Raw genomic sequence first — 419690 nt, 5'->3', positions numbered from 1 at the left:
CTACCTTCACTCGGTCAGCATTTGGTCAGTAATAAATCAGTATTGCTAATGCCCAAAAAAAGGAGTGGATCTAAAACAGAGATGACACATGAATGGAATATTTGCATGTCTTTTGTGTTTTCTACCCACTCCTGCTTTTGGCTACCAATTCATAGCCAATTCTGATGGGATCACACAGGCCTTAAAGCTGCTACACAGACAGGATCCGTTGTGCATCTCATTTTTCCTTCCTTCTGACATATCAGAAGAAGTGTCAAAAAAAATGATGATGTCAGCCCGGCCGAAAGCCAAAATAGTGGACCATTCATTAAGTGGGGAAGGGTGGGAACAGCATGAGGAGACCACAGCGTGGCCCAATGACAGGGTCTGGAGGTGGAAGCAGTATAATAAGGCCACGAGTGGCACAATGACAGAGGTGGCAGCAGCATGAGTAGGCCACAGAGTGGCACAACGACAGAGTCTGGAGGTGGCAGCAGCAGCATTAGGAGGGGGCCACAGAGTGGCACAAAGACAGAGTCTGGAGGTGGCAGCAGCATGAGTAGGCCACAGAGTGGCACAACGACAGAGTCTGGAGGTGGCAGCAGCATGAGTAGGCCAAAGAGTCGCACAATGACCGAGTCTGGAGGTGGCAGCAGCATGAGTAGGCCACAGAGTGGCACAATGACTGAGCCTGGAGGTGGCGGCAGCAGCATCAGGGGGAGGCCACAGAGTGGCACAATGACCGAGTCTGGAGGTGGCAGCAGCATGAGTAGGCCACAGAGTGGCACAACGACAGAGTCTGGAGGTCGCAGCAGCATGAGTAGGCCACAGAGTGGCACAAAGACAGAGTCTGGAGGTGGCAGCAGCATGAGTAGGCCACAGAGTGGCACAACGACAGAGTCTGGAGGTGGCAGCAGCATGAGGAAGCCACAGAATGGCACAAAGACAGAGTCTGGAGGTGGCAGCAGCATGAGGAAGCCACAGAATGGCACAATGACAGATTGTCGATCGACCATGATACTTCTTGGGGAACCTGCCTGGCATGAACAGGTCCTCTAGTAGCTACAGACGATGATTAAACAAAGCGTCAAGATAGCTTTAAGCCTGAAAGAGTTGCGAAGTTCATCAAGATAAGTCACTAAAGGTTTTAGCGCATATAACCACAGCGCTGACCACAGAATACATTTAGTTTTTCGACCAAAATACTTCAATAAAGAATTTACCACATATTACTAAAGCGCTGAACACTGAATAAAAAAAAATTCCATCGAAATGTCACAAAATTTTTTACTGCATATAACTGCTTTGCTGAACGCTGATAAAAAATTTTTTTGACTGAAATGCATCACTAAAGATTTTATCGCATAGAACTGCAGCGCTGAACGCTGAATAAAATTAGTTTTTACATCAAAATAAGTCACAAAAGATTTTACTGCATATAACGTAGCACCGAGATGGAGAGGATGTTCGGATTCCCCCCACACTATACGGATGTCTCAGAAATGAACTGCTGCTCCCGACAGCAGCTCATGGGAAGGTCAGGAGCTATTCGCTCCATTGAAGGATGATTTTGAAGTGTGTAGAAGCCACACGGAGCCCCCAAGCTGCTCATTTATCATGGAGACATCATGGAGATTTTACCGCATACAACCCGCAGCGCTGACCACTGAATAAATTTTGTTTTTTGACCGAAATACTTTAATAAAGATTTTAACACATACAACTGCTGCACTGACTGTACTACTACCGCCGCTACTTCCCGGGTAGGTAGGCTGCTGCGAATCAGGTGCTGAACCCTGGGCACGTTTGGCTCCCGACTTCCCACTGCTGCCACCTTGCTGACTCTCAGCCATGCTTTCAACACATATAACCGCCGACCTGAACTGAGAATATATTTTTTCTTTTTGGACTGAAATAGCCCACTAAACACTTTCAAGACATATAACCACCGTCGACGATAACTGAGAATGTATTTTTCTGTTTGTACTGAAATACAAAATAACACATATAACTGCCGCACTGATTGACTGCTACCGCCGCTACTTCCGTAAACCCCTGCAACACTACTTCCCGGGTAGGTAGGCTGCTGCGAAACAGGTGCTCTACCCTGGGCACGTTTGGCTCCTGACCTCCCACTCCTGCCACCCTGCTGACTTCCAGCCATGCTTTCAACACATATAACCGCCGACGTGAACTGAGAATATATATTTCTTGTTGTACTGGAATACAACCCTATACGCTTTGACCAGAAATAATTAAAGAGTGAAGTGCGTACATATTTTTCTTGTATTACTGAAATACACCCCTATACGCTTTCACCAGAAATAACTGCAACAGCAGTGCGTATATATTTTCCTTTTTTTTACTGTAATACGCCCCTATACACTTTCAACAGAAATAACTGCAGAAGTGAACTGGGAATATATTTTTCTTGTTGGACTGAAATAGGCCACTATACGCTTTTACCAGAATTAACTGCAGAAATGCAGTGAGAATATTTTTTTTTTGTACTAGAATACGACCCTATATGCTTTGACCAGAAAAAACTTGTGAAGTGAAGTGCGTATATATTTTTCTTGTAGTACTAAATAAGATACAAAGATATAAGCCACTAAAGGCTTTTCAACATAGCACTTGCAGCCCAATAACAAATAGCTGGAATGACAGAGCTGTCCAATGGCTTTTTTCCCAAATAATTGTTCCCTGCACTTGTAAATCGCTTTCCTATCAATCAGGGGCGTTGCTAGGGTCTCAAAAGATCCGGGGCCCAAGCCACAATGAATATTGCCCAATTCTAGAGTCAACCAATCGCCCCCTCCCAATCCCTCCCCCTGCAAACACTATGTCACAGATGATATTGCAGATAGCTGGAAGTTATGGATAAACATCCGACTGGCTTGATCCCAAACTAAGGAGCATAAAGGTGACCCCTGTAAAACAATAAGAGCTCACCCTGACTGCAAAGCACATACAAGGGTCTCAGAGGTAGACGATTGCATTCCCTCGTACCTAGATTGTGTGACACCTGAAAACCCTATAATAGTGAGGGGACACTACCACCGACTCCCTGCACGTAATACGGAGGGAGTGAGGGTCACCTAGAATCAAGCCAGCAAAGAAACACAATACAAGCAAGGACCTATCTGAACAAGCAGTAACAGAAGTCTCCAGCAGTGATCACTTCAATCCAGGAAGTAGTATAAACCGCAAAGTGAGGCAGTATGGGAGGAAATATAAAGGGAGGCAATTAGTGTGAATAGGTGACAGCTGGGAGAAGGAAAGGAGATGACAAAGTGAAACCAAAACAAAGAACATCATGCAAGAGGTACAGAAGAACATCTGCCAGACCTTCTCAGAGAGCTGGCGGTGACACACTAGCACTGAAGACATTTTACTGTACGTGCTGTACAGCTATACAGTAGCACCTACCTTTCACATCCTTTCACATCCAGTGCCTCCCAGATGACCTCCTAGATCTCCTCTGATGTGGATCTTCTCTGTCATCATCTTCTCCATTCGGTCAGGACAACTTCTCTCAGCAGCGCCTCGTCTCTGCAGAGTGTGAAACACAGACATCTTAGCTTCCTCACTTCTCTGTACCCCCAAATACTATCCTGAAGAAAAATACATGCCCCCCATAGTAATAGTACTCATCATAGTCCCACCAATAGTAATTCCCTCCTAGAATGCCCTTATTAGTAATACTGCCCCCTACAGTGCCCCCAACAGTGATAGTGCTCCCCAAGAGTGCCTCCATTAGCTCGTCTTAAAGCGCCCCCAGTATTTATAATGCCCCCTGCAGTGCCCCCTGTAGTTATATTCCTCCGTTTACTGTCCTCAGAAATTATAATTCCTCAGCACCTCCACCATACAGTCCAATGTAAATAATATTATTTACCTCCTCCGCCATAGAGTCCCATGTAAATACCATCACACCATCTCTCCAGCCCCCTCCAATATACTGTCCCATGTAAATAACATCCCTCTCTATCTACAGCCCCCTCCATAATACAGTCCCACGTAAATAATATCACCCCCTCCCCAGCCACCTTCAACATACAGTCCCATGTAAATAACATCACTCCACCTCACTGTCTCACGTAAATAACTTCAGCCCTAACATACAGTCCCAGTTAAATACCTACAACTACCAACATTGCTCTGCCTTTCACACTGAGTAATCTACCCCTCACTTACCTCTCCTCATGTAGCAGACATCACCACAGCTTCTTCCCAGGACTTCTCTTCACTGCTGAGCCGTCCTCTCCTGCACTGGTCACATGATGGTGATATAATTGCAGGTCCTTTTCAGCTACTGCATTTAGAACTGATCACATGGACAGTGATGTCATCACAGGTCCTTCAGCTCTTGCAAGGCATTAGATTCAATTGTATTGCCGTCCTGAGGATGGCAATACAGTTGGATCTATCTGGCAGGCGGTACATTCGGGGCCTGGGACAAAACATCAGGGGACCAGGCCCCGAATGTTTTAACCTAGCAACGCTCCTGCTATCAATGTCCTTCTGACCTTTCTCCCTGCACTAAGATGCTGTGAAATTATTCCTATCCTTTCCCTGCACTTACAATGTCTTTTTTTTTCCACAATCATTTTTCCAATTACTGTCCCTAGTGCCTTCACACGTCTGTCCCTGCACTCTGAACGCTGGAAAATGGCAGAATCTAAAATGACTGCTGTATTTATAGGGCTGTGACATCACAGGGCTGGCTGGCTGCATGCAGGCATGTCAATCTGGGTGGTCCTGCCTTCCCAGAGTTCTTTGCCCCATGTCCTCAGTGCTCACACGTGTAGCTGCAATTTTATGAAAATGTGCAACCATGAAGCGCGAGGAAATTCACATTAGTTGCGAATCTAATTTTTCCTGAAATTCGGATAGAATTCCACTTCGTCAGCTTTGATTTGCTCATGTTTAAGTAGCATCTGAGCCACATTCATTTGAATAGGAATGGGCTGTATACCCCATAGACAAGAGTGACACTGTTTTATATAATTCTGCAAAATTCTTTTAAATTCTAAAACTGAGTAAAATTAACAGTGAACAGTAAAGAGTAAAAAGTGTCCTAAAATAACCCATTGACTAAAGAGATTCTCCAGTCATTTCTTCTAATCTGGAGATAGTAATAACCTATGGAAAGAAGAGGTTTTGCATAGTACTTACCCATCCCTTGCTCCACTATTGCCACCGTCCGAGCTCTGCTCACAGGTGCTGTGCGCTCTTCCACCCAGGTCCCGACTAGATGTGCCACCCTTTTTTTCCTGTTCAGCCACAGGTTACTGGTTTAAAAGGAGAAAACAGAAAAAAACAATGACATTAGTGCTGCAGATTTACTACATGACTGTGCTTATTTGAACACATCGCTATGTTGCTGCTACAGTATATCTTCATTTGCAGAGCAGGGCCGGTAAACTGAGGAATTAATACATACAGTATAGTATTGTCCACTAATTACAGTGTAATCAGAGCAACATTAGAATTGATTTCTACAAAGGAGGAGAACTGAAGAGATCACATCTTGTCTTCCTTTCCCTTTTATTTAGAACTTTGTATTGGTAATTCCTGATAAATATGAAATGCCTCATTTTTATCTCCAAACTGTAGTCTGCTTAATTCAGATATTGTTTAGTAAATTTGCTTATAAATTTTGTTCTCTTGGGGGCGAAAAAAACATTTCAGAAGCAAATGTAATATGGAGACTTATTATTTACAGTATACTTCTTAATGTTGAATACCTCGTATAAATGGTTGTTTTATTTGTATACAGTAAGTGGTGTGGTGGTGGTGGCCCATATTGCCACTTCCGTAGCTGCACCATGGTGTTTGCATATCGTATCCTTAAAGGGATTGTCTGAAGTAATTGCTTAAATAAAAAATAAAAAAACATTATATATATACTCATCTGTTTCTGGTCCGTTACCCCTGATGGTGTTTGCTTACAAGCATCAGCGGTGATGTCCTTGTCACAGCCAATTACGAGGACAGTGGCTGGCTGTAGCAGTCACGTGCCGTATCCAGGCACATCACCACAGCAGAAGCATTGGACCAGCACCACAGAGAAGAGTGCTGGAGAAACAGGTGAACATATATATATATACTTTTTAAAAGAATTGTAGGGGTTGTCCAAGATTTTTTAATTATCCCTGACAACCCCTTTAAATAAAGGACTATTCCTTCTTCAATGGAGAGGTGGCTGCACTAATCCTGAGATATGGCTACATAGAAGAAGCAAATATGGTCCCAAGACCCCTGTCCTTCTGATCATGAGGGTGCTAGAGGTGGGACATGCCCCTCTCACTTAAAAATAACGTACCAGTATACAAACTGTGCTGAAGCAATACTTTGTAAGATTAAAGGCATTTTCTAAGTTATTTTTTTTCTATTTCTTCTTGATTGCAGTTCCATACAGGAGGTCACTCTGTCATAAGTTATGCCTGTAGTCCTGGAAACAGGATGGCAGTGCTGGACCGAAGGGTTTTGGGAAGGGAAGGGATTTTTATTAATTTTTTTCACTTTAATAGCACTTTGCTACAATTAAGGCTACTTTTACACTTGCGTTCAGAGCGGATCCGTCAGGTGTCTGCACAGACGGATCCGCTCCTATAATGCAGATGATGGGATCCGTTCAGAACGGATCCGCCTGAATTATAGTTTAGAAAAAATTCTAAGTGTGAAAGTTGCTTAGACGGATCCGTCCAGACTTTACATTGAAAGTCAATGGGGGACGGATCCGTTTGAAAATTGAGCCATAATGTGTCAACTTTAAACGGATCCGTCCCCATTGACTTACATTGTAAGTCTGGACAGATCCGCACGCCTCCGCACGGTCAGACGGACACCCGAATGCTGCAAGCTGCGTTCGGGTGTCCGCCTGCTGAGCGGAGCGGAGGACAAACGGCTGCCAGACTGATGCATTCTGAGCGGATCCGCATCCACTCAGAATGCATTAGGGCTGTACGGATGCGTTCGGGGCCGCTTGTGAGCCCCTTCAAACGGAACTCACAAGCGGAGCCCCGAACGCTAGTGTGAAAGTAGGCTAAAAAAACTCAGAAACATCTCTAGTGTCAATGTGAACTTTTTTATGTATGGTTAGCTAAAATTCACTTTTGGAATTGGGCTTTGCTAAAAATGTTTCTACTTTTGTCCTCCGCAGATTGTATGTATTCTCATGCCTTGCCTGCTGTTCATTCAGTGCGTAAACTTTCAGACAAATGCTCTGATGGCTCACTCTGTATCCCCTATTTCTGTTCTCCAGAATGTTCACAGAGTTCATAAAGTTCATAGAGGTTTTTTTTTATGTAAAATTGGCAACTTAGGCTGAGTTCACATCACATCAGATGACTTCGAGTAATACTTTCATAGATTAATTTTTACTGTAATTTTTTTTTCAAGAACTCAGGTTCGGTTCCAAGTGGTACCTTCAGCTCATCTTTGGCTCATCTGAGTCAATCCATCCTAATTTACTGTATGGAGCAAATTGACTTTGGATGTTTCATCCGAAGTCGATTTGCTCATCCCTAGTAGTGATGAGCGAGCATGATCGGCCGAATATCTGTACCACATGTGCTCGAGCAGCATGCTCGAGTCTCCTTCCCGCACGTTTCGCGGCTGCTAAGCAGCCAATCAACGTGCAGGTAAGTACTGCCATCACTGTAATGCCAGTAGCCATGTAGCCATTTAGCTATATAGCATCCGTTCGGCTCATTGCGAGTCAGGGAGAGCTGCGCGTAGGAAGGGACAGATAGTGTAGGGAGATTGTGATCGCAATATATTTCAGTGAATAACGTTTCAAAGTCCCAAAATTCCTTATAAGGATATTGTGTGTGGTGGCAGCAATTTAATTGTGCAAAGTTGTACTTTTATTTAAATACTTTGCGAAATAGCGATTCTTTTGCTATATAGAAGGTGTCTGCAGTGACTTGTGACATCTGTGCGGCAATATTAGTAAATCCCCATTTTTGCTGTCAATGGTGTAATCCGTGAATTGTGTGATCTGCGCTTCAATACCTTGTGTGATTGTCAGGCCTAGATATCCGGAAAATAATTTAAATACAGAAAAAAAAATTCTCCCATAATCCATCCACATTTTTGCTGTCAGCGGTGTAATCCGTGAATTGTGTGATCTGCGCTTCAACACCTTGTGTGGTTGTCAGGCCCAGATATAGTGAAAAATATAAATATAAACTATATAAAAAAACAGTGTCTGTACCGCAGATTCCAAAAATCTGGGCCTACTATAGTGTCCATATTCTTTGTGTTTCTGTGACATATATTGTCCTGTATCCAGAAAACTGTGTCTTTAGCGGACTGTAAAAAAATCTGCGCCACATCCAGTGACAAAACCATTAATATGAAGAAGGTGAGCACTAAGGGACGGGGAAGTGAGCGTGATGCTGATGGTGCACGCAGAGGCCGTGGCCCTGGGCGCAATAAAACTGTGCCTGCTGCCAGTGCACCAGAAAAAAATAAAAATAAAAACATCCACCGTACCCAGCGTTATGTCCAACTTAGCTGGGCGGCACAGGACAACACTGTCCAAGTTGGACCAGTGCGAACAGTTGGTCGGTTAGATTGCTGAAGATAATGCTTCCAGTCGGTTAAGCAACACCCTCTCTTCCACCAAGTCCAGTCTCTGTAGCCAATAGTCTGGTCAATGTTATCCTCACTCTGATCATCCTTCCTCCCACCATGGAGAGGCTTGCCAAATGAGTGATCCCACACTCAGATATTCCGAGGAGCTCTTTCCAGCGCCACTATTACATTTGGCCTTCGCGCCAAGCAAGATTGAAGAGGGAACTGAGATATTGTGCCCTGATTCCCAAGCTTTTGAGCCTTTACAGTCTCAAGAAGATGACGGTGGTGAACGCAATCATTTATTCACGAGGTGGATGATGATGAGACACAGTTGTCAATCACTGAGGTTGTGGTTAGGTCAAGTCAGGAGGATGAGCAGAGGGAGGAAGTGGAAGAGGAGGTGGTTGATGATTAGGTCACTGACGCAACATGGGAAATTGAAAAGCCAAGCGAGGACAGCAGTACAGAGGGGGAGGGATCCACAGCACGGCAACAGGCTGGAAGAGACAGTGGGGTTACAAAAGGGAGAAGTTGGCCCACAACAAACAGGCCAGCAACAGTTACACTGAGCACCCCATGCGTAAGTCTACCTTGCCAAGGGGTAGGTGTTCCACAGTATGGCACTTTTTTTAGGAAAGTGCAGACGACAAAAGAGGGGTAGTTTGCAACCTGTGCCGTACCAAAATGAGCTGGGGTGTGAACACTAGCAACCTCACCACCAGCAGCATGATCCGCAACATGGCATCCAAGCACCCTAACAAGTGGGCCGAATGCCTGGGTCCACAATCTGGGTCTGAGGGTCACACCACTGCCTCCTCTTCCACTGTGTTACGCACTGCTGGCCAATCCCCTGTCGAAGGTGCAGGCCCGGATGCTCCTCGCCCTGCACCTGGACCTTCGCATGAACCATCAACAACATCCACTTCCCTGTGCCAACACAGAGTCCAAATGTCCATAACACAGTCATTTGAACACAAGCGCAAATACCCACCCACCCATAGGCCATAGCAGTAAATGCGCAACTTTCGAAATTACTGGCCCTTGAAATGTTGCCATTTAGGATTGTGGACACTGAGGACTTCCACAGCCTGATGTCGACGGCTGTCCCTCGGTACGCAGTCCCCAGCTGCCACTATTTTTCACTGTGTGACGTGCCTGCCTTACACCAGCATGTGTCCCAGAACATCACCCGTGCCCTGACCAACGCATTTAATGGGAAGGTCCACTTAACCACGGACACATGGACAAGGTCTGGTGGCCAGGGACGCTACATTTCCCTGACCGCACACTGGGTGGATGTTGTGGAGGCCGGGAGTGAGTCGTACCCTGGGATGGCACAGGTGCTACCCACGCACAGGAATGCGGGCCCTACGTCCATCAGGGTCTCCGCAAGCAGCTATGTTACTGGCTCCAACCCCCACTTCTCCTCCTCCTCTTCCGCCGCTACCGCCACCACTTCTACCTCCAGCAGTCAGCCATCAGTCAGTAGCTGGAAGCAGTGTAGCACTGCTGTGGAGAAACGTCAACAGGCCATGCTGAAGCTGATCTGCCTAGGGGACAAACAGCACACTGTCGCAGAGCTGTGGCAGGGTATAAGGGACCAGACCGAGCTGTGGCTCTCGCCACTCAACCTACAACCAGGCATGGTTGTGTCTGACAATGGCTGTAACTTGGTGGCGGCTTTGGAGCTCGGCAACTTGACATACATCCCATGCCTAGCCCACGTCTTAAAGGGAACCTGTCACCGAGATTTTGTGTATAGAGCTGAGGACATGAGCTGCTAGATGGCCGCTAGCACATCCACAATACCCAGTCCCCATAGCTCTGTGTGCTTTTATTGTGTAAAAAAAACGATTTTATACATATGCAAATTAACCTGAGATGAGTCCTGTCCCTGACTCATCTCACGTACAGGACTCATCTCAGGTTAATTTGCATATGTATCAAATCGGTTTTCTTACACAATAAAAGCACACAGAGCTATGGGCACTGGGTATTGCGGATGTGCTAGCAGCCATCTAGCAGCTCATGTCCTCAGCTCTATACACAAAATCCCAGTGACAGGTTCCCTTTAAACTTAATGGTTTAGCGGTTTATCAAAACCTACCCCAATTTGCCAGAGCTACTAGTGAAGGCGCGCTGCGTGTGTGCCCATTTCCGCAAGTCATTCACAGCTTCAGCCGGTCTGTCAACGCTGCAGCAGCGCTTGCGACTTCCAGCTCACCGACTGTTGCGCGACATGAACACACGCTGGAAGTCTACGTTCCACATGTTGGCCAGGCTTTGTGAGCAGCACAGGGCAGTTGTGGAATACCAGCTGCAACATGGTCGTCGCCTTTCGAGTCAACTGCCACCATTCACAAGCGAGGAGTGTGCATTGATGTCAGACCTCTGTGAGGTTTTAAAAAAGAGAACTTCTCATCTCTCATTCCTCTGGTGGAGAGGACGAGCAAAATGGTGCAATACCAGAAGATCCTTGTTGGAAAATTGCTCCAAAATTTTCCATCTGACAACGATGACGGCAGAGTCCATACTTCCTTGGCCAACTAGGAAGGGGAGACAAGGAGAACAACAGGCACAATGACTGAGTCTGGATAAAACACTAAGGCCACAGATTGCTTAGAAAGATGCAGATGGAAACAATCTGCAGAGCTGTATCACTGTCACCTGCAGATTAATGCAGCCATCAAAATAAAGTTGGGTTTGTAGGTTCCACCTCAGCTCACCAGAAGGCCTGCACCTAAAATCTTTTACTGGGTCAGCTCACCTGCAGGCCCGCAACTCAAATCTTTTACTGGGTCAGCTCACATGCAGGCCTCGCATATAATGTTTTACAGGGTCAGCTCACCCGAAGGCACTAGCATATAATGTTTTACAGGGTCAGCTCACCAGCAGGCCCGAACCTAAAATCTTTTGCATGGTCAGCTCACATGCAGGCCCGCAACTCATGCTGCCTTGCTTTGAAGTAGCCATAACTGTTTATCAGGCTCCCTCTCCGAAATCGAACAATGATTCCCTTTTACCGGTGGTCACCATGTTAGGCGTATAAAAGAACATCAAAAGTTGATAGTGAAGATATCCAAATGGATCGTGGACGTCACAGGGACGTGCGATCAGGCAGAAGTTATCTAGAGTCAACAAAGCGGCAGCAGGGCCTCTCCTGTATAACGTTTCCTCATCCAAAATACCAGAGTGACATTTCCTGTAATTTTGTATTACTCATTCCAATAACAGGGCAACTTAAGAGTACTGTATTGTTATTTATCGTTACTACCTCCCCGAGTCGGGAGTAGGTAATTGCCGCGCGCCTGCTGCCTTTCTTCGATTTTTCTGCTTTAATAACTTGACCCACCCTCTCCACCCAATCAGATTTCAGCCAATGACCTCCCTTGGATGTGGTATCCCTTTATCAAGCTCCCTCTCCAGCATCGAACCCTGATTCCCCGTTACCCGTGATCACCATGGTAGGTGCAGAAAAGAACATCGAAAGCAGACATCCAAATAGATCGTCGCCGTCATGGGGACATGCAATCGCCCAGAGGTTATCTAGAGTCACCAATGCGGCAGCAGGCCCTCGCCACTAAGGTTTTAGATGGTAAGATCAGCAGGCCCTTGCTCCAAATGTTTTGAGGGTCACCAGCAGGCCATCAATCATAATTTTTCACAGGTGTGTATGATGCCCTCCTTTATGTGTAACAAAGGGTGTTTTGGAGTGCCGGTTCCTTGTAATTTTTGGCAGCCCTTTCACTTAGTGCACAGGCTTTATGAGTGTAGGAGTTCCACTACCTGAACAATTGTACCACAATGTAAATGAGGCCCTCCTTTATGTGATATACAGGCTGTTTCGGAGTGCCACTTGCTCGTAATTTTTTGCAGCACTTGCACTTTACATACAATTGAATATACAGGAAAGAATGTTTCCTAACAATTTTTCAAGTAAAATTTATTTTTTGGGGGGTTTTGTGCATATTTTTGTCAGTCTGTAAAAGTGGCGTACAACTCGGACAACATGGTTCCCAGCAGCGACCTGGGAGTCCAAGATGCATCCAGACATCATCCCCATGGTGTTCCCGATCCATTTTTAGAGCAGGGGGTGCCTGGTTGTCTTCCATTGACTTACACTATACTCGGGTGCTCAGCCGAGAACACGAATATAGCAATGTGTTCGGGCCGAACACCCGAATACTTTGGTGCTCGATCATCACTAATCCCTAGTCCCAATGTAAAAAAAAAAAAAACTGTCTGTTAATGCATATATATTAGTGTTGATCGAGTGCCAAAGTGCTCAGGTGATCGAGTAGAACACTTTGCGATGCTTGGGTGCTATATAGAGAACCCGAGCACAATGGAAGTCAATGGGAGAAACCGAGCATTAAAACAGGCACCCCCTTGCTCTAAAAAAGGAAGGGTGCCAGGTCCCACTGAGGTCTATGCAGAAGATCGCTGTACAGTGAGGGAATCCCACAGTGTGAGTCCGCGGCTTAGGAGTCCCTTGCTCTGACTCCATATATAGCTATGTCCATATATGGAGTCAGTGCTTGGGGACACCAAGTCTATTTAAATCAAATTTAGCCTCTATTTCTGAAAAGTTTCTGCTGGGATTTGAATTCACAACCTTCTACATTAAACACAAGGACTTTAATATGTACCCATATAGTGAAGTGGTTAAAGTTCTTGGCTCTAATGTAGAAGGTCGTGAGTTCAAATGCCAGCAGAAGTCGAGATTAAATGAATATATTTTATATATTTTTTAGCAATTATAAAAAATGTATGGCACTAAATAAATGTGGAATTTCAGGGGTGTGTAGACTTTTTATATCCAATATATATGTATATAAATATATATATATATTATTTTTTTATATATATATATTTTTTTTTTTTTGAAATTCCACATTTATTTTGTGCCATACACAGTGAAATATGAAATTATACTTCTTCTATATAGGAATACTTACTACATGACAAATTACTATGAGGTTTTTCTGACACAGTTTATCATTTGGCTTTATAGCTGTGTGGTTCAAATCCTTGTCTCTACTGTAGACGGTTGTGAGTTCTAATGTAGAAATACTGACAGAAAATTTTCAGAAATAGAGGCTAAATTGGATTTAAATACACTGACTCGAGCATCGCACACAAGGTATTCGGCTGAGCATCGCGATGCTTGCTCAACCCTAATATGTATGTGTTTTTTTGCTGGTCAAAAGGCAAAAAAAAACATGATGTGACCAGCCCCTTAGATCTGTGTTCAGAAGGGCAGACACCAGAGCTACAGATCGATTTGTCAGAGAGCTCATCTGACGGATTTAACACTTATGGGAGTAAGTAGCCTGCAATCTATGAGAAAATTAAACCTAATGCAAAAATAATTTATATCCAAAAATACAGGCATTTCGGTAAAGCAAAAATTCTTCAAAGCCATACCCTTAAAGGGGTTGTCCCACTTCATTAAATAGGTTTATCCTAATTTATTGTCCCCCAGTGAACATTTCTTCCTATATATGTGTGTTAAAAAAAACTTTCCTTCACCCTAAAACAGCTTATATTGCAATGCTTTGTTTACTTATATCTCCCCTGGATACGGCCGCTTTTCGCCGGCCGCATCCTTTTGCCGCGCCTGCGCACTGCAGTGGAGTAAATTTATCGCCCGGCCTCTCCACTACATGAACGCGCATGACCGCGCATGCGCATTATATCCGCCGCGTCTTGGATAAAGCTGCGCATGCGCGGGCATCACAACAGTTCGGGCGAGTCAGCGGAGTGAGCGGACGGACGTCGGAGGAACGGGATACTGTAAGTATAATATCTGCTGTCCCACTAATCGACCAACGATAATTGAATATTCTGCAATAAAGGGGTTTCATAGGAAATTCCATGGGGGCATTTTTATGTACACTGGGGGGGCAAATGTATTCTATCTATGGACACTTTGGGCAACTATATTATATTTATGCAAACTGGGGGCAACTATATTATATCTATGGACACTGGGGGGCAACTATATTATATGTATGGACACTGGGGGCAACTATATGAATTTTATGCAGACTGGGGGCAACTATATTATATCTATGGACACTGGGGGCAACTATATTATATGAATGGACACTGGGGGCAACTATATGAATTTTATGCAGACTGGGGGCAACTATATTATATCTATGGACACTGGGGGCAACTATATTATATCTATGGACACTGGGGGCAACTATATTATATGAATGGACATTGGGGGCAACTATATTATATGTATGGACACTGGGGGCAACTATATGAATTTTATGCAGACTGGGGGCAACTATATTATATCTATGGACACTGGGGGCAACTATATTATATGTATGGACACTGGGGGCAACTATATGAATTTTATGCAGATTGGGGGCAACTATATTATATCTATGGACACTGGGGGCAACTATATTATATGAATGGACATTGGGGGCAACTATATTATATGTATGGACACTGGGGGCAACTATATGAATTTTATGCAGACTGGGGGCAACTATATTATATCTATGGACACTGGGGGCAACTATATTATATGAATGGACACTGGGGGCAACTATATGAATTTTATGCAGACTGGGGGCAACTATATTATATCTATGGACACTGGGGGCAACTATATTATATGAATGGACACTGGGGGCAACTATATGAATTTTATGCAGACTGGGGGCAACTATATTATATCTATGGACACTGGGGGCAACTATATTATATGAATGGACATTGGGGGCAACTATATTATATGTATGCACATTGGGGGGCAATTATATTATATGTAAAATGGATATGTAGCAGAGCTAGGTCTGCGCTGGTACATTCTCAGTGATTGGTGTGGTGGGGATTATCAATATATGGCATATAAAGAATGGTGGAGAGATATTACAGGTGTAGGACTGAGATAACAGGGATATGTAGCAGAGCTAGGTATGCGCTGGTACATTCTCAGTGATTGAAGAGGTGGGGATTATCAATATATGTCATATAAAGAATGGTGGAGAGATATTACAGGTGTAGGACTGAGATAACAGGGATATGTAGCAGAGCTAGGTATGCGCTGGTACATTCTCAGTGATCGGTGAGGTGGGGATTATCAATATATGGCATATAAAGAATGGTGGAGAGATATTACAGGTGTAGGACTGAGATAACAGGATATGTAGCAGAGCTAGGTATGCGCTGGTACATTCTCAATGATTGAAGAGGTGGGGATTATCAATATATGGCATATAAAGAATGGTGAAGAGATAGGGTAATACACTGATATGTGGCCGAGTTCCATATAAGCTGGGTAATAGGTCAGTGATAATATCAGACACCGGGAAAGCTAGGTAATAAGTCTATAAGACTTATTACCCAGCTTTCCCGGTATCAGATATTATCACTGACTTATTACCCAGCTTTCCCGGTATCAGATATTATCACTGACTTATTACCCAGCTTTCCCGGTATCAGATATTATCACTGACTTATTACCCAGCTTTCCCGGTATCAGATATTATCACTGACTTCTGACTTATTACCCAGCTTTCCCGGTGTACAATATTATTACAGACTTATTACCCAGCTTTCCCGGTGTACAATATTATTACAGACTTATTACCCAGCTTTCCCGGTGTACAATATTATCACTGACTTATTACCCAGCTTTCCCGGTATCAGATATTATCACTGACTTCTGACTTATTACCCAGCTTTCCTGGTGTACAATATTATCACTGACTTATTACCCAGCTTTCCCGGTGTACAATATTATTACAGACTTATTACCCAGCTTTCCCGGTGTACAATATTATTACAGACTTATTACCCAGCTTTCCCGGTGTACAATATTATCACTGACTTATTACCCAGCTTTCCCGGTATCAGATATTATCACTGACTTCTGACTTATTACCCAGCTTTCCCGGTGTACAATATTATCACTGACTTATTACCCAGCTTTCCCGGTATCAGATATTATCACTGACTTCTGACTTATTACCCAGCTTTCCCGGTGTACAATATTATTACAGACTTATTACCCAGCTTTCCCGGTGTACAATATTATCACTGACTTATTACCCAGCTTTCCCGGTATCAGATATTATCACTGACTTCTGACTTATTACCCAGCTTTCCCGGTGTACAATATTATCACTGACTTATTACCCAGCTTTCCCGGTATCAGATATTATCACTGACTTCTGACTTATTATCCAGCTTTCCCGGTGTACAATATTATTACAGACTTATTACCCAGCTTTCCCGGTGTACAATATTATCACTGACTTATTACCCAGCTTTCCCGGTATCAGATATTATCACTGACTTCTGACTTATTACCCAGCTTTCCCGGTGTACAATATTATTACAGACTTATTACCCAGCTTTCCCGGTATCAGATATTATCACTGACTTATTACCCAGCTTTCCCGGTATCAGATATTATCACTGACTTCTGACTTATTATCCAGCTTTCCCGGTGTACAATATTATTACAGACTTATTACCCAGCTTTCCCGGTGTACAATATTATCACTGACTTATTACCCAGCTTTCCCGGTATCAGATATTATCACTGACTTCTGACTTATTACCCAGCTTTCCCGGTGTACAATATTATCACTGACTTATTACCCAGCTTTCCCGGTGTACAATAATATTGTACACCGGGAAAGCTGGGTAATAAGTCAGTGAATATATCTAGCACAGATCATATGGCTACTAGCTAACATGCATTTGGGCTGTAGTGATTTATTGTTTTTGCTGCACAGAATGGGTTTGTAACACAGGTTTTATGAGTAAGTGTATTAGAATGCAGGACAGCCACAAGTTACTCCATTAGTTCACTAGCATTGGTCAGTGGTCACTGAGTGATTCCCCAGCAGGGGGATGGGCTTTACATACTCTGCAGGCTCCATGTGGATGACTCATCCACATGAACGAGCACAAGGACTGAGCTCTGAGGGTGAGTCATGAGGAGGCGTGGCCTTCACTCAACTGCCTGAGAACCAGGAAGTTATCAGGACATTTACTGCTGGTAAGTTTGAAACAGCAAAGTGGGACAACCCCTTTAAGAGAGGTTTTCTGAGATTTTTTATGCTGATCACTAGAGAGGAGCAAATCTTTCAAAAATACAATTTGCTGGTCCAGTGAATTTTTGGGAAAAAATTGTGTTCAATCTGAATAAATTTGTGGCGCATTACATTAAAAAACTGCTATTTCCTGGCTGCAGAAAGCCTTTATAGTGGTGTAGAACACTGTTCCTTGCAGTAACACGCATAGGGAGTCTGCTGTGGTAGTGAAAAATTACTGTAAGTCTATATGACATGCAGATGAGAGGCGTCGCTCTTAGAATCACTGCACACTTCACTTATTTGGGAAGTCACAGGGCCAAAACGGACTAAATAACTCACGTATGAACTCAGCCTTACAGGTCAATGTTAGCGCCAAGAAGAAGCGCACTCCCTTTACACCGTCATCAGCTGATTCCACATAGATAGCTACAGACCCGGTTCCATTAAACGGTTATACAAGTAGATCCCCCCAACAGAGTGGAGAGGGTGTCAGCAGTAAGTTTGTGTCGATGTCGCTGATTATTTTTCCCTTCCTCTGATCCGTCAGAACAATAACCAACAAAATTCGGATCCAGTCTGTGAAGCATCCGCCATCACTCGGTCAGCATTTGGTCAGTAACCCATTAGTATTGCTAATGCCCAAAAAAACTGGAGTGGTGACAACAAGTTGTTGAAAAAGACAGTCTAGCCGAAACGCGTCCTAGATTATGGGACATATTGATATATGACAATAAAATTCTATGAGCATCCAAGTCACGTCTGCTGGGATTTCCATTTAAATGACATACTATTAGATCCAATTAATTAGTAAAAAGGAAATTAAAACACCCCACAAAAGCCTTTACAACAGATTAATGCACTACAGAGCGGCAAATGTATTTTTTCTTTTTGCGCTAATACACATCACAAAAGGCTTAACAAGAAATAACTGCACCGCTGAGCGGCAAATGTATTTTTTCTTTTTGCGCTAATGCATGTCACAAAAGGCTTAACAAGAAATAACTGCACCGCTAAGCGGCAAATGTATTTTTTCTTTTTGCGCTAATACACACCACAAAAGGCTTTACAAGAAATACTGTAACTGCACCGCTGATATATATTTTTTCTTTTCCGCTAAAGCACCCCACAAAAGCCTTTACTACAGATAACTACACTGCTAAGCTGCAAATATATTTTTACTTTTTGCACTAATACACGTCACAAAAGGCTTAACAAGAAATAACTGCACCGCTGAGCGGCAAATGTATTTTTTCTTTTTGTGCTAATACACGTCACAAAAGGCTCAAGAAGAAATAACTGCACCGCTGAGCGGCAAATATATTTTTGTTTTTTGCGCTAACATACGTCATAAAAGGCTTTAAAAGAAATAACTGGACTGCTGAGTGGCAAATATTTTTTTTCTTTTTCCGCTAAAACACCCCATAAAGCCTTTACTACAGATAACTACACCATTGAGCAGCAAATATATTTTTTCTTTTTGCGCTAATACACTTCACAAAAGGCTTTACAAGAAATAACTGCACCGCTGAGCGGCAAATATATTTTTGTCTTTTTGCGCTAACATACATCACAAAAGGCTTTAAAAGAAATAACTGCACCGCTAAGCGGCAAATATATTTTTTCTTTTTCCACTAAAACACCCCACAAAAGCCTTTACTACAGATTACTGCACCGCTGAGCTGCAAATACCTTCCTTCTTCATTTAGCAGAACCTGTGCTGACTTCACCGCTGACGATTACGTCATCAAAGGTCCTTTTGCAGGTCCTGAAAGAAGAAGAAAGAAGACGATGCCAGCTGCGATAAAAACTGAACAACGCAACGCAATCGCAGTCTAAACTGACTGAAATTGCGGGCACACTCGCGCGGGTTTCCTGCAATGCGCGCGCGGCGCATCCGGAGCAAATCCCGGACGCCTGTGTAAAAGATGCCTAATAAGAACTGTTTGCTGTAATTACAGAGCTCTATAATGGCAATTTGGATCCCCAGTCAGTGCTGCAAGGTGTAATAGGAATGTTCCTATTACCCGGGCTGTCACCTTTCCGACTGAGCCCTGTTCAACAGAAATGTTGTGGAATGATTCCTCCCTATCCTTTCCCTACACCTTGAACAATCTTTCCTTTCACTTGTAAATAGTTTTTTTTTAGCACAATGTTTTTTCTATCACTGTCCCTAGCGCCTGCAGATGTCTTTCCCTGGACTAAGTACACTGGGAAATGGCAGAATCTAAAATGGCTGCGGTATTTATCGGGCTGTGACATCACAGGGCTGGCTGCTGATTCACTGCATGCATGTCAGTATGGGTGATCCCGCCTTCCCAGAGTTCCTTTCTCCATGTCCTCACACGTGCAGCAAACATTTTAGGAAAAAATGTGAATCGTTAACATGAAGGACGAGGAAACTCGCATTCAGTGCTTCTCCGACATGCGAGAGAACCACATGGGAGAGATGTCTCTGGTGTCAGGTCTGCCGGCATACAAAGGGTGTTTTCTCCATACAATGAAAAGGATGGTCACACCATGTTACTACAGCGAGGAGCTTTGTGGATTATGAAAACAGGTGCATTTAGGTTCAAATGATAGAAATTACCTACCTTACTTTTCTAAAAAAAATATATGAATTTCTTGTATGTTTTCTGTGTAATTATATTCCTTTTATGTATATTGTATTGTATGATTCCCTTATGTCCTAACCGGCGGCACAATAATAGGGTATTTCTGCCCCTGTCTACTAGTAGGACCGATGGAATGTTAACTTAAATTAATTACTAATTAGAGACCCCTGGGCCTATATAAAGGTATCTAGCCTCCCTATCCTGTGTTTTTTAAAGTCCTGTGTGGACTTGGACAGATGGTTTGCTTTGCTTGTGGATTTTTTGTCACCGCCAGATCTTTGAGAAGCTCTGACAGACGTTCTTCAGTACCTCTTGCTTGAGGTTCTTTTGTTTTGGTTTTGTTTTGTAATCTCGTTTCCCTCTCTCAGCTGTCATCTAGTTGCATTGATTGCATCCCTTTATATCCCCTCCCATACTGAATCACTTTGCGGTTTATACAACTTCCTGGATTGTGCTCTCTGCTAGATGCCACAACTGCTGGTTCCTCAGTTAAGTCTGTTCCTTCATTTCCTGTTGGCTTGATCCTAGGTGACCCTGACTCCCTCCATATTAAGTGTAGGGAGCCGGTGGTCGTGTCCCCTTACTATTATAGGGTTTTCAGGTGTCACACAGTCTAGGTACGAGGGCATGCAATTATCTATCATAAAGATCTTTGCATGGGCTGAGCAGTCAGGGAGGGCTCTAGGGCTTTTATAGTGCTCACCCTTATGTTCCTTAGTTTGGGATCAAGTCAGTCGGATCTTTATTTGTGTCTTCTAGTTTTCTGCAACACCATCCGTGACATTATAAACCGCCAAAACCGCCTTAAGCATGGATCCGGTTTCACTTTTGACTGAACGCATGCAGGGTCTTTCACTGGAGGTAGCAGACCTCCGTAAAACTGTATCTCAGTTTCAGGTGACCGGTTCAGCTTGCGTTCATGGAGTTTGTTTTGAGCCTAAGATCTCGCTCCTGGATACGTTCTCCGGGGGTAGTGAGATTTTTGTTTGTTTTAGAGAGGCTTGCAAACTAAATTTTCGCCTACTTCCCTATTCCTCTGGTGATGAGGAGCAGAGGGTGGGGATCATCATCTCGCTGCTCAGAGATAACGCTCAGTCTTGGGCCTTTTCGCTGCCGCTAGGGGCACGGCCCCTCCGATCGGTTAATGAGTTTTTCGCAGCCCTGGGTCAGATATATGATGACCCGGATCGTATTGCTCTGGCTGAATCTAAACTGCGTCTTTTATGCCAGGGTAGACAGTCCGCTGAGATATACTGTTCAGAATTTCGGAGATGGGCAGCTGATACTGGTTGGAATGATGCTGCACTCTGAATTCAATTTTGCTATGGTCTTTCGGAGGGATTGAAAGATGCATTTGCCTTTCATGAGTGACCTGCCTCCTTGCAGTCTGCCATGTCTCAGGCTGTTCGTATTGACAGGCGTCTTAGAGAGAGAGGAGAGATCACTCCTTTCTGTCATATTCAGTCCAAGGACAGTGGGGCTGTCTCATTCAGTGCGCAGGGGTCTCAGTCTCTCTCAATCCCCTCTGAGCAGGAGACCATGCAGATGGGTTTGCTTGCCTCTGATAGTAGAAGATTCAGCTCTCAGGGCAGGGTTTGTTTCTGTTGTGGAGGCATAAATCATTTGGCAAATGTTTGCCCCTCTAGAAGATTCAGGGAGAATTTTGAGGGTAATAAAGAAACTAAAAGAAAAAAATCCTCTAAAAACTTGTTACCATTGGCAAGGTTGATGCGGAAATTGAAGCTTTTCCGTTTGCTTATAGTTCCCGTTTTGTCCTACCTGTCAGGGTGGCGCTAGAGAGCAAGAACATTTTTTGTGAGACTTTTGTAGATAGTGGAGCAGCTGTCAATCTCATTGATAGTCAATTTGCTATAACACATGGTTTTCAGGTATGCACTTTGGGAAAAGATATACCTGTATTTGCTATCGATTCCGCTCCACTTTCTCAAAAATCGTTAAAGCGCATAGTTCACAATATCCGTTTGACTGTGGGTGATGCTCATGTTGAGGATGTGTCATGTTTCGTCCTAAGCGGATTACCTATGCCTCTAGTGTTGGGGCTACCCTGGCTCACTAAACATAACTCCATCATTGAATGGCAAGCAAGGCAAATAAATAATTGGAGTGACTTTTTCAGAGAGAATTGCCTCTCGGTGTCTCTTTCAGAGGTTTCTATCAAGACTCTACCATCTTTTCTCTCTGAATTTTCGGATGTGTTTTCAGAGAGTGGTGTCCAGGAGCTGCCCTCTCACCGGGAGTACGATTGCCCTATTAATCTCATCCCAGGCGCCAAGTTGCCTAAATCTTGTTTATACAATCTCTCCAAACCTGAAAGGGTTGCTATGCGTACGTATATCTCTGAGAGCCTGAGAAAGGGACGTCTCCTGTTGCCGCTGGTTTTTTTTTTTGTTAAGAAAAAAGATGGTTCTTTAAGACCATGTCTGGATTTCAGGGAGCTGAACACTATCAGAATTCGTGACCCTTATCCGCTTCCTCTGATCCTGGACCTGTTTAACCAAATTGTTGGGGCTAAAGTTTTTTTCTAAGTTAGATTTGAGAGGGGCATACAACCTGGTCAGGGAAGGGGATGAATGGAAGACGGCGTTCAATACTCCTGAGGGCCATTTTGAGAATTTGGTTATGCCCTTTGGTTTGATGAATGCTCCAGCCGTCTTCCAACATTTTGTGAACAGCATTTTTTATCATGTAATGGGGAAATTTGTACTAGTGTATCTAGATGACATTTTGATTTTTTCTCCTGATTTCAAAACTCATAGGGACCACCTACGTCAGGTCTTGCTCATGCGGGAGAATAAATTGTACGCTAAACTGGAAAAATGTGTTTGCGGTTCCAGAAATTCAATTTCTGGGTTTTCTTCTCTCCGCTTCTGGTTTTCGCATGGACCCTGAGAAGGTCCGCGCTGTGCTTGATTGGGAGCTTCCTGAGAATCATAAGGCGCTGATGCGCTTTTTGGGTTTTGCCAAATATTACAGGAAGTTCATTTTGAATTATTCCTCTGTTGTTAAGCCACTCACTGATATGACTAAAAAGGGGGTAGATTTTTCCTCCTGGTCGGTAGATGCGCGTAAGGCCTTTTCTAGTATCAAAGAGAGTTTTGCTTCCGCTCCCATCTTGGTACAACCTGATGTCTCTCTACCTTTCATTGTTGAGGTGGACGCTTCAGAGGTGGGTGTGGGTGTGGTCTTGTCTCAGGGTCCCTCTCCTGCCAAATGGTGACCGTGTGCCTTTTTCTCAAAGAAACTCTGCCTCCGCAGAGAGAAATTATGATGTGGGAGATAGGGAGTTGTTGGCCATCAAATTAGCTTTTGAGGAATGGCGCCATTGGCTAGAGGGAGCCAGACACCCTATTACCGTGTTTACCGACCATAAGAATCTGGCCTACTTGGAGTCAGCCAAGCGTCTGAACCCGAGACAGGCCATATGGTCTTTATTCTTTTCCAGGTTTAATTTCGTTGTCACGTTCTGCCCTGGGGTTAAAAATGTGAACGCCGATGCGCTGTCACGTTGTTTTCCGGGAGGGGGGAACTTTGAAGACCCGGGTACCATTTTGGCTGAAGGTGTGGTCGTCTCTGCTCTTTACCCTGATTTGGAGGCAGAGGTTCAGGCAGCCCAGGCAGAGGCTCCTGATCTTTGTCCTCCTGGGAGGTTGTTTGTGCCTCTCGCTTTACGACACAAGGTTTTTAAGGAGCATCATGATACTGTCCTTACTGGGCACCCGGGGAGCAGAGCCACTGTGGATCTCATTACCCCGAGATTCAGGTGGCCGGCTCTTCCTAAGACGGTTAAGGGTTTTGTGGCGGCCTGCGCTCGTGCCAAGGTCCCTCATTCACGGCCATCGGGTCCTCTCTTCCCGTTACCCATTCCTTCCCGTCCTTGGACACATCTGTCCATGGACTTCATTACGGACCTGCCTCGTTCCTCGGGGAAGACTGTGATTTTGGTAGTAGTAGACCGTTTTAGCAAAATGGCGCATTTTATTCCTTTTCCTGGGTTACCCAATGCTAAAACGCTGGCGCAGGCATTTGTTGATCACATTGTCAAACTGCATGGCATTTCTTCAGACATAGTCTCGGATAGGGGCACGCAGTTTGTTTCCAGATTCTGGAAGGCCTTCTGTTCTCGCTTGGGGGTTCGGTTGTCGTTCTCTTCTGCTTTTCACCCGCAGTCGAATGGCCAGACAGAGCGTGTCAATCAGAATCTGGAGACATATCTTCGCTGTTTTGTGACTAAGAATCAGGAGGATTGGTGTTCTTTTTTGTCCCTTTCGGAGTTTGCTTTAAATAACCGTCGCCTGGAGTCATCTGATAAGTCACCATTTTTTGGTGCATATGGGTTTCATCCGCAGTTTGGGACATTCTCTGGATAGGGGTCTTCTGGTTTACCTGATGAGGAGAGATTTTCCTCGTCTTTAAGTCTGTTCCTTTATTTGTGTTTTCCTGTTGGCTTGATCCAAGGTGACCCGGACTCCCTCCGTATTAAGTGTAGGGAGCCGGTGGTCGTGTCCCCTCACTATTATAGGGTTTTCAGGTGTCACACAGTCTAGGTACGAGGGAATGCAATTATCTATCATAAAGATCTTTGCATGGGCTGAGCAGTCAGGGAGAGCTCTAGGGCTTTTATAGGGCTCACCCTTATGTTCCTTAGTTTGGGATCAAGTCAGTCGGATCTTTATTTGTGTCTTCTAGTTTTCTGCAACACCATCCGTGACATTTTTAGAGAAGTGTCCACCTCTGATCCAGCAGATAGCAAGGATTTTCAACTGCTTGTTGAAGTTAGAGATCTCAGAAGAGACTGCTCTGAGGCTGGCTCTCCAGCTTGGTTTTCTAAGGCGCCCCCAGAATGGAGCGTCAGGCTGCTGGGACCCCCACCAATCCAACAGAGACCTTGAAATTAATGTAGTGGAAGACTGCTAGGACCTCCACTAATTCAACAGAAACCTTGAAATGAATAGAGAGTCAGGCTGCTCGGACCTCAACCAATCCCACAGAGACCCAGAAATGAATGCAGCTGCAGGCTGCTGGGACCCCCACCAATCTAACAGAGACCCAAAAGTGAATGGAGCTGCAGGCTGCTGGGACCACCACCTCTACATTAATCTCTATGGGACGGGAGGAACTAGCCGGACACATGTGCATGGCTGTCTCTCGCGGTCACACAGGCATGAATGGAGCGGCAGCGCACATTCTCAACCTGCCGCTCTATTCATTCAGAGCATGTGGACTCTTTTCTCATGGTCGGTACTGGCAGTTGGACTCCCACACTTATCCTCAGGACTTAACATCAGTGGGTTCCTACTATTCCAGGCACCTGCTGCTGCTCAAATTATACAGTGTATGGAAGGCTCTGTTAACTCTTTTGTTTCTGGTGTCACCGTATTGAGGCACTGCTCCTATTCTATGAGCTGAGCTGCAGTACCTGGCAAGGCCACTACACCGTGGATGGAGTCTTGTGCTTCCAGCTCTGTCCACTGCCATGTATCTGGTGGAGGTCCAAAGCATCTGTTCAGTGGGGTTAACGGACCCCCTCCAATCTGATATTGATGACAAATTCTGAGGTCCATCGCTGACCGTCTCCTCTAGACTGAAGTGTCACATGGCGCACACATCACCACGACTGACCAATCAATGGCCAAATACATTCCTTCCCAATTGGTTCATCACTTGACAAACCAGCAAACAGCTTATGTATCAGGTGACTGCTTCGTATATGAGGCATGTTGAATCGTCAGCAGCACATCGCCCTGTAATAACAGGTGCGGATGACAATATGCAAAGTGAAGGGGGAGGCACGATCATAATAAATGGAAAATAATGGAGACGACACAAGGTTATAATGATAACGTCTCATTTATTTCTACAAAATGTTCTTATCATTATTATTAATACATTAATATAATTACCCTTTATATTCTTATTATTACTGTATTACTGTAACTGGTGAGGGGAGGAACCAGCAGTCCAACAGAACCCCTGCTGCCAGGCTAAGCACTTTGGCTCAGGGCCACCACACAGATACAGCACCGCACCACTAGTGAACAGATCACCAAAATCTTGTGTAGCGCACATCAACATGAAGTACCGCCATCTACTGCTGCCATAAACATAGATAGGAGGTTCTTAGTATACATTTTTATCAGAATGTATAAGCCCACTTGCCACGTCACGGCGACCTCCTTCAAGTGGGTTCCTACACTAACACTAATGACTATCCTATTATTATTTATTATAAGACTACACTATTAGAATTATTCCTATTATTCCCCTTATTATACTTCTGCTATCCCTGATAATATATTATACTGAGTTATTAGTACTATAATATTATTACTAACATTTCTAATGATATTTTACTAGATCCCTATACCTAAAGCTTTTGATCCAGAAGAAGGCGAAAACCCCTGGACACATCCGGCCAATTCGTGTCACAGAGGAAAAATTCCTTCTCGACCCCAGGAAAAGGCGATCGGTCCTAGAACCCTGGATCAAGCCACCTGATCCCTATAAAAATTTATTGTTTTAGGCTACTTTCACACTAGCGTTCGATCGGATCCGTTCTGAACGGATCCGATCATATTAATGCAGACGGAGGCTCCGTTCAGTACGGATCCGTCTGCATTAATAACTTAGGAAAAATTCTAAGTGTGAAAGTAGCCTGAGCGGATCCGTTCAGACTTTCAATGTAAAGTCAATGGGGGACGGATCCGCTTGAAGATTGAGCCATATGGTGACATCTTCAAGCGGATCCGTTCCCATTGACTTACATTGGAAGTCTGAACGGATCCGCTCGCCTCCGCACGGCCAGGCGGACAGCTGAACGCTGCAAGCAGCGTTCAGCTGTCCGCCTGTCCGTGCGGAGGCGAGCGGAGCGGAGGCTGAACGCCGCCAGACTGATGCAGTCTGAGCGGATCCGCTCCATTCAGACTGCATCAGGGCTGGACGGAGGCGTTCGGGTCTGCTCGTGAGCTCCTTCAAACGGAGCTCACGAACGGACCTATGAACGCTAGTGTGAAAGTAGCCTTAGTCAATTAGCCTAAATACTTCTTACTATTACTATAGACTAGATCCCTATCCCTAAAGTGTTTGATCCAGAAGAAGGCAAAAAACCCTGGACACATTCAGCCAATTGATGTCACAGGGGAAAAATTCCTTCTCGACCCCGGGAAAAGGCAATCAGTCCTGGAACCCTGGATCAAGCCCCCTGATCCCTATTATAATTTATTGTTTTAGCTAATTTGCCTAAATACGGCAAATTATTACTATAGACTAGATCCCTATCCCTAAAGCTTTTGATCCAGAAGAAGGCGAAAACCCCTGAACACATCCGGCCAATTTGTGTCACAGAGGAAAAATTCCTTCTCGACCCCAGGAAAAGGCGATCAGTCCTAGAACCCTGAATCAAGCCCCCTAATCCCTATTATAATTTATTGTTTTAGTCAATTAGCTTAAATACTTCTTACTATTACTATAGACTAGATCCCTATCCCTAAAGCGTTTGATCCAGAAGAAGGCGAAAACCCCTGGACACATTAAGCCAATTAGTGTCACAGGGGAAAAATTCCTTCTCGACCCCGGGAAAAGGAGATCAGTCCTGAAACCCTGGATCAAGCCCCCTGACCCCTATTATAATTTATTGTTTTAGCTAATTAGCCTAAATACGGCAAATTATTACTATAGACTAGATCCCTATCCCTAAAGCGTTTGATCCAGAAGAAGGTGAATACCCCTGGACACATTCAGCCAATTAGTGTCACAGGGGAAAAATTCCTTCTCGACCCCGGGAAAAGGCGATCAGTCCTAGAACCCTGGATCAAGTCCCCTAATCCCTATTATAATTTATTGTTTTAGTCAATTAGCCTAAATACTTCTTACTATTACTATAGACTAGATCCTTATCCCTAAAGCGTTTGATCCAGAAGAAGGCGAAAACCCCTGGACACATTCAGCCAATTAGTGTCGGAGGGGAAAAATTCCTTCTCGACCCCGGGAAAAGGCGATCAGTCCTGAAACCCTGGATCAAGCCCCCTGACCCCTATTATAATTTATTGTTTTAGCTAATTAGCCTAAATACGGCAAATTATTACTATAGACTAGATCCCTATCCCTAAAACGTTTGATCCAGAAGAAGGCGAAAACCCCTGGACACATCCGGCCAATTAGTGTCACAGGGGAAAAATTCCTTCTCGACCCCAGGAAAAGGCGATCAGTCCTAGAACCCTGGATCAAGTCCCCTAATCCCTATTATAATTTATTGTTTTAGTCAATTAGCCTAAATACTTCTTACTATTACTATAGACTAGATCCCTATCCCTAAAGGGTTTGATCCAGAAGAAGGCCAAAACCCCTGGACACATTAAGCCAATTAGTGTCACAGGGGAAAAATTCCTTCTCGACCCCGGGAAAAGGAGATCAGTCCTGAAACCCTGGATCAAGCCCCCTGACCCCTATTATAATTTATTGTTTTAGCTAATTAGCCTAAATACGGCAAATTATTACTATAGACTAGATCCCTATCCCTAAAGCGTTTGATCCAGAAGAAGGTGAATACCCCTGGACACATTCAGCCAATTAGTGTCACAGGGGAAAAATTCCTTCTCGACCCCGGGAAAAGGCGATCAGTCCTAGAACCCTGGATCAAGTCCCCTAATCCCTATTATAATTTATTGTTTTAGTCAATTAGCCTAAATACTTCTTACTATTACTATAGACTAGATCCCTATCCCTAAAGCGTTTGATCCAGAAGAAGGCGAAAACCCCTGGACACATTCAGCCAATTAGTGTCGGAGGGGAAAAATTCCTTCTCGACCCCGGAAAAGGCGATCAGTCCTGAAACCCTGGATCAAGCCCCCTGACCCCTATTATAATTTATTGTTTTAGCTAATTAGCCTAAATACGGCAAATTATTACTATAGACTAGATCCCTATCCCTAAAGCGTTTGATCCAGAAGAAGGCGAAAACCCCTGGACACATCCGGCCAATTAGTGTCACAGGGGAAAAATTCCTTCTCGACCCCAGGAAAAGGCGATCGGTCCTAGAACCCTGGATCAAGCAACCTGATCCCAATTAAAATTTATTGTTTTAGTCAATTAGCCTAAATACTTCTTACTATTACTATAGACTAGATCCCTATCCCTAAAGGGTTTGATCCAGAAGAAGGCCAAAACCCCTGGACACATTAAGCCAATTAGTGTCACAGGGGAAAAATTCCTTCTCGACCCCGGCAAAAGGTAATCAGTCCTGGAACCCTGGATCAAGCCCCCTGATCCCTATTATAATTTATTGTTTTAGCTAATTAGCCTAAATACAGCAAATTATTACTATATACTAGATCCCTATCCCTAAAGCTTTTGATCCAGAAGAAGGCAAAAACCCCTGGACACATCCGGCCAATTTGTGTCACAGAGAAAAAATTCCTTCTCGACCCCAGGAAAAGGCAATCAGTCCTAGAACCCTGGATCAAGCTCCCTGATCCCTATTATAATGTATTGTTTTAGTCAATTAGCTTAAATACTTCTTACTATTACTATATACTAGATCCCTATCCCTAAAGCTTTTGATCCAGAAGAAGGCGAAAACCCCTGGACACATTCAGCCAATTGGTTTCACAGGGGGAAAATTCCTTCTTGACCCCGGGAAAAGGCTATCAGTCCTGGAACCCTGGATCAAGCCCCCTGATCCCTATTATAATGTAATGTTTTAGTTACTTAGCCTAAATTCTTCTTACTATTACTATAGACTACATCCCTATTCCTAAAGCGTTTGATCCAGAAGAAGCGAAAACCCCTGGACACATTCAGCCAATTGGTGTCACAGGGGAAAAATTCCTTCTCGACCCTCTGAAAAGGCGATCAGTCCTAGAACCCTGGATCAAACCCCTGATGTTATTTCTATGTTTTCTAATAATTATTATTGTTTTTTTTATTTTTACTATTGTTATAGATTTATTGACTATATAAATACCCTTTAGCCTATTGCTATTGCCTAAGTATTAATATTTAATAACAGATTTTTTTTATTTTTAGATTTGGTTGCTGCTGGTGGTCTTACAGCTTCTTACCATCCTTCACCGGCAGAATGGTTTGAAGAGGATGGTCCAGAGGATGTTCTTCTTTCCTCTCAGGTTGGTGTTCACATACTGGAAGGTGGTTGGCTGGCGGATCTTCTGTCTTCTTCCAGCCTGATGTTGAACTCTTCTCAGGTTCTTGCTCTTCATATCCACATTCTGTTTGACCATCCTCTCTTCTTTTTCCTCCTTCTTCTCAGTACTCTCATCCTGCATCTTCACCTTCAGATCTTCGCACAGGTGGCTTGCCATCGTCGGTGCCGGCTCTGGATCTTTTTCCTCCAGAGGAAAAGGCAGATATTTCCTCTGAGCTTCACGGTTCGTCGGCATGAGGCGCTAAAAACAGATTAAGTCACATGTCTATGAGACGTTCCTATAAAACCTTCATATCTATAGACAGAACATGGAGGAATCTGTTATAAGTACAATATGACAGGTAGTAGGATCACTCACCTCCATCTTGAAGATTGGAGACGGGAGGAATCTAATGCAGTAGATGAGGTTTTGTAGGTTTCTCTCCTCAATTGTACGGGGATAAGCTGCAGAGAGAACACAACCAGATCATGAGTTTACTTCAGATCAGTCTAAACCTAGAGTTCATATCCAGTTTTCATTGTCTAGTCTTATTACTAAAAATACTCACTTGAGGAGAGTCCAAGTTCATAAATGCTGGCTTGGTGGCAGTAGATGTCCTCAAGAGAAGAGAATACAGTCATTGACCACTTACCAATCCTCATGGGTGATAGGACAAGGGGTCAGTTTACAATGAAGCCACTTACCTCGAAAGAAGTCCTGCCCGCTGCCATACTGTGCTTATCCAAAATTTCAGAAGTCATAGCGCGATCTGTTAACCCATAAAAGAGACTTAGCCACAGTTCTGATAAAGACAGTGAATGTCCTTCCAGGTGTAGGACCCCTGTGATCACACACTGATGACCTGTCCTAGGGGTTACACTATGGAAGTCCTGGAGAACCTCTTTCATTTCTTCTTATATCTTTATAGCAGTCAGTGATCAGCTTTCTTTATACAGAGCTCCAAAACCATAGGTTAAGCTAATAAACTCTAGCTGCCAGCAGCCTCCACTAGGGGGAGCCGAGGAACATACTGCAGATTGTATAATTAGTTTTATATATAGACAGTGATCAGTAAGCTCCCTCTAGTGGTGGCCTTAGTCAGCTGTAATGTTATATTCAACTCTAGCTCAAGTCAGAGCAGAGGTTCTGGAGCTTTGTATCAGTAAAACTTAGCTCTGATCACTATAAATATATATAAAGCAATTAATCAGTATCTAAAAATGATCTGATGATAAAAGGCGGACATTCACTTTACATGGAGGAGGATGAAAATCACATATGATCATGGAGTATACATATACTGATAGATACATAAGGGGTGTGGCCTTTAGTGGGTATTTGTAGTGTATCTTATAGTAGAAGGGCCCATATACATAATACTGCACATAGACACAGAGGGGAGATTCATGGTGTAAAGGTAAACTGGCTCAGTTGCCTATAGCAACCAATGTGATCGTTCCTTTCATTTTCCAAAGCAGCTATGAAAAATGAAAGGTGGAATCTGATTGGTTGCTATGGGCAACCAAGGCAGTTTTCCTTTGCACCAGTTCTGATAAATCTCCCCCATAATGCAGACTGGGTTGTACTGATGTCCTGTACAGATATATAATTATGTAATCTGCCCATATTTACAGTTAGCAGCCCCAAAATAGCAGCTGAAGTGCATCAACATGGCTAAATAATACCCCTTATTGCCAATAACATCAGAGTGCCCCCATACAGTATATAATGCCAGCACAGTGCCCTGAATAAAGTATATTGCCAGCAGAGTACCCCCATAGACAGACCCAGCAGAGCGCTCCCCTCACAGAGCCATAAAATCCTGCAGCAGCCACTAGGGGGAGCTCACTACACCCATATGTATAATTCCATATACAGCTAGCTCGCCCTAGTGGTGTCTGGGACAGGTAGGATTTAGGATAAAAGTAAAGCATCATGGGAGATGAGATAAGCGTCACTTATGTCAGATGAGGGGTGTGAGATCTCACCAGCGTCCAACTTCACCTCTCGTCGTCCTTTAACGGTCTGAGGACCAATGACCGTTGGTTTCCTTTCAAGTTCAAATCCAGCGATCCCATTGGCTGCTGAGCAGTGACATATCGAAGATGAAATTTAAAGGGACAGGACGCTGTTATCTCAGTGCTTTCCTGTATGTGAGAAAAGTTCCCCTTTCCCCTAATCAAACCATTTACACGTGTAAAAATAGAAATAAACACATATAATAAATAGAAATAAACACATATAATAGGTATTGCCTTGTCCGGGTCTATAAAAACATCACCTGATCTATCCCGTCAGCTGAAATAAATAAAAACTATGCCAGAACAGCCATTTTTTGGTCACCTCGCCTTGCAAAAAACATATTGAGCGATCAAAAAATCTTATGTGCCCAAAAATGGTTCTAATGGAAATGTCCTTTCATCTGGTAATAAATGAGCCGTCACACAAGACCAAGGGGGTCATTTATTATACTGAAATACTCCTAAATTAGACTAACCGTTGCGCCGTCACTATCTGCGACTTCTTCCCGCTCACGCCAGGTCTACAATTGTGGGTGCGGTCGGAAGGCTAGGGGCTGGTAGGCACATCTCATTTATCATTTTCTACGCCACTTTTTGGTGTAAAAAATTATCTAAATCTATACCAGCATGTGAGCTGGCATAGATTTAATGCTGTTAGGCACCTTTCTAAAATGAGGTCGCTTCTTGGGGTTTCTTTATTTCTTTATCCTCAGAACCTGCAGAAATCAATAAACTAATCCTCAAGTGCACATGGCACTCCTTCCCTTCTGAACCCTGCAGTGTGCCCATACAGCAGTTAATGAACACATATAGTAGGGGGTATTGTTGTACTCATTTTTTATTATTGTGGTCTAATCTTAAAAAATTCAAGCCAATCACTAAACTCCCTAGGTGAAATCCTCAAAAGATTTGTTTGCAAAATGGAGCCAATGGCTACTTTGAAGAACCTAGAATATGACATATTTTCAGTTGTTTCACACTTTTTTGTTATGTATATAATTCCACATGTGTTAATTCATAGTCTTGATGCCTTCAGTGTGAATCTAAAATTTCATAGTCCTGAAAATAAAGAAAACTCTTTGAATGAGAAGGTGTGTCCAAACTTTTGGTCTGTACTGTATATTGCAGTTTCCTGGCTGCCCGTGTGTGAGAGGCTGCAGGCTCAGTCATAGACAGCACTGTGTGCACAGTGAACACCATTCATACAGGGTGTGACAGAAAATACCTCGCAATAAATAAACTAATCCTCAAGTGCACATGGCACTCCTTCCCTTCTGAACCCTGCAGTGTGCCCATACAGCAGTTAATGAACACATATAGTAGGGGGTATTGTTGTACTCATTTTTGATTATTGTGGTCTAATCTTAAAAAATTCAAGCCAATCACTAAACTCCCTAGGTGAAATCCTCAAAAGATTTGTTTGCAAAATGGAGCCAATTTTGGGGATTTTATATTGTACTGGTACCCAGTGGCATAACTAGTACTTACTGGGCCCCACAGCAAATTTTTGAATGGAGCCCCACTCCTCCGTGCCTTTAGTGCAGATCTCAGACAGGAGCAATAAAATAAAAATCATCCCTCTTCTCCTCCAAGGGGCGCCTCTGTTCTTTGTGCTGCACTGCGTCTAGGCACACACTACACAGTGACCTGACCACACAGCATCAGGTCACAGTGTGCGTCTACACACACTACGTCACGTCCTAAGGCCTATTGCACACAGCCGTTTTTTTTTCCCGTTTACTGGCCGTTTTTTGCGTTCCGTATACGGTCCGTATACGGAACCATTCATTTCAATGGTTCCGCAAAAAAAACTGAATGTACTCCGTATGCATTCCGTTTCCGTATTTCCGTTTTTCCGTTCCGTTTTAACATAGAACATGTCCTATTATTGCCTGCAAATCACGGTCCGTGGCTCCATTCAAGTCAATGGATCCGCAAAAAAAACGGAACACATACGGAAATGCATCCGAAAAGATTCCTGAACCATCTATTGAAAATGTTATGGCCAGCCCAATTTTATCTATGTAATTACTGTATACTGTATATGCCATACGGAAAAACGGAACGGAAAAACGGAACAGAAACGGAAACACAACGGAAACAAAAAACGGAACAACGGATCCATGAAAAACGGACCGCAAAACACTGAAAAAGCCATACGGTCGTGTGCAATAGGCCTAAAGCTGTGCTCTGCCAGGACTTAGTGCAGCGCAAGCCTCCAGAGAAAAAGACAAGATAGCGGTGAGTAACACCAGTGCTAGGACACTATACTGTTCCCTGGGCACTGAAAATAAATCCATTTGTCCCTCTCCGGGGCACCTTCCTGAGTTCGGGGCCCAAAAACAGCCTCCTCCCCTGTTTCCCTGGTAGTCACACCTCAGCTGGTACCTCAGGGTCTCTGCAAGTGTGACATAGACACCCAATGAAGTAAAAAGAGCCACGCCATATAGCCAGTTTCTGGGATTGCGCAGGATTAACAGCCAATATGGTGGTTTTCTTGAGCAATCCACATAACTGATGGAAAGATTGTGGCAGAGGGGTTATTATGAATCTCTTATAAAAGACAAGCATTTTACAGAACAAGGAACCAGGATAGAGATACATTGCTATACAGAAATCTGAAGGAAAATAAAAATAGGTTTGTGTTCTCCTTTATATATACTGTAGTCCCATGGCTGAAGTGATTAGGAGCTTTCTGTGGCAGGGCTCCATAGGAACACAGTATAATCCCCATAGACTCTGATGCTAAATCTATGGAAGAAGCAATCCAAAAAAGTTCAAAAGAGTAAATAAAAGTGTTTTTTTAAGAAAATAAATAAATATAAATTCAAATAATCAAAATAATATTAACAAAACCTTAAAAATAACAAAATAATACACATCTTGTGCAAAAATACTCGTACGATTACAATTAGAAAATAATTATATTATATGGAAAGTGGCGACATGAAAAAAAAAAAGGTCAATATGGCCAATTCCCCGTTATTTGGTCGCTCCTCCCCCAAAAAATGAAATAGAAAGTGATCAAAAAGAAGTACACACCCTAAAATTGTATCAATGAAAATTACAGATCGCCCTGCCCTAACGGAACTCCATACACACAACTACAAAAAGTTATAGGGGTCAGAGTATGAAATAACTTTTTCTAAAAGTTTTTATTTTTTTCAGTATAAAAAAAGGAAGAAAAACTATACATATTTGGTATTGTCGTGATCATACTCACCTGGAGAATGAATTGAACTTGTCAGTTTTATCGTATATGGAACTGTATAAGAACAAAACACATCAAACTCTTGTGAAATGTTTCCAGCTCCTCACTAGTGATGTTCCGAATAGAAAAAGCCCTTTTCAGGGCTGGTACATTAGTGTTCTTTTTTAATATATATGTATATATATATATATATATATATATATATACAGGTCCTTCTCAAAAAATTAGTATATTGTGATAAAGTTCATTATTTTCTGTAATGTACTGATAAACATTAGACTTTCATATATTTTAGATTCATTACACACCAACTGAAGTAGTTCAAGCCTTTTATTGTTTTAATATTGATGATTTTGGCATACAGCTCATGAAAACCCAAAATTCCTATCTAAAAAAATTAGCATATTTCATCCAACCAATAAAAGAAAAGTGTTTTTAATACAAAAAAAGTCAACCTTCAAATAATTATGTTCAGTTATGCACTCAATACTTGGTCGGGAATCCTTTTGCAGAAATGACTGCTTCAATGCAGCGTGGCATGGAGGCAATCAGCCTGTGGCACTGCTGAGGTGTTATGGAGGCCCAGGATGCTTCGATAGCGGCCTTAAGCTCATCCAGAGTGTTGGGTCTTGCGTCTCTCAACTTTCTCTTCCCAATATCCCACAGATTCTCTATGGGGTTCAGGTCAGGAGAGTTGGCAGGCCAATTGAGCACAGTAATACCATGGTCAGTAAACCATTTACCAGTGGTTTTGGCACTGTGAGCAGGTGCCAGGTCGTGCTGAAAAATGAAATCTTCATCTCCATAAAGCTTTTCAGCAGATGGAAGCATGAAGTGCTCCAAAATCTCCTGATAGCTAGCTGCACTGACCCTGCCCTTGATAAAACACAGTGGACCAACACCAGCAGCTGACATGGCACCCCAGACCATCACTGACTGTGGGTACTTGACACTGGACTTCAGGCATTTTGGCATTTCCCTCTCCCCAGTCTTCCTCCAGACTCTGGCACCTTGATTTCCGAATGACATGCAACAGTCCAGTGCTGCTTCTCTGTAGCCCAGGTCAGGCGCTTCTGCCGCTGTTTCTGGTTCAAAAGTGGCTTGACCTGGGGAATGCGGCACCTGTAGCCCATTTCCTGCACACGCCTGTACACGGTGGCTCTGGATGTTTCTACTCCAGACTCAGTCCACTGCTTCCGCAGGTCCCCCAAGGTCTGGAATCGGTCCTTCTCCACAATCTTCCTCAGGGTCCGGTCACCTCTTCTCGTTGTGCAGCGTTTTCTGCCAGACTTTTTCCTTCCCACAGACTTCCCACTGAGGTGCCTTGATACAGCACTCTGGGAACAGCCTATTCGTTCAGAAATTTCTTTCTGTGTCTTACCCTCTTGCTTGAGGGTGTCAATGGTGGCCTTCTGGACAGCAGTCAGGTCGGCAGTCTTACCCATGATTGCGGTTTTGAGTAATGAACCAGGCTGGGAGTTTTTAAAAGCCTCAGGAATCTTTTGCAGGTGTTTAGAGTTAATTAGTTGATTCAGATGATTAGGTTAATAGCTCGTTTAGAGAACCTTTTCATGATATGCTAATTTTTTGAGATAGGAAATTTGGGTTTTCATGAGCTGTATGCCAAAATCATCAATATTAAAACAATAAAAGGTTTGAACTACTTCAGTTGGTGTGTAATGAATCTAAAATATATGAAAGTCTAATGTTTATCAGTACATTACAGAAAATAATGAACTTTATCACAATATGCTAATTTTTTGAGAATGACCTGTATATATTGCAGTTGCCTGGCTGCCCGTGTGTGAGAGGCTGCAGGCTCAGTCATAGACAGCACTGTGTGCACACCATTCATACAGGGTGTAACAGAAAATACCTCGCAGATAAAAAAAAATTATATTTAAAATTTTTCTTTGATATAATCACATTTGCAAGCCCGTGTGTGTCAGGCCCACACAGACTGTATTGTGGCCACTGGCTAGGTCTCCACTCATACCGTTACAGGGTGTCATTCACTCAAATACCTTGCAAATAAAAAAAATTCTATTTACATTTTTCTGTGATATTATCACTTTTGCAAATTGCAAGCCCGTGTGTGTCAGGCCCACACAGACTGTACTGTGTCCACTGCCCACAACTTTTATAGGGTGGCACAGTACCTTGCACACATAAACCACTTATCTAAAAAAAAATGTCAGGCAGAGGCAGGACATCCCGCAGGGGCCGTCTTGGTCGTGGTGCTGTGATTTCCACTGGCCCTGGAATAATGCCCAGTGTTCAGAGGCCACGTACCCTGAACCCAAAAAATTCGGAGAAAATAGTTGACTGGCTTACACAGGACACCCAATCTTCAACAGCTTCCGCTAAGAACCTTGACGCACCATCCTCCTCCAGCTCAGCTTTGGTCACCACTCTCCTGCCCGCCGCCACCACCACCACTACAACCACAGCCACCACAGCTGCTTCACTTGATCCCTCAGAGGAGTTATTTACACATCAGTTGTATGAAATTAGTGATGCGCAACCATTATTGCCAGGGGATGTAGATAACAGGGATATGTCTCAGTCAGGCAGCATTACACACATGGACGTACAGTGTGATGATGATGATGATGTTGTACCCGTTGCTGCTTCCTTTGCTGAGGTGTCAGATACAAGTGAAGTGGTTGATGATGACGATGTGTCCGTGGATGCCACGTGGGTGCCTGCTCGAAGAGAAGAAGAAGAGGGGGAAAGTTCAAAAGGGGAGACAGAGAGAAGGAGGAGACGAGTTGCTAGTTGCACAGTCAGACAGCATGTATCGGCACCCGGGGTCAGCCAGACACGCCAATCAACGCATGCTGTTGCCAGCACCAGAATGCCGTCATTGCAAAGCTCAGCAGTGTGGCACTTTTTTTGTGTGTCTGCCTCTGACAACAGCGATGCCATTTTCAACCTGTGCCAAAAGAAACTGAGTCGTGGGAAATCCAACACCCACCTGCTTTGCGAAGGCACATGATCGCACATCAGAAACGCCTATGGGATCAACACATGATGACGAGTAGAAGCAGCACACAAGCTCAAAGCCACCATCCTCCTCCTGGTCCAGCATCTTCAGCCATGTCAACCACTGCTGTCCTCCTTGCCCCCTCTCAACCACCCGCCACTCCACCTCTCACCTTCAGCAATTCCATCTCATCTGCCCACAGTCAGGTGTCTGTAAAGGAAATGTTTGAGCGTAAGAAGCCAATGTCACAGAGTCACCCCCTTGCCCGGCGTCTGACAGCTGGCTTGACGGAACTCTTAGCCCGCCAGCTTTTACCATACCAGCTGGTGGAGTCGGAGGCCTTCAAAAAATTTGTCTCTATTGGGACACCACAGTGGAAGGTACCCGGACAATTTTTTTTTTTCAAATAAGGCAATCCCAAACCTCTACTCAGTGATTGAAAAGGAAGTCATGGCATCTCTGGCATACAGTGTTGGGGCAAGGTACATCTGACCACTGATACCTGGTCAGGGCAGGTATATCACCTACACTGCGCATTGGGTCAACCTGCTGACGGCTGCCAAGCATGGAATGCGTGGCTCTGCAGCGGAGTTGGTGACACTGCCACGACTTGTAGGCAGGCCTACTGCCACCTCCTCTACTCCTCCTACTCCATCCTCTTCCATAACCTCCTCGACTGAGTCCTCTTCTGCTGCGGCGTCTGGCTGCACATCAACTGAATCCCCCCAGCTCCCCAGGGGCTATTCCACATCCCGGATACGACAGTGTCACGCTGTCTTGGGGTTGACTTGCCTGAAAGCAGAGAGCCACACCGGACCAGCACTCCTGTCCGCCCTGAACGCACAGGTGGATCAGTGGCTTACCCCGCACCAACTGGAGATCAGCAAAGTGGTGTGTGACAATGGAAGCAATTTGTTGGCGGCATTGAATTTGGGCAAGTTGTCACATGTGCCGTGCATGGCACATGTGTTGAATCTCATCGTACAACGCTTTGTGTCTAAGTACCCAGGCTTACAGGACGTCCTTAAGCAGGCCAGGAAGGTGTGTGGCCATTTCAGGCGTTCCTACACAGCCATGGCGCACTTTTCAGACATTCAGCGCCGAAACAACATGCCAGTGAGGCGCTTGATTTGCGACAGCCCGACACGTTGGAATTCAACACTCCTAATGTTCGACCGCCTGCTCCAACAAGAAAAAGCCGTCAACGAGTATTTGTATGACCGGGGTGCTAGGAGAGCCTCTGCGGAGCTGGGAATTTTTTTGCCACGTTACTGGACGCTCATGCGCAATGCCTGTAGGATCACGCGTCCTTTTGAGGAGGTGACAAACCTAGTCAGTCGCACCGAAGGCACCATCAGCGACCTCATCCCATTTGTTTTCTTCCTGGAGCATGCCCTGCAAAGAGTGCTGGATCAGGCTGTAGATGAGCGTGAAGAGGAAAAGTTGTGGTCACCATCACCACCAGAAACAGCCTTGTCATCATCGCTTGCCGGATCTGCGGCAACGCTGCAAGAGGAGTATGAGGAAGAGGAGTCAGAGGAGGAATGTGGCTTTGAGGAGGAAGACCAACCACAGCAGGCATCCCACGGTGCTCGTTGTTGTCACCTATCTGGGACCCGTGGTGTTGTACGTGGCTGGGGGGAAGAACCCCATTGACCAGTGAGGAGGAGGATGTCATTGACCAGTGACGAGGAGGAACGGGAAATGAGTAGCTCGGCATCCAACCTTGTGCAAATGGGATCTTTCATGCTGTCATGTCTGTTGAGGGACCCTCGTATAAAAAGGATGAAGGAGAACGACCTGTACTGGGTGGCCACGCTACTAGACCCCCGGTATAAGCAGAAAGTGGCGGTTCAAAACCAAACTAAAAAATATGCTTTACATAGCTTATAAGGGGGATGTCACAGCACAACGGGAATCTAACAGGGGAAGAGGGGAAAGTAATCCTCCTCCTACCATGACCACGGTGGCAAGGACAGGACGCTTTACAGATGTGTTGTTGATGGAGGACATGCAGAGCTTTTTCAGTCCTACACATCGCCACAGCCCTTTCGGGATCCAGCCTTAGAGAACGACTCAACCGACAGGTAGCAGACTACCTCGCCTTAACTGCAGATATCGACACTCCGAGGAGCGATGAACCCCTTGACTACTGGGTGTGCAGGCTTGACCTGTGGCCTGAACTATCCCAGTTTGTGATAGAACTTCTGGCCTGTCCCGCTTCAAGTGTCCTGTCAGAAAGGACCTTCAGTGCAGCAGGAGGCATTGTCACTGATAAAAGAAGTCGCCTTGGTCAAAAAAGTGTTGATTACCTCATCTTCATTAAGATGAATGAGGCATGGATCCCGAAGGGACTGACAGTAGGGGATACGTTTGACTAACAAAAGGCCTGATGACATGCCTTGGCCTCAAAATGGTCCCCACGCTGCTGTATTTAATGTCTGCATACCGGATGACTTTCGTGAATTCTCCGCCACCAACTAGAGTTCAAGCCGCAATGTTTTAGTCACCTTTCTGCCTGGAAAACATCCATTTTTCCGGCCGCTGCTACAGCAGCGGCTGCAACAATACCTAATTTTTCAGGCATGTGTACATGCCTAATTTTTATGGCCTCTAGTGCTGCACTGTGGCTGCAAAAACAAAAAAAAGGCACATACATGTGTCAATTCCCCTTTGTGATCGGTAGCTTGTTGTGGTGAAGGGGCTTGCGTATCACAATGAAGCGATCATCACCTCTATGAGTGTGTTGGCAATGTTGCCACACCCCAGATGATAAGGCCGTTGCTTCATTATGATCAGACTAAAAGCGATCATTATTTTTTTTTAAGTTGTATGGGTTTTTTATACATCAAAATCATAATAAAGTCTCTTAATAGTTTATTAGAAATAATGCAGACAATTAAAAAAATCCCCATCAATTCCAATGCAAAGCAAGTACAGAGCTCAGAACAAAATTATTTCAGAATGTCGTTAATTTGACAATGATTAATCAATTCGACGCACGTCCCCGGAAAGGGGATGTAACAGGGATTAAACTGATGAGAATAGTACAACAGATAATACCACTCATATCGGGTGTGACAGTAAATTGCACGGCGCAGACGCAGTGACCGTGGCGTGGATTCAAACAAAGGGGAGGGAGCCAGAATTTTGTTAACCATCTCCCTATTCGAAAAATCTATTCAATTCACCTTTCCGGGACCCTTGGTGTTGTACGTGGCTGGGTGGAGGAAGAAAGCTTCAATGACACCAACGGGACATGGCTAGCTTGGTATCCAACCTTGTGCAAATGGGAAGTTTGCGGTTGGGCAAATGGACTGTTTGCGGCTGTTTGCGGTGCATTAAAAGGGGAGTTTGGTCTGTCAATGTCTGTGAAGCTGGCGTAACCCTTACACTACCTGATCGATACAACAACATACCTGATCGTATACACACACTGGATGTTTTAAACCACGTTGTTCAAAGAAATTTAGGATTGTTAGTTGATTTATGCCCTTTATGTATTAAAATCCATCTCTGTGTCAACTATGTAATTTTCCATGGGAGTTTTGCCATGGATCCCCACATTCCAGGTGTTAGTCTCCTTGAAACAACTTTTCCATCACTACTGTGGCTAGAAAGAGTCCCTGTGGGTTTTAAAATTCGCCTGCCTATTGAAGTCAATGGCGGTTCGCCCGGTTCGCGAACATTTGCAGAAATTCACGTTCGCAAACTGAAAATTTTATGTTCGCGACATCTCTACTCCTCACTACATCGTAAGCAATATTAAATGGTGGAATTACAAAATGCAACTTGTCCAGCAAAAATCAAAGCCCTCATACGGTTATGTGAATGGAAAAATAGAAAAGTTATGGCCCCAGAATGGCAACATATAAGGTATCATCTCAATTCGGTGAAAAGAGGAAAAGGTTCCCCTAGATTTCTCCAACACGTGAGAGAAGCACATGGGAGAGATGTCTCTGGTATCAGGTCTGCCGGCATACAAAGGGTGTTTTCTAAATTCAATGGAAGGGATAGTCACACCAGGTCACTCAATCTAGGAGCTTTGCGGATTATGAAAACAGGTGCATTTAGACTTAAATTATATAAAAAAATTATGCATTTCTTGTGTGTTTTCTGTGTGACTATATTCCTTTTATGTATATTGTATTGTAGGATTCCCTTATGTCCTAACCGGCGGCACAATAATAGGGTATTTCTGCCCCTGTCTACTAGTAGGACTGATGGAACTATTAACTTAAATTAATTACTAATTTGAGACCCCTGGGCCTATATAAGGGTATCTAGCCCCCATACCCTGTGTTTGTTTTCTGTCCTATGTGGACTTGGACAGATGGTTAGCTTTGCTTTGCTTGTGGATTTTTTGAGAAGTGTCCAACTCTGATCCAGCAGGTAGCAAGGATCTCCAACTGCTTGTTAAAGTTGCTCTGAGGCTGGCTCTCCAGCTTGGTTTTCTAAGGCGCCCCCAGAATGAAGCGTCAGGCTGCTAGGACCCCCACCAATCCAACAGAGACCTTGAAATTAATGTAGTGACAGACTGCTAGGACCCCCACCAATCCAACAGAGACCTTGAAATTAATGTAGTGGCAGACTGCTTAGACCCCCACTAATCCCACAGAGACCCAAAAATGAATGGAGCTGCAGGCGGCTCAGACCCCCACTAGAAACGCCGGTTTCGCGCATGTGCATTAAGTGTTATAGTAAGTATATTAAGTGTCATATAGTATTCTGACAGAACACACTCCCCTCATAGAGCCTCTAGCAGCTTCTAATTTCCCACCCACTGCAGTGTCCCTGACATCTGTCTCCTCTAACAGTGCGTAGTGGCACTGACTCTGTGGCAATTATGGGATAAAACATTTCTAATAGCTGCCCTGTCCCATTGTGTGCAGGATATGGTGGCTTTATGTGTGCACATTGTATAAGGGTCCATTCAGACGTCTGTTGAATGGGTCCGGATCCGTTTTCACAGTGTGCTGTCCGCATCCGCATTTCCTGTCCACTGCCCCGAACTTCCGGTCCGTGGCTCCGGAAAAAAATAGAGCATGTCCTATTCTTGTCCACAGCTGCGGACAAGTATAGGAATGAGCTATTAAGTGCCGGTGATGTGCGGCGTCAGTGTTTTGCGGTCCGCAATTTGCAGACCGTAAAAACACTATGGACGTCTGAATAGACCCTTAGCAGGATTATTTATCTGTATAGCATATTATGTTATTATTTGTGCATAGTGTATGGGAGAGGCACTATATGGTGGAGTTACTGGTGTGTGCGAGGTCTAACAACATTATTGTAATAGATCATATTTTTAGTGTATAACGTATGATGTTCACACTTTTATTTCTTGCACGTTATGACAGCAATATCAACTTATATTCAAGTCATTATTCATGATAAATGGCAATCAGCAGCAAAGGAGTTAAAGGGGTTAGTCAAACCCTATAATGCCCCCCCAAAATGCCAGGGCACCTCATACAGGTAATACTTTCCCCACTCCCTGCACCTGCGTCACTGATGCCCACATGGCCGCCACTGCATCCTCCCCATCACATTAATAAAAACATCCAGAGATGTGGGGGGCAGTCAATAGCAGGCCACAATAGGAACGAGCCTCCTTAGCATCACGGTTGACGCTAGGAAGGCTCATTTCCTTCACGGCCTGCACCCCCCCCCCCCCCCCCCCGAGCATAAGTATGGGGGGGCATAATAGGGGTTGGATAACCCCTTTAACAGGATACCAGAGTTTTTTTTTTTAATTTTTGCATTTTCATTTTTCTTCCCTATCTTCCTTGAGCCATAACTTTTTTTTATTTTTCCAGTCACATATCCATATGAGAGCTTATTTTTCGCGGGACAAGTTGTACTTTCTAATGCCACCATTTAGTATGGCATACAGTTTAGTGGGAAGCGGGCAAAAAATTCCAAATGGGGTGGAATTGGAAAAAAACACGCAATTCCTCCACCATTTTACGGGTTTTGTTCCTACGACGTTCCCTTTGCGGCAAAACTGACCTGTGCCTTTTATTCTCTGGGTCAGTAGGAATACAATGGGGGTGTGGCAGGGGAGGAGCCAGGGTAGGTAGTGGGATGGGCCAGGGGTGGGTAGTGGGTGGAGTTAGGGGGCCCAATTCAGATTCTTGCTATGGGGCCCAATGATTTCTATGTACGCCCCTGGCCCACAGGTTGAGGCAAATTCATGCCCCTGTCTGAGACAAAGAATAGATAATGTCTAAAAGACTTTTTTCCTACCTGTACCCCGGATTCACCATGAGCTACGGAGAACACCAGGACTGAATAAACACTTTGTAACTTTCCACCATTTCTCGGCTGGTAAGTTAGTGACCATATATTCTTGTAACTGTGTTAATTAGATGGAAGACAACGATAATTTCAGTGGTTTATTTGCAAACGAACAAATGTGTTGTTTAAAATATTTTCGCTGCACAAAGCTGATTGTGTAAACAGTTTGCTGATCACACCATAGAGGAAGCTTTAATTAGAGGAAAATAATCAGAGAAAAGTCAGGTACAGTAATATATTAACTAGGCACACTGTGGCGGCGTAGTACCGTACAAGCTGGAAAGAATATATTTATATTATTATACTTTGCATAAAAATGGGAATGCAAATTAGGAAGAAACATAACACCCAACATGCGTTCAGGTTTGCATCTTGGTAGCTGGAGTGTTGCTCCAGCTCCGAAATATTTTGGGGGAAATGTGGTTGATAGCTGTAGGGGCATTACCGGGTATGCAGAGACAGATCCAGGACTGTAATCTGCGGGGGTGTACCTAACCATTCCCATAAATATCTAAAGGTGGCTATAAACCCTTAGACTAATGTCAGCCAAACCCACCGATTTCAGAAGGTCTGGATGGAAATCAAATGTATATGAGGACCCGACTCTCCCCAGCTAGCAGATATCAGAGGTGAGAAGGATCGGGTAACTTGCCCAATTCTTTTGTTCTCAAAAGGGATTATCAGCTATCTTCGGTGCTCCTATAGAAATGAAAGGAGCGGCAGGGCACTTTTCAGTGGGGCCCCACAGAGTACAGGGCACATTTATCGATCATGGTGGGGATCCCAGTGGTAGGACACCCACCGATCTAATAGTTATCCTCTATCCTGTGGAAAGGAGATTTTCTATACTACTTTCTATAACTGGAATACCCTTTGAAGGGATATAAGTAGCTAAGAGAGGTGTCTGAGAACAACTTAGTCCCCTCTCCCTACTGAGAAAACATGCATGCTTGGCCGAACACGTATGTGTATGGGGAAAAGAAGAGCTGTTGGCCAAACAAGTGAAGCTAGATAAAAGTAGAATACAGAAACTCCAATCCACACAGGCAGAAATTGGTGTATTGAATTGTAAGGCCTCTTTCACACGAACGATACGGATTGGCTCAGGATGCGTTCAGTGAAAGTCGCACCATTTCACAAGCAAGTTCAGTCAGTTTTGTCTGCAATTGCGTTTAGTGTTTCCGTTTTTTTTAGCGCGGGTGCTATCCGTTTTGATGTGGAGCACAGTGAAAAATGCATTGCTGCTTCTGAAGGTAATGCGTTTTTCACTGAAACCCCATTTACTCCTATGGGGCCAGGGCTGCGTGAAAAACACAGAATACAGTACATGCTGCAATTCTCACAGCACATGCTGCAATACTACTACTATAACCTATAATACCACCATACAGTGATCAGATACCAGGACCATACAGACAGTCTGCAGAGTATTAGCACATTGACTGTTGCTCCTCTACCTTCCAGATAATTTCTCTTCTTCTTGATTGACAGGGCTAAGTGAGATCCTGGCTCTGTCAATCAAGGAGAGGAAGGGGCAGGCAGAGAAAACAAGAGGAGCAGGGGTGCACAGAGTGACTTGGGCCCGCCCTCAGTGCACATAACTGCTCATTTACATGTGGTTAAAAGTACTTTTTCTCCAGAATGAAGCAACAGATCACTAAGTAAAAGGTATGATTACATTTAGCTGAGCTAGACCTACATGGCATTTTTGGCTGGTTTATCAGTGAATGGTGGCAGATTTCCTTTAAGAGTATCATGGATAAACCTTTATATTTTTGCATAGCACATTAGGACTCTTTGATTTAAGACACATGGACCATCAGCACTTCTAGTCTACATATATAATTCTGCAACTATGAAACTATGGTTTTATTTTACTGTCTGTACTGACTGGGAGTACACTAGAGAAGAAGCTGGGCAGGATCAGTGCTCTTTCATTCAGAATGGGCGCATTTCGTACTTAAGTGCTATTGCAACGTGGCGCCCCCCAGGGCAATCGTGCCCAGGTTTTTTAGGAATGCCAAGTGGTGATGCGGACCTATTCGTTTTCTGTGTGTCACGGTGTTCCTACCTGGATACCGTCACTCCCCAGGGTTAGGCTCCGTAGCAATAAAGTGGAAAGTGAATAGTTGGTGGAGTAAGAGTCTATACTTGGTAAGCAGCTTTACTTGAATAAACTTGCATGCAGACGATATTTGGTCTTTTTCTTGGCTCCAGCAGGATTTCAGGTAAACTAGCAGGCAAACTTGGATACCTTGCTTTATATTTCTCCTGTGATAGACTCTGACTTCAGTCTGGTTACTGGACTTTCTGACAGTTCCGGTACCTTTGAGTGGGGTGCCTTTGACTGTTGACCCCTTGTAATACTCCGTCATCTGTAAACTGTAAGGAGTCATGGTGCTCTATGAGCTGCTTCCCTTGGGAGACTCCTGCTGCAGGAGGTGGGGCGTTCCCCTCACTGCACCATATTGACTTGTCTGCTTCCAGACTCACTCAGACTAGAACTAGAATTGAGCATAGCTTCCTGCAACCTCTCCCTTGGTAGAAAGCTGGACTAGCCCACTTCTGCCCAGAAGGGGGGAGAATGGAATGGTAAGTTCCATTCTGTCTAAAGATCTCTTTCTGCCAGCTACACTGCCACCTGCTGGTGAAACAGGCACAGTACATGAACATAACAGTTTCATAGCAATACTATTAATGCACAGTATCAAAGGACCTGGAATAAAATACACAGATGACATTATTGTTTGCCATTAGAGACAGTAGCAGGGTGTAGAAATAGTAGTGCCCGCTCTGGCGTACTACACTATAGCCACAAAATACAGATATGGAATTAATTCAAGGAAAACTGTATATCATAACTACTATTAATTTATATTATAATGCCAGTGGTAGCAAGTGATTAAGAAAACAAACTGAAAAGTATCAGGGTTAGCAGGCTTTTTAAAATCCGACTTTTCCTTCCCCACAGTGATAGAGTCCCGTCAGGGCTCATGTAAAATGCTGCTTTTTAATTGTATAAATGTGATGTTTTCGGAGGTGTATGCACACAGCATCTTCTCACCAGTGTGTGGTTTTATTACAGCAATAATAATCCCAATGATACAACTACATGAGGTTTATTATGGTGTTTTATGACTGGCGCACTTATCGAGCATGACAGCAGAGGAAAAAATAAAGCCAAAGAACAAAGTTCTTTGTCAAAGAAGGGAGACAAGGACTTAATAACATAAAGCACTTTTACCAGAAGCTGCAGCAACCACTCTTAAGGAAAGATTCAGAGATATGCATATGGGTCAAGCTGTGAACCAGCCCCACTATGCCACAAAGAGCAGGAATAACGAAGAAAAAGAAAGAATATAATGCATAATATACAAAAGCAAAGTGCCCACCAGGAAATGCAGCACAGTGGGGGAGATTTATCAAACTGGTGTAAAGTAGAACTGGCTTAGATGCCCATAGCAACCAATCAGATTCCACCTTTCATTTTTCACAGCTCCTTCGGAAAATGAAATATGGAATCTGATTGGTTTCTATGTGCAACTAAGCCATTTCTACATTATACCAGTTTGATAAATCTCCTCCAGTATGTAGACTTTCCAGACAAAATGTAAGTCCTCGTACACACACTGCCATTTTCAGCTACGTACAAAGCTTATTTTGTATGGGGTTTAAACATCAAGGCTCTAATCAGACTATAACCACAAACAAAAGTCTAGCCGTTTTAATGGCTAGGGCAGCGCTAAATCCCGCCCATCAGTGCCGGTGACGTCACCGGGGTTTCTGGCAGCCCCATGGAGAGCCCTGGTACATCACCGGATCTCCAAAAAATGCCTTTGCCCTGCGAGATTTAGCATGAACTGTTCCGATGCTCATGTCAAGGGGGCTGCCGGGGTGAAAATGGAGGTATGTTTCTGAACCCGGACAACCCCTTTAAGTCTGGGCTCTGTCATGTGCATGAGGCCTGGGATAAATAAAATTTATCACCTATATTTTTTTAATAATTACAATCAGAGAGTGACATATTTTCCTTTTTTTAATTATGTTTTTATCTTCTGATTGTAGATTTTATCATTTTATTCTCTGTACATGATTTTGGGGATCTCACCTAAGATTTTGAGCCCTCAAATGCCGTGGTCAATTGTGACCATGGTATCTGAGAGGATCTTCCCCAGGAGCTCTGGGAGATTAGGGGAGCTATTCATTGTGGTATCCACGAACCTTCTAAAGACTCTATATAGACCAGTGTTCCTCAACTCCAGTCCTCGGGCCCACCTGCCGGTCAGGATTTGAGAATATCCCCTGATTACCTGTGATCAGTCCTGATGCACTGAAACTAATTATATTACCTGCTCAATACTAAGGAAGTCCTGAAAACATGACCAGCAGGTGGGCCCTGAGGACTGGAGGTGAAGAACACTGATATAGACTATCTCACATATACTGCAGTCTATGGGAAAAGCAATTTAACGATCGCATGTTCAGGCTCCCTAAGGGGACTTAAAAAAAAATATTAAAAAGTTTTAAAAATATACAAAATTTCAAATCACTGTCCTTCTCCCATAATAAAAATAAAAAAACTATTAAAAAATAATGATGATTCACTGCTTTATCCAATAACACCAATACTGTTAAAATATAAATGCATTTATCACATACAGTGAAGAGCATAATGAAAAAAAAGCAAAAGACTGATTCAACAATTTTTCAATACTTCCCCTCCCAAAATATTTTTTTTTATAAAAAGTGATTGAAATGTCATATACACTCCAAAAACTACAGATCAGTCCGCAAAGAAAGGGCTCTCACACAGATCTTTATATATAAATATAAAAGTTATGGAGGTCAGAATATAGAATAAAAAAGTTTTAATGTTTCTTCAGTATTAAAATACAAGGAAAACTATATATATATATGTGGTATCGCTGTAATCATACTGACCTCAAGAATGAAGCTGACATGTCAGTTTTACCGAACAGAGAATAACATTTAAAACAAAAAACATAAAATTGTGGCGGAATTGCATTTTTTCCCATTTCACCCCATTTTGATTTTTTTTCCCAAGCTTCCTACTACAGTGTATGCAATATTAAGTTGTGCCTTTAAAAAGTACAACTTGTCTTGCCCTCATAAGGCTATGTGAAAAAAAAAAAAAAAAAGTTATGGATCTGGGAAGGCAGGGAGTGAAAAATGAAATTACAAAAACTGAAAATTGACAGGTCGTAAGGGGTTAACAGTAGTTAGACATATGATTTGCATGACGTACAGTACAGACCAAAAGTTTGGACACACCTTCTCATTCAAAGAGTTTTCTTTATTTTCATGACTATGAAAATTGTAGATTCACACTGAAGGCATCAAAACTATGAATTAACACATGTGGAATTATATACATAACAAAAAAGTGTGAAGCAACTGAAAATATGTCATATTCTAGGTTCTTCAAAGTAGCCACCTTTTGCTTTGATTACTACTTTGCACACTCTTGGCATTCTCTTGATGAACTTCAAGAGGTAGTCACCTGAAATGGTTTTCACTTCACAGGTGTGCCCTGTCAGGTTTAATAAGTGGGATTTCTTGCCCTATAAATGGGGTTGGGACCATCAGTTGCGTTGTGGAGAAGTCAGGTGGATACACAGCTGATAGTCCTACTGAATAAACTATTAGAATTTGTATTATGGCAAGAAAAAAGCAGCTAAGTAAAGAAAAACGAGTGGCCATCATTACCATAAGAAATGAAGGTCAGTCAGTCCGAAAAATTGGGAAAACTTTGAAAGTGTCCCCAAGTGCAGTCACAAAAACCATCAAGCGCTACAAAGAAACTGTCTCACATGCGGACCACCCCAAAAAAAGGAAGACCAAGAGTCACCTCTGCTGCGGAGGATAAGTTCATCCGAGTCACCAGCCTCAGAAATCGCAGGTTAACAGCAGCTCAGATTAGAGACCAGGTCAATGCCACACAGAGTTCTAGCAGCAGACACATCTCTAGAACAACTGTTAAGAGGAGACTGTGTGAATCAGGCCTTCATGGTAGAATATCTGCTAGGAAACCACTGCTAAGGACAGGCAACAAGCATAAGAGACTTGTTTGGGCTAAAGAACACAAGGAATGGACATTAGACCAGTGGAAATCTGTGCTTTGGTCTGATGAGTCCAAAATTGAGATCTTTGGTTCCAACCACCATGTCTTTGTGCGACGCAGAAAAGGTAAACGGATGGACTCTACATGCCTGGTTCCCACCATGAAGCATGGAGGAGGAGGTGTGATGGTGTGGGGGTGCTTTGCTGTTGACACTGTTGGGGATTTATTCAAAATTGAAGGCATACTGAACCAGCATGGCTACCACAGCATCTTGCAGCGGCAGGCTATTCCATCCGGTTTGCGTTTAGTTGGACCATCATTTATTTTTCAACAGGACAATGACCCCAAACACACCTCCAGGCTGTGTAAGGGCTATTTGACCATGAAGGAGAGTGATGGGGTGCTGCGCCAGATGACCTGGCCTCCACAGTCAACGGACCTGAACCCAATCGAGATGGTTTGGAGTGAGCTGGACCGCAGAGTGAAGGCAAAAGGGCCAACAAGTGCTAAGCATCTCTGGGAACTCCTTCAAGACTGTTGGAAGACCATTTCAGGTGACTACCTCTTGAAGCTCATCAAGAGAATGCCAAGAGTGTGCAAAGTAGTAATCAAAGCAAAAGGTGGCTACTTTGAAGAACCTAGAATATGACATATTTTCAGTTGTTTCACACTTTTTTGTTTTGTATATAATTCCACGTGTGTTAATTCATAGTTTTGATGCCTTCAGTGTGAATCTACAATTTTCATAGTCATGAAAATAAAGAAAACTCTTTGAATGAGAAGGTGTGTCCAAACTTTTGGTCTGTACTGTACATAGGTCATAGGAAACGATATATGGAACATATTCACTGAATTCTGTTGAGTAGTATTGTGGGTATGCTTTCTGACCTGTGCAGTGGTTATTGTACAGCGACTGGTGGATCCTGTGTTATTGTCACGACCCCTGGTCATGGTCGTGACTCCTTGGGAGCCGCATGCAGTTATCCGCGGTCTGGTGTTGTCGCAACCGCAGCTGGGGGCACTTAGTGGTTTGCCTCAGGTGCGGTTGCCGCGAATAACAGGCATGCGTGCGGTTGCCCTTGGCATCGTGTTTTGGTGTGCACGTCCTTCGTCTGTGTTTGTGTGCACTTCCTTGTCTGTTTGTTGTGCACGAGGTTGTATGCACTTGGACACCTCCCTTCACCTGCGTTTGTCCGCGGCAACGTCTGGTGTTGTGCATGTGGTGGCAGGGTCTCTGCCTGCTGGTTGTTCTGCAGGACACGGTGGCCACGCATGCCGTTGCCAGCGGTGACAGGTGAGTGAGTGTGTGTGCTATTCCCCTTTCAGTTGGTGTTTTCCCTTCTGTGGTGTAGGAAGGGTTAACTCCCTTCCCAGTGTGTGTGTTGTCACTGGGTGTGGTTGACTGGTGGGTGTGGCCTTTCGGCCTATATAGCCTGAGACTCCTGCAGGCTTCAGTAGGTTGCTCTCAGCCATGCTGGCTGGAGCAGCCTCCTGTCTCCTCCATCTGCCTGGTGAGGACCAACCTTCTGGTCATAAAACCTTGTTAGTAAAACCTTTGTTACCTTGTCTGATGTTATGTTTATGTGTATGTGGTTGCTGGTTTGTTGCACCTTATGGTTCCCTGGTTCCCCGTGTGATGTATGTTGTGTGCTGTTGTCTTTTCTGTGGTTGTTAGACAGACAGCACTTTTGCATGGGTTCCGGGCTGTGTGTTTATGGCAGGTAGGTGAGGTAGTAGTTCCACATACCTGCCTCTGCCATAAGGTGTATTGGTTTCCCCTTATTTACCAGCTTGGCCTTTCTAGGCTCCTGTTCCTCCGTGTTCTGGAGGAACAGGTAGTCTATCCAGCTCCTAGCCTAGGGACCTGTGGAGGGATAGTAGGGACCCGAGGTTCCAGCGCATGGGTCCTCCTACCCTAAAGGTCGGCCCATGCAGGTTAGGAGTTAGGGTCAGATCAGGGAGACTTTAGGAGGTGACCTGCTCCCTGATCCTGTGGTCCTGGCCTTGCAGCGACCCAACATCTACGGGTACCGCACGGCTGGGGGTTTCCCCCACCGCCAGCCGTGACAGTTATCTTTACAGAAGTGTTACCTGTCTAGTACTGCTGTCTGTCATGATAAAGAGATGACTGGTGAACAGTGACATCTACAGAACAGAAAGTGTCAGCCTATTATTAGACGCAACAGACAGTGTGAAAACTGCAGGACTTTTTTTTTAGTACAGTTAAAAATAACAATACTAAAAATACTACATTTTTATTTAAACAATAGGCCATTTTATAATTACATATTCCCTTTAAGGTACAGTATATTACAACCAATTTGCAATATAGGTATAGCCTGTGGAGAAAAGCCAGAGACTGGGTAAGGACCACAAATCAGATTTGTATGAAATGAGCAGTTTTGACCCCCAGGGCAGGACACTCCCTGTTATAATCTCATTTTCATAAAATTGATGTTGATACTAAAGGCCCTGTTAGACCACACGATTTTCAGGCCAATTATCGAAAACAAGTGTTCATACGAATGCTTGTCCCAAATAATTTGTCCGTATAATGGAGCAGCCGATCAAAAAGCCGCCGATAATTTGTGTAATGTGCTTCCGATAATGAATATAGGAAAATGAGGGAGGAATGACTGCGGTTGCAACTGTTCCTCCCAAATACAAAGTTTGAATTGACTTATGTAGTGAAGCCGGTGCAAAAAAAAAGTTATTTGTTTATCCATCGCCGCTTGTACAGCCTGAATATCGTGCAGAGTAACAGGCCCTTAAGGCTACTTTCACACTAGCATTTTTGCTGGATCCGGCAGGGTTGAGCAAAAACGCTTTCCTTATTGATAATACAACCATCTGCATCCGTTATGATCCGATTGTATTATCTTTAACATAGCTAACTCCATTTAAAGTCAATGGGGAATGGATCAGTTTTCTATTGAGTCAGATTGTGTATGAGAAAATGCTTCGTCTTGCTTCGCATCCCAGGACAGAAGGGAAACCGCAGCATGCTGCAGTTTGCTCTCCGGTATGAGAACAGAACGGAATGCATTTTGAAGCATTCCATTCTGTTCAGTTACGTTTTGTCCTCATTGACAATGAATGGGGACAAAACTGAAGTGTTTTTTTCGGGTATTAAGAACCTATGACGGATCTCAATACCGGAAAATATTAATGCTAGTGTGAAAGTTAGCCTTAGTACAGTAATACTGTATATATAGTGCAATGATAATTTTCCGCCTCCCTAACTGCTACTTGGTTTGTATGGTGGATCCATTTATTATTATTATTATTATTATTATTATTATTATTAATATTTATTATTATTAAAGCGCCATTCATTCCATGGCGTTGTACATATGAAAAGGGGTGCACATTGTCGGGGATAAAAAGCAAATGCTTTATATAAAAGATAGGATCAAAGGCAAAATTTCAAAGGGAGTTGATCCTAGAGGTGGACATATAAAACACCTCAAAAAGAGATAATTGTGCAAAAATATAAATGATTTATTATACAATAACGTAGAATACTATCAAAGCTTAATCAGTAGAAAAACTCAAAAATATGCAATAACACACAGTGATATGAAGTACCCGAAATTCACCACTAGATGGCTCTAACAGAATACCAGCAATCCATATCACTTCTCAAACACAAAAATGTCATACAAGCTGTCTCGACCACAATTATGAGATATTTATCAGATATAATATGCAGTAAACTCAACAATGATTAGGACAGGTGTGAACCCTTGATCTGCTCAAACTATGACCAATCTCGGATATCGGGTAGTATTGCTACACAAATTATAAATTATCAGGCCTGATACAGACTATGGAATTGAAATATTCCAATCAGAGATTCTCTTCTGATATCAATATTGGATCTCTTATTCAGTAATATTCATCTTTACTGAATAGTGATAATATTGATGTAGTACATCTAACATTACACATCCGCAATAAAGCAGGGATTTTCCTAAATATCAATCTAATTAATTAAATCAATACTACACATAGTTAAGTTACATGTTACCCGAGAGTGCAGTTGATATGCAGAGTCTAAGGGGAGTCATCTCTAAGATCTGTTCTGATCATTGGGATTTTTCTCCTGGGGTCTCTCCTTTCTTTGTTTCTCTGTGTTTCTGTGTCTTCTGTTGCCCCCTGTTGTTGTCCTGTTGCTGTTCTTTCCCTTCATGTGTGTGTTATTTATGATCACAAACTTATCAGTTAGAAACACCTTCCTAACTTGGAGTTTTGCAATCATTGTCGGATAGGTGTGTACATATGATAATGACTGTGATGTCACTGTATCACCCAGAATGCATTGCAGCTGCTGGTGCAATGTTACCTATTCATACCTAGGTGGCACTATTGCATAAGCTATTAGCATCATCACTATTAGGGGTTAACTGTCCACGTCTGATTTCTCTTATATTCTATACACATAATATATGGAATCCTAAATCAGAGCTAAGAGATTATTTTTGACACAAAACCCAATTAAGGCATAGACTTTGTGGTACCATTTGAGACATTTCTTAAGCTCTTAAATTTACGATACCGATAAGAATATAATGGACCTTGTACTCTCACAGACATGCGTCTCCTAGAAAAGAAACCTTATGAACCATGTCCTTTCCATGAACCTCTTTCGGCCTACTTTAAAATACATACAAAATGGCTTTATAACACAATATGGCCTATTATATATCAAATCCACTATACGTAGGATATTTTGATATAAATGTTATACAACTATGAAAAGGCACAACAAATCCCCCTTCATTACAATCTAATCCATTGAAATAAAATTGGATTATATTGGAATGTCAAAAGGGCTTTTCATACGGGTTCATTTATGAATATAAGTTTTTGTTTAAATTGTTTGTTACACCCATGAAGATTTATTGAGTGGGTCAATAACGTTGAATGTAAGTTGGTGGTGACGATAGTTTCCTCCACAATGAAATATAAGTCCAATAGATGTTGCTTCTGATTTTCCATCTCTGCATGAATAGTCATCAGATTCATTTTTAGCGAACCGATCTCAAGTTCCAATGTCTTAATAGAGATGGAATTAGCAGCTGATACACCGGTGGTGACCACAGCGCCTATTGCTCCAAAGATTATGGTAGCTGCAATTGCAGAAATGAATCGCTTTGGTCGTGGAAAACTGTTCTCTGGTCAGGGTTTTTCTTGTCTGTTTAAGGATCTGTGTAATCCGTTCTTGGGAATAACCAACATGTATTTGATACCACATCTTTATCTCTGGAGACTGAATCTCGGAAACGAACTGTCTTTCAACAGAGATGCGTGGATCCAAACTGACGTAGATCTTCGGGGGTAGAATCCTCTTTTTTGTCAAATGAATTCTGTGGTATTCTGCAGCATGATCCCAGATGACGGACCTGGTTCAGCGATCAGTTCAGCGTGGAACTCCTTCCCCAATATTAGGACGATATAGATAACAGCAACAATCCTTGATGCCATCTTGCGTCTATAATATATTGTATGACAAATATAAGCACATACATCTTTCCACTTTTTTTCTTATCAACCCTATGATAAAATAAATCATACTACCATCCATCTTCAATTTGGCATAGTTATTTTTCTTGAACAGAGCAAGGTCTTGGTTCAGAAGTGAGTCAAGAGATAATTAGTTACAGAGGAAAAATACATGAGGATAGTACATAATACAGAGGAAAATACATGAGTACACTCTTTGTTTATACAATACCAATCCTGGGTTTCCGTCTTTAGCTGGAACCTTAATATCTCTTTACTCCTCATCATTCGGTAATCCTTCCATCTTGGGAAGTTGTGACCTAGGATGACAAACACGTAACTGATTAATACGCACCCATTTCTCTATAAATCCACCCCCCTTAGGAATTTTGATCTTGTAGACCACAGGTGACAATTTGTCAACGATGACATAGGGTCCCCTCCAGTAAGGCAGGAACTTCCTTTCGTTCACTTGATCCCGGGCAAAGTTATAGAGATAAACCTGATCGGAAATCTGTTACTTCTTTTGAGTAGTCCTCAGATCATAGTAGGTTTTGGCGTTTAGGCTACTTTCACACTAGCGTTTTTCTTTTCCGGCACTGAGTTCCGCCCTAGCGGCTCAAATCCGGGAAAAGAACTGATCAGTTTTATCCCTATGCATTCTGAATGGAGAGAAATCCGTTCAGGATGCATCAGGATGTCTTCCGTTCAGTCTTTTTGACTGATCAGGCTTTTCAGAAAACCGTAGCATGTTGTATTTTTACCTCCGGCCAGAAATCCGGAACACTTTGACTGAACGGCGGATCTGGTCTTTTTCCCATTGACTTGCATTAACGCCGTGTGTTCCGTCAAAACGGATCCGGCTTTTGCATGTTGAACCCGAAAAATGTGAAAAAAAGTTCAAGTCCATAAATGGCGGATCCGTTTTTTCCAATGCATTTTTTCATTGTGATCAAAATCCTGATCAGGATTCAAATGTAATCAGTTTTCACACGCTTTTCTGGATCCGGCGGGCAGTTCCGTTGACGGAATTGAACGCCGGATTCAAACAACACTAGGGTGGAAGTAGCCTTACTGCTGCTTTCTCTATATTCTTCTGGGCAAATGCAAAAGCATGCTAAAGGTGCTTGCGTAGATTCTCCATATATTCATGAGCTGTTGAAGCATTTATCAAAGTGTGGTCTGTTGTTCAGTAGAGTAAATGCTGGGGTAACATAATCTTCCTTCCTGTGATCATTTCGAAGGGAGATAGTTTGGTTGCCGCGCTTGGTGTGGCCCTAATGGCCATGAGAACCTAAGGCAACTTCACATCCCAGTCTTTACCGGATTCATTGAAAAATTTCTTTAGAATGTTGACAATTGTTTGGTTGTAGCGTTCTACTCCACTACTAGAGGCTGGCCGATAAGCTATATGTAGCTTTCTTTTTACCCCCAGTATCTCCCACATTTTTGTCATGACCTCACTGGTAAAATGACTTCCATGATCGGACTCGATGCGTTGGGGAAGACCAAACCTGGAAAACACGTGGTTAATGAGTAGAGATGTGCACACACTTGAACTGCATGTTCTGCAAGGCAAACATTCTACCCATTTTGTGAATAGACAAGTCACTGTTAACATATATCTGTTGCCTTTTGATGAATTTGTTACTGGTCCAATAAAGTCAATCTGGATGTCTGACCATGGCATGGACATTCCCCTTTTCATCAGCGGTGCCAGATGAGTGGGTGCTTGTGGCTGGAATTGAGGACAGATTAAACATCCTTGACAATATGTGCAAACGTCTTGCAACATATGAGGCCAATAAGCATAATCCTGTAATAATTCATACGTTAACTTCTCAACTCGATGACCAGCAGATGGGTCGTCATGGGCGTGCTGTAACATCAAACCTTCGAATGCTGCGGGTACCACAAATTGTGGGATACCATTCTTTAACCACTTCAGCCCCGCTAGGTGAAACCCCCTTCATGACCAGAGCACTTTTTACACTTCGGCACTACACTCCTTTCACCGTTTATCGCTCCGTCATGCACTTACCACCCAAATGAATTTTACCTCCTTTTCTTCTCACTAATGGAGCTTTCATTTGGTGGTATTTTATTGCTGCTGACATTTTTACTTTTTTTGTTATTAATCAAAATGTAACGATTTTTTTGCAAAAAAATGACATTTTTCACTTTCAGCTGTAAAATTTTGAAAAAAAAACGACATCCATATATAAATTTTTCGCCAAATTTATTGTTCTACATGTCTTTGATAAAAAAAAAATGTTTGGGCAAAAAAAAATGGTTTGGGTAAAAGTTATAGCGTTTACAAACTATGGTACAAAAATGTGAATTTCCGCTTTTTGAAACAGCTCTGATTTTCTGAGCACCTGTCATGTTTCCTGAGGTTCTACAATGCCCAAACAGTAGAAAAACCCCACAAATGACCCCATTTCGGAAAGTAGACACCCTAAGGTATTCGCTGATGGGCATAGTTAGTTCATAGAACTTTTTATTTTTTGTCACAAGTTAGCGGAAAATGATGATGATTTTTTTATTTATTTTTTTCTTACAAAGTCTCATATTCCACTAACTTGCGACAAAAAATAAAAAATTCTAGGAACTCACCATGCCCCTCACAGAATACCTTGGGGTGTCTTCTTTCCAAAATGGGGTCACTTGTGGGGTAGTTATACTGCCCTGGCAATTTAGGGGCCCAAATGTGTGAGAAGTACTTTGCAATCAAAATGTGTAAAAAATGACCGGTGAAATCCGAAAGGTGCACTTTGGAATATGTGCCCCTTTGCCGACCTTGGCAGCAAAAAAGTGTCACACATCTGGTATCGCCGTACTCAGGAGAAGTTGGGGAATGTGTTTTGGGGTGTCATTTTACATATACCTATGCTGGGTGAGAGAAATATCTTGGCAAAAGACAACTTTTCCCATTTTTTTTATACAAAGTTGGCATTTGACCAAGATATTTTTCTCACCCAGCATGGGTATATGTAAAATGACACCCCAAAACACATTCCCCAACTTCTCCTGAGTACGGCGATACCATATGTGTGACACTTTATTGCAGCCAAGGTGGGCAAAGGGGCACATATTCCAAAGTGCACCTTTCGGATTTTGCAGGCCATTTTTTACACATTTTGATTGCAAGGTACTTCTCACACATTTGGGCCCCTAAATTGCCAGGGCAGTATAACTACACCACAAGTGACCCCATTTTGGAAAGAAGACACCCCAAGGTATTCCGTGAGGGGCACTGCGAGTTCCTAGAATATTTTTTTTTTTGTCACAAGTTAGCGGAAAATGATGATTTTTTGTATTCTCTTTTTTCCTTACAAAGTCTCATATTCCACTAACTTGCGACAAAAAATAAAAAATTCTAGGAACTCGCCATGCCCCTCACAGAATACCTTGGGGTGTCTTCTTTCCAAAATGGGGTCACTTGTGGCGTAGTTATACTGCCCTGGCAATTTAGGGGCCCAAATGTGTGAGAAGTACTTTGCAATCAAAATCTGTAAAAAGTGGCCGGTGAAATCCAAAAGGTGCACTTTGGAATATGTGCCCCTTTGCCCACCTTGGCATCAAAAAAGTGTGACACATCTGGTATCGCCGTACTCAGGAGAAGTTGGGGAATGTGTTTTGGGGTGTCATTTTACATATACCCATGCTGGGTGAGAAAAATATCTTGGCAAAAGACAACTTTTCCCATTTTTTTTATACAAAGTTGGCATTTGACCAAGATATTTTTCTCACCCAGCATAGGTATATGTAAAATGACACCCCAAAACACATTCCCCAACTTCTCCTGAGTACGGCGATACCAGATGTGTCACACTTTTTTGCTGCCAAGGTCGGCAAAGGGGCACATATTCCAAAGTGCACCTTTCGGGTTTCGCAGGCCATTTTTTACACATTTTGATTGCAAGGTACTTCTCACACATATGGGCCCCTAAATTGCCAGGGCAGTATAACTACGCCACAAGTGACCCCATTTTGGAAAGAAGACACCCCAAGGTATTCCGTGAGGGGCACTGTGAGTTCCTAGAATTTTATTTTTTTTGTCACAAGTTAGCGGAAAATGATGATTTTCTTTTTTTTCTCTTTTTTCCTTACAAAGTCTCATATTCCACTAACTTGCGACAAAAAATAAAAAATTCTAGGAACTCGCCATGCCCCTCATGGAATACCTTGGGGTGTCTTCTTTCCAAAATGGGGTCACTTGTGGCGTAGTTATACTGCCCTGGCAATTTAGGGGCCCATATGTGTGAGAAGTACTTTGCAATCAAAATGTGTAAAAAAATGGCCTGCAAAATCCGAAAGGTGCACTTTGGAATATGTGCCCCTTTGCCCACCTTGGCAGCAAAAAAGTGTCACACATCTGGTATCGCCGTACTCAGGAGAAGTTGGGGAATGTGTTTTGGGGTGCCATTTTACATATACCCATGCTGGGTGAGAGAAATATCTTGGCAAAAGACAACTTTTCCCATTTTTTTATACAAAGTTGGCATTTGACCAAGATATTTATCTCACCCAGCATGGGTATATGTAAAATGACACCCCAAAACACATTCCCAACTTCTCCTGAGTACGGCGATACCAGATGTGTCACACTTTTTTGCAGCCTAGATGCGCAAAAGTGCCCAAATTCCTTTTAGGAGGGCATTTTTAGACATTTGGATCCCAGACTTCTGCTCACGCTTTAGGGCCCCTAAAAAGCCAGGGCAGTATAAATACCCCACATGTGACCCCACTTTGGAAAGAAGACACCCCAAGGTATCCAATGAGGGGCCTGGCAAGTTCATAGAAATTTTTTTTTTTTTCCGCAAAAGTTAGCGGAAATTGATATTTTTTTTGTTTTTTCTCACAAAGTCTCACTTTCCGCTAACTTAGGACAAAAATTTCAATCTTTCATGGACTCAATATGCCCCTCAGCAAATACCTTGGGGTGTCTTCTTTCCAAAATGGGGTCAGTTGTGGGGTGTTTGTACTGCCCTGGCATTTGAGGGTCTCCGCAATCATTACATGTATGGCCAGCATTAGGAGTTTCTGCTATTCTCCTTATATTGAGCATACAGGTAATGAGATTTTTTTTTCCGTTCAGCCTCTGGGCTGAAAGAAAAAAATGAACGGCACAGATTTCTTCATTCGCATCGATCAATGTGGATGAAAAAATCTCTGCCCAAAAAAAAAAAATGGAGGGGAAAGGCGTCTGCCAGGACATAGGAGCTCCGCCCTACATCCATACCCACTTAGCTCGTATGCCCTGGCAAACCAGATTTCTCCATTCGCATCAATCGATGTGAATGAATAAATCATTGCCGGGATTTTATTTTTATTTTTTATATATATACAAAGTGTTTGCCAAAGCATAGGAACGCCGCCTCCTCCTCAGCTCGTATGCCTCGGCAAACGTATCTGTCACTGCAGAGGAGAAAATCCTGTCTTGCAGCGCCGCATACACCGACTTGCGTGTAATCTGACAGCAGCGCAATGCTTCTGTCAGAATGCACATCGGTGCTGCAGCTAGTAGATCGGTTGGTCCACCTGGAAGGTAAAAAGACAAAAAAAAAAAAAAAAAAACAGGCCGCAACGCAATAATTTTATTAACTTTGCAACAGAACATGTAACTTTAACCTTTTGAACTGAACATTAACGTGTTTGCTTACTGGTGTGTTTTTTTTTTTTTGTTTTTTTTTTACCTTTATAGAACAAACCTCTCCTTCCCCATGGGTCAATGTGCAAAGCGCAAATCGCCCAAAGATGTGGCGAAGTGCGTTATGCACTTTGTCCCATGTGAAAGGAGACGTTTGCAGCAGCTGTGAGTGAATGGGCCCTAATAGCCCTGTGTGCCTGTCCTGGTGAGATGATCCCTATGCTAATAGTGTACCTGTGAGTGGTACTTCCGGAAACACTCTCCAAAGCATAGGGCAGGGTGGTCGGGACAGTCAGGACAGAAATAGCGGGTGTCACGCCTTATTCCACTCCTGCTACAGACACGACATCTTTTTCGGGGTGACGGTTGGGTTGAGGTACCAGGAACGACATTGGGGAAATGTCGCTCGTGTAGACGGCTAACTACACTGGTGGATGGGGCCACGGAACCTCCTGGGTACGGGAAACTAAATACGGAGACAACATCTGGTCATTGAAGTCCACCCCTCCCATGTGGAGGTTATAGTCGTGGACTGAGAGGGGCTTTTCAATGACACGGGTTGCTCGCTCAATTTGTATTGTCGTGTCTGCGTGAATGGAGGAGAGCATGTAAACGTCACGCTTGTCTCTCCATTTCACCGCGAGCAGTTCTTCGTTACACAGTGCGGCCCTCTGCCCCCTTGCAAGACGGGTGCTAACGAGCCGTTGGGGGAAGCCCGCGCGACTAGTTCGCGCGGTACCACAGGCGCCAATCCGTTCTAGAAACAAATGCCTGAAGAGGGCCACACTTGTGTAAAAATTGTCCACATAAAGATGGTACCCCTTGCCGAATAAGGGTGACACCAAGTCCCAAACTGTCTTCCCACTGCTCCCCAGGTAGTCAGGGCAACCGACCGGCTCCAGGGTCTGATCTTTTCCCTCATAGACACGAAATTTGTGGGTATAGCCTGTGGCCCTTTCACAGAGCTTATACAATTTGACCCCATACCGGGCGCGCTTGCTTGGGATGTATTGTTTGAAGCCAAGGCGCCCGGTAAAATGTATTAGGGACTCGTCTATGCAGATGTTTTGCTCTGGGGTATAAATATCTGCAAATTTCAGGTTGAAATGGTCTATGAGGGGCCGAATTTTGTGGAGCCGGTCAAAAGCAGGGTGGCCCCTGGGACGGGAGGCGGTGTTGTCACTAAAGTGCAGGAAACGCAGGATGACCTCAAATCGTGTCCTGGACATAGCAGCAGAGAACATGGGCATGTGATGAATCGGGTTCGTGGACCAATATGACCGCAATTCATGCTTTTTTGTCAGGTCCATGTTGAGGAGGAGGCCCAGAAAAGTTTTAATTTCGGAAACTTGGACTGGTTTCCACCGGAAAGGCTGGGCATAATAGCTTCCCGGGTTAGCGGTTATAAATTGTGTGGCATACCGATTTGTTTCTGCCACAACTAAGTCTAAAAGCTCCGCAGTCAAGAACAGCTCAAAAAATCCCAGGGCCGAACCGATCTGAGCTGTCTCAACCCGAACTCCAGACTGGGCGGTGAAAGGGAAAACTACAGGTGCGGCTGAAGTTGGGGACTGCCAATCAGGGTTTGCCAGCACCTCTGGGATTCTAGGGGCTCTACGGGCACGTCTTTGCGGTGGCTGCGACGGGGTCACTACTGCACGTGCCACCGTACCAGCTTCAACTGCCCTTCTGGTGCTCGCTACTTCACCAGGTTGTACGGCAGTGCTGGTACTAGGTCCAGGAAGGGCTGGGCTGCTGGTGTATGCCTCACCACGTAATCCGACAGCACCAGCCCCACTCTGCTGCTCTTGAAGCGGATCCTGCGCAACCTGCGGTCTAGCGACACGGGCCGGGTACGCCTGGTTCTATCAGGGACCTCAACCTCCTCGTCCGAACTTTGGGTCAGAGAGCCACTGCTTTCTACAGGTTCGTATTCTGACCCGCTGGATTCATCAGATGAGGGTTCCCACTCCTCATCCGACTGGGTCAGAAGCCTGTAGGCCTCTTCAGAAGAATACCCCCTGTTAGACATGTGGGCAACTAAATTTAGGGGTATTCCCTGAGACTACCCAAGAAAAAAAAAGCAAGCCTGTCTTACAAAGGGGAGCCTAGCGAAGTACCGGAGGCCGCTGCGGTTGATAAAAAATATCAAAACTGATTTTTTTATCGCCGCAGTGCGTGTAAATTGAATGTGCAGCGATCAAAAAAAATTATTTTTTTTGTCACTGCGGTGGGGCGGGTGTGGGCGAACGCACGTGTGGGCGAGCGATCAGGCCTGATCGGGCAAACACTGCGTTTTGGGTGGAGGGAGAACTAAAGTGACACTAGTACTATTATAGATCTGACCGTGATCAGTTTTGATCACTTCCAGATACTATAAAAGTACAAATGCTGATTAGCGATACACTTATCAGCGAATAACGGACTGCGGTGCGGTGGGCTGGGCGCTAACCGATCCCTAAACTACCTAACCAAGGGGCCTAAACTATACTGAAACCTAACGGTCAATACCAGTGGAAAAAAAAAGTGACAGTTTGCACTGATCACTTTTTTCTTTTCACTTGTGATTGACAGGGGCGATCAAAGGGGTGATCAAAGGGTTAATTGGGGTGCAGGGGGGTGATCTGGGGCTAAAGTGTGATGTTTGGTGTACTCACTGTGAAGCCTGCTCCTCTGCTGGATCCAACCGACGAAAAGAACCAGCAGAGGAGCAGGCAGCCATATAACAGATCATATTTACAAATATGATCTGCTATCTGGCACTTTGATTGGATTTTTTAAAAATCAGCAACCTGCCAGCCACGATCATTGGCTGGCAGGTTGCTGACAAAATACTTCTGTGCGAAATGCCGGCGCGAACTGCGCATGCGCGCGCGCATAGTCGCGTCATCTCGTGTCTCGCGAGAGGACGCGTATATGCGTGACTCTGCGCAGCGCTGCCACCTCCGGACCGCACATCTGCGTTAGGCGGTCCGGAGGTGGTTAAGGTTCTTACCAACAATCCATTCTGTAACGAGAATTGTGACTTACCCTTCATCAAAATTCATAACTCTTCTTTGCCTACACAGTCTTCCACAGTTATGGGACAATTCTGTGGGGCTTCAATGTGTTTGTAAAAGATACCAATGACTGGATCCCCCTTTGACCTCGCAATGAGATCCTCACTAGGGGAATCTTGGCTACATTGCACCACATTGGCTTTGGCCTCCTTTTGGGCCTGTCTTCTTGTCGTTGCCTCCACTTGAACAGTTCCCATAAGGTCATCAACGTTCAGGAATTCTCCATTAATGGATCCTTGTTTGGCAAGAGAATCTGCTGAATCATTCCCTTCCTTATCCACACAGATATTTTGAGTGGCCTTTTACCTTTTTCCAATAAATGGTGAGACAATGGGTGATAACTATCTTGTCGATCCTATAAAACATTTTACCATGCTTAACCGGCTTATTGTTGTTTCTTACCACGTTAGACCTTTTCCATCCAGGGAAGTACTCCACAAAGCTGTTGTGAACATAATTAGAATCTGTGATTATAACAAACTTTTTTTTCTATTAATAAATTTTTATTTTATATCCAAAGCATAAAAATTTTGCAGACATGATATTACACAGGTACAATAAATATACACAGCTTAGGTACATTTTCTATTATGAGTGCCAAACTAATAGCCAAAAGAAAAAGAAAACAAGAACACATTTAATCCCAATTCCCCCCCCCCCTCCCCCACCCTCATTGTCGTTGTCTGGGGGCACATCCGCGGCGAACTAGACCTTACGACCATGTTAGCCAAGTTCTATCCCATTTAACTTTCTGGCCCTTATTATGAATAGTAAGTTTTTCATATTTCCTATCTTTATCAACAAGGTGGTGCCATTCAGATACCAACAAGGGGTTTGTTGAGCCCCAATTCCTAGCAATTATTACCCTGGCCAGCATAAATGACTTCATCCAGAACAAATTTTCCCGGCCCTGTTCATCGAATAGAGAGTTACCTAGAACCGCCGTAGTTATGTCTACCTCAAAATCACATGAGGAGCATCTCCGAAGCTGAGAAAAAACATTGCTCCAAAAATCCTGGATCACAGGGCATGCCCAAACCAGATGTATAAAATCTGCACATTGGTCCTGACACCTGCGGCATCTATCTGAAACCTCCTTATAAAACCGAGAGAGAGGTGGATGTGTAGTATAATCAGTGTAGAATCCTAAACTGAATTAACCTGTGATTCCCAGATATAGAAATTTTTCGAACATTCCTATAGATGAGTTCCCATTTTAGTGTTTTATTATTCCCAATATCTTGACCCCATTTCACTTCACTTCTAAACTTATTCAATTTGCCCATTTCCGCTCTCCATTTACTGTAGATTAGTGAGATGGACGTACTATTCTGATATGAATTGAAACACCAATCCATAAACTCATGTGACTTAACCATAAACACCTCTTTATCTTTAGTGCACATATATGCATGTTTGACCTGAGAGTATTTAAACTTATCCAATATTTTAATATCTCTGTGCCCAAATATATCCACTAAGGTCCTAATATCACCATTATGTATCATTTGCTCAACCCTAGTTATTCCCTTCCTTTCCCAAAATTCAATATCCTCCATCTTATTAAATTCCTTAAAGTGCACATTATACCATAAAGGGATAAATTTAAATATATGCATAATTCCTAAAATAGCCACACAAGTTGCATAGAGTGCAATATAATATATCCCCCCCCCCCCCTCCTCCCATATAACCAGTTTCTAAGATGCTAAATATGTCCTGCTGGGGTCCTCTATAATTTCTGATAAGTTTGGAAAATGTATAAAAAGGTGCAGAGATGTACCACCGTATTTGGGAGGCTAAAAAATAGCCCCGTAGGCAAGGGAGGGACAAACCACCATTCTCCTCTGCCAACCATAGATAATTCTGTTTAATGTGCACTCTTTTCCTGCCCCAGATTAGTTCATTGAACAATCTCTCCAGAGCTTTAAAATGTGCGTCTTCAATCCAAATCGGACAAGGGATCAGTTGAAATAATATCTGTGGGAGGAGAACCATTTTAATTAAAGCAATTCTATCCGCCTGCCCCAGCGTCAACTTTTGCCACACATATATTTTGTTTTTTATTTTATCTATCAATGGGGTGATATTCAATTTGGTGTAGTCCTTCACCATGGGGCTGATCCGAACCCCCAGATATTCCATTGAGTCTGTTAACCTTAGGCATCTAACCTCTCCGACACTAACTGGGGGTATTTTATTTAGTGGGAGCAAAGCTGACTTCTGCCAGTTCACTTCATATCCCGAGAAGAGGCCAAATTCATTTATTATCTTCTTAACATAGGGCAAGGCTAAATATCCATCCCTTAAATATATAAGGACATCGTCGGCATACAAGCTAGTTTTGGCCTGCAGATCCTGGCTCCCAAAACCAAGAAAACGCGTATCCTGTCTAATTCGACATGCCAAGGGCTCCAAAAAAATAGCGAATAAGAGAGGGGATAAGGGGCAGCCCTGTCTAGTACCCTGTTGTAATTCAAAGGGGGCCGACAGAGAGCCGTTCACATTTATCCTTGCCCTGGGCGATTCATACAACAGCTTAGCCCACTGGATAAAATTAGGACCAAAATTCATCCTTTACATTATTTCCCACAAAAAATTCCGCTCCACCCTGTCAAACGCCTTGGCGGCATCTAAAGACAGGATGGAGCGGTCCCCTCCCAGGTGGATATTCATTAGAGTTCTTCGGATATTAGTCTGAGCTGAACGCCTTGGTATAAAGCCTGTTTGATCAGTATGAATTATCTTAGCTATTACCCTCTTAAGTCTATTGGCAAGTGCCTTGACGCCAATTTTATAATCAGTGTTAAGAAAGGAGATGGGTCTATATGACCCCATCTCCAATTTGTTTTTCCCTTTTTTTAAGACCAATGTGATAATAGCTTCAGACATTGATGCGGGTAGGTGGCCCTCATTCCAAGACACATTTAATAGCTGCAGCAAGTGGGGTAACAACACATCACTATACCGCCGGTATAATTCAAAAGGAAGGCCATCTGCCCCTGGAGAGGAGTTACCTCTAGTTGCTTTCAATGCCTCTTCCAACTCCAAAAGTTGGAGAGGAGTCTCCAGCATCAATCGGTCCTCCTGGGAGAGGGAGGGGAGATTAATCCTATCCAGGAATATCTTATGGTCGATATGTCAATCCTTTAACTCCGATCTATATAAAGTAGCAAAATAACTGGCAAATTCTTGTTCGATATCCGCCCTATCTGTACATATCTTTCTCTTGCACGATCTGATGCTTTTAATTATAGTGGTAGTTTGCTGATTTTTAATCAGGGAGGCTAGTAATCTCCCTGGCTTACGTGCCACATAAAACTGTTTTTGCCCTGAGAAAGAGATCTTTTGTTGACATTTATCTTGAAGGTGGCGGTTGTATTACTCCCTTGCCTTAAGTAAACACTGCTGTACACCTGCACTTTGATAAGCCAATGAAGATTCAGTCTGAAAACGCGAGGTATCCCAGCAGCCTCCAACCTTTTTACTACTAGGAGAATTGGGGAGTGACTTGAAATCGTGTGTGGCTCATATTTCATACGGACTATCCTTTTAATAAAATTAGCCGTTGTAAAAGCCAGGTCTATCCTGGATAAAGCAGTGCAGGAACGACTGAAACAGGAGTATACTCTTGCCTCTCCGTACAGATGTCGCCAGATATCTATTAGTGCAATTTCTTGACATATATTGGCTAATGACAATGCCCCTCCTATTCCCAACCCACTCCTACCACCCGAGGAGATCCTGTCCAATGCATGGTCCATAACATCATTAAAATCTCCCAGCAATATAATTGGGCATTCCTCTCTTTGACTTACAAAGTCAAAGAGTTGAGAGATGACATACAGAGAGAAGGGTGGAGGGACATAGACAAACGTCAATATACATATTGTCTGGGACCATCTGCAATGGAGAAACATAAACCTGCCCTATTTATCTATTCTTTGTCCGATAGGTTCATACTGTACTTTATTGTGTATATACACACTAACCCCCCCCCCCCCCCCGTGAAAAGGTAGAGAGACAAGAGTGGTACTCAGCCTGTGCCCACTTTATTTTCATGCGCGGCAGTGTCTCAGTAGTCAGGTGAGTTTAAATTAAACACACGATCGCAGGAAGATGTTTACTAATAATATCAGAGACAATCACTCTTTTTGTTCTGTCCACTAACCCACGGACATTCCATGCAAAAAGTCTGTCTGTCATTAGATTGTACCTATCCTGGGTCTAGGTCAGTCCCTGGGGATGCGGTCTCCGTCATAGATATGCCCCCCAGACAACGAATCCCTTCCCTCCACCCCCCCTAACCCCCCTTTCTGGTCATCAGGGAGTGACATCCCTCCCCGATAGCCTCTTCCTCTTTGCGCTCCTCCCCTCCCCCTCCTCATCGTCCGCGTCCACTCCATATTTGATTAGCAATACCCTCTTGCTCCATCCACGACACTAGTCCGTCCAATTTAGGGAAGAACAAAGTTTTTCCTTCATATATTAGTATATCCTTCATAAATTATTTAATTTTTGCAGATGCTAGCTGTTTTTTCACCTCACAAAATGCCCTACGTTTCTCTTGAGTGTTTTTAGAGAAATCCGGGTAAATCTCAATCCTGCTATCATTAAACAACAAATCTTTGAAATCCCGCTTTTCCCTCAGAATCTTATCCCTATCTTTTTGGGACAGCAATCTGATTAACATTGCCCTCGGAGGGGCACCCAGTTTTTTTTTTTTTTTTAAACAGAATCCTATGCGCCCTTTCCACGCAAAAAGAGGGAGAGAGGGACTCCATTCCAATATTAGTTGATAGCCAATTCTGTACAAACTCTTCTGCTACATCACCCTCAGCCCCCTCCGGAAATCCTATCGGCCTCAAGTTAGATCTTCTGGACATATCCTCTTTAATACCAGATTCGATAGCCATTTGCACGGCTTTATACGCAGCGCTAAGCTCTGCGACCTGGCTACTTTTGGAAGCAATTTTGTACCCCACGGACACATCTGGGAATATATTATTTCACATGACTCCGATACCTGCAACCAGTTTACATTCAGTTCCTATATTGGTGTGGAAAGAACAGCCGTCTACATATACACATGGTAAGGATTTGCAATATTCTCCTTAATAACATTTGTATGTAGATAAAGATTGTTCTTCCAGGAAATCATTTCCTGTTGATTCATCTTTATGTCCTGCATTGGTACAATCGTGAAGTTCAGCTAATCGTTGAGCAACTGGATTCTTATTATTTTGTTTATATCTGATTTCCAATGGCCATCCCATTAAGGACATCTTCCAGGCGGTTATCCTGCTGTTTGACAGAATTCCATCCTTGATTCTATCACTTTGCAAATATTGCAGTGGTTGGTGTGCAGTTTCCACAATGATTTTTTTCGCCTTGGATAAAACTCCTGAAATATTGCAAAGCCCACACCGTTGACAGTAATGCTTTTTCACAGTCATTGAATTTTACCTCAACCGGTGATAAGGACTTGCTGGCATAGGCGATTATCTTATTCAGGGTTCCCTGTTTCTGGAAGAGGACTGCACTTACGCTTGTGTCGGTGAAGACTGTTTCAATGAAGAAAGGTTTCCCACCTTCTGGGTAAGCAAGGCATGGGGCCTGGGTGAGTCTGGCTTTGAGCTCATTCACAGATTGCCTGTGGCGTTAACTCCATTCCCATTTCACTCCTTTCTTCAGCAACTGCAAAAGTGGTTTCGTAATTGTCTATGAACTTACGTGAATAGTTCATCATACCCAGGAAGGATCTCAATTTCTTGAGATTTGTAGGTGACTTTATTTTGGTCACTGCTTCCATCTTCTTTTTCTGCGGGTTAATTCCATCAGCAGTGATTTTGTGACCTAGGAAATTGACTTTGGTATGACACCTTTGAGCCTTCTGCAAAGAAAGTTTAACACCAGCTTTTCTCAGTTGGGTTAGTACATGCCTCAGTTCCGTAATGTGTTCCTTAAAAGTCGTTCTTTTGATCAGGATGTCATCCACATTGGATAAGGTACCTCGTTCAGTGGCATCAGGCATCGCCTTATGCATGAACACAGCAAACTCATGGCCTGCATTAATGTACCTGAAAGGCAATCGGGTCCAGGCATATTGCTGCTTTCCAAATGGGAAGGCCAATTTGTATTGGTCCTTCTCGTCCACATTAATCAGCCAATATCCATGCACACAGTCAAGAGCAGTGAAAATTTTGGATCCCTGTATTTGTGCCAAATACTGGTCAATATACGGCACGGGCCATCCGGACATATATACCCATTTATTCAACTGCCTTAGGTCCAAACAGAGGCGAAATTGACCATTTGGCTTGAGAATCCCAAGTATAGGATGGTTGAATGAGCTGTGCACTGGACAGATGATTCCCCGCCTCTCCAAGTTCTTGATGATTTCCGATAGCTACTCGTAAGCTGCCAGCGAAAGTCAGTACTGTTTGACATATACAGGGGGTGCATTGGTATCCGTCTAGATTCTTGCCATGTGTAGATCAGTTTCCCCACAGTCATAAGAATCCTTAGCAAACATGTCCTGGAATTCTGCGAAGAGCCCCTTTCGCTGTTGACGCTCCACCTCATCGGAGCATGCGTCAGCTATAGAGATTTGCTCTTCCACCCGTTCCTGAAATTCTTGAAAGATTTCAGGTTGACTTAACTCATAAGCTTTTTCAAGCTCACTAGTTAAATCATTTTGAGTATCGCGTACCTTCTCTTTTCCCTGTAGGCATGACTCGTACTTCTTCTCATCGATCTCATGGTTGAAAACCAAAGATGATTCTTCAATGTGGCATGTACCTTCTTCAGGACTGAAAGGATAAACAGAGTGGATATTGAATAAACCCTTAGGCATTGAGGAAAAATGTTGTTCGACAACTTGTTCTTCTGTCAAGTATTCATCCGGAATAAGTCCAATGACATCATTCTGGAATCCAAAAGTGTAATACTCTGAATACATATCTAGACCAATTATGGTACGTTTTTGTAAGGATATGCTATGGAGAGTTATATTATGAATTGCCATATGCAATGGATTCTGATGGATGTTTACTATAGGAGAGGGCTTTACCTTCAGGCCGAGTTGCTGTATTCGGTTAGACAAACAGATCAAAGCATCTGCATCTTTTCAATTTTTGCCCCTTCTTTACTTGAATGGGAAGAAAAAATGGCTTGCACCCTTCAGGGATTTAAACCTCATCAGCAACCATGATACTTATGGCATAGAGCATCTGTTGTCCCCATCTCAAGGCTTGCTCTTCATCCATAAAGTATTATTGACCAGATCAATCTGCATGGCAAATCGGTGTAGAAGGTCAATACCTAAATACATCTGGTATCGTGGTTCATTCAATACAATGAATAAATGTTCCATAGTCTTATCTCCTATGGAAATAGACAACAGACATATTGCAACCACATTATGACTCTGAGAATCTCCATCCAGATCATGAATCCATTGGTCCTGTGGAGAGGAACCTTTAATCACTTTAGGATTGGCAACCTGTTTTAAGAGACCTAGGGCTATATAACTGGCTTTGGATTTTAGATCCAACTTGGCATATTTTACCCGGGCTATATTGTTCACCTGTATGGGAATCAATAAGTTATCACTGACCTTCTCGATCCGTACCATGGATTGATTATGCTTGGTCAGATCCGCAACTTCGTAATTTTCTCCTTCAAGAGAAATAGTTATTACATCCCCATCCAAGGTTACCTTTTCAATTTTGTCCTTCTGGATGGTTATGTTATGAGCGGTACCATTGACATCTTCCCCAGGCTTACCATTTTTCAGCATCGTGACATCCGGCGTCCGGTTGTTCCTAAAACGAACTTCAACAGAGTTAAGCCTTTCTTTAATCACATGACAACTACATTGGGGTTGTGCATTGCAAGAATACTCATAGGCAATAGGTGCCTTTATCTGAGTCCAGATTGCTTCATTGATGAAGTCTACTATGGAACTCAATTTTTTCAGAAGGTTGATTCCTATGATCAGCCAATCATAGGGAAGGTCCACAATCAGTGTGTGATGTCTAATTACTTGCTTGCCTATTTTAAATTTTAACCATGCTGACGCTTTTTTGAGGATCTGATCCTTTTGCAGCAATGCATTCTTACTGCACGTGGCAGCAGCCCCCACCTTTGGGGAAAACTGGATGATATCACAGCTTACAGACGGCAGCTCACAAATTGACGCTGAGATGACGGGATCACTCATTGGAGAAGACACATTAGTGCACGAATTTACATGGTTAGACTGCAAGATAGACAAACACATTAGACACCTCCTCTTTGGCCTCAATTTTAGGGTCAATAACTCTGCAAGGCAATATAGGATTAGGGATCACATTAGATTCTTCTTCAACCAGCTCGGTAGCCTTGCGTTGGCCTGGGCTCTGACCCCGCCCTGCCTGCTTTATAGGGCTGAGCTGGGACCTGCAGCCATCCTTAAAAAAGGCTCAGGTTGTTTTTCACTTGATCTGCCAACTGATTAAACCGATCATTTGATTTGTGCACAGTTTGGTTTTGTGGTGTACCCTTACTAGGGGTGGGAGACCAACTTCTACGTGAAGTAGAGGGTTTAGACCTTCCTTCTGATGTCTGAGCCTGTTATTCCAGCACCTGTATCCTGGGGGACCCCTATTGTAATATTGGGGACTGTAGTTAGACCTTTTATCACTATTATTATCCCCCTCTCACCCTTCGGGGCTACGAGGTTTTATTTGCTTGGGTCCTACCTGTTGTCGCGGGTTTGTTGGAAAGGTCCTTAGATGGAGGGTACCTGCATGGCTGCGTTTAAAATCCCAGGTTAGGGTTTATTTTAGCTTCTGGTACGTTTTGTTCTGGGGACCTTTTGTATCTTCTCTCACCCGTAGCATGGTACTCACTGATCTTATACAGTGAAGTGACAGCCGTCACCAATCTGTCCAAGGGAGCTTTAAGATCAAAATCTCTAGCTAGGCTAAATTTAATTTGCATAGGCATTGCATCATAGAACAGTTTGAATTCCCCAGATTCCCAATTTGGGGACCTATACGCTAACCCATAGGCATTTTTAAGGATAGAGAGAAATTCCCGGGGACTTTGATTAGGTCTACATGTGAGTTTATAAATATCACGTTTTGCAGCAGTAATAGTCCGGTAAGGGATGAATTAAAATTTCACCTCGTGCAAAACATCCTGCCAATCCCGATCCCCTTGTCTCTGAAGGAAATAAAGTAATGGCCATATTTATTCTCAAATGCCCATGGTAGGAATCTGATCCTGACTGCATCAGAATACTATTTTGAAGAATCCATGGTGGACTGGTACAGTTCTAGGTGATCAGCAATTTCAGGAGAACCTCTCTTAAAAAATTTTAGGTATAGTGGCATTTAAAAATGTTATGATATTCGAGGAACTCTGATCCCTTTCTGAACACTGAGCATTTTTCTCTCTAGAGACCACCTTAACATATTACAGTTGCCTGGAACTCTTATCCTCCTTGTGGGCAAACTCATGCCTGCGCGGTTATGAATAAGCCCCAAGCTTTTCCACATCACTCTCATAATCACTCATATTCCGTATACTTCCATCGCACCCACTCGGCATAGGTGACTTAATCCTAACATTCCTCTCTAGGGGAAGGTGTGAGGGGACACTTCTATGGCCTTCAGTGTTGATAGAGCCTAGTAAGGCGGTTATAGCTTGAAACGCCTGATTTAATTGGGTTAATGCATCCTGTGTAATCATGCCATCACCCTCGGGTGGCTTAGGGTCTCAGATGGATTCCTCTTTAAGAGCATGTGATGGTGAAATATCTGTATTTTGGGGTGTGAGAGTTGGAGGATCCAAAAATCTCTAATTATCAGACAGGACACTTTCAACATTGACAGTATGGCTTGGTCCGTCTGTTTGTTGAAGTCTGCAATAACGGAGGTTCAGCTCATCTGCCTCCCTTTTTAGTTGATGATAGGCAGCATGGCTGAGATCAAGCTCACGCTTTAAATCCTTGATCGATGCTTTTGCAGATTCTAACTCTGTTTCTATACAGGATATATAGGCCTGCATGTCTGTTATATGCATATTTCTACTCTTCAAGAGGGTACCGACTTCTAATATTGTATACAGGACTGGTGGCAACATTTTTAAGAGGTGTTGGTCTTTACTTGCATTTCTTTTAAGCACAGAAAAATATGTTAGATGTCTCCTGACTGTACCAAGTGATGTCCATACAGCCACACATTCTCTCTTGTCTTCTGCCTGAAGCTCACTTAACCATGCAGTTACATACTGATTCAAACTCAACCATGAATTTACATATTCAACAATCAAATGTCATGGATTAACTGAACTGTTCAGGGCTAGACGAATTACCTTCTGTAACTTCACCAGAACCCGCTTCACTACTGGCTGTGCTCATTTTCTCTACCAATAATTAGTACACAGATAGATGAATAATCTGGTTAGCCGAGAAAATTATGGAACAATTTACTATTTGCACAAATAATAATAAATTAACGCTATCTCAGCAGTGCCTCCAATTTATGTTGGGGATATAAAGTAAATACTTTATATAAAAGATAGGATCAAAGGAAAATTTTCAAAGGGAGTTGATCCTAGAGGTGGACATATAAAACACCTCAAAAAGTGATCATTGTTAATTTAATTATGTTTTGCAATCAGCAAAATAAGGTACAAGCATCTATGCAAAAACATAAATGATTTAGTATACAATATCTTAGAATACAATAAAAGCTTAATCAGAAGAAAAACTCAATAATATGCAATAACACACAGTGATATGAGTTACCCGAAATTCGCCACTAGATGGCTCTAACAGAATAACAGTGTTCCATATCAGTTCTCAAACATAAAAATGGAATACAAGCCGTCTCAACCACAATTATGAGATATTTATCAGTTGATAATATGCAGTAAACTCAACAATGATTAGGACAGATATGAACCCTTGCTCTGCTCAAACTATGACCAATCTCGGATATCGGGTAGTATTGCTACACAAATTATAAATTATCAGGCCTGATACAAACTATGGAATTGAAATATTCCAATCAGAGATTCTCTCTGATATCAATATTGGATGTCTTATTCAGTAATATGCATCTTTACTGAATAGTGATAATATTGATGTAGTACATCTGACATTACACATCCGCAATAAAGCAGGGATTTTCGGAAATATCAAGCTAATTAATTCAATCAATACTACACATAATTCAGTTATACGTTACCCGAGAGTGCAGTTGATATGCAGAGTCTAAGGGAGTCAGCTCTAAGATCCGTTCTGATCAATGGGATTTTTCTCCTGGGTTCTCTCCTTTCTTTGTTTCTATGTGTTTCAGTGTCTTCTGTTGCTCCCTGTTGTTGTCCTGTTGCTGTTCTCTCCCTTCATGTGTGTGTGTGGTTTATGATCACAAACTTATCAGTTAGACACACCTTTTCCAATCATTGTCGGATAAGTGTGTACATATGATAATGACTGTGATGTCACTGCATCACCCAGAATGCATTTCAGCTGCTGGTGCAATGTTACCTATTCATACCTAGGAGAAATATATAAGATAATAGACGCATTGACATCCTTCATAATATTCAACAATACAAAACAATATTTGTGGGAGGAGCTAATCGAGGAACAGAGTAGGCATGCCTATGTACTGCCCTGAACCAACTGGCTGGAGTGTGCCCGGTGCCAGTGACGAGGTAAGGCCTAGATAAGTGGGCCACCCAGGAGGAGTGAATGAAAAAGGGGATGGGAGGGAGGGGCAAAGAACACGGGCGCCCTCCTGCTTGGACCAGGGGGTTTAAGTAGGGGAGGTCGCTCCACCCACAATTCCAGGCTGCACGCAGCCTTAACTATTTGTGGGAGGAGCTAATCGAGGAACAGAGTAGGCATGCCTATGTACTGCCCTGAACCAACTGGCTGGAGTGTGCCCGGTGCCAGTGACGAGGTAAGGCCTAGATAAGTGGGCAAAGAGAACCGGCCTGGAGTAGGGAGCAATGTATTTATGGAGCATCATGGAACCCATAAAGCCCAAGAACAAAAGGCTCTGACAATCTCAACTCGCGGATTGTGAATGCACCCTGCGCAGCAGGACGACCGCCAACGACCACCCGCGGGCGACGCGTGCCGGCACCTGATGATTGGCTGCCGTGGAAGCGGCCCCACGCGAGAGGAGCGCCCGGATGCTGTGCTAGGGTTGGACCCCAACCCTGCCGTCAAGTGCGGACATTGGAGACAACTGGGCCGAAGAAGGGGGGCCTACCGTTAATTGGGAGTAACGGGTCGTCTAACGCGGGAGACTGGAGTGAGGCCAGAAGCTCTTGGAGCGCCTTGGCGGGACACCAACAGTTGGCCGTAGGGAAGAACTCTACCTCGGTGGGAGGATCAGCCTGATTAGACTCGGTGGCTGGGATGGACCGAATGAAGTGGACCGAGGGTCGCTCGGTTGACCGTGCTGCAGGTAAACTCCCCGGGTCTTAGAGCCCATAGAACCCTAGGTACATGGCTGCTTGGTGATGATGCTTGCTGGTTGCCCCAAGGGGAGACCGTCTGGGGCCACCTGCCAACCTGCGGAAGCTCGCCTGGCACTGGTTGTCTACGCATCTGGACTGCCGCGCTAACCCTGAGGATGGCTTGATGGCCTGATATGAAAATGGATTTGGCAGAGGGGTCGCCGAGCATCCACTGGTGTTGAATGCCGGCCAATACAGCTTGATGGTGTTGAATGACAGGTGGCGGTGCGTGGCAACAGGCCATGAAAGCCACTGGATACTGCTGGAAATCCGGAGTGTTCCAGGCAAATACCTCGGATCCTAAGCGATTCAGGCAACTGCGTACAACCTGTGGGAGAAAAGACCTGAGCGATTCAGACAAACGCGAACCACCTGTGGGGAAAAGACCTGAGCGATTCAGGGAATATGTAACCTGAGTGACTCAAGGAAAACACAACCTGGAAATACCGCCAACCTGAAGACAGGAAACAAACCTGAGTGATCCCGGAAAATACGTAACCTGGGTGAACCAGGAAAACATACCACCTGGAGATACCGGCAACCTGAAAGGCAGGAACATACAAAACCTGAGCGATTCAGGGAAATACCTGAACCTGATTGATTCCGGAAATACCTGACCTGAGCGATTCAGGGAATTGTAGAACCTGAGTGACTTGGGCACCCACATGACCCGAACGACCCAGGAACATGCACCCGGGCGATTCTGGAACATAACCCAAGGAACTCAGATAAATACATGAACCCGAGCGACCCAGGGGAATGCATGGTCCCGAGCGATCCAGGAAACACGTAAACCCGCGCGACTCCGGGAATTAGACCTGGGAAAATGGGCAAAAATGGGCATTATGAGCTAACCGGGAAATACATGGAACCTGAGAATCCGAAGGAACAGAAATGAACATGGTATAGAAAGGATCGCAACCTAACCGAATCAACGGACAGCGCCGCCAACTCCGGCGATGCTGAAGACCTAGGAATGGTGGCTCGTGATAAATGAAGGAAGGCTCCGAGCTGCGGAGAAACGTTATGCCGCCACTCGGCTGGAACTTACCTGAAACCCGGCACCGTGGAGCGACCGGGCATGGAGGAGCCCCACGATATAACTGAGGATGGATCGACATTCCGGTGGCCTGAGGCCCTGCTTACAAGAAAAAATAAGCTTGCGTCGGTACGAGACCCGGAGAGAGGTGCGATCTGGTGGCACTGGAAAGGGGCGATGGAGAACCGGGATGCAGCCTGGGCGTCATGGCCAACTGCTGGGTGATCCTGGACAGCCAGCATCAGAGCCCGAAGTCGCGCCGCACGCAACAACCTGCGGAGACAAAAATCCAGACACAGGACACGAATCGGGTAACCAGGAATCAGCCGGACGTTGCTGAACAACTCCCTGAGCGTTACAGGCTGATTCATGGAACCCGCGTAAATCGGGCGATGCCCTGACTCCTGAGCGGTTCAGGCGACATGGAATCCTAAGCAACGCAGGCAATTATATGCACCCTCATGAAGATGACAGACATCTAGGAGGGTCGGGCAGCCCCTTGAATCTGGTTGGACCTGGCCACTGCCTACTCCCTGGGAGGCCGGGAAACAGAAGCCTGAGCGAATCAGGCAACCTGACCTGCGTGAATCAGGGGAATACATAACCAGACTGTTCAGGAAAATATGCACCATGGGAACAACTGACCTGAGCGATTCAGGGAACCCCACCACACCTGAGCGATTCAGGGGACCTTACCCCTAAGTGACTAAGGGAGGCATAACACCCGAGCGAATCAGGGACCCGACCCCTGAGTCAGTCGGGGGTCGGGTCCCTGCGATTTTGGGAATACGGCACATGCGATTTTTGGGAATACGGCACCTGAATTGGAGAAAACATAACCCTGAGTGATTCAGGGAAGACATGACACATGCAGTTCTTGGGTAAAATGACACCTGTAATCTGGAGAAACTTGACGCCTGAGCGAAACAGGGAAGACAACCTGAATGATTCAGGGAAGACATGACACCTGTGAACCGGGACATGACCCCTGCGACCTGAGGAAACATGACCACTGAGTGATTCAGGGATCCGGGAAGACATACTACCTGAGCGATTCAGGGAAACCTGACACTTGGGTGATTCAGGGAAGACATTACCCCTGAGCGATTCAGGGAAGATATTACACCTGAGCGATGCAGGGAAGACATTACACCTGAGCGATGCAGGAAAGACATTACGCCTGAGCGATTCAGGGAAGACATTACGCCTGAGCGATTCAGGGAAGACATTACGCCTGAGCGATTCAGGGAAGACATTACGCCTGAGCGATTCAGGGAAGACATTACGCCTGAGCGATTCAGGGAAGACATTACGCCTGAGCGATTCAGGGAAGACATTACGCCTGAGCGATTCAGGGAAGACATTACGCCTGAGCGATTCAGGGAAGACATTACGCCTGAGCGATTCAGGGAAGATATTACACCTGAGCGATTCAGGGAAGACATTATACCTGAGTGATTCAGGGAAAACATTACACTAGAGTGCTCCAGGGAAGACGTTACACCTGAGCGATTGAGGGAAGACATTACACTAGAGTGATCCAGGGAAGACATTAGACTAGAGTGATTAAGGGAAGACATTACACCTGAGCGATTCAGGGAAGACATTACACCTGAGCGATTCAGGGAAGACATTACACCTGAGCGATTCAGGGAAGACATCATACCCGAGCGATTCAGGGAGACCTTATGCTGAGCAATTCAGGGAAGACATTACACCTGCGTGATTTTTTGGGAAGACATTACACCTGAGCGCTTCAGGGAACATATGACGCCAGGTGGTTACAGAGACGACCTAACATCTGAGCGGATCGGGGAACAACTGACACCTGGGCGGTATCAGGAATGACTTGACCTGGGTGATTCAGTGAAGACGGGACCCTGGGCGATTTGAAGGCAGCCGTGACGCCTGAGAGGTTCAGGAACCTGACCCCTGACCTCACGGAATACCACAGACCCCCAGGGGATGAGTATATGACACGTAACCGCGTGATTTGGCCTAGGAGCCCGGGCTGACCGGGGCCTGCAACAGGTATTAATGCACAACATTCATTTGTATTTTTTTTTTTTTTTTCCACAGCAGTGCGGGGGTTAAACGAGGCAGCAGGCCAACAGCCAGGCAGCCAGCCGGTGACTAGCCCGCACGGAGAAGCGGAGCCCCCCGCAAACAGGGCGGCTGTGCTGCTGGTCCTGCCGCTCGGACCCCCTCACTGAGCAACACAGGCAGGAAGATGGCCTGACACCGTGACCTTCCCTTGCAGCCACCACCCAGAACTGGCCAACCAATGCCTTAGTTTGCTTGCCGGCGTCTGCAAGGTGCCGCCGGATAGCGCCCCGGACCACAGCCCCGTCAGTCATACCTGCGGCGCCGTCCCCCTCTCTCCCGAGCTGCGCCGCACCAACTTGCGGCGCGTGCGCCGGAGGGACCGGAAGCTGGAGGGGGAAGGCGTCTGGGCGGCGCATGCTCCGGTAGCAGTCGTGAGGCCGGGAGCCAGCGTGGAGCTTCCGGCCGGGCTGTGAACCGGGGGAACACGAGGTGCCCATGGCAGGCGCGTCTGCCCGGCCGCAGAGCGGTGAAACTCGTGGGAGGCGATGCGGCGGGAGGCGAACCGGCGGGAGGCGATGCGGCGGGAGGCGATGAGGACTGAGGACACGTCTGAAGATGCGACCGGAAGTGACGTCAGGCGCAGGTGATGCTAGGCAAAGAACACGGGCGCCCTCCTGCTTGGACCAGGGGGTTTAAGTAGGGGAGGTCGCTCCACCCACAATTCCAGGCTGCACGCAGCCTTAACTATATGTCCTATTGATTATCTTTATACTACAACATAATGTTTATTATACAAATACATATACAGTACATCACAGATTTTCTGCTTCATCAATAGACATAAAACAATAGGGATAATAAGTTCCATACACATCTAGAGACAAGCATGACTCTTCTCAGACTAGTACATCTTATAGAAAAGAAACCATGTCCTTTCCATTAACCTCTTTCGGCCTACTTTAAAATACATACAAAATGGCTTTATAACACAATATGGCCTATTATATATCAAATCCACTATAATTAGGATATTTTGATATAAATGTTATACACCTATGAAAAGGCACAACAACATACATAATACAAAACAAGTACAATAAGCATGAAAAAGACGAGTTACAAACTTGTACAGAAGGATAGAGGTCCTAGCCCGTGAGGCCTTACAATCTACATTAAATCCATAACACATACAATAGAAATACAGCATATGTGATTTCTGCATATCATACAAACGCTATACAGTAGGGCCAACTATATGGGTGCCCTATTATGGCTTCACACAGTAAGGCAGCTAATAAAACCAAAGTTCTTCTTTCTGCGATGCTACTGCCTTTCCTCGGCTCCTGTAGTAAAGAGAAAGGCAAAATGTTTGCAACTGAGCCCAATCATCCGCTACTGCTGACTGTCTGGAAGATCCGGCTGCCTAAATAAATACTTTAAATCAAGTCTTGAGAGAGAAGCTCTGCTTTTTTATGCTTAAAGCGCAGACATTTTATTGCCGCCATAAATGCAGGTGTAAAACACTGACAAGAGATTGTTAGTGTGAAGTGAAGGCTGCAGGACTGTCTTATCTGACAATGAAATATGCCTCAATGACAGGAAGCTTGGCTTCAGCCTGTAGGACATATACAGTGGCAAGTCAGGAAAACAATGCCAATCTTAAGCAATGATAATAGTGAAAACGTTGTGTGAGTGCACCTAGATTCTGCCATAAATTGTTCCTAAAATTGGCGCATCCAGTGGAGAAGAAGTTTCTGCTCCTAGTCTGATAATGGGACGTGTCTTAATGATATAGCGGGAAAGGTCTAAGATGCAACATTTTGCACCAAAATTTGTGCCACAATTCAGTGTCTATTCCCACACCAGATTTATCATCCAGCCTAAGCTATTGTGATCAATCTAGTTCAGGTCTATACTGTCAAGTTTTCACCATCTACAGGATTAGTAAATCTGTCCCAATGGTCTAAATTTACCCTTTTGTTCTGGAAGGAGTCAAGGAGCCACCAGAGGAGGCCAACCTGGATGGAATGTTTTTTTTTTTCATATACATTTTAGCTACCTGATGACAGACTATCATCAGCTGAAAAGAAGTCGGCCAGGCTTGAAAGTTTCCCGCAATGGTCGGACGAAAGCTGTTTTGTTTGAAAGTATGTTCCTAGAAATATCTTTCAACCATCTCCTGGTTTCATTGAACATGTATGGTCAGGTTGAACAACTGTAACGGCCAATGTGGCCTAAAATGTGTAAAGGCGGCCATACACATTCAATAGACAGTTTTCTCTCCCAACTCCCTTACAAATCCCTAATACACATGCACATTCAGCTCAGCCAAACATATATGTGTATTCAATGAGGAGAAAGCCACTGGCAGACACTTCTGGTGGCAGCTTATCTCTTAGGATACTTTCACACTGGAGTTTTTGGTTTCTGTTTGTGATATCCATTCAGGGATCTCACAAGTGGTCCAAAACGGATCAGTTTTGCCCTTAATGCATTCTGAATGGATAAGGATCCGCTCAGAATAGATCAGTTTGGCTGCGTTCCACCTCCATTCTGCTTTGGAGGCGGACACCAAAACGCTGCTTGCAGCGTTTTGGTGTCCGTCTGACGAGACTGAGCCAAACAGATCCGTCCTGACACACAATGTAGGGCTACTTTCACACTCGCGTTTGGTGCGGATCCGTCATGGATCTCCACAAACGCATCCGTTCAGATAATACAACTGCATGCATCCGTTCAGAACGGATCAGTTTGTATTATCTGTAACATTGCGAAAATAGATCCGTCTTGAACACCATTGGAAGTCAATTGTGGACGGATCCGTTTTCTATTGTGCCATATTGTGTCAGTGAAAATGGATCCGTCCCCATTGACTTACATTGTGTGTTAGGACGGATCCGTTTGGCTCAGTTTCGTCAGACGGACACCAAAACGCTGCAAGCAGCATTTTGGTGTCCGCCTCCAAAGCGGAATGGAGGCAGAACGGAGGCAAACTGATGCATTCTGAGCGGATCCTTATCCATTTGTAACACCCCTGAGTTGTGTTACTACACGCCTCTATCCCGCTACTATCTTCTAAGAGCTTTATACTATCATCTGATGTGATTTTGCTCATGTCTTCCACAAATGTGCATATAAATCCATGTTAAAAGCAATTGTTCATGTAATTTGCCTGGTTACCAGTACGTGGCAGCAAAAACTTGGCAAGTACAAGTCCCAGTTTAGTGTATCTGAGCTGGAATAGATTATTCCAGCTTAACTCCCCCTCTGCAGCATGGGTGGAAAAGGAAGTTAGAGTGAGTGTAGCCCATCCCCTGCTAGGGGTAGGGTGTGTGTGAGGAGTCCCCTTGTATAGGGAAGCAAGCAAGGGCCTAGTCTCGACTGAGACTTGGCCATATTCCCAGTCTGAGCACCTTCAGCTCAGCTGGATAAGAAAAGCAGAAAACTACAAACTCCAGAGTTCCAGGAAGAAAGCATCCCATGAGAATCCATTTGAGAGATAAGTCCAGACACCTAGGAGAAGCCAATTCCTCAACAACTCTGTCCCCCACACAGCAGATGTCACATTTAAAACAGAAGCACTCATTCCTGCCAATCATTGCCAAAACCTGCTGGGACCAAGAGACCAAAGCTGTATACCGCTTGGATGCCAGTTATGTCAAGTAAAGCAACGTTTGAACTTAATCTAAAGGTCTGAACATCATTAACTCTGCAAAATTCCTCTATTACTCCTACTATCACTACTCTCAAATTTATTGCAAGTGAGCCAGGAGCCAGGAGTCCAGCCGTACCCAGGTAGGAGACACTGTGACACAATTATCACTACCCTACAGAGATATTATAGGCCATTACACCACTCTGGCAATCCTAATCTGGGACGTGTGTTATAACACCTTGGAAGGGCCCTGGGATAGTACCCTGCGCACTCTGCAATTCGCGTCACGACAAATACAGAACTTTAACAACATGTTTCCTGCAAATACACACTTTACCACAATTCACTTAATGGATAGGGAATTTGGACCAGAAGATGAAGATCTCTCACCTTTATAAAAATGTATTAATAACTCGATTTGGAGACGCTTCTTCTCCTGGTCAGAGGACTTGGAAAAGTGAGTGTCCAATAGTTTATCTGGATGACCAGGAGAAGGTAACTCTGAACTTGAAATTGGTTTCACATAATTTTAAAGAAAAATATGATGATAAATGTTAGTAATGATATTTTTATACAACGTGTATTGTTGGATGACTAATAAAAAAAACAAAAAAAACAACAACATGTATCCTGGCCATTACACATTCAGAATGCATTAAGGGCTCTTTCACATCTGCGTTCTTTTCTTCCGGCATAGAGTTCCGTCGTCGGGGCTCTATGCCGGAAGAATACTGATCAGGATTATCCTAATGCATTCTGAATGGACAGTCCGTCCTTCTGGATGCATCAGGATGTCTTCCGTTCCGGAACGGAACGTTTTTTGGCCGCAGCAAATAGCGCAGCATGCTGCGCTTTTTGCTCCGGCCAAAAATCCGGAACACTTGCCGCAAGGCCGGATCCGGAATGAATGCCCATTGAAAGGCATTGATCCGGATGCGGCCTTAAGCTAAACGTTGTTTTGGCGCATTGCCGGATGCGTCGTTTAGCTTTTTCTCAATGGTTACCATGGCTGCCGGGACGCTAAAGTCCTGGCAGCCATGGTAAAGTGTAGTGGGGAGCAGGGAGCAGCATACTTACCATCCGTGCGGCTCCCGGGGCGCTCCAGAGTGACGTCAGGGCGCCCCAAGCGCATGGATGACGTGATCACATGATCCATGCGCATGGGGCGCTCTGACGTCATTCTGGAGCGCCCCGGGAGCCGCACGGGCAGTAAGTATACCGCTCCACCGCTCCCCACTACTACTATAGCAACCAGGACTTTAATAGCGTCCTGGGTGCCATAGTAACACTGAAAGCATTTTGAAGACGGATCCGTCTTCAAATGCTTTCAGTACACTTGCGTTTTTCCGGATCCGGCGTGTAATTCCGGCAAGTGGAGTACACGCCGGATCCGGACAACGCAAGTGTGAAAGAAGCCTAAGGGCAAAACTGACCCATTTTGGACCACTTGTGAGATCCCTGAATGGATCTCACAAACGTTAACCAAAACGCCAGTGTGAAAGTAGCCTAAGTCAATGGAGACGGATCCGTTTTCACTGACACAATAGAAAACGGCTCTGTTCCCCATTGACTTTCAATGGTGTTCAAGACGGATGCGTTTTGGCTATGTTACAGATAATACAAACTGATCCGTTCTGAACGGATGCATTCGGTTGTATTATCTGAACGGATCCGCCTGTGGAGATCCATGACGGACCAAACACGAGTGTGAAAATAACCTTAGGAGAACAAAAGGATCAGCGAAAATATAAATTTTGCCAGATCCATCTCATCTCCGACAGCATCTGTCTTGGGAGAGTCAGGGGCTGCTCATACACATTAAACTGTCAGGCAAACCTGCTGTTTTCAGCGGGTTTGGCCAAAAATACACTAATATATATGGGGGCCTTAAAGGGGTTGTTTCACTTCAGGAAATAGCATTTATCATATAGATACAGTTAACACAAGCCACTTACTAATGTATTGTGATTGTCCATATTGCCTCCTTTGCTGGCTGGATTCATTTTTCCATCACATTATACACTGCTCGTTTCTATAGTTACGACCACCCTGCAATCCAACAGCGGTGGTCTTGCTTGCACACTATAGGAAAATGTGCCAGTCTATGTACAATCCTGTGATCCCAGCCACCTTAGAGGCTGACGCTTTTTCCGTCAGTGTGCAAGCACGGCCACCACTGCTTGATTACAGGGTGCTCCTAACCCCTGATTATGAGCAGTGTATAATGTGATGGAAAAATGAATTCAGCCAGCAAAGGAGGCAATATGGACAATCACAATACATTAGTAAGTGCCTTGTATTAACTTTCTCTACATAATAAATGGCACTTGAAGAGAGACAACCCGTTTGAGGCTACTTTCACACTAGCGTATTTGCTGGATCCAGCAGGGTTTAGCAAAAACGCTTCCATTACTGATAATACAACCATCTGCATCCGTTATGAACGGATCCGGTTGTATTATCTGTAACATAGCCAAGACGGATCCGTCATGAACTCCATTGAAAGTCAATGGGGGGCGGATCGGTTTCCTATTGTGTCAGATTGTGTCAGAGAAAACGTATCCGTCCCCATTGACTTGCATCTTGTTCCGCATCCCATGACGGAAAAAAAAAACGCAGCATGCTGTGGTTTGCTCTCTGGTATGAGAACGGAACAGAATGCATTTTGGAGCATTCCGTTCTGTTCAGTTATCTTTTGTCCCTATTGACAATGAATGGGGACAAAACAAAGCAGGGTTTTTTTTCGGTATAGAGACCCTATGACGGATCTCGATACCGGAAAACAGAAACGCTAGTGTTAAAGTAGCCTAAGCCTGTATTTGCAATCGTTCACCACATGATTGTTTAACTGTTGTTCAACCATCAATCAACTTCTATCTAATATGTTTGGTCACCTTTAGATGTACAACATAACTCCTTCCCCAGTTCAGTGGATAATTGGGGACTATTCTCAAATAAAACAAAGATAAACCCTTTCCCACTCTCTCTCTCTACTAGGAGGAGGACCTCACATTCAGTTACTGGTCTGTACTGGAGCGTATAAACACTGGTCCTTAACAATTGGCTGGTGTAAATCTGTCACTGATCAGTTGACAGGCAAAATGCTCATTTGTCAGCCGATCCGATGGTTTATGTGACACTTAAAATCAATGTTTCTCAGCAGCACATCACTCTGTGTAAATAGGAACATGCTGCCGACAAACAATGAAACTGTATGGGGATGCACGATCTAGTAACGATCATTCATCCCCATACAGAGGGATGATTGCTGCATGTAAGTGCAGCTCACATGTGCGTGCAACGAACAGGCACAAATAGTTTATTACTGATCAATACCCTAGGTATCGGCTATGTAAACGAGCCCTAACGAAAACCAGTCTGATCATAAATCATGGGCTCCTGTTCTTTTGGATAGAAAACAAAGGTCTGGCCACATAACTAAGAGTAAGCGCTATATAAAAAGCTGACCAGATGCTTTATCTTTTGATACACTGAATTGTGACTATTAATATACATCTCACAGCTGCTACTTGTAGTATGAGAAAATGGAAAAAATCTGTGTGCTGCATAGACCACCTGCAAAATCATTTGTAGGGAGGTAGCAGGAACACATGGACCAGCCTTGATGCAACAAGGTTACATAGTCCACCAGAAAATACTTACTACGTGGTCAATAGCACCATTACTACACTCTATCTATTTTTCCTACTTTTTCCATTCCAAAAATTATATGGTTTCTCACCATTCATTTTTATAGATTTTTATGTCCTAATTTTCACAATCACTTCGTCCACCACCTATCCCAATGGACTAGAATACCCATTTTTTCACGGATACATCCTATAAAACCTGGTACCAGCCACCCCCCATCTGGCACCCACCACAAGTGCCCAGACTCCCTACTCACTCACCGTATGCCCCAAAAATCCCTACCTGATTTTAATATATATTTTTCATTAAGTATTTTAAATAAAACTACCATATTTAATCCCATTTATGAGTGTGCCTGCTACTTCCTTACTTTAAACTACATAGTTACATAGTTGATACGGTTGAAAAAAGACAAACGTCCTTCAAGTTCAACCAGGGGATAGGTGGGGGCGCGAATCCCAGAAGGAAGTAAGACTTCTACACTTTTTCATAAGCATTTATGTTTTTTACTTTTAAGAATTTGTCTAAACCCTTTTTGAAACTGTCCACTGTTCCTGCTGTGACCACGTCCTGAGGAAGTCTATTCCACAGATTCACAGTTCTTACAGTGAAGAAGCTTTGACGCTTCTGGAGGCTGAACTTTTTCTTCTCCAGTCAGAGGCTGTGCCCCCTTGTCTTTTGAGCACATTTTACATGGAACAGCTTTTCGCCGTATTTTTTGTATTTATATATTTGTGCAGGTTAATTATGTCCCCCCCTTAGATGTCTCTTCTCAAGACTAAATAAATGTATTTCTTTAAATCTTTCTTCATAACTAAGACCCTCCATGCCCCTTATTATTTTAGTCGCTCTCCTCTGTACTTTTTCCAGCTGCAGTGCGCCCTTTCTATGGACTGGTGCCCAGAACTGGACTGCGTATTCCAGATGAGGCCGCACCAACGCTTTGTAAAGTGGTAATATTACATCCCTGCCCCGCGAGTCCATGCCTCGTTTAATGCATGACAATATCTTGGTGGCCTTAGAAGCGGATGATTCACATTGCATGCTGTTTTTTAATCTACCATCTACAAGGACACCCAAATCCTTCTCTATAAGTGACTCTCCCAGTGTTACATCCCCAAGGACATATTAAGCACAGAGATTATTACTACCAAGATGCATAACTTTACATTTGTACACAATGGACCTCATTTGCCAAGTTAATGCCCAATCACTCAGAGTGTTCAAGTCAGCTTGTAATGTGTGGACATCTTCCATAGACTGTATAGTTCTACACAGTTTAGTGTCATCTGCAAAAATAGATATGGTGCTATTAATCCTGTCCTCAATATCATTAATAAATAAATTAAATAATAAAGGGCCCAGAACTGAACCTTGGGGTACACCACTTATAACCTGGGACCATTATGAATAGGAATCATTGACCCCAACTCTCTGGACACGGTCCTTCAGCCAACTCTTTTAGTAAACTCACCATCACCACCTCCTCAGACAGAGAGTTCTATAGTCTCACTGCTCTTACCGTAAAGAATACTCTTCAATGTTTGTGTAGAAACCTCATTTATTCTAGATGCAGATTATGTCCCCTTGTCACAGTTACAGTCCTGGGGATAAATAGATGATAGGAGAGATCTATGTACTGACCCCTAATATACAGTCCTGATCAAAAGTTTAAGACCACTTGAAAAATGGCAAAATATCCTATTTAGCATGTCTGTATCTTAACAAGGTTCCAAGGAAGATCTTCAACATGCAACAAGAAGAAATGGGAGTGAGACAAAACAGTTTTTGAGCATTCAATTTAATGAAAATAACGAATAAACTGAAACAGGCTGTTTTTCAGCTGATCAAAATTTTAGGATCACACCTCCAAAAAACCACACCTCCAAAAAAAAAAATAAACCCCCCAAAACAGAAATCCAACTTCCAAACATGAATTCAGTCATAAGTAGCTCCGCCGTTATTGTTTATCACTTCAAGAATTCGTTTCGGCATGCCTGATGTAAGAGTTTCCATGAGGTGAGTGGGAACATTTCTCCAAGTGGTGAAGATGGCCGCACGAAGGCCATCTACTGTCTGGAACTGTTGTCCATTTTTGTAAACTTCCCTTGCCATCCATCCCCAAAGGTTCTCAATTGGATTTAGATCAGGGGAACACGCAGGATGGGCCAAAAGAGTGATGTTATTCTTCTGGAAGAAGTCCCTTGTCCTGCGGGCATTTTGTACTGTAGCGTTGTCCTGTTGAAAAACCCAGTCGTTACCACACAGACGAGGGCCCTCAGTCATGAGGAATGCTCTCTGCAACATCTGGACATAGCCAGCGGCCGTTTGACGCCCCTGCACTTCCTGAAGCTCCATTGTTCCACTGAAGGAAAAAGCACCCCAGACCATTATGGCGCCCCCTCCACTGTGGCGCGTAGAAAACATCTCAGGTGGGATCTGCTTGTCATGCCAGTAACATTGGAAACCATCAGGACCATCAAGGTTAAATTTTTTCTCATCAGAGAATTAAACTTTCTTCCACATTTGAATGTCCCATGTTTGGTGCGCTCTTGCAAAGTCCAAACGAGCAGTTCTGTGGCGTTCAAGGAGACGAGGTGAGAGACCCTGCTTATGCAGTTTAACAACCCGACCACATTCAAAAAGGGAGAGTTCTTTTGTCTTTGCCATCACAACGTGTGACTACCTGACAAAAAATGACAATGAATCCACATCTTTGCACAGATTTGGACATTTAAAGGCATGTGGTCCTAAAATTTGGATCAGCTGATAACAGCCTGTTTCAGTTTAATCGTTATTTTCAATTAATTGAATGCTCAAAAAATGTTTTGTCTCACTCTCATTTCTTCTTGTTGCATGTTGAAGTTCTACTTGGAACCTTGTTAAGATCCAACAATGTAAAATAAGATTTTTTGCCATTTTTCAAGTGGTCTTAAACTTTTGATCAGGACTGTATATGGAAGAAGATAAATAACTAGCTGACTGCTTCAATGAATACTTCTGTTCAGTTTATACAAAGGAAAATGAAGGAGAAGAACCTCAGTTAGGAAAGAAGACTAATGACTCTTTTGATGCATGTTTCTTTACAGAGGAAGAGGTTCTAAGTCAGCTTAATACAACAGACAGACAACAGAGGGTTGTAGTCAATGGAGTATATTCAGACCATGGTCTTGTTACCAGTGGGGTACCTCAGGGATCTGTTCTGGGACCCATATTGTTTAATATCTTTATCAGCGAAATTGCAGAAGGCCTCAATGGTAAGGTGTGTCTTTTTGCTGATGACACAAAGATTTGTAACAGGGTTAATGTTCCTGGAGGGATACACCAAATGGGAAAGGATTTATGAGAACTAGGGGGAATGATCAAAAATCTGGCAACTAAAATTTCATGTTGATAAGTGCAAGATAATGCACCTGGGGCGTAAAAACCCAAGAGCAGAATATAAAATTAGTGATACAGTCCTAACCTCAGTATCTGAGGAAAGGGATTTAGGGGTCATTATTTCAGAAGACTTAAAGGTAGGCAGACAATGTCATAGAGCAGCAGGAAATGCTAGTGTATAGGGAGAGGAATTACTAGTAGAAAGGGGGAGGCGCTCATGCCGCTCTACAGAGCACTTGTGAGACCTCATTTGGAGTATTGTGCTCAGTACTGGAGACCATATCTCCAGAAGGATATTGATACTTTGGAGAGAGTTCAGAGAAGAGCTACTAAACTGGTACATGGATTGCAGGATTAAATTTACCAGGAAAGATTAAAGGAGATTAACATGTACAGCTTGGAAGAAAGACGAGACAGAAGGGATGTGATATAAACTTTTAAATACATAAAGGGAATCAACAAGATAAAAGAGGAGAGAATATTTAAAAGAAGAAAAACTGCTACAAGAGGACATAGTTTTAAATTAGAGGGGCAAAGGTTTAAAAGTAATATCAGGAAGTATTACTTTACTGAGAGAGTAGTGGATGCATGGAATAGCCTTCCTGCAGAAGTGGCAGCTGCAAATACAGTGAAGGAGTTTAAGCATGCATGGGATAGGCATAAGGCCATCCTTCATATAAGATAGGGCCATGGGCTATTCATAGTATTCAGTGTATTGGGCAGACTAGATGGGCCAAATGGTTCTTATCTGCCGACACATTCTATGTTTCTATGGTGACTTGCATTATTCCTTCCCATGTGTATAACCTTACATTTGTCAGTGTTAAACCTCATCTGCCACTTCTCTGCCCAAGCATCCAATCTATCCAGATCCCTCTGTAGCAGTATACTGTCTTCTTTTATGTTAATTACTTTACACAGCTTTAGTATCATCAGCAAAAATGTATATTTTACTGTGCAAGCCTTCTACAAGGTCATTAATAAATATATTGAAGAGAATAGGGCCCAATACTGACCCCTGTGGTACCACACTAGTGACAGTGACCCAATCTGAGTGTAAACCATTGATAACCATCCTTACTTACCCACATATGTAACACCCCAGAGTGATGTTACCACTTTTTTTTAACCTTGCTACTGTCTTTAGTGGTCTAACCTCATGCCATCTATCCATTGTATTCCAGGTCCTCCACACTGTGCATTCCTAATCTGTTTGCAACTGTTATGTTCAAATGTAATATGCCTGGTTCACCAGCAGGTGGCAGACAATATGGCAGAGCTATCTTAGATAGAATGGAACCTTCCATTCCATTCTAACCCCCCTCTGTGGAGAAGCAGCAGGAAGGGTGGGGACCAGTTAGAGTTATTCTAGCTTACCTCCTGCTAGTGGAAAGGTGTGCAGGGGGCATGTCTCTGCTGGATGTGCCCAAGCCAGCCAGAGCACCCTCGGCTCTGCTGGCCACGGAGGCCAAAGCTTAGAGCCTCAGGAGCCAAGAGGAAAGTTACCTGGCCTAATCTAGAGACAGACCATACAAAGAGAAGTGCAGCATACAGAAGAAGCAAAGTTATACAGCCAGCCTGTCAGTACAGCAGAGCCAGAGAGAATCAGATGTAGCAGAGTCGAGTTTGCCTGCCAGTTTTAATGCTAAAGCCTGCTGGGAACAAGACAAAGTCTGTAAATTGTTTTGGAGAACGTTTATGCAAAGTAAAGCTGCTTGTAACGGTCGCGTACACACACACACAGGGGGGAGGGAAGTGACCACTGCGCTCCACCCTTACCCCTGGCCCTGCCTACTTGCCTCGCAAGTCCTAATGACAGGGGACAACTGGACAGCAATCCCTAGCTTAGAATAAGTGCAGGGATGACAGACAGACAAACAACAGAACGTAAACGGACCAAGTCAATACCAGGAAAGCTACAAAGTACAAATGGAGCAAGCAGAGAATAGTCAGGAGAAGCCAGGGTCGTAAATATAAGGAGAGACGTGAAGTACCAAAGGAGTCAGCAGAGGATCGTCAGGAGGAAGCCGGGGTCAGAATACCAGGAGAGCAGCAAAGTACACAAGGAGCAGGCAGAGGACGGTCAGGAATTCCGCAGGAGGTAAGTACGCCAGGAAGACAAAATCACAGGTAGAACCTAAATTAACAGGCAACCTGTGGCCAGCAGGCTGCCTGTATTTATACTGGGGAGTGAGGGTCATGTGACGTGGCCAGCGTCACATGACCGACAGACCAACCAGTCGAGCACCGAGTGATCAGCTCGGCGCTCAAGGCAGAATTAGGAGCAGGGAGCCACCCAGCTAGTAAAACCGCCCTGAGAACGAGGTCAAACACAGATCCTCGCTCCCGAAGCTAAGCAGCAGGTCTGCGGCTAATGGGGGACCGAGTGCACCTTCGGAACCCCGTTACACTGCTGTTTAACTACATACAATGTCTGGACTCAATCTTTCTTTCAAATCCCTCAATTATTCCCCCTATTTATTGCTTTGGAGCCAAAGCCTGGGGTCCAGCCGTATCCAGGTAGGAGCACCATGACACACATAAAGGGACATTTTAGGCCGCACTATACCACTCGGCATTCCTACATCTGGGACGCGTGCGTTACAGGGCCCTAGGGGGAGGCGCCCGTTGCATATACACACATTTTTCCCTAGTCCAAGCAGTCACATTTTATGTACTAAACTTTTATGTGACATAGTATCATATGCTTTAGAGAAGGCAAGATATATAACATCCACCAACTCACCCCAGTCCAGTTTAGAACTTACCTCCTCATAGAAATTGATTAGATTACTTTCACAGTATCAATCCCTCATGAATCCATGCTAAAACTGAGTTAAGTGCTTATTTTTATTGAGATACTTCAGGAAAGCAGGTCTTAGAAAACCCTTAGTTTATCCACTTCAGATGTTAGACTTACTGGCCTATAGTTCCAGGCTTTGAATATTGGCATCACATTTGCTAAGTGCCAATACTGTGTAACACTCCCTGTCAGAGTCTTGAAAGAAGTACTCCCACAAAAATGTTTATTATTTGACCTGTTAGAAAGGTACATGATGTAAATGGTAATGCAGTCATCTTCTTACGAGTGACTGTATTTGTGAGTTATAACCTCCCTTCTGATCCTCAGCTGTGTCATGTGACCAGCACTCTGATCACCAACTGAAACAGGACAGGAAGTCAGTTACTTCTCTGTTCGTTCTTATGAGACTGACATTGAGGCTCCCATAGGAATACATCCTGTCCACACACAAGATGCTGTGTTATTTGGAAAGTTAGAGTCACTTGTTTACCTTCATTACAGGTTACACAATGTACATTTCTAAAAGGTCAGATAATAAAAAAAAATTGTGGAAGTGCTTCTTTAAATATCATAAATAAGGGTCTGTCTACAATATTAATTCTCTTAGACTCTGGAGGTGTATGCCATCTGGACCCAGTGATTTGTCTATTTTAACCATTTTTAAGACTCCATTGCACTTCTTTATGGGTTAGACAGTGCACATTTAATGGGGAGTTTACTTTGACACTGCATTTTATCTGGCATTTTCTTTTCCTCAGTGAATACAATGGAGAAAGAAAATTATTTAATAGATTAGCTTTTTCCTCATTGCTCTTTATAACTCCTCCCTCACCACTCCTTAGAGTGCCAATACTTTCAGGTTTAAACTTTTTAACATTTATATACTTGAAGAACATTTTAAGGTTAGTTTTAATCTCTTTGGCAATGAGTGTCTCTGTCTCCAGCTTGGCTGCCTTTATCTATCTATCTTTTAAATATTCTATTTTTGGTTTTTTTAGCACTTCTTTAGTAATTTAAATGCTTTCTTTCTGTCCTTTATTGCCCTCTTTACACTTCTATTTATCCACATTGTTTTTTTCTTTTCCTGACCCTCTTATTCCCAGAAGGTATATATCTCTTACAATGAGAGTTTAGGATGCTTTTAAAAATCTCTCATTTTGTGACTGTATTTAAATTTTTTAATACACTGTCTCAGTTAGTGAGGCTGATGGACTGTCTAAGTTGATCAAATTTAGCTTTTTGACTACAACTCAGTCCATTCAAGTGAGTTGGACTGAGCTGCAACAGAAGGCACTGCTGTGCCTTGTAAATAATAAAACTCCACGGCTGATCAGTAGGGGTACAAGTGTTAGACCCACACTAATCTGCTATTGAGGACCTATCGAAAGGTTAGGCCATCTATATCAAAGCCTCAGAAAACCCTAGAGCTTAGGATGCTTATGGCAAGTGACAGCATATCTTCCATACTTGCCAAAAATCCTGATTTTGCTGGGAAAATCCCACAAAAAGGGGTCGCAAAAGTAGCTAGGTTTATATAAACCCCTCTAAAAAGTGTGAGTTTTAAAGTCCTCCCAGGTCGATTTATGGGTGGTCCTAGGGTAGATTATCTCACTGTCCTAAGAACCACAAATCAGCCAGATGCAAGTGAATTGGCGTTGCACTATCTAGACAGTGTCAGAATGCCTGACTCTATGCCTCGACCTTCAATCAGCTAATAGTAGCATATTCCAGCAATATGACATCGCCCGTTTGAACTTGAATACCCCTTTAACATGAAAATATTGCAGACTTTAAAAGCCATCAGTATTTAAGCTGGTAAAGTAAAATCTGTCATTTCTGCAGATCTATACTAGTATTTCTACAGTGACTACTACACAGCTCTTCTCCAGTCACTGAGTGTTTTATTTTGTCCTTTCCATTTTTTGCACTAGTACCAAGTTCAACAAACACTTTTCACAGTTGGTTTGACTGATGAAGTGCTTGCAATTTCCATCCTTTGTAAGAGTGGTATAAAGTGCTTTACTAAAATCACTTCATCCACAATTGTCTCTATTTTCTCAGTTTGAACTTTATGGTTCAGTACGAGTTGGTAGAAGAGTTGATTTGGTTTTGTGTTATTAGCTGTGTGTGTCTGATAAGCACTAACATCACTGCATTAACAGCTCTTCAACGCTGAGATCTTTGGAAATTATACTTCTTAAATTTTATTATTCATTTTAAAAAAATCACTACCTCATGTTATTACCATATTTTTCGCCCTATAAGACGCACCGGCCCATAAGACGCACCTAGGTTTTTAAGGAGGAAAATAAGAAAAAAAATATTTTTAACCAAAAGGTGTGCTTTTAGTGGGTTGGAACTAATGGCGGTCTGTGCATGACACTATTATGGGGGATCTGTGGATGATGCACTGTTATGGGGTGGGGGATTTGTGGATGGCACTGTTATGTGGGGGATCTGTGGATGGCACTGTTATGGGGGAGCTGTAGATGGCATTATGATGGTGGGGGGATCTGTGGATGGCATTATGATGGGGGGATCTGTGGATGGCACTGTTATGGGGTGGTGGATCTGTAGGTGACACTGCTATATGTGTCATCCACAGATCCCCCCATAACAGTCCCATCCACAGATCCCCCCATCATAATGCCATCCACAGACACCACCCCATCATTATCCCATTCACAGATTCCTAGGGAGTGACTGTAGTAGGCGTGGAGAGCGGCGGGGCCATGCAGGCACTGTACTCTGGCCCCGCAGCTCAGTATGTACTGTATTATACGTAGTGTTAATCATCAGATCTAAACTGAATAATGATGCGCTCCCCCTGCGTTTACCGGTATACATGTCACGCTCCTGTAGTAAGCACTAGCAGCTAGCAAGCAGGCCTGCTCCGCCTACTTTATGAATGAAGTTGGCGGAGCAGGCACGTGACCTCAGTGAGTTACGGCCGCCTGGCCTGCCTGCTAGCTGCTAGTGCTTACTACAGGAGCGTGACATGTACCGGCAAGTACAGTACACATGGGGAGCAGGGGGAGCGCATCATTATTCAGTTTAGATCTGATGATTAACACTACGTATAATACAGTACATACTGAGCGGCGGGGCCAGAGTACAGTGCCTGCATGGCCCCGCCGCTCTCCCCGCCTACTACAGTCCCTCCTTTCTCCTCACTAGTACATTGCAGTCTGCGATGCTGCGATGTAAATTGCCAGCATTCGCCCCATAAGACGCAGGGGCACTTTTCCCCCACTTTTGGGAATGGGAATGGGAATGGTTGGTAATATTAACTTCCTGTTTGTGGCACATTAGTATATGTGAGGGGCGAAACTTTTCGAGATGGGTGGTGACCCTGGCGGCCATTTTGAAGTCGGCCATTTTGAATCCAACTTTTGTTTTTTCAATAGGAAGAGGGTCATGTGACACATCAAACTTATTGGGAATTTCACAAGAAAAACAATGGTAACTTAATTCTTTCATGAGTTATTTACCAGTTTCTGACCACTTATAAAATGTGTTCAATGTGCTGCCCATTGTGTTGGATTGTCAATGCAACCCTCTTCTCCCACTCTTCACACACTGATAGCAACACCGCAGGAGAAATGCTAGCACAGGCTTCCAGTATCCGTAGTTTCAGGTGCTGCACATCTCGTATCTTCACAGCATATGCTGTGAATTGGGAATTGTGCTGGGAATTGTAGTTTTGCAACAGCTTTATGGCCGCAGGTTGAGCATCCCTGATGTAAATCCCCATACTAGGCTTCAAATGCACATGGTGCTCTTTCTCTTCTGAACCCTGCAGTGTGCCCAAACAGCATTGTACGACCACAGAGGGGGTATTGTTATACTCTGGAAACATTATGTAACAAACTTTGGGGTGCCTTTTATCTTATTACCACTTGTAAAAAAATAATAATAGGAGGCAAAAACTACGTATAATTGACATACAATGTAATTTTTCATTTTGTGTACAAATAACTAATAACTAAAGTCCTAGGTAATTTTCTTAAAAGGTTTAGTTTCCAAAATGGGGTAACATTTTAAAGCTTTATCGGTACCTCAGGGGCTCTGCAAATGTAATATTGCACCATTCCAGCAAAATCTGCCCTCCAAAAGCAATACAGCAGTTTATAACCACATATGGACTGTTGCCAAATTCAGGAAAAAATGGGTAACAAATTGTGGGGATTTAAATCTAAATAGTAAAACACTGGGTAACACTGACATGGAAAAGGATTTAGGAATTCTAGTAAACAGAAAACTAAGCTGTCGAAACTAGTGTCAGGCAGCTGCTGCCAAGGCCAATAAGATAATGGGGTGCATCAGAAGGGGCATAGATGCCTGTGATGAGAACCAGGGGTGCACCATCAATGAGGCCAGGTTAGTCGATTGCTTAAGGCAGCAGCAAGTAGGAGCAATAGGGGGGCATGGGCAATGAGCGCTTTCATTGGGAAAACGCTCATCTCTATATATTTACCGTAACTACATCTCCGTACTCAAGACAGCAATACAGACAGGGCACGGAAGTGATGTGTCCCTGGCCCATCGTTCCCTCTAATAGGCTTTAGCCCTAGTTCCTGTAGCCCGGTGTCATCATTATCGCGCTGAGTCGGGCAGCATAGAACTCAGGGCACAGACTAGAAGAGGTCCGTGCACTGCATCGCTGACAGCAGAATGGAGGTAAGTGAATTTAATAATTTTATTTCGGCCACAAATAGGTGGAGGTCATTATTTTGTAACTGGAGAAAGCATTATGGGGACATTCTACATGGAACACAAAGATTTTTTTTGGTACTGGCACATGTCATATGGGAGCATTTTATGTATTGGCACACATAAGAGGGTATTTTTGTACTGCCACACATTATTATGGAGCATTGTTGTACTGGCACACTGCAAGGGGGAATTGTTTTACTGGCAAACATTATAAGGGGTCATTTTTTGTATATAAACACATTATAGGGGGAACTATTAATACTGGGGGCACTATAGGGGCATTATTACTATTGGGTGCACTGTTACCACATAGAGAACTATTACTATTGGTGGGACTTTTGGGGGGACTGTTACATTAGGAGGCACCTTGGCACAGTATCAGATTAGCACAATTATTTTTGGAGGACACTATGTTTATGGCACTATACGTTTCAAGAACACTATTTGCTGGGCGCAGTTATTTTAATGGCACTGTGTGGCATTAAATATTGAAGGGGGCACTATCTGTGTGGTACCAGCATTTTAAGGGAGACTTTCTGCAGTATAGTATTGGGGAGCACAGCGGGCACAGTATTAGAGGTGGCAACATGGGGTGTTCAGAAGGTGGGAGGAGGAAGAAAAAGTAATTGTCAAACTCTGCAGAGACAAGAGATGGTTGAAAAAAATTATCATGCGGTCTGGTCTGAAGGGAGAAGATAAAGAAAAAGAACGTCTACATCAGAGGAGACATCACTGGATGTAAGAGGCATGAGGCGCTGTATTACCCTGTATGTTCTGTAGTGTTGTATGTACAGTTTTCCAATTATGTCTGTTGCATTGGGGGGGGGGGGGGGCATTTCAGTTTTCGCCTCAAGCAGCAGAAAGGCTAGGTGCACCCCTGATGAGAACATAGTCCTGCCACTTTACAGATCACTAATCAGACCACACATGGAGTACTGTGTACAGTTCTGGGCTCCTGTGAACAAGGCAGACATAGCAGAGCTGGAGAAGGTCCAGAGGAGGGCAACTAAAGTAATAACTGGAATGGGGGGACTACAGTACTCTGAAAGATGATCAAAATTAGGGTTATTCACTTTAGGAAAAAAACAACACAGGGGAGATCTAATAACTATGTATAAATACAGTATATCAGGGGTCAGTACAGAGATCTCTCCCATCATCTATTTATCCCCAGGACTGTGACGAGGGGACATCCTCTGCGTCTGGAGGAAAGAAGGGGATTCTTTACTGTAAGAGCAGAGAGACTATGGAACTCTCTGCCTGAGAAGGTTGTCTCACAAAGACAGCCCCTTTTATAGCCCTTAAAGTGGTTGTCCATTCCTTTTGTATGAATGGTCTATACTCAGGATAGGCCATCAATATCTGATCAGCTGTTCTGTGGTATCTTCAGAACTACACACCACTGTCCAATCTGTAGCAGATGGACCCAGTTACTGCAGCACTGCTCCCATTTAATTCAAATTGTAGAGCTACTGCAGAACATGTGATCGGCAGGGGTGTGGGGTTTTGGACCCCCGCCATTCAGGTATTTATGGCCTATCCTGAAAATAGGCCATCAATATAAAAGCACCAGATAACCCCTTTCAAGGGAATCTGTCACCAGCGACCTCCCTATGAAACTGTTTGCATAGACACATAGTTGTGGTTCACCTGAATAAAACGCTGTTCTTTTTTGTTGACCGGAAGCTTTCACGAGTTACACTTTCTCTTAATATGCAAATTAGGCCCTTAGTGCAAAGAGGGCGTCACCATTTCTCTTGTTGCACTCAAACTTTACTCCTTTCCGTGGCCAGCCTCTCCCTGGATGCTTTGACAGAGCCAGACAGTGGCAAACCAATGAGGTAGGGAAAGACCACCAAAAGATGTGGAGCTTGGGTGCAACAGTAGCAATGGTGATGCCCTCATTGCCTAACTTGCATATTTAAAAAAAGGACCATACCTCAAGAACTCAGGGTACTTTCACACTAGCGTTATTCTTTTCCGGCATTGAGTTCCGTCCTAGGGGCTCTATACCGGAAAAGAACTGATCAGTTTTATCCTAATGCATTCTGAATGGAGATCAATCTGTTCAGGATGCATCAGGATGTCTTCAGTTCAGTCTTTTTGACTTTTCAGGACGGAGATAATACAGCATAATGCTGCAGTTTTATCTCCGGCCAAAATTCTGGAACACTTGCCGGCATTTTTTCCCATTGAAATGCATTAATGCCGGCCCCGAGTGTTCCGGCAAAAGTGATCCGGCATTGCGATGTGAAAAAAAATAAATGCCGGATCAGTTTTTCCACAAAACACGGACACCGGCAATGTGCGTTCTGCATTTTGCGGACCACACGTTGCCAGCACTATAATAGAAATTGCCTAATCTTGTCCGCAATTGAGGACAAGAATAGGACATGTTCTATTTTTTTCGGGAATGGAATTGCTCACCCGGAAGTGCAGATCCGGAAATGCGGATCCGGACAGCACATAGTGTTGCAAAATGCATCACAGAATTGCGGACATGTGAATGGACCCTTTCAATGAAGTTCAGATCACGGACTGTGAGGGCCATGGTAAAACCTTCAGTTTGTGCCTTTTTAGGTAGTCTATTGTGGATTTTGAGGTGTGTTTAGGATCATTATCATTTGTAGAAACAGGTATGTTAGCAATGAGCATGGACACAGCCCCTGGATAGTGCTGGCGATAACGGAATCCAACAAACTTAAGAAAGTCCAGCTCCAATTAGCAAAAAAGTTGTATCTTTATTTCAGCACCTTTGTTAAAACACATGAAATCTTATTTGAATTACAACACCAAACATGTAATCTATTTGATCACCTGCATAGAATGTCACCTGTTGGTGTTGGTTGCACTTCTAACCAGCTTAAATTCAGGGTCCGTAAACACATTTCGGATGTGCCCCATCATGAGAGCCGCAACGTGTCTGCCGTTAGTATACATTTTGCGGTTCATCATGATGGGGACACATCCGGATTTTGGGCACAGGGTATAGAAAGAGTGATGGCCCCCGTGAGAGGAGGCGACTATAGGAGAAAATTATTAAATAGGGAGGCCTACTGGATGTTCCAGTTAGCCACTCGTAATCCACAAGGTCTGAATAGAAGATGTGATCTCATACTGCAATATTAAAAGCACATTTTATGTGAATCTATTCCTGTGTTTTGCTAGTGCATTGTGTTGCTTAATAATATAGATTTTTTTATCTATATGTAAGTTCATGAGGTTCATATGAAGTATATATATATATATATATATATATGTATAATTTTCTTTTTCTAGTAATACATGTGATTTTAAACCATGCCGTCTGTGCCTCCCCCCTCACCTGTTCCTATTTAGGAGCCTCATTGGTGTGGATGTGGGGGGATGGTATATGTATAGCATGGTTAGTTACGTTTGGTATTCTCATGAAGAAGGACCCCCACAAAAATGGTCTGAAACGCGTAACAATTTTTCTTGTCTGTTGGACATTTTAACAAAGCCGCTGAAATAAAGATACAAATTTTTTGCTAATTGGAGCTGGACTTTCTCAAGTTTGTTGGATTCCATTATCATTTGTAGAAACCATCCTTTTTTCAACTTCAAGCTTTTTTACAGTTATTTTTGCCTCCAGAATTTGCTGGAATTTCATTGAATCTATTCTTCCCTCTACCTGTGAAATGTTCCCCGTTCCACTGGCTGCAACAGAGCCCTAAAGCATGAATAATGGATGAAGAGGTTTTTAATTCATGAATTTCTGTCCCCTTTTGTCTCCAAACATACCTTTGCTCATTGTAGCCAAGGAGTTCTATTTTAACCCCCTCCCAACATAAGACATACTATTACGTCATAATGATCGGGCGGACACAGGAGCTGTGTGCGCCCAATAAATGCAGGGGGCTTGGCTGTGACTGACACACGGGTCCCATCTGTATATGCCAGCATTGGCTTTTACAGCGATTAACCCCTTTTATGCCACGATCAATGCTGACCGCAGCATATAGGAGGATCGCAGAGGAAGGGAGCTCCCTTTGCCTCTCCATCGACCCCCTGCACTGCGTTAACAGGGGGACAATGGCTTCCATGGCGACCCCAGGCCTGGCACAGGCCTTGGGGTCTGCCATGTACGAAAGCCTATGAGATCCAGCCCCCAGCATGTATTTTACTACATTGAAAAAGGGTTCAGACTCTGAAATTTCGAACTCCCTGTACTGGGACAAAAATAAAAAGGGAAAAAAAGTAAGATCCGTCATGAGCTCTTACAAGCGGTTCAAAACGGATCAGTTTTGCCCTAATGCATTCTGAATGGAAAAGGATCCGCTCAGAATGCATCAGTTTGCCTCCGATCAGTCTCGATTCCGCTCTGGAGGCGGACACCAAAACGCTGCCTGCAGCATTGTGCTGTCCGCTTGACGAAATTGAGCCAAACGGAGCCGTCCTGGCACACAATGTAGGTCAATGGGGACGGATCCGTTTTCTCTGACACAATAGAAAACTGATCCATCTCCCATTGACTTTCAATGGAGTTCATAACGGATCTGTCTTCGCTATGTTACAGATAATACAAACGGATCCGTTGATGACGGATTCATGCAGTTATATTATTGTAACGGATCAGTTTCTGCAGATCCATGACGGATCCGCGAGTGTGAATGTCGCCGGAAAAAAAAATGTGTTCCTTTCCCTTTATAAAGTGATTTTTAATAAAAAATAGACATAACATATTTTTCGCCCTATAAGATGCACTGGCGCATAAGACACACCTAGGTTTTAGAGGACAATAAGAAAAAAATATTTTTCATTAGACCTGAGATCAGCAATCAGACCTCCAATATTAATCAGACCTCAGCTCACAGCTCCAATCAGATCCACAATGTTAATTAGACCTCAGCTCAAACCCCAATGTGAATGACCCCCAATCAGACCTCAGATCAGCCCCCAGTCAAAAGTGATCAGCCCCCAGCCATAATTCAGTAGCCCCGAGCAACATGTAATCAGCCCCCAGCCATAATTCAGCAGCCTAATTCAGCAACCCTAGCTTCAGATCACAAAATAAAAAAAACACTTACCTCTCCTGCTCCGGACACCGCCGCTGAATTTTGTGATGAGGACGCAGGAAAGGCCATATTTGTGCAGGTGTCGCTGAAGAGTAGAACAATGTACCACAACTCTAGAGTCTGCTAACCCTGGGTTCAGACCTGAGCGTTCCGAAACGAGCGCTCTGTATGCGCGATTGTACGGGCGTTTACAATCGCGCATACAGAGACAGGCGTGCACACATTGTCGTGCGTTCCCGAATATCTATGTACGGGAACGCGCGACAAACGCCCCAAAAAAAGCTCAAGAACTTGTTTGAGCGTCGGGCGTTTTACAGCGCGATCGTACGCGCTGTAAAACGCCCAGGTGAGAACCATTCCCATAGGGAAGCATTGGTTTCTCCTTGTTGAGCGTTTTACAGCGCGTAGGAACGCGCTGTAAAACGCTCAGGTGTGAACTTAGGGTAAATCTTTTCCAGTCAAGCGGGAGTTCTGAGTTGCCTTTCTAACAATCCTATGAGGAGCTATATCTGAATTATTTCTTAGTCTACCAGACCATCTCTTGACCTTCACTGTTCCTGTTAACTGCTATATCCTAATTACATTACAATTACACTACCTCAACAGGTGCAAGCTGCAGGTTTTACCATGGCCCTGGTGACAGATTCCCTTTTAGAATTCACAAATATTTTTTTATCATTGTCACATTCTAAGGATCATAACTCAACGTAGACATATGAGGTCCTCATATATGTGGGATGAGTTTTTAATGGTAGCATTTTGAGATAAAAATAATGGAATTGTATATTTTTGTGTGTGATTTAAAAAAAATGCAATTGTGCCATTGTTTTTGGGTGTTATTTCTGCAACATTCACAGTGTGCTATACATGACTTTAATTGGTTGAGTCATTATAATTAATGTTGATAATTTTATGAAGCCAAGTGGCCGCCTTTGCTGCTGGGTGCCTGATGTTTTACACAGCAGACAACTGGAGGCAATGTTCATGATCAGCGATAATGCCGATTATGGACATTTAACCTCCCTCAAATGCCGTGATCAATTGTGACCTCGTCATCTGAGCCGTGGAACCCCAGAAGAGCTGCGCTCTAGGGGCCTAAACGGCTCCCCATCGTTGAGATCGAGGGAGCCGTTCAAGTTGCTGTGGCTGCGTCTGGCTCGTCTAAGAATCCAAGTCCTGCCACAGCTATGTTCCTATAGGAACATAATAAATATCTTTTAATATATATATTATATATAAAAAAATAAATTTAAATTTAAATGAACCACTCTCCTTAATAAAAATAAAATTTGCATTACCGCGTCCCAAAATGCACAATCTGTTAAAATATAAACTTATTAATCCCATATGGTGAACACCGTAAACAGAAAAAAAAACTAAATGAGCAATTCAACATTTTTTTTGCCACTTCACCTCGGAAAAAAAATAGAAGAAAAAGTTCTTAAAAAAATAATTCACACAGCTCCGTAGACATACATATAAAAAGTTAAGGAGGTCAGAATAGGACACAAAAAATATTTTATTTTTTTAACTATTAAAACACTTGGAAAACTACACTGACGAGCAAAAGGGTAACAATGTTTTGAACTTTGCCTTCCACTACAGCTTCGAATGTGAGACTCCCATCATTTTATAGACAATCATCTTGGCTATGTCATACATAAATTGGACTTGCAGTTATTTAACATACAATTAGTTATGCAGATTCTTGTCATGTAACTGCATTGTCACTGTTTTGCTTCTGGAGGTGGAACAATCTTTAGATTGATTCCTAAGTGAAAGGTCACTGGTTTGAATCCAGGAGCTGCCATGAAGAAGATTTCCCAAGAAAAGAGAAACAGCATCATCCAAGCTCATCGATAGCAGCATCTCGGCCAAGAAAACTGCATTATGTGAGTGCCATGACAGATGGGAGAATACGGAATGAAGTCCGTCCACCCATTCCAAAGCCAAGAAGTGGACGTCAAGGCAAAGTATTGGAGTCAATAAGTCGGGTCATCACAAGGTCTATCAGTTCTGGTGTGACAAACACGGCAGTGGAGGTGACTTGTATTCTTTGTAATAGTGAGATCATAGATGTCCATGCAAGCACCATGTGATGCACATTACACCAGTCTGGAAATGATGGCCCGAAAAAAGGTGAAGAAGCCTCGACTTCAATATTGTCATAAGAAGCGTCAGCTTGAGTTTTCAAAAAAGTAGGAACAGTAGACAGTGGAAGCGATTAGACGAAAGTCATTAGACTGGGGTCTGGTAGGTGGAAAAGGGGGCTAACGGATTGAGAAATTGAAGAAACTGTCAAGTTCGGTGGAGGAAGCCTGATGGTATGCGGTTGTTTCACAGCCAAAGGCGTTGGATACTTGACCAGGATTGATGGTGGTCTCAATGCTGAGCTATATATGAGCAGTGATGGCCAGTTCGCAGTGTTCGCCCGCTAACACATGCAATCTGCCTTCTTAACTGACAAGTCCGGCAAGGCACAGGTAAGTCCTTACCTGTGCGCGAGCCGGTCTGAAATGAATTGCGGGCGAACACTGCAAACTGGCCATCTCTATATATGAGTATCCTTTAAGACAAGTTACTTCTTACACTTGAGTACTATGGGTATGAAAAGGACGAAATAGTGTTCCAGCAGGACAACGACCTGAAGCATATGTCGAGATTGGAGAAGAAATGGTTGAATGACAATGAAGTAGAGGTGCTGGATTGGCCGCCACAGTCCCCAGACCTCAACCCAATCGAACACTTGTGGGTAGAGTTGAAGAAAAAGCTGCATTCATACCTGTGGCAAAACTAACCTCGCCACAGGGTTTTGGAGGGGCCTGTTTGCTAGCCTCTTGCCCCAGGATTATGGGCCTTCTCATCAGCCATGCTTCCTTTGTTCACAAAGGACTTGTACTAACTTGAACCCCTGGTCTAATTCGTGCCATTTTGGGATGTTAAATGTCTATGTGTATTGTAAAGGCCCACCCTTGATTGTATACGTTGAGAAGTGAGGTCTGTTCCATTGTCTCTCTGTGTGTATTGGCGATGTCCCTTTGTCCTGAGAGATAATTGAATTACGTCTCAGTTGTCTCCAGGACAGAAGACATTGTGTATTCTCTTGCCTGTGATGATTACATCAACCCAGTGTGAGGTAATTGTATCACAGGCAGAGGGGAGGATTTTGTGTGGGAGTGTCTGAGTGTATTGTACGTGGTTATTGGCTGTTTTTACAGAACCCTGTGGGTGGTAACCTTGTTGGAAAATGTGTATAAATCAATGCTGTGTGTTCAAATAAAGAGTTGCTGTTTTACATTCAACATAGAGCCTCGTCTCATGTGTGTGGGGATTGCTATACGTGTATACTCCCCTGGCTATTACTTCTAGCTCTTGTAAGAGCTGTTCCTGGCTCCTGTGGTGGTTTTGGTGTAGAGCGGAGTGCTTGGAGTCCTCGGGAGGCACTGGGAGCATCCATTAACGGAGGTACCCGGTCGGGGTGCCAGGAGATCCTTTACAATACCCAAGTGTGTTGACCAGTATGCACCAACATTGGGAATGTGTAGAAGAGACCTGGAAACTGATTTTGGTCGAGACATGCTTGAAACTAATCGAGAGCATGCCCAGAAGGATTCAGGCAGTGTTGAAAGCCAAAGGTGGATTTCCAAAATAATAAAAATTAAAATTTAGAATTTTAAGAGCAAAACAGTAACAATGCAGTTACATGACAAGAATTTACATAACAAATTATATGCTAAATAGTTACAAGTCCAATTTATGTATCAGATAGCCAAGATGATTGTCTATAAAGTGATGGTCGGCTCACGTTCGAAGCTGTAGTGGATGATGAGATATGGAGCCTGAAAGTCAAAAGTTCAAAACATTGTTAGGCTACTTTCACACTCGTCTTTTGGGCGGATCCTTCATGGATCTGCAAAAACGGATTTGTTACAATAATATAACCGCATGCATCCGTCATGAACAGATCCGCTTGTATTATCTGTAACATAGCCAAGATGGATCCGTCATGAACACCCTTGAAAGTCAATGGAGGACGGATCCGTTTTCTATTGTGCCAGAGAAAACGGATCCGTCCCCATTGACTTACATCAGTTTGGCTCCGCTTCGTCAGGCGGACACCAAAACGCTGCAGGCAGTGCTTTGGTGTCCGCCTCCAGAGCGGAATGGAGACGGAACGGAGGTAAACTGTTGCATTCTGAGCAGATCCTTATCCATTCAGAATGCATTGGGGCTGAACTGATCCATTTTGGACCGCTTGTGAGAGCCCTGAACAGATCTCAAACGGAAAGCCAAAATGCCAGTGTGAAAGTAGCCTTACCCGTTTGTTCGTCAGTGTATATATAATAATATATATAATTTGGTGTCGCTGTAATTGTGCTGACCTTGAAAATGCGGGAATCGGGTCAGTTTTACCGCATATGGAGCGCCATATAAATGAAAACCATAAAACTGTGGTGAAATTGCATTCTTTTTCCAATTTCACCCCATTTGGAATTTTTTTTCCAGCGTACCACTACATTGTACACACTAGCAAACAGTACCATTAGAAAGTAAATCTGGTCCTGCAAAAAACATGCATGGGTTTGTGTCCGGCCGACCCTCAGCACTGTTGCAGGAATGCGGCCGGTTGCATCCGGTAGTGCTGGATCCAGAGACTTCTCTACCAGTATTCACACCGCAGGTCTGACAGCAGCTACTAACTAAATACTAACGTTTGGGTAAAAATCAGGACATTGAAATCCCCGCCCCTTAGAACAACCAAAGGAGGAGTTATGGGTGACCCCACCTATTTTCGGCTGGAACAGCCTGAATTTTTCAGGACTGTCTCTGAAAACCAGGGAGCGGGACAGTTCCTGCAAATTAGGGAAGCGCTTACTTTCCATCACCCGGATCCCCCAGCTGCATGATTATTAGTAGTGTAACAACAACCCCCATCATACACAACTCTCATTGGGTACGTTTACAGTGAGGGCGCATTGTGTTACCCACAGACCAGAATTTGCAGAGCCTGTCCCTAATTTTTTCACATTACAGCTACAGCCACCAGTGTGCACGTGTAACTTCACTAAGGAAGAACCCAACACAATGTTGGAACTCCTGTACATAGGAGGTCTATCTCCAATTCTGAGAGAACCATTATTAACAGAAGAACTACAAGTCCCAGCAGTCACTGGGCCGTGTATCTTGACTGCAGCAGCAGCAGCAGCAGCTCACGCAGCCCCGCCGGGGTTTACATGAGAGCGGCGCCGCCATTGGAAGATTCTTACGAGAACAGCGATTGGACGTCGTCAGAGGGGGCGTGGTTTGGGGACGCAGGAAAGTGTTTGCCGGGTTACCATAGAGTCCGCCGCTTCCGGTGTATACAGCGGTGTCCGTTGGTTCCTCAGGTGTGGAACTGTACTACTGTAAGGTACGTGACGGGTGACAGCAGGAGGGACGGCTGTGCCGGAAAGCGACATTTACTTCCAGTATGCACGCGTTATTGGCGGCCTGTATACTGATACTTCAGTACCGGATGCGATTTCTGCTGCAGATCTCTCCCCCCCACCCACGTTTAAATAATGGAATGTTCTGATAGATGTGACAGCCACAGCCCTGAGGCAAGTCAGTGTAGTAGGGGCAGGTCGTTTTAAAGGGGAAGTCCACCGCTTCCTACATTGAAGTTAGTGGGGGCCCCGCTTCACCAAGTGAGGTAGAGTTCCCCCTCCAAAAAGAACACAGCAGACTGTACTTAAACAGGCAGAGACTTCACTGTGGCCGCTCCAGCATGGCGATGTCCGGCTGCCAGGGATACATGTATTACCTAGCAGTGTAGGGCAGTGGGCCACAACCTTTTTTGCACCAAGGACCAGATTCATGCAAGACAAGTGGGGGGTTCTGTGGCGGGGCTTAGGGGGTGCTGGTCGGTGCTGACTGATTCACCAGGTGCACATTAAAATATATAACGACTATATAAACCGACTATGGTCTCTGCTGCACTGTACCGTATAAGACGCACCTAGGTTTTAGAGGAGAACAATAAGAAAAACATATTTTCCATCACACCTCAGGTCAGACCAGCAATCAGACCCCCAATGTTAATCAGACCTCAGATCAGACCCCCAACCTTCAGCCATTTATCATCCCCCACGTCAGCCAGCCATCAGCCCCCCACGTCAGCCAGCCGTCGGCCCCCCACGTCAGCCAGCCGCCAGCCCCCCCGTCAGCCAGCCGTCAGGCCCCCCCGTCAGCCAGCCGTCAGGCCCCCCCGTCAGCCAGCCGTCAGGCCCCCCCGTCAGCCAGCCGTCAGGCCCCCCCCCGTCAGCCAGCCGTCAGGCCCCCCCCCCCCGTCAGCCAGCCGTCAGGCCCCCCCCCCCCGTCAGCCAGCCATCAGGCCCCCCCCCGTCAGCCAGCCGTCAGGCCCCCCCCCGTCAGCCAGCCGTCAGGCCCCCCCCCCGTCAGCCAGCAGTCAGGCCCCCCCCCGTCAGCCAGCCGTCAGGCCCCCCCCCGTCAGCCAGCCGTCAGGCCCCCCCCCGTCAGCCAGCCGTCAGGCCCCCCCGTCAGCCAGCCGTCAGGCCCCCCCCGTCAGCCAGCCGTCAGGCCCCCCCCCCCGTCAGCCAGCCATCAGGCCCCCCCGTCAGCCAGCCGTCAGGCCCCCCCCCGTCAGCCAGCCGTCAGGCCCCCCCCCGTCAGCCAGCAGTCAGGCCCCCCCCCGTCAGCCAGCCGTCAGGCCCCCCCCCGTCAGCCAGCCGTCAGGCCCCCCCCCGTCAGCCAGCCGTCAGGCCCCCCCGTCAGCCAGCCGTCAGGCCCCCCCGTCAGCCAGCCGTCAGGCCCCCCCCCGTCAGCCAGCCGTCAGGCCCCCCCCCCGTCAGCCAGCCGTCAGGCCCCCCCCCCCGTCAGCCAGCCGTCAGGCCCCCCCCCCGTCAGCCAGCCGTCAGGCCCCCCCCCCGTCAGCCAGCCGTCAGGCCCCCCCCCCGTCAGCCAGCCGTCAGGCCCCCCCCCCGTCAGCCAGCCGTCAGGGCCCCCCACGTCAGCCAGGTCTCGTCCATGTATCGCCCCCTAACACCTACTTTATGTAAAAACAGCTGGGGTGTACAACAGGGGTCAGCAACCTCCGGCACTCCAGCTGTTGTGAAACTACAACTCCCAGCATGGTCCATTCCCTTCTATGGGAGTCCCGAAAACAGCCAAGAAAGTGCATGCCGGGAGTTGGTTTTACCACAGCTGGAGTACCGGCGGTTCCTGATCCCTGGAGCAGAAAAACAGCAAAAAAAAATCACATATTTTGCAGCAAAACAAGATTTGTGCCAAATCTGCAACTTTCCCACGTCAGAAGACGAATGTAGAACGATGATACCTTTCCCTCGCTGTGTCAGTAAAGGGGCATTCCCGCCTGTACAGTGATGGTTTACCGCTAGGATATGCCATCCCTTTAGGCTGGGTTCAGACCTGAGCGTTCGGGATGGAGCGCTCTTTATGCGCGATTGTATGCGCGTTTACAATCGCGGCTCCGGAACAAGCGAACGCCCATTGTCGTGCGTTCCCGCTGAAGTCTATGTACGGGAACGCGCGACAAGACGCCCCAAAGAAGCTCCTGTACTTCTTGAGGCGTCGGGCGTTTTACAGCGCGATCGTACGCGCTGTAAAACGCTCAGGTGAGAACCGTTCCCATAGGGAATCATTGGTTCTTGCCTGTTGAGCGTTTTACAGCGCGTAGGAACGCGCTGTAAAACGCTCAGGTCTTAACCCAGTCTTAGGGTCAGTGGAGGTCCGTCTTCTGGAACCCCCAACGATCCTGAGAATGAAGGGGACGCAGCGGTGGTACACTCCTACTTTTCCCTGCACAGTGATGCTCCCGGGTCACCAGGCGATGCAAGGAGCTACAGTCAAGCCCTCTAAGATGTGTTGGGTGGCCCTGGTGTCGCTGTGCAGGGAATAAACTTCGAAGGTGATACGACAGCCCTGCTGTCCTCCATTCTCCGGATCAGTGGAGGTCCTAGACCAGTGATGGCTAACCTCCGGCACTCCAGCTGTGGTGACACTACGACTCCCAGCATGCTCAATTGATTTCTATGGAGTTCTAATAACAGCCAAGCAAGTGTTCATCTTGGGAATTATAGTTTTACCACAGCTGGTGTGCCGAAGGTTAGCCATCAACGTCCGAGAGGGAGCACCCGCACCTCGCAAAATGCCACCACTTTATTGACCCCTTCAGGACCCTGCCATTTTTCACCTTAAGGACCAGGCCATATTTTGCATATCTGACGTGTGTCACTTTATGTGGTGATAACCTTTAAAACGCTTTTACTTATCCAGGCCATTCTGAGATGGTTTTCTTGTCACATATTGTACTTCACGACTAGTGTTGATCACAAATATTCGAATTGCGAATTTTAATCGCGAATATCGGCACTTCGAGAATTCGCGAATATTTTGAATTTCGCAAAATATATTCGTAATTGCGAATATTCGATTTTTGTGAAAATACCAGTTCATGCGAATTTTTATGCGAAAATTTGTATGCGAATTTTATGCGAATTTTCGCAATCAAGAAAATAATGCCTGGAGATCATGAATTCGCGAATATATGGCGAATATTCGCCCAAATATTCGCGAAATATCGCGAATTCGAATATTGCCCCTGCCGCTCATCACTATTCACGACAGTGATAAGTTTGAGTCAAAATACTTCATTTTTATTTATAAAAAATACCAAATTTATGAATAATTTGGACAAATTCGCAATTTTCAAAATGTCAATCTCTCTGCTTTTAAAACAGATAGTGAAACCTCCCAAAATAATTATTACTTTACATTCCCCATATGTATACCTAATGTTTGGATCATTTTCTAAATTACATTTTCTTTTTTTGGGGGACGTTAGAAGACTTAGAAGTTTAAAAGCAAGTCTTGAAATTTTTCAGAAAATGTCCAAAACCCACTTTTTCAGGACCAGTTGCGGTCTGAAGTCATTTTGTGAGGCTTGCATAATAGAAACCCCCATAAATGGCCCCAATTTAGAAACTATACCCCTCAAGGTATTCAAAACAGATTTTACAAACTTTGTTAATCCTTTAGGTGTTCCACAAGAATAAATGGGAAATGGAGATAAAATTTCAGAATTTCACCTTTTTGGCAGATTTTCCATTTTAATAATTTTTTTTCCAGTTACACAGCAAGGGTTAACAGCCAAACAAAACTCAATATTTATGGCCCTGATTCTGTAGTTTACAGAAACACCCCATATGTGGTTGTAAATTGCTGTATGGGCAAACGGCAGGGCACAGAAGGAAAGGAATGCGCAGGTCAGCCAGAATTTAACTGGGATAATTTTAAGTTGCCATGTCACATTTGAAGCCCCCCTGATGCACCCCTAGAGTAGAAACTACAAAAAGGTGACCCTATTTTGGAAACTACGAGATAAGGTGGCAGTTTTGTTGGTACTATTTTAGGGTGCATATGACTTTTTGATCGCTTGGTATTACAGTTTTTGTGATTTAAGGTGACTAAAAATTGCATTTTTGACACACTTTTTATTTTTATTTTTTACGGTGTTCACCTGAGGGGTTAGGTCATGAGATATTTTTATATATAGAGCAGGTTCTTACGGAAGCGGTGATGCCTAATATGTATACTTTTTTTTATTTATTAAAGTTTTTTACAATAATAGCATTTTTGAAACAAAAAAAATCAGGTTTTAGTGTCTCCATAGTCTGAGAGCCCTAGTTTTTTTAATTGTTTGGACGATTGTCCTATGTAGGTTATAATTTTTTGCGTGATGCGGTGACGGTTAGATTGGTACAATTTTAGAGGGCATTCACCTTTTTGCTCGCTTGGTGTTGCACTTCGTGATGTAAGGTGACAAGAATTTTTTTTTTTTTTTTTTTTTTTTTTACTGTGTTCACCTGAATGGTTAGGTCATGTGGTATTTTTACGGACGTGGCGATACCAAATATGTCTGTTTCAATTTTTTAAAATTGTATGTGTTTTATTTTGGGAAAGGGATGTTTTTGTTTGTTTTTTCACTCTGGGACTTAAACTTTTGGGGTTCGGATCCCCTTTACAATGCAGACAATACTTCTGTATTGGGATGCATTGGCTGTAAGTGTATTACACACTGTATCACACTTTCAGCCTTCCTGCCTGTGAGATCCAGGGGGCTTGATCTCACAGGCTCTTATGGAAGGCAGCCACGATGCCTAAGGAAGGCATCGGGCTGCCATCGGGTCCCCGTCACAGCAGCTCGGGGACCCGATGGCCACCCTGGACCCAGCAGGATACTGCATGTGCAGCAGTCAGCGCTGACCGCAGCAGTGCAAGGGTTAATGTGTCGGCATCGGTGTTTTCACTGATGCCGGCGCATACAGCAGGGGTCCGGCTATCAGTGACTGCCGGGCCCCTGCCGCTGATCGGGCGGGCGCAGCACAGAGCTCAGCCTTTAGTGCCTGTAATGACAACGTCCCCGTTGCTCCTAGAGGCTCATTTGTATATAAAACATCATTCTTCTCAGCAATGCGGACACATATGAACACGGGACCAACACGGATGCCTTCAGCTGCCAAGTGCACATGTAACAGGTCAGCCAGTGTCATAGGGACTTTCTGGAGACTCTGCCATGCTGATCACTGGCTGCAGACACTAAAATCCACCCCTGAAATCAATGCCTCATCCATGTAGACGCTGCAGATCTGTGGTGCTATTCCCTGCCCCCATATCACTACCTGATCAGATTTGTCATTCCAGAGCCCCGGAAAGCTGGATGACACCCCCAATAGCGGTGGTAGTCTTCACCCAGCTTTCCCAGGAGCAGTTCTCCACCACCTGACAGATGAGGGTGGCTGAAGGAGATTTTATGGTTGGATGCGGGAGTTTAAAGCTCTTTTCATGGGCATGAAGAGGTTATAAGGTTAATATGATGTGTGGTAGGATGCCCCCGGCACACACCCCTGTCAACCCTCATTAGGAGCTTTATTATAAGAGGCTTACGCCGTCGGCAGCTGTCATGGCTGCCCTCCTTGTGCACAGTCTGATTTCATGTCATTCTTTGTGTCAGGTTCAGCGTGAGGAGAATGGGGCTGTTTGACCGGCTGGCGGGCTGGCTGGGCCTGAAGAAGAAGGAAGTGCACGTCTTGTGTCTGGGATTGGACAACAGTGGCAAGACCACCATCATCAATAAGCTGAAACCCGCCAATGTAAGTCCTGGACTCTGTATGCTGAACTGATGGGGGTCGTAGTCAATAGCTCCTGTCTGGAAACCACATTTAAATTCAATATGTTTACCTATTATCAGCAAATAATCATTATGCTCCACGCTAGACCATTGATGAAATGTGACTTTGTGGGATTTATTGCTCTGTATTGCCATGTTCTCTTGTTTTCGGGATGGGGGAGTGCCTGGTAATATATTAGGCAGCAATATTATATGGTGTTCTCTAAGAAATATATTCTTTAAAGGGGTTCTCCGGGCTCTCCTATATTGATGACCTATCTTCAGGATAGGTCATCAAAATCAGATCGTCGGAGGTCCGACACCCGGCACCCCGCCAATCACAGTGTGCATGTGCCGTCTTCTGTCTCTCTTCCTGCTGCTGCTATGACCATGGCAAAGCAGTGGTGAGCAGGAGGGGAGACGGCACGTCCACGCTGCGCACGCCATCTCCTCATACAGATGATTGGCGGAGGTGCCAGGTGTCAGACCCCCGCCAATCTGATATTGATGACCTATCCTGAGTATAGGTCATTAATATAGGAGAGCCCAGAGAACCCCTTTAAATCTGAATCAAACAGGAGAGATGCCAGGGCAGCTACAGGCAAAATGAATTCCCTGCAGTTTCCTTGCAGCCAGTCAGCAGGGTATGCTTTGCTTATTACAGTCTGTTGCCTGAGCTTCAGAGTACAGTCTGCTGTAAATCAGTCTGTCTTTGTGAAAAGGGTCCTTGAGGATTGCGGCATGGCGGCTTAAAGCCACGGCTGCGGCGAAAACGGAATGTCCCTTCTCAGCACAGCTGTGGCTTTTAGCCGCAATGCCGCGATCCTCAGTGCTGCCTCCACTGGGGAAATTAAGCGTTACACAGTGGTTTTTATACACCGTGAGTTTTCTGTGTAATGCAGGATAGGTCCTCCAGAGCTCATTGTAATCATTATAACAAAGAAATCAGGACCCTGAACAGAGACCTCCCCTCTGAACTCTCTGTGGCCTTTATAGGGTATATCATAATAGAGTTTCTAAATTGGAAAATCTCTTTAAACATTTTAGGTTGACCCTTATGGCATATCAATAGGATATGCTATAAATGTCTAATCGGTGCAGATCCCACCTTTTGGACTCACTTGTACCTCAAGAACGGGTCCCAAGCTGTTCCCACGTAGTGTACGTTTCATTCACCGCTATGGGACTTCCAAAAATTGCCGAGCGCTGGAATGGAGGGATGGCCTCCGCACGTACTGTGTTCTCTTCATTTATGGTGGGGCCCCGTTCTTGAGATAGGAGCAGGCTCTGCTTCTATTAAGTGTTTATGAGATATCCTATCGATATGTCGTCAATGTCCAGCTGTGGAAGGCTAGTAATGTTTGAAGCTAGTGCTGCAGATAGGCGCCGTAGCAATAGTAGCAATATGGCTGGTGGAAGGTAGATGCCAAATTTCCAATAAACGTGTTAGTCGTGTGTTGCAGTGAGCAGCACTATGATTAAGGTTAAGTTGGGAGTAGGGTTGGGCGATATACTGGTATCACGATATACCGCGATATTAAGAAAAGGCGATATCGCTGTTTCCTAATTACCGCAGTATTTTGTGACGTCATCACTTCAAAAACTGCGTCTGCGGTCGCTCGCCCCTGCATCATTAAAATACCAATTGCCTCCCGCAGCGGCCGACCAGGCTCCTCCTCGCTTGCTCCCATGGTGCAGTCTCCGCCCACCGACGTCTAACGGCAGAATCGGATGACGCCCAGGCTGAGCAGCGGGAAAGTCAGTCAGAAGATGAACTTTATCACAGCTGCCGCACGGGCAGCTATTAAAGGTGTAATGTCTCTGCCCCAATTATGTCTTCTGTCCGACCTTGGCCTACTCAGTCGTCAGTCCTTCATGCATGCAATGCAACTAGCTGGATGCTCCGTACTGCACATTGAAATAGCAGCCAGCAGGCAGGCAGGGAATGAGCCATCACGAGCCCCTCCCTCCCCCATGACCAACAAGAAGGAATTACTGTATGGTGGTGGCAGGCAGGTCACACAGGTGGCCATAAGACATGGGGGGGGCAGCACCTTGTGGCTGCTGCCCCCACTGTAATGTCTCCTTTTGTGGCTGCTGCCCCCACTGTAATGTCTCCTTTTGTGGCTGCTGCCCCCACTGTAATGTCTCCTTTTGTGGCTGCTGCCCCCATACTATAATGTCTCCTTTTGTGGCTGCTGCCCCCATACTATAATGTCTCCTTTTTTGGCTGCTGCCCCCATACTATAATGTCTCCTTTTGTGGCTGCTGCCCCCATACTATAATGTCTCCTTTTGTGGCTGCTGCCCCCATACTGTAATGTTTCCTTTTGTGGCTGCTGCCCCCATACTGTAATGTCTCCTTTTGTGGCTGCTGCCCCCATACTGTAATGTTTCCTTTTGTGGCTGCTGCCCCCATACTGTAATGTTTCCTTTTGTGGCTGCTGCCCCCACTGTAATGTCTCCTTTTGTGGCTGCTGCCCCCATACTATAATGTCTCCTTTTTTGGCTGCTGCCCCCATACTATAATGTCTCCTTTTGTGGCTGCTGCCCCCATACTATAATGTCTCCTTTTGTGGCTGCTGCCCCCATACTATAATGTTTCCTTTTGTGGCTGCTGCCCCCATACTGTAATGTTTCCTTTTGTGGCTGCTGCCCCCATACTGTAATGTCTCCTTTTGTGGCTGCTGCCCCCATACTGTAATGTCTCCTTTTGTGGTTGCTGCCCCCATACTGTAATGTCTCCTTTTGTGGCTGCTGCCCCCATACTGTAATGTCTCCTTTTGTGGCTGCTGCCCCCATACTGTAATGTCTCCTTTTGTGGCTGCTGCCCCCATACTGTAATGTCTCCTTTTGTGGCTGCTGCCCCCATACTGTAATGTCTCCTTTTGTGGCTGCTGCCCCCATACTGTAATGTCTCCGTTTGTGGCTGCTGCCCCCATACTGTAATGTCTCCGTTTGTGGCTGCTGCCCCCATACTGTAATGTCTCCGTTTGTGGCTGCGCTGCTGCCCCCATACTGTAATGTCTCCGTTTGTAGCTGCGCTGCTGCCCCCATACTGTAATGTCTCCTTGTGGCTGCGCTGCTGCCCCCATACTGTAATGTCTCCTTGTGGCTGCGCTGCTGCCCCCATACTGTAATGTCTCCTTGTGGCTGCGCTGCTGCCCCCATACTGTAATGTCTCCTTGTGGCTGCGCTGCTGCCCCCATACTGTAATGTCTCCTTGTGGCTGCGCTGCTGCCCCCATACTGTAATGTCTCCTTGTGGCTGCGCTGCTGCCCTCATACTGTAATGTCTCCTTGTGGCTGCGCTGCTGCCCTCATACTGTAATGTCTCCTTGTGGCTGCGCTGCTGCCCCCATACTGTAATGTCTCCTTGTGGCTGCTGCCCTGGCGAACACTGCCATACAGTGTGACAATTAATGTCTCCAAGTTGTGGCTGCCTGGCCGCTGCCCCAAGCCAATGTCTCCTTGTGGCCCCCATTATCCCCATAAAGTATAATGTCTCCTTGTGGCTGCCCCCATACAGTATAACGTCTCCTTGTGGCTGCCCCCATACAGTATAACGTCTCCTTGTGGCTGCCCCCATACAGTATAACGTCTCCTTGTGGCTGCCCCCATACAGTATAACGTCTCCTTGTGGCTGCCCCCATACAGTATAACGTCTCCTTGTGGCTGCCCCCATACAGTATAACGTCTCCTTGTGGCTGCCCCCATACAGTATAACGTCTCCTTGTGGCTGCCCCCATACAGTATAACGTCTCCTTGTGGCTGCCCCCATACAGTATAACGTCTCCTTGTGGCTGCCCCCATACAGTATAACGTCTCCTGCTGGCTGCCCCCATACAGTATAACGCCTCCTGCTGGCTGCCCCCATACAGTATAACGCCTCCTGCTGGCTGCCCCCATACAGTATAACGCCTCCTTGTGGCTGCCCCCATACAGTATAACGCCTCCTTGTGGCTGCCCCCATACAGTATAACGCCTCCTTGTGGCTGCCCCCATACAGTATAACGCCTCCATGTGGCTGCCCCCATACAGTATAACGCCTCCATGTGGCTGCCCCCATACAGTATAACGCCTCCTTGTGGCTGCCCCCATACAGTATAACGTCTCCTTGTGTTTTTTTTCTTTTAAACGGGTATTTATCGCGATATATATCGTTATCACGATAAATTTCTTAATATCGTTATCGTCTGAAAATTTTTGATATCGCCCAACCCTAGTTGGGAGTGGGTGTAAAATGTAAAGTGCCAGCAGAGGTCGCAATAACGCCTACAAGCGTCAGACGCCTTTACAGGCAATTTTACTCTCTAAAAAAAGTTTCATGCGTATCTCTACACATTAGACTTTCTTCTGGAATGATGTATCATCTCAGCTTGTTTGTTCAGTCTCTGCCACCCAAACCAATAATCCAGGTGGAGGCAGCAGGAACAGATACAGCGCTCCGGATCACCGCGGGCGCTGCCACTATGTGTACATTGACAATTCCTTTAGGCAGCTGTTCCCAGCCTATCCCAGCGGTTCTCTCATGTACAACTCATGTGAGAGCTGCTCTAACAGGCCCGTTGATTGGTTACTGGTAAGAAACATGCTGATTGGCCATAAATGAATTTGGGGCGAGGCTTAGTGCTGCCGAATTGTAGCGTTTTCAGTTTAGCGTGGCTTGCTGTACACTCGCTTGTCTGTTACTCCAGGCTCAACCCTGTGTGCTGAGAGGGTCCTGGTTGTGTCATAGGGTTGTCACTGTTACTGCATGAGGTAGGTGATGCTTTGTGTTTGCATCATGCAATAAGCTAATGTTAAAAGAAACAATCTGTAGCCTTAAATGCACTACAAAACCCAGCAAGCCGTCAGCTATTTATGCCATGCTGTCAGGGCAAAGACCCCTACTCTGATTTATGCTGAGTTCCAAATTAGTATGGCAAATAGGTAGCGAGTACTCGGGAGAATTGAATGATACAAACATCAAGGTTGTATCTAAGCAAGTCTCAGTTTATTACTTATGGAAAGCAAATACTTATACCACATTGGGGCCAGTTCCGGTTATACACCCACGCACTACATGAAAGTCATGAAACATCTGGACATATAGAAATGCTTATTAAGCAGAAGGTGTAAATGTCAGTTAACTGCAGACTTTCTATACAAAGACGAGACATACATTTATCAGAATAGAGGCAGTAGATATCACGCTGTTTCCATTTCTTGGGAATAGCAAAGGTGGGAGCTAAGTTACTCCTTGCCTTTTCTGCCAATACTGACATACATACACACGCAAAAGTCACTGATCTCTAACTTTAAAAAACGGTCATACAATGTAAAATAGCCGCTGTAGACACAAAGATGGAGTCTCATCCCTCACAATGCAGACACTAAGTATGGGGGAGGGATGTAATAGATAGCATGCAATAACACAGGGGTGGCCAACCCGCGGCTCCTTGCAACTTTATTTGCGGCTCGCAGGGGACCGCGTTCCAGTCGGGATTTGTGTTTTTGCGATACTAGGCTGCGTAGCCTAGTATCTCAAGAGAACATGGCGTGCGCCGCGCTCGGCCTTCTACACGGAGGAGGGAGGTAAGGAGGGAGGTAGGGAGTCCCTCCCTCATATGACACGGCCGCCACTGAAAGCAGTGAAAAGAGCGGGCTCTAAAGCTGCCCGCACCACTGCCACCAATGAATGTACGGCTAATTGAAGGAGGAGGAGGGATGGGGGAGGTAAGAAACTGCTGCGCCGTCTGAGCTAGTGAGCTCGGCGAGCGGCAGCAGCAGCAGCAGCCTCCTCCTGAGTGTCCTGTCCTCAGCGTCAACCCCAGAGTCAGTGAGCAGCCAGCATAAAAGGTACCCCACACTCACACAGTGCAAGAGTGATTAACCTGCCTCAAAATAAAGGCAGGCAAAAAACATGTATCAGACAGCCAGCAAGATTGGGGTTAATGTGACTCATTAACCCCAATCTTGCCACTGCCATATTTTAAACATGATGGGGGTCATTTATTTTTAATGTCAGGCTGGCTACATGCTTTTGGACTGGACCCCATGTGCCTCACATTAATAGTAAGTGACGCCCAAAGTACCATCTCGCATAATGGGCAACATGGGGTTGATGTGAGTTACAGAATACAAGCCACTTATTAATATGAGGCACGTGGATTGACTGTGCCAATAGCAAGTGACTGCTCATGTTTGTAGCTCATGCATTAACTCCATGTTACCCATTATGCAAGGATATCGATACTTGATAGGGTTATTATGAGGCACATGGGGGTTATCACTAGTAACGGTTGGACCTGTGCCTCACATTAACCCCATCATGTATCACTTTGGCAGCTTCCGATCTAAGCGATTGCATCCAGGACGGTTACCATGGCAGCCAGGATGCTACTGAAGCCTTGGTTGCCATGGTGAGCTCCCTGCTGCCCTGTAGTTATTAAATAAAAAGTGAAAAAAATTAAATTAAAAATTAAAACAAAACACCAAAATATTAAAAGTTTAAATTACCCCCTTTCCCAATTTTACACATATAAAATCGCCATGCCCGAAAAAGTCCAAACTATTAAAATAAAATAAAATCTCCTATGTGGTGAACACCGTAACAGAAAAAAATAGTCACCTTGTCCCCCCAAAAAATAGGATAGGACTGTTCTGTTATGGGCCAAATGTTCCATAAAATGTTTGAAAACTCAGTTGCAGTAATACTGTCGTGTGCACGCATCATTGTGTAAATGTATAGCTTGTGGCTCCTGGCAGTCATACGTTTTTTTTTCTGTCTCTTTGTGTCTGAAACGTTGGCCACCCCTGCAATAACATGTTACATAGTTTAGTCCTTAAATATAAAGATATTGATTGGTCTCCTATATAAATCCAGTCACTGATCATGCAGTGTTTTGATAAATGAAAAATACATATTGATTTTTGGATTTTCACTACAGCATCATATCACCTGCAGTGTGCGGAGAACACCACTACATTATAAAAATGGCTCCTAGTGGGACTAAAAAATAGTTCTAGATTATTAAAGTTTATTTTTTTTTTAATCATAAAAAGTGTTTTATTGTGTTAAAATGGTAAAAAAAAAAAAATACATTCAACACTGTTTGCCAGAACCCTTATAATAAAGATAACATTATTTAAACCACCCTGTCAACAAAAACGCAAATAATAAGTTTTTTTTTTCCCGCCACCTCCCCAATGACACTGACAGGAGGGTATCAATGCCCCTGAACAGAAAACAACACTGAAGCTCAAGCTTTAAAAGGGCCTCCTCCCCTTACCTAAATCAGTGTTGTTTCCTGTCCCGTGTAGCGTGGAAGCTCTTCCTGTGTCTTCAAGCTCGCTGGTCAAAGAAGTGCACGGCCTGGTCTCTGCCCTACTAGTTGGGAGGGCCGTTGCAGGGGTGAGGGGCTCTTCCTTTTGTGGAAGGCAGCCCTGGGCTCCAGTCTGTATACTCTGTTAGCAGTATTACTGGTGGCACTCCAGGAGGCGGAGTCTCATTCCGGTTGCGTGCGACGTGACGTCATGGCGTAACGGCGTCACGTACAACAATAGATTTGCAGGACGCATACTATCACGTACCCATATTCAGAGACCACCAAAAGTTTCTCAGAATAGCAGTTTTTATGGAAGGCCACCACTTTAAATTTCAAGCTCTCCCCTTTGGCCTATCATCGGCTACCAGAATTTTCACAAAAGTAATAGCAGAAATAACGAGTCATCTCTGTCTGCAGGGCATTCTTATTATTCCATACTTGGACGATTTTCTGATTGCTGCCGAATCAGAGGATCATCTTTTAGTACATCTAAGTCTTGTTCAAAGAACCTTCTCAAACCTTGGGTGGATAATAAATCTCAAAAAAATCCAATCTCATTCCAGCACAGCAAAAAGTCTTTTTAGGAATTCTTCTCGACTCTTGTTTGCTAATGTCCTTCCTCCCAGAAGACAAACGGTTAACCCTTCAACAGAAGGTGAATCAGTTTTGCGGTTTGAAAACCTCTACTATCAGAAATGTCATGACAGTCTTGGGGATTTGACATCTTCAATACCTGCGGTCAGGTGGGCACCTGGCCTTTATGCTAACATCTTGGGATGGCAACAGGAGTTATCTGGAAAAGAAGGTTGCGATTCTAATTAAAGGAAAAACACTCCCTGGCTTGGTGGAAGATAAGGAGAAATCTTCCGACAGGGGTTTTCTGGCATCAAGAGAATCAACTAGTGGTGACTACAGATGCCAGCAGCCGAGGTTGGGGAGGTCAGGCAGGAGACCTAACTGTTCAGGGAATCTGGGACATGTCAAACGCCTCATCAAATTTAAGAGAACTCGGGGTGATTCACAAAGTTCTTTTAGCCTTAGGCCCCTTTCACACGAGTGAGTTTTCCCGCACAGGTGCAATGGGTGACGTGAACGCATAGCACCCGCAGCATGTTCTATATTCTGCGTTTTTCACGCAGCCCGGGCCCCATAGAAGTGAATGGGGGTTCAGTGAAAAACGCATTGCATCCGCAAGCAAGTGCAGATGCAATGCGTTTTTCACTGATGGTTGCTAAGAGATAATGCTTGTAAACCATCAGTTTTTTATCATGTGCGTGAAAAACGCATCAAAACACACTGCACTCGCAGGGAAAAAACTGAACAACTGAACGAAATCACAGACAAAACTGACTGAACTTGCTTGCAAAATGGTGCGAGTTTCACTGAACGCATCCGGAGCCAATCCGTCATGCTCGTGTAAAATGGGCCTTACACTCAAAAACCTCTCTCGGTCTTATCAAAATCCTTTCAGACAATACAACGACAGTCGCTTATTTAAACAGGCAAGGAGGTACCCGAAGCAAATCTCTGGCAGATGTATCAAGATAAATTTTTCTTTCAGCAGAAAAACACCTATCCTCCTTAACGGCAGTGCATCTAAAAGGAAGCAGCAATGTGGTGGCTGATTTTCTCAGCCGTCAGACCTTAAAAGAAGGAGAGTGGACTCTTCATGCCAGAGTTTTTCATCAGATTACCGGAAAATGGGGAGTACCAATACTGGATTTAGTAGCAAATCGGATGAACAGGAGAGTACAAAGGTTTTGTTCCTTGTCTCCCCCGGATGGTCCACAAATATGTTCCCTATCCAGCCCCCCCCCCCCCCCCCCCTGCCTGTTTCAGCCTGATTCCGAGAACCCTGATGAAAGTAGCAGAAGAAGACGCACAAGTCATCATGATCGCTCCCTTTTGGCCGAAAAGGGCTTGGTTTCCCCTCTTGCTCAACCTGTCAAGGAGATTATTCTGAACTCTTCTGGTGTTTCCAGGCCTCCTTCAGCAGGGGCCAGTATTCAATCTCAACTAAAGTTGACGGCCTGTAGATTGAAACGCCAAAATCTGAGGAAGAAGGGCCTCTCTGACCCTGTAATCGCCACCTTATTGAAAAGCAGGAAAATGATAACTTCGAAAATTTATCTTAGAACATGGAAAGCTTTCCTCTCGTTCTCCAGTGACAAGATCCAGTAAAATTTCTTGGATAATATCCCTGTCATTCTGGATTTCCTGCAAGCAGGTTTGGACAAGGGTCTTAAGCTTATAACTCTTAAGGTACAGGTCTCGGCCTTAGCAGTCTTTCTTGACACTAAATTATCAGACCATCCTCTGATCAGAAGGTTCATCAAGGGGTAATCAGAGACTCCCTCAGTCTGGGACTTGCAGGTGGTCCTTTCAGTGCTAAAGGAGGCCCTGTTTAAGCCCATTGACTTTCAAGACCACTTTCCTTCTAGCCATAACATCTGCGAGAAGGGTCGGGGAAATTCAGGCTTTCTTTTGCCATCCTCCGTATCTAAGGATCCTGGACGACTGGATAATCTTAAAACATTGTCCATCCTTTCTCCCGAAGGTTGTATCCAGATTTTACTGTAATGAAGAGATAGTTTTGCCATCCTTCTGCCCGTCAACTGACTTAAAGAGGAAATTCCATAACCTAGATGTGAGGTGCTGTGTATTGGCTTACCTAAAGATCTGGAAGAAAATTAGAAAATCGGGCCATCTCCTTTTCATTTTCAGGGACCCAATAAAGGTCGGCAGCCAGCAAGGCCACCAGTGCAATATGGATAAAGCAGACAATTAATTGCCTTTTGTTATGCTCAAAAGAACCTAGATCCTCCAAAGGGTCTCAAGGCACAATCGACACGGGCAGTGTCGACCTCTTGGGCAAAAAAAGCTGGTATTTCGATTGAACAGATCTGTAGAGCAGCTGCTTAGGCAAACCCAATGACTTTTTTTCAACCGCTGTAAGTTAAGTGTTATCCATAACCAGGATTTGTCATTTGGGCACAGAATTCTTTCTGCAGTAGTCCTTCCCTAATTGATTTCTCTGTTGATCCTCCTGTCAGTGCTGTTAGGGAGGCGCCAGGGAAAAGAGTTAATTACTTTTACTAGTAATTGTTTTTTCCAATAGCCTCCCCAACTGCACTGGGGTTTTCCCACCCTTAATTATTGGTTTCCTTGGTTACATGTTAATTCCTGTATTTTTGTAAAATTTAATATAAATTTTTGTTGCATCACTACCATGTACTTTGTTATTTTGTGATATTTTGATTTAGGTAAGAGGAGAAGGCCATTTTTAAAGCTTGAGCTTCCGTATTGCTTCCTGTCCAGGGGCGGGACACCCTTCTGTCAGTGCAGTTGGGGAGGCTATTGGAAAAACCAATTACTAGTAAGAGTAATTAACTCTTTTTTTCCTATTCACCTTAGCCCCCCCAAAAAATAAAAATAATAAATGTTAATCAAGAAGTCTCATGAACCCCCCCCCCCCCCAAAAAAAAAATTGTCCCAATGAGATCCACATCAGTCCGTCCCAGAAAACAAGCCTTCATACGGTGACTTCTGCACAAAAATGAATGATTCCTGGCTGTCGGAATGTGGTGACATAACGAGACATCCTATTATTAGAAAAAAAAACACATAATACTAATTTTATTTGGTTTTACAGTACCTGTACTGGCCCATAGAATAATAGTAACAAGCTATTAATGTCAGTGTTTTAGTGAATGTCTTAAATTTAAAGTGCAAAAAGCAATGGCCATTACCATCCCAAAAAGAGTAATAGAAGTCCCCCAAAATGGTGTCACTAAAACGTCCAATTCGCCCCACAAAAAAATAAGCCCTCATATGACTAAATTGACAGAAAAATAAAAAATTTATGGCCAGAGAAATAAACAACCTCCCAGTGTCTTATTTCATACTCATTATTGGCTGAAATACACCTCATAAAAACAGTATTATTACTCCTCCAGAAAAAATGTAGTGTGACCTCTGGGTGCAAGCCTGCACTGCAGGACCCTTACCCACTATTCCAACCATAAGAATATATTAAGGATTGCTCAGAACTTTCCCAAGTTCCCAAGCACTCATATAACATTAAAAAGGTTTTTCGAGATTTTCATACTGCTGACCTATCCTCTGACCCCTGCTGATCAGCTGTTTGAGAAGGCTTCGGCGCTCCTGTGAGTGCCGCTGCCGTCTCACAGCTCACCAAGCACAGTGCCCTACATTGTATAGCGGCTGTGCTTGGTATCGCAGCTTAGCCCAATATGGGGCTGAACTGCTCCTAGGACATGTGACCCATGAACGTGTCGTCACTGGCCTAGGAAAAGTAGAGAAAAGGCCACAGCGCTCACAAGAGACCCACTTCCTTCTCAAACAGCTGATCGGCAGTGGTACCGGGTGTCGGACCCTCACCGATTAGATACTGATGACCAATCCAGAGAATAGGTCATTAGTTTAAAAGTCTCGGCAAACCCTTTAAAGGGGTTGTCCAACCCAAACGCAAATTTTAACCTGGGCTGAGAGAGTGCTAAATGCTGCACCATTCCAGCAGTAAGACTCCCATCTCTTCTCCTTCTGATCCCCTGTGGACTACAGCTGGCGACAGTGATTGGCTGCAGCAGTCAGGTGCAGCAACCTTGTACATTATAAAAAAAAAATAAAAAAAAATGGCAGGTGAATTACCAGAGGAGTTCTGCAGAGAATGGCACTTGAGTAAGGCGAGTATATGACATGTTGTGTTTTATTCTTTATTTATTTAATGGTCACTAACTTTTCACACAACTTTACATAAATGAATAGTACAAGCGACCATAATCGGTGAAAAATGTCTAATTCTCCTGTTATCAGCTGTTTACCACCAGCTAACCACCTAGACCCCAACCCCAATTGCTTTTCACTTAAAAAAGAAAAAAAAAAGCCTCAATGCAAGTCTATAGAGATGGGAGGGTAAAGAGTAAGTAGAAGCTAAGGAGACGAGCACAGACAATAGATAGACTGCACTGCTACATAGGAAGGTTGTAGGTCAGCATAAGTGCTTCATTCACAAAAATAGATGTTAGTACTTCTTTGTAATGCCCTTCATTATCCAGGGCTGATAATGAGTGACTGTGAGACTGGAAAGAGATTCTCCTCTACTTTCTGTGTGTGCAGTGGATGGCAGCTAATCTCCACCCACCATGTCTGAGAGAACTGCATACTAGACATGCACCAAGCACAGAGGAAAACTGCTTGAAAATGCCAGATACAAGTCATATAATGACATGGCTTCTGTAGGGGTTGTCTGAGATTTTTAATTATTAGTAATTTTTCATCATCTCGGCAACCCCTTTAACTCTGGTCCACTAACTACAACTTTGCAAGGTGCTCTCTACTCTGTAGGCCCTTAAAGGCTATGTACACCTTTTGGAGGCAATTTTTGTTTTATGATTGCATTTTAATCATTTTTGGCTAAAAATCATATTTTCAATTGACCGTTATTAAAAATATTCAGCCATTCTGTCACAAAGGGTTAACTATTTTTCTATCCGTGTTAGGCTACTTTTTACACTAGCGTTTTGAATTCCATTTGTGAGATCTGTTTCAGGGATCTCACAAACGGTTAAAAATGGATCAGTTCAGCCCCAATGCATTCTGAATGGATAAGGATCTGTTCAGAATGCATCAGTTTGGCTCCGTTCCGCCTCCATTCCGCTCTGGATGTGGACAATGGGGGCCGATCCGTTTTCACTGACACAATATGGTGCAATTGAAAACGGATCCGTCCCTGTTGACTTTCAATTTGACAGAATAATGCATTATAGGTGCGGACTGCGGATCCGTCTGTGCAGATACCAGACGACTCCGCACCTAACGCAGGTGTGAAAGTAGCCTTTCTGGTACTTTAACTTTTTCTTTGTGCCGGTCAGTAAACCTAATTGCTAAACTACTGAGAAGCCATAAACACGTATTTAAGCCACATTCTTATCAGTAAGATAGGGATTGAGCTATAATGAGTGTTTATAAGGTCAGAGAGCAGAGATAAGGAGTCCGTCTGCTCCTCAGATGACGGAAAAGACAAAAAATCCACAGGCAGCTAATAGAGCATGTCAGCTCTGTACACAAAAAAGTATTTCAGTAATAAAGACCAAAATGAGTACAATGCAATAATAAAAAAAATTGGCCCCCAAAGATGTACCTTTAACCCAAAAACAGCAACTACTGCTGCAGGAGAAATTCCACCCTGCATGCACTGTGCACATAATACTACTAATACTACATAATACTGAGAGCTCTCAGTGCAGGAGGACGCAGCTACAGGGAAGGTATTATGCAGCCAGTAACTTGCAGCAGTAGTTATTTCCTGTGGTTTTAATGACCTATAGCATGCAGAGCACCTGGGAAATTTGCATTTGGGGGACCATCGTGAGAGAATTGGTGGCCTTTAAATGACTTTAGTAAGTCCATTTTAGTCATTATTAAAATTTGCCCGGAGTTTCACCTTAAAGAACACGATAACGTGGGGAGCGTCTGAAGTTTAGAAGCTCGCCTTACCACATTAAAGCCGTTCAATAGGAGAAATGTCGGCGCACAAAGCAATGAAATCCGCCAGAAGTTATCAGGGCATAAAAGTAAAGAGGAGTGTGCTGTGCTAATGTCATCCCTGCCATCTTGGTGCCTTGTTTACGGCGCTGGCATGGCAGTGCTGGATCCTCCAGGGACCTGTGATATGATAGAAGCTGCTTTCTGCCTTCTCTCTACAAGTATCCTCTGCCCACCGCCTGTGACGAGCTGCAGACATTTCTTCATCGCGTCCTCCCGTGGGACACAGACAGTAAAATAAAGTTCTCGTTTTACCGTTTTAATGCCCTAATTTCCCAGCAGTGCCTCTAATTACTCTGTAAGCAAACGGTAGTAACACCGAACAAAGGAAAAACAAAGTTGCAGCAATTTGGTTTAGTAAAGTGAGGAAAGTGTCTCGTGTACATTCACTTAAGAGTCATGAGGCTTCTTAACATTACGAAATTACCTTCGGGGGGGGGGGGGGGAGTGTCTATCACGCCCTGCACTCCAGGAGTCTGGCTTTAGCAATTTACAGAATAGGACTTTGCAACTTTTTGGGTTTATTTGCAAATTTCATTTTGTATTTTAGGACACTCGCTCCAGTTTTAAACGTTGGCATGGTTATCCTGTCGAGCTAACGTAAGCCAGGATTATCACCTGCAACTTTTTAAAAATTTACAAAAATGGTTGCAATTTTACTCCATCAAAAGGGTGACATAGCAAGTGGAGTAACTTCTCAAGACAGAAGTGTTAGACTTAAAGGCTATGGACACCTTCTGGGGCATTTTACTCACTTTGGGCTACACATCATTTTTTATTTTATTGGTCTTTATTAAAACTTCAGCTGTTTCTGAATCAGTCTGTTTGCAAGATGTCACTTTGCTTTGTCATCTGTCTGCTCATGTTTAGTTCTTATCTTTGATCTCCTGACAGCTCATAAAGACTTATTTAAAGGGCATCTATCAGCAGATTTGTATCTATGAAACTAGCTGACCTGTTACATGTGCACTTGGCAGCTGAAGGCATCTGTGTTGGTCCCATGTTCAAGAAAAATTTGGTTTTAATATATGCAAATGAGCCTCTAGGAGCAATGGGGGCATTGTCATTACACCTAGAGGTTCTGCTCTCTCTGAACTTTTTGATTGACAGGGCCAGGCAATGTAAACATCATAATGTCTGGCCCTGTCAATCAGTGCAGAAGATGCAGCAGTTGCAGAGAGCAGAGCCTCTAGGTGTAACGGCAACGCCCCCATTGCTCCTAGAGCAGCATTTGCATATAGTAAAACATCATTCTTCTCAGCAATGCGGGCACATATGTACATGGGACCAACACAGATGCCTTCAGCTGCCAAGCGCACATGTAACAGGTCAGCCAGTGTCATAGGTACAAATCCGCTGACAGGTACCCTTTTAAAGGGGTTGTCCAACAGTATAAATACCCCAAGGAGGGGTCCAGGCATTGTGGGGGCTGTTTATACTGTTGGATAACTGCTTTAAGCCAGTGTTTCCCAACCAGTGTGCCTCCAGCTGTTGCAAAACTACAACTCCCAGCATGCCCGGACAGCCTTTGGTTGTGTGGGCATGCTGGGAGTTGTAGTTTTGCAACAGCTGGAGGCACACTGGTTGGGAAACACTGCTTTAAGCTATATTCTTATAAGTTTATTTTTAACTCTTGTATCTCAGAAATAGCTCAACATTTTTAATAAAGACCAATTGAAAAAATGATTTGTTGCCCAAAATGAGTAAAATACCATAATAAAAAAACAATTGCCCTGAAGGTGTCCATATCCTTTAATACGATGCAACAAGTTTATCAAACATTATGTGACATTTGGTGCAAACGCGATGCAGACTCCTTCCAAACTGATTTAAAAAATACAGATCTTGGTAAATGTCTGACATCTATCTGCAATGTGTGCTGGAAATGTAGTGTGAATACACCCTTATTTTTTCACTCCCATTTACTACAGTGGGACTGGATGGACTAACTGTGTGCACACTGGCCCTACCTCTGTATAATGGTCACAGTGTGTGTATAAGGGCTGTTATTGACATGGTAATTTACAGGCCTGGCAGTAAGTATGTGTAATAAAGTGTTTTGCTCTACATATAAGGCCTCTTTCAGACGGCGTTGCGGGAAAAGGTGCAGGTACGTTGCGGGAACATGCACGATTTTTCCGCGCGAGTGCAAAACATTGTAATGCGTTTTGCACTCGCGTGAGAAAAATCGGCATGTTTGGTACCCGAACTTCTTCACAGAAGTTCGGGCTTCGGATCGGTGTTCTGTAGATTGTATTATTTTCTCTTATAACATGGTTATAATGCATAGTAAAATAGCGCTGGAGGGGTTAAAAAAATAAATAAAAAATAATTGAACTCACCTTAATCTACTTGCTCGCGCAGCCGGCATCTCTCCTGTCTCTTTCTTTGCTGATTGCAAGTAAAGGGCCTGTGGTGACGTCACTCCGGTCATCACATGATCCATCACATGATCTTTTACCATGGTGATGCTATTGTACTATGCAGTCTGTATTCAGAATGCTATTATTTTCCCTTATAACCATGTTATAAGGGAAAATAATAATGATCGGGTCTCCAGTCCCGATCGTCTCCTAGCAACCGTGCGTGAAAATCACACTGCATCCGCACTTGCTTGCGGATGCTTGCGATTTTATGCAACCCCATTCATTTCTATGGGGCCTGCGTTACGTGAAAAACGCACAAAATAGAGCATGCTGCGATTTTCACGCAATGTACAAGTGATGTGTGAAAATCACCGCTCATGTGAACAGCCCCATAGAAATTAATGGGTCGGGATTCAGTGCGGGTGCAATGCGTTCAACTCACGCATAACATTCGCGCGGAATACTCGCCCGTGTGAAAGGGGCCTAAGGCCTCATGCACATGAGCGTATTCTCGTTCTGCATCCAATCCACTTTATTTTTGTGGATCAGATGCGGGCCCATTGATTTCAGTGTGATGTCCGCATCCATATGTCTATTCCGCAGCTCCGCAAAAAAAATAATTATAGAACATTTCATATTGTTTTGCACTTGTAACATAGTGCGGGACCTGTGGAAGGGGAAAATGCAGGACTGCCCCCCGACGGTATCTGTATTTCGCACTCCGCAAAAAAGGATACGTTCGTATGCATTAGGTCTAGTGAGTAATCGCCTCATGTTCCTCGCTGGCACTTACCTCTGGATTTACCTCTCGTTTCTTTTCAAGGCTCAGACGCAGGATATTGTCCCAACTATTGGATTCAGCATTGAAAAGTTCAAGACCTCCAGGTACTGATTCATAATTAGTCCGTGTCCCTGTTACCTATGTGAACTATGAAAAGAATTAGTGTTTTTATTCCTAGGACACTTGTGTAGTTCAGATCTAGGATAAAGTTCTTCCAGTCTGTACTGTGACTTGTACACCGCAGCATATAAAAGATCCCCTACAGCAGTGAGGCCAAGCGCTCCCTACTCCCATACATTGCATTACCATACACTGCTGCACATACTAAAAGTACAGTATGAGCAGAGAGCCAGTGCCCCCTAAAGGCATGGAGCTGGGCTTGCCTATTGATTGCGGGTGGAGGAGCGGTGTTGGTGGCTTGTCACATTCTTACTCTTGGCTGGCCATCTATGGGTACTTTCACACTAGCGTTTTTCCTTTTCCGGCATAGAGTTCCTGTCCTAGGGGATTAATAACGGAAAAGAACTGATTATCCCCATGCATTGGAGAGCAATCAGTTCAGGATGTCATCAGTTCAGTCACTGAACGGTGTTTTGGACGGAGGAAATACCGCAGCATGCTGCGGTATTATCTCAGCCCAAAATTCCGGATCAGTTGCTGGAATGCCAGATCCGGCATTAATTTACATTGAAATGTATTAGTGCCGCATCCGGCATGCGCAGACCGGTAAAAATTGAAAAAGAAATATAGAGACGGATCTGTTCTTGCAATGCATTTGTGAGACGGATCCGGATTACAAAATGCGGTCCGTTTGCATGCAGATTGCCTGATACGGCAGGCAGTTCCGGCGAAGGAACTGCTTGCCGGATCACTCTGCCGCAAGTGTGAAAGTAGCCTAATAAGAAAGCGCCATATAAAGAGGACCTGTCGCCTGTTGTAGTAACTACTTGCATGCCGCATGTAAAAACTATTTTTGAGCGTCGGTTCTTATGACTCTATGTTGTGCCATTCCTTTATTATTCAGGCTAGAAGTTATAAATGAATTACTAGCAGTTTGTAGTGAAGGTCCAGATGTGTGTTACTAGTTGGGGGGGGTGTCGCCGCACAGTCTGACACTGGCAGCACTGATAAGAGTGTGTCCCTGGCACTATCTAAACTGGTAACAAGCATTTGGACCTTCACTAACAAACTGCTAGGAATTCTTTCATAAGTTCTAGTAGGAATAAAAAAGGAATAACACATCGTGGAGGCATAGGAATAGATGCTCCAGAATGGTTATTACATGAAAAGTGCAGGTAGTTGCTAAAACTGACCAGTCAAGGGGGGGGACAGGTCCTCTTTAAAGGGATTGTTCGCCTTAGACAACCTCTACTTATTAAAAGGGTTGCTAGAGAATTAACTAAAAACTAGTTGTCTTCTTGCTGGAACCCCCAGCGATCAGCTGTAATATGTCAGGAAACCCGAGAGTAAGGACTTGTTCACACGACCGTATGGCTTTTTCAGTGTTTTGCGGGCCGTTTTTAACCGATCCGTTTTTCAATTTTTTTTTATTTCAGTAGTGTTTCCGGTTCCATTCTGTTTTTCCGTATGGCATATACAGGTCCTTCTAAAAAAAAATTAGCATATTGTGATAAAGTTCACTATTTTCTGTAATGTACTGATAAACATTAGACTTTCATATATTTTAGATTCATTACACACAACTGAAGTAGTTCAAGCCTTTTATTGCTTTAATATTGATGATTTTGGCATACAGCTCATGAAAACCCCAAATTCCTATCTAAAAAAATTAGCATATCATGAAAAGGTTCTCTAAACGAGCTATTAACCTAATCATCTGAATCAACTAATTAACTCTAAACACCTGCAAAAGATTCCTGAGGCTTTTAAAAACTCCCAGCCTGGTTCATTACTCCAAACCGCAATCATGGGTAAGACTGCCGACCTGACTGCTGTCCAGAAGGCCATCATTGACACCCTCAAGCAAGAGGGTAAGACACAGAAAGAAATTTCTGAACGAATAGGCTGTTCCCAGAGTGCTGTATCAAGGCACCTCAGTGGGAAGTCTGTGGGAAGGAAAAAGTGTGGCAGAAAACTGCTGCACAACGAGAAGAGGTGACCGGACCCTGAGGAAGATTGTGGAGAAGGACCGATTCCAGACCTTGGGGGACCTGCGGAAGCAGTGGACTGAGTCTGGAGTAGAAACATCCAGAGCCACTGTGTACAGGCGTGTGCAGGAAATGGGCTACAGGTGCCGCATTCCCCAGGTCAAGCCACTTTTGAACCAGAAACAGCGGCAGAAGCGCCTGACCTGGGCTACAGAGAAGCAGCACTGGACTGTTGCTCAGTGGTCCAAAGTACTTTTTTCGGATGAAAGCAAATTTTGCATGTCATTCGGAAATCAAGGTGCCAGAGTCTGGAGGAAGACTGGGGAGAGGGAAATGCCAAAATGCCTGAAGTCCAGTGTCAAGTACCCACAGTCAGTGATGGTCTGGGGTGCCATGTCAGCTGCTGGTGTTGGTCCACTGTGTTTTATCAAGGGCAGGGTCAATGCAGCTAGCTATCAGGAGATTTTGGAGCACTTCATGCTTCCGTCTGCTGAAAAGCTTTATGGAGATTAAGATTTCATTTTTCAGCACGACCTGGCACCTGCTCAGTGCCAAAACCACTGGTAAATGGTTTACTGACCATGGTATTACTGTGCTCAATTGGCCTGCCAACTCTCCTGACCTGAACCCCATAGAGAATCTGTGGGATATTGGGAAGAGAAAGTTGAGAGACGCAAGACCCAACACTCTGGATGAGCTTAAGGCCGCTATCGAAGCATCCTGGGCCTCCATAACACCTCAGCAGTGCCACAGGCTGATTGCCTCCATGCCACGCCGCATTGAAGCATCCTGGGCCTCCATAACACCTCAGCAGTGCCACAGGCTGATTGCCTCCATGCCACGCCGCATTGAAGCAGTCATTTCTGCAAAAGGATTCCCGACAAAGTATTGAGTGCATAACTGAACATAATTATTTGAAGGTTGACTTTTTTTGTATTAAAAACACTTTTCTTTTATTGGTCGGATGAAATATGCTAATTTTTTTAGATAGGAATTTGGGGTTTTCATGAGCTGTATGCCAAAATCATCAATATTAAACAATAAAAGGCTTGAACTACTTCAGTTGTGTGTAATGAATCTAAAATATATGAAAGTCTAATGTTTATCAGTACATTACAGAAAATAATGAACTTTATCACAATATGCAAATTTTTTTAGAAGGACCTGTACAGTATACAGTAATAACATAGAAAAATTGCGCTGGGCACAAAATTTTTTAATAGATCCGCAAAAATGGAACGGATATGGAAGACATACGGAGTACATTCCATATCTGTTCTGTTTTTTTTGCGACCCATTGACTTGAATGGAGGCACGGAACGTGATTTGCGGGCAATAATGGGACATGTTCTATCTTTGAACGGAAATACGGAAACGGATTGCATACAGATTTTTTTTTGTGGAACCATTGAAATGAATGCTTCCGTATACGGAACGCAATTTTTTTTCGTGTGAACGAGCCCTAAGTATTCAGTTTCCCCGAAGGACCACCACAGGGAGAATTGAGCCCATTTAAAGCAATATGTTATCTATGAGATCTTCTTTGTGATTGCTGTATTCTCTGGCCCAAATATGACGATCCCGAACAGGAGACACCCTCCCCCTTCTATGAACTCCAACTTATCTAATAGGGCATATGAAAGTTGTTTTTCTGGACAACACCTTTAAACAGGTTGTCTCACTTTAGTAAGTGGCATTTATCATATAGAGAAAGGTAAAACAAGGCACTTACTAATGTATTGTCCATATTGCTTCCTTTGCTGGCCTGATTCATTTTTCCATCTCATTATACACTTTTTCGGCCAAAATCCCAGAACACTACCGCAATTGCCGGATCCGGCATTAATTTCCATTGAAATGTATTAATGCTAGATCCTGTGCCAAGTGTTCCAGAAATTACCACATCGCCGGATCTGGTTTTCCGGTCTGCACATGCGCAGTGCTTTCTAGCTGTGAAAGATTTTTTAATACCGGATCCGTTTTTCCGGATGATACTGGAAAGACTGCTCCGGTATTTCAATGCAAAAGTCTACCGGATCCAGAAAAAAAAGATATCCGTTTGCATACGGATTTCGGATTCGGCAGGCAGTTCCGGCAACAGAACTGCCGGATTCTTCTAAAGCTAGTGTGAAAGTACCCTTAGACAACCCCTTTATTAAGGAACATGCTTTCTTTACCCTGATTACTATTGATTTTGACTAGCAGTGTGATGCTTAATTTCCCCTGTGGTGGCGCTGCAGGGCAATTGAACACTTGCTAGCGGACAGTGTAGTATCCACTGAATGCAGCTTGTGGCCATTCAGCACAGAACATCCCTCCTTTCTGGCTCATGGAGAGGGGTCCAAAACATGAGACCCATCTCTGTGATGTCCTTATGGTCTAATAGGGATAATGTACAAGGGTTGCTTCATGAGACAATCCCTTTTAAAGGGGTATTCTAGTTAGAAGATGGTGTCCCCTATCCACATAAGTGTTAGATCGGTGGGGGTCCCACCGCTGATCCTGGGAACAGGAGTTCAGTTCACCCATCTGAATGGAGTGGCAGGTTGAGTATTCACACTGCCGCTCCATTCATCCTGTGTAGGACTGCCGGAGGCAGGGGAGTGCTGGTCAGTGCACATGCTTAACCTGCCGCTCCATTCATCCTGTGTTCGACTGCCGGAGGCAGGGGAGTGCTGTCAGTGCACATGCTTAACCTGCCGCTCCATTCATCCTGTGTAGGACTGCCGGAGGCAGGGGAGTGCTGGTCAGTGCACATGCTTAACCTGCCGCTCCATTCATCCTGTGTAGGACTGCCGGAGGCAGGGGAGTGCTGGTCAGTGCACATGCTTAACCTGCCGCTCCATTCATCCTGTGTAGGACTGCCGGAGGCAGGTGAGTGCTGGTCAGTGCACATGCTTAACCTGCCGCTCCATTCATCCTGTGTTCGACTGCCGGAGGCAGGGGAGTGCTGTCAGTGCACATGCTTAACCTGCCGCTCCATTCAGATAGGAGAAGCGGGACCCATTCTCAGGATAATAGGAGTTCCAGTGGTCAGGCCCCCACAGATCTAAGAGTTATCTCCGATCCCAACAATACAACCTTTACTTATGTTGTGTGATTAATAATGGGTTCATGCAGATTTCTGCCTTTCATCGATTTGTGAAATGCATGTGTCCAGCATAGAAGCAGGGTTCTCCTTAAAACATCCATTTATTATTCAACCAGATTTTTAGAGCAGCTCTTTTATTTGCAATGCTATACAGATCCATTAACTAACAGCGTCCTCGAATGATGCCAGCAAAATGAATTGCCTCCCAGGTGGTGCGCTGATAATTCATGTGCTGTTAAATATTAATTTACAGCTACAGATATACATGGATGCCAGCTCTCCGAGGACACACGGGCAGTAAAAAGTCTTGTTAGATTAAGTATTTTAGTAATAAACACAAGGCAGGAACACAGCTGCTACCAACACAGTGTACAATGGTATGAGACATGATATACAAAGAGATGCCACACGATGTACAATGAGATGCAACGCGATGTACAATGAGATGCCACACGATGTACAATGAGATGCCACACGATGTACAATGAGATGCCACACGATGTACAATGAGATGCCACACGATGTACAATGAGATGCCACACGATGTACAATGAGATGCCACACGATGTACAATGAGATGCCACACGATGTACAATGAGATGCCACACGATGTACAATGAGATGCCACACGATGTACAATGAGATGCCACACGATGTACAATGAGATGCCACACGATGTACAATGAGATGCCACACGATGTACAATGAGATGCCACACGATGTACAATGAGATGCCACACGATGTACAATGAGATGCCACACGATGTACAATGAGATGCCACACGATGTACAATGAGATGCCACACGATGTACAATGAGATGCCACACGATGTACAATGAGATGCCACACGATGTACAAAGAGATGCCACACGATGTACAAAGAGATGCCACACGATGTACAAAGAGATGCCACACGATGTACAAAGAGATGCCACACGATGTACAAGAGATGCCACACGATGTACAAGAGATGCCACACGATGTACAAAGAGATGCCACACGATGTACAAAGAGATGCCACACGATGTACAAAGAGATGCCACACGATGTACAAAGAGATGCCACACGATGTACAAAGAGATGCCACACGATGTACAAAGAGATGCCACACGATGTACAAAGAGATGCCACACGATGTACAAAGAGATGCCACACGATGTACAAAGAGATGCCACACGATACACAATGAGGTACGACATGTTGCACAACTAGATGCGACAACATATGCAAAGAGAAGTAACGCCATATATAACGAGATGCACCACAATACACAAGATGCAACATGATGCACAAAGAGATGCGACAATAAATAATCAGAACAAGAAAAAGATCCAAGATTTCCATAAAGAGACATTTAAAAATGTGATAAAATGAAAACGTTCCTGCCAGTGTCTATTTTATTGTACTTTCACCCAGAACACCATGCGACGCTTCAGCTTTTTCCAGCTTGAAAGGCTTTCATGTTATTTGTGTTGTTCTGGACTGGTACGAGCTAACCCTATGGGGCGGGCCGCTGCATGTGATCCTGCGTTTTTCTGTCTATAGGCGACATCTGCGCTGTTTCCAGCTCTACGTCTACCGTTAGAAAATATGCTGTCACCGCTATATACTGTAGTTTACTAGAAGCCACCTTCTGTAGAAAAGGGATGTTTGCTGAGGGTAACGGACACAAAAGTAGTGCTAAAAATGAACGTCGCCGGCAGATACCGTACCTAATGCTGCCGGGCTGTGACAAGCTCCCATTATACACGAATACCGCACATGTGGCCATTTATCTTCACTAAACCAAACCAGGCGACGTTCAGAGCGGCAAGTAATCGGCTCCAAGGGGAATTTGCTTAATGCGTAGAAAACTCCTGCCGCTCCCTTCCGCTGTGAAGCCACAAGTGATAATTAGCCGTCTCATTTTCATCTCGTGGTCTAATATCACACCTCATTTGTCTATTAACACAGAGATAGGGAGTGCGGGGGAGGGGAGTAAATGTGATAAAACGTGATCGTTATTCCGTTAGGGTACGTGTAAATAAAGGCCAGTTTTATAAGGGGACAAGGCCTCAGTTATCAAAACCCTCTTGTAACCGTTATGATTATTGCGGAGGGCAAAGATTTACTATTAGTCAGTTTTGGTAATAAAATAAGGTCCGAAACAACACTGCACATCACCAAAAGAACACCATACCCACAGTGAAGCATGGTGGTGGCAGCGTTTTGGTGTCCTCCTCCAAAGCGGAATGGAGACGGAACAGAGGCAAACTGATGCATTCTGAGCGGATCTTTTTCCATTCGGAATGCATTAGAATACAAACTGATCCGTTTTGTGAAAGTAGCCTCAGATAGGTGTGGGTCCCTCCTCTGGGACCAGCTGCTATGTAGAGAACATGGCCCTCGAAGTGAAGGACAGCACACTGTGCATGCACGCCATGCTCTCCATTCTTCATTATGGGATCTCCCTCCTCTGGGATCCCCATCCAGACTGCATCCAGCACAGGTTCTAAAAAAGCTGCATTTGTTTTGCCTAGATTCTTCTCTAGTGTACTCTGTCCGTTCAGATAGGGAACCAAGGTAAGTTAGCCAAAATGCCATATTAAAGACTTGGCTTTGGAGAGAAAGTCTGTTGACCCTGTTTCTTGACAGACAATGGTGACAGGTCCTGTGATTGCTGGATTTACACGCTCAGACCAGTAATCAATTATCAGGAAGGAAGCGTTCCTTCCCCACCATTGCCTGCTTAGCTGCCTTTACATGCAGCAATCGCCTCCACAGTATGAGGACGAGAGGTGGCAACTGCTATCAGTCGTCCTCATACAGCTGCATTGTTTCTGGGCAGCTGATCGCTGTTTAGACGGCACAATCAGCTGCCCAGAAACAATGATTTAGGTGTCTACATGAACAATTGTTTCACCCGATTAATTAGTGTTTTGCTCGTTCATCTGACGCACTTTTAGATGGCACAATTTATAATATGCTGCCGTTAGAGCAACATTCATATACAGTATGTGTACAATACACACGTGTGCACAAGAAAATGCAGACATAGGACACATTTACGAGCCCTGTAAATTGATGGATTGCAGATGCTTCCCTGCAGCAATTCATGATATGCAGCAATTTGTATAGGATGAATGCACGCAAGTATTTACAGCCTCTCATGGAACCCATATACATGTCACTGCAGGGAATGAAATAAAATGCAGCCCCTCCAGGTTCAGTTCCCTTGTCTTCCCTATTTCTGGCCTTTAGCAGCATCTGGTTGCTCTGACCCTGAGCATAACTGACAGCATAAGGGCTCATTTTCACAACCGTATGGTCGCCGTGCCCGTGTTGTGGACCGCAAACACCGGGTCAGCAATACAAGGGCATCGGCTTTGTGAACTCTGCATTGCAGATGTGGACCCTTTGACTTGAATGGGTCCGCAAGATACAGCAAAAGATAAGACATGTCCTATCTTTTGCGGAGCGGAGGCACAGATACGAAGCCCACAGAAACACTCAGAATCCCTTCCGTGGGCTTTCGGGTCCGTGCCTCCGCATTGCAAAAGACATGTCTTATGTTTTGCTGTATCTTGCAGATCGCGGACCCATTCAAGGCAGTGCAACCACAACCACTGTGCTAACTGGTTTAGCTAAATCCTAGGGGCCTTATCCTGAAACCTGTGGACTTCGCTGTGAGTTCGCAATCAGACCGCTTCCTGCAGGGATAGCCCATTGTAGTTGGCAGCTGATACTCTCACACGGCACCAGAGCTACAGATTAGGTACCAATTCAGAACCAGGTAGAATACAGGCAAATGCAAGGCAAACGGGTAATACAGGCAAGAGACAAAACACGAAGCACAGACATGCGGATTACAGGAACCCATTCACACATAATGAATACATGTGCAGTAACTTAGGAAGACAGACTAGGCACAGAACTCTAGGACACTGTTCAGACACAGCAGTTACAGGACTCTAGAAGAGCACCTACAATACATGACAAGGTCAAACAAACATTGTATAGCATGCGTAGAACAGACACAGAGTAAGGCATATGACACTAGGTCAGAATTCAGATACAGACAAACTTGAGAGATAAACTCCAACACAGGGCACTGACAGACTCCAAATGGATCAAAGCAAGACATGACATGTTACACAACCAGAGCAGGTCACAGAACTCAAGAGATATGTCAGACTGAGACAGAACACTGGAACATATATGTAGTAGACCCTTCGAGGCAATTTTTTTATGATTGCATTTTACTCATTTTGGGCTAAAAATTATTTTTTCAATTGGTCTTTATTAAAAAAATATTGAGCAGTTCTGTCAGAAAGCGTTAACTATTTTTCTAGCTGTGTGACTGGTACTTTCACTTCGTGCCGGCATTTAATAACCCTTATCTCTAATTTACTAAGAGGTCATAGACACTTATTTAGGCGACATTCTGATCAGTAAGATAAGAACTAAGCTATAATGAGTGTTTATAATGCAAAAGAGCAGAGATAAGGAGCCATCAGATTAGCTGGCTGACAAAAAAGAGAGAAAAGGCAGATCCTGCTACTAGAACATGAGTCCTGTACCGAAAAAAGGGCTCCATATTTTTTGTAAAGACCAATTTAACCGCCTAACTGTTTTGCCCGAGTTCAGCTCGGGCAGTAGGAAAAGTAGCTAACTCGGGCAGAAATTGGAGGGGTGGGGGGGTGGGGGGGGTGGGGGGGGGCTGCTTTAAGATGCTGCTGTCTCCTGAATGGAGCAGCTAGAAACATGCACTGGTCTTGTTTGAAAGCTGACATTCCAGGCTTTTATACAAGACCAAAATGCTTTCACTTTCAGCAGTATTCGCTGCATCCTGATTTCTATCAGTGATGTCTTCCCATGTACTGACCATATTGCTGTCATTCTGGTAATGTCTGAAAGCTTATAATGTCAGCTTTCAAACAATACAAAGCCCATAACACTAGCTGGCACCAAACCAGAGAGATATGAGCAGTTAAAGCAGCCCCCCCCGTCAGTCTGGAGGAGGATGTCACATCAGGGGTTAAAAATGCAATAGTGTCCCCCGAGTTGTGCGCCAACAAGATTTACTGCATGCACACATTAAAATCTACTATTTACAATATAAAAAAAGTTACTTTTTGCAAGGGTTTTTCCAATTTTAACGTGACTGTTAGGAGGTTAAAAAAAAATATTTTTACCTCAAAATGAGTACAATGCAATAATAAAAAACATTTCCCCCCAAAGGTGTACATAGCCTTTAACCTTTGTAATACAGAACTGAGGAGAGATGCAAGCACATGGCACAATTAACACCCACAAGAACCAACGGCAGGATACATGGAGCAATAGCAACATGGACTGCCTTTGAACACAATGGGCAAAATTCTAACTCACAAGCCGCCAATACAGGCGCGCATGGAACAATGGTGACAAATGAGATGCCATTGTAACATATTCCGCCTGGGAACTGCTTGACATCTGTCCTTTCATGCTGTCATCCAACTTCTGCATTTTTGGGTTTCGCCTCATAAGGGTCCATTCACACGTCCGTAGGTGTTTTTCAGATCTGCAAAACACGGACATCAGCAATGTGCCTTCCGCATTTCGCGGACCGCACATCGCCGGCCCTATAATAGAAAATTGCTTTTCTTGTCCGCAGTTGCGGACAAGAATAGGACATGTTCTATTTTTTTTCGGGAACGGAATTGTGGACCCCGGAAGTGCGGATGCGGACAGCACATAGCATCCTTTCCGGCCCCTTTGAAAATGAATAAGTTCACAAAATCCGGAACGGATCCGGAAAAAAAAATTGTGGACGTGTAAATGGACCTTAAACGTCATTTTTTTAATGTCACCACAGAAGTTCTCTATGGGATTGAGTTCAGGAGATTGGGATAGCCACTTTGTTACCTCAATACTGTTTGTCTGTAACCAAAACCTTGTTTGTTTACATGTGTGTTTTTGGTCAATATCATGCCCATATCAGGATGTTTGCACCCCCATGCTTTACTGTCTACACAGTGTACTGTGGCTTGAATTAAGTTCTTGGGGATTGTCTGACATACTGTCTGCTGCCATTACACCCAAAAAGAAAAATTTTGCTTTTATCAGTCAACAAAATTTTGCACCATTTCTCTTTGGACCAGTCAATGTAATCCTTGGCAAATTTTAACCTATTCAGAACATGTAATTTTTTTCAACTACGGGACTTTGCGGGGCGTTCTTGGTGGTAACTTGGTCTCACTAAGGGTCCATTCACACGTCCGTTGTTTCTTTCCTGATCTGTTCCTGTTTTTTGCGGAACAGATCTGGACCCATTCATTTTCAATGGGTTCTAAAAAAAAATCAGACATTGTGCTGTCCCATTTTTTTTCAGGACCCATTGAAAATGAATGGGTCCAGATCTGTTCCGCAAAAAACGGACAGATCAGGAAAGAAACAACGGACATGTGAATGGACCCTTAATGGTCTTGTGATTGTAGCATTACTCACTGGTACCTTCAGATCTTCTTTGATCTTCCTGAAGGTGATCATTGGCTGAGCCTTGGCCATCTTGGCTATTCTTCCGTCCATTCGAACAGTAGTTCCCACCTTCCTTCCAGGTCTTTTAGATTTTGGTTGCCACTTCAAGGCATGTTTTTCTCTCTCCAATCAACTTTTTAATTAGAGTATGTTCTTCATCAGAACAGCATGTGAAACGACCCAATTTCCCCTGTATTTCGGATGAAAAGACACTATAACCAACGTGCAACATTTACCACCCACCTATGTTAAAAAAGGACCAAAATTAGCACCTGTTCATGACTTCACCAATTTAACTCCTCACTGCTGTTACTTTGAGCATGCCTCTTTCAATTAATGATTCAATTACTTAGAATAAGCGGCGTGCATGTCCTAATTATTATAATTTTTTTTTTCTATTACACTTAGGCTAGTTTCACACTAGCACTTAAAATCTTTTGACAGGCTGGTCCGGCAGAGGAAAAGACTCCTGGAGTTCATTGCATCCGACACTACCTTTCCCCGCCGGAGCCCATTGAGCATGCAGTGATATTTGTCCGTCCGGATCCAGGGTCGTAGCTAATGGCTCATGGGCCCTGGTGCAAGAGTTCAGCTTGGGGCCCCCCTTCCCTCAGTGCTTTGTGGCCAAGGGCAGGAAGCGCATAGCCTTCGTGCTGCCGAGGCTAAAATTGAAACGGCACTCCTGCCTCCATGCCAAATTCTTGATTTAACCCCCTTCTCTTGAGCCAGAGGTGTAACTTGACCAGCATGGATTTTCTATAATACTGGTGTCTTCTTATGCACCACAAGGGTCTTTGGGCCCCCTCAGGCTCCTGGGCCCGGTAGCGACTGCTACATCTGCACCCCCTATAGCTACGCCCCTGTCCGGATCCCCGCAGGTGCAATGCTTTGCCCCTGCCCGGCTGTGCTGGATACGATGAACTCCGCAGACTATTCCTCTGCCAGAAGATTTTAGCTCTAGTGTAAAACTAGCTTTGCAGGTAAGTTATTTGCTATGTAGAAATATCACTTTTACCAAAAACAGGTAAACGATGTGAGACTGCTATTTTTTTAACACCACTGTATATACTACTATAATGTTTTTATGTTAATGTACCTTGTAGTTTAGTATTGATGACCAGACAGCACACCGACTACTGATGAGATATCTTGTACTAACTCTTTGTCATATATTGTTTTCTAGCTTGTCATTCACAGTTTTCGACATGTCTGGACAAGGGAGGTACAGGAATCTCTGGGAACACTATTACAAGTAAGTCGTCCCGAAAATCTCTTTCCGGTTTCCTCCCACTCTCCAAAGACCTACTAGTAGGGAATTTAGATTGTGAGCTCCGAGTGATGATGATGTGTGTAAAGCATTGCGGAATATGTCAGCGCCATATAAGTGAGTAAAATAAATACGTCTCTGCCATGTTATCTTTGTATGAAATCTGTAATCATTTAAAATGACACAGGGTGTCTCACGGTGTCGAATACCGTTAGATTGTAAAAAAAGACAGATTGGTGAGATATATGCTCACATGTAGTAGTCCTGTACAACACCAGGCGGCGCGGATAACACAAAATAGAAAATGAGGCTGTTGCTGCTCCAAACCAATGTCCATCACCAGTAAACCAGAACTAGGACGGATGGCTTCACATGGGCGCTAACAGACTTCATCAGAGGAAATCCAAGATATGCTGTAAATAAGGAATTGGAGAATTTAGTGTGTACCTACACTTTCAGATGACTTTTCAGACTAGCCTGCCATGTCTTTGTACATGAGGAATGACAATATCTGGCCGTTATATGACTTGTATCTGGCAGTTTTTGAAGTTGGTTTCATCTCCTATTCTCAGTTGTTCCTCACTTGTCTGTGGGCTGTAATGACGTCCACTCATAAAATACACATAGAGATAGAAGATTCCACACTGTTTGTAACTCATTCTCTCTTAAGTACCATATGGGACGATATAGAGAAGTACTGAGCAGGATAGATGTAAGTAAGGCATGAAGGATGAGATATAACACTATTAGCTGCTCCAACCTCCCTGTCTGTGTCTGTTTGCTTGTATCTCAGTCTGCTGCTCACTTCTCCTCCCTTCTTCATTGACCTCTGTCACAGCTTGTGAGCTGACAGCCCTTCTTGGTCTCACTAGATGGAATTACCTGAAAATTCAGAGAGAATATTAGATTAGGAATCAGACCTGAAAAAAGGAGTAAGAGAGATTTTCCTCCGGTAATATTGACTCTGACAAAAAAATAATAATAAACTTATTACAACGACCAATAAGGGCCACATAAAGCAATATACAACCCATAATACGTGATGTGTTAGCCCAAGTAATAAATCATCACAGAACAATTATAATTATAAAGGCTTTTAGAGGCTACTTTTGGCTAGTGTACCTATTGGTGAGAGGTGGTTGATTGCTCTACAACGCACACAAAGACCTTTTACCCAGTTGACAAACTTTGAGAGGGGGCGCATCATTGGACTGAGAGGAGGAGGTGTCACGGAAGGTGTACAGAAAACTAGAAGACACAAAATGAAGATCCGACTGACTGGATCCAAAACTAAGGAACAAAAGGGAGAGCCCTGCATCAGACCTGGCTCTCTCCCTAACTACTCAGCCTATGCGAAAACCCCAATGGTAGATGATCGCATATCCTCGTACCTCAACTGTATAACACCTGAACACCCTATAATAGTGAGGGGACACGACCACCGGCTCCCTACACTTGATACAGAGGGAGTCAGGGTTACCTGGGATCCAGCAAACAGGAAAACACAAATGAACGAACAAAACTTATCTGTAGAAGACTCAGTAGTAGGATCAGCATGCACACGCTCCAGGAAGTAATATAAACCGCAAAGTGATGCAGTATGGGGAGGGATTTAAAGGGATGCAATCAGTGCAACTACATGACAGCTGAGAGAGGCTAACGAGATGAGAAAATGAAAGCAAAACAAAAGGAACCTCAAGGAGGAGGTTCTGAAGGACGTCTGTCAGAGCTTCTCAGATGTCTGGTGGTGACAGGAGGTTGGTCATTTCGACGAACTGCTCTCCATCTGGGCTTTTTGACCTAGCTGTTAGAAGGTGTTGGGAGCAGTGGTTACATGAGGGCATGCACACATAGCGAACAGGCTCCGGACGGCCCAGACAGATCACCAGTAGAGAGGATAGTTTGATCCGCCACCAAGAACTTTCATTGTCCACCATCCAGACGCAGATGACACCTTCATTACACACCCCTGTCTCTTGCCAGACAATTCCCAGGTCCTTAGTAGAAATAAATTTGGTGTCATGGCACCCATTACATTTCCTGCCATTTACAGCCAACCACTGTCGCTTTCATTTGTTGTCATAAACGAGAGACCTGGACTGCTACACTCTGCCCCAACTGCTGGTGTGATCATGTGAGGAGCCCTCACATATGACGGTCACTTCTAGTAGTTACAATATGGACACTAACAGCTCGGTGATATGTGCAGGACATCCCGCGGCCACATGTGTTGCCTCTCATGGAAGGCCTTTCGATTGGCATCTTTCAGCAGGATAATGTTCGCCCACACACAGCAAGGGTTTCCCAGGAATGTCTCCGCCAGATTGCAAGACTTCCTTGACCTTCCCCGTCCCCAGAATCATCAAACATCGAGCCTTTATGGGACCAGCTGGGATGCTACCTTCAGCAACCTATGAAGGTGTAAGATCTACAGGCCCAGCTGCAACATCCATGGACAAGTGTGCTGCAGGATACCATACTGAACCTGTATGTCTCCATGCCCAATCGTATCTTTTCTTCTATCCAGGCTAAAGGTGGCCCAACGGGGTACTAGAGCCTCCTTTTAATTTAACAGTTTTTCCCAAAAACTTATCCTTTCACTTAATATTTCACTTAGGCCTCATGCACACGACCGTTGTGTGCATCCGTGGCCGTTGTGCCTTTTTCCGTTTTTTTTCACGGACCCATTGACTTTCAATGGGTCCGTGGAAAAATCGGAAAATGCACCGTTTGGCAGCCGCATCCGTGAGCCGTGTTTCCTGGCCGTGAAAAAAATATGACCTGTCCTATTTTTTTCACGGCCAACGGTTCACGGGCCCATTCAAGTCAATGGGTCCGTGAAAGAACACGGATGCACACAAGATTGGCATCCGTGTCCGTGATCCGTGGCCGTAGGTTTTAGTTTCATACAGACGGATCCGAAGATCCGTCTGCATAAAAGCTTTTTCAGAGCTGAGTTTTCACTTCGTGAAAACTCAGATCCGACAGTATATTCTAACACAGAGGCGTTCCCATGGTGATGGGACGCTTCTAGTTAGAATACACTACAAACTGTGTACAAGACTGCCCCCTGCTCCCCAGTTTGAATATCATTGTGCGGCCCCCCCCTCCCCTGTTGTTAACTCGTTGGTGGCCAGTGTGCGCACCCCCCTCCCTCCCTCCCTCTATTGTTTTAATACATTGGGGCCAGTGTGCGCGCGCCCCCCCAACCCTCCCCTCCCTCCCTCTATTGTTTTAATACATTGGGGCCAGTGTGCGCACCCCCCCAACCCCCCCCCCCTCCCTCTATTGTAATAATAGCATTGGGGCCAGTGTGCGCACCCCCCCCCCCCCGATCATCGGTGGCAGCGGAGTAGAAGATTTTCATACTTACCTGGCTGCTGGCTGCTGCGATGTCTGCGTCCGGCCGGGAGCTCCTCCTACTGGTAAGTGACAGCAATGCGCCGCACAGACCTGTCACTTACCAGTAGGAGGAGCTCCCGGCCGGACACAGAGATCGCAGCAGCCAGGTAAGTATGAATCTTCTACTCCGCTGCCACCGATGATCGGGGGGGGGGGGGGGGGCACACTGGCCCCAATGCTATTATTACAATAGAGGGAGGGAGGGGGGGGGTTGGGGGGGCGCGCACACTGGCCCCAATGCTATTATTACAATAGAGGGAGGGAGGGAGGGGGGGGGGGGGTTGGGGGGGCGCGCACACTGGCCCCAATGCTATTATTACAATAGAGGGAGGGAGGGAGGGGGGTGCGCACACTGGCCACCAACGAGTTAACAACAGGGGAGGGGGGGCCCACTGGCCACCAATGAGTTAAAAACAGGGGGGGGGTCTGCAGGGGACAGTCATGTACACAGTTTTTTTTGTATATTCTAACCTGAAGCGTCTCCATCACCATGGGAACGCCTCTGTGTTAGAATATACTGTCGGAAATGAGTTTCACGATGTAGCTCATATCCGACAGTATATTCTAACATAGAGGCGTTCCCATGGTGATGGGGACGCTACAAGTTAAAATATACCATCGGATTGGAGAAAACTCCAATCCGATGGTATAACAGAACTCCAGACTTTACATTGAAAGTCAATGGGGACGGATCCGTTTGAAATGGCACCATATTGTGTCAACATCAAACGGATCCGTCCCCATTGACTTGCATTGTAATTCAGGACGGATCCGTTTGGCTCCGCACGGCCAGGCGGACACCAAAATGACTTTTTTTTCATGTCCGTGGATCCTCCAAAAATCAAGGAAGACCCACGGACGGAAAAACGGTCACGGATCACGGACCAACGGAACCCCGTTTTGCGGACCGTGAAAAAAAACGTCCGTGTGCATGAGGCCTTAATATTGTAATCACTTACATATATCATCATTGACACATAGAAAATTTTATTTTTTATTTTTTTATTGGTGCGTTATTTTTTTTGTCAATGAGTGCACTTTGCTGCAAGCTACACTTTGCTGAAACAAATACAGCTTTCAGATTTTTTTTTTTTATCTCGTCCAGCTGAGGATTCTGGGTGGAATATACACCCCATAACACTTTTCCACACACATTGTAACAGCCTGATGCAGTTTGGTGCCGAAACATGTTGCTTAAAGGGGTTCAAGATTATCTTAAAATAGCAAAACAAAAAACAGTGCATTATACTCACCCATGTTTTCCCCTGCCGCTTCCAGCGTCGTGCTTCTGTTCTGAAGTAGATATTTTCATGCACATGACTGCTGAGGCCAGTTATTGGCTGCAGCAGTGACATGGTGTGTGTGAGGCTTTACTGCTGCAGCCAGAGAGACAAACGCTGGTGTGGAGTACCAGAGTGAGATGCAGGAAGCGGCAGGGAAGAAAATGCTTTTTGGGGATTTTTTTCTGTTATTTTGTGACATTTACTGCTACTGCCTGAGTTTTTATTTCTCACAGACAACTCCTTATTTATGGCATATTGTGGATGAAAAGTCTATCAGTGCCCATGAGAAAGCTTATCTTTTTCAGATCTCTAATTCTAGAGCTCTTGAGGGCTCGCTGGTACACACAAATAATACATCAAGATGTAAAATTGAGCAGCTAAGAAGTAGATGGTAAAACCTGTCATTTCTAGGCACTATGAGAACTCCTTATTAATGTCAGTTTTCATAAATGTTGCACCTTAATGTGCATCTTACAGGGATTTTCCAGGAGAACAATATTTATGGCCTGTCCTTAAAATAGGTCATCAATATCTAGGGTTACGACCGATCAGCTTTTTGAAGAGAAGCGCAGAAGCCCCTTCCCAGACCAGTATCATCACATTCACAAGTGAATGGGCTGCCATACCAAGCACAGCCACTATACAGTTGTGGCCAAAAGTTTTGAGACTGATGCAAATTCACAAAGTTTGCTGCCTTAGTTTTTATGGTGGCATTAATTTTAGATTGTTATGAAGAGTGGTCAAATGAATTCCAATTAATTACAAAGTAATTCCTTGCCATGAAAATTACGTTAAATCACAAAAACACTATTTCCACTCCAGCCCTGCCAATCATTTCAGTTATCATCTCGTTAGCTCACAGCAAAGTATTGACAAGGCAGCTGATATCACTCTGTCATGATGATTGAATTTGGAGAGTAGACTGGTTGCTTTAAAAGGGTTGCTGGAAATCATTGTCTTCTTCTGTTAACCATGGTTACCTCCAAGGAACATGTGCAGTCATCATTGCTTCATTGCATCAAAAGGACTGCACAGGCAAGGACATTGCTTCTTGTAAAATTGCACCTTAAAGGGGTTCTCTGGGAATTAAAGGAGTTGTCTCATCTTATGAAGTGATACTTATTTTGTGTAATAACCTAATACAAGTAACTCGCCAATATACTGTATGTGACCATAATGCCTCCTGTTCTCACTTCTCCCAATTTTCCTTGTGATTTTTAAACTGCTTGTCTCTAGGGGATATGGCAACCGCTGCAATGCCTTAGCGGTGGTCGCGCTTGCGCTGTGAAAAGAGCCAAACCCGACCTTTCTGGTGGCCACCTCATATTTCCTTGAGTCTGAAGTGCCTTTTGGCATTAACCTTGTATGTGGTATGGAGCTGCCACAGTGCTGCGCCCCCCGGCTATCCTTCTGCTGAGCCGACCAAGGCTACTACCGAATGATTAATAGCCTGCGGACGTACAGGCCAGGGGAGGGAATTACAGTATTACGCTGCTGGCCTGTGCTGCCACTCATGTTAGCAGGCACCGCCCCCTAGAGCACCCGAAGTCCGGACCTGCCACGCTGAACATAGGTGAGACAACCCCTTTAAGAAAATTAAAATACTTAAATATTACTTTATTAGAAATATATTGCCAAATACCTCCATTGGTTATAATGGCTCGTTTTGTCTAGGGAGCAATCATTAGGAGAAACAAAATGGCCGCAATCCTATTAGTACAAACAAAACCTGTCCTAATCACACAGCAGGAAAAGTTACTTCAGAACACTGAGGCAATGAGCATCCTCCTCTCTGCTCTGTTTGTTGGAGATTATCATGCCGAATACAGTTTAATATGATCTTCTGCTGGACTTCATGAGGAGACATGAAGTACAGAGAGGAGGTGGGGATGTGGCTGATGAGCAGCAGCTCTTGTATGCAGTCTCCATTACCACAGTCTGTCCTGTCCATCCTCTCTGTACTTCATGTCTCCTCAGGAACTATGTTTCTACAGAAATTCAGCTGAAGACCATATTAAACTGTGTTCAGGATATTAATCCCTGCCAAGCAGAGCAGAGAGGAGGTTGAGGCAGCACTATGGCTCATTGTGGTGAAGTAACTTGTCCTCCTGTGTGATTAGGACAGGTTTTGTGTGTTCTGATAGGACGGCGGCCATCTTATTTTTCCTAATGATTGCTCCCCAGAGAAAATACGCCATTATAACTAATAAAAGGTATTTATAATAACATAATATATAAGTATTTTAATTTTCTCAATTCCCAGAGAACTCCGTTAATCAACCATTTATCGAGTCATCAAGAATATCAAGGAGAGATAATTGCTTTAAAAAAAGGCAGCAGGGCTCCTAAGAAAGTCATCCTGAGACCATTCATGTGTGATGTTGCTTCTCATCCTAGGGAGTGGGCTCACTCACACTTTTGCCTGAGAACACTGCCTTGAATAAAGAATGGTATCAGAACATCCTCCCACCCATCCAGGAGTATTTGGTGATGAACAGTACTTTTTTTCCAGACTGATCGAGCACCTTGTCGCAAGATGAAAGTGAGAACTAAGTGTCTTGGCAAACAAAACATTGACATTTTGGGTCTATGGCCAGGAAACTCCCCAGATCTCAGTCCCGTAGACAATCTGTGGTCATTCCTGAAAAAGCAGGTGGACAAACCAAAACACTGAAATTGTGATAAACTCCAAGCACTGATTAGGGAAGAATGGTTCCAGATTTGGCCCAGAAGCTGATATACAGTCGTGACCAAAAGTTTTGAGAATGACACAAATATTAGTTTTCACAAAGTTTGCTGCTAAACTGCTTTTAGATCTTTGTTTCAGTTGTTTCTGTGATGTAGTGAAATATAATGACACGCACTTCATACGTTTCAAAGGCTTTTATCGACAATTACATGACATTTATGCAAAGAGTCAGTATTTCTTTTTCAGGACCTCTGCAATTCGACTGGGCATGCTCTCAATCAACTTCTGGGCCAATTCCTGACTGATAGCAACCCATTCTTTCATAATCACTTCTTGGAGTTTGTCAGAATTAGTGGGTTTTTGTTTGTCCACCCGCCTCTTGAGGATTGACCACAAGTTCTCAATGGGATTAAGATCTGGGGAGTTTCCAGGCCATGGACCCAAAATGTCAACGTTTTGGTCGCCGAGCCACTTAGTTATCACTTTTGCCTTATGGCACGGTGCTCCATCGTGTTGGAAAATGCATTGTTCTTCACCAAACTGTTGTTGGATTGTTGGAAGAAGTTGCTGTTGGAGGGTGTTTTGGTACCATTCTTTATTCATGGCTGTGTTTTTGGGCAAAATTGTGAGTGAGCCCTCTCCCTTGGATGAAAAGCAACCCCACACATGAATGGTCTCAGGTTGCTTTACTGTTGGCATGACACAGGACTGATGGTAGCGCTCACCTTTTCTTCTCCGGACAAGCTTTTTTCCTGATGCCCCAAACAATCGGAAAGAGGCTTCATTGGAGAATATGACTTTGCCCCAGTCCTCAGCAGTCCATTCACCATATTTTCTGCAGAAGATCAATCTGTCCCTGATGTTTTTTTTGGAGAGAAGTGGCTTCTTTGCTGCCCTTCTTGACACCAGGCCATCTTCCAAAAGTCTTCGCCTCACTGTGCGTGCAGATGCGCTCACACCTGCCTGCTGCCATTCCTGAGCAAGCTCTGCATTGGTGGCACTCCGATCCTGCAGCTGAATCCTCTTTTGAGACGATCCTGGCGCTTGCTGGACTTTCTTGGACGCCCTGAAGCCTTCTTAACAAGAATTGAACCTCTTTCCTTGAAGTTCTTGATGATCCTATAAATTGTTGATTGATATGCAATCTTAGTAGCCACAATATCCTTGCCTGTGAAGCCATTTTTATGCAACGCAATGATGGCTGCATGCGTTTCTTTGCAGGTCACCATGGTTAACAATGGAAGAACAATGATTGCAAGCATCACCCTCCTTTTAACAGGTCATGTATGCCATTTTAACCCAAACAGCCTGGCATAATGATCTCCAGCCTTGTGCTCGTCAACATTCTCACCTGAGTTAACAAGACGATTACTGAAATGATCTCAGCGGGTCCTTTAATGACAGCGGGATTAAGTTAATTTTCATGGCAAAGAAGGACTATGCAATTTATTGGATCACTCTTCATAACATTCTGGAGTATATTCAAATTGCTATTATAAAAACTGAAGCAGCAACTTTTCCAATTTCCAATATTTATGTAATTCTCAATGCACAGCATGCAGGGCGAATTGCCGAAGTCTCGTAAAAGAAGGGTCAACACTAGAAATATTGCATAAACTTGATGGATTTATCAATAACAGTTAACCCTGTCAGGACCGGGCCATTTTCAGTTTTTTCATTTTTTATTCCCAGCCCTTCCAGCGTCATTTTTATTTTTCCGTCCACATAGCCGTAAGAGGGCTTGTTTTTTGCAGAACAAGTTGTGCTTTCTAATGACACTATTTACTGTTGCATGCAGTATAGTGGGAAGCTGGAAAATAGGGTAGAATTGCCACATTTATATAGTTTTACTAGCTTTGATACAAAAAAAAATAATGAAAAACGTTGGAAAAAAATTAATTTTCTCCATCGCCATATTCTGACCGCAGTAACTTTTTTAATATTATTCCACAGAGCTGTTTGGGGGCTCATTTTTGGCGGGACAATCTGTAGTTTTTATTAATTATTTGTTTAGTTAGTGTTTTGGAGTGTTTCTGACTTTTTGATCATTTCCTTATTAAATATTTTTGTGTAGGGGAAGTGACAAACAAAGGTGACTCTGCAAGTTTTTTCCCCCCCCATTACGCTATTTGCCGTATGGGATAAATATTTTTATATTTTAAGTTTTTAATAGTACGGGGGTTTGGCACACTGTGATGCCTATCGTATATATTTTTTTTCTTATTATTGTTTTATTTTATTTATTTTTTAAACTTTTTTTTTCTTTTCTTTATTGTACAGTTTTTAAAACTTTTCATAGGGAACTTGAACGTGCGATCATCACATCACTTGTCTCATACACTCCAATGCATTAGTATTGGAGTCTATGAGCATTTCACTATGCTCCTCCCCATAGCTGCGGGGATCCTCCAGAGGGACCAAGGCTGCAGCAGGGAATGAACGGCTCTCCGATTGCCATTAGGGGGAGCCGTTCCAGCCTTGGAAACACTTTGCTTCCAGGTTATTGACCACGGCATCTGAAGGGTTAAACAGCAGGTACCCGAGACCTATGGCAGCCCCTGCGCTTCCGAGCAGGCGCCATATTTAACTACCCGACATCCACCGTGTATTTACTGGGTAACGGTCGAGTAGGGGTTAAACTTATGAAATGCTTATTGTACTTCAGTATACCATAGAAACATCTGACAAAAAGATTGAAAAACACTGAAGCAGCAAAAGTTGAGACAGTCTCAAAACTTTTTAGCCTCGGTCCCATGCGTGGTGAACTATGAGGAGACAGCAGTGCTTCAAAACGCTGATCGTGGGGGTGCCAGGTGTCGGACCCCCGCCAATGAATCTCCTGGAAAATCCCTTTAGTGTGTGCATTTTACCTTTCTAGTAAGGGACAATTTGAAAATTGGGGGGAGTTGCTCAGGGGATACTGTATTTGGTGTTTTAAAAAATACATCATAGCCCAGAAACTGTTCGATGGTGTGGTAAGAGCATCTCTTTGCCTATATGTAGCCTCAGACCGCAGTACCTATTCCACTATGTCAGGATTAGCGAGACTGTCTATGAGACATGTACTTTTCCAATATAGGCTTTCATTACCAGCCCGGTCTTGCCCAGATCTAGTGTATTTTTATTTTTTCTTGAAGTCTTCCCCCCTTTCCCCGATGCCTAGATGAGTGCTCCATAAGTGTCAGAATCAAACACATCCCAGTGTATGAAGCTGATTTACAGCCATCAGATCTATCTCCGAGCGCCTGAAAAGGCCGAGCGTCTCCCCAGCTGTATTTCTGTGACAGCAAGTGTCTCCTGAATCATAAAAATGTCTCGCGGAGCTCGCGTTTCTGAAGGTTAAATATTTGCGCTTGTTTACTTCTATCATAAATGTCATTTTTAGAAACAATAGTAAAAGAAAACTATGGGAAATATACAGACATCCTTCTGACTTTCTTGTGAGGGGGTTTGTCCTCTTTATCCATTTAGCAGTGTGTTAGTAAGAACATGTAATGGTGGTCCCACCCCATGGTGATGTCATGCTTAAATTAAGTCTGTACACTGTTATTTAGTAATGCTCTAGTGTAAATGCTGCAGTCAGTCAGTCAGTCCATAGTCTAGTGTAAATGCTGCAGTCAGTCAGTCCATAGTCTAGTGTAAATGCTGCAGTCAGTCAGTCCATAGTCTAGTGTAAATGCTGCAGTCAGTCAGTCCATAGTCTAGTGTAAATACTGCGGTCAGTCAGTCCATAGTCTAGTGTAAATGCTGCAGTCAGTCAGTCCATAGTCTAGTGTAAATGCTGCAGTCAGTCAGTCCATAGTCTAGTGTAAATACTGCGGTCAGTCCATAGTCTAGTGTAAATGCTGCAGTCAGTCAGTCCATAGTCTAGTGTAAATGCTGCAGTCAGTCAGTCCATAGTCTAGTGTAAATGCTGCAGTCAGTCAGTCCATAGTCTAGTGTAAATGCTGCAGTCAGTCAGTCCATAGTCTAGTGTAAATGCTGCAGTCAGTCAGTCCATAGTCTAGTGTAAATGCTGCAGTCAGTCAGTCCATAGTCTAGTGTAAATGCTGCAGTCAGTCAGTCCATAGTCTAGTGTAAATACTGCGGTCAGTCAGTCCATAGTCTAGTGTAAATGCTGCAGTCAGTCAGTCCATAGTCTAGTGTAAATGCTGCAGTCAGTCAGTCCATAGTCTAGTGTAAATGCTGCAGTCAGTCAGTCCATAGTCTAGTGTAAATACTGCGGTCAGTCCATAGTCTAGTGTAAATGCTGCAGTCAGTCAGTCCATAGTCTAGTGTAGATGCTGCAGTCAGTCAGTCCATAGTCTAGTGTAAATGCTGCAGTCAGTCAGTCCATAGTCTAGTGTAAATGCTGCAGTCAGTCAGTCCATAGTCTAGTGTAAATGCTGCAGTCAGTCAGTCCATAGTCTAGTGTAAATGCTGCAGTCAGTCAGTCCATAGTCTAGTGTAAATGCTGCAGTCAGTCCGTAGTAATGGGGAGTGGCCTCTGCAGAGGGTTGACATTATTTGTCAGAGTCCCTGGGGGTGAGGATGAGACATGAAGTGGCCATACTGTGTAAGAGATGGTGGTGGGAACATAAAAGGGCCGGTCTCTGGTTAGAGGGGACTGATGAAACAGAAAGGGGCACAGTGTTCTCAGAGGAAAAGCGTCTCTGATACCGTGGTCATTTGTGGTCGGCGTTATTGCCGATCACAGACATTAGTTCCAGGTGTCTGCTGTTTATGGCAGGTAACCTGTTTGAAGACTTGACTCCTGCCATACATGTACAGCAGAGGTCAGGATGCGGTTAAATAACAAGCCCTTTCAAGTAAGTAATAAAAAGCCATATTCATAGGTACCATAAAGAAGCAATTAAATATATAAGGGATCACTGATTGCTGACCACCAAGTTAAAATGGCCCCTAGTCTAATCTAGCAATGTTTGAGACGCACCGAGAAAATACCAGATTTGGGTGGGATGTGAATGAGAGTAATAAGACCTGCCTGTCCTACACCTGCTCTCGCCATGAATTATATCCTCCACAATAAATCTCTTTTCTGTCTTTCCATGTTGCAGAGAAGGCCAGGCTATTATTTTTGTCATTGACAGCAGTGACAAGCTCCGAATGGTTGTGGCTAAAGAAGAGCTGGAGACCCTTTTAAATCACGCAGGTAAGATTGCTGTGTGCCCCCCTCCCCCCGCTTTACTCTCGTCAGACACTTTAGAGAAACGCGTCTTGTCAGGGTGCTGACGGCTGCTACTGAAGAGCACTCAGCTCAAATGATATATGTCAGCAGTTCAAATACCTAAAGTCTTTCGTGACTGATTTTAATCTCGGTCTCTTCAGCTGTGACTGTAATACATTTCAGCTCAGAATTCGACTCGTCCTGATGTATCATGGTGCATCTATGGAGTCTTGAGATACATTCACGTTCTAGAATCAGGTCGTGTAGGGCCTTGTGTCACAGGTATAAAGAGAACCGGTCACCAGTGTCGTCTGTCAGCAGCATGTCATAGAGCAGGAGGAGCTGAGCAGATTGATATATAGTATTATATAAATCTCCTCCTGCTCTATAACATATTGGTGACGTCATAGAGCAGGAGGAGCTGAGCAGATTGATATATAGTATTATATAAAGCTCCTCCTGCTCTATAACATATTGGTGACGTCATAGAGCAGGAGGAGCTGAGCAGATTGATATATAGCTCCTCCTGCTCTATAACATATTGGTGACGTCATAGAGCAGGAGGAGCTGAGCAGATTAATATATAGTATTATATAAAGCGCCTCCTGCTCTATAACATATTGGAGACGTCATAGAGCAGGAGGAGCTGAGCAGATTGATATATAGTATTATATGTAGCTCCTCCTGCTCTATAACATATTGGTGACGTCATAGAGCAGGAGAAGCTGAGCAGATTGATATATAGTATTATATAAAGCTCCTCCTGCTCTATAACATATTGGTGACGTCATAGAGCAGGAGGAGCTGAGCAGATTGATATATAGTAATATATAAAGCTCCTCCTGCTCTATAACATATTGGTGACGTCATAGAGCAGGAGGAGCTGAGCAGATTGATATATAGTATTATATAAAGCTCCTCCTGCTCTATAACATATTGGTGACGTCATAGAGCAGGAGGAGCTGAGCAGATTGATATATAGTATTATATAAAGCTCCTCCTGCTCTATAACATATTGGTGACGTCATAGAGCAGGAGAAGCTGAGCAGATTGATATATAGTATTATATACACATATTGGTGACAGGCCCCCTTTAACTAGGATCGCCCCTTTACAAGAAAGTTGAAAAAATAGAAGGTGATTGGATTTCCTAAGTTATGTTCTGTTTATTAGCATATTTTATCATCTCGGGTGAATTTACAGAATAAGCCGTCATACAGCATATTATGTGTACTTGAGTAATGACCGTATTTCCAACCGCAGTGTTACCCGTACCATGCATTTTTCCATTTTTTTTATTTTTTTTTAATGGGTGCCTCCTGCTGTGGTGTTCTCCTACTCCCACAGTCCTGTGATTCTGTGTTTGGTTATGTTTTCATCCTGCACATGCCTGTCCCACAGATGGTCTCATAGAAGTGAATGTAGCAGTGGTCATGCCACTCCATTTTCAAGGGGCACCCTGGGATCTGCACCAGCTACTAGGTGGCGTAGATTTCAGTCATCATTTACCGTATTTTTCGCCCTATAAGACACACCTAGTTTTTAGAGGAGGAATATAATAAAAAATATATTTTTCATCAGAACTCAGAACCGCCATTTGAATGTCCCCCAATCAGACCTCAGGTCAGATGTAAGTAAGACCCCCCCCCTTTAGACCTCAGATCAGACCTCCATAAGTCCCCCAATAAGACCTCAAATCAGACCTCCATGTGAATGACCCTCATGCTCAGATCAGATAATAAAATCAACTTACCTCTGCTGCTCCGGACGCCGCTCCTCACATCCAGCTCTCTCTTCCTGTTCTTCCTGCTGCTAACTGTGCTGTAACCCGACTCGCGCAGCGCGCCCACGTCCTTACGCTATGCACAGTCACAGCACAGTGAGAGGTCGATGACCAGAAATTAGTGAGTACAGAGCCCGGGGAGCAGTGCATTTACCACTTCCCATTCCACCTGTACTAATGTCCGCTTTGATATTGGAGGCACTTATTAGTATTCGCCCCACAAAAAATATTCTAATATATTCAAGCCAGCACCTGGATCTGAATACTTTTGTAATTGTATGTAATTAAACATTTAGCATATCCACTGAGTTAGGCCTCATGCACACGGTTGTTGCCGTATTGCGGCCCGCATACAGAGGGTTCGCAATACACGGGCACCAGCCGTGTGCACCCCGCATCACGGATGTGAACCCATTCACTTTAATAGGTCTGCAATCCAGGAGGTGCGGAATGGAAGCATGGATCGGAAGCCTCCCACCGCAAAAAAATAGAACACAATATTTTTAACGGTGTGGACGTATCACGGACCCATTCAAGTTGATGATGAACGGATGTTGCCTGTGCATTGGGGACTCCAAATTGCGGTCCCCAATGCACAGAACGGCCGCACTACAATAAAATGTGTCTGTATGGCGCCGCCTGCTGTTTTTTTTCTTATTTATCTGTCCTTTCTCACTGAGATGGCCGCACATGCCCAGTTTTATCCCTCAACTCTCTCCTGAGAGAGCTCCTGCAGAATAGACACGGGCTGGTTCTAGCTTTGTTAGAAAGAGATTGTCATAATCTATATGATGTCTGATTTTCATTTTTTTACTTTAGTCATGGGACAACCCCTTTAAATGATGATAATTGTGCTAGGGGGAATGGCCCTACCCACACCATGCCTCCTTTTCAGAAGGGGTGGTGTAGAAACACCACTTGCACCTAGATTTAGGTGTAGCAGTGTTTAAAAAGTTGCAAACGCAGGGTTTGTAACTTTTGTTTGCTAGAAAAGTGGCATGGGGGGATCTTATCTCCCCCTTTGTGTTTAGCTGCAGCCTAAAAACTGGTTAAATGGTTTCTGTCATGAGAAATAACTTTATGTAGCTGAGCGATGTGCTAATGTCAGCAGTACATAACAGTGTGCTTTATAACTCCCTGCCTGACGCCGTTCTCTTTAAAATAAAGACTTTTAAAATATGCTAATGAGGGACAAGCATTCTCGTCCTGCGGTCCTTCTGTTCCCCCATGTGCGGTGCCGCAATCAGTGGCAGGAATGTCAGTAACAGCCAGATCCCTGCTGCATCCACCAGCATCGGTGATAATGCCGATGCCGGTGGATTAACCCCTCATATGCCACGAGGACCATGCTTATCTTATGCGACTTTTTAATAGAACATGCATTTTTTCGTAAAGATGTGCGACTTTTGTAAAGCCGCTTACTGAAGGATAAACTGTTATCGTCAAACCACATTTATCACCGTATTAAAGGACCATTAATAAGTCTGACTTTGGACATATGTAAAAGTGGAGTAAGATGTAAGTGTAATGATAAATCTGTCCCTATGGCTTTCAGAATATGGAGACACTAAAAAATATATTTTTTTCAAAAATGCTTTATTATGTAAAACTGAAACAAACGTCATATTTGGTATTGTCGAGTCCGTAACAACCTGCTCTATAAAAATACCACATGACCTATTCTGTCAGATGAACACAGTAAAAAAAACTGTGCCAAAAAAGCAATTTTTTTGTTACCTTGCCTCACAAAAACTGTAATATAGTGCAACCAAAAATCATATGTACCCTAAAATAGTACCAACAAAACTGCCACCTTATCCCGTAGTTTCCAAAATAGTGTAATTATTAGAAGGGGTTCATCAGGGGGTCTTCAAATGTGACATGGCAACTTAAAATTATCCCAGTGAAATCTGCCTTCCAAAAACCACATGGTGTTCCATTCCTTCTGCGCCCTGCCGTGTGCCCATACAGCAGTTTACGACCACATATGGAGTGTTTCTGTAAACGACAGAATAGGGGTAATAAATATTAAGTTAGGGTTGTTTCGGGTATCGAACTTTCGATACCCAATCAATACTTTTATGCCAGTATCGATTCGGTATCGGGATGTTTGTTTTTTCGGTACTATACTGCGCTAGACTGCACTCCTCTTATATGACAATATGTCCTGTGCCGCTCTCAGCAGACAGTGGAGAAGGTGGGAGGAAGGGACAGAGGGAGGGAATCCCTCCTTCCTATGACGTGGCCGCTGTTAGACAAATGAAGTGAGCGGGTTTTGAAGGTGCCCGCACCACTTCCAAGGTGCGCCAATTAATGTTTGGCTATTAATGAAAGCAGGAGGAGGGACAGGGGTGGTAATAAAGTCCTCCTCCTGAGGACTCCTCCTCCTGAGTGCATAGCTCACTGTCGGCCCGAGCCCCAGCCCCAGAGTCAGTGCCCTGGACCCCCAGCATAGAAGGTACCCCACACCCGCACAGTGCAAGTCTAGAGTGATTAGCCTGCCTCAAAATAAAGGCAGCCAGCAAGATTGGGGTTAATGTGACTCATTAACCCCAATCTTGCCACTGCCATATTTTAAACATGATGGGGGTCCCTTATTTTTAATGTCAGACTGGGCACATTTGGACTGCACCCCATGTGCCTCACATTAATAGTAAGTGACCACCAAAGTAGTGTACCATCTCACATAATGGGCAACATGGGGTTAATGTTGGGGTTGAGTTTGTAAAACATAGAATAAATGCTCCAGAATTTTTTGCCTAAAGAGGAGTCGGGCAGGAGAGGTGAAGGCTTCTCATTAGTATTGTTACATAAATTCAATATCTAACTCTGACAATCTGATATCTGGTGCAGGTTTTTCTGTTTAATTCAATAAATGTTTTACGTTTTAAATAATCAAAAGGCTTTTTTGTGTTTTTATTTTATTTTTGCGTGGTATCGAAAGGTATCTAGTATCGCAATACCTTTTTATGGTATCGAAACCGAATCAAAATATTGGTATTGAAACAACCCTCTGTTAAGTTTTGTTTGGTTACTGGAAAAAATGGATTAAAATGGAAAATCTGCCAAAAAAGTGAAATTCTGAAATGTCATCTCCATTTTCATTTAATTCTTGTGGAACACTTAAAGGGTTAACAAAGTTTGTAAAATCAGTTTTGAATACCTTGAGGGTGTAGTTTCTAAAATTGGGTCATTTATGGGTTGTTTCTATTATGTAAGCCCCACAAAGTGACTTCAGACCTGAACTGGTTCTAAAAAAGTGGGTTTTTGGAAATTATCAGAAAATTTTCAAGATTTGCTTCTAAACTTCTAAGCCTTGTAACATCCCAAAAAATAAGAAAATGTCATTTACAAAATAATCCAAACATGAAGTAGACACATGGGGAATGTAAAGTAATAACTATTTTAGGAGGTATCACTATCTGTTTTAAAAGCAGAGAAATCGAAATTTAGAAAATTGTGAATTTTTTCAAATTTTTGGTAAATTTGGTATTTGTTTTATAAATAAAAATGACATATTTTAACTCAGATTTACCACTGTCATGAAGTACAATACGTGAAGAGAAAACGATCTCAGAATGTCCTGGATAAGTAAAAGCGTTTTAAAGTTATCACCACATAAAGTGACACACGTCAGATTTGCAAAAAATGGCCTGGTCTTTGAGGTGAAAATTGGCTGGGCCCTTAAGGGGTTAATAGTAAAATCTGTTGTCACTGACAGCTTGCGACATAATTAGAATGAACCCGAGAGCCTCATTTCTTTGCGCCTTTTGTTTTGTTCATCTGTTCGTGTTTTGTCCTTGCAGTTTTATTTTCGCACTCAAGGGCTGATCCTGTAACAAGTCTGAGCTACCTGAGCAAAAAGGTTCCATTTTATTAGTTATGTACAGGTGTTACACAGGTGTGTGCAATGGCCCACTTTACCTTTTTGTCATAATACCGTTTTATTCTACAGTTTTTTTTGTTTGTTTTTTGTTTTTGCTTTATTAATGCTGAGAGAAATGTTTTAATATATGCAAATGAGCCTCTAGGAACAACGGGGGTGTTGCTGTTACACCTTGAGGCTCTCTCTGCAACTGCCTCTCCCTCTCCACTTTGATTGACAGGGCCAGGTGTGATCCCGTTTTCACTGCCTGGTCCTGTCATTTCATGCTCCGATGCTCCACCCTGCGCAGGGCAAGGGCTTTTTCTTTGCTACCAGTGACGTACCAGACTTCTCTTAGGAATGCTAGGCAGAGGCTTCCGCCTAGCAGTGAGTCCGGTGACGTTCTCGGCATAAATGGGCGGTCCTCTAACGCTGTTTTACAGCATGCTAACAAAAAGCTGTCGCCAGCAGTTAACAAACAGCTCTTGGCCCTAGCTATGCAATGCAGGGCAAGGGGGAGCATCTGAGCTAGAAATGCCTGGACACTCCACTCATACAGCCTAAATGAGTGAAGTGGAGCTCATGTCCGGGTTCAGCTCTGAACCCAAACAACACTTTTTTAAATTTGGCCAGTAATGCAATCTACCTAAAAACAAAAAAGTTAAGATGGCCCAATCCACTCCCCTTCCGGTCCCTTGCCGGAAAACTTCTAAACTGGGTCCTGTGCACTTCTGCACCCAGTCACTGGCCTCAATGTTGGCAAGTCCTCAAGCATCACGTGACCCAATAGTGATGTTGCTCCTAGGGACACATCACTGCTGAGGCCAGCAATGGGCTGCAGCGGCGCACATGACCTCTTTTGGAAGTTTACTGGTCGGGGACTGGAAGGAGCACAGATTGGGCCCTCATTGTGGGAATGGATCGGCGGAGAGCAGGTGAGTGCATTGTTTTGTTTCGGTACAGCGCATTTCTGAGCAAATTTTAAAGGGGTTGTCCAAGTTATATTTATTGATGACCTATCCTCAGGATAGGTCATCAATATCAGATCGGCGGGGGTCCGACACCCGGCACCCCCTCCGATCAGCTGTTTGAAGAGAAGGTGTGCGCGGTGTCAGCGCTGCCTCCTCTTTACTGTTTACCTTCTAGCCGTTGCATCTGCAGTGGTGAGCAGGTGTAATTACACCCAAGCCTTCCTATTGAAATGAATGGGACGGCTTGGGTGTAATTACACCTGCTTACCACTGCAGATGCAACGGCTAGAAGGTAAACAGTGAAGAGGAGGCAGCGCTGACACCGCGCACGCCTTCTCTTCAAACAGCTGATCGGAGGGGGTGCCGCGTGTCGGACCCCCGCCGATCTGATATTGATGACCTATCCTGAGGATAGGTCATCAATAAATATAACTTGGACAACCCCTTTAAAGGGGTTATAAAGCTGGACAACCAACTTAAAGGTGTATTTCCAGCTTGGACATTTATGTAGAAGAGAATCACTCTGTTACTGCAACCAATGATACTCTGTATAAGGCCTCATGCACACGACCGTTGTTGTGTCTGTTGTTCCGTTTTCCCTGATTTTCTGCGGACCCATTGACTTTTAATGGGTCCGTGGAAAACTTGGCTAATGCACCAATTGTCACCCGCGTCCGTGATCCGTGTTTCCAGTCCGTGAAAAAAATATGACCTGTCTTATTTTTTTCACGGACTTTCCTTCATGTCTGGTGATCCTCCAAAAATAAAGGAAGACACACGGAAACAAAAACGGAACCCCTTTTTGCAGACCGCAAAAAAATACTGTTGTGTGCATGAGGCCTAAGTACTATGAATTCTTATGTTAAAGGTCATCTATCAGCAGATATGTACCCATGAACCTAGCTGACCTGGTGCCAGTTTTTTATAGGTACAAATCTGCCTTTGGTCAGCGGTTGCACAGTACAGGGGCACTTTGCGTCTTGCTTCACTACAAAACCTGACGTCAATGGGACACACACTGGTGACAGGTTAATTAAAGACTGGTTTTAGTGTCTGTTCACACAGCCATTTAGTCCTCCTTACTGTGGTTTGATGGTTTTCTGTAGGTGCCTCGCAAGCATTTAATGAAGCCGTTTCTTAGTGAATAGTTTTATGACTACTTCTGGTGTGTACGAGACAAGACCCTCGGGCCGGCTAGACAAAGTGTTCATAAAATGACAGCTGGCACCTGGATTCTGGGAGTCATTTCTGATGGTGCCCATGGATACACATCTCCTCCGGCTCCATAAAGATCTTATATTCTGAACATTTATCAACCTCCTCTGGAGTCATGTTACTTTGTTTATTGCTTTACTACTATATCTGATTATATTAGGCGAGGACATTTGGTTCAAGGAGCACCAGTCCCCAAAACATATATTCTTCTATGTTTGCAGCAATTGTTTTAGACATAGAGATTATGGGGGAGATTTATCAAACTGGTGTAAAGTAGAACTGGCTTAGTTGCCAATAGCAACCAATCAGATTCCACCTTTCATTTTTCAAAGGAGCTGTGATAAATGAAAGGTGAAATCTGATTGGTTGTTATGGGCAACTAAGCCAGTTCTACTTTACACCAGTTTGATAAATCTCCCGCTATCTGTCTATCTATCTCTGTAATATCTACCTATTCTATCTATCTATCTATCTATCTATATACAGTGGTCCCTCAAGTTACAATATGAATTGGTTCCAAGACGACCATTGTATGTTGAGGCCATTATAACTTGAATAATCTGTTTCAAAGCTCCAAAATGTCATTCAAGATAAGAGAAAATGAAGATTTAAGAAAAATAAGCAGATAACTAAGAAAGATAAAACACCTCCTTACATCACAGTCAGGAATAGCTGCTAACTAGTATCTCCCCAGCTATATATTAGCACTATGTGAAGGCTACCCTTTTTATATTATTACATATCCATTACACCCCTCCTGAACGCCAGCCATTCATTCCTGAACGTCAGTTGACTGTCTATAAATATTCATGGGGCGATGGCCGCTATCTGGCCCTCTTAGGGTCTGATAACCTTGCACATGGACCTTCTCTCAGAAACGTACATTTTCCAGCGTACATCTCCAGAAGCCTCTGACGTGTGCAGCTCAATACTCTTCTGGTGTATACTGGGCGACTAATATTGAAACATAATGGGAATATGACCCTAGGACGTACAATATAGCTTCTTCAAAGTCTACTTTCGCACTTGCGTTCAGAGGATGTCAATACTGGAATTAAATTGATCCGTTTTGATTTTGCACGTCGGGATGCATCCGTTCCGTTTGGATGCGGTTGTGTAAAATCAAAACAGAAAAAAAAATCTATCAGTCATTAAATACACTGAAAGTCAATGGGTGACGGATCCGTTTTTTTTAGGCACCATTGACTTACATTGTTTTCAGCGCCGGATCCGCTTGCAGCGCATTTGTGTCCGATCACAAAACGTAATATGGCCAGAACGGAAGCCATCCTGAACCAATCCCTTTCCATTCAGAATGCATGAGGACTAAACGGAAACTTTTTTTCTCTGCCGGATCTCAATACCGGAAAACAACGACGCAAGTGTGAAAGAGGCCTAAGTGTTTGCAGATTGGTCTGTGATATAACGTTGCATACACTAAGGCCTCATAAATACAGTGCTGCCTAGCCATGTACAGAAAGCTGTACGGCAGCACATTGTACTACGGAGGTTCGCCGTACGGCCTCCATATTCCTGCATGCGTCACCATATTATGAGATAATGGCTTTTTTCACTGCTTTGGCTTTTTCCTCTCATTTTCAGAATGCAACAGAAAAAAAAAACCAGTGTCTATGAATATGGAGGTAGAGATGGGTCTATAAGTAGCAGTCTCACTCAGCTGTGCAGCAGATCCACACGAGGAACGGCCCTATTGCTATTTGCATACTACTTATATTTATATACTACTTATATACGTTTTTTATGAAGTTGCGGAAACCCCATTCACATGCAGCAGTTTTTCAATAATTGATTTGGGTTTGGCACAGAATTTGCGCCGAAATCCGTAACTCATACATCGGGTAGGCACATAGCCTTAGATTCACTCGGAGGCAGGCATACCCCCATACCTTAATAAAATGTCCAGAAAAGCATCTCAGCACTGTACTGAAAAAGTAAAAACAGCATTTAACTGAATACTCAGCATTAACACTATGGGTAAAGCTGAAGCTTGACACAATGGTGTCATTTAAAAACAATTTAATGCCTTTTCTTGGCCTAAAAGATGCCTGTGTGCGACAATATTTGTTGCACAGGTGTTTTTTACACCGCATTTGACATAAAGGAGTGTCAAGGTAGTGGCAGGGGCCGGGACTACCGCCCCAGCAAATTAACTTTACGCCTGGGAAAAAAAGCAAAAAAAAATAAATACTCCAGCCAGGGGCCGCCATAGTTTTTCCGACAGGTGCACCGACTGCCGAAGATGCACCTAATTTATGATCAGGCACTACCGTCAAAAAATGATAGTCTTAATAAATGTGTTGGTTTTGCCCAGGATGTTCCTTTAATTGTCACGAAAGATGGTGATAGAGGTTCTATACAGTTTTCTTACTGACGATCTATCCTTTGGATAGGTCAGCAGCGTCTGGTTGGCAGGGCCCGACAACTGGGACCCCCGCCGATCAGTTGTTTGAGGATTTAGCAGCGCTCATGCCAGCCTGCCAGTGACATCACGACTACTTCATGTGACCAGCCCAATTTAAGGTCTCGGGTGTCGGACCCCGCCCTTCCATCATCAGTAAGAAGAAGAAGAACCCCTTTAATTGTTAAGCTCTACATTCTCAATCCATAGTGGATTAAAGTGGAACTATACCGTATTAAAAGGTGCCACAAAGTTGTCAGTGAGCAGTCTTCATAAATACACCCCACAGGCAGTGTAGATAGGAAGGACTATATGTCCTCAATATCTAGTTTATCCAATGCTGCTTGTTAACTGCAAGCAGAGTGACTGGTTCGAGAAGGCTAAGTCTGAACAACAAGTATTGTTGAATTGCAGCCTGCGGGACGGATATCACATAAATATAGGAGCACTTTAAATGCCGAAGCCAAAATTGGCGCCTGATTCATGGAAAGAATTTTGTTTCCTCTTTCGGTTTTTCGTGATGTAGGTTTGAGCTCCCCACAGGTTCGCATTATTCCACCGTCTACGTTAATGATACAGTTAAAGTTTTCTACTGCACTAAAACGTGATGTGCCCGCTCCGCTTCCCCTTAGGACTGCATTTACAGGCTATTAGCTGACATCGCCAATTGAAGAGCGTGCACAATGTTTTGGTCATCTCGCTGGAAAGTGAAAAATCAGAGGAACCTGCTGCTACTGCAATTCTGGAATGTCCTTTTCCTAGCAGCTAATCTACCAGATCAGAAATCCCTAGCAAATAATAGAAGTTGGGCTATGTCAAGAGATAGCTAGAATGGAGGTTATAACCATGTGTGTATTAGAGATGAGCGAATCGATTCTACAAATTTATAATTTATCCCCGATTTCTCAAAAATTTTGGACTCTAACAAACCCACATTTTTGTTATTTATTTCTGACGAATCCCATGTTATTCACATGCATACTAGGTGCTCTTGTAATGAGAAATAGTACTTTCCCAGACAATTCATATACACTTAGGTCCATAAATATTGGGAAATCGACTAAATTCTAAAATTTTTGGCTCTATACACCACCACAATGGATTTGAAATGAAACAAACGAGATGTGCTTTAACTGCAGACTGTCAGCTTTAATTTGAGGGTATTTACATCCAAATCAGATGAACGGTGTAGGAATTACAACAGTTTGCATATGTGCCTCCCACTTGTTAAGGGGCCAAAAGTAATGGGACAATTGGCTTCTCAGCTGTTCCATGGCCAGGTGTGTGTTATTCCCTCATTATCCCAATTACAATGAGCAGATAAAAGGTCCAGAGTTAATTTCAAGTGTGCTATTTGCATTTGGAATTTGTTGCTGTCAACTCTCAAGATGAGATCCAAAGAGCTGTCACTATCAGTGAAGCAAGCCATCATTAGGCTAAAAAAACAAAACAAACCCATCAGAGAGATAGCAAAAACATTAGGCATGGCCAAAACAACTGTTTGGAACATTCTTAAAAAGAAGGAACGCACCGGTGAGCTCAGCAACACCAAAAGACCCGGAAGACCATGGAAAACAACTGTGGTGGATGACCGAAGAATTATTTCCCTGGTGAAGAAAACACCCTTCACAACAGTTGGCCAGATCAAGAACACTCTCCAGGAGGTAGGTGTATGTGTGTCAAAGTCAACAATCAAGAGAAGACTTCACCAGAGTGAATACAGAGGGTTCACCACAAGATGTAAACCATTGGTGAGCCTCAAAAACAGGAAGGCCAGATTAGAGTTTGACAAACAACATCTAAAAAAGCCTTCACAGTTCTGGAACAACATCCTATGGACAGATGAGACCAAGATCAACTTATACCAACTGTTCATAATCCTAAGCATACCACCTCATCATTGAAGCATGTGGTGGTAGTGTCATGGCGTGGGCATGTATGGCTGCCAATGAAACTGGTTCTTTTGTATTTATTGATCATGTGACTGCTGATAAAAGCAGCAGGATGAATTCTGAAGTGTTTTGGGCAATATCATCTGCTCATATTCAGCCAAACGCTTCACAGTGCAGATGGACAATGACCCAAAGCATACTGCAAAAGCAGCCAAAGAGTTTTTTAAGGGAAAGAAGTGGAATGTTATGCAATGGCCAAGTCAATCACCTGACCTGAATCCGATTGAGCTGCATTTCACTTGCTGAAGACAAAACTGAAGGGAAAATGCCCCAAGAACAAGCAGTAACTGAAGTCAGTTGCAGCAGAGGCCTGGCAGAGCATCACCAGGGATGAAACCCAGCGTCTGGTGATGTCTATGTGTTCCAGACTTCAGGCTGTAATTGACTGCAAAGGATTCGCAGCCAAGTATTTAAAACTAAAAGTTTGATTTCTGATTATTATTATTATGTTCCATTACTTTTAGTCCCTTAACAAGTTGGAGGCACATATGCAAACTGCTGTAATTCCTGCACCGTTCACCTGATTTGGATGTAAATACCCTCAAATTAAAGCTGACAGTCTGCAGTTAAAGCACATCTTGTTCATTTCAGTTCAAATCCATTGTGGTGGTGTATAGAGCCAAAAATGTTAGAATTGTGTCGATGTCCCAATATTTATGGACCTGACTGTATATTGCCAGGAAATCAGTGCAGCATACTAGGCTCTCTCTCTCTCTGTCGCTCCCTCTTTCCCTCCTAGGTCACCAGAGAGTGTTATATTTCCCACTTTACACTATAATAGACATACAATATATATATAAGGACACCCACACTGGAGCGGAGCAAACGCCATAGCCTAATGTCTGCCATAGGTGATAACTTCTATCGCGAGCATTTAACCACAGCATCTGAAAGACAGTATGGTCATTTGATGCAAGGTGAGCAGGTCACCACTGTGGCCTGTGATTGGCTCCAGCAGTGTTCTGATCTCAATCACCAGTTGAGGGTCCATTCACACGTCCGTTTTTTCTTTCCTGATCTGTTCCGTTTTTTCAGGAACAGATCAGGACCAGATCTGGACCCATTCATTTTCAATGGGTCCTGGAAAAAATCGGACAGCACAATGTGTGCTGTCCGTTTCCGTTGTTCCGTTCCGCATGTCCGTTTAAATATAAAACATGTCCTATTCTTGTCCTGAAAAATCGGATCCTGGTACAATACAAAGTCAATGGATCCGCAAAAAACGGATGACATTCGGATGTCATTCCGTATGTCATCCGTTTTTTGCGGATTCCGTTCCTGGAAACACATAACAAATATTTTTTTTTTTTTTTTTTTTTCAATTTTTTTTCAAAGAAATCCAAACAACTTTATTTGATTATTGAAATGTATACATGTTTCCGTTTTTTGCGGATCCGCAAAAAACGGATGACATACGGAAACATTTTCAGGAACAACGGATCCGCAAAAAACGGACCGTTTTTCAGGATGAAAAAAAACAGGACGTGTGAATGGACCCTAACAGTTATATCACACATAGCTGTTCTGCTCCTTTTCACAAATCCTTTGTCACACTAACCCAGTTTTGGTAGTAATATCTAGGAAAGGTTTTATTTTTATTTTTTTATTTGTTTTGTCCTATAGAAGCTGCTTCCGCTGTTTATGCGCTGCTCCCAATCCCTGCAGGTCCCATAACCACTGCACCCACTCACTGGCCTCATCAATCACATGTGCTCGGGTGGCATTTCACTAACAGTGTTTGGCTGAAGAGGTCAGGAAAAGAGGCAGCGGTCTTAAAATGGTGGGATCTTTGGATAGGTGGTCCAAGAAGCTCAGTAGTTTCCTCCTATTAGATGACATGTTGACACCATATAACATGACTGAGAACTGCCTTCCCTTTCATTTATGTCAACATGTCACCCATCACGCCACCACATGGAGCTGGCATTCTCCGCAATACCTAAGCCAGCCCTTTCTTGGCCCCCGACTCTGTCCTCAGTAGAATAGCAGAGAGCGTCCAAGTGCATGCATATTGCAGAGAACGGGATGCCAGGACTTGAGGTTCTTCAGTGTGCACTAAAACGGTAAGCTGTCATATTGGAAGGCAAAATAAAGTCCTGCAGCCACCTCAGGTGTATAATAAGTTTATTTTTCATTTTCTGGCTGTCAAATAACCCCTATAGCTAAAGTCAGAATGTCAGAAAGTGCCTAATAAAATATCTGCTGGGTCCATGCATTCATTGGTTTGACAGCAGCTGATCCTTCTTCCACCCAAAGCTGTGGCCAGGCGCCAAGAAATGCAGCAGCCTCGTTGCCTCCTACCGTGTGATTTCTGAAAAGCAGCATGGTCCTGAGAACACACGCTGCACTCCGGGGCGTTCACAGAAATCATGTGTCCCCACAACAGCACTAAAGTGGACCTCCATCCACGACTGAAAGCTTAGCACCCGCACTAAAGTTTCATATTCACCTTGGTTTGATATAGACTCTTAGCTACATTTATCACTCCCGATCCGCCAATTCCCGATCCGCCCAACTTTAGAATGACCTAAATTTAAGGGGAAATTCTCCTCACTTCTCCACGTTGTGAACTCATTCTGCAGATCCCAGGAACATGGCATTATCCATGGCGTTAAAGAAATGAAAGTGAAGGCACAGGCGCGTTCGCTTGCTGCTGTGCTCACAGGACCTACTCCTTATTCCGATTCCCGATATGCTTTATTTAACCCTTTGTTAACACGTCTGCCGTCAACAGAGAATGACCACCTGCATAGGAGTGTGGGCGTTTGATCCCTATTGAAATGACAAGCCGCGCTTCGAATAAATACCTGCTGTGCCTTTAACCATCTGTGCATGAGCTTAGTATGCAGAAACAAGCCGCGCTACATATTCTTCCCCCATGTTGTGGATGATTATTATGTGCGACGTTGCTGTCTATCAAACCCCATTATTTTGTAAAGTGTTATGTCAGGACTTCTTCAATTACATCCTCTCTGTCGTTCTCATTTTTCCCTCCATTTCATTCCTGTATCCGTACAACGGGAGCGGTGACTGCAGGTCATTCTCCTAATGGTCATTGGCGGATGAAAACTTGAAACATCAAGTAAATTGTTTCTGTCAGCGGCTTTGATGTTTAAATCTCGTTCAAAGTTTCTCTTCTCCCCTGACAGCAAAATCAAAGCACTGATATGTCCCGTCTTCAAAATTATTTTTCTTTGTCGTTATTCTATTTTTTTTTTCTTTTCAGTTTTTGTCTTTCCCTTCCCTAATTTGTGTCAGTTTATATCCCTGAAGTATCTTTTATTGCAGACTTTTTATATGACATCTGTAGCCTGACACTGGATTGTACGACTTTGCCTGTTCTTCAGTTTATGCCTCTTGTAATCTTGGCTGTATATCATAGTAATGACTACTATCCCTTAGACAGAGCTTTACCTACTGCCTTTTGTTTGTACAGTCACGTCCATAAATATTGGGACAATGACACAATTCTAACATTTTTGGCCCTATACAACACCACAATGGATTTGAAATGAAACAAACAAGATGTGCTTTAACTGCAGACTGTCAGCTTTAATTTGAGGGTATTTACATCCAAATCAGGTGAACGGTGTAGGAATTACAACAGTTTGCAGATGTGCCTCCCACTTGTTAAGGGAGCAAAAGTAATGGGACAGAATAATAATCATAAATAAAATTCTCACTTTTTAATACTTGGTTGCAAATCCTTTGCAGTCAATTGCAGCCTGAAGTCTGGGACGCATAGACATCACCAGACGCTGGGTTTCATCCCTGGTGATGCTCTGCCAGGCCTCTACTGCAACTGTCTTCAGTTCCTGCTTGTTCTTGGGGCATTTTCCCGTCAGTTTTGTCTTCAGCAAGTGAAAGGCATGCTCAATCGGATTCAGGTCAGGTGATTGACTTGGCCATTGCATAACATTCCACTTCTTTCCTTTAACAGGTTCAGGACCTTGGACGAGAATGCTCGTCCTAACTTGCAGGTACTTAACGCAACAATTTCGTCCTGCAGTAAAACTGTCACTGTGAGTAAACACACAGTTGATAAGAACTGAGCTACTTGTATTTCTCCTTCTCTAGTGTTGAGGGGATCAAAGCTGTGGATTAGCCTGCCCTTCATCCTCAGCTGCAGAGGTAACATCCATAGCCCTTCCTTAGTGCTATGTTTGGGGAGCTGTGTGACCAGTGAATGTCATTTACAAAATGATCCAAACATGAAGTAGACATATGGGAAATGTAAAGCAGGCTATTTTAGGAGGTATTACTATCTGCTTTAAAAGCAGAGAAATTGAAATTTAGAAAATTATGAATTTTTCCCAATTTTTGGTAAATTTTGTATTTTTTTTTATAAATAAAAATAAAATATTTTGACTCAAATTTACCAGTGTCATGAAGTACAATGTGTGACGAGAAAACAATCTCAGAATGCCTGGCTAAGTAAAAGCGTTCCAAAGTTATTACCATATAAAGTGACACATGTCAGATTTGCAAAAAATGGCCAGGTTCTTAAGGTGAAAAACGGCAGGGTCCTTAAAGGGAGTCTTTCACGCAGATTCACCCTATTAACCTAATAGTGTTATGTCCACGGCACCCCCCTATTAAAACTGTGCTTACCGTTAGTTCCTTGCTAGCATCGTTGTGCAGAAAAACACTTTTAATCCGTATGCAAATGAGGCTGTGAAGGGGCGTTACAACGGCCGGTGCCCAGGCCCCTGGGTCATTTTCATACGAAGCCACTCCCCCTCCTCTGCGTCTCTGCCCGCCCTTAGTCTCTGCGCTAACCTCTCTCCTCCCGTCCGTAATCCCGCGCATGCGCCGATGAATGAGCACAGTCGGGCCGGGGCATCGCAGTTTACCGCGCGTTATCGCGTTCATCGGCACATGCGCGGGATTACGGACGGGAGGAGGGAGGTTAGAGCAGAGACTAAGGGCGGGCAGAGGGGGAGTGGCTTCCTATGAAAATGACCCAGGGGCCTGGGCGCCGCCCCTGGGCACCTTTACAGCCTCATTTGCATACGGATTAAAAGTGTTTATCTGCACAACGATGCCAGCAAGGAACGAACGGTAAGCACAGTTTTAATAGGGGGGATGCTGTGGACATAACACGGTTATTAGGTTAATAGGGTGAATCTGCGTGAAAGACTCTCTTTAAGGGCTTAAAAAACTCTTTGGTTGCTTTTGCAGTATGCTTTGGGTCATTGTCCATCTGCACTGTGAAGCGCCGTCCAATGAGTTCTGAAGCATTTGGCTGAATATGAGCAGCTAATATTGCCCGAAACACTTCAATTCATCTTGCTGCTTTTGTCAGCAGTCACATGATCAATAAATACAAGAGAACCAGTTCCATTGGCAGCCATACATGCCCACGCCATGACACTACCACCACCATGCTTCACTGATGAGGTGGTAGGCTTAGGATCATGAGCAGTTCCTTTCCTTCTCCATACTCTTCTCTTCCCATCACTCTGGTACAAGTTGATCTTGGTCTCATCTGTCCATAGGATGTTGTTCCAGAACTGTGAAGGCTTTTTTAGATGTCGTTTGGCAAACTCTAATCTGACCTTCCTGTTTTTGAGGCTCACCAATGGTTTACATCTTGTGGTGAACCCTCTGTATTCACTCTGGTGAAGTCTTCTCTTGATTGTTGACATACATACACATACCTTCTGGAGAGTGTTCTTGATCTGGCCAACTGTTGTGAAGGGTTTTTTCTTCACCAGGGAAATAATTATTTGGTCATCCACCACATTTTTTTCCGTGGTCTTTCGGAAAAAAATTAGGCGTGGTGTTTTGGCCATGCCTAATGTTTTTGCTATCTCTCCGGTTTGTTTTGTTTTTTCAGCCTAATGATGGCTTGCTTCACTGATAGTGACTGCTCTTTGGATCTCATCTTGAGAGTTGACAGCAACAGATTCCAAATGCAAATAGGACACACCTGGCCATTGAACAGCCGAGAAGCCAATTGTCCCATTACTTTTGGTCCCTTAACAAGTGGGAGGCACATATGCAAACTGTTGTAATTCCTACACCGTTCACCTGATTTGGATGTAAATACTCTCAAATTAAAGCTGACAGTCTGCAGTTAAAGCACATCTTGTTCGTTTTATTTCAAATCTATTTTGGTGGTGTATAGAGCCAAAAATGTTAGAATTGTGCTGATGTCCCAATGTTTATGGACCTGGCTGTATAGTAAGGGATGAAATTGAAATGTGTGGTTGATTTATTTACATTCTAAATGGGCAGGTATGTGGCCCTCCTATTTATGTAGTGGCCATTTGTTATATATTCAGACTGCAAACAAAATACATATGGCACTGTTACACTGTCACATTGTTATACATGCAAACAATAGAACTAGGGCTTATTCTGGATTACAGTGGTATTATACCTACTATACTTGAAAAATGGAAGCTCTTTGCGCACATTTTTGATCAAACGTGTGTTGTGCCCATCTACCAACGTCAAGGTGGCTTCACTGCCTTCAATGTTCAGGGCCGTGTAGGAACCAGCTATATTTATACTCTCTGTATGGAGACTGCATGGTTACACACACACACACAAATATTTTCAGTAGATTGTGTTGTACTGCAAATCTCAGTGACTAGGCGGCATGGGCGGACAGGGAACTTAAAGATAAATTATAACTATACTTAAATCCGTTCATATGACTATACCAACTTGCCATTCAGGCTTCTGAAGCTGAGTGACAAAACTGTACAGCTGCATTGGTGACAACAGATCATGTTGCCCTGGTAGCAAATGATAGATTTACGTAATGTATTATTGCAGCATTGTGTGTATTTTATATAAACAATATGGCCCCATCACCAGAGGTTGATAGGGTTATGGGAAAGCTGTTTTACAACCATGTGTAACTGTAATAGACTGCAGAATACTGAATCTACTAAGATAAATCCCTCTCCCCATTCCTAAATAGTCCCATAGCTCGGCAGATTTGCCTTTCGGGTCCTGGAAAAGCTGGGTTCCCACCTTGTGGAACTGCAAGACCGGCTGCAGAATACTCAATCTACAAAGATAAATCCCCCTCCTGTTCCCTGTACCTCTGCATACTAATGACTGTTTTCTTAATGGTCATTAGCATTTGCACTATAAGATGTACTGCCATTTCCCCCCCACTTTTGTGGGGAAAAGTGCACCTTATAGTCTGGAAAATACTGTAAATTTGGTATCGCCATAATCTTACTGACGCACAGAATAAAGGTAACACATGATGAATGTTACAAAATTTAGAACGCAAAAAAACAATGTCAGAATTGTTATTCAATAAGCTATATGTATCCCAAAACGGTGCCACTGAAAAATACAACTCCATGCCACAAAAAACAAGCCATCATAGTACTATGTCAAGAGAAAAAATAAAAACATTATACAGTTGCAAGAAAAAGTATGTGAACCCTTTGGAATTATATGGATTTCTGTAAAAATTGGTCCTAAAATGTGATCTGATCTTCATCTAAGTCACAACAATAGACAATCACAGTCTGCTTAAACTAATAACACACAAAGAATTAAATGTTACCATGTTTTTATTGAACACACCATGTAAACATTCATCAGTGCAGGTGGAAAAAGTATGTGAACCCCTAGACTAATGACATCTCCAAGAGCTAATTGGAGTGAGGTGTCAGCCAACTGGAGTCCAATCAATGAGATGAGATTGGAGGTGTTGGTTACAGCTGCCCGGCCCTATAAAAAAACACACACCAGTTCTGGGTTTGCTTTTCACAAGAAGCATTGCCTGATGTGAATGATGCCTTGCACAAAAGAGCTCTCAGAAGACCTACGATTAAGAATTGTTAACTTGCATAAAGCTGGAAAGGGTTATAAAAGTATCTCCAAAAGCCTTGCTGTTCATCAGTCCACGTTAAGTCAAATTGTCTATAAATGGAGAAAGTTCAGCACTGCTGCTACTCTCCCTAGGAGTGACCGTCCTGTAAATATGACTGCAAGAGCATAGTAGGGAGTGACCGATATAGATTTTTAAGGGCCAATACCGATAATTTGTGAACTTTAAGGCCGATAGCCGATAATTTATACAGATATTCTGGGAATTTTCATAAAAAAAAAAATATATTCCTACACAAATCTGCAGAAAATTAATGTTTATGGTTATCGTGTATTTTTTTTTTCTAAATCTTTCTTTTTCATTCATACTTAATATTTTTGTGTTTTTTTTTTGTTTTGTTTTTTAACTTAATTATTATTATTATTATCTTTTTTTACTAACTTTTAGCCCCCTTAGGGACTAGAACCCTTGTCCTATTCACCCTCACAGGATGAATAGGAGCTCTCACTGTCCCTGCTGCTCTGTGCTTTGTGCACACAGCAGCATGTAGCTTACCATGGCAGCCAGGGCTTCAATAGCACTGCTGGGGCTCCGATCGGAGGAGCAGGGGAGAGGGGATCCTGTGGCCACTGCCACCATTGATTAATACTGGGGGGGGCTTGGGTGGGGGGTCGCACTGCACCACCAATGGTTAATACTGGGGGGCTTGGGGGGGGGGGGCGCACTGCTGCCGCCAATGAGAGGAAGGAGGACAAGAGAAGGGGAGGGGCTGGGGCCACTGCGCAACCAATGAAGAGAAATCTCTCATTCATTCATATGCAGGCGGCGGGAGCTGGCTGCAGAATCACATAGCCGGCTCCCGACCTCTATGAGCGGTAGCAGCGATCCACGGCACCTGAGAGGTTAACTACCGCAGATCGCAGCTATTGCTCATAGAGGTCGGGAGCCGGCTATGTGATCCTGCAGCTCCCGCCTCCTGTATATGAATGAATGAGAGATTTCTCTTCATTGGTGGCGCAGTGGCCACAGCCCCTCCCCTCCTCTTGTCCTCCTTCCTCTCATTGGCGGCAGCACAGGGGGGAGGAGACACTGCTTCCTTCTCCCCTGTGCTGCTGAGGGAACACTGAGAGCAGCGTGATCTGTGTTCCCAATAAGTTATCGGAATATCGGCAAAATAGATGCCGATACTGATAACGGTCAAAATACTGAATATCGTCCGATAATATCGGTAAAATACTTTTTCCACCTGCACTGTGAATGTTTACATGGTGTGTTCAATAAAAACATGGTAACATTTAATTCTTTGTGTGTTATTAGTTTAAGCAGACTGTGATTGTCTATTGTTGTGACTTAGATGAAGATCAGATCACATTTTATGACCAATTTGTGCAGAAATCAATATCATTCCAAAGGGTTCACATACTTTTTCTTGCAACTGTAGCTCTTGAAATGCTACGATGGAAAAACAAAAGAAATTGCTTTGTCCTATGTGCCCAAAATAGACAGTTCCTGAAGGTGTTAAAATCCATGATGCATCTTAAAGGGAACCTGTCACCATGAGCATGCAGTGTAATCTGCCAGCATGTTATAGAGCAGGAGGAGGTGAGCACACCGATTTATATAGTTTTGTTGGAATAGGTTCAGTAAAACTTGTGTTTCATTCATTAAAATTCCTGCTCATTCTATACTTTGAAGTCCAGGAGGCGGTCCTATCAGTGATTGACAGCTATCTCTGTATACACAGCTATAGAGGGCAGGCTGTCAATCACTGATAGGACCGCCTCCTGGACTACAAAGTACAGAATGAGCAGGAATTTAAACGTACAAAATACATACTTAATTACCCTTTTCCCATAAAACTATATACCAATCTGCTCAGCTCCTACTGCTCTATAATATATTGCCTGCAGCTGAGACACCAGGTTCAATGTGATAGTTTTCCTTTAAAAGGAAGTTTTATGAAGAGGGTGATATGCTTATTGCACATAGTAAAGATACTACTGCTGCCCTTCACTACTTTTAAACTTCTTAAGCTACTTTCACACTTGCGGCAGAGTGATCCGGCAAAACGTATGCCAACTGATGGCATTTGTAAGACTGATCAGGATCCTGATCAGTCTTAAAAATGCCTGATCAGTCAGTAAAATGCATTGAAATGTCAGATCCGTCTTTCCGGTGTCATCCGGAAAAACGGATCCGGCATTTATTTTTTTCACCTTTTTTTTTTTCAGACTGCGCATGCGCAGACTGGAAGGATGGATCCGGCATTCAGGCAAGTTTTAATTTTTTTGGGCCGGAGATAAAACCGTAGCATGCTGCGGTTTTATCTTTTGCTTGATCAGTCAAAAAGACTAGACTGAAGACATCCTGATGCATCCTGAACAGATTGCTCTCCATTCAGAATGCATGGGGATAAAACTGATCAGTTCTTTTCCGGTATAGAGCCCCTAGGACGGAACTCTATGCTGGAAAAGAAAAACGCAATTATGAAAGTACCCTTAAACATTGATAATCTTCTCTTACATTTACAGATGTCAATTTTCAGTATTAAATGCTGCTATTGTTACTGCCAGTCCTGTGTAGAGTCGGGCCAGCTTCGCTGCGCTCTGACACTTAGCGCTCATAGCAGCTTTTAAAGGCTGGGCAAGTAGAGGCTGTCAGTTTTCTTTTGTACTCTTGCTATACATGGGTATTAAACACATTGTGACACATCTAAGGTGATCCTTGAAGTGCCAGACGACACCAGAAGAACCTTATTCAGTCTATTCATCTGTCAGTTTACAGGGTGAAAGAGCATTTATCACCAAAATGCTAGTTTTGTATATTTTTACACCTGTTCTTTATATATTTTCACTATGTGAAGATTTGTTTTTCTTTATATTACATTTTATATTATCCTCCTAACTTCCATCTAATTATAGCTACTTTCACACTACTGTTTTTTTGCAGATCTGTCATGGATCTGCAAAAACGCTACTGTTACAATAATACAACCGCATGCACCCGTCATGAACGGATCCAGTTGTATTATGTCTTCTATAGCCATGACTGATCCGTCTTGAACACCATTGAAAGTCAATGGGGGACGGATCCGTTTCTATTGTGTCAGAGAAAACGGATCCGTCCCCATTGACTTACATTGTGTCCCAGGACGGATCCCTTCTCTATTGTGTCAGAGAAAACGGATCCGTCCCCATTGACTTACATTGTGTGCCAGGACGGATCCCTTCTCTATTGTGTCAGAGAAAACGGATCCGTCCCCATTGACTTACATTGTGTGCCAGGACGGATCCCTTCTCTATTGTGTCAGAGAAAACGGATCCGTCCCCATTGACTTACATTGTTTGCCAGGCTCCGCTTCGTTATGCAGACAGAAAAACGTTGCAGGCAGCGTTTTGGTGTCCACCTCCAGAGCGGAATTGTGACGGAACGGAGGCAAACTAATGCATTCTGAGGGGATCCTTTTCCATTCTGAATGCATTAGGGCAAAACTGATCCGTTTTGGACAACTTTTGAGAGCCCATGACGGATCTCACAAACGGAAAGCCAAAATGCTAGTGTGAAAGTAGACTAACCCAAAGGGTTCCTCTTGAGTATTCATAAAGGGTTTTCTCCCTGTCCCCAACCTCTTAAAATACATACAGTGGCAGGCAAAAGTTTGGGCCCACTTGGTCACAATTACTGTCACTGTTAAGCATGTTGAAGATGAAATTATCTCGAAGAGGCATAAAGTTAAAGATAAAACACACTTTTCAACATTTTAAGCGAAATCAGTGTATTATGTTGGTTTTGTACAATTTTAGAGTAAAAAAGGGAAAGAAGTACCTTGCAAAAGGATGGGAAACCCAAGGCGATTTGAGCGCTGAAATAACTGTGACTGAGGTCTCAGACCGTAAATAGCCTGTTAGGTTTAAGACCAAGTGATAAAAATGTCAAAGCTTTATAAATACCTAGATTCCTCTAAACGTGTCTCCAAAAACAGCAGAAGACCTTCAGGAAGATTTAGCAGTCTCTAGAGTTGTGGTACATTGTTTTACTGTTCAGTGACACCGGCACAAATATGGCCTTCATGGAAGAGTCATCAGAAGAAAACGTTTCCTGCGTCCTCACCACAAAATTGTGCGTCAGAAGTTTGCAAAAGAAAATCTAAAAGAGGCTGATGCAGTTTCGAAACAAGAAAAGGTGAGTTTAGAGAAAAACAGGGTACAGAATTTCATTAAAAAAAACATTAAGCATGGGGTGGATCAATCTTGCTTTGGGGTTGTGGTGCAGCCAATGGCACTGGGAACATTTCACAGATAGAGGTAAGAATGAAGTCAATGATATTCCAGCAAATTCTGGAAGCAAACATAAAGTCACCTGTAAAAAAGCTGAAAAGGATGGTTTCTACACATAGATAATGATCCTAAAAACAACAAAGTACACAATAAACTACCTCTAAAGGAGGAAGCTGAAGGTTTTACCATGGCCCTCACAGTTTCCTAATCTGAACATCATTGAAAATCTGTGGATAGACCTCAAAAGATAAATGCATGCAAGACGGCCCAGGAATCTCACAGAATTGGAAGACTTTTGCAAGGCAGAATGGATGAAAATCCCTCAAACAAGAATTGAGAGACTTATGGCTGGCTACAAAAAGCATTTACAAGCTGTGATAGTCACCAAAGGGGGTGTTACTAGGTACTAACCATGCAGGGTGCCCAAAGTTTAGCTTCAGGACCTTTTTGTTATTTTGAAAATGTTAAAGATGAAAAAAAAATATATATATTTTGCTTGAAATACAAAGGGAATGTTTCATCTTTAACTTTATACCTTTTGGGGATTATTTCGTCTTCAACTTGCTTAAATGTTCACAGGAAGAGTAAGTAAGTTGACCAGGGGTGACCAAACTTTTGAGTGCCACTGTATATCATTAGGATTTGTGATCATTAGGGTCCCAGCTGTTTGCACCCCAACAGTTCATAATAGAAAAGAGGCTGCGCCTCTGCGTCCGTGCAACAAACCCATCGTTCTCTCGGATTTTAAACCCCTACTGACCATTACGTTATGGCAGGTCTCAGTGTTGTCACTATTTCAGCTGTGAATACCCTTTATTTCTTGTTTGATAAGTACAGACACCAAAAAGGAATGCTTTAGTTTTTTTTATTTCTTTTTTGTTTGTTTTTACAAACACTTGTCTACTTTAGTTGTTTTTTTTTAGGCCAGTTCATTGTAGATGGATATGTCTCTATGTAAGTATTCACTTCTGCTCTACAGATGAACATGAAGCTATAGTTCCTTCCACTACAAATCTTCATCAACTTGCAATGCAGAGGATATTCTGCTTCTTCCCACTATTGTGCTAGGGAATAAGCTTTGTGCTTGGCATTTTCTAGTCATTAGGGCATCAGTCTCTTTCTGCTGCCACCTATGGCCGTAAGCGATCTGTGTGATTGTATATACAGTACAGACCAAAAGTTTGGACACACCTTCTCATTCAAAGAGTTCTCTTTATTTTCATGACTATGAAAATTGTAGATTCACACTGAAGGCATCAAAACTTTGAATTAACACATGTGGAATTATATACATAACAAAAAAGTGTGAAAAAACTGAAAATGTCATATTCTAGATTCTTCAAAGTAGCCACCTTTTGCTTTGATTACTGCTTTGCACACTCTTGGCATTCTCTAGATGAGCTTCAAGAGGTAGTCACCTGAAATGGTTTTCACTTCACAGGTGTGCCCTGTCAGGTTTAATAAGTGGGATTTCTTGCCTTATAAATGGGGTTGGGACCATCAGTTGCGTTGTGGAGAAGTCACAACGCAACCTTCAGTGTGAATCTACAATTTTTATAGTCATGAAAATAAAGAAAACTCTTTGAATGAGAAGGTGTGTCCAAACTTTTGGTCTGTACTGTACGATTGCTTTATACATGATTTTTCTGATGCTGTGGGGCTCAGTTTTACCAGGTGTTAAAGGGGTTGTCTCATCTCAGCCATTGATGGCATATCACTAGGCTATGCCAACAAGTTCAGACAGGTGCAGAGCCTACCTCTGGCAACCGCTCCTATGTCCATAATGGACCCTCTTAAGTGAAGGAGAGCAGCCATGCACACACGGCCACCCTTCTTTCTCCACTATGGGAGTTCCGAAAATAGCCAAGCGCTGGCTTGCTTGGCTACGTATTTTTAGACCGCTCCTAGAAGTGAATGGCGAGCACGCCACAAATGCGCGGTTCTCTCTTGTTTGCTTTGGGAGCTCGGACCCGCAACTATCTGACATTTGCCACCAATGTCTGAAATGGGTATAACTCTTCAAGTGTACGGTAAGGTTTTGTTTCTTTATGGCATTTAGAGAGGCGCTGTTCTCTCTGCTGACATGTCTGTTTTATTAAATGCTTGTACTCCTCATGGGCGTTACCATTCTGCTTGTCAGTGGGGTGTGTCCCTACAATGTCTGATACTGTCAATATTGATCGGGCACTTGCAGGATTTTATAAGGTACACACTCCATTGGCAAGGGGAAAAGTAACACCCATTTCCAGAGAAATGATACATAGAGGTATGACATTTTTTTCTAATACAGACATATCAATAAAGTAGAGTAGACGGTGGGTTGTTTTCGGCACTGTCGGCAGGGGAAAATATTCTGATGTTGAGTCTGCAGTGGACGCTGTGTGAGGTACAGTGTGGCTACCGGACCTGACAAAGTGTCTGGTCAAGGCATGAAGCGCGTTGACCTACTGTTTTATGCCCCATCTTTAATAAATGATTAACGGAACGACCATAAGAATTATGGCAGCTGAGAATCTTTCCCTGTGGTGACAGAGCTTTTCTTCTTCACTCCAATCTTGGATGCCGAGAGAGCAGGCAGCTCGCAGCATCAGGGACGGCTGCTAAACCGGCAGTTACGGGAGTGGTGACTCTAGTGGCACAACTCAGATAAGGGAGTTCTTACTACTCATGCTATTGCACATGAAGCACAGAGTGGACCGCTCCTCTTTAAACATAAATTCCAGGTTGAAGGCCTGGAGCTCAGACATAAGATAAGGGCAGCTCCGAATGTCTTGTAGTCCTATTTTCTGACTATGATGGACCTGCCTGTTTTTGGCCAATGACGTAAAAGAGCAAAGAATACAGCTTTGTGAATGTGTCAGACATTAAAGTCGTGGATGAATATGCTTAAAGGGAACTTGTTATCAACTTTATGCTTACCTCACTGAGGGCAGAATAAAATAGTGACAGAAATGCTGATTTCAGCGGTGTGTGACTCATGAGCTAATAGTAAGCAGTTGCCGAGAACCAGCCTCATAATCGTTGCAGCCCCGGCCTAGAAAAGAGTCAAACCGACTCGAGAAGAGAAAATGAGGTAGAAGCCGGTCAGTCATCAGCAGGTGAGCAGGAAGAGCAGGACTTCATGAATAACCAGGACTCTTCTCAGGTGGCCGTGACTCTTTTCCAGGCCCAGTCTGCAATGATTATGATGGTTCTCGGCAACCACTTACTTTTAGCTGATGAGTGACACACCGCTGAAATCAGCATGTCTGTCACTGTTTTATACTGCCCTCAGTGAGATCAGCATAAAGTTGATGACAGGTTCCCTTTAAGGTGTTGCCAGTTCAGTACGAAATATTAACAGGAATTTTACCATGATTACCAGTAGATCCTTCCATCTGCCCTAAATACTGTAATTTGAAGGTGCCTTGGCTAATAGGAGCGAACGCATAATACACCGGACACGTAGTTTAAATCCTGTGCTTCCATGAGCAGATCCCTCCTGCCGCCTTCCTCCGGAGGTTCATGGGCTGCTATTAACCACTGCTGAGAGGGGCAGGGGATGTGTGGGTGGTGCGACCCCCTCATGAATACACCAGACTCCTAAACTATGTGCCTGGTGTATTCTGTGATTGCTCCTATTAAGCGAAAGGCACAATATATATATTTCTGTCCCCTTTTGGCTAATAGGAGAGTTGTCCTGTCCCCATACTATGCTACCCTTACATAGGGCTGAATATTCTAGATCCATGTGGGTTCATTGCAGCTGCTAGACACTGACTTTGAAGGTGTGGTGCACCTTTGAGGGGAGGAGGTTGGCAAACCCTACCTCTTGGGCAGACCTGCGAAGGGAAGCATACTTACCTGTTCCTGGCCTAGGTGCCCCTCCTTCTCTCCCGAGCCTTGGCTTCTCTGCTTGGCTCCCAGAATGCAAACTTCTGTTTTCACACTGCTGCAGTCAATGGCTCGCCACTACGGTAACCCTTTCCCCTTGCATCACGTGACCATTTGACATGACTCAAGGGGAGCAGGTCGCCACTGCAGCGGTGTCAAAACAGAAGTTTGCATCCTTGGAGTGCAGTGAAGGATCGGGGAGCCATCGCTGAGAGCAGGTAAGTATGCTTCGCAGGTCTGCCCAGGAAGGCAGGGGAGTTGCCAACCCCCCTCCCAAAGGTGCACAACCCCTTTGTTTTTTCATTCAGTGCAGTTTCACATAAGGTTCCACCACCTCTTATAGATCCTGATCATTACTTCATTCCAAAATAAATTAATGGAACGTTTTTCACTCTTCTCGGCTATCACAACTTCTGGTGTTGAAGTTACTGAAGTACTGTAATTTAGGGTATAATGACCCAGGCGTTACACACATGACATTTGCTGCTGCTGTCTCGAGTGCTCTTTCATAGCCCCACAACTTGCATCCTAGTTCTAATTTACTTTTAAATAACGCTTTTTTTTTCTCCTTTGGTTCCCCAGACATTAAACACAGACGGATACCAATTTTGTTTTTCGCTAACAAAATGGACCTCCGAGACTCCCTGTCATCGGTGAAGGTCTCTCAGCTGCTGTGTTTAGAGAACATCAAGGACAAGCCGTGGCATATTTGGTAATAGTTCTATTATTGTGAAGTGTGTCTGCGCACGCTAAAGGTTTTTTTGTTTGCTAGAAGTACAACCACCGCAGTCCCTGAGCTGCACATTAGAGCAGATATGCTTTCTCAACATCATTATTAGAACGGGGAAGCATAAAGGCAAAACAACACATTGCAAGAACGGCTGTAGACCCTTCTTGGTATGTACGGCTGGTGGAGGATTTGCTTTATTTGTTTTACCCCTTTTAATTACTCGATCTCCTCTTTAGGAAAGCCCTTGTCCATATATTCAGCAAATATACTGCACACAGCTGAATGCAGAGCTTCTGGCATTAGGTACTATTGTAGAGGACAGTGGTGGTGGAAGTAAGCCAGATATAAGGTTGAATTATTGGTTTTCTCATAAATATGCCTCAAAGAATATAACAGTCATTCATTATTTGCAGATCTTTACTTTCACTGTGGTGTCACAGTGGGCAAAACCCAGGGGCCAGGTCGCCAGAGCTCCTAAAAAATAGATCCACAGGGAAAAAAAAATTATGATTTGTATTTTACTCATTTGGGCTACAAATGATTTTTAATTGGTCTTTATTAAAATGTTCAGCTGTTTTCTAGTTACAGGGGTTAAAAATCAGTCTGTTTGCAAGCAGTCACTTTCCATTTTCTTTGAATCCCATTCTCTTACGCAGCATCGGACTGAAGTCCCTTGTGCCCACCAGAGGAAATGATTCCGAGAGACCACCCTCTGTGTATATAGGACCTAAAGAGCCCTGTTTAATTAGGAGTCCTTTATTATCAGAGCATGGGCCCACTGGAGGATCTTCTGGTAATCTGGTGGGCCAGTCCGAACCTGCTCTGCTTGTAGCTCTGATCTCATAAACATTTATTTAAGCTATATTTTTATCTGTTTGATAAGACTTTAGTTATAATGAGTGTTTATAAGGTCAGCAGATCAGAGTTAAGAACTGCACACGAGCCTTCAGATGATGGGATAAAAAGAAAACAGACTGTGACAGCTTTTTATAACGACCAACTGTACAAATAATTTTTTAGCTCAAAATTTGTAAAACACAATAATAATAAATAAAAATAGCCCCAAAGGCATTTTGAGCTGTTTCAGTATGTGGCAGGGAAGTGGAGTACCCATAGGAAATCTATAAATCTATTTAAACACTGGGAGAACATACAAATTCCATGCAGATGTTCCCTGTGGTTGGATTAAAACCCAGGACTACAAGGCAGTAATCCTAACCACTGCTCTGTCCATGCTCTTGGAATGTTTTAACTAGCTCCTAAAGACTTCAATAAAGCTAGATCTATAGATGACCACCTGAAAACCACTTCCACAAGTATAGCTCCATGTACAAACACTTCTGCTTCCGTTTCCCCTTGAAAACTCTTCCTGCATTGTGTCTGTTGTTCAGTGTCATCATAGATACAATGCTTGGATCCAAGCCTCCACCCACGTCATTGTCTACCTGTGGGTTTAGAACCTGGGTATTCTCCATTACTGCTAGTGCTGTGTAAACTGAGAGCCGTCCATGACACATCTTATCATCTATACACTATACATTTGGTAAGGCAGACGTACGGTATATGTTCATATTTGATCTTCTGAGATGTTATGTTTCTAGATAACTGTAAGGTTCTCCGAGCAGACACAACATACAGACTCCAATAAAAGTTGTTGCTGTAACGTCACATACATGTTGCTGATCGCTCACTCTCTGTGAATGTTCTTCAGATACAACAAAAGTGAAGTGTTAGGGTCTGACCTGACGGATTCACCTATGAAAGCAATGGAAAGATCCTTCACTACTTGTGCTTCCTGATGCAGATAAATAAAGTGGAACAACCATGCTGCCTTCATCAGAAATCTGGCTTTATATACAAAAATCTTAAAGGAATACTCCACACAAAGATGATGCACTGTTTACCTGGTGCAGGTCCAGGGATTGAAATTTTGCTTGGAGTGTTCCTTTATCCTTTTGTCTCATAAAGATTACTGGCATGGTCTGCCATCCAGGCTAGAGTTTTGCTCTTACCTCCCACTGCTCTGCCCGGTGTACCCACTCCATGCCTCCTCTCCTGGGTACTGCACATGCCGGCCTGCTGGGACCTTTGCTGTTGTCCCTAGGGCCTGTGCAAGCTAACTATGGCTTTTTAAAAGGCTGTGTGCTAATGTGCTGTTTTGCCTGTGCCTTGCTACCCCAGGACTCTCTTACTTCACTCTGGGCCTGAGCAATAGCTATAGTACTGTTCCATTTGCACGCTATGGTGTTCTATCTCAATTTCCTACTTTTCTTTCTAACCCGGCTAGTTCAAACTAAATGTACCTGTCTGCTGCCTGGCCTGATCTTCTCCCTATTTACCATATTGCCTGAACTTTGACAGCCCTGTCCTCTACCTTGACTACAACTGTGCCTTTTAATTTTACACTGCTTCCTGATGTCACATTAGCTGTTGCAGATGGAGAATACTCCAGGAGCTGTGACCTGGGGATTCCTTTCAGTGATGACAAGAGCCCTGGGTATCCTTTAGACCTCACTCCTATGTTTAGCCACAATTCAAATCCATTGCAACACAGTGGGTCCACACCCACTTGATAACTTTAAAGGGGTTTTCTGAGATTTGGATATTGGTGACCTATCCTCAGGATAGGATAGAACCTCAGCCTTCTGCTAGGTCAGTGACATCTGGTACATCAGACACATGACCTAGCTACAGCTCAGTCCCATTCAAATGAATAGGTCTGAGCTGTGATACCAAGCAGAGCCGCCATCTAATGGACAACGCTATGCTTGATAAGCTGCACAGGAGTGCCATGGCCTCCTCAAACAGCTGATAGGCGGAGGTCCTGGGTGTCGGATAGGTCGTCATTGTCTGAATCTTAGAAAACCCCTTTAACATTTAGGACATACAAATGCCATAAAAGGAGGTCTCAGCTTCAAACACAAATTAGATTTCAGTCTTGTTGTAAGAGGTGTACTCCACTGTATATTTGGCTGTAGAGACTGCTTTATATGACGAAGTCTAGGAGTCTAGGTTCAGATCCTGCATTGTATGTCCTTTCTGTCCTCATCCAAAGGAGACTTTATGATTTAGAGTATTTGTGCAGGATTTTCCACATTGGCCAGGAAAGTGCATTAACACACTAGTCCCAGGCAGTGAAATGGTTCAATGTTCTGTTATTTGATATTAATAACGAAAACTTCAATTTCAATAAATCATTGTGGTAATTTTGATTCGTTTTTGAGTTTCACGACCTGAGTAATGTGTATCCTGAGGATATAATTGGCCAGCAAAGTTTACAAAGATTGTTAAAACTCTTTTATTGGTGTTCAGGCTCTGAAGAAGGAAAGATACAGCGGAATACAATATCTGTCTGCCCAAACCTGGTCTTTATAAATGATGCTACACTGGGGCGCAGTTTTTGAAAAGGGAATAATTGTGTTTTTTAGGAAATGATGGATGAACCTCTCTGGTCGCATTATTTACACTGGTGGATTTTATTTAGTACAAATGCCCTTAGTGCTGAAGACACAAATGCTGGCGCATCGCTCAGCGCTTCTTCTGATCACCACAGTCTGAAGCCTCATTCAGACGGCCATAATGTGGTTGCATTTTAGTCTCCGTATTACCGCTGTCCAGAGATTTCTGCTTGCTCTTCAGGCAACATATGACGGAGAAGCTGAGCTCTGTGACATATAGGTTTATATGATATGTGCAGGAGTGAAAAACAAAGTGAAATCAGTGGAGAAATTGAGACTGGGTGTGAATTTTAAAACCGTTTTCCAGGCCTTAGATATTGATGCCGTGTCAGAATAGGTCATCAATATCAGATCGGTGGGGTCCAACACCCTGCTGGTGCTGTAAACTATACGGCAGATGGTAGCAGAAGCAGATGGCTCCATCCACTGTGTAGTAGCCATGCCAGAATACTGACTCTTAGCTCCCACTCAGGATGCAGTATGCCAGCACTGGAAACTTCACGGTGGATAGAGCCTTCCATCCACTGGTGCCAGTGGCTTCCCGAAGCAGTTGATCGGTTGGGGCTCCAGTTGTTGGACTCCCATCCATCTGATGACCTGTCTTGAGGATAAGTCATCCATGTCTAAGTTTTGGAAACTGCCCTTAAAGGAGTTGGCCCATCTCGTATATTATGGACATATCGCTAGGATATCCCCCCCAATGTCTGATAGAACGATATCTTTAAAGTGAAGGAGAGCAGACCGGTCATGTGTGGCCTCCCTCCATTCATTTCTATGGGACTTCTGAAAATAGCCAAGATATGGCTGGGCTATTTCCGTCAACCCCATGGAAGTGAATGAAGAGGTGGCCTCTCTCTTGTGTGGTGTGTTTCCTATTCAATTCAATGGGACTTCCGAAAATAGCCAAGCGTGGCGCTTGGCTATTTTCAGCACTTCCATAGAAATGAATGGTGGCTCCTTTTCTGACATTGGGAGCATATCCTAGCGATATGCCCCCAATGTACAAGTTGGGCCAACCCCTTTAAGTTTGAACAATGTCAATTATTTTCACTGCGTTTGGCACAACTAAGGGTATATTCACACACAGCACAGTTTGCAGAAATATCAGAAACTAAAAGTCCGTTCCCTTCATCTGAATAGGGTTGTTTTTACGACAAGCAGCTGGATTTCTGCAGTTCCCATACTTACGAATGGTGCAGTCACAGAAATCTCTGCAAGAAATCTGCTGCATGTGAATTCATGCTTAGAGTGCGGATTGCCCCACTACCTACACACGCAGTGACTCTCCCGTTATCATTGTGTCCGTTTTGGTGGGGTAAGCAGGACTCCCACTGTCTCTCGTAGGAGTCCTGTCAGAATGCTCATGGATGGAAATCGGCTTCTCTCCCTCTGACTGGTTTACTATAAGGGGGGCATCAAGGTTGCATAATATACTCATCACGTTATCATGTTACATAGTGTGTATTATGATTACAAATATATAATGGGATCGAGTATCCCGCAGCTCGTTTTCAGATATGGTATATATTATGCGGTACATTTTATGTTAACTGTATTGCTGTCTCTTCCAGTGCGAGTGATGGACTGAAGGGCGAGGGTCTCCAGGAGGGGGTGGACTGGCTGCAGGGTAAGTGACGGTGTCTCAGCTCATCACCACTGCTCTTCTGTCGCCTTCATTTATGCCTGCCATCCTTTCATATTATTATTTCCATTTCTCCTGCTATCAGAGCAAATCACACAGTGAGTACATCTGCATTTCATCTGCTTATTCTGCTGCATTTTTTTATCGCCTGCTCGCTCATCTAGTGTGTGTCTGTGCCGGCCATGACATCTCTTTCACCAACTTGCTTACTTTTTCATTTGCCATTGACCACTTATCATCAGCTTTCTATAAATATCTGTATCCTTAGCCATTGCATAATATTACTACATGTGTATATAGACAATATATTTGTGTTATAGAGGTATGTATGATGGTATGTTTTATAGGTCGTATCATTGTCATTCAATTACAATACTTTACAATAGATCATTGCTATACAGTGTGTGTGTGTGTGTGTATATATATATATATATATATATATATATATATATATATACACACTGACCAAAAATATAAACACAACACTTTTGGTTTTGCTACCATTTTGCATGAGCTGAACTCAAAGATCTGAAACATTTTCTACATACACAAAAGACCCATTACTCTCAAATATTGTTCATAAATCTGTGTTAGGGTACTTTCACACTAGCGGCGCTGGATTTCGGCAGGCAGTTCAGTCACAATCTGTATGCAAACGGATACCATTTGTAGACTGATCCGTCTCACAAATGTATTGCAATACCGGATCCGTTTCTCCATTGTCATCCGGAACAACGGATCCGGTATTTATCCTTTTCACATTTTTTGAAGGTCTGCGCATGTGCAGACCGCAAAACCGGATCCGTTTTTCCAGAACACTTAAGGCCGGATCCAGCATTAATGCATTTCTATGTAAAATAATGGTGGATCCGGCATTCTGGCAAGTGTTCCGGAATTTCGGACGGAGAAAATACTGCAACATGCTGCAATATTTTCTCCGTCCAAAAAACGTACAGTGACTGAACTGAAGACATTCTGATGCATACTGAACAGACTACTCTCCATTCAGAATGCATTAAGATAAAACTGATCAGTTTTTTTCCGGTATTGAGCCCCTAGGACGGAACTCAATGCTGGAAAAGAAAAACGCTAGTGTGAAAGTACCCTTAGTGAGCACTTCTCCTTTTCCAAGATAATCCATCCCACCTCATAGGTTTGGCATATCAAGGTGCTGATTAGACCGCACGAATATTGCACAGGTGTGCCTTAGACTTCCGACAATAAAAGTCCACTCTGAAATGTGCAGTTTGATCACACAGCACAATGCCACAGATGTCGCAACGTTTGAGGGAGCGTGCAATTGGCATGCTGACTGCAGGAATGTCTACTAGAGCTGTTGCCCATGCAATGAGTGTTCATTTTTCTACCATAAGCCGTCTTCAAAGGCGTTTCAGAGAATTTGGCAGTACATACAACCGGCCTCACAACCGCAGACCACGTGTAACCACACCAGCCCAGGACCTCCACATCCAGCATGTTCACCTCCATGATTGTCTGAGACCAGCCACCCGGACAGCTGCAGCAACAATCTGTTTGCATAACCAAAGAATTTCTGCACAAACTGTCAGAAACCGTCTCAGGGAAGCTCCTCTGCATGCTCGTTGTCCTCATTGGGGTCTGGACCTGACTGCAGTTCGTTGTCGTAACCGACTTGAGTGGGGAAATGCTCACATTCTATGCCGTCTGGCACGTTGGAGAGGCGTTCTATTCACTGATGACTCCCAGTTTTCACAGTTCAGGGCAGATGGCAGACATAGTGTGTGGTGTCGTGTGGGTGAGCGGTTTGCTGACGTCAACGTTGTGGATCGAGTGACCCATGGTGCGGTGGGGTTATGGTATGGGCATCGGTGATGGCCAGTTCGCAGTGTTCACCTGTGCCTGTGCCGGAGGCTGTTCTTGGAACTGCCTGCTCCCTGAGACCGCATTTTATTTCAGACCGACTCACGCACAGGAAAGGACTTACCTGTGCCTCGCCAGACTTGTCAGTTAAGATGGCAGATCATATGTGTTCGCGGGCGAACACTGCAAACTGGTCATCACTAATGGGCAGGCATATGTTATGGACAACGAACACAGGTGCATTTTATTGATGGCATTTTGAATGCACAGAGATTCCGTGACTAGATCCTGAGGCCTATTGTTGTGCCATTCATCCACAACCATCACCTCATGTTGCAGCATGATAATGCACGGCCCCATATTGCAAGGATCTGTACTAGGGGTGCACCGAAATGAAAATTCTGGTCCGAAACCGAAAATTTAGGATGCCCTTGACTGAAAACCGAAACTGCCTTTTTGCCCAAATACTTTAAAAATACTTTTTTTTTAATGATATTTATAACAGTGCCATCCACAGACCCCCCCCCACCTCATAACAGTGCCATCCACAGACCCCCACCCACCCCATAACAGTGCCATCCACAGAACCCCCACCCCATAACAGTGCCATCCACAGACCCCCCCCCCCCACCCCATAACAGTGCCATCCACAGACCCCCCCACCTCATAATAGTGCCATCCACAGACCCCCACCCACCCGGCCCCCAGCTCCAGTAGTTATAAAATGTGTACAATTAATAAGGATTCTATTACTTGAGGCCCCCTCTGCAGTAGAACATTCAATATAGCCACATCCTACTCACAGGGCTGTTATCTTAATGCTGGCCGGCCGGGCAGACGAGCGGCAGCGTCACTGACTGACGTCACGTGCCTGCGCCGCCTCCTTCATTCAGAAAGTATTAAGATAACAGCCCTGTGAGTAGGATGTGGCTATATTGAATGTTCTACTGCAGAGGGGGGCCTCATGAATAGAATCCTTATTATTGTACACATTTTATAACTACTGGAGCTGGGGGCCGGAGCACAGGGAACGCACCGGCCCCCAGCTCCTCCTCCCAGTCCCTCCCTGCTATTTTCTGCCGATATGTACCAATATCGGCCGAAATGGATTAGGCCCATTTTCGGCCGATATTTTCGGCCGCCGGAATTTCGGTGCACCCCTAATCTGTACACAATTCCTGGAAGCTGAAAACATCCCAGTTCTTGCATGGCCAGCATACTCACCGGACAGGTCACCCATTGTGCATGTTTGGGATGCTCTGGATCGGCTTATACGACAGCGTGTTCCAGTCAATATTCTGCAACTTCGCACAGCTATTGAAGATTGAGTGGACCAACATTCCACAGGCCACAATCAACAACCTGATCAACTCTATGTGACCGAGGAGTGTTGCACTGCGTGAGGCAAATGGTGGCCACACCAGATACTGACTGGTTTTCTGTCGCCCCCTCCCAGTAAGGCAAAACTGTGCACATTTCAGAGTGGCCTTTTATTGTGGGCAGTCTAAGGCACACCTGTGTAATATTATGCTGTCTAATCAGGACCTTGATATGCCACACCTGTGAGGTGGGATGAATTTTCTGGGCAAAGGAGAAGTGCTCACTAACACAGATTTAGACCGATTTGTGAACAATATTTGAGAGTAATGGGTCTTTTGTGTATGTAGAAAATGTTTCAGATCTTTGAGTTCAGCTCATGCAAAATGGGAGCAAAACCGAAAGTGTTTCGTTTATATTTTTGGTCAGTGTGTGTGTGTGTGTGTGTGTGTATATATATATATATATATATATATATATATATATATGTGTGTGTGTATATAATATATGTTTACATATATTTGTACCAGTCTGGTATAGCTGTAATATTAAGCTTAATATGAGAAGCAGGAGGTCAACTCCTTCTGCATTTACACTACTTAAATTACTATTCTTAGAATAAGAATTAGACATACATTATTCCCTCTCACGTCTTGGCAGTAATTCCCAGTCTTTAGCTGAACCCTCTGGCAGCTTCATTGGCGAAAATACACTGTCACCCACGAGACGAGACTCATGAGCTTGTCACTCACACTGCTTCTGGAGAACCAAGAACAAGGTGACAGTACGAGCTCGTAGACTGTAAGCCAGCACTATAAAGACGTATGATGTATTATATTTGAGGTATATATATAGGGTGTCTTGCCCGCCATAGATTCCCTCTTATATCTTTCTAATGATTTGCCAGTAATTTTGACCTATGAAATTTATTAGCTTAAAGGGGTTGTCCTATTACTGTAACTTATCCTCTATCCTACAGGTTAGGGGGGTATGTGTCTGATGATGGTGGGCCAACTGCTGGGGCACCTGCCTATCTCTAGAATGGGGGCCCATGTTTCCCCATTTAAATGGAGCGGGGGACCCCCATGCACGCTGTTGCTCCATTCAACTCTGAGTGCTTGTCTGCAGCAGCCTCCTAGAGTTGAATGGCGTGGCGGCACGCGTCTGTCCGCTGCTCTGTTCGAACGGAGGAACACAGGCCCCCATTTTAGTAATGATTTGCAGGAGCCCCAGCAGTCAAATCCCCGCCAGTCAGACACTTATCCCCTATCCTGTCAATAAAGGGTAAGTTGTAATTGGACGGCCCCTTTAAGGGCTTATCGGACAAAGCGATTATTGTATGAATTTTAATGTAATTATTTATTACTGCATGTATTAGCGTGCCAATTAATACATTTTCGTGAATCTGGCAAATCTGCCTGACTGACAGGTTATCGTTAGTCGCCACTCCATCCCCTTATCTAAATAGTAATCTGCCATTGATTAGCAGTGTAATTGGACTGGGGGGGGGGCATCCAGGCAACGGTTGTAATAATGAGCAAACGGCAAAACCGTTTAGAGATTATTGTTTGATTGGGCGTCTTTTGACTGTAGACGACTCACTAAATCGCCACTTGCTGCTCTTTAATGAATAAATATCTGCTTGCCTAATAGGAGCCATAGTCCCTTACATGTAATCTAATGGGACATAGGAAGCTGCTTTTACAGAGAGGACCCCATATCTACTGAGCCTCCATGTAGTAGCACATAGGGTCTGTCTGCCCCTGTTCCCCATACTCATAAGTATCTATTCACACATCACAGTCCTATCATATTTTTGGTGCAGTTTTCACAAGATGACTGCAACATGTGAATAGACCCTAATCGGACATCAGTAAGGGATTGATCTCTCTGGGGCTCCTAATTAGAACAGCGGGAGCTGTATACAGTATAGACAATTGGGTGTTAAAGGGGTTAAAGGCAACCTCTGTCCATACGCCCTTTTATTCTCTGCCTAAGGACCACCCCAGGTGGTCTGATCTGGACCATCCATGGATTGTACTGATGACCACTTATTCTTGTAGCTGCCATTGCAGGAAGTATGGCTGGTGACGAGAGGCTTTACCTAATGATCACAGCTAATAGCCGGAGGTAAATCGGCCCCTTTAATAAAAGCAGTTGTTCCCTCTATAAGGCTATGTTCACATGAGTGATTTAAAATCCCACTTTTCTGTGTCAAAAATCTGAGGCTGAGTCGCAGAGAGCCCCTTTATCATTCAGTTTCTGTGAACAGGGTTGCAGAAACCCAGTTTAGGCCTCATCCGCATTTCCGTGTCAGTTTCACGTCCGTGAAAAGCGCCCCATGTTTCATCCGTGAGGATGTCCGTTAAGGATCCATGTTTGGTCCATGTCCCCGTTTTTACCCTCCATGTGTCATCCATATTCCACAGATGCTGCTCAGATGAAAATCAACTTCCAAAGCATCTCCTATCAGTCTTCAGTGAAAAACGGATGCAACACGTCCATGCGCGTTTTCTCCTTGATTTTCACGGACCCATAGACTTCGATGGGCATATTTGGTCCACATCATGGACCGAAGTAGTGCATGTCTCCGTGATTTTGTTTTACTGACCCACGGTCAGTAAAAAAATACTTGTGTGAACACACATTGAAATCAATGGGTACCTGTAATGTCCGCAGAAAACGAGGTCAGCACACGTCGGTGAAAAATAAAAATGTGGACGAGGCCTCACATGTGAAAGCTTCGTAGTGTGAACATGGCTACTTTTCACCACAACATAAGAATTCTTAAAAAAATAAGAAAATCCCATTCTCTAAGGACTAACTTCTAAAAAACTGCCACGTGTCATCATACACGATGTCCTGGTGTCATCACCCTAGCACATCGCGATCTTCCAGTTTATTGCAGTGCTTTTGCTGCGCTAGTATATTGATGTCCTGTCCTCAGGATAGGTCATCAATATCAGATGTGCGGGGGTCCGACTCCCGGCACCCCCACGATCAGCTGTTTGAAGTAGAAGCATTGCTTATACGAGCTCTGCAGCTTCTTCACTGTTGGTCTGCTCTCTGTTTACGGCCCCATGCACACAACTGTATCCGTTTTGCGGTCTGCAAATTGTGAATCCGCAAAATACGGACACAGTCATGTGTACGGGGCCGAAATTGTACCGGTGAAGTATAACTACAGCTGCTCGTCCCTTTCAAGCGAACTATTTTGGGTTTTTGGGGGGGGGGGGGGAATGAGGAGTTAATGGAAAAACTGTATTGTACCGGTATCTGGGATGTGTTGAAGGGCAATGACTTTAATTTCTGCTATTGTCCTCCATCCCTGCTCTCCCAGAATGACTATTCACACTGATGGTTGTTGTTTTTTTAGCAACGCAGACAATGACCACTAGATGTCAGAGTTGATTTACTGTTTGTGTGTCTGTAATGCTGTACATAGCAGAGCTGCGCCTGTCCGTGTAGTATGTGCATTCAAATACTGGACTGTACGTCTTTCCTGTGCATCGCTGTACAGTAAGTTGTATGCATTCATAGGGGGTCACTTATATAGGCGTTATAAAGAATGTCACACCATTCAGACAAACCCTAAAGAAGCTGATGTTCCTGCCATTAAAGGGGTTGTGTTACAGTATAGGGGGTCCCGTCCTCTATGAGCCTGATTGGAGAGCCACCAACAAGCAGGCCTGACGTACCCTACCTGACCCTGTTTTACATGGACGCCCGTTCTTCTGAATGCGTTACTATATTTCGCCTGTAGCGGTCACTGCAGGGAAAATGAGCAGAGAACAGTAACTTTCTCCTGGTGTTTAATCATCTGATCGCCTTTAATGGGGATGAAACGACTACTTTAATGGTTGTTTGTTACAAGTGCGAGAGGACTTTAATAATGGAGTGGAGAATGTTGTATATAAGGGTTAGACAACCCCCAATTCCGGTGCATTCCAGTCTTATAAACTGATGGTGTATCACTAGGGTATGCATCACTTCATGAAAGCTATAGAAATGGGCTCTCCTGTGCCCAGCAGATTGCTAGAGCTGCTGATTTCCTGGGAAATACAGTATGGGAGCACGCACATGACCGTGTGTATTTTGCTGTCCACACAAAAAAATACAGGTGGCGTCCGTGTTACATTGTTTTTGTTATTGCGGACCCATTGTAACAATGCCTGTTGTCCACAAAACAGGCAAGAATAGGACATGTTCTATCTTCATCGTAGGGATCAGAATCATTGGTGGCGCCCCCAACCCCCAAGTATTATCATTGGTGGCAGTGGCAGTTCCGAACGGAGCCTCAGCAGTGTAAGCCTGGGGCTTCGATTGGTTACCATGGCAGCCAGGACGCTACTGAAGCCCTGGCTGCCATAGTAAGCTCCCTGCTGCTGTGTGTACTATGCACAGGGCAGCAGGGACAGTGTGAGGTCCGATTCACCCTGAGAGAGATCTATCAGGGTGAATAGGACAAGGGATGAAAGATCTCGGGTTCAGGCCCCTAAGGGGGTAAAAGGGTATTAAATAAAAAGTAAAAAAAAAAAAAAGTTTTAAAAAACAAACACAAAAATATTAAGTTTAAATCACCCCCTTGCCTAATTTTACATATAAAATATATAAACTATTATGAACTATCAAAATATTTAAAAATATCTCCTATGCGGTGAACGCCGTAACAGGAAAAAAAATATATAAGTGCAATTTGCCATTTGTTTTGTCCCGACAAAAATTAGGTTAGGACTATTCTATTATGGTCCAGACTTTCCATAAAATCTGGAATGCATGCAGCTTTTTTGGTGTTTTATTTTTATCACATGGTATCGCGTATCGCAATACTCTCTTATGGTAGCGAAATCGAGTAAAAATGTTGGTATCGTGACAACCCTAGGTAAGACATGTGTGATTGTTTTTTTTTTTTTATTATACCGTAATTATATGTACCGTATTTTAAATTTGGCGACTAAAAATTTACATTTGGCTCCTAAATTTTTCAGGTTAGGAGCCAATGGCTCCTTGATATTTTTTTTAGTCTGGAGCCCTGCTCTAGGTGCTAGTGGGGCATCGTTTGGCACACCCTTGTATCGGTGATTGACAGCCTCTTTCTCCTTTGTGCCCGTAAAATCCAGCGCCTTCGCCATCACGTTTAGTATTCGGTGCAGTGAGTGAAGGATGCTCGCCTGCTGCCGGCTTCCTCACTGCGCCTACGCGGAATTCTAAAGTGGATGGCGCAAGGGCGGGATTTTAAGGGCACAGAAGAGAAAGAGGATGTTAATCACCGATACAAGGGCGTGCCAAACGGTGAGAGGACGGAGCCTCTAGGTGCAGAAGCAACACTAGCACCTAGAGGCTCATTAGCATATTACAAAAGTCATTATTTAGCGCTAACTACAGCAGGCAGGGAGATATAAGTAATACATTAGTTATGTTTTTGATGACAGAAACCCTTTAAGTCAATGGGGCTGAAATTTAATACCAAGCACAGCCACTATACCATGTAAGGCGCTGTAGTGCCTGCAGCACCCACCAGAGTGAGTGCCGCGGCTCCCTGAAACAGCTGATCGGCGGGGGTGCTGGGACTTGGATCTATGTGATAATGATGACTAATCCTCAGGATAGGGTATACATGACTGAGGGCCTGACTGTCGGGGTCCTGTTCCCCGTCCTGATGGAATGGCAGGTCAAGCATGCATCCTGATGCCCCTTACATTCTCTATGTGACTGCCGGAGAGCACGTCAATGCAAAACTGCTACTATGGGGGAAATTCATCAAAACTGGTGGAGAGGAACATTACACTAGTTGCCCATAGCAACCAAGTGAACGCCATTGTGGCCATGTCTGGATAATAAAATTATCACAGATAATCGCTGATTCATTGACCCCCGATACCATCATGAGCAGTGCCTGCCGGTCTGGTTACTTCCATATTATAGCAGTTTTACTTGCCTTTAACCCCGTCCTCTCCAGAGTAGTCGCTCGGTCCTCTCTGTGCTGTATGATGTAGTAGATCAGTAAAGGGATACTTGCTGGCAGCTGTTGGGCCGTCAGCCATGTTAAAGTGTTTCCATAAATCCTTACACTCTTCCAGAGGCTTGCCGTTACATCTGACAGGGGCGGACATCTTTCTTCAGACGGAGCCAAGGAATTTTGTTTTTCTAACATTGTTTTATTTCCAGATTTCCCACATCCTCAGTAAAGGGAATACCCGTATCCATTTCATTCCCCCTTCATACAAAACTACTCATCCAGATGTAATGTATATAACATAATGTACGTCTTGCTGACTTTCATGGTGGAGCGTTAACCTCTGCAGGAAACAAACTTGACATATTTCCTTCAAATTACTGTAGATTTGCTGAATTTATAATAGTGAAGATAACTAAAGACAAAATGTGACATGTGGAAATGTTTGGGCATCCTGTCCGGTAAGGCTAGGTTCACATCTGCGCTCGTATTTCTGTTATTTCTGTTCTGTTGGGCAGAAGGAGTAGAAAAATGAAAATAACAGCAGTGCCCAAGGGCATTAAACTATGGTGCCAAACTATATCTCCATATGCCTCCAATTCCTTATAGAGGCATACACGGTAGGGTTGTAGCGGGTCTTGAATTATCGATACCCAATCAATACTTTTGTACCGGTATCGACTCGATACCCGGATTTGACATTTACCGCTGCTAGGCTGCGCTACTCACCCATGATTAATACAAATACAAAAGGCAGGTGCCAGCGACAGAATCACATAGCCAACACCCAACTTCTATGACAGGGCGCTGCAATCCGCGGCAGTTAACCCCTCAGGTGCCGCACCCAAGGGGTTAATTACCACGGATCGCAGCTCCCTATCATAGAGGTCGGGTGCCGGCTATGTGATTCTGCCACCGGCACCCGCCTCCTGTATTTGTATTAAAAGGTTAGTTATCTTCATTGGTGGCGCAGTGCGCCCCCCACCCCACCCCCAGTGGCCACAGGGTCCCCTTCCCTCCTCCTCATTGATGTTGCAGTGGCAGGTTCTGATATCGGAGCCAGTAGTGTAATCCTGGGGCTCTGATTGGTTACCATGGCAGCCAGGATGCTACTGAAACCCTGGCTTCCATGGTAAGCTCCCTGCTGCTGTGTGTACTATGCACAGGGCAGCAGGGAGAGTGTGAAGTCCTATTCATCCTAATAGAGCTCTAGGGCTGTGATTCTCCTCCCAGTGCTCTCCCTAGTACTCAGGGCTGTGCTCCTCCTCCCAGTGCTTTCACCAGTACTCAGGGCTGTGCTCCTCCTACCAGTGCTCTCCCCAGTACTCAGGGCTGAGCTCTCTGCTACCAGTGCTCTCCCCAGTACTCAGGGCTGTGCTCCTCCTCCCAGTGCTCTCGCCAGTACTCACGGCTGAGCTCCTCCTCCCAGTGCTCTCGCCAGTACTCAGGGCTGAGCTCCTCCTCCCAGTGCTCTCGCCGGTACTCAGGGCTATGCTCCTCCTACCAGTGCTCTCCCCAGTACTCGGGGCTGAGCTCCCTGCTACCAGTGCTCTCCCCAGTACTCAGGGCTGTGCTCCTCCTCCCAGTGCTCTCCCCAGTACTCGGGGCTGAGCTCCTCCTCCCAGTGCTCTCCCCAGTACTCAGGGCTGAGCTCCTCCTCCCAGTGCTCTCGCCGGTACTCAGGGCTATGCTCCTCCTACCAGTGCTCTCCCCAGTACTCAGGGCTGAGCTCCCTGCTACCAGTGCTCTCCCCAGTACTCAGGGCTGAGCTCCCTGCTACCAGTGCTCTCCCCAGTACTCAGGGCTGAGCTCCCTGCTACCAGTGCTCTCCCCAGTACTCAGGGCTGAGCTCCCTGCTACCAGTGCTCTCCCCAGTACTCAGGGCTGTGCTCCTCCTCCCAGTGCTCTCCCCAGTACTCGGGGCTGAGCTCCTCCTCCCAGTGCTCTCCCCAGTACTCAGGGCTGTGCTCCTCCTCCCAGTGCTCTCCCCAGTACTCAGGGCTGAGCTCCTCCTACCAGTGCTCTCGCCAGTACTCAGGGCTGAACTCCTCCTCCCAGTGCTCTCCCCAGTACTCGGGGCTGAGCTCCTCCTACCAGTGCTCTCCCCAGTACTCGGGGCTGAGCTCCTCCTACCAGTGCTCTTGCCCAGTACTCAGGGCTGTAGCTCCTCCTCCCAGTGCTCTCCCCAGTACTCAGGGCTGAGCTCCTCCTCCCAGTGCTCTCCCCAGTACTCAGGGCTGAGCTCCTCCTACCAGTGCTCTTGCCAGTACTCAGGGCTGTGCTCCTCCTACCAGTGCTCTCGCCAGTACTCAGGGCTGAACTCCTCCTCCCAGTGCTCTCCCCAGTACTCGGGGCTGAGCTCCTCCTACCAGTGCTCTTGCCAGTACTCAGGGCTGTGCTCCTCCTACCAGTGCTCTCGCCAGTACTCAGGGCTGAACTCCTCCTCCCAGTGCTCTCCCCATCTCTTGTTTATAATACAGAGGAGATGGTTGCATATGACAACGCTGTGAGAAGAGGCTGCATAATAGGAAAGTAGCATGCATTTCTGTGAGTTATTATCCGGTAAAACAGAAAATGATTATATTTTAAAGCACAAAAGCATTTATACAGCAGTGTGTACTATACCATTAGGGTATAACAAATGAAATAACAGTTACCCATTAACCCCAGCGGGGAATAAAAACCAAAGCAAAAATATTTTTTGTGTATCCTGCCGTACTTAAAGTGGAATAAAAAGCCATCAAAAATTCATACTTCAAAATAATGGGGAAAAAATGGCCCCATCTTTATGAAAATGTGAAAAAACATGATTTCGAAAGTGTGTTATTCATATTGGCAACTGTCTCAAAATAAACAGAATTGCAGATTTTTTCCATTCCTATAAAAAGTTAAAGGTGTTGTCACATCTCGGCCTTTCATGACCAAGATGGGAATAACCACAGTAAGTGCTGGCCCAGCAGCCGGCGCTCCGCTGTTCCTGTGCTTTGCAGTGGAGCTAGGCTGTTTCTGTGCTGTTTGACTAGTTCCCATTCACTGCTGTGGGGTTACAGAAACAGTGGAGCAGCGGCTGCTCAGCCATTTCCATACCTTCACCGCCTCTGGTCAGGCTTTTACTGTGTTTAATTCCCATTTTTGCCATGAAAGGACATATAAGTGAAACTCGAAAAATTAGAATATTGTGCAAAGTTCATTTGTTTCAGTAATGCAACTTAAAAGGTGAAACTAACATATGAGACTCATTACATGCAAAGCGAGATATTTCAAGCCTTTATTTGGTATAATTTGGATGATTATGGCTTACAGCTTATGAAACCCCAAAGTCACAATCTCAGGTTCCCTTTGCTCAGGGGGTATGGATTAATTAGCTGACTAGAGTGTGACCCTTTGAGCCTAGAATATTGAACCTTTTCACAATATTCTAATTTTAAGTTGCATTACTGAAATAAGTGAACTTTTGCACGATATTAAAATTTTTGGAGTTTCACCTGTATTTGACAACCCATTTAAAGATATTTTCCTGGAGTATAAAATTGATCTTCGGTATCTGCTTGATCAGCTGCTTGAAGAGGCTGTGGCCACTTTGACCACTTCCTAGGCCAGTGACGTCACATCGGTCAGTTAAGTGAATGGGCTGGAATACCAAGCACAGCCGCAATGCAATGTACAGCGCTTTGCTTGGTGAGCTGTGAGGAGGCCGCAGCACTCGCAGGAGCACCGTGACCTCTTCAAACAGCTGAACAGCAGGGACGCCAGGAGTTGGACCCTCGCCGATCAGATATTAATGATCTATCCTAAGGATAGCTCATCAACATCAAGCTCCCTGGAAAACCCTGGAAAACCCTTTTAAAGCCTAAAATAACCTGTTCACTGAGCGCACCTTACAGAGGCACCATATGGTGGCACATAGATTGTGAATGGCCTGGTAATAAGGAAGTGCAGGAACCCCAAGCACCACAGTTCTGCCTTCTGGATGAGGCCTGACATTTAGGGCCAGTTCACATATTGCATGTGTGGACTGCCAGAGACCTCCTGTACATGTAGCTGTAGTGCACAAAGAACTATTGCATATAGCATTTACTGGCTATGGCGGACACACTGTATGATGCACAGCTGGGTAGGTTTTTCCATGTAAGAAGTTAAAAGGTAATTTGACAAGAGATATCCAAACTATTGCAGGGGAAACCTAATTTTAAAGAGGACCTTTCACCACTCCTGACATACCTGATTAATAGCTTCATGCATTCCCCATGTAATACCAATTCTGGGACATATATTCTTATGGCTCTATGTTGTGTCATTCTTTTATTATTTCTACTAGAAGCTATGAATGAATTGCTAGCAGTCTGCAGTAAGGGTACAGAGGGGTGTTACCAGTTGGGGGGGTGTACCTGCACAGTCTGACTCTATCCATTCAGTGCTACCATTGTCAAACTGTGCAGCCACCCCCCCCCCCCCCCAAACTTGTTACCGCCCCTCTGTACCCTTACTGCAGACTGCTAGCAATTCATTCATAACTTCTAGTAGAAATAATAAAGAAACGGCACAATGTAGAGCCATAAGAATAGATGCTTCACAATTGGTATTACATGGGGAATGCATGAAGGTATTAAAATAGGCATGTCAGGAGAGGTGACGGGTCCTCTTTACCTAACATTAATATAGTAGGCACCTCTGTGTAATGTTCTGTGGGTCATGAGTGGGATGAATATGTATATTGGCACCTCAGACATGCCATCATTTCCTCAGGCTGGAGCTGATAGCAGAGTCAGCGTTGTGATGAGTTTTACTGGAAATCCACTCGTTAATGATCCAGCGATGTTACAACCTCATTGCTCTTTTATGAGGTTCACATCATCCAGGTTTATGTGCGGCCATCATCTGAATCCTCTGTAAAATGAAGCTTAGAATTGTCTGAAGTGCAGTAAAGTCATTAAAAGGATTCTGCCTATTAATAACGGTTATTGATCCGGAGATGGTATAAACCATGTACGCCTGCTCACTCACACTGACTACATGGCCCCATAGATGCCGTATATCACAACAGGAGATTATACCGGATGTCCCTTCTCCAGTCACCATATGTGCCCCAATTCCCATGCTTCAGACGAGGCATTCTCCATTATGAAAGTCACTAGGGATGAGCGAATCGACTTCGGATGAAAGATCAGAGGTCGATTGACATAAAACTTCGTTAGAATACTGTACCGAGCGAGCGCTCAGTACAGTATTAGAATGTATTGGCTCCGATGAGCCGAAGTTATTACTTCGTTAGACTTTGTATAATAATTTCAGAAATTCATTTCTACTGTTAAAAACCTTTTACTGAACTCTAGTTCGGTCCAAGGTACCACTGGTTTTTAGCAGTAGAAATTAATTTCTGAAGTTATTACCCGAAGCCTCGCAAGATTTTGCAAAGTAATAACTTCGGCTCATCGGAGCCAATACATTCTAATACTGTACTGAGCGCTCGCTCCGTACAGTATTCTAACAAGTGTGAATCGTTTTATGTGAATCGACCTCGGAAGTTTCATTCGAAGTCGATTTGCTCATCCCTAAAAGTCACCTTACTCGTATCATGGAGGCGGTAGACATTCAGGACCAGCAATGTCAGGTTATCAGATTTGCAATTGGCAAACACAGATGCTGCACAGAGCAAAATGGCTCTTTCTAGGGGCTGTGATAGTATTTTTGAGAATGCATTTTTGCCAAGGAATAGTTTCTCATGGTTTTTCTTTGTGTTTAATAGATCGGCCCATAATGTCAAGTCATGTCTGGTCAGTTGGCATGTTAGCTTTGACAAACCCTCATCTGCATGCAGGGGTGGATTGCCCATAGACCATACAGAGAAATTTCCCAGTAGGCCGGTGCCCATTAGGCCACCTGAGCTCTCCTCATGGCCGGCAGCCAGGTACATAACAATCTGCTCCTTTCAACATTAATTAATGCAGACGCCCTCCTGAATTAAACTGTATTGCCGTCCTCAGGACGGTGATATAGTTAAATAATGCAGCGGGGAGGCAGTATTTTGTGAGGCACTGTAGTATTTGGTTCTGCGGGGGCTGTATTTTGTGCTGCACTAAGGTGTTGCTGGATCCATCTACTTCTGTTGTCCCAGCCTACGTGTGCTGTCCCACCATCTGTCAGTTTGGAACTACCTGCAACATTGGGGCCACTTTTAGGTTTTTTCCAGGGCCACTTTAAGTTCCCAGTCCAGCCCTGTCTGCATGCCTAACTTTGACAACCCCTGCATGTTTAGCTGTGACAACTTCTTATCTACAGATACACCTTCTCCTTTACAGTCCCAGCTTTGACAACCCCCTCATCTACTCTACATGTTAAGCTGACAACCTCTCATCTACTTGTCCATTTTTGACAAGTCCCTTGTTTTCATGTCCATAGTTAACATTGCCCTCATGTACTTGTCCACCTTTCACAAACCCTCATCCACACAGCCACTTTTGTCAACCCTTTTGATCTCCATGCCCAGCTTGTCAGTGTCCATCTTTGAAAGGTTCCTTAGCTACATCACCAGATTTGACAACCCCCTCATCTACATGTTCAGCGGACAACCCCCTCATCTACATGTTCAGCGGACAACCCCCTCATCTTCTCTTATCAGATGTCTATCTTTGACAACACCCCAATTTGCATCTCCACCTTTGACAAACCCTCATGTACACAACCACCTTTGACAGCCTGACTTAGGCTACTTTCACACTAGCGTTATTCTTTTCCGGTATTGATTTCCGTCACAGGGGCTCAATACCGAAAAAGAACTGATCAGTTTTATCCCGATGCATTCTGAATGGAGAGCAATCCGTTCAGGATGCATCAGGATGTCTTCAGTTCAGTCTTTTTGACTTTTCAGGACGGAGATAATACCGCAGCATGCTCCGGTTTTATCTCCGTCCAAAATTCCGGAACACTTGCATTTTTCCCATTAAAATGCATTAATCCCGGCCCTGAGTGTTCCGGCAAAACAGATCAGTTTTTGCGGTCTGCGCATGCTGAGACCGCAAAAAATCAGAAAAAAAAAAAAATTCCGGATACGTTTTTTCCGGATGACAATGCATTTGACAGACGGATCTCAAAACTGGAATTGAAAACGCAGATGTGAAAGTAGCCTTTTCTACATGCCCCGCTTGTCTACGTGGCCGGCTTTGACAAGCCCCTTCTTTACTTCATCTTATGTAACAACCCCTCATCTAGATCCCCGGCTACTACAAACATGTTCCTTCTACAAGTTAATGTTGAAGGTCCTCCCGCCAGTGCTGTTGTCTGACTCTATAGAATTGCCGAGGCGCTCAGTAGTGCACTCTGTTGTCGGGATCTGCTAGTCTCTGATATGGTCATGATCAATACTGAGAATTTTTAATCTAAATGTCTACTATTAGGACATGGGGTTTTTCCATATATTTTCATTTTCTTTGCAACACACAAACCTAAGACGAGACCATCTAAAATGTACACTTTTATTTCATTCATATTTGTGCTTTTAATCTTTTACCAGATCAGATCCAAGCAATGAAAGCCTAAGAAGATGAGAGAATCTGGCATCCCTCCACCTCCTGCACACCTGGACCCAAGAAAGTGCTATCGTCCGTATAGTTTACCAGACTGAGTGAGACTCCTATATCTACCATTATCTAGCACCTCGGGTTTTGTAAAGCATAAATAGTGCAATGTTACAATGGGAAATACTCAATTGTATGAATTAATGAATAATACATTTCTTCAACTTTTTATGTATTTTGTTGAAATCGTGAAATTCCACTTGTCCAACTTGTAAATACTACAATGTTTGTGGGTTACGTTTTAACTTATTAATTTATTCACCTCTGTATTATGGCAATTGTACTGTAATATATCATAAAAGTAGATTTTGTATTTTAGAATTGAAAATACATCAGCAAACCTGAGCAATATTACAGATGTAATTTTAATGTGTGAGAAAGGAAATAAACAAATATATTGAAAAAACTTCCATTTTGCATTCCATCCAGGAATTCCTAACCCCACCAAACTCAAACCCAGTAAAGTTCAGGTTCACTCCTCCCTATACAGGAGTGCTCATAGGCTGGTGCTTTTTCGTACAGTGTGAAAGTACGGCTATCGCTGCTGTATTGCAGGGTGGTCCTAACCCCTGGAAATGAACATTGTATAATGTGATGGAAAACTGAATCCAGCCAGCAAAGAAGGCAATATGGGCAATCACAGTACATTAGTAAGTGCCTTGTATTTACTGTATCTACATGATAAATGCCATTTGCTGAAGTGAGACAACCCCTTTAATGTGGTTTTCCAAGATATTTTTACTCTGGATAGGTCATCAGTATTTTTTCTTGGGGGTCTGAATAGGTTCTCAGTATCTGTTTGTGGGGGTTCTACACCTGGGACCCCCCGCCGATCTACTGTTTGAGAAGGCACCAGCGGTTGCAGTAGTTCCATAACCTTATCCCCCCCCCAGCCCGAGGGGTTCTCAATTACTTTTTGTAAAGGTCTACATAATTAAATCTGCTGTGAGGTGGAGGTCCAGACCAAACACCAAGAGGTGAGGGTACCACACACTCATTGGGGGCCACTAAATTAATAGTCTTATTTACCTCACATTTTTAGTACCCCACATTTCTAGCATGCCACTAGGAGGGCCACTTACCACTCACTAACTGTGGGGCCACTCTGCTGTTATTGATGCTGCCATATAGAGGGACTCTGACCAGTCACTGACTATGGGGACAATCTGGCTAATTTTATGGGGGGGAGTTTAGTGCTTATGTTTTAGGCTCATGCAGGTCATACACACAGGGAGATCGTCCACAGTCCTCAGTTCTGCCCACAGATAACACAGTTGAGATGATTGCTGGCAGCACATGTCCAAATGTATTACAAAGGAGGGAAGCCTCCTCCCCCCAGTGCTGGACATCCATCCTCTCCCCTGCAGCCCTAGTCTGGTGGAGACATTGACCTCTCCTCCCAGTGCTGGACAGCCATCCTCTCCCCTGCACCCCTGATTTGGTGCAGACACTGACCTCTCCTTCCCCCCCCCCCCCAGTGCTGGACAGACATCCTCTCCCCTGCAGCCCTAGTCTAGTCTAGTGGAGACCTCTCCTGCGCCACTTCCCCAGTGCAGGAGCGGAAGAAACCTGCTCTGCACATCCTCAGACTGCTATCACAGATTCACTCAGGGTAGAAACTATGTAGGCGGAGCCGACTTCTCCCTCCCTACCAGGGGCGGACTGACAACTCATGGGGCCCCCGGGCAATAGGAGATTATGGGGTCCCTGTCCACCCTCAAGCCCCACCCATAAACAGCCACCCACATCACCTACATTTGGTACAGAATTTCTCTTCACTATGTTACAAAATAAATGTTTAAATTTTTTTTTTTAAATCACGCCCTCCACCACAACACAAGCCTATCTCAGACACGATCAGCCCTGCACTGAGGCTGTACAGCGTTGCATTCTGCAAGGGGTGTATTTCCCCTGTAACTGGGGCTACTGTGTCAGCCCCAGTTACAGAAGAAATCAATAGTAAAAAAAAAAAGAGTGAATTTTAATGTCCCCCGGAGGTCTTGTATGAACTTATGGGGGACGCAAAGTGTAAAAAAAAAAATGTAAAATAGAAAAAATTTCATAGACATATTTGGTATTGCCATGTCGGTCGGCTCTATAAATATATCACATGATCCACCCAGTCCGATAAACACCATAAAAAAAAAAAAACTGTGTCAAAAAAAGGCCATCATCACAAAAAGTGCAACACCAAGTGATCAAAAAGGCGTATGTCCGACAAAATGGTACCAATAAAACCGTCACCTCTTCCCGCAAAAAATGAGCCCCTACAAAAAAAAAGTCACATGACCTAACCCCTCAGGTGAACGCTGTAAAAATAAATAAATAAAAACTGTGCTAAAGCAACCAATTTTTGCCTATTGCTCCATAAAGTGTTATAATGAATGATCAAAAAATCATATGTACCCAAAAATAGTACCAATAAAACTAGTTTCCAAAATGGGGTCACTTTTTGGGAGTTTCTACTGTAAGGCTGCATCAGGGGGGCTTCAAATGGGACATGGCATCTAAAAACCAGTTCAGCAAAATCTGCCTTCCAAAAACCATGTGGCGCTCCTTTTCCTCTGCGCCCTGCCGTGCGTCCTTACATCAGTTTATGACCACATGTGGTGCGTTTCTGTAAACCGCAGAATCGGGGTAATAAACTTTGTTTGGATGTTCACCCTCGATGTGTTAAAGAAAAAAATTGATTAAAATGGAAAATATGCCCAAAAAGTTAAATTTAAAATTATTATCTCCATTTTCCTTTAATTCTTGTGGCACACCTAAAGGATTAACAAAGTTTGTAAAATCAGTTTTAAGTAACTTGAGGGGTGTAGTTTCTACAATGGGGTCATTTATGAGGGTATCCACTATGTATGCCCCATAAAGTGACTTCAGACCTGAACTGGTCCTTAAAAAGTGGGTTTTGGCAATTTTCTTAAAAATGTTAAGAACTGCTTCTAAAATTCTAACTCTTCTAACATCCTAAAAAAATAAAATGACATTTACAAAATGATGCCAACATAAAGTAGACATATGGGGAATGTTAAGTAATAAATATTTTACGAGATATCACTTTCTGTTTTAAAAGCAGAGAAATTGAAATTGTGTTCCAAAATTATTACCACATAAAGTGAGAACATGTCAGATTTGCAAAATTAGGCCTGGTCAGGAAGGAGGGGGTAAATGGCCCAGATGTGAAGTGGTTAAAGACCCAACATGTGACGTACTATTGCATCACATGCCCTGAAGGGGTTATAGAGTTATGCCACAAAAAGTATTACTATGCAATCACTTGGGCATTTCAAATGTAGTATCAATGCAATGTAACCGAGATGCCATGAAAACATTGTTTTGTATATATTACATTTTCCTCTCTAGTAGCGCCTCCTGCTGTTTATCTTGTGGCCAATATTCTGGTCCACCTTCTCCTGCATTCAGAGGTGGACTAATGCTCAGTAGCTTCCCTGCTCCCCTTCCCTCAGTGCTGGTCTAGTGATCTCATAGTGAAGCAAGTGAAATGGCCCAGAGGGCGGCATTACATACCATAGTGCTGTAGTGGAATACCTGGCTCAGTGAGGGAGGGACCATTTCTACGCTGGGTTTAACAGGAGCTGAATGCAGTACACCACTGGGAAATGTAGGTGCTTGATTGTCTCATGTGACAAACTGCTGACAGGAAGACATGAAGTGCGCAGGAGCGGCGAATCTTGTGAACGGCGCTGGCGCTGGATTTCTGAAGAACCTAGGGCGGGCCAGAGGGGTGAAAGGGGAGAGGTTTCATATGAAAAGCGACAAAGGGCCTGGGCACCTTCAGAGCTAATTAACATATTGAATAAAAGTGTTTTTTTTGTTTGTTTTGTTTTTAGAAAATAAGCGACGGACAGCTATACAGTAAGTTGCATTCCAATATGGGGACTATAATGCAGATCATGGTGTTAGTGTTCTATAATGGTCAGTTTAGGTGAAAGACTCCCTTTAAGTATATGTTTTCTGTTGGACTCTGCAGGATGAAAAAGCATAGTGTACTGCACATATTTATTCTTTTTCCCCCCCAATGTATATCCTAATCGTGGGACAAAAGCCTAATGTGAACAGCCCCTAAAGGATCCCCGCTGTTGCAGTGTCTCCACTTCCTGCTCCTGTCTCACTGGCTGCAGCAGTGACCCACCTCACCAAGTGATTGGCTGAGCGGCAAACCCACCCATTTCCTGTCATGTCGATACAGGAGCAGAAAGTGGAGCCCATTGGGGACTACCCCGCCGTCAGTACAGCAACAGCAGTAAATACAAGTTTACTGAAAATCTATCATCGAACTAATGAAAATCAGACATTATCTTTTGAATTGTAGTTCAACAGAACAATTTATAAAACTAATGAAACTGGCTTGGACAGGTTAAAGGGTTTGTCCTGCTCCGAACCCCGGTAACATGGCCCGCAGAAACTGTGGCTGGTCAGGACCGCTAATACAAGGATGGCACGGTCCGCCAGAAGGGAAGTTGCTAAAACAGAGTTGTTCTCTGTACTGGCTCATGAGTGGAAGACCCCCCTGTACGATGTCCACATGCTTTAATATAGCATCTGGACAGGGTTTGATTCCATAAGATGAACCCTTTTAAAGGGAACAGTTGCGTGACTTTGCGGTCCTAATTCTCCGATTCTGGGGACTATATAAACGCTTGTGTTTGAATAAAGCTGAATGTAGAAGTGTAAAAGCCTGCTCCATTTTACTCGGCAGTAATGTGACTGCTCTGTGTCGCTTGGCACTGGCTATTATACAAGGCTGACTGCATTAAAAGCAGGGCATCTATGTAGCTCATGGTTTAAACATGAGCAGTCTATTTTATCCATCTACCAGGGAGCCGTTTGCCGGATGAAGACATCAATAATGCACATTTTTCAAGTGGTTTGCTATGGACGACAATATGGAAATGAGTAAAGCATTTTTGTTTTAATGAGTAAAAATAATAGCGATTGGTTTCAATTATCGTTTGGAAAATGTCATATTTTCCTGTGCCGATGGGCGCCTCAATCTGTTCATTAAATGCAGCTCTCCTTAAAGGGGTTGTCTGAGTTTTAACTTTTTTTTTATTGGCAGCGACAGGATAAAAAAATAAATTAAATAGACTCGCCGTCAGAACCCCCTCTGTTTCAGTGCATCCACCCTACGCCAACGTGCACATATACCGGCAGTCTCATGCCATACAGCACTAAAGCCAGTTACTGTGTACAGCGAGGACATGTATACCACTGCTGCAGCCAAAATACTATGTCACAGCAGCTCTGACAGGGTGGGAAGGGGCATCAGCACTGGATCGGAGGGGTACAGGACAGTAATTTATTATTATTTACCAGTGTTTTAAAATATTTTCCCCGCAGTCAACATTTATCACTGCTGGGACCATCACTGATCGCTAGAAAGGTCCCCAACCAGAAGCCCACAGTCAGGCATGCAGAAAGAATAGAACTGGACAGAAAACTCCTTGCTAGCTACCGTATCCCCTAACCGGTGTGGGGGGGACCTGGTGTCGACCAATGACATTAGATTGTCAGTGGAATACACCGCAGATACAGATGCAGCAGGGTTGGGCTGTCACTATACCATACCGGTATCTCTATAAGGGTCCATTTACATGTTCGGGAATGTGTCCGCACCTGGTCCGCGGCTCCCGAAAAAAAATAGAACATATTCTATTATTCTCCTCACAAGAATAGGCAGTTCTATGGGGATGCTGGCCAGATGTATTGCGGATCCGCAATACACTACGGACGTGTGAATGGAGCCTTAGTTATTTGTAGTTAAATAGGGTTCTCAACTCTACTGAGTCTAATCTGATGTCTAGGGGAGAAACGACGGGGAAAGGGCTTTCAGAATATTTTTCCAAACGGGTTACTACTGCAAGTATTTGAATGTATTTTAATTAGCAGTGTTTCAGCTGTATATGTTCATAGGTATTTGCAGAATTTAATGGGGGGGGGAAGGTTTGCTATGATGATCACAAGTCATTTATAACTATGCTAGAAGTGTTGTTTGAGATCATAAATAGAAGCAACGTGATAAAATAATAAAACTAATATTTACCTGTGAGATTCCTCACCTCTCTGGTGCTCCTCTCCGGTTTTTGTTTACTGCAGCGACTACATGCTCGTCTACACACGTGACTGCTGCAGCCAATCGTAGACCTCAACAGTGGAAACAACAAAGAGCAGTGATTGGCGGCAGACTGTTGCGGAGCACTGAAACGTTAACGGATGGGGATCACACTGATGAGTATGGGCTCTTTTGTTATTTTATCTCATTGCTTGCCTTTGTCCAGTCCATTTACATTTCACTTTGTAACACTGACAGGTTTAATATGGCTCCTATTGTGTTCTGTAATACAGCAACCCATAAAAGTCTATGGGCTTATACTGTACCCCCGTATACCTCTTAATTTCATATGGCGGCTGTTTCTGTTAGATCCCTACTCCATAAAAAATGGTGACATGCTTGTAACTTGTCTTTAGTTTGACTGCTTTGGTGACCACTGTATGGGTACATGCGGTGATCACGGGAGGGTCTGTGTGCTGTAAGAATATATGGCAGCTCTACGATGCTCAAACACATGTGGGAGCCTCACAGAGAACAGGAAGCAGAACAAGTTCATGCTGCTTCACGATGAAACCGTGCCAGGCCAGGGTACTCAACTGAATGATTGTGGATCCTGGGGAAGATGGCAAACAGAGATGGGCGCGCAGTCCCTGCTGTGACGTCTTTTGTGATAAAGATTTAACCATCAATCTCATTTCAGCTTTACTAGTTTAGCAGAGTTTCTATTAGTCATCTGGCAGGGAACAATAGGTGGACTGCTAAGTGCATGCCAAGAGGAAGGAAACCGCAGCAAGTGTCATTTCAACATATTAGCATACAAAGAAAACTTCACTTTTTTTTTTTGAATTCTTTTAAGATTAATATAAGGTCTAAAGGGTGTATTAGACTGCCAGATTTTCTGCCCGATAATGTTCCTGTGAGCTCTCGTTACCGATCATCTTGCAGTCTAATACTGCCTCTGATTGCCCGATGACCAAGCAAATGCTCCTTCATCAAGCATGCTGAAAGATCTGGATTTACCGATGGCAGATCGCTCTGATTAATAGCGATCTGCCGCCGGCACACCGCTGTCCTGCATGGGGATGGACTACGGCATAGCGATCACTCCTCCCCATGTTGCATAGGACATCGCTGCATGTGGTGTCTTCTGCTAACTATCTGCTGATTGCCAGGAGGGAACGCTTCCCTCCCGGGGATCCCTAGCAGCATTGGGGTGTCTAAAACACCCTTAATGGGTGGAAAGATGTGATAGAACTGTTATATCGTAGGAGTATGTTATATAGTACAACCTTCCCTTACTGAGCTTAGATTCTTACTCTGCTGGAGAGAGGCCCTTTCTTTCTTCACCATCTACAGTGCACTATTTGTTACACGGATGAACTGTATAATGAGAAAATGTCCTTAAAGAGGTTTTCCGAGATTCTGATGTTAATGGGCTGTCCTCAGCATAGGTCATTAATATAAGATCAGTGGGGGTCCGACTCCCATCACCCCGACCAATCAGCTTTAGAAGAGGCTGTGGTGCTACAGTGAGCGCCCAGGCCAGTTACAAAACATTCATCTGTCACATGCCAGGTGAATGGGCCTGAGCTGCAGTACCAAGCATGGCCGCTATCCAATGCATGGCGCTGTGTGTGGTAAGCTGCAAGGAGGCCACAGCACTCCAGTAAGTGCCGCAGCCTTCTAAAACAGCTAATCGGCAGGAGTCCGGCAGTAAGTGCCGCAGCCTTCTAAAACAGCTAATCGGCAGGAGTCCTGGGTGATGGACCCCACCAATCTATCCTGAGGGTAGGTCATCAATATCAGAATCTTGGAAAAACCCTTTTAAATCAAGTTATTTTTAAAAAGCATATTTTTAACAATATTTTTTTTTTGTTTTAAATTTCCATGTCACAATCTATATTTTATTACAGCTTTCGCACTTCTGAGCCTTGTAATAGGTTTTCTATTCTGTAGAGATCACCTTCAATAGGCATTTCATTATCACAGGCAGGATTACAATGAAAGATAATAAATATACAGTGATACCTCGGTTCACGAACTTAATTCGTGAACTGACTCTGGTCGCGAACCGAATTGGTCGCGAACCGAGGCACATTTTCCCATAGGGTTCAATGTAAATCCGGTTAATCCGTGCTGACCTTTTTTTGGGGGTTTTTGAAGCACAAAAATATGAAACAAATTACAATACACATTAGTATGTATAAAGAGAGGACACTAACCTTGCTTGAGATGACTTCTGGCATGGAGGAAGGCAGGTGGGAGGCAGTTATTGTTTGGGGGGAGAGTCCCCCTCCATAAGGACATCAGGGGGAACTGTACAATACAGTAAGTACAGTACTGTAGTACAGTACAGTATGTGCTAAAAAGCACACCAAAAATAAAAAAATCACTTAAAATTATTGCAGAGTACTCACAGTACTTCTTTCTGTGTCTCTTCTTCTCTCCACGGTCTTCCTACAGGAAGTCACGACCATGTGACAGCCTGGAAATAGCATTAAAATGGCCGCGGCTCCTGTTCGTGAACCGGAGCATATTTTTATGAACTTTTCTGTTCGTGAACCGAGTTGTTCGTGAACAGAAGCGTTTGTGAACCGAGGTATCACTGTATATATATTAGACTAGCAGAAGGACCCTGCTTCGCTCGGTATAATTCATCGATTTCATTTAATGTTTCTGTGTGTCGTTAAAAGATATCCACAGTATCCCCCATAACTGTGATCTCTACAGCACCCCGCCCCCTTAACAGTGAACTCCACAGTCCCCCTCCCCTTAACACTGACCCCCCCAGAGTGCTCCACCTCCTTACAATGGGACGTCTACAGCAGCCGACCCCTTAACTTTGAGCTTCACTGCAGCCTCCCCCTTTAACAGTGAGTTTCACAGCACCTCACTCCCTTGACATTGACCTTCTCAGGGGCACTCCGCCTTAACAGTGACCTATACAGCACCCTGCCCCTTTAACAGTGACCTCTACACTGCCTGCCCCTTTATGTGACCTCCACAGTGTCCCCCCCTTTAACAGTGACTGCCACAGTGCCCGTCCCTTTAACAGTGACTGCCACAGTGCCCGTCCCTTTAACAGTGACTGCCACAGTGCCCGTCCCTTTAACAGTGACTGCCACAGTGCCCGTCCCTTTAACAGTGACTGCCACAGTGCCCGTCCCTTTAACAGTGACCGCCACAGTGCCCGTCACCTTTAACAGTGACCTACACGGTGCCCGCCCCTTTAACAGTGACCTCCACAGTGCCTGCCCCTTTAACAGTGACCTCCACAGGGCCCTGCCCCTTTAAGGCTAGAAATACTGACGGTGCCCGTCACGATGTTTGTGGTCTGGCGAGCTGGTGGTCGTGAGGCACAAATCACAACCAGATTTGACAAGTACGGGTTTATTGAGACAACGCGTTTCAGGGTGCGCATGACCCCTTTATCAAGTCTGGTGTGCTGCAGCTGCAGGTGCAGCTGGATGTTTGCTGTTCGATTAATGCTCCCCGGTCGCTTTTACTGACAATGTACAATGCTTTGCCAGAGATGAATTAGATATGGCTGAAGCGCTGTGGCTTTGCTATTATACTTGGTCAGGCAATGCTGTTGCGGTGGTGAGACTGATGTAGCTGGGGTATTCTGGCCCGGCTACTGCACGTGGTGCGTGCTGTAAGGACACAGGCTATGGCTACATGACAAATGTGCAACATTTTGTCTCAACAATTTTTATAATGATAAGCTATGGTGTCACACTGTGACATGTTGCGACTGTGACACGACAGTCGCAAAAAAATCCATCCAAGATGGATGCATGTAGCAGTGTAGTTGTGCCCTATGTGTCGTGCGACTTGGGTTGGCTGGGTTGTTATGGAAACCTGGAGTAAAGCTGTGTGTGTGGAGACTAAGAGCCTGCGAGCTTCTATTGGCTGATAAGAGACATGTGACCGTGTGTATGGCAGTTGGCAAATGAATAGAAAGACTTGCAGGCTTGTATTGGCTAATGCAGGTCATTTTGGGGGAATATCTCAGAAACGGTACGTCCTAGAGAGCTGAGACCACCACAAGATTTCTTTCCTCGTGTATACCACGTTTCGTTGAAGTGGATGGATGCGTTTTTGAGTTTTCGCGGAACATGCACTCGTACATACATACATACATACATACATATATACGTTCTTTTTTATATATATAAGAAGATAAATAAAGGTGGCAGCAGGTAAAGCGTTAAATGACGTATATGTTCCACATAGGTTTCTCACCTATACATGGTGAGGGGCTCCGTTCCTAGCCCTGGAACAATTTACTCTGCAGCCACTTTATTAATGCAGCTGGGCTGAGGCCTACTTAAAGACCCAGGGGGTCAGTCAGCACATCCCAGTGCGCAGGTGCATGTCGCTATGGCTAAAAACACAAATAGAGCAACACATAGTGCAACAGCACTCTACAAACCAAATGAAGTACAAAGACATATTACATTGCAAATGCTATGCTAATAAATTAGAGATGCTTGGCAAATATATTTTGTACAAAAATATTTGAGCCCGTCTGCTGCACGTCAAGGTGATCTTTTTAAGACGGGAACCTAACGCTAAGTTCACCTGTTATGTGCCATGACAGCGACCATGAAGTTCAGGAGGTGTAGGTTCTGTTTTGCCTCACAGGCTTGAGTATATAGTTTGCTCTGAATGCATGTGGGTACTTGTAGTCCCTGGATTCAGTGGAGGCCATTTTGGCAGCACAGAGATATAAACCAAAAGGGGCCCAGCATGCATGTGGAACCTACACCTCCTGAACTTCATGGTCGCTGTCATGGCACATAACAGGTGAACTTAGTGTTAGGTTCCCGTCTTATAAAGATCACCTTGACGTGCAACAGACGGGCTCAAATATTTTTGTACAAAATATATTTGCCAAGTATCTCTAATTTATCTGTAATATGTCTTTGTACTTCATTTGGTTTGTAGAGTGCTGCTGCACTAGGTGTTGTTCTATTAAAGACCCAGGCTGCATTATGTGGGAGAGAGCCAAACAGGGTAGTTGCTATGTGTGAGTAGAAGGTACAGGTTGCTGTTACTCTGTGTTATTTGGGACAGTCAGGTCCGTTACTGTCTAGTTAGTGCTCGGACGAGCAGGAGTTTCTTTATGTTGTGTTTTCTTTTTGAACCGTGCATCCTGTACATGTGCTGCCTGTTTACGCTGACAATAAATGCCAGAAAGGACAGCGTTTTGAAACCTTAAAGTCTGTCTGGGTCTCTATAGCATTGGACTTACTCGGACCAGTGAGCTAAATAGAAAAGTCCACTATGTATGTGTGTGTATATATATATATATATATACATACAGTATAGTAGATAACATCGCATCTACCATTCACACTAGGGGATGGTCACAACTCCTCACAAACCCCGACCCTGGCACAATTACCTCTGTACAGGTCACAGAGCATGCCCACCACAACACTTGCATAGAAGTCAAAGAGTTATCTCTAGTCTAAAGGGTCCTATTGGTGCTGGGTGCTGTAAAGCATATCTGTGAATTAACAACAGTTGTTATGATGTCCCTCAAGCTGGAATGGCCAAACTTCTTTTTTGTAACTTTTTTTTTTTTTTTTACTTTTTTTTAACGTTCCTGGGTTGCTTGAATAGAAGGCCAATGTGACACGTTGAGGCCATTCCTGCAGTTTTTTTTTGCTTTCTCCTTTTTTAGTTGCCCCAGTGTCCCTACACAGCTTCAGTTACCAGACCCGGGCATAACCACTATGCATTGTACATAGCTGTGTAGTCCTGGTTTCAGCTGATTGGTAGGGGTGCCGAGGGTTGGAGCTCCACCGATCTGATATTGATGACTTATCCTAAAGATTGGTTATTAACAGGTAAGTCCTGGAAAGTTCCTTTAAGGCAGAACTGATTTTTCTTCTTTTATCTCTGAGTCTACATTGTTATACATTCACGAGTTACAGGAACACTCCTAGGGGGTGTTTCATGACACATGGATTTAAAGACCTCCAAAGAACAAATCCCTGTGTCACTCATAGGAGTTGTGCCAAATACTGCAACCTCTAACACAGCGCTGATATACCTGTACCATATGGAAAGAAATGCCTCGATAATTGCCTTCATGAACTTTGTTCCCTGAGCGAATCAGTGAGGTTTTTGACAGCAGTGCAAATATTACACCGTGGTGATTCATCCAGCACAACCAGTTTGGTGGAATGTCTAAAATCACTGCTTGTTTGCACAAGATGGCAGCATGTACTGAAGACAAGAAACTCAATCATTGCAGCGACCTACAGTATTGACAAGACTGATATGAATCCGGCCATGTAGTAACATTTCTGGATATTGAAAGGCTTGTTTATCAGAATGTTTTGTTAACTATACTTGCTGAATGAGAGATCTACCGTATGTATTACAGATCGGTATGGTAAGTTTATATCTTAAAATATTGCACTTGTAAAACATAAGTGTTGTCTGGTGACATTCCTTTATCCGGAATAATGACATTCTTGAAGAGAAATGATGAGTGTTCAGAGGGAATCCTACTCTGTTGACTCATAATTCCCTAGCAGGGTATTTGAAAAAGTTTTTTTTCTAGAGCAAAGGGCCCTTTATATGTCTTCATTCACGTCTGCTCCAGGGCTGTTAGAGGTCTCTGTCACCAGTTCCATCGAAAATACAGGGCCAAATAGCACAGGATGTCGGGGTTTCTAATGGAACCCCAATAGACTCAGTTACAGTCAGGGTCTGGTGGGTGCCATTCGGTCCCATCATTTGATGGAAACGCCTCTTCCCCAGTCTACAACCAGTGGCTTCATGCCTAGGAGCCCATAGCAACATCTAGCTAAACTTTAGACTGCCCTGGAAATGCATCCTGGCTGGATGAAGCAATTCACAGATGAATAACCCCCTGCATTAGACAGCTCTATCAATTTATCTAGATGCAACAACAAATACAAAAATGTTGCCGTCTTTTGGAGTAAGGACCATGGGTGATTGATTCTAGCCAAGTAAGAGAGTGATTTCATGATGCGCCTCCACAAATTGGAAAAAGGGAGAAGGACATGTGGTGCAAACTGCAAACCATGATGTGTTTCTAGATCTGTAATCCACCCTTAATTACTTTTGGTCACAAATCGAAAGCTACTCCTGTTTATACCCTCAGGACAATACTTGTAATGCTAATATTAACCCATAGTGCCAGCTTCATAGTAGCCTCCACTGTTCCACCTACAGGGTGTAAAGCACTTTCCTGCCTTATGCACCCACAGCATACCCTGCTCCAGTTAAAGGTAAGGTTGTGCCTAGGAGAATCTAGATAAATACTTATGAGAATCCATGTCAACAACCACCTCAACAAACCTTCTGCGCAGGAAAGACCACACTGCACCCCTTTAAAAAAAATCCCACAATCCCCAAAATACAGCACTTTCGTAAATTCTACTGTTCACCACCGTCTATCTCAGCATTATGTGTTTTAAACCATTTAGGCGCCCGTTACCTACAAGTAACCAGCCTATCCGTTGCTATTGCATGTTACAATCTTTTCTTTTGCCAAAGTTTTTTGTTTTGTTTTTTTGGCACTAGACATCTGTATGGTTAGTTTGAAAGGATTTCCACACTTGCAGCCCACCTCCAGTCATGTAGACATGAGGTGACAATGCACTCCTACAGCAGGACTCTGCAGAGTCAACTCTAAAAAGCTCTTCACTTCTTATTACAAGTGTCAATAGCAGAAAAAAGTGAGTGCGGATTGACAATAGACTAGTTTATAGTGCCTTTCACATAGCCCGATGCAAAATGACCACTCAGAGACCCATTCACTTGCACATTGTCACCAGCACATGCCCAGTTTGCACATGGAGATATACTGCCGACAAACTACCATTTTAGGCACTGCCTAAAAGATTGTGTATTTCTTTCTTGTTGCGTGATCATCATCGCTTTTACACAAGGCAATTATCGGGAACGAGCGTTTGTATGAACATTTGTTTCCAATAATTGTCCAGATCTTTGGCCCGTACTCTAGTGCTCTTTGCTCCCTTACAGAAGCTATACCAAACCAACGAAAATGTACCAAATTCTTATGCAATATAAAATTATGTCTTAATAAATGTCCTTTTTCCGTCTGGTTATAAAATTACATTTCTAGACAACACTACTTTTAAGGGTGGTGTCACACATAACATTTTGTAGAAAAAATTCTGTCTTCCCTATTTTGGTAAATTTTTTGGCCCGATCTTTGCTGTAAGTCAGAAGGGAATTATGAAAAAACGCTGCAGTTTTTTTATGGTGTTTATTTTACTTTTGATGCATGTGTGACAAAAAAATAAACAAAAAAACTCTACCAAAAAGAGGCTTGTAAAAATGCATGAAATTCATACATATTTTACAAATACAAGTTTGATTGAAGCCTAATAATTTCAAATATTTGTGAACATCTCAAGCTCTCACCCACCTATACTTGAAAAAAAATGTTGGCATACAACTGGCCTACTCCTTATGCCAATTTATGTTAAAGGGATTCTGTCACCAAGTTTTTGGCTATAGAGCTGTGGACATGCACGGCTAGATCGCTGCTAGCATGTCCGCAATATACCTGTCCTATAGGGCTGTGTGCTTTTATTAAAAGGATTTTAGAGATATGTAAATTAGTCTTGTAAGGTGCCCAAGGGTCTGTACAAACCTTCCTGGTGCCCAGCCACACCCGCCTGTGAAGGAGCCCAGCACCGCCTATGTCCTCCGAATCTCCTCCTTTCGTCACTGATAGATTGCAGTAATCTCGCGATGCGCGGTGCCGGTATAGTGTTCCTTCCCTGTGCTAGCATCAGCCCCAGGGAAGGAACTGCGCGTGCGTGAGCTCGCGCATCGCGAGATTACTGCAATCTATCGGTGAGGAAAGGAGGAGATTTGGAGGACATAGGCAGTGCTGGGCTCCTTCATAGGCGGGCGTGGCTGGGCACCAGGAAGGTTCGTACAGACCCTTGGGCACCTTACAAGAATAATTTACATATCGCTAAAATCCTTTTTTAAAGAAAATAAAAGCACACAGCCCTATAGGACAGGTATATTGCGGACATGCTAGCGGCGATCTAGCCATGCATGTCCGCATCTCTATAGCCTAAAACTTGGTGACAGAATCCCTTTAAGGTTTTTTTTTACCCATAGTAGGAAAAAAAGGCAGATCCCATAAAACGAATTTAACAGCCCAGTGATTAGCCTACTGAGCACCATACGGGTGACAGGATTATACCCATCACATTGTTACTTATTTAAAATAAAGTACAGAGGTCTTCATGTGATAATCCTCTATAATTGTGAAATTTGAAGTGAAACCTTCCAGGGTTTAAACACTTAAAAACCTGGTACAATTATATTCTATGAAAAACTTGAGCTACCAGTTGCTCTTCTGTAGGAGATGATGATACCTGTTGACCTCAGATCATGAGAGATACATTATACAGTGAGATACACCCTCTCCTTATGTGCCTCGTAGGTCTTATGTCAGAAGTGGAATCTGAACCAGCCCACATTCACTATCAATCCTGTAAAACAAGATTTTTATAACATATGATATCTGGAAAAATGGATTTGGCTTAGATTCAGATCCCAAGGACTCTTGTTTCCTAGGCTGACTATCCAGTAGGACAATGGAAAAGGAATACAGCCTTACCTGACATATGAATCAGAGATATTTAGAAGCGTCACTTCTATGGGAGTCCTGGAGCTGGGACCTTATCTATATACTGTACTGTGAAGTGCTGTCCACCCACAGGAAGGAAAGTAAGTCCTCCAGGTATGTGAGTAAAAAACTGGGACAACTCCTTTAATGTAAGAAGTGCAACGAGTCTTAGGCTACATGCACCTGACCGTATGTGTTTTGCGGTCCGCAAATTGCGGATCTGCAAAAGAAAACGGATGACATCCGTATGCCATCTGTTTTTTTTTGCGGATCCATTGTAACAATGCCTAAAACGGACAAGAATAGGACATGTTGTATTTTTTTGGCTGGCTAGGGAACGGACATACTGATCTTCGCATTTTTTGCTGACCCATTGAAATGAACGGGTCCGCATCCTATCCGCAAAATGAACAGACACGGAAACAAAATACGTTTGTGTGCATGTAGCCTTACATCTTTGTGGCGGATTTATTCCCCTCTCTTTGCAGATTTGTTTTAATCCGGCTACATTGCTTTTCGAGCAGAAACCGATTTAAAGGGAATCTGTCATCAACTTTATGCGAACCTCACTGAGGGCATTATAAAATAGTGACAGAAATGCTGATGTGAGCGGTGTGTCACTCATGAGCTAAAAGTAAGTGGTTGCCGAGAACCAGCATCATAAGCATTACAGCACAGGCCCTGAAAAGAGTCACATCTACCTGAAAAGAGTCCTGGTTATCCATAATCTCCTGCTCTCCCTGCCCATCTGCTGATGATTGGCAGTTCTCTCCTAGAGGCAAAGGGAGAAAACTAGATAGGAGACGGTCAGTCATCAGCAGGTGGGCAGGGAGAGCAGGACTTCATGAATAACCAGGACTCTTCTCAGGTGGCCGTGACTCTTTTCCAGGCCCAGTCTGCAATGATTGTGATGTTGGTTCTCGGCAACAACTTACTTTAAACTGATAAATGACAGACCGCTGAAATCAACTTACCTGTCTCTACTTTATTCTGCCATTAGTATGGACAGCATAAAGTTGATGACAGGTTCCCTTTAAGGTCTTATTACAGCATCTCAATGTGATTCAGATCAGGACTTTGACTCAGCTACTCTATAATCTTCATTTTGTTTTTTTTGAGCCATTCAGAGGTGGGCTTGCTTGTGTGCTTCAGATCATTATCTAAGCCCAACTGCACTTGAGCTTTAAGTCACAAACCAAAGGGCAGACATTCTCATCCAGGATTTTCTGATAGCAGAATTCATGGTTTCATCAATTATGACAAGTTGTCCAGGTCCTGCAGAAACAAAGTAACCCCAGACAATTACATTACCAATACCATGCTTGATTTTATTTTTTGTAATATGTTCATATGATGGAATGTGGTGTTATCTTTATGCCAGTTGTAAAGGGACCTTTGTCTTCCAAAAATATTCCACCTTTGTTTCATCAGTCTACAGAGTATTATCCCAAAAGTCTTGGAGGTCATCACAATGTTTTTGGCAAATATAAGACAAGCTTCTGTGTTCTTTGTGGTCTGGGCCTTGTAACTCTTCCATGTCCTTCTTATTGTAGAATCGTGTTCTTTGACCTTAAGTGAGGTGAGGTCTGGAGTTCTTTCGATGTTTATCTGGACTCTTTTGTGACCACCTTGATGAGTCGCTGATACGTTCTTGGTTAAATTTTGATAGCCTGCCACTGTTGGAAGGTTCACCCATTGTTCCAAGGTTTTTCCATTTGTGGTTAAGTGCTCTTACTGTGGTTCACTGAGGTCCCGGAGCCTTAGCAATAGCCTTGTAACCCTCTCCAAGCTGATATTTTTCAGTGCCTATTTTCTGTATCTGGATGTGAATCATTTTAGAATGTGGCATCATGTGTTGCTTTTTGAGACCTTGTAGCCAGCTTTACATTGACAGACAGGTTCTATTTAGGTAATGTTTAGATTCAACATGTCTAGCAGTAATCATACCTGGGTGTTTCTGGTGAAATTCAACCCAATTGTCAATTAACTTTGTATGATTTAGTAGCTAAGGAGGCCAGGTAGGACTATATAGCACTTTCCTTCAATAAATATCATCTTTTAAAAAGAGCTTTTTCTGTTTACTTGGGTTATCTTTGTCTAGTATTAAAAGTAGTTTGATAATCTGAAAATTTTAAAGGAGGCAGACACTTTTTCACAGCACTTTACATGTAGTAATACAGGAGTCAATGAGTCCATTTTTTAAGGAAGCAGATCTTCCATTTAGGAGTCTGGGAAAGCTAGTGAGAACTCATGGGATCTGTAATGGCAGCCATGGTAGTTACCACTGAGCTTTCCCAGCAACAGATACAAGTCATAAACTACAGATTACAGTTTGTTACAACACAGAAGGACTTTTATTTAAGGCAAATGTTCTTTGAAAATATAGGTATTTCCTTAGAGCAAGTGCTAGAACAGGAGTTATGGAAGATTCACCCTCTTTTTAAAGTCACCACACAAGCTTTTAAAAAGTGCCTTCAGGCTACATATAACCTGTCAAACGTGTCTCTGTACTTAAAAAAACTTTACTCAGGTCATGTACTTCTGACACTCCCTATTCCCTATAAAGGTAAAAAACGGCCTTTGGAGTTCATAATGATAGACTTGGTTCTGCAGATGCACAGTCGTGCTTGAAAGTGTGAACCCTTGAAAATGTTCTGTATTTCTGGATAAATTTAACCGAAAAATACATCAGATTTTCACACAAGTCCTGAAAATAAATAAAGACAACCAAATCAAAAGAATGAGTCAAAAATATTAGACCTGGTCATTTTTTTATTGAGAAAATGAATTCAATATCACATGTGTGAGTGGCAAAAGTATCTGAACCTTTGCTTTCAGTATCTGGTGTGACCCCCCCCCCCCCCCCCCCCCCTCAATTACATTTCCGGTAATTGATTAGCCCTGTAGATCCATTTAGAGGAATTTTGGGCCATTCCTACTGTGACATAGCAAGGGGTTTTGTTTGGGAAGGCAGGTATTTTCCTCCCAACATGGGCGGCTGGGCTGATTCCCAGCCAAGTGAGATCGAATACCGGACCGGAGTTTAAGTGCTGGTCTGGGTTTTGGCAGCACCTGGCTGTCCTTTAAATAGGCAGCTGGGATCAGAATGAAGGTCTCTGTTTTGGGATCTGAGGCATGGTGCCGTGCTAGAGGGCTGGGAGCCGCATGCGGGGAAACAGGCCCCCTAAAGCCTGTTGTGGACCGCTGAAAAAACCTGCTAACAAGGTGACTGCTTTGTGCTTTGGACTTTCCCTTGTGTGAACGAACACTAAGACTGAAAATTGTTGCTTTGTTTTTTTCGTCCTGTGTGAGTAAACACTGAAGTTTTGTTTTACAAACTGTTTCTTTTGCCTCTGTTCTGCGTCCGCGTACCCTGCCTACCAGAGCGAATCCTCACACTACATACAAAACTGTTTTAAAAGTACAGAACTAGGGTTTCCTCCCATGAACTGCTTGTTTCAGGTCCTTCCACAACATTTCTATTGGATTAAAGTCAGGACTTTGACTTGGCCATTCCAAAATGTTAACTTTATTCTTTTTAAACATTCTTTGGTAGAATGACTTGTGTGCTTAGGGTCGTTGTCTTGCTGCCCAAGTCACGTCTCTTGAGATTCAGCTCACAGATAGATGTCCTGACATTTCCATTAGAATAATTAGGAATTCATTGTTCCATCAATGTTGGTAAACCATCCTGGCTCAGATGCAACAAAGCAGGCCAAGCCATGATACTAACACCACTGTGATTTCACAGATGGGATGAGGTTTTGATGCTGGAATGCAGTGTTTTCCTTTCACCAAACATAATGTTTTTCATTTAAACCAAAAAGTTCTATTTTGGTCTAATCCATAGAATATTGTTCCAGTAGCCTTCTGGCTTGTCCAAGTAATCTTTGGCAAACTGCATATATTCAGCAATGTTTTATTTGGAGAGCAGCGGCTTTCTCCTTGCAATCATGCTGTGCATACCATTGTTGTTCAATGTCCTCCTGATGGTGGATTCATGAACAATAACATTAGCTAATGTGGGAAAGGCCTTTAGTTGCTTAAAGGTTACCTTGGGTTCCTTTTTGACCTCGTACACACAATCCATGGGGCCCCGATGCAAAAATGATCCATGGGTTCCCCTCCCCGTCCCCACCCCCAACCTGCCGCCACCCCCCCCCCCACCTGCCTCCATCCCCCCAACCTGCCTCTACCACCCTACCATTCACCTAACGTGCCTCCCAACAGTACTGCTTTGTGCGGGACAGCCTGATTTTGGATGGCAATCCTGCTGTACTGCCATCTGTGGAGGACACTGTTATGGGGGATCTGTGGAGGACACTGTTATGGGGGATCTGTGGAGGGCACTTATGGGGGGATCTGTGGAGGGCACTTATGGGGGGATCTGTGGGGGGCACTTATGGGGGATCTGTGGAGGGCACTTATGGGGGATCTGTGTTATATATGTGTCATCCACAGATATCCCCATAAGTGCCCTCCACAGAGCCCCCATAAGTGCCTGGCTTCTAGTAATTTATCAGTGGGGAGGGAGGAGGTGGGGGACACTGGTGGCGGGGGCGGTGCAGTGCCCGGCGCTGTGCACACACCGGGGGCAACTCCTACCTTCTGGGAGTTCTGCTGCAGCTTGCAGAACATTTTGCTCCACAGACGGTCCTCCCCACACTTATTCTGCTGCTGCTGAGATCCAGAGCACAAGGCAGCGGCTGTCAGGGCAGCGGGGCGGGTACATGGGCCATGCTGCACTGCGGGGGGTCCATGAGCCGGCGTCTCTCCCTTAGCTCCCTCTGTCATGCGCCTTCTGGCCCCCCTGCCTGCTTCATTCATAAAGTGGGAGGAGCAGGCAGACAGGGCAGGAGGCGCATGACGGAGATTTTTCTGACACTGAATGCTGGGCCCTGGCATTTTGCCAGCAGCTTGAGCGGGGCCGCAAATAATTGCTGCACGGACGGCCACCCGCGCAGCTTAGTTAGAGGAAACACTGACTGCAGGGGCCAGGGGGTCCGCAGGCGGCCGGGCCCTCTGGTGTGCCGGGCCCAGTCACAACTGCGACCCCTGTATGTATGCCACTGGAAGTCTTGCACTTGGCACTAGAGGGCATGAACTTGTGATCAATTAGTCACTTATATAATACATTACAATACTTTTCTATTGCAATGTATTATACCTGTCAGTTTAACACTTATAGGCAACCTATTAGACCCTGCTTCAGGCAGAGCCTAATGAGCTTCCATACAAGTCAGACCTCTTGGCCATTGTTAGGCCCCCAACTGCTATAGCAGCGCATCCCACGATCACATCTGAAGAGGTAAATGGTCAGGATCAGAGCTATCTCTTATCTAGCCCATTATAGCATGTTGTCAGTTGTATGACGCAGATGACAGCAGCTGATGATGGCGCAGGCACATACATGTACAGGACTGCGCTAACCCCTTGGCAAACGTGCCATATATGTCGCCAAAGGATTAACTGGGAAGTGAAGGGGCAGAAACGAATGTGGGTGATTACAATCTGTGTATAGCTCTACTGAATATGTTATATAAATACACTCCTCAACATTGAAACCAAAAAGGACAAGTTGTAAGGTTATGCAAATAAAAGAAAGTAGCAGGTGTCACTAAAATCTGCAAATGATCGAATTTTCAAGCACCTAGCTCCAGTCTGTGTCATGTGGGTGGGACAAAAAAGCCAGATTGTAAGCAAACTTTTCAGCCACATAAAACCTTAAAAATCAGATTGGGTCATCAGGGATGATTGTGCAATGTCTCAGTTATCACCACTTGTCACAAACTGAGAGGGACAGAATCCTTGAACTGAGAGACCTTGGTTTATCACTCCTGCAGATCACTAAACGCCAAGGCTGAGATGTCAGCACTGTTCAACGTTGTGGGCCCTGGTGGTTGGGAAAGCAACGCCGAACTGGAATGACAGCAAGAGGTGAACAGAGGGAAACCTCTGCACGGATGGATCGTTTGATTAGAAGAATGGCACCTGGGGAGCCGTTCTGGACTGCAAGCCCAAGATGGCAAACAGTGTCTACACAAACCATCAGAAGGTATTTGCAAGACATTGGGCTACAATCCAGACAACCAGCTACATAGGTGTGTTCAATTGACCTTAAGCCACCACTCTCCAAAGCTATTACTGTGCACAGCAAGACAGCAACGGAGGTTGGAAAGCAAATCTATCTTCTTCAGGGATAACTCCCACCTTTGTCTGGGACACAATGATAGTCGGAGATTGGTCTGGAGACCACTAGAGCAATTCCATGAATAGGCCGCCTTCATAAGGGAAATGTTCATTCAGACAACAAATGATAACCTTATTGATAGCATGCCAAGGTGTGTAAGTGTGTGTATTTCTTCATGTGGTGGTCAGACACAATACTAAATAAAATCTTTTACATTTTTACATTTTTTTTACCATTTTCATACCATTAACATGCCAATTGATAATGTGAACTCAATAATTCTACAACTTTTCCTTCTTGGCATGTTCTCCTCGTGCCTTTGGGTTTCCTTTCACACTCCAAAGACATACCGTATTTTTGCCCTATATGACACACCTGCCCATAAGACCCACCTAGGTTTTACAGGAGGAAAGTAAGCTGTAGAGGAAGAAAAGAGCTCATCTCAGACCCCCAATATTAATCAAAGCCTTAATATTAATCAGACCTCAGCTCAAATCACCAATCAGACCGCCAAGTTTAATCAATACTCAACTTGTAGCCCCAATCACCCCTCCCAATGTCAATCAGATCTTAGAACAGACCACCAGTGTTAATAAGACCCCCAATCAGACCTCAGATCAGACTCCCAATGTTAATAAGGCCCCTATTTAGACCTCAGATTAGACCCCCAATGTTTAAGACCCTTAATCAGACCTCCATGTTAATAAGCCCCATGTTAAGTAGACCTCAGATCTGAGAAAAAAAAATAGACCAGCTTACCTCTGCTGCTCCAGACCCGCCGCTGCTAACATCCAGCGCTCCTCCTGCCGCGCTGTGCTGTGACGTCACAGGGCACCAATGTCCTCACACATAGCGTGAGGAGCCTAAAGAAGAAGACCAGGAAGCAGTGAGTACAGAGCCCGGGGAGAACTGTATTCACCCCTTCCCGGTCCTCCTGTACTAAAGAGCAATTTGATTATGAAAGTGCTAATTAGTATTAGCCGAGTGGCGTAACTAGATATGAGTGGGTTCCACAGCAAAATTTTTTGAATGGGACGCCCCCTCCACCAGCAACTTCTTTTCAACTCCCGTGCAACCCCCACTCCTGTGTCTAGTAAAGATCGCTCTCTCAGATGAGGCCCAGCAGCCGCTCCGTCCATTTCCTACAGTGTCTCTGTATATAATTTCATATTACAATATTGTTGAGGGGGCCCTTACATTCAAATCTTTCAGTCCTCCTCCTGGGTGGGCCCCTTCTGAGTTTGGGCCCCAAAGCAGCTGCTTTCCCTGCAGCTATGCCCCTGTATTCGCCCCATGAGATGCACTGACATTTCCCCCCCACTTTGGGGGGCATTGGTACCGACTGGTACTTCGGTACCGAAACCGACTTTGGATTGCTGTTTTAAAATGTTTTTGAAGTTGTAGAATTGAAGGCCGAAGTTCTTCACCGAAGAAATGCGCGACTTCGGACTTAATGAAGTTTGCCTCCGCAAATCCCATACGTTTTAATGCTGTATGGAGACAGGTCTCCGTACAGCTTTAAAACTAAGGCTACTTTCACATCAGCGGTTTCCCTTTCTGGTATTGAGATCCGTCATAGGATCTCAATAGCGGAGGAAAACATTTCAGTTTTGTCCCCATTCATTGTCAATGGGAATAAAACTGAACTGAACAAAACGGAGTGCGCCAGAATGCTTTCCGTTCCGTTTCATTGCGTTCCCATGACGCACACAAAAGCTCAGCAAGCAGCGTTTTAGAGTGCGTCCTGGGACGCGGAGCAAGACAGATCCATCATGACACACAGTGTAAGGCCTCATGCACACGACCGTTGTTTGGGTCCACATCCGAGCCTGCGTTTTTTCGGCTCGGATGCGGACCCATTCACTTCAATGACACTAAAGAAAACAGATCCATCCCCACTGACTTACAATGGTTTTAGAGACGGATCAGTCTTGGTCATTTTTGACATAATACAACCGGATCCGTTCATAACGGATGCAGCCTATTGTATTATCATGCTGGAAGCGTTTTTCCTGATACATGACGGATCCAGCAAAAACGCAGATGTGAAAGTAGCCTAAGTTAGGGAACGACTCAACTTCGATTCACCCACCCCTAATTGTGAGCTCCACCGCTGACGGTGAGTGATGATACTGTCTGTAAGACGCTACACAATATGTCAGTGCTATATAAATGAGTAAAAGAAATAAATACAGAAGTGTTGTAACCAATAAACATTACTAGGAATCTGTAAACAAAAAAAATGACAAGCATGCTATAACACAAGTCCAACACACACACATGCTGGCTTCAGGCAGCAGCTGGGCGCTCCTGGCCTGGAAGCATGGGGGTCCCACTAGCCCCTTACGAATGCTGCTCCCTCTACTCCCCCTCCAGCATTAGGTAAGAGTGTTCTGCTGCCAGGGCACTGGGCACAGTCAGTGAGTGGGTCACATAACACACTGAGCAGCAGCACATAGCACACAGCTGCAGGCTGCACCTCCTCCCTGTATGTGTAGGGGCAGGGCCAAGGAGCAGGCTGCAGAGGAGGACAGCCCTAGGAGTGTTGTTAGTTTCTTTCCTCCCTGCCAGGTCACATCATACACTCTATTCACTTGTTCCTGGTAGAGAGGCATGGAGTGACTCATGCCTCCTTCACTGGTGTGAGCTTCTCATGCTGCCTGGGAACTTTTTGCAAACTTTGTAAGCCTCCAGGAGTGACAGCACAGTCCCTATGTCACTGCTCCCAGTCGTCAGCACATTGGAAAGTCCTTGTTGATCTCCAGGACATGAGCACTCGCAGGAGAGCAAGCACCTGGCAGGATGAAGTAGCTAGGAGCTTCTCCAGACTCTTTTCCAGGTCATCATCCCAGGAGAAGGAGGAGGAAAGTGGTAAAGATCCAGCTGAGGAACAGGACAGAGGTGGCAGGAGCTTGCCCAGGCTTTTCTTCAGAAGTCAATCCCAGGAGAAGAAGGATGGAAGTGACAGGACAGAGCCTGGAGAGGAGCAGGAGAGACCTCACAGCCCATCCAGGCTCTTCTTCAGGAAGATAAGCCTGGAGAGCAAGGGGGGCAATGACAAAGGGAATAAAGAGGAGCAAGACAGGTCCAAGGTGTTCTCTAGACTCTTCACCAGGACATCTTCTCAGGACAAGGAGGAGGAGAATGACACCTCCACAGTGGCAAGGGAGGACCAGAGCAGGTACTACTTCATTATTAGAGTTGTTTAATATAATAATATTATTATCAACGCCCCTATTGTTATTATAAATATTCTTATTGTTGCTGTAATTATTATTTTACATTATTTTCACTAGCATTAGTAATTGTGTCTTACCTGTTGGTGCAGTTTTATGATTCTTATTTTCAGTCAAGTATGATCTAATTAACCAACAGATTTTTAAGTAATTTTTTTTTTGTTATTATAGAAATTATATTGTGATTATAATAAATGGGTTGAGGGGCACCATGACCTCCTGTCCCAGGTGAGGAGTATAGTGGTGTTGTCAAGCAGCTACTGAAAGGGGACATGGGTTGCTTTTGAACTTTGCCAGACTGGTGAATGATGTCTAGGGCACAGTTTTATCAGATGAAGTTATGTTGTGTTATTCAAGTTTCCATTGTAAAGCGTACCTAGCAGCCAATCTCATGTTCTCGCTACGTAAAAATCATTTTTGATCACACATATTGATGGATATAGGGTGGCCAGACGTCCGGTTTTAGGCCGGACAGTCCGGTTTTTAGACCTCTAGTCCTTCGTCCGGTGCAAGGCCAGGATGGACGGCCAGAAGTCCTCCTTTTTTGTGGTTATCGGCGACTCGACGAGTATGGGGCACTTTAAATATCACTTACATGATCACTAACAGCGCAGAGCGCACTGGAAGTGGAGGAACAGACTCTAAGGAGCGCAGCTGCGCTGAGGTACTCCCTGGTCTGTGCTGTGGGCCGCCAGGATTAAGGGGTTAATAACTACTGTGTGGGTCCTGGGAACAGCTGAAAGGAGGGAATAAATACGTGTGAAGAGGGGACTGAAAGGGGTTAATAAATACTGTGACTGTGGGACTGTTGAGGGGTTAATAACTACTGTGAAAGGCCTTTCACAGTAGTTATTAACCCCTTTCAGCAGTCCCCCATTCACAGTATTTATTAACCCCTCGGGGGACTGCTGAAAGGGGTTAATAACTACTGTGAAGGGTGGACTGGCTGGCTCCAGTACACCCCCGGCCCCTCCACATTTTCCCCGGCCGGCGAGGGGGCGTGGCTTCAGCGAGATGGGCATGGTTTATCGGCTTGGGGCGTGGCCTATGAGGTCACCCTAATTTAAGCCATGGGTTTTCATCTTGGATTTCACCCTTTGCACTGTGTAGATGCTTAAAGGGGTTCTCCGTACTACAGATATTGATGGCCTATCCTCAGGATAGGTTGTCAGTATCAGATCAGTAGCCAGAAACTACACAGTGTACAGAGTCTTCTGCTTTTGTTCCGTACACTGTATAGTTTCTGGCCCTGTGGCTCCCTGAAAGAGCTGATTGGTGCAAGTATCGGCTGTTGTCACCCACCGATCTGGCATTGATAATCTATCCTGAGGATAGGTCATCAGTATCTGTAGCCTGGACAACCCCTTTAATGCATAAATCAGCTTCTGCTGGATTTCACACTTTGCAGGTTTAGGCAAGTTGTTCAATCTTCTTAAAGAGACCAGTCCTGTATGGAGACTTACTGGAAGTACTCCAGGTTATGGAGGTATGGAGACTTATTGGCCTAGCTCCATAGGAAAACAACATGCCAAGAGGTATCTCCCAAGGAAGAGAACCATCTCACCGGTGCCACCTATTGGAAGTGTCTCCCTATGAGTTAGAATCTGAATTTACAACACGCCTTGGGATTTGACAAGGGAATATAGCCAGGCCAGATATCCCTCCATACACAGCTGTTTCAGGGTGCTTGCCCTTCATCAGTACGGAGTAGGACTCTGGCTGGCCGAGTGCAATGCTTAGGATACAGCTTAGGCTACTTTCACACTCACGTTTGGTGCGGATCCATTCAGATAATACAAACGTCTGCATCCATTCCAAACGGATCCATTTGTATTATCTTTAACATAGCTAAAACTGATCCATCTTGAACACTATTGAAAGTCAATGGAGGACGGATCAGTTTTCTATTGTGCCAGATTGGGTCATAGAAAACGGATCCGTCCCCATTGACTTACATTGTGTGTCAGAACCGATCCGTTTGGCTCAGTTTCGTCAGACGGACACCAAAACGCTGCAGGCAGCGTTTTGGTGTCCGCCTCCAAAGCGGAATGGAGGCAAAACGGAGCCAAACTGATGCCTTCTGAGCGGATCCTTATCCATTCAGAATGCATTAGGGCAAAACTGATCCGTTTTGGACCGATTGTGAGAGCCCTGAACGGATCTCACAAATGTAAAGCCAAAACGCCAGTGTGCAAGTAGCCTTAGATAGGGTGCTGAATGTCCTTAAAGAGACCAGTCCTGTACAGAAACTTATTGGAAGTAAGACTTACTGGCTATAGTTCCTTGTCAAATCCCACAGCTTGTTGGAAAATAGGATTTTGACTTATAGGGATCCACTTCCAAGAGTTGATGCTAATGAGATGGTTTTCTTCCTGTACAGGGTGAAATCTTCAGCAAAATCAGCATCAAAATCCACATGTAACTCATAAAAGTGGCTGAAATATACAACTATATTTTTCATAGGGCCGGCAGATGAGGCTGATGATTGTAGGGAAGGAAGCGTTCTCCACAGTATCAGGAGGAGCGATCGCTCATGCCATCACTTGTCCCTATACAGAATCAGTTTGCCAGCAGTAGAACATGATTAGACGACATGATCCTACTACTACATCTGTAGTACATTTTAGTTCCTGGGGACTGATACTCTGGACAGTCTCTGCCTTGGGGTCGTAGTACTTGTTGACTTTGTCCAGGCCAAATAAACAAAAGCAATTCCTTTAACATCAGTTAGGGCAATAAAGGGGCTCTTCTATGGATCTTTCACTGCAGTGGCAGATTTTGATGACATTTGTTGAAAATCTTAATAGAATGAAGGATCAATGATATCTTCCTAGTTTTTCTTTTGCACCAACCTCTTGATTGTTGTAGCTGGAACCTACTGGGCCTAGAGGTAAAATCCACTCCAAAGCACCTTGTGAGGACCACAGGGACCTCGATTTACTATTGACTCTACATCTTGATTTCATCAGCAATTTTGGCATATTTTTTACCATGCTTGATGAGGGGACGTGGCTTACTATGGAAAGGGAATGGCTTAAATGCTGCTTTTTGTGCCAAAATGCACCAACATTTCTGTAAAAAAAACTAAAATTTGTCTCAAACTTTTAGAAAGGCAGACCAGAGATGTGCCGGATTTATCATAAAACCTGAGCCACTGTGATAATTGGCGCATTTGAAGACTCCCTGTCTAGATACCTCCCCTGGACCATCAGTGACTTTACGCCTGTATACTTTATATGATGGATGTATAATTATACAGGTGTCTGCACGCCGGTCTCTTCCTTCTGTAGGTGTCTGGTTTGGCTGATATGATGACACCAATTTCTTCCATCTGGAGAAGAGCTAGATTGAATACTTTTTTTCCCATTGAATATTGCCTGGTGGTGAAGGTTCTCTTAGACGGGCCAAGTAACGACTGTGACTGTGCCCCTCACCTCGTACTGTGCCCTCTTATACCCTGTATTGTCCCCTCTTACCACACCCTGTTGACGATGAGGATCCAGTTGACGATGAGATGAATTTAGGTGCTGCACGAAACATGCGCTCACCTGTCAGAAAAGCTTTTTGTATGTCTGTGATTGGCGGCACCTTTACACAGGCCAATTGTTGGAAACGAGCAATCCTGTCAATGTTCGTTCTCATAATTGACCCAATCCTCGTATATAAGGGCCGTAAGTCTCCATACACCCACTGGGTCTCTTCAGTGAAAGCCAGTACCCCGCCAGAATAATGCAATCGTGAAACACCCTCACACCTCTGCACTACCCATCCATAATATAGCACCCATAGACCGCTGTGGACCCATAGTGTGACTCCATGTGCCTCCGTATATGCGCTCTGTTGTATACCGTATTACAGAATCATTGCTTCTAGGGGAGAATACTAACCGCTAGGAGCTCATTGTGCCGCTATACCGGGTCCTTGTACATAGCACCTCCATCAGGTACCATACAGAGCCTGGCATATCGCTCTACAAATCACAGCTCATATAAACCAAACAGCTAAAATGCCTTGTCCGGGCCGGTTGTAACAGTACACACAGGCAGCCCGCTTCAATACTGATGTAAAATGAGCTTTTAATTGCAACACATAGCTGAGAGCTTGGAGCGTGGTGACTAATCCAGGAGGTCTTGAGTCACTGGTAAGTGGCCAGCACAAAGGAGAAGTGGGATGTCAATGCGTTTGCATCTCTGCTGATAATTAAATAGCATTTCCCACTAGCAAAAAAACAATCAACCGTAAATGAACGTCATCGAGTCATCTGTCCGGTTGTACAGCCCTTCGTAGTTCCATCTCCGTCTGGGAAATCTAGTGTCAGAGATTGTCACCCAGCTTTTCCAGGCTAGAGAATTGTAAATCTACCTCACTGTGGGGGAATAGAAAGCTGGGTGACTCTGGTGGGAGGTGTAGTGATATTCATATTGGTCAAGCAGATTTCTCGCTTCCTTCTTGTTTTCCAACTTGCTCAATTTTTAGCAAAATAAGTTTTAACGCAAAGGATGCACCCTATGTTTTTTGGTTTGCCTTGGCACTGGCACAAAGACACTGACAAGTCAGCTTCACTTCTATTACAAAGCTAGCTGCCTGCAGCCACCACTAGGGGGAGCTTGGCACATAGCAATTTATACAGTGAACTTTTACTGGAATAGAAGCTGAAATATTCTCTTTGCACTGAGCTCCCCCTAGTGGTGGTGGACTGAAAATGTTTCTTGTCAAGTGAAAAAAGAAGGAGTTCATTGTCAGGCCCACCCTCCCTCTGGGTCATGTAGCAGCCAGCTGCTTGGTCTGCCTCCATTGAAGGTACACCACTGTCCTCCTTCATGTTGGAAGTTGACAAGCAGGGACTGGAACACTGTGAATAGAGGGAGCCGTAACTAAGCAGGTAGGTATGCACATGTCCAGAAAGAGGGATGGGAACCCAAAATGCATTCAAAAGACTATGACTTTAAGTATATATATATAGGCATACAGTCGTGGCCAAAAGTTTTGAGAATGACACAAATATTAGTTTTCACAAAGTTTGCTGCTAAACTGCTTTTAGATCTTTGTTTCAGTTGTTTCTGTGATGTAGTGAAATATAATTAGTGGGTTTTGTTTGTCCACCCGCCTCTTGAGGATTGACCAGAAGTTCTCAATGGGATTAAGATCTGGGGAGTTTCCAGGCCATGGACCCAAAATGTCAATGTTTTGGTCCCCGAGCCACTTAGTTATCACTTTTGCCTTATGGCACGGTGCTCCATCGTGCTGGAAAATGCATTGTTCTTCACCAAACTGTTGGATTGTTGGAAGAAGTTGCTGTTGGAGGGTGTTTTGGTACCATTCTTTATTCATGGCTGTGTTTTTGGGCAAAATTGTGAGTGAGCCCACTCCCTTGGATGAGAAGCAACCCCACACATGAATGGTCTCAGGATGCTTTACTGTTGGCATGACACAGGACAGATGGTAGCGCTCACCTTTTCTTCTCCGGACAAGCCTTTTTCCTGATGCCCCGAACAATCGGAAAGAGACTTCATCGGAGAATATGACTTTGCCCTAGTCCTCAGCAGTCCATTCACCATATTTTCTGCAGAAGATCAATCTGTCCCTGATGTTTTTTTTGGAGTGAAGTGGCTTCTTTGCTGCCCTTCTTGACACCAGGCCATCTTCCAAAAGTCTTTGCCTCACTGTGCGTTCAGATGCGCTCCCACCTGCCTGCTGCCATTCCTGAGCAAGCTCTGCACTGGTGGCACTCCGATCCCGCAGCTGAATCCTCTTTAGGAGACGATCCTGGCGCTTGCTGGACTTTCTTGGGCGCCCAGAGGCCTTCTTAACAAGAATTGAACCTCTTTCCTTGAAGTTCTTGATGATCCTATAAATTGTTGATTGAGGTGCAATCTTAGTAGCCACAATATCCTTGCCTGTGAAGCCATTTTTATGCAACGCAATGATGGCTGCACGCGTTTCTTTGCAGGTCACCATGGTTAACAATGGAAGAACAATGATTTCAAGCATCACCCTCCTTTTAATAGGTCAAGTCTGCCATTTTAACCCAATCAGCCTGACATAATGATCTCCAGCCTTGTGCTCGTCAACATTCTCACCTGAGTTAACAAGACGATTACTGAAATGATCTCAGCAGGTCCTTTAATGACAGCAATGAAATGCAGTGGAAAGTTTTTTTTGGGATTAAGTTAATTTTCATGGCAAAGAAGGACTATGCAATTCATCTGATCACTCTTCATAGCATTCTGGAGTATATGCAAATTGCTATTATAAAAGCTTAAGCAGCAACTTTTCCAATTTTCAATATTTATGTAATTCTCAAAACTTTTGGCCACGACTGTACAGTGGGATTAGTCGCCTATACAGTCACCCCCTTCATCTCTGCATGGTCCTCAGCATGCAGGTGTTCCTCATGGTCAGGGGCACAAAACCTAGGGGCAGCTGAGATAAATAAGAGGAGTCACCTCTGCAGTTCGCCTCAACTCAGTTCCAGCAGTACTCGGGCAGGTGGGGCGGCCATTTTTTTGAAGTCCACAACACTCCTTCTGCTGTCACAAGGGAGCTTCATTGATAACTGTCCAGATGGAGGCCAAAAAGACATTCTTTTGATTTCCCCACGACTAATTCGCTTTTCACACGTCTGTGTCCTTAATGCTTTCTGTGACAAGATGTCAGTGGTTTATCCATGAGGAATTCATGTTTGGTCCGTGTGTCCATTTTTTACCCTCCGTGTGTCATCTGTCTTCCACGGACACTGGTAGGCTGAGAATTAATTTCCAGAGCATCTCCTCTAGATGGTCCATGAAAACCATGGGCTAAACACGGTTAGGATCCATGTTGAGGCTGTGTAATCATGGACAAAAATCTGTAATCATGGACAAAAATAGGGCATGCACGGACCTGCGGGTCTCCGAGATATACGGCCCGTGAGCGGCATTGATCGTGCGCACGGGAGTACACAGCATCATAGATTACAATGATGCCGTGCACGTCGGGCCGGCCGCGGGGCTATTGTCCCACACTCATAAGATCATATTCGGATTCTCTGACACAGTAGGCTCCTCGGTTTTGACTGACCTCTTCTAGAGATACATATTGCATTGCGGTAGTAGTGATCCTTTTCCCCAGGCTATTCCCCTCCAAATCTGAGCGTCGTTTCCCACACATTTTTTTATTATAAAGTCAATTGCCAATGAGCAGCGGAGATTTACGCCAGTGCTTCACATCTGCACTTGGCAAGTAAACACGCGGCAGGTGAAATACCTTGCCTGAAGGAAGCAGAGCTGCGGGCATCTAACTGACTGTCATCGTGAATTACTCTGCATGACCAGGCGCGGCCCACTCACATTGTAGATGAGGAGGACGGAAACCACATGTGAGATAATATACAGCAGCTTCATTTTCCTTCAAGTTCATTCTTATTAGTCAGAAATCTGCCATACACTCGGGACATGCCTTTTAATTAAGTGCCGCCATATGATCTTGGCATCACTGAGACAGATTGATGGTCTATATATCCTGGGCGTTGATTTGTGGTTCATATTCCTCTTCTTTATGGAAGCAGACAGACATCTGTTGTGATTCCAGCAGAGGAAATAAGGGTGTTCTTCATTGGCAGCATTAATGAGATATTAAAGGGGTTTTCCTACATTTTTATACTGATGACCTATCCTCTGAATAGGTCATCAGTATCTGAACGGTGGGGGTCTCACAGCCAGGACCCCCGCCGATCAGTTGTTTGAGAAGGCACTGGCTCTCCTGTGAGCGCGGTGGCCTTCTCTCTGCTTTTTTTAGGCCCAGTGACGTCACGTTTATGTGTCTTGTGGCCTAAGAGCATATCAGTCCCATTCAAGTGAATGGGGCTGAGAGCGAAACCAAGCATGGCCGCTATACAATGTACAGTACTATGCTTGGTAAGCTGCGAGAAGACCACGGTGCTCACAGGAGCGCCACTGCCTTCTCAAAACAGCTGATCGGTGGGGGTCCTGGGTGTCAGACCCACACCGATCAGATACTGATGATCTATCCAGTGGTAAAATCCTTGCTTCTGGCTGAGGGAAGATGCCTTAAAGGGGCTTTTTGATATTAGGTTAATAAAGCTTAAAGGGAGTCACCTCCAAACTCAATCACAAAATACTGTAAGGTAGGTAGATGCACTGAACCATAATCAGACCTTTCTTGTGGAACTCTAGTCCTCTAATCCGGTGAAATGCTTCTTTTTTTGTTTTACGCAAATAAGGCTTTTGGTGCACCATGGGCAGGGCCTCACCATTTGGTGCACCATCAAATAGGTCCACGTGCGATCTGCAAAAAAATGGCAAAAAAGGAAAAAATATGGTTATATTTTAATTTTGAAGTAAAACCCACCGGCGGCCGCGTCCTTTCTGCCTTCCATTCATTTCAACGGGAGACAGTGCTGAGGATTGCGGAACGGCGTCTTATAGCACTGACCGCACTGAGAAGGGACATGTTTGTGCCAAAATTCCGCTGTAAAATATGTTATGTGAACGGCCCCTCATGGTGTATTTTTTTACCAGCAAAAAAAAAACATCAGACCAAATTTACGTGTGTAGGAGCCCATAAAGGGGTTGTCCAGGATTTTTATACTGATGATTTTTCTTCAAGATAGGCCATCGATATCTAATCGGCAGGTGTCTGTCCGACACCCCCATCATCTGTTCTGCAGTAGCTTCCGTGTAAGACCTCCATCCAATGTGCAGTGGGCAGGGCTGGTCACCGCAGCGCTGCTCCCATTAAAGTGACTGGACGGAGTTGTATACTTCTGCCATTTAGATATTGAGGTTCTATCCTGAGGAAAGGCCATAAATATAAAAATCCCTTTTAGCGCCCATACACACTAATGGGTTTATTTTGCGGATCCATTCACTTTAATGGGTCAACGTAAATTTTTAAAAATTTAGTCAGTGTGCATTTATTTCCGTATGTCTGCCTGGCCGTTCCGCAATTAAAGTGAACATGTCCTATTATTGTCCGTATTATGTACAAGGATAGGACAGTTCTATTATGGGCCGGATGATCCGTTGTGCAAAATGCATATGGCCGGGATCCGTGTTTTGTGGATCCGCAAATTTGCATGAGCATGAGCCCTTAAAGGGGTTGTCTCATCGCAGACAATGGGGGCATATTTGCTAGGATATGCCCACCACTGGGACCCGCACCTATATCAAGAACGGAGCCCCCACAAAGTGGTGGCTGGAGGACTCTGGTCCGGCCACCACCAAGCGCTTTCCCCATAGAAGTGAATGGGAGCGCACCGCGCTTGGCCAGCCACCGCTCCCATTGACTTCTATGGGCTCGACGGTAATAGCGGCCCCATAGAAAATTAGTGGATGGCTGCTGCGCATGCGCCTTCCACCACTTTCGGAGATCTGTTCTCGATATAGGTGCGGGTCCCACACCTATCAGACAATGGGGGCATATCCTAGCGATATTCCCCTATTGTCTGTGATGAGACAACCCCTTTAAGGAGTGTGACTATCCCTAATATTCTGCTAAAACCCCATTCACGTGGGGAAAATGGATTTTCAGTGACAGAAATTTTGTCCTCGTGTGAGCACTCCGGGGGATTGCTTCTGTAAGGGCTCACGTAAATGACATATTACATACCAGTCTACGAGATAAAGCCTCCATGTGCCTCTGTGTAAAATCAGAGGAGCATGTAGGCACAGTATAGGTGCATTGCAGTCTATGGGCACCATAATGCATCCACCCGCATGAGCCCTATAGGAATGATCTGTAACCGACACTACTGTATATTGAGTAGCTGCTACTTAAGCAATTCTCTTTTGTTTTTTAACCTATGCCGTATTACCTTGTAGAGGCTGTTTTCTCTTTGAGGTCATGATGCCAGGGAAAGACGAGCACATAGAGCCCTGATGTTCCTGGCACGGCGTCTCGTGCCTGAGGAGCTGTAATCCTGTGCTCCTGGTGCAGGGGGAACTAGATGAGGGTTTGTTTTGGCTAATAATAGAAGATGAGGGTTGTAAAGCTCCAGCTGCGCTGCTTACAGATAGGGACCTGACGCTCAAACAGCAATAATTAACACAACCTAATTATACAGCGGCGGGGATGATATAACACGCGGCACCGCAGCTGCAGAAAAGCCAGCATTTAGCTAATTAGAGGAGAAGATTTCTGTCGGGGGAATGCCATTAATTGAAAGACGAATCCAAGGGTTCCCGTACGCACTGCGGCCGAGCCAGGACACCTGCCGTGGTTTACTGGCAAATACAGGTGAAGCGTGGCAATTAGCGGTAACCGGACCGAGTCTTCCATCCGGAGGCAATGTGTGTTGTGAACAGACAGCATCCAGACCGAATCCTGACCCATTCATTTCATTGGCTCTGGCTGTGGCAGCGTGCTCTATATTGTACATATTTTCACGCAGCTCTGGATCCATATAAGTGAATGGGATTTGCATGAAAAACGTAAGGCGTCCGGATGCGATGCGTTATTCACTGATGGTTGATAGGAGATGTAGATTGTTATTCTTCAATTTTTCTTCACGCATGTAAAAAATGCATCAAAACTGATTGCACTTGTGCCGAAAAAACGCACACACTGAACGCAATCGCAGAAAAAAAGTATTGAGCTTGCCTGCAAAACCATCAGTTTTCCCTGAACAGATCCTGACACAATCTGTGTCGCTCATGCAAAAGAGGCCTGTCTGACATTTCTTTACTTTTCTGACACTAAAGCGCGGCATGCTCTAAGTATAACGATTCTTCTTGAGTTTTTCCTATAGGCGTCTCTACATGGGTTGAAAAATGCCAGAAATATGCAGAGTAAGGGCTCATTCACAAACTTTTTTTGCGTATACGGAACAAATCATTTTGAATGGTTCCGCAAATAAAACGGAACACATACGGAATGTACAACGTATGTCTTCCATACCCGTTCAGTTTTTGCGGAACCATCTATTGAAAATGTTATGTAATTACTGTATACTGTATATGCCATACGGAAAAACGGAACAAAAAAACGTCACGGAATTGGAAACACTACTGAAAAAAAACTACTGAAAAACAGATCCGGGAAAAACGGCCCACAAAACACTGAAAAAGACATACGCTTGTGTGAACGAGCTTTAAGAAAGCAGTGCGATGTATCGGACTGGAATGATATTTCATGAGGCTTAGGCCTCATGCACACAAACGTATTTTCTTTCCGTGTCCATTTTGGTGTTTTTGCGGACCGTATACAGAACCCTTCATTTCAATTGGTCCGCAAAAAAACAGAAGTTACTCCGCGTGCATTCCGTTTACGTATGTCCGTATTTCCATTCCGCAAATTACGGACAAGGATAGGACTGTTCTATGAGGGGCCAGCTGTTCCGTTCCGAAAAAATACTGAATGCACACGGACGTCATCCGTATTTTTTGCGGATCCGTTTTTTGCAGACCTCAAAATACATACGGTCGTGTGCATGAGACCTTACCATGATGGGAATTCAGAGCAGAGTCACCACCGGAGTCAGCTCTGATCTCGCCTGTTTCCCTATATGTGGGTGCTCCAGAAATTGACACCTGACTATTAGACGTAACTTACCTGTATGTTATGACTGTCTAACGTGGAAAAGCCTCCTGTAAGGGAAGAGTAAATGTAGGGAGTTACAGTCACAGTTTTGCTCTGTTAGGCAATGTTCACATCTCTGGTGATAATTTTCTGTAGAGAACAACCTGCCAGAGTTCACCGGACCCATCATTGTGCACAGCCCTTAAAGAGACCCTGTCACCTCTCCTCCAATTCTGGAGCATCTGTTCTTATGACTCTGATGTGTCAGTCCTCCGTCATTCCTACTAGAAGTTTTTGAATGAAATGCTAGCAATCTGAAATAAAGGTCCGTCTGTATGTTACCAGTTGGCACAATCTGACACTATCCAATCACTGCTGTCAGTGTCCGACTGGTAACACCCTTCTGGACCTTTATTGCAAACTGCTGATATTTCATTCATAAACTTAATAATAGAGGAATGGTATAAGATAGAATCATAACAGATGGCCCAGAATTGTTATACATGAGGAATGCAAGTAGTTACTGCCAGGAGAGGTGACAGGATCCGTTTAACCCCTTAGTGACCACCCATACGTGCTTTTACAGCGGTCACTAAGGGGCCTTGGGCTGGAGCGCAGCCTTTTTACGGCGGCACTTCAGCCCAAGTTAGCCCTTAAATCAAGCGCTGGAGCTCCGTGCCCGCAGCTACCGGAGGTAGCTGAGGGCTCGGGGCAGTGATCAGAGACAGTGACAAGCGGTCTCTGATCACGTGATCACCGAAAATGCCATCAGCTGAGCTGCTGGCAGTAAACTTTCTCCCTCCTCTCATGTAAGAGAGGAGGAAGAAAGTCTCCCGTGCAGGGATCAGGTCCCCCAGCTTCCCCGATTCTCAACCCCCCCGCCCTCAAGAAAGATGGTGGTGGCCGCCCCTACAGTATGTAATGAGATAATAAGTAATTTTGCCCCAATCGTGTCCTGCAGCAATATGGCCCCCAATGTATTTAAACCCCCCCCCCCCCTGTAGGCTCCAGCGCTCATTGTGCCCCCCTAATTTCAGGATGGCCGGCAGCAGGGCTGCTGACCCCCCTTCTGCTCAAACTACCCCCCCTTCCCGCCTGGATCTGTAGCAGAGTGTCAGCATACAGCTTGAAATGGCCAACATTGGTGCTGGCACCGTTGGCATCCGTTTAACCCCTTCCATGCCGTGGTCCATACGGACCGCTGTATGGAAAGGGTTAACAGGGAGGGAGAACTCTCCCATCGGGCCACTGCGCTGCTTCACATGGTGTAGCTAAGCCTGATCAGGCTGAGTGTAAAGTCACAATACACTGCAGTACACTGTATAGTGTGCTGCAGTGTATTATATAGGCATCAGACCCACTGGATCTTCAAGAACCAAGTGGGTCTGGGTAAAAACAAAAAAAAAAAGTGAAAAAAAGGTTAAAAAAAAAAATCTTCTTTATAGCCGCACATTTATAATTGATTAAAATATACTACACATGTTTGATATCACTGCGTTCGTAACGACCTGATCTATGAAAGGGTCATGTTACTTTCCCCGAACGGTGAACGCCATAAAAAAAAACTATAATGGAATTTACATTTTGCCCACCTCACTTCTCAAAAAAACACCATAATTTTTTTTTTAACTGTGCCAAAAAAGTCTTTTTTTGTCACCTTACATCACAAAAAGTGTAATACCAAGCAATAAAAAAGTCATATCTGCCCCAAAATCAAACCGTCATCTCATACCGCAAAAAATAACACTCTACCTAAGACAATCGCCCAAAGAATAAAAAAAAATATGGCTTTCAGAAAATGGATACACAAAAACATGTTTTGTTTTCCAAAAATGCTTTATTATGTAAAAGTCAAACAAACAAACAAACAAAGTAGACAAATTTGATATCATCGCATCCGTAACAACCTGCTCTATAACAATAGCACATCATCTAAGCTGTCAGATGAAGATTGTAAAAAACTAAAACTAAAAACTGCTAGAACGGCCATTTTTTGTAACCATTTTATCAGTAAAATTTTACCACCTAAGTAAAGTACCATATGTGACGAGATAATGTCAGAATTACTTTGTTGTGCAAAACCTTTACGAAGTTATTCTCTGCTAAAGTGACACATGTCAGATTTCCAAAATCTGGCTTGGTCATTAAGGCCCAAACAGGCTTGGTCACTAAGGGGTTAAAGTGACTTGTCTGAGGAGTCCCATCATGTATGTGCCGAATTTGATCATTAGTGTATGTGGTCACATTATGCGGTATGTAGTGACCTGGTGGTGTAATTGCCTTGTTGTCATTGCTTCTGAATGAAGTCCTCCCATTCTTGTTTGTACAGGATTGGTGCATTTTTAGATTGACCCTTAATAAGGCGCCAGCTGATTGTTTTGTAAATGTCAGGTAGGGACGCTGTGTATGAGCCAGGATTGTTCCAGCCCCAAGCAAACTATAAAACTGAGCGTATTTTAAGTGTATATTGGTGTGAACCAGATGAGACAAGATCCTGTCCTCCATACAGAGTAGAGTGAGTGGTGCAGGGTCATGTTCCATACTTCCAATTATTTTATTATATTGGGAAAATTAAAGCTGAAGCCATAGATCATTAATGTGGAAAAACACCAGCATGCCCAGAACACGAAGCTTGTGGAGTATGGTGGGCCCTGTAGTTCCATCACCAGTGCTGTACTCCAGAGCTGAGGATGCATGTCATTCACAGTAGAAACTTTGTGCAACATTTACCCATATCATCAGAAATGACTTCTGTGACTTTATTCTCTTGTGTTAAAGGGGTTCTGTCATCAGATACGTTGCGATGAAACTGTCTCACCTGAGACATTAGCACTTGACAGTTGAACATCATGGTCTTGATCCCATCTTCCTAGGTGCCTGCATTCTTGAGAAAATGTATGTTTTATAATAGGAAAACAAGCTCATAGGAGCAACAAGGGCAGTGTCATTGCTCCTCGAGGCTCTAGTCACTGCCCTTCACGCGTTGCCCCCCACCTCTGACTGACTGAACAAGTTCCCTCAAGACTTTAGGGCCAGTCGTGAGTGCGTTTTACTGCCTGGCCCTGAAGTCTTCAGGGAACTTGTTCAGCGCACGCGCTGTACAGGGATGGAGGTGCTCCATAGGCTCTGGGCACATACCCTACCTCCCGGTGCTTCCAATTTTATATGGGGACAAAGGCTTTTTATGACATGCAGAACTGCAAGAACCATTGCTACTAAGGAGTGAATGTAGTGCCCATGGCGGTACCATACAGTGCAGCGCCTATGGGTCTGTGCAGGTGATTTTTCCTTGCGTGTGAATGTTTGTGTTGTTTATATTTAGGGGTGTAGCAAGGACACCGGATTTTCATAACCCACTTTTAGACTTACATTACTACTGTCCCAGAATCTTGGAAAGAAAGAAAATACCTACCTTAAGAACAAGCTTGTCTCCTGGATATATTGCCCTGAAGTAAAAAAAAAATATGGCTTCTGGTTTGGTATCTGTATTTAATTTTGGGGTCCGGTTCGGAGTGCTCGAGGTGCTCAGAGGCTGAGGAGGCCATTAAATGTTCTTAGTAGAACTAGTAGTAATAAACCAGATATTTTTTTCCATTCCAGCACTTTGGTATTTTTGGAGACTGACTTCATAAAAGATACACAAACCTCCAGTAGTTTATTCTAGTTGAAATACTGCTTGGAATTCTTAGACCCTTTTTGTCTCCCGCGCTCTATGATCCTGTGGACCCCCCTTGTCTGTACATTGCTGATTAAGTGATAGGTCCAACATACAGAAATGTTCCAGAGCTTATATCATCATGTCCCTGCGCTCTGCATTGTCTGGGGCAGTAAGAGATCAATCAGCTGCTGCTTCTAATCCTATTCCTGGATGTAAACTGAAATCATCCCATTAATTTATAGCAGCTGTTGTAAAACTACAACTCCCATTAGGCCCTTAGGCCCTGCTGTAGGCGGTCCGGGCATGCTGGGAGTTGTAGTTTTGCAACAGCTGGAGGGCCGCAGGTTGGGCATCCCTAATTTATAGCAAACAGACCTCTTGACAATAGAGAAGAATTAAAACCACGGTTTTCTGATGTGTGAAAATAAAATGAAAAAATAAAAATGTTTACATAAACATTTTCACTTTTATGCCACCCTTGCCACTCTTCTATAAAGTGCCTGAGACGTGCAGGGTGCATGGCCTTCCACAGTCCAGATTTCCCAGATCTATGCCATAGGTGACACAGGTCGTCTTTTCTGGCAAGAAGATGCGCCTCTTGATAAGTCTGTCACCTTTTAGATGGCGTATGTAGCTCCAGTCTTAATGAATTCCCCCCATTGTTTATTAGAAAAAGTAAATTGGAGGAAAAGCAGCGATGTAGGAAAGTGTAAATGGACAGCAGGAGGTCAGACCGTGATGAGAAGCTTCCATTGTTCTTCTCTAGCTCGTATCCTCTTGCCCTCTGAGTGTGTTTTTTACTTTTACATTGGAATTAGCGCCTTCCAATATGCATAATAAGGCCTAATTAGCCATATGTCTGTAAGCCCGCACCTCACTTCCTTTCCTCCCTTTCCTTCCCTTGCTCTTCTTCCATTCCTTGTGTGTGCATACCGCCCAAATACACGTTTATAAGGCAATGTGAAATTCCACTGTGTAATACATGCCGCCATCCAACGCCTTCCCTGTAGTCAGATTTTCCTTTGCATGTGGATATAAAATGGCTTGGTCCTGTGTCATCCCCTAAAAACATGAACGGGGCAGGTGCAGGTCATCTCCAGTGTAGTCTTTATTGCCACAATGCATCTAAAATAGAAGAACTTGAAGCAACTTTACTTAATCAGATAACGTCATTTACTTATAAGCACTTTACTTATAGCATTGCACCAGAGGCATAAGGCCCCTTTCAAACGGGCGAGAATTCCGCGCGGGTGCAATGCTTGAGGTGAACGAATTGCACCCGCACTGAATCCTGACCCATTCACTTCCATAGGGCTGTGCAGATGAGTGGTGACTTTCACGCATCACTTGTGCGTTGCATGAAAATCGCAGCATGCTCTATATTCTGATTTCACGCAACGCAGGCCCCATAGAAATGAATGGGTCTGTGTGAAAATCGCAAGCATCCGCAAACAAGTGCGGATGCGGTGCAATTTTCACGCATGGTTGCTAGGAGATGATAGGAATGAAAGCACGCCATTAAAGTGTATTAATTTTATTATTTTCCTTTATAACATGGTTATCAGAGAAAATAATAGCATTCTTAATACAGAATGCTTACTAAAATGTGGATTGAGGGGTTAAAAAAATAAAATAATGAACTCACCTTATCCAATTGATCGCGCAGCCAGCATAGTCTTCTTGCTTCTTCTTTCAGGACCTGCAAAAGGACCTTTGGTGATGTAATCGCGCTCACCACGTGGTGAGCGCAGTGACGTCAGCGCAGGTCCTGCTGAATGAAGATAGAAATCTTCTATTTTCATTCAGCAGGACCTGCGCTGACGTCACCGGTGAGCGCGATTACATCATCAAAGGTCCTTTTACAGGTCCTGAAAGAAGAAGCAAGAAGACGATGCCGGCTGCGCGATCAATTGGTTGAGGTAAGTACATTTTTTTTTTTTTTTTTAACCCCTCAATCCACATTTTAGTAAGCATTCTGTATTAAGAATGCTATCATTTTCCCTTATACCATGTTATAAGGGAAAATGAATAGAACACCTAACCCAAACCTGAACTTTAGTGAAGAAGCCCGGGTTCAGGTCTGGGTGCCACATTCAGTTTTTTATCACGCGCGAACAAAACGCATTGCTCTCGTGTGGAAAAAAACTGAACATCGGAATGCAATCGCAGTCAAAACTGACTGCAATTGCGTGCCTACTCGCATGGTTTTCCCGCAATGCACACGCAATGCATCCGGAGCACATCCGGGACGCCCGTGTGAAAGAGGCCTAAGGGGAAGAGCTCCTATGCCCCAAGGCAAAATATGTAACCGGTTCCCCCACCTGCCATGTGCCCCGTCAGGCACCCAGACCCAAGGGTGGCCGCTGCCTCTTCCTTCCACCTCCACCATAGGCTATGCCCTCAGTTGAACCCTTCCAGAGGTTTATAGGCGGTGCTTAGACGGTTGTCGCCCTGTGGCCTGTGGGAAAGGTCTTCATAAACAGTTGTGGATGGAAACCAGAGTAAAAGGAAGCCATCAGGCTGCAGGGTGGTCCCCTGGAGGTTACGTCTGGGAGGACTGATTTGTACAATGTGGATTTTGGGAACATAGTGGGTGTATTGTGTGGTGGATTCTATGTTTTATTGTTCTCTAATTTTCTGTTCTTTTATTCATCTTCCAACACATCTGCAAGTGCGAGAGGCCAGAACGGAAGGGATTGCTGTGCTTCATTATCTATTGTGTAACATTATCTATTCTGATCCTTGCCGTCCTGATATCACCTGTCTAATAGGGGAGATCATACAAATGTTACAGACATTGCTAGGCCGCTTTCTAGCACCAGTTAGATTAGGGGCAAAGTTAATTATAACCATTAGCTAGTCGATGGGTTCTGTCCAAGATAGCAGGATCTACTGATGACAATCTAATGTCTTTGACCAGCTTTAGTATCAATTAGTATTTAGAAACTTGTAGTTATAGTAAACGTACAATGTCCAGGATGCCATGTTAGATGTATGCTGGGAGTTGTAGTTTCTGTAAGGTCACAGGTTGTAGACCGCTGAACTAATCTATGAAAGCTTCCATGAAAGCGTTGGTCCTCATGAAAAGATTCCTCAGATTTATTATAACATTTCCCTAGAACGTCAGATAGTACAGTATGTTCTCTTCCTCCAGCGTAGAGGGGCGGTGTATCTACAAGAAATGAATGGGTTTTAATGAGCCAGTGTAATGCCCTCCTCATCTTGGCATCATTCACATCTTCTCTGAGGGATGCTTTACTGCTTGGCTGTTATGATTTAAGATGCGGTAGTTGAGAATAATTTAGGAGAAGAGTGATAAAGTGATATATGTATGGACGGGATTACAGGATTTCATTCTAAATTACGACTTATGTTTCTGTAAATGTCATTTTATTGCTAGTTCTGTTTAGTTATTACCAGTCGTTCTCTTACTTTCTTCTTCCCATGAACTTCTTTTCTCAATAAACAGCATCTGTGGATGGATAAATATCTCTCCATGATCTTATACTGATCACTTAGATAGGTCATCAACACCAGATTGGACTAAGAACCCCTGACGATCTGATATTGACCTATCCTGAGGATCCGTTTCCCAGAGAACCTCTTAATTCTCCTCCTCTTTTCTTGCACATCCGTTATTTAGGCTGATACAATGATCGGGCAGATTATTGGGAACGAACTTCCTGCGATTGCTCGTTTCCGACAACCTGCCCATCTAAATGCGCCACAGATCACCCGATGAACAAGAACAACGCTCGATCGGGTGAACCTATCGTTCTTACAGACACTTAAATTATTGTTTTCTGGGCAGCAGATTGTGCGGTCTAAACAGCGATCTGCTGCTCCGAAACAATGCAGCTCTAGAAGAACGAGTGATCGCAATAGCGATCCCTAGTTCTCATTCTGTGGAGGGGATCGCTGCATGAAAATTCAGCAGTCTTCTCCACTGAGCGAGCAACCGACTGTTGGGAAGGAACGCTTCCTTCTCGACAATGTGCTGCTCATTGCAAGGTGTAAATGCTCCTTTAGTTTCTACATAGGCAACTTTATCTTAGCAAAATTATTCACATGTTATTCAACTGTTGGACTAATAGGGGAACCCAGCATGATATCATGCCCCATCCTTTGTTCTCAAGGAAGATAAACTACCACCTGGTGTGTCTTCAGCAACTTCCTCACCTCTACACGCTTGGCTGGAGTGCAAGATCACCTGAACAAGTCTTACATCAAAACTTTCCAATAACTGCCTGTTATATATAGTACATGGTACAAGGTGGCCAGGCTGGCATCATCAGCAGGTTAACTTGGGCAGATACCAAGGTCCCATGGTGAGCTGGGTAAATATGTCTTCTGCTGGTCAAGCAGAAGGTGGGGTAGAGCCAGGTCAGCAGACATACTGACTACATTTTAGTGTTGAGTTCCACAGGCCATCTGCATGCGATTGTAGCATTGATTGCTGGGATGTGGAGTAAGATGTGATGTCCAGGAAAGGTTCTCTGCAGAATGGATATGTGTAGTGAGAGCTCTCGCCGAGACGGGAGGTTTGGGACTGAAGTCAAACGTGATTTGTTCTGGTTTGGAGAATGGCGTGGAATGCATTGTACGGTCAGGAGGAGAATCATGGATCTGCCCCCTCCTGTTCTCAGGAATGTTTGTTGTGATGTTTGTGACTAACAGGAAACCATTTGTGTGCCAGGTCTGTGAGCTTAGAGCTCAGTAATGCCTGAAGGAGAGGTGTTGGCTTTCCATTGCTGCCTGCGATTTATTCTTCACCTCATCAGACTTTGAATTGACATTGTCAGATTTGTTTCTGGTTCCAGTTACGTATAGAAATTTGCACTGGTGCTATTTCTTATCGGCTCCTTATGTCTAAACTAAACCATAGACGCCTCTAGGTATTACATATTGTACATGTTGGCAGCTACTGGTCTGACTGGTGGCCAGATCTAGTGTGGGAATTTACTATATCTGTGGCCCCTGTTTATTATTCCCTACTGTCATAGCCAAAGAACAGCTGCATTTAGGCAAGTTCTGCCCAAAACGTGCATTGTACAAAATGAAAAGGGTTGTCTGCTACTGACAGTTCCCTAGTAATAGGCTGACGGTGAGGTGTCCTGCTGCCCTCAGCAATCAGTAATCAGCTGTGAACTGTGGGTTCATCTGCAGCGCCACCACAGGAGAAAATAAGCATTACATCCAGCATTACAATCAGCAGGCTGGGCAAATGATTTGCAGCCTCTGCTATTCTGGCCAGTCAGTGCCTTGTTCATGACAAATAATTTTGTGGAGGGTAGGCCAAAATGGCACTGGCATACCTTCTGAGATGACTGAAAGGTCCATCTATCTGTATTTATCTATCTATCTATCTATCTATTATTATTATTATTTATTATTAAAGCGCCATTCATTCCATAGCGCTGTACATATGATAAGGGGTGCACATACATAATACAGACAATTGCACTAATCATAAACAAGACGGGTTACAAACTGGTACAGAAGGAGAGAGGGCCCTGCCCGTGAGGGCTTACAATCTGCATGGTATGGGAGAAGAATACAGTAGGTGCGGGTTAAGTTGGTCATGGCGGTATAGAGGCAGCAGGGTCACTGGTTGTAGGCTTGTCTGAAGAGGTGGGTTTTCAAGTTTCTTTTGAAGGATTCCACTGTCTAAGGGCTCTTTCACACCTGCGTTCTTTTCTTCCGGCATAGAGTTCCGTCGTCGGGGCTCTATGCCGGAAGAATCCTGATCAGTTTTATCCTAATGCATTCTGAATGGAAGGAAATCCGTTCAGGATGCATCAGGATGTCTTCAGTTCAGGACCGGAACGTTTTTTGGCCGGAGAAAATACCGCAGCATGCTGCACTTTTTGCTCCGGCCAAAAATCCTGAACACTTGTCGCAAGGCCGGATCCGGAATTAATGCCCATTGAAAGGCATTGATCCGGATCCGGCCTTAAGCTAAACGTCGTTTCGGCGCATTGCCGGATCCGACATTTAGCTCTTTCTGAATGGTTACCATGGCTGCCAGGACGCTAAAGTCCTGTTTGCCATGGTAAAGTGTAGTGGGAAGCGGGGGAGCGGCATACTTACCGTCCGTGCGGCTCCCGGGGCGCTTCAGAGTGACGTCAGGGCGCCCCACGCGCATGGATGACGTGATCGCATGGCACGTCATCCATGCGCATGGGGCGCTCTGACGTCATTCTGGAGCGCCCCGGTAAGTATACCGCTCCCCCGCTCCCCACTACTACTATGGCAACCAGGACTTTAATAGAGTCCTGGCTGCCATAGTAACACTGAACGCATTTTGAAGACGGATCCGTCTTCAAATGCTTTCAGTTCACTTGCGTTTTTCCAGATCCGGCGTGTAATTCCGGCAAGTGGAGTTCACAACGGATCCGGACAACGCAAGTGTGAAAGAGGCCTAATATCTATCTATCTATCTCATATCAATATATCTATCTACAGTACTATGCAAACGTTTTGGATAGGTGTGGGAAAATGCTACAAAGTAAGAATGCTTTCTGAAATAGAAATGTCACTAGTTTATTTATTTTTTATCAATGAACAAAAGATAAATCTAAATCCAACCAATATTTGGTGTGGCCATCCATTGTCTCTAGGTACACGTGCACACATTTTTTGAAGGGACTTGGCAGGGAGGGTGTTCCAGACATCTCGGAGAACTAACCACAGCTCTTCTCTGTATGTAGGCTTTCTCCGATCCTTCTGTCCCTTCATGTAATCCCAGACAGAGACTGGAGGATGTTGAGATCAGGAATCTGTGGAGATCATATCATCACTTCTCTACACTGAAGATAGTTCTTAATGACATTGGCTGGATTCTTGGGGCCATTGTTCTGCTGCAGAATACATTTATTTCACAATATTTTTATTGAAAGAAGTTTCAAAGGCATATAGCACATGGAGTACAATATACATTAATAAACAGAGATGTTGACATTCGCGGAGCTATAAAATGTCCATCCATTGATCCACATACGGTACACAGTTCTTTGCATTGTACTCATGCACATAATAGAATAGGAGGGGGTTGCAGGATGTAAGGATACATTTAGATTTAAACTAACACTCCTATTTTATTTTATTTTATCATTTTTACTTTTCTAGCATTTTCCCACACCTGCCTACAACTTTTCCACAGTACTGTGTCTAGCTATATATTTCTTCTATGTGTCTATCTATCTATCTATCTATTATTATTATTATTTATTATTAAAGCGCCATTCATTCCATAGCGCTGTACATATGATAAGGGGTGCAAATACATAATACAGACAATTGCACTAATCATAAACAAGACGGGTTACAAACTGGTACAGAAGGAGAGAGGGCCCTGCCCGTGAGGGCTTACAATCTGCATGGTATGGGAGAAGAATACAGTAGGTGCGGGTTAAGTTGGTCATGGCGGTTTAGAGGCAGCAGGGTCACTGGTTGTAGGCTTGTCTGAAGAGGTGGGTTTTCAAGTTTCTTTTGAAGGATTCCACTGTCTAAGGGCTCTTTCACACCTGCGTTCTTTTCTTCCGGCATAGAGTTCCGTCGGGGCTCTATGCCGGAAGAATCCTGATCAGTTTTATCCTAATGCATTCTGAATGGAAGGAAATCCGTTCAGGATGCATCAGGATGTCTTCAGTTCAGGACCGGAACGTTTTTTGGCCGGAGAAAATACCGCAGCATGCTGCACTTTTTGCTCCGGCCAAAAATCCTGAACACTTGTCGCAAGGCCGGATCCGGAATTAATGCCCATTGAAAGGCATTGATCCGGATCCGGCCTTAAGCTAAACGTCGTTTCGGCGCATTGCCGGATCCGACATTTAGCTCTTTCTGAATGGTTACCATGGCTGCCAGGACGCTAAAGTCCTGTTTGCCATGGTAAAGTGTAGTGGGAAGCGGGGGAGCGGCATACTTACCGTCCGTGCGGCTCCCGGGGCGCTTCAGAGTGACGTCAGGGCGCCCCACGCGCATGGATGACGTGATCGCATGGCACGTCATCCATGCGCATGGGGCGCTCTGACGTCATTCTGGAGCGCCCCGGTAAGTATACCGCTCCCCCGCTCCCCACTACTACTATGGCAACCAGGACTTTAATAGAGTCCTGGCTGCCATAGTAACACTGAACGCATTTTGAAGACGGATCCGTCTTCAAATGCTTTCAGTTCACTTGCGTTTTTCCAGATCCGGCGTGTAATTCCGGCAAGTGGAGTTCACAACGGATCCGGACAACGCAAGTGTGAAAGAGGCCTAATATCTATCTATCTATCTCATATCAATATATCTATCTACAGTACTATGCAAACGTTTTGGATAGGTGTGGGAAAATGCTACAAAGTAAGAATGCTTTCTGAAATAGAAATGTCACTAGTTTATTTATTTTTTATCAATGAACAAAAGATAAATCTAAATCCAACCAATATTTGGTGTGGCCATCCATTGTCTCTAGGTACACGTGCACACATTTTTTGAAGGGACTTGGCAGGGAGGGTGTTCCAGACATCTCGGAGAACTAACCACAGCTCTTCTCTGTATGTAGGCTTTCTCCGATCCTTCTGTCCCTTCATGTAATCCCAGACAGAGACTGGAGGATGTTGAGATCAGGAATCTGTGGAGATCATATCATCACTTCTCTACACTGAAGATAGTTCTTAATGACATTGGCTGGATTCTTGGGGCCATTGTTCTGCTGCAGAATACATTTATTTCACAATATTTTTATTGAAAGACGTTTCAAAGGCATATAGCACATGGAGTACAATATACATTAATAAACAGAGATGTTGACATTCGCGGAGCTATAAAATGTCCATCCATTGATCCACATACGGTACACAGTTCTTTGCATTGTACTCATGCACATAATAGAATAGGAGGGGGTTGCAGGATGTAAGGATACATTTAGATTTAAACTAACACTCCTATTTTATTTTATTTTATCATTTTTACTTTTCTAGCATTTTCCCACACCTGCCTACAACTTTTCCACAGTACTGTGTCTAGCTATATATTTCTTCTATGTGTCTATCTATCTATATATCTGTCTATATATCTGTCTGTCTGTCTATCTGTCTATCTATATATCTGTCTGTCTATCTATCTATATATCTGTCTATCTATCTGTCTATCTATCTCATATCTATCTATCTAAAAATAGCAAAAAGGCAGCACTCCAAAATCTGTAAAAAAATAATTATATTAATTGTATTCACCCATGTGGATACGCAACATTTCGGCTCAACCCTAGAGACTTTCTCAAGCAGTTATACAGTACAGTGATATATATATATATATATATATATATATACAGTACAGACCAAAAGTTTGGACACACCTTCTCATTCAAAGAGTTTTCTTTATTTTCATGACTATGAAAATTGTAGATTCACACTGAAGGCATCAAAACTATGAATTAACACATGTGGAATTATATACATAACAAAAAAGTGTGAAACAACTGAAAATATGTCATATTCTAGGTTCTTCAAAGTAGCCACCTTTTGCTTTGATTACTGCTTTGCACACTCTTGGCATTCTCTTGATGAGCTTCAAGAGGTAGTCACCTGAAATGGTTTTCACTTCACAGGTGTGCCCTGTCAGGTTTAATAAGTGGGATTTCTTGCCTTATAAATGGGGTTGGGACCATCAGTTGTGTTGTGGAGAAGTCAGGTGGATACACAGCTGATAGTCCTACTGAATAGACATAATTTGTATTATGGCAAGAAAAAAGCAGCTAAGTAAAGAAAAACGAGTGGCCATCATTACTTTAAGAAATGAAAGTCAGTCAGTCCGAAAAATTGGGAAAACTTTGAAAGTGTCCCCAAGTACAGTCACAAAAACCATCAAGCGCTACAAAGAAACTGGCTCACATGCGGACCGCCCCAGGAAAGGAAGACCAAGAGTCACCTCTGCTGCGGAGGATAAGTTCATCCGAGTCACCAGCCTCAGAAATCGCAGGTTAACAGCAGCTCAGATTAGAGACCAGGTCAATGCCACACAGAGTTCTAGCAGCAGACACATCTCTAGAACAACTGTTAAGAGGAGACTGTGTGAATCAGGCCTTCATGGTAGAATATCTGCTAGGAAACCACTGCTAAGGGCAGGCAACAAGCAGAAGAGACTTGTTTGGGCTAAAGAACACAAGGAATGGACATTAGACCAGTGGAAATCTGTGCTTTGGTCTGATGAGTCCAAATTTGAGATCTTTGGTTCCAACCACCGTGTCTTTGTGCGACGCAGAAAAGGTGAACGGATGGACTCTACATGCCTGGTTCCCACCGTGAAGCATGGAGGAGGAGGTGTGATGGTGTGGGGGTGCTTTGCTGGTGACACTGTTTGGGATTTATTCAAAATTGAAGGCATACTGAACCAGCATGGCTACCACAGCATCTTGCAGCGGCATGCTATTCCATCCGGTTTGCGTTTAGTTGGACCATCATTTATTTTTCAACAGGACAATGACCCCAAACACACCTCCAGGCTGTGTAAGGGCTATTTGACCATGAAGGAGAGTGATGGGGTGCTGCGCCAGATGACCTGGCCTCCACAGTCACCGGACCTGAACCCAATCGAGATGGTTTGGGGTGAGCTGGACCGCAGAGTGAAGGCAAAAGGGCCAACAAGTGCTAAGCATCTCTGGGAACTCCTTCAAGAAGGAAGACCATTTCAGGTGACTACCTCTTGAAGCTCATCAAGAGAATGCCAAGAGTGTGCAAAGCAGTAATCAAAGCTAAAGGTGGCTACTTTGAAGAACCTAGAATATGACACATTTTCAGTTGTTTCACACTTTTTTGTTATGTATATAATTCCACGTGTGTTAATTCATAGCTTTGATGCCTTCAGTGTGAATCTACAATTTTCATAGTCATGAAAATAAAGAAAACTCTTTGAATGAGAAGGTGTGTCCAAACTTTTGGTCTGTACTGTGTGTATATATATATATATATATATATATATACAAAGTGCATGTGCAATGAAACATTATTCAATATACATAAATAGACATAAAATACAGAAATAAAGTGGCAAAAGTGCATAGTGCCATAGTACATCATGATGTACTATGGCACTATGCACTTTTGGCACTTTATTTCAGTATTTTATGTCTATTTATGTATATTGATTAATGTTTCATTGCACATGCACTTTGTGTGTGTGTATATATATATATATATATATATACATACATATATATGATCTGTTCACACGTATAACTGCTTGAGAAATGTTGCATATCCACATGGGTGAATAAAAGTATTTATTTTTTTTTTTTTTTCATTTTTACTGATTTTGGAGTGCTGCCTTTTAGCTATTTTGTATACTGGGCAATAGTCTAGTCCCCTGAGGCGTGCACCATTTTTTTGTTTAAGCTTTGATTTAGTGCTGCCAGATTTTTGCTATCTATCTATCTATCTGTCTATCTAATCTATCTATCATTTATCCATTATCTATCTATCTCTCATATCTATCTTTTTAGCTTCTATCTATTCTCAGACTCTGGTAAGCTTGGTGTCATTCCTCATAAACTTTCCACTGGTTGACAATAGTTATTATCTGTCTGATAATGGAAATGTCTGAATATGCCATCAAACAATCCACACCTGAGGATAACTCAAGGCCTTTTATTTTAATAGTTCATATGTACAGAAATAAAAATACGGCCTTAATAACATAGTTAAACTCTGCTTAAATGCTCAATAAAACATAGATTGATCCAATATGTTCATAAAACATAAGGTTGGCCACATAGCAGGCCTACGGTTTAGTAATACTATATAAATAGTTAATGATACATATACATTATGTATCTGGTTTCCCAGAACCGCGTCTTCTAAAGGCCCAGAGAGACTCACTCATGTGCCAGACACTGGGACATGTGTCTACAATACCTTGTCATATATCATGTGATGTGTACGAGCTCTAAGTGTCGTGGCAGATCCTTGAAGGATAAGACTGTATGAACGCCATTCCAGTGTATTAAATATGGATGACACAGGGCGCTACCTACCTGCTCAGAAAATAAGGTTGTGATCCAATATCGCCGTTACTCTCTAGTGGAAATTAAAAGCAGCTTAAAGTAGGCATTTATAATTCATCACAGTTTATTACAGACATGATGTCCAGGACATCGGCTATGATGACTCTCTTAAAAGCAAAGATTTTTCCTCTGTTATCGTTACCCTGGAAATGCTGAAAACCTGCACATAGTTACTCAACCAGTCGAGTACATACAATGCTGTCTAGCACCATGTTTATGGACAATGAAGGTAATATTGGAGCATGGACTATCGAAAACCAGGCTGAAGACAATTAGGAAGAACAAAATAAATGGTAATGTACGTTGTGATCTGCAGATGTTTGTTTTCTCTGAGGCTGTTTGAGGAAATGTAGAAATATCAAGCAATACCTGCACGTGACATTACTAATGACTGTGTACTCCAAACACAGCATTGTACATTAAAGGGATTGTCTCATAAAGACAAGTACAGTTCTCATGCCCGGGTACATGGACATCATGGACTAGGGACCCTCCATAAGCCAGAATGAAGAGCTACTCTGACTGGTACCATTCTGTTGGCCTTCAGTCATCGCTGTATTATATGGACAGCCATTCATGTGGATTTCCACTGCAGATGGCGCTAGAGAGGACATTTCTGGCTAATACAGTGATCTGCTCAGCTTCATAAACATTGGGGGCACCACAACAGTGGTCACTACAGAGGTCTTTTAGTCATGGTCATCAGAAAATCCGTACACAACTTTGATGGAAGCCTCTGGCCATAACATTGGGCATGGACCTGCCTATCTTTCTTTCTTTTTTGGTGTATATGTCTTTAACTACTCCTATTTGTGGGCTTATATCTCATGCCATATAGAATGGTATAGGGCTGCAGTAAACAAATATTTTAGTAATCGAGTATTCTATCGTTTATCTTTTAGGATTAATCAAGTAATCTAATAAGAAAAACCTTCTTAAAATAACGTATTGCGGAATGTAGCAAAGTACAGAGATATTCTTAAAGGGAACCTGTCACCCCCAAAAGTGATATAAAACTGCCAGCATTACCTTATAGCAGCCCCCAGTCTGTAATTGATCATGTGTGTGAGCCAGAAATGAATCAATCCATACTTGTGAAAAACGCTTTTTTAATCTCCCTGAGCGCTCTGTTTGCAGTGAGCTTGAAGTCAAGGGGCAGCGGCCTCCTTGCTTCAAGTCAAGCAGTGCCTGACTCTTACCCGTCCCCTCCTGACTATGATTTCCATATTTACCATTCCTTGGGATCATGCCAGGCTGGCGCCTGCGCGGTGCGCCGCTTGTGACTGCACGATGCCGTCTCGGGTTCCCGCCGTCAGCTGGGCATAATTTTGTAACTGCGCATGCACTGGCCGTCTCGATACGGCTTGTGTGCTCGCGCTGGCAATAATCAGTGTGCACGCTCGCGCCGAATCGAGCCGGCCGGTGCATGTGCATTTACAAAATTATGCCGGGCTGACTGCGGGAGCCTTAGACGGGATCATGCAGTCACAAGCACTTTTGGAGGTGACAGGTTCCCTTTAAGAATATCTCTGTACTTTGCTACATTCAGCTTTCCCTCAACCCATACCAGTCTCCCTGTCCCAGCCACTGAAAAACACCCCCACAGCATGCTTTACTTTAAGGATGGTATGGGGCAGGTGATGAGCAGTGCCTGGCTTCCGTGAGACATGGCACTTAGAATTTAAGCCAAAAAAAGTTCACTCTTGGTTTCATCAGACCACATTATCTTGTTTCTCACATTCTGAGAGTCCTTCAGGTGCTTTATTGTAAACTCCAGACAGGCTTGCATGTGTCATTTACTGAGGAGAGGCTTCTTTCTGGCCACTCTGCCATAAAGTCCACATTGATGGAGTGCTACAGTGATGGTTGACTCAGGATCTTTGGAGTTCAGCCAAAGTGGCCATTGGGTTTTTGGTCACCTCTCTTAGCAGGGGCCTCCCTCCCCAACCCTTGCTTATTTAGTTTGGTGTGGTAGCCTGATCTAGGAAGAGTCCTGGTTGTTCCTGAATTTCTTCCATTTAAGAATTATGGAGGCCACTGTGCTCTTGGGAACTTTGTGTGCGGCAGAAATGTTTTTGTACTCTCCTCCAGATCTGTTCCTCCACACAGACCCACGGTCCTGTCTATGAGCTCTACAGGCAGTTGTTTCCTCCTTATGGCTTGGTTTTTGATCAGGAAAGAGCGTTTGTTGGAACATTTGTTCCTGATAATTGGCCTGATTTTCGTGTGTTGTAAAAGGGCCCTTAAGCTAAAGCCGTCTATAAGACCAAACGAAGTAACATGAAGGCCAGAAGTGGGTCCAGCTGTGGAGCGCAAGCTGTAACTGAGGAACGGGCCAAGCAGACAGGATATCAAAGAGGTCAGTCGGGTAAAAGGAAACACAAGGAGGAACAATAGTAAAAGAAAACATTTAAAGAAGGGAGGGAGTGTCTGAAGACAGCGCCGCCCTGCGCTAGCATCACAACTGATCGCCCGCAGTGACAGCTGATCGTCCCCACTGCTGACACCTCATTGTCCGCCGCCGCTAACTGACACCCAACGCCGGCGCTCACTGCCAGCTGTCAGGTGTGCACAGTGCAAGTCTGCAGTTTGAATCCTGTGCCTGGGTCTGAGAAAGGCTTGTACCCGGGCACAGGATTACAAACCCGGACTGTCCGGGTCATTCCCATACGGATGGCAACCCTAAATGGGAGTGATGGGGCATTTACCAGTTCTGTCTACTGCACAATGAACACAGCTGTGTAGTTCCGGCACTGACTTCTGGCTCTGGAGCTTCTGCAGAAAAGCTGATTGCGAGGGTGTGGGGTGTCACACCACCAAGAATCAAGATATCGATAGTTATTTTGTGGATAGGCCATCAACATTAAAATCCCAGAAAACTCCTTTAATGTGACCATCGACATTAGATATTTCTTGGCAGATCCAAGCACTTGAAGTAAGATCTGTATTGTATTTTATTAGAGCTTCTTTCTATCCATGTATCATAATTAGAGCTTCGTTTGGTGGTAAAAGCAGAATTGCGTTATGGATTCCGTTACCACGGACCGTAACGCAATTCTATGACGGAATGTATAACGGAATGCCTTTAGAGGCATTCCGTTATTCATTCTGTCATAATAGAAGTCTATGGGCTGCAAAACAGATCCGTACCGTTTCCGTTATGCAGGGGATAGATTTCTATTATGACGGAATGAATAACGGAATGCCTTTATACATTCCGTCAAAGAATGGCGTTATGGTCCGTGGTAACGGAATCCATAACTCTATTCTGCTTTTACCAACTAAAATATGAAATTCGCTCATCTCTAATCATAATTACTGATGGATTTATATTGCAGTGAGGGTTTTTCTGTAAAGCCTTGAGCTGCCTTCATCAAATCAGCAGCTGTCAATCAAAGAGCCCATGTACAGTTTTACTGTCCTTCTGTCAAGTTAATTGTATTTCTATCAGGTTAGCTGCTATGACATCACAAGAGTGTATAGGCAGCTGTAATTCAACAAAAAGAACTGGTACCACAAAATACCCAAATATCAAAATTTATTAATAAGACATAAAAAACATACATACACATGTACAAACATGTGGAAACAATATATAAAGTGCCTGCAACGGCAGCTCATAAGGAAATCCCATAAAATCACATATGAAATACACTACGTGCAGAATTATTAGGCAAATGAGTATTTTGACCACATCATCCTCTTTATGCATGTTGTCTTACTCCAAGCTGTATAGGCTCGAAAGCCTACCAATTAAGCATATTAGGTGATGTGCATCTCTTTAATGAGAAGGGGTGAGGTCTAATGACATCAACACCCTATATCAGGTGTGCATAATTATTAGGCACCTTTCCTTTGGCAAAATGGGTCAAAAGAAGGACTTGACAGGCTCAGAAAAGTCAAAAATAGTGAGATATCTTGCAGAGGGATGCAGCACTCTTAAAATTGCAAAGCTTCTGAAGCGTGATCATCGAACAATCAAGCGTTTCATTCAAAATAGTCAACAGGGTCGCAAGAAGCGTGTGGAAAAACCAAGGCGCAAAATAACTGCCCATGAACTGAGAAAAGTCAAGCGTGCAGCTGCCAAGATGCCACTTGCCACCAGTTTGGCCATATTTCAGAGCTGCAACATCACTGGAGTGCCCAAAAGCACAAGGTGTGCAATACTCAGAGACATGGCCAAGGTAAGAAAGGCTGAAAGACGACCACCACTGAACAAGACACACAAGCTGAAACGTCAAGACTGGGCCAAGAAATATCTCAAGACTGATTTTTCTAAGGTTTTATGGACTGATGAAATGAGAGTGAGTCTTGATGGGCCAGATGGATGGGCCCGTGGCTGGATTGGTAAAGGGCAGAGAGCTCCAGTCCGACTCAGACGCCAGCAAGGTGGAGGTGGAGTACTGGTTTGGGCTGGTATCATCAAAGATGAGCTTGTGGGGCCTTTTCGGGTTGAGGATGGAGTCAAGCTCAACTCCCAGTCCTACTGCCAGTTTCTGGAAGACACCTTCTTCAAGCAGTGGTACAGGAAGAAGTCTGCATCCTTCAAGAAAAACATGATTTTCATGCAGGACAATGCTCCATCACACGCGTCCAAGTACTCCACAGCGTGGCTGGCAAGAAAGGGTATAAAAGAAGAAAATCTAATGACATGGCCTCCTTGTTCACCTGATCTGAACCCCATTGAGAACCTGTGGTCCATCATCAAATGTGAGATTTACAAGGAGGGAAAACAGTACACCTCTCTGAACAGTGTCTGGGAGGCTGTGGTTGCTGCTGCACGCAATGTTGATGGTGAACAGATCAAAACACTGACAGAATCCATGGATGGCAGGCTTTTGAGTGTCCTTGCAAAGAAAGGTGGCTATATTGGTCACTGATTTGTTTTTGTTTTGTTTTTTGAATGTCAGAAATGTATATTTGTGAATGTTGAGATGTTATATTGGTTTCGCTGGTAAAAATAAATAATTGAAATGGGTATATATTTGTTTTTTGTTAAGTTGCCTAATAATTATGCACAGTAATAGTCACCTGCACACACAGATATCCCCCTAAAATAGCTAAAACTAAAAACAAACTAAAAACTACTTCCAAAAATATTCAGCTTTGATATTAATGAGTTTTTTGGGTTCATTGAGAACATGGTTGTTGTTCAATAATAAAATTAATCCTCAAAAATACAACTTGCCTAATAATTCTGCACGCCCTGTACAATGTGGGCTTCCTAGAACTCAGCAACATATGCATCAGGAATGGAACATGTCTACCATAACTAAGGTCCTCGATGTACAGGCCCTTCAAAAAAATTTAGCATATTGTGATAAAGTTCATTATTTTCTGTAATGTACTGATAAACATTAGACTTTCATATATTTTTGATTCATTACACACAACTGAAGTAGTTAAAGCCTTTTATTGTTTTAATATTGATGATTTTGGCATACAGCTCATGAAAACCCAAAATTCCTATCTAAAAAAAATTAGCATATTTCATCCGACCAATAAAAGAAAAGTGTTTTTAATACAAAAAAAGTCAACCTTCAAATAATTATGTTCAGTTATGCACTCAATACTTGGTCGGGAATCCTTTTGCAGAAATGACTGCTTCAATGCGGCGTGGCATGGAGGCAATCAGCCTGTGGCACTGCTGAGGTGTTATGGAGGCCCAGGATGCTTGCTGGCCCATGATAGCGGCCTTAAGCTCATCCAGAGTGTTGGATCTTGCGTCTCTCAACTTTCTCTTCCCAATATCCCACAGATTCTCTATGGGGTTCAGGTCAGGAGAGTTGGCAGGCCAATTGAGCACAGTAATACCATGGTCAGTAAACCATTTACCAGTGGTTTTGGCACTGTGAGCAGGTGCCAGGTCGTGCTGAAAAATGAAATCTTCATCTCCATAAAGCTTTTCAGCAGATGGAAGCATGAAGTGCTCCAAAATCTCCTGCTAGCTAGCTGCATTGACCCTGCCCTTGATAAAACACAGTGGACCAACACTAGCAGCTGACATGGCACCCCAGACCATCACTGACTGTGGGTACTTAACACTGGACTTCAGGCATTTTGGCATTTCCCTCTCCCCAGTCTTCCTCCAGACTCTGGCACCTTGATTTCCGAATGACATGCAAAATTTGCTTTCATCCAAAAAAAGTACTTTGGACCACTGAGCAACAGTCCAGTGCTGCTTCTCTGTAGCCCAAGTCAGGCTCTTCTGCCGCTGTTTCTGGTTCAAAAGTGGCTTGACCTGGGGAATGCGGCACCTGTAGCCCATTTCCTGCACACGCCTGTACACGGTGGCACGATGTTTCTACTCCAGACTCAGTCCACTGCTTCCGCAGGTCCCCCAAGGTCTGGAATCGGTCCTTCTCCACAATCTTCCTCAGGGTCCGGTCACCTATTCTCGTTGTGCAGCGTTTTCTGCCACACTTTTTCCTTCCCACAGACTTCCCACTGAGGTGCCTTGATACAGCACTCTGGGAACAGCCTATTCCTTCAGAAATTTCTTTCTGTGTCTTACCCTCTTGCTTGAGGGTGTCAATGATGGCCTTCTGGACAGCAGTCAGGTCGGCAGTCTTACCCATGATTGCGGTTTTGAGTAATGAACCAGGCTGGGAGTTTTTAAAAGCCTCAGGAATCTTTTGCAGGTGTTTAGAGTTAATTAGTTGATTCCGATGATTAGGTTAATAACTCGTTTAGGCTCCTTTCACACTAGCGTTCGCTGGTCCGCTCGTGAGCTCCGTTTGAAGGAGCTCACGAGCGGACCCGAACGCAGCCGTCCAGCCCTGATGCAGTCTGAATGGAGCGGATCCGCTCAGACTGCATCAGTCTGGCGGCGTTCAGCCTCCGCTCCGCTCGCCTCCGCACGGACAGGCGGACAGCTGAACGCTGCTTGCAGCGTTCGGGTGTCCGCCTGGCCGTGCGGAGGCGTGCGGATCCGTCCAGACTTACAATGTAAGTCAATGGGGACGGATCCGTTTGAAGATGCCACAATATGGCTCAATCTTCAGGCGGATCCGTCCCCCATTGACTTTACATTGAAAGTCTGGACGGATCCGTACGAGGCTATTTTCACACTTAGCTTTTATATGGTAAAATAATGCAGACGGATCCGTTCTGAACGGAGCCTCCGTCTGCATTATTATGATCGGATCCGTTCAGAACGGATCCGATCGAACGCTAGTGTGAAAGTAGCCTAAGAGAACCTTTTCATGATATGCCAATTTTTTTTTTTTATAGGAATTTGGGGTTTTCATGAGCTGTATGCCAAAATCATCAATATTAAAACAATAAAAGGCTTGAACTACTTCAGTTGGTGTGTAATGAATCTAAAATATATGAAAGTCTAATGTTTATCAGTACATTACAGAAAAGAATGAACTTTATCACAATATGCTAATTTTTTTAGAAGGACCTGTATAATGCGAGAAATACAGGTGTCCTTCTGACAGGTTATCTGTTCTGACATCACAAGAGCGTTTTGGAAGCTGTGACATCACAAATGTCCCTCTGATGAATTAGATGATGTGGTATCACCACAGTTTTTCTGAAGTTGTGACATCACAAATGTCTTTATGTCAGGTTTGACATCACAAGTGAGTTTTCAGAGAGGTAAATGGCTGTCAGCTTCTGTGACATAACAAATGCGTTAAAACAAGGTATACAACTGTGATATCACAAGAGGGGTAGGCTCAGGGGCTGAAATACCATATGTACCATTAAATACAGAAAAATAAGGAGGCCATGTATTGTGTGCCCTCTGTTGGTGCTCACCCTTGACCTGATCACTGATGATCTCATTCATGGAACACCCTTTGCTTAATATTTTGTGAGACAAAAAAAGATTGGCTGAATCATACAAAATAATGAAATTAAAATGATCAATTCTTTTGGAACAAGTACTGAACTGGATTCAAATGTTTTATGATTGAATGGGGGGTCCATGGTTCCTTTTTTGATTGGAGCAGCAGACACCCATGTTTCTCCATTGCTTCACTCAATTGTATGGGACTACTGGAGATAACAGAGCACAAGCACTTGGCTATCTCCGATACACAGTGTGCATGTGTGTCCGCCACGCCATACAAACGTGAGAACATGGACCCCCCCCCCCCCCCTACTCTTGATCAGAAGGTGCCCCAGCAGTTGGAACAACTCCTTTAAGCTGCTGTTTTTGTATTTGTGTAGTGATCATGGCCACAAAGTTCCTTCCATGTCACAGACGAGACAAGTTGTAGTGAGGTCCCCATCAAGCATCTCCTCATGTCTCAGCTTCTCGGGCTTAGCAATCTGGGGAGTAGGATTTTGGGGGTTGACCCAATGTTTTTAGGTGCTAATGAATCAGTTTACTAATTTGAAAAGAAAATTCAACAATAGCAATTTATTTGTAAAGTAATCTACAACATTTTCATAAGTTTCTAGGGAAAAAAATGACAACTTCTTTGTTGTGTTGAGAAAATGTGGTCAAAGCACGCGTTCTATTGTTACACAAGCTAACCAGAAAAACCTTTTACCTGGAGCCACAGGCTGAAAAGTTACATAGTGACTCACACGGTAGAACAAGGCCCTGAATTCCATACTGTATGTTTATGTTCAGCGCTCATTACATGGGTGGGTCAGGAAATCGGGCACCTTCACTTCATGGGTTTCGCCTCAGAAGGAGAAATGTAATCCAAGATGAAAAGCAGATGTGAAGTTCAGCCAACACATTTTAATTCCTGATGACAATTCCACATAGAACGCCTAAAATTGTGAAGACTATACCATCCGGGCACAATCGTTGTTTCTTCTCGTTGCCCTTGGATACATTGTAGCTCACCGATCCTGCACTTAATACAGCTGAATCCGAGCTGTGATTTTCTCGGTGCCTATGCTCTTCTTACAGATTGCATAGATTACAGGGGGGTTATCCCATGATTAATGTAAAAAAAAAAATCCAATATCATATAGTACATCCCCATTCATTGCTCCAATTTCTCTGCTAGATTTATGTCAAGCTGGCAGCTTTGTGGGCGTTTTCTTTATCAGGGGTTGTGTCCTTTCTGCTGCAGCTAAAGGATGGAACTGAGCATGTGCTTCCATCTCAGTCAGCAGGACAGAAAAATTGGGAAAAAAGCAAACAGCAGGTGGCGATATACAGATATATTTATGTTTTTCAGTGGGCAATTACAAAAATGTTCAGATCCAGGTGCTGGTTTGAAAAATGCTGAATATTTTTTGTGGGACAACACTTTCTGAAATATATAGAAAGTCTGGAAGGAAAGAAAATGCAAGGTGATTAGTACAAATTCAGGCCTCATGCAAACGACTGTATTTTGTATCCGTGTCTGATCCGGGCACAGGGGCCCATTCATTTCTATGGGTCCGCAAAATAAAACGCACAGCAGACAGATGTCATGTGTGCTTCTCACGTTCTGTCTGCATCCATATGTCCGTTCTGCAAATCATAGAACATGTCCTATTCTTGTCTCATTTCTAGTTATGAGAGTGAGAAATATGCGGATGGCACTCGGAAGGTGTCCATATTTTGCGGATCTGTGGTTTGCAGACCAGTGTGGACACGGTCACGTGCATGAGGCCTAAATGAAAGTTGTGACTGCAGTTTCAGTCCACATAAGGGTTGTATCCAGATTTCACAGAGGCATTAACCCTGCTTTCACACCTGAGCGTTTCCCAAATGCGCGTCAAACGCGCGTTCCTGACGCGCGTTTCTGATGCGCGTTTTTTGTAATAGTAAACGCGCGTTTGACGCGCGTTTGTGTCATTGACTGCAGTGTCCTATGGCCACAAACGCGCGTCAAAACGCCCCAAAGAAGCTCAAGTACTTGTTTGAGCGTCGGGCGTTTTACAGCGCGATCGTACGCGCTGTAAAACGCCCAGGTGAGAACCATTCCCATAGGGAAGCATTGCTTTTCATGTGTTGAGCGTTTTACAGCGCGTTTAAACGCGCTGTAAAACGCTCAGGTGTGAACTTAGGGTAAGGGAACGCTCAGCTCTTCTGACATGCCTGTTTTATGGAGGGCGTCTAGTAGACGTAAGGAGTCTTATGGGCCGGGCAATGCTCCTCTGGGAAAAAAAGGTATGCAGATTGGAAAGAGAGTTAATTTCATGCCTATTTTAGTACATACTTGTATTAACGAAGAATAACAATTATGGAGCGCCTTTTCTTAGATCTTTGCATTGTGCTGCTCCTCCGTTATTCCTCCTGGAAATGTATGAATACATTGTCAGTTGGGTGTCATTATTCCCCTTGTCAATGGGTTTTGTGCCTACACAGCCTTAAAGGGGTTTTCCAGTACTATAAATTTTAAAACAAGTGCACGCAGCCTGCCTCCTGAAATAGAACATTCTAACCTGCCTACAGATCCTTAAAGGGGTAGTCCATCCCCTTGAGATTTTTTTTTAACCTAAAAATGTAAAACTGTATAAAATAACAAATAATAACCTTACTAATTCCTCGCTGCTCCTGTGGCCCTTTCTCGGGTCCTTCACTGTATGCTGGTCTCCAGCAATGATGTTTGGGGATGTAATGTTTTTTTTTATGGGCCAATGCCCCCCACTTGGCCAGATCTGTAAATGGAAGATTACTTACCTGCTTCCCGGTGCTGGCTCCCCATGCCTTCTTCTTCTGGCCTGCAATTCATTGCTTGGCTCCCTTACTGAAAACATCTGGTTTGACATTGCCCCAGCCAATCAGCCGATTGCCTCACCTGGCCTCATTGGTGGTGCACCCCTGGCGGTGGAAACCGGATCCTCTTTGCATCATGTGACCATTTGCTGGTGGTGTTTCTATATACATCGTCCTTTATAATTATCTGTATATCTTGTACGTTTCTAAGAATGCTAAAAAAATAATATTCTCCAAGTTAGAAATATAGGAGCAGGCCTCTTGATAAACTTGTTTGTGGATTGGGAGAAGCCAGCTTGTGTTTTAATGAGGTCAGTTGGGGTTATCTGAGCGCTGAACCTGCCAGATTCCATGCTATTTTACTGGATGTTGCAGTGATAACGGCCCGTTCCAGGGTTTACAGCATGCGGCGCCCCATGCAGCACTTCTGTAGGCTGAAGACGGATATTTAGCCAATCAGGGAGCCCGCACACGGTGCAGATTTGTGTGCAGAGAATCTACAAGAAATGTGTGCCAAAATCACATAAAAAAGCACATAAATCCACAATATTTATCACGGTTTTGGTGTGTTTTTGTCTATTTTGTTTGCGATTTTTGGTGCTGATTTTCTGTTTATGTTAACAACCTCATTGAAGTCTGTCGGGAAATCCGCTCTACAGAAGACATTTAAAAAATCCGTACGACAGGTCCGTTTCTGCAACTAAGAAAAAAAGCAGTGTCCATGAGATTTGTCTGATTGAATAGACTTTACTAGTACTGTATTACACTGTGTTTTTTTGTACAAAATCCATGCAGAAAAAACAAGCATAATCCACATTGTGTGTAGACCTCCTTAAAGGTGTGTTGCAAGACTTTTGTACTAATGACCTATCCCTATTTTGCATCCGGCATTTATTTTTTTATTTTTTATTTTTTGCAGTCCGAGAATGCGCAGACCGCAATGCCGGATCAGTTTTGCCAGAACACTCAGGGCTGGATCCGGCATTAATGCTTTTTAATGGGAAAAAATACCAGATCCGGCTGCTATTATCTCCGTCCTGAAAAGACAAAAAGACTGAACTGAAGACATCCTGATGCATCCTGAACAGATTGCTCTCCATTAAGAATGCATTAGGATAAACCTGATCAGTTCTTTTCCGGTATTGAGCCCCTAGGATGGAACTCAGTGCAAAGCAAAACAGCAGCAGCACTCTCAATTGATGAAAAAATAGGAACGTTTATTCACCGATGTGGACGTGACGTTGCAGCTTAAACATTAGAGCTTGAGGAAGGCTTTAATGTTTGAGCCGAAACCTCGCGTCCACATCGGTGAAAAAACATTCTTATTTTTTCATCAATTGAGAGTGCTGCTGTTTTGCTTTTTACATCTTGACTCTTAACGGGTTAAGTAAACAATGTCAAGAAACTTCTAATTGACTTTTTCAATAACTTTCAATGGCTTTTGTAATGTGATATCACACTCAAGTTTAAAACGTCTCCATCTGTATGTATTATCATGTTGAATTTGTGGCTTTTGTATTGTCATGTTGAATCGCTATGTATCTATTATCTTGTTAAGTTGCTACCCATGTATTATCATGTTGAGTTTGCGGCACTTTTTGTGGTGATGCGCCACTGCTACAATGTGCGAATGCATAACTGGGGGCCCCTTGATGCTTAGTGTACCAATGGCTTTATAGATAGATGAGCTGCACTGATTCCATCCAATATCCTTGTCTTCCAGACTTGAAGATAATCACAGCAACCTGATCATTGACAAACATGAAGAGCTACCATCAACAGAGCCGGAATTGGTAGGTCACCATAGAAAACTTACATTTGCTTTCCCAGTCCTGTTACTGTGTTTTTGGAGTTCTTTCTTTTACTGTTGGGGTTATACACTTCCCCCCATCAGCCCCTGGACTAAGTAAAACTCAGTGGGACAGATTTACTAATAGTTTCTAAAAGTAAATCGACAGCTTTTGTAATCGAGTATTCTATCAATTAATCCAGCGATTAATCAAGTACTCTAATAACAAAAAACAAATTAAATGAACATTATTCTTTATAACTCAACAGCCCCCGGTGCCATCAGCTGTCCCCCCGGTGCCATCAGCTGTCCCCCCGGTGCCATCAGCTGTCCCCCTGGTGCCATCAGCTGTCCCCCTGGTGCCATCAGCTGTCCCCCCAGTGCCACCAGCTTGCCCCCCAGTGCCACCAGGTGCTGCCCAGTGTCATCAGGTGCCCCCCCCAGTTCCACCAGCTTGCCCCCCAGTGCCACCATCTCCCCCTCCTAGCCATGTCCCCAGCGCCAGTGAAATAATATACTTACCTCGCCTGTAAGGGCGCCGCTTCACAACTCCTTCATCTTCTTCTCCATACGCTGCACTGTCGTCCTGACGTCACACAGCGTCCTGACGATGTTTCAGGAGGAAAGTGCAGCGCGGTGTGGGCCGGCAGGTGACCACGGATCGGTGAGTAATAGCAAGCACTTCACACCCGCTCCGTGGTCACATGACACAAACAAATCCTCGATGCAAAAAATTTGCATCAAGGATTTTTTTGTGTCGAATTACTCTATTCAATCAAGTAATCGTTTCAGCCCTACACCAGATGTATCACAATGGCTGATGCTGGCACACCTATAAACTTTCGTATGATTAGTTTACCCCCAAAATTGCCAAATTTTTGGTCAATGTTGCCTCTAATCCACTCCCTTTCCTCTAAGCCACTCCCTTTCCACTACGCCACTCCCATGTCTGTTAAACCACACACCATTGTTGGATCAATCACAAAAAAAAAAAAAAAATGTCTAAAGTAGTCAGTAAATATGGTGGAAAGTATGTAGGTCAGGTTCTTTTATGGCACATTTTGAATAGTAAATCTCCCCCAGTATATCAGTTTTGCCTGGAGTGCTCCTTACATTGGCGCAGGTAAGTGCAGCCTGAATATTCTGTTCTGTATGAAATACTCTCTCATAAAATGAGGCAGGTTATTTTTTTTGATGAGACACGTAGCTCTGTGAATGTATTGCTGGGTCTGGGGCGGCCGACGGGGAAGTCTTCTTGGGATATTGCTCTTTGTAGTGGAAACGTGGCACATTCATACACGCGGCCTTAGAGTCATATGATGTCAGTTCCCACAGAGTGCCCGTACCCCACAGTGAGGCGCACACATTACACATGGTCAGTGGTGCAAATCTCTGCTTTGTTTTTGTATTTCAATGCCAGAGGATTGTTTGGCAGCATTATATGGGAGGATGTGAAAGAGTGGTTAACCATTTCATGGCATGTTATGGAAAGTATCCTGTGTTCACAGTGTTGTCATGTAATTGCTGCAGGACACTCACGGGAAACACGTCTATATCTGCCTTATGCTTTAGGTTCTTTAAAGGGTTTATCCAGGAAAAATTTTTGATGACCTATCCTCAGGATAAGTCATAAATATCAGACCGACACCTGGGACCCCCGCCATCAGCTGTTTGTTACAAGAGGCCAGGGGCGCTCCATGGGCTCTTCCTAGGCTATGTGACGTCACTGTACACCGCTGACATGGCTTAGTTGCAGCTCAGCCCCTTTTAAGTCAATGGGGCTGAGCTGCAATACCAAGCACAGCCACTGTACCATGTATGGCGCTGTGCTTAGAAAGCTGATGGGAGCCTTCCGCGCTTCCTAAAACAGCTGATCACTGGGGGTGGTGGGACCCAGACCCCCGCTGATGTGATAATGATGACCTGTCCTCAGGATACATCATCATTATCTTTTCCAGGAATACCCTTTTAAATGGTTTGTCCCAAAAAGACTATTATTTATAGATAAATCCAGCCCAGCTCTTATTAAAAAAGGCTCATATCCCAAGATATTCCAGGCATAATGTTAATCTAGCTTCACCTGCTGTTTCTATTAAACAGGCTTTCTGTGTCCATCTTAGTAAATATACTGAGGTGGACACACATGCTCAGTCTTGACTCTGCTCCTCCGGGTAGCTAAGGATGTAAGGCTTGTATGCAGCTGCTTGGTCAAGGAAGCCCATGCCGTGCAGTCCCCGATGCACAGTTTTTGTGGTGATGTTAATTGCAGAGGAAGTTTGCAGTTATGGAGTCAGACGAGGGTTGGTGACATTTATGCACTACGAGCCTCAGCACTCTGTAACGTTACGTGGCCTTGTTCGTGGCTGAGTTGCTGTGGTTCCTACACACTTCCACTTCAAAATCATACCACTCTTTCTTTCACAAATGTGAGGGCAGACTGTATTATTATTATTATTATTATTATTAAAGCGCCATTCATTCCATGGCGCTGTACATATGATAAGGGATATGCACTCATAATAAACAAACAGGTAGAATAAGCATCAACAAGACCAGTTACAGAAGGAGAGAGGACCCTGCTTGCGAGGGCTTACAATCTACAAATACCTGGGGCTGGATTTTATACACCTGTGGCAATGGGACTGAATAAAAAACACCTGAATTCAATAAGTATGAGGTGTTGCAATACTTTTCTCCATATAGTAAATTTCTGGACAACTTATTTTGCTGGAAACTTTTGAGTTTCAGCCCCCAGTTCCACTTGTTATTTCGTTTTGTTACCTCCACAGATAGCTGCATGTGTCCAGCATATTATCCTTGTACTTGTGTCAACCCGGTAACATTATATACAGTAGCAAATGTCAGGTCACATTACACGGTCAAGCACTTAGTGCAGGACAGAATCCGTCTTGCTGCTGATCCATACACGATGTAACTGCAGTCGTCGCTGTGGCTAGCTCACTCGCAGTTCCTGGAAATCTGTTCTCATATCCCCAAGCGTGCTGGACATGTTGGCAGATGCTTGGAAAGAGGGAATGTCTTCCTGCCCCTGACACATGTTTCGGCATATTTGTGGATGAATAATAGTTCAGTGAATCAGATCTACTTCTTAAAGAGACACTCTGCCGCTGAAACCCCTTTTAATGATTGTGTGTGCGACTTGCCTAATGTAATGGTATTAGTAGAATTTAACCCTTTATGAGTGAAAATGTTCCCTTTAAGGGAATCTGTCACCTAGTTTGACCATATTAAGCGGTCACCATTGCCATGTTTAATAAAATACCTTATTTCCTGCAGTGGTTTTCTTTCTTATATTCATGCTTTCATTTTGCTTAAAAAGCGATTTTTGTGATATGCAAATGAACCCTGAAGATGCCCAGAGGGGCGTTATTTATCACCCTCTGAGCCCAGTAACGCCCCCCTGCAGTGCCTAGACCACCTTAATTTAGAGCCCAAGCACGCCTCCTCGTTATGCAGTATCGTCCCACAGCCTAGTTTAACGGCGCTGCCCGCTCTGCTGCGTCAACTAATTCATTTAAGCCACGAATCTTCAAATCGTCCTTCTGAAATCTTGCGCAGGCGCAGTACCGCCTACTGCCTGCGCTTGTGCGATCCAATAGCTTCTGAGGGCAACAACGATAAGAAGACGTCACTGGGCTCAGCGCATGCCCAGTGACACTTTTGAGGTTGTTGCTTTTTTTTTAGCAAAATGAAAGCATGAAAAGAAGAAAGAAAACCACTGCAGGAAATAAGGTATTTTATTAAGCATGGCAATGGTGACAGCTTAATATGGTCAAACCAGGTGACAGATTCCCTTTAATAACCTCTAGGAATGGAAAATTTCATAATCTGCACATCTGCTCCACCATTTCCTCGTGGAGGGCAGAAGATATGACCCTGTAAATCTCCAGCTTGTTTATATAATTGTTATTATGATAATCTCAATTTATTAGGGGATGACTATGCAGTCAGTACAGTAGTTCCAAACCAGAACTTCAAGGGGTTCTCTAGGACTTAAAGGGAACCTGTCACCGGGATTTTGTGTTTAGAGCTGAGGACATGGGCTGCTAGATGGCCGCTAGCACATCCGCAATATCCAGTCCCCATAGCTCTGTGTGCTTTTATTGTGTAAAAAAAAAAAGATTTGATAGATATGCAAATTATGGGTATTGTGGATGTGCTAGCGGCCATCTAGCAACCCATGTCCTCAGCTCTAAACACAAAATCCCGGTGACAGGTTCCCTTTAAAGGGGCTGGCCAGTTTCTGGCTACTGGTGACCAATGTGTATACAAGGTGACTATATGACACTTACTAATATAAATTTTAGAAGGTATTCCACCTTGTTGGCCAAGTCCAGGTGCTCATAGTATTTTAGCCGGCAAAATTAAAGAATTCACACTGCAAACCCAACGGACCACCTTTATAGTCAATGGGATCCATTGGGCCTCAGCAGTGTCTGGTGTTTGGTGGTTCCAGATGTCTGTTCCTATGCCGGAAGAGATTACCAGGATCCTGATGCTGATGTGCATCTATCCTTATAGATATCACTGATACAGGATTAAAACACCAGTTCACTGCAGGACACAGCCAGACCCCCATGATGGATGCTGTCCTTAGTTTTCTTATATTTGGATGGGTCTTTTATATTTTATAATTTCTGTTAACAGTGAAATGCACTTGGAGCTTGGTAAAGAAATTTGTGCAGACCACGATGCCTATGTAGTAATGAAATATTAACTATTCTGACTGTATTTTTTTTATTTTTGGCTTATGTGCCGATATGTTTAGATGCTACCATGAAGGGTAGAGAACAATGCAGCCCTGTAGCCGCACTTATATCCCTACCTACGATCCACCATAAATGATGGCCCCTGACTTGACTAGGTGCTGGACCCTAAACCAAATGGGGCAAAAGAGTAGTCAGACAGAAAGCTCAAAACAAGACAGGTAAAACCAGGACTCAAAGTTCAAGTCAGATACACAGCAGAGTAAAACTAGGAGAAAACATCAGAGACAAAGTCAGCAGGCAAAGGGGAGGTCACAAACTAGACTGGTCTAATACCAAACAGTGTCCAATGTCAAGTCAAATGTCAAATAAAAAGCATAACCATATACCAGGAGATCACATCTGAGGCAAAATCAGAATATAATGGCAAAGTCAGAAAAACAGGCAAAAGGCCAGCGATCTAGAATAAGAAACACAAAACTAGCTAGTGAGGCGGGAATGCAATCACAGGCAACTGTGGTAAGCAGCCGCCTGTTTAAGTAGCCTGCCCTCAGGAAGCACGTGACATCGGCGCCAAGCCTGATAGGCCTGTCGTCCTTGCTCCCTGATGGGTCGACCACTCCTACTGTCATCTGGACTGTTTGCCATAGCAAAAGAGCACCACTGGCGCCACTAGAGTGCTGCCGGACTCACCGTGGAAGGGCAGACGGGTAAGTATGTGAGAGATGCATTATCTTCTAGGTGGATTTCAAGGACTTTTCAGATTCTTTGAAGAAAGGGAGGATTCCAAACTCGATACAATTCTATGCTGGTTGTATTTAAGACAATCTCATTTTCTCAGGGTCAAGTGCATCCTTTCCTTGGAGTCCCTCCAAATCAATGTTAACTCAGGTCAGAGTTATTGTTTCGCTATGTGATGTGATTAAACGGATGTATCCCACACCAAGGCATTACTGTAAATTAATGAGCTTATTTTCCATTTGCGGACAAGATTGGCACAGGGTGCAGCACTGCATCATAACGTCTCAGTTTCACGTCTGGCAAGGTCAGTGCTGAATCGTATAATGTAATGGGCACAGAGGAGGTATTGAGTGATTCTTAAAAAACATCTCATCCAGCTGAGGTTATAGTATGGCTGCATTTTTGCGCCTGTACCCCCTGCGGTTCTGCTGAATCTAAGATCACCATAGAACAATATGATTTTTTAGTTGCATAATATCTTCTTCTACATTCATCTCTAAATCTGAATTCTGCTGGTCTCCCACTGCAAGAGAGCTGCGCATTGTACACAGCACGAGCCATGCTCATATAGTAGGTCTCATTTCTCAGTAGGTCTTGCAATTTTCTCATTTTGGGCTAAAAATCTTTTTTTTAAATGGTCTTTATTAAAAATGTTCAGCCGTTTCTGAGAAACAAGGGTTAAAAATCAGTCTGTTTGCAAGCTGTCACACTGTGTTTTCTTTGAATCCGGTCATCTAATGGCAGATGTGTACTTCCTATCCCTGATCTCCTGATCTCATAAACACTTCTTTAGGTCATATTCTTGTCAGTTTGATAAAAATTGAGCTTTAGTGAGAGTTTATGAGGTCAGGAGACCAGAGATAAGAGCTACACATCAGCGTCAGGTGACTGAGATTCAAAGAAGACAGCTTGCAAACAGACAGAATTTTAACTCTTGTAACTCAGAAAGGGCTGAACATTTCTAATAAAGACCAATGGAAAAAAATGTTTTAGCCCAAAATGAGTAAATTGCAATCATAAAAAAATAGCACTGAAGGTATTCATAGCTTTTAAAGATGCTTGACAAAACATGTAACACATCTCAGGATGCAACTCGAGGGAACACGCAGTAAAAGTGAAGCTTTGCTTGTACATATCATGTGCCATGTTAGTGGTTGAGGTCAGTGGATTCAATTCAATGAATCTGACATGAACATTGCCCGAGATAAGGAAATCGATGACACAAAGGGCACAACACATTGGCGAGTCCCCTGCATTCTGGCAATCTTTGGAGGTCCAAGCTCATGGACCACCAACAGAAACATTGACTATCTCTAGTATTCCTATAGACTTTAAATGAATAGGCAGGGTGCATGCTCGACTGCCAGTCTATTCAAACTCTTCCTCATTGCGGTCATGTGGGGACCCAGCAATTAGAGGTCTTTTTCTATACTGTTTGAAGGTACTAAATATATTGACCGGTTTGGATATCCCTATGCAAAATGTCCCCCGGTTAAATGCTCTCCGCTGGAGGTCCTGTTGCTGGATCCCACTGTGATCAGCTTTTTATAGCCAGTGAGTTGTCATTTTCCTATTCACGTAATGGAGCATTACATCCACTGACATCGGTGCCAGGTCCTCCAGAGTGACAGTGTCTTTCATAGAAGCTCTAGCTAGTAGAGGGGACGAGCCAAACAGGGAACCCTCTTCTATTGAAAGCAGACACCCCTTTTTTCCATCACATCATACCTGTGACTTGCTGTAAATTCTCATTTCGATACCCTCACTGCGATTTTCAAGTTTTTACTGTTTACTTAACTAGCTTCTCGAATTCCAATTACCATTAATTAAGAATTTGCTGAAATGGTTCAGGCATCATTAACAGCGCTATTTGTGATTGCAGAATAATCTAACCACATTAAATCAGTTTGTTAAATCACTTTATTACTTTGATTCTGCATCTTGTAAATGGGCTACATAAAATGAGAACATTTGGAAATGTACATAAAATGGCACATGGAAAACACATAAACAGCTCCACAGTATGGTCCCTAGTGGTATTCAATGGAGCCCTAAAGGGAATGTGTCATTAGTTAATGACCTATTGTTTCAATCAAGTTTTTTTTTTACATTTATACATTTTGGTGATTTTCTTCTTAAATTTTACATGTCCTTAAGTCTAAATTTTTAAAAAAAGTCCTGAAATCTTGTAGTTCTCACAATAGTCTTTCAGTAGTTATCTCTTTATCATGGCAGGCAGGATTACAATGAAAGATATCACCTACTTATAGATAAAATAGGAAGTATTCACAATAATTGATGGCGATAGCTCACCCCGATCCTAACACACCTGCACAGGTCTCAGAGGATGCCCACAACATTCTCCCACAGAAGTCAATATGTCATCTCTAGGGTTTCTATGGTCCATATGGATGCTATTAACAGCAACTCAGGCAACATGGCGGCCCCCATAATCATGCACAGAAAATAAAACTATCTACTAGTAGAAAATATAACATATTCTAGTATAGCATTGTGTGGTGTGATACATTCCCTGTAAGAAATTGGTCTTACTTCTAATTCATACTACAAAACAAACCTTCAGGGTGACATGAAGTATAGGAAACTGTGATTGTCAAGACACTGTTGTAAGTTACTGATTCAAATAAAAATCTCACTGGGGTCCAGTTTCACTTGGTATTGGCATGGAATTTCTGTCTGGTTCCACCACCACCGGCCCTGGGCTATAGAAATCAGTCTTTGAACCCCTTGGCAGGTATGCATCAAACTAACATCTTACTAATGTGTTTCAGCGATTTTCCATTGTTTGCATACAGCCTTAAAATGTCAGAAGGTCTCTGGTCTAGGTCTGGTATTGGCATGGTAGCAACAGGAGTTCCTGTAAGGATGGAGTTTTGTGGAGAATCATGGTGGAATTTTGTGGGAAGCCATAGTGGAGTTTTGTGGAGAGTCATGGCGGAGTTTTGTGGAGAGTCATGGCGGAGTTTTGTGGAGAGACATAGTGGAGTTTTGTGGAAAGTCACAATGGAGTTTTGTGGAAAGTCATGGTGGAGTTTTGTGGAAAGTCATGGTGGAGTTTTGTGGAGAGTCATAGCAGAGTTTTGTGAAATGTCACAATGGAGTTTTGTGAAAAGTCATGGTGGAGTTTTGTGGAAAGCCATGGTGGAGTTTTGTGGAGAGTCATGGCGGAGTTTTGTGGAGAGACATGGTGGAGTTTTGTAGAAAGTCACAATGGAGTTTTATGAAAAGTTATGGTGGAGTTTTGTGGAAAGTCATGGTGGAGTTTTGTGGAGAGTCATGGCAGAGTTTTGTGGAAGGTCACAATTAAGTTTTGTGAAATGCCATTGTGGAGTTTTGTGGAGAGTTATGGCGGAGTTTTGTGGAGAGACATGGTGGACTTTTGTGGAAAGTCACAATGGAGTTTTATGAAAAGGGTTTGGAGTTTTGTGGAAAGTCATGGTGGAGTTATGTGGAGAGTCATGGCAGAGTTTTGTGGAAGGTCACAATTAAGTTTTGTGGAAAGTCACAATTAAGTTTTGTGGAGCGTCATGGTGGAGTTTTGTGAAAAGCCATGGTGGAGTTTTGTGGAGAGTTATGGCGGAGTTTTGTGGAGAGACATAGTGGACTTTTGTGGAAAGTCACAATGGAGTTTTATGAAAAGGGTTTGGAGTTTTGTGGAAAGTCATGGTGGAGTTTTGTGGAAAGTCATGGTGGAGTTTTGTGGAAAGTCATGGTAGAGTTTTGTGGAGAGTCATGGTGGAGTTTTGTGAAGAGTCGAGTTTTGTGGAACGTCATAGTGAAGTTTTGTAGAGAGTCATGGTGGAATTTTGTGGAGAGTTATGGCAGAGTTTTGTGGAGAGACATGGTGGACTTTTGTGCAAAGTCACAATGGAGTTTTATGAAAAGGGTTTGGAGTTTTGTGGAAAGTCATGGTGGAGTTTTGTGGAAAGTCATGGTGGAGTTTTGTGGAAAGTCATGGTGGAGTTTTGTGGAGAGTCATGGTGGAGTTTTGTGGAGAGTCATGGTGGAATTTTGTGGAAAGTCACAATGTAGTTTTGTGAAAAGTCATGGAGTTTTGTGGAGAGTCATGGTGCAGTTTTGTGGAAAGTTATCGTGGAGTTTGTCATAGAGAAGAAAAGTATCATTGTACTAGTCTGCCAGCACTGTTGAGGGATAAGGTAATTGTCTTCCTGCATATGGTCAGTTCAGCTTTACTCTTACAGTGTTGCCAAGGAAATTAAATTATTAAAGGGGTTGTCTCACTTCAGCAAATGGCATTTCTCATGTAGAGAAAGTTAATAGAAGGCACTTACTAATGTATTGTGATTGTCTATATTACCTTCTTTGCTGGCTGGATTTGTTTTTCCATCACATTATACACTGCTTGTTTCCAGGGGGTTACGACAACCGCTGCAGCGCAGACACTGGGTGGCTGTGATGGGCGTTGCTGCGCATGCATGCCTATGTGCGCTCTTATAGTCCTGGCCACTGGAAATGCTGTTACCTTTTCTTATAGTGTGCAAGTGTGACCACCGCACAACCCCTGGAAATGAGCTGTGATGGAAAAATTTATCCAGCCAGCAAAGGAGGCAATATGAACAATCACAATACATTAGTAAGTGCCTTGTATTAACTTTCTCTACATGATAAATGCCATTTGTTGAAGTGAGACAACCACTTTAAGTTAAATTTCCGCCCATCAGTGATTGTTTATAATGTTTCTTTGCTAAATATGCAAAAGCCCTAACACCTATTGATTTGGGCGGTGTGTCTGCACCTACCTGCCTAGGCCATGATGTCTGTAGCCTCCAAACATACATATGTGTGCTTAATTTTAAGCAGAAATAATTGCTACCTTTATTTACTTAGATGTGCTATTTGAAGGTGTTTTCTTTTTAAGAGTTCGCAGAATGAGTTAAAAAAGAGAAGCATTGCTCACCTCATGGATACCCCACTTCTGCTGTTCTGTTTCTTCCCCTGCTAATTTCTCCCATTAAAGCATACCTGAGTTAAAAGCTATATTTGCATAATAGCTATGCTTCTTTGTAGAATCATAACTGTGAATGACCAGTTATGTTAGGGCTTCCCTAAAGTCTCTTTCAGCCATATTATTCCCTGTTTCAGCTGCAAAGCTAGATGCATTTCTCTCAGAAGCAGGGGTGTCTCCTTTCTGCCAATACTTTATGCCAGGGCTGGCCAACCTGCGGCTCTCCAGCTGTTGTAAAACTACAGTTCCCACCATGCCCTGCTGTAAGCTGATAGCTGTAAGCAATCTAGGCATGCTGGGAGTTGTAGTTTTGCAACAGCTGGAGAGCCGCAGGTTGGCCAGCCCTGCTCTATGCAGTGACCTCACTTCCATTACTTCACACTATGTTTATTTTCTTCTAGGGAGCTCAGAAAGCTGATAAGGAGGGATAAATCACACAGAAAGGCAGAAGGGTCCTGTGATGTTCAGAAGCAGTGTAGAAGCAGTTGTTTTATAAGACTCAGCTAGCTCTGACACCCCCCCACTTCCTCTCTACCGTCTTCTTTGTCTCTGTTATCAGGGACAGATCTTCTCTGACAACAGTCAAATTTGTATAAAATTGAAAATTTTGGTAGTATAAAGTCACAACCATCTAAAAGCCTATTTACACCTTGGGAGGCAATTTTTTTTATTACTGCATTCTACTTATTTTGAGCTAATCATCATTTTTTCAGTTGGTCTTTAAAAAAAAATATGAAATCCTTTTTTCTGTACAGGGCTGAGGTACTCTATAAGCAGCCTTGTATTTTCTGTCTTTTCCGTCATCTGAGGGGCAGACAGACTCCTTATCTCTGCTCTCTGACATTATAAACACTCATTAAAGCTAAATCCTTATCTTACTGATAATATTGTACCTTAAATAAGTGTTTATGACCTCTTAGTAGTTTAGAGATAAGGTTTAGATGACCAGAACAAAGTGAAAGTTTAAATACCAGTCACACAGCTAGAAAGACAATTATCCCTTTGTGACAGAACGGCTCAATATTTTTAATAAAGGCCAATTGAAAATATTATTTTTAGCCAAAAATGAGTAAGATGCAATCACAAACAAAAAATGCCTCTGAAGGTGTACATAGCCTTTAAATATGTATTTTAAAAGTTTAAAGGTTTATTTTGGCGAACCTATAGAGCCTAGTGGTTGGGCTGCTAAGCTTATATTGCCAGGGTAGAGGAACTAGCTGAAGCAAACTTTTTTCTGTTGTGCAAAAAAAATAAAAAGTAAAGGTTAAATCTATAAAAGAAAAAGAAAAGTCCATCAGTCATCGTGTTCATGGTACTTTCATGAGTAAAATGCAGAAGCGCATTCTCTGGAACACATAGAATAGGTCCCTACAAGCTTGGGTTATAGATTAATAAAACTCCTAAAACTGACATACCTGGCATTTTTATTGGCTGTAATACTGGATGGGTGACACAATAACAACATTTTCTTGATAGATACCCCTGAACACAGTGTACACGAAACCGGTAAGATTATTTCCAGAAATCATCTTTATTGGAAAGTAGTACATTTGGAAGAGCTCAGGATTTTTATTGGTTTATCTGTTTGTATAGAAAGAGAAACGAAGAACAAACCCCGAGATTCATTTTATAGACAATCTCATTCTGTCGGTTAAATATTTTGTATAAGGATTGTAAAGTCAACTTATTAAAAATACATGCAGTATATACATATTAAACAGGGTATGTTTTTGGTACGGTAGGGTCCCTATACAGCCATTGATCCTTATGTCTATGCACACATTGCTATGCGCTGGCATCAATCAGCAATTCCAATGGCTTCCCTTATTTCAGTAGGCTGCACGCAGTCTCTGGAGCCTCTGATGTTGTGGGGGCAGCCAAAGCTTCCACAAAACGAAATTGTTCTCCATAAAACTACAGCTTGTATTACTAGGAATTCCTTCTAAGACTTGGGGCCCCTAAACAGTTGCCTAATTAACCTCCTCCTTCCTTCAAGACAAAAAGATGTACGGTGACATCACACAACCTAGGAAGAGGCCACAGCAGTCACGGAGGGAAACAGCTGGTGTGCCTTCACTTTGAGGTTCCTCAGAGGTGGAACTGCACCAAGATGGAATATCTTAGCGATATGCCACTAATTTCCTGGATGGGACACCTCTCTATGATTTCATGTGCACGTATATGCCATAAATGGTTTGATCTGTGGAATTTCCTTTAATCCCAAGAATGCTGTCTCCTCCCGGTAGAGTTATGGCATGCTCCATTATAATGCAAAGGAGATACAAAGACAGCGATGTACATCCACTCAGGCACCAAACAGGCTTCATTATGGTGAATACAGAGGCAGCCAAGTGCATTCACGCAGGGATCAAACATTTCCCTTCTTGGATTCATGGGGGTCCGTGATCAGGTCCCACCAATCAGGCTGATATAGCATAAAATTACTATATCAAAGGGGTTATTTCGCTTCAGCAAACAACATTTATTATGTAGAGAAAGTTAATACAAGGCACTTACTAATGTATTGTGATTGTCCATATTGTCTCCTTTGCTGTGGCTTGATTCATTTTTCCATCACATAATACACTGCTCATTTCCATGGTTATGACCACCCTGCAATCCAGCAGCAGTGGTCCTGTTTGCACACTATAGGAAAAAGCTCTAGCCTATGTGAACTCCCACAGTCCCAGCCACCAGGGAGGCCAGTGTTTTTTTTCAATAGTGTACAAGCACGACCACCACTGATGGATTGCAGGGTGGTTGTATCCCCTGGATATGAGAAGTGTATAATGTGATGGAAAAATTAATCAAGCCAGCAAAGAAGGCAACATGGACAATCACACTACATTAGTAAGTGCGATAAATGCCACTTGCTGAAGTGAGACAACCCCTTTAATGTCTGTGATGAGCAAAACCCTTTCATTTTAAATTTGTATTACCATGGACCGGATTCATTAATGGAACACTTTCTGTTTTTTTCTGTAGGTTACACTGGCACAAAGCTCCAGTCCTCCAGTGCATAACATTTCAGAACCTGAGGAAGAAAACGATGGAGAATTCCCACATAATTTCAAAGTGCTGGACAGTGAGAAACAATCCAGGGAGAACTTTTTTCATTTTATAGGGAACCTTTTCCATTTCTCACCAAAATCATCTCTAGGAAATCCGAAGCAGGGTGCTGGAGTCCAAGAGCCTTGCAAGGAACATGTAGACGCTCAAGATAAAAATAACCTGGATAAAGGAGACTTAAATCAGGAGCGGACACTAGATGATCGTGGTGGAACAGAAGAGGCTTCACAGCAAAACACAGCACGGCATGAGCAGGAAAATCCTGAGGTCAGTGGAGAAAAAGACTCCAACGATGTACTAGAACGTTTTGAAGATGCAACCACCGACACTCCAAAGTAAGTAACACTGTCCTGTGTATATGTAGATTGCAGTCTCATTTGCAGGGGTGTTGCTAAAAGGGGGTGCAGAAGTAAAAGTCCTCCCTGGGCCTGCGGCCTGAGAGGGGAAAGAGGTCCCTCTGCAACATTAGGGGGGCTTATGGCGAGGGGACAGGGAACGAGCGTCCCTGACATTGATTTGTCAGAAGCACATGATAATTTAGCTGAACGTCTAATGATTATAAGGGCCTCCTGACTCTACCTCAACAGTAGATGTTAGGGAGAGAATGATCAGGCTGTTTGATTTCAACTGCCTGATCCTTTTATTTTTTGGTGATGTGACCTCCAGTAAATTGCCTCTCTTCCTGTTCAGGCTACATGCACACTTGGCTGAAATAAGCATGCGTGTGTATGGGGTGTTGTTACAGATAGCTGATGGCCAACGGGTACCTCTTGTCTGTTGTGAAGAAAAAAATGTGGGTTACTTAGCGCATCCCAATGCGCAGGTGCACGTCGCCATGACTGAAAAGACAAAAGCAAAAACAAACACAATGCAACAGCCCTCTGCAAACACAAACAATAAAGTAAATTCAATAGTGCCATACTCACTATAGAAAATGTACTAGTTTAATGCTACATTATAAATGTGAGATTCTTGGAAACTGTGCCTTTCCGCCAACGACAAGGCGATCTCTTTAGGACAGCAAAAACAAATACAATGCAGCAGCCCTCTGCAAACACAAATAACAAAGTAAATTTAATAGTGCCATACTCACTATAGAAAATGTACTAATCCTAATGCTACGTTATAAATGTGAGATTCTTGACAACTACATTTTGTATAAAATTATTTGTGCCTGTCCGCCGATAACAAGGCGATCTCTTTAGGACAAGAACCTACACTAAATACTACCTCCTCTGGTGCCATACTGTACCTCATGTCTGTAAATCCGATATTTAGAATATATAAATCCGATATCTTACTGACCAGCAGCATAAGGTTAACAGGTTTATTGCACAGTGAAAGCCGTAAGAGCAAAACCCATTAAAATATGATGGAATTGCTTTTTTTTTCCGATTCCACCCCAGTTACATTTTTAACCAGCTTCCCACTGCATCATATGGAATATTAAATGGTGCCATTAGAAAGTACGACTTTTCCTGTAAAATGCAAGCGCTGTGTCAGGGATCAGCAACCTCCGTCACTCCAGCTGTTCTGAAACTACAACTCTCAGAATCCTCCTTTCACTTCTGTAGAAGTTAAGAGAACTGCCAGGTAAGTGTGCATGCTGGGAGTTGTAGTTTCACAGCATCTGTAGTGCTGAAGGTGGTGATCCTTGCGCTGTGTGACTGATAGAATAAAATAAAAAAAGTCATTGTTTTTGAAGACAGGGAGTGAGAACCCAAAATGGAAAATGACTGCATCAGGAAGGGGTTAACCCTTTTAATCTGAGTTCTGTAGTGATGTTAGAGTCACAAGTGGTGCATGGTTCTAACTAGACGTGGATGCTGTACACAACATGATATGATCGCATTCATTAGACATGACGTAAGTTCTGTTTGTCCAGATGTCCGTAGTACTGTCTCTGCCTCACAGTGCACATTAAATCTCAAATGTAGCTCCAGGCAGAGTCTACATTGTGTGATGGTGTAATGCTCGTCTGCATGTATACTGCATATCTGCAGAGGTGACATAACATTACACACTGATCCGCTTAATCCCTTCCAGTGGGTGTGTGAAAGTGTCTCCCCATTGTGTGCCATTCTATTGTTCTCATTTCCGCCTAGAGGGAGAGGACTGTCATTAAATATAATTTGTATTTTGCCTTGCCAGAAGTATGATTTGTACTTGAAACTGTATCTGAATAGGATTGTGAATTGTATTCCTGTGTGCTCTGCATGTGATATTAGACTGCGCATTGTTCGGGAAGGACAAGCGCCAGTCGACATGAACTCATCAATCGACGTTTGTTTGCATTGGGCTATACGGGGGAGGAATGATCGCTACCGCCGCCATCCTTCTATCATCCAGTTCTATTGATTATCGGCAGCACATCCTTGATTACACAGGGAGATATGGCGCCAATAATCGGGCATCTTTTATTTTGAATTAAAGATGCAAACAAGCAGTTGCTCAGGTAGATTATAGGGGCCAATTATCTGGAAGGATATATCTTATGTGCCCTGAAAATCGCATGTTGTAACAGCCCCCTTAGAAACCTTCTGATTGGAGGAACACTCAAGGCAAAGTTGTGTTATGTCTAGTGCAGGGTACGAAGGGGGCGGTGCATGACACAGAGACCCTATCTAGGACATTGGATTCCTGTGTCATGCTCCGCCCCTTCATACCCAGCACTACAAATAACAGCTGTTAGTTTTACCTATGGTTTTCCTTTAATTTAGGATTATGATTGAAAGGGATGGGGGACATAAGCAATGTACGTAAAGCGGCCCATCTTCAAAGGTCCTTGATCAAAAACTTCTTCATGGCCTCCCAGTTGGTAGTTTGGGGATCACTGGCCATAGTACCCACTAGCTTAGTACAAAATCCCAGACAAGCTGTACAAGTGCTTAATGCATTTTATTAAGCTTAAAAGTATAATGTGATTTATTTATTTATTTTTAAGCACTTGAAGGGCTTATCTGAGATTTTTAATTATCTCGGACAACCACTTGAGTGCCCTGATTATAAGAGACCCTTCTTTATGATGTGATTGCCTGCTTTGGACAAAGTTTTTCTCTTAGAAGAGTCCCTTGACGATAAACTGATTGCAGTGTTTCCCGCCGCGTGTATCCCCAGCGATCATCTGTACATTGTGAGTGATTGCTGCAGCAAGTGTTTAGTACCTCTGCAGCACCACCACAGGAGAAGTGGAGCATTACACAGTGTCCATTGAAGTCAATAGGCTGGCCATAGAATAATCAAACCTGTAAAGTTCTCCAGAGCAAGAAATACTATATGTAGATGCTCTCCACACTGGGCAAGATTTGTTGATGCCGCTTGATTTAGCGGACCCTCCTATAAAAGCTGAAAATTATGAATTAGAGTATTTGAAAATGTTTTTTTTTTAAACCAAATAACTATTTTAAGTAAAGATGCACCCTTGAACAGCACTGCCTAGCTGTTTTCCTCTAGGGTTAATCAGTATTAATAGCAGCACCATTTGTTGTCAGTGCTGTATTAAAAGTTTACACAATTTGCATGGTCTGGCCAAAATCCACTGTCTTTTCAGTGCAAGCAAACCAGGCCAACTGAGCCAAAAATCATAAAGCATAAAACTACGATTCTGTCAAAGAGGTGAGATTTCTAACACTCTTAGAGGTAGGGCTTGCTAAAATTAACTGCATAAACAATGTCTTGATCACCGGGTCAGATTATATGAAGGGCGTTTTTTTTTGGCTGGTAGCCACCGGGATATTTTAGGGAACATCTTCATTATGTTTTATTGCAGGAACTTGCTTTACCAGACTGCAAGCAGAGACTAAAACATAGTGTTCCTTATATCTAACATATGACTTACTTCCTTTTGTTAAAGTGGCAGAGTGCCACGCAGGTAAAGATACATATTGTAACATAGTATATAAGGCCGAAAAAATACATTTGTCCATCCAGTTCGGCCTGTTATTCTGCAAGTTGATCCAGAGGAAGGCAAAAGAAACTGGAGGTAGAAGCCAATTTTCCCCACTTAAGGGGAAAAAAATTCCTTCCCGACTCCAATCAGGCAATCAGATAACTCCCTGAATCAACGACCCCTCTCTAGTAGCTATAGCCTGTAATATTATTACGCTCCAGAAATACATCCAGGCCCCTCTTGAACTCTTTTAGTTAATTCACCATCACCACCTCCTCAGGCAGAGAGTTCCATAGTCTCACTGCTCTTACCGTAAAGAATCCTCTTTTATGTTTGTGTACAAACCTTCTTTCCTCCAGACGCAGAGGATGTCCCCTCGTCACAGTCACAGTCCTGGGGATAAATAGATGATGGGAGAGATCCCTGTACTGACCCCTGATATATTTATACATAGTAATTAGATCTCCCCCCAGTCGTCTTTTTTCTAAAGTGAATAACCCTCATTTTGCTAATCTTTCAGGGTACTGTAGTTGCCCCATTCCAGTTATTACTTTAGTTGCCCTCCTCTGAACCCTCTCCAGCTCTGCTATGTCTGCCTTGTTTACAGGAGCCCAGAACTATACACAGTACTCCATGTGTGGTCTGACTAGTGATTTGTAAAGTGGTAGGACTATGATCTCATCACTGGCATATATGCCCCTTTTAATGCAACCCATTATCTTATTGGCCTTGGCAGCAGCTGCCTGACACTGTTTTTTACAGCTTAGTTTCCTGTTCACTAAAATTCCTAGGTCCTTTTCCATGTCAGTGTTACCGAGTGTTTTACCATTTAGTATGTACGGGTGACTTGCATTATTCCTTCCCATGTGCATAACCTTACATTTGTCAGTGTTAAACCTCATCTGCCACTTATCTGCCCAAGCCTCCAATCTATCCAGATCGCTCTGTAGTAGTATACTGTCCTCTTCAGTGTTAATTACTTTACACAGTTTAGTGTCATCTGCAAAAAATTATACTTTACTGTGCAAGCCTTCTACAAGATCATTAATAAATATATTGAAGAGAATAGGGCCCAATACTGACCCCTGAGGTACTCCACTAGTGACAGTGACCCAATCTTTGTATGTACTATTAATAACCACCCTCTGTTTCTATCACTCAGCCAGTTACTCCCAGTCCGAGCATTCACATTTTATATACTAACCTTTTATGTGGTACAGTGTCAAATGCTTTGGAGAAGTCCAGATATACGACATCCATTGATTCGCCGCTGTCAAGTCTAGAACTTACCTCCTCATAGAAACTGATTAAATTAGTTTGACATGACCGATCCCTCATGAAGCCATGCTGATATGGCGTTATATGCTTATTTTCATTGACGTACTCCAAGATAGCATCTCTTAGAAAGCCTTCAAACAGTTTACCCACGACAGATGTTAAACTTACCGGCCTATAGTTTCCGGGCTCTGTTTTAGGCCCCTTTTTGAATATTGGCACCACATTTGCCATGCGCCAATCCTGTGGAATACTCTCTGTCAGTATAGAGTCCTTAAATATCAGAAATAAGGGTCTGGCTATGACATTACTTAATTCTCTTAGGATACGGGGGTGTATGCCATCCGGTCCTGGCGATTTCGCTATTTTAATCTTTTTAAGACACCACTGTACTTCTTCCTGGGTCAAACAAGGAACTTTTAATGGGGAATTCACTTTTACATTCTGCATTTCATTTGACAGTTTATTTTCCTCAGTGAATACAGTGGAGAAAAAAAATATTTAATAGCTTTGCTTTCTCCTCGTCGCTCTCTGCGACTCCCCCCTCATTACTCTGTAAAGGGCCAACACCTTCAGATTTATACTTTTTACCATTTATATAATTGAAGAACATTTTACAGTTAGTTTTGCTCTCTTTGGCAATTAATCTCTCGGTCTCTAGTTTGGCTGCTTTTATTTGTTTTTTACATATTCTACCTTTTCATTATAGTTCTTAAGTGCTTCCTCTCTACCCTCCTGTTTTAATGATTTAAATACAGCCTGCTATATCTGTATAGAAATTTTAATATTATATAAACAGAGAACATTAAACTAAATATAATATTTACAATGTTGTTATATAGTATACCCAAGTCCATACATACTATAGTAGGGTGTAGCTAGGGGGGAGCGCACGACTTGCCCTGGGTGTAAAGAAACAAAGGTAAGGAAGAATACAGGGTCACTGTCCAGGACCACTGCCAGCAAACTCAAAATCGGCTACCTATCTTTCTTTACGCTGTCCAGTTTATAGATATAAGGCTAACCCTAAGTGTTCACCGGCGCCCACCAGGTTATGTTTGGGAAGTAAGGCAGTAGAAAACAGGTGTGAGGTCAAAGGTAGCAGACCTATCAGATGCCAGGAAGTAGCAGGAGAGTAAAACCAGCCAGAATCTGAGCCAGGAGAGTCAATAGAAGACAAAGGGGGTAAACCAGAAAGAAGCAGAGGAGTCAAAGCCAGGAGAAACAGTAAAAGCCTAAACTATAGACAAGGGGTTATTCCAGAATCAGGCCGAGGTCAATACACAGGACTAACAGAAATGCAGTGCTGTTCTGAGCACAAAGAACAAAAAGTAGTCAGGATAAAAGACAAAACAAAGTGTGCAAGACTTAAATCCCAGCCTGGCTCTGGGATTGGACGCCGAGTCAGGAACCTGATTGGCTCGGCGTTAAGGCTCACAGATAGATTGAGCAGCTGGGGCTTGATTGGTTTGCATAGCAAACCTCCTAGAACAGCCATGCACTGGCTATGTAATTTCCTGACAATGGGTGCTGAGTGACAGAGTGTTGCCAACGAGCTACTATTCCTTAGGTAGGCTGTTTAAAAAGAACTTCTCACAACAAAATACAGTGCAGGCAGCATGTTATAGAGCAGGAGGAGCTGAGCAGATTGATATATAGTTTTATGGCAAAACATTCAGCAAAACTTCTAGTTTATACATTTATATCTCAGCCTTTTCTGAGCACAGTTGTACATGGGGTTGCCTTATCAGTGACTGATAACATTGTGTATACAGAGATAGCTGTCAGTCACTGATAAGTTAGTCCCATGCACTACTGAGCACAGAAAGAGCAGAGATTTAAATGTACAAAGTACAAGTTTTGCTGAATCTTTTTTCCACAAAACTATGTAACATGCTATTTAACTGGCTGGCTGCAGATTGCACTGTATTTCTATAAATACTTTAAAATTTCTTTAAAGACTGGGACTGCAAAATAAACCTTTGTCCCAGGTGAAAGACAGCCTAGCTAGGTCTCTGTACCATAGAGGCAGATCATACAGGTGCAGTGGAGCAGTTGGTGGCCTAGCCTTGGTTGTTTCCTACCTCCCTCCCCCTTTGCTGCTGAGTGGTGAGTACTTACGCGCGGCTTCCCTCTCTACAGGAATGCAAAAAAGTGATGAAGAATTTGCCCAAAAAGCATAAAAAGAATATGAAGGGGAAAACAAAGAAGGTTTTTTGTCTTGGGTGGCAAAAACCATGATCGAGGACCTATTTTGCTCTTAAATGGGAAGACTCTCTTCTGTGTATCCCACTAATTACAGCAATCTCTATCCCACTTTGAAAGGACATGTCAGAATATTAGGGAATTACATTACTAGCAATTTCCTATTGTCATTACTGAATCGTTTCAATCAGAAGAACTGTCCATACATGTATGTTTTACAATGATCAGGAGTAAGCTAAAACAATACATGTGCAGTGAACCCTTGAGGAGCCGGACTGAAGGATGGGAGTGGTAGTGGCTCAGTCTATAGGATGTGTCGCGGTGGTTTCCCTCAAGACATTGCTCCCTATGGCTGGTACAATGAGAGGAGTGTGCACCCTTTCTTCCCTTGGAGCACTCCCTGTTGTTGGGGCTACTGCCTGATGGTAGTTTGGGGTGCCCTTGATGCCGGTAGTTGTATAGGTGCCTGGCAGGAGGTGTAGTAGTGCAATGGTCAGCATACAGTGTGGTAGGAGTCAGGAATTTGGACCAGAAGTTGAAGAATGAACGTCTCTTTTTATTTGAGCGCAACCAACAGTAGTCTGTTCACAGTGCAAATCCTTTTTCCAGAGGTGTGGAGGCTCTTGGTATGCTGTCTTGCTAAAGTCTCTCTTATTACAATCTCTGGCTAGCAGCTGTAATCTGGTGAGTGTGGCTGTAGTGTACACTGCGGGATACAGGTTTTAGTGGCACATCTGGCCAGTGAATAAGTGCAACAGGTGTCTTAACCGTAGTCCCTTGCAAGCAGCAAAGTCTGTATAGCTGTAGTAGTTATCTTGCTGACTCCTATGCTTTAGGCCTGTTTCGCATTCCAGAAGGCTCTTCCAGCTTAAAATGCTGGGAATTGGCTGCACAAAAAACACTGTGCAGTACTTGTCTTGCCAATTCTATGCATATTAGCCAGATTTGAGCTGGAAATCTGCCAGACCCCATTATATTTAATGGGGCCGGATTGCAGTACCCGGCAGTGACGGATCCGGCAGGCGGTTCCTGAACGGAACAGCCTGCTGGATCTGTAATCTTTAGTGTGAAACTAGCTTTAGCCATGCAGATTCCAAGTTCTTGTCTTTCTTTCTCTCTCTTGCTCTTTCTGTAGTAAAAGCAATAACTCACAGAGATCAGTTATTTTCTGGATCTTGAGGCCTAAGGAGAAGGAGCACATAGACTTGCTTCCTCTCTTCTCACTCACTAGACTACAACTCCCCCTCTAGACAGGAAGTAGGACCAGTACACTCCTATCAAGAAGGGAGGAACAAGGTGGGTAACCCAGTCCCTGATAATCATACAGTGTCATGCTGGGTGTATGTTACATGACAAAAATTACAAACCAAACATTTGCAGGTACTTGTGTACTACACATGTATTGTGATGACTATATGGTACAGAGAGTGTTGGAGGCACAAACTGCTGAGGAAAGCAGGATGTGCTTTGTTCATCAGGGGCATGGGGATAGATAAGTATAACTTTTTTAGTTTATTAACACTACAGTGACTTTACTACTATGAGGAGGAACTAAGAAGGCAGCACTACTATAGTAGAAGTCACTAAGGGGGCAGCCAGGGGTGGATAGGCCATAGATTCTACAGGGAAATTTCCAAGTGGGGCGATGTCTAGGGGGCCTCCTGAGCTCTTCTCACGTCAGCCAGCCAGTTAAGTAATGCTGGGGGGCGTCAAGTAGTACCTGGCCGGTGACCACAGGTGTCCTCCTGATTTCTGAATTCAATTGTATTGCCATTGTGAGGAAACTAGAGTAGGTGGACTGAACGTAAGTGCTGGCAGTCACCACCACAGCGGGGCAGCTTTTGAAGAGGTATTTTGTGCTACTGGGGCATTATTTTATACTGCACTGTGGTTTTTGATGCTACTGGGGCAGTTTATTGTGTTGCACTGAGGTATTTGGCTCTGCTGGGGTGGTATTTTATGCTCAATATGGTATTGCTGGCCCTGCCTACTTGTGTTGCCCCTGCCTTCTGTCAGTTTGGACCCACCTACAGCCTGGGGCCACTTTTAGTTTTCTTCCAGGGCCATTATAAGTTCCCATTTCGCCCCTGGGGGCAGCACTACTATAATATGGACACTAAGGGGGAAGCACTACTATAATAGGGGAACTAAGAGGGCAGTGCTACCATAATAGGAGCACTAAGGGGACATAACTACTGTGTGTGGATAATAAGGGGGCATTCTATTGTGTGGTCGCTAGTGGGGCATATATACTGTGGAAGGGTGCTAAGGGGGCATAACTACTTTGTGAGGGCACTAAGGTGACATTCTACTGTGATGAGCAAATTTTTCAAAAATTCCACTTGGCTGGTTTGCCGAATTTTTTGAAAAAATTCAGTTCGATCCGAATTTATTTGTGGCGAATCGCGTTAAAAACACGGCTATTTCATTTCCTGTCTGCCGAGAGTCTTTATAGTGGTGTAGAACACTGTGCCTTGCAGTAACACGCATGAGGGGTCTGCTCTGGTAGTGAAAACAGAGATCCAAACAGATCCAAAACAGAGATGACATGTGAATGGAGTATTTGCATGTCTTCTGTGTTTTGTACCCACTCCTGCTTTTGGCTACCAAATCACAAACCAATTCTGATGGGACCATACAGGCCTTACAGCTGCTACACAGACAGGATCTGTTGTGCGTCTCATTTTTGCTTCCTTCTGACAGATCAGAAGAATGGTTAAATAAATGATGATGTCAGCCAGGCCGAAAGGCAAAATAGTGGCCTAGCCATGAAGTGGGGAGGGTGGGAACAGCATGAGAAGTCCACAGAGTGGCCCTATAACATAGTGGTGAGGTGGAAGCAGCATGAGGAGACCACAGTGTGGCCCAATGACAGAGTCTGGAGGTGGCGGCAGCATGAGGAGGAGGCTACAGAGTGGCACAATGACAGTGGAGGTGGCGGCAGCATCAGGAGACCACAGAGTGACCCGGTGATATAGTGTGGAGGTGGCAGCAGCATCAGAAGACCACAGAGCGGCAAGGTGACATAGTGTGGAGGTGACAGCAGCATGAGGAGACCACAGAGTGGCAAGGTGACAGTGTGGAGGCAGCAGCAGCACCAGGAGGAGGCCACAGAGTGGTAAAATGACAGTGTGGAGGTGGCGGCAGCATTAGGAGGCCACAGAGTGGCATATAACATTTAACTGCACTGCTGAACGTCAACTATATTTTACTTTTGCCCCTAATACATGGCAAAAAGGGCTTTAGAACATATAAGTGCACCGCTGAATGGCAAATAGGCCCTTTTTTTCCCACTTATACACGCCACAGAAGGCTTTAGAACATATAACTGCGCCGCTGAAGGGCAAATATATTTTACTTTTGCCACGAATACAAGCCAAAAAATGCTTTAGAACGTATAACTGCACCGCACAAGGGCAAATAAAATGTAGAAATATTTCCTTGTAATAAACCCTGTTAATGCCTGTATCAAACAGCACTTACACCCCAATAACAAGAACGGTTTGCTGGAATTACAGAGCTGTATAATGGCATTTTGGCTCCCCAGTCAGCGCAGCAAGGTGCAATAGGATTGTTCCTCTTACCCCGTATGTAACCTCCCCTACTGAACCCTGTTCTACATAAATGCTGTGGAATGATTTCTCCCTATCCTTTCCCTACACCTTGAATAATCTTTCTCTGCACTTCTAAATAATTTTTTTTTAAAGCACAATTAAGTTTTTCTAGCACTCTCCCTAGCAGCTGCAGACACGTCTCTCCCTGCACTAAGTACACTAGAAAATGGCAGAATCCAAGATGGCTGAGGTATTAATAGGGCTGTGACATCACAGGGCTGGCTGGCTGCTGATTGGCTGCATGCATGGCATCGGGGGTGATCCCTCATTCCCAGAGTTCCTTGCTCCATGTCCTAACACGTGCAGCAGCCATTTTAAGAAAAAATGAGATTCATTACCCGAAGCGTGAGGAAATTCGTATTCGGTACGAGTCAAATAATTCCTGAAATTGGGATCGAATTCCACTTCGTCAGCTTCGATTCGCTCATCTCTAGTCACTATAACTACTGTGTGGGGCAATAAGGGGACATAACTGCTGTGTGGTGCAGGACTGGGTGGGATTGGACATGAATAGATGCATTGGGCACAGTTAGGGGCATGGCTTAGTGTAACAAAAAAGATTACTACTGCGCTGCTGTTGTCCCTCCTTGGGATTTTCAAGAGTTGGGAGGTGTGCTGGTTCCCACCATTTCTCATGCTCTTTACTTTAGCACCCTCTTTCATGTGGTTGGTAGACATTTATGCACTGCATTGTCTGCCAGACCGGTGGCTGACCCTTGAATAAACCCTGTAACCTTGTACTCCCTCTCTGCTCTGTGGTTTACCACTCTACATCTTCGCAACGCGAGACACTTTTATCTCCGTCAGCCACCCACATTGCTGTTAGATACCTTCTATAAAAAATGTCATGAAAATTTACAATATCCTAGAGTTATCCAAATCAGATTATAAACTGAGACTATGTTAACAGATAGTGAAATGTCTTACGTCTGGTATTTTACTTTCGATCAGACCAGAAGAAGAAGAAGGCTGAGAATCAATTATCAAATTCCTCTAATTAAAAAACAAAGAACGTCTTCTACAAAAAAGTAAAAGTAACACCCTTGTTTCTCTAAGTCTATGTTCATGGAAGACTCTCCGATTCCTGCCACGGATTTGCACTACTGCTGATCCACACACAGGTGAGCCACATTGCTTAGCTTTGGCAACCAAAATAAATATCAATTATTATGCCACAGAGGTCGCAATAACACCTGTACAAGCGTCATAGACGCCTGTTCAGGCCATTTTAATCCCTGGAAAAAGTCTAAGGCGTACCAATACCCCTTAGACTTTTCCCCACATTCATCAGTGCGGTGAGCGCTGTGAACGGCGCGGGCAGCGCAGCGATGCTGTCTGTGCCTGAAATAACCAATAGCAAAGCTCAGGTCCTGCAGCAGGGGAGCTGGAAGGAGGAGAGGCCGTATCCCGGGTTGGCTGTTGTAAGGAGAGTGGAGAGCGCTGCCTGAGGACCCCAGGAAACATGACAGGGCCGCTGGAGAGGTAAGGAGCCATGGACTCATCTGTCTAGTACCTGGTGACCCTGCTCCCCTCTCCTCCTTTCACCCCACTAGTGACCCTGCTCCCCCCTCCTCCTCACCCCACTAGTGACCCTGCTCCCCCTCCTCCTATCACCCCACTAGTGACCCTGCTTCCCCCTCCTCCTTTCACCCCACTAGTGACCCTGCTCCCCCCTCCTCCTGTCACTCCACTAGTGACCCTGCTCCCCTCCTCCTGTCACCCCACTAGTGACCCTGCTTCCCCCTCCTCCTGTCACCCCACTAGTGATCCTGCTCCCCCCTCCTCCTTTCACCCCACTAGTGATCCTGCTCCCCTCTCCTCCTATCACCCCACTAGTGACCCTGCTCCCCCCTCCTCCTGCCACCCCACTAGTGACCCTGCTCCCCCCTCCTCCTGTCACCCCACTAGTGACCCTGCTCCCCCCTCCTCCTGTCACCCCACTAGTGACCCTGCTCCCCCCTCCTCCTGTCACCCCACTAGTGACCCTGCTCCACCCTCCTCCTGTCACCAAACTAGTGACCCTGCTCCCCCCTCCTCCTGTCACCCCACTAGTGATCCTGCTGCCCTCTCCTCCTGTCACCCCACTAGTGACCCTGCCTCCCTCCTCCTGTCACCCTACTAGTGACCCTTCTACCCCCTCCTGTCACCCCACTAGTGACCCTGCTCCCCCCTCCTCCTGTCACCTCACTAGTGACCCTGCTCCCCCCTCCTCCTGTCACCCCACTAGTGACCCTGCTCCCCCCTCCTCCTGTCACCCCACTAGTGACCCTGCTCCCCCCTCCTCCTGTCACCTCACTAGTGACCCTGCTCCCCCCTCCTCCTGTCACCCCACTAGTGACCCTGCTCCCCCCCTCCTCCTGTCACCCCACTAGTGACCCTGTTCACTCCTCCTCCTGTCACCCCACTAGCGACCCTGCTCCCTGCTCCTCCTGTCACCCCACTAGTGACACTGTTCCCCCCCCTCCTCCTGTCACCCCACAGGGAAGAAGCTGAACAGACTCCACCGACTATGATGGGATCCGTTCACTTTCCTTTCGGGATCCTGTCTTTTTACACAAAAGTGTCGCATATAAGGCTTTTTTGCCTCCAATGCAGATTTGAACAAGTGTAGGTCTACGTATTGGGCCTCATGCACATGACCGTCGTTGTGTTCCGTTCCGCAAAATAGGCTTCCATTGTTCCGTGATCCGTTTCCGTTTTTGTTTCCGTGTGTCTTCCTTTATTTTTGGAGGATCACCAGACATAAAGGAATGTTAAAAAAAAGTCTAAGACTGGTTTGCCATGCAAATGATAGGAAAAAAACGGACGCGCAGACGCGGATGACAATCTTGTGTGCCTCCGCGTTTTTTTGTGGTCCTATTGACTTGAATGGGCCGCAAACCGTTTTCCGTGAAAATAATAGGACAGGTTATATTTTTTTGACGGCCTGGAACCAAGGATCACGGACGCGGATGGCAAACGGTGCATTAGCCGAGTTTTTAACGGCCCCTATGAAAATCAATGGGTCCGCAGAAAAACATCACAACGGACACGGAATAAAACAACGGTCCTGTGCATGAGGCCTCATGTATTTGAATTACCGCAACTTTCGTACTCCTCCTCGGGTAAAAATACTCCTCAAAAATGGTCAGAGGAGTATTTTTACTCTTTTGCAAAAAACGTGCGACCTCTGGCCACTTATGTCCGCTTGGGACGTCTTCAGTGGTGGCTACAAAAATCTGCTGGGTAAAATTTCAAATGCGTGTGAACAGGTTATCGAAAACCCTATTCACATGCATGGAATGTGGATTTCATCCGAATTTTGGCTTGGATCACAAACTGAAATCCACCTGAACGTGAAACAAAATTACCAACCGTTGGCTCTCCCTCCCACTTGTGATTTACTAGTATATGGCCAATTGTTATATCTTATGTTTTGGTCAAAGTCATGCTTTGCCCAGTTAACGGGTACAGGACACAAAGGGATCCCATCTGGCATATCTGGGCCCTATGGTTTCAAATGGTCAGAGTCCCCATACTCCCTAATGCATCCATCTGATGAAGACTGGTATTCGTCTTCTCAAGCACAGTGACACTATAATTTGGAAATATGAGGGAGAGGGGACAGAATACGACTTGGGATTAGCATCATATTGGGAACTAGGTTTGCCCAAATACTAAATAGGACCTATTAAATAATTAAAACTGGTGGGTAGTAGGCGAGTGGCAGCAGAGTTCGAGCAGTACCACTTGTACCCTGTCCTAATGGTGCCCTGGGTACACATGGGTAGCCCTCAGTTGTTAAATGGGTTGTCCCACAAAAATATCAGCAGTTTTTAAACCAGCACCTGGATCTGAATACTTTTGTAATTGCATGTAATTAAAAATTTTAGTATAACCAGTGAGTTATTTAATAAAATGTATCAGTATAGCGCCACCTGCTAGTTGTTCTTTTTCTTAGTTCTTTGTCCACCTTGCGGTGGACGCACATGCTCAGTTCCATTCTTCAATTGCCTCCTGAGCTGTGCTAGGGAGAGAGCTGCAACAAAAAGGACACACCCCTGAGCTGCAACAGAAAGGACACATCCCCTGAGCTTCCAGCTTGACATGAATCTAGAAGAACAATGAATGAGGAGATCTCTGGATCCATGTGCAGTACAGGGCTGGTTGTGGTTTTATTAGAAAGAGATTGTCATACACTGTATATGTGATTTCAATTTTTTGTACATTAATCATGGGAAAACCCCTTTGAGCACTTTCTGTACACGCTGTCCGTATTTCGTGCACATCTTCTCCTACAGTGAGGTTAAAAAATCCATGGCATTCACTTCTGTCCAGATTCATGTTACTTGGATGAGCTAGGCTGCCAAAGGAAATGACTTTAATATGTGACCAAGAATAACATGGAATCGCTGAGTAGCCACCAAATTTATAGTGTTCCTGCCTCCAGCGGCTGCCGTGTGCACGCATGGCGGACCAGCCCAGACACACAACAGATACTGGTAGAGACTCAGTACATGAGCGTAGATGAAGATGATATGCACAGATTTGTGGCTGAGTAGACTCACTGGAGGCTATATTTCTATAGAACTAAGATTTCTTACAATATCATAGCACATAATTGTAACTTAGTAAGACAGATATTAATATGCAGAAGTAGATAAGGATGAAATGTTAATGAACGGCATAGTTTAAAGGGCTATTCCTATAGTAGTGTTAAAAATAATAGCATTGTGTTTAAAAAGGTGAATAAAGCTCAAAATCCTTTTAATAGCTTTTCTTTCCATACACACAAATGCATTGGGAACACTACACATTCTATTCCAAATCAAAACATGAAGAAAAATATATCAAATTTGTGTTATAGAAACATAGAATGTGTCGGCAGATAAGAACCATTTGGCCCATCTGGTCTGCCCAATATACTGAATACTATGAATAGCCAGTGGCCCTATCTTATATGAAGGATGGCCTTATGCCTATCCCATACATGCTTAAACTCCTTCACTGTATTTGCCGCTACCACTTCTGCAGGAAGGCTATTCCATGCATCCACTACTCTCTCAGTAATGTAATACTTCCTGATATTACTTTTATACCTTTGCCCCTCTTGTAGCAACTATGTCCTCTTCTAGCAGTTTTTCTTCCTTTAAATATTCTCTCCTCTTTTACCTTGTCCATATCCCCTCTGTCTCGTCTTTCTTCCAAGCTATACAACTTTTCAGCCCAGCTCAGTGGGGCTTGAGATAGGGCCCATTGAGCTAGACTGAAAAGTTGCGTTTTGGGGTAATAAAGCAGGTCCTTCACCCTTCTACCAACATTGGAGGGTTGCCTTATTTTTCAAGTTAGAGATAGATAGATAGATAGATAGATAGATAGATAGATAGATAGATATGAGATACAGTCCTGATCAAAAGTTTGAGACCACTTGAAAAATGGCAAAAAATCATATTTTACATTGTTGGATCTTAACAAGGTTCCAAATAAAAGCTTCAACATGCAACAAGAAGACATGGGAGTGAGACAAAACATTTTTTGAGCATTCAATTAATTGAAAATAACGATTAAACTGAAACAGGCTGTTTTTCAGCTGATCCAAAGTTTAGGACCACATGCCTTTAAAAGGGTTTAGTTTTTTTTGGGAGGTGTGGTCCTAAACTTTTGATCAGCTGAAAAGCAGCCTGTTTCAGTTTATTCGTTATTTTCATTAAATTGAATGCTCAAAAAATGTTTAGTCTCACTCCCATTTCTTCTTGTTGCATGTTGAAGCTCTGCTTGGAACCTTGTTAAGATCCAGCCATGCTAAATATGATTTTTTGCAATTTTTCAAGTGGTCTTACATTTTTGATCAGGACTGTATATAGATAGATAGGTAGATAGATAGATGTAGATTGTAAGCCCTCACGAGCAGGGCCCTCTCTCCTTCTGTACCAGTTTGTAACTCGTCTTGTTCATGCTTAGTGCCATCTGTATTATGTATGTATACCCCTTTTCATATGTACAGCGCTATGGAATGAATGGCGCTTTAATAATAATAATAATAATACACAGAACAAAAATATAAACCAACACTTTCGGTTTTGCTCCCAGTTTGCATGAGCTGAACTCAAAGATCTGAAACATTTTCTACATACACAAAAGACCCATTACTCTCATATATTGTTCACAAATCTGTATAAGGCCTCATGCACACAACCGTGCAGTTTTTTGCGGTCCGCAAACCGCGGATCTGCAAAAAACGGAAGGCACCCGTGTTGCCTTCCGCAATTTGCGGAACGGAATGGGCGCCGGCAATATAAATGCCTATTCTTGTCCGCAAATCGCGGACAAGAATAGGACATATTATATTTTTTTTGCGGGGCAGCGGAACGGAGCCACGGATGCGGACAGCATACGGAGTGCTGTCCGCATCTTTTGCGGCTCCATTGAAATGAATGGGTCCGCATGCAAGCCACCAAAACGGCGGCTCGGATGCGGACCCAAACAACGGCCGTGTGCATGAGGCATAAATCTGTGTTAGTGACCGAAAGTGTTGCGTTTATATTTTTGTTCAGTGTATTTACTGTAGATACAAGATAGATATGAGATAGATAGATACTAGATAGATAAATAGATAGATATGAAATGGATATATAGATAGATAGAAAGATAGATAGATATGAGATAGATAGACACTATATGCAGCACACTCCTCTATGCGCAGACACATGAAAACACCAAACATTGGAAATGTGGATAATTCTGAATTGCATTACAACTATACTAACTATATGAAAATTACAAGCTCTTTACACACTTTTTTTTAAATCAAAATTATGTCGGACCAATCTACCAACGACAAGGTGGCTTCCATCAGATGGGCAAATCTGATAGTGTAGGTCCTATCTGTTGGAAGCCACCTTATCACTGGTAGATGGTCCCAACACAATTTTGAGCAAAAATGTGTGAAAGTTCTTTTAATTTTCATATAGTCAGGCAAATTTCACACTGGCATTTGGTTTCCGTTTGTGAGATCCGTTTCAGGGCTCTCATAAGCGGTCCAAAACGGATCAGTTTTGCCCCTATGCATTCTGAATGGATAAGGATCTGTTCAGAATGCATCAGTTTGCTTCCGTTCTGTCACCATTCCACTCTGGAGGCAGACACGAAAACGCTGCTTGCGGAGGCAAACGGATCCGCCCTGACACACAATGTAAGTCAATGGGGACGGATCAGTTTTCACTGACACAATATGGCACAATAGAAAACTGATCCGCCCCCCATTAACTTTCAATGGTGTTGAAGACGGATCCGTTTTGGCTATGGTAAAGATAATACAAACGGATCCGTTCTGAACGGATGCATGCGGTTGTATTATAGGTGCGGATCCGTCTGTGCAGATCCATGACGGATCCGCACCAAACGCGAGTGTGAAAGTAGCCTCAGATATGAGATAGATATAAGTATGAGGTGGGAGGGTAGATAGATAGATAGGAGATTGGATAGACAGACAGATATTTCCCTAAATTATCCCTTTACTTGGACATTGTTTTATTTCTACCTCCCAGCACCTAAAATGTTAACCTGAGATTTTCTAGAGGATTTCGGAAGGTATGAGTGTTCCTGGCAGCGCTGCGGGGCATAGTCTTTCAATAATACCAGATGAAGCAAATATTTCCTAAGGTGCGCGGGGAGCATTGTTATTGAGCTGATCTCCGTGCATCCTTTAATAACATTGTACATTTTTTTAGATTACAATTCGTGGATATGATTTCACAGAAATATTAAGAGTCGGTATATTGTGGTCCCTAAGTGCCAGCGCCATGTGAATAGCTTGTTTATTTCACGTTTTACTGTTCAAACAGGAATGAAAATAAGAAGGCGACAAAATAAAATACTTCCTGACACCCGGCAACAAAGACCTGGAATTCTAGGTGTCAGCTGATTAAATGCAAGGAAGCTGATCCCTGGCACTTGGCTGACACCGTTAGCATAGGCGACAGATCGGAGAAGCTAAACATTTTTGCCAACGTGCTGACAGCATTTCAGGTGACAGTGTCACTGCCAAACCGAGGACTTGTCAGTCCAATGCAGGTGGTGAAAACTTTCCCTAGATCCCCAATGATGGGTTCAGTGATGCAGCAGCTCCAGAATATTGTCATAGATTTTCCACATGTCACTGGATTTTAGTTTTAATTTAAAAAAACGTATTCCTAATGACCTATGTAAATCAGGATGCTGGAAAGTCATATATACGGGCCCCTCACAGAGGTTATACTTACCTCCCTCCCGTGTCACCCGCAATGCTAGAGAGGCTCGTCCCCGTCACAACCTGCTACTGGCTGTCCCCCATTTTCATCCGCTCGACGGGGAGATGCAGCGGCGACAGTGCCGGTATGAGAAGCGACGCGGGTGCCCGGGAGCGAGGTAAGTACATTGTGTGTGAGGGGCCCGGGCATATCTGGTGGATTCTAGAACTTAAATGACCCGTTTAAATCATGTTTATATATTATACATATTTGTTTAGAACTTTTGGTGATTTTTTAAATTTTTTATCTTCCATGTTTCTATATATTAAAAGAAGCCTAAAATCCTGCAGTTTTCACACTGGCCACTAGGCCTAATAATAGGCGCTACTTCTTAGTGTGTACATAATTACATTTCAGCATTCATCTCATTATCATCTCAGGGAGGATTACAATGACAGATAATAGTTATTTATAGATTAAATAGGATCCACCATTTACAGTAGGTGATGGTCATAGCTTATTACTCCCCCTCCCTGCACAAAGACCTCTGCACAGGTAAGGGTACTTTCACACTAGCGTTTTTCTTTTCCGGCATTGAGTTCCATCCTAGGGGCTCTATACCAGAAAAGAACTGATCAGGCATATCCCCATGCATTCTGAATGGAGAGCATTCCGTTCAGGATGCATCAGGATGTCTTCAGTTCAGTCATTTTGACTGATCAGGCAAAAGAGAAAACTGCAGCATGCTACGGTTTTATCTCCGGCGAAAAAAACTGAAGACTTGCCGGAATGCCGGATCCAGCATTTTTTGCCATGGGAATGTATTAGTGCCGGATCCGGCATTTAAAATACCAGAATGCCGGATCCGTCCTTCCGGCCTGCGCATGCGCAGACCGGTAAAAATTTGATAAAAAATACAAGACGGATCCGTCTGTCCGCATGACAAGCGGAGAGACGGATCCGTTCTTGCAATGCATTTGTGATCCGGATCCGTCTCACAAATGCTTTCAGTCACATCCAAATCGGCGGATCTGGCAGGCAGTTCCGACGACGGAACTGCCTGCCGGATCACACTGCCACAAGTGTGAAAGTAGCCTAACAGAGCATGTCAGGAAAACTGTCCGGTAGAATTCAGTGGGTCATCTCCAGACCCGGGTTTCCTTTTTCCTTGTGGCTGCTGTAAAGCATATCTCGGAATGCTGTTTACAGCAGCTCTGGCAAAAAGGTCGACCCCATGAACATGTACAGAAAATCGATAAAAATTTAAATCTACAATCAGAAAATCAAAAGTGTGTATCGGTATCTGGTTTTAAGTAGTAGAAGAAAATGATGTATTCCTTGCAAGAAGGTGCTGTGCAAGAAAGACCATTCGCTGTATGGTTGGGCGGTGAGTTTTTTGTTTCTTTTAGTTTTTCCATGTCTCTACCTATAGTTTAAAAATTGTATATAATCCTGCAATTTTCACACTGGCCATTTGGCCTAAGATATGTTAAAGGGCATCTGTCAGCAGATTTGTACCTATGAAACTGGCTGAAGACTACTGATGAGCAGCATAGGCAATAATCGATTTCGCAATATTTCGTTAATTTTTCGCATAATATTCGCAATAAATTTGCGAAGTCTAGTAGGGTTGTATTCTGTCCTTGACTAGTGCTCTTCTAGGCACCATGCCTGTGCTAAAGTGTTTGTCTCCCGAAGGAACCCCCATTTTGATAGGAATTGGTGCACCCATTTTCTGATTGCTGCAGGTCTACCTTCTCTAATCCCCTGTGGTTTTTAAAGGGGTATTCTGAGTTAAACAAAAATGGAATAAAGGGGTTAAAATAATATAAAATGATACTTACCGGTCCAAACCCCCTTGGCTACCCAATTCCCGTCGATGGGTTTGTTTATATGGCTGTAGTGTGTACTGCACATGCCCGCTGGCTTCATCGGTTCCGTGCCATATACCACTGGGGCCAGCGAGTGGCTGCAGCGGTCACTATATAATGCATGTGAGGGCCTTATCCACATGAGCCAGAGCTCTTCCTACAGAGCGACTCTTCATATTGTCTCATATAATTATATTATTATCAACAGACGACAGATTGAACAAGTGGTGCAAAAAACCCATCAGATGTCCAATCTTGTCAGCTCATAACACCATACGGCAGAATACAGGAGGTGTGAATAGAACCTTTGCGGGGTGCGATTTCCATGCAGTAAATGATCTACACACAAATTGATTGATTCCACAAATATAAAAGATAAAATGGCGACCTGTAGGAGAATTTATCCTCCTAATGTAGTCTACATGGATTTTATCCTTGTGCATCTTGTTAATAATACATGGAGCCTCCGCTGTGTTATACTTACTAAACCTATTGATCGTATTGAAATAGGACAGTTTTAGAACGCTTGCATTAAATATTTACAAACATATCTTCTCCGGTTCTTCCAGAGCAGGTGAATATTCATCCGATAAGAGATTCATCACTTCACTATGTACAGTACTTAAAGTGAATTTCTACTTTCTTGCACCATGTCACAATTCTAAACTCATTTTATAATATAGCGTTAAAGGGATCAGAGCTCAGTTTCTTTTACACAGAGCTCCAAACCCCCTGCATGTTAAATGATAAAATCTGGCTACCTGCATCTACCACTAGAGGGAGCTTACTGTATACAGATTCATAAATGAGATCACTGTATAAGCAGTATGCAGTCATTTCCTTAGCTCCCTCTGGTGGCAGCTGCTGTAAATTGGAAAAATAATAGATGTATATAATAATAATAATAATAATAATAAATGCAGACAAAATTCTTCTGCCGCGTCATAAAAATAGAATGAAGAGGCAACGTCACTCTCGAAAATGTATCACCATGTCCACTGAGCTCACAATGGCCTCTTTTAAGAGCATTGCTGTCAGTCCATTAAAATGTTTCTATTGATACATACCCATGGCATAGATGTTCCTATATCACTCCTTAAAGGGGTATTTCCATCTGAGATAATGGAGGCATATCGCTAAGATATGTTCCCATTGTCTGATACGTGCGGGTCCCTCCTCTGTGACCCGCATCTATATCAAGAAAGGAGTGCGCGGCCACCTCTCCCATTCCCTCTATGGCCCTGACGGAAATAGCTGAGCAAGCGCTTTCAGGGCTCCGTTCTTGGTGTAGGTGTGGGTCCCAGAGATGGGACCCAGACCTATCAGACAATAGGGGCACAATAGGAAAACCCCTTTAACTAGATAGTGCTGTGTATGCCTCAAAAGAATGCTTTAAAAAAACGAATATATGACTCATTATTTAACAACTTCAGAAGAGGATGGGTCAAGGCCTACATAAAGCCACTGCAGCTCGGGGAAAAATGTGGTTTAACCACAAATCGGCCTAGTTTGGAAACGCTTTTTAATGTCTATCTGGTTTTTCCAGGTTTACCTGCTGTTTATCTGCTAAAACCAGTCAGGCTTAAAAGAGTTATCCAACTTTTTAAAACAAAGTCTACTTTCACACTGGCGTTTTGGCTTTCCGTTTGTAAGATCCGTTCAGGGCTCCCCCAAGCGGTCCAAAACGGATCATGCCCAAATGCATTCTGAATGGAAAAAGATCCGCTCAGAATGCATCAGTTTGCCTCCGCTCCGTCTCCATTCCGCTTTGGAGGCGGAAACCAAAACGCTGCAAGCGTCTGACGAAACTGAGCCAAACGGATCCGTTCTGACACACAATGTAAGTCAATGGGGATGGATCCGTTTTCTATGACACAATCTGACACAATAGAAAACGGATCCGTCTTGGCTATGTTAAAGATAATACAAACCGACCCGTTCTGAACGGATGCAGAACGGATCCGTCTGTGCAGATCCATGACGGATCCGCACCAAAGGCGAGTGTGAAAGTAGCCTAAGCCTTAGCCTTAGGATAGGTTATCAGTAGGGGTAAGCAAACCCGTGGAAGTTGGGGTTCGCCCGAACTTCAGGTCAACCCGAACTCGAACCCTATTCGCAGTCAATGGAGCCCCGAACTTTACTTTATTATTTTCTGTTATAACATGGTTATATCTAAAAATAACATAATACTTAAGACGGAATGCAAAAGGGACACCTTTAGAGGCATTCCATTTTGCATTCTGTCCTAATAGAAGTCTATGAGCAGAATAATGGATCCGTCCTGGTTTCCGCGATGCAGGACACGACTCCTGCATCCCTACTCCCTGACACTTGTATTGTTTCTGAAGCCTGATTGGCGGCCGCTGCATGAGCCTCCCTGGGAATTTTGGGGTGCATTATAGGTCTCGGATAACCCCTTTAAGTAAGACTCACTGCTGTGCTAATGGAGGCCGTATACCTTCGAAAACTCATTCATACTATGCCTTTATAACTATTATTTTATGTAATTAGTTTTTTTTTTATCCTGCTTGGAACTCTGCCCCGAATTACACCCGCTTATTTGTCCACCTCATCTTTATCTACAAAGATCGGTCAGACCCTGCGGGAGGAGCAGCATTTACTCACCTGTCACGCTTTCAGCAGAGTCGTGTCTCTGTACAGTGAGCATAATATTCCCCCCTTAATCCCTTCTATATTGACATTCTGCACACTGGAGCGCCTCTTGTCTTTCTCTTCTAGTGCTAAAAGTCCAGACAGAAGAAATGAAATACTCCGGACAAAAACTAGTACATAGGGGGTTAATATGTGATCTAAGAAATTGATGGGCAATATGGGGTAGTAAGCTTCAGCTGTCATTTATTGCATTGGCACGATACCCTTTTTATGTACGGCTTAGGGTGGGTTAGAATGGAACCCATGGTTAGAACGGAAAATAACGGAATCCATAAGACGGAAGGACGGATCCGTTCTTCTGCCCATAGACTTGTATTATGACGGAATGCAAAACGGAAGCCTTTAAAAGGCATTCCGTTTGCTCTCCGTCCTAATAGAAGTCTAGGGGAATTAAAACGGATCCGTCTGGGTCTTGTTATGCAAGACGGAAAACAAAGTCATGTCAACAGGACTTTGTTTTCCGTCTTGCATAACGGGACCGAGACGGATCCGTTATGCTTTCCTATGGACTTCTATTAGGACGGAAAGCAAACAGAATGCCTTTTAAAGGCTTGCGTTTTGCATTCTGTCTGGGCATTCCGTTATTTTCCATGTTATAATGGAAAGCCATAACGGAATCCCTAACACTAGTGTGAACCCACCCTTAGGCCTCATGCACACGACCGTTGTATGTTTTGAGGTCCACAAACCGCGGATCCGCAAAACACGGATGGCATCCGTGTGTGTTCCGCAATTTGCGGAACGGCACAGACAGCCATTAATATAACTGCCTAAAACGCGGACAAGAATAGGACAGGTTATATTTTTTTTGCGGACCACGGAACGTGTGCTGTCTGCATCTTTTGCGGCCCCATTGAAGTGAATGGGTCCGCATCCGAGCCGCCAAAACTGCGTCTCGGAAGCGGACCAAAACAACGGCCGTGTGCATGAGGCCTTAGTAGGATAAATCAGTGATTACCGTGATGTTTAACGAGGGAACCTTCCACGAAGAGAGACTATTTCAGGGTTGGTCAGACTATTATTAGAAAGCATATATCCATCAGTGTGAGCTTGACACGGCTCAGATCTTTGCACTTGATGACACCTCACACTCGGCAGCGTTTGTGTAGCCAGGAGAGTGATCTGCGGTGCACGCTGAATGGATCATATATCCACCTCCAGGTACTTACCTCTTTCATTTTTTTTAGGCTGCTTTTACATGGTCTGGATTTGATCAGATGCAGTTTTGAAGCTGAAACCAATGGATTTACTAAAGAGGAGATATAGAATCTGTCCTTCATACTTTCTCTCCCTTTACGATCCATACCTGGTTTTATCCTAAAAACTGCATCTGAAAACCTCATCACAACCTGACCGTGTATAGGCAACCTAAGCCTTGTAGGACATGTGAGAGCCTCTCGCCTAATGGTTTTGGGTCTAGATGTACGATTATAGAGCTTAGACATTTTTTAATTACCATCTCAGTACTGATCAGCAATTGATCTTTTTTTGACTTTGGAAACCAAGTAAGAATTTGTGAATCATTTTGTGTGCAGTCATTCTTAAAAAGGGGTCATCCCATGATTGATGCAAAAAAGAAAGTAAGACATCATATAGCACATGACAATATCTAACAAAGCTTGGACCAGCCCTGTACATCACGTGGATCCAGAGATCTCCCCATTCATTGCTCCTATTGCTTTTCTAGATTATCTTCAGGCTGACAACAAGGAGGTGTTCTCTCCCTGTAAAAGCTCAGGGGTGTGCTCATTCTGTTGCAGCTCTCTCCCAATGACAGCTCAGGAGGAGTGCCCTTTCCATGGCAGCTCACTCCCAATGACAGCTCAGGGGGGCTGTCCTTTCTTTTGCAGCTCTCTCCCAATGACAGCTCAGGGGGGCTGTCCTTTCTTTTGCAGCTCTCTCCCAATGACAGCTCAGGAGGTGTGCTCATTCTGTTGCAGCTCTCTCCCAATGACAGCTCAGGGGGCTGTCCTTTCTTTTGCAGATCTCTCCCTGTGGCAGCTCAAGAGGAGTGCCCTTTCCATTGCAGCTCTCTCCCAATGACAGCTCAGGGGGCTGTCCTTTCTTTTGCAGATCTCTCCCTGTGGCAGCTTAGGGGGCATGTCCATTCTCATAGTGGTGTCCTTTCTGCTGCAGCGTTCTCTTTGTAACTGTGACAGCTTCTAAAAGAAGATCCTAAAATTAAGGAGAAGGCCAAAATTAAGGAGGATAAATTTGACAAATATTGGAATCTATGGTTAGTGGTAAATATTAAATAGTTATAGATTTAAGAAAGGGTAAACAATGTTAACTCCATTTGTCCAGGGGGTTGGGGGTGGTATTGAGTTGGTATTGACAGCTGTATATTCCTTTCTTTTATATTGATGAGATTGTAACAAAGGAGAAAAAAAAGGAATAGAACTGTATTTGCAGCCTGTGCACTGACGTCTGCACCGACGCAGGATTAATCATCATTCTATGATGTTAGCAGGGAAGTAATTGTGACCGTCATCCTAATGGAAAATTGTATGGATGTCACCTTCAAAAATAATATTATATTATTATATTAGAAATCCACTGATGAATTACACCGACTTGTTACATATTTTAAAGGAAGTTACAAATCAAAACTCAAAGTGAGCCTGTCAGATAATGCTTGGGTCCCTATCTGAGAGCAGGATACAATTGAAGGAGAGGAGCTGAGCTCTCTGGTCTGTAGGTTTGTAGATTTTTTGTCTGCATCCTTTCCACATTTTGTGCGGGAGGGATGCGGACCCATTCACTTCAATAGGGGCCACAAAAGACGCAGCCAGCGCACCGTGTGCTGTCCACATCCGTTTATCCGATCTGTTTCATGCCCAAGGACAAGGATAGGACTGTTCTATTATGGGCAAAATGTGGAACACCCCCGACCAGTACCTGTTCGTGTTTTTAGGATCTGCAATTTGCAGACCGCAAAACAGTTCCCGGTCATGTGCCTGAACCCTAACGTGCAGAGTAAATCCTAACAGGACTCCTAGCAGAGAGAGTCCTGATTACCCCACCCGCACAGGATGATTGACAGCTCTTCATGTACCAGTGTTTGTGTGGGCGGGTAAGTAGGACTCTCAGGACTCTCACTCTTTCCTAGGAGTCCCATCAGGATTTCCTGATCCAAATCATAAAAACCTGTATATCACAGAGCTCGCTTCTCTCCGTCAGACAGAGAGCCGTACTCACCTGACAGGTTCACTTTAAAAAGGATCTCTATTGCCTAACACGAGAAAGAAAGAAAATAACCACATAGGAAAACGCTGACGATCGCCGAAAGAGCATTTGGTGTGGTTGCTGCCCTGTCCCAGTTCTGTTCGGCTGCATTCTTAATCCATCTGGTAATTCATTAATATAATCCCAGTTACAGCCGCTGTGTGACAGGTATACTGGATTTCAGGGACAGGAACATTCCACGCTGGTTCCTTCATCGGCTTATATAACAGGTATTACAGTTTGCTGGCGCTTAAAATAAGTAGTTGAGGTGTGCATATTGTGCATTTAAGTATTTAATAAGAAATTCCACCTTTAGGTAAGACACAGAGACCTCAAGGTCATATTATGGCTTTGTCTTTAAGGCTCCACTGCGGGATTTGTCCAGCAGAAACGGAATCAGTTGTCGGATCTCCGTTGGATCCCATTATAGTCAATGGGGATCCAACAGTGTGAGGCAGTATCCCGCTATGCCGGATTCGGAAAACTCCGGTAGTCGGTTCCTTTGCCTGAGTAGTTGCCACAGATGTGAACCTACTTTTAGGCATAAAGAATCAGAGTATTTCTTTTATATGAATCCTACAGAAATGGCTCCATCAGATACTAGGGTGTGGTGAAATTGTCCTCTAGACGCATTGCTTCTACGATAGGATATCTTAAACATATGACATACCTGTGCAAGCGTTATACAGCTTCATTTACTTCAATACCATATTAGATAGAATATTTAAAGGGGTTGTGTCGTCTCATTGGTGGCATATCGCTAGGTTATGCCACCAGTGTCTGATAGCTGTGGGTCTCACCTCTGGGTCCTGCAGCTATCTCTAAAACTGAGCAAGCAGTGTGAAGGAGAGTGGACCACGCATACACAGCCGTCCTCCATTCATTTCTGTGCGAGCGACGTTGTGCCTGTTTCTGTGGCGCACTCGGCTATTTTCAGGAGTCCCATAGAAATAAATAGGAAGTGTACTGCGCAAGCATCGCCACCGCTCCATTATCATAGCAATATGCCACTAATATTTGATAAGACACAGCCCCTTTAATGTGATTCTTAAGGCCCCTTCCACACGAGCGAGTATTCCACGCTGGCGCCCACACGGAATCCGGTCCTGGTTTTCACGCATCACTTATGCGTTGCGTGAAAATCGCAGCATGTTTTATATTCTGCTTCTTTTCACGCAATGCTGGCCCCATAGAAGTGAATGGGGCTGCGTGAAAATCGCATCAAGTGCGTATGCAATGCATTTTTAACGGATGGTTGCTAAGAGATGTTGTTTGTATAAAACCCATTTGCGCGTGCAAAACCCATTAAATCGCATTGCACGCGCACAATAAAAACTGAACAACTGAATGCGATCACATACAAAACCGAATGAACTTGCTTGCGAAATTGCGTATTTTTCACTGAATGCATCCGCAACGCATCCGGACCTAATCCAATCACGCTCGTCTGCAAGGGGCCAAAGGGGACCACTACACAGAGCTGTGCTGTACAGTATGCTAGATCCGGTGCCAGAGGAGGTGGTGAGTGTCAGACTGCCACCGATCAGATGCTGATGACCTATCCTGAGGATTGATCACCTGCTGCTATATCAGGAGCCCTTTAACCCCTTTAACCCTTAATGAGCATGATGGGCTTTTCATTCCTGGAAATGGGGGGATCCCATATCAAAGACCCTCAGTTTGTTATCTCCTTACCTAGCTTTATGAAATTTGGAATTAGACCGCACAATTTTCATGCCAATTATCAGGAACAAGCGTTCCCAATAATTGTCTCATATAATCAAGCAGCCGATCAACCAATGATTTGCTCGTTTGTTGGCTGATGGGCATCTTTCATCTGGATGGTAAATGCCCGATTATCTGCAGCACAGCCCTCTGTGTGTTACCAAACATTGTCGCTCTCACAGCCTGAACTTCGGGTAGTCTCTACAGCCGTCGGTTTTTGTATGTATTCCTTTAAACAAATGGCTCTGCCGTTTTGACATTGATCAGTTGAATGCAAACCAGTAGGATAAGTGAGGTTCATGAGAAGACCATTTATGAGATAGTTTAAGAACCTATAGACAAAATGGCTGCACGTAAAAGGAACTTGTCAATGCCGTCCCATCTGCATTCACCATGCTATAGAGCAGGGGGAGCTGAGCAGATTGATATATAGTTTTATCGGAGAAGATTTGGCAAAACTTGTAATTCATTCACTAAATCCTCTGTTAATTTTGAGCTTTGAAATCCAGTGGGTGGTCTTGTCAGTGATTGACCGCCTGGCCTGTATGACTGCGTATAGAAAGATGGCTGTCAGTCACTGAGTAGGACCACCCACTGGACTCCTAAGCTTGGAATCAGCAGAAGTTCAAAAGGAATCTTCTGGAATGATTTTAAATGGCTACCAGCAACCTGTCCTAGAATGGGAGGAGGACTGGTTGCCACCACTTGCAGAGCTGCCAAGGTGGGTGATGTGGCAGGTCCTCACTATACACTGCACTGCTCTACAATAGATGGTAATGAGGTGTGCCTGCCAATGATATGCCATCAGGGCTGAGCAGCCTTACAGGAACACCAATACGTAGTGTATGGAAATGCTGAAGAATAGTGTGTAGTGAGACCCCCTCACCCCCTAGGCAGGTCTGCAAGCAGAGGCAACCATCCCTGCCCACATTCTAGGAGAGGTTTCTGGCAGCTATTTTAAATTGTTCCAGAAGTGAATAAATTACTGAATCTTTTGCCACAAATATATATATATGAATCTATTCAAATTGTCTTTCTGTAGAACATGGAGCTTGCAGAATTAACTGCACTTTTAATGTGATGGGTTTCCTATAAGTCAGCATGGTTCAAAAATATCTCAGCCAACTTCACCGGCTGCTGGAGACAAGTCACCTTTAAATAGAAAGTAGAAATATTCAACCGAAACATATCATGGATCACCTTGACCCAATTACACTGCTCATTAACATCTCGTAACAGAAACTAGCTGAGGTCACACAGTTTGTCCTTGTCATTGACTCCATAACAGTGCCTTTATATGACGCACCTTCTCTGAAAATGTTAATGGTTTTCAGTTGTACTTCTTAATGGGAAACCAGTACTTATTCATAACTTTGGCCGTTAGCAACCAGAAAAAAATAACACAAAATATTAAGAGCTACAGAAAATCGGATCCAAAGGCCTCTAGTGTAAATGATTAGAAGTCTGGCAATTATCCCACCATATTATTATTATTTTCTGTGAGGTCTAAAAAGTTATAAACAAAATATGTTGTTTTTACTGTGGTCATGCACCCGGCAGAGCCTCCCATGCCCCTCACGTATATAGCCCCGTGTGCCCCTATATATACAAAGATATTCTCCACTACAAGCAGTACTTTTATCATAGTATAGCTCCATATGATTTATTTTCTGTTGGATTCATGCAGATCCAGAAAGAAATAAAACTGTATAAAATTGGAGACATATGTAAAGTATGGTGGAGGCCACATCGACCTCTGTGGCTCCATCCAAAATGAAACCATAATCCAGTCGTGTCCATCAGCCCTTATTATTGAAATAATAACCTGAGGATGATTTATTTGACTTCTGTGCTAGTTTTCTGACTTAGAAAAGTTCCATTTGCACCAAAATTTTAACTTTTCTCCCTATTATGCCCTTGTCGTAAAATGTGGGCAGGGCATGGAGGTCCGCAGATGGGTCCCTTTTAGTCCAATACATTTTCCTATATGTGTGCCAAGAAACTGGTGCACATTACACTAGAAATCTACATTGGCTTCTTGCTGGTGTAGATTTCATTTTCTTGCCCACGACCACGAACCTCCTGAGGATGTACCAAAATGATTATGAGTGCTGTGACCCTGTAATTAACTGTTATTAAATGGTTTACCAATAAAAGGGTTAACACTGTGGTTCGCTACAAATGGTTTATGTGATTTCTTATACACCATGTAATCCAAAATGGCTATGTATAGGAGGGAAATAGTTGACTGGCAGTCTTAGTAACAGTTGCTGGGTGGTAGGCTGGCCCCACATTTTCCTGGCTAGTAAAGAAGTCTTTTGGTAAGCAAGCCAGAATGAACATGTGTTTTGTGTGTGTTGCTGCCAAATAGGCCAAATAAAGAATTCTTCTCCAGGGAAACTCCATAGCTATGAGTGAAAGCTGCCAGGAAAGCAAATGTACGAAGAGCTAACCTCTGAGAAAGAGCGGAACAGACTACTACAGATAGTTGAGGACCATTAAAGGGTCAGTGTGTGGACATTAAAGCCAGTAAACGTAACGCACACGTAAGACTGTTGACTTTACTGCATGTGGTTTGGGTTATATTGCTTCAGGCACCCGTCACACTGCTGAGACGGATTGGCTACCCGAACTAGGACTGTACCCCACAGTTGGGAACTGCAGAAATATAGAGCAAGGACTTGCATTGCTCTGGTCAATTGGGAAGATTGCATGGTATACCTAGAGAGAGACTTACAGGGGACCATCATATTGCCTATCCCCTATAAAAAGCCATTTGGAAAATGTCTGCCTTGTGAAATATTTGAGAACTGTGCCTGTTGCTTATATTCGCACTGCAATCCTCATCATCTGACCTGGTCATTGCCTCTATCATCTGCCAACCCTTGCGCTGTCCTTCGGTCTTGCCCCCCGTTACCCATTCACCATCAGTGCCCCCCCCCCCCCCCCCCGCTGCCACCAGGCAGGAGATCCTAGAACCCAATGTGTGCTCAGAAGGAAGAAAGGTGTGCCCAGAAGGGAGGGTGTGCCCCTCCAAACACTGCAGCTGCATCCTAAAGGAGAGTTATAGTAGGATTAGCCACTGTGAGGACCACAAATACCCCTATTGCCACTGTCACCACTCTCATCCTCTCCATCATCACTCCAGCATGCTGCAAGTGAAGTATGTACATCAACATATTTCTTTATTACGAATGGCATAAGGAATGTTAGTTTTAATAAACTTTGCTTACTAAGGCTACTTTCACATCAGCGTGGTGCTGTCTGGTTTTGAGATTTGGCACAGGGTCTTAAAACCGCAGCACAGCGCTTCAGTTTTGTTCCTATTCATTGTCAATGGGGACAAAACAGAACAAACCGGAACGCAGTGCACCAGAATGTATTCTGCTCCAGTCTGTTGTATTCCCATTTCCCATGCCGGACACAAAATCGCTCCAAGCAGCATTTTTATGTGTGGCATGGGAGACTGAACAAGCCGTATCCGGCACCCATTGGCTTACAATGGTTTTAGTGTCGGATCCATTTTTTTTATTTTCAATATAATACAACTGGATCTGTTCTGAATGGATGTAGCTGGTTATATTATTAGAACAGAAGTGTTTTGCTGTGGTTTTGAGATCCCCTGCCGGATCTCAAAACCATACACCAAAACCGCTGATGTAAAAGTAGCCTAAGGCTACTTTCACCTTAGCGTTTTTGTGGATCCGTCATGGATCTGCAAAAACACCTCCGTTACCATAATACAACCGCATGCATCTGTCATGAACGGATCCAGTTGTATTATGTCTTCTATAGCCATGACGGATCCGTCATGAACACCATTGAAAGTCAATGGGGGACGAATCCGTTTTCTATTGTGTCAGAGTAAACTCTGCTCTGCACATTGCGGACAAAAAAGCGCTGCAGGCAGCGTTTTGGTGTCCACCTCCAGAGCGAAATGGTGACTGAACGGAGGCAAACTGATACATTCCATTCAGAATGCATTAGGGCAAAACTGATCCGTTTTGGACCGCTTTTGAGAGCCCATGACAGATCTCAGAAATGGAAAGCCAAAACGCTACTGAGGCTAAGTGATCTTCAATGAAAACAGGGAATGATTTGAGTGTGGTACTATAAAATATTTTTTTATTATATATCCAATGTGCAATAAATACAGGCATTTACCACCAGAAAAGTGATGGAAATACTAGGATATCCCATCTTTTATTGATCGGTGGGGATTTGACTTCTGAGATCTCTGATGAAGGGGCTGCAGCAGCGGTTTATGGAGCTTCCAGCTGCTCACTGTGCAGAGAACAGCAGAACAACTCCATTGACTTGACCAACAACACCACAGTACAGGGGGAAAAAAAGCTGAAATGAGCTTCTGCCCCTTCTTTTTTGGGATCAGCTGGGATCCCCAATGTTATGGCATAGCCTAGTGATGTGTGGCTTCATGGATTAATTTGTGCGTGATATAATTTAGTAAGTAAAATATAGACTATGAACAGCAAATAAGGGATGGGTCACTCACACATACTAGTCACAATGGGTCTGATTGTTCAGCATCCAAGTTGTTCCTTATACTCCAAGAAACCAATATATAAATAATTAGACAGAAGCCAGCTCTCTAGACACCAAATACTTCACCTATTCACATTATGGTGAACCTGATTTCATAAAAACACCAATGAAAAATAAAAATAAAAATAAATAAAAATACTATTATATATCTACAAAGAAATTACACAATTAGGAACCCTTCAGGGGCGTAGCTTAAGACTCATGGGCCCTGGTGCAAGAGTTTAGCTTGGGCCCCTCTTCCCTCAGTGCTTTGTGGCCAGGGGGTCAGGGAAGCACATAGCCTTCCTGCTGCCTGAGGCAAAAATTGAACGCCTCCCAATACCAAATTTTTGGCCTAACCCCTTCCCTCCAACCAGAGGTGTGACTTGACGATTCTGGGTCCCAGTGCTAAATCTGTGACGGAGCCCTCCCAGCATGCACTTTCTATAATACCAGTGGCACAAGGGTCTTTGGGCCCCCTAAGGCTCCTGAGCCTGGTAGCTACAGCTACATCTGCACCCCCTATAGCAACGCCCCTGGGCCCCTTGTGATAATACCTGTGTAATTCTATTGCAAACAGATTCCCTCAAATGAATCCACTTACATATACTTTACCGTGACTCTACCACGCCAAGCTCCAATAAAGAAATGTTTTGATGCAACTTGCACAATGATAATGCTATCTAGATATTATAATACTTCAGTAGATAGGGCAGCACGTCTCCAAACAATAATCCGGGTGCCAGCGTTCGACCCTTGATTCCGGGTGTATAAATAGCTGTAAAGATGTATGGCACACCTCTTTATATACAGGTCCTTCTAAAAAAAAATTGCATATTGTGATAAAGTTCATTATTTTCTGTAATGTACTGATAAACATTAGACTTTCATATATTTTAGATTCATTACACACCAACTGAAGTAGTTCAAGCCTTTTATTGTTTTAATATTGATGATTTTGGCATACAGCTCATGAAAACCCAAATTTCCTATCTAAAAAAATTAGCATATCATGAAAAGGTTCTCTAAACGAGCTATTAACCTAATCATCTGAATCAACTAATTAACTCTAAACACCTGCAAAAAATTCCTGAGGCTTTTAAAAACTCCCAGCCTGGTTCATTACTCAAAACCGCAATCATGGGTAAGACTGCCGACCTGACTGCTGTCCAGAAGGCCATCATTGACACCCTCAAGCAAGAGGGTAAGACACAGAAAGAAATTTCTGAAGGAATAGGCTGTTCCCAGAGTGATGTATCAAGGCACCTCAGTGGGAAGTCTGTGGGAAGGAAAAAGTGTGGCAGAAAACGCTGCACAACGAGAAGAGGTGACCGGACCCTGAGGAAGATTGTGGAGAAGGACCGATTCCAGCACTTGGGGGACCTGCGTAAGCAGTGGACTGAGTCTGGAGTAGAAACATCCAGAGCCACCGTGTACAGGCGTGTGAAGGAAATGGGCTACAGGTGCCGCATTCCCCAGGTCAAGCCACTTTTGAACCAGAAACAGTGGCAGAAGCGCCTGACCTGGGCTACAGAGAAGCAGCACTGGACTGTTGCTCAGTGGTCCAAAGTACTTTTTTCGGATGAAAGCAAATTTTGCATGTCATTCGGAAATCAAGGTGCCAGAGTCTGGAGGAAGACTGGGGAGAGGGAAATGCCAAAATGCCTGAAGTCCAGTGTCAAGTCCCCACAGTCAGTGATGGTCTGGGGTGCCATGTCAGCTGCTGGTGTTGGTCCACTGTGTTTTATCAAGGGCAGGGTCAATGCAGCTAGCTATCAGGAGATTTTGGAGCACTTCATGCTTCCATCTGCTGAAAAGCTTTATGGAGATGAAGATTTCATTTTTCAGCACGACCTGGCACCTGCTCACAGTGCCAAAACCACTGGTAAATGGTTTACTGACCATGGTATTACTGTGCTCAATTGGCCTGCCAACTCTCCTGACCTGAACCCCATAGAGAATCTGTGGGATATTGGGAAGAGAAAGTTGAGAGACGCAAGACCCAACACTCTGGATGAGCTTAAGGCCGCTATCGAAGCATCCTGGGCCTCCATAACACCTCAGCAGTGCCACAGGCTGATTGCCTCCATGCCTCGCCGCATTGAAGCAGTAATTTCTGCAAAAGGATTCCCGACCAAGTATTGAGTGCATAACTGAACATAATTATTTGAAGGTTGACTTTTTTTGTATTAAAAACACTTTTCTTTTATTGGTCGGATGAAATATGCTAATTTTTTTAGATAGGAAATTTGGGTTTTCATGAGCTGTATGCCAAAATCATCAATATTAAAACAATAAAAGGCTTGAACTACTTCCGTTGTGTGTAATGAATCTAAAATATATGAAAGTCTAATGTTTATCAGTACATTACAGAAAATAATGAACTTTAGCACAATATGCTAATTTTTTTAGAAGGACCTGTATACAGAGGTGTGGCGTGGATCTTTACAGCTAGATATTATAATAGGTACAGTACAATTATATACATCACTGTTAGTTGCTGTTCACATATGAAGAGTAGCATTGCCAGGTCACTTATCCAGATGTATAATCAGCTATTGTCCTTTGACTTCCAGAACACAAGATGACAGACCAGATATTGCACACAATTGTTGTATACCGCACTGTTTGGGTACAACCAGATGGTGCAGCTTGCCACATGCGGCCAAGCCATGCCCACCTACGCCAGCCAATGACCACATGATTTTACCACAAGATTGTGTACTCATTGGTTGTCGTGAGTGGGCACAGCTTTTTTGCATGCTGCCAGCTGCACCGTCGAGTTGTACTCTTTAAGGGGCATCTGTCAGCAGGTTTGTCCCTATGAAGCTGCCCGGATTACTAAGAAAAACTATGTTTTAATATATACAAATGAGCCTCTAGGAGCAACGGGGGCGTTGTCATTACTCCTAGAGGCTTTGATATTTAATAGACAGGACCAGGCAGTGAAAATCTCATCCTACCTGGTCCTGTCAATCAAAGTACAGAAGCCTGGCAGCTGCAGAAAGAGCAGGGCCTCTAGGTGTAACAGCACCTCCCCCATTGCTCATAGAGGCTCATTGGCATATATTCAAACTTTATTTTTTACATATGAACATGTAACAGGTCAGCCAGAGTCATAGGTACAAATCTGCGGACAGATGCCCTTTACATCTCTTATGAAAGCGTTGATTTGCATAACTCTAATGGGTAAATAAAATGTATGTAGTAGTAAAAAAAAAAAATATAGCACTTTTCTGCTTCTCACCCCACTGCAGCACTGAAAAGTGCCCGGCTTTCCCAGTAGTCTGATTACTGTCTTTTGGAGCTGTGTTAGACAGCTGCTGCACAGGCTACAATACACAATGCTCAATTCCCTTCAGCTGATCACCTCATAGTGGACAGTGGAAGTGACAAACACATTGTACGAAAACGTATAGCTCAATGTATAGCACATATTCATCAGGTGTAACATGTTCACATCCCTGTCACTAAACTCTGAAACCCAAAATGCAATTTCCTCTCTTTCTTTCTTTTTGATCTTCTGTTTTATTCTGTTGTGGTATTTTTTTTGCTAGATTATTTCAGCATGGTCATATTAAACATTCATGTAAATGTTCCCACAGGCTCAACGGACATACCCAGGATGCTCCTTTAATAACATATGGCACCTACCGTGGGTCTAGAAGAATCAGAAAGCTGCTAAAAAGACGAGCTGATGTAAATTCACCAATCTCAGAGAAAGAGGAGACCCCTGAAACTAGTTCTGTAGGAGATGCTAACACAGAAAATTGTCTGATGCTGCATGATCGGGTAAAAAAGGAACCAGCCGAAGATCTAAATGGAGAGGTTGAAATGCCTCCTTCAAAGATACATATAAAAAAGCAATCAAAACTTGAACCTCTTGACCAAAATGCTAAATTGCATAATGATGACAACATAATCCGAAATGCAAAGAACCTAAAACTCACAAATGATCTAGAAACCAAAGACACCTCAATATGCACAAACAGTGGAGAGGTTGCAAATAGCTCAGAGATCGTAGAGGGACAACAACCAAACATTGAGGAATTTCTAATAGCTGTCCCACAACTGAATGGAAAAGGATCCTCTGAAATCATCTTACAGCCAAACACTGATTTACAACCAACTCTTGGAGGGAGTTCAAACATTTCAGGGCATCTCCGACAAAATGTAGACAATGCAGAGGGTCATACCGTGGAAAGCACAATTTCAAGGAAATCAGAGTCAAATAATGAAGAACATTATACAGATGATGAACCAAAGACAGTAGACATTTCAGGTATTGTTGGACATAAAAAACCAAACACCAATGATGTCTCAAAACAGCAGGAAGATCATCAACCAGATAAAGAAAGTGTACATTTTCCAGAAAATCGGCAAAAAAGTATTGATGATGATTCAAAGACTGAAACAGGATCATCTCCAAAAGTAGCAGAGAACTTATTACCTCATACAAAAGAAATGATAAAAGATTGCTTAATAGGTGATATACAAGCAAATACTAACAGTTCTCAAAAATCTGAGACATTTTCAGTAATGGATAATTTATGTTCGTCAGAATTTTCAACAGAAGGCGAAGATACATTCGTGAGAACAGAAGAATTAGAAGACACAAAGGTTCCAGTTGGTTTGGAAAACTGTGTAGCAGACAAAATGCAAAGTGCCTTACAACAATCCCATCTAGAGATTGGAGATTCAGGGGAATGGCCAAATAGTCAGCAAGTGGTTGAAGAGAACTTGCATGTTAAAGAAAAACCACATGAGGATCTCTCTGATAATTTGCACCTAACTACACACAGTGTATCAGGCATGTCAAGTGACAAAAATTATGAAGACTTCAACTCACCAGTTTCTTATTTGAAACCAGAAATAGAGAGGCCAGACATAATAGATCTCCATCCAAACGCACAGTTAATCTCCAGCAGTACAATAGATGTGGAACCAATGGGCAATTCAGTAATAAAAGAACAAATGCAATTACATGGAGATGAATACTTTAACCAACCAAATCCAGACTTGAACATTACAATATTAAATAAAAGTGTATCAGAGTCAGAACCCATGCCAAATTCACATCTACAACTGAATGGGATGTCCGTAACTTCCAAAGATCTGCAACAAATTGAAAGTGTAGGAGATCTACCAGCAAATGCTGACATTATTCCAGAAAATGATCTACAAAATGATGAAGAATTGCTAAAGACTGAGCAACAGCCAAATACCAACATATTCTTCCAGTTGAAAGAGTTAAACGATACAATTTTAGAAAAAACCCGGTCAGGGTCAGAAGACATCCCAAATTTAGATCTCCAACTTAATAAGACCAGAAGTTCCAAACTTCTGGATCATACTGTAAATACGGAAAATTTACAGACAAATGCTAATATTATGCCAGAAAATGGTCCACAAAAAGATGGAGAATTGTTGCAGTCAAATACCAAAGTAAACTCTCAGTTGAAGGAAAGTTCAGATGAATCTCTTTTAAAGTCCAGAATAATTTCAAAGATGATAGAAAACCAGAAACCAAATATACACATTGAGTCAAATGTATCAGATAGTACGCAAGCAGAAGTAGAAGAACCATCAAAGGTCAATTTGTGTCAAGAGACAAATTCCAAAATTCATGTTCCTGAAGTTAACAATGACTATTTAATTGACAGATTATCACAAAATCATGAATTTGTGAGTGATGAGGGGCTAGCAGAGACCAGAGATAATAATAGATTGGTCAATGAGGAAAATATTCATGTTGACAAACCTGATGGAACAGTAAAGGAGCAAGACATAGAAAATGCTATTTTTGATGATCATCACGAAAGCGTAACTGTACCAGAAAGCTGTGTGGATTATACTTCATCACTTAATACGGACCAGGAATCCATAACTTGCAGGAATATTTCATTTGATAATGGCATTGAGTGTCGTTCCCCTTCTCCCATCACAATATCTGACTCTTCATCATATGCCGATTGCAACGATGTTCAATTTGACAGTCCAAATGATTCAGGCATTGTGTCATCACAAGCTTATACACCAGATGAACACTTCCTGATTACAACCTTTCCCTCTGAAATATTCATTAAAACTGTTACTGAACCATTTGCAGTTGACCAAAAGAGTGAAGAGTTTTCTGGGCCAAAAGATGACAGTATTGTCAATGTGCAAAGTGTCCCAAAGATGCAAACTAAGGAACCAGTGATAAACATAAATAAATCATTTGAAGACCAGCATGCATCTCATGGAAATGGAAGTACATCTAACACAGCTAGTGATATTTCCTTTAAAATTTCAACCCCAGATAAAGTGGTCAAATTGAATTCTGATATTTGTATTGCTAAGGTGTCCATGAAAACTGTGAACATTGAAGAAGTCAAAATATCACCCCATGGTTTGTATTCAGATATCATATCTGTAGCTAAGGTAGAAAGCCCAACCTTCACAAAAGAAGTAATTTGTCTACCACAGTCTTCGCCTCCACCGACAGAAAATGCATTTCAGGTTTTTCATGGTGTTGAAGAGCATAAAGACTTTGTTACAAGCAAGACGTTACTCAACCATAGTGGAGAGTATCTTACTGTGAATAATTGTGATAAACATCCGAAAAACAAATTGGACACTGATGAAATGCTGCTATATAAGGACAGTGATGTGACTGTGAATCTCATTAGTGATTTGCCTAATAATCAAAGTGACAGTATTCCACAATATAACTGTATTGAAGAATCACCAAAAATCACAGATAAATCATCAAGCATGCTAATAGAAAATCTAAGGAATAACAATGTAAATGTATGCACTAGTGACATCATAAATGCTCCCCGCCAGGCACATATATCTGATAGGGAAATTATAAATGAGACCTTGATGTCCAGTGATTCATTGAAGGATCTAAAACTTGGTGAATCACTTTCAGAATTAAATCCAGATTCAACAATGAATCATAGAGAAAAGTTGAGTGATTTACTGTTACATTCAGCATTACTCCAAAATGCTGCTGACACAAACGGAATCACTTCTTTACCTTCTGCAAATGCAAAAAGTATCCTTCTAGGCAAAGACGTTTCTAAACCATCTAATGAATTGTTTGAGCAAAAAGCTAATGAGATTATTTTCAGTGTCTTGCATTCTGCCATTGATGAACTTCGAAATATACACCAACGGCGTATGAATATAATGCCTAGTAATAATCACACCCTGACAGATATAAAACTTGTGAAAGAGAATGTAAGTGAGAAACTAGAGGACCATCCTGATGAAGTACTTGTCAAGTGTCCCGAAAAACCTTCTGACCATATACTCACTGAAGACACAGATTTGATTATGTCCATGGCAGTAGGAATAGTAAATGATGTTATATCTTCTTCAAAACAGCTTGTGGTTTCCAATATCTACCCAGATGTGCTAAGTAAAGACTTTACCACCGATGAAGCCACTCAACAAAAACCACCAAGCGTGTTTAATGGCTTATCCATGGACAATCAGCATGACCTAGTTGAGGATGCAACAAATTCAAACCATGTCATTTCTTCATTTGACTATGATAATGAAGCCCATCCTCCTTCTTGTGAAGTCAATTCTAATGATCTTGAAGTGACAACAGAAGTGTCTCTGAAAGTTGAGGCTAGACAGGCCACAAAACCCAGATCTGATGAGTTGGGGTCAAAAGTCACAGAAGACATGAATGAAAAAGATGCGGATAAGACTATAGAAACCAATATTTTAACAAAAACAGAAGTTGAAGAACATCTTAGCTTTTCTAAAAGCTCACCTAAAGCAGATACATACAGCTTAATTAATGAACCTTATATCAATGGCGATCTTATGCTGGATGACATTCATTGTGACAGACAAATGGGATCTTTTTCTCTTGGGACTGAAGGATCTATGGAAGACTTCAATTATATTAATATATGTGAAGAAAGCAGCAACAGATCAGACTTCTCTGACTTCTTACAGTTTTCTGTACATAATAGTAAATATGTTGAAATAAGTGGAAGTGATGATGAGTCAACAGATGAGGAAAAAGATTGTGGCAGTGAACAGGCCTCTGGCAATGATTCTTATGTCCCTGTGCAATCAAGACGTGTCAGGATTTATCCTTTAGCTCTGTCACCGATATATGAAGATGATAGTGCTTGTGACGACAGCTTGTCCAACAACAGTTCACCAAAATATAATGAGGGTGCAAGTAACAGTGGTTGTGACCACACATCAATCTTATCTCTTTTGCAATCTGTGTCAGATCGCCTCAAAGAGGCTGACTTGGAAGAGACGTCTGATGATGAAAGATTTTTAGCACTCAGTAATGAAGTATCTTTTATCAATGACAGGTATAATAAGGAAGAACCAGGGGAACTAGAGGACATCAGCCCGATATCTAAGACTATCCCCAATGTACCCTCAACCCTTGAAGATAAAAAAACATCTTTAGGTACAAGGTCTGGTTTGTTCATAACGAAGTCCTTCGCAGAAAACAAACCCAATCTAGTTTCAGGCCGTCAATCTCTTCTTCTTAATTTGACATCACACTCTAACATCTACGGGTCAAAATCCAGCCTTGAAAGCAGCTCTGTTCCATCTTTGAAAAGTGAAACGTCTGTGTCACCAACAGTTCAAAGTACGGATCTTTCCCCAAGTACAGCTGCTGTGAATTCACTTTCTTCAGAACCTGTACTGCCCATTCAAAGCTCACCTGTAGATCACAAGCCACATATTTCTCCTAAAAGTGTTTATTATCAGTATTTCCATGCTGCCCAAAACTACTTATCCAATATTGAGGATAATGGAAGTCCTGCTCAGGAAAAACTGGAAGAACCAAAGAAAACAGCTGAACCTTATATGGTAAGAAATGTTGTTTCTTATGTTTGTGGATGTGTCCAAACCCACTCTATATATGAGCAGTACATGTATTAAGGTATTTTATTGTATCAATATATATAAGATTATTCACTTTCTATACTATAAGTGTTAAAGCGTGTTCAATAGATTATCCATAAAGGTGAAGAAATAGAAGCTTGCTGTTGAGTGCTTTTTCTTTTTAGTTATACCAAATAACAGAAACCATACTGGGGGAGAGTTATCTAACTGGTGTAAAGTAGAAATGGCTTAGTTGCCCATAGCAACCAATCAAATTCCAGCTTTCATTTTCCAAAGGAGCTCTCAAAAATATAAGGCGGAATCTGATTGGTTACTTCGGGCAACTATGCCAGTTCTATTTTACACCTGTTTTGATAAATCTCCAACAATGTTCTTATGCACAAAATATTGGCTGCTGAAGTAAAGAACTGTTGGCCAAATGATTGGGGAATGTGCATGTTAAAGGGCTTGTGCAGGGGTTTTATATTGATGACCTATCATCAGGCTAGGTCATCAATATCTAATCGGCGGCGGTCTGACACTTGGCACACAAGCCGATCAGCTGTTTGAGGAGGTGGAGGCGATCCATCCAAGCACAGGTTCCTCTTCATTACACAATCGTCTTCTCCTGTGGAGCGGTGGTGTAGTGTAAATAAGTGAATGGAACAAGTACTTGTCATTGCACTGCACCGCCATAGCTTCCGAGACAATGGGCAGTGTAATGAAGAGGAAGTGGCGCTCGCATGGAGCACAGCCTCCTCTTCAAACAGCTGATTGGCCGTGTGTCGGACCCCCACTGATCAGATATTGATGAACTACCTGAGGATAGGTCATCAATAAATAAAAACTGCATCATACATATACAGGGCCGGTGCAAGGATTTTTGCCGCCCCCTCATGTCACTCACTCACTGACAGACACACACACACACACACTGACAGACAGACAGACACGCACTCAGACACTCACTGAATGACGTACACTCACTGACAGACACACATACACTCACTGACAGACACACATACACTCACTGACAGACACACATACACTCACTGACAGACAGGCACACGTTCACTGACAGACATACTCACTGACAGACACACACTCACTGACAGACACTCACTGACAGACATACACCTACCCACTGAAACACACACACACGGAAACTCACTGACAGACACTCACTCACTGGCAGACAAACACACACATATACTCACTGATAAACATACACATACTCACTGACAAACACACAGACACTTACTGACCGACAGACATCCACACTCACTGACATACACCCACAGACACACATACATTTACTGACAGAAAGACAGACATACACACTCACTCACTAACTGACATAAATACACAGGCAGACACTCACTCACTCAGTCAAACACTTAAACACTCACCTCCCTGGGGTCCAGTGTGGTGCAGCTCCTCAGTCCTCCAGCGCGCCGTTTAGTATGCCGGGGCCGGAATGACGTCATATTCCAGCATCACCAAGGGCGCGCGAGGGAGGAGTGGGGAGCTGCTAGAACAGCCCTCCTCTCCTCCAGTAATTTACTGGCAGAGCAGGCACCTGCCATCAGGGTAAGCAGATGTCTGCTCTGCCTTATGTAAGAAGGACCTCCACCTCCTGGCCCCCCTGTAACGGTGCTGGGGGCGGCTCAAGACCCGCTCGCCCTGTCGCCCAGGGCTGCAGCCCCAGTCAGGGGGAGCCCACCAGGGCACCCCCAGCAGGCCGGCGTAGGCGTTCGCCTATATGGTTGCGCCGGCCCTGTACACATAAGATAAGTATCATCTGAAATGCAGATGATCAGTCATCCATGGGATTGTGCATATGAATTATTCCACCAACAACATGGCAGACTGAACTTTTTCAGCAGATGAGGTCTGCCGTTCTGTCCATCTCATCAAACCATAAGATGTCATCAGATTTCTGGCTATCTGTGGCTAGCTTAGCAAAATGTTAAGCTAAACCTTGCAAATTCTTCCTCCCTTAAACTGCCCATACATATGATATCCAGCATAGCCCAAAATTCTGATGTGAATGCCGGCAGCCAGATAGTCCCTCGGCAACTGTTGTCATAGGAAAACTTTGAGCATATCTGAACTTTATTCCACTTGGTGGTAAACCATGGCCGAAAGGGACTGGAAGTGCTTTCTTCCCCTTTCAACCAAGTGTTCATGTTTCTGGGGAGGTTGGATAGATGTAATGTGTATATCTAGACTTTGAATCTCTCTTCTGACATCATACAGAGAAAGAATTATGGTTTGGAAAACAAGAAAAATGGGAGAATTTACAATAGTGTAGGATCAAAAGTGATAATTTTTACTAAAAAGCCCATAATCCTATATTTATATATAGATTCCAGGGGGTAAATGGTTGTATGCTGCTCTTGCCAGCAAGGAGCAATCATCATTTGGCGCTTCTCCCATACTGTCAATGTGCTGTACAAAGTGCTGTAAAAAAACTGGAGGAAAGAAAATACGAAAAACTGAAAAAATACTCCCTAAGTGACATAATAATAATAATAGTATAATGCAAGGGAAAACTGTTGTGCATGGATATATAAAAACCACCTCAGTTATATATTAACCCTGCCGGAGTCTAATTAACGTCCTGCACAGGGATATTTATTTCTACACCTATTTTTACATATATCGAATCAATACATACCAATTATTCTGGTAAATACTTTTTTCTTTCATGATTTCAGGATTTCGATCATTCAGAATCTTTAAAGTTCAACCCAAGGCCCGGAAAGGTTTGTTTTGCATTGTTTTATACTCATTATTACACTTACTTAGGTGGCTTTAAATATAACAAAATTTTAAGTGTACCTATATAATATTAATGGCTCTAAAATTCTGTACTGATTAATTTCATAATTGATTTCATAATACAGTATATCTTTGCAATTTTTTAGGGGGTGGAGTTTGCTAAAAAACAGATTTATACAACTCTTATTGAACTCAATAATACATCTGTCTTCATTTAGGTATTATGCTCCCCCTAGTGGAGACTAGAGGTAGAAAATAACTTTATGTTATATAAAGTTAAAGGCTATATACACCTTTGGGAGCATTTGTTTATTATTGCATTGTACTCATTTGAGCTAAAAATCATTTTTCTAATTGGTCTTTATTTAAAATAGGTAGTCCTTGTTTCTGTTCAGGGCTGAGATGCTCTAATACAGGGATCAGAATTTTCTCTCTGCTCCATCAGCCAGCTAATCTGAGGGCTCCTTATCTCTGCTCTCTGACATTATAAACACTCATTATAGCTCAGTTTCTATCTTACTGATAAGAATGTGGCTTAAATAGGTGTTTATGACCTCTTAGTAAATTAGAGATAAGCACATGGTGAAAGTAAAAAGTACCATTCACACAGCTAGACTAAAAGTTAACCCTTTGTGACAGAAAGGCTCAATATTTGTAATAAAGACCGATTGAAAAATGATTTTAACCCAAAATTTAATGTAAAATGCAATCATAAAAAAAAAAAAAAAATGCCTCCGAAAGTGTACATAGCCTTTAAGGTCTAATTCTGATCATGGTAATTTCCATCTGTGCACTATCCAGACTGCACCTGCATAGCACATTAAAATAAATGGCGCAATTCACGCATCAGTTTTTGCGCACGTTTTCCGTGAATGGGTGAATCTGTGTTTTGTGGCTGGTAATCGGAATGGCCATCAAAATCTGGTCTAAATTCACATGTTGAGAACTTTACATAGATTTACACATGGAATCCCCTCTGAAATCCACATCAAGTCCACACTCAACCTGCCTGCCATGCAAATAAATCAGGTCTCAACAATAGATTTTTGTCCGTGTCTCTGCCCCCGTTCACAAGAATAATGTAGATGTTCTTTATTTTTGTGAATTCTGCACAGAAGAACCATATATTAGCTCACTTAATGACAATGAGACTAATCTGCATGAGTCCAAATGCCTGCCTCGGATTTCTGCCACGGATACTCTAGTAAAAATACGGGTTGTATTTCCCATAGGCAAATCTTTAGAAACTGAGCATCGTCTCGTATCAAAATATATTATGAAATTAATTAGCACTGAATTGGATAGATATACTTTTCTATGTTTTGTCATTGGCCTACAACTGATGTGAAATTTCATCTCATAGTGTTTTTGGGCTCTGGGAAGCAGTGGGTGTCCCTGTTTATTACTTTAGTTTCGCACGTCGAAAGAAAGTTGCACAAGACTGGCCAACTACTTGAAAGGGCAACTCTAACATTTGACATTTCTTAGGCTAGTTCAAAGTTGTTGTTTTTTTAAATACTTATGAATGTCGTGTGTTGTCATTGAGTTTCTTATGTTAGGGGTTGAGTACCTCTTTAAAAGGGTTATCCAAGACTAGTAAATGTCCCCCTCACACTGAATATACTTACCTGGATCCCCACGCTGCTCCTGGTCCCGCACCGCCCCGTGTGCAGATGGGGTGTCGGGTGGGGTGTCGGGGCGGGGGGGGAGCAGCCAATGGCAGGCGGTGACGGGGACAAGCCTCCCTAGCATCGCAGGTGAAGAATGGATAGTAACCCTAAATCTTGTGAATTTTACTTAATTCTATAAATATGTCATCTTCCTATTTCATGACATATTATAAATATGTCAACCTCCTCCAAATATATCATCTTCCATAGGAACACTGCCTGGTGTCCTTATGGTTCCATGTTACGGACCTTCTGTTTGCCAGAGGATGTGGCCTGTATATGGCTTCATGTACTGTTCTCTCCTAAAAACAATGCTTCTAGGGAACATCATCTCCCTAGTATAGCTGGACATGCCAAGGAGCCATATGGACCCATAGATTTCTATGGGTGCCAAATTTTGGATCCATACAGCACTGATACATAATACAGCCATGTCGAGTACATGTGTGTATTTATTACTTACATAACTTCTGATATGTTACAGTAGTGTTTATATCAGTGAAGGTTCTGGTGCTGAGACCCCCACCGTTTGCAAGAACTGGAGAAGAAGAGCGACATGACCTTTAGCTTCCATTAGCATTTTCCGTGGTTCCTTAGGCTGCCAAATAAAATTTACCCATTTTTTATTTGTACAAAAGTGTGTTATAAAGAAGAGGTATGTATTATGTACCAGATACGTTACAGCATGAAGGTTTCTACAGCCGGCCTCACTGTTGTCATTTGTGCTCATACTATATTCAAGTCATACTGTCCTATGAAATTACTTACTACGCCATCCATGGGGTAGAATGCCGGTGCCCAGACATTACTGACTGACAGAAGGACCCTGCGGCACAATAGTTAGTATTGCCCATTAGCAGAAGTAGAGCAGACTAATTCATCATGCAGGTAAAGAGTCCTCATTTACCTAATCTTACATTATCGATCGCCTTTTCCTTAGACTTTGTCTTTAATTTAAAAGCTGATTGTTTCATCACTGGCGCACTGCATACTAATGGAGCCTTTTCAATGTCAGGGGCGCTAGAGGTTCATTACGAAACACCAGCATAATTAACTTGTTCTGTTAAACACTCATCATTACTTTGCAAAACAAGCGAAGCTCATCTGAAGGTTCAAAAAGTCGCCTCTGTGATCTTAACACAACATGCCAAATTAACATTTTATTAGTAAACTACAAAGGAGCCGTACTAATGTGCCACCGGCTGCTAATAAATAATCCTAATTGATTCCAGGCTGATTTATCTGTTTGTAGCGCACAAGGAAGGGGTGGAAGGGGGTCTGTGAAGTCTCTCTAAGTGAAGTCCTTAATTATATTATCAAGGAAGGATTCTCAATAAAGAGGTTGTCCAGTTTTGAAAAATTATTTTCATATACCCGATTAGGGAATTTTGAGTTATGGTAGTTTCACACAGCTCAATTTTCAAGCAGAATACGAAGGACACATTTTTTTGGGCTTTTGGCCGGAAAAAAATGTTGCATACAATGTTTTTTGTCCAGCCGAAAACCAGCCCTTATGCTAGAAAGCAGCCGGTTGCCCACAGAATCTATAGTCAATGGGGTCTAGCGGTGAATGGCTTATTCAGCTAGGCCAGATGCGGTGAACTCCGGCAGGTTGTTTTCTGCCAGAACAGCCTACTAGATCCATTAAACGCAAATGTGAACCTACCCTTAATAGAGAAAGGTATGCGAATGAGCTCTTAACAAGCTCTGCCTCTAATGCTGCCAAATGTAACGCAGCTATCCTATAAGTCAATGTTCGATATTTTAAAAGGTCTTGAGATATGATGTGGATAATAAGTAAGCCAGGATCTCATCTGCAGACAGCTGTTTCGAGGTGATTGCCCCTCATCAGAGCAGAGAGTACTGGCTTAACTGGGTAAGAGGCCTAGGTCAGGATTTGGGGAATACAATATCTCTTTATGGGGAACGCCTTAGCAATCACCCCAAAAAAGCTGTCTGCAGATGAGGTGCTGGCTTAATTATTATCCAAGTCATGTCTCAAGGACATTTAAAAGGTCAAACATTGACCTATAGGATAGCTATTCTGCATCTGATGGCATTAGAGGCAGAGCTTTTTAAGAGCTTGTTTATTAAGAGCTTCTTCCCAGAATTCCAAACAAGAGATACCTAGCCTATAAAACTCCTCCTCCTAAGGGGGTCTCCATAAGGAGATATTGTATTCCCCAAATCGTACCCTTAATAGAAGGGTATCCTACATTTAAGATCGTCATCTCTTGGCCAGAGTTGAGAGCAGTTACAAATAGCGCCTGGAAGACCTGTCTTGTCCTGAATTACACAGACAGCTGTGTAATGCTTAATTGCACCCGTGGGGGTGCTGCAGAGAAATTGAACACATGCCAGGTCTTCCAGAAGTTTGCAGTGGATTGCAGGAGATCCCAGCAGGAAGCACATTGCAATCAGTTTATTTTTAATTTAATCATCAGGATCAACCCAACCAACTTTAATAGGGTGGATCTTGCTGATGGGTGCTCTTTAAATTTGAAACAATAAATTAGTATCTTTGAACAGCCCCCTGATCTCGCTTTCAGGGAACTGTAAAAGACGCCCTCAATAACGATATCTGTTGCTCTTTGAGTTAAGGTTGAGAAACTGAATGATAACAGTAAAAGGATAAAGAATATGTTTTTATACGAGGTGTAGAAAATGAAGTGATTACAAATGCATAGAAAATGACATTTCATGTAGTTCTGCTAGAATATACACCAAGTACCAAATCATGATGTGTCCTTCACTAAATACAGGTGATCCTTTCCGACATAGTAGATCAGGAGAACAAGATTGAGCTCAAAGCTGACGTCCTGGACGCAACATCTTGGGAGTATCCTAATGGAGTAAATATCCGGGTCATCAGGGGATGGTAAGGAAAAACACATATTATTATTAATACATCTGGTACCATTATTCTTTTGTACAGACAGCATGTTTAGCGGCTCTCAGAAAAAGTATCTGGTCACATTTCTCTCTGCCAAACCACCAGATGAAGATGCCAAACCAAAGTGGCCAGTTTATGAATCAAACCAAATTCCCATGGGCATAGCTATAAATTTATTTATTTAAACTTGGGACCTATGACTGTCTGCCCCTGTGAAATGTAGGGGTCAAAATTCTACTGCCTCGTTTCAGTTCTCACTACCAATCATTCTGCAGTTTGGCAAGTGACACTGGTACCTCGAGACCCATTATTGTCCCACCATGTATTGAGGTGCCTGTTGGTGTTCAGTACATTGGAGTTACATATTCAACAGATCTACTGAAAAGATGATTAAAAATATTGTAATACCTGTCTGGCTGATCCCATGCTACAGCCTCAGAGGCAAATCTTGATGTTCCTGGTTCCAATGCAAAATCTGTAACCAGTCTTCCCAACTATCACTATTTGGGCGCCCCTAAACTCCATGACACAGGTACAGATGCAGCCTCTTTACCGCCTATAGTTACACCCCTATAAAACCTTTATTATAATCCAGAGATTGATTCCAATTCTTCTGGCTTCCGAGATGAAATCTCTCAGTATTATGGGATATGTCGCTAAATATATATATATTATTATTTTTTTTTTTTTAAAGTCACTCCATGTATTCTACTTCCTGTCTTGACTCTTTAACTTCTTAGTTTTTAGCACAGGAGACAGTCTCACTTAGATCTCTCAGTCAAGCTTTCACTACAGCCAGAGAAAGCCCCCTGTAATAACTCATTTAGAACATCACATTACGTTCATCAATGCAATGCTCTTATGTAGGCGTCTTTATCTAGACCTATCAAAGAAAAAAGGAGCTGTCATAGTGTTATTCCAATTCTACACCTACTGTTATCATGAGGATTACCCTTCAGATAACATCTTCCCCTCACAGCAGCAGTAAACTGACAGTGGAATGCCTATGTACTTAGGAGGTCTTATCATTTATGTTGACTTCTACAGAAGGACAATACATTGTATTCAATTTTCAATGGCATACTACTGCCGAAATGAAAAATGTGTCCCTTTAAGTCTGAACAATAACCTGCCCCATGAGATTTAAGGGACTATATTCAAGGGAGTGCGGAAGTGCACGAAATGGCCAACGCCTAAATTCCCATCTCTTACTTGCAACTGAAATAAAAGGAATCTAACTGTATGGTGAGTGCCATGTCTTTTAGTTATTCTGGGACTGCTAGTTACAGTTTTTGTGGCATGAGGCACCACCTCTGATCACTTGGATTGACTCCTTATGAGCATCTGCAACGAGTGACTATAGAAAGCCTTAAGTGGTACTAGTCCACTATCATTTATTGGACTAGGTTAAAAAGGTTTTCTGGGTATTTCTCCTAATTTGTGTTTGTTGGAGGGAAAATGTTTTACATAGTACTTACGTAGGTACTGACACTGCTGCCTCCCCTGTGCTCGCGCACAATGCGAGTCTTCAGCCTGGGTCCCAACTGGAGGTGGCCACTTCTTTGGCAGCTGAACAGGAAAAGAAGCAACCACATCCGGTTGGGATACAGACTGAAGACTCGCATTGTGCGCAAGCACGGGGGAGACGGTGGTGTGGGAGGAGAGTAAGTGCCATGTAAAATATCTTCACTGCCTGGCCCTGTCAATCAAAGTGGAGTGGGCGAGGCAGTTGCAGAGAGATCTGAGCCTTTAGGTGTAACGGTAACGCCCCCGTTGCGCCTAGAGGCTCATTTGCATATATTAAAACACAATTTTTCTCAGCAATGCGGACACATATGAACATGGAACCAACACAGATGCCGTCAGCTGCCAAGCGCACATGTAACAGGTCAGCCAGTGTCATAGGTACAAATCTGCTGACAGATGCCCTTTAAACTTTTGAGGTGCATCTGTTGAGAACTGTGTATACTTTTTCCAGTAGCAATCATTATAAATGTGAATGGGCTCTGGTCTACAGACCGTTTATGTAACTGATATGGACTTTAACCCGTATCCACACACATTAGCAATGTAACATAGGCCTATTAAGGTAAATTCAAATAACTTTAGAACAGGAAGAATTTATTTGTGAGCGGCACAGTCATATTTTGCATCATTTGTTACCCTGGTAACCTGCGATTTCTGAAATATGAAATTCAGTGTTAAAAATGATATCATTCCTGTTGAAAAATGAAGCCTTCATGGTGCACATATTCCTAGTGCTATCAGTGGTTGTCAGGTGGGACATATCTGACATTCTAACCGTACTTAATGAGGGCGTTAAACGTCAGTATTTATCGCTGGGAGTTTGGCTGACCACTCCATCTTTTTCTAATATTGTCTGGAATGTGTTTATTGCATGCAAGTATTCTAGGGAATTTATGGCTTTGCTTTTGAGAGGAAATTGCTTATTTTCAGTTCTGGCTCAAGTTTACAAAAGAGAAAAATTACAGCTTAGAAAATGAAGAGAGAAACACAGATATACGCGAAGACAGACTGTCTGCCCTTGTGTGCAAAGAAACACAAATACGGGTCATTAATCTAGGTTCTCGAGCCAGAGTAAACAACTGGTGTCATCCAGAATATATACAGCGCCACCACAGGCTAGAAGATGAATTACAGAATGAAAATGCCATTGGGTTTTAGGGCCCATATGGTAGAGGAAACCCAACCCAAGTTATTCCCTGCCCATGATATGAGCATATAACATATGCAATGGGTCTGTTCTCCGAGTACAAGAACTACTCAAAAATGAAGATTGAATAAATGACAGCGATCGTTTCATAAATCATTGCTTTTTGCTGATTGGAAAGCTATATAAGAACATGTGGAACCACACTTTAATGTGGAGCATAAAACATTAATAAGAAAGGGAATATTTAGAAATTTTGGACAACATCATCTTGGGGTTTTCCTCAAGATTACAGTTACTTGTTGTTAAGCAGTGAGGTGGAAAGTGAAATCCGAATATACAGCACCCATTAAAATCATGCTTCTATAAATCATGTTCCTTTAGCACAACACCGCCAGGTAAGTGTAATACCATTTACTTGGTTGTCCTTGTGGCAGCGATGATGGTGACCAATCTGCTGTTGATGGCACAGTACCTTCTCCAGGTGGTGCAGTCCCCAACAATATGGACTATATACAAGAGGAGCAATCTCTGTTCCCGCAACCACCATGCATGCCCTGCGACCGGACCCCAGGGGCAATATGTGAGTGTTGGTGGGCCCATGGGGGTAGTAGTAGTTTTACTAACTGTTCTGTAGAGCTCCCTGGGCCAGTGTGCAGTGATTGGAAGGACAGCACCAGTTCCTTCGGGGCACACTCTGTTGTCCAGGGACTCCCGCCAGATGGTGGTTGAGGTTCCCATGGTGGAATGGTTTAAGGTGCCGTGGAGGCAGGGTCCCTGGTGTTCGTGACGCCAGCACCATTAGGTGCAAAGGAAGGTAGTAGAAAGGATGAGGAGTCAATGGTTGTGAACAACTGAACTTTTACTTGATTGTCTCAGAGCAGTCAGTACAGTTCATCTACAGTGGGATGCAAAAGTTTGGGCAACCTTGTTAATCTTGATGATTTTCCTGTATAAATCGTTGTTTTTTTGCGATAAAAAATGTCAGTTATATATATATCATATAGGAGACACACACAGTGATATTTGAGAAGTGAAATTAAGTTTATTGGATTTACAGAAAGTGTGCTATAATTGTTTAAACAAAATTAGGCAGGTGCAAAAATTTGGGCACCACAAAAAAGAAATAAAATCAATATTTAGTAGATCCTCCTTTTTCCTGTAGGTTCCAATGTTAGTCTGGATTCTGGTTGAAGGTATTTTGGACCATTCCTCTTTACAAAACATCTTTAATTCATTCAGGTCTGATGACTTCCGAGCATGGACAGCTCTCTTTAAGTCACACCACAGATTTTCAATTATATTCAGGTCTGGGGACCGAGATGGCCATTCCAGAATGTTGTACTTGTTCCTCTGTATGAATGCCTTAGTGGATTTTGAGCAGTGTTTTGGGTCATTGTCTTGTTGAAAGATCCAGCCCCGGCGCAGCTTCAACTTGGTCACTGATTCCTGGACATTGGTCTCCAGAATCTGCTGATACTGAGTGGAATCCATGCGTCCCTCAACTTTGACAAGATTTCCAGTCCCTGCACTAGCCACACAGCCCCACAGCATGATGGAACCACCACCATATTTTACTGTAGGTAGCAGGTGTTTTTCTTGGAATGCTGAGTTATTTTTCCTCCATGCATAACGCCCCTTATTATGGCCAAATAACTCAATTTTAGTTTCATCAGTCCACAGCACCTTATTCCAAAATGAAGCTGGCTTGTCCAAATGTGCTTTAGCCCCCCTCAAGCGGCACTTTTTGTGCTGTGGGCGGAGAAAAGGCTTCCTCTGCATCACTCTCGCATACAGCATCTCCTTGTGTAAAGTGCGCTGAATGGTTAAACGATGCACAGTGACTCCATCTGCGGCAAGATGATGTTGCAGGTCTTTGGTGCTGGTCTGTGGGTTGCCTCTGACTGTTCTCACCATTCGTCGCTTCTGTCTATCTGAGATTTTTCTTGGTCTGCCACTTCGAGCCTTAACTTGAACTGAGCCTGTGGTCTTCCATTTCCTCAATATGTTCCTAACTGTGGAAACAGACAGGTAAAAACTCTGAGACAGCTTTCTGTATCCTTCGCCTAAACCATGATGGTGAACAATCTTTGTCTTCAGGTCATTTGAGAGTTGTTTTGAGACCCCCATGTTGCTACTCTTCAGAGAAAATTAAAAGAGGACGGAAACTTACAATTGCCCCCCTTAAATACTCTTTCTCATAATTGGATTCACCTGTGTATGTAGGTCAGGGGTCACTGAACTTACCAAGCCAATTTGAGTTCCATTAATTAGTTCTAAAGGTTTTGGAATCAATAAAATGACAACAGTGCCCAAATTTATGCACCTGCCTAATTTTGTTTAAACAATTATAGCACGCTTTCTGTAAATCCAATAAACGTCATTTCACTTCTCAAATATCACTGTGTGTGTCTCCTATATGATATATTTAACTGACATTTTTTATCGTAACGACCAACGATTTATACAGGAAAATCATGACGATTAACAAGGTTGCCCAAACTTTCGCATCCCACTGTATATAGCAAAAGTAATCATCCAAATATTGGCTCAGCTGTAATCCTTGTAACAGGCTTGGCAATAGGTTCAATGAGATTTTCCTTCAGCAGATAGGAGAGATTCCTTGTTACTTCTACCTACACTATGTCCACACTCTAGCACTCGGGTACTGGATATAATAACTTCTTACTTGTAATTAGCCAACCACAGGGCGGTCTTCCTAACCGCAGGCAAAATCCTCTGCTCCATTATTTGGACAGGATGCTTTCATTAACTCTGGTCCACAATGTCCATAGAGGAATGTGGTAATGGACAACCACGCGTATAGTCGTCTGGCTGTGTCCAGGTGCTTTTAGGCTTCTCCCGGTCACTGGTGCTGTGGAGTCCATAAGCTAATGCTGCTTCTATCTCCACTAGACTTTCTCTATATCCATGAATTCACTCTGGTCTGTGCTAGGTAGCTGTAAGGATGCTCTCCCTACTCCCTCAGCTTGGCCATGGCCAAGGGGCTAAGATAGCAGCTACATATTGGACTTATTCTCTTCTGCTCCTCACTCCTTCACTAACTTCCTCCCTTCTCCTTTTGCCTTAGCACACCCTGAGATATGTATATGTGGTGCCAGCAACACCTAGGGGTAAATGTATGTAATGCCATGCTCAAATAAAACTGCCTGTTATATGGAATTACAGCTATATCAGAAATACATTGACATGCAGGAATCTGCACCATCTTACAGTTCGCATGCAGAACTGTGTCTCACTCTCTCAGTGGTTCTTCTGCATCTGACAACAAAGGTCTTCCTGCACATCTGCTTATTCCCTGTGGGGAAAGTACCAACTTGCTTGGAGAGCACTGGCAGAGTTACCCCAACACTGACCTTTGGCCCATCCATTGCCATATTACCTGACAGTTAACAGTTCACTGTCACCAATAGGGTTAATCACTAAACCTTGCAGACCATCTATAATGCCCCTCAACACCCTGTCCATGGTGTATATCTTCCCCAAGGTTTCATAGACCGCCTGTGGCATCACTAATATATGTTCCTATCATGGTCTCAATACATAAAGGGCATTTCACCCACATTAGTCCAAATCATATTTATCAATCTCGCTGGCATATCTCAGTGGCATAAGGAACATCTTAGGTAGACTACATGGCATATGACATGCTATCACCATATGGCTTATTATACCTGGGTGTAAATTACATGGCACAGCCATAGTTGCCAACAGTCCCCAATTTGCCATGATTATCCTGAGACAATCCTGCCAAATTTGACTTGTCTTGGACCAGAAATGGGTGGACTTAAAAAAAACTCACCCAGAAATGGCGGTCCAGGTAAACACCTCAAATTTACCAATGCAAATATTGGTAAATATGCACACGTGTGAGAAGATACTCTTTTCTTGTAAGAGAGACCAAGGCTGTTTTTATAACCTTCTCTCCAAAACTTGGTGTCCAAGGGTCTAGTTATAGTTGTTTTATATATTCTTAGAAGAGAAGGCATAAAAATTTACAATGATGCACTCATCCAGGAAGGTAGAAGAAGTATTGTCTAGATAAATACAGCTCTTGCCATACAGGTGGTTAAATATATGATATATATATATATCTTCTTATCCTCTTGAGCCTAGCAGACAGATGACTTCATTTAGGCCTGGCCATCGATCAGCTGTAGGTTAGAGTCATTTTTAATAGCATTGTTGTGGGACATTTTCCGGATGAAAAGGTATATCGGAAATGGATTTGTCTATTTGCCAAGACAAGTATAAAAATCCTTTATAATATAGGTACGGGTTCTATAATACCAATTCTCCTGAGATAGGCTAATCTTATATTTATATTAACACATTCTTAAAAGGACCTAACCCGTCCCACAATTCCCTGGGGCATTCCCATAATTAGGTTCTTATTAAAGTGTTCTGCAAAAATCCCCTTAGTACTTATGTCGAAAGTAATTTAGTAATGGGGCCAGATTCTCTGCCGTTTTCTTTCTGTTACCTGTATTTGTTATATTACTAATATGAATTCCATTCCCTCCCCTTTATATGTTTTATCCATTGAAATATCTGTGCACTTTAAAACACACAAACACATAGATATTTCTGTTTATATAGGATATGTCTTTTAATAACGAGGTAAAAATAATTTTGAGAAGGTCGTGATGATACCGTAGTTAATTTACTTCCGCAGTATGTCTGTGTTTCTCAGCCTACGTTTTCTTTCTCGATCGCAGCTGGATCCTGTATGAGAAACCACATTTTGAAGGTCAAGCACATGTCCTTGAGGAGGGGGAAGCTGTGTTACGGCACCTTTGGGACCAGCAAAGAGCCAACGCTAAGCCAGATAAAATCACTATAGGCTCAGTGAAGAGAGTAGTGAAGGTATGTACAGTAATTGTGTGATGTCACACCTCTCGAATAATGCTAAACCCGTGGTATGAAGGCTACCGCAGTCGGGTGCGTGAGGTTTGTCAGAGCAGCAGTAAGGCTATGGCTAGTAAAACCTTTTATAAAATAATTGTTTGCTAGGCAGTGGCCGAAATATTTTTAGACTTTGGGCCTCATGCACACGACTGTATTTTGTATCCCCGTCCGATTTGCATTTTTTGTGGATTTCACACAGACCCACTAATTTGTATGGGTCAGCAAAAGAAAACAAAAACGGACAGCATACAGATACATCCGTGTGTCTGTTCTGCAAATTATAGAACATGACCTATTTTTGTCAAGGAATAGTCACTTCTACTCATGGGAGTGAGAAAAATGCAGATTGCATATGGAAGGTGTACGTATTTGGCAGATCCGTGGTTTGTGAACCACAGTATGGACATGGATGTGGGCATGAGGCCTTAGCTAGCAGCAGATACTGCAACCGGCAAGTGGCTACTATGGACACCAGTGGAGTCACTATCTAGCCAACTAATGAAAGGCGACCCTAAACTTCCCCCCGGAGGTGAATCCACCCTTTAGAAATACATTCTCTTGTGGCAAGTAATCAAAATGGGATTGTCTTCTGCTGGATCCTTGGGGCCCTGTTGTATTAGAGGCCTGGACCAACTGGAGAATTCGCTGGTACCCTAGTGGGTCATATTCGTAAGGCAAACCTTAGATTTATTTTGAGGATAGATACGTGGAGTGGTGCAGCATATTCCTCAGCAGAGGTCGCACTACGTTTTTTGCAGAGGAGTAAAAATACTCCTCTGACCATTTTTGAGGAGTATTTTTACCTGAGGATGAGTACGTTGCGGTAGTTCAAATACATCATACGTAGGCCTACACTTGTTCAAATCTGCGGTTGGAGCCTCTGTTGCAGATTCTGTCGAAAGACCAGACAAAAAAGCCTAATATGTAACACTTTTGTGTCCAGTAAAAAGACAGGATTCTGAACAAAAACTGAACGGATCCTGTAATAGTCGGTGGAGTCTGTTCAGCTTCTTCCCTGTGGGGTGACAGGAGGAGGGGGAAGCAGGATCACTAGTGGGGTGACAGGAGGGGGGGGGGCAGGATCACTAGTGGGGTGACAGGAGGAGGGGGAAGCAGGGTCACTAGTGGGGTGACAGGAGGAGGGGGAAGCAGGGTCACTAGTGGCGTGACAGGAGGGGGGGCAGGATCACTAGTGGGGTGACAGGAGGAGGGGGAAGCAGGGTCACTAGTGGGGTGACAGGAGGAGGGGGAAGCAGGGTCACTAGTGGGGTGACAGGAGGAGGGGGAAGCAGGGTCACTAGTGGGGTGACAGGAGGAGGGGGAAGCAGGGTCACTAGTGGGGTGACAGGAGGAGGGGGAAGCAGGGTCACTAGTGGGGTGACAGGAGGAGGGGGAAGCAGGGTCACTAGTGGGGTGACAGGAGGGGGGGGAGCAGGGTCACTAGTGGGGTGACAGGAGGAGGGGGGAGCAGGGTCACTAGTGGGGTGACAGGAGGAGGGGGAAGCAGGGTCACTAGTGGGGTGACAGGAGGAGGGGGGAGCAGGGTCACTAGTGGGGTGACAGGAGGAGGGGGAAGCAGGGTCACTAGTGGGGTGACATGAGGAGGGGGAAGCAGGGTCTCTAGTGGGGTGACATGAGGAGGGGGAAGCAGGGTCTCGAGGGGGGTGACAGGAGGGGGGGGGCAGGATCACTAGTGGGGTGACAGGAGGAGGGGGGAGCAGGGTGACTAGTGGGGTGACAGGAGGAGGAGGGAGCAGGGTCACTAGTAAGGTGACAGGAGGAGGGGGAAGCAGGGTCACTAGTGGGGTGACAGGAGGAGGGGGAAGCAGAGTCACTAGTGGGGTGACAGGAGGAGGGGGAAGCAGGGTCACTAGTGGGGTGACAGGAGGAGGGGGAAGCAGGGTCACTAGTGGGGTGACAGGAGGAGGGGGGAGCAGGGTCACTAGTGGGGTGACAGAAGGAGGGGGGAGCAGGGTCACTAGTGGAGTGACAGGAGGAGGGGGAAGCAGAGTCAGTAGTGAGGTGACAGGAGGAGGGGGGAGCAGGGTTACTAGTGGGGTGACAGGAGGAGGGGGGAGCAGGGTCACTAGTGGGGTGAAAGGAGCAGGGGGAGAAGGGTCACTAGTGGGGTGATAGGAGGAGGGGGAGCAGGGTCACTAGTGGGGTGACAGGAGGAAGGAGAAGCAGGGTCACTAGTGGGGTGACAGGAGAAGGGGGAAGCAGGGTCACTAGTGGGGTGACAGGAGGAGGGGGGAGCAGGGTCACTAGTGGAGGGGGGAGCAGGATCACTAGTGGGGTGACAGGAGGAGGGGGAAGCAGGATCACTAGTGGGGTGACAGGAGGAGGAGGGAGCAGGGTCATTAGTGGGGTGACAGGAGGAGGGGGAAGCAGGATCAATAGTGGGGTGACAGGAGGAGGGGGAAGCAGGATCACTAGTGGGGTGACAGGAGGAGGAGGGAGCAGGGTCACTAGTGGGGTGACAGGAGGAGGGGGAGCAGGATTACTAATGGGCTGACAGGAGGAGGGGGGGAGCAGGATCACTAGTGGGGTGACCGGAGGAGGAGGGAGCAGGGTCACTAGTGAGGTGACAGGAGGAGGGGGGAGCAGGGTTACTAGTGGGGTGACAGGAGGAGGGGGGAGCAGGATCACTAGTGGGGTGACAGGAGGAGGGGGAGCAGGGTCACTGGTGGGGTGACAGGAGGAGGGGGAGCAGGGTCACTGGTGGGGTGACAGGAGGAGGGGGGAGCAGGGTCACTAGTGGGGTGACAGGAGGAGGGGGAGCAGGGTCACTGGTGGGGTGACAGGAGGAGGGGGGAGCAGGGTCACTGGTGGGGTGACAGGAGGAGGGGGGAGCAGGGTCACTAGTAGGGTGACAGGAGGAGGGGGGAGCAGGGTCACTAGTGGGGTGACAGGAGGAGGGGGGAGCAGGATCACTGGTGGGGTGACAGGAGGAGGGGGGAGCAGGATCACTGGTGGGGTGACAGGAGGAGGGGGGAGCAGGGTCACTAGTGGGGTGACAGGAGGAGGGGGAAGCAGGGTCATTATTGGGGTGACAGGAGGAGGGGGGAGCAGGGTCACTATTGGGGTGACAGGAGGAGGGGGGAGCAGGGTCACTATTGGAGTGACAGGAGGAGAGGGGAGCAGGGTCACTAGTGGGGTGACAGGAGAAGGGGGGAGCAGGGTCACTGGTGGGGGTGACAGGAGGAGGGGGGAGCAGGGTCACTGGTGGGGTGACAGGAGGAGGGGGAAGCAGGGTCACTAGTGGGGTGACAGGAGGAGGGGGAAGCAGGGTCACTAGTGGGGTGACAGGAGGAGGGGGAAGCAGGGTCACTAGTGGGGTGACGGGAGGGGGGGGAGCAGGGTCACTAGTGGGGTGACAGGAGGAGGGGGGAGCAGGGTCACTAGTGGGGTGACAGGAGGAGGGGGAAGCAGGGTCACTAGTGGGGTGACAGGAGGAGGGGGGAGCAGGGTCACTAGTGGGGTGACAGGAGGAGGGGGAAGCAGGGTCTCTAGTGGGGTGACATGAGGAGGGGGAAGCAGGGTCTCGAGGGGGGTGACAGGAGGGGGGGGGCAGGATCACTAGTGGGGTGACAGGAGGAGGGGGGAGCAGGGTGACTAGTGGGGTGACAGGAGGAGGAGGGAGCAGGGTCACTAGTAAGGTGACAGGAGGAGGGGGGAAGCAGGGTCACTAGTGGGGTGACAGGAGGAGGGGGAAGCAGGGTCACTAGTGGGGTGACAGGAGGAGGGGGAAGCAGGGTCACTAGTGGGGTGACAGGAGGAGGGGGAAGCAGGGTCACTAGTGGGGTGACAGGAGGAGGGGGGAGCAGGGTCACTAGTGGGGTGACAGAAGGAGGGGGGAGCAGGGTCACTAGTGGAGTGACAGGAGGAGGGGGAAGCAGAGTCAGTAGTGAGGTGACAGGAGGAGGGGGGAGCAGGGTTACTAGTGGGGTGACAGGAGGAGGGGGGAGCAGGGTCACTAGTGGGGTGAAAGGAGCAGGGGGAGAAGGGTCACTAGTGGGGTGATAGGAGGAGGGGGAGCAGGGTCACTAGTGGGGTGACAGGAGGAAGGAGAAGCAGGGTCACTAGTGGGGTGACAGGAGAAGGGGGAAGCAGGGTCACTAGTGGGGTGACAGGAGGAGGGGGGGAGCAGGGTCACTAGTGGAGGGGGGAGCAGGATCACTAGTGGGGTGACAGGAGGAGGGGGAAGCAGGATCACTAGTGGGGTGACAGGAGGAGGAGGGAGCAGGGTCATTAGTGGGGTGACAGGAGGAGGGGGAAGCAGGATCAATAGTGGGGGTGACAGGAGGAGGGGGAAGCAGGATCACTAGTGGGGTGACAGGAGGAGGAGGGAGCAGGGTCACTAGTGGGGTGACAGGAGGAGGGGGAGCAGGATAACTAGTGGGGTGACAGGAGGAGGGGGGAGCAGGATCACTAGTGGGGTGACCGGAGGAGGAGGGAGCAGGGTCACTAGTGAGGTGACAGGAGGAGGGGGGAGCAGGGTTACTAGTGGGGTGACAGGAGGAGGGGGGAGCAGGATCACTAGTGGGGTGACAGGAGGAGGGGGAGCAGGGTCACTGGTGGGGTGACAGGAGGAGGGGGAGCAGGGTCACTGGTGGGGTGACAGGAGGAGGGGGGGAGCAGGGTCACTAGTGGGGTGACAGGAGGAGGGGGAGCAGGGTCACTGGTGGGGTGACAGGAGGAGGGGGGAGCAGGGTCACTGGTGGGGTGACAGGAGGAGGGGGGAGCAGGGTCACTAGTAGGGTGACAGGAGGAGGGGGGAGCAGGGTCACTAGTGGGGTGACAGGAGGAGGGGGGAGCAGGATCACTGGTGGGGTGACAGGAGGAGGGGGGAGCAGGATCACTGGTGGGGTGACAGGAGGAGGGGGGAGCAGGGTCACTAGTGGGGTGACAGGAGGAGGGGGAAGCAGGGTCATTATTGGGGTGACAGGAGGAGGGGGGAGCAGGGTCACTATTGGGGTGACAGGAGGAGGGGGGAGCAGGGTCACTATTGGAGTGACAGGAGGAGAGGGGAGCAGGGTCACTAGTGGGGTGACAGGAGAAGGGGGAGCAGGGTCACTGGTGGGGTGACAGGAGGAGGGGGGAGCAGGGTCACTGGTGGGGTGACAGGAGGAGGGGGGGAGCAGGGTCACTAGTAGGGTGACAGGAGGAGGGGGGAGCAGGGTCACTAGTGTGGTGACAGGAGGAGGGGGGAGCAGGGTCACTGGTGGGGTGACAGGAGGAGGGGGAGCAGGGTCACTGGTGGGGTGACAGGAGGAGGGGGAAGCAGGGTCACTAGTGGGGTGACAGGAGGAGGAGGGAGCAGGGTCACTAGTGGGGTGACAGGAGGAGGGGGGAGCAGGGTCACTAGTGGGGTGACAGGAGGAGGGGGGAGCAGGGTCACTGGTGGGGTGACAGGAGGAGGGGGAGCAGGGTCACTGGTGGGGTGACAGGAGGAGGGGGGAGCAGGGTCACTGGTGGGGTGACAGGAGGAGGGGGGAGCAGGGTCACTAGTAGGGTGACAGGAGGAGGGGGGAGCAGGGTCACTAGTGGGGTGACAGGAGGAGGGGGGAGCAGGATCACTGGTGGGGTGACAGGAGGAGGGGGGAGCAGGATCACTGGTGGGGTGACAGGAGGAGGGGGGAGCAGGGTCACTAGTGGGGTGACAGGAGGAGGGGGAAGCAGGGTCATTATTGGGGTGACAGGAGGAGGGGGGAGCAGGGTCACTATTGGGGTGACAGGAGGAGGGGGGAGCAGGGTCACTATTGGAGTGACAGGAGGAGAGGGGAGCAGGGTCACCAGGGACCAGTCACATGAGTCCATGGCTCCTTACCTCTCCAGCGGCCCTGTCATGTTTCCTGGGGTCCTCAGGCAGAATGCTCCACTCTCCTTACAACAGCCAACCCGGGATCCGGCCCCTCCTCCTTCCAGCTCCCCTGGTGCAGGACCTGTATAGCTCCGGCGCGCGCCTATACCAACCAATAACAAGCTGTAAGGAGCTTTGTTATTGGTTATTTCAGGCACAGACAGCATTGCTGCACTGCCCGCGCCGTTCACAGCGCTCACCGCACTGATGAATGGGGAAGGGGGAGTCTAAGGCGTATTGGTTCGCCTTAGACTTAGTAAAATGGCCTGAACAAGCATCTATGATGCTTATACTGGCGTTATTGCGACCTCTGTTCCTCAGGTTCTGGGTTCTAAGAAAGGAGGGAATGCGAAGATGCCCAGGGCATTCAGAAACAGGGCCAGGGCTGTAAACTGAGTCTTTTCACCAATGTCACTTTTCACCGTGTTATTACCTGAAAAGAAATAGCTAGAAATGTAAACAGCATGTCTTTTAATATTTTTTTTTCCGAATCATAATCCTACATTTTTTTTTAAGATAACCTAATTATATATATGCAAATGAGATTATAATAAACGTTATAGCCACTAAACTAACGTGTGAAAAACGGTATCTGGTCCTGAAGACCATTACCCTGGATCAGCAAAATAAGAAGTAAACAAAATTAATCTTCTTTCATGATACCTACCTTTTGTGTTCAGAAGATTAGTACACACTTACATGTTCCAAACATTTGTAAATGAAATCCTACTTTTCTCACAGTAGGGGAGATTTATCAAACTGGTGGAAAACTGGCTTAGTTGCCCATAGTAACCAATCAGATTGATCATTCCATTTTCCAAAGAAGCTCTGAAAAATGAAAGGTGGAACTAAGCCAGTTCTACTTTACACCAGTTTGATAACTTCTTCTTTGAATCATTCGAATGTACTGTAATCAATGACAAATGCAACAAAACTGTAAAAGAGGGAGATTTATCAAAACTGGTGTAAAGTAGAACTGGCTTAGATGCCTATAGCAACCAATCAGATTCCACCTTTCATTTCTAAGAGCTCCGTTGGAAAATGAAAGGTGGAATCTGATTGGTTGCTATGGGCTACTAAGCCAGTTTTCTTTTATACCGGTTTTGATAAATCTCCCTCATTATATTTATTATGTCTCTAGTGACATAGGCTGCCCAGGCCGCTCCAAGGACACGCTAAGCCATTGGCAGTGCTATATTAGAGTGCTATATTAGAGGTTACTATAGAGCCACGTGTAGGTTAAAGATGATTTTCCTCTGAATAAAATTCTGCCTTCAGCTTCCCCTCCGGCGGTGTGATCTCCCATCTCCTCGCATTCTTCCTCCATTAGATGCAGAGCTCCGACATTTGCCTTCAGACATAATACCGTAGCACATGTATTAATAAAAGTAACATAAAACTACAGAAAAGAGCAGTCTGTGAAGGATTCCAGTATAAGGTCAGGGCCAAACCCTATAGGGCCATCCAAGAGCCGGACCCAACACAAGTCAGAAATGAATGACTTTCAGTTCTGTCGTCAGCCGTCTAGATAAATCACCGGGCAGTGCTCCAAAAGAAATGATATGTGTGTGGTAATATTCACCTCATGCTGCAGTGTGAAACGGCCATTACTATTATACTATGATTAGTCTAATAATTATGGGGTGGATTTACCTGTGCAGAATGAATCAGTCAGGGCCTTCTATTCCACTAACTTAGAGTATGCTTAAAGTGGTTGTCTCACTTCACCAAATAGCATTTATCATGTAGAGAAAAATAATACAAGACACTTACTAATGTATTGTGATTGTCCATATTGCATCCTTTACCGGCTGGATCCATTTTTCCATTGCATTATACACTGGCCATTTCCAGGGGTTACGACCACCCTGTAGTCCAGCAGTGGTGGTCGTGCTTGCACACTATAGTTTAAAAACAGAGAGAGGTCAGCACCTTTTCATATAGCGTGCACGACCACCACTGCTGAATTACAGGTGGTCGTAACCTCTGGGTACAAGCAGTGTATAATGTGATGGTAAAAATATATCAAGCCAGCAAAGGAGGCAATATGGACAATCACAATACATTAGTAAGTGCCTTGTATTAACTGTGTCTACATGATAAATGCCATGTGCTGAAGTGAGACAACCTCTTTAATGTAACTGGGCCAGCTGGACACACGGCAAGGCTGTGAGGTACAGTATGGTCCAATGGATTTATATGGATCTGTACAACACGCACCAGTAATACCGTGTGCAAGAACCATTAGGGCTAATGGAGTGCAGAGCATCTGTACAGCCCCTTTAATACAGAGCCATAGAACCTCCATGCACTGTTATACAGGCTCTGTCGGACTCCATGTGTATGGAGACATTCTCCACAGCAAGCAGTGCTTTTAGAAAAATTACCCCTGTGTATACAGAGTTGGACGGAGCATGGCATTATCTGTTTTCTGCTGGATTTGTATGGTATGAAATTGTGGGCACATGGAGGTACCGTAAACCACCTCTGTGGAAGCCCTGAACAAAATGAAGACATAATACATCCATGTGCATTTCTGGAACCTCAATAAGGTGTTGTTAAAGGGGTTTTCTGATACTCTTAGGGCTTATTCAGACAACCATTCATTTCAATGGGGCCGCAAAAGATGCAGACAGCACATCCGTAGTTCCGTTCTGCGGCCCCGCAAAAAAGATACAGCATGTCCTATTCTTGTCCGCAATTGCGGACAAGAATAGGCATTTCCATCATAGTGCCGGCAATTTGCGCTCCGCAAAACACTATGGCTGACTGAATGAGCCCTTTATACTGATGACCTATCCATTTCATAGATCATCAGTATCTGATCGGTGGGGGTCTGACACTTGAGACCCCTTCCGATCAGCTGTTTGAAAAAAGGCACCAGCGCTAGGCCATGCCACGTCACGGTCACCGGTCACATGGCCTAGGCGCAGCTCAGCACATTGAAGTGAATAGGGCTTAGCTGCAATACCAGTCGCAGCTGCTGTACAATGCATGGCGCCGAGAGAAACAGGTGATCGCCAGGGGTCCCAAGTGTTGGACCCCGGTCGATCAGATTTTAAAGTGGTTATCCTATGATTAATGTAAAAAATTTTCAGACATCATACAGTACAGGACAAAGCTAGGACCAGCCCTGTACCTCACATGGATCCAGAGATCTCCCCATGTTTTGCTCCAATTGTGCTGCTAGACTTTCTTCATGCTGGCAGGGCAGGGAGCGTGTCCTTTCTGTTGCAGGTCTCTCCCTGTCACACAGCTCAGGGCGGTGGGAGTTGAAGGGTGTATAATCATGCCCATTCAGCTCAATAGAAGGACGTGCACATTACTCTACAGACTGGACATTATACTGAAGTAAAGATACTATTTCACAATTGTAGTATTTTGTAACAGAAAGTAAATCACATAAGTAATTAACTAACATGTATTGGGACAACCCCTTTAAGTGAATAGGAGGTAGAACAGGTCTGGGACGTTTTAGTGCATACAGTACCAAGACATTTCAATAAATGAGTGGGATCGGTAAAGTCCGGCTGGTGCAGGGCCCGATGGGAGCGGTCAGTCCGCGGCTTGCCTATAATACATGTACATAGCCCCTTTCCATTGCTCCCTATGCCGTAGTAACCTGATAAATCAGACACATATCAATGTCAAAGATCCCCAGCCATTACCATGCTCAGAGTCAGGTTGTCACCTTGAAAGTTTGGTCCTTAAGGGAATTCCCCCTAGGAACCGCTCTGTGGGACCCCGGCATGGTTTGCATGCTCTGAGGTTCTGCTCAATGTCACTGTGCAAATCTGCGCAATTTATCATCGCCATCACAGGTGTTGAGCCTGGAAATGAATAGAATACCCTTGTAAATCGCCCCACCACATTAACCCTCCCCAGACAGAGCTCTCCAGACTGACTAATGATTCATCGGCCTGTGTTGTCACCCAGCATCGGCTTCTTTCACTCCATTTATGTATATATTGAGGCAGTGTAACAGTGTCACCTGTCCTAGTCTAATACCCGCAATCGATATCCATTTTCTACAGGATTATCTCCCGGAGGTGGTGATATCCTCCCTGCAGGACGTGTCCGACTCTCCCATTTACATACGTGCAGGGGTTCCTTCGCTGGAAAATCTGGTTGGCAATCACCCCCGTTCTTTAGTAGTTAATTCAGGAGTGTAAGTACCGCATCTTCCTAAATTGTACTTATTTTTTTAGCATCTAGTTATTTTATTTTTATCACTTTACTGCCCATTATTTCTATAGTAGTAAGATAGTTAGTAGCAATATTTCATGTATTTTATGTAGTTTTAGACGCCAGCCTTGAAAACCCCTATATCTGGCAGCGGATCTGCCAAAGTTATGAAGAGGTGCCGGCTTCTTTGTTGTCTTACATTTAGACCATTTTCTACACTTCAAACAGGTATAGAAAATGATGATTGAGACGGGCCAGCCCGCCCGTCCCCGCCACACCCACTTTTTTAGACTTGGCGTGAGTGTGGAAAAGTCGTAGATTGCGGTGCAAATAACCATTGAGCCGCAATCTGCACCTGAAATACTCCTAATATAGGTGTATTTCTGGATAATAAAGGCCCCCTATATCCATTCACTATTGTCTTCTGTCCTCAGGACCTGTCAGTTCACTTGGCGCCTCTGTTTTAGCACTTGTATCCCTATGAAATAACAGTGCAGAATTATCTTTTCTTAGAGCTCTAGGTTGTGCTGTTCCTCTTGTATTCCTCCTGGAAAGTTTACAGTGTCTAAATCTCAGGCAGGATTAGTAAACTTGCCCTGTTATATTCATGCAGAGCTGTAAGGTGCTTTCTTCTAAGATTTACAGATACATCTTGTCTCTACAGCTGGCTGGCATACACAGAACCCCAGTATAACGGCACAGTCACCGTACTGGAAGAAGACAGTGAGCTGCCCCAAATTCAGGACAGCGGCTTCCGATCTATTCGGCCCTTGAAAATGGTGAGACGTTCATCTTTACTGTTATGGTTTTCCCAGCAGAGCCAAATGTATGGATATGCATGTCTTGATATCTATACTGGGTAACAAAATATTCCTTAATGGACCGGGAGATGAGCGTAGTCTGGGGTATCTGGCAGCCGCTTATCATCCGTGTTTGACCAGCAGATTTCTTCTAGTGTAGTCCACTAGTACTTTTATATATGTGGAGGTACACATTAATTCATCTCAGATCTCCTTGTCTTGCTGCTCGTGGTGGAGGCCTCTTGGCAGTTTCTCCTTTTGGCTGCCCCATAATCCCGGCACGTCGTGTGCTCTTTTGATTATACCCCATGCATCAGGTAATTCAAAGGCCACGTCCATCTTCACAGCCATTTTCTTATCATCCCATATTCCCATGTCATCATTAAAATACCCTTCCGTTGTGTACATACAGCTGATATGCAGACCTATGTGTTTCTATGGTAACAAGCAAACTTACCTCTTATATTCATTTGAAACGGCAATTATACACACTCATTGACAAAAATATAACGCACCCAGATAGAAATGTCAGATTGCTGCAAAACTCGGCATGCAGGCAGATATATAAATTATTAAAGGTGTTGTCTTGTTAGACACTGGGTCTGGCCACAAGAGGGCGTAAAAGTGCTTCCTCTGCTTCCCTAGAGGCTACTTTAGGGTAGTGTACCTTATGGCGAGAGATCGTTGATTGCTAGACATGACTACGATGCATTTGAAGACATTTTACCAGTTGACCGACTTTAAAAGGGGGCGCATCATTGAATTGAGAGGAGGATAGTCTTTTAGATGAATTGCCTGCCATCTAGGTTATTCTTACCTAGCTGTTAGGAGGTGTTGGGAGCAGTGGTTACGTGAGGGCACACACACATGGCAAACCAGATGGCCCAAACAGACCATTATTAGAGAGGATTGTTTGATCCACCGACAAGCATGAGCAGCTCCCACAGTTTCGTTGTCCACCATCCAGACACAGGTAGCACCTTCATCACACACCCCTGTCTCAGCCCGGATCCTTTCCAGGCGATTAGTAGAAGGAAATTGGTGTCTTGATGTCCTAAGTGTCCTGCCATTGACAGCCAGCCCCCATCACCTTCGTTTGCAGTGATGTTGTGAACGAGAAACCTGGGCTGCTACGGACTGGAACCTTATCGCCTTTAGCCACTAATCTATTTGGGATCAGATGACGGTCTGGTTTGAGTATGGAGGCCTCGTGGTGTGCGTTTCATTCCTGCCTTTGCAGTGGGCACCCTCCCCCGACTGCTGGTGTGATCATGTGCGGAGCCCTCACATATGACAGCCGGTCACTCCTAGCAGTGATATGAGGGACACTAACAGGACATCCTGCCGCCACATGTGTGGTCTCTCATGGCAGGGCTTACAACTGCAATTTTTAGCAGGATAGGGGTGCATTCACACGACCATATGTATTTTGCAATCCGCAACATGTGGATCCGCAAAAAAAAATACGGATGACTTCTGTGTTGCATCTGTTTTTTTGGGGACCCATTGTAACAATGCCTATTCTTATCTGCAAAACAGACAAGAATAGGACATGTTCTATCTTTTTTGTGGAGATGCGGAGACATTTAAATGAATGGGTCTGCATCTGTTCAGCAGCAAAAAATGCAGATCACATGTGGAGCAAAAGTATGATCGTGTAAATGAGACCTGACGCTGTCCCAGACACAACAAGGGTTTCCCAGGAATGTCTCCGCCAGATTACAACACTTCCTTGGCTGCCCGGTCACCAGATTTATCACCAATCCAGCATTTATGGGACCGGCTGGGATGATAACTTCGGCAAACTACGCCCAGCTGCAACATCTGTGGACAAATGTGCTGCAGAATACCGTACTGAGCCTGTATGCCTCAATTCCCAACCGTATCTCATCTTGTATCCAGACTAGAGGTGACAGTTTTCCCAATAAACGTATAATTTTGCTTTAATATTGTCACTTACATCTATCATCATTACATTCACATATATGTTTTTGTCATTGAGTGTAGTTATATATAAATATAATAAAGATGATTTTTTTTTTGAAATGTGACGAGAGTGACGTTAAAATGACTGAACACACTCAGCTCTGCTACATCTGTGCATAAGTCGTTTAATATTTTACTTCTGAATGAGGGCTAATGGACAGTGTTCTTCAGGGGCACTCTGGATTGATCTCCCTTATTATCATGTTGAGTAGAGCCTAAAATATCAATTCTTTAGGAATTAGTTACATCATTGAAATTGTAAAAGACAGTGATGTCATCGATCCGTCGCTATTATTGGATTACCGCCTAAAATGACTGCCTCAATTACGGCTTTGGTTCCTGGTGTACTCTATGTGCGGGCATTAGTGAGAACTGCTTTTAAGCTATATTATTTGATGCTCAGCAGTTTGATTCTCGCTTAGGATGATGGGAGTTGCAGTCAGTACAGCTGGGTGACTGCTTTCCCCAGCTTGCAGTGGCAGCACTTTACTTGATAATCTAAAGCCTAATTGTGTGGAAGGAACAAATGTCAACTTAATTTTTTCCATTTGTTTCAGGGAGGATTAAAAGTACAGCTGCCCAGCGATCCGAAGGTAAGTGATTAGATTGCCATAGTTACAACGTTTTGTTTCCGCAGAGCACCTCATTGTACGCCTGAAATCTACCTGAAATCGTCTCTTTTACAGATAATTATATATGAAAAGCCGCACTTTCAGGGGTGGTGGAGAGAGATCACGGAGCATGTCTGTAGCATCGGGACGCTCACCCATGACGGAGAGAATAGCAGCTGTCAAGATATTGGCTCCATACAAGTTCTTGGTGGAATGTAAGGGCGCAGTCTGCTTTATTGTGTCCTAGATGGGACTTAGCAGGTCCCAAAGCGTAGTATTTGTAGGAATGGTCCATAATTGTGCTTACACTGATACTATAGACTAAGGGCTCATGCACAGTACCATATCCCGCTCCGCACAACCTCTCACATGAAGCATAGACGTTTATGCGGCCCTGCCTACCATTTCACTTCTGCCGGACTGAAGTGGTGGGAGCTGAGCTGTAGTACACCTTGACAGTTGCTACACAGTGGATGGAGCCTTCTGCTTCTGGTTCCATCCACTGTTGTGTTTCCAGCAAACAGCTGATCCGTGGGGGTGCAGGGTGTCAGCCCTCTGACCGATTCGATGTTGATGACCTATCCTGAGCATAAAATATCAATGTCTAAAAGTTGAAATTTGCACCCAAAAAATGGTGTATGGTACATGGTTTCTACCACATTTATGTGTTTTAGACAAAGGCATCTTAATACGCATCAATCTGTACTCCACCTGCACGACTGTCCCTACCTACTTGCACAGTCTGCTCTGAATAGCGGCCCACAACTTGTCGAAGGTCCCTGAATTGACTAAGTGCAGGGGCCTAAACCTAATGGGGTAAAAGAACAGTCAGGCATAAAGAGGACAAAACCAGACAGGCAAAACCAGAACCAGATCAGAATCGAAAAGCTAAGTCAAAATCAGGCCAGAATCCAAACCAGAGAGATACATCAGAACCGACACAAGATACAAACACAGAGTAAAATACCAGACAGGGTCAGTGCCAGGAGATATAGTCAGTGGCATAATCAGTAGTCAGGAGCAAGATCAGGGAAAATCCAAAAGTCAGAATACCAGGGATCCAAACAATACCAGGGGCCAGTGGCGTCAATAGTGGCAGACCGCGCAGTTGCTATGGGGCCCATGAGCTTTGGGGGCCCGGCCAGGTTGAATTGCCCCGTTCCCCTTTCCGACCTGAATACACACCACATACAGATGCTGGACAGATAAATGCCAGCCCCATTAAGTACTCCTCCTGAAGCTATCACGTAAATGAAGTTAGCAGATAGCTGGAACATATAAATAAACGAGCGACTGGCTTGATCCCAAACTAAGGAGCATATAGGTGAGCCCTATAAAACCCTAAGAGCTCTCCCTGACTGCTATGCACATCCAAGGGTCTGTGTGGTAGACGATTGCATGCCCGCGTACCTAATACTGTGTGACACCTGTAAACCCTATAATAGTGAGGGGACACGACCACCGGCTCCCTGCACTTAACACGGATAGAGTCAGGGTCACCTAGAATCAAGCCAGCAAGGAAACACAATAAAGTAAATGACTTATCTGAACAAACAGCAGAAGCAGCCTCCAGCAGTGAACACCTCATCCAGGAAGTAGTATAAACCACAAAGTGAGGCAGTATGGGAGAGATTATAAAGGAAGACGATTAGTCGAAATAAGTGACACCTGGCAGAAGGAAAGGAGATTAGAAAGTGAAACCAAAACAAAGAGGTAGAAACCAAAACATCATACAAGAGGTAGAGAAGAACGTCTGCCAGATCTTCTCACAGAACTGGCGGTGACAGAAGCCCGCTGCTACTTGCCACTGCTGCCAGCATTAGCTTCTTCCTGTGAGAACAGTCAGCTGGCCAATAAGCAGGGAGATGCTATGCTCCTTACTGGTCAGCTGACTTGTAGACAGCGCCACCTAGCCTCCACTCTTTGCTCTGCTTCTGACTCTGCCTGCGGATGTGCCTCAGTCCAGCGTCATTACAGGAGCAATGAGAGCACCGTGTGAAGGCTCTTCCTGCTCCAGAGTGGCCCTCAGCTCTGTGTAACTGATTAAATCCAAGGATCCAACACCCTGAACCAACCTGCTGGTGAGGCTGAACTGTAGCTGCAGCATTCATCACACTGTGTAAAAAGACACATAGTACTGCAATGTGGAGGGGAGAGGGCACAGGTTGGTGGATGTGCTGGAGTTTAGACATACAACTATACCCCCCCCCCCCCTGTCCCCATAGACATGTGCTTCAAGTTCTGAGACAGGACCCCCCTCAGAACTTGTAGTCTTGTAGTATCTTCTGCTACCACTATGTACATACATATACATAGTGCAGACACAGGAGTTGAGCTTGCACCATTACCTGTTGGTGTACGTTATAACATGCAGGTGGCACACTGCTGCAGCTGGCAGGATCGGAGCTAGTTCCAGTTCTGCCATTGTAACACTTTAGATGCTGCGTGCTGACATAACAAACATAATACACTTACAATTTTATTAAACGTAAAAAAAAAGAAGACACACAAAAACCACTTCACAAGCAAGATCAAACCCCACACCCCAACTGATCAGCTACAATAATACTATTTTTTATTGCAAGGAGGAGAGGGGGGCCCAATTCTGAGCCCCTGCCAGGGGCTAAGACCAATCACAGGCAACTGTGGTCAGCATCTGCCTGTTTAAATAGCCCGCAGGAACCATATGACGCAGGCCTTGCACCCACCATAGAGTGGCCACTGGCCGGACTCAAGGCGGGAGGACAGGTGGTTAAGTACGTGACAATTACATTCAAATTAACACCAAAAATACACCCAAAGTAGGTCAACCAATCAACAATGAATTAGGTGCCTACACAGACAATTTAATTACCCGATGAGCAAGTAATCAGCGGCACAGTCAGATAATCGCTAACAATCATTCCTATGAACACTCGTTAGTGATTATGTGGCGGATTCTTGGCTCGTGTAAAGTTCCCTTAAGGGGGTGATTTGGGTTGTTTTGTTGGTGGGGTAGGCATTTGTGCCAAATATATGATATATTTGCACCATTCTTGCATTTTGCGGAACGGAACGGCCAACCCTATGATTGAAATGCCTATTGTCTGCAAAAACGGACAAGATTAGGACATGTCCTATCTGTTTTGGGGGCCGCGGAACGGAAGTACAGATGCGGACAGCACACGGTGTGCTGTCCGCATCTTTTGCGTCCCTATTGAAATGAACAGATGTGGACACAAGTATACGTCTTCCGAATGAGCCTTCTTTGCGCAAAACAGTGCAAAAAGTCCCAAGTGTGCTTCAGCCCGCTGGTGGCGTACAAACTGACGGAACCTTTCTAATAAATAAGATTAGACTTCAGACAGAAAAATCCAAAGGTAAGAAGTGGTGTGGGACATTTCGTAAAATTTGTCACTTAAAAAACCCACAAACAAAACCCATGACAAACACTCCAAACATATGAGCGCAAAAAGTCGCATGGTAATACATTACTCCCTAAGTTCTCAAGGTCTAATAGACAGGACTAGCAAACCTGCCCTGGAGTGTGGTCCAATTCCGACATTCAAAATCCCAAAGTTGCAATTGTTAGCTGCATTCCAGTGTACGCTAAATGACCTTCTTTTCGAATGTGACTCAAGGAATAGCTGAAAAGGGCTGAGCTCGGTGTCATATAGTAGACACTACTATCTGTCCGGTTCTTGTTCCTGTTATAACATGTGGAAGAGTTTGATCACTATCAGTTGGACTAAGGAACTATAGTCTTGAAGTCTATAGACATAATTTTTTTTATGATTTTACAAAATTTGGGCTAAAAATCATTCTTTCAGTTAGTCTTTATTAAAAATGTTCAGTTTTTGAGATACAAAGGTAAAAGAGTGTTACTTCCCAGCTGATAGATCATATGAAACCTTATCTCCAATCTCCTGACCTCAGAAACACTCATATATGCAATAGTCTTAAGGCTTCACATGAGCCGTCAGCTGACGTAACTCAGGAGCGACAGTCTGCAAATAGACTCATTTTTACAAGGGGTATCTCAAGTATGGCCAAATATTTCTAATAAAGACTGATTAAAAAAAAAAGATTTTTAGCCCCAAATGAGTAAAATGCAATAAAAAAAATGGCAGTTGTCCAGGTTGGCAAAATTGGCACAGCTCCTTCTGCTGTGTAGGGTCCATGCCGGGTTACTGCCGCTGGTGACCCCTACTAATCTGATATTGATGACCTACCCTAAGAATACAGTAGGTCATCAATATCTAGAACTCAGACGACCTCTTTAATATTTTCTACATAGTGTATATTTATACAACTTTTTTTTAATTATAGATGGGTTGGGTATGAAAATGAGAAATTTAAAGGACAGCAGTATCTCCTGGAAGAGGGCGATTATGAAGACTGGCTTGCCTGGGGTGGTTATAACAATGCTTTGCAGTCAATACGATATCTCCAGGCGGTAAGTACTTGCATCTGAGGGTTAGACATGCTTGTGCGGTATATATGTGTCAGTGATGAAGGTTACCCATTCCCACCAGTATATATCTATATACTTACAGTATATCAGTGGGCATATAATATTTACAGGCTGTTTTCATGTAGAACTTGCTAACGTGGATATCTGAACCAAATGTAGCAAGGACCTTGTCCATCTAGAGGTCTAGGATGATCCACTCCTATGGTTTACATATTAGAGGACAGTTGGCCTACTGATTTCAGCAGGATTGGCCAACCCTCTATTGTGCAGGGAACAGATGTCAGGGAAAGAAGGGTTGGGCGTGCTGGATTTCAACATGCCTGATCCTTTGACCTTACAGTCCCTAAACCGCTGAGTCACCTCATCCTTTTTAGGACTCTGTTCACACTATGTTAGTAATAGTACCCCCTTAATAGCAAATACAAGCTTACTATTTACACACAAAATATCATCTTTGCACATGGTTACACAGATCCTGTGTAGATAAAGTGTTACTGAATGACATTGGACATAAGACATGGAGCCTGTATGGGAATAGGCTCCGCTAGAGGCATTAGATAGCTATGTACCTATGGAATCTGATGCAGCTGCTTATATCTCTGTATGATGGCGGAGGCTATCTGTCAGCAGATTTGTGCCTATGAAACTGGCTGACCTATTGGTGTTGGTCCCATGTTCATATGAGCCTGCACTGTGGAGAAAAACTATGTTTTAATATATGCAAATGAGCCTCTAGGTGTAATGGCAACGCCCCCATTGCACCTAGAGGCTCATTTGCATATATTAAAACATATTTTTTCTCAGCAATGCGGGCACATATGAACATGGGATCAACACAGATGCCTTCTGCTGTCAAGTGCACATGTAACAGGTCGGCCAGTGTCATAGGGACAAAACTGCTGACAGATGCTCTTTAAAGCTGGGTTCACACCTGAGCGTTTTACAGCGCGTTCAAACGCGCTGTAAAACGCTCAACACATGAAAACCAATGCTTCCCTATGGGAATGGTTCTCACCTGGGCGTTTTACAGCGCGTACGATCGCGCTGTAAAACGCCCGACGCTCAAACAAGTACTTGAGCTTCTTTGGGGCGTTTTGACGCGCGTTTGTGGCCATAGGACACTGTAGTCAATCACACAAACGCGCGTCAAACGCGCGTTTACTATTACAAAAAACGTGCATAAAAATGCGCGACAAAAACGCGCGCAAAACGCGCGTTTGCGCAACGCTCAGGTGTGAACCCAGCCTAAGATATAGGGACCTCTTGTGTGGAAATGTCTTATGTTTTTATATAAAATAAGTCGCCAATCCAGTTCTAGTAGTAAAGCATGCTAATGAGAACTTAAAGGGGTTGTCTCATCTCGCCGTTACTAAGGCGACCGGGACCGCAAAATGAGACAACCCCTTTAACCTTCCCGTCAGAATAAGGTTCCTTGTGAACACAGTAATATCAGGACATAACACTTCACAGCGGTTTTCTCATAATGGGCGGACAGCTTTGTGCTCCTCACCATGTTAGAAAAGAACAAAGACGCCATTCACAATGCAGAAGATGCTGGTGGCCTTTCGCTGTACATATTCCCAGATCGGGCGTAATGTTTAACAGCCCGTCCACTTCATGTCTCATTAATTAGGCCAGATTATACTTGATGCGTCTCCGCTATGTTAAGTTTAATAGTCAAAACTAAAGTCTTGTTTATCTTGGTTCTCGCAAGGTCTTTTCCTTTAATCCCCTAAGTCTTCTCCGCTCAGATGGGCGAGAGATAAGAACGCTGCACATTATAGGTTCAGCTTATGGTGGTGAAGAGTCTTTACAGTCTGCAGATTATTTATGGGAGGAACTGTAATATGTTATTAATTCATATTAAAGGGATATTATTGGATACTAAAATATGCCAGTTAAAGGTTTTTTTCCATGATTTTTTTTTTTTTAAATCCCCCCCACTATACTTACCCACTGCTCATTTTCGGCTCCTCGGGTCCGTGGCTTTCTTCAGTTCACATCCAGTTCCTGTATGTAAACTTTTGGCATGGACGGGGTCATGTGCTCCACTGCAGCCAATGACAGGCTTCAGCAGTGACGTGTCCTTATGTGGTATGTCACTGCAGGGTTATGTGCCATTTGGGGACACATCACCACTGAGACCAGTCATTGACTGCAGCAGTGCACATGACCCCGTCACCAGACTGGGACTCACAGATCAGATGCCAAGATCTGGTAAGCAGGTGAGTATAGTTCCAGGCAGTGACAACATCATCACACCTGGCCCTGTCAATCAGAGTGCAGAGGGCGCGGCAGTGGCAGAGAAAGTGGAGCCTCTAGGTGTAATGACAACGCCCACGTTGCTCCTAGAGGCTCATTTTCATATATGAAAAAATCATTCTTCTCAGCAATGCGGGCACATGGGACCAACACAGATGCCTTCAGCTGCCAAGCGCACATGTAACAGGTCAGCCAGTGTCATAGGTGCAAATCTGCTGACAGATGCCCTTTGATTACTTAAGGCTACATTCAGACGGCCATAAGTGTTTTGCAGCCCGCAAACTGCGGATCTGCAAAACACGGATACAAGCCGTGTGCGTTCCACAAGAATAGGACATGCTGTATATTTTTTGCGGGGCTGCGGAACGGAACTACGGATGCAGCAGCACACGATGTGCTGTCCTCATGTTTTTGCGTCCCCATAGAAATCAATGGGTTCGCACCAATTCCACAAAATTGCGGAACGGATGCAGATCCATTCATTCGGTCGTCTAAAGTCGTAGGGACCCTATGTTCTTCCAAACAGGCTTTGTGCAGGCTCTGTCATGTGTAATGGTGGTCATTGATGTGTTAGAGTGCATTCAGACGACCGTATGAATGGGTCTGCATCCAGTCCACTATACGGCTCCTTTGTAAATCCCCATATTACAGAGGTATTCTCTAGAAGCAGTGGTTTTGAAAATGCTCCAGTTTTTGGCCTGTTTGATTTAGTATGAATAAGGGAGCGTTCACATCTCATTTCGCCAGTAAAGACCCCAGCATATATGCTAAACATTGACCTAGTGTATGCCGAAAGAATGTTCTTTTGGCATATGCCAGGCCCGTCTGTGTCCTGTACTTCACACTGTTGCAGTGATGAAGGTTCTTTAAGGGGTTGTCTCACTTCAGCAAGTGGCATTTATCATGTAGATAAATTTAATACAAGGCACTTACTAATGTATTGTGATTGTCCATATTGCTTCCTTCATTTTTCCATCTCATTATACACTGCTCGTTTCCATGGTTACGACCATCTCGCAATTCATCAGCGGTGGCCTTCATTGTACACTATAGTGTTTCTATAGTGTGCAAACATGGCCACTGCTGATGGATTGCAGGATGGTCATAACCATGGAAACGAGCAGTGTATAATGAGATGGAAAAATGAAGGAAGCAATATGGACAATCACAATACATTAGTAAGTGCCTCATATTAACTTTCTAGTAACATAGTAACATAGTTTATACGGCTGAAAAAAGACATTTGTCCATCCAGTTTGACCTGTTATCCTGCAAGTTGATCCAGAGGAAGGCAAAAAAAAACCCTGTGAGGTAGAGGCCAATTTTCCTCACTTTAGGGGAATAAAAAATTCCTTCCTGACTCCAATCAGGCAATCAGAATAACTCCCTGGATCAACGACCCCTCTCTAGTAGCTATAGCCTGTAATATTATTACACTCCAGAAATACATCCAGGCCCCTCTTGAATTCCTTTATTGTACTCACCATCAGTGATGGCCAGTTCGCATTGTTCGCCCGCGAACATATGCGGGCTGCCATCTTTTTTCACAACTCCGGTGAGGCACAGGTAAGCCCTTACCTGTGCCTGTCCGCGAGCCGGTCTGAAAACAAGTGCGGTCAGCGGGAGCAGGCAGTTCTGAGAACAGCCACCGGGGGCCTTCATCGGGCTGTTCTCGGAACTGCCTGCTCCCGCTGACCGCATTTGTTTTCAGACCGGCTCGCGGCACAGGTAAGGGCTTACCTGTGCCTCGCCAGACTTGTGAAAAAAGATGGCAGCCTGCATATGTTCGCGGGCGAACAATGCGAACTGGCCATCATTGCTCACCATCACCACCTCCTCAGGCAGAGAGTTCTATAGTCTCACTGCTCTTACCGTAAAGAATCCTCTTCTATGTTTGTGTACAAACGTTCTTTCCTCCAGATGCAGAGGATGTCCCCTCGTCACAGTCACAGTCCTGGGGATAAATAGATGATGGGAGAGATCTCTGTACTGACCCCTGATATATTTATACATAGTTATTAGATCTCCCCTCAGTCTTTTTTCTAAAGTGAATAACCCTAATTTTGATAATCTTTCAGGGTACTGGAGTCCACCCATTACAGTTATTACTTTAGTTGCCCTCCTCTGTACCCTCTCCAGCTCTGCTATGTCTGCCTTGTTCACAGGAGCCCAGAACTGTACACAGTACTCCATGTGTGGTCTGACTAGTGATTTGTAAAGTGGCAGGACTATGTTCTCATCACGGGCATCTATGTCACTTTTGATGCAACCAATTATCTTATTGGCCTTGGCATCAGCTGCCTGACACTGGTTTCTATATACTCCTTTACACTCGCGTTTGGTGCGGATCCGTTCAGATAATACAACCATCTGCATACGTTCAGAACGGATCCGTTTGTATTATCTTTAACATAGCCAAGATGGATCCGTCTTGAACACCATTGAAAGTCAATGGAGGATGGATCCGTTTTCTATAGCGCCAGATTGTGTCATAGAAAACAAATCCGTCCCCATTGACTTACATTGTGTGCCAGGACCGTTTGGCTCAGTTTTGTCAGACGGACACCAAAGCGCTGCTTGCAGCATTTTGGTGTCCACCTCCAAAGCGGCATGGAGACGGAACGGAGGCAAAATGAGGGATTCTGAGCGGATCCTTTTCTATTCAGAATGCATTAGGGCAAAACTGATCTGTTTTGGACCGCTTGTGAGAGCCCTGAACGGCTCACACAAACGGAAAGCCAAAACACCAGTGTGGAAGTAGCCTTAGTTTGCTGTTCACTAAAATTCCTAGGTCCCTTTCCATGTCAGTGTTACCCAGTGTTTTACCATGTAGTATGTACTGGTGACTTGCATTATTCCTTCCCATGTGCATAACCTTACATTTGTCAGTGTTAAACCTCATCTGCCACTTAGTGTCATCTGCAAAAATTGATATTTTACTGTGCAAGTCTTCTACAAGATCATTAATAAATATATTGAAGAGAATAGGGGCCAATACTGACCCCTGAGGTATCCCACTAGTGACAGTGACCCTATCTGAGTGTGTACCGTTAATAACCACCCTCTGTTATCTATCACTGAGCCAGTTACTTACCCACATACAGACATTTTGCCCCAGTCCAAGCATTCACATTTTATATACTAACTTTTTATGTGGTACAGTGTCAAGTCCAGACATCCATTGATTCGCTGCGGTCAAGTCTAGAAATGACCTCCTCATAGAAACTGATTCAATTAGTTTGACATGCCCAATCCCTAATGAAGCCATGCTGATATGGCGTTATTTGCTTATTTTCATTGAGGTACTTCAAGACAGCATCTCTTAGAAAACCTTCAAACAGTTTACCCACGACAGATGTTAAACTTACCGGCCTATAGTTTTGACACCTTTTTCTGGGAAGTCTTTATCACCTACTGACTCCAATTAGGATAATGGAATCAACACCTTTGACCCAATGCTGGGTATAATTACCAGATGTGGATTCAGTTACATATTTATTCCCAGAATTTTTGTACAGTCACTCAGAATTGAGAAAGCTCACTGGAAGAACGAGTGAAACGTTTTCAAGAAATCTACAGTACGTCCAGTTGCCTTGATTTATTCTTTACAGATATATACCATGACCTGGATAAATGAGAACCTTCACAGACTTATTCAATTGCAGTTCTTGTAGAGTTCAGATTCTTACAGATGTACCTTGTAAGATAGCTGTACTGTGCTCTCTAGATGTCAGAACAAAAGGTAGGCCTAATCTTGTTTTGCTACTCTCTGAGCTCAGTTAAGAGACAGGGGATAAAAGTTTCTACAGAAGTGAGTATGAGGTAGGACAGTAACCTCTCCCTAATTCGCATGTTGCACCCATGGGTTGTCTGCTGCGTGTTAATACAGACTAAAATATGGGATAATTTGGATAGATCCTCTCACACAGTTTTAAGCTGCGGCATGTGATGACCCGATGTGCAACCCACATCAGAGTGAGACAATGATGCAAGAAGAGCTGAGTTTAGTTAGGTATTTTTAGCGTATTGCAACCAGGGGCCCCACATTTATAGGAAAAAATCAGGTCTATTGGTCTGCCAACTGGTCATCTCCTCCATACGACAAATTTGATGCACTTTCTGCAACCATTATTGTTCCGAAGGCGGGTGGGGTTGTAGCCATAGCAGTGGAATTAAGCATTTAGCCGCTGCTAATAAATGTGTTATCAAAGAGCGATTGGATGATCGATAGTGTTGTGTGGGTTGGGCCATTAGCACCAGGCCTGCTGTGAGGGTTAAATTTGATGGGCTAAGTGCCCGCATATGCTTTTGGATTTCTGTCCAGAAGGAGCTAACCACCGGGCACGACCACCAGATGTGGCTCAAGGTCCCAACCTGCAATTGACATCTCCAACATGTTTTTGTGACTGATAATCACATTTTATAAAGCAAGTCAGGGGTTTTGCACCACCTGGATAAAAGCTTATAATGATTTTCTTGTATTTTAACACATGTCGAGAAGCCATGAGAATACAATAGTATGAACTTTGTGTCCTCTTCTGATAGCACTATGTCTAATTCTTTTTCCCACGACTTCAAAAAAGGGAGGGGATCTACTGACGAATTGAGCAGAAGATGGGAGTATAGAGAGGATCATTTTTGTTTCTTGCTTTTGTGGAGGAGAATTAATTGTTCAAACCAGGACAATGGTCTGCTGGCTGGATTGTGGGATATAAATAATGTGCATATGGCTTTGAAGTGTTCAAATTGCAGGAAATTGACCTCTGATGGTGTGATAAATGATTGTAGCTTAGTAATATCCGGTATTTTGTTAGCAGATAGGCAGGTAGCTACATTAATATCTTGTAGTTGTAACCAGAATGATCTCATAATTATTTTGTCTTTCTTTACTACATATGGGATTAGGTGTGTCGGCAAGAGTGGTGAAGTACCTTTGAAAGTTATGTTGTAGTGTTGAAGGGATTTCTATATTTTAACTGTGCCTTGTACCAATGTATTAGAAAGGGCCTGGATATCTTTCTGATCTGGTAGCCACAGGATTTTTGAATGGGCAGGTCCCAAGACCATTAAATCTGATCTGTGGCATGGGTCTGTGTTGAAAAAGGTCTAGTAGCCGCCTGGGCAGCGCAGTGTTTGGGTTGGAAATCAGTAATAGTAGATCATCTGCGAAAGCAGATATGAGATGTGTATCTGAATTCTGGATAAAGCCTTTTATGACATCATCCTGCCTGAGCTTTTGTAGTAATGCTTCCATAGTTAATATAAATAGGGTGGGAGATAAAGGACAGCCCCGCCTCGTGCCATTTGTTATGTTGAAAGACAGAGATAGGGTGCCGTTAACCTTAATTCGTGCAGATGGTGTAGAGTATATTGTGAAGATTGCTTCTATGAATTGGAATGGGAAGTTAAACTGTTGCAGTGTGTGGTGCATAAAGTCCCAGGCGACCCTATCGAACGCCTTTTCGGCGTCGGTGCCTACAAGTACAAGTGGTATTTTTTTCGATCAGACCAAAAATATGGAGTTTAGCAGACGTATAACCCTAAAACTGCCCTCTCTTCCCTTAACAAATCCCATCTGATCAGGTTTCACTATGGCAGGCAGAATGTCACTCAGGCGCCTAGCTAATAGCTTGGCCCAGATTTTGTTATCAATATTTAAAAATGAGATGGGTCTGTAGCTGGAACAGAAGCCGGGGTCCTTACCCTTTTTGGGAAGAATTGTGATATGCGCTTCCAGCGCTTGTCGTGGGAGGTGGCCCCCCCCCCCGAGCAGAGTTGGTTGCATAATAGGGTAAGGCGAGGCATGAGAATGCCTTGAAATGTTTTATAGTATTTTTATAGTATCTTTAATCCATCAGGACCTGGACTTTTTCCTAGAGGGAAGGAGAGCATCGTGTCTTTCACTTCCTGCATTGTGATTGGTTGAGTTAGTGTTTGTTTGTTTCTGAGACTTTAGATTCAGACCATCAAAGAAGGATGAAATATTTTCTTGTTTGTTGCAGAGGTTTGAGGGAGTATCTAGGCTGACTAAATTATATAGAGAGGAGTAGTAGTCCTTGAATGCTGCTGCTGTTTCGGAAGTACGGGTGACTCTGCTACCTGTCTGGGTGGTTATTGAAGATATAAAGGATTTTTTCCTGCGTTTCTTGATTAAAGCTGACATCAATTTGCCTCCTTTATCCCGTGTGCGTATACTTTTTGTTGGTAATAGACTACATTTTTGGCTAGTTTTGTGTTTAACAATAATTCTAATTAATACAGGTGCATGGTCTGAGAAAGTGGATGGTCCTATCTCAACTTCTTTGAGGGCTGGTAAGGTTCTGTCATGGGTAAAAAGGTAATCGATTGGCTGGTGTGTTTTATGTGTGCTGGAGAAGAACGTGTAATCTAGTTCGGTCTGGTTCAATGTTCTCTATGCATCCGAGAGACCCAATAATTGCAGACTATTATTTAGTCCATTGAGGCTGTTTTAAGAATGTGCAGTGTTATTGATGAAGAGCCTATTCTAGGATTTAGTGCCAGATTGAAATCACCTCCAAGTATGATGGGGCCCTCTGCAAACGCTTGCAGTTCTTCTAGTCTTCCCTTAATCCAGGAAATCTGTAAGGTATTTGAGGTATATGCAGTATGTTAAGGAAGGTGTACAAAGTGGAGCCAATATTGCCTTTCAAGAAAAGGGCCCTGCCATCCGAGTCTTGGTGTTTTGATGTAAGTACGAAGGGGATATGTCTGTGAAATGCGATAGATACCCCCCTGGAAGCTGAGGTGTCATTGGTGTGGTCAAACCAGGACGCAAAGTAGGTAGTGGGTAGTTTTGGAATTTGATGTGTTTTGAAATGTGTCTCCTGCAACATTAGCACAGATACTTTATCTCTTTTTAACAACATCATTAGGTCACTAAGTTTCATGGGAGCATTAAACCCTCTAACATTGTATGTGCAAATTATAAGGTCTGCCATTTATCAAAGTGGTGGAGTGAGAGATCCACTATGTCAATGGGAATCACCGGCAAGAATCAAACTAGTAAAGATGAAAAGATAAAAACAATAATAAGAGAACAGAGCAATACAACACCCTCTAGATAGATAAGTAATGGTACAAATATATGCATATTCATAGGTGAGAGTTACATGATATAATCTTTTTAATGCAGTGTGTAACCATAACACCCAGAAGGGTTTAGGAGAGATGGGGGAGGAAAGCATCCTGTGCCGTGACACTTCGTGTTTACCCCTTGGATAGCGATAACTCCTGATGTTGTTGGAGCCCATGTGTAAAAGGGTTTCCCTCTGGATCCTGCAAAGGATCTGTGCCCTCGCCCATCCCCCCCACCCCACTAGCCAAGAAAGCCGTCCCCTGTTATTTACTTAATTGTGTGAAAATGCAGCCCTGAATAGACATATGCTTCCAATTCGTCATTGCATGGTAGAGATAAGAGAAACAAGGGGAGAAAAGGGAGGCAGGAGAGGGAAGAGAGAAGGGGGGGGGGGAGCATCGGCAAACCGGCGCGAATTCGGTACCGTAAAAGAGCCGAGAGATGGTGAGCAGCCAGACAGGGTGACGCATCCACTCCCCAAGACAGCACCAGTGCAAACAGACACGTAAAATCTGTTAATGTCTACATATCCCAATGATGCCAAGGTCAGAGACAGGTCACCCCCGTGCCCAAACCATCCAACCCTCCACACATCACATTACCGCAGTCCCAGGACATGAATCTGGTAGAAGAGAGTCAAGGCAGAAGAGTACATAGGTCCTGTAGATTTCAGGCTGGTGCCTTTCTTGGGTTCTTAAGAGTTGACCCCTTCTTCTTAGGAGAGCGTGCATGTGACACCTCCATCCAGGACTCCATGTGAGGCAGATCCGGCAGGGTGACCTCCGCCGGGATCGGCATCCAAGATGGTATGCTCATGGGGGAATCCCCAGTCGGCTCCATGCATCTGAGAGATCTTGTGGATGGTGATCCGGTGGCCATCTTTGTGTATCCCCAGGCCGAATGGGTACAGCCATGTGTATGGTATCTTTAGATCTCATAGCTTCTGAAGAAAGGGACGGAGTGTGCGCCTCTTCGGTAGTGTGGTAGGTGAGACATCCTGGTAAAGGTGGATCTAATGTTCTTCATGTTGCAGTGCAGGTTTGTCTCTGCTTGCTTTTAAAATGGCGACAGTGTCCACAAAGCTAAGGAGTCCGCAGATGATGTCTCTGGCTTGTTCTCCCTCTTTGGGTGAGGGGCGCAGAGCTCTGTGTATACGCTCTATGACAATTTTGGCGGCTCTTTCTGGGCGAGACAAATATCTGCTGCGCCACAGCCTTTGATACGGATGTTCTTGCGGCGGCTTCTATTCTCCATGTCTTCTATCAGTGTGAAGGCTCTATTAAGCTGAGTTTCCTGGGCTTTGATCATGTGCCCTGCCATGTCGCAAAAGTTATGAGAGTCAGAGACCACTTTTTCCACTTCGTCTACTCTGTGGCCTATTGACTGGATCTCTTTTTTAATCTCTGAAAGCTCTTGTAACATCGGATTCAGAGCATGGAGTATAGTTTTCTTTAAGAATGCCTTAGTGATAGGCTCTTGATCACTTGCCTGTGGAGCTAGACTGTCCGCATCAGTGCAGGAGTCTCCCTCTGCGTCCGAGGCGGGAAGCTGCGTCATATTGGAGGCGCGCTTTTGGATTTGGAGCTGTCGCTTTGTGCAGAAATTTGTCCATAGTATTGCTGCAGGGTCTCTTGACTTGTCTTTACCAATTTTGACCATTTTACCAATTTTGACCATTTTGGGTAAGCTGTAGTTGCTTCTGAAAGGGGTAAGACAGTGTCTGTGTGGAGCTACTAAATCACGCAGCCCCCCAATTGTCATTCATGTCTTTTGAATGACAATTGGAAGGTTATTACCGTACTTTATGGTTATTATTTCCCAGGTCCCCCAACCTACACATCTACATAATAAATGCAATTTGCTAAAGTGACACAACCCTTTTAAGGTTTTATGCAACCTGCTACTGAATGGCTGACCAGCAAGCCAAGGACAGGGCATTTTAACAGTATTTGAAGGGATTATATGTCATTCTATCATTTTTATTATAATTTTTCATTGGGCTCAAGTTGAAGTTCTTTCTTATAACAAAAAACTATAAAGTTTGGAGTGAATGTAGATACATAATTAGCCTTCGTTTTTTTGCGGAGCCATAATAAAACTCCCTTCAGTGTACCTCCAATTCAGTACAGCAGCACATAGAGATTTTTTTCTGTCTGATTCCACATAACTTCGACAGAAAAAATATCATATTTCATATTCCATTGCAGGCCATATGTACAAAGGTATTCTCCCAGGAAACAGCGATTCTAGAGGATAATAGCTCCTCACATATTGCTGCGGTCTATAACACTTTATTTTTAAGTTCAATATTTCTAAACTTTGAAACAAAAATGTCATTTATTACTCTGATGTTGCTCATTGAGTTATATTTTAACCTCCGTTGGTAGAGTTAAGATAAGAGGCACCCGCTGGCATGATTAATATCTGCATGTGCATTCCACATGGTTTAATCAGTGCTTAGTGATGCCAGTTAGGAACTACACATGACTGGTAGCGTGGTTTATTTTCCAACTCCACCTGGTTTACAAACAGCCAAACCACAGCTAAGTACACGAAGCCAGGATGCTGTACACATGCCCATGTCTTACAGGCAGGGAAAGGTTGACACAAGACTGGTAAAATGTACTACATGGCCTGCAGCATTATAGTTAACTACTTATGTGTATTGTCAGGCATTGCTTTTAGGTCCTGCGGTATTATACAAAGCTCTGAGTGTTACCTTCAAGCCCAGAAAGGTGTCCTCTTCTCTTGCTCCAGTGACATTGCAGAAGGTTCAATACTGATAATACTGTACTTCTTCCACATGATTGTCTACTCTAAAAATGGCCACCAAACCACATGCAGGAACAAAGCTTTAAATTACCAGGCGTGACTTTGACTATACTGTATAATAAATACCAACAGGATACAATTGGGTAGTGTCGAGCCGGTTCCATGCAGTGGAACTAGCCTCTACTCAGATTTGATACCAGGTAGTTTGTTTTCCACTCTGGACATAGTACCCCTTCAATGTAGATAGTAACAGTGTTGTGAAGACTGTCTCGGACCAATCACTAGTCAGCAGTCTTTTCATGGTACTGGCTTGGCTCACTTGGGACATTCTCAGATCAGGTACCAGAAAAGTGCCAGGTACTATTTTCAATTTTGGCCTAGTGTAAAAAAAAAAAAAAAGGTAGAATTGGGTTAAAGTTGAATCGGTTCTATTCATTGGAAAAGGAGAGTATGTAACTGGTGAACACTGACCCCTGTAGTCTGAAGCATATAGGTCTCCTTCCAAAGCCAGTATGGGGACACATTTCAGGATACAGGGTCTATGCTTGTTTGTCCCCTTTACTATGCCACGTAGGAAAAAAGGTTGGGTTGCTTATGGGCAGGTTCCCCTATAATGTTGCAGAACCTGTTTAGAGTTTAAGTCAAGAAAAGTGCCATATGGTCTCCCTCTATGGTACACATACCATTGTCTACGTCTATAGCCCCATGCCACGATGTGTCTTTAGAAATAGATTTCTGTCTCCTTTTCCATCAAGGTACATTCTACTTAATGTATATTGACATACGAACAAATTCTTCAAATTCTTCTGTACCGTAGGACTTTTTAGAGTCATCTGTCACCTTGTATGAAACGGATGAAGATGGGAAGCAAATAAATCTTTTCAATCAAGCGGTTCCTGATCTCGAGATGGCAGGATATAACACAAGAACGCAGTGTATACACGTGACAAAGGGAATGTGAGTAGATTTTCTGCTACCAGTGTATATTTACTGTAGATAGATGGAGAGATATATAGATTTTGTAAAGAAGACATACATATTACATACATATATATTAACCTCAGATTATAGCATTTTAATATACAATGGTCCAATGAAACCATATTTTGACTAAAGGTTCCAGCCTACCAGCATGGACATTGTACTGGTAAAATGCCTGTATTACTGGAGTACATGCACTGAGTAGTATTGTTCTCTATAGTATAGTGTGGTACTACATGTCCTGCTATTTACGTGAGCTGCAGACACCAGTTGAGGACGGCTCTATGATATTTTTTTGGTACTCAGTGTACTGTCCAGGACCCTGAAGTCTTCTGTCCTCTACATAAGCAGTGATTTCCATCTTCTGACTTGGATATGTAGGGATTTGCTGTTTCAGACTTTGAGGGTGACATTTTGGGGCTTCAAACCAATGATTCATTTTCCAAAGAGTCATTGTCTTCAGGTCTTATCACAACAGCCTTTGTATCTGTTAGATATTGTCTGACATCTATCAGTGAAGTTAGAAGAAGATGACTTCAGCACAGTCCAGTACAAATGGACTTTCACTATTGGTACTTGTGGTCAAGCAGGACATGGTTCACTGGTCACTGAGTAATATCTACATAGCTTATTGGAGAGTAATGGAAATGCATCAGTTGTACAGTTCTCTACTGCCGCCATAGCAGGTTAGTGATGTGAGTTAGGAGATGGTATCTAGACCTTATAAAATGCTCTAAATCAATCATAACTATTTTCCTGCATTTTTAAAGAAATATACTAGATAACTCACATTTCTTGGTTTTAGAAAGCCTATAGTGTTGTAGATTGTAATTCCCAGTTGATGGAGGTGTCGATGAGTTTTATAGGGTATTCCCTATTAATGATGCTTGGCTAATCAGCGCTAGTAAAATTAACGGGACTTAATTGGAAAAGGAGATGCACATACTGTGAGGCTGCAACAATTAAACACAAGTTCTTAGTAAACCAATATGTTATCTGTGTGCTGTGGTTTCGGAAGAAGCCATGTTTGGACTCAGTGTGGCTGTTTTCTACAATTTAGGTTTTTCCACCAAATTTATAAAATTATTAAAGGCTTCTTTACCATAAATTATGAAATGGTAACTATTGTATAAATCCTCATGTACACTGTAAACCCTGGAATCCGTGCATCACTATAAGATTCCTCCACAAGTTGCTGCATTGTACCCTAGAAGCTATGCTCTATCCATGATACAGCATGTGATGGGATATATCAAGTCATGCCATACAGAATCTGTGGAAGAAAAAGCTTGTTCATGCTCTACCATTCCAAAATATGCATGCATAGGACTCCACAGACCTTGTGTACTTGAGGCAATCTATAACCCCAACATGTTCTGCATGCTATACAGAGATCTCTCAATCGGCCTCTGTCACACTTTAGAGCCAACTACCAGTCGGCATCTGATTTGTACTGGGGATTCTCTGATACTATTTATGTTGCTATTCTTATATATTATGCTGTCTTACTTCATAGGTGGGTTGCATACCAGGAGAAGCATTTTTGTGGAGAACAATATGTACTGGAAAAAGGCAGATACAAGTCATATATGCACTGGGGAGGCAGCAACAACACAATCTTGTCTATTAGACCGATTCTTCTGGTGAGTTGCCTTATGAGGAGTTTATGCCGAAAAACAACCAGAATTGGATAAAAGTTATCCAAAACACAGAGAGACATCCATTGGTGGTCTGAAGTGTGCTACAGTACATACACAATTTAAGGGGGGATCAAAGCCCTAGCATTAGTAGAACGCCGTTTAAGGGTTCGAAAGTCAAGGTGACATAAGATATCAAATTTATTTAGATAACCTCTAGTGAGATATAGCAACTTAGCAATCATCTATATCAACCATAGTTACAAGAAGTAGTAGACTTCCAATTTTCCAAGCATACAACAACTGTAGTCTGTGTTTCTTAGTGTTTCTCAGTTGAGTCCCCCCTATTCAATTATATTGCCTCAAAGTAACTGCAAGACGGTGATCATATTCTGTGTTACACACAGTATAAAGACAAAATGAGCAACCTGTGGCCTGCTGTGCCATTCTCTAACCATCTGGTCACAGACATGCCTCTATGGAGGTTACCACATGTAGAGTCCATGTCAGAGAGAATAGATATGAGACACAGCTCAAGAGCAGGGATGGGCAATTACTAATGGTGCATTGCATATCCATATAGCCAACAAGATGACTTCCGTGTGGCACTTCAGAAAGGAGTAGATTAGCTGGAGAGGAGGCCATTTATGTGTGCGGCTATCTTCTTTGAAGTTTGTGGGAGTAGTAAAACACTTGCGTAAACCACAGTTTCTGGAGTTCCAATGGAGATGAGGTCCCCCTTTGTTTGATAGGTGGGAGTAGTGACGCAGAAAATATTTGTGTCATGCACTTTTTATATGTCTCAGTTGGTAATACCCCTTTCAGTTTTATTGCGGCCGTTGGGATCTTACAATGTGGACCTTGGACTGAAAAGGGTTCTGCATCCCTGCTCTAGAGACTTATGGTGTATACACCCTGACGTAGACTTACCAAAGGTTGAGAACCTAGGGTCTAAATTCTAATGAGTCTAAAGGAAAAAAAAGAACTCTGTTTGCCATAGGTTATAACCGTCCAGGTAGGGGAACTTAGAGAACACTATGCCCTGGGGTCAGAATATAATTATACTTCATGTTAGACTTCTATTAATGCAGATTTTTGTAATCACATGCTGCATGGCTACTAAATTTAGAGTAGCGCTGACTTGTTAAAAAAAATTATATATATATATATATACCTGCTGAAATAAGGTTCATTTCACTTTCAGGAACCACTTGGACGGAACGACGTGAAACACTTGGTAAGTTCATATTTTCATATTAATGGAAACACTAAGCGATAAATGATGAAGAACACTTTGTTCTGTGCCTACATCAGCGTTGATCCCACATATTACCGATTGGCAGTCATTCTTGGACCGTTCTTCCAATCCAGTGCTTGATATATAGAATAATCCATGAGACATTATGGTAAATGAACAGCAGGATTTTGTAATATGAGTTATTCAAGGAGGGCATGAAGTAAGAAAGCTTGATGAACTTTTCAGACCTCTGCATCATTATTCTTTTAAAGGTCGGTGTTTCTGGCCATGCTCTACATACAGTGCTTTGTAAATTACATAGAACTGTTCCCATTCTGGTAGAAATAATGCAGGATGAAGTGAATTGTATTATTACTGGAATATAAAAGGGTTGCTCACCAAGGGCATCTACCTTTAATGATCCATATTAACTCAACAGTGAGCTGGTCACTAGGGATAAAAAATATTGTAACCCCTGGAGATCATCTGTTTTTGCTGGGAGGGAAGGGAGTACTTCCACCATTTTACTTCAGTAGTACAAAACAAACAAGGACAACCAGGTATTAGCAAATTCTGCATAGCGAGAGAAGCTATTTTCAGCAAATCTCCTCTCTACGATGTCCAAGTGCCCTAATAGAGATGTCTTTCATTAGGGTTTTTAAGGATATACTGTATTTAAAGGGGTTCTTCAGGATTGATTAAAAATTGCTGTCATAGAAAGTGAGAAGTACTGGTTGCCTCCACTTGCAGAGGTGCCGGGGGAGGGGGGACATACTATGGTCTGGCACTTGCATATATTACACATAGGTGAGCTTTCCTGTCAGGCTGCTCAGCCATGATAGCATATTGTAGGCAGGATTACATCATTACAATCTATTGAGAATTATCTTTGTAGATGTGCGTGAGCAATATTGTATGGATTACTAATAATTTATATTCCATGTTTGTCCAGACAATTCCATATTGGGGTTCTCACAGAATGTTTTGCCCATTGGCCTGCTCCCTAACAAATGTGGATAAGGTAGTGTCCAGAGGACAGGTCATCAGTTAGAAGAGTCCGAACATGTTGGGATTTGATGCCCTTTATTAGTAAATTTTCTATATGGATGTTGATATAGAACTAAGTAGCCTTCCATAATATATGCTTATCATTTTCCCAGTTACTGAACATGGCATAACTGGTTGGTAAGTGAGTGTTCATACACAGGAACTATGGATCAGATGTTGGAGTCTGTAAAGTTTTTTGAAAAATTCTCTGTATATCAAGTATTTTTTTGTAGACCTTAGTTTTTGGATATAAGAACCTATTTATGATGAATGTTGTACCAGGAAGTTAATTCAGGATTTTTACTTTTGAAGCTCAGACCATAGCAAATATCCAACTACATGGACTGTAAATAAAAAGATCAAAAATAGTCTGAAAACCAGCATTTTGTCTGGGTGTGATAGCACAACGGATGTACATAAAATAGAATCTTTCAGATCACCAGAAATTATTTGGCAGGAAAAGAAAAATGGAAAAGATTTATGAAAACAGGTGACAAAGAAAGCACTTGGCCTCGGCAGTCAGTCACATTTCCGCTTTTATTTTCCAAAAATAATTCTTAAAAATTAGAGCTTGAATATGATTAGTTACTATGCGTGCTTATTAATTGTGGTGCCCTGCCCCAATGTCTCTTGCCACCATCACATGCACCCTCTTCTACACTGTACCAAATGCAAACTAAGTATACTTACCTTTCTTTGCAAGTACTAGCTGACATATTCCCTGGAGCAGGGGCGTCGTTAGGTCAAAACATTCGGGGCTTGAGCCCCGGATGTTTTGTCCAGTGCCCCCCACCCCCCTTGTACTTGTTCCACTGATCCGCTACTTGCGGGCTGCGCGGGCATGAGTTCAGTCACTTTGGTGCGCAATCCCGTCCTGCGGCGTGTTATCCCACGAGACCCGCCGCGGGAGGTCACGGGTCTCGCAGGATCACACACTGCAGGACAGGATTGCGCACCGAAGTGACTTAACTTATGCCCGCGCAGCCCACAATTAGCGGATCAGCGGAACAAGTACAAGGGGGGTGGGGGGGATGATCTGTGGGGTTGCCCAGGGTCCACTCCCATCAATAATAAAGGGCCCAAGCAAAGATTTCTGCAGTGGTGAGGAAATGAAACATAACAGATATTGGAAAGTTACCGAATGTTGTATTATATAATGACTGCAGTACTGCACTTCATTTGCGTAAACCAGAACACCCCTTTAAGCATGCCTTTTAATGTGCAATTTCAACACAGTGGGCTTGTGCCCCGGATGTTTTCAGACCCTAGCAATGCCCCTGCCCTGGAGTTATCTAAGTGTCTCGTCTTTAATACCTGCCACCCTAGCCCCCCGCCGTGATAGCACAGACCCTGGTAACCCACTAGCCTAGGAAACTGCCTAAAGGCTATGGACACATTCTTAGCAATTTTTTGTTATTGTGGTTTACTCATCTTGGGCTAAAATCATTTTTTCAATAGTTTTTTTATTTAAAATGTTCAGCCGTTTCTGAGTTACAAGGGTTTAAAATCAGTCTGTTTGTAAGCTGTCACAGTCTGTTTTCCTACAATTCCTTCGTCTGACAGCTCATGTGTAGCTCTTATCCTGATGTCTTGACCTTATAAACACGTTTAAATATGTGTTTATGAGGTCAGGAGATCAGAGATAAGAGCTACACGAGTTGTCAGATGATAGGATTCAAAGAAAACACAAAGTGGCAGCTTGCAAACAGACTGATTTTTTAAATAATGATTTGCCCAAAAAGAGTAAAATGCAATCATTAAAAAAAATGCACACAAAGGTGTCCATAGCCTTTAATTATGTTCACATTCTTCTTTGAAAATGGAGTGAATTGAATAATGAACAATTGTCACAGACTGTCCCGGGACAAAAATGAATTAGCAGGTGGTCCCTATAGGTTTGTCCGTATTCCTGGGGCAGAACCTACATGCTCCGAATTTACCAACTGCATTGTTGGTAAGGATGCATTCAATGACATGGCACTGTAGTTTGCTAAGGAGTTTCCGTGTGGAATCCACATGGAAAATCATCATCAAATCCAGTGTAAACATGGGCTATGATTAGGTAGCCTAAAAAAATAGATTTTAGGAGTGGTCTAATTGGCTCCTACAATGTGACCACTCCTGAAGTCTACATTATAATGCATTATAAGAAAGTAAGAAAAGTTTTTTTACAAAAAGAGGGCAGTGGCAGAATCAGAACCAGTCAATTTCGTGCAACAACTATTACCTTCGAACAAGTGCTCATTGTGGAAGCCTGTATTCTGCTGGCAATGCTAAAAGGCATCAGGACACCCCTTTGGCAAGCTGCCATCAATAGGGCATATATTCCATTATAACGGTGATTACATTGTGTTTATAGTGCCTGCAAGGAAGTAGCGGAATAAATGATTTAATATTGACTGAATCCATAATTGGAATTCTTTCCACTCATAAAGGCAGAGATTACAGTAATAGTATTATATGAGTGTGCATAATGCATTTTCCTAACAAAATCAATACAACGGCTCCAAATCAGGGGACATCTGATTTGGACAGCTTGTTTTTGTTAGGATCTACCAGTAATAAGCTTATTACAGGTTGTCTGACGGCTGAGACTCCCTGTGATCGGCTGTTATCTATAGGGGAAAGTGGCAGTAAGTGTTTTTTTTGCCTTGCAGCGCCACCACAGGATATATAGAGTATTTCATAGGTTTTTTATAGTTACATAGTTAATAAGGTTGAAAAAATACATAATTCTATCAAGTTCAACCAAGAGGTAGGTGGGGATACGGATCACTGAGTTGTCCAGAGTCGTCGTTCTTCACTCTAATAGATGATGGTCCTGAATGAGGGACACCCTTCTATAATCACTCAAATCTTCACTACTTATATATTTATATTATTGCAGATTAAAGCCTACTCAGGGGCCGAGTTCCAAGGAGAATCCATGGATTTCACACAGGGTGTATCCTGCTTTACATCCTTTATGCCCATGTCTTTCAAGATCTTAAGAGGATGGTAAGCAGCCCATGTATTGCTGAACACTATATCTATGGCATGAAACTGTCACAATGTAGGGGGTTGGGATGTACATAGAATGATAACAGAAGGAAAATGACCAGATACTAGGCCTCACGGCTAGGGAAAGGGAAAAGGTCACCACCTAGGAAACCCTAGACCCAGCCCTGACTCCTGTCAGTATGAATAAACCCTGAAGGTAGGAATATACATACACCGTAAACCTAGGCCCTAGTAATCCTGAATAGCCCTAGGAGTAGTGACTGGGTCTGAGACCACTGGTTCCTTCCCAGATGAACGAACCAGAGTCTCCCTGAGGCCTAGTAAACAACGAATAAATGGGAACAACAAAATACAAAGGGAAGTACACTTATCTTCAATAGAAAATGGATGCGCAGGAACTCAGATGAGGACAACACACCAGCTCTTCCAACTCCAGGCAGATAATATCAACCGCATGGTATGAAGTGTGAGTCCAGACTAAAACAGAGGAGCAGTAATGACCACAAGCTACACCTGAGACAAGAGGTGTGGTCATTACCAACAACAATGCAAGAAGTGAAAACAGATAGGCTGTCAGATAACTTAACGTGCAGCCAGTCTCTCAGATCTTCTAACCTCTGTCACAGGAGGGACCATGACAGAAACAGCCTGTGCCCTCTGTCTGTATCCAGGAAGGTGACATCCCGAACTCTGCTTATATGTAATGGAATACTTCTAGAGCTAAATGCAGGGGATTCCTATCATAATATTACAGAGTTTTCCTCTTGTTAGATACTGATGACCTATCCTCCAGATAGATTATCAATATCAGATCGGTGAAGGTCCTACACCCAGAACTCCCACCTATCAATTGCTTTGGGCAGTTGCTAGTGGTGAAAACACAATGGTGGACGCTGGTGAAAGCAGAAGGCTCCATCCGCAGTGTAATGATTGTGCCCGGGTACTGTAGCTAAGCTCCCATTCACTTGAATAGAGTGGTGCTATGGTTCCCTGCAAAGCTATTGTGCAGGGGAAATGTCAAAAGGACCTCTGACCTTTCATTTTTGGGGATCTGCCAGAGTTAGAGAGGTCATACCCCACTGATTTTAATGTTATATTACACCCTGTAGTATTCCAGAGCAATCTTTAATGGAAATAACCTTAAATCTTGATTCATATAAATGGAGAGTTATTCAGTGAAAGTATGGATGGGACTGGGAACGCCATGTTCTCGAGGTTGGTAAGGTGGCAGCTTTCAGACCCCCATTATCTGGCACTATGATATGTTTAATAGCTGTCACATTCTATTATATCTACATTGTTCTTTTTCTCTCTGCCTCTATAGTGACCAATTATGATATATTTGCCCAATTCACTTTCTCTTCCAGCTGGCTGCTGTGCTATGAAGCAGACTCGAGTGACAATCTGTGTGTATTGGAAGAGGGGCATTTTCCAGACTTGGCTTTGTGCGGATGCCCTACAGCTGTGATCAAATACTTCAAGCCAATAGATTACGTAAGATATTTGTAGCATCTGTTTCCCATTTTGCAAAGTTTAGTACAAAATATCATTTTCCTAATGTCTGTAGTCAGTCAGGCTTTTGGATAGCCTACCGGTGTTTTGTCCTATTTAGTAGTACAAATCACAATATGAATATGTGTATTAAGGAAGCAAGTGATTTTCCATTTGCTTTCTCAACCACAAATAGTGTCTATAGATGCATTCATATTTCATACTATCATCTTCTCGAAGAGGACCAGCCTTCTAGAAAAGGAGTGGTCCCTCAACAAGGTTTCACCATATATATCTGATCATGATTGTAAATTTACGTGGCAGCACCATAAGGCCTCTTGCACACGAACGTTGTGTATCCGTTCCGTGCATTGGGACCTCAATTTGGGGTCCCCAATGCATGGGCAACGTCCATGTGGTGGCCGGGACGGATTGCGACCCATTCAACTTGAATGGGTCCGTGATCCGTCCGCACCGCAAAAAAAATAGAACAAGTTAAATTTTTTGCGGTGCGGAGGCACAAACAGAGTCCGTAGTGCTTCCGTGGGGTTCCGATCCGTGCTTCCGTTCCGCATCTCCGTGATAACGGACCCATTCAAGTGTATGCGGAGTGCACACTGGCCGGTGCTCGTGTATACGGCCATGGGCACACAACGTTCGCGTGCAAGAGGCCTAAGTTTGTGCTTTTCTTACTCATTCTAGGTCTTTGCTGAACCTTCTATAAGTCTCTTTGCCCTGGACTCTTGTGAAGGGAGAGAGTTGCACTTTGAGGATGCTGTGACCTCAGTCCTTAGCAAGGACCTTCACTTTTATGCCCAGTCTGTGTGGGTCAGAAGAGGGCTGTAAGTATCAGTAATCATAATTTGTAATAATGTTGGAATTGCCAGATTGTATTATTCAGAAATCTTTGATTTATAGAGCTTATGGGACATGCACTTAATATCCTTCTTGTAAAATGAGGATTAATGGTTACTGGACAGCTGGCACATGGTCGTTTTTAGAACCAATTGAAGTTAATTGAATAGTAGCCACCCAACAATAGGACATGTCCTATTTTTGGTCCTTTTTACGTCCAGATGGACCCCATTAAAATCAATAGGACAGTTTTAAATGGCCGTTTAGACAGGAGTGCACCCGTCTAAAAATGGGTAGACCAAAAGCCATTCAAGGGTTAAAAAAAATGTGTCACCTCCTTCACTTTTATGTGTTGACTCCATATGATGTGACATCCTCATGCTAGGAGCACAGGTCCTGCCTCCAGTCATGAGCGAGTGTAGCATCGTGTGGAGGAGGGCATTTGTTATTTTATTTATTTTTATTTATTTTAATGGATCTGTTGACACTACCAGGGCTGGGGGTAGGTGAGGCCATTGTATATACTGGGAGCTCAATAGAGCACAAATATATATAATGAGGGGCCCTAAGGGGCCCTTATTTATACTGAGGAGGCTAAGGGTGGACTGGCAGTAGACCCTACAGAGAAATTTCCCGGTGGGCCGATGCCCATAGAGCCGTCCGAACCCTCCTGATGTCCGCCAGCAGGGTACATAACAAGCTGATGCTCTCAACAATTATTTAGTGCTTATACACCTGGCTGGCCACCATAGGTGCCCTCCTGAATTTAATTGTATGGGGCCGCAGTATTTTGTGTTGCACTGTGTTATTTTGTTCTGCACTGAAGTATTGCAGTGCCTCCGTTCCGCACTGGACCTTCTGGATTAGGGACCCATTCAAGTGAATGGGTCTGCATCGGTGACACAGTGGAAAACTGGCCGTGGCCTGTAAATTTCAGACCTGCTGTTTGCGAGCCACAATATGGGCACAGCCGGCACACGGTTTGTGTGCATGAGACCTTACCAGTAGGCTCCAGAGTGGGCACCAGTAGATCTTGATGTAAGGCTACATTCACACAACCGTATGTGTTTTGCGTCCGTTTGGCATCCGTATTGCATCCGTTGTTTTTTTTTAAGCTCCAAGGTAACAATGCCTATCCTTGTCTACAAAACGGACAAGAATAGGACATGTTCTATCTTTTTTGTGGGGCTACAGAACGGACTTACGGATGCGGACAACACACAGTGTGTTGTCCGCATTTTTTTCGGACCCATTGAAATGGATGGTTCCGCATCCTATCCGCAAGATAAACGGAACGGACACAGAAACAAAATAAGTTTGTGTGCATGAGGCCTAAGGCAAATCGTATAGTGAGTCCTATTAGTTCTGTGGGTCTGACAGGTAATAGAGGTAATTCATGTGTGAATGGGGCTAGTGCAGAAACTAACTGTGGCTGCTTTCACTAATGTGGGGGCAACTGAAAAGTGGGCCCAAGTGTGCCTGTGCTTGGTCCGCTGCAAGATTACCTAACTCATTAGCCGCAAAAAGTAAATCCTAAACTGAGAAGGTTGGACCGTTCATGCCCCATAGTATCATTGCAGCAGAGCTGCAGAGCGTAAGGTCTTCCTGTAGATAAGGCTCTGCAGTCTTCTGGTTTTGCTGCGGGTGTAAATGTTGAATGAAGATGGAGTATTTTTCATTTTCTGATCTGTCGGCCATGTCCATATGGCTTAGTCCTATAGAAAGTGTTTACATTCATGGTGATAGTTCAGTGCTGTGTTCACTTAAAGGGCTTTCACCATTACGACAAAATAGGAAATAAATGTCTGAGCAGTGGCGATCCGGCGGCTGGAGGTGCCCTATGCGCCCTGTTTGAGTAGAGCAGCAGGTAGCATGTGTGTCTGTCACTTCATTTTACCCTGTAGGACATAGCTGAGTACAAGTGCCCGGCTATCTATGGCAGCCCCGCAGAGCTGAAAGGATGTCTGTCACTCCATTCAAACGCAGGAGGAGCGCCGGCTCCTGTCCTCCTAATCAGTAGGGGCCCCAGCCGATCGGACACTTATACCCTATCCTGTGATAATGGGACGCTTCACACTTGTGTTATGGCTTCTGTGCATAACAAACCACAGCGCTCTGCTGAATGTGTTATATGGTGGATTCCTGTGGCACCTGAAACTGGTTATTGACATAATGGCGTCTATCATGTGCTGGCACGGGATTTGTTGTTTTAAACTACTTGCATCCCCCATGTAATAAGAACTTTGGAGCATCTATTCTTATGAGCCTTTGTTATGCCATCCATTATTATTACTGCTAGAAGTTATGAATGAATTGCTAACAGTTTGCAGTGAAGGTCCAGATGGGTGTTACCAGTTGGGGTATGGCACTGGCAGCACTGACTGGATAATGTTAGACCGTGCAGGGACATTAACCATCTGGACCGTCCAACTTCTAGTAGTAATAATAAAGGAATGGCACAGCATAGAGTCATAAGAATAGATTATATAGAATTGTTATTACATGGGGAATTCAAGGAGTTACTAAAACAGACATATCAGGAGAGGTGATAAATCTTCATAAAAAAATGCATGGGTAAGGACCATTGAATCGTATGAGTAAGGGTGCTATCGGTTTAAAAAAAAAAAATCAGATAGAAAACTGAAGAGAAATACGGTGGTGTGAATAACCACTCCTGGGACTCGTGCTGGTATAGCAGAAACTGCAGATATTGTGCGTGACTGCAGATACAGCACATACAGTAATAATCTTTATTTACATAGCACCAGCATGTCAGAGGGCTCAATCATACATTACAGAGCAACTAAAGTCAACACGAGGAGGGCCTTGCTCACAAGAGCTTACAATCTATGAGGAAGTACTTTGAGGGTGGCACATAAAGTGCTTGTTTTGATGGTAGTGGTATTGACATTTTTCATGGTCTCTTGGACATATTGTTTTTTTCTTTACATTATTCTTTGTATGGTGCCAATTACAGGGCACTGAGAGGGGGGGTCGTTAAATTGAATAGGGTCCTGGTCTTTTCGGGATTTGATACTTGATTAGTTACCATTCCTATGCTTGTTGTTTCTTATATGACTCCTATGTTTCAGTGGCATGTGCCTTGGCAGACCCAATAAGAAAAAAGGTGCTTGATTTGTACAACGGTCCGGCCATCTTAACAAAATAGGGGAATAGATACAAAACTGCAAGAGCCAGTCTCTGGCCAAGCGTTAGATTAGGGAATGTGATAGGCCTGCCCCAAAACATGTGTTTCTAGGGAGAGCCGAAAACTTTGGGTGTTGGAAGTTACCCTGATTGCCTGGAGTAGGGCATTCCAGAGAGCTGGTGCAGCTCAGGAGAAGTCTTGTCAGAGGTTTGTATTGTGGAGGATGTTCATAGTAAGTCATTGCTAAGTCAAGAGTACGGGAAGGGTGGTAGACAGAGATTGGTGAGGAGATGTAGGAGGGTTCTGCAATGTGAAAAACTTTGTGGGTGGGATTGAGAAATAAATCCTATACCGTGTGGACAACCAGTGCAATGACTGGCACAGGCTGGAGGCATCGGAGTAGATAGATGAGCCTGGCTGCTGCATTCAGGATACACTGGAGAGGGGAGAGTCTGGTGAGAGGGAGACGAGTTAGTAATTAGTTCTAGTAGTCAAGATGGGAACGGATCAGGGCGACAATGATAGTTTTTGTTGTTTCTACAGTAAGAAAAGGGTGGAATCTGGAGATGTTTTTGAGGTACAATATAATAATAGCAAAGACAGGTGCACTCTGCGATGTTTTTGAGGTGCAGGTGGCATGAGCGGAAAAGTGAAAGACTAGAACGAGTTAAGGAAAGATCAGTAGCAAACATAACGCCAAGACGTGCTGCCTAGGCATGATGGTAGTGCCACACACTGAGATGGATGTAGGTAGTTTAAGTAGATGATGAAAAACTATGTGAAATATTCAGTTTAAGGCCTCATGCACACGACCGTTGTTGTGTTCCGTTTAGCAAAATGGGGTTCTGTTGTTCCGTGATCCGTTTCCGTGTGTCTTCCTTTATTTTTGGAGGATCACCAGACATAAAGGAAAGTTAAAAAAAATCTAAGACAGGTTTGCCATGCAAATGATAGGAAAAAAACGGACGCGGACGACAATCTTGTGTGCCTCCGTGTTTTTTAGCGGTCCCATTGACTTGAATGGGTCCGCAAACCATTTTCCGCGAGAATAATATTTATATTTTTTTGACCCGGACTGGAACCATGGATCACGGACGCGGATGACAAATAGTGCATTAGCCGAGTTTTCAATGGACTCACGAAAAACGGCACAACGGACACGGAATAAAACAACGGTTGTCTGCATGAGGCCTAAGATAGAGAGAGGACATGATGTCAGAGACAATGGACAGACTGGTGTTCTGTAGCAGAGCAGTGGAGATGGCCTTCATGGATGTGAGCAGTCTGATGACGGCACGATGCCGTAGTGCTTCCTGGCTGTTGATCTCTCTCCATTTATCTATGGAGCATTAGAGATAGTCTATGCTAGGGCTGGCTCAGACACTGGAAGCTCCTGGACCTCAGGCCACAGTTCCACCATGTACTAGTTATAGTACTGATGTCTTTATGTGGCAGAGGGGTAACACCAGGGCCCTGTGCGACTATATGCAACATTGTCACATATTGTTTCGAGTTTATTTAAGGGGAAATTCAAGTCTCGCCCTGAGGGACAGTCCTACCTGAATTCTCCTGACAAGGTGCAGCCATTGCAGAACTATATGTCGTATTTGCGGACACTTGTTCCACTGACACTCAGTCACATGTTACTTTCCACCTTCAAATTAAACAATTTGTGAAAGGAAATGTTAAGCGTCTCTAGTGCTGGTATTTGAACACGCCTGTTTGCACATTCCTGTATGTGTCACTTGCTGGGATTATTCTTGTGTCATCTTGTGAACGTTACTGAATTGTTACATGGCCGCCTCTTCTCCATAGGAGACTTGGGTGTCAAAGAAAACTCTAACTATAAAAATACCTGAAAGATTTGTAAAACCAACAACAACAGAATACAAAGTGAATTCTTCTCCTCTCCCCCACATACATCGTCTTGTAACTAGTAAGGGAGAATCAAGATAAGGATTGCTACATCTGTCCATGCAGAAATGATCCCCTCTATATGGGGATGAATGATCGCTACTGTGATTTTCATTGTTTGTCAGCAGCACATCCTTGCTTAGACGATGGGCTGCTGACAAAGTGATTTTCTTTGCTGCATAAACAACGGATCAACCAACAAACAAGTATTTTGATCATTTGTCAGGTGATCGGTGGCACCTTTTCACGGGGCAATTATTGGGAAATCTTGATTGCCCTGATAATCTGTAAATAATCATTGTACGTGTGCGACTATTTTACATTATTTCTTACTGTGCCTTCATGTCTGCATTATACCGATCTGTGACATCACTATTTTCTTTTATACTGTGATGTCACAATGTACCTAGTAACCCTTTTGTGTTATTCTATCAGGGAGTGCATGGTATAATTCCTCTGCTGCAGAATATGCATGTACTGTGACATCACTATGAGCAATACTCCATTGTCATGATGACATTACTACTGTATATCCCTGTACTGTGTTATCACTGTATGTGATATATGGCTGTACTATGACATCATTTTAGGTACTATCCCACTACTGTGACATCACTGTGTGCATGATTCCTTTGCTTAATTATGTTAATCACTTTATTATTATTGCTAATATTATTATTGTTATCATGTATTATCTATATGCTGTCACAATACTTATGGATATTATCCCTGCACTATGACATCACAGTGTCCATTATCCCTGCACTGTGACATCACGGTGTGCATAATCCCTATATATCAAGGAGCCCAGAATAATCATAAGCTTTTCACAAAGGCGGTCATTGGTGGACATAGACTCCATACCATGTTTTGCTATGTTGCCCCATGGTTACTTGTTGTCCCTCAGTAGTCCCTATATTAATCCTCTATATAAAATGTTTATAATGGTGTTTGGCGAGAAGTTTAGTGAGTAGGCTTATGCAGTTTGCAAACCTCATGTCACTAATATCATAAGCGATAGTAAGGCAAAGTTCACACATGCCATTTTCTGCAGATTTGCAAACTGCAAATTTGTAGCAATTTGGAGGAAATTATCTGCCGTGTGTGAACTTAAAGGAAATGAGGAACATTGGGGGTTATGTGTACGAAGTGTCAATTCTGCTTATAAACACTGGTGATTTGGCAGGAATCTTAAGGCTTACGTCTGTGGTTTGGCATACATGACTGTGTACTGTGGCCTACTTGTGCACATTTGTCATGTAACATATTGTTTTAAACCATCAACCTAATACAACAAAGGATCGCTCTGCTGCCGCTGTGCGGGTGGCTGCACCTGTCCCACCGGCGCCGCTCATCATACTTGCAGCCACCAAACATAGAATGCGGCTGCACTCGTTTTTTGGAAGGTAAATTGCTGGGAGCCTTTGTAGGGTTCTGCTTTTTTATCTTCGATATCTAAGCAAAGTACAAGCTTGTTTTTTTTTACGACAATTTGTCAATGTCATAGAAAATCTATATATTTGTACGGAGTCTGTATTTTAATCTCTGTGGTATTTACCAAGCTGGCATAAGGGAGGATTGAGGGAGCGGACGGCACTACAGCATACTCTGGAGAGGCGGGATAAAGGTGAGCTAGAGCACACAAGCCAGGGACGGAGTGAACGGAGAAGATCGGCAATGCCAACAGCTTCAGGGAACTGGATGCTGGAGGACCCAAAGTGGTAGAGGCCCCTGGACAATTGTTCCTTATTCTCTACCTATAATTCGGCCCAGTATCGACAGAAACATAAGCTGGCCATACACATTCAAAAGCTGACAGCTGAACGTTCATCTAATTAATGTCTCTCCCCCATACACATTTGGTTTGGCCGGGTTTGTATGTATTGTTAATGGGGAGAGAGGAGAAAGCTGCTGCCGGACACTTCTAATGGCGGTTTGTCTCCTAGACGAACAAAAGCATTGGGCGAAAATATTTACTTTGTCCGATCCTTCTCTTCACCGACATCATCTGTCGGGGAGGAGTCGGAAGCTCCCCATAAACATTAGACTGTCAGCCAAACCCAACACACACACGAGGTATGGTATTGGCTAGCTGTGGACATAAAAATTGTTCATCGAATTATACAAAGCCAGTTTAATCTTCCCATACGGTCTCAGTATTGGTGTGTTAGTACACGCATAAAGCAGCGCGGTTAAAGACCACCTGTCACCTCTGTGGCCCGTTCCTCCCTCGCTGCTTTGCCACTTCCTGGCCCTGTCAATCAAAGCAGCAAGACAGGGGCTGGTCACAGGAAGGAGTGGATCTTGGGTGCAACAAGAGCAATGGTGACACCCTCATTGCACCAAAGGCCTAAATCAGGTGAAGCACAGCTATGTGTACATGATAGGGAGGTCACTGGTTACAGATTCCCTTTAAAAAAACACTTCCATAAAAAAAAAAAAAAAAAACATATTTACAGTCTCTATGTGAATATTCTGTATATTTTTTTAATGGGTGCATAGTTTTCTGGATATCAAATTTTGGAAGTTACGTCATGTTTTTTTGCTTCCTGTCCTGGCTCTTTAACTTCTTTGTTTTGACTTTTAGCACGGCAAACACGCGCGCTTAACTCACTCTCTGTCAGACCATCACTGAGACCAGAGAGAGCCCACCTCTCACACATTATACTGCAATACTGTTCTGTGGTCATCTTTATCATCTAGACAGCTGCCATTCAGTTATCCCACTCTTCAGCTACTACGATCAGGAGGATTACCCTTCAGATCACATCTTCCCTCACAGCAGCAGTAAACCAAAAATGGATTATCTGTCTATATAGGAGGACTTATAATTTGTGCTGACTGCTACCAAAGGACAATATTGTGTATTTAATTTTCAGTGGCATAGTATTGCCAAAAAGCAAAACTGAAAAATTCTAAAAAGAAAATCTGTTTTCTATGAATATTGAATTTAAACAAAATACCCCTTTCTTCTGACGGAAATGTCCCTTTAATTAATCCTAAGAAGAAGCCATGCCATTGTCCAAAACTGTTATGGTGGTGCATTTTTACGAGCGCTGTCTGATATCAGCATTTGTAACTTGTTGGTACATGATAATCTGACAGCAAAATTGAAGCCATCAAATTCCGTGGCCTTAATTTACTTGTACAGGGAAAAATAATTGAAATTAGACGTCTCGTAACAGTGTGTCAGGATGTATTTATGTATGACAGCAGATTAAATGCATTACTGGAATTTACGGCTAATGGAAAGCAAACTATAGTGAAGACGCGCTCGTGAGATTTTATGTCAGTCAGAGGGGGACTGAAATTAAACAAATTATCTCTCAATTTGCTTAAAATCTCAAACTTTTCTTTAGTTATGATTACGGTTCTGTTCAAGTACCAGTCATGCACCGTCCTGTAGACAAATATTCCTGCAAACCAGTATAAAAGCTAGATGGTCCAACATCAATGTCATCATTGCCAGCAAGCACACAGTGATATTGCTGAAGGGCTATGAAGATCACAACATCTACACTACTGTGGGGCGTCAGGGGGGCCAATCTCCTCTATTCAGGGGGTGTCAAACTATGAAATTATCCAGGCCCTCTGTCTCCAGGAGCATTGGATTGGAGAGATGTGCCTGACAATAGAAAGAACTGTACCCTGGGCTATGGTATCTGGCACTATTATGTGGGCTGTATAGCAGCATTATTTAGGCATTGTATGAAAGCCTTAGGCTACATGCACATGACGGACATGTGATGTACATTTTTTTTAACGGCCATCACACGTCCATTTTAAGACCAACGGTAGTCTATGGCTTATTCACACTGCAGTTTTTTTGACTGTCAGTGAAAAACAGACATCAAAACATGTTCTATCATGTCCTGTTTTCACTGACAGACAGCCCCCATGCAATTGCATGGGTCCGTTTTTAATGTCCGTTTCTCAGAAAGGCATCAGTTAAAAAAAGTCTGTAAAAAATTGACAGTTTAGCCTAATAAATGTCAATTTTAGGAGAGCTCTATGTGGCAGTATTAGGCCTCATGCACATAACGGTGTCTGTTTTATGGTCCGCAAACCGCAGATCCGTAAAATACGAATGTGGTCTTTGTGCTGTCCACATTTTTTTTGCAGATCTATTGACTTCCCCCCGGAACAGACATATACGGATGTAGAAAGCACACGGATGATCTGTGTGCTTTCTACATCTTTATGTCCATTCTGCAAAAATAGAACATGTCCTATACTTGGCCGCAAAATGCGGAACACAAACCCACTGAAGTCAATGAGGGACATTTATCAATGCCTTTACACCACAATTGTTGCGTAAAAAAGTTGCACATTATGGCGTACAGCATCTGTGCACCATAATGTGTTACTTTTTGAGCTTCTCAGCGCTTTTCTGAAGTGTCGAGAAAGGGGCGTGACTTAACAGAAGGGGGTGTGGCTTCACAACGCCCCCCACATTTACTATAACTAGTAGGTTATAGCTGAAGAGTTAATAATCTTGCCGCCATAACAAAACTATTCATGTTACACTACAAGTCAGGATGTCTGTGTCTCCCGAACCCTATCTAATTCGGGAGTAGTAAGGGTGGCTATTTTTTGGTGTCACCCAGCTTCTCCAAAAACATAAAAAAATGCAACAGCTGAATAAATTCTTAAACAATGTCACGAACCAGCAGATGTGAACCCACTGTGCCACGTGTCCCACCTCCTCTAAGGGCGTTGTCTAAGTGTACCCCTCGATTTTTCACAGTACCTCTGATGGTGGGGATAGACTTTCCTGAGGGGAACACCAGGTCGCTGCCTCTTGAGTAGGGAAGGCACACTAGGCAGCTGGTCCAGGCGGACCAGGAGGTACCTGAGTAGGTACCAGAAATACAAGCGTAGTCAGGCAGGCGCAATAGTGCAGGACCGAAGGATGAGGCAGAGGCGTAGTCAGACAGGCAAAAGGTCAGGGGAGGCGGCACAGGAACAGGTCAGGAAATCCAGGTCGGCAACAGGAGAGTCAAGAGAAGCAAGCAGGGATCAGACAAGTTGCAGAATCCAGGAACGAGGTATAAGTCAGGAGCACGCATGAGTATCAGGAGCTTAGCAAACACAAGGACCTTGACACTGAGGCAACGCAAGATTTGGAGGGGATAAAAGGTAAGTTTGAAAGAAATAAAACATGCCCTTTTTCGCAGATGATCTTTTAGTCTTCCTCGAAAACCCATAGAGAGATCTGTTTACCCTCTTGCAACACCTTAGAATTTGGCCAGGCATCAGGCTTTAAAGTTAACTATGCGCCGTCCGTCCACACCCCAATGTGTACCAACTAGCCTGATGAAGGGCATTCTCTCTGCCCGAAACGTTGTCCAAAGGAACCAGCATGTCTGGCTAAATAAATAAAAATCATCTAAGCAAATTTCGGAGTGCTGTCCAAATAGCTGAATAGGCTTTAAAGTTAACGCTACTAAAAGTATTATTCCTAACCTATACCATGGACTATGGGCATGTCCGCAGTCCGTCTCTTACTGGAAAACGTTCATAAAATGGTCAGAGGACGTACTGAAGACCAAGATTCCATTATCACCGGAATTAATATTATTTTACCATCATCCAGAAAATCCACATACCACGCAAATAACTCATATAAGCAAATTAGCAGCAAAAATATGTTTATTGCAAAATTGGTTGAAACCATCAACACCACATTTAACAGACATAATAAACCAAGTCAAATGGTGCATGAGAATGGAATTACTAGCGGCAGAACATGCGAAAGATAACTTAGTAAAAGGGCTCATGAAAAAGTGGAGGAGCTTTATAACAAAAGTACTTGACAAAGAAGAAATCCAAGTGGTAATAAACCCGTATAGATCAACAACATGGTATTTGACAGAACAGTTGTGGGGTACATTGGGAAAGTTGGAGCAATATCATGAAATACTATCAGATTAAGACGTTAATAAGCAAACAAGGATACGTGATCTGTTATTACACAAGAACTATGATAGGAGGGACTTTGTGATTGGTGACTGGAAGGGAAAGGGAGGGGTATGTTTGCTGTTATTAATACCTCTGTTTCATTCTACTATGATGTGATTCGCTTTCAAGTAGATTTTTATGTAACATATTATATAAATTAATTTACCAAGGGATCAAATGTATACACTATTATATGAGAAGATAAAACAATAAAACTTTGTTTACAAAAAAAAGGGAAAACCTTATGAAATATAAACAAATAGTGCAGAATTTCAAAAAAAGCTATATTAGTAAGTGTCATATAACCATCTTACAAAGACATTGGCCATCTGTAATCAGAATGTGGCCAACCCCTTTAAAAATTTAGTATAGTCATTTAGCTTTTCAATACAATGTACCTGTAGCACCACCTGCTGTTCTTTTGCTTATTTCTTGTCCAGCTCACTGAGGTGGTCGCACACGCTCAGTTTAAATGTTCAACTGCCACCAGCCATGTCTTCTGTTAAAAGCTGCGGCAGTTACAGGGGAAGAGCGGCAGCAGAAAGGACACAATCCCTGAGCAACAGCAGAACGGACATATTCCTTGAGCCTGAAGAAAATCTAACAGAACAATTGTAGCAATGAATGGGGAGATCTCTGGACCCATGTGAGGTACATGGCTGGTTCTAGCTTTGCTCGAAAGATATTGTCATGTACTATACGGAGTCTTATTTTAATTTTTACATCAATCATGGCATAACCCCTTTAAGGTGAATGCACACACCAAGCTAGCCGCTATACAGTAAGGTAGCGTGATCTCTGGATGATATCCAGGCATGCTGTGCCATGGGAAAAGCGGATTCATTTTGAAGTCTTCATAGAGATTTTACCTTGAAGCCAATGGTTATGAACTCCTGAGCACATTTCCACTATACTTGATAATTGCTTCCCAGGACATACCTGTTAGTACAGCATTGCAGTAGCAATAGACAGCCCAGAGTGTGACATTGACCATTCTATATTTTTTTATTAATGGTAGCATTATATCTGCCATATGGTTTGGTAACAGAGAAGCTTAACCTGCAGCCCCATGTAAAACCACAAAAAAAAAACCACTGGAATAGCTCTGCTACATATGTATAATGCATATAAAACCCCCAGATGTATATATGAGTAGTTACAGTGTGGATAGGAACATATGTACCTGTCAAGCAGTGAGGAGAAAGCGCTGACTGTTATGTATCTATTTCTGCCTGCTTCCCTAGAGATTATATACCCTAGCAGGAGAAATCAGGGAGAGACCAATGACAAACATATGCTTTAAAGTATAAGCGATCAGGCAGAATGCATAATAAATAATTTAGGTTTCTGCTCTTCTCAAAGGCACCTTTCCTAAAGTTTCTCTGCATGCTTGTAATGTAAACTTATTAGATAGGGCACCTTGTCCAGAGCTGCGGGGATAATATTACATTGGAAGAACTTGCATAGAGTTATGACGAGACTAGAATTAGTACTACTGCTCCCATCCCATCAAGTGATGGCTCCTGGGAACTTCCACTGTGGTGGACAACATGTCATCTGGCTTCATTCCTGCACTTAAGGGGCACTTCTGGGAGTTGGAACTGCATCCACTACTATGTCAAAGGGGTTTCTATAATCACCATTGAAGACTTGCTAGGATTGTGCCATCGGTGTGTGAGTGATGGAACCCCTCAATGATGCTCCGGCTTCTCTCTGACTCCTGACTTAGGTGCAGTATTACAATACAGTCCTACTCAAGTGAGGTTGACTGTGTTTTAATTTATATTCAGCATCAGGTTGGGAGCATGGGCATATCCAGGTGCAGAGGTATTAGTCGTACCCAGGCTCTGATGCTTGAGGGGACCAAAAGGTCCTTGTTCCACATAAAACACCAGTATTATAAATGACACATGGTAGATGCGGGTTCCTGTTATGTATTTTCCATCAGGGATGAAAGGATGAAAAGCAGACCTTACATACTACAGATATTCCTAGATGTTAGACCCCGACCTGTCAGTTTCGCCTAGACCTGGCATCATTTTCTGGGGCATAGGTTTATGAATTATTTGGGTTTTCTACATAAGTAATACATAGAAACATAGCTGTGGCAGCCTTCAAAGGGATCGAGCCTGCCACAGGAAATAAACGGCTTCCCCGATCGCCGCTAGGAGAAGCCGTTCCACCCCTAGGAGCACAGCATTCTCGAGTTTTCAGCACTAAGATACCATGGTCACATTTGAACATGCCACCTGATAGAGTTAAATGTCTGCAACCGGCATTATTGCCGATCACAGATATTACTCCTGGATGTCTGCTGTGTGAAACAGCCACTACGGTGCTCATTCTCCTCCAGTGCGGGTTCCATCTTTAAAGAGACGACGTCTGACATACATGTATGGCGGATGTCGTCAGGGAGTTAAAGTTGCTCGTACACATTAGTCTGAAGTTGATGAAAATGGACGATTTCAACAAAAAACAAACATTCATTGGTTGAAATTTAACAAAGAGAAATCGATTTAACTGACCAATGACAGATTGTTATCATCTTGAAAGTAGTCGGCCGTGTTTAATATCTTTCATCCGATTGATGAAAGATCTTTTGTTTCGAAGAAAGATCATTCATGGACGAAAGATCTTTCATCCATTGCCCGGTAAATCTGAAATATGTATTTTAAAGCAACTGATATTGAGTCTGCTTTCTGCTAACGTTTCCAGTGTTAGTCCTTTCATTTCTTCTCCGCTTCAATTAACCACTGCAACTTACTAACCTAAACTCATTTTTTATGTTCTGTACTTTTTTTCAGATGGATTGCATTTGAAGGTGCCAATTTCCTTGGAAGACAAATGCTGCTGGATCCTCAGCAAATTCGAAACTGGTCACAGTTCAGCGGCTGGAAAGCTGTTGGGTCCCTACGTCCTGTAAAACAGGTAACACAAGCTGTAAACTGCGCTCATAGATCATCCCTCGTTGACAGTCCATCAATAAACAAGTCATAAAGATAAAAAGGCAAACAGGCTGAAAAGTTTGGTTCCCTGAGGTAACCCGAAGGCCACAGCAATTAGCGCCTGTACATTACATTACCTGATTTTCTAGAAACATAAGGACAGTAGGCGTCATTGACATTGGAAATACCATTCTCCCCTGCGGCCCAACATTAAAAGGCTTGTCTAAAATTAGCACAGATTGGGGCACAGGCAGAGGATGACGTAACATAACAAAATGACCATTATTGTACTTCAAACGTACAGGGCCAGATGCATCATTACACTTACATCTTACTCCACTTTTACATATGTCCAAAGTCACTTTTGGCTAAGTCAGATTTATTAATGGTCCTCTAATACGGTGATAAATGTGGTTTGACGGTAGCAGTTTATCCTTCAGTAAGTGGCTTTACAAAAGTCGCACGTCTTTACGTAAAAGTCGCATGTTCTTTTTAAAAAGTCGCATAAGATAAGCATGGTCCTCACTGGAGTGAAATTGCGCAATTTTTTGCGACTTTTTTAAATTGTCGCAATAGTAAATCTGTCTAGAGATTAATTTACATAAGAAAACACGCCCACTTTCAGAAAACTGGCGAGCATAGCACAGAGCCAAAAAAGTCGCTAATTTTTGTGCAGTTTTAGCAATTGCGCAAAAATTTGTGACTTTTTCACTCCATTATTTTGACTTGAGCTAATGATAAATCTGGCCCACAGTGTTGAGGCCATTGACTGACTGAAGCCGTCACGTGTTGTTGATGTGACATCAGGGCTGCTTGTAGGTTGCTTTGCTTTCATCCCTCTGTCCAATTCAACCTATACAAACTCAGTGGGGTTTAAGTCTGGAGAGTGTGCAGGCCATTCCGTTCTTTGACGCCTATCACCTTGTTTTTGTCTTCTGAGGCAGTCCTGACATAACCTAGAAGTACGTTTTGTGTCTTGTAATATGAACCCCTGAACTAGGTGAAGTTTCAAAATGCAGTGGTGGACCTTTTTGTCCAGTGTTCCACTCATCCTGCCCAAGTTGCCAACTCTGGACCCATCAAAAGAGCCCCAGACCATAAGGTTTCATCCTCCATGTTTGACAGTTGGTGTCACACACTGAGGAACCATCCTTTCACCTACTCGACGACATACAAAAACCCTACGTGATGTAGCAAATATGTTACATTTTAATTCATCAGTCCATAAGACCTTCCTCAAGTCTTCAGTAGTCCACCGAGAGGCTGTTTTCACACACAAGCATCTTTTTCTTTTTTTGCAATCTTAGCAGTGACTTTCACACTTGACCTGTCAAATTGTCTTTACAGTTGAAATGAAAGCTTGCTTATTTCAACCTGCATTAAGCTGTGCTTGAATATGTCGTGCTGTGTGCTGCAGCTGCAGACTTTCAAAAACCTGTCTTCTGATTTTGTTGTGGCCTTTGGGCTGCGAGACCTCTTCCTGTCAGAGTTTCTCCAGTTTCCATGTGCCTTTTGATGGTATAGGAAACTGTACAAACTAACACCTGGACTTTCTTTGTAATTTTGCTGTAGGACAGACCTACTCTCCTAAGGGTTATAATTGTCTATTTGTCTTCTTTTGTCACTTGCCTTTTTCTTGCCATTATGATAGCAATGTGCTGTATCCTTCAGTGCAATCCTGCCCTAGAGATTTTCTGTAATACAGTCTCTTCCATCGCTGCTTATGTAGAATCAGAGGGCATGTAAGTAATCAATAGTGTTGAGCAAAGCGAGCTTCGGATGTTACATCCAAAGTCACTTCATTCAAAACTTCAGAATAATACTGTATGGCAGGGGTGCACAACCTTTTCTGTTTGAGGGCCATATTTTCAGACTGAAGGGATCTCAAGGGCCGAAAATTAAAGTTAAAGGGGTATTACCAACTGAAATACTGTATTTATGGCGTATTGTAGATAGAGTATATAATATAAATGTCTGGTTAGAACTCCAGGATTGCCATCTAATGGAAGAATAGATGAAAACTTGAAACCAAACTCGGGTTCGGTTCCGACTGTACTCATACAAGCATGTGTCTAGCAGTCACAGGCCGGGCTCCCACAGCAGCTATGACAGTAGCTCTGCTTCCTCATCAGTTTTCATAAGAAGCTTCTGCTAATATCTAGCAGTGACCTCTTCATCTATAGGATGATGTCATTGAGAACATTTCATATAGGCAATGTCATCATGACATGAGGCAGTTGAATCTATTTCTATATGGAGAAGAGTGATGTAAGGCACCTCTCCATCCAGGGCACATTTATAGGGGTGCAGAATGTGTGGTCACCCCAATTCCATGGAGTCTGATGCTGCCTAAAAGCCTCTATGCAACAGCTGTAGTGTAGAGCCTAAGAACTTCATGTTACACCTATGTATCTGATTGGGATGCACATCTAAAATCATTTTTTTATATCCATCTTGTTTCTTCCTGCAGCCTTCAGTATATTTCATGGTCAAAAACAGAGACAATGACAAGTACCTGACAATCACTGGGAAACTAGCAGATGCAAGAGGGACATTTGTCAGTGTCGCTCCAAGGAACAGGCAGACTACTCAGATCTGGTATTTCAGCAGAGGATTCCTAAAGTCCAAGGTACACTTTAACATTATCCACCAAAGAGATTATAAGATACTTACCATTATATTTACTCTTACTATTATGGTCACCTTTACCTATTGGAAAAAAACTGTCTCAGATACTTTGGTTATAATACCTAATTTTTGTATGTTTTATATCTAAGGCCTCATTGAGCTTTGTGAAACAAGGTGGTGTACTTCATAGTCCATGTACGATCTTCACCCCCAAACAATATGTAAATCGATGGGTATGGTTATTAAAGTGTATTCCCATGATTTACATTTATGACCCATCAGATTGCTGTGGGTCTGGCAAGTAGGACCATTCCTATGAACCAATGGATCTCTGCCCCTCATAATAGTGAAAGGATAAACGTATGGTCACTTTTAATTGAAGATCATGAATGTTATGGAAACCAGTGGAGTCAAGTTGGTCTCATGACATTGTATAAGATCTGTCTTCTCTTTGGCTCCTCAAGTTCTTAAAGGGAACCTGTCACCTGGATTTTGGATATAGAGCTGAGGACATGGGCTGCTAGATGGCCACTAGTACATCCGCAATATCCAGTCCCCACAGTTCTGTGTGCTTTTATTGTGTAAAAAAAACTATTTGATACATATGCAAATTAACCTAAGATGAGTCAGAGCTTGAACATATGACTCTTCTCTGGTCACACAAGTAAGATATGACTCCTTTATGTTAATTTGCATATGTATCAAATCGGTTTTTTTACACAATAAAAGCACACAGAGCTATGGGTATTGGATATTGCAGATGTGCTAGCGGCCATCTAGCAGCCGATGTCCTCAGCTCTATACCCAAAATCAAGGTGACAGGTTCCCTTTAATGGCAATTCATGATTTAGGTGATAGAAGTATGCATCCATACATCTGGTTGTCCACCAAAAATGCAATGGTTTAAATTGCAAAAGGGAGCAAGAACTGTTGCTGGATTACAGTAAAGTCAGTCCTCTACATTTCTAGGATTACCATGTTATTGCTATCTCTTATTTCTTCATCACTTCCAGGTAAATGGTTCATGTTTGGATGTCATCGGAGGCAAAAATATCCAGGGGTCAAAGGTGTCGCTGTGGGCAGAGCATGGGAAAACACGACAGAAGTGGAAGATCAATAAAGATGGGACCATTTCTTCATATCTAAGTGATGACCTGGTTCTTGATCTTAAAGGTATGAGACATGAGAAGTATTTTAGGCGTCCTCTGTCAAAGTGTGTATTCAGCCTTCATCTGCTGCCTGTAGAAACAGGTTGGGTAAAATAACCTAGATCCAGATTATTAGAGGTGGTCACATGCAGAAAAAAATAATCTGTACAGATTCTATCATACTGTGGATTTTCAAATACACAGAAAGCTTTATATATAGCTTCACCCTTTACAATGCAAAGGATTAGGCAGTGTACTGGTTCTCTTTAAAAGGACCAGTCATATATGGAGTGTTATTAGAAGTATCCAGGGTATAGAGAGTTATTGGCAAAGAGGTATCTTCCAAGAAAGAGAACCATCTCGCCATTACAACTTATCGGAAGTGGCTCCCTATGATTTAAGATCGAGCTCTTGACTCATAGGGGGCCTCTTTGACTAGGTGGCAATGCAAAGGATGAAATCCACTGCAAGTCTATGGCAAAATCTACTGCAAAATCCATATGTAACACGTGAAGATTTTGCAGCATCTAAACATGCTTGTATATTCTCCTCCTTCACCAACTTCATTAGCATCCCAGAAGGTTTTTGTTAGAAGCTTTCCATGCATAATTGTATCCTTATAGATATATATATACAGTGGATATAAAAAGTCTACACACCCCTGTTAAAATGTCAGGTTTCTGTGATGTAAAAAAATGAGACAAAGATAAATCATTTCAGAACTTTTTCCTCCTTTAATGTGACCTATAAACTGTACAACTCAATTGAAAAACAAACTGAAATCTTTTAGGTGGAGGGAAGAAAAAATACAAAAATAAAATAATATGGTTGCATAAGTGCGCACACCCTTAAACGAATACTTTGTTGAAGCACCTTTTGATTTTATTACAGCACTCAGTATTTTGGGGTATGAGTCCATCAGCATGGCACATTTTGACTTGGCAAGATTTGCCCACTCTTCTTTGCAAAAACACTCCAAATTTCTCAGATTGCGAGGGCATCTCCTGGGCACAGCCCTCTTCAGATCAACCCACAGATTTTCAATCGAATTCAGGTCTGGGCTCTGGCTGGACCATTTTAAATCTTTAATCTTCTTCTGGTGAAGCCATTCCTTTGTTGAGTTGGATGTATGTTTTGGGTCGTTGTCATGCTGAAAGATGAAGTTCCTCTTCATGTTCAGCTTTCTAGCAGAAGCCTGAAGGTTTTGTGCCAATATTGACTGGTATTTCAAACTGTTCATAATTCCCTCTAGCTTAACTAAGGCCCCAGTTCCAGCTAAACAAAAACAGCCCCTTGGCATGATGCTGCCACCACCATGCTTCACTGTGGGTATGGTGATCTTTTGGTGATGTGCAGTGTTGTTTTTGCGCCAAACATATCTTTTGGAATTATGGCCCAAAATTTTAACCTTGGTTTCATCAAACCATAACACCTTTTCCCACGTGCTTTTGGGAGACTTCAGATGTTTTTTTGCAAAATGTAGCCTGGCTTGGATGTTTTTCTTCGTAAGAAAAAGGTTTTGTCTTGCCACTCTACCCCATAGCCCAGACATATGAAGAATACGGGAGATTGTTGTCACAAGTACCACACAGCCAGTACTTGCCAGATATTCCTGCAGCTCCTTTATTGTTGCTGTAGGCCTCTTGGTAGCCTCCCAGACTAGTTTTCTTCTCGTCTTTTCATCAATTTTGGAGGGACGTCCAGTTCTTAGGCCCCTTTCACATGGGCGAGTTTTCCGCGCGGGTGCAATGCGTGAGGTGAACGCATTGCACCCACACTGAATCCGGACCCATTCATTTCTATAGGGCTGTGCACATGAGCAGTGATTTTCACGCATCACTTATGCGTTGCGTGAAAATCGCAGCATGCTCTATATTGTGTGTTTATCACGCAACACAGGCCTCATAGAAGTGAATGTGGTTGCGTGAAAATCGCATGCATCCGCAAGCAATTGCGGATGCGGTGCGATTTTCACGCACGTTTGCTAGGAGACGATCGGGATGGAGACCCGATCATTATTATTTTCCCTTATAACATGGTTATAATAGAAAATAATAGCATTCTTAATACAGAATGCATAGTACAATAGCAATGGAGGGGTTAAAAAAAATAAAATAAAAATGTAACTCACCTAAATCCACTTGCTCGCGCAGCCGGCATCTCTTCTGTCTTATTCTTTGCTGTGTACAGGAAAAGGACCTGTGGTGACGTCACTCCGGTCATCACATGGTCCATCACATGATCCATCGCCATGGTAAAAATATCATGTGATGGACCATGTGATGACTGGAGTGACGTCACTACAGGTCCTTTTCCTGCACACGGCAAAAAAGAAGACAGAAGAGAAGCCGGGCTGCGCGAGCAAGTGGATTAAGGTGAGTTAAATTATTATATATATATTTTTTTTAACCCCTCCAGCGCTATTGTACTATGCATTCTGTATTAAGAATGCTATTATTTTCCCTTATAACAATGTTATAAGGGAAAATAATACAATCTACCCAGCACCAAACATGCAGATTTTTCTCACGCGAGTGCAAAACGCATTACAATGTTTTGCACTTGCGCGGAAAAATCGTGCATTTTCTCGCAACGCACCCGCCTCTTATCCGGGCAAAAAACATGACGCCCGTGTGAAAGAGGCCTTAGTAATGTCACTGTTGTGCCATATTTTCTCCACTTGATGATGACTGTCTTCACTGTGTTCCATGGTATATCTTATGCCTTGGAAATTCTTTTGTACGCTTCTCCTGACTGATACCTTTTAACAATGAGATCCCTCTGATGCTTTGGAAGCTCTCTGTGGACCAAGGCTTTTGCTGTGGGATGTGACTAAGAAAATTTTTGGAAAGACCAACTAGAGCAGCAGAACTTTATTTGGGGTTAATCAGAGGCACTTTAAATGATGGCAGGTGTATGCTGACTCCTATTTAACATGATTTTGAATATGATTGCTTAATTCTGAACACGGCTACATCCCCAGTTATAAGCAACCACATTATTTTAGTTTTTTTTTGTTTTCTCCTCTCCACCTAAAATATTTCAGTTTGTTTTTCAATTGAGTGGTACAGTTTATAGGTCACATTAAAGGTGGAAAAAGTTATGAAATTATTTATCTTTGTCTCATTTTTTTTACATCACAGAAACCTGACATTTTAACAGGGGTGTGTAGACTTTTTTATATACACTGTATATGTATATACATACATATATATATATATATATATATATATACATACATACACACACACACATACGTTCAGCTTTACAGGATAGTGTAGTCTACTGTGTGATTCCATACAGGCATACAGATGTTTTAACATGGGAGCCTATGGGCAACATTTGCCACTATATGCCTGTACAGTGGCTTACGTTGGGGGGGGCATCCGTCAGAAGTACACATTGGAAAATCATCTTGGTATATACCTCCGAAGCTTGCTGTGTGAATAGACCCTAACACATATGTAGGACCTGCCTGACAATCTTTTATTTTACATAGGTGGAAATTACTATGATCAAAACTACTTAGTGGTCAACAAAGTCCTAGAAAATGCTCTGACACAGAAGTGGGACATTGAGATACTATGATGTCTCCAAGATGGACGCTCAAAATGGCATCTGGGATATATCAGACAGGATCTTTCCAGTCATGCTGTGGAATTTGGAAAATACTCAAATTAAACGTCACTGGATTGCTGCTCTGCAAATATGCCTGGCAGATGGCCACGAAAGCATGGCTCATGGTCTTCAGAAGATAGGCTTCCATCTGCCTTAGGCCGAACTAAGCTTGGTGGCATCCGGAAAGAATTCAGAACACTGGATCCAGAACACATGAATGTTTTCATGTGAGAAATGTCTCCATTACCTCTTTCAATCTGGACTGAAATATCGCCATGTTTATATATAGGGTGGTAGAAGAATACAGGACAACGCCGTCTCCTGTGCCTCAACCTTTATAAGCTATGTCTATGCACATTCATAGCTGGAATCTATGGAGACTGAGCCTGATTTACCCTCGATGCTGTATAACACGTAATTGGCATGCGTCATAGTATGTATGTGTTACATAGAACACGCCTCTGGTGATCACAATGTATACAGTGCATTTAAAGGGGTTGTATAGGAGTGGAAAAAGATGGCTGCTTGCATGTAGATAGAGCCCTACACCCGTCCATGACTTGTGTCTGGTATTGTACCTCAGCCCCAAAGAAGGGACATTTTTGTTGAGGTTGACTATAAACATTTTAGGGGACATTTATGACTCTGTCTGTAAGTAAAGCTGTATTTGTTGCCCATAGCAACCAATCACAGCCCAGCTTTCATTGCTTACAGTGAGCTTCAAAAATGAAAGCTGCATTCTGATTGGTTGACATGGATAATAAAGGAAGTCTTTCTTTTTGGACAGTGTTTATAAATCTTTGTGCCTCACCTATCAAAACTGTCTATCGGTAAAGCAGCCTTTGTTGCCCATAGCAACCGATCACAGTGGAGCTTTCATTTTTGGAGAGCACTATATGTGATTAGTTACTACGGGCAACAAAGGCAGTTTTACCGTTACACAGTTTTAATAAATCAGGTCCTTTATCATACTTACCAAAATGTAAACAGTAAAAATGGTGACATTTAGGCCCCACCCCGTTGAACTTCCAGGAACGCCCTTAAAACATTTGGGGGCAGGGATTGCATAAACCCCATCCCTTTTGAGGGCCAATTCTTGGATGGTCCCAGCAAAGTCGAGCACGTATATCTTTACATACATCCATTCAGACACGTCCTGATGAGGTTTTACATACGGGTATAAACTTGTAATGGCAACAAGCTGGGCTAAATGGAGTTCTCTCTACTATATGGTGGAGTACTACAGAGACATAGGGACTTGGCGCATTTTCAACGCCGGTCTTAATAAAGCCCTGCACTGGCGGTGGATAAGCCAAAGTTATGTAGAGGCGCCGTCCGCTACACAACTTCAGCGGATCCACAGCCGCTCCTAAATGTAAGCCATATTCCTAGCTGTCTTAGATTTAGACCATTTTCACTGCCCACTTTTTTAGACCTGGCGTGGAAAAGTCCTTTGTGCCGCAATCTGCTGTTTAATAAATGACCCCCTTAATGTAGTGCTGTACATGTTCTGTGAGCACCTTAGGGTGGTGTCATACATATTGTTTTTAGGAAAAAATGCAGTTTTTTAGTTTTTACCAGCATTTTTTTTCAGCAAACACAACTCTGCAGCCATGTTTGCTGTAACTCAATGGGGAAATATGAAAAGCACTACAAACTTATTCGGAATTTTTTTTTTTCCCTTTTGGTGCATTTTCTCGGGGTCCATGTTTTTTTTTTTTTTTTTAAAGCACAGCATACTCAACATATGGTGTTTTTCACAGGCATTTCCCATATACTTCTCTACAGGAAATGAAAAATGCCAGAATAACACCATTACCAAAAAAAAGCTCTTAAAATAAAAACAAACTTGAAATTCATGGGGGCAGATTTATGAAAACTGTCTTAAAGACAAATTGTCTTTGTTGCCTGTAGCAACCAATCACCACACAGCTTTCATTTTTCCAAAGCAAAATGTAAAATGAAAGCTGTGCTGCGATTGGTTGCTTCTCTTTTAGGCAGTTTCATAAATCTGCCTCACGGTGTGTTTTATAAGGCCAGTAAACTGCCACGTCAGACCTCTTTTTCTCTAATTTATTTGTATTTTCTGATTACAGATTTTTTTTATTTCTATTTTCTGAACATGTTTATGGCGGCAGCCATCTTGCTTGAGCTGTTCTTAACAGCATTTAGAAATGCTATTATAGGATGCAATAATTTTAAATGTATCTTAGGCTTTTCATGCAGTTGTTTTTAGCCAAAGCCAGAAATGGATTCAAGAGGAATGAGAAATATAAAGGGAGGACTGAGGCCTCTTTCACAGGAGCGAGTTTTCCTCCCGGATGCGATGCGTGTTGTTAACTCAATCCTGACCCATTCATTTCAATAGGTCTGTGTACATGACCGTCGTTTATCACTCATCATCTCTACATTCAGGGGGAAAATAATCACAGCATGTTCTATATTGTGCGGTTTTCATGCAGCTCTGGTTCCATAAAAGTAAATTGAGCTTGCTGGAAAAACGGAAGGCATCCGGTTGCAATGCTTTTTTTTTACTGATGGCTGCTAGGAGATGTAGATGTTATTCTTAAGTTTTTCTTCACATGCGTAAAAAAAAACAAAAAACACATGCAGTCCGGATACAATCTGGACAGAAAAAAACGCAATTGCAGAAAAAACTGATTGAACTCGCATCCGTTTTTTTCCTAGACAGACCCTGACACCATCCGTATCGCTCATGTGAAAGAAGCCTTATACTTTTCCTTTCTATTGGATCCTCATCTGGGTCTGGCTCAAAAAACTGCAGTGCCATTTTCCCAAAAACCGCTGTGTGTGAACTCGCCCTTCTGCAGTCAGTTGTGCCGCCCTTCTGCCATTTCCAAGCACAATTTCAGTTCGCTCATGCCTGTGAATGCCAAAGATTTTTCACTATAGTATATAATCTTATCCAATTGCTCCAACAGAATATTCTCCTTGAAAATAAATTTTTTGTAAATGTTGGTACACTTATATGCTAATGATAGGATAGACGCCAATTGCTCAGCTATACGGACGGTATGTCCGATGTAAAAGTGCTTGTATTCTCCTAGATATATGATGTACATACATATAGGAACTCATGTATATGGCCTGCTGGAGGATGCAGGAAGTTGTATATTTGAACTGGTCAGGAACTATATAGAGTAAGATATTTATATACGGCTGTAAGTAAATGTTGTGTATATGTGTAAATCCAGATCAGATGAATCTATGGAATGTATATTGTATATAGTATTATACAGCTACATGGAAAGAGGGGATGTAAATCGGGTTTGGATAGTCATGTGGAAGATGAACCGTGCCTTTATTTGTAATATCATGTCAATACTGATGTTGATTTCTTTATATTCAGAATAAAATTTTAGTGCTCTAAACAGCCATTACATAAAGTTTGGTTCCATATGTAAAAAATTTGCGGGCTATGTATGTGCTTCCTGAGGACGATGAAAAAAAGAGAAAATTTGTCTTACCTTTAATTTTGCTTTACTCGAGTCCAAAGGCAGCACAGAGCGGGTTATGTATGTGCTCCCTGAGGACGATGAGGATAGAAGCATTTTATTGCCTGCATTCCCTGAATAATTCACTGCTGCTTAGTGGAAAACCAGGTCAGAAAAGGCACAAAAAAACAAAACAAAAAACCTATGACACACTTTTGCTCTTTCAGTAACCAGATACAGTACAGACCAAAAGTTTGGACACACCTTCTCATTCAAAGAGTTTTCTTTATTTTCATGACTATGAAAATTGTAGATTCACACTGAAGGCATCAAAACTATGAATTAACACATTTGGAATTATATATATAACAAAAAAGTGTGAAACAACTGAAACTATGTCATATTCTAGGTTCTTCAAAGTAGCCACCTTTTGCTTTGATTACTGCTTTGCACACTCTTGGCATTCTCTTGAGCTTCAAGAGGTAGTCACCTGAAATGGTTTTCACTTCACAGGTGTGCCCTGTCAGGTTTAATAAGTGGGATTTCTTGCCTTATAAATGGGGTTGGGACCATCAGTTGCGTTGTGGAGAAGTCAGGTGGATACACAGCTGATAGTCCTACTGAATAGACTGTTAGAATTTGTATTATGGCAAGAAAAGAAGCAGCTAAGTAAAGAAAAACGAGTGGCCATCATTACTTTAAGAAATGAAGGTCAGTCAGTCCGAAAAATTGGGAAAAACTATGAAAGTGTCCCCAAGTGCAGTCACAAAAACCATCAAGCGCTACAAAGAAACTGGCTCACATGCGGACCGCCCCAGAAAAGAAAGACCAAGAGTCACCTCTGCTGCGGAGGATAAGTTCATCCGAGTCACCAGCCTCAGAAATCGCAGGTTAACAGCAGCTCAGATTAGAGACCAGGTCAATGCCACACAGAGTTCTAGCAGCAGACACATCTCTAGAACAACTGTTAAGAGGAGACTGTGTGAATCAGGCCTTCATGGTAGAATATCTGCTAGGAAACCACTGCTAAGGACAGGCAACAAGCAGAAGAGACTTGTTTGGGCTAAAGAACACAAGGAATGGACATTAGACCAGTGGAAATCTGTGCTTTGGTCTGACGAGTCCAAATTTGAGATCTTTGGTTCCAACCACCATGTCTTTGTGCGACGCAGAAAAGGTGAACGGATGGACTCTACATGCCTGGTTCCCACCGTGAAGCATGGAGGAGGAGGTGTGATGGTATGGGGGTGCTTTGCTGGTGACACTGTTGGGCATTTATTCAAAATTGAAGGCACACTGAACCAGCATGGCTACCACAGCATCTTGCAGCGGCATGCTATTCCATCCGGTTTGCGTTTAGTTGGACCATCATTTATTTTTCAACAGGACAATGACCCCAAACACACCTCCAGGCTGTGTAAGGGCTATTTCACCATGAAGGAGAGTGATGGGGTGCTGCGCCAGATGACCTGGCCTCCACAGTAACCGGACCTGAACCCAATCGAGATGGTTTGGGGTGAGCTGGACCGCAGAGTGAAGGCAAAAGGGCCAACAAGTGCTAAGCATCTCTGGGAACTCCTTCAAGACTGTTGGAAGACCATTTCAGGTGACTACCTCTTAAAGCTCATCAAGAGAATGCCAAGAGTGTGCAAAGCAGTAATCAAAGCAAAAGGTGGCTACTTTGAAGAACCTAGAATATGACATATTTTCAGTTGTTTCACACTTTTCTGTTATGTATATAATTCCACATGTGTTAATTCATAGTTTTGATGCCTTCAGTGTGAATCATAAATTTTCATAGTCATGAAAATAAAGAAAACTCTTTGAATGAGAAGGTGTGTCCAAACTTTTGGTCTGTACTGTAAGTGCCCCATTTGAGGGGTGATGTATAAGGGTATGTATGTGGAATTTATCCACTTATATATTATGTTGTGGCGTATTATTATATACTTTCCAGTATGACAAAATCTATTTAACCACACTGATTATTCAGATAAAAAAATCATATTTAAAGAGGCCCTGTGTCCTCTCCTGATATGTCTATTTTAGTAACTGCTTGCATTCCCCATTAAATAACTATTCTGGAACATCTATTCTTATGACTATGTTGTTCCATTCCTCTATTTATTTCTGCTAGAAGTTATGAATGAATTGCCAATAGTCTGAAATGAAGATCCAGATGGGTGTTACCAGTTGGGTGTGTGTGTCTGCATTCTGAAAGTATCCAATCAGTGCTGCCAGTGTCAGACTGTGCAGCGACACCCCCCTCCCCCAACTGGTAACACCCATCTGGACCCTTATTTCAAATTGCTAGCAACTGATTCATAACTTCTAGAAGGAATAATAATAAAGCAATTGCATAGAATTATAAGAATAGATGCCCTAGAATTGTTATTACATGGGGAATACAAGTGGTTACTAAAATAGACATGTCAGGTGAGGTGGCCGCTGCTCTTTAAGGCCACGTTCACATCACGTTATGCATCCATACGTTTGATTCTTTGGACATTTTTTGTGGCAATAGCTTAGTAGACCCTGCTATTCCATATGAAGCTTTATAGGAAAAAGTATACCATGTGATATGTTTTATTTAACAACGGAGGCCTATTAGTGATGTATCCCGATATATACCTATATAGTGGGATAGGTTGTAGCCTTACTATGGAGGTGTATATCAAAAGCAATAGGTTCGGATCCGACCTCTGCCAGATCTCAAAACCGGAAAACGTAGATGTGAAAGTCGCCTGACCTGAATGAAGCCAAATATATCCCATTGGCTGTAATGGGGTCTGTTCCGTCTCCATTCAGGATCCCACTTCTTTACCATTAAAAAATGTCCTGCATAAAGGAGATTTCTCTCTGCCATTTGTGTTGGAATCTGCAACGGGGCCCCGAACATTCCCTGCTAGCAATACGGTTTTTGACTCTGGCTCCAAGTTCTAGTAATATTATGACCCCTCTGGTGGCACTTGTGCTCAATAGTATCTGCAGCTGCCAACACATGCTGAGGACCTGAGGGTCTCGTATGGCTCCCAAGGCACTGGTTGCGGTACATAGCTCTAGACGTATGTTATTGTATTGCGACAGAACTCTTCTTAATCCTTTCTTATTTATCTCTGCTGGTGAACTATCCATAGACACAAGATAAAAGTCGATCAAAAGGGACTTTTTTTCACAAACTTTTGATCTGCCAGATTGAAAAACTATGGCCATGGTCAGCTGAAGCTACACGTTTGGCATGATCTGCCACCCCCTGATGAGCTAGGTTTGTCTGTCATATTGCTGGTGGGATCATTCCTATGAGCGATCCCACGGATGATTTATAGGCCACCTTCTGGCCGATGCTTATCGCATGTGTGTGACTGGAGTAAGGTGAAAACGTTCATGGCATGTCTATATGGGCTCTGATGTATTTTTGAAAAAGGGCATGTCATGGATTTTATTGCTATTTCAGCTATGGCAAGTCAAGCAGATGCCTCAGCCTAAGGGGAACCCCGCCTGGTGACATTCTATAATCCTTGGTTTTTTACAGCCACGGTACAGGCCCATAATAGTAGATTGCTCAATAACCTGAGAAATCCGCAGAAGAACTCCCAGCAAAATACCTGCCTGGTAAAGGTTCTCTGAGGACTGTTACTAATTCATCCCGTCTCGAACACCACCCACCTTAATCTGAAGGCTGACGCACTAGAGGTCATAAATACATTGCATTTCACTTGTATTCACAGATGTAGCAGAGTTGGGTGTGTTTATGGCATGAAGCTCACGGATACCATATAACAATTTATTATATAAATCAGTCATCGGACCACAGACAGTTCCTCACATAGGAATGGTAAAGGTGCTTTATAAATTTGGGGTATCTTTGTACGACCACATACCCAAACTGAAAACTGTTACACATGCCTTTCAGCTCCATATTTATGGCAAGAAGCAGTACAGTTTAATTTTTTTTTTATAGTGGGTCACAGATTTGTTTTCATCAATGGTGTACAATCTAAAATTTTCTAAAACGGAATGGGTATAATGAAGTGATTCTAATAATATTGCTATTTATAAGGGCTGTCCAAGACTTTGAAAACAAAAAAAAACCGAGGATGACCAGGCATGATGTGTGAAGAAAAGAAAGTCACTCACCTGCTCTGAACGTCCCAGGTCCTGCAGCACGTCTCCTTCCCCGTCACATACGGTCCCAACCTGGCAAGAATTGTGACGTGCCGACTCCCCTCATCAATGATGGGTCATGTTCTGCACATGTCACCACCAACGGCCCTAACTGGCTGGCAGCAGTGACATGCAGGGAGTTGGCATATCATAGCGAGAGAGGAAATGCTGTATAAAGGAAATAGACAAAAAGACAGACAGATATGAGACAGATAGATAGATAGATATGGCGTCCTCCTGTCGTGCGGCAGCACACCTTAGAGTTGTAGCCAGCACTTACTCAACGCCTTCAAACCTTCTTACAGAGCGGCACCAGTTTGAAAAAGGCTGGAACGTCACGTCTTAGCCGCATAACTAATAAAATTCACTAATCAAGAATACCTACTTATGTCACTGGAGATTATGATATACAGTTAACGGGGTAGGAACCCTACTTCCAGGGACGAGGCTCAACAACTGCAGCTTGCACCCAAGCTACTGTTTACATAGATAGATAGATATCACAACTGCCATAAAACCTGCATGCAAAATAACCGTGGAGCCCCAGTTATGGGTCTTCAACACAGTGAAATCCAGATATCCCTCAAAGGAAGGAAAACCAAGCAAAGGGGTGTCCCCATTACAGAGATCACCAAATCCACCATATTAAGTGGCCTCTATATCAAGATCCCGCTCTTTTACAAGCTTTAAGGATGTGACAGGGAAGACCTAAGCCGGTCATCCATCCACAGACAGACGTTTTCGGGGTGTTGCCCCTCATCAGTGTGGAGTAGGATTCTGGCTAACCGGGCGCAATGCCTCGGAGACTACACAAACAAAACAATAGCCGATCTTAGGGAGACCAGCTACAGAAAACACTGTGGAGCCTCATTTAAGAGTCTCGACACAGCAATCCAAAGTGCAAAGCTCCCTGGGAAACACCTGCATGTGTTACAGCTTAAAGGGCAATGACTATATATTTAGGGCTCAAGCACATGAACAACCAAAAGTGAAACCCCTTAACCCCTTAAGGACACATGACGTATCGGTACGGCATGTTTCCCGAGTCCTTAAGGACACATGACGTACCGGTACGTCATGTGTTGTTCCGATCACTGCCGTGCGGCCGGCTGTGATCGGAACAAGGTGCCTGCTCAAATCATTGAGCAGGCACCTCGGCTAAATGCGCGGGGGGGTCCCGTGACCCCCCCATGTCCGCGATCGCAACAAACCGCAGGTCAATTCAGACCTGCGGTTTGTTGCGCTTTCTGCAGTTTCTGATCGCTGCGGTCCCTGACCGCGGCGATCAGAAACTTTAGTGTGGCGAAAATATATATTTATCACCCCCCCTGCACCTCTGAATGATTTTAGCCCGGTGGGAGGTGCAGGGGGGGTGTTGCGGGCGGTGGGGGCGGTGCGGGAGGCGGGCGGTGCGGCAGGCGGGATCGCGATCCCCCGCCCGCCTCCTATTGCGTAATCGTTGGTGTACAGTGGGTATACCAGGGTGCCAGCACATTGCTGGCACCCTGGTATAAACGGCTGACATCGGTGATGCGATGTCAGCCGTTTAACCCTTTCCATACAGCGGTCCGTACGGACCGCTGTATGGAAAAAGTTAACAGTAAGAGGGAGCTCCCTCCCTCTCCGATCGGGGGGCTGCAGTGCCTTTGCAGCCCCCCGATGGAGAGGGAGAGAGCCCCCAGACAGCCCCCCCAGAGCCCCGTCCTTACCCTTCCCCGTCTGCGCAGTTCTGACCATAACTGAGCAGACGGGGAAGGTTCCCATGGCAACAGGACGCCTCTCAGGCGTCCTGCTGTCCATGGTGCTGAACAGATCTGTGCTGAAAGCATAGATCTGTTCAGTGTAAGTAAAATATAGTACAGTGCAATATATATTGTACTGTACTGTATTATACAGACATCAGACCCACTGGATCTTCAAGAACCAAGTGGGTCTGGGTCAAAAAAAAAGTGAAAAAAAGGTAAAAATCAAAAAACACATTTATCACTGATTAAAAATTAAAAAAATAAAATTCCCTACACATGTTTGGTATCGCCGCGTCCGTAACGACCTGATCTATAAAACAGTCATGTTACTTTACCCGAACGGTGAACGCCATAAAAATAAAAAATAAAAAACTATGATGAAATTGAAATTTTGTCCACCTTACTTCCCAAAAAAAGGTAATAAAAGTGATCAAAAAAGTCGCATGTACGCCAAAATTGTAACAATCAAACCGTCATCTCATCCCGCAAAAAATGAGACCCTACTTAAGATAATCGCCCAAAAACTGAAAAAACTATGGCTCTTAGACTATGGAAACACTAAAACATCATTTTTTTTGTTTCAAAAATGAAATCATTGTGTAAAACTTACATAAATAAAAAAAAGTATACATATTAGGTATCGCCGCGTCCGTATCGACCGGCTCTATAAAAATATCACATGACCTAACCCCTCAGGTGACCACCGTAAAAAAATAAAAATAAAAACGGTGTAAAAAAAGCCATTTTTTGTCATCTTACGTCACAAAAAGTGTAATAGCAAGCGATCAAAAAGTCATATGCACCCCAAAATAGTGCCAATCAAACCGTCATCTCATCCCGCAAAAAATGAGACCCTACTTAAGATAATCACCCAAAAACTGAAAAAACAATGGCTCTTAGACTATGGAGACACTAAAACATTTTTTTGTTTTAAAAATGAAATCATTGTGTAAAACGTACATAAATAAAAAAAATTGTATACATATTAGGTATCGCCGCGTCCGTGACAACCTGCTCTATAAAATTACCACATGATCTAACCTGTCAGATGAATGTTGTAAATAAAAAAATAAAAAACGCTGCCAAAAAAGCTATTTCTTGTTACCTTGCCGCACAAAAAGTGTAATATAGAGCAACCAAAAATCATATGTACCCTAAACTAGTACCAACAAAACTGCCACCCTATCCCGTAGTTTCTAAAATGGGGTCACTTTTTTGGAGTTTCTACTCTAGGGGTGCATCAGGGGGGCTTCAAATGGGACATGGTGTAAAAAAAAACAGTCCAGCAAAACCTGCCTTCCAAAAACCGTATGGCATTCCTTTCCTTCTGCGCCCTGCCGTATGCCCGTACAGCGGTTTACGACCACATATGGGGTGTTTCTGTAAACTACAGAATCAGGGCCATAAATAATGAGTTTTGTTTTGCTGTTAACCCTTGCTTTGTAACTGGAAAAAAAAAATTTAAATGGAAAATCTGCCAAAAAAGTGAAATTTTGAAATTGTATCTCTATTTTCCATTAAATCTTGTGCAACACCTAAAGGGTTAACAAAGTTTGTAAAATCCGTTTTGAATACCTTGAGGGGTGTAGTTTCTTAGATGGGGTCACTTTTATGGAGTTTATAATCTGGGGGTGCATCAGGGGGGCTTCAAATGGGACTTGGTGTCAAAAAACCGGTCCATAAAAATCAGCCCTCCAAAAAACAAACGGCGCACCTTTCCCTCTACGCCCCGCTGTGTGGCCGTACAGTAGTTTACGGCCACATATGGGGTGTTTCTGTAAACAGCAGAGTCAGGGCAATAAAGATACAGTCTTGTTTGGCTGTTAACCCTTGCTTTGTTAGTGGAAAAAATGGGTTAAAATGGAAAATTAGGCAAAAAAATGAAATTCTCAAATTTCATCGCCATTTGCCAATAACTCTTGTGCAACACCTAAAGGGTTAACGACGTATGTAAAATCAGTTTTGAATACCTTGAGGGGTGTAGTTTCTTAGATGGGGTCACTTTTAGGGAGTTTCTCCTCTAGGGGTGCATCAGGGGGCTTCAAATGGGACATGGTGTAAATAAACCAGTCCATAAAAATCAGCCTTCCAAAAACCAAACAGCGCACCTTTCACTCTACGCCCCGCTGTGTGGCCGTACAGTAGTTTACGGCCACATATTGGGTGTTTCTGTAAACGGCAGAGTCAGGGCAATAAAGATACCGTCTTGTTTGGCTGTTAACCCTTGCTTTGTTAGTGGAAAAAATGGGTTAAAATGAAAAATTAGACAAAAAAATTAAATTCTCAAATTTCCTCCCCATTTGCCAATAACTCTTGTGCAACACCTAAAGGGTTAACAACGTATTCAAAATCAGTTTTGAATACCTTGAGGGGTGTAGTTTCTTAGATGGGGTCATTTTTGGGTGGTTTCTATTATGTAAGCCTCGCAAAGTGACTTGAGACCTGAACTGGTCCCTAAAAATTGAGTTTTTGTAAATTTCTGAAAAATTTCAAGATTTGCTTCTAAGCCTTATAACATCCCCAAAAAATAAAATATCATTCCCAAAATAATTCAAACATGAAGTAGACATATGGGGAATGTAAAGTCATCCAAATTTTTGGGGGTATTACTATGTATTACAGAAGTAGAGAAACTGGAACTTTGAAATTTGCAAATTTTTCCAAATTTTTGTTAAATTTGGTATTTTTTGGGGCAAAAAAAATAATTTTTTTGACTTTATTTTACCAGTGTCATGAAGTACAATATGTGACGAAAAAACAATCTCAGAATGGCCTGGATAAGTCAAAGCGTTTTAAAGTTATCAGCACTTAAAGTGACTCTGGTCAGATTTGCAAAAAATGGCCTGGTCCTTAAGGTGAAATAGGGCTGTGTCCTTAAGGGGTTAAGGACCGGGCCCATTTTAGTTTTTTTCTCTCCACATTCTAATAGCCATAAACTTCTACATTTTCCATTCATATATCCATATGAGGACTTAATTTTTTGGGAGATAAGTTAGAATTTTTTAATGGCACCATTTAATTTTTAACGGTTGTTAGACGTGTGCACCCTCTGTCTAAGCAGCAGTTAAAAACTGTCCCATTGATTTCAAAGGGGAGCTCCATCTGGCCATAAAAAAAGCCAAAAATAGCACATTTTTAAAGGCTATTATTCACTGGCCGTTAAAAACTGTTATATAAAATTGGTTCTAAGAGGGTCCGTCACACATCGTGTGAATGTAGCAGCTTTTAGCAGATTCACAGAAAACAATGAAGCAAACTGAGCATCAGCAACCACAGCACTTGTAGAGCGATCTAGCTGATCTCTTTACATATATTTTCCACAAAGTTGCAAAGAACTATGGGAGAATTTGGTCTTAGCCCTCAGGGCAAGTGCCGCTATGTGATTAGGAAATTTTACATTTGTAACATTACACGGCTGTTTTTCTCAGGACTGTTTGTAGTTTCAAAGTACACCTTCTTCAAATTCTTTAGTTTTACGTAAACATCCGGTCCTTAGGAGGTCTTGAAAAGAAATACAATCTCAGGTGAATACCACACGACAGATTCCACCACGCCATTATTCAATCTATAAAAATGAAAAAGCCATTTGTGAAAAACGAAGTCTACCTCATGAATCAGTAGTTTGTAGAACCACCTTTAGCAGTAATACCTTAAAGTAATCGTTCTCTGTAGGACTTTAGCAGTCTTTCACATCTGGAGGAATGTTGTCTCACTCTTCCTTAGGGCTCATGCACACGACAGTATTTTGCGTTCATTATACGGGTCCGCAAAAAAAACAGAACACATACGGAAATGCATCCGTATGTCTTCGGTATCCGTTCCGTTTTTGCGGAACAATCTATTGAAAATGTTATGCCCAGCACAATTTTTTATATTTAATTACTGTATAATGTATATGGCATATGGAAAAACGGAACAGAAACACAACAGAAAAAAAACGGACCGCAAAACACTGAAAAAGCCGTACGGTTGTGTGCATGAGCCCTTACAACTTTCCTTTAGTTCCTTGAGTTTCGTGGTACAGTCATTTATGGACAGCTCCCTTAAGGTCCCACCACAGCATTTCAATTGGGTTGAAGTCTGGATTTTAACTGGGCCATTGCAACACCATTATTCTTTTTCAGCCATTCTGTTGTAGATTTGCGGGTGGGCTTTGTAGAGATCCTGCCAATGTACTATGGAAGGCTTTAGCAGAGCAGAGTGAGCGGGCACAGGCAGGGGCTCTACATACCACATCACTGCTCCGCTCAACCCTGGCATAGCACATTATATTTGCTCCTGCAGGCTTTAGCGCAGCGGTGCTGCCACAGGCAGGAGCACTGCATTACAGATGCGGCGTGGATGTAACATATGGGAGAAAATAGGGGAATATTAGACATAAACTGAATAGTTTACTTGGACACCAGCTTGAAAGTCTGTGAACCCTTACGAATTTTCTATATTTCTGCATGAATTTGATATAAAACTACATCTCATTTTCACCCAAATCCTAAAAAGGAACTGTGGCGAAACCAACCTCGCCACTGGGTTTTGGAGAGGGCTGTTTAAAAGCCTCTTGCCTCAGGATTATGGCCCATAGTAACTTTAAAGGAGAAAACAGACCGGCCGCACAGCTTAAATCTGTCTGTAGAATTGTATTTTATGTTATTATGCGTTCGTTTAAATTGTATGTTATGTGAGGGCACCCAGATAGCTAATATTATTGTATTCATGTATTCTGAGTGCCAGTCACCTAATGATATGCACTCAGACTTGAGCTATCTGGGGATATGTTAAATGTCTGTGTTTGCTGTGGGGGTGTGCCATTGTGTGTTTGGGTGGTGATTCCTGTCCTGTTGTCTCCGCATGTGTATTGGTGATCTCCCCTTTG

General features: G+C 43.7%; 2 protein-coding genes and 1 long non-coding RNA gene across 4 annotated transcripts; 2 read left to right on the top strand and 1 right to left on the bottom strand.

The window, feature by feature from the left end:
• The first annotated feature begins 30300 nt into the window (after positions 1 to 30300).
• Positions 30301 to 208868, top strand: ARL6 (ADP ribosylation factor like GTPase 6). 2 transcript variants are annotated; one of them, XM_044284495.1, is made up of 8 exons: positions 30301 to 30393; positions 115110 to 115248; positions 132330 to 132391; positions 145169 to 145237; positions 157684 to 157778; positions 186535 to 186664; positions 191712 to 191767; positions 208405 to 208868. In XM_044284495.1, exons 1-8 carry the CDS (start codon positions 30362 to 30364, stop codon positions 208428 to 208430), a joined length of 609 nt encoding a protein of 202 aa, XP_044140430.1. In that variant the 5' UTR covers positions 30301 to 30361; the 3' UTR covers positions 208431 to 208868. The 2 variants fall into 2 exon arrangements, with proteins under 2 accessions (XP_044140430.1, XP_044140431.1); XM_044284496.1 differs by lacking the exon at positions 30301 to 30393 and adding an exon at positions 109380 to 109487.
• On the bottom strand, positions 145480 to 216987 carry LOC122930846. The gene is made up of 3 exons (XR_006388180.1): positions 216959 to 216987; positions 216764 to 216857; positions 145480 to 146134 (listed from the first exon to the last, which is right to left on the bottom strand). It is a non-coding gene; the product is annotated as an uncharacterized LOC122930846 (long non-coding RNA).
• Positions 216988 to 232935: 15948 nt separating this feature from the next.
• On the top strand, positions 232936 to 408863 carry CRYBG3 (crystallin beta-gamma domain containing 3). The gene is made up of 22 exons (XM_044284494.1): positions 232936 to 233576; positions 273197 to 273266; positions 286703 to 287121; positions 323618 to 328856; positions 331592 to 331639; positions 336088 to 336203; positions 343629 to 343776; positions 353716 to 353849; positions 354531 to 354645; positions 357210 to 357245; positions 357339 to 357478; positions 361572 to 361698; positions 374664 to 374803; positions 376344 to 376470; positions 377669 to 377701; positions 381636 to 381745; positions 383116 to 383242; positions 383942 to 384081; positions 397922 to 398045; positions 400533 to 400691; positions 401704 to 401863; positions 405338 to 408863. The coding sequence occupies exons 1-22, from the start codon at positions 233164 to 233166 to the stop codon at positions 405424 to 405426; spliced, it is 8214 nt and encodes a 2737-aa protein (XP_044140429.1). The 5' UTR covers positions 232936 to 233163; the 3' UTR covers positions 405427 to 408863.
• The last annotated feature ends 10827 nt before the right edge of the window (positions 408864 to 419690 follow it).

Source organism: Bufo gargarizans, chromosome 3, assembly GCF_014858855.1.
Source record: "Bufo gargarizans isolate SCDJY-AF-19 chromosome 3, ASM1485885v1, whole genome shotgun sequence".
NCBI lineage: Eukaryota > Metazoa > Chordata > Amphibia > Anura > Bufonidae > Bufo > Bufo gargarizans.
This window is presented reverse-complemented; position numbering and strand designations above follow the sequence as displayed.

Excerpts from the sequence above, each read along its gene's own strand:
- CRYBG3 (XM_044284494.1), top strand. The coding sequence starts at position 233,164 with ATGAGCACTCGCAGGAGAGCAAGCACCTGGCAGGATGAAGTAGCTAGG. Across the intron at positions 233,577-273,196 it reads GCAAGGGAGGACCAGAGCAG|ACTTGAAGATAATCACAGCA; the intron begins GTACTACTTCAT and ends CTTGTCTTCCAG. Across the intron at positions 336,204-343,628 it reads ATCCGGGTCATCAGGGGATG|CTGGATCCTGTATGAGAAAC; the intron begins GTAAGGAAAAAC and ends TCTCGATCGCAG.
- ARL6 (XM_044284495.1), top strand. The coding sequence starts at position 30,362 with ATGGTCCAGAGGATGTTCTTCTTTCCTCTCAG. Across the intron at positions 132,392-145,168 it reads GAAAAGTTCAAGACCTCCAG|CTTGTCATTCACAGTTTTCG; the intron begins GTACTGATTCAT and ends ATTGTTTTCTAG. Across the intron at positions 157,779-186,534 it reads GACCCTTTTAAATCACGCAG|ACATTAAACACAGACGGATA; the intron begins GTAAGATTGCTG and ends TTGGTTCCCCAG.